Source organism: Neoarius graeffei, chromosome 9 (assembly GCF_027579695.1).
Source record: "Neoarius graeffei isolate fNeoGra1 chromosome 9, fNeoGra1.pri, whole genome shotgun sequence".
NCBI lineage: Eukaryota > Metazoa > Chordata > Actinopteri > Siluriformes > Ariidae > Neoarius > Neoarius graeffei.
Window position 1 is genome coordinate 86,367,205 of NC_083577.1, and position 576,716 is coordinate 86,943,920.

Below are 576,716 nucleotides of genomic sequence, written 5' to 3' on the forward strand. Positions count from 1 at the left end.
ATAGGTCCCTATGGGAGTAAATGGATTCATTTACTTTTGATATTTCACGGAAAATCACATATCTGTGAATAAAAGATCCGTGCTCTGTATTATATTTTTTATTTTCCGTGACTTCATGATGCAACAAGGATGTACAAAGATGCCCGGGGAAAAAGAGCACGTGTTCAGACAACATCCAGTGGCGCCTCCAGAAATATTTCATAGGGGTGGCCAGATGGGAACACTTAAAATCTTGGGGTGGCACACCAAAACTAAAAGCCATAATTCATACTCCGTCCTCCTCCTCCTCCTTCTCACTAAGCCTCTGTTGCTCCCCTGCCGTCTCTTTCTCTCCTGTTCTAATATTCTTCTTAAAATGAGAAGAGATGTCTGTGGACTTTCTCTTCATTGTCTGAAAATGACTGACATAACATACAATCAGCAGCTAACGTTAGCTACGTAACTCAGTTATACATGTCAAAAATCCGTCAAAAAGCTGCTGTAACAGCACTATTTAGCACTTAAAAAGCACACGTTACGACGCATACTTCCCCCTCTTCTTTTACTAAAGAATATTTTGACTTATTTACTTACTGGTAGTCTTCTCCGTCTTCTCTCTTAACTCCTTTTGAGGTCATTATTTACCTGTGTAGGTACAAGCGGCGGTCACGCGCACACACTGAGCCATTGCTGTAGGAGCGCGCAAAAGCGGCGGGGGGGAGGGGAGGGGCTGCTGTGAGTGAGGGAAGATGATCTTCCCTCACTCACCGAAGATCAAGAGCGTCTTGCCTGGCTGGCTGTGCATTTGGGATGAACTGCATAACTGAGGCTACTACAATCTATACTGGCCAGTGGGGTGGCCAGTAAATTTGTAGGGGTGGCCACAGCCCCCCCTGGCCACCCCCTGGTGGCGCCACTGACATCATCACATGAAAACAATTAGCTGATTGTTCAGCTGTTTTATGGATTCAGGTCCAGACCTGGAAAAATCGCTCCAGAAGCAATCTCACCGATACGGATAAACCCAGGCCTGGGCTATAGGTATCATTATCAGTCTGGTGTGAGCACTGACCACATAAACTGCAAGGGACTGATTTATTTATAGCTATAGTTGTAGTTATCGGTATTGTGGGACCGGGCCTTAAAGTTGTCGCTGTTATGGGTTGGGGGGCATTTATTTATGTTGCTAGCATGGTCTGAGTCCCCAAAGAGGGAAGCATCACTGCAAATGCATATGAAGTGAAATAACTCAGAAGGCTAAGGCCTTCACACTCACCAGATCTCAATCCAGTTGAATACTTCAGAGAAGTTTTGGACCAGCATGTTCGATAACGTTTTCCACCACCACCATTATCAAAACACCAATTGATGGAATATCATTTGAAAAAAAAATTGTCACTGAACTCCAGTGCAGTTCCAGAGATGCAATCAGTAGACTCGATCCTAAGGTGCATTGAGGTGGTTTCTTCCAGCCCATAGTGGACCCCAACAGTATGCTAAGACACTTTATATTGTTCTTTTTCCTCTTTATCAAGTAAAGCGACCATGACCTTGAACTACCATAGAGTCATGATAGTTGGTAAGGTTCTTCAATATTATGAACATGTCAACCACCACAGCTATACAAGCCTCTAAAAGATCTCTGTGACAGTTGAATGACACCCAGGCATTTGAATTCCTTCAACATTTCCAAAATGTGTTGAACTCTGGATGTCTTAAAACATCACATCTCACTGCAGAACTCCATAACTAGTTGAATTCAATCACTGCAGACAAGCGACACTCCAGAGACGAGCTACACAAGTACGTCACGTTGACACCAAGATGTACAGGATGTGTGTCAGCACACAGTCAGCGGAGACTCTGTTTGTTCTGCGGAGCATCAAACATGTCAGTGTAACTACTTGAAACCAGGTTAATATATTTCTATGCTTTGAAAGCAGGTAATTCTGTAAGTTGCATTAAATATTTAGATCAAGAGGAACATGCAATAATGGTTATTTTAAACATTTGTTGTATACATTGGCATATGCTTTAATTTACAACCGCAAATCCAAAAACGTTGGGACGCTATGTAAACTGTAAATAAACATAGAATGCGATGATTTACAAATCATGGAAACCCGATATTTCATTGAAAATAGTACAAAGATAACTTGTATAATTTCAGTTGCTCAACAGTTCGGGGTCTCCTTTGTTGTATTTTACACTTCATAATGCACCAACTGTTTTAAATGGGAGACAGGTCTAGACCAGCCTTTCTCAACCAGGGTGCCGTGGCACCCTGGGGTGCCGTCTGGCTTTCTTAGAGGTGCCGTCAAAAAAGTATATATTCTAACACTGAAATAAATAAAATGAATTAAAATTCCAAAAAACAGTAGTTACACTAATGCAGATCATCGCTGCCTCATGCATCATCAAAATTTGTCTCACGGCCCCCTTTCCCATGTCACAACATCACTGCCGGGGTCAGCGTATGGTCAGCATGACTGCGTATATTTTATATGGGGGTGCCTTGAGAATTTGTATACTTCTGAAGGGTGCCGTGACTGAAAAAAGGTTGAGAAACGCTGGTCTAGACTGCAGGCAGGCCGGTTTAGCACCCAGACTCTTTTACTACAGAGCCGTGCAGAAAGCAGTTTGGCATTGTCTTGCTAAAAGAAGGAAGGCCTTCCCTGAAAAAGATTTAGTCTGGATGTCAGCATATTGCTCTGAAACGTGTTTATATCATTCAGCATTAATGACGCCTTCCCAGATGTACAAGCTCCCCATGTCATGTGCACTAATGCACCATCATGCCATCACAGATGCTGCCTTATGAGCTGCGCACTGATAACAAGCCGGATGGTCCCTCTCCTCTTTAGCCTGGAGGACGTGGTGTCCGTGATTTCTAAAAATAATTTCTACTTTTGATTCGTCAGACCTCGGGACAGTTTTCCACTTCGCCTCAGTCCATCGTAAAAGAGCTCGGGCCCAGAGAAGGGGGCGGGGTTTCTGGATATTGTTTATATCTGGTTTTAACTTGCATTTGTGGATGCAGTAATGAAGTGTTTTCACAGACGATGGTTTTCTGAAGTGTTCCTGAGCCCATACAGTGATTTCCACTACAGACACGTGTCTGCTTTTAATGCAGTGTCTCCTGAGGGCCTGAAGATCACAGACATCCAATGTCAGTTTTCAGCCTTGTCTCTTGCATACAGAGATTTCTCCAGATTCTCTGAATCTTTTAATGATATTATGGACCATAGATGATGTGATCCACAAATTCTTTGCAGTTTTACATTGAGAATGTTTCGTTATTCTTAAATTGTTGCACTGTTTGCCCACGCAGTCTTTCACAGAGCGGTGAACCCCGCCCCATCTTTACTTCTGATAGACTCCGCCTCTCCGGGATGCTCTTTTTGTACCCAATCATCTTACTGACCTGTTGCCAATTAACCAAATTAGTTGTTTTTTAGCATTACACAACTTTTTCAGTCTTTTGTTGTCCCCGTCCCAACTTTTCTGAAATGTGTTGCTGCCATCAAATTCAAAATGAGCAAATATTTTTCAAAAAAACAATAAAATTTCTCACTTTCAACATTTGATATGTTGTCTGTGTACTATTTTCAATGAAATATAGGATCTCCGAGATTCACAAAACTTCACATTCTGTTTTTATTTATGTTTTACACAGCGTCCCAACTTTTTTGGAATTGGGGTTGTAGAATTACTTAGAGAAATGTATATGTATAGGAAAGTAAATGTATTTAGATGCATACTTTAAAAAATACTTTCACTTCCAGGTTCAGTTCTGTTTTTTCTTGTACATCCATTTGGGATTTTAATGTGATCTTTAAATTATTTAATAGGTTTGTTGTAATTCCGTTCTGAAAAATAAAGTGTTGATTCTTATTCTTGCCCACAAAATGAAGGTACTTTGTAGTTATTTTGGTGTAAGAACTAGTTAAACTGGTATATCGTGGACTGATAGGCATGTTATTGAAACATGGGAGAGTGGAGTCATGAGTTTGTGACATTTTCTTTCAGACTGTAGAGTCAGAATTGTTGGGCCTTTTTATATCAATTTCCTTAAATGCCACAAGGTAAAGCTCAGTACTTTATAGAGGAAAAATGATTTGGCAAAAAAATCTGTTTCCAAGTGAGGTTATCCAACAAAGCATGGGTGAGATTTGAGCATAAACTGTTTTCGGGAAGTGTATCCGCAATCAGAATCGCTTCAGGGAGCAGGAGTGAATGTAGTATAGCTTGGTAGAGATAGACAGGTAGATTAGGTATGCGCTTATACTACAATTGTTTAAAGGGGTGCAAGTTGTGAATACCTGGGAACACGAAGAGAGACCCAGAAGTTAACATGGGTATAGGACCCCTCGGACCCCTGCACTTTCACCAGTCCATTATCAACAAACCTGAGTGACTGGGGGCATCTGCAACTTAAAGCTATTGACCAAATAGCTCATCTCATCTCATCTCTAGCCGCTTTATCCTTCTACAGGGTCGCAGGCAAGCTGGAGCCTATCCCAGCTGACTACTGAAAGGCGGGGTACACCCTGGACAAGTCGCCAGGTCATCACAGGGCTGACACATAGACACAGACAACCATTCACACTCACATTCACACCTACGGTCAATTTAGAGTCACCAGTTAACCTAACCTGCATGTCTTTGGACTGTGGGGGAAACCGGAGCACCCGGAGGAAACCCACGCGAACACGGGGAGAACATGCAAACTCCGCACAGAAAGGCCCTCGCCGGCCACGGGGCTCGAACCCAGGACCTTCTTGCTGTGAGGCGACAGCGCTAACCACTACACCACCGTGCCGCCTGACCAAATAGCTTTACTTATCAAATCATCTTTTTAACGTACACAAAGATGAAGACTTCCTGAGTCCAAAATACTAATTTCAAGCAGGAGGGCTTTGTAGCTTCCATTATTCTAAGTACTAATAAAGATCCTGCAACTTTTGATCAAAGCCAGCATGGCAGATTATAATAGACCAAAATTCACTTCACTCCCGTAAGGTGAATTCATTCAGTGCTTTACAGATCATTCGTACTATTTTGTAATCCATGCAATACGACTGTGAATCATTGTGCATTGTAGGGTGATTTAATCAAACTTTCTGGTTCTAGCAGCTACATTCTGGTCTAACTGAAGCTTGTTTATGCACCTACTGGAACATCCATGCTGCATGATATTACAAGACATTTTGTTACCTAGCAACATTTACAGTGGGGCAAAAAAGTATTTAGTCAGTCACCAATTGTACAAGTTCTCCCACTTAAAAAGATGAGAGAGGCCTGTAATTTTCATCATAAGTATACCTCAACTATGAGAGACAAAATGAGAAAAAAAAATCCAGAAAATCACATTGTCTGATTTTTAAAGAATTTATTTGCAAATTATGGTGGAAAATAAGTATTTGGTCAATAACAAAAGTTCATCTCAATACTTTGTTATATATCCTTTGTTGGCAATGACAGAGGTCAAACGTTTTCTGTAAGTCTTCACAAGGTTTTCACACACTGTTGCTGGTATTTTGGCCCATTCCTCCATGCAGATCTCCTCTAGAGCAGTGATGGTTTGGGGCTGTCGCTGGACAACACGGACTTTCAACTCCCTCCAAAGATTTTCTATGGGATTGAAATCTGGAGACTGGCTAGGCCACTCCAGGACCTTGAAATGCTTCTTACGAAGCCACTCCTTCGTTGCCCGGGCGGTGTGTTTGGGATCATTGTCATGCTGAAGGACCCAGCCACGTTTCATCTTCAATGCCCTTGCTGATGGAAGGAGGTTTTCACTCAAAATCTCACGATACATGGCCCCATTCATTCTTTCTTTTACACGGATCAGTCGTCCTGGTCCCTTTGCAGAAAAACAGCCCCAAAGCATGATGTTTCCACCCCCATGCTTCACAGTAGGTATGGTGTTCTTTGGATGCAACTCAGCATTCTTTCTCCTCCAAACACAAGTTGAGTTTTTTTACCAAAAAGTTCTATTTTGGTTTCATCTGACCATATGACATTCTCCCAATCCTCTTCTGGATCATCCAAGTGCTCTCTAGCAAACTTTAGACGGGCCTGGACATGTACTGGCTTAAGCAGGGGGACACGTCTGGCACTGCAGGATTTGAGTCCCTGGCGGCGTAGTGTGTTACTGATGGTAGCCTTTGTTACTTTGGTCCCAGCCCTCTGCAGGTCATTCACTAGGTCCCCCCGTGTGGTTCTGGGATTTTTGCTCATCGTTCTTGTGATCATTTTGACCCCACGATCAAGAGAGATTATGTCTTCCAGGTCTTGTATGTCTTCCATTTTCTAATAATTGCTCCCACAGTTGATTTCTTCACACCAAGCTGCTTACCTATTGCAGAGTCAGTCTTCCCAGCCTGGTGCAGGTCTACAATTTTGTTTCTGGTGTCCTTTGACAGCTCTTTGGTCTTGGCCATAGTGGCGTTTGGAGTGTGACTGTTTGAGGTTATGGACAGGTGTCTTTTATACTGATAACGAGTTCAAACAGGTGTCATTAATACAGGTAACGAGTGGAGGACAGAGGAGCCTCTTAAAGAAGAAGTTACAGGTCTGTGAGAGCCAGAAATCTTGCTTGTTTGTAGGTGACCAAATACTTATTTTACCGAGGAATTTACCACTTAATTCATTAAAAATCCTACAATGTGATTTCCTGGATTCTTTCCCCCCATTCTGTCTCTCATAGTTGAAGTGTACCTATGATGAAAATTACAGGCCTCTCTCATCTTTTTAAGTGGGAGAACTTGCACAATTGGTGGCTGACTAAATACTTTTTTGCCCCACTGTAAGAGATTTTAAAAAAGGAGGCTTCCTAATAATATCGTCTACATGGGCTTCAAATGAGACACTGTAGTCAATAATTACACCAAGGCTTTCACTGCTGCACATAACATAACTGAAAGGTCATTCATTGTTACTATATCACAAGAATGCTTACTTCTAGCTGCGTCTGGCCCTAGTAGATGTCTGTCATATCGAAACTAAGAAGGAGGAAGTTGTATTTTTTCTCTGGTTTTGGTGAGACATGCATCTAAATGTCATCAGCACTGCACTGGATGTTTTTGAACATCCATATTACAAGACATTTTGTTACCTAGCAACGTTTAAGAGATTTTTCAAAAGGAGGCTTCCTAATAATATCATCTACATGGGCTTCAAATGAGACACTGTAGTCAATAATTACACCAAGGCTTTCACTGCTGCACATAACATAACTGATATGAAAACCATGTTTCCAAATAATTCTCATTATCTCTAGCTGCTTTATCCTGTTCTACAGGGTCGCAGGCAAGCTGGAGCCTATCCCAGCTGACTACGGGCGAAAGGCGGGGTACACCCTGGACAAGTCGCCAGGTCATCACAGGGCTGACACATAGACACAGACAACCATTCACACTCACATTCACACCTACGCTCAATTTAGAGTCACCAGTTAACCTAACCTGCATGTCTTTGGACTGTGGGGGAAACCGGAGCACCCGGAGGAAACCCACGCGGACACGGGGAGAACATGCAAACTCCTCACAGAAAGGCTCTCGCCGGCCACGGGGCTCAAACCCGGACCTTCTTGCTGTGAGGCAACAGCGCTAACCACTACACCACCGTGCCGCCCAAATAATTGTTCCCAGAATTAGCATACAGTGAAATATAAAAAGTCTCCACTCCTATTAAGTCGTCAAGTTTATTTGTATAGCGCTTTTAACAATAGACATTGTCACAAAGCAGCTTTACAGAAAATTAAAAGACTTTAAACATGAGCTAATTTTATCCCGAATTTATCCTCAGTGATCAAGCCTGTGGCGATGGTGGCAAGGAAAAACTCCCTCAGACGACACGAGGAAGAAACCTCGAGACGAACCAGACTCAAAAGGGAACCCATCCTCATCTGGGTGATAACAGATAGCATGATTATAAATAACTCGCTTCTATAACAGTATCCTATAGTGTCACAAAGTATAACTGTGTAACCAGGAAATTCATTATAGTTTAACATGAAGTCTGTTTTGTTGAAGTTATAAACTGTTCATTGATGGAAACTTGTGTGCAAAACTGTTCATGACACCTGCAGTCCTAAAGTTAGCAAGTCAGCTGTAGTCCTCAGACATACAGTAAAAGCATTACTGGAAGTGTCCAGAGCGTCTTCCAAGTGCGACTTTTGATTGTCCATATGGAGCCGTCCTCCACAGGAGCGATGCGATGAGACTCCAGCCAGACGTAGGGCATCAGGATGGATCAGGTGAGTCCGAGGAGCAGAAGAGGTTGGGATCGCTGGTGTCTTAGGATCGACATGTAACTCGACAGAGAGGGATAGACAGGGGTGCTATTAAAATGGCTGTTTGCTGTGATGTAAAAAGGGAGAAAATATAAATTGCTAGATATGGTTTAACCTTTAATGTGACATGGAGAAGCCATGGCTTAAAGGTGAGAGAAACAGCTTTGGGAACAAAAGGCTGTTGGTTTGATTCCCTGGACCAGCAGGAATGGTTGAAGTACTCTTGAACAAGGCAGCTGCTCCCCAGGTTGCTCTGGGTGTGTTGTATGCCACTCTGGATAAGAGCATCTGCTAAACTGCTAAATGTAATGATATAGCAAACAACAAAATTCATGTAAAAATAAATAGATAAGTTTTAGAGGAATAGAAAGGGGAAAAATTGGAAAATAACCTGGTTGCACAAGTGTAAAGGGGCATGTGCTTGTACAAAATTTGAGCCATGGATTTTCATGTTCCTTGTTCAATAGAAGGCATTACTGGCAACATTTTTTAGCATTAACGTCAGAGTTGTGTTTTGCGGCATGCATTCATGGAAGCAGTGGACAGCTGTATGATGATGATGACCACCCCATCCCAGCAGTCTCGATGCGGCGTTTGCGCTTCAACCAGTTCGCTTCTTTGATTTACAGTTGTATACGATTTAAACAGGAAGTTAAACTATATAAATCCCATCTCCTGCTTGAGCCAGAACTACAACCCCGATTCCAAAAAAGTTGGGACAAAGTACAAATTGTAAATAAAAACAGAATGCAATAATTTACAAATCTCAAAAACTGATATTGTATTCACAATAGAACATAGACAACATATCAAATGTCGAAAGTGAGACATTTTGAAATTTCATGCCAAATATTGGCTCATTTGAAATTTCATGACAGCAACACATCTCAAAAAAGTTGGGACAGGGGCAATAAGAGGCTGGAAAAGTTAAAGGTACAAAAAAGGAACAGCTGGAGGACCAAATTGCAACTCATTAGGTCAATTGGCAATAGGTCATTAACATGACTGGGTATAAAAAGAGCATCTTGGAGTGGCAGCGGCTCTCAGAAGTAAAGATGGGAAGAGGAATCACCAGTCCCCCTAATTCTGCACCGACAAATAGTGGAGCAATATCAGAAAGGAGTTCGACAGTGTAAAATCACAAAGAGTTTGAACATATCATCATCTACACTGCATAATATCATCAAAAGATTCAGAGAATCTGGAAGAATCTCTGTGCGTAAGGGTCAAGGCCGGAAAACCATACTGGGTGCCCGTGATCTTCGGGCCCTTAGATGGCACTGCATCACATACAGGCATGCTTCTGTATTGGAAATCACAAAATGGGCTCAGGAATATTTCCAGAGAACATTATCTGTGAACACAATTCACCGTGCCATCCGCCGTTGCCAGCTAAAACTCTATAGTTCAAAGAAGAAGCCGTATCTAAACACGATCCAGAAGGCAGACGTCTTCTCTGGGCCAAGGCTCATTTAAAATGGACTGTGGCAAAGTGGGAAAACTGTTTTGTGGTCAGACGAATCAAAATGTGAAGTTCTTTATGGAAATCAGGGACGCCGTGTCATTCGGACTAAAGAGGAGAAGGACGACCCGAGTTGTTATCAGCGCTCAGTTCAGAAGCCTGCATCTCTGATGGTATGGGGTTGCATTAGTGCGTGTGGCATGGGCAGCTTACACATCTGGAAAGACACCATCAATGCTGAAAGGTATATCCAGGTTCTAGAGCAACATATGCTCCCATCCAGACGACGTCTCTTTCAGGGAAGACCTTGCATTTTCCAACATGACAATGCCAAACCACATACTGCATCAATTACAGCATCATGGCTGCGTAGAAGAAGGGTCCGGGTACTGAACTGGCCAGCCTGCAGTCCAGATCTTTCACCCATAGAAAACATTTGGCGCATTATAAAACGGAAGATACGACAAAAAACACCTAAGACAGTTGAGCAACTAGAATCCTAGGGTGCTTTCACACCGCTAGTTCGATTATTTGGTCCGCACCAGGCAGTAAAATTGTTACATTGTAGCATACAGACTGCATATGGTCCGCGTTCACACATGCAAATGAACCAAATTGGTCTGAATAACGTTTCATCATCTTCCAGTGGAAATAAGCGCCAATTTGGACTTTCACAATGGAGCGACACATTCGCACACTGTTTCTTGCGCTGGTCCTTGCTTTTTATATCGTCAACATTACCCATTTCTGGCAAAATATCCAGTTCCGGAATGAGTCGCGGCTGCAGCTGGAGAGCAATCTTCGGATATACTGGATTCGCCAAAGGTGTATAGCGCGTCATTTCAGGCAGAGGAGACGCGCTATTTTCACCACTGCTGTCCTGCTGATGATGAGACAAGCACCTTTCCAAAGACCCACAAGGTAGGCTGTAGTCTGTTAGCCTGACAAGCCAGCTGGCTTTTACTGTAGAATCTGTTCTGCTGTAGGTTAATACAGGGCAATCTGAATTTCCCACCGACAGAATGCTGACAGAGCCGGAGCACGCGCGTGTGCCTGATGCTGCTGTTTACAGGACATTATAATGATCACATTGTGTAGATGCTCACATCATTATCTTTATAGTTATAGTTATTAAAATAGTTACTATTCTTAGTGTGGGCAGCCTTTTATGAATGAAAAAATGTGCATATTATGCGTATTTAGACCCGAGTTGGTCAAGGTTCGCGTTCTCACCAGAGGGACCGCACCAGAGGTTGACATTTGGTGCGGAATCAAGCGGACCGAGACCACCCCTTTTTGGAGGTCTCGGTCTGCTTGATTTAGTGCGCACCAGAGTGCGATTGCTGCTTTCACACTGATGAAAACGAACCGAACTAAGAGCTTTTGGTTCGAATGGACTGTTTAGTGCGCACCAACTGCTGTTGGTGTGAAAGCACCCACAGAGTCAGGGTCCTTCCAGAAAAGGTTGATTTACACAGACATCATGTGACAGATCATGTGACACTTTGCACACAGGTGGATCTTAATCAAATAATTATGTGACTTATGAAGTGAATGGGTTGGACCAGCTCTTATTTAGGGGTTTCATATGAAAAGGGGTGAATACTTATGCACACTCCAGATTTTTGTTTTTTCATCTTAATTATTGTTTGTGTCACAATAAGGAGACAATATGTTTTGGGTCATTGTCCTTCTGGAACGTGAACCTTTGTCCCAGTCTCAAACCTCTGGCTGACTCAAACAGGTTTTCCTCCAGAATTGCCCTGTATTTAGTGCCATCCATCTTTCCTTCAGTCCTGACCAGCTTTCCTGTTCCTGCAGATGAAAAACATCCCCACAGCATGATGCTGCCACCACCATGCTTCACTGTAGGCATGGCATTCTCAGGGTGTTGGGTTTGCGCTACACATGGCATTTCCCATGATGACCAAAATGATCAGTTTTAGTCTCATTTGACCAGAGAATCTTCTTCCATGTGTTTGGGGAGTCTGTCACATGCTGTTGGGCAAACTCCAAATATGTATCCTTTTTTTTTTTTTTTACATTTTTTTTTTCTGGCCACTTGTCCATAAACACAAAAATCTGAGGTTTGATTCTTGGACTATTCTGGACCTCATTATGAAGCAGCCCATAAACTCTTTAATCAGATTATTCCAAAAATCTGATTACTTTGTACAGACACATTTAATAATAATTGACATAAACAGTGTGAATTTTGCTGAAATGCTGAAAGATGTAGGCTTATACTGCACTACCGTTTATGATACGACTGTGACAAATTGCAAAATTAAAGGTAGACTGCCTTTCAGATTTTTCAAGTGTAGGTCATAAAAAGAATTTTCCCGACACCCAATTATTTTTGTTTAGTGGACCAAAAGCTACTGACTTCGAATCACAGACTTCCAATTTTATTAGGTCTTTTTTAAAAATTGAATAATTAATGAATTTATCTCCACGTGGCCCTAAATTCTCCGCTATTTTTTCCTGCTTCACCATGACCCAATACAAGATACTACGTCATGCATCACGTGGTGGGCTTTCCCCGTTCGCGTAAGGCATTGTGGGATACAAATTTGAAACAGGAGAGAAAAATGGAGGACGTGAGTGTGTGAATGAAACATGAAAGACCGACTACAGTAACGGAAAGAAAGCGAGAAGAAAAGATGTTATGTTCTATACGAAGGAAAGGAAACGCAGGACCAAACTAATAAATATGGGCGCTCAGCGAGCACCTCGGTGTGATCAGCTGTTCGTTTAGCGACAGAATGATGGAACTGTCAGTGCACGCTCAAAGGGAAACCTGTAGATGGCAGTAATGCAACACTGTGGATGCCAGCTGCTGTAAAACCCAAAAGAAGAAGAAGAAGGTAAACCTGCGCATGCGCACACGGACTTCCTCTGTCTGTGTGACTGCGCGAAGCGAGTGATTTCATGCACATTATTTGCTTTAATCCCCTCAAATTAAATAACTTCCCAGCCACAGAATGGCCTGATATTTTGTGAGATATTACAGAAATAAACAGATATCACAATCACCACATTTCAGACGGAACTAAATTTCACCAATTTTATGAAACCGAAAGGCCGTCTCGCTTTAAGGATAGTTTGATACTTGAATAAGTCTTCATTGCCCTGTGTGGATATTTTAATCACCAACAAAGACAGATTAATCCGAGTCCATTAAAAGCAAGTTATTTATTAAGAAAAATCATGTGAACATCGGACAAAAAGCCATGTCATTTGATTGCTCAGAACATTCGTTAACTGTTTCGTCACTGAGAAAACCACATGTGCTTTGTAATCCTGGAAACAAAACCAGTCCCTGCATCGTCCCAGAAGAGCATCCATGTCGATTCCTGTTGCTGAAGTTTAGTGAAGAAAGGATGAACATTTGGTTAGCTCGGAGGCTTCTTCTGTTTCTGTTCTTATCATGTTCTAGGATCTCAGTAATAACTTACATAAATTCTGTACATAATTACAGCAGGCTTAACACCTGACACAGCTCACAAAAAAACATAATACAGAATGCAGCCATGGAAATAAGCGTACTCTTTACAATGCTGGCCTTCTCATTATACAGCGAATAATGGATCTGAAAAATACAAGCGACTGTCCTTACACTCAAAAACAAGCACTGAAACGAAGCCCTTTACACCATTTTTCCTGAAATTATTACTCTACCATGTCTGCTCATTCGGTCTGATGTCCTGGGAGAAGGAGGATGTGGACTGAAAGTTCACTTCTGTACAAGTAAAGCACAGTACATAAGTCACTTTGGAAAACGTCACCCCAATACATTCATTTTCAAGTGTAATACATGCTAGTTTAGGCATGAGTGGTCATGAAGCTCAAGTAGACAAGTATATATCTGCTATTTGTGGTTAAAAACATTTAAATACAAAAAGTGAGTCACGCACACAAGCCTGAAATGATGATGTATAGATGATCATAATGTTACTAATATCTTAAATATGATTCACACTGCACCCTGATAGGACTGATTAAAAAAATTTAAACAAAAACAAAACGTTTTCGAAATATTTAAGGCTCATGTTGAGAAATCGATTGAGGGATTTTGATTTAACCTTAATTTTTATGCTGCTTGAGTTCCGTTGCTGTAAATGTGAAACACGATAATTTTTAAAAATCCAACAGCTAATCAGAAAACGCTGCAACAAAGTTGAAAACGCAACAGCAAACTCTGAAACATCAACGCTGACTCAGAAGAAAGAGTGGCGTGCCGTATTGAACATCACACACTCGTTGCTGATTGACTACAGCGCATGTCTGTCTGAGAGATGAGACACGGATGTTTACGGTCAGAGGAAATACGAGTCTAAATGAATCTACTGATGCGTTCATCAACGCATGATCAAAGGCATTCATATGAGGTTATTTTAGATATTCTGTCATTCTGAGGAGTACATGAACACTGAAACCCTGCCTAAAGGAAGCTGGGTTATTCAAAACAAAGAATTTCTTTGCACTGTAATAGCTACGGTATACATCCTTACTAGGGCTGTAATGATGTTTAAATAATATTGGCTGGCTTTTTTTCATGGTCTATCAGATATATTCCATTCAGCGAGCATGATACTCAACAAGTCGAAGACGAGTAGCTGAATGGAATAGATCTGATAAACCACGAAAAAAAGCCAGCCAATATCTCATCTCATTTCATTATCTCCTGTTCTACAGGGTCTCAGGCAAGCTGGATCCTATCCCAGCTGACTACGGGCGAAAGGCGGGGTACACCCTGGACAAGTCGCCAGGTCATCACAGGGCTGACACATAGACACAGACAACCATTCACACTCACATTCACACCTACGCTCAATTTAGAGTCCCCAGCCAATATTATTATTATTATTATAATAGGGCGGTACGGTGGTGTAGTGGTTAGCGCTGTCGCCTCACAGCAAGAAGGTCCGGGTTCGAGCCCCGTGGCCGGCGAGGGCCTTTCTGTGCGGAGTTTGCATGTTCTCCCCGTGTCCGCGTGGGTTTCCTCCGGGTGCTCCGGTTTCCCCCACAGTCCAAAGACATGCAGGTTAGGTTAACTGGTGACTCTAAATTGAGCGTAGGTGTGAATGTGAGTGTGAATGGTTGTCTGTGTCTGTGTGTCAGCCCTGTGATGACCTGGTGACTTGTCCAGGGTGTACCCCGCATTTCGCCCGTAGTCAGCTGGGATAGGATCCAGCTTGCCTGCGACCCTGTAGAACAGGATAAAGCGGCTACAGATAATGAGATGAGATGAGATTATTATTATACATGCATGTTCTTTTCGGGTGTTCAACACAGGGTGTTCTTTCAAAATTCTCTCAAAATGTTCCGTCTTTAACGAAGCAAACCTGGCGGCCATGTTTGTTTGCAAATTGTCCCAATTGCTCGCTAGCATGGAGGTTTTACATCTCTGACGTGTGACGTCATGTTTTCTTGACAACCGTGCAATATCGTAAACCATATTCAACGCTCATTCTCCATTGGGTAGAGTGACATACGGTAATACACGTAGGATAAGCGATCTGCTAACAATATTGCATGCTATTAAACCAAATGAATGAAACCTGCTAGAAGGGAATAGAACACGTTTTTATTCCATTGATAAAGTGTCCTGTATGTATACTCATGTACCATGAGCTGGTCTAGTGGTTAGTGTGTCTGCCTCTCAGTTGGGAGATCGCAAGTTCTATTCATGGTTACAGTAGGTCATACCAAAGACCATCATAAAAATGGTACCTACTGCCATCTGGCAAGGCATGCTGCAATACAGATGCAAGTGGGGAGTCAAGCTCTTGCAGTTACCATAGGACCCGCCTCCCCACTGTAACCCTAGCTGTATAGGTGAGAGACTCTGTCCTGGGTATGACTTTAAACTGCAACCGGTGGTGAGTCTCAGGTCCAGGAAGACTTGAGTATTGGGGAAAGTGGAATTACCCCTTAATCACCATTGCTCCGAAGTCCGCTCTGACCTGGAGTGGTAGCACCTGCCTGGCTTCCAGCTATGGGTTAAATAGTACATCACCAATAAGGTGCTGGCAGCACGGTGCTTTTCAGTGCAATTTGGCAGATGAACCCAACAGGGTCAATGGTACACCACCAGATGGCATGCAGAAGAGCCACTCAAATGGCCAATGGATGGCATCACTCGCCAAGTCAGTTGTCACTACAGGGCAACTTCCATACCTGTCAGATCTGTGGCACTTTTGTGCACCACTTGGCATTAGGTCTAGAGGTCCAGAGGGACAATATGATGGGGGCAAGACATCGTTTGCCTTACCTTACTGTGCAAGGCACTTCATTAGGAGAGGAGAATAGTATGCGAGAGTTCACAAGGCCAAACATTCCGTGGTGGCTTGGCCGGGCTGGGAAGTTATTTAATTTGAGGGGATTAAAGCAAATAATGTGCATGAAATCGCTCGCTTGGCGCAGTCAAGCAGACAGAGGAAGTCCGTGTGCGCATGCGCAGGTTTACCTTCTTCTTCTTCTTTTGGGTTTTACGGCAGCTGGCATCCACAGTGTTGCATTACTGCCATCTACAGGTTTCCCTTTGAGCGTGCACTGACAGTTCCATCATTCTGTCGCTAAACAAACAGCTGATCACACCGAGGTGCTCGCTGAGCGCCCATATTTATTAGTTTGGTCCTGCGTTTCCTTTCCTTCGTATATAACATAACGTCTTTTCTTCTCGCTTTCTTTACGTTACTGTAGTCGGTCTTTCACGTTTCATTCGCACACTCACGTCCTCCATTTTTCTCTCCTGTTTCAAATTTGTATCCCACAATGCCTTGCCTGAACGGGAAAAGCCCACCACGTGATGCATGACGTAGTATCTTGAATTGGGTCATGGTGAAGCAGGAAAAAATAGCGGAGAATTTAGAGCCATGTGGAGATAAATTCATTAATTGTTCTATTTAAAAAAAAAAGAATAAAATTAGAAGTCTGTGATTCGAATTCAGTAGCTTTTGGTCACTAAACAAAAATAATTGTGTGTCGGGAAAATTCTTTTTATGACCTACACTTGAAAAATCTGACAGGCAGTCCAGCTTTAACATTCTCCTCGGTTAGAGTGATTTGATTTTGATGTTGATAACACTGTATGTGGCTTGGCGGAGGTATGCCATCTACCCAAGTGTCCTTCTAATTGCTGCTGAGTTTTCTGATTTGCTGTTGCAGTTTTGGTCATGAATTTCTTTTGCATTTATGGGCCACTGTACTTATTTCAACATAAACATGATGATGATGATGATGATATTATTTTCAGTTAGTTACAGTTTTTCTCAATTGCACACACACATTAAATGTGGTATTAAATGTAGTGTCTTTATGTCGGAGTCTTATTCCAAAACTTCTCAAATCATTAATTGCAAATTGCTTCACATTGAACCCAAACTTAAAGCTGTAACATTCACTGACAATAATAATAATAATAATAAAATGCAAAGCTCTGAGTTTCTTGTTTTGGACAGATTTGAGGGCAGCTTCACATATTTCACTTCACATGTAGTAATTGTTCACTCAACCAAAGTTCCATGAGCGTTTTGATTAACGCTGGTTTGCTTATAAACCTCATGCTCCAACTGAGCAGAATGTTTCTTTACAAACGTAACCGAATAGCTCATTTTGTACCTAACGGTGGTAGCTGCGTTTAAATGTGTGTTTGTATATTTCCTGAAGTGATACTGTGGTTAAAAAGAACTTGCTAATGTAACACAACCTCACAGGTTCCTTACCTGTCTGGCTCACATGCTAACTACTAAAGCTAACATGCTAGTTAACTATGGTATTCCGCAAAAAAGTAGCGCAAGTATGTCAGCACCAGAAAAATAGCTGCCTCGTCCCTCGTCCAGAATAAGTGGATAAATATACCTGATACCTTCGAAGGATGTGGTTAATAAATAACACAGCTCAGGTTTGGTTTTGCTAGCATCGTGAGTTTGCTTGGTGTCTCGCCTAATTAGTGCTGAGGTATTTTTGTGCAAGCAAAAGAGAAAAACTGTAACCCTGACCATCAAACCCACACAATAGCAGTGCCGATACATATACCAACATATCAGATCAGTTCTCATCATATTGCACTTCCGGTTTACTGTATAATCTCTCACATCATATTAAAGATTTGAAGCAGGTCAGTGTGTTGGAATATGATGAAACCATGTCGTGTATGGGGGAAGCCATGGCCTAATGGTTAGAGAAGCAGCTTTGGGACCAAAACGTTGCTGGTTTGATTCCCTGGAATCACCAGCAGGAATGGCTGAAGTGCCCTTGAGCAAGGAACCTAACCCCCATCTGTTTCCTCTCTGGGTATGTTGTACTGTATGTCGCTCTGGATAAGAGCGTCTGCTAAATGCCAGTAATGTAATTTTATGAGAGAGCTGAAGTGCAGTGTGTTCTCACGCTTCCTCGTGGTAGCAGACGTCTCCTTTTGGCTGAAAAAAAAAAAAAAGATTCTTTTTCATGTTATCACGCACTGGGAAAGTCTCAGGCCCTGTCCACACGGCAACGGATTCAGGTGAATCCGATACAATTGTTTATCGTTTAGGCCTGACGTCCACACGGCACCGGCGTTTTGGGTGCCCAAAATGCAATCTTTTGAGAACGGGTTCCAGAGTGGAAAGATCTGGCAACGTTGCCGTTGCGAAGTCGTCTGGATGAGTAGAACGGATTTGTTTACGATGACGTCACAACCACATGACTGTGAGCGCTTCACGCCGGGTAGAAGTGTAACGAACTCGATGCGAGTTGTCAACAAATCCTATAACTTGGTTCATGAAACGCGCTTACAAAATATTTTCACTGTGAATATTTATTGCGTAATGGTGCAAAGTGAGAGAGAGAGAATAGCCCTTAGAGCAGAGTCAATCCCGCCAGCAAAAATAGGGAAAAAAAGGAGCGATCTCACCTCTTCAGATGTTGGTTTAAGTCCTACAATACATTCTTCAAAAAGGGCGTAGAACAACAAATTGATCCATCAACGTGTAGCATTCAATTTATTCCGGACCATTAAAGACGCCGCCTTCCGCGTAGAATCATACGTCATCCTCGCCGCCATATTGGATAGGTCAAAGCGGAGAATAAAGATGCCTCATTCATGTGCTGCGTTTAACTGTACCAACAGGTTTACCGTCCAAACGAGATCACATGGGATTACCTTTCACAGGTGAGACTGGAAAAATACTTTTCATTGTATTTGGTCATTATAACGTAATTTTACGAACAGATTTTCCTGACTTTGTGGCTAATATGAAGTCTCGCGCATAATAGTTTATGCGCATGCGTCCTTACTTCTTCTATTGTTCTGGTGTCTCCGAAGGGACCGTCTTACAGCGCCCCTAGAGGTGTGGCATGTGTATTGCATCGTTTTCAGCAAGCGTTGCGTTGCCATATGGACCTGATATTTTACTGATCGTTGCCCATTTGGACGCGATATTTTTTTAAATAACATTTCGTTGCCGTTGTCGTGTGGATGTAGCCTCAGAGTGACAGTTTGAGCAAAGTGCTGATCTGGGATTGAACTGAATATGAAGATCAGCATTAACAATTGGGCTGCGTTGTGTTTGTGGCTCTCGCTGTTGCTTCCTCCAGACTACAAAACAAACCCTAAGCACACATTAATGGAATCATTCATTAAAAATGAAATGCAGTCAGCCAAGACATGTTTGGTGTCTGAAGTTTCACTTTTCCAATACCAGGCTAATGGAGCTGACGAGTCATAGAAAGAAAGTCTATTTCACCCTCAATCATTTGCATAAATAATATCTGCCTCAAACCACATCCAGTTCTGTTCGTCACACAGATTTGTTGATGTGGTTTAGGACGCCGTGTCAGAGCTGGCTGGGAAAATGATTGCGAAATTTAAAATTTCTTTTATCAGTAACTTATTGTTACGATTACGAAACCATGAAGGTAGAGTCTTGTAGCATGGCTTCTCATTGTATAGACATAGCCGTAAAAGTATGATGCATACACACAAACGCAAATACTCACTGAAACGTACCACCGTTCATGCCAATTTTCTGTTAAAGTCACCAATGTTGTTTTTGTTTCCACCAAAGTAAAAGAAAATCCACTTCAAGCCATTTGTTAACAGAAACAAAGAAACGTAGCGAAATGTGGCACCTATTGTTATTTATCTTGAAATACATGAAGGGATGAAGTTGTCTCGACCATTACTCCATTTGTCCCTGACTGTAATCTGTAAACAATATGTCACATTATAGGTGGCGGCCATCTTGGGCAAATCGAATTACAATATTTTTGTAAGTGCAGTTGAGTATCGTTCCACCCCCTGTATACCCTTTCTCTCAACATATGAAGGTACTGTTGAGGTACGGTTGTCGTAAACTGCATTTCATTATAGTTTTTGGTTTTTTTTTAACTTAAATTGAGATTACACAGGGTGGCATGGCGGTGCAGTGGATAGTGCTGTCGCCTCGCAGCAAGCAGGTTCTGGGTTTGAACCAGTTCACTCTAGATGCTCCAGTTTACTCCAACAGTCCGAAGAAATATGGATTAGGTCAACTGGCTGCTCGAAATTGGCTATGAGTGTGAATGGTTGCTTTTTAGCTCATCCAGCCAACAGGTGATGAGTTTATGCCATCATGTGTTGTCCGTCGTCCATCCGTCATCCGTCCAGTGTCGTCCACATTTCACGGAAATCACTTCTTCTCCATCAATTCTTCACCGACTTTTGATTCTTTCTGGCATGAAGGTAGGGGTACCTAGGGTGCATATAACTTCTACCCAGATTTGCTTCATTACAATTATTAATGAAGTTATGGACTAATTAAACCTTAACACCTTAAGCAGTTCAACAAAAATCACTTCTTCTCCATCAATTCCTCGCCGTTTTGGATTCTTTCTGGTAAACAGGTCGGTATTCCTAGGATGGCTATCGCTTCTATATATACTGTAGCTTGTATATAGTGTATATAGCTTGCATCATTTATTGTGCGAGGTGGCCCACTTTAGATCGTTCCTTCCAGGCTTGTAGTGCTCGAGTCCAGGACTTGCGCTCTAATTTTAAGGACTCGTGACTTGACTTGGACTCGGACATTCAGACTCATATTTTTTCTTTATTTTTTGTAACATGCCATAATAATTTGGCTTAAGATATTTATATTTATATCTACATAAATGTTTGTAATAATTTCGTGCAAGAGTGTCACACCTGCACGCCATAAATGACTCGCACCTGCACAGGATTAAGGCGCAATCAGCGCACAGATATAAAAACTGTGAACTTTTCACAGTCACTTACTTTGCGAAGTATTGAGTTGCATTGCTGATACATTACCGAGCCTTATTTCCTTGTTTGGTTTCCTGATCCCTGATTTCCTGTTTCTCGTCTTTGATTCTGCCGAGTCTACGATAGCCTGTTTGTGTCTCGCTCGACCTATCGCCTGTTTCACCGTTTTACGATTTTTCCTGCCGTTCTGGATTGTTTACCGTCTTCACTTGTATTAATAAACACACCTTCTGCACTTACATCCGTCTCCCAACCATCTCTGATAGAATACTTCACACTCCCTGATAAAGAGAAGCACATTCATCTGTTCATACGGCGTGTTCAGGAACAAACTAATGTTAATGGCGCTAAAACAGCCACCGTCAAATGGTGCGGATGGAGTCTTGGACCCGGACTTGACTCGAAATTTTTTTTAATGACTTGGACTTGACTCAGACTTGAACACTGGGGACTCGAGACTGGACTCGGACTCGAGGTTTAGTGACTCAACTACAACACTGGTTCCTTCTGGAAGAGACGGGGCCAGAGTGAGCTACGCCATCATTGACAGTCTTGTTTCTGCGTTAGCTCCAGGATTCAGGGTGTACCCCGCCTCTTGCCCAATGGCAGCTGGGATTGGCTCCAGCTCACCCATAACCCTGAGTAGGATAAGCAGTATGTACGACGGACGGATGGATGGATGGAGATTACATAGCCAATCACTATTATGACAACTAGGTATGGTTTTGGGTGAGATAGACTTCCATTATTTGTTTACCACATTGGCTTCATAGATCCATTGCAAAAAAAAAAAAAAACCACAAACTGATTAACTACATATAACCTGAAAGGAAAATTATACATATTTTAATATTCCTTTAACCTGATATTTGAAATGTCGACAAAACCAACATGGTATGCAGTCAGTTATGAAATGGGGAGACACTGTTTTGTATCAGAGGCATTGTAATGGTCTTCCTTAGAGGAAAACACACACACACACTGCATAGTTCCATCATGTTCATTCATCATGAAGATGTGCAGAAGGAGAAACCATCTCAGTTCCTGTCTCACTTTCTTTCTGTTTTTTTTTCCTGGTTTCACATGTTGTAGGCCACGTAAATGGGGTCGAGCTGATCGGCGAGGAAGCCGTCCCGCAGGTGCATTCGCTGTTTCTCCCCGCGAGAGTTGATGGGAATGACGCCAGGGTCGACCACCACCACCACGCCCACGATCAAGTAGTGCTCCTCCAGAACTACGTTAGTGATGAGGGGAACGAGATCCAGAGCCTCCTGCTCCAAGCCTTCCAGCTCCACCACCACCACGAGCAGGTTAGTCCACGTAAACACAGCGCTGCACAGGACAAACACAGCGAGGAGATCGGTTTAAAAACATTTACACACAGCACAGGCTGGAATAAATAGAACAAATATCTGCACACTTTGGCCATTGACTCGAGATGCTCAAAATGCTGTCTTTTCTCTAGATATCCGAGACATTTTCTCGATTTTGTGAGCTCACCCGTTTGTGAGTTTATGCCATCGTGTGTTGTTTGGCATCCGTCTGGCGTCGTCTACATTTTACAAAAATCCCTTCTTCTCCCTCAATTCTTCACTGATTTAGATTCTTCCTGGCATGAATTACAATTATTAATGAAGTTATGGACTAATTAAACCTTAATGCCTTAAGCAGTTCAACAGAAATCGCTTCTTCTCGGTCAATTCCTCGCCATTTTGGATTCTTTCTGGTAAACAGGTTGGTATTCCTAGGGTGGTGTCTTCTGGCCATCTGACCAGATGTCATTTGGGTGGTGGACTATCCTCAGTGTCAGTTTATGGAGAAAAGTAGATTAAAAAGTCTCAGAGAGAGAGAGGGGGGGGGGGGGGGGGGGTAAAGTGTATGTGAGAGAGGGGGATGGAGGAGGGCTTTTCCTCACCACTCAGCGATGCTCTTGTGTGATCTGATGACAGAGGTTTCAATATCGATGGGGTGATAGCGCATCCCTCTGAGCTCCAGCGTCTCATCCAGTGATCCTACTACGTACAGGGCATCATGACGTTCTACACACACACACACACACACACACACACACACACACACCTGTAATTCTAGTTCTGCAGGGTAATTGCATTGGGATTAAAGACACCCGGTCCTGAGTCTCACTCACCAGAAATGAGATTAATATTAGTTTTCCATGAGGACGAGCCACAAGGTCAAAACTGTCACATGATTAATATCAGAGTTGACAGTGCTGCTAACAAGAAAATATTCTTCAAGAAAAATTACTGAATGATAAATATATATATATAAACTTTATTTCAGACATCAGAAGTCCATATGGCATTTAAATATATAAAAAGCAGTATAAATAATAAATTAGGACAAAAAATAAAAGCAAAGAAATAACAACAAGCACATACGTAAAGACAGTTATAAAAAATATACTCTTACACCAATGCCTCCTAAGCCTAGACGTAAAACGGTAGCAGCTATTTAGCGGACTGGCCAAGGCCTCAATTATAGCATTCTCAGACCTATCTATACGACACATAAAACTATACATTAAATGTCTTAAAAGTGCCTCAAAAGTTGGCACTGCAGAGGACACAAATAATTCACTGGCACTATGCCACCTAGGGACCCTGAGTAGCAGCCTCATTGCATCATTATATGCTACCTTGAGTCGCTGCATACTACCCTTTTTAAAACAGGACCACAATTGAGAAGTGTATAAAGGTGTGATGTATGTTCTGAACAAGGAGCACTTCACATCATTGGAACACATAGAAAACTTACGTATAAGCATATTAGCTTGAGAATAAATTTTACATCTCTGTCGATAGATATCCTTGTCATCTGACCAGTCATCGGATATGACATCTCATCTCATCTCATTATCTCTAGCCGCTTTATCCTTCTACAGGGTCGCAGGCGAGCTGGAGCCTATCCCAGCTGACTACGGGCGAAAGGCGGGGTACACCCTGGACAAGTCGCCAGGTCATCACAGGGCTGACACATAGACACAGACAACCATTCACACTCACATTCACACCTACGGTCAATTTAGAGTCACCAGTTAACCTAACCTGCATGTCTTTGGACTGTGGGGGAAACCGGAGCACCCGGAGGAAACCCACGCGGACACGGGGAGAACATGCAAACTCCACACAGAAAGGCCCTCGCCAGCCCCGGGGCTCGAACCCAGGACCTTCTTGCTGTGAGGCGACAGCGCTAACCACTACACCACCGTGCCGCCCCGGATATGACATGTCCAAGATATTTTATTTCATCACATACAGCAAGAGGACCGCCTGACAAGGAAAACGTGGGAAAATTTGATTTCCTGTCCCCAACGCTTCTAACTATCATTATTTGGCTCTTCTTAGCATTATACTGTATATCATAATCCAGGCCATACTGAGAGCACACCTTTAACATCTGCTGTAGCCCAGCACTATAAGGACACAGCAGGACCAAGTCATCTGCATACATCAAATGGTTAACAATAGTGTTGCCCACAAGGCAGCCAGTTTTTAGTCCATTTAACTGATCAGAGAGATAATCCATATACACATTAAATAAAACGGGAGACAAAATCCCACCTTGACGCACTCCATTACTGACAGAAAATGGAGCCGACACATTATCCCGTTTAACCTAAATAAAACAACGTATGCGGAACTTTAGAGCCCCATGTCCTTTTCCCTTCAGTGAATTTTTTCCCCCTCACCGGGGGCATTGTCTTATTTCCTGTGACAGCTGTCAACTTACAGAAGCAGAAAAGTGTTGCTGCCCTGTTGCTGTAGCAGGAGTCAAACCATAAATGTTGGCACCTCTGTTATCATTATCGTGATATTCGATCCCCCAAAAGAGATTTTTTAAAAATGGTCAACACACACACACACACACACACACACACACACTGCTAAAGCTCAAAATACAGTCGATCAAACATATAGTTTTAATAAAAGAACAATAGACAGACACCGAGCACTTGGAGAGCACAAACGTCCACCAAGGTCAATAGTCGACCCTTCTGTTTTGCAAATCTGCAACCAATTTATACTGTATATCTGGATTTATTCTATTCATATTCACTGGATATGAGTAATTGTATGCTCTGATTGGCTACTCTACTACTAGGATATTGGCTCATATACTGTGAGTAGAAAAAAAAACAACAAAATGGCAGCGTGCATCAAGTCAGATATCTCACTTTGTTATCAAGTATTAAAAATAAACAGAAATAACTAAATAAAAGGATATAGCTCCCCCCCCCCAATATTTCTTGTTCCACACTCCAGCCCAGTCGGTGGCAGTAATGCACCTTTAAGTTGGTTTGCCAACCACCAAAAAAAGAAGAAAAACAAAATGGCGGAGCATTACTGAACCAAACGAGAATGAAATAAAAACTGTACTTGAAAACTAAACCCCAAAAAATAAAAAAAAAAAGCAACAAAACATGGAATGAAAATATTTGATGGTAAGAACATATCTTTTAAAAAAAAATCAAGAATTATTATCGCATTTTTCACAAATTGCTCCTGCCATTTCGCCATTTTGTTTACATTCTAAGCGGAAATGATTTTGTCGGACGTTTTGTATAAAGTTTTGATTTATCAAATTTGCAAAAAATAAAAATGCTCGGCTTTTCAAAATCTGGTGAATGTGGATAGAATAAAACATTTATTCCACTCAATCTCATCATACATAGGTTATGGACAACTTGGTGCTACGCGCCTCGTCAACTATCAGCTCATGTACAACTCAATTTCGTGGAATAACTGTTAATTATTTCCAAAACTACTAGAATGATGTGTCTACATGCGTATCCTAGAGGATGAGTTATACCCATGAATGTGGACTGCGATATGGAGTCATCGTAGTTCTACACTGGATATGTTTTGCCACTATTGAACTTTACTGCCATCTACTGGCATTGGATTTTAAGCTGTATGGCATTCTTGAGCACAGACTTCTGCTTGGCGAAAGTGAAACTAAATTCATGGATCTGCCCTGTGACTCGAATCTGCTCCAAAATTTCATGGCTTCTTCCTCGGCCCGTGCTACACCACTCCATCAAAAATAGAAATCAGGTTGGTAGGTGTTGCGCAATCCTGATCAACAAACAAACAAACAAACGGGACTGAAAATATAACCTCCTTGACAGGGGTAATAAAGGCTTGAGGATGTGAAGGATATGCTGATGTGGTTCAACCTGAAATATGTAAAAACATTCCTGAATGTGATTATTTGAGAGCTGGTAATTGTTTGTGCTGCTTGGATGCTTTACCTCCGCTGGCGTCGGTGAGTTCAGTTCTGCGCAGAAAGCCCAGGTATCCCGTCCGCGCCCATACGGTTTGTGTGTCACCAAAACTCAGCTTGGTGCAGAAGTGATCAGCGTGCAGCGCCTCCTCACCGTAAACCGTGTAATATCCTGTGGCATTGTGGGGGCTGCTAACCCAGATCTGTTGAATGATAACGAACCAGACACAGTTAGGCCTAAAGTTTAGGTTTAGATCTTTCGGTGTTCTTGAACAAACACAACACACAAAGTGTCTTGCAAAAGTATTCATCCCCCTTGGTGTTTGTCCTGTTTTGTCGCATTACAAGCTGGAATTAAAATGGATTTTTGGAGGGTTAGCATCATTTGATTTACATAACATGCCGACCACTTTAAAGGTGCACATTGTTATTTTATTGTGACACAAACAATAATTAAGATTAAAAAAAAAAAACAGAAATCTGGAGTGTGCATAAGTATTCACCCCCTTTCATATGAAACCCCTAAATTAGAGCTGGACCAACCAATTCACTTCCTAAGTCACATAATTAGTTGATTAAGATCCACCTGTGTGCAATCAAAGTGTCACATGATCTGTCACATGATGTCTGTATAAATCACCCTGTTCTGGAAGGACCCTGACTCTGCAACACTACTAAGCAAGCAACATGAAAACCAAGGAGCCTCCAAACAGGTCAGAAACAAAGTTGTGGAGAAGTATAGATCAGGGTTGGGTTATAAAAAAATATCCCAAACTTTGAATATCCCACAGAGCTCCATTAAATCCATTATAGCAAAATGGAAAGAATATGGCACCACTACAAACCTGACAAGAGAAGGCCCCGCCCACCAAAACTCACAGACCGGGCAAGGAGGGCATTAATCAGAGATGCAACAAAGACAAAGATAATACTGAAAGAGCTGCAAAGATCCACAGTGGAGATGGGAGTATCTGTCCATCGTTGTCAGCCTCCTTCCGTCTCGAGAGACGATGGCTGCACCAGAGTATAGTCACTACTGTGAATTGCATTTCCTGCTATGGCTATGTAGACCAATGTGGGAGTGGCAATCTCTCCTGCATGATGGGCAGATGTAGGTTGTGGCTGATTGCTCTGTGGGACTTGACTTGCGAATGGCTCTTTTCCTCCTCAGCAAGTCGATGCAGCTTCTCTCTGCTTGCTTCACACCGCTCTGGATGGCAGACTTCCAGGGTCCACGCGATTCAACCAGGCTTTCCCAGGACTGGATATCAATTCCTGTGCTTTTTAGGTCCTGTTTGCAGACGTCTTTGAAATGTAGCCAGGGACGGCCCCGAGACCTACAGTAAAACCCTCTGACAGTTCACCGTACAGCATTCTTTGGGGATACAGCCCTCGTCCATATGGCAAACGTGGCCAAGCCAGCAGAGGCGGCATTGGCTCAGAAGAGCGAAGACAGTCGGTGAGCCTGCGTGCTCCAACACTTCGGTGTTTGGGATCCTGTCCTGCCACTGGATTCCAAGAATGCATCTTAGGCAGCAGAGATGAAAAGAGTTAAGTCTCTTCTCCTGGGCGGAGTATGTGGTCCATGTTTCACTGGAATCAAGTAGGGTGCTGAGAACACAAGCTCTGTACACCTGCATTTTGGTGTTCTCTGTCAGGTTCTTATTTGACCACACCCTCTTGTGAAGCTTGGAAAGGATCCCCGTGGCCTTTGCGATTCCTGCATTGATCTCTGGTTCAAGGGAGAGGTTTGAGGTTATTGTGGACCCCAGGTACTGGAAGCAGTCAATGGAGTTGAGCTCGTAGTCCCCTATGTGAATGTTAGGAGAGGAGTCGGTGCCTTGTCCCATCACTTCTGTCTTCTTGAGGCTGATGGTGAGGCCAAACTCGTTGCATGCGTGCATGAGGCAGTCTATCAGTCTCTGAAGGGCTTCATCAGTGTGTGTCACCAGTGCAGCGTCATCATCGAAGAGGGCCTTTCTGATGGTGATATGCCTGACCTTGGTCTTGGCTCTGAGTTTGGCTAGGTTGAATAGCTTTCTGTCGGATCGTGTGTGCAGGTATACTCCATCTTCATGTCAAGCATGTCAAGCATGGAGAAACATATGCCAAAAAGTGTCAGGGCAAGGACACAGCCCTGCTTGACTCCGCTGCAGATCGGGAACGGTTCTGACACTGCTCCATTATAGTGTACTGTGCTGTGCATATCCTTGTGGAAAGATTTAACAATGGCCAGCAGCTTCGGGGGGGCAGCCTGTCTTCTTCAGAAGTTGGAACAGCCTGTTCCTGCTGACAAGGTCGATGGCCTTCGTCAAGTCAATGAAGGCAAGGAAGAGGGGCTGGTTTTGCTCTCGGCATTTTTTCTGCAGCTGTCTGATGGAGAAAATCATGTCAATGGTTGATCTGCCTGGTCGGAACCCGCACTGCGACTCTGGGTATATGCGTGCTGCTAGGATTTGTAATTGGGCTAGGATGACTCTAGCGAACACTTTGCCAATGATGCTGAGTAGGGAGATGCCCCGGTAGCTATTGCAGTCACTGCGGTCACCCTTGTTCTTGTACAGAGTCACGATTTTGGCATCACGCATGTCCTGTGGTACGGAGCCCTCCCTCCAGCACATGCAGAGTAGTTCGTGCAGATCCTGGAGCAGTGCAGCTTTCCCATGCTTGATCACCTCTGGAGGTATCCCATCCACTCCTGCAGCCTTCCTGGCTGATAGACAATTTATGGCCTTGCCCAGCTCTTCTTCAGTTGGGTCTACGTCCAGCTCTTCTATGACAGGCAGGTCATGAATAGCATTCAGCGCTGCTTCGGACACGATGTTCTGCATGGAGTACAGCTCTAGGTAATGCTCTACCCATCTCTCCATCTGCTTCCGCTGGTCAATGATGTTCTCTCCTGTCTTGGACTTCAGGGGGATGCTCTTGATGACAGTTGGGCCGGTTGCTTTCTTGATGCCTACGAACATGCTGCCCGTGTTTCCAGAGTCAGCTGCAGAATGTATGCTCTGACTGAGTTTCAGCCAGTAGTCGTTGGCACAGCAACGAGCCATCTGCTGGCATTTGCTGCACGCAGTCCTCAGTGCATCCTGTGTGGCTTGGCAAGGGTTGTTTACGTGCGCTAGGCATGCCTTGCGCTTGGCCTCCACTGCTGGTTCCATTTCCTGCCAACTAGCCTCGAACCAGTCCTCGTTTCTCTGCTCCTTCCTCCCGAATGCCTCCAGCCCTGACTGGTAGACAGCAGCACACGTGTTTCCATTTGGAGTCAACAGTTGTTGCTTCTGTATGGGCCATTTTCCAGTGATGCTTTGAGGATTTCCAAGAACTCCTGGATTTTGGCCGGATCTGACGATCAACAGGTGTTAATGCACCGACAGCCTTTGGATCTGGAGTGATGCATTTTACATGGGATGAGACATATCTTGGAATGGACCAGGATGTGGTCAGTGTCACAGTCTACAGTGTGGAAGCTTCTAGTGTTGAGCACACCATTGAGATCTTGCTTCCTGGTCAGGATTAGATCCAGCTGGTGCCAGTGGTTGGATCTGGGATGACAGCATGAGACTTTGTGCCTAGCCTTATTTTGAAAGAAGGTGTTTGTCACTGCCAGCTTGTGGAAGGAGCACAACTTCAGAAGTCTCTGACCGTTCTCGTTTATTTTGCAGACTCCGTAACGACCCATAGTGGAAGACCAGGATTCAAAGTCAACACCAACCCTTGCATTGAAGTCTCCCAAGATGTAAAGCCCTTCTTTGTTGGGCACACTTCTGACGATCGAGTCCAGGGCATCATAGAACTGATCCTTTTCGTCTGTACAGGAGCTTAGTGTTGGAGTGTAAGCACATACAAAGTTGGCTACACCTGTCCTTGTTGTCATCCTCATGGTCAGGAGCCTCTCAGAACCTCCAGTAGGTGGTTCAATGGTTGACAGCAAATAGTTCCTCGTGGCAAAGCCCGCACCATGTATGTGTGCCTCCTCTGAGCTCTTTCCTTGCCAGAAGAACATGTAGTTCTGTTCGCGCAAGGATCCATCATCTGGCAACCTTGTCTCCTGCAGAGCAGCGACGTCGATGTTGAGACGGGCTAATTCTCTGTACCTTATTGTCCGGGGGCTGCCCAGATTGAGGCGGACGGTGACTACCCAATGGAATCCGAGAATTCCTTCCACCGACAGGAGCAACCCCTGGCTCCCGGCTCTACGCCAAATGAGCCAAGGCTTATAACCGGTAAACTGCTGCTCCCTGTGTTGTGTCAACGCTAACTTAGTGAAGCTGGAGTGACCTCTCCAGGTGCAGGCCTGGGCATGTTGAAACAAAGGACTAGCTGTTGCCCATGCAGCAGGTCCCCCCTCTCCTTGCCTCTGGTGGAGTCCAGGGGAAAAGCAGAAGCTAGTACGCCTGGCACCAGGGCAATGCAGGAGTTGCCAGAATGATGTTGATGACAACAGCGGACTGCCTTAGAGACTCCGGCTCTGGATTATTCCTTGGGGTTTACTCCCGAAGTCTCTCCCAGGAATGGGTATAGCCGCAAGACAGCGGAGGTTTGAGGTCAGAGTTTTCCTTCTCCTAGATGAGCTACCAGGTGAACCGCTCTTTGTCTGACCTCTCATCTAGGACCTGTTTGCCTTAGGAGACCCCACCAGGGGCAAATGCCCCTGACAACATAGCTCCTAGAATCACTGAGGCACTCAAATCCCTCCACCATGTTACCGTAAGGTGGCGATTCAAGGAGGGATCTGTCCATAGGACCACTTTAAGCCATACACTCCACAGAGTGGGGCTTTATGGAAGAGTGGCCAGAAAAAAGCCATCACTTAAAGAAAACACGTTTGGAGTTTGCCCAACAGCATGTGGCAGACTCCACAAACACATGGAAGAAGATTCTCTGGTTGAATGAGACTAAAATTGAACTTTTTGACCATCATGGGAAACGCAATGTGTGGCGCAAACCCAACACCCTGAGAACCCCCATTCCTACAATGAAGCATGGTGGTGGCAGCATCATGCTGTGGGGATGTTGTTCATCTGCAGGGACAGGAAAGCTGGTCAGGACTGAAGGAAAGATGGATGGCACTAAATACAGAGCAATTCTGGAGGAAAACCTGTTTGAGTCAGCCAGAGTTTTGAGACTGGGACGAAGGTTCACGTTCCAGCAGGACAATGACCCTGAACATACTGCTAAAGCTACACTGGAGTGATTTAAAGGGAAACATTTAAATATCTTGGAATGGCCTAATCAAAGCTCAGACCTCAATCCAATTGAGAATCTGTGGCATAACTTGAAGATTGCTGTACACCAACACAACCCATCTAATTTGAAGGACTTGGAGCAGTTTTGCCTTGAGGAATGGGCAAAGATCCCAGTAGCTAGATATGCTAAGCTAATAGAGACATACCCCAAGAGACTTGCAGCTGTAATTGCAACAAAAGGTGGCTCTACAAAGGATTGACTTTGGGGGGTGAATACCTATGCACACTCCAGATTTCTGTTTTTTTCATCTTAATTATTGTTTGTTTCACAATAAAATAACAATTTTCACCTTTAAAGTGGTCGGCATGTTGTGTAAATCAAATGGCGCTAACCCTCCAAAAATCCATTTTAATTCCAACTTGTAATGCGACAAAACAGGACAAACACCAAGGGGGATGAATACTTTTGCAAGACAATGTAGTTACACAAAGCCCTTTTCACACAAAGCCCTTTCTTTCCTTTGTTGAGCTAATAACTGTACTGAACAACGGTGAGCCGAAACTCACCTCTCCAAGATGAGAGTCTCCAAGCGGCCCTTTAGTCTCTGTGTGAGCAATGATTACTTTTACACCAGGCAGGATCTGCATGAGAACACACACAGAGTATGGTCACGTGCCTTACAAAACCAAGCATATGCAGGAAGTGTGAGGGAAATGTGTGGGTCTGTAGAGCGTGTGCAAGTAACCTATTACACACACTTATGTGGAAATTCAACAGGCAATTAATTTGGAGTGGGTGAATGCAAGACTGACACAAATCAACCAAGGAAATGACTCATACAATTCTGGGGAAATTACTAGGATGTGTGAACAAAAGCCAATATTTTACTCGGACTCAGCATGGGAGTGTGTGCAATCGGGTCAGAAATAAACTTTAAATACTGAAAGGATTAATGATGCATATTACTGGTAATGGAATGTAGATCAGGTGTGAAAAGACTGTGTGTGTGTGTGTGTGTGTGTGTGTGTGTGTGTGTGTGTGTGCTTTCTCACCTTCCCTGACTCCATCAGAGGCAGACTGTGTGGTGAGCCTCTTTCAACCAGCCGCACTCTGAAACAGGTTAAAAAACAGATTTTTTTTTCCCCGTGTAAAGGTGAACTTATACATGACACAATGCCAAGTGCATTCTTTACTTTTATAAAATGGTGACACAAACAACAGGATAATATCAAGTTCTTAATACATTATTTAGTTGATTATAAATAATAATAATAATAATAATAATACACACTAAACATAAAAAAAAAAATTCTTCCACTACACTGTGTTCTGTGTTAATGGTAAGTTTTGTTTGCTAAGCAGAATAACAGGCAAACATTAGGGCTTCATTAGACAGAACATTTGCTTAATTGTAACGGTTTTCTGAGTTTAAAACCTGATGCATTCAGAACTCAATTACTGTGATGCAATCAGAGGTGTGTGTACTGTGTATCAAGGGTTTTACAACGGCACTCAGCGCTCCATATCTAAAGAGTGGCAGGAAGTAAAAGCTCAATCAAACACGATTAAACCCCTTCATTAACCCACATTAACCATCAAACACCACTCTTAACCCTCATTATCCATCAAACATCACTCTTAACCCACATTAACCATCAAACACTACTCTTAACCCTCATTAGCCATCAAACACCACTCAACCCACATTAGCCATCAAACACCACTCAACCCACATTAGCCATCAAACACCACTCTTAACCCTCATTATCCATCAAACACCACTCTTAACCCATATTGACCATCAAACACCACTCTTAACCCTCATCCATCAAGCACCACTCAATCCACATTAGCCCTCAAACACCACTCTTAACCCGCATTAGCCATCAAACACGACTCAACCCACATTATCCATCAAGCACCACGCTTAACCCACATTAACAATTCAACACCACTCTTAACCTACATTAGCCATTAAACACCACTCAACGCACATTATCCATCAAACACCACTCTTAACCCACATTAGCCATTAAACACCACTCAACACACATTAGTCATCAAACACCACTCTCAACCCTCATTATCAAACACCACTCTTAACCCTCATTAGCCATCAAACACCACTCTTAACCTACATTATCCATCAAACACAACTCAACCCACATTAGCCATTAAACACCACTCAAACCATATTAGCCATCAAATACCACTCAACCCACATTAGCCATCAAACACCACTCTCAACCCTCACTATCCATCAAACACCACTCTCAACCCTCATTAGCCATCAAACACCACCCTCAACCCTCACTATCCATCAAACACCACTCTCAACCCACATTAGCCATCAAACACCACTCTCAACCCACATTAGCCATCAAACACCACTCTCAACCCTCACTATCCATCAAACACCACTCTCAACCCACATTAGCCATCAAACACCACTCTCAACCCACATTAGCCATCAAACACCACTCTCAACCCTCACTATCCATCAAACACCACTCTCAACCCTCACTATCCATCAAACACCACTCTCAACCCACATTAGCCATCAAACACCACTCTCAACCCACGTTAGCCATCAAACACCACTCTCAACCCTCACTATCCATCAAACACCACTGTCAACCCTCATTAGCCATCAAACACCATTCAACCCACATTAGCCATTAATAATAATAATAATAATAATAATATGTATTTATTGCATAAGATAAAAACACATATCCTATGTTACAATATATAAGAATAATAAAAAGCACTAAGTTAATAGAAATAAGAAAAAATATACATAATGTAAAGTTACTAAATAAATCTAATGATAATTTTTAAAAGTATAAAAAACAATTTCTAATTAAGCTAAATTGTATTTAAAAATTAGGCGGTTTACAAAAGAACTCATAAAATGCTGAGTGTTAATTTTAGGTTTTAAAGCTGACTTTTTCCTATGATGATATCTAGTGTTTTTAACCTTTGCCATCATGTTATATAACGGATGACCTTCCAAATTCAAAACTTTAGCGTATATTTTCTTATCTTGTTTTTCTAAAAGAGTATGAATACTAATATGGTTTGAAATATATCTACGCTTCTTACACCTATCTAAAAAACACTGAACTGTTAGTTCAGCTTCAGCGGCACCATACACCGCGAGCCCATACGGAATATTAGGTAGTACAATGGTATTAAATAAATAATCGATTTCTGCTTGATTGTACCCTTCTTTTCTAAGCGATCTTATAACATATAGGCACTTATTTGCTTTTGTTAATTTGTTTTTCACACGAGTTGTGAATCTGGTGTCAGACTGGAAAATGACACCACGCAAAACAAGTTCCTTGACCTGAGGTATACCGGCTATCCTATCAAAACTCTCTACATTGTCCTTTTTCACAAAAGTCTGCTCCTTACATTTACTAAGATTACAAGTCACGGAATTGGAATTTGACCATTCAAAAACTGCATTACTAATTCACAAGCGCAATCCTTATTCCTCCACACAGGCGCGGTAATAGTGGAATCATTCGCATATTTATACAAGAAAGTTGTGGAACCATCATTAATTTCAAGGTCATTTAGAAAAATATTAAAAAGATAGGGACCACTAACACTACCCTGGGTGGTACCTTGATTGACCTCTTTCCAATGCCCTACAAAAGCATCGTGGATAACCCTTTGTTGCCTATTTTTCAAGAAATTTAGATACAGATTGGTAACATACTGTAGGAGTTAAGTGGAAGTTTTTTCAGTTTTTCAGATAATTAATGTTTAACACAGTCAAAAGCCTTGCTGAAGTCCATAGTAAATAAACGCACAGCTTTACAGTCAGGATGATCTAAGTACATATGTACTGTATGTTGAATGGCCAGCAAAGCATCTGTACAATTTCCACATCCCTGTAAGCAAATTGGCTTGGGCTGAGATCTTGTTCGACAACATCTTTCACGTGTTTCCTGTAAATGACCTTTTCAAACGCCCGTGCTATAACTGGTGTTATACTTATTCCTTGATAGTCGTTGTTTACTTGAGGGAGATCAACTTTAGGGATAGGCTTGACGTTTGCTCTTTTCCATGACCAAGGCCAGACCTTTGTAGAAAGACAGCTTTGTGACGATAGGGACGAGGATTCCAGCGTGATCCTTCCAGATCCAAAAGGGGGAGGTTATCCGGACCAACAGCAGTTCGTTTTAACTTAGAGAGAGCGTGCCATACTTCTTGTTCACTGATTTGCGGAACCTGTACACTCTCATCGATAGTTACAGAGGATGGCTCAATATAGGTGTCGTCAGTACATATACTGTAGTTCCAAAGTATTCATTTAGCTGTATTATTCTCTTATTATCCAGGGCAATACTAGCTGCAGAGATACGTCGCTGTGATCAAGAGTCGACTTCCTTCCACCATTTATGGCTGCCTATTGGAACCTCCAACAGATGCTTCCTGTTGTCACTTATAAGATGGGAAATACATTTGTTCAAATGCTGTAATCGGTCGGCACTAGTACTGGAAATGGAAATTCTGTTTTTGGTCTTAAGCATGAATTTGACCAGAGGCGACATCCATAATGGGTCCCGTGAAGAAATAGACACCATTCGACAAGGCATACAGCTATCCAGATGTCCAAGAATAATCTCTTCCAGTTTCTCTACTGCTTGATCCGGGTCAGTTGCAGATAGAACTTGGTCCCAATTCTCATTTCAAGGGGTTGGTAAAATGCTATCTTGCGACGTTCACGGCGATCCCGAATCATCACTTTTCGGCGCATAGGTCTAAGCTTAGATCCCGCCGGCAGAACAACCCTAGAATGGTCAGTCTTGATTAACATATTCAGCAGATAACATTTGCCAAACAGGTCTTTGCGGTTAGTTAACACGTTATCTAAGCACAAGTTCCCTCTTGTTGGAAAATCAACAAGTACATTCCATCCAGATAACTGATGCAGTTGGTTAAGGTTCATCTAGTTAACATCGCCACCACAAACAATGACTGTATCAGGATGGGAATCCAAAGCATTGTCTGCAAATTCAATCATGAAGTTCATTCAGTCAAGTTCTTTATATTTGTATTTTGGTGGATGGTAAACACCACAACCTAACAGCCGATGTCCCGAGGGTAATCTCAGAGTCAAACATATCAGATCGTAGAGTTTAGATCTGTAAATATCAATAACATCCAAGTTACTTCGCACATAAATAGAAATTCCGCCTTTACTCCTACAATCCAGCCTGAACCAGTTCCTGTCCCGTCTAAAGATCTTGTAATTTAGTATGTTAACTACACTATCTGGCATATCTGGTTTGAGGTGTGTCTCCGATACGACACATATGTCGATGTCATTCTTATTCAAATCGGCTTCGAGAGCTACAATCGCTCTTACTCGATTTTTAGTTTTGGCGAGACTGCAAATATTCGTAAATAAAAATTTCGGTACAGCAAAATCCGTGTTTGGTTTTCTTGCAGAAGGAGACACCTGTCTATTGAGTGTTAATAAATTCTCAGGTGAAACTCCTCTGGTTGAACGTCGAATAGTTCTGCCCATGCTTTGTATAACAGAGATAGGCTTGCTTTCATGTGAAGTAACCAAGTAGTTAGTAAAATTCAGACGACTTTCATGGTACTTGTACGCTGCTCTGGATCCCCGATACCTGAATAGGTTAAGCATCTTAAGAGTGTGGATTACAACCGGAGCAGGTTTGAGTTTTACCGATGATTTTCGGAGTCCCAGTAAGTCTCTTCTCGTATACTTGAATTCTTTGTTCGATTTAGGTGTCTCTAACATTACACTTGTCCTATTTTCGGGACCTGGGTTGACTTCAACATCCATACATATCCATAGGTTCAGACAAATGTGATGTTCCTTTGGTGCAAAGACTAGGATACCGTGCTTTGTCCATACTGAAATCATGTGGCGTATCAAGCTTTGCCGGGAAAGGCAACTCACAGCTTTAACATTCGGGCTAAAAATACTGTCTCCAGCGCATTCTTGTTACAGAAATCCGCCACAACAGTCCTATGAAAACCTAGCAGTGAATTGGTTAGTAAATGGTATCTTTGTAAACTGCCCAAGTTAAGATTAAGAAGAAATAAAACAAGAGCTAAAAATCATGTGGCAGCCATAACCGACACCTGCCATTAAACACCACTCAACCCACATTATCCATCAAACACCACACTTAACCTACAGAATCCATCAAACACCACTCTTAACATACATTAGCCATTTAACACGACTCAACCTTCATTAGCCATTAAACACCACTCAACCCACATTATCCATCAAACACCAATCTTAACCCAAATTAGCCATCAAACACCACTCTTAACCCTCATTATCCATCAAACACCACTCAACATACATTATCCATTAAACACCACTCAACCCACATTAGCCATTAAACGCCACTCAACCCACATTATCCATCAAACACCACTCTTAACCTACAGAATCCATCAAACACCACTCTTAACATACATTAGCCATTTAACACGACTCAACCTTCATTAGCCATTAAACACCACTCAATCCGCATTATCCATCAAACACCAATCTTAACCCTCATTATCCATCAAACACCACTCTTAACCTACATTAGCCATCAAACACCACTCAACATACATTATCCATTAAACACCACTCAACCCACATTAGCCATTAAACGCCACTCAACCCACATTAGCCATTAAACACCACTCAACCCACATTAGCCATCAAAGACCACTCTTAGCCTGTATTATCCATTAAACATCACTCAACCCACATTAGCCATTAAACACCACTCTTAACCCACATTAGCCATCAAACACCACTCTTAACCCACACAATCTTTCAAACACCATCATTAACTAACACCAGCCATTAATCATCATCATTAGCTCACATTAGCCATTAAACAGCACTATTAACCAACAATATTTATCAAACACCACTCTTAACCCACATTAGCCATCAATCACCATCATTAACCCTCAATAGCCATCAGACACCACCATATTCCTTTATTCGTCCATATTATCCATCAAAAACCATCAAACTCCTTTGTTAACCCATATAAGGCATCAAACACCATAATCAACCCACAGTGTCTATCAATCACCATGATTAACCCACATTAGTAATCAAACACCAACAAACCCCTTCATTAACCCACATTATCCAAACAAGTTCACAACCTATTATCCATAAAAAATTCTTCCTTAATCCACAATAGCCATCAAACACCCTGATAAACTGTTATCTATCAAACGCCATCAAACCCCTTCATGAACCCCCATTATCATCTTTCTAAACCAACATTATCCATTGAAGACACCAACATCAACATTTTCTCAACTTTAGCGTCATCTTGACCTCGTCTGGGTTTTGTGTTTTGGACCTTTTAAAGGACTCACCTGTCATGTCGAAGTGCTCTCATGTCCACATAAACAGTGGTGGGATCAGGACCAGCTGTACCCTGCATGGGACGAGTGGAGTTAGTCTGGCAAGTAAAATCGTTACCATGACAGAAAGATCTGAAGGACCAGATCCTGTGACTTCCATCCTTCAGGAGGAAGTTTTTTTTCCAGATCTAATACAATAATTTCAACTTGATTACAGCACAGTATATCAGAACAATATACTGGAGAATTTAACACTGACATATTAAATTTCTCAAATGAATTGATGTTCCAATAACACTTTAAGATCAGCTTGGGGGAAAAAAAAACCCAAAAAATAATTTCAGGGTCCTAATAAATATTTCCCAGAAAAAAGCATGACGTATAAGGTGGAAAAAATGTTTTAAATGTGTTCCACCTTAATAATTTCCAGCCCACTGGAAAAAAAAAATCATCCATTTCAGTTTTTCGTGTCACCATTGAGATGTTTAGAGTAACACAGAAAAAGAGGGATAAAAATGGCTAACAAATAGTACGTTATTTTTACTCTGATTGGGTCTTTCAGGATTTTTTTTTATCCCTTACCCTTGATAGGACCAAGTGGAAAAATACCGCAGAAAAGGAGACGGTTATACCAGTCTCGACCACAAGAGGCAGATGATTTTTCCACCTTTTGCTACTTGAAAACAGCTTTGTTAGTGGCATCTGCATATTGAAAAGCACCGACTAGTGTACTTTTACACACCCAAAGCAGCATTAGCAAAAAAAAAACAAAACAAAACAAAAACAACAACAAAAAAAACCCTCAGGCTACACATTTTCAAACACAGTTTACCATGCCCTCATTGACTTCCCCCTCGAAGGAATCCATTTGAACACCTTAAGGGCAGTTTCAGTAATTTATCAGCTCAAAGACTGGTAGATGGTTTCTTCAATCATCACTGTATATGGTAAGAAGAAGAAGAAGAAGAAGATCTTATCCATAAGCAGGCTTGTAGTACTCGAGTCCAGGACTCAGACTCGAGTCCGACTCGTGCCCTAATTTTAAGGACTCGTGACTTGATGTGGACTTGAGCACTGATGACTCGGACTCATGTATTAACTGCATTCGGACTCGTAAATTCTTATAAAAAGTTGGCATAAGATATTTATATCTACATTAATTTTTGTACTAATTTTGTGTAAGAGTGTCACACCTGTGCGTCTTGGTGCGTGTATCAGATAGACTCTCGGGCGCGCTCCAGACAGCGCGCGCACCAAGCGGACTCAAGCGTGTGCGCCGTAAACGACTCGCACCTGCACAGGATTAAGGTGCAATCAGAGCACCGATTAAAAACTGTGAAAACACACTTACTTTGCGAAGTATTGAGTTGCGTTGCTGATACATTACCGAGCCTTATTTCCTTGTTTGGTTTCCTGATCCCTGATTTCCTGTTTCTCGTCTGTGATTCTGCCGAGTCTACGATAGCCTGTTTGTGCCTCGCTTGACCTATCGCCTGTTTCACTGTTTTACGATTTTGCCTGCCGTTCTGGATTGTTTACCATCTTCACTTGTATTAATAAACGCACCTTCTGCACTTACATCCGTCTCCCAACCATCTCTGACAGAATACTTCACACTCCCTGATAAAGAGAAGCACATTCACCTGTTCATACGGCATGTTCAGGAGCCAACTAATGTTAATGGTGCTGAAACAGGCACCGTCACATGGTGCGGTTGGAGTCTTGGACTCGGACTCGACTCGGACTCAACTTGAAATTTTCTTTAATGACTTGGACTTGAACACTGGGGACTCGAGACTGGACTCGGACTTGAGGTTTAGTGACTCGACTATAATACTGTCCATAAGGCATTGTGTTCTAATATAGTTTCCATATGGAAGCAACACAAATTGGTGGATGGAGAATGCTTAATATTTTAAAGATATAAGATTTGATAAGATCTGAGAATCCGTTCCCCTTACAGACTCCTTCATCACGGTTCCTGTCTGTTCTGTTTTTATTTATATCACAGCTCGGCTGAATTCAGAAGGTGCGTTTATATTAATGCAGTATGTTCATATAGTACATTTATGGAAGGAGTCTTGGGTTTCGGCATTTTTTTCGATACAGGAATGTCTTGAAGATACAGGAGGTTGTGCTTTCTGAGTTCTTAGTCACATGACAAATTGCATTCTCAAGAGAGAGAATACAGGAAAGGCTGGAACATTAAATGTAAATATAAATAGTTAAAAAGTGGAACGTGTTGTTCAGTAAAAAATAAAATAAAATAAATTTGTAATCACTGGCAAATCACTGTGGAATACACTCATTGGCCGCTTTAATAGGAACTTGTTTATTCTAAGATCCCTGTTCTTGGCTGCAGGAGTGGAACCCATTGTGTTCTTCTGCTGTTGCTTTTCTGGTGAGATGCTTTTCTGCTCACCACAGTTGTAAAGAGTTGCTATGAGTCACTATATGGAGAGTTTGGTTCCAAAATGCTATAGATTCAATTCCACTGTTTCGAGAAAAATCACTTTTTCTGATTACGGGAAGTGATAAAAGGAAAACCGCTGTATCCTGTTTTAAAATTTGTTGACTAACTCCTTAATGATAATAAACTTCAAAACTGAAATCCAGAACTAATTAACAGCTTTTAACTGAACCAAGTAATTTTTTTTTTGTCAAGTCGCTATATATCCACGCCACGGCATTTTCCCCCAAAATGCTACACATCCCTTTCTATTTAAAGAGCATTTAACTGTGTTCTTTCATGACAGATATATCTGAAATTGAATATATAATGTGCTTTAGTATCCTGAAAAATGGGCATCGTCAACCGGTGTGAGTTTATCAGCATGACAAAACGCATGTACGTGCTTTATGCGTGCACAACATCTGGTATTTTCCCGGCACCCGAATGCCACATTTGCTTCACGTGTTCTCGATTATGATTTGCTTTTGACGGCCTACGTTTCTTCCCCACTGGTGAAACCATCACTGCCTCCTCTGTTCCGTCGAAATTATTCATAATTCAGCGTGAAATTGTCCAATAAATGTGAGAAGTGATGAAGCGATTTCCTACTTCATGGGTGCAGCCATCTTAGAATACTTCACGCCAGTGGCGGCCTCTGATTGGCCAAATGGATATGTCTGGTTTTGAGAAAAATCGGTGATGGCGCTTGCTGCGTTTTGGAATGAAAGGCTGTAATCTCATCTCATTATCTGTAGCCGCTTTATCCTGTTCTACAGGGTCGCAGGCAAGCTGGAGCCTATCCCAGCTGACTACGGGCGAAAGGCGGGGTACACCCTGGACAAGTCGCCAGGTCATCACAGGGCTGACACATAGACACAGACAACCATTCACACTCACATTCACACCTACGGTCAATTTAGAGTCACCAGTTAACCTAACCTGCATGTCTTTGGACTGTGGGGGAAACCGGAGCACCCGGAGGAAACCCACGCGGACACGGGGAGAACATGCAAACTCCGCACAGAAAGGCCCTCGCCGGCCACGGGGCTCGAACCCGGACCTTCTTGCTGTGAGGCGACAGTGCGAACCACTACACCACCGTGCCGCCCTGAAAGGCCGTAATGCAGTGTGTAAATCAATGGCAGATATCGCGTTTTGGTGAAAACTGAATATGATACGAGTAAGACATGATAATTGCTGATGGTTTGGTGGCGGGAGTTTCAATTTTTCAAATTTGGCGTTTGTCACATTATGGAATCCTTCAAATCCTTCCTGGCAAAAAAGCTCGAACCATGAATCTGGTCATTTTCCTCTGACCTCTCATCAACAAGGCGTTTGTTTCCATGCACAGAACTGTTGCTCACTCACTCAGTGTTTTTAGTTTTCTGCACCATTCTGTGTAAACTCTCGAGAGTGTTGTGTGTGAAAACCCCAGGAGGAGATCAGCAGTTTCTGAAATACTCAAACCACCAGTCCATCTGGCTCAAACCGACACAGTGAAAGAAAGAAAGTCACACTTCACTGTGAGATCATAATTTTTCCCATTCTGATGTTTGAACATTGTGAACATTAACTGAAGCTCTTGATTTGTGTCTGCGTGATTTGATGTCAAGGGATCGGCTGATTAAAGAACTGCATCAAACAGTACCGCAGGTGGATGGATGGGTGTTCCTAATAAAGTGGCCAGTGAGTGTTAATGCCATAACTACGGTAGGTCTGTGAAAATCAGGCCATCCAATCATTCATCACCCGGTTCACTGCGGCCGATCGGGTTTGGATCATACACACACTACCATGATCTAACTTAAGTCTCATATTGAAGTTGCATTTTAGGCCATGTACGACGAGATTGAGTGGAATAACTGTTTTATTCGATCCACATTCACTGGATTTTGAGAAACACAGCATTTATATTTTTATGTTTTGCAAATTCGATAAATAAAAACTTTATACAAAACGTCCAACAAAATAATTTCAGCTTAGAATGTAAACAAACCAGCGAAATGACGAGCAATTTGTGAAAAATGTGATAATAATAATAATAATAATAATTCTTGAAAAATAAAAAAATATATGTTCTTACCATCAAATACTTTCATTCCATAGTTTGTTGCTTTTTTTTTTTTGGATTTTGTTTTTGAGTTTTTAGTTCGTCCTCGGTTGGTTCAGCAACACGCTCCACCATTTTGTTTTTCTTCTTTAGGTTTTTTTTTAATTTTTTTGGTCGTTGGAAACCAACTAAAAGGTGCATTACCACCACCGACTGGGCTGGAGTGTGGAACAGGAGATACCGGGGGGGGGGACTATATTCTTTTAGCTATTTCTATTTCTTTTAAATACTTGATAACAAAACCGCCATTCTGTTTTTCTCTACTCACTTTATATTAGCTGATATCCTAGTACTAGAGTAGCCAATTAGAGTGCGTGGCTGCTCATATTGAGAGAATGTGGATAGAATAAATGAAAATATTCCACTTCTGTGTGCTAATATATCACACAACGCTGGCGTAGGTTATTTTCATAAAACAGCAGGGTCTGTCTTCTTATACATACAGCGCCCTGTACGATTATTGGCATGCCTTGTAAAGATATGCTTAAAAAAAGGGTTAGAAAAAAAATCCACCTTTTGGTGAAGAAGTTGCTTTATCTCACACTGAAAAAATGAGAAAAATCCAACCTTTAATTGAAATAAATGTATTCAGAGAAAACAAATCCCTCAAATAATTATGAACTATGAATAACAAATAATTAAGAAATAATTATTTTCAACAAAAAACAAAACAAAACATTTTTCTAACCCTTTTTATTGATCTTTACAAAGGGTGCCAATAATTGTGGAGGATACTGTATGGGACAACCCTACTTGTGTGATGTAGCAAATACACAGTAAGTTGGCAGTCGATGAGGGCATGTTATAAACAGTATTTGAACACAAGGTTAGGAAAATAAAAGACTGCAGCATGAACAAAAAAAAAAAAAATGCTTTATAAGCAGCCCAAGCACTATTACAATCAGTGATTGATAGTACAGGCCATAAGCAGGGCTCGACTAGAGTCTCACTTAACCCAAGGTAAAATCACTTCCCCTTAACAGACTCATACACTATATGGACAAAAGTTTGTGGCCATCTACATGACAATGCACAAACGAGCTAAATGAAGAAACGGTTTACCAAAGATGGAGTGAAAAAACTCGAGTGTCCTGTCCAGAGCCCTGACCTCAACCCCACTGAACACCTTTGGGATGAACTGGAACACCAACTGCACCCCAGGCCTCTTCACTCAACATCAGTGTCTGATCTCACTAATGCCCTTGTGTTCTTGAATGAACACAAATCCCCACAGCCACACCCAAAAATATAGTAGAAAGCCTTTCCAGAACACTGGAGGTTATCACAACTAGAATGGAACGTTCAAAAATAGCCTCAATGAGGCTGGAGCTCATACCTGTTGCTGTGTGTGAGTTTGATATCTGATCAGTCCTGTGGGAATCCTGTGGGAGGAATAACGACTTTCATGAAATTCCCAATCCCTCCAGGTTGGGAATGGGTTACTGCCCCAAGTGAAGGAGTTCAACTATCTTGGGGTCTTGTTCATGAGTGATGGTAAAATGGAGCGTGAGATGGACAGGCAGATTGGGGCGGCGTCAGCAGTAACATTAAATGGGGGCGTTGTACCAGTCCGTTGTGGTGAAGAGGGAGCTGAGCCAGAAGGCAAAGCTTTCAATTTACCAGTCAATCTATGTTCCAACCCTCACCTATGGTCTTTGGGTAGTGACCAAAAGGATGAGATCACGGATACAGGCGGCTGAATTGAGCTTTCTCCGTAGGGTGGCTAGGCTCAGCCTTAGAGATAGGGTGAGGAGCTCAGACATCCGAAGGGATCTCTGAGTCGAGCCGCTGCTCCTTCATGTCGAAAGGAGTCAGCTGAGATAGTTCAGGCATCTGATTTGGTTGCCTCCCAAGTGCCTTCCTTTTTGAGGTTTTCCAGGCACGTCCAACTGGGAGGAGACCTCAGGGTAGACCCAGAACATGCTGGAGAGATTATATCTCACATCTGGCCTGAGAGTGTCTTGGGATCCCCCAGGAGGAACTGGAAAGAGGAACGCCTGCTGGAGAGAGGGACAACTGGAATACCCTGCTGCCACCATGACCTGACTTCGGATAAACAGAAGAAAATGAATGGATGGATGGATGGATTGATGGATGGATGCATATGACCCCTGTGTAGGAGCATCCATGACAGGTGGCGCCACCTGGTGATCAATTCCTGTTGGAATATGTCTTTAGAGTCTTCTGGGTGAGTTTCAGGGAAAACATTCCAGCGGTTTACGAAGAGTAGTGTTTGGTGTGACGAGTCACCCAAAAATATCAGACGCCCATAAAATCGTAAATATGACAGGTGGTGCCATCTTGACAACTTTTATGCACACCAACCTGAGGAACATTGTCTGCGAGTTTGATTGAAATCCAATCAATCCTGTAGAAGGAATAGCGATTTTTGTAAATTGTGGACGGACGACGATGACGGATGGATGACGCGTGATCGCATAAGTTGATCCAGCCTGGCCTGCAGCCAGATGAGCTAATAAAAAGCACATACGAGTATAATGGCAAGGTGTCCACAAAATTTTGGCCTTACAGTGTACCTTTAAATGGCACGGCTTAATGCTGGGATAAATTTACACATTACTGTGACAGTCTGCCACTTTGCTACTGTATAAAAAAGAGAAAATGTACAGGATGATACCTCCATGACTTATAAAAGTGTTCGGATCGAATGGTTTTGTGTTCGTTCATTTTTCGGCATTACAGTAAGTTGTACTGTGTCCTGAAGTCCACTGCACTTTGTGTCAGGGGAAATCTGAGATTTTAGAGAATGTTTTAAGACCGAGGATATTTCAAACTGCTGCCAAGACGAACAGATTAACAGCACAACTCATGGCAGCTCTTACGAAGAACACGGTCTCGATTTAAAGGGGACATATTATGAAAACCTCACATTTTCAGGGCTTGTGTACATACATTTGGGTATCTGGAGCCTAACAGCCCATAAACTCTGAAAGAAGACACCCAGTCAGTTTCTTTTGGGCTCCTGTTTCAGAAAACATGAGCTTCAACAACAACAAGCTGTTCAGATTTGTCTCCTCTTTCTATGTCACAAGTGGAGCTCATTAGAATAATCCCGCCCCCTCATCTGAGTATCTCCACTCGTGGCTTGAGTATCTCCACTCGTGTTTGAAGTGAGCAGAAGCTCATTATCATTTAAAGGAACAGGGTTGTATTCTTGGGTTTCAGTCACGTGACTTTTCTTAGCGATTTCACTTCCGGTAAAATAGCTGGTGGTCTAGCAAACCAAAACGGCTGCCGTAGTGCAAACAACTAGAGATAACTTATCAGAGTACGCTCGTAATCTAGAAGCCACTGCTGGCTTTAGATATATTCAGAAGATTGCTGTGTGCAATGGAATCGACCGCTACAGTCTGGGAAAGAAGGATTTGTCATACGATCTGGAAAACTACCCTTCAGCCGAGTTCCCCGACATCTCGAACTATCTGGTGTTGCAGACGTCCTTCTACACCGCAGAACAGATGAAAGCGTGGAAGAGTATGGAGGCTTACAACTTTTTTGTATGTAGCTGGGTAAAGGACCTCGGGATCAAGTCACTGCCCAATGAATCCTGGATTGTTTTTGCCCGTGGAAGGATTTTTTTTTAAGCTTTTCGTTCACGTCTTTACAATGAAGCGCTGCAAGTTGAAGTGTAAACGAACAACAGTTGGCTGATTCTCACCTGTGTTGGCTCTTATCTCTCAGCTAAATCATTCACAAAGATCATCAGAAACCCCTTTAAAGACCTGGATCTTAGTTACACAAGACGGAGAAGAAGTGATCGCGGCGCATTGTAACTGTACGGCTGGGGAAGAATTTTGTCGCGACCTTCATGCATATGGACTTTGTGAGGAGGAAACAAAGAAACAGCTGGGGACTTTAGCGCTTCGTGACTAAAAAAAGTACCGTAAAATAACAACATAGCAAGAAAAGTACTTGGAAAACACTAAGGCCAGAGCTGAGAGGGAAATGCAAACCTTTCACCAAGTGATCACTGCAAACTCGAGCACGCTTCGACTCGGCTCCCTTCGATTTCAGTCAGCGGTTCACTGAAAAGCCGCCTTTCTCCACGTCTTTGTGTGAAATCCTGTGTTCGTTCACCCTTTTTTATTAGTTCACGGGGAACCCTGAAGAAACTTTTATCAGTTTCACGGTTTGATCGATTCGAACAACTTAAAACAACGCAAGCGTAAGGCATTTTTCATGCGAGCGATGCACCTTCTCTGTACAAACGCTTTGTCAGCTGAGCTTTGGTCGACCACCAGCTAAAGTTTTGAATAACTAATGAGGCGGATGAAACCCAAGAATAGACAGGGTGAAAAGGAGCTGTGATGCTTTGTCCTTGTGGTATTTTGACCAAAGCATATCACAGACATTTCATTAAGGCTACATCCACACGACAACGGCAACGAGATTTTTTTTTTAGCGGGTAAAAAAAAAAAAAAAAAAAAAATCACGTTCACATGGGCAACGGATCAGTAAAATATCAGGTACATATGGCAACGCAACGCTTGCTGAAAACGATGCAATACACATGCCACACCTCTACGTGCGCTGTAAGACGGTCCCATCGGAGACACCAGAACAATAGAAGAAGTAGGACGCATGCGCATAAACCCCTTCTTCTAGTCATGTCATCGTAAACAAATCCGTTCTACTCATCCAGACGACTTTGCAATGGCGCCGTTGCCAGATTTTTCCAGTCTGGAAACCGTTCTCAAAAAATATTGTTTTGGGGCACCCAAAACACCGGTGCCGTGTGGACGCCAGGCCGAAACGCTAAAAAATTTTATCGGATTCACCTGAATCCGTTGCCGTGTGGACAGGGCCTAAGGCTACGTTCACACTGCAGGCTGAAGTGACTCAAATCCGATCTTTTCGCCCATATGTGACCTGTATCCGATCTTTTATTGACAATATGAACGACACAGATCCGATTTTTTCAAATCCGACCCAGGCCGTTTGGATATGTGGTGCTAATTCCGATTCCTATCCGCTCTTTTCATATGCGACTTCAGTCTGAACCGCCAGGTCGCATTCATCCGACTTAAACATCATCAACAAGCCACAAACGTCACTATTCTGCGCTGAAGTAGGCGGCGGGTCTCTCAAAAAAGTTACAACAACATGGCGCATAATCACGGGCGCAGATAGAGGGTGGGACGAGTCATATTTAAATTCACCTCGTTCGGTCCCCCCCACTTATAGGGAGGAAAAAACGTCTATGCTGTCTTTCTTTGTATAAGGCAAACCTCACGGAAAAATCAAAAGACTAATTACCATTCGGTTTATTGAGGTGCACAGCAGTACATACATAGTTGCAACAACTCACATAAAACAAAACAAAGACTGATATTCGGTTGGTTGAGCTGCGCAGACTGCACAGGTTGCGAGCTCGAGCTTGGTTGCTATGGTTACTAACAACAAGTTTGACAGGCATATCGGGGTTGGGGTTGGTTTGCTGGCAGCTTTGTCCCCCCCCCCCAGTTTTTTGTCCCTCCCAGTTCAAAAAACGTATCTGCGCCCCTGCGCATGACATCAGTGCGAGGGACGCTTCGGGCTGTGAAGGTTCTGAATCTTCTCAATGGAAGGACGCAGAGGTTAGGGAGCTGATTTCCATTTGGGGGGATGCAGCTATTCAAGCTAGATTGGATGAGTCATACCGCAACCGGGCGGTTTTACTTCCGTAAACACTGGCCATGCTCACTGCGTGTGACGTCGTCGTATCCTGCAATGCGCATGCGGAACACTTTTAGGTCGCTTTTCGTTCATTCTGAGGATCACATACAAGTCACATATATTTGTTAATGTGAACGACCTCACAAAAAAATCGGATTTCACAAAAAAAATCGGAATTGAGCATTAAGCCTTGCAGTGTGAACGTAGCGTAAGACTTCAGGGAACTGTGTCAAGTTGTGTAAAAGGGGTACAATATGTCACCTTTAAGTCATAACCCATCAGGATTTATCAAATCAGCATCACTTTTGTTTTTTACTCATCAAGAATTTGTAAGAAATCTGTACAAGTGAATCGAGAAATGTTTTAAACATTTTTTTTTCCGTAAAAACAATCTATAATTGGGAAAAAAATGGAAGTAATAAATAATTAAATAATAAAACTACACAGATTAAAACAAGACATCAGAGATAACAAGTAAACAAGGACTGTACTAAATCACAGATGGCGTTAAAGCAGCTTTCTATGGCATGCAGATAAGCTATTCAGAAATACACACACACACACACACACACACACACACACACACACACACACACACAAAGCAGACTGTGTACACGCTTCCCTTCTACACACTGTACCTGATCAGCCAGGTTGCCCAGTCTGTTGGGCTGACGGAGTGGGATGGATACACACACACACACACACACACAACCCATACGGTAAACACACACAAAACCCCACAAGACACACATTATAAGGGAAAAAAAAAGAAGAAAAAAAAATGAGAACACAGACATGATGCTGAGAAATCAATCACTAATTTCATTTACAGCACATTCAACACATGCATATTCTGAATTATAATTAAAATAAATAATAAAATTACATTTTTGATTATCAGCCATTCAACATCCTCAGATTTTCCTCATAACTTCAGATTTCCTTTAACATTCACAGGTTTCACTTTTAAGTATGTTCGTTTTGATTAAAAACACGATTCAAACCATTTAGTATGAAATAACTCAATGTGAAAGTAAAGGCGCCCCTCCTCACCTGAAGGCAGACGGCCACGTTGACTCTGCAGCCGAAGGTGGTGCTGACAGCTCGAGGCGAGAGACCCAGGTCCTTAAAGATCTTGGAGAAAGACTGAGTGAGAGCGATGCGCGGTCTCTCCTCGGCCACCACCATGCAGGTGCGCACGCATGACAGGTTGATGTTTCGTAACTGATGACATGCAGACAGGAGGGTAAATAAAGAGTTAATAAAATATAACCGGAAATATCTAGCAGCAATAAGTCAAGGTGGCTTGACTTCATTTCATTTATTCTGTCTATCAATTCTTTTTAAACATTATATCTTTGTTTTTTTGTGTACTTATTATAATGTTAGTTAATGGCTTTGTCACAAATTTACAATAAGATACTGAGAAGCTAAGATACCATAAATGGTCACGTACATCTAACAAAGAAAAGCTAAATCGAGCGATGTGACGGGGGAAAGGAACAGAACTTTCATTCCAATTGTAACCTAACCCCTACTTATTAAAAGGAGAAGATATACCATCCAAAACTACAGAAACACAAAAATATTCATAAGTAGTTAAGGTAAGTTATCGCACTGAGAAAATGTAAGGAAGCACCAATGTGCAGTAGGTTACACATTCACAGTGTTGCACTTACAAATAGAAATATGAGCTATATGGCATCTATATTTACTTAAATATAAGACATCTGATTAATTTCTAGCCTGGAGGACTGTACGTGCCTCGTTTTGATACATAAATATTAATTAGGCTGATCCTAAACAAACTAAGTGTATTGACTGGCAACGAGTTCCATCGTTCTGCAGTTCTAATAAAGTATGAATTCCTGTTGTAATCCTGTTTGTGTAAATAAATGAAATTGTAATTGTTGGGGTCATACTGTAATTACATGTTCTATAATGTGGCTCAAATATATCTAAGTAATTCTCAAAGCTAGACGGCCTTTCGATTTCATAAAATCGGTGAAATTTAGTTCCGTCTGAAATGTGGTGATTGTGATATCTGTTTATTTCTGTAATATCTCACAAAATATCAGGCCATTCTGTGGCTGGGAAGTTATTTAATTTGAGGGGATTAAAGCAAATAATGTGCATGAAATCGCTCGCTTCGCGCAGTCAAGCAGACAGAGGAAGTCCGTGTGCGCATGCGCAGGTTTACCTTCTTCTTCTTCTTTTGGGTTTTACAGCAGCTGGCATCCACAGTGTTGCATTACTGCCATCTACAGGTTTCCCTTTGAGCGTGCACTGACAGTTCCATCATTCTGTCGCTAAACGAACAGCTGATCACACCGAGGTGCTCGCTGAGCGCCCATATTTATTAGTTTGGTCCTGCACTTCCTTTCCTTCGTATATAACATAACGTCTTTTCTTCTCGCTTTCTTTCCGTTACTGTAGTCGGTCTTTCACGTTTCATTCGCACACTCACGTCCTCCATTTTTCTCTCCTGTTTCAAATCTGTATCCCACAATGCCTTGCGTGAACGGGGAAAGCCCACCACGTGATGCATGATGTAGTATCTTGTATTGGGTCATGGTGAAGCAGGAAAAAATAGCGGAGAATTTAGGGCCAGGTGGAGATAAATTCATTAATTGTTCTATTTTTAAAAAATAATAAAATTGGAAGTCTGTGATTCAAATTCAGTAGCTTTCGGTCACTAAACAAAAATAATTGGGTGTCGGGAAAATTCTTTTTATGACCTACACTTGAAAAACCTGAAAAAATCAGATCCATGGAGTCTATATGCAGCCTGGTATAATAATAATAATAATAATAATAATAATAATAATAATAATAATAATAATTTCACACTGTCAATCAATACACACTTTTCTAATTACTAATGATATCAGATCAAAACTATCAGTCCTTGATGACAGCCATTAACCTTCTTGAGTTGTTTTAATTTCCAAGCAAAAGACAAGAAGGAAGAGTGAGTGTGTGTGTGTGTGTGTGTGCGCAAGAAAGAGATAGTGATAGAGAGAGAGAGAGGTATACTGACCCGCAGAGCTTCAGTCTGAGAGCCCAGGCCTTTAGTGCACATCTCCATCACTGAGTAAGAGCAGAAAGTGACACGTACTTTATACTGACTCACAGCCGAGAGCCACACTGACACGTTACTCTCCAACTCCAGAGGAGGGACTAGAACAGACTGGTGCCCCGAGTATACACTGCAAACACACACACACAGAGCAGTTTAGAACATTATCCAAAATAATATTATTACTAGGCGGCACGGTGGCGTAGTGGTTAGTGCTGTCGCCTCACAGCAAGAAGGTCCGGGTTCGAGCCCCGTGGCCGGCGAGAGCCTTTCTGTGCGGAGTTTGCATGTTCTCCCCGTGTCCGCGTGGGTTTCCTCCGGGTGCTCCGGTTTCCCCCACAGTCCAAAGACATGCAGGTTAGGTTAACTGGTGACTCTAAATTGAGCGTAGGTGTGAATGTGAGTGTGAATGGTTGTCTGTGTCTATGTGTCAGCCCTGTGATGACCTGGCGACTTGTCCAGGGTGTACCCCGCCTTTCGCCCGTAGTCAGCTGGGATAGGCTCCAGCTTGCCTGCGACCCTGCAGAACAAGATAAAGCAGCTAGAGATGATGAGATGAGATCAATTTGAGCATGGGCATTTTAAACTTTTATAAACATCTTTTACTTAATTTACCATTTAATCTCCCATCACAGTTGAAACTGTAGAACTCTTCACCCATTTCCAGTTCTCTAGTTTTCCCCAAAATCAGATCCAGGGGAATAGTTAACTCGTTATTCTATTTAAAAAAATAAAACACGGACTCTCAAATGGCACAACAGAAGAGCAATCCCTCTACCATCCGGAGCTCGAGACTCTGTGGCCCCAAGTGTCTTGGACTCTGGGATGCTCCCAGTGACGAACTATTCTCTCTCTCTCTCCCCTATCAATCACAGCAACACGAGCAAATCCTGGGTGTTTCTGAGCTGTCAGTGTTTACAGAGAAAATCAGAGTAAAATAGTCCCCTCCCTCCACCACCACTTCTCAACGGTGTCAACGTTTTCTGTGTCTTTTCCTACAACCTCAATTCCAAAAAAAGTTGGGACACTGTGTAAAACATAAATGAAAACAGAATGTGAAGATTTGTAAAACATAGAAGCTGTATATTTCATTGAAAATAATACAAAGACAACGTATCGGATGTTGAAACTGAGAAATTTTATTATTTTTTGAAAAATATCTGCTCATTTTGAACCTGATGTCAGCAACACGTTTCAGAAAAGTTGGGATGGGGGTGTGTTTACTACTGTGTTTCATCACTTCTACTTATAACAACACTCTGTAAATGTTTGGGAACTGAGGAGACCAATTGCTGTAGTTTTGAAAGAGAAACGTTGTCCCATTCTTGCCTGATAATTTATAATTTCAGTTGCTCAACAGTTCGGGGTCTCCTTTGTCGTATTTTGTGCTTCATAATGCACCAAATGTTTTAAATGGGAGACAGGTCTGGACTGCAGGCAGGCCAGTTTAGCACCCAGACTCTTTTACTGTGGAGCCATGCAGTTTTAATATGTGCAGAAAGCAGAAGGCCAAAGCCTTGTCCCTTGCATACAGAGATTTCTCCAGATTCTCTGAATCTTTTAATGATATTATGGACCATAGATGATGTGATCCACAAATTCTTTGCAGTTTTACATTGAAGAACGTTATTCTTAAATTGTTGCACTGTTTGCTCATGCAGTCTTTCACAGAGCGGTGAACCCCTCCCCATCTTTACTTCTGAGACACTCCGCCTCTCTGGGATGCTCTTTTTATACCCAATCATCTTACTGACCTGTTGCCAATTAACTAAATGTGGTTTTGTTTGTTTGTTTTTTGCATTACACAACTTTTTCAGTCTTTAATTGCATGAAAGAGAAACGTCATCCCATTCTTGCCTGATATTAAATTTCAGTTGCTCAACAGTTCGGGTCTCCTTTGACGTATTTTCTGCTTCATAATGCGCCAAATGTTTTAAATGGGAGACAGGTCTGGACTGCAAGCAGGCCAGTTTAGCACCCGGACTCTTTTACTACAGAGACATGCAGTTTTAATATGTGCATTTAATATGTGTATTCTGTTTTTATTTCCAGTTTACACAGCATCCCAGCTTTTTTGGAATTGGGGTTGTAAGAAAGTCTTTGTGCAATTTCTCAGTGTTCTAAGTGTTGATCCAATCCTGACCTGCAGAGGCACCAGAGAGCGAAGCCGAGGCCACAGTAAGGGTCCAAGCAGATGGCGATCTGTCGTGAAGGGTACAACTCACACTGCAGCTTTATGGAGCGACACAAGGCACTGGTAGCAGCATGAGACATCTGTGAGAAAAACGACACAAGAGAGTAGGAGAGTTTAGATTTACTGTACGGAGGCTTCCTGTGTCCTAAACACTAGATATAAAACATGCCACAGTGTCAACAATCTCTATATGCATGCTCTAACTTCCACACTACTCTGCAGTACACTATACTCCATACCTACTATAGCCCATTCAGCACCCACAGTACCCTGTAATTTCACTACAGGGATATTTATACACTGCAACCCCGCTATAACAAAGTCTTTTACTACGAACGTACACATATAACAAACTAAGTCTGTGCCCCCTGCCTTTAATAACAATGAGTTAGCATCTTCAAAAAAAAAAAATCACTGCATCACATCCACACGTATTTGCACTCATAGCATGTGCGCAGCACCATTAGGACTAATGACTGTACCATGCACCTGTTCCAGATTAGAGCGCAATCACAGCGCATGCTTATACAGACTCTCTAAACACACAGACTTGGTGAAGTATACACGCTGTACCGAGTGTCTCACATTACCAAGCCTCGTATCTGTGTATTGCCTTTCTGGTTTTGTCTTTGTTTTGTGTATTTGGACTCTGCTTTTTGTCTTTGCCTCCGCCCTTCTGTTTCTGTTTGTGCCTCGCGTGACCAGTGCCCATTTCATGACCCTGCCTTTGTATTACGTATTTGAACTGTTTGTAAATAAACACTCTTCCGGCAATTACATCTATCATTCACACTGAGCCATGCACTCCTCTTCCCACCAGAGACAAACTATAAGTAATCAAGTCCGCATTCAAGTTAATAATACGTGTTAACGCCATAAAATGAAGGCCCGCGTCATAAAACGAACGCTGGTCAACGGATCGATAAAAGGACGAAATGAGTGCTGATACTGCGAAACTTAACACCTAGTTAAAGCACACTGGTGGAATTTTTATACCCCCCCTGCTTAACCCAGCCCTGCCCCGCCCCACAGCGTGACATAAATGACATCATCGGTGATTCGTAACACATGAATGAACAGAATGGTGAATATTTAGAAAACAGAGCGAGTCAGTGTGTGGACATCGACAATGATACACTGTTAACGCCAGCAATTTCCATAACAGGCAAAGAAATCATCATCATCATCATCACCTCCATTCGTGATCCTTTAACTCAGTCAGTGAACTGCGACAGTCAGTGCGTTTACATGCACATAGAGAAAATCGAATTTCTGCCGTAGCTCGACTGAACTCGAAGTTCTAAATGCCATGGAAACACCTTAGCTTGGCTGAAATCGGACCGAACTGGATTTCTCGTAATCGAGCTACGCGACCTAGATTATGCGATTGTAGCCGAGCTACTTAGTGCATGTAAACCCTATCGAGCTACGTAGTCGAGCTACTTACTTCAGCACTGACCCTTCCGGAAGTGATGAGTGACGAGACCACAAGCGGGAAACACAACAGCCTCGGTCGGCATGACAACAGTAGTAGTAGCGAGCAGCAGAAGAGGTCAGGAGGAACAACATCTCTCGATGTTGCTGTCCTCGTCGTCGTTCTTCTTGTGAACACAGAACTGATAACTTTGTTTATACTCTTGAATAGCTCTTCTTCATGACGACAACCGGAAGTGTACCAACACGATGGGGTGTGTAGCGCCACCTGTGACTCAGGTGCACAATGTACCTCACACAATAGCTCGATTTCCTTGTGTGCATGTAGGATTGGATTTCTCTGGCACCCCTGCTGGGACCCTTAGCTCGATTACCGACAGTAGCTCGATTTGGATGTGCATGTAAACGCACTGACTGACTCGGAAGGAGAAATTCATGATGAGGAGAATGTGCATAAGATTTAGCATATCACATGAGTGTTTGATGCAGGCTTGTAGTACTCGAGTCCGAATCGTGCCCTAATCTTAAGGACACATGACTCGACCTGGACTTGAGCACTGATGACTCAGACTTGTGCATTTACTGCATTACGACTCGTAAATTGGAGACGAGGACACGGATTTTTTCTTTATTTTTTGTCACATGCCATAATAATTTGGCATAAGATATTTATATCTACATTAATTTTTGAACTAATTTTGTGCAAGAGTGTCACACCTGCATGCCTTGGCACGTGCGTCAGATAGACTCTCGGTCACGCTCTGTACAGTGTGTGTGTTCCAAGCGGACTCTCACGCGCGCCGTAAACGACTCGCACCTGCACAGGATTAAGGCGCAATCAGTGCGCCGATATAAAAACCGTGAAAACACACTTACTTTGCGAAGTATTGAGTCGTGTTGCTGATATATTGCTGAGCCTTATTTCCTTGTTTGGTTTCCTGATCCCTGATTTCCTGTTCCTCGTCTTTGATTCTGCCGAGTCTACGATAGCCTGTTTGTGCCTCGCTTGACCTATCGCCTGTTTCACCGTTTTACGATTTTGCCTGCCGTTCTGGATTGTTTGCCGTCTTCACTTGTATTAATAAACACACCTTCTGCACTTACATCCGTCTCCCAACCATCTCTGACAGAATACTTCACACTCCCTGATAAAGAGAAGCACATTCACCTGTTCATACGGCATGGTCAGGAACAAACTAATGTTAATGGCGCTGAAACAGACACCGTCACATGGTGCGGTTGGAGTCTTGGACTCGGACTCGACTCGGATCAATACTGGACCCGACTCGAAATCGATATGTTCATTTCTGTGTTGATAGTGGGCGGGGCTTGCTGAGCAATGAACAAGCTTTTTATCTACAGCCTATTAACTAAAATGGGGCAGTTGAGCAGTAACTTTAGTCCAACACAGTAGCAGAGACGCTTTCACAGAAAGGCAGCAACAGACACCGTCACATGGTGCGGATAGAGTCTTGTTCTCGGACTCGAGTCCAAATTTTCTTTCTTGATTCGGACTTGAACACTGGGGACTCGAGACTGGACTCGGACTCGAGGTTTAGTGACTCGACCACAACGCTGGTTTGGTGTGATAAGTGAGTCCATTTCAGTATTACGAACTTTTCGGTATAACAAACTATTTGGACGTCACCCAAGGAGTTCTTTATAGCAGGGTTGCAGTGTACTAGCTTTGTGATGGATGTACAGTACCTTCACTCCAGCAAGTATGCCTGTAGTGGACACACTGAAGTCCAGGTACGCGAGCATCTCCGGCGTCGGCGGCTTGTAGATCTGTGGGAGTTTCTTCCTGGGCAGATCATCTGAAACCACAAGAATGAACATCATCATTACTGCATGATTACTATCACTTTCAACTATTAATGAAATCAGATCTATCCTTACAAACAACTTGTATGGAATACGTCCATGTATTTACAGCACCAGACAAAAGTCTGAACACACCTTCTAATTCAATTCTTTATTTTTATTAATTAAAGTACTCTTCATGACTTAAAGGGCATATTCTGGACCAATTTTGTGTTTTTTTTTTTTTTATATGAAAGTATGTCCCTTAACACACTCATCCAGAAGGGTAATTTTGCACAAGGCCATCTGTCTACAGCAGAAAAAAATAAAATAAAATAACAAAACATGTCTGGAAAAATCCCAAGGGAGTCTGGAGCCAGATTCGTGACGTCACCTGCGGAAGCGCCAGCAGGCTGCGCGAGCTTTGCACGGTTTCAGTGCACAGCCTGTGTAGACCAAGCGCTCCCATTTCTCTCTCATTGTCCGGTCTTTTGGGAAATGATGAGTACTAATCCCATCAAGATTGGTGTTGCTACACCCTCCTACGATACATCTGTTAACCATTTTAATAATTACGTGATAACATTGAAGAAATTTGCAGAAAACCACCAGGTCGTTTTCTCATAAACAAACCAGCGCTGGCGTAGGATTCAGAGGGAGGCGTCCCGCACGCGATGTCACGGAAATCAATGTTTGGCGGGAAATCCAAACGGTAAGTTTTTTCAGAGGCGGACCAATTCGCCTCAATGGCTTGATTTCAACTGAATTTTTCTGGTATTGCGCAAGGTAAAACAATTGCACAAAATGCAAAATGAGACAGATATTTGACCAAAGTTTAATATAAAATAGGAGAATTACACTGATCTTGCTCCTGAATTTACCCGTGATGTGCACTTTAAAGTAATGCTGGATGTCGTTTCTCTTTACTTAGTTGTTTGGTTCTTGACATAATATGGATTACTACAGTTGTGGAATTGATTTTATTATTTACTGTTTCATTGATGTTATTATTTACTGAATGTTTCATTATCACAACTCAATATATTATAATCATTCATTCAGAATGTTATCCCTGGTCTCTGTACCTGTGTCTAGTACCATCGGCCACGTTTTTACATCCACGGCAGTTGAGGCTTCTTTGGATTTCAGGAGCTTCATTATTGCTTGTGTGGTCAGGATACACACCGATTTACTGACCTGCAAAGCACACACACACACACACACACACACACACACACACACACACACAAAATGAGTGACTGCCCAAGCTTACTTGGTTAAACTGCTAAACTGTACTAGAGCGGCGGCTACAATTATCAACAGTCCATAATTATCAACACCTTTTCAGATTTACCAATAAAAAACAATTTTACAAAGGTGAGTTTCAGTTCCAACAGTTATTATTGGTTAATTAATCAACCGGAAGACCTGCCTCGCCCTTTGCTCTTGTCGTCTGAGGACACAGCTCGTTACCTGAGATGGAATTTTTTTTAACACAAGCAGCAATTTTTCGGAAAACCCGGACGTTATCATCATCGCAGGTAAGCATGGTGGAAAGATCATGGACATGTTTTTACTGATCAAATTCACCGATATTTCATGATCTCCTCGTCGAAACCTACTTTGTTTCTTACGCTTTCATGTGACAGCCGCCATTTTGTATCTAAACGCGCGTTTGAAAGTCACGTGAGGTGTCGATAATAGTGATCACTTTCACCGGTGTCTGCCATTATCGACACCCTGTGGGATTAAGGGACATTTATGGTACAACTGTTATGGATCGATCTTTGTGTAACATTGTTGAAGTAGATGAAGTACTTAAAAAAAAGTGCTGTGATTTATAATTTTTTTTCTGATTTATAACAGAATGGAATGTTTATAGAGTATTTGGAATACGATTGCAGTAAATAGAATTAGACCAGAATTAAATTCCTAGTGTATAAAAAAAATTACATGCTTGAAATATTCAGATTTTTCTATTCCATTTTCAGTTTGTTGTAAATATCTACCACATATTATAATAATAAGCAGACATTTTATATTTTGGTTCGAGGAATGATATGCGACCTTTGACGTGGATGTTCATGTGGTTACAATCTCAATTTCCTGTTGACATTTATTGGTAAACGACAAAACTAGAAATTAATACAAACAACAACGAATGATGAACAAAATGTGATCTACGAAAATACCTAGAAAGCGGGTGGAAAGTGGAACAGAAAGATTTTCTGATGCAGGTTAAACATTATCAGTTCATTTGTTTACAAACATTAGAATTAATTCCTCATTTACGTAAACACCGACACCCATATATTTATATAAAATATATTTTGTACTAAATATAAGTCTATGGAAAACACATTTCAAATAAAAACTATGTTTTGTTAACTTAATACCACATACCGATTATTTTTTAAATAAATTATCATCTGGATGTCGATAATTGTGGACAAAGGTGTCGATAATTGTGGAACAGTGTCACGTGATCTGATACGCTAAGACTTAGCGTATCAGATCACGTGACACTGTTCCACAATTATTATAATTGTGCATAATAATTGTGCATGAATAATTACTCAGACTTCCATTGGAAAAAAAATGAGTTGATTCCCAATTACTTAGCGGCTAAGTAATTGGGAATCAACTCATTTTTTTTCCAATGGAAGTCTGAGTAATTATTCATGCACAATTTACGTATTGAAAGCCTTTTCTACTCTTGCAACGGCCGAAAGATTGTTAGGGTGTCGATAATTGTAATTGAAATTGCTCTATTTATTATGAGGTTATTTATTACACTAGCATTATGTCACGTCTAACTCCTTAACTATGGAAGCTGCTATCATGCGTTTTTTAAACCATGATGCCATACACTATCAAATTGACATCGTCCGAAATTTCTCCTAGTTTAACAAAGCTACGGTATGAACGTATTGTACATTTGATCGTATTTGTATGATTTATAGCCTGCAGTGATAAGACCCTCACGTTATGTACTCAATACGGTGTAATTTTACCTCGACAATCATCTTGACGGTGGGTAGTGTTGTGGCCAGATTCTGTGGGTGAGGGGGGCGAACCGTTACTGGAACACAGCCGGCGTACAGACAGCCGTAAAACGTAGCAATCAAGTCGATGCCTGCAGCAAAGCAGAGACATTTCACTCAGCTGATATTCATTACTCAGGAATATGTTACCTATGTATGGTCCATTATTAAATATTGGACGCTAGTACATCACACACACACACACACACACACACACACACACACACACACACCCTAGGGGCTTTTGAATTTATTACATTTTTAATATATATCAATTTATACCAAAGCGCTCTTGAATTCTCAAATCTGATTGGTTAAAAGGTGTTCATTCATTGACTCTAGCAAACCACAGGTTTATATTAATGTGCTCCTTCTAGTGTGTTATTATTTCTATAGGAACAGCTATATTTATGGAAGGAGTCTCCAGTACATTTAAGTTTTTCACTATAAGAAAGTCTCAGTAACACACTTGTTTCGTGGACGTTCTGCAGCATTACACGTAACTTTCAATGGACAAAAAGTACAATGTGATGCTCATTGTTCAATAAAACTGTCAGTATTATTATTAGTATGAACTGCTGTGGTACAAGTGAATTAAAAGTCCCATTTTTAATGAACGAATGAATAAACAAACCGGCAACAAACAAGAACACAAGAGTGCTCTGAGAGCACAATATCCCCCGCTGGCAACTGTGTCATAATTCTGGTAAAATGCGACTGAATTGAACGAAATGGGAATATGCGTATTACTGACATATAACAAAGAATCCTGTCAAGTTTTGTGAAATTCCTCCAAAAATTGTGAGAGGAGTGGATTTCAGAAGGTGAGTACCCTTCCCGGGACAGACAGACGGACATCATTACGACATAAACCTCCTTTGGGCCTTTTGGCCAGCGGGGGATAAAAATTGTGAGGGAAGTTGATTTCAGAAAGCAAGCACACCTTGATGAAACTGCCGAAGTACAAGTTTGTTAATAATGAAGGGCATAACTCTGGTAAAACTGACCCAAATTAAATGAAATTTCAATCTGCGTATAACTGTCATATAACAAAGCCTTTTGCCAAGTTTAGTGAAATTCCTCCACAAATTGTGAGAGGAGTTGATTTCAGAAGAACGTACACCCTCATGAAATAGTCAAAGTACAAGTTATTTAATCAAGGGTCAAAACTCTGGGAAAATTTTCACAAACAAAATTAAATTGCAATCTGCGTATTACCGTCATATAACAAGGCCTTTTACCAAACTTTGAGAAATTCGTCCAAAAATTGTGAGAGGAGTTGATGTCAGAAGGCGAGCGCACCTTCATGAAATTGTGAAAGTACAAGGTTGTTAATCAAGGGCTGGAACTCTGGTAAAATGCGACCGAATTGAACAAAATAGCAATATGCGTATTACCGACATATAATAATGCCTTTTGCCAAGTTTGGTGAAATTCCTCCAAATTATGTGAGAGGAGTTGATTTCAGAAGGAAAACACACTCATGAAATTGTCAAATTATAATTTTGTTAACCAAGGGCTGCAACTCTGGTAAAATGTGACCGAATTTAACGAAATTACAATACGTGTATTACCGACATATAACAAAGAATCCTGCCAAGTTTTATGAAATTCCTCCAAAAATTGTGAGAGGAGTTGATTTCAGAAGGTGAGTACCCTTCCCGGGACGGACGGATGGACGGACGGATGGATGGAAATTGCCACGACATAATCCCCCTTCGGGCCTTTCGCTAGCGGGGGATAACAAGTAAATACCAGCCAACATGACGAAAATTGTCCAAGAGAATGCTTGAGTGAGTTTCATTCAACTCTATACAATCCGAGAAGTTTATTAAATATTCTGTGCATTTCTAAGTCTAGCTGCTGTTTCCTGATTAAATGCTTGTAAGAAATTTTACTGCCACGTCTTGGTGATATACATTGCAAAAGGTTGTAGTCTACATACTTTCGGGGTGACAAATTAAAATCTATCTCCAAAACAGGCAGAACAAGTGCAGGGCAGTGAGCATCCAGAGTTTCCCCGCAATGCGAGTGCAGACAAATGCACAAAATTTGTCATGGAATTTATGCATTTAGATCCCAAAGCAGGAAGAAAGACAGGAGAAAAGCGAAGCCAAGAAGCGTTGCAGAAAATGTCGCTGAAATAGAAGAGAGCTCATAGGAGCCTTTTTGAAGACAACCAGCAGAAGCTTGTGGAGGTCAGCGATCGACTGCAAAGAGCTCCATATCGCCAGTGACTCATCAGGCTGATGAAGGAAACTGAAGCTTTGTCTACTTGACAGCGTTCTGTGAACTTTGTGTCTCGTACTGAAACCTCTGTGGAGTTGGAGAAGTCCCCCTGGACCTGCAGTTTCGGCTGACTAGAGAACAGAGTGTCTCTCGTCTGTGTAAACAAACTGAGGGATTATGGGTAAAGAAATATATTTATCCTGTCTTGCAGAGGCTGTGATGACCTGGCGACTTGTCCAGGGTGTACCCCGCCTTTCGCCCGTAGTCAGCTGGGATAGGCTCCAGCTTGCCTGCGACCCTGTAGAACAGGATAAAGCGGCTACAGATAATGAGATGAGATGAGATGAGATGAGATGAGATGAGATGAGATGAGATGAGATAAAACTTTATTGATCCCTTTGGGAGGGTTCCCTCAGGGAAATTAAGATTCCAGCAGCATCATTACAGATAAACAGAGAAAAGAAATAGAGAAAACTTACAGATAAATTAAAATACATTAAGTATTTACATATACAAATATAAAAAGAATAAGATATGGGTCAGAGAGGAAGGTGGGAGAAGGGGGGCAGCAGCAGGAGAGATATTGCACTTTATATTGCACATTGTCCGGTATTGCTTATTGTTAGGCTAGGCTACTGCTCCTTCCCGTCCTCTGTCCTCCTGTTACCCCTCCTCCCCCCCAGAGAGGAGTTGTACAGTCTGATGGCGTGAGGGACAAAGGAGTTTTTGAGTCTGTTCGTCCTGCACTTGGGAAGGAGCATTCTGTCACTGAACAGGCTCCTCTGGTTGCTGATGACGGTGTGCAGAGGGTGACTGGCATCGTCCATGATGTTCAATAGTTTGTCCATAGTCTTCTTCTCTGCCACCGTCACCAGAGAGTCCAGCTTCATGCCAACCACAGAGCCGGCCCGCCTGATCAGTTTGTCCATCCTGGATGTGTCCTTCTTGGATGTGCTGCCCCCCCCAGCACACCACGGTGTAAAACAGGACACTGGCGACCACAGACTGATAGAACATCCACAGGAGTTTCCTGCAGATGTTAAAGGACCGCAGCCTCCTAAGGAAGTATAGCCTGCTCTGTCCCTTCCTGTATAAGTGATTGGTGTTGCAAGTCCAGCCCAGCTTGCTGTCTAGCCACAGCCCAAGGTACTTGTAGGAATCCACAGCCTCCACCTCGACTCCCTCGATCAGAACTGGTCGTGACCTTGGTCTGGACCTCCCAAAGTCAATGACCAGCTCCTTGGTCTTTGAGGTGTTGAGCTGCAGATGGTTCCTGTTGCACCACACAGCAAAGTCCCTCACCAGGCTCCTATACTCCTCCTCTCTATCGTTACTGATGCACCCAACGATGGCTGTGTCATCAGCAAACTTCTGAATGTGACACAGCTCCGAGTTGTAGCAGAAGTCCACGGTGTACAGGGTGAAGAGAAGAGGGGCCAGCACTGTGCCCTGGGGTGCTCCGGTGCTGCTAATCACAGTGTCAGACATGATGTCCTTCAGCCTGACGTACTGCGGCCTGTCAGTGAGGTAGCTGGAGATCCAGGTGACCAGGCAGGGGTCCACTCGCATCCTGTTCAGTTTGTCCTGAAGCAATAGGGGCTGAATGGTGTTGAAGGCACTCGAGAAGTCCAAGAAGAGGATCCTCACTGTGCCATTTCCCTTATCCAGATGCGAGTGGGCTTGGTGTAGCAGGTACAGTAGAGGATGGTGTCTTCCACACCGACACCTGCCTGGTACGCAAACTGCAGACAGTCCTGGGGATGTTGTACCTGGGGTCTGAGGAGGCTGAGGAAGAGCCGCTCCAATGTCATCAGATGTGAAGTGAGTGCCACCGGTCGGAAGTCATTCAGCTCGCTGGGCCGATTCTTTTTGGGAACTGGAACGATACATGATGTCTTCCAGAGGGTGGGCACTCTCCCCAGCTGCAGGCTAAGGTTAAAGATGCGTTGGAGTGGTTCACCCAGTTCAGCAGCACAGGTCTTCAGTAGTCGGGGACACACCTTGTCCGGGCCTGCTGCTTTCCTGGGGTGAAGCTTCCTCAGTTGACCTCTGACCTGGTCTGCAGTAATGCATGGAGGAGTCTGTGTTGAGGTGGGGGAGGAGGGGGCTGCTGTGATGACTGGGGGGACGTGTGTTGAGGGAAGAAGGAGAGATGGCTGCAGTGAGGGAGAGGGTGGGGGGGACGTGGGCTGGTTGAACCGACTGAAAAAGTCATTCAACTCATTCGCCCTCTCCACTGTCCCCTCAATGACTCTGGTCTTTGTATTGTGGCCTGTGATGGTTTTCACACCTTCCCAGACCTCCCTCATGCTGTTCTCCTTCAGCTTCTGCTCCACCTTTCTCCTGTAGCTGTCCTTAGCTTCCCTCACGCAGCATTTTACCTCCTGCTGTGCTGCTTTCATTGCCTCCCTATCCCTGCTCCTGCAGGCAACCTTCTTCCTGTTGAGGACAGCTTTGACTTCCTGTGTTACCCATGGCTTGTTATTAGGGTAACACTGTACAGTCTTAGCGGGGGAGACCACGTCTGCACAGAAGTTAAGGTAATCTGTCAGACAGTGTGTCAGCCCCTCTATGTCCTCACAGTGTGGGCTAAGCAGCACATCCCAGTCCGTGATGTCATAACAGTCCCTGAGGGCATCTTCCATTTCAGGGGACCACCTCCTGATAGAGCTAGTTGTTGCAGGCTGCCTTTGAACCAGGGGGGTGTACTTCGGCTGTAGAAGAACCAGGTTGTGGTCAGACTTCCCTAGTGGGGGGAGGGGTGGGACTCTGTATGTATCCCTCACATTAGCATACAGCAAGTCAATTGTCCTGTTGTTCCTTGTTGGACAATCCACAGCCTGGTAAAAAGCAGCCAAAGTAGAGTCCAACGTAGCATGATTAAAGTCCCCAGAAATGATGATAAATGCCTCAGGGTGCTGTGTCTGCAGCCTTGCTGTGACAGAGTGAATCCTTTCACATGCAGCGGCTGCATCTGCCCTCGGAGGGATGTAAACACAGATGGTGATCACGTGACTGAACTCCCTCGGCAGATAATATGGCCACAGGCTAACGGCTAGCAGCTCCAAGTCCGTGCAACATAAAACTGTCTTTACGGAGATATGTCCCAGGTTACACCAGCGGTTGTTCACATAAATGATGAGTCCCCCACCTTTGCTTTTCCCGCATGTGTTAGTGTCTCTGTCGGTTCTCACAGCAGTGAATCCCCGCAGGTCCATTTTAGCATCCGGTACAAGGTATGTTAGCCATGTCTCCATAAAGATAAATAAGCTGCTCTCCCGGTAAATCCGCTGGTTGTTCAGAGCGGAAAACTCGTCGACCTTATTCGGCAGCGAGTTCACATTCCCCATGATAACGGAGGGAATGGATGGTTTGTAGCGCCGCCGGTTGTCCGCTAGCCTAGCCGTTAGCTTAGCTTCAGCCTTGCAGCCCCTGGGTTTCCTCCTCAGCTCGGCCGGGATGGGGTGTCGTATCCCGGCTCGTCCCATTGTTTTCAGGGCCAGCAGCTCCTCTCTCGAATAAGCGAGAAAACTGGCTCCTGGTTGCATGTTAAAGTTAAATATATCCATGTTATATAGTTAAACACACTATGTCTTTGTAAGAAGAGCAGAAAAGTAAAAAAAGGTGGAAAAAAGAGGTTTAAAGAGCTAAAAACTACAGAGCTACTGGAGAGGCAGCCGTCTCACACAGCGCCCATACTTTTTATAGACGCTTGTTGATGTTATAAGGATGTTCTGTGGTTTATGGTTTACTTTTGGCTTGGCTCATTAACTGTAAAAGACGTACGGTAAACCCCAGTATGTTTTGGGTTGCCGAGGGAGTTAGGATGCTTAGAACTCAGGTTCTATAATCTGCATTTTTAAAGACATTATTACGGAAGCCTTTTTGTTGACATTTTATATGTCAATCATTTATTTGCTCTCAGATCTGATACTTAATTTATCACGGGTTTACTGCTGAAAGAACTGCTCATTGCAGCTGTTTTTATTTTATTTTTTATCCCCCGCCACGAAGTGCGCAGGGGGATATAGGAATGGAGTTCGTCAGTCTGTCCATCCTATTCTTTAAGTTCGTTTCTTAAGACAAGGATTTTTTAAGATGTTACCTTGTTGTTGACAGTTTCGGCGATAAACTTCCGCCTTCTTCAAAACAGTCACCAGATGTCAAGTGGTGACGTGCCTTATCAGCTGATGTTACTCTATGGAGGCGTGAACGTCCCGCCCAATTTGACAGGTAGTCCACGCCTCCTGCTGTCAGGTCGCTCCTCCAGGACGGCGCTCCAGGTGTGCGACAGCGCGTACGCTCCCTCATCCCGGTTCATAGTCCTCTGCGCCCGCTTGCGAATCTCCACTGCCTCTAAAATCCACCGCTGGAATCTATTCTCTTCAGCGCGAATGACTCTGGCCTCTTCCCAATTCATTATATGATTTTGCCGTTTGCAGTGGTCTGAAATGGCTGATTTTAGGTTTTCTTGGTGTGCTTTTTCTTTTTCGGATCTTGTGAGTCTTTTTGTTGTTTCTTTTTCACATTCTATTTGGTGTTCTTTTCTGTGAGTATGGAAGCATCTGCCCGTTTCACCAATATAGACTTTATTACATGAACGGCAAGGGATTTCATAGATGACGCTCCATTTATTGTCCAGTTGTATTTTGTCTTTGGGGTGAACTAGCAGCTGTCGGAGGTTCTTGTATGGTTTGACCGGGGTGTTGATACAACAACTGCATTTATTGTCCAGTTGAAAATACAACTGGACAATAAATGCAACGTCATCTATGAAATCCCTTGCCGTTCATGTAATAAAATCTATATTGGTGAAACGGGCAGATGCTTCCATACTCGCAGAAAAGAACACCAAATAGAATGTGAAAAAGAAACAACAAAAAGACTTACAAGATCCGAAAAAGAAAAAGCAAACCAAGAAAACCTAAAATCAGCCATTTCAGACCACTGCAAAGGGCAAAATCATATAATGAATTGGGAAGAGGCCAGAGTCATTCGCACTGAAGAAAATAGATACCAGCGGTGGATTTTAGAGGCAGTGGAGATATGCAAGCGGGCGCAGAGGACTATGAAGCGGGATGAGGGAGCGTATGCGCTGTCGCACACCTGGAGCGCCGTCCTGGAGGAGCGACCTGACAGCAGGAGGCGTGGACTACCTGTCAAATTGGGCGGGACATTCACGCCTCCATAGAGTAACATCAGCTGATAAGGCACGTCACCACTCGACATCTGGTGACTGTTTTGAAGAAGGCGGAAGTTTATCGCCGAAACTGTCAACAACAAGGTAACATCTTAAAAAATCCTTGTCTTAAGAAACGAACTTAAAGAATAGTTTGAATAGTTAGACATAATGAACTTTCACTACATAGTCTGTCCATCCTTCTATCCATCCGTTTCAATCTGGACAAATTTTCTCAGAAACTACATAAGCTACATCAGTGAAACTTTGTGCTCATATTACTATTCATGATCTAAGTTGATTTCGAAAATCGTTTATGAGAAATTATTATTTTCAGAGTTATGGCCCTTGATTTATGTTATTCGACTTTGTACAGGTGGACTCGATCTGGACAAGTTTTCTCAGAAACTACATAAGCTACATCAATGAAACTTTGCATGCTCATGCTACTGAAGACAGCTGGGTGACGTTTTATGAAGGTGTCATAGCACTTAAGACATCATAAGTCAATATTAAAGCAATGGGCTTAAAAGGTCGTAAGTGTTAAGAAGTCTTCATAAAATGCTCGTGGCGGGGGATAGTGATGACCATGTCGTCTTGTCTTGTTTACGACTGTTTCAGATTAATTTTGTACTCAAAGGTTATACTGATTTCGTTATGTAATTTGAATAAACCGAAACCCTTGAAGTATGATTTGTTAAAAGACAAAGCTTAGCGTTGAGTTTATTAACTGATCTGAAGACTTCACTGAATAAAAAGACCCCATAGACATCTCTTCAAAGAAGCTGTGCACTAAAGTAAGAACATATTTCCTGTTCCAGTGTAACTCTTTAAGTGACAGTCTCATGCCTCGGCTGAGTGCAATTTAACTTTACACAGAAAAGTTGATCTGGTACTACTAGACTTAAACTTAGATGAATTGCACAGAGGATCATTTACAATCAACACAGATCTTTCCAAATGTCTCTTACCGGGTGGGTAAACAAGTGCGACGTGATCTCCTGGGTTGAGTCTGCCACGCTCCATGAGAGCCACAGCGACACGTTCAGCACGCTTATGGAGCTGCACACAGGACGCACTGCTCGCCACGGCACCCTAAAACACATTTCCCAAGCACAGTTAGTGTTGAGATCACTCAGCTTCCACAGCATTCAGAAGCTGACGTCAGTGCTAGCGTACCTTGGCATTGAGCAGCAGGAATAGTGGGTGATCGGGCGTGGCCTGAGCTCTCCACTGCAAAACATCCTGCATGTACAGAAACTGCAAGTACACACAACACACAACCATGTCAGCATGATAGCATTACTAACTACGACACTCGGTAGAGTCCATACCGCCGCTAAGCCATGTATTATCAACATTAAAATCAAAATCACTTGAACCTAGGATAATACTAAAGCTGTCCACCAAATTTCATCCAAATCCGTTCACTAGTTTTTGAGTTACATTGGGAACAGATTTAAAAACAAAACTGTATCCACATCTGGATTTGCATCCAAATCTAATTAATTGTTCCTTGGCCCATGGCTCACCTTTCCTCAAAATTTCATCAAAAGCCATTCCTGGAAATAAAAATGTCTATTCTTCTAAAGTTCTCTCAGTTTTCAAATACTTGATTTACATTGGGAACAGACAAACAAACAAACAAACAAACAAACAAACAAACAAACAAACAGGAGGCGAAAATATAACCTCCTCCAACACAGTAATAATATGTAAGAGTAGAGTGGAGATGCTGACACAAGCGTTTCTTGTACTTACACACTTACAGATTAGCATGTTAGTAAGCTAGCATTGCGACTAAAAAACTTGTTCTTAATAATAAGAACAATAATCATTGTTATCTTTAATGGCTTCCTAATTTTAAGGACTCGTGACTTGACTTGGACTTGAGTACCGATGACTCGGACTTGGACTCGGACTCGTGCATTAACTGTATTACGACTCGTAAATTAGAGACGAGGACTCGGGTTTTTTCTTTATTTTTTTGTAACGCGCCATAATAATTTGGCATAAGATATTTATACCTACATTAATTTTTATACTAATTTTGTGCAAGAGAATGCACATTCACCTGTTCATACGTCATGTTCAGGAACAAACTAACGTTAACGGTGCTAAAAAGCCTGGAGAGACGCCGCTAGGATTGTCCGCTTTGCTTATACAGACTTCTCGTGCAGTGGGAAAAAATGCACTGCTATGTGTTCCATATGTAGAAGAACTATCGAGGAGACGACGGGGACAACCTCGAACTTCAATTGTCATTTGGTAAGACTCCACCCAGAGAAGGAAGTGACACGCTATGTTCATTGCTCTGTTGATAGTGGGTGGGGCTTGCTTGTTGAGTGATGAACTAGCTAGTGTTAACCCTCTCTCATGTTATTTTCCCTGTTGATAGTGGGCGGGGCTTGCTGAGCGATGAACAAGCTTTTTATCTGTAGCCTGTTAACTAAAATGGGGCAGTCGAGCAGGAACGTTAGTCCGACACCATATCAGAGACGCTTTCACGTATAGGCAGCAACAGCAACCGTCACATGGTGCGGATGGAGTCTTGTTCTCGGACTCGACTCCAAATTTAATTTAATGACTCGGACTTGAACACTGGGGACTCGAGACTGGACTCGGACTCGAGGTTTAGTGACTCAGCTACAACACTGGCTTCCATACAGTATCATGGAAATGTCTATTCTTTTAAAGTGCTCTCAGTTTTCAAAAACTTCACTTTCATACAGCAAACTGATGTTTCCTGAGGTAGAAATATGAGTTTGGACCAAAGAATACAAAAGAGCTTGAAACATATCATGTAGAGCACGAGTTTCTGAAAGTAGGGCTCATGACCTCATGTACTGTAGGCTCATCAGAGAATTCAGGCTTTTATTTTATCCATTTACTTTACATTATTATTCGAGACATCACTTTAACTGAGAATACGGATTTTGCGTGCTACTGTTTTGAAATGTGACTTTGAGTCTCATTCAAACAAGCCATTTTTAAAGTGTGTGTGTGTTAATTTAGTCCTTTTTGGCTATTCTGACACTTCACTTGCATCAGATTTCACGAAATATCGTGTGACTATCGTGCCACCATGTGCCTCTGATTCTGTAGAAAAACCCAAGAGCAAAAATATATTTAGAAAATTTACTGAAAGTTTTAATGAAGATGGAATTACAGATCTGCTGATATGAACAATGAAAACGAACCAAAACCTCAAGGCTTGAAGTCTCAGAAAATTCACAATGTTCATCTGGGATTGTTTGCCCCAAAAAGTTTGGAAACCCTTGTCATAGAGTCTGATGAGACAATTTTATATCGTAGAAACAATAAGGACAAATTTGAGGACATACCGTACAGTTTAATATGAGGCGATGGTGTTTACCATCTTATGGAGGGATTTATGGGGTGACAAGATAATAAAACGTACAACCCCAATTCCAAAAATGTCGGGATGCTGTGTAAATTGTAAATAAAAACAGCATGTGATAATTTGTAAATCTTGGAACCCCTATATTTCATTGAAAATAGTACAAAGACAATATGTTGAAACTGAGAAATTTCATTGTTTTTGAAAAATATATGCTCATTTTGAATTTGATGTCAGCAGCACGTTTCAAAAAAAGTTGGGACAGGGGCGTGTTTACCATTGTGTTGCATCACCTCTACTTTTAACAAACACTCTATAAATGTTTGGAACGACACTTGCTGTCGTTTTGAAAGAGAAACTTCGTCCCAAATATTTTAAATGGGAGACAGGTCTGGACTGCAGCAGGCCAGTTTAGCACCTGGACTCTTTTACTACAGAGCCATGCAGTTTTAATATGTACAGAAAGCAGAAAGTCAAAGCCTTGTCTCTTGCATACAGAGATTTCTCCAGATTCTCTGTATCTTTTAATGATATTATGGACCACTGATGATGTGATCCACAAATTCTTTGAAATTTTACATCGAGGAATGTTATTCTTAAAAATTGCTGCATTGTTTGCCCACGCAGTCTTTCACAGAGAGGTGAACCCCTCCCCATCTTTACTTCTGAGAGACTCCACCTCTCTGGGATGCTCTTTTTCTACCCAATCATCTTACTGACCTGTTGCCAATTAACCTAATTAACAATACACTTTCTCAGTTTCAATATTTGATATGTTGTCTTTGTACTATTTTCAGTGAAATATAGGGTTTCCATGATTTGCAAATCTTCACATTCTGTTTTTATTTGTGTTTTACACAGCGTCCCAACTTTTTTGGAATTGGGGCTGTAGAATGGGGAGGTATTATGGGCTGATAAGGAGTGATGGGATGGCATTAAGAGTTCAGAGTGTGACAGAAGGTTGAAATAAAAGGCGATATAGAATGCTTTGTGTAATATAAGGTTCCAGGCTGATTGATTAATATTAAAATATTCTCATATAAAATATTGAGATTAATGTGAATTTGAAATAAATTAAATGAATGACAGTCATTAATATGTGTAATAATGTGTTATACTGAAAGAGGTTTAAAATTTTGAGGCAGCTGACTTGATCAGGGGCAGCACAGGGTGTTGGGGATTATATTATCAGGTAAGAAGGTGTGTGTGTGTGTGTGTGTCTTACGTGCCTGATCGTGATCCTCCAACTGAGTCACGTCTCTCCCACAGGCCTGTGCGATTCGCTTCCCAGCAACCAGGTTCCCCACAATCATGGAGGCAGGACCCACCTCTAACAGGGGGCGGAGCAAACAAGGGTGGGGTAAATATGGGACAGGAAAGATAGGGCAGGGCAAAAAGCAGGGGAAGAAGCAAACACACGCATTAAACTTTAAATCAGGTAAAAAGCTTCAGTGTGGGAAAGTGTTGAATTATATATTTACACACACACACACACACACACACACACACACACACACGTGTACCTGGTTGTTTCTGGCGGGGTTTGGGCAGGTTGGTGATGCAGGTGTGAGGGCTCATGAGCACGGTGCAGGGGTGCAGAGCTCCCTCCAGAAAACGCTGCTTCGTCTCAGACACATGAATCCCACCGAGTGCTGCTTTGGGGAGTGTGTTAGCAGGAACCAGCGCCAGGCAGTACACACCCACCTGATGGATACTGTCTATCGCCTGGCACACACACACACGATACAGATCAGAAGAATACACTCAACCACACACTGCAGTGGAATAGAGATTGTGTGTGTTTGTACTTTTCATGTCCAGGTTCTCAAGTACATCACAAAAAAAAATACTGCTATTCATTATATACACTAAGTAACTTTAAAAACGCACATTGATAAAACTTGCTGAATTCGTGCTGAGTTTATCTCAAGAAGAAAAGAAATATATCACAATGGAAAAATAACTTCGTTCCGCCCGAATAAGTTCCAAATCTGTGCTCAAATCAGAATTTAAGCGAGTTGTACTCAATAACGTACAATAAGACTCGGGTCATCAATGACATGGACAGGCTTTAATTTTCAAACAAATTTTGCATACACTGTACACACACAATCTTGCCTATAAATCCCCGGGGGAAATGATGGGAAAATTGTCATTATTGAAGATGCCACGCCTAAGCCAAAATCAACGTGAACAGGCCATCGGGATGTTGCGTGCCGGAAGTACACAGACAGAGGTCGCCCGGCACTTCGGTGTTCATCATTCGACCATTTCCCGTTTGAGTCAGCGTTACAGACAGACAGGGAGCACCAGGGATCGTCCACGCCCTGGTCAGCCTCGAGTCACGACGCCAGTTCAGGATCAGCACATCAGGCTAGCTCACCTCCGTGACAGATTCCCGACACCCTCAGTCACTGCTGCTGAGACCCCTGGACGACACAGACCCAGAATCTCCAGCATGACGGTCCGAACATGGACCAACTGTCACTTTGAATTTTTTTATTGTGAATTAATTCTTGAGTTTGACAATAAATGTCCTTTATCGATGTTTCAAGATGTGTGTGCATTACATACAATATCATAAATTTCAAATATATGCATGGATCTAAAGTGATATCGTGTTGAATTCCATTGTGCGTTTTTAAAGTTACTTAGTATAGTATATTATACACCGTCACCAGATCCTTATGTAGGACTGGAGATATACAACACACACACAATCAACTAATTCTCAAATAATATTCAAATATTCTCCTCTGACAATGTATGTTGCAAAAGTATTGGCACCCAACACATCATACATATTATAAATCCAAACAATTTGCTATCATAGTGGAAAAATAAAATCAACATTAAAAAAAAAAAATGCTCCAGAAAGTCTGTTTTTGCCTTTGATCGTGTTCTGAGTCCTCAAAGTATAAATAATTACGAATTTTCACGCATGTAAAATCCCTTTGTTTTTCATTACTAAAGAATTTCCAGTGCAGTTTCAGATTTGAATCGACGTCCACATACGGTACACTGCAGAAAGCTAAAAACATTAAGGACTTTATGATGCTGTGTACAAAGGAGAGCTCGAGATCCTGTCTCAGCGTCTCCGGCCTTGTGAGATGTTTACAGGAAGAAGCTCAGTGCTGATGAAACTTCAGACCGCATGTTCCCACAAGAACAAGAACAGGAATATGTGACCACGTGGGGATATTTGGCTGGTGCCGATGAAGAAGTTATTTTTGTTGTTGTTTTTAAACTAATATTACAGTTCTCTCAGTAGCAGTGAGAGTCCATGTTTTAAATTAGTCGTCATGGTGTTGTGTAACGTATCAAGAGTGTGAAGATCTCATCTCATCTCATCTCATCTCATTATCTCTAGCCGCTTTATCCTTCTACAGGGTCGCAGGCGAGCTGGATCCTATCCCAGCTGACTACGGGCGAAAGGCGGGGTACACCCTGGACAAGTCGCCAGGTCATCACAGGGCTGACACATAGACACAGACAACCATTCACACTCACATTCACACCTACGCTCAATTTAGAGTCACCAGTTAACCTAACCTGCATGTCTTTGGACTGTGGGGGAAACCGGAGCACCCGGAGGAAACCCACGCGGACACGGGGAGAACATGCAAACTCCGCACAGAAAGGCCCTCGCCGGCCACGGGGCTCGAACCCGGACCTTCTTGCTGTGAGGCGACAGCGCTAACCACTACACCACCGTGCCGCCCCGAGTGTGAAGATCTGAATTGAAAACTTGTTTAATTTTGTAAATATGTCTTAAAACAAAATTATGAACATTTGAAAATCCAGTGTTTTATAAAATCTTCATTTCTGTCCGTTGCCCCGGTCACAAACCAGCAACCATTTTCCACTGGTTTAATTTTCCATTCATGAGAAAAAAAAAAAAAACTCAATCAGAAATTAAGACCAAAAAGCCACAAATAACGAGATTTGGAGTTTTAAATATCAGGGTAAGAATTAGAGATAAAGGCTTCTTCTTCTTGTAGATCACAATTCTGCACCTCGAAGGTTTAAAAGTAACACATCAGTGAAATCGGTCCATCCTTTGTGTTTAAACATTTAAAAGCCAGAATTTATCGGTATGTTCACTTTAAATTGTGGACACCGAGCGTGACTAATGACGGTGGAGCTCGAATGCGCCGTGTATAAATAATAGGCTCAAACTTTTGTTAATTCTCTTCAAAACAGTATCACTGATATTTATACACCTTCTCCATGAAAAAAAATATTAGGAAAATTATTGATCTCTTTTTTTTTTAGGAAGGATACAACATTTTTCTCAGTGATCTGATCTTTTGTGAGCACGAGACAGCAAAGTGTTCAGGCAATTTTATTGGAAAAACAAGTCAACATGAGGGATTCGGGGCGGCACGGTGGTGTAGTGGTTAGCGCTGTCACCTCACAGCAAGAAGGTCCGGGTTCGAGCCCCGTGGCCGGCGAGGGCCTTTCTGTGTGGAGTTTGCATGTTCTCCCCGTGTCCGCGTGGGTTTCCTCCGGGTGCTCCGGTTTCCCCCACAGTCCAAAGACATGCAGGTTAGGTTAACTGGTGACTCTAAATTGAGCGTAGGTGTGAATGTGAGTGTGAATGGTTGTCTGTGTCTATGTGTCAGCCCTGTGATGACCTGGCGACTTGTCCAGGGTGTACCCCGCCTTTCGCCCGTAGTCAGCTGGGATAGGCTCCAGCTTGCCTGCGACCCTGTAGAACAGGATAAAGCGGCTACAGATAATGAGATGAGATTATTGAGGATGAGGTTAATTTTTGGTGTAGTGGAACGTTAATGAGCTAAATTAATAATTAAGTAAATGGTAAGTCCTCAGAAAGATAGTAAGACAAATGTGTGTGTCTCGGGAGGGGCACCTGCAGAACTCGACTCATCCACTGAAAGCTGTCCTCCTCAGAGGCGTCTGGTCTCTGTTCGGCTACCACAACGATCCTCTCATCATGGAGTACACACACAGAAAACACAGCAATCCTAAACACACACACACACACACACGTGTCCAAACTTTCAGTAAATTATCTCAGAGTTACGCAGTAAGACCGTGACTTCATGGCAAATGGTGAATACGAAACCACTAAATGAGTTGCTCACCGTCCTCTGTAAACGAATTTCATTGGCTCCACCGCCAGTGCAGTCGCCACAACATCATCAGCGTTATGTCTCCTCCCACTGACCACCATCAGCCCGTCCATCTTCCCTACGACAAACAGTAGGTCGTCCTGGCAACAGCACAGGAACACAAAACGATCACCAAAACACTGCATTTTTCACCACTTCCTGTGTGGATGATTTTTTTTTGTTTGTTTGTTTTTTAATAATGTTTAGAACATTTTAAGAAAATTTCGTTTTACACTATGGAATGTATTGATCTCCTGACTCAAGGATAACAAAAGAATATATTCTTACAGTGTCTTGCAAAAGTCACAAAAATCCCCCTTGGTGTTTGTCCTGTTTTGTTGCATCACAAGCTGGAATTAAAATGGAGCTTTGGAGGGTTAGCACCATTTGATTTACATAACATGCCTACACAACATTTGATTTCTGTTTTTTTTTTTTTAATTGTGACAAACAATAATTAAGATTAAAAAGTAAAAATAAAAAAAATACAGAAATCTGGAGTGTATTCACCCCCTTTTATATGAAACCCCTAAATAAGTGTTTCCCAACCTTTCTTGAGCCACGGCACATATTTTACATTTGAAAAATCCCACAGCACACCACCAAACAAAAATATCACAAAAAAAAAAAAAAAAAAAAAAAAAATATATATATATATATATATATATATATATATATATATATATATAGACACACACACACACACACAAAGCCAAAGCCAATGGGGGGGGGGGGGGGGGGGGGGGGAATACCCCACAGGAAATTTTTGAAAAATAAGGCCTTACAAACCACTTTTCCTGCAATCTGAGCTGTAGTAGATAAAAAATATCTGTTGTATTTTTTATATATTTACATGAAAATATGTTTCAAATCAATAGGAGTATTGTTTGAATTCAAAATAAAATCGCATTCTACATTCAAGGGTATGGTTATAATTCATGATCAACAAAAATGACAAACTAAATTCACATTAAACTTAAGTTCTATTAATTATCAAAATGTTCATATATTCATACATGTCAACCTTTGGTCAATCAAACCTGTATAACCAACCTCCAAAATCCGTATTTCCCTTATAAAATCCGTATAAGCTGCAAATTAAAATAATTTACCTAAAATTTGAATGATAATTAACAATGATATATCCCAGTTACTTTTTATTCAATATTAATAACAATAAACCTTCAGAATGAATACAAAGCTCCAATGTTTGACAAAAACACAAAGTGTTATCAGCGTAGTTACGAAGGAAATACTTCGTTGTTTGGAGACAGGTTTCACCGAGCGGCTATTATGCACGAGACTTCATATTAGCCACAAAGTCAGGAAAATCTGTTCGTAAAATTACGTTATAATGACCAAATACACTGAAAAGTATTTTTCCAGTCTCACCTGTGAAAGGTAATCCCATGTGATCTCGTTTGGACGGTAAACCTGTTGGTACAGTTAAACGCAGCACATGAATGAGGCATCTTTATTCTCGGCTACTGTCTAGACCAGGCCTCTTCAAATGGTGGCCCTGGGGCCAGATGCGGCCCTTGAGATGATTTCTAGTGGCCCCCGAAGTGTAATGTGATTTAGTTATTACACGCGAGAGTGAATAGATTCCGTAAACACGTCCGTAGGCTATGGCGTTAAGATGCGAGGTCCAACATCGGATAGATTGCCTGCATTTTTGTATGCTGTACCGGCACACACCAGCAGATGGCACCCATTAATACTTTTACGGAAAGCCTCTGTTTTTTGGTCCAGAGCCGTGTGTTGCCCAGAAATCCGTTGGTTGGATACCAACCAACCAATCAATAATGAAAAAAAATGCAACAGAAGAAGAATCATTAGACCGGAAATATGTTTTAACAGACCAGACAAAGCAAACAAATGCAAGCACGTCTTTATCTACCCAACGAAAAAGAAAAGTTGACTCGGAAAACAGGCAGTTTAATAGCGAATGGACTGATAAGTATGCATTTATCGCAGTTAATGCTAAACCAGTTTGTCTTATCTGCAACGAATGCATTGCGGTGTGTAAAGATTTTAAATTGAGGCGTCATTTCAAGACTGCTCATGCTAAATTCGACACTAGTTTCCCGCCGGGCTCCGTTGCTCGGAGGGAGAAGATATCAGCGCTCACATCATGTTATGAGCAAAGACGTCGAATATTGTTTCAGACCAGTACGGATCAAGAGAGGACAACGGCAGCATCTTTGCGAGTGGCATGGATTTTGGGGAAAAAGAAATCGCCATTTACGTACTCGGAGACGGTCAAAGAGTGTATGCTAGCGTCAATTGAGGAGGCCGTAGCAGACGAGAAAACTCGGAAAAACGTTCTGGACATCATCAAGCAAATTCCATTGTCTGACACAACAAATATGAGGAGAGTGGAGTGCCTTGCATCTGACGTTTTCGAGACGCTTTTGGACAAACTGAGGAAGGCCGAGGTGATGTCGTTGGCCGTGGATGAGTCCACGGATAACAGTGACGTTGCCCAGCTGTGCCTTTACGTGTGTTTTTTTGATGGTGAATGTTTTCGGGAGGATTTGCTTGGATTAATTCCTATGGAGGGTCGTACTACTGGGGAGATTTTATTTAACAAGATTACTACATTCTTCACTGAAAACAACCTGGATTTGGCACGCATAAACATGCTGCTTACTGACGGTGCTCCCTCCATGGCAGGCAGAGAACAAGGGCTCGCTGCGCGAATGACAGCAGTAGCTCCTCAGTTGCGATCGCTGCATTGCCTCATCCACCAAAGCCTATTGTGCGCGAAGCTCAGTGGCGAATTGAAAAAGTGCATGGACACTGTGATGGCAATAATAAACTTCGTGCGGTGCAACTCTAGCTTACAGCACCGGCTTTTCCGCCAGCTGTTGATTGACATGTCAGCCGAACACAGTGATTTACTAATTCAGAATGACATTAGGTGGCTGAGCAAGGGAAATGCATTGAAACGTTTCAATGAACTACGAGAGGAAATACTGGTGTTTCTCCGGTCGTCAGGATCGAAAAAAGCTGCAAACTTTCTGCCTATAATGGAAAACGAAGAGTTCAATGCAACTGTTTGTTTTTTGAGTGATGTTTTCCAACATTTGAACCAAATCAACACGGAGTTGCAGGGCAGGGGGAAAACAGTCGTTGAACTTGCGGAGAGACTTACTGCTTTTCAAAGAAAGCTCTCGCTGTTCTCAGCTGATCTGCGCCCAGGGAAGATGCTCCACTTCCCAGCACTGAGGACATCTGGCCTGCACATTACCCAGGTGATGTCGAGCTTTATTGACTCTTTGAGAAACAATTTTGCCACTAGGTTTAGTGATTTCAGCATCCCTACTGAAGTGCTGCGATTTGTTAAGGACCCTTTCAGTGTCGATGTCGAGACAGACTTTGGACTGAAAGCGAAGGAGGTGCTGTCTACTTTGGATGAGGGGTCTTTACAGCTCGAACTTATTGACATCCAGTCAACAGATGAGCTGAGGCAGTCATTCCAGCAGGCAGGTTTTGAGAAGTTCTGGACCCATGCAGTCAGCCAAGACAAATTTCCACACTCAAGGAACCTTGCACTTTTTCTTTTGACAATGTTTGGCTCAACATACACATGTGAGTCATCATTCTCACACATGAATGCAATCAAAACACACAATCGCATATCACTTACTGACCAGCATCTCCACCACTCTCTGCGCATTGCCCTGACCTCATACACACCTGACTTTACTTCTCTGGCCAAATCAAAAAAATGCCATTTCTCACATTAAGATAACATGTGCCACTACAAAAAAGAAGAAAGATAATCTGAGGTATTCATATTGCTGTTTGGAGGGCAGGTAGGCCTGTCACCCTGGGTGGAGGTGTTGAGGGGAATTTTCAATTTCAGTGATGCTGAGCCTGATGTTTTTGTTAATTTTGGCCAAATCAAAAAATGCCATTTCTCACATTAAGATAAGATGTGCCATTACAAAAAAGAAGGGAGATCATTTGGATTTATTTTTTTTAAAAATGTGTTGCTGTTAATAGTTGTTTTTAGCTGTTTTTTTTTTTCTTTTAGTTTACCTCTTAGCTTCTTGAGGTATCCATATTACTGTTTGGAGGGCAGGTAGGCCTGTCACCCTGGGTGGGGGTGTTGAGGGGAATTTTCAATTTCAGTGATGTTGAGCCTGATGTTTTTTGCTCATTTCATTTTCTGTGTTCTGCACAGAATTCTAATAAATTGAATATATCCGCAGCGATGTTTTGAGTTCACTGCTTTAATTGATACCTTGATAAGTCAAATTGCCCGGCCCCTGGTTTAGTTTCAGTTTGATGAACTGGCCCCAGTCCCAAACTAGTTGAATAGCCCTGGTCTAGACGCTATACCAGAGATGGCTGAAGAATCTCCACTTTGCCACATCCAATATGGCGGCGAGGATGACGTATGATTCTACGCAGAAGGCGGCGTCTATGTTTATATGTCTATGACTTCACGGTTGGCGGGATTCTCGCAATGCAGTGTGCGCATGATCAAAAGTGGAACGAAGTCTCGCTACTACAAGATAACGCGCGATTTCATAAGACTCTTTACTGGCTGTCTGTGGTGTACAGTACGTTTGTAAATGTTATGCGCTCTTTTATCATCGTGGGAATTGATCTTTCATCTCATCTCATTATCTGTAGCCGCTTTATCCTTCTACAGGGTCGCAGGCAAGCTGGATCCTATCCCAGCTGACTACGGGCGAGAGGCGGGGTACACCCTGGACAAGTCGCCAGGTCATCACAGGGCTGACACATAGACACAGACAACCATTCACACTCACATTCACACCTACGCTCAATTTAGAGTCACCAGTTAACCTAACCTGCATGTCTTTGGACTGTGGGGGAAACCGGAGCACCCGGAGGAAACCCACGCGGACACGGGGAGAACATGCAAACTCCACACAGAAAGGCCCTCGCCGGCCACGGGGCTCGAACCCAGGACCTTCTTGCTGTGAGGCGACAGCGCTAACCACTACACCACCGTGCCGCCCTTGGGAATTGATTATAGCTCTAAATAAATATTGAAGTTTTTTTAAAGAATCCGTATAACTTTATTTATACGCCCGTATACTACGTTTATTGAATCAAATCTGTATAAAATACGGACATTCCGTATAGATTGACATGTATGTATATTAAATAAAATTTCTTAGGGTGACTGACCTTTTCTCCCTATGTCCTCATTAGTTGCATATGGTTTCTTCAAGAAGTCTTTTGAAATATTTAAGTTTTCAAAACTGTCAGCATTAATTCAGATTTGCTGACTATCATATACATGTTCAGCGTAGTAAATCAAACGAATGCTAAGTTTATGGGATAATGTCTATGTACACTTTATACAATTATTCATAGTTCACAGTCACTTCTCATTTTCATTTAATCATTTCGACTTCTTCAGCTTTTTGGCCAAAGACGAAAGCTTGTCAGTCCTCTCTTTTGTAAGAACTGTTATGATTGGCTATCATGCTCTCGCCATCGATGTTTTGGCCAATTACATTGTAGATAACACGTATTCTATCGCGAGACTTAGCGAGACTAAAGATGGCGAAAATGTAAACATGTAATATCGTCGTAGGAATGAATTACGCTTGAGTATCACGAAGGAACATACCCCAACCCCCTCAATAAATGAAAAAAAAAAAACTCAACGGATTTGGCATAATATAAAAAGGTCGATTTTTACTCAGAAAAAGCGGAAATCCGCCGAAAAGCGGAAAACTCTCATCCCTGCTATCGCTATCACCGCCGTCACACCCGAAGCATTACTAATTCTATTGTTGGAATGCCAACAAGTAGATACACAGGTTAATTAGCTACCTGCTGCCATCTATTGGAAGAGTATTTAATTGTTCTGCCGGTCACTATACGTCACCGGCATAGATGAACGAAGACAAATTATTTGCAGTAAATAAATAATTTTCGGAACAATTAAGTGAAATTAGATAATGTCCCACGGTACACCTGATGATCTCTCACGGCACACGAATGTGGTTGGGAAACACTGCCCTAAATAAGAGCTGCTCCAACCAATTGACTTCATAAGTCACATAATTAAATGATTAAGATCCACCTGTGTGCAATCAAAGTGTCACATGTTCTGTCACATGATGTCTGTATAAATCACCCTGTTCTGGAAGGACCCTGACTCTGCAACACTACTGAGCAAGCAACATGAAAACCAAGGAGCCTCCAAACAGGTCAGAGACAAAGTAGTGGAGAAGTATAGATCAGGGTTGGGTTATAAAAAATATCCCAAACTTTGAATATCCCACGGAGCTCCATTAAATCCATTATAGCAAAATAGAAAGAATATGGCACCACTACAAACCTGACAAGAGAAGGCTCCGCCCACCAAAACTCACAGACCAGGCAAGGAGGGCATTAATCAGAGATGCAACAAAGACCCCAACGATAACACTGAAGGAGCCGCAAAGATCCACAGTGGAGATGGGAGGATCTGTCCATAGGATCACTTTAAACCGTACACTCCACAGAGTAGGTGGGGCTTTAGGGAAGAGTGGCCAGAAAAAAGTCACTGCTTAAGAAAGCACGTTTGGAGTTTGCCCAACAGCACATGGAAGAAGATTCTCTGGTCAAATGACACCAAAACTTATCTTTTTGGCCATCATGGGAAACACCATATGTGGCGCAAACCCAACACCCTGAGAACCCCATTCCTACAGTGAAGCATGGTGGTGGCAGCATCATGCTGTGGGGATGGTTTTCATCTGCAGGGACAGGAAAGCTGGTCAGGACTGAAGGAAAGATGAATGGCACTAAATACAGGGCAATTCTGGAGGAAAACCTGTTTGAGTCGGCCAGAGGTTTGAGACTGGGACGAAGGTTCGCGTCCCAGCAGGACAAGGACCCTAAACATACTGCTAAAGCTACAGTGGAGTGGTTTAAAGGGAAACATTTAAATGTCTTGGAATGGTCTAGTCAAAGCCCAGACCTCAATCCAATTGAGAATCAGTGGCATAACTTGAAGATTGCTGTACACCAACGCAACCCATCTAACTTGAAGGAGTTGGAGCAGTTTTGCCTTGAGGAATGGGCAAAAATCCCAGTAGCTAGATGTGCTAAGCTAATAGACACATACCCCAAGAGACTTGCAGCTGTAATTGCAGCAAAAGGTGGCTCTATAAAGCATTGACTTTGGGGGGTGAATACCTATGCACACTCCAGATTTCTGTTTTTTCATCTTAATTATTGTTTGTGTCACAATAAAACAACAATTTTCACCTTTAAAGTGGTCGGCATGTTGTGTAAATCAAATGGTGCTAACCCTCCAAAAATCCATTTTAATTCCAGCTTGTAATGCGACAAAACACCAAGGGGGATGAATACTTTTGTCAGACACTGTAGTTATGAATCTGAAGTTCTGTCATTGTCATCAGTAATAGTTGTAATCATGAAGCTAGAAGGGACTCGGAGAGCACAAGCCTCGGCCAAGGACAACAGTCGACTCTTGTATGATATACAAATCTGCAACCGTAACCACTTTATCACTTTATACTGTATGTCTGGATATGTGCCAACATCTGTACCCCAGAGGATGAGTGGTACGTGTGAATGTGGATTGTTAGCTGGAGTTATCGTATTCCTACACTGGCTATGTTTTGTAACTATTGAACTTCACTTCCATTTACAAGATTTTAAGATGTATGACATTGTTGAGCACCATGTCTTGTTATATAATGCTAGTGAACGCGAAAAATTCATGACTTGGATCTACACCGAAAATGAACGGGTTCTTCCTTGGCCCATGCTGTACTGTTCCACCAAGTTTCATGGAATCGGGGTCAGCAGGTTTTGCGCAATCCTGCTTACAAGCTGACAAATAAGCAAACCAACAGCACTGAAAACATAACCTTCATGGCGGAGGTAACAACAAGCCACACAGATGTTATTAAAAACACTTGGGAAATTAATTTACAGTTCAGCAGGGCTTGTCCAGGCTTACCTGTGCTCGAACCTTCAATGCTGATGATGAGTAAAGAGTACTAAATAAAGCAACTTTTAAATGTTGTTCTCAGAAATTATCATTCAAGCAGGCGTCTTGTTTTTAATGGAATTGTAGCACCTGGTGTTTTTGCTTGAAGTGACAGGAAATATCAGCAGAACAAACACATACTGAGCAAATCATCTGAATATCTGGCACCCATAATGTTAAATTTGTTTAAATTAGTTGTAAACAAGAACACACTGTATGTGACTGATACCAGAAAAAAAAAAAAAAAGTGATGGGATACCGCCGAGTCTAACTGTGGTGTTGATGTTGGACTCAAACTTGTAATGTAAACTGACCGGTCCGATGAAGCCGAGCAACGAGGTGCGAGTGAACGGTCGATCACTGACAGGAGAACCAGACGCAGTCACTGGAATCGTCTGGAAGCAGAAACAACACAGAAGTTACCACATGTAATTTATTCGAGCTTCATTTAAACACCAGCAGCACACAGGTTCATATTCACTCTATATTATACAGTATGAAGTTTATCTTCTTGTGTTGAAAAACTCGCATTTTTCATACGAAATACATCGCGGATCTCATCTCATCTCATCTCATCTCATCTCATTATCTGTAGCCGCTTTATCCTGTTCTACAGGGTCGCAGGCAAGCTGGAGCCTATCCCAGCTGACTACGGGCGAAAGGCGGGGTACACCCTGGACAAGTCGCCAGGTCATCACAGGGCTGACACATAGACACAGACAACCATTCACACTCACATTCACACCTACGCTCAATTTAGAGTCACCAGTTAACCTAACCTGCATGTCTTTGGACTGTGGGGGAAACCGGAGCACCCGGAGGAAACCCACGCGGACACGGGGAGAACATGCAAACTCCACACAGAAAGGCCCTCGCCGGCCCCGGGGCTCGAACCCGGACCTTCTTGCTGTGAGGTGACAGCGCTAACCACTACACCACCGTGCCGCCCACATCGCGGATCTGTGTGACGTATTTAAATAATATTGGCTGGTGTTGAGTGGTCTATCAGATATATTCCATTCAGCTAGCATGATACTGAACAAGTCGAAGATGAGTAGCTGAATGGAATATATCTGATATACCATGAAAAAAGCCAGCCAATATTATTATTATTATTATTATTATTATACATACACACTCTCTTCATATCAGCATTCTCGAAGGCCAATGGTAGCTTATCTGCGACTCGGTGCTGTTAGCGCAGTAGTCCGGTTACCTTCTAGCGGGCGTAGTGTTAGCGAAGGCCAACGCTAGCGCAGTCGAGCCGATTATTATTATTATTATTATTATTTTCCCTGTGTAATTTACTAAGTTACTTTTAAAATCAACATCGACAGCTCCACACAACGGAGCGACCTGGCAGCCAAAATTCTCTCACAATCTTCCGCTTTTAACGAAGCAAACCTGGCGGCCATGTTTGTTTACAAACTCTCACAGTCACTCGCTAGTGTGGAAGTTTCACATTTCTGACGTGTCTCTTTTCCAGTTTTTCGATGTCCGTTGGTATGTTTTTCTCTTGTAAATATGCACGAAGAATATCTAATGAAGTTTTCGTAGCCTTTCGGGTGTTCACTGCGTCTTCGGTTTCAATTTTCAGTTTATTTATTTAGTGCTTAATTATAGCAACACTAATCCTAGCAGTAGCACTGGATCAGCCTCGTCTTCTCTCTTTCCCAGCCGACAAAGAAATGATTGTGTGCGTGCGCAACAGAAAAGCTTTGTCATTGGATCTTCGCATGAGCTCTGATGTGTGACGTCATGTTGTCTTGACAACGTGCAATATTATAACAATATCGCACACTTATTCTCCATTGGGGAGAGTGGCGTAATACATGTAGGATAAGCAATATGCTAAAAATATTGCATGCTATCAAACCAAATGAATGAAACTAGAAGGGAATAGAACACGTTTTTATTCTATTGAAAAAGTGTCCTGTGTGTATAATAATTCCTGAGATTTCACTCTGATGATGTCACTCCCAGTGTTTTCCTGCTGACTAGACGTGCGTTTTCAAAATGGCAAACCGGTTCAAAATTAAAATTCTTTTGATTAACTTGCGTATTTTTTGTGGATGTGTCCAAATAATATAAAGAACCTTACACAGTTGTGTGAAGATATGAAGTTTATCTTCTCATGTTGAAAATATATTCACTACTCGAAGATAAACTTCATATCTTTGCGCGACCGTGTAATGGCCTTTCCACCGTATATATGCTAACTGCACAGGGTGTAACAATTAATACTATATTAGACTCTACATAGTGTGTTAGATGTCTAATAATTATAAAATTGACTACTGTACATGGTTTATTATGTATGTTACATTTATTCTTTTTTATGAAATAAATGCATAAATGCTATACAGCTATTCAATATCTTTTTTTCCTGCATCAAAAGATGTAAGACTATGATGATGTACTCTTAGGTAAAACAAACAAATAAACAAACAAACAAACAAACAAACAAACAAACAAACAAACAAACAAAATGGAGCTGAGGCAGGGGATAATATTCTGAGGGAAAAAATAACTCAGGATTTCTGAGATCCAAATCACACATTTACAAGAAAAGACCTCAGATTTTCTCCGAGATTATAAAGTCATAAATTTGCGAGAACAAAGCAGAGAAATTCTGTGATTAATAAACCACAGATTTACAAGAAAAAAAGAAAGAAAGAAAAAAAAAACCGTCATGCTTCTCAGCTTCCTGGCTGCAGTCTATTCTGGAAAATGTAGCTAAAAATCTCTTCACAATTTATTCTTTTATATTGTGTGATTAAGGTGGAAAGACTGCATTTCCTACAACTCTCAGCTCGGCCGTGGCGTCTGTGGTGTGATGACATTAATCCAAACCCTGCAATCACAAGCAATCTGGTTCCTTTAGAAAAAAAAAAAAAAACAAACTCACTGTTTTTCTAAGAGTTTTTCTTCTAAATTTGTGATTTTTTTTTATCTCAGAATTCATATTTTTTTCCTTTCTCTTCAATTTGTGACTTTTTAATCCCATAATTTCAGACTTTTTTTCTTTGAAATTTGTGACTATTTAATCTCAGAATTTCTGAGGTTTTTGTTCTTTCTCTTCAATTTGTGACTTTTAATCCTATAAATTCTGATTTTTTTTTCTTCTAAATTTGTGACTTTTTAATCTCAGAATTTCTGAGGTTTTTTTTTCTAAATTTGTGACTATTTCAGAATTTCTGGTTTTTTTCTTTCTAAATTTGCGACTTTTTAAAATCAGAATTTCAAAGTTTTTTCTTTCTCTTAAATTTGTGACTTTTTAATCCCATAATTTCTGTTTTTTTCTTTGAGATTTGTGACTTTTTAATCTCAGAATTTCTGAATTTTTTTCTAAACTTGTGACTGTTTAATCTCAGAATTTCTGATTTTTTTCTCTCTAAATTTGTGACTTTTTAATCTCAGAATTAGATTTTTTTCCTCTAAATGTGTGATTTTTTAATCTGAGTTTCTGAGGGTTTTTTTTTTTCTTTCTCTTCAATTTGTGATTTTTAATCCCATAATTTCTTTTTTTCCTCTAAATTTGTGACTTTTTAATCCAGTAATTTCTGATTTTTTTCCTCCAAATTTGTGGGTTTTTTTTAAATCTTGAAATTTCGGGGGGGGGGGGGTTGCTCCTAAATTTGTGAGTATCTAATCTCAGAATTTCTGTTTTGTTTTTCTCACAAACAATGACTTTATCATCTCAGCGAATATCCACATTGTTTCTCATATATCTCTGACTTAAATCTCAGTTTTTTTCTCAGAATATTATCCCTCAGCTTGTTTTTTTTCCCCCCACAGTGGCCCTAATACGCCATCATACAAGCCTCATTTAGCCAAAAAAAATTAATAAACATCGATCAATAGACTTGGGTTAGGGAAAGAAAAATAGCTTGTGAGATCTTAAATATTCAGATATGGATTATCTGACATGGAATATGGAAACATAATGGAAATTCGATCCCAGCTCATTCTGACAGAGCTGATATCGAATACTGGAGGAAGGTACAGCAGTGACATTCACAGTCCATCATACAGGTCAGAGGCGTGTCCTCACCTCAAACACGTTCTTGGTGATGCCAGGGAGGCCGTAATAGGAAACACCCGTCGTGCAGGAGCTCACACAGATCTCACCCACCTCGTCCGTCCTGCAGAGGTATGGCGTTCCTTCTGGTCGCACCACACACACCAGCGCTGACACACACACACACGTCATCATATGACCAAACTAGTGCTGCAACATTGCTGTTCCACTTCGAATTCAAATCGGTTTCAACCTCTCTAAAGATGGTTTCCATTTGAAAGGTATACACACACACACACACACACACACGTGAATATACATAAATACCATCTCTGTCTCACCTCCAGGCATCACTTGTCCTACATCCTGCAGCGTGAGCACGGCCAGTTTCTCCTCCGTGTCGACTCGGATCACTCCGTGACTCAAACTGCTCATGGACAGAACCGCTTTCCCTGGAGGAGGGACTCCCATTTCCGGAGGCCTGAGATAGAAAAAGCAACACACAAACACACACAGACACACACACGTAATAAGTTGTATTACTGGCTGTCACATAAATACACCACTACATTTACAATATAATACGACTAAAACGCTGGACACAGTGTATGAATGATGTCTGACATCTGGTTAGGGTTTTTTTTATGTAAAGAATTCAGATCTGTATGTTAAAAACAACAACAAAAAAAAAACTTTTCCCCTTTCATATCCCTACATCCTTATTCTCGACTGAATATTAACAGTAAACATACAGTAAATACTGGTGGTGTGGGGATGTGGTGGGGAACAAACGCCTCCAAAAAGAGAGGAATATCTCAATTTTATTTCAACGGCTTTTATTTGAAAGAAATAAAACAGCCAAAAAGTTCACTTCTGCTTACTGCAGTGAAGGTTAAGATTAGATTTTGGAGGAACACACAGGACTAATTCACTGCATTAATAATGATGTCAATGGAAGATCCTTATCAGGACTCGTGTGTGTGTGTGTGTGTGTGTGTGTGTGTGTGTGTGTACCTGCGGATGGCGACAGTCAGAGCCTCGGCTGAGCTGGCACACGGACAAATCACCTCAGGCCTCAAACCTCGAGCCTGAAAAGCGTTCAAGAAAGCATCGCAGGAGGAGATCGACCCTGCACACACACACACACACACACACACACACATAGTATATGCAGTTTAAGATGGGTAAGGAATATGACTGTGTGTGTGTGTGTGTGTGTGTGTGTGTGTGTGTGTGTGTGTGTGTGTGTGTACTCACAAGGATTGGCTCCGTCTGCCACAATCAGCATGCGTAATGAGCTCAGACTGACATCTCTCTGATCTCTCTGAGACAGCAGTGACCAGTGCATGTCCCTCGACTTCACCACAGCAACGCGTGCTGCCCGGCAACAACACACACACACAAACACACACACACGTCAGCACTTTTAACCAAACACAACTCAACACACAACACAAAGACTCAAAACTTATCATAACCCTGTCACTTACACTTATTACACACCCCAATAACACACACACACACACACACACACACACACACACACACACACACACACACGATGCTCCTGACCTTTATAGGTGTGTACTTTTTGGATCCAGCTCAAAGGGTTGACCTTCATCAGGGAATATGGGATGCTGATCACATGCATCCGGTTCATCACACTCTACCACATATCACCATGGTTACCATCGCCACGGATACAAGGAAACAGGGTATTCATGAGGAGTCACATTAGAACTTGAAGTAAGATACATACATACAGTATGTGCCTAAGACTTTTGCACAGTGATGTATATAAGGTGTGTACAGGGTGGGGACTCACCGTGAGGACGCCATGCCAAAGACCTGCGTCACGTTTAAAGTCCAGAACATTAGTAATGGTCTCACCTTCAGAGAGAGAGAGAGAGAGAGAGAGAGAGAGGTATCAACTTAAGCATTTAAACCCCATTGTGAATAACACTTATAGAACAAATACATGGCATTGAGTCCATCTTAAAGGGGAACTGAAGTCATTTTTAAACTTGCTTTATTTCTTAATTAACGTGTTATTCAATTACGTTTTCGGTTTTAGTAACCTTATATCGTGACTCGTATTGGCAACTAATTGCAGTTAAATATTATACTTATCGTCCTGTTCGGTTTTTAGCCGTGTTGAATTTAGTTCGTTTGGTCGACGGCAGGCGTCGCTTATCCGCGCGATCTTCACGAGACTTGTGCGAGACTTCGAAACGTGAAGCGTCAGCAAGGTGTCAGTGCCGCCATTTTGAAAACTGTTTTCCAAACAAAGTATTGCACAAAAACGAGTTTAAATGACGATTACTGCCGACTTTTTTCAAACTTTCCTGATTGCTATCAAAACAAACAAAACTTCCGGCTTGATTACATCAGCATTCGAAAGAGGGCGTGCGTGTCTTTTGACAACGCTGGCAGATGTCGGTCACTTTGATTTCCGCTGTACGTTTTACTTCCGTCCTACGATGTCTCGCACAGGTCTCAACGAATCTCGTTTACGGCCATTGTTTTGACATATGGACTGATATATTACAGAGCATATTTCAAACACTCATAACTTGCTATAGCAGCGACAAAATAGCGATCAGACATGCATTCCGATATTTAATAACATGAGATAAATTGAATTTTGCTAATAAAAAAATTTGCCTTCAGTTCTCCTTTAACACACACACGCACACTAGGCTTGGCACGGTTATGGGAAAAAAACCGAACCGTACGATACGCCTGTTGCGGTGCAATACGCGTATAAACCGCGGTACCCCTATTTAAGACGTTCGCAAAAAAAAAAAAGCCGAATGCCCGTATGAAACCACGTGGTTCTCTTTCATGCGAACAGGGGTGATAGCGTTCCGGCGCCATGCCGGATTTCCGGCGTACCGCGGCGCCGGAAAAAAAAAAAATCTAGTTCGCCCATTATCCTGTGTCATTCTGAGATGCGTAGATAGACAGTAAAGGGAATTCGGAATTCCCTTTACTGTCTATCTGCGCATCTCAGAATGACACAGGATAATGGGCGAACTAGATTTTTTTTTTTTCCGGCGAGGGGAGGGGAGGTTTGTTTTAAACAGTGCAGTGATTGGTTTTATTGCAATATTTTATATTGGCTGTGTGTGTATTTTGTTATAAATCGTTCTAAGAATACAGTGGCACTTTAAGATTAGATAAGAAATCCAGCCATACGTTTCAAAACACTGCACTTTAATTTCAAGTGAAAAAATACATCCTCACTCTCAGGGATTAGAAGAGTTTTTGATTCGGTTTTTGTATATAGGTGGTTGGTTGGTCGCCACATAAAAGTTTAAGTTTTAACACACACATCTGTTCAAAAGTAAGCTTTAAGAACTCATTTTTATTTCTTCCAATTATGAAAACTCTGTATGTGACAAAAGACACCTGGTTCCTCTAGATGCCACAACATGGCAGCAAACACTCCTGACACTTTGTATAAATACTGTAGTAAATAAAAAAGCTGTTGAAATCATCCATGTCTTCCCTCTTGCTGTTTCAAAATACTACCTGGCTTTTCATCAGAGATTGTTCATAAAATGTGCTTATGTCAACTCAAACTCAGTTTGTGCATGATTATTTCATTGTAACTATAATTTTAACCTCTCTTAAATGCTGTATCCTAAACTATGTTTACTTAAGGTAAATAGTAGGCTATATGCCCAAATACAGAGTACTTAAGATTTAAAAAAAAAAAAAACCGCAATACGTACCGAACCACAGACCTCAAACCGCAATACGTACCGAACCGCGACTTTTGTGAACCGTGCCACCCCTAACGCGCACACACACACACACTCACCCTCGGTGTACACGCAGGCCTGCGTCAGCGCATGGCAGTGAGCCAACATGGCAGAGTGTGACACAGTGATGCCCATCGTACTGCCTTCCTTACTCGTCTTATACTGCAGAAATACAAAACAGACGTTTACATGCAAAGTCAGGTCCAGAGACTTATAATATTTACACCGAGGAGCACTGAAACTGTTCATGGAGGCCCAACACCACCTTACTAACACACGTTTTAGGTCTAAATCCAAACAAAACACAATACATTTAATAAAGGAATTAGAAATGGGAATGTCAGTGCAGGTATCTTCATTACTTTATACAACTATTTACTAAAGTCTATGGTTAGAGTAAAAAAAAGATATTAAAATCTATTTCTGGACCAGTTATTCCACTTTTCCTAACCAGGCACACACACACACACACACACACACACACACACACACACACACACACACACACACACACACAGCACTTACCTCGATGTAGGCTGTCTCATTGCTGCTGTCTCTGATTGGAGGATTCCAGTCTTTAGGAGGTTTCACAACATGTTTCCCATCAGTAACAAACCACAGCAAACGGGGCCAGCCTGCACACACACACACACACACACACACACACACACATATTTATACACAAACTATTAATAACTACTGATTAGGTATGTAACGATATATTGTGTCATGTGACAATAAATCACCATATAAATTCATGAGGATTCAAATCGATGAAATAAAAAAAAAAATTATCATGATGCTTATCAGGCTGCATAATCACTTAGCTTTTCCTAGCTGTAATTGCATTGTTTAGACACCAGAGGGCACAATAAAGTACAATAGCGGGAATACATATGACTTCACCTTAGGTGGAAGTAACACAGCTCTAATGCTGCAAAAACACCAAATAAATAAATAAATAAATAAATACACCCCACATATCTAAAATGTGAAAGAGCTGTTGTGTGATTGTGTGCAAACGGATTTAACAGGAACTCAGAGTTCTCTCTCTTTTTACAGACTGTTGAAAGATAGAGAGAAGCAAAAGGAGGTAGGACAAATGTTCGTGAAACTTTATTAAGAAAAGACCTATTTGTTTTTAACTTTCTTCAGTTCTTTCTGAGTTAATAGGCTATTATATTTTACTCAAACCTTTACAAATGGGGTGAAATAATTATTGTGGGTTATTAAGAAAATGAAACAAAGGGGTTCATTTCATTTCAGTCCTGATTTTATATGAGATACTGAGTTATTACATGGTACATCGAGTACTGAATGGATATTTCACAAGTGAGCGAAGTGAACGAGCGATATATTTTTCAACATGAGAAGATAAACTTCATATCTTTGTGCCACTGTGTAATGTTCTTTATATTATATGGACACATTCACAAAAAATACACAAGTTAATCAAAAGAATTTTAATTTTGAACCGTTTCACCATTTTGAAAACGCCCGTCTAGCCAGCGAGAAAACACTGGGAGTGACGTCATCTGAATGAAATATCAGGAATTATTATACATACAGGACACTTTTCCATGGAATAAAAACGTGTTCTATTCCCTTCTAGAGGGTTTATTGATAGCATGCAATATTGTTATCATATCGCTTATCCTCTGTGTATTATGTCACTCTACACAATGGAGAATGAGTGTGCAATATTGTTATAATATTGCACGTTGTCAAGACAACACAACGTCATATATCAGAGCTCATGCGAAGATCCAATGACAAAACTTTTCTGTTGCGCATGCACACAATCATTTCTTTGTCGGCCGGGAAAGAGAGACGACGAGGCTGATCCAGTGCTACTGCTAGGATTAGTGTTGCTATAATTAAGCACTAAATAAATAAACTGAAAACTGAAACCGAAGACGCAGTGAACACCCGAAAGGCTACGAAAACTTCATTAGATATTCTTCACACATATTTACAAGAGAAAAACATACCAACGGACGTCAAAAAACTGGAAAAGAGACACATCAGAGATGTAAAACTTCCATGCTAGCGAGTGACTGTGAGAGTTTGTGAACAAACATGGCCGCCAGGTTTGCTTCGTTAAAAGCAGAAGATTTTGAGAGAATATTGGCTGCCAGGTCGCTCCGGTGTGTGTAGCTGTCGATGCTGATTTTAAAAGTAACTCAGTAAATTACACAGGGAAAATAATAATAATAATAATAATAATATTCAGCAGGGGTGGCACGGTGGTGTAGTGGTTAGCGCTGTCGCCTCACAGCAAGAAGGTCCTGGGTTCGAGCCCTGGGGCCGGCGAGGGCCTTTCTGTGCGGAGTTTGCATGTTCTCCCCGTGTCCGTGTGGGTTTCCTCCGGGTGCTCCGGTTTCCCCCACAGTCCAAAGACATGCAGGTTAGGTTAACTGGTGACTCTAAATTGAGCGTAGGTGTGAATGTGAGTGTGAATGGTTGTCTGTGTCTCTGTGTCAGCCCTGTGATGACCTGGCGACTTGTCCAGGGTGTACCCCGCCTTTCGCCCATAGTCAGCTGGGATAGGCTCCAGCTTGCCTGCGACCCTGTAGAACAGGATAAAGCGGCTACAGATAATGAGATGAGATGAGATAATATTCAGCTTGACTGTGCTAGAATTGGCCTTCGCTAACACTACACCGGCTGGAAGGTAACTGGACTCCCGCGCTAAGAGCACCGGGTCGTGGGTAAGCTAGCATTGGCCTACGAGAATGTCGATATGAAGAGAGTGTATTATAATAATAATAATAATATGGGCTGGCTTTTTTTGTGGTCTATCAGATATATTCCATTCAGCTACTCGTCTTTGACTCGTTCAATATCATGCTAGCTGAATAGAATATATCTGATATACCACGAAAAAATTCAGCCAATATTATTTAAATATATATATATATATATATATATATATATATATATATATATATATATATACACACACACACGTTATTTACCAGCTGGGAGGTCCGTATCGTGAAATACCGTGACCGAGGTCTTGAAAGTACTGAGCGAGGCCCTCTGGGCCGACGTCAGTATTCAAGGCCGAGGTCACGGTATTTCACCATACAGACCGACTTTAAGCTGGTAAATAATATATTTATTTTATTCTTTACCAAATTCTAACAGAAAACGAGAGCGCCCGAAAGGGAAAACCGAACCGAGCCGCCATTTTCTGGATTCTAAATTATTCTAAATGACCTGAATGACTCTCAATGATTCGGAATGATTATTATATGTGATCAATGATTGTGAACGAGCCTGAATGATTCCTGATGGTCCTGAATCAATCTGAATGACTTTTAAATACATAAATATTGAATTATTCTGAATGGTTCAACAGTCAATCTAATTGAGTCACAACAACTCTGAATATTTCTGAAGGAGTCGGAATAGTTGTGAATGTCTCGTTGAATGATTCTAAATGACTCTTCCTTCCTTATATCTTTTCCCCACTTCTGTGTGGGGTTAGTGTGGATAGGTTGAGCCTCAAGGGTTAAGGGCCTTGTTCAGGGGCCCAGCAATGGCAGCTTGGTATTGCAGGGGCTCAACCCCCGACCCTGCAATCAGTAACCCAGAGACTCAACCCAGTGAGCCACCACTTCCCCAATGATTCTAAACGATTCACTGCGAATAACTGTGAATCAACTGACTGAGAATGAATCAGAGTGGTTCTGAATGAATCAGATTCATTATAATTGATTCAGGATTATTCTGAGTGACTTAAAATAATTCTTTTTTTTTTTTCTGAATGACTCTAAATAATTCTGAACTATTGTGAATAAATCTACGATTCTAAATGAATCCGAACAAGTCTGAATCACTCAGTGCGTTTACATGCACATCCAAATCGAGCTGCTGTCGGTAATCGAGCTAAGGGTCCCAGCAGGGGTGCCAGAGAAATCCAATCCTACATGCACACAAGGAAATCGAGCTATTGTGTGAGGTACATTGTGCACCCGAGCCACAGGTGGCGCTACACGCCCCATCGTGTTGGTACACTTCCGGTTGTCGTCATGAAGAAGAGCTATTCAAGAGTATAAACAAAGTTATCAGTTCCGCGTTCACAAGAAGAACGACGACGAGGACAGCAACATCGAGAGAGAGAAGATGGACAACAACGAAGCAGCTCAGCACTTGCTGAACATTTTGTACACCATCGCTTTGTCATGCCGACCGAGGCTGTTGTGTTTCCCGCTTGTGGTCTCGTCACTCGTCACTTCCGGAAGGGGCAGTGCTGAAGTAAGTAGCTCGACTACGTAGCTCGATAGCGTTTACATGCACTAAGTAGCTCGGCTACAATCGCATAATCTAGGTCGCGTAGCTCGATTACGAGAAATCCAGTTCGGTTCTATTTCAGCCGAGCTAAGGTGTTTCCATGGCATTTAGAACTTCGATTTCAGTCGAGCTACGGCAGAAATTCGATTTTCTCTATGTGCATGTAAACGCACTGACTGAGGATGATGATTGTGAGTGACTCTGATTCTGAATGACTGAGAACGAATCTAAATGACTCAGCATGATTCCAAATGACCCATGATGATTCTGAACCGGTTCTAAATGATTCCAAATTATTCTGAACTAGGAAGAAATCATTTGCTTGCGTGGTGTACTGACCTTTAAACGTGGCCACCTCTCCAGTGTGAGCTTTAGGAAGGCCTTTCTGACACACATCAGTAGTTAAAGCCAGAGTCACACCACAGCTGCCTAAGAGAAACCCGATCTGCTGACTGCCTGCATCCTGTCCGCACAGAGAGGGAGAGAAAAGAAAGACGTGGAGAAGGTCAAACCTTCAGAATCTTGCCAACAGAGATCTCGAATCTGCTTTACACAAACACAGTAAACTCAGTCAGACATAAAGTCTGGAGAAACGCAGTGTGAGTTCTGCTCCTTTACACTTCTCTTCGACTCATATCACACTCTCTCATTCACATCACCTTCAACTGCATATCTTTCACACACACACACAAGTATATATATATATATATATATATATATATATATATATATATATATATATATCAGGTGGGCTGGAACTGCGCCGAAGTAAAATCTCCTCTTGTCCTTTCTGTCAGCTGAGAGGAGACGATGGTGCGAGCAGTCTGTTTAACAGCGGTTGCCAGAACACCAGCATGTCTGCTGTCGACAGACAGCAGAAAACTTGGCAAAAATTAAATGATATGATTTTGGGCAGAACGGTTCCGAGCACCAACAGTGTTTCCACCTGCACATGGTTTGGCACCAAACTCTTACAGACTTTTTTTTTTTTTTCCATTTAGTCATTTGGCAGGTATTCATATTCACTTAAAAACAGGTGTAGGTACTTGGAGCATATGTACAGTTTCATAACCTGAAAAACTAGGAGACAGATGGTGGTCTGGAACTAAGTGTACTAAAAAAAAGGGCCAATGCAAAAGTGTAGAGATCATCCTGTTTAAAGTAGGTCCTGAGGTTGAGTTATATTCTGCATCAGCTCCCTAAGAGCCTTCGAGTCTCTGTCTTATTGTGCAGCAGTCAATTTGTTTATTGGTTTGTTTATTCATTTGATTGAGTATAGAAATTAATTCAGACTGCAAGCGACTCTGATTCTGGATGACTGAGAACGACTTTAAATGACCCGGGATGATTCTGAAAAATTCTAAATTATTCTGAACAATTCTAAATGATTCTGACTGATTATGAACAATTAAATGGTTCTGAATAATTCTGAACGATTCTAAATGATTCTGAACAATACTAAATGATTCTGAATGCTTCTAAATGACTCTGAATTATTCTAAACAATTCTCAATGATTGCAAATGATTCTGGAAAATTCTAAATGATTTGGAATGATTCTGAGCAATTATAAATGATTCTGAATAATTTCGAACAATTATAAATTATTCTGAATTATTCTGAACAATTCTCAGTGATTCAGAATGATTCTAAATGATTCTGAATGCTTCTAAATGATTCTGATTTATTCTGAACAATTCTCAATGATTCTGAATAATTTTGAACAATTCTAAATGATTCTGAACAATACTAAATGATTCTCAATACTTCTAAATGATTCTGAACAATTCTCAATGATTTTGACTGATTCTGAACATAATTGATTCTGAATAATTCTAAACAATTCTAAATGATTCTGAAAAATACTAAATGATTCTGAATTATTCTGAGCAATTCTCAATGATTCCAAATTATTCTGGACAATACTAAATGCTTCTAAATGATTCTGATTCTGAACAATTCTAAATGATTCTGAACAATTCTAAATGATTCTGAATGATTCTGAACAATTCTAAATGATTCTGAATGATTCTGAACAATTCTAATGATTCTGAATGATTCTAAATGATTCTGATTCAGAACAATTCTAAATGATTCTGAACAATTCTAAATGATTCTGAATGATTCTGAACAATACTAAATGATTCTGAATGATTCTAAATGATTCTGAATTATTCTGAGCAATTCTTAATGATTCCAAATGATTATGGACAATTCTAAATGATTCTGAATGATTCTGAACAATACTAAATGATTCTGAATGATTCTAAATGATTCTGAATTATTCTGAGCAATTCTTAATGATTCCAAATGATTCTGGACAATTCTAAATGATCCTGAATGATTTCGAACACTTCTCAATTACTCTGAATGATTCTGGACTGTAAAGATTTAATAATTTAAAAACAAACAAACAAACAAAATCTTTTGAACCTGCTCTTGAAATGCACTGCTTCAAAGCCAGACACAATATAGTATATTATAATTATAATATTTTTAAAAAATTATTTATTTATTTATTTTGGATGCAACCTAAATCCCATAGTTCTCAAAGTGAAGTACAGGCAAGGGGATCAGCAATTTTATATATTTTCTTACAATGACAGAAATTACAAAACCTTATTATAAGTATAGATAATGTCAACTAATTTCTAATAAATTTACATAAAGTTTACATAAATAATTTAATTTAAAACAGACTGTCAGGCTTCAGTAACGAGCCAAATATTATTGTTTAACCTTAAATTATGTGCTCAGTATTTGCTGAATTGGATAATTTTAGTAAACTTATGTCCTGAGGAGATCGATAAACTGAATCCAGGTGACAAAAACCTCTGATTTAAAGCAAATGTATAGGGCTAGTAGGTACATCCATAGCTATACACACTTTTTACCTGCAGAGGGCAGTAATGTGCCTCACACAGAAACAGGTAGTGTGTGTGTGTGTGTGTGTGTGTGTGTGTAATTTTACCTTTCGTGTAAGTGGCACCTCTATGGGCACAGGCACTAACTCTGCCAACAGACAGCCGTAAAATGCCACCATGAACATCACGGGGTCGTTGTTTGGGAAAACGAGGGCGACCTGAGCCAAACGAGACAACACACACAGCGAAAAACACACAATCACCGCATTCTGCTTATATCAAATATTTAAAGGAAAAATTCAGCTGAGAATAACATTACAAAGTTACGCAAATGGATGTGTTCAAACATGGTTTCATGAAAGAAATTGTATGAATCTCTCCGTCCGACACATCCAACTAACCTCCAGTTTAGCATACGGTATCTAAACCCTCACACACGCAGCAATACTGTTTGGATCTAAAGGAATGGAGCTAAAATACAACTTCATGTGGTAATTTACTTAAATAGGAAAGGCCCTGACGCGCAAAAAAAAAAAAAAAAGGTTATTTACTTCTAGCTGAAATGAAAAACTAATAAGTTCATCAAGGTAAACTGTAAACCGTGAGAGTGTGAGCCAACAGAACACAACGCAGCAGTCTTCTCTGAGGAGGAAAAAAAAACTCCTAAAACATCGATAATTATTAAGCAGAGTGTCATCATTTAATTAATGGCACCCATAGTTGCACACAAAAACCAACCAAACAAACAAACAAACAAAAAAACACACAAACTAGCTAGCTAGCAAATTAGCAAGCTTTTAGTTAGTTAGCTAAACAGCCAGTGACAACTCTACTCAAGGCTATGTTTAAAATAAATAAATGAATAAATATACACATGGAAACGGGACAATATTATTTAATTTCACCTTCAAACCTGGGCCCATGCTTCCTACAGTACCCGAGTGTGATACTAATGAAAAATGATTCACTTTTAACAAGGAGTCTGTAGCTCTGTAACTCTATTTGTCCATTTTTATAGATAAATGTGTCATATTTGTAGTATTAGACACCACATAAAGTCTGTGAGATAGTGAACAACTCAACATGGGTGATGCGAGTGTGTCATTTTAGACACGCACTGTAGCTACACAACGCTCAACTGGAGGCTACAAGAGTCTCTGGCATGTTAGCTCCCTTAGCTTTGTAGCTCCAGGCTAAAATTAATATAAACTCAAACTCAAACATCAGACGTGAGACATGTCTTCGCTGATTGACGAGGCCTACATCTGAGAGTAGGTTTTATTTATTTTTGGACATGCTGTCCCTATAATGACTGCTCATGGTGATGAATGAGACGTCCCACCCTGTCCCCAGGCCGCAGCAGTGGTTCGTTCCGGGAGCTGAGTTTGTTCAGGAGTGTGTATGCTAGTTTCTGACTGCGTGTCCATAACTTCCCTGTGACACAAATACAAATCAAGAAATAAATGACACTTATATTATTACGATGATCCAAAATCATTGACACACACACACACACACACACACACCGCTGTCTCGTGGTTAATATCGTGTGTGTACCGTATGTGAGGGTGTAGAGAGGTTTGCCCGTGTTGTCCAGTGATGTGAGACAGGGGCTTTTAGGGTGTGTCGTGCCCCATCGCTGCAGAGAGGCCAAGAGAGACAGCGGCCATTTTGTCCCCACGTCTAACAGCTCACCATGCAGAGGAGTCATCTGGACACCTTCCGGTTTGGGCTGGTTGGGATCCGGCTGCTGGACTGGAGAGAGAGAGAGAGAGAGAGAGAGAGAGAGAGAATTACCACATTAATTTATCTATTCACCTTCAGTAAGAGATTCATCCTGGTCAGTGTTACAGTACATCCAGAGCCGATGACGGGAACACTGGACACACTGGACAGGAGGTATGATGGAATACACACGTTATCATGTACACATTCAGACACATAATTGTAATTAATCACAAATATTGTCCGTTTTGGCAAAACTGACCTACTGCACAGTGAAAAGATGGATGGACACATTGACAAAAGACTGGATGGGCTGATCGATGGAGGGATGAACTGATTAAATGAGATGGATTAAGTCATCAAAGGAGAGATGGACAGATGGCTGGATGTGTCCTTAAACTACAGTAAAGGGGCTGAATGGAAACAGAGTGATCTGAACAGTAAACAACTGGATGGATGGATGGATGGATGGATGGATCCCAGTGTTGTAGTCGAGTCCGAGTCCAGTCTCGAGTCCCCAGTGTTCAAGTCCAAGTCATGAAAGAAAATTTTGAGTCGAGTCCGAGAACAAGACTCCATCTGCACTTTGTGACGGTGTCTGTTGCTGCCTTTATGTGTCGGACTAACGTTCCTGCTCGACCGCCTCATTTTAGTTAACAGGCTACAGATAAAAAGCTTGTTCATCGCTCAGCAAGCCCCGCCCACTATCAACAGAGCAATGAACATAGCGTGTCACTTCCTTCTCTGGGTGGAGTCTTACCAAATGACGATTGAAGTTCGAGGTCGTCCCCGTCGTCTCCTCGATAGTTCTTCTACATATGGAACAGATACTGTAGCAGTGCATTTTTTCCCACCGCACAAGAAGTCTGTAGAAGCAAAGCGGACAATCCTAGCGGCGTCTCTCCAGGCATTTTAGCGCCGTTAACGTTAGTTTGTTCCTGAACATGATGTATGAACAGGTGAATGTGCATTCTCTTGCACAAAATTAGTATAAAAATTAATGTAGATAAAAATATTAATATCTTATGCCAAATTATTATGGCATGTTACAAAAAAATTAAGAAAAAAATCCATCCGAGTCCTCGTCTCCGATTTACGAGTCTGAATACAGTTAATGTACGAGTCCGAGTCCAAGTCAAGTCATGAGTCCTTAAAATTAGGGCACGAGTCAGACTCGAGTACTACGAGCCTGGTGCATCCTTGTGTGTTCGATCTACAGTGCAGATTCTGTATTTAGTCATAAACATGTGATTGATTAAGGGATGGATGGATTATTGAATTGACAGATTGATGAGATATTTTGTAGAGACAGCTGATTAGTGGATTAATGAATGGATCGCTGGATGGATCAAACAGAATTAGTAAATAGATGGGTGGATCGATAAATACACAGAAATGCAGTACTGTATACCGATAAAAGACAAAGCAAGTGTTTTAGAGAGAGAGAGAGAGAGAGAGAGAGAGAGAGTTCTCACAGTGTCTTTGAGCTGTTATCTATTATGATGTTATCGATGTCATCCTAAGAGAAGATTAGATGGCCTATGGCTGTAAAAAGCTCTGTGTGTGTGTGTGTGTGTGTGTGTGTGTGTGTGTGTGTGTGTGTGTGTGTGTGTAAACACCGAAAAATGAAGGTGAATAAAAAGAAGCAGAGAGAACAGATGACCAATTTATTTGGAGTTAACACAACCAAAACTTCATTCATGACCCACACTTTGTTTACGGAGTGTGGCCAAATCGAACACGCTTACACAAGCGAGTTACTCATAATCACGCTGTTATCACAGCTAGCGTGATTATGAATAACTCAAATGAGAATGGGTTCCTTTTTGAGTCTGGTTCCTCTCAAGGATTCTTCCTGATGCTGTCTCAGGGAGTTTTTCCTCACCACCGTCACCACAGGCTTCCTCATCAGGGATAAATTCCGACGTTTAAAATTTGCATTTTTCTGTAAAGCTGCTTTGTGAAAACGTCGATTGTTAAAAGCTCTGCCCTTACAGAAAAGAAGTTTATTCCAGTGTGCGTCTAGTAAACTTCTTTTAAACTAAAAATAAGAGAGTAGGCTTTCAGTTTAGTTTTTATTTACTTATCAGAGATATACTTAATAAAGTTATACATACGTATACTTGGCTTATACTGAAAAGTATATCGAAAAGTCTAAGTATATTAAGCTTATACTTAAACTTTTGATCAAGATATACTTAACAAAAGTGTAATAAAGTATTAAAATATTTGTGCCTTAGTTTAAGTGGACTCACCCTGTAGCTGTGCTTCATTATTGACTCTTAGGTATGTCTGTGGTTCCATATAAGATTTTTTTTTTTTTAATTTCTCCTGAGTGGGATAATTAAATTTTTTCTTTCTTTTTTTTTTTTCTTTCGAGCTTGGATGTCAACTTCAGTCGTCATTGCCATGTTTTTATACTTTGGCATTTAATATAATGTTGCTTTAAATTTTGATTTTTAAAGAAAATGAATAATCCTGAGTATCTGTTGTTACAGTGGCGCTTGAAAGTTTGTGAACCCTTTAGAATTTTCTATATTTCTGCATAAATATGACCTAAAACATCATCAGATTTTCACACAAGTCCTAAAAGTAGAGAAAGAGAACCCAGTTAAACAAATGAGACACAAATATTATACTTGGTCATTTATTTATTGAGGAAAATGATCCAATATTACATATCTGTGAGTGGCAAAAGTATGTGAACCTCTAGGATTAGCAGTTAATTTGAAGGTGAAATTAGAGTCAGGTGTTTTCAATCAGTGGGATGACAATCAGGTGTGAGTGGGCACCCTGTTTTATTTAAATAACAGGGATCTATCAAAGTCTGATCTTCACAACACATGTTTGTGGAAGTGTATCATGGCACGAACAAAGGAGATTTCTGAGGACCTCAGAAAAAGCGTTGTTGATGCTCATCAGGCTGGAAAAGGTTACAAAACCATCTTTAAAGAGTTTGGACTCCACCAGTCCACAGTCAGACACTGTGTACAAATGGAGGAAATTCAAGACCATTGTTACCCTCCCCAGTGGTTGACCAACAAAGATCACTCCAAGAGCAAGGCGTGTAACAGTCGGCGAGGTCACAAAGGACCCCGGGGTAACTTCTAAGCAACTGAAGGCCTCTCTCACATTGGCCAATGTTAATGTTCATGAGTCCACCATCAGGAGAACACTGAAAAACAATGGTGTGCATGGCAGGGTTGCAAGGAGAAAGCCACTGCTCTCCAAAAACAACATTGCTGCTCGTCTGCAGTTTGTTAAAGATCACATGGACAAGCCAGAAGGCTACTGGAAAAATGTTTTGTGGACGGATGAGACCAAAATAGAACTTTTTGGTTTAAATGAGAAGCGTTATGTTTGGAGAAAGGAAAACACTGCATTCCAGCATAAGAACCTTATCCCATCTGTGAAACATGGTGGTGGTAGTATCATGGTTTGGGCCTGTTTTGTTGCATCTGGGCCAGGACGACTTGCCATCATTGATGGAACAATGAATTCTGAATTATATCAGCAAATTCATCTCATCTCATCTCATTATCTCTAGCCGCTTTATCCTTCTACAGGGTCGCAGGCAAGCTGGAGCCTATCTCAGCTGACTACGGGCGAAAGGCGGGGTACACCCTGGACAAGTCGCCAGGTCATCACAGGGCCGACACATAGACACAGACAACCATTCACACTCACATTCACACCTACGGTCAATTTAGAGCCACCAGTTAACCTAACCTGCATGTCTTTGGACTGTGGGGGAAACCGGAGCACCCGGAGGAAACCCACGCGGACACGGGGAGAACATGCAAACTCTGCACAGAAAGGCCCTTGCCGGCCCCGGGGCTCGAACCCAGGACCTTCTTGCTGTGAGGCGACAGCGCTAACCACTACACCACCGTGCCGCCCCTATATCAGCAAATTCTAAAGGAAAATGTCAGGACATCTGTCCATGAACTGAATCTCAAGAGAAGGTGGGTCATGCAGCAAGACAACGACCCTAAGCACACAAGTCGTTCTACCAAAGAATGGTTAAAGAAGAATAAAGTTAATGTTTTGGAACGGCCAAGTCAAAGTCCTGACCTTAATCCAATGGAAATGTTGTGGAAGGACCTGAAGTGAGCAGTTCATGTGAGGAAACCCACCAACATCCCAGAGTTGAAGCTGTTCTGTACGGAGGAACGGGCTAAAATTCCTCCAAGCCGGTGTGCAGGACTGATCAACAGTTACCGGAAACGTTTAGTTGCAGTTATTGCTGCACAAGGGGGTCACACCAGATACTGAAAGCAAAGGTTCACATACTTTTGCCACTCACAGATATGTAATATTGGATCATTTTCCTCAATAAATAAATGACCGAGTATAATATTTTTGTCTCATTTGTTTAACTGGGTTCTCTTTATCTACTTTTAGGACTTGTGTGAAAATCTGATGATGTTTTAGGTCATATTTATGCAGAAATGTAGAAAATTCTAAAGGGTTCACAAACTTTCAAGCACCACTGTATTTTGTGAATTCTTACCTTTATAACTTCATTGTAACTTAAGGTACAAAACACTTAAGTTGTCTACTGGTAGTGTGCATGAGGTAAGAGTTTGGGCTCGAAAACTAATAGTATACCTAGAAGAGTAATTGCAGTAAACTTCAAAACTAAAAAGTGGACTCGATGTATATAACCAGTAACTAACAGTATATTTCCAGTATCCTATGAAGTATGCTTTTGTAAACTAAAGAGTGGACTACAAGTATAGAACTAGTAAACTATTAGTATATAAGTTTACTTGTGGTATACTTACAGTACAAAATAAAAAATACTAGTTGTATACTCAGAGTTTACTTCTCTTAGACTTAAAGTATACTTTTTATAAACTAAAAGTGGGCCAATTTAGTCCCAAGAGGTATTAGATTAGTTTACTTACATGTATACTGTAAGTACATTGATATCAGTATACTTGGTGCACAAAAGTATACTTAAGGAAATACACTTTAACTTTACTTAAAGGTCCCATGGCATGGTGGTTTGTTGATGCTTTAAACGGGCTCGTGGAGGTTTCCGGATGTTATATCCACAGCCTTTCTCGAAATGAACCCTCGGCACGTAGATATAACCTCCTGGGAGAAAGCCCCATTTCAGCGCTTTTCCCAGTGCGTCGTTTTGCTAATGAGAAGCAGGAGGCGGGGAAGGGTAGAGGGTGGGGGCGGGTCTTATCATTAATATTCATGACATGTAAACGTGTTACCTCTGATTGGCTAACAGCACTGTGACGCTACCTCCAGTGGGTCAGAACAAGCGGATGTGGGTGTCTTACTATGGCGAGAGAGAAGGAACAAACCGCGAAGGGAAAAATACCGCGCGCTGACGTCATTAAGGTGCGACGCGAGGAAATAAAATAAATTCAACAAATGTTTGGGTTTTTACTGAACAAACAAACAAATAAAATGAACGAGTGACTTAAAAAAAAGAATGTGGGTGTCTTTGTAAAAACTGTTTTGATTGGCTATTATAACAGAGCATGCTGCATGCTTTTTGGTTTTGTAGCGCAGAGTACCTGGCTAACTGCAGGAAGCGGTTAGCTGCACAGCTAATGTAGCCATTGCAAGGCTAACGTGGCACCGATTTTAAAACACGGCAAAACGACTTAACAGTTATACACTTACTTGTTGGGTGTTTGTGGCTGATGCGGCAGGGATGCTTGGTACGGACCCAGGCTTCAGTGACGGTTGATGTGCAAAACCTGCCCTGTACTGTCCCAAGTTGTGGAAACATTCATCAGTAAAATGCTTCCGACAAACATACACCGTCTTAGGTAGACCCGACGGCGTATTATTGGAGTAAATAAAATTAAGCCACTGCGTCTTCAGGGGCTCTCCCGTCGGCAGTAAAAACAGATTCCTTTCTGTGTTGTCACATCCATGTACAGCGCAACTTCCATGTTTGGTGGCAACTTTTGAGCTGGGCGGGGCAATCCATACAGTGGGTGGGAATCCAGAGGGGGGGCGTGGGGATCATCTCCCTTGCTGACGTAGTAAAGGGAAGAGTTTATCAACGCGCCGTTTTGACGCGCCATTCTCAAATGTTGGGCATAGTTTGGTTTACACATTATGAAATTTCTAGCCACTGGGGTGACTTAAGAAGGTCAGAGGAACTCATTTTAACGTTAAAAAACCTCAGAAAGTGAAAATTTCATGCCATGGGACTTTTAAGTATACTTAATAAAATTAACCTGAAGTATACTTCTTTTTGATAAGGGTGGACAAATAAACTGACCTGACTTGATGTTTGATTGGACACAAAATTCACTGAATAATAAAATGTAAAGTCTAAATACAAAAATGTGTAAAGAAATTTTTTTTTTATTATTATTTTATTATTTTCTGTATACACTCACTGGCAAAGCGCCATCTAGTGGGCTGCAAATTTTTTTTCAAGTTGAAACTAATTTCTACTCGCAGTAGGGTACAAGTGCTGAGTTGCATCCGATGTCACATCTGTCTCATTAAGCTACGGTCACACTACAGCTTGTAATGCTTTGCGATGAGTTATCGATGAAAATGAGGCATTTTGGCGGTGATGCATGGTGTGAGCTAAAAGTTGTGGTCACATAGCAGGTAAACACTTGACTGTTACGCCTTTGCACACTTGCTGGCACAGCTTGAGTGGCCACGCCCACTCACGGAGCGCATTGTGCGTGCACTTGGGACCCGGTCGTTATGGGAAACACCTGATACTGATTTGAGCGCAATCAGCATGCGCAGGTACCAGTACGGATGCTGTTTTCACAGAAACTTTGCAAAGTATCATCATCATCACTGTGACATTCGTTTCTAGCCATGTCTATAACGCTGTTTAAATACTCTGCTTTATGATTCTGCTTTCTGTTTTGTTTTTGTAAATATCACGCCTGCTAATAAACACTGTTCCTGCACTTAGATCCGTCTCCCGCCGTCTATCTTGTAGTGTCCTGATCCTCAGATCTTTAATAAAAAGTTGTTCTCCTCCAGGCTCTTCCAGGTTTTCATCTGTGTGTCCGTGTAGAACGCTGTCTGCAGCACCAGGTAGTTTGAGATGTCGGGGAACTCAACGGATGGATAATTTTCCAACTCGTCGGAAAAAATCCTTCTTTGTTAGCGTGTAAGGATCTAATCTCACTGAGTGGTTTCTGTATCCACTTCTTTTGAGTGAACTTCTGGGTTTTAATAACCTGCTTGTTTGCTGAACACAAACACGGCAATAAGTTCTTGTGTTAATGGACCAGACTCCACTTTTGGATCATTAATCCCTTTTGACTGAGAATGACCTGCATGCATGGATAGTTTGGCTTCTGGCACATCCATACAGTTTTAAATACAATACCTACAATTAAAAACAAAAAAAAAATCCTGGGCTCTCATCTGTAACAGGGAGTGATGTCGCATCCCATTAATACACTTTACAGTAGATTATTAGATTCTAGTAAAATAGATGAGTCAAAATAATTGGGGATCTTTTTTAATGGGTCCCGACTCATTATGAGTGTGAATAGGTGGGCCTCGAAGTAGAAAAAGTTAAGAACCCCTGGTCTAGAGTTTATACAGAATGGTGCGAAAAACAAAAAACACTGAGTGAGCGAGTGAGTGACAGTTCTGTGGGTGGAAAAACCAAACACCTTGTTGATAAGAGAGGGTCAGAGGAAAATGGACAGATTGGTTCGAGCTTTTTTGCCAGGAAGGATATAGTAACTCATAGTGACTCTTTACAACCGTGGTGAGCAGAAAAGCATCTCAGCATGCAACAGCAGAAGATCACATTGGATTCCAATCCTGCAGCCAAAAACCGGGATCTTAGAATCAACGACAAGTTCCTGTTAAAATGGTCGGTGAGTGTATACTGGAGCGTTCACAACGGCAAGAGGCAAACAAGTTCTAAAACACCAATGGCCAGACATTCCCAGCTGCTGTAAGACGTATGATAACCTTGACAGTCATGCGTGCCGTGTACAGTCCAACCCCCTGAAGGTAACAAACTAATATAAAAACACAGTGTGTATCACTCGGAGGAAAGTTAAGACCGGGTGATATCAGTTGACTAAAGGTTACTGGCACCAGAGGTCTAAATCCTTGAGATAAGCTGGTCCCTGTAGGATCCAAGTTGTATTCTTTAGCATTTTCAGCTTTCCCTCAGTGTCAGTGCTAAACCTCATGCACCTCACAGCAAAATTCAGTTTAGGGCGCTCTTTTTTTTTCCCCCTCAAGATAATACATTTCCTCTCAACCTACCATCCAGGAGCTCCTCGAAATCGTCCACGAAGAACTCGCACAGCGGCGGCCGCTTGGGTCTCTTCAGTGTGTTCAAGAGCTGCTGGATTTTAGACGAAACACGACTGTTCACGGGGACACCTTCAGGTGAAAGAGAGAGAGAGAGAGAGACAGAGACAGAAAGAGGGATGGAGGAGATAAAAATGAATGGGATGAGATGAAAAGGTGAAGGGATGCCAGGATGCTTTCACATCACGGCCTTTCAGTTCCATCAAGACAGAACGACCTTAAGAGTCATTCTGACGCTGTGCTCAGTAGATACATGGCTCCACCCACTGGGAGCTCTCAGGCACTCTGATTGGACCAGCTTTGATTAGACTACGCTGCCTGGCAACAACCTGCTACCAAGTGACGGCGTGAGCTTTTTTCCTGAATGGAGAAAGCATCAATATGTCCACTGTATAGGACAAAATACATCAGCGTATGACTAATAAACTGTGATTATAACATTACATTGGATTACATTATCTTATACCTGGTATTACTCTAAAGTATTACATATAATGTAAAATATAATACAAGTGATTTAAAGATATCATTAGTAACGACGAACGGTGTATTAATCTATATTATTATACACACAGGACACTTTTTCCATGGAATAAAAACGTGTTCTATTCCCTTCTAGAGGGTTTATTGATAGCATGCAATATTGTTAGCATATCGCTTATCCTCCGTGTATTACGCCACTCTACACAATGAAGAATGAGCGTGCTAAATTGTTATAATATTGCACGTTGTCAAGACAACACGACGTCACATGTCGGCGCTCATGCGAAGCTCTAATGACAAAACTTTTCTGCTGCGCATGCGCAGGATCATTTCTTTGTCGGCTGGGAAAGAGAGAAGACGAGGCTGATCCAGTGCTACTGCTAGGATTAGTTATGCTACAATTAAGCACGAAATAAATGAACTGAAAACTGAAACCGAAGACGCAGTGAACACCCGAAAGGCTATGAAAACTTCATTAGATATTCTTCGCGTATATTTACAACAGAAAAACATACCAACGGACATCGAAAAACTGGAAAAGAGACACGTCGGAGATGTAAAACTTCCACGCTAGCGAGTGACTGAGACAATTTGTGAACAAACGTCGCTGCCAGGTTCGCCTCGTTAAAAGCGGAAAATTTTGAGAGAATTTTGGCTGCCAGATCGCTCCGGTGTGTGTAGCTGTCGATGTTGATTTTAAAAGTAACTCAGTAAATTACACAGGGAAAATAATAATAATAATAATAATAATAATAATAATGATAATAATATTCGGCTTGACTGCGCTAGCATTGGCCTTCGCTAACACTACACCGGCTGGAAGGTAACTGGACTGCCGTGCTAACAGCACCGAGTCGCGGGTAAGCTAGCATTGGCCTTCGAGAATGTCGATATGAAGAGAGTGTATAATAATAATAATAATAATATTGTCTGGCTTTTTTTTTCGTGGTCTATCAGATATATTCCATTCAGCTACTTGTCTTCGACTCATCAATATCATGCTAGCTGAATGGACTATATCTGATAGACCACTCAACACCAGCTAATATTATTTAAATATAGCATTACCTGTGTGTGTGTGTAATACAGCATAACAGTTAACACTACATATAATGATTTGCAATTAATATATACAGTCAGATCCATAAATATTTGGACACTGACAAAGCCATGGTTATTTTAGCTGTCTACCACGGTATACTGGTGTTGAAATTAAATAATAAAAAATTATTAAATATATTTTATTGCGACTTTGTGTCGACTTTCAGTTTTAATTTGAGGGTATTTACATCCAAATGAAGTGAATATTATCGGAATTACAGCACTTTTTATACAAGTCTGAAGTCTGGAACCCACAGACATCACCAGACGCTAGGTTCCTTCCCTGATGATGAATACAAGTGAACCAGTTCCATTAGCAGCCGTATACACTCGCCGGCCACTTTAATAGGAACTTGTTGTTGATTCTAAGATCCCTGTTCTTGGCTGCAGGAATGGAACCCAATATGGTCTTCTGTTTTCTGTTGCATGCTGAGATGCTTTTCTGCTCACCACGGTTGTAAAGAGTTGCTATGAGTTACTATATCCTTCCTGGCAAAAAAGCTTGCACCATGAATCTGTCCATTTTCCTCTGACCCTCTCTTATCAACAAGGCGTTTGTTTCCACCCACAGAACTGTCACTCGCTCACTCACTCACTCACTCACTCACTCACTCACTCACTCAACTCGATGCTTTTTTCCCCCGCACCATCTGTATAAACTCTAGAGAGTGTTGTGTGTGAAAACCCCAGGAGGAGATCAGCAGTTTCTGAAACACTCAAACCAGCAGTCCATCTGGCTCAAACCGACACCCATACCACAGCGAAAGAAAGAAAGTCACACTTCACTGTGAGATGACAGTTTTTCCCATTCTGATGTTTGAACATCGTGAACATTCACTGAAGCTTTTGATTTGTATCTGCTGGATTTGATGCATCATGCTGCTGTCACGCAAGCGACTGGATGATTAGAGAACTGCATCAAACGGCAGGTGGATGGATGGGTGTTCTTAATGAAGTGGCTGGTGAGTGTACACGCACACCATAAGATGAAGTGGTACACTTCGGATCATGAGCAGCTCCTTCTCTTCTCCATGCTCTTCCCTTCCCATCGTTCTGGTAAAAGTTGGTCTTTTTCCCATCAGTCCAGAGGATGTTGTTACAGAACTTTACTGGATTTTTTTTTTTAAAGCAAAATCTAATATGGTCTTCGTAATTTTGAAGCTTACGGAAGCCGCGAGAGGCCCTTCATATAATCTTTTTTTATTCACCTTGTTAACCCGAGATAACGACATAATTAATTCAGGATCTCGAGAAAACAACACAACTAATTAGAGATCTTGAGAAAACAAAACAATTATTCTGTGATCTTGAGAAAACAAAACAATTATTTCATGATCTCGAGAAAACAGCTGAGATTTCTAGCAGAGCTGCGCCCCCTGTGGGTCAGACAACGAAGACTTAGAAATTGGCGGACATGTAACAGAGCAGAAATGGCTTTTTACGATGCCTTGAGAGAGAGGGGGGCCAGTCTTCTGCGGAGGTGCCGCGGACTAATTTTGAAATTATCCCTTATTAAAAGACTTGATGCAATCTCTCCCTGTGTCAACCCCTGATCAAAATATTGCCTTATTAGGTGATCGATTATTCCAGACATTCTAATGACCAAAGTTGCGTCTATACAGAATGAGAAATAGCCCCAAAGTCAGCATATCACAAGTCTCTTGGCGCACCTGAATGAACCATTTCTCAGCTGTTTACTTGAGATCTCGAAATAACGGTTTTGTGTTTTCAAGATCATGGAATAATTGTTTTGTTTTCTCGAGATCTCGAAATAATGGTTTTGTTTTCTTGAGATCACGGAATAATTGTTTTGTTTTCTCAAGATCTCGAAATAACGGTTTTGTTTTCTCGAGATCACGGAATAATTGTTTTGTTTTCTCGAGATCTCAAAATAACGGTTTTGTTTTCTCGAGATCTCGAAATAACGGTTTTGTTTTCTCGAGATCACGGAATAATTGTTTTGTTTTCTCGAGATCTCAAAATAACGGTTTTGTTTTCTCAAGATCTCGAAATAACGGTTTTGTTTTCTCAAGATCACGGAATAATTGTTTTGTTTTCTCGAGATCTCGAAATAACAGTTTTGTTTTCTCGAAATCTCGAATTAGTTGTGTTGTTTTCTCGAGATCCTGAATTAATTATGTCGTTATCTCGGGATAACAAGGTGAATAAAAAAAAGGATTATATGAAGGGCCTCTCTCAGCTTCCGTAGAAGCTTACCAATGGTTACATTTTTGTGGTAAAGCTTCTGCATTTACTCTGGTGAAGTCTTCTCTTGATTGTTGGCTTTGCCACAGAGACACCTACCTCCTGGGGAGTGTTCCTGATTCTAGTAAAAAAAAAAAAAATTTGATGGGAAAATAATTCTTCCCCAGAGAATTCATTCATTCTTCTGTCTTCCAGGCCTTATGGTGCTCCTGAGCTCACGAGTGTGTTCTTTCTTTGGATCTTTGGACTTCATATTGAGAATTAACACCAACAGATTCCAAATGCAAATGTAACCCTTGAAATCAGCTCAACACCTTTTATATGTTTAAGTGAAATAATGAGGGAATAACACACACACACACACACACACACACGGCCACAGAACAGCTGAACTGTCCGATTACTTTTGGTCCCTTTTATAAAAGGTGCTGTAGTTCGTACACTGTAGATACCTTCAAATTAAAACTTTGAAATTGCTTCATTTCAACTCCAGGTCACTTTGGTTCAACAGCAAAAATAAAAATAACTTCGTCAACGTTTAACTATTTCTGGACCTGACTGTATGGACAATCATAATTTTTTTTTTTTTTACTTCACATTTGTCACTTTTGTGCTGTAGTCAATATTACAGCATCTAGTTCAATACAAATATACATATAAGCAAAGAATCCAATAAAATATATAAGACGAAATATACTGTACAATAATGTTATGTATTCTGAATTTATTATACATACAGGACACTTTTTCCATGGAATAAAAATGTGTTCTATTCCCTTCTAGTGGGTTTATTGAGAGCATGCAGTATTGTAATCATATCGCTTATCCTCCATGTATTACGTCACTCTACCTAATGGAGAAATAGCGTGCGATATTGTTATAATATTGCACGTTGTCAAGACAACACGGTGTCACATGTCAGAGCTCACATCAAGATCCAATGACAAAATTTTCTGTTGCGCACGCACACAATCATTTCTTTGTCGGCTGGGAAAGAGAGAAGACGAGGCTGATCCAGTGTTACTGCTAGGATTAGTAAGCACGAAATAAATAAACTGAAAACTGAAACCGAAGACGCAGTGAACACCCGAAAGGCTACGAAAACTTCATTAGATATTCTTCACGCTTATTTACAAGAGAAAAACATACCAACGGACATCGAAAAACTGGAAAAGAGACACGTCGGAGATGTAAAACTTCCGCGCTAGCGAGAGACTGTGAGAGTTTGTGAACAGACATGGCCGCCAGGTTTGCTTCGTTAAAAGCGGAAGATTTTGAGAGAATTTTGAAAGAGAAAGACGCGTCGAACACCCGAAAGGAATGTGTATGTATCATAATAATAATAATAATAATAATAATAATGGCTTTTTTCGTGGTCTATAAGATATATTCCATTCAGCTACTCGTCTTCGACTCGTTCAAAATCATGATAGATGAATGGATCTGATAGACCACTCAACACCAGTCAATATTATTTAAACATTTAATATCGAATAACTATTGGAAATAACTATTGATGGCTTGATAATGCTTCAGACAGTCACAATGACACAGAGTTAACAACTCAAGACGACAAAAAAAGTGAAACGAAGAAAAATGATGAATCACTGAAGACTGCAGTGACGGGATGAATCCACAGAGAGTTTGTGTGTGTGTGTGTGTGTGTGTGTGTGTGTGTGTGTGTGTGTGTGTGTGTGTGTGGGGTGAGCTGTCTGGAGTGTGGTGTGTACGTGCTGTGAAGTGGATGTATATATTTATAGCTCAGGGTGAAAAGAAACACAGCTGCGGTGTCGACCGCATCCCCATTGCTTTATGTTCCACACACACCCCCACACACACAAGAACAGAAATCAAACTATATCTTTTGGCTTTCATTTATACACCTAGTTCATCTCAAAGAAATTACAAATAAAAGGTGTTAAATGTCAATCCCAGCACGGAGAAAACACCAAGGTCACAGAACAGACTACAATGCTCGTAGTATGGTGAGTCTATATTTATACTTCAGCATTGTAATTAAACTGAACATTTAATAACTCACGACAAAATGCATTAATAGGCTACCATGCGTGGGAATGCTTTAATTAAAATCAGCACGAAAAGAACAAGCCATACCCATAACAACCACCCTACACCCAGGCATCTGATGAAGTGTAGCGTATGTGTGAATGTACATCGCATAAAATGAGACCCTGCTGCTGGGAGAACGCTCGGAGCTCCTTCACTGCAAGTCGATTGGCTGCGATGTGTGCGCGTGTCAGAGAGAGGTGAAGGCTGTTGCTGTGGCGATAATGCAGGGACTCACCGTCAGCCGTGTCCATAGCGCTGCTGGTGTGTGTGTGCGTGTATCCGCGGGGAAGACCTCTCACCGAGGCGACCTGTGAACGCTCAGACAGCCCGGTCACATCCGGAGGAGCACAGTGGTTATCTGTCAGAGGTCAAAGGAGAATAAAATCACAATATAGTACATCGCACAATATACAATATACACCATCGAGTACTGTATTACATATTATTATGCATACAGGAGACTTTTTGACGTTGTGCTGAACACCCGAAAGGCTACCAGAACTTCATTATATATTCTTCATGCATATTTACAAGAGAAAAACATAGCAACAGACATCGAAAAACTGGAAAAGAGACACGTCAGAGACATACAACTTCTGCACTAGTGAGTGGCTGAGAGTTTGTAAACAAACATGGCCTCCAGGTTCGCTACATTAAAAACGGAAGATTGTGAGAGAATTTTGGCTGCCAGGTCGCTCCGTTGTGTAGTCAGTAAATTACACAGGGAAATGAATACTTAAGCCTGAGTGAAAAAATACTGTGGTGAGCGTGCAGCGTGGAAGAAGAGTCTGGAGACAGAAATCTTAGTTTCTCAGTCGTTAGTCTGTGTTACTGATGAACACTACACTGGCTGGAAGGTTACCTCACTGCGGCACGAACAGCACTGAGTTGCGGGTAAGCTAACGTTGGCTTTCGAGAATGCTGATATGAAGAGAGTGTGTATGTATAATAATAATAATAATAATAATAATATTGGTTGGCTTTTTTTCATGGTCTATCAGATACTGTACACTACCGTTCAAAAGTTTAGGGTCACCCAGACAATTTTGTGTTTTCCATGAAAAGTCACACTTTTATTTCCCACCATAAGTTGTAAAATGAATAGAAAATATAGTCAAGACATTTTTCTGGCCATTTTGAGCATTTAATCGACCCCACAAATGTGATGCTCCAGAAACTCAATCTGCTCAAAGGAAGGTCAGTTTTATAGCTTCTCTAAAGAGCTCAACTGTTTTCAGCTGTGCTAACATGATTGTACAAGGGTTTTCTAATCATCCATTAGCCTTCTGAGGCAATGAGCAAACACATTGTACCATTAGAACACTGGAGTGAGAGTTGCTGGAAATGGGCCTCTATACACCTATGGAGATATTGCACCAAAAACCAGACATTTGCAGCTAGAATAGTCATTTACCACATTAGCAATGTATAGAGTGGATTTCTGATTAGTTTAAAGTGATCTTCATTGAAAAGAACAGTGCTTTTCTTTCAAAAATAAGGACATTTCAAAGTGACCCCGAACTTTTAAACGGTAGTGTGTATTCCATTCAGCTTCTCATCTTCAACTCGTTCAGTATCATGCTAACTGAATGAAATATATCTGACAGACCATGAAAAAAAGACGGACAATATTATTTAAACAGTTAGAACAGAGGCTGCAACAGAAACAAGAGAAACAGGTGTAACAGTCTTTTTCTCATATCTCAAAAAAAAAAAAAAGGACCTGTGAAAGTGAGGCGGCCTTTCGATTTCATAAAATCAGTGAAATTTAGTTCCGTCTGAAATGTGGTCATTATGATATATATTTATTTCTGTAATATCTCACAAAATATCAGGCCATTCTGTGGCTGGGAAGTTATTTAATTTGAGGGGATTAAAGCAAATAATGTGCATGAAATCGCTCGCTTGGCGCAGTCAAGCAGACAGAGGAAGTCCGTGTGCGCATGCGCAGGTTTACCTTCTTCTTCTTCTTTTGGGTTTTACGGCAGCTGGCATCCACAGTGTTGCATTACTGCCATCTACAGGTTTCCCTTTGAGCGTGCACTGACAGTTCCATCATTCTGTCGCTAAACGAACAGCTGATCACACCGAGGTGCTCGCTGAGCGCCCATATTTATTAGTTTGGTCCTGCGTTTCCTTTCCTTCGTATAGAACATAACGTCTTTTCTTCTCGCTTTCTTTCCGTTACTGTAGTCGGTCTTTCATGTTTCATTCGCACACTCACATCCTCCATTTTCTCTCCTGTTTCAAATTTGTATCCCACAATGCCTTGCGTGAACGGGGAAAGCCCACCACGTGATGCATGATGTAGTATCTTGTATTGGGTCATGGTGAAGCAGGAAAAAATAGCGGAGAATTTAGGACCACGTGGAGATAAGTTCATTAATTGTTCTATTTTTTAAAAAATAATAATAAAATTGGAAGTCTGTGATTCAAATTCAGTAGCTTTCGGTCACTAAACAAAAATAATTGGGTGTCAGGAACATTCTTTTTTATGACCTACACTTGGAAAATTTGAAAGGCAGTCCAGATTTAAATGTTAAATGATTCAAAATTATACCATTATTGCATTTTTACTTTCTTTTTTTTTAATACTTTGTATGCCCAGCTTTATTTTTGATGACAGACTCGATCCTCCTCAGTGTGGAGGATAGCAGTGTTGGAGAAATTTCTGGAGAGATGTTCAGCCATTCTTCAGAGATGATTTCGCTGGATGGGGTTGGGTTGCTCTTGCTCTCTACCTTTCTCTTTCAAATAACCCAAAAGTGTTCTATTGGATTCAAGTCAGGCGACATGCTTGGTCAGGTCATAATTTTCACACCGAGGTGCTCGCTGAGTGCCGATATTTATTAGTTTGGTCCTGTGTTTCCTTTCCTTCGTATATAACATCTTTTCTTCTCGCTTTCTTTCCGTTACTGTAGTCGGTCTGTCACGTTTCATTCGCACACTCACGTCCTCCATTTTTCTCTCCTGTTTCAAATTTGTATCCCACAATGCCTTGCGTGAACGGGGAAAGCCCACTACGTGATGCATGATGTAGGATCTTGAATTGGGTTATGGTGAAGCAGGAAAAAATAGCGGAGGATTTAGGGCCACGCGGAGATAAATTCTTTAATTGTTCTATTAAAAAAAAACTAATATAAAATTGGAAGTCTGTGATTCGAATTCAGTAGCTTTTGGTCACTAAACAAAAATAATTAGGTGTCGGGGAAAATTATTTTTATGACCTACACTTGAAAAATCTGAAAGGCAGTCTCGCTTTATCTCCCAGCTGTTTTCCTTATGATGCTGCATGAGTGTGTCCCTGAGATAACTGATCCAGGAGTTAAAGTAGGACCACAACCAATATTGAGTTTCATTTATTACTGTTCACTGTTCCTTATTTCGATATTTATACTTTACACATAGAAATGATGCATTTCATTATTCCACTGTCAGAAATGGGGTACAGTAGGAGTCCAGTTTTGAACAATAATGCAGATTATGACAATCTTTCACCAACAGCAATGCTTGATTAGACCCCATTTATCCATAAAACATTAACTACCTGATTCCCACCCCTCCCCCAACATTATTGGCTGTCTTTGACTCCTGATTCGTCCATTCAACTCGAATAAGCAGGAAGTGATTCAGTCTGACAATCTGTTTTTTGGGGCTGATTCTATTCACTGTTATAAAATCAGTGCATGGAATAGAAAGTCTATTTTCTGTATTATGTGACATTTCAATCATAAAAACATACATTTTTAATCGTCCCAATGTTCTTGTCAACTCTGTTAACTCTGTTATAAAACCGCATAAAACCCGCAAAGACTTAATAATACGCATAACACCTGCACCGATGTCACTTCCTCTGGTGGGAAACTTCAGAAAGGCAGTGAGGGAGAGAGTGTTATGTTTCTTCTGTCATTAATTTGAACAAAATGCTGAGGATTTTACACCAACAGGAGATTAATTATTCGTCAAATCTGTTATCGGGATATTGGAGCGAATCTCTCACTCATTTGTTTTAAACAATAATATGATTAAAATGCATAAAATTCTGTATTTATACATGCCGTGTGGTCGCTAGTTTGAGGTTTAGCATGTGGAGTTAAGACACAAGATGGTGGGAAACGTCAACTCTGTTGTCGCCGATCCTGCTGACGGATTGCACAGTTTAACGACAACAGAGTTGACGACGACTAAGAAAGTCAGCACTTGAAACATTCCCGCAATTACAGAACGGACCGTGTACAGCTCCATATGTGTTATTTAATTATTAGATTACATTAGATTAGATTTGATTAGATAAAACTTTATTGATCTCTTTGGGCGGTTCCCTCAGGGAACTTAAGATTCCAATAGCATCATTACAGGATAAACAGAGAATAGAAATAGAGAAAACTTCTACAACCCCGATTCCAAAAAAGTTGGGACAAAGTACAAATTGTAAATAAAAACGGAATGCAATGATGTGGAAGTTTCAAAATTCCATATTTTATTCAGAATAGAACATAGATGAAATATCAAATGTTTAAACTGAGAAAATGTATCATTTAAAGAGAAAAATTAGGTGATTTTAAATTTCATGACAACAACACATCTCAAAAAAGTTGGGACAAGGCCATGTTTACCACTGTGAGACATCCCCTTTTCTCTTTACAACAGTCTGTAAACGTCTGGGGACTGAGGAGACAAGTTGCTCAAGTTTAGGGATAGGAATGTTAACCCATTCTTGTCTAATGGAGGATTCTAGTTGCTCAACTGTCTTAGGTCTTTTTTGTCGTATCTTCCGTTTTATGATGCGCCAGATGTTTTCTATGGGTGAAAGATCTGGACTGCAGGCTGGCCAGTTCAGTACCCGGACCCTTCTTCTACGCAGCCATGATGCTGTAATTGATGCAGTATGTGGTTTGGCATTGTCATGTTGGAAAATGCAAGGTCTTCCCTGAAAGAGACGTCGTCTGGATGGGAGCATATGTTGCTCTAGAACCTGGATATACCTTTCAGCATTGATGGTGTCTTTCCAGATGTGTAAGCTGCCCATGCCACACACACTAATGCAACCCCATACCATCAGAGATGCAGGCTTCTGAACTGAGCGCTGATAACAACTCGGGTCGTCCTTCTCCTCTTTAGTCCAAATGACACAGCGTCCCTGATTTCCATAAAGAACTTCAAATTTTGATTCGTCTGACCACAGAACAGTTTTCCACTTTGCCACAGTCCATTTTAAATGAGCCTTGGCCCAGAGAAGACGTCTGCGCTTCCGGATCATGTTTAGATACGGCTTCTTCTTTGAACTATAGAGTTTTAGCTGGCAACGGCGGATGGCACGGTGAATTGTGTTCACAGATAATGTTCTCTGGAAATATTCCTGATCCCATTTTGTGATTTCCAATACAGAAGCATGCCTGTATGTGATGCAGTGCCATCTAAGGGCCCGAAGATCACGGGCACCCAGTATGGTTTTCCGGCCTTGACCCTTACGCACAGAGATTCTTCCAGATTCTCTGAATCTTTTGATGATATTATGCACTGTAGATGATGATATGTTCAAACTCTTTGCAATTTTACACTGTCGAACTCCTTTCTGATATTGCTCCACTATTTGTCGGCGCAGAATTAGGGGGATTGGTGATCCTCTTCCCATCTTTACTTCTGAGAGCCGCTGCCACTCCAAGATGCTCTTTTTATACCCAGTCATGTTAATGACCTATTGCCAATTGACCTAATGAGTTGCAATTTGGTCCTCCAGCTGTTCCTTTTTTGTACCTTTAACTTTTCCAGCCTCTTATTGCCCCTGTCCCAACTTTTTTGAGATGTGTTGCTGTCATGAAATTTCAAATGAGCCAATATTTGGCATGAAATTTCAAAATGTCTCATTTTCGACATTTGATATGTTGTCTATGTTCTATTATGAATACAATATCAGTTTTTGAGATTTGTAAATTATTGCATTCCGTTTTTATTTACAATTTGTACTTTGTCCCAACTTTTTTGGAATCGGGGTTGTAGATAAATTAAAATAAATTATTTACATATACAAATATAAAAAGAATAAAGATATGGGGAAGGGGGGGAAGTGGGGGCGGCGGCAGGAGAGATATTGCACTTTATATTGCACATTGTCCGGTATTGCTTATTGTCAGGCTAGGCTACTGCTCCTTCCCGTCCTCCGTCCTCCTGTTCCCCCTCCTCCCCCCCAGAGAGGAGTTATACAGTCTGATGGTGTGAGGGACAAAGGAGTTTTTGAGTCTGTTCGTCCTGCACTTGGGAAGGAGCATTCTGTCACTGAACAGGCTCCTCTGGTTGCTGATGACGGTGTGCAGAGGGTGACTGGCATCGTCCATGATGTTCAACAGTTTGTCCATAGACCTCTTCTCTGCCACCGTCACCAGAGAGTCCAGCTTCATGCCGACCACAGAGCCGGCCCGCCTGATCAGTTTGTCCATCCTGGATGTGCTGCCCCCCCCAGCACACCACGGTGTAAAACAGGAAATATGCACTGCTTTAATGTGGCCCATAAAATATAGTATAATGTAACTCATTCTTCAGGTTCTTCTACTATACGGCGTTTTGGAATATTTTTCACTAGACACACGGAAAATGGTGTAGAATATCATTACACAAGTATACAAATTTGAAACAGCTTATAGCTCTATAAATAGAAACTTTGGGAGGCTGAAGCTGAAGGTGCCACTGAGTAAAACTCTGACGATTGATAGCCTTCGCATACACACAGGAAAAAAGGAATACACAGCTTGTCAAAAGCAGCTGGAAATTTTCAGAAAACTGTCAGGAAGCTATCAAAATGAGGTGCAATTAAAAAAAAAAAGGCTATGGAGGAGGAAAGAGCTCCCTCCTTTACTTTAGCAGGAGACTGGAACAAGCCAGCAGTGAGTGTTGGAGGTGATAAGCTCCACAGCTTAACAGATAAGTCAACTCCAAGCACCGAGGTGCGAAAGAGACACACGCCAGAGGCATGATTCACTTTTCAGACTTAAGACCTTATTGCAAAGGAAGTCTGGTAAACTAAAAGGTATTGACACAAAATACTGCAGTTACTATGGAGACAGATTGCAATGGAAATGATATAAAGTGTATTAGGAGGTATGGAGGGTGTATGTTAGGATGTATACAGGGTGTAATGGGATATACAGGGTGTATTTTAGGAGGTACACGGGTTGTGGACAGGATTAGATTTGTTGCATTGAGGGAATACTGAGTGTAGGAGAAATGAAGGGGGTAGGATCGGAGGTCTGCGGGTTTGTAGGGGATACAAGCTGTGTAGTGTAGAAGGTGTTATGGGGTACATAGTTAAATAATATTGGCTGGTGTTGAGTGGTCTATCAGATATATTCCAGTCAGCTAGCATGATATTGAATGAGTCGAAGATGAGTAGCTGAATGGAATATATCTGATAGACCACGAAAAAAAGCCAGCCAATATTATTATCTCATCTCATTATCTGTAGCCGCTTTATCCTGTTCTACAGGGTCGCAGGCAAGCTGGAGCCTATCCCAGCTGACTACGGGCGAAAGGCGGGGTACACCCTGGACAAGTCGCCAGGTCATCACAGGGCTGACACATAGACACAGACAACCATTCACACTCACATTCACACCTATGGTCAATTTAGAGTCACCAGTTAACCTAACCTGCATGTCTTTGGACTGTGGGGGAAACCGGAGCACCCGGAGGAAACCCACGCGGACACGGGGAGAACATGCAAACTCCGCACAGAAAGGCCCTCGCCGGCCACGGGGCTCAAACCCGGACCTTCTTGCTGTGAGGCAACAGCGCTAACCACTACACCACCGTGCCGCCCATAAGATAAGATAAGACCTTAACTGTCCCACAATGGGGAAATTTCCTGTTTGCAGCAGCACAGTGGATAGCAGCAGAAGAGGACATATCAAGCCACACAAGTAAAAAAAACATACGCGGGTAAGTCAAAAAGTTCTAAGACAAACTGAAAAAAATCTTTATTCATGAAAATAACAAAGCTATTTCTCTACATATCCTCCATTTAAGTCTAAACACTTCTGCAAGCGGTGTTTCCATCGCAGAATTCCTTCTTTGTAGAATTCTGGGAGATGTCTTCACACCTTTTGAAATTATAACATCTGTCTAAGAACTTTTTGACTTACCCTTGTATATTATACCTAAGATAAATACTAAATGAAAGGAATTATGAAATAGATGAAACACACTTATTGCACATATCAGGTGGTCATAACTGCAAAAGATAAAAGAAAAAAGAACAGAAAACAATGCAACAACTGTTGACAGACATACAGATGTGAGTCTACTGTGAGCAGTGCTGGTTGCACAGTCTAACAGCTGCAGGAAGGAATGACCTGTGGTAATGCTCCTTCACACACTTAGGGTGGAGCAACCTCCTGCTGAAGGAGATCTGCAGTCCAGTGAGTAAGTCCTGGAGGGGGTGGAACTCGTTCTCCATCATAGATGACAGCTTAGCCATCATCCTCCTCCCACCCACTACCTCCAGTGGCTCCAGGGGGCATCCCAGCACAGAGCTGGCCCTGCTGATCAGTTTGTCCAGTCTCTTCCTGTCAGCTGTGAAGATGCTGCTCTCCCAGCAAACCACGCCATGAAAGATGGTTGATGCCACCACCGTGTCAAAAAAGGTCTTCAGGAGTGCCCTCCACAGCAGATACAGCCTGCTCTGACCTTTCCTGTACAGTGCTGTAGTGTTATCAGTCCAGTCCAGTTTGTTGTTCAGGTGAACACCCAGGTACTTATAAGATGTCACCAGCTCAACGTCCTTCCCCTGGATGCTCACTGGTGTTGGGGGGGAGTGAGAGTACCTGTGAAAATCCACCACCAGCTCCTTAGTTTTCCCAGCGTTGATCTGGAGGTTATTTTGCTGGCATCAGTCCACAAAGTCCTGCAACATTCCTCTGTACTTCCTGTACAGGAGTCCCCATCTGTGACAAGGTTCATGATAGCAGAGTCGTCAGAGAACTTCTGCAGGTGACAGGTGGGTGAATTATAGGAGAAGTCTGCAGCGTAGAGAGTGAACAGGAACGGGGCCAGAACCGTTCCCTGCGGGGCCCCCGTGCTGCAGACAACTGTGTCCGACACACAGTCCCGTGTCCTCACATACCGTGGACGGTCAGTGAGGTAGTCCACAATCCACGATGTGAGGTGGTGGTCTACTCCTGCATGCTCCAGCTTGTCCCCCAAAAGTGCGGGCTGGATGGTGTTGAAAGCACTGGAGAAATCAAAAAATTTTATTCTTGCAGAACTTCCAGGCTTTTCCAGGTGAGACGGAGCTCGGTGAAGGAGGAAGATGATGGCATCGTCCACCCCAATGCCTGGCTGGTAGGCGAACTGCAGCAGGTCCATGGACGGGCTCACCATGGGGCACAGATGGACCAGGACCAGCCGCTCCAGGGTCTACTTAGTTACTTTTAAAATCATCATTGAGAGCTACACACAACGGAGCGACCTGGCAGCCAAAATTCTCTCTAAATCTTCCACTTTTTATGAAGCAGACCTGGCGGCCATATTTGCTAACAAACTGCCACAATCGCTCACTTGCTAGCGTGGATGTTTTACATCTCCGACGTGGATCTTTTCCAGTTTTTCGATGTCTGTTTGTATGTTTTCTCTTGTAAGTATGAGTGAAGAATGGCACGGTGGAGGCACGGTGGTGTAGTGGTTAGCACGGTCGCCTCACAGCAAGAAGGTTCTGGGTTCGAACCCAGCGGCTGGCGAGGGCCTTCCTGTGTGGAGTTTGCATGTTCTCCCCGTGTCTGGGTGGGTTTCCTCTGGGTGCTCTGGTTTCCCCCACAATCCAAAGACATGCAGTTAGGTTGACGTGAGGCGGCCTTGGGCTGAGGTGCCCTTGAGCGAGGTACCGAACCCCTGACTGCTCCCCGGGCGCTCTGGGCTGCCCACTGCTCTGGGTGTGTGCATGGGTTCACTGCTTCAGATGGGTTAAATGCAGAGGATGAATTTCACTGTGCTTGAAATGTGCATGTGACGAATAAAGGTTTCTTCTTTCTTCTTAGAATATCTAATGAAGTTTTTGTAGCCTTTCGGGTGTTCAGCGCATCTTTCTCGGTGAAGAAACAAATGCTTCTGTGCATGCGCAGGAGAAAGTTTCTCATTGGATATTCACATCAGCTCTGATGTGTGACGTCATGTTGTCTTGAATATTGAACCATGCAATGTCATAAACCATATTCAACATTCATTATCCATTGGGTAGAGTGGCGTAATACACGTAGGATAAGCGATATGCTAACAATACCGCATGCTATCGAACCAAAAGAATGAAACCCACTAGAAGGGAATAGAAGACGTTTTATTCCATGAAAAAGTGTCCTGTATGTATAACATTTCCCGAAATTTCACTCCGATTACGTCACTTCCACTGTTTTCCCGCTGACTAGACGCACGATGTGAAAACGGTGAACCGGTTCAAAGTTAAAATTCTTTTGATTAACTTTATATCTTCACACAACCGTGGAATATCCTTGATATATGGTGTTATATATGGTGCTAGGGTTTAGTGTAAGCCGTATACAGGATACTACGGGGCATTTAGGGTGTAATATAGGGATTAGTACAGGATGTAGGGTTATTAAGTTACAGTATGGGCTGTATCTGGGTATAAGAGGTAATACCAGTGCAAGGTAGGGACATACGGGATGTTAAAGGATATTTAGGGTGTAGTGTAGGTGGCGTCTAAGGTATTAGAGAATACACAGGGTATAGCAGTATAGCAGTTGGGGTACTAACCAAGCTGTGTGTGAGCCATGACGTCAGCCAGAACAGTAGCAGCTGTGGCAGAGTTTGAGGCGGAGTTAGTGCTGTGCTGGCTCCGCCCACCTGGGTATGATGAAGTGGAGGAGGCGGAGGAGGAAGTGGATGAGCAGTGGTGATGGATGACGCGGTTGAACCAGTGTTCCACATTTGGATTTGGTGCCTGGAACGGTGATGATGACGCCATCCGTCCTTCATCCTCTGATGCTGAGGATGTGTCTGTGAGAAGTGAGAGAGACAGCATCAGCACACACACACACACACACACACACAAGATCTGATGAAATCTACCAACTTATAATGCAGTTAAATTAGTTCTGGGCATCCCAGTGTATGCATATTTTAGTGTTTTCTAGTCAAACACCAGTGATCAAAGTGCTGTATTGGACACCCCACAGCCTACAGTGAGAGTCACAGCACCACCATGGGCTTTGAACAGGAGAAGGATCCCAGTAATTTCATCAGATTTGTACAGCATCTTTAATCAGTTATCTAACATGGCCATCAATATTGTAGCAGTCCTCGGCAGATCTGCAGTGTGGCCCTGATTTACCCAGCAACCTTCATCAGATACAGTAGAATAAGAACACGTTTTTGTTTTAAATAGGTTAACATTATGTTGACACTGTATTATGTCTATAGAATGGATCTGTGCTCCTCGTAAAGCTTAAACATCAAGTGATTCAATCTCAAAAAGGCTATTTAGAAAAAGAAAAGTGTAGTGAAATGGGTGCAGCCTTTTTATGTAGCCTATTTCCATCTGTCCATCCATCCATTGCCCATCCATCCACCCACCCAACCTTCCATCCATCCACCCATCCATCTGTCCATCTGCCCAACCTTCCATCCATCCACTCACTCACCCACCCATCCTTCCACTCATCCATCCATCTGCCCATCCACCCAACCTTCCATCCATCTGTCCATCCACCCACTCACCCACCCACCCATCCTTCCACCCGCCCAACCTTCCATCCATCCATATGCCCATCCACCCATCCTTCCACTCATCCATATGCCCATCCACCCATCTGTCCATCCATCCATCCATCCATCCAACCACTAACCCACAAATCCTTCCAATCATCCACTCATCCTTCCACCCTTCTATCCATCTACCTGCTCATCCATCCATCCATCTGCCCAACCTTCCATCCATCCACTCAACCTCCCATCCATCCACTCACTCTCTCACCCATCCATCCATCCATCCATCCATCCATCCTCTCACTCACCCACCCATCCTTCCATCCATCCATCCATCCATCCATCCATCCATCCATCCACCCACCCATCCATCCTTCCACCCTTCTATCATCCATCGACTCATCTGCCCATCCATCCATCTGCTCAACCTCCCATCCAGCCATCCATCCATCTACCCATTCACCCACCCATCCTTCCACCCTTCTATCCATCCATCCATCAACTCATCTGCCCATCCATCCATCCATCCATCCACTCACCCACCCATCCTTCCTTCCACTCATCCTTCCACTCATCCATCTGCCCAACCTTCCATCCATCCATCCATATGCCCATCCATCCACCCACCCATCCATTCACCCACCCATCTGCCCATCCATCCATCCTTCCACCCACTCACCCAACCAACCTTCCATCCATCCATCCATCCATCCATCCATCTACCGTATGTATCTAAAATATTGAAGATGGGGGTTTCCTAAAGAACAAACCATGAGAAAACTTTCAAAACTTTTATGTTAATACATAACATATTCCATACTAATACTGTGAGACAGTCTCTTTATGCGTAGCTGCACGTGTGTCCTTGGTCCACAGGTTTCATACACACCCAGTCACCGCTACCTGTGGTCTACCTGTGGGCTGTGTTTCAAACATATGACCTTCTAACAAACTTTCTTCAACTCCTCAGCACTTTAAGACACTTTTTATGAGGTTCAAAAGAGGTGTCCAAGAGTGTGTTAATGTGATCTGGATGTATATTACAGCTTAAACTCCTGTTTTAGTGTGTGCCATAGTGTGTAATAGTGTGTTGCTAGCCATGTTGATTAGATTAGATTAGATTAGATTAAATAGAACTTTATTGATCCCTTTGGGAGGGTTCCCTCAGGGAAATTAAAAATCGGTAATGTTGGTTCTGTACATTATTTGTTCACAAGCTTCTAATCTTCTGTTCTGTGTTGCACAATGGAGTGAGTTTGGGCAAAAAGTGGCCTCACATTTCCTTTGATCAAAAATACAAAACTTTTCTTGTGCTACATTTGTTCTTTTTTCTCAGTCTGAACATGTGGCAGCCTCGGCACGGTTTCAAGGAATGTTTCATTAAAGTTAAATAAAACCAACCCAAGAACAGTAGGTGTGATGATGATATCAGAAAATATACCATATAGGATTTTCTAATTGGTCTAACGATGTTATGATGTGTCACAAAACTGCTAACGTTAATTAGCATTAGCGTTAACGTAACGATACCAACCTGAAGCAGCAGTTATAATCAGTCTCGATCTCATTAGAGAAACCAGGCATGAACTTGTTCGTGACAGAAGAATGCCTTGTGTAATTTGAAGCAACCTTAAACATCGGTGCTACAGAGAAAAAGCTTCTGAAAGAACACACTGCTGAATATTTACCACACTTCACTTACTCTTCTTATTTTCATTCGACTTTTCATTAATATATACACAAGGGCACATACAAATGATAAACAAAGGAAACTTTCCCTCATAATTTGAGACGTGTTCAGTGTCTGAAATTTGCTTCTCAAATGTGCACCGAAGCTACAAGGCTAAACGTAGCTCATACATGATAAATCCTCCGCAGAACATTTTGTGGTGGATGTCACAGTTACTTTTCAGAAAATGTGGAAACAGGTTGTTGCTAAAACCCGTGATATGGAACGGGATGTGACATATATTATAGCTCGGGCAGTGACCTCCCCGCGATACAGGACGGGATGGGATGGACCCATGACATACGGGATGGGACGGGACAGGACAGGACACATACTTTATTGTCCGTGATGGGATATAATTTGTTAATTAATAAATAATTCATTGAAAAATTCTTGTGTTGACTTGTCATTTCTTCTTCTCATGTCATACTCATGTAATCTATGAGTCATCCTGCCATTGTAATACCGGGACGTGAAGACCAAAGAAGAAATAAATATTAACACATACACCCTAATTTGGCGGCACGGGTGCTCCGGTTTCCCCCACAGTCCAAAGACATGCAGGTTAGGTTAACTGGTGACTCTAAATTGAGCGTAGGTGTGAATGTGAGTGTGAATGGTTGTCTGTGTCTATGTGTCAGCCCTGTGATGACCTGGCGACTTGTCCAGGGTGTACCCCGCCTTTCGCCCGTAGTCAGCTGGGATAGGCTCCAGCTTGCCTGCGACCCTGTAGAAGGATAAAGCGGCTAGAGATAATGAGATGAGATGAGATGGGTGCTCCGGTTTCCCCCACAGTCCAAAGACATGCAGGTTAGGTTAACTGGTGACTCTAAATTGAGCGTAGGTGTGAATGTGAGTGTGAATGGTTGTCTGTGTCTATGTGTCAGCCCTGTGATGACCTGGCGACTTGTCCAGGGTGTACCCCGCCTTTCGCCCGTAGTCAGCTGGGATAGGCTCCAGCTTGCCTGCGACCCTGTAGAACAGGATAAAGCGGCTAGAGATAATGAGATGAGATACACCCTAATTTGTTTGTTTGTTTCTTTCTTTTCTTTCTTTTGATTATTCTTAACTAACTAGAGTATGTTATCCAAACTATGCCATGACACGTGACAGGACAGCTAAGGTAAGATCCCCTGGGACGGGACAGGACAGGACAGATAAGGTAAGATCCCCCAGGGCAGGACGTGACAAGAGTTCAATGTCCGTGAGCGATAGTATGTCCGTGACAATTATTCCGGTCCGTGACGGGACGGGGAGTTCACTGATTGTGAGCAATAACACATCATGTCCCGTCCCTGGTTTTAGTAATCATCGTAGAAACACACTGTCTACTTTTGTGCAATACTAATGTAATGGGGCGACACGGTGGTGTAGTGGTTAGCGCTGTCGCCTCACAGCAAGAAGGTCCGTGTTCGAGCCCCGGGGCCGGCGAGGGCCTTTCTGTGTGGAGTTTGCATGTTCTCCCCGTGTCCGCGTGGGTTTCCTCCGGGTGCTCCGGTTTCCCCCACAGTCCAAAGACATGCAGGTTAGGTTAACTGGTGACTCTAAATTGAGCGTAGGTGTGAATGTGAGTGTGAATGGTTGTCTGTGTCTATGTGTCAGCCCTGTGATGACCTGGCGACTTGTCCAGGGTGTACCCCGCCTTTCGCCCGTAGTCAGCTGGGATAGGCTCCAGCTTGCCTGCGACCCTGTCGAACAGGATAAAGCGGCTACAGATAATGAGATGAGATGAGACTAATCTAACGTAAACATTAGTCGTTGTTTTTTTTTCCAAGTTTATTTGCATTGTTTTATCTGGTTAATGCTAGTTAATGAACTATTCTAGCGTTAGGTTCATTTTTACCTCGCCCGGGACAGAGTCCACCTGGGGGCAAGGTATTGTTTTCGGTGGGGTTTTTTTTGTTTCTTTGTTTGTTTCTTTGTTTTTTTGTTAATGATGTTATGGGAAAACGGCTGGCCCAATCTTCATGAAACTTTCCGGATAGATGGGCATTGGTCTCAAATAGAACCTCCAAACATTTTGGGGGGTCATCTGGTCAAGGTCAAGGTTTTTGTGGCTACTGCTTCATATAGAGGCGCTAGCCACTATGTTATCGTGCTGTAAGAATGTAAGAGTGTAACCATCATGCAGTACGGTGTGCTCTGATTGGGTGAGAGCAGTGAGCAGTAAAGTGTGTTCTGATTGGCTGAGAGCTGCAGAGAATCAGAATCAGAACCATGTTTATTGGCCAAGTATGTTCACACCAGTGTTGCCAGATACTGCTGACGTTTTCCATCCCAAAATATGTTCAAAACCCGCCAAAATGCACTTAAAACCACCCAATCTGGCAACACTGGTTCACACACAAGGTCAAAATCAAGATCAAGGTCACCAAAAAGGTCAAAATTGTTTTTTTCACAATATGTTCCTTCATATTCATCATAAGTGCTACCGGGCGAGGTTTGTTTTGCCTGGCAACACTTGTTAGGTTTGTGTCTGTTTCTACAAACCAAATGACCCAAAATAAAACGTTTTAGCCCAATTGATAATGTCAGGTATAACTCTGTTAGCGAGTTAGCAAACATTTCAGTTACAGTTCTAAGACGGAGACAGAAATAGCTGATAGAAACACCACAGACTGCTGTTCTTACTGGCAGCCATTATATTTTGTCCATTATCTGATGGGACAGCTTGGTGCATAAACTATCACTCCAAATATAGTCCATCATTTAACAGTAGGACGTTTGTTCACTTACGGTACATCCACTCAAACATCAGCTTGTTACCTCCACCGACTTTGTTGGAGGAGGTTATGTTTTAGCCTCTGTTTGTTTGTTTGTTTCCAATATAACTCAAAAAGTAGTGAACAGATTTGGATGAAATTTGGTGGAAAGGTGGGCCATGGGCCAAGGAACAATGGCTTATATATTTTAATGTCAATCTATATGTGGCTTCGCGAAAGTATGCATTCTACTGAGTGCCCTTCTAGTTTTACATTCATAATCTAGTGGTTTTTAGGACCTCAGATGAACTGATGAGTAGATACTAGTGATATTGTGCATGTCTTGATTCTTTTCTCTACAATGCTACAACAGTGAGATGTTTGTTTGTTTATTCCCAAAATGTCCATATAATGTTTATCTCCGGCAACGTTGCTGGAGTAGGTCATGCTTTTGCCCCCGTTTGTTTATTCGCTTGCTTCTCCGTTGCCAACGTAACTCAAAAAGTAGTGAACGGATTTTGTTGAAATCTTGAGGAAATGTGAGCCATGGGCCAAGGAACAATTGATTAGATTTTGATACAAATCCGGATATGTATATAAATATAGAGCAGCGGCTACAATTATCGACAGTCCATAATTATCGACACCTTTTCAGATTTACCCTTAAAAAACTATTTTGCAAAGGTGAGTTTCAGTTCCAACAGTTATTATTGGTTAATTAATCAACCGGAAGAACTGCCCCTCCCCCCACCTCACCCTTTGAGCTTGTTGTCTGATAACACAGCTCGTTACCTGAGATGGAACTTTTTTTAGCACGATCAGCAATTTTTCGGAAAACCCGGACGTTATCATCGCAGGTGAGCATGGTAGAAAGATCGTGGACATGTTTTTACTGATCAAATTCACCGATATTTCATGATCTCCTCGTCAAAACCTACTTTGTTTCTTACTCTTTCATTTGACAGCCACCATTTTGTATCTAAACGCGCGTTTGAGAGTCACGTGAGGTGTCAATAATAGTGATCACTTTCACCGGTGTCCACCATTATCGACACCCTGCGGAATTAAGGGACATTTACAACTGTTATGGATCGATCTTTGTGTAACATTGTTGAAGTAGATGAAGTACTTTAAATAAATAAAAGTGCTCTGATTTATCTTTTTTTTTTTCTGATTGATAACAGAATGGAATGTTTATAGAGTATTTGGAATCCGATTGCAATAAATACAATTAGAGCAGAATTAAATTCCTCGCGTATAAAAAATTACATGCGCAACATTTCTATTCCATTCAGAATTTTTTTTTTTTTTGCAGTTTGTTGTAAATCTCTACCACATATTACAATATCAGCAGACATTTTATATTTTGGTTTGAGGAATGACATTCAACCTTTGACCTGGATTTTCATGTGGTTATGATCTCAATTTCCTGTTGACGTTTATAGCTAAACTACAAAACTAGAAATTAATACAAACAACAACGAATGATGAACAAAACGTGATCTACGAAAATACTTAGAAAGTGGAACAGAAAGATTTTCTGACGCAGGTTAAACATTATCAGTTCATTTGTTTACAAACAAAATTACTTCCTCGTTTACGTAAACACCGACATCCATATATTTATGGTATATAAAAGATATTTTGTACGAAATATAAGTCTATGTAAAACAAATTTTAAATAAAAATTACGTTTTGTTAACTTAATACCACATACCGATTATTTTTTATAAATAATCATCTGGATGTCGATAATTGTGGAACGGTGTCGATAACTGTGGACAAAGGTGTCAATAATTGTGGAATGGTGTCACGTGACCTGATACGCTAAGTAATCAGGAATCAACTAATTTTTTTTTTCAGTGGAACTTTGAGTAATTATTCATGCACAATGTATGTATTGAAAGTCTTTTCTACTTTTGCAACGGCCAAAAGATCGTTAAGGTGTCGGTAATTGTCGCCGCCGCTCTAGTAAACGTCTGAATATTCTACTACGTGGCTTGGTGGAGGTATGCACTTCTACTTTTGATCTTCTAAAATCAATAAACGAAACATGATTTTTAAAAGGCTAACTACTCTTTAAATGCTCTGGAATGGCTCGTTTTAATTACATTATACAACAGAAGTGGTCAAATGATTCAAAATTGTTTCACCTATCAAAGATTGCATTAGTTGGCAAATAAAGTTTTTCCTCTGATGAACAATCCAAAACAAATACTTTCGAAAGACGATATTGATAATACAGGCCCTGAAGTAGAACTCAGTGCGACAAAAGTGAATACACCTGTGATATCGGAAATAAAACGGGGTACACCTGTGATTTCCGATGAGCCTAATTGCATGAATATGGTTATAAAATAACCTGTAAACACCCAAACCTTCTCAAGTATGGATCTCTGGACTGTGTGTGCGTTTGCATATCTGCATCATGGCTCCACATGAAAAAGAACTGACAGAGGAACTGAAAAATCTGATTGTTAGACATCACAAAGGTGCAAAAGGATACAGGAAGATCGGTGACCAAGTAAAAATCAGTGAAAATACAGTCGCAGTAGTAATCAGGAGGTATGGAATGAGCGATGGGATTATTAATCGGAGCTGCAGTAGCAGTCCTTCTAAAAGGATGCCATGGACAGTGTGCTACTTGAACAGCCTAGCTCTGAAAAACAGATAGGGACAGTATGTGCTTCAAACTTGGCACAAAACTGCAAAAATAGATGATCTCCATAGATGATCTATGGAAATCAGAGTTTCTGTGACAGACAGTGTGAAGGACATTGTGTAACGTCAACTCTGTTGGACAGTGCCCAAGAGAAATTTAAAAAAAAAAAAAAAAATTGCTTGGTCTTTGGCACAAAACTACAAGAATAAACTTTACTAAAGAACATGAAAAGAAGCCTGATGAATACTAGGAGCACATTCTTGGGTCAGATGAGACCAAAATAAATTTGTTTGGCTCAGATGGGGTCCAGCATGTTTGGCGTGAACCTGGCCAGGACAAGCAGAGTGAACGCACAGGTCTGACAGTGAAGCACGGCGGTGGGAGTGTGATGATCTGGGGCTGTGTGAGTGCAAAAGGTAGGGAGATGACATTTACAGATGGCACCATGAATGCCTGTGGATATTCCAAAATACTGGCTGATAAGATGACTCCCAGTCTCTAGAATCTTGGCAGAAGAGGAAAACTCCAACATGACCACGATCTAAAGCACCCTGCCAAAATCACGCAAGCGTTTCGACGGAAGAAAAAAGTGAAAATTATGACCTGACCAAGCATGTCGCCTGACTTGAATCCAATAGAACACTTTTGGGTTATTTGAAAGAGAAAGGTAGAGAGCAAGAGCAAGAGCAACCCAACCCCATCCAGCGAAATCATCTCTGAAGAATGGCTGAACATCTCTCCAGAAATTTCTCCAACACTGCTATCCTCCACACTGAGGAGGATCGAGTCTGTCATCAAAAATAAAGCTGGGCATACAAAGTATTAAAAAAAAAGAAAGTAAAAATGCAATAATGGTATAATTTTGAATCATTTAACATTTAAATCTGGACTGCCTTTCAAATTTTTCAAGTGTAGGTCATAAAAAGAATGTTCCCGAAACCCAATTATTTTTGTTTAGTGACTGAAAGCTTCTGAATTCGAATCACAGACTTCAAATTTTATTATTATTTTTTAAAAAATAGAACAATTAATGAATTTATCTCCACGTGGTCCTAAATTCTCCGCTATTTTTTCCTGCTTCACCATGACCCAATACAAGATACTACATCATGCATCACGTGGTAGGCTTTCCCCGTTCACGCAAGGCATTGTGGGATACAAATTTGAAACAGGAGAGAAAAATGGAGGACGTGAGTGTGCGAATGAAACGTGAAAGACCGACTACAGTAACGGAAAGAAACCGAGAAGAAAAGACGTGATGTTATATACGAAGGAAAGGAAACGCAGGACCAAACTAATAAATATGGGTGCTCAGCGAGCACCTCGGTGTGATCAGCTGTTCGTTTAGCGACAGAATGATGGAACTGTCAGTGCACGCTCAAAGGGAAACCTGTAGATGGCAGTAATGCAACACTGTGGATGCCAGCTGCTGTAAAACCCAAAAGAAGGTAAACTTGCGCATGCGCACACGGACTTCCTCTGTCTGCTTGACGGCATGAAGCGAGCGATTTCATGCACATTATTTGCTTTAATCCCCTCAAATTAAATAACTTCCCAGCCACAGAATGGCCTGATATTTTGTCAGATATTACAGAAATAAACAGATATCACAATCACCACATTTCAGACGGAACTAAATTTCACCGATTTTATGAAATCGAAAGGCCGTCTAGCTTTAAGCGATATTATACAATACCGGTGAGTGTATGTTACACATACTAAGGATTTTTCTTGGTGAATGATCAACAATGATTGAAATTGAAGACTAAAATGAGTTTGTGTAACATACACTGACCGTCCACTTTAATAGGAACTTGTTGATTCTAAGATCCCTGTTCTTGGCTGCAGGAGTGGAACCCAATGTGCTCTTCTGTTTTCTGTTGCATGCTGAGATGCTTTTCTGCTCACCACAGTTGCAAAGAGTTGCTATGAGTTACTATATCCTTCCTGGCAAAAAAGCTCAAATCAATCTGTCCATTTTCCTCTGACCCTCTCTTATCAACAAGGCGTTTGTTTCCACCCACAGAACTGTCGCTCTCTCACTCACTCACTCACTCACTCACTCACTCACTCACTCACTCAGTGTTTTTTGTTTTTTGCACCATTCTGTGTAAACTCTAGAGACTGTTGTGTAGGGCTGCTCGATATTGGAAAAAATCAATATCACGATTTTTTCAGTAAATATCGATATCGCGATTTTTAAAACGATATTTATACACCTTTTTTTAAAGCCCTGATCATCAACACCTGAGGCACCGGGCCACATTTTTATAGTACAGGCCTCATAGGCTACCTGTCAACCCTTCCCGTTGTACCCTGAAACGCCTTTTACTTAAACTATTTACTGTGCAAGCGCATACTTTGCATAGGTCCTATAGCCTGCACAAGGCTCACGTTCTCCTCACTCAACATTTCCGATCACAGAGGATGGAGCCAGCGCTGGTATTACCAGTGATTACTGCGTAACGTCCACACTGGCTCGTAGCCAGCCAAGGATAAAATCTCTCTCTCTCACACACACACACACACACACTACAACGTAAGCTTGTGTGTTGTTAAGACACCAACATTAAACACGCACAATATAGAGACAAGTCCTTAAGAATTAACATACATGAAAATAGGCTTCTCTTCCTTCATCTTCCAAATGTGGACTCCGCTATCTTTTTGGCATGTCAGCATTGAAATACCATTTGCAGAGATATTTCACTCGCCATTAAGAAAAGTAAAAGCAACACATGATTAGGGCTACATGATTAGCAGGGGGACACCGTTTTAAGCGCACGGAATTTTAAAAACAATGTAATTACATCTGAGTCCGTCTACATCGCGCAATAAACCCGTCCTTAGCAGAACCTACTTCAAAGCATGATGCTAGCTGCAGATGCACAAGTCAAAATCAAATGAACCCAACATGCCGCGGCGGGCAACATTAATAACCAAATTGCCTTACCTTAAAACGCTGCCTTGACCACAGGACGACTCGCAATTATTCCACTTAAATCCACACGGTTTAACACATCTAACACAGCTAGCAAGCTGGATATGTGCTAATATTGTTGTGCTTGTTTTCTTCCGTAGATGCCATTTTTACATTACCCAGTCCCACATCCAAAAATATGACGTAAATATATGTTAATTGTATTATTATAACTATTAGCAAGCAAATCAAACATATTAAGAAATCAATATATCAAATCACCCGACACGTATGAAAACAGAAGAACTGATTTTTTACTGTTGCGGAGATATCGCGGGAGTAGAATGGATGACGTATGCAAGGCTACGGTGTGCCTTAGGGGACAGAAGGGTTCGTTTTACCTTACTGTCACGTCAATGTTATTGTTGTTTTATTGCCATTGTAGGAATATTGTGCACGTCCCTTTCGACAAATGACAAAAAATCGTTTCATATCGATATTATGAATTTTGATATCGTTTGACACCAATATCGATATCGTGATAAAAATACGATATATTGCACAGCTCTACTGTTGTGTATGAAAACCCCAGGAGGAGATCAGCAGTTTCTGAAATACTCAAACCACCAGTCCATCTGGCTCAAACCGACACCCATACCACAGCGAAAGAAAGTCACGCTTCACTGTGAGATCACAATTTTTCCCATTCGGATGTTTGAACATCGTGAACATTAACCGAAGCTCTTGATTTGATCCCTCGTGCTGCTGTCGATGGATCGGCTGATTAGAGAACTGCATCAAACAGCAGGAGGATGGATGGGTGTTCCTAATAAAGTGGCTGGTGAGTGTACATGACAATTAAACCGATTCTGATTCTGAACAAAGTGCTCTACAGTGTGCACAATATATATATATATGTGTGTTAGGAACAGAGAGAGAGACAATTAGACACAATGACAGAGAAGGAGAGAGATGGATTGTCGATGAGCCTGCAGCTCAGACAGGATTTGTTTAACACTAATGGTACTATTAATAACACACACAGATGAGTACAGCACGCATCCTGCAAATTACAAACCTCATATCGATCAACACACAGCTGGAGAGAAGAGGCAGTTCAATCTGAACATGTCCTCCCCAATAGTTTACATCCAAGTCGACACAGATTCAACAAACCCAACTGCTTTTGCTCATTAAATTCTGTGTCGTGTGTAATTACAGCAGGGAGGGAGCAGGCGATATTTACGGCAATGCTGCAAGCTAACTTACTGTCAAGAGACGCATAAATATAAACAGAAGAGACAGAAAGCAACAGTGGAAATGAAGCGGTGCAGTACCGCTTCTCTTTAAAGGGGAACTGAAGGCAAATTTTCTCAAAATTCTATTTCTCTCATTGTATTAAATATCGGAATGCATTTTTGATCGCTATTTTGTCGCTGCTGTAGCAAGTTATGAGTGTTTGAAATATGCTCTGTAATACATCAGTCCGTAAACAAGATTCATTGAGACCTGTGCGAGACATCGTAGGACGGAAGTAAAACGTAGACCAGAAATCAAAGTGACCGACATCTGCCGACGTTGTCAAAAGACGCGCGCCCTCTTTCGAATGCTGATGTAATCAAGCCGGAAGTTTTGTTTGTTTTGATAGCGATCAGGAAAGTTTGAAAAAAGTCGGCAGTAATCATCATTTAAACTCATTTTTGTGCAATACTTCGTTTGGAAAACAGTTTTCAAAATGGCGGCACTGACACCTGGCTGACGCTTCACGTTTCGAAGTCTCGCACAAGTCTCATGAAGATCGCGCGGATAAGCGACGCCTGCTGTGGACCAAACGAACTAAATTCAACACGGCTAAAAACCGAACAGGCCGATAAGTATAATATTTAATTGCAATTAGTTGCCAATACGAGTCACGATATAAGGTTACTAAAACCGAAAATGTAATTGAATAACACGTTAATTAAGAAATAAAGCAAGTTTAAAAATGACTTCAGTTCTCCTTTAATTTCAAGGGCACGATAAATGACATGCAATATTGAATGCATCACATGCTACTACTTTTTTTTGTTGCTGTTTGTTGTTTTTCTGTATATTAAAAATATACTGTCTGTCTGTGTTCATATGAAGTTTCAAACATAGCCTTTTATGCACGAAACATACTCTCGATATTTATTTTTCTGAAAGTAACTGACTGAAAGACAGAGAGCTATAGAAAATGTTAAGAGCCATGACAGATTTATATTTGAGGACTTCTACATTATTGAATCAGTACTAAAACCTCATCTCATCTCATTATCTCTAGCCGCTTTATCCTGTTCTACAGGGTCACGAGCAAGCTGGAGCCTATCCCAGCTGACTACGGGCGAAAGGCGGGGTACACCCTGGACAAGTCGCCAGGTCATCACAGGGCTGACACATAGACACAGACAACCATCCACACTCACATTCACACCTACGCTCAATTTAGAGTCACCAGTTAACCTAATCTGCATGTCTTTGGACTGTGGGGGAATCCGGAGCACCCGGAGGAAACCCACGCGGACACGGGGAGAACATGCAAACTCCACACAGAAAGGCCCTCGCTGGCCACGGGGCTCGAACCCGGACCTTCTTGCTGTGAGACGACAGCGCTAACCACTACACCACCTTGCCGCCCAGTACTAAAACCTATAATATTATTATTATTCTTTTCTTTTATTTATTTTTATTATGCCTGCCTTGGGCTACCACCTTGTCATGGTGGTGAGCCTTGAGTGCCTTGATGATTCCGCCATGCTGGCGGGAGCAAATGCTTCAGGTAGGGCCACCCAAGCCAGACAGGTCGAGGGTGAGAGGCCAGACAAAGAGTAGTCCAATACCCCATGGCCAAGAAATACTGGGTGGCTGCTCGGCAGGGCAAAACTATGTCTTATGGATAGGAAGGGCCCTTTAATCCTGGTTGACATCCCTCCAAGGGATGGTGTCTCAGTAAAAATACCGGTTGGTGGTAACTTTAAAACACACCTCAGTTATGAGGAAATGTCTGTAGGTAACAATACCAGACCTCACACGGGGCACCACAATTATGTAGATACAACTGCGTTATTAAATCCGTCTCATACAATCAGTCTCATAAAATATCAGTTCATTAATTTTACTAATCAATCAATATTTATATTAATTATTAAATTAATGAATGAATTACTCTAGTGATAAACTAGATCAGTGAAGGCAATGTGAATTCTTTGATGGCAGAGGATGGCTTCAAGTAATACTGCAGCAAAACAGACAAGACACAATTTCTTATAAATATTTAATTTATTAAAATGACAAAATCAAGTGAGGATAATACTGATCAGGTACATTCAATTTAACAATAAAGGCACAAAATGGTGATGTGAGGTAGTAATATTATGCGTGTGTGTGTTTGCAGGTATGTGAAATCGTGTGAAAAAGGTGCGAAAGGGGCCTGTAAATGCTCTGTGTGACTCATTAGACAAAGGATTTTAACAAAAGGTGCACAACTAATCAATGGCCTGTACAGGGATCAAACACACCACACACTAACCAACTGAGCTAAGCAGCCCTTAGCTTCCTGACCTCTGAATGCTGAGATGCGTATAATGGTGCGTGGTAAGAACATGTTCAAGAGAGAGATAAAAAAAAAGATAAGGCATGCAAAAATCTATCTACTAGAGTAAAACTGAGAAATACAATAACATATGATCAGACCAGGGCAGCATGGTGGTGTAGTGGTTAGCGCTGTCGCCTCACAGCAAGAAGGTCCGGGTTCGAGTCCAGCGGCCAGTGAGGGCCTTTCTGTGTGGAGTTTGCATGTTCTCCCCGTGTCCGCGTGGGTTTCCTCCGGGTGCTCCGGTTTCCCCCACAGTCCAAAGACATGCAGGTTAGGTTAACTGGTGACTCTAAATTGAGCGTAGGTGTGAATGGTTGTCTGTGTCTATGTGTCAGCCCTGTGATGACCTGGCGACTTGTCCAGGGTGTACCCCGCCTTTCGCCCGTAGTCAGCTGGGATAGGCTCCAGCTTGCCTGCGACCCTGCACAGGATACGCAGCTACAGTTAATGGATGAATGGATGATCAGACCAAACCTATGTGATTACTGTGCGCACACTTGAAACAACCTTAGGTTTAAACAGCACTGTTCACATAAACTAATCAAACTAAGACTAACGTTGCCCAAATGCCAGCCTTACTTGGGCCCACTCTCGCATAGCAGCATGAAAAAGTTTGTCAGTGATCCTCCGTTTCGGCATATTCTTCTGAAAAGAGCGGAGCACGGCTTCAATTCAGTTTAATGCAGCTCTGCTATGTTGCAAAAGTCCTTTCCAGGCGGGATCTCATTGATCCAGAAGATCCTTGGTCGAACGCTCGTTGGCTGAAGACGTGGAGGGAAGTGCTCACCTCTAATCTTCCTAATTTGCGTTATCACGGTGTAGTAACAAAGGTAACCAGTTTCAAACACAACAAAAGCGAAACAACATGATTGAGGCAATTCCAACCGTGGCCAGTCCGCACAACAATGCGTGTTTGTTCCTTTGTTTCTTCGTTTCTGCCTGCAGGCAGCAGCATCTCTTTAATACCAACAGTGAACTGGTCAGAGAGAGGGTCAGAGAGCCAAGGCGTTTCTGGCTTTGGGATGACGGAGGTGTGGGGCACCGGCAGCCACGCGCGTCCGCGGCTGTGACGAGGCGTTTGCACGGTGCGACACGGGAGACTCGTGTCGGGAGGTCGCGCAGAGAGAGAGAGCGAAATTCGCTCAGATCACCATGATCCACAGCAGTATGCTACCTAATTGTGGCGCAGTGAAAGATGAGATGAGGTGGATATTGTCCAGGACAGGAAGTGAGGGAATTATGGGAGATGTAGTTGCAGAGGTATGCTGTACCTACATGTCTAATGCAAATAATGTAAATAATGGCGTGAACAGGGCTGGAACCAATGGTGAAGGTCCCTCGCCCGGTAGGTGTCTCACTGACCCGCAGGGTGGGCCCGACCATCATCAATCGACTGCGATGAGAAAATATATAGTAATATAGTTAGCCTGTCTCACGCCCAGATCAAACACCGCACCCTACACGGGCCGAACCGAACACAAACGAACCCAAACAATAGGTTTTGCTCACCTGCATCCGGCTCGGCCCATGCAAAGCACAGTACCCGACCCGGGCCTACAATAAATAACTATAATTATTCTTTCCACATTCACTGGATATGAGCACTCGCATGCTCTAGTTGGTTACTCTACTACTAGGATATCAGCTCATATACCGTGAGTAGAGAAAAACAAAATGGCGGAGCGCATCAAATCAGATACATCACTTTATCAAGTATTTAAAAGAAATACAAATAGCTAAAACAATATAGCCCCCCATCTCCTGTTCCACACTCCAGCCAAATCGGTGGCGCCAAACCACCAAAAACCCTAAAGAAGAAGAAGAAGAAGAAAATGGCAGAGCTTGTTGCTGAACCAACCGAGAACAAAATAAAAAGTCAACTCAAAAACAAAACACCAAAAAATACAAAAAAAGCAACAAAATATGGAATGAAAGTATTTGATGGTAAGAACCTATCTATCTTTTTTTAATTTTTCAGTAATTATTATTATTATTATCACATTTTTCACAAATTGCTCCAGTCATTTCGCCGGTTTGTTTACATTCTAAGCCGAAATAATTTTGTCGGGCGTTTTGTATAATGATTTTATTTATCAAATTTGGAAAAAATAAAAATAAAAATAAAAATTCTCTGTTTCTCAGAATCTAGTGAATGTGGATAGAATAAAACAGTTATTCCACTCAATCTCGTCGTACACGGATTATAGACAACTTGGTGCTTCAAGTTGAAGATTGCTGTACATCAACCTAACCCATCTAACTTGAAGGAGTTGGAGCAGTTTTGCCTTGAATGGGCAACAATCCCAGTGGCTAGATGTGCAAAGCTAATAGAGACATACCCCAAGAGACTTGCAGCTGTAATTGCAGCAAAAGGTGGATCTACAAAGTTTTTTTTTTTGGGGGGGGATACTCCAGATTTCTGTTTTTTCATCTTAATTATTGTTTGTGTCACAATAAAACAGTAATTTTCACCTTTAAAGTGGTCGGCATGTTGTGTACATCAAATGGTGCTAACCCTCCAAAAATCCATTTTAATTCCAACTTGTAATGCGACAAAACAGGACAAAAATCAAGGAGGATGAATACTTTTGCAAGGCACTTTATTCAGGCATTACTTTGGAAATAGACTTCTCCTTTTGGAAACATGAGAAAACATCCTGATGTGATAATCAACAAAAAAATAGGGCTCGGGCTAAAAAAAAAAATCCCAGGGCTTTCCTTTAATATCAGGTAGCACTTCACGGAATCCAGGGACGCATGTCGACCGAAACGAATCCGAGAAAATCGCAAAAGAAGCATTTTTTTTTCGAAATTTGTGATTTTCATTTTTTCCCATAATGTGCAAGTTGAGATCTTGAAGAATGCAATCAGTATTTCAGATAATAGATTGTTTTTGTTGGAAAAGCATACATTTTTTGTTGCAAATTGTCTCGTTTTTGTCAGGACTATAGCCTGCTGGGGGGTGTGGGTAAATTACCATATGGGCCATTCACATGATGATTTAAGTCTTTTGTTTTGTTTTGGCGAATCAGCTGTATGATACGAGCTGAGCTCGTGGCTACTTAAGCTGCATACAGGCGTGTGATTTCACTATGGAATGAGCAAGCTAAACAGAGCGCAGAGGAGCTGAAACACCGCGAAGCAAACAGACGCACGGTATTTACATCGGAGATAACCATTTCTAGCAAAAAAAACGCAACCAAAAGGAAGTGTTCTAGGATTACATTCCATCGGAGGCATTGGTGTGTGCAAGGCGCCGTTTCTCTTTCTGATGGGGTAAGTTTATTAATCTAAGGCTGTGTGGTTATTTTTGCATGTAACGGAGAGTGTTGTGGTTTGGTTACATGAAACTAGTGTTGTGTTAGTTGTGTTATCATCGTGCTATCTTTCTTTCTAACGGTGTGAGTCATTTTTCAACCACAAAACGTTAAAGTATACTTTAGGACTTATTTTTGTACTTCATAATTGTGTTGGGCATACTTTGTATGGAAGGAAAATTGACGTGGTGATCTTTGTTTACATGAAAGTAGCATCGTGCTAGTTAGTAGGGGGTAGGGCTTTCCTTAATGTCATGCAAATGAGCAGCATTATGTGCCCGCCCTACACCCAGAGTAACTGAGATGGAAAACTTTGAGGGCGATTTTCTCCCTTTCCTGTTTTAAGAGGTATACACTTTCAAAAGGCCACACATTCTTCGAATATTGTCAGATCTCCACATGGAAGGCATCATTGGAAAGCTTAGAAACTGTACTTTCTGAATCTGTCAATAACTCAAAATGCCCCCGGGCCGACATGCGTCCCTGGATTCCGTGATCTGACACTGGATTATATCATGATATTCAGCATGCACAATACTGAATATGTTCAATAAAAAAGTGCATGTTGAATATCCTGATATAACCCTATAAGTGATTATTAGCAGATGATTAATTCTATCCAAACCCTAAAGCAGCCTCCGGGACGCCGTTAACTCCATGAGGTCTGATAATTACAGTCGTAGAGGAGGCTGGATTCACACGGAGAACATGTGTGGGACAACCAGCCTGTTTAAACCATGTGTGTGTGTATCACTTTTCAAAGAACAATGGAATCATCGGGCCATGATCCAATCCCCAATGAGGGATGTGAATGAGTCAACTTTAACCTTTGAACCATTAATCCGGTTAGCTCATCGTTGGCTGCCATTATCCCAAAACCCAAGAGAGAAAAGATCAGCTTCATGCTGCTTTTTAGTTCATTAAATAAAGACTGGAGCATGATGAAGACCTCCACGCCACAGGATATAACAATCTAACAATGACATAATCACTGATGTTACATCCAGCACTCTTCAATAACATAACTACTGACATCACATCTATTCCACAAGAAGTGTCCATACATGTACCTGTATCTTTTTGTGTGTATTTTTAATTGATGTTTGTATTTCAAATGTTATTTATTTGTCTATTTTTTCCAATAAAATTACTTTCATATTTTTATACTGTATCTTCACATTATATGTGTCCTCTAATCCTTGACTTGCAAGTGATGTCAAAGCAAAATAGAATCCCGGATGTCGGCCATGTTGGTGGAGAGACAAATGCGGGATCAAGCGACATTCCATACAAAACATAGTCACGCGTGCGCAACTCTCTTTGTTTTTCCACTGCTTTAAGCGTTTTTTTAGCTCTGCCGTATCTTTGTGCTGTATATGGTCGTGGTCACAACAGGACTCGTGACTGTGGCACGTTCCGATTTTTTAGAATTCTGTCTGTGATTCGGAAAGAGGGCGAGGAAACTCTGAGGTTTAGTACGGAGAGGAGACGAGCACGGCTGAACAACATCGGCAGGGCTGATCTAACAGAGGCTAAAACCAAAACAGCTCGTGTTTGCAGTGATCATTTTATCTCAAGTGAGATTCAAAAGCTTTCTCGATAATATCATGGAAGAATTTTATTTCGTATTGCTAGAATTTTGCTATAAAATGAGCGTTCTCTCTTGTCGTGGTTCACTCGGTCGTTGTTATAATTTTAACATGTGTATTACCATTTCTTTTCAAGGAGCGCCAGCAAAATTATACGATAGAAACAATCCAGACTGGGCGCCCACTCAGAACATGGGCTATGTTTCATCCAAGGTCGGACTTGATTCTTCGGCAGCCGAACCAGATAGAACGCGATATCTGGGTACTCGATGGTCAGTAGAAGTGTCTTATCTTCAGAAAAGTCTGACTTTTTTAAATAATATGGGTCAAACCCACACATATCTATCTTCTGTTTGTATCGACTCTTCGCTCGAGCGTTCAAATTGTGGTAATACCGAGAAAATTCAGCATCATTTATAGACACGCTTTCAGCGGCTGTCGTCCTAGTTGCTTTGTTTATCCACCATCATGGCAGAAGCTCAGGACGTAGCACATTTTGATCACATGCTTGCAAGTCATCTGTACAGTGGGCCACAAAGCGCCATCTAGTGGGCAGTGAGTTTTTTCAAGTTGAAGCAAATTTTTAGTTGCTGGGTTGCAAGTGACGTCATATCCGCCTCATTAGATATGCAAGACATGAAGTAGTGGTCACTAAGCTCACTGTTCATTGCTCAGGCGCCTTGCTCGTCGTTAAAATGCCCAATGCTTGCGTTGTTTTGAACTGCTTGAATCAAACAAACCATGAAACTGATAAAAGTTTCTTCCAGGTTCTCTGTGAAGTGATAAAGGGTGAAAGAGCAAAGCATTTCACCAAAAGATGACGAGAAAGGTGGCTCTTGAACCTTTCGCTGCTGTGATGGACGGACGCTCGAATTTGCAGTGATCACTTCATGAAAGGTTTGTAAATTCCTCTGATTTATTTCGTTTCGATTCGCAAATCGCCGACTTTTCTCGCCATTTTCTGCTTAAGTCCTCAGATGTGTTTGTTTACTGTTTGATCGTGGTCACCGTATTGTAAACTAACATGTACAACCCCAATTCCAAAAAAGTTGGGACAAAGTACAAATTGTAAATAAAAACGGAATGCAATAATTTACAAATCTCAAAAACTGATATTGTATTCACAATAGAACATAGACAACATATCAAATGTCAAAAGTGAGACATTTTGAAATTTCATGCCAAATATTGGCTCATTTGAAATTTCATGACAGCAACACATCTCAAAAAAATTGGGACGGGGCAATAAGAGGCTGGAAAAGTTAAAGGTACAAAAAAGGAACAGCTGGAGGACCAAATTGCAACTCATTAGGTCAATTGGCAATAGGTCATTAACATGACTGGGTATAAAAAGAGCATCTTGGAGTGGCAGCGGCTCTCAGAAGTAAAGATGGGAAGAGGATCACCAATCCCCCTAATTCTGCGCCGACAAATAGTGGAGCAATATCAGAAAGGAGTTCGACAGTGTAAACTTGCAAAGAGTTTGAACATATCATCATCTACAGTGCATAATATCATCAAAAGATTCAGAGAATCTGGAAGAATCTCTGTGCGTAAGGGTCAAGGCCGGAAAACCATACTGGGTGCCCGTGATCTTTGGGCCCTTAGACGGCACTGCACCACATACAGGCATGCTTCTGTATTGGAAATCACAAAATGGGCTCAGGAATATTTCCAGAGAACATTATCTGTGAACACAATTCACCGTGCCATCCGCCGTTGCCAGCTAAAACTCTATAGTTCAAAGAAGAAGCCGTATCTAAACGTGATCCAGAAGCGCAGACGTCTTCTCTGGGCCAAGGCTCATTTAAAATGGACTGTGGCAAAGTGGAAAACTGTTCTGTGGTCAGACGAATAAAAATTTGAAGTTCTTTATGGAAATCAGGGACGCCGTGTCATTCGGACTAAAGAGGAGAAGGACGACCCAAGTTGTTATCAGCGCTCAGTTCAGAAGCCTGCATCTCTGATGGTATGGGGTTGCATTAGTGCGTGTGGCATGGGCAGCTTACACATCTGGAAAGACACCAATCAATGCTGAAAGGTATATCCAGGTTCTAGAGCAACATATGCTCCCATCCAGACGACGTCTCTTTCAGGGAAGACCTTGCATTTTCCAACATGACAATGCCAAACCACATACTGCATCAATTACAGCATCATGGCTGCGTAGAAGAAGGGTCCGGGTACTGAACTGGCCAGCCTGCAGTCCAGATCTTTCACCCATAGAAAACATTTGGCGGAAGATACAACAAAAAAGACTTAAGACAGTTGAGCAACTAGAATCCTACATTAGACAAGAATGGGTTAACATTCCTATCCCTAAACTTGAGCAACTTGTCTCCTCAGTCCCCAGACGTTTACAGACTGTTGTAAAGAGAAAAGGGGATGTCTCACAGTGGGAAACATGGCCTTGTCCCAACTTTTTTGAGATGTGTTGTTGTCATGAAATTTAAAATCACCTAATTTTTCTCTTTAAATGATACATTTTCTCAGTTTAAACATTCAATATGTCATCTATGTTCTATTCTAAATAAAATATGGAATTTTGAAACTTCCACATCATTGCATTCCGTTTTTATTTACAATTTGTACTTTGTCCCAACTTTTTTGGAATCGGGGTTGTATATAATACGTGTAATAGCCAGGTCTTTAAAGGGGTTTCTTTAGAAGAAGAAGAAGCAGCCTTTATTTGTCACATGCACACTGAAGCACAGTGAGATTCATCCTCTGCATTTAACCCATGCACACACACCCAGAGCAGTGGGCAACCACACTACAGCGCCTGGGGAGCAGTCAGGGGTTCGGTACCTTGCTCAAGGGCACTTCAGCCCAAGGCCGCCCCATGTTAACCGAACCCAACTGCATGTCTTTGGACTGTGAGCACCCGGAGGAAACCCACACAGACACAGGGAGAACATGCTAACTCCACACAGAAAGGCCCCCGTTGGCCACTGGGCTTGAACCCAGAACCTTCTTGCTGTGAGGCAACAGTGCTGTGGATCTTCGTGAATTATTTCCCTGGAAGAGAAGAGCAGGGAGGATTGAGAATCGAGCCACTGTGATTTGTTTACACCTGATACTAAAACTTTTAGCATCCAACAAACATCATGAAGATGTGTACAAAAAGCCCAAAAATGCCTCCTTACCCGGGCAAAAATGATACAGGATTTATCTTGTAGTGTCCTGATCCCCAGATCTTTAACCCAGACACATATACAAAGTTGTTCGCCTCTATGTTCTTCCAGGTTTTCATCTGTTCGTTGGTCAACACCGTGCAGTTGATAAAACCTGTCTGGACAATAATGTTGTTTCCTATTGATACAAACTGTATTGCCTCACTATTGTAAATACATGGGTTTAATCTGTGACTGCAAAGCTGAACCTTCATGAGCTATTTATGCTCGTCTATACTCAGCTCTGTGCTCCAAGTTGCTTTGAATAAAAGCTTCCGCCATATAAAGACATCTAAATATAATACATCCAGTGGCATGATCCTGAGCCTTGCAAATGGATAAAACGATCAGCATTGGGAACAATTTAGCACTTTATAATTAATGAGACTCGCATGAACCTAACATTCAGCTGCAGATCCAGCCTCAAGGCCATAGAGTCAGAAACAGAATGCAATCATCTCTATAGGCAGAGTTACATAACAAGTGTGGGCTGTTAGCTTGGGAATACAGATACAAAACGAGATGATTATTTATAACATTTCACATGCTCTTTAAGCAGTTTAATGATTATTAGACATCTGAGCTGTGAGCATGGAGGTCATCCAGAACACATTCTTGTCCCAAGTGGAGCAATTATTCGAGAAGGCTGAGAAAGATGAGATGATCTGAGTTTGAGTCCTACAGACGCTGCAGCTACACTGAGCTGGGAGTTTACTGCAGAACATCCTCTCGTCGGGTGAGGAGGATCGTTTAACTTTACTTCTGAGCACCTTGTGGGTGTGTGTGTGGAGGGGTGAGGTTATGAATACAGATGAAGACCTTAGTGCTCTCGTCTGAGCAGAAACAGCTGCACGTGTCTGAGCAACGGATGGAAATATGCAATGGATGGTGATGCATGTGATGAAGGAAAAAGCACGCTGACATTCTCTCTCTCTCTCTCTCTCTCCCACACACCCAAATTAATTTTCTAATTCAGATGGCTTCATTGGCATGAACTGTAATTAACAACTGTTGTGAAAGCATTAAGTAGAACAAATAAAGCAAATAATAATAAGACCATCAATGATGGCGTAGCTCACTCCGGCCCCGTCTAACACAGAAGGAACGATCTAAAGTGGGCCACCTTGCACAATAAATGTTGCAAGCTATATGCACTCTATACAAGCTATATATAGAAGTGATATCCACCCTAGGAATACTGACCTATTTACCAGAAAGAATCCAAAACGGCGAGGAATTGACCGAGAAGAAATGATTTTTGTTGAACTGCTTATTCAGGCTTAATTAGTCCATAACTTGATGAATAATTGTAATAGAATAGAATGCCTTTATTGTCACTATACCCATGTACAATGAGATTAAAAGCAACTCAAATAACAGTGCAAACAGTGTGTAGAGAAGAAGTAAAAAAAAAAAAAGAAAAAAAGAAAAAAGCGAGGGTGTAAGGGGGGGTAAGGTGCACAGTCCTGAGACGTATGTGTTGTGTTTCACATTATGGTGTGAGGTATTGCACATTATAAAGTATTGCACAGAGAGAGTCATATTATAAGGTATTGCACATTATAAATTATTGCACGAAGAGAGTCACATTATAAAATAAAGTATTTCACATTATGAAGTATTGCACAGGGGGGTTAGACTATAAAGTCAGAGCACATTCGAGTTCAGGGCGGTTATGGCTTTTGGAAAGAAGCTGTTTTTGAAGCTATTAGTTTTTGCCCTGATGCACCTGTAGCGCCTCCCTGAGGGCAACAGGTCAAACAGATCAAAGCCAGGGTGGGAGCTGTCCTTGATAATGTTCTTAGCTCTGCTAAGGCAGAGGGAGGTGTAAACGTCCATCAGGGAGGGGAGAGGGCAGCCGATGATCTTCTGTGCTGCCTTTACTACTCTCTGGAGCCTCTCCTTGTCTGCAGCAGTGCAGCTGCCGTACCATACTGTGACACAGTACGTTAGCAGGCTCTCGATGGATGAGCGGTAGAAGGTCAGCAGCAGGTTGGAGTCAAGGTTGTGTTTCCTGAGGACTCTCAGGAAGTGTAGCCGCTGCTGAGCCTTCTTAATGACTGCTGTAATGTTCTCTGACCAGGAGATGTCGGCGGAGATGAGGACACCGAGAAACCGGAAGGTGTGGACCCTCTCCACATACTCGTTGTTGATGTAAAGGGGGGCTAGGTCGGTGCTGTGCTTCCTGAAGTCAATGATGAGCTCTTTGGTTTTCTTGGTCTTCAGAGCAAGGTTATTCTCTGAACACCAGGCTGCCAACTTCAGGACCTCCTCTCTGTAGACTGCCTCGTCTCCCTTTGAGATGAGTCCGACCACTGTGGTGTCGTCAGCAAACTTGATGACAAGGTTGTCGTTATGGGTCGAACTACAGTACAGCCGTGGGTGTAGAGGCAGTACAGGAGGGGGCTCAGCACACAGCCCTGTGGAGAGCCGGTGCTCAACGTGCGGGTGGAGGAGAAGTGGGGGCCAAGTCTCACAGTCTGGGGCCGGTTGGTAAGAAAATCCTTTATCCAGGCGCATGTGAGAGGGGGGAGGCCGAGAGTGTCCAGTTTTCTAATAAGGATGTCCGGGATTATTGTATTAAAAGCTGAACTGTCATCCACAAAGAGTATGCGGACGTAGCTCTGCTGCTGCTCCAGGTGGTTCAGTGCAGAGTGGAGAGTTACGGCGATGGCGTCCTCTGTGGAGCTGTTCGCGCGATATGTGAACTGGTAGAGGTCGAAGTCTGGGGGGAGGTGGTCCTTGATGTGCTGAGGAACTAGTCTCTCGAAGCACTTCATGATTACCGGGGTGAGGGCCACCCCAGGTAATAATGATGCAAATCTGGGTAAAAGTTACATGCACCCTACCTCCATGCCAGAAAGAATCAAAATTGGTGAAGAATTGAGGGAGAAGAAGCGATTTTCGTGAAATGTGGACGATGCCGGACAGACGGACAACAGACGACACATGATGGCATAAATGCATCACCTGTTTGTCAGGGTGCAGACACTTATGGATGTATGTGCAGGGGAGAGCGGGGAAAGCAAACTGGAAACAAAGCCAAAACGTGAGACTAAAATCAAGGTCGTGGGACAGGCGAGGGTCGATCGATCGGTTGACGGAGCAATGCGGACAGGGCTAGAGAATAACGAGCAAGATAGAACAGCAAGTGAGAGTGGGAGAGCTGTTTATATAGCAGGGGCTGATGAACCAGGAAACAAGTGGCATGTGTATTTAATAAACAGGTGATAGAGGGCGCTATGATTCATGGGTGTTGTAGTTCTGAGCGGCCATGTTTGTAGTTGGGGTCAGACTGGTGCTCTCGACAGCATTACTGACAGACTCCATTACTGACAGTTCCATCATTCTGTCGCTAAACGAACAGCTGATCACACCGAGGTGCTCGCTGAGCGCCCATATTTATTAGTTTGGTCCTGTGTTTCCTTTCCTTCGTATAGAACATAACGTCTTTTCTTCTCGCTTTCTTTCCGTTACTGTAGTCGCTCTTTCACGTTTCATTCGTACACTCACATCCTCCATTTTGCTCTCCTGTTTCAAATTTGTATCCCACAATGCCTTGCACGAACGGGGAAAGCCCACCACGTGATGCATGACACAGGATCTTGAATTGGGTCATGGTGAAGCAGGAAAAAATAGCGGAGAATTTAGAGCCATGTGGCCTTAAATTCATTAACTGTTCTATTAAAAAAAAACTAAAATTGGAAGTCTGTGATTCAAACTCAGTAGCTTTTGGTCCACTAAAGAAAAACAATTGGGTTTCAGGAAAATTCTGTTTATGACCTGCACTTGAAAAACCTGAAACGTGGTCTAGCTTTAATTCCTGGGCTCCCATCTGTAACAGGGAGTGATGTTGCATCCCAATAAAGGAGAACTGAAGGCAAATTTTTATTATCAAACTTGTATTTATCTAATTTTATTAAATATAGGAATGTATTTTTGATCACTATTTTGTCACTGCAATAGCAAGTTATGAGTGTTTGAAATATGCTCTGTAATATATCAGTCCACATGTCAAAGCAATGGCCGTAAACGAGATTCGTTGAGACCTGTGCGAGACATCGTAGGACGGAAGTAAAACGTACACCAGAAATCAAAGTGACCGACATCTGCCAACGTTGTCAAAAGACGCACGCGGCTTCTTTCAAATGCTGATGTAATCAAGCCGGAAGTTTTGTCTGTTTTGATATAGTGGTGCTTGAAAGTTTGTGAGCCCTTTAGAATTTTCTATATTTCTGCATAAATATGACCTAAAACATCATCAGATTTTCACACAAGTCCTAAAAGTAGAGAAAGAGAACCCAGTTAAACAAATGAGACAAAAATATTATACTTGGTCATTTATTTATTGAGGAAAATGATCCAATATTACATATCTGTGAGTGGCAAAAGTATGGGAACCTCTAGGATTAGCAGTTAATTTGAAGGTGAAATTAGAGTCAGGTGTTTTCAATCAATGGGATGACAATCAGGTGTGAGTGGGCACCCTGTTTTATTTAAAGAACAGGGATCTATCAAAGTCTGATCTTCACAACACATGTTTGTGGAAGTGTATCATGGCACGAACAAAGGAGATTCCTGAGGACCTCAGAAAAAGCGTTGTTGATGCTCATCAGACTGGAAAAGGTTATAAAACCATCTCTAAAGAGTTTGGACTCCACCAATCCACAGTCAGACAGATTGTGTACAAATGGAGGAAATTCAAGACCACTGTTACCCTCCCCAGGAGTGGTCGACCAACAAAGATCACTCTGAGAGCAAGGCGTATAATAGTCGGTGAGGTCACAAAGGACCCCAGGGTAACTTCTAAGCAACTGAAGGCCTCTCTCACATTGGCTAATGTTAATGTTCATGAGTCCACCATCAGGAGAACACTGAACAACAATGGTGTGCATGGCAGGGTTGCAAGGAGAAAGCCACTGCTCTCCAAAAAGGACATTGCTGCTCGTCTGCAGTTTGCTAAAGATCACATGGACAAGCCAGAAGGCTGTTGGAAAAATGTTTTGTGGACGGATGAGACCAAAATAGAACTTTTTGGTTTAAATGAGAAGCGTTATGTTTGGAGAAAGGAAAACACTGCATTCCAGCATAAGAACCTTATCCCATCTGTGAAACATGGTGGTGGTAGTATCATGGTTTGGGCCTGTTTTGCTGCATCTGGGCCAGGACGGCTTGCCATCATTGATGGAACAATGAATTCTGAATTATACCAGCGAATTCTAAAGGAAAATGTCAGGACATCTGTCCATGAACTGAATCTCAAGAGAAGGTGGGTCATGCAGCAAGACAACGACCCTAAGCACACAAGTTGTTCTACCAAAGAATGGTTAAAGAAGAATAAAGTGAATGTTTTGGAATGGCCAAGTCAAAGTCCTGACCTTAATCCAATGGAAATGTTGTGGAAGGACCTGAAGCGAGCAGTTCATGTGATGAAACCCACCAACATCCCAGAGTTGAAGCTGTTCTGTACGGAGGAACGGGCTAAAATTCCTCCAAGCCGGTGTGCAGGACTGATCAACAGTTACCAGAAATGTTTAGTTGCAGTTATTGCTGCACAAGCGGGTCACACCAGATACTGAAAGCAAAGCTTCACATACCGTACTTTTGCCCCTCACAGGTATGTAATATTGGATCATTTTTCTCAATAAATAAATGACCAAGTATAATATTTTTGTCTCATTTGTTTAACTGGGTTCTCTTTATCTACTTTTAGGACTTGTGTGAAAATCTGATGATGTTTTAGGTCATATTTATGCAGAAATATAGAAAATTCTAAAGGCTTCACAAACTTTCAAGCACCACTGTAGCAATCAGGAAAGTTTGAAAAAAGTAGACAGTAATAGTAATTTAAACTCGTTTTTGTGCAATATTTCATTTGGAAAACAGTTTCCAAAATGGCGGCACTGACACCTGGCTGACGCTTCACGTTTCGAAGTCTCGCACAAGTCTTGTGAAGATCGCGCGGATAAGCGACGCCTGCCATGGACCAAACGAACTAAATTCAACACGGCTAAAAACCGAACAGGCCGATAAGTATAATATTTAATTGCAATTATTTGCCAATACGAGTCACGATATAAGGTTACTAAAACTGAAAACATAACTGAATAACACGTTAATTAAAAAATAAAGCAAGTTTAAAAATGACTTCAGTTCTCCATGGATACACTTTACAGTAGATTATTAGATTCTAATAGAATAGATGAGCCAAGATAATTGGCGATCTTTTTTAATGGGCCTGACTCGTTACAAGTATGAATAGGTGGGCCTTAAAGTAGAATAGGTTGAGAGCCCCTGGTTTTGACAGCTGAACTGAACCGTTTTATCGATCAGTGTTCTTGTGGTACACAACCCTGACTAGGATAAAGTGGTTACTGAAGATGAATGAATGAATAAATGAATGAATGTTTTACTTACCAGGCGGTGTGCAGGCTTCCACAGAGGACTGGACCAGAACAGACCGTCTCTTTGAGGGCATTGGCATTTTTCTCTCTTTGTATTTTGCTAACGCTGCTTGCACTGCTTCTGTGTGTAGGTCTGCACACACACACACACACACACACACACACACACACACACACGTGCTTGTAATACTATCCTTGGGAGCATCATTGACTGACAATATATCGAAATTTAACTCAAACCTTAACCTCAGTGAACAAAAGTTGGGGTTTTTTTTAATTAGCCATTTTTCTGCCTTGCGGGTTATGTGTGTGTGTGTGTGTGTGTGTGTATATATCAGTCCCTACTTGCAGCTATTACCAGCCTTGGCTATTCCTGTACACTCACTGTCCTGATATTTGGTAGGCTGGGGCACGTACATAAATTAACAGTGAGTGGGTTAAGACTGGCAGGGCTTTCCAGAGTAAAATCTAAACAATTGGCGAAGTTCTGCTCGATATCAGCTGTAATAGGCAGCCTTGCAGTGTGGCGTAGGCGATGCTTTTTATACCCTTGATGTAAACCTTGATAATATTTTAATCCTGTATATGTTAATTTTTAATAGTGGGTTCAAATAAAAGTATTCATATGTGCATGTGTGCAGGGGGGGGGGGGGGGGTGTCTTAAATGTCCCCATAAGGTCAAACCTGTCAGATATTCCTTCAACTTCATCCCTTTGTATCATATCATATGTTTTTCCGCTGACATTTGCTGCCTTAGCTGTTAACAGAATCCTTCAACCCAAAATGCTGACATTGCTAATAACAAACGAAGGGACTGAAAAGAACAGACACTGGCGCTTGTTATCACTTCATAAATGAGACCACGCTAACGGCAGACTTTCAGTCTTCAGTCTGCGTGTTATTAAATGCCAAGTCGTCTACCACCACAGTGAGCTTTCTAGCGCTGCTAATGATGCCAAACCCACAAAAATGATGGCTAATGCAGCTTCACATCACAGACTTTGTGGCATGGAGAGTGTGTTTTGTGCGTTTGGAGCTCTTAGATACTAGATACAGCAGATTTTACTGAAAGTCATTAAAGTTCAGAGATGAAAAGTGGTTACTTTAAATATTAGAGCTTTGCAATAGTAGACCACATAGATACTTAACAATGACTCTCTCTCTCTCTCTGTGTGTGTGTGTGTGTGTGTGTGTGTGTGTGTACCAGATCTGAACCGCTCGTCCCGTGAGTTGGCTGCTCTGGGTTTGTTCTGTTTGGACGTCAGAGGAGGCGCCTGAGAGGATGCTGGGATTCGGGGATCCGTCTGCAGAGAGGGATCGACACCTGCAGGAGCCACGAGACAAACACAGTTAAAGTGATTAACCAGGAAATTTTGAAATTATGGGGTTACGAAATGTCATCATTATACATTAATGCAATTTGCTCTACACTCAAAAAAATTAAGCGGACTTTAGCTTAAAAAAAAAAAAACGTTAAAGTTGTAACATCAGTCTGTTGGGCCATTTCCCCGGGCGTGGCCAAACTGGATTAGCCAGATACATGGATGGATGTATTAGGAGATGAAAACGATGGTGGTGCCGCGTGACATAGGATTCCGCATGACAGCATACTGTGGATACACAATTGTCCTTTTTGACTCTATACTGTAGATGACTTGCAACCACGTGACTAAAATGTGCTACGTCATGAGCGTCCGCCATGATGGTGGATATATAAATCCATATTATTTAAAAAAGTCAGACTTTTCCGAAGATAAGACGATTCTACTGACCATCGAGTACCCAGATATCGCGTTCTATCTGGTTTGGCTGCCGAAAAATCAAGTCCGACCCAGTCTGGATTGTTTCTATCGTATGATTTTGCTGGCGCTCCTAGAAGTGAAATGGTAATACATGTGTTAAAATTATAACAACGACCGAGTGAACCACAACAAGAGAGAACGGCCATTTTATCGCAAAATTCTAGCAATACGAAATAAAATTCTTCCATGATATTATCGAGAGAGCTTTTGAATCTCACTTGAGATAAAATGATCACTGCAAACACGAGCCGTTTTGGTTTTAGCCTCTGTTAGATCAGCCCTGCCGATGTTGTTCAGCCGTGCTCATCTCCTCTCCGTACTAAACCTCAGAGTTTCCTCGCCATCTTTGCGAATCACGGACGTAATTCTAAAAAATCGGAACGTGCCACGGTCACGAGTACTGTTGTGACCACAAAGATACGGCAGAGCTAAAAGAACGCTTAATGCAGTGGAAAAACAAAGAGAGTTGCTAAAAAACGCAGGACTATGTTTTGTATGGAATGTCGCTTGAGCCCGCATTTCTATCTCCACCAACATGGCCGACATCCGTGTTTCTATTTTACTTTGACGTCACTTGCAAGTCAAGGATAGGATGCGGTTATAGAAGTGAGTTATTTATAATCACACTCTCTATGAGGATGGGTTCCCTTTTGAGTCTGGTTCCTCTCAAGGTTTCTTCCTCATGTCGTCTCAGGGAGTTTTTCCTTGCCACCATCACCTCAGGCTTGTTCATTAGGGATACATTTATTACAGTGGTGCTTGAAAGTTTGTGAACCCTTTAGAATTTTCTCTATTTCTGCATAAATGACCTAAAACATCATCAGATTTTCACACAAGTCCTAAAAGTAGATAAAGAGAACCCAGTTAAACAAATGAGACAAAAATATTATACTTGGTCATTTATTTATTGAGAAAAATGATCCAATATTACATACCTGTGAGGGGCAAAAGTACGGTATGTGAAGCTTTGCTTTCAGTATCTGGTGTGACCCGCTTGTGCAGCAATAACTGCAACTAAACATTTCTGGTAACTGTTGATCAGTCCTGCACACCGGCTTGGAGGAATTTTAGCCCGTTCCTCCGTACAGAACAGCTTCAACTCTGGGATGTTGGTGGGTTTCATCACATGAACTGCTCGCTTCAGGTCCTTCCACAACATTTTGATTGGATTAAGGTCAGGACTTTGACTTGGCCATTCCAAAACATTAACTTTATTCTTCTTTAACCATTCTTTGGTAGAACGACTTGTGTGCTTAGGGTCGTTGTCTTGCTGCATGACCCACCTTCTCTTGAGATTCAGTTCATGGACAGATGTCCTGACATTTTCCTTTAGAATTCGCTGGTATAATTCAGAATTCATTGTTCCATCAATGATGGCAAGCTGTCCTGGCCCAGATGCAGCAAAACAGGCCCAAACCATGATACTACCACCACCATCTTTCACAGATGGGATAAGGTTCTTATGCTGGAATGCAGCGTTTTCCTTTCTCCAAACATAACACTTCTCATTTAAACCAAAAAGTTCTATTTTGGTCTCATCTGTCCACAAAACATTTTTCCCATAGCCTTCTGACTTGTCCACGTGATCTTTAGCAAACTACAGATGAGCAGCAATGTTCTTTTTGGAGAGCAGTGGCTTTCTCCTTGCAACCCTGCCATGCACACCATTGTTGTTCAGTGTTCTCCTGATGGTGGACTCATGAACATTAACATTAGCCAATGTGAGAGAGGCCTTCAGTTGCTTAGAAGTTACCCTGGGGTCCTTTGTAACCTCACTGACTATTACACGCCTTGCTCTTGGAGTGATCTTTGCTGGTCGACCACTCCTGGGGAGGGTAACAATGGTCTTGAATTTCCTCCATTTGTACACAATCTGTCTGACTGTGGATTGGTGAAGTCCAAACTCTTTAGAGATGGTTTTATAACCTTTTCCAGCCTGATGAGCATCAACAACGCTTTTTCTGAGGTCTTCAGGAATCTCCTTTGTTCGTGTCATGATACACTTCCACATACGTGTTGTGAAGATCAGACTTTGATAGATCCCTGTTCTTTAAATAAAACAGGGTGCCCACTCACACCTGATTGTCATCCATACACATAATATTTTTGTCTCATTTGTTTAACTGGGTTCTCTTTCTCTACTTTTAGGACTTGTGTGAAAATCTGATGTTGTTTTAGGTCATATTTATGCAGAAATATAGAAAATTCTAAAGGCTTCACAAACTTTCAAGCACCACTGTAATTCATATGTTTAAAATTTACATCCAATATATTGTCAGTCCTGCATGCTGTAGCGTGTGCATCTGAAGGTGCATCTCAGGTTGCGCGTGAGCCAAGTGAGCTCCAGCACGCGCGCCGTTAACAAGGCGCACCTGAACTTCATTAAGTAACTATGTGTGTGCCCATTTAAGGACTGCGCTGATGCATTTGCATCACAAAGTATTATGATACGCAAGTCCACATTACTGAGCCTTTCTTCCTGTTTCTTGATCCTTGTGCCTGTTTCTCGTCCCTGTTCTAGGTTTGCCTCTGATATCATGTTTGTGCCTCGCCCGACCCACGTGCCTGTTTTCCCGTTTCTGATTTAGCCGTTTTTGGATTGTTTACCTATGTGTACATATCTGTATAGCTGTGCACTTTGTATATAACTGCACTCGTATCATTAAACTGAAACTTCTGCACTTACATCCACCTCCCTTGCGTGCCTGACATATACCGTATATGTACAGTGCCTTGAAAAAGTATTCATACCCCTTGAACTTTTTCACATTTTTCCACCTTACAACCACGAACTTCAAAGTTTTTTATTGAGATTTTATGTGATGGACCAACACAGAGTAGCACATAATTGTGAAGTGAAACGAAAATGATAAAATTGGTCTTCAAAATTTTAAACAAATAAAAATCTGAAAAATGTGGTGTGCATTAGTATTCAGCCCCCTGTACTCTGATACCTCTAAATACAATCCAGTGCAATCAATTGCCTTCAGAAGTCATCTAATTAGTTAATAAAGTCCTACTGTGTGTAATTTACTCTCAGCATAAATACACTTGTTCTGTGAAGGCCTCAGTGGTTTGTTAGAGAACACTGAAGAACAAACAGCATCATGAAGACCAAAGAACTCACCAGACAGGTCAGGGATAAAGTTCTGGAGAAGTTTAAAGCAGGGTTAGGTTATAAAAAAATATCCCAAGCTCTGAACATCTCAAGAAGCACTGTTCAAGCCATCATTCAAAAATGGAAAAAGTATGGCACAACTGCAAACCTACCAAGACATGGCCGTCCACCTAAACTGACAGAGCGAGCAAGAAGAGCACTGGTCAGAGAAGCAGCCAAGAGGCCCATGATCATTCTGGAGGAGCTGCAGAAATCCAAAGCTCAGGTGGGAGAATCTGTGCACAGGATAACTATAAGTCGTACACTCCACAAATCTGGCCTTTTTGGAAGAGTGGCAAGAAGAAAGCCATTGTTGAAAGACAGGCATAAGAAATGTAGGGGACACAGCAAACATGTGGAAGAAGGTGCTTTGGTCAGATGAGACCAAAGTTGAACTTTTTGGCCTAAATGCAAAGCACTATGTGTGGCAGAAAACTAACACTGCTCATCACCCTGCACACACCATCCCCACTGTGAAACATGGTGGTGGCAGCATCATGCTATGGGGATGCTTTTCTTCAGCAGGGACAGGGAAGCTGGTCAGAGTTGATGGGAAGATGGATGGAGCTAAATACAGGGCAATCCTGGAAGAAAACCTGTTGGAGGCTGCAAAAGACTTGAGACTGGGAAGGAGATTCACCTTCCAGCAAGACAATGACCCTAAACATACAGCCAGAGCTACAATGGAATGGTTTAGATCAAAGAATATTCATGTGTTAGAATGGCCCAGTCAAAGTCCAGACCTAAATCCCATTGAGCATCTGTGGCAAGACTTGAAAATTGCTGTTCACAGACGTTCTCCATCCGATCTGGCTGAGCTTGAGCTATTTTGCAAAGAAGAATGGGCAAAAATTTCAGTGTCTAGATGTGCAAAGCTGGTAGAGACATACCACAAAAGACTTGCAGCTGTAATTGCAGCAAAAGGTGGCTCTACAAAGTATTGACGCAGGGGGGCTGAATACTAATGCACACCATATTTTTCAGATTTTTATTTGTTTAAAATTTTGAAGACCATTTATCATTTTCGTTTCACTTCACAATTATGTGCTACTCTGTGTTGGTCTATGGCATAAAATCTCACTTATCTCTTTTAAGTTCATGGTTGTAAGGTGGAAAAATGTGAAAAAGTTCAAGGGGTATGAATACTTTTGCAAGGCACTGTATATATTTCTATAAAGCTGCTTTGCGACAATGTCGGCTCTATTGTTTAAAAGTGTTTTACAAATAAAATGGACTTCACTTGACTTTTAAGCATGTCTTCACTGCAGTCCACTCTCTCCTCACGCCTTTCCTCTATCGCAAGCAACTTGATGTCCTCCAATCAATTACTTTCATTGAACATGTCTGAAATAGTGCTGTAATCCTGGAGCTAAAGTTCCTCCCAGCTGACGTAAGCAGTGCAGAATTCCAGAGACTCATAATCCCAGCATGGATGAAGAAGAAGCCACTCAAACTCACTGAGCTGCAGGAAATCAGCTTATACAGTCATAGATGGCTATCAACTGACACTGGTTCCTAAACGTAGCCTGAAGACTAAGGGTTACAGATTATTTCTCCAGATTATTTTGACTAGAAAAAAAAAAAACTGGACGTCATAAATATGAAGATCATTAAAGTTTTTTTTTTTTCATCTTCAGTTCAGCCTGTCAGCTCATGAGTAGATGGAAATAGACAGTGGAGATGATTATAGATTTCAGGAGGAGCTCTGCCACACCCTCCCTCCCCCGTCACCCTGTTTGACTCCCCAGTAATCTCTGTGGTTACAGTATTTACGCTTCCTGGGCATTATAATCACCCAGGACCTTAAATGGGAGATGTATATCTGCTCTCTCACCAGGAAAGCACAGCAGAGGATGTACTTCCTGCAGCAGTTGAAGAAGCTTGATCTGCCAAAGACAATGATGGTGCACTTTTTCACCAGCATCATCGAGTCCATCCTCACCTCCTCCATCACCGTCTGGTATGCTGCTGCCACTGCCATGGAGGGGCAAGGGCAGACTGCAGCACATCATTTGCTCTGCTGAGAGGACGATCGGCTGCAACCTACCATCTCTTCAGGACCTGGACACAAACTTTTTGAATCACTCCCCTCTGGTAGGCAGTTGCGGTCCATTAGAACCAAAACCTCACGCCATAAGGCCAACTTTTTCCCCACTGCAGTTGGCCTCATCAATAAGGTCTGAGACCCTGTTGACTCTAAACTCACACTTCCAATCTGTGACATAAATGCACTTCATCTCAGAACTGCAATTTTGCACCTTTCAAGGCCATGTCATACATCTATTTTTGTTCTTTAGTCCTGGGTATGACTTTAAACTGCAACCGGTGGTGAGTCCCAGTTCCGGGAGGACTTGAGTACTGGGGAAAGCGGAGTTACCCCTTCATCACCATTGCTCCCAGGTCCACTCTGACCCGGAGTGGTAGCACCTGCCTGGGTTCCAGCTATGGGTTTAATAGTACATCACCAATAAGGTGCTGGCAGCAGGGCGCTTTTCGGTCCAGTGTGGCAGATGAACCCAACAGGGTCAATGGTACACCACCTGATGGCATGTGGAAGAGCTGCTCAAACGGCCAATGGATGGCATCATTCGGCAAGTCAGTTGTCACTACGGGGCAACTTCCATACCCATCAGATCTGTGGCACTTTTGTGCACCACTTGGCATCAGGTCTGGAGGTCCAGAGAGACAACACAATAGGGGCACGACATCGTTTGTCTTACCTTACTGTGCAAGGCGCTTCATTAGGAAAGGAGAATAAGTCTGGTATGCTCTGGTACGGGCCTCGCAGCCCATCTGCGTTTCTGCACATCCTAATGAAGCAGCCATCATCACTAGTGATGGACAGCCGCCACCAACGACTTTAGTCTTTGCTAAATTTTTCTACTTTAACTGTTCAAGCATCAATCACCAAAGCAAATTCCTTGTATGAGAGAACGTACTTGGCAATAAACTTGATTCTGATCTATATTAGCTAGCTAGTAAACAGAACACAAAAATCAATCCAACTTTCTCTTTTCTAAAGCAGTATCATACACTACAAACTGACCTAAATGACACATTCTATCTTCAACCACTGCTATTTGTTCGTAAGAAGTCTTGACAAAGACTAGCATTTGGGATACATCTCAATTTATCACCACAGACATTTGGGAAACCAGAATTAAAATATACAGAAAACAATGCACATCACTAAACCAGACTGACCAGGCAAATTTGAAAAGCCAGAAGTGGCTAAACATAGGGCGTACGTTCACCCACACAAAATGAGCACTAAAACCCACCACAGAAAAATTACATCACCAGGCGGAGAAGCAGCCGAGACTGTGGTCAGCCTTCCGAGGCAATGTGAGGATAAGTGCTGCTACGGGCCACTGAAACATCCCAAACATCCTCTCGCTAAAACCTCAAATGACTAGGCATGCAAGGTCAAGATGGCTCCTCAATCCGCTAAATTTATTCCTGTCACCTTTTACAATATTGTGAGTCACGCTGCAGGACTGTTATGCAATTCCATGAACTTCAAGAAGAATGGAGAAACCACAGCTCACCACGGTTTATGTTTACTGACCATGGTGCATGGTGTTTTCCGGGAAAAGTGCTAGAATATAAGCAAGACGCGCTAAATTCTGTACATTTTATAAATCATGGCTGAAGTAGCACAAAGAACAAAAATGACAATTACTGGAGAAGGAGGTTTACTATAACAGATTACTGTTACAATATCAGCAAAGAAAAAAATTATAACATACCTGTATACAATAGTGTGTGGAAGTCTTGGGCGACCTACTTTTTTATTTGTATAGAAATGTAATCATAGATTAAATCAACATTAAATGTAAATCTAATTAATATACATTATCAGTACAAAGAAGCAAATTTAATTTTCGGAAAATGCAGTTGTAATAATAATACAAAGCGAAGAAGTCAAGGTCCCTCTTACACCAGAATCTGGTCTTCTCAGACAGTCTCCTGTCCCAGTACTAACCAACTCTTTAAGGCGTATGGGTGCCGCACCAACCTCCGTTTCGATAGCCCTCGGCCTCTCGCCTATACAGCTATGGTTACAGTGGGGGGGGCGTGTCCTCTGGTAACCACGAGAGTTTGACTTCCCCAGTGTGCCTTACCAGATGGTAGTAGGTATCATTTTTATGATGGTCTTTGGTATGACCCGACTGTGAGTAGAACTTGTAATCTCACGGTCGAGAAGAGGACACGCTAACCGCTAGGCCAACTCACAGTACAAGAAGAAGGACAAGATGAAAAACAAAAAAAATTAAATTAAATTAAAAACAATAAAAAGGATATGGCAGGAAAAATAATGATAAAATAATAATAGGCTATAAAAAAATAACCATTAACAATTCCACGAAATCGAGTCGTACATGAGCTGATAGCCGACGAGGCGCGTAGCACCGAGTTATCTATAATCCATGTACAACGAGATTGAGTGGAATAACTGTTTTATTCTATCCGCATTCCCTGGATTTTGAGAAACGTAGCATTTTTATTTTTAATTTTTGCAAATTCAATAAATAAAAACTTTATACGGGCGGCACGGTGGTGTAGTGGTTAGCGCTGTCGCCTCACAGCAAGAAGGTCCGGGTTCGAGCCCCGTGGCCGGCGAGGGCCTTTCTGTGCGGAGTTTGCATGTTCTCCCCGTGTCCGCGTGGGTTTCCTCCGGGTGCTCCGGTTTCCCCCACAGTCCAAAGACATGCAGGTTAGGTTAACTGGTGACTCTAAATTGAGCGTAGGTGTGAATGTGAGTGTGAATGGTTGTCTGTGTCTATGTGTCAGCCCTGTGATGACCTGGCGACTTGTCCAGGGTGTACCCCGCCTTTCACCCGTAGTCAGCTGGGATAGGCTCCAGCTTGCCTGCGACCCTGTAGAACAGGATAAAGTGGCTAGAGATAATGAGATGAGACATGTTCTTACTATCAAATGCTTTCATTCCATATTTTGTTGCTTTTACGTTGAAATGGACTGTTTAAAGGGTAATTTAGAACATAATAAAACTGCAGAGGAAGTATATTCAATCTACTGACAGTGTAGTGGCTGCTGCTTTATGTCTCAGGGCTCCCTCATGCCTGTGTTACCTTCTGGCTCTCCCCTTTTAGTTGTGCTGTCATAGTTAGATTTGTTGGAGTCCCTGCTTGTACTCAACGCAAAATGTATCCTGTTCTTACTCATCAGGTGACATTGGGCATACCTAACAACCTGTGTTTTCTCTCCCCCCCTTCACTCTGTCTGTCCCTGAGTTACATGTCGATCCTGAAATTGAGATCCTGACCTTTTCTGCTCCTCGGACCTGCCTGATCCATCCTGATGCCCTACGTCTGGCTGGAGTCTCATCGCATCGCTCCTGTGGAGGACGGCCCCATATGGACAGTCGAAAGTCGCACCTGGAAGACGCTCTGGACTCTTACAGTAATGCTTTTATGTCCGAGGACTACAGCTGACTTGCTAACTTTAGGACTGCAGTTGTCACGAACAGTTTTGCACACAAGTTTCCATCAATGAACAGTTTATAACTTCAACAAAACAGACTTCATGTTAAAACTATAATGAATTTCCTGGTTACACAGTTATACTTTGTGACTCTATAGAACACTGTTATAGAAGTAAGTTATTTATAATCACGCTATCTGTTATCACCCAGATGAGGATGGGTTCCCTTTTGAGTCTGGTTCCTCTTGAGGTTTCTTCCTCATGTCGTCTGAGGGAGTTTTTCCTTGCCACCGTCGCCACAGGTGTGCTCATTGGGGATAGATTAGGGATAAAATTAGCTCATGTTTTACAGTCTTTAAATTTCTGTAAAGCTGCTTTGCGACAATGTCTACTGTTATTTGTATAGCACTTTTAACAATGTCTACTGTTAAAAGTGCTATACAAATAAATTTTGCTTGGTTTTTTTGTATTTTTTGGGTTTTCTTCTTTAGGGTTTTTTGGCGGTTGGCAAACCAACTTAAAGGTGCATTACCGTTACCGACTGGGCTGGAGGGTGGAACGGGGAGGTGTATCTATATTCTTTTAGCTATTTCTGTTTCTTTTAAATACTTGATAACAAATTTTGTGGTTTTGTTGTCGAGTAGAGTTTTTATTTCATCCTCGGTTGGTTCAGCAACACGCTCTGCCATTTTGTTTTTCTCTCTTCACGGTATATGAGGGGATATCCTAGTAGTAGAGTCGCCAATCAGAGTGTGTGATTGCTCATATCCAGTGAATGTGGATAGAATAAAAAATAATAGACCACTCGAAATCAAACAATCTACGACAGCATATTAGGGCCATTGTAGGTTTAAAAATAAATAAATAAATAAGTCATAAATTTGTAAGAAAAAATTCTTGGACACTCTCTGAGATTGTATTCTCACAAATTAATGAGAAAAAAAAATCACAACTCTCCAAGAAACAAATGTCAAGAACCGCTCAACTAAGTAAAGAGAAACAACAGTCCATCATTACTTTAAGACATGACGTGTCTTTTAATTTATAAAAATAAAGAAAAAACATTGAATTAGAAGGTGGCACGGTGTAGTGGTTAGCGCTGTCGTCTCACAGCAAGAAGGTCCGGGTTCGAGCCCCGTGGCCGGCGAGGGCCTTTCTGTGTGGAGTTTGCATGTTCTCCCCGTGTCCGCGTGGGTTTCCTCCGGGTGCTCCGGTTTCCCCCACAGTCCAAAGACATGCAGGTTAGGTTAACTGGTGACTCTAAATTGAGCGTAGGTGTGAATGTGAGTGTGAATGGTTGTCTGTGTCTATGTGTCAGCCCTGTGATGACCTGGCGACTTGTCCAGGGTGTACCCCGCCTTTCACCCGTAGTCAGCTGGGATAGGCTCCAGCTTGCCTGCGACCCTGTAGAACAGGATAAAGCAGCTACAGATGATGGATGTCATTGAATTAGAATTAGTAGTTGTGTCCAAACTTTTGCCTGGTACTGTAAATCACAGGGCAAAAACTGTTCTGGTGAACAGGTTGCACTACGAGTCTCAGAAGACCAAACTATAAATATCTCTTTTATCTAACTGTAAAGTGCTAAATGATGAAGGTGTAAAGAGCCAAAATGTCTTATCTAATCTGCATGTTGAAACATCTGAAACACTTATTTTTGGCTATCAAGGTAATGCTAACGTTTCCTCCAAAGGTCAAAGCATCAGAACATTTAACTCCTTTCCAAGTCAGTATCTGGACGCCCATTTCTTTCTTTATTTCCTCGAACCTCACATGCCCTGGCAGTGAAAATCGATCAGACAGAATGCACAAGAGGAATAAAAATGAGTTACTGGCTTTTCGAGTCATAGGTGGAAAATGTACATATCAATTATTTATTTCTGAAACTAACAATTATTTATGAAACTGTGTAAAAGTCACTGTAGCCCTCCATATCAACATGAATAAAAACTGACATAAATCATTGCACCTTTCACCTGCCACATCCAAGGAATATGGACCAAAATAAGTAATCACAATAAAAACTGGTGAGAAAAAAAATGCACGTAATGTCAATTATTCTATCCATATCGGAGCAGTCGCATGCTCTGATTGGCTCCTCTACTACTAAGACATCAGCTCATATACCATTAGTAGAGAAAAATAAAATGGCGGCGCGTGTTGCTGAACCAACCGAGGATGGAATAAAAACTCTACTTGAAAACAAAACCCCACAAAATTTTTCAAGTATTTAAAAGAAACAGAAATAGCTAAAAGAATATACCCCCTCCAATGTCTCCTGTTCCAAACTCCAGACCAGTTGGTGGCGCCAAACCACCAAAAACCCTAAAGAAGAAGAACAAAATGGTGGAGCGTGTTGCTGAACCAACCAAGGATGAAATAAAAACTCTATTCGAAAACTAACCCCCTCCCCCCCCCCAAAAAAAGCACCAAAATATGGAATGAAAGTATTTGATGGTAAGAACGTTTTTTTTTTTTCAAGAATTATCACCATCACATTTTTTACAAATTGCTCCTGTCATTTCGCCGGTTTGTTTACATTCTAAGCGGAAATGATTCTGTCGGACGTTTTGTATAAAGTTTTTATTTATCGAATTTGCAAAAAATAAAAATGCTCTGTTTCTCAAAATCCAGTGAATGTGGAGAGAATAAAACAGTTATTCCACTCAATCTCGCCGTACATGGATTATAGACAACTCGGTGCTACGCTCCTCGTCGGCTATCAGCTCATGTACGACTCGATTTCGTGGAATAACTGTTAAAAAGATACTTGTAGAAATGGATATCGTACCACTTCACTTTGTGTGTTGAGTTTTTTTTTTCCCCATTTGAAGGAGGATCACATAATTCTTACACACCAAGCACTAGGGATGTACCCGAACTGGATCCCGTGGTACGCAACAAAAACATCCACATTCGTTAACATGAACACGCAGCACTGTGTGATGCATTTACAGAGTTTATTCATTCATTCTTAGTGTTGATTTGGTTCGTTTGTTGATATTTTGGGAAATCAAGACAGATAAATTGTTGGTATATCATGGGCAGGTGCAAAAATAATTAACAACTGTGCAAAGAGGATTTTAAGAATAGTTCCCCACACATTTCAAGTTGCAACCAATTTAATATGGAATTGAGTGACGTAGCTGAGGTTGAGGAACTGTCAGGAACACAGTATGCTGACAGTATTGGTTTTTAGTTGGTTTGAACTTATGCGATCAAGCGTCGTCCGTCCGTCGTGCATCCGTTATCGTCGTCCGTCCACAATTTACAAAAATCGCTCCTCCTCCTACAGGATCGATCGGATTTTGATCAAACTCACATACAATGTTCCCCAGGTTGGTGTGCATAAAAGTTTTCAAGACAGTGGCACCACCTGTCATATTTATGATTTTATAGGCGTCTGAAATTTTTGGGTGACTCGTCAAATTAAATGCTACTCTTCGTAAACTGCTGGGACGTTTTCACTGAAACTCACCCAGAAGAATCTAAAGACATATTCCAACAAGAATTGTTCACCAGGTGGCACCACCCACCATGGATGTGGCTACACAGGGGTCACATGCAATTTCACGAAAATCGCTACTCCTCCAACAGGAGTTGATCAGATTTTGATCAAACTCATATGGAATGTTCCCCAGGTCAGTTTGTATAAAAGTTGTCAAGATGGTTGTCAAGATACAGACACTCATATTCAGAGCACTCTAGAGATACAGATACTTATTTTATTTTACATTTTACATTATCACTTTTACCTCTGTTCAGAGCCTGAACACTCTCCGTTACACCATCCACCACACTCACCAAACCCATCTTATCTATAGATGCCCTTCATTCTACTGGAGCACGAACAAAATATCCACATCTGATTCTGGCAACCTGAGTCATGCTCGAAAATCCTGTGGGATTAACCCTTTCTTCCAGGAGAGCCAAAAATATTTCCACAAGGAATCATTTAGCCTCTTTCTAGACGTCTCCTAGCAACCAACCCACCGCTAAGTCCAAATACCCTGGCAAGGAAAATCTGCTGAATAGTGCTCAAGCCGACAATATTAATGCAGAAGACCATTCACTGGAGGTAAAGGAGACTTTTCAGGACCTAAGCTCTTTCAGTCGACTCCGGGAAAGTCACATATATCACTCAAGCTTTGAAAAGCGAAATAGAGAGAGCAATTGCTAGCTGTAAATCATTAAGACGTTCTTTCAATACACTGCTCAATGTCTTAATTAGGACTGAGTGGGGTGTTTTTAAGATGGGGTGAACGTGTGTGTGAGTTCCTGTGTCTGGGAGTGATGAAAGTTGTTCAAGATGGAACTGACGAAGATAATTAAGCAGTGTATTCTTTTGTTTATGTTGCACTATATGCAGGAGGATGTCCAGTCTGCTGACACTGGTTCAAAAATGTTTGGGTTTTGACGTGGTTCAGTTCTTCTTATTGCATCAATTTGCCAGATATTTGGAAAGGGTCACTTTCACAAATCAAATTATAGAGTCGAAGGAGGGACTGAACATGCAAACATGAAAAATGATCTCATGGCTCTTCCAATTTTCGATGAAAGAACACTCAGCATTGAGTTGTTGGCTTGTTTACATCATAAACTCACTGCAAAAAAGAGAAGAGTTGTTGACTACTCATTTCTGACTCATGTTAGTCAAAGTCCTTCCTATACCAGCACCTGGTATTCACAGTCTTCCATCCAAGTACTACCTAGGCTCTTAAGGTGCATTGGGTAGCGCCGATCTCTGTTTCTATTATTACTAGCAGTTATGGCCCATGGGAAAGAGGAGACGTAGTAGTTACCGGTATTGCCCATCACTGAGGAGATGCAGACTCAGCCCTAGTGGAAGTCTCTGGCGAGGAGCGCTGATTGTGAGGTCCCGTACAATCCAAACTCCCAGGCGAGTGGGGGAAGGAATTCCCCGCCAAGGCTGCGCAGTGTGTTAGCGTGAGCATGTAGCCTATGGGAAATGAATAGTGTGTTGGATTAGCACTAATCCCATGTTTTGGAAAATTGAAAATGTTGTCTTGAGCCCCTCTGGGTTATGGCGTATGTGCGTCCAGCCATGTCGATTTGCATAGGAGAACAGTCAGAGAGACAGACAGACAGCCTTCCTTTAGTAGTATAGATAGCTAGGGTAACAGTGGGGGGCTAGTCCTCTGGTAACTGGGAGAGTCTCAGGTCCAGGAGGACTTGAGTATTGGGGAAAGCGGAGTTGCCCCTTCATCACCATTGCTCCCAGGTTCATTCTGACCCAGAGTGGTAGCACCTGCCTGGGTTCCAGCTATGGGTTAAATAGTACATCACCAATAAGGTGCTGGCAGCAGGGCGCTTTTTGGTGCAATGTGACAGATGAACCCAACAGGGTTAATGGCACACCACCAGATGGCATACGGAAGAGCCACTCAAATGGCCAACAGATGGCATCACTCGGCAAGTCAGTTGTCACTGTGAGGCAACGTTCATACCCATCAGGTCTGTGGCACTTTTGTGCACCACTTGGCATCAGGTCTGGAGGTCCAGAGAGACAACACGATGGGGTACGACATCGTTTGTCTTACCTTACAGTGCAAGGTGCTTCGTTAGGAGAGGAGAATAGTATGCAAAAACTCACGAGGCCAGACGTTCCATGGCAGCTCAGCTGGGCTATTTGTGCCACCACTGTGGACGGCTCTGTCGCTCTGGTGCAGGCCTCGCAGCCCATTTGCGTTTCTGCACATCCTAATGAAGCACTCATCATAGCTAGCGATGGACAGCCAACGAACTGCGAGAGTTTGACTCCCTACTCACTTTTATATTGCAGCGCCTCACCAGATGGCAGTAGGTACCATTTTTGTGATAGTCTTTGGTATGACCCAACCACACGTCAAATTCATAATCTCCTGGTCAAAAGGCAGACACGCTAACCACTAGGCCAACTCACAGTCCACGAAAATAGAGGCTTGCCTCAATAAAGTGGGCAGATTTAGTAAGAATGAGTTCCTGGAAAAACACAATTTTGCAGTCCAGTTCCAATTACCATCAGCATATTCACAAAGCTGTGTTCATATTCAGTCAGTAATTAACACAAAGCAGGCAGCTGTTTTAACCTGAATGGCACCTCTTCTTTTCACAACTCTTTTCCTGTCTTATTAAGGGGAAAGGGTAGAAGCTGATCATTACAATTTAAAACCTATTGTAAAGCTGATGAGTCCATGTCATGGCCTAATGATTAGAGAAGCAGCTTTGGGACCAAAAGGTTGCTGGTTTGATTCCCTAGACCAGCAGGAATAGCTAAAGTGCCCTTGAGCAAGGCACCTAACACCCAACTGCTCCCTAGGCTGCTCTGGGTATGTTGTATGTTGCTCTGGATAAGAGCATCTGCTTAATGCCTGTAATGTAATATAATATCACTTACTGCCATTTATCTTCAGCATTAGCTTATCTGAAAAGGGATGGCCTCTGTTACATTTGGATCACTTTGAATAATTACTTCGAGCAACTTTGTTGGAGGAGGTTATATTTTCAACTCTGTTTGTTTGTCTGTTCCCAACATAACTCAACATGTAGTGGACGGATTCTGATGACATTTGGTAGAAAAGTGAGCCATGGGCCAAGGAACAATTGATTAAATTTTGATACAAATCCAGATATGTATGTGGATCCAGGTTTTTTTGTTTTCCCAAACATAACTCAAAAACTAAACGGATTTGGATGAAATTTGGTGTACAGCTTTAGTATTATCCTAGGTTCGAGCGATTTGATTTTGATGTTGATATGTGGCTTGGTGGAGGTATGGACTCTACCAAGTGCCCTTCGAGTTAAACTTGTTTTCAGTTGTGCTCGTGTAAGCTACTAGATTTTCATTTGCACTTTGGACTTTTTTAGCTTGCCAGCACCAGTGCTTACACCAAAAACAGTAAGCATCGAGTCATAGCGGTTCCCTTTAAAACTCACCAAACATTAACATTATTCAAATACCCCTGCGATGATCAGGCGACTTGTCCAGGGTGTACCCCGCCTCTCGCCCATAGTCAGCTGAGATAGGCTCCAACTTGCCCACAACCCTGCATGGGATAAGCGGTTACGGATAATGGATGGATGGATTATTCAAATATCATAATTCTCCACTGAATACCATGAAATACCAACAGTCATCATTTACATTTCATATAACTGTCTTTTTATGTATAATTCTATCATTTTATTCACATATTGTACTATATACGGATATATTGCTATTCTATATCTATTCCAATTAAATAACTATTTATTGGTTATTACATTTGTTGTTATCCATCATCCTTTAATTTTTATTCTTCTATGTTATCTATAGTATATGCCAAAAAGGGGAAAAAAAAAAACTCTAACATCATCCAACACCTCTATGATCACAAAACAGCAGCACTCTGCAAAGATAACAAAGATACAGTAGAGCAAGTGGCACTGCTCCAGTCGCTGATGGTCTTCACACTTGGTTGATGACTAATCAGGTCACTGCTGCCAATCCCAGCCATGCCTGTTACTGCTCACACATGCTGGAGAGAACATTCCAGGTAATGTGGCTGCATATAATAATTAATTGTGTGTGCACCTGCACTTGAAGTTTCGGCATTGTTTTTCCCCCCACAGTGGGCCCTAATTGTGGCCATGGTAGTGTAATCTGGTAGTTTAAGACTTGAAAGTTGGAAGAAAAAAATGCAGAAAAAAATGCCTGGAATGAAGAAGCTGGCTTTGTGATCTGACTTTCAGAGGAAACTCGAATGCTCAGAAGCTCCTTCTGTCCTCTTCTCAGCTACATTTCTGGCCACAATGATATATGGAGCAGTATTTTCTACTTTGGAGACGAGGGACCATGGCAAGCTCTGTTATCACCACAAACCCCAGGACATACTTGATAACTGAAGAAGAAAAATAAAGTGACTGTCTACAGGCTGTACAACTCATCCGCTGTGAATCAGACTTAAACAACACAGCAGTTCATTCACTGGGTAAAACTTTTCAATTCCTGTTCGTCTTTTTCCTACTTCTATCTAGTTATGCTTCCAGCCAGCCATTCATCCATGTAAAGATGGGGAGGGGTTTTCACCACTCTGTGAAAGACTGCACGGACAAACAGTGCAACAATTTAAGAATAACGTTCCTCACTGTAAAACTGCAAATAATTTGTGGATCACATCATCTATGGTTCATAATATCATTAAAAGGTTCAGAGAATCTGGAGAAATCTCTGTATGCGAGAGACAAGGCTGAAAACTGGCCTTGGATGCCTGTGATCTTCAGGCCCTCAGGAGACACTGCATTAAAAGCAGACATGTGTTTGTAGTGGAAATCACTGTATGGGTTCAGGAACACTTCAGAAAACCATCATCTGTGAAAACACTTCATTACCGCATCCACAAATGCAAGTTAAAACCAGATATAAACAATATCCAGAAACACCGCCACCTTCTCTGGACCCGAGCTCTTTTACGATGGACTGAGGCGAAGTGGAAAACTGTCCCGAGGTCTGACGAATCAAAAGTAGAAATTATTTTTAGAAATCAGGGACAACACGTCCTCCAGGCTAAAGAGGAGAGAGACCATCCGGCTTGTTATCAGTGCACAGCTCAGAAGCCAGCATCTGTGATGGTACGAGGGTGCATTAGTGCACATAACATGGGGAGCTTGTACATCTGGGAAGGCATCATTAACGCTGAATGATATAAACACGTTTCAGAGCAATATGCTGACATCCAGGCAAAATCTTTTTCAGGGAAGGCCTTCCTTCTTTCAGCAAGACAACACCAAACTGCTTTCTGCACATATTAAAACTGCATGGCTCTGTAGTAAAAGAGTCTGGGTGCTAAACTGGCCTGCCTGCAGTCCAGACCTGTCTCCCATTTAAAACATTTGCCGAATTATGAAGCACAAAATACGACAAAGGAGACCCCGAACTGTTGAACAACTGAAATTGTATATCAGGCAAGAACGGGACAACATTTCTCTTTCAAAACTACAGCAATTGGTCTCCTCAGTTCCCAAATGTTTATAGAGTGTTGTTAAAAGTAGAGGTGATGCAACACAGTGGTAAACATGGCCCTGTCCCAACTTTTCTGAAACGTGTTGCTGACATCAGATTCAAAATGAGCAGATATTTGCCGGAGGTTTGACTGATGAGAAACACACAATCTTATGGCAAATAGCTTCCAAGAAGCGTCTAGAAAAGAGATGGTTGCCTGAAATAATGCAGACAGATCCCTTAATGTCTGCAACATGTGACTCATTTGAAAACAGTGGCCTGATTTCTGTTTGATGACCAACGGTCCGAGAGACTCGTAAAATATTCATGTGGACCGTTCAGACTGCAGCTAAAAATATAGACATGAAAAAAGACTTCGAGCTCTTTCTGTATTCATGCTCCCTAGGAGAGTTGAAAGCGCACAGCAGGGATTATTATGAGAGAAGAGATGCACTCGGGTATCGCTCTCATCCTGTGGGTTCAGAGTTACAGAAAACCTGGAACCTGTTCCTCAAACACAAGCAGAGCATTGTTTATTTAATGTACATATACAGTATGATAGAATTCGGTTATACACTACTGTCAGTTCAATTTTCAAAGCTAAAAATAAAATTTAACTCTGAGAAACCAGTGAGGGGGAACCAGTGGACATCTGAGTCTTTAGGCTTTTGGACCAAACCGTTATGGGCTCATAATTGAGAGGAGCTCCTCTGAGAACTACATAACTTCAAGGGCTTTTTTCCCGTTTGCATTCACACCACCTGTAGGAATGATGAAGTGATGGTTGCTATAGCGACGTCACTAGTTTGTTTTCATATGAATGGGCGTCCTGTCTACCAATGTTCTTCCGTTGCAGTGAAAACAGCAAACTAGCAACATTAGGCAGCGCAGTGGTGTGGTGGTTAGCACTGTCGCCTCACAGCAAGAAGGTTCTGGGTTCGAGCCCACTGGCTGAGAGGGGCCTTTCTGTGTGGAGTTTGCATGTTCTCCCCGTGTCTGTGTGGGTTTCCTCTGGGTGCTCCGGTTTCGTCCAAAGACTGTGGCTTTTTTTTTTTTTAATTTATCCAAAAGGTTAGGATAATTGGTGGCTCTAAATTGACCGTGAATGTGAGTGATTTTAGAGTTCCAAACGTTTGTTGCTTTTTTGTTTTGCTGTTTTCAGCACAAAATTAAATGTTACAGGGAAAAAAAAATTGTACCTGAGCAGCATATTCCATAAGAAAGCACTTTTCAGATGAAAAAAGAAAACATAATGAAGGCTACTGGGTTTTGGTGCAAAATGAAGAAGCGAGTGTGACAGTCAAAGTGTCCAGGAGAACTGTGGCTGGTTCTGTAAGATCTCATCTCATCTCATTATCTGTAGCCGCTTTATCCTGTTCTACAGGGTCGCAGGCGAGCTGGATCCTATCCCAGCTGACTACGTATGAAAGGCAGGGTTCACCCTGGACAAGTCGCCAGGTCATCACAGGGCTGACATATAGACACAGACAACCATTCACACTCACATTCACACCTACGGTCAATTTAGAGTCACCAGTTAACCTAACCTGCATGTCTTTGGACTGTGGGGGAAACCGGAGCACCCGGAGGAAACCCACGCGGACACGGGGAGAACATGCAAACTCTGCACAGAAAGGCCCTCGCCGGCCCCAGGGCTCGAACCCAGGACCTTCTTGCTGTGAGGCGACAGCGCTAACCACTACACCACCGTGTCACCCCTGGTTCTGTAAGATGCTCAGTAAAACCTACAGCTCATTTCCGCATAAAACTTCACTCACTGGACCTGAGAATACTATATATTTTTTTTCAAGCAAGGGTTTATCTCACACCAAATACTGACTTTTTATTTCATTTATTATGGCTTACTGATTACTGTTTTTAGTATTTTTTAATCTTGAAACATTTAATTTAATTATTTTTACGGCATTTTTGGTTGACACCATTTCTTTACATATGCCTAAGACTTTTGCACAGGACTGTATATGAAGGGTTTGGTTCCAAAACGCTATATATCCAATTCCACTGTTTCAAGAAAAATCACTTTTTCTGATTACGGGAAGTGATAAAAGGAAAACCACTGTATTCTGTTTTAAAATTTGTTGACTAACTCCTTAATGATAATCAACTTCAAAAATGAAATCCAGAACTAATTAACAGCTTTTAACTGAACCAAGTAATTATTTTTTGTCAAGTCGCTACATATCCACGCCACGGCATTTTTCCCCCAAATGCTGCATAGCCCTTTCTATTTAAAGAGCATTTAACCGTGTTCTTTCATGACAGATTATTTTATTTTATATATATATTTTAGATTATTTTATCAAAATTATTCATAATTCAGCATGAAATTGTCCAATAAATGCGAGAAGTGACGAAGCGATTTCCTACTTCATGGGTGCAGCCATCTTAGAAGACGTCACGCCAATGGAGGCCTCTGATTGGCCAAATGGATATGTCTGGTTTTGAGAAAAATCGGTGATGGGGCTTGTTGCGTTTTGGAATGAAAGGCCGTAATGCAGTGTGTAAATCAATGGCAGATATCAGGTTTTGGCGAAAACTGAATATGGTACGAGTAAGATATGATAATTGCTGATGGTTTGGTGGCGGGAGTTTCAATTTTTTTCAAATTTGGCGTTTATCGTGTTTTGGAACCAAACTCTTCATATATATTAAAAAAAAAAAAAAAACACGTCCTTGAATGTACCATTATTACATTATTCTTACGTTCAGGTTGCTGTCAGTGTGGAGTTTCATGTTCTCCTGTATGCCATCCCCCAAAATCTTACCAGATCAACCTGGTTATGCTAAATTGCCCCTGACCAGGAAAAACTGCTTCCTGAAATTGAGAATAGTAAGATCTTTCCGAACAGGTATGAGCACCCCAGGCTTTAAAGTGAGTATGCTTCTTTGCTCTAATGCTTTTTTACCGTGCTCATCAGTGGCTGTATAATGAGCTGATGAGATAAATTTAGTATAATCAAGTCCCACAAATGCTAACATGTGCAAAGTGTGCTCAAGCAAAGCAGAACATTTCTGTCCACACATCATTAAGAATCTGACTCATCACTCAGCCTGATTTCTGTTCTGTCATGCAGATAACATCCGAGAGAGAGAGAGAGTCCAGGTTCCATTAACGTGATGTGTACGTGACAGGGTCAGGCACCAAGCCTTAATGAAATTACAGCAGAGACACACTGCTGCAGTAAAACTCACAATTCTCTCCGTTGTCGCCTCTAGAAACGATTTGTAAAGAATGAGAGATATACCCTGTGCTCGAACTGAGCATTAAAGCCTGGTGTATGTGTTCTGTGTGTTCTTACAACCAGAATTCAGAAGCTTTCAGAAGGTCAGAAAAGCGCTTTCAAGTTCAGGGTTCTCCGGAAAATCTGAAATAGCTGGCGAAAGAAAAAAGTAGTAGGCGGTAATTAGTGAATGTTGTTTTATGGAGCCTTTAGTTAGATACTGTTCTTACTCATCAGGTGACATTGGACATACCTAACAACCTGTTTTCTCTCTCTCTAGCTTTCTCTCCCCCCCTTCACTCTGTCTGTCCCTGAGTTACGGTACATGTCGATCCTGAAATTGAGATCCTGACCTTTTCTGCTCCTCGGACCTGCCTGATCCATCCTGATGCCCTACGTCTGGCTGGAGTCTCATCGCATCGCTCCTGTGGAGGACGGCCCCATATGGACAGTCGAAAGTCGCACCTGGAAGACGCTCTGGACTCTTACAGTAATGCTTTTATGGCTGAGGACTACAGCTGACTTGCTAACTTTAGGACTGCAGGTGTCATGAACAGTTTTGCACTCAAGTTTCCATCAATGAACAGTTTATAACATCAACGAAACAGACTTCATGTTAAAACTGTTGTTAATGAATTTCCTGGTTTCACAGTTATACTTTGTGACTCTATAGAACACTGTTTTTGAAGCGAGTTATTTATAATCACGCTATCTGTTATCACCCAAATGAGGATGGGCTCCCTTTTGAGTCTGGTTCCTCTCGAGGTTTCTTCCTCATGCCGTCTGAGGGAGTTTTTCCTTGCCACTGTCGCCACAGGCTTCATCATTGCGGATAGATTAGGGATAAAATTAGCTCATGTTTTACAGTCTTTAAATTTCTGTAAAGCTGCTTTGCGACAATTGTTAAAAGCGCTATACAAATAAACTTGACTAGTGAGGACAAGCAGTTGTTTTGCTTTAAGTTTTGGATCCCGCTGCACTACAAACATCAGCAGAGACACACACCTTACAGTTAAACACGTCAAGAGAGAATAACATACCGCTAGCCAGACTCGACTAATAAATTTACGTGCCGTACGAAAACACAACACAAAATCACAGCTGGCTCATATTCAAACTAGAAGGGCATTCAGTCAGCGCAGGCCTCCGCCAAGGTCAATAATCAACTCTTCTATGGTGTGTAAATCTGCAAACACAACCACTTTATACTGTATTTTATATTACATTACATGGCATTTACCACATGTTCTTATCCAGAGTGACGTACAACGAGTGCAAAAGTCAGGTCCACGAAGTACTGAACTTCTAGACAAGAAAGTTCTAGTGCCGAGTGAACAAGTGACAACAATGCCTAGAGTAATATTCTGTTGAAGTACCAATACTCAAACAGCCAAGGAAACAAACCAATCATATAAAGTACAACTAAATAAAGAACTCAAATGGCTAACCCCAGGCTAGACAGTACACCGCCTGGGTTGGTCAAGACCAAAACGCAGCTTCAATAGTTTCCAAAGCTATTGGATTGACATGTTTCAGGGCTGTGAAACAGAAATGACAAAATCCGAGGAAACAATTTTAGCAGGGGGTCTGGGGGGAGTAGTCCCCCAGGAGCTGTGGGCCTGGGGCCCGCAGGGCCCCAGAAGCTGAACAGATTTTGTGTATATTGATAGATTTGAAGCATCTCCTGAAAGCAAATATTTTCTCAACCATGCCATTTAATTTGAACTGTTTATTATTATTATTATTATTATTATTATAAATTGAATATATAAATGTGAACAAGATGGTCTACCTGGTAATCTATAGTTCAACAGCTTCAATTTCACCAATTCCGCATGTTTTTTTCCTTTAACATGGTCAACCAAACGCGTTCTTCCACCAGAACCGTACTTCACATCCTGATGGCACAAGATGCAGTAAACTTTCCCCGGTTCTATCATGGAGATATTCACTACCGGCTTTAAACTCCAGCCATCACCAATTCCATGGATTTTTGATGTTGTTTTCCTTGGCAAATGTTTTTGACATCGTCGGTCTCACCGTCCTCCCTCTGAACAATGTCCCTCCGTGACACGGACATACCGCGAGATTCTCCTTTTCAAAACCGTTGATATCGAAAGCGTGTTTAAAGAGCACAAGATTTGCGCCGTGGTTTGTAAGCATGGCGCAAATGCCGTAAACCGGTCTGTCATTGTCGCAAAAGAAACCTACCCCCCCCCCCCAAATTTTTATTGCAAAATTAGATGACTTACTAAAATGATATTTTTGGCGGCCAAATTCGCAGAATTCCGCGGATTTTTCACAGCCCTGATGTTTACATGTGTATCCCACAGGGATTACTCCTACCCATGAATGGAGATCATGATATGGAATCATCGTACTGTATTTCTACTTTGGTTATGTTTTGTCACTATTGAATTTTACTGCCATCTACTGGATTTTAAGATGTATGGCATTGTTGAGTGCAGACTTCCACAAGGATCAAAGGCCATATCTCGCAACGTTAGCGAAGGTCAAACTAACTGCTTGGATCCGCTCCATGACTTGGACCTGCTCCAACATTTAATGGGTTCTTCCTTGGCCCATGCTACGCCTTTCCACCACATTTCATGGAAAATACAGAACTGCACCAAAAAAAAAACCTCCTTGGCAGAGGTAATTATTGGCCAAGGACTTGTTGACAACAGAAAACACTTCTTAGAAGTGGATAATGAACATAAACTCATTTGTTTACACTAGTCTGCATTAATGCTTTTATTAGCTAATTCCCTGGCCATATGGTTAGAGTACATTAGCTGCCACTTTTTTAGAGAATCAGTTAGTTTCCTCGGCAACACAGTGGAGCTTTTATTTGCCTTGTACGCTAGCTAATGGAGTTATAATTTGTCCACCCCTGCTTTAGTGTAGTGTGATCATACTGGTGTACAATATATAATGACTTATTTATTTATGTATTTATTTATTGCCAAACTCTACCAAGATGGTGAAAATCTGTCTAATTTTGCTGACTTAGACCAGACTGAAAACTGCAAAACCCTCAGCTACAGCATGTCTAAATCTGGTTTGAAGAGCAAAACACACACTTCTGCCTCTACACACTGATTGATTGCTGTGAAAAACCACGTGTATTTCAGGAGTTTCTTCTGAGTGGCAATCCAAAGCACTTCTGACATGTCGTGAAGCAAGCGTAAAGGCTGGAGGTGCTCAAGCGAGGCTGAAGGATTTACCTTGTATCTGTGGTATGTAGGGTGCCAGCAGCTTGCCTCTCTTCTTCTCATAGCCTTTCTGTGTGATGTCTCCTGCAGAGAGAGAGAGAGAGAGAGAGAGAGAGAGAGAGTTATGAGTCATTGAATCATCTTAATGGTAAAATAACTAAAAATTAAATATAAAATTACATTATAACTATACTTACAAATGAGCCTTCCTTCCAACTTTTGGCCACAAAATTTACACAAGTCTGGTGTTATGGCAGAAAACACTCCCTAGCTCCAGCAACAACAACAATAAAAACCCTCATACTCAAAACTGAATCAAATCCAATGTATCTAGAGGACATGAAGTTACAAAAACACATGATGGCTCCCGTTAGGCAGTGCATGAAAAGAAACTTCCACAAACCTCAAATTTCAAATACAAATGCATGATGCAGGGGCATAGCACAAAATTCTGGGCCCTACACAAAAGTAGTCTCGATGGCCCCTTCCTTCCTCCTCTCTTAATCCATGTCCCTCACACATCCATCCATTATCCATAACCACTTATCCTGTGCAGGGCTGCAGGCGGGCTGGAGCCTATCCCAGCTGACTACGGGCGAGAGGCGGGGTTCACCCGGGACAAGTCGCCAGGTCATCACAGGGCTGACACATAGACACACAACCATTCACACTCACATTCACACCTACGCTCAATTTAGAGTCACCAGTTAACCTAACCTGCATGTCTTTGGACTGTGGGGGAAACCGGAGCACCCGGAGGAAACCCACGGGGAGAACATGCAAACTCCACACAGAAAGACCCTCGCCGGCTGCTGGGCTCGAACCCGGACCTTCTTGCTGTGAGGCGACAGTGCTAACCACTACACCACCCCAGCCAGCCATCTATCTGTAAAACATCTTGTTCATTCATCTATCCAATCATCCATCCATCTGTACAAAACATCTGATTCATCCATCCAACTATAATATTTTATCCATGCAAACTCCACACAGAAAGGCTCCTGTCAGCCACTGGGCTCAAACCCAGAAGCTTCTTGCTGTGCGGCGACAGGGCTAACCGCTACACCACCATGCTGCCCCTCCCTCATGCATTTTTCCCCCAAAAAAGTGTACTGCATGCTCTTTCAATGGGTCGTCTCAGTTCAATTTTAGCACTAACACTCGCGGATGTATTCAAGCAGGTTAGAACCATGGGATTTCCGGTCTCATCTGTTTTAACGTTTGTCCTCACCGTTCTTTGGAAAGAAGTTTGTCAACGGTTGTTTTCCCTCATTTGCTGTCTCTCTTTCCTGTCTTTCCTTTCTTTTCTGATACCCCGATTTAGTTTTCTTGGAGAAGGACATATTACAGTAGCAGCACTAGGCTACAATGTGCACTTTGTGAGATGCTCCACAACATGCGTTTAGTTATGAAGGGTGGTGCGGGTGGACTAAACCATTTTGCGCTTTTTCAAGGGATGAGAGTGGCCTCAGACAGTCTTCACTAATTTTAGGATACCAAATTCCGTCAGTCAATCAACCAATTTATTCAGCCAATACACTAAATTTACATCTAGTCTGACATTCATTATGACATTTAATTAAGAAATTACAATATTCAAACAAAAGCAAATATATTCCAGACTTTTCAAGGGCCCTAGGAAATCAATCCCACTTTTCACCCCACTGCGACGCCCCGGCATCATGGCATGACATTTTAGCTTGATTGATGATAAATACGCCATAATTATTAACATGTAGCCCAATTAACCAACAGCAATAATCTTATTAAAAACCATACTCAACTGGATGCCATTACAGAACACACTCACTCTCACAGTTAGACAGCAAAACAACAGAGGAACCTCAGATACATGCAGGATAACAGAGTATAATGCACGTCTCCAGCTAACGAAACAACTTAGTGCATTCCTCACATTCTGAATACATAACTCATTACAATGAATGCAGCTCACACAGCGCTCGCCTCAAATAACTGCACTGACCGCAACACTTATTTGCACACAGCACTCAGTAAGGACAGCGGATTTAGGGGAAAAAATAAATTAGCACACAAATAAAATAAATCCTTCATCAGCTTTACAAGCAAAGCGCAAAGAAACCTCATATTTCTCTGGAAATCTCATAGGACACAACTACACAGATTAAAATGCTAATTTGTAAAAGTACGATTTTAGTCTTGTGTTTGTGTCATTTTAGTCACGTGGTCATTTGTAATCCGAACGCAAAAACCAAACGTGTGTTCACGGACACAAACCTAATCCTGAACGATAGAAATATAAACCTCGCCGAGCAGACAGACACTCTTCAGCTGACCAAAGATTAAGAGCCGTAATATGCAGCTTTCTGTTGTAACTGGCATTTTGCCAGGATGGAAGGGGTAGAGGGAGAAAGGTAGAGATTTAAAGTCAGGTGGAGAGATTCAGTGATAAAGAATAGTGATTAAACAGATGGATAGACAGAAAGAAAAACGAACAAATATCTGGTGAGGGTGACAACTTTTTACAACTGCTACAACATATTTTCTGAAATATTTGAGTTTTATCTTAGTTTCACCAAACCTTATATACTAATCTAGAAATTCTCAACTCATTTTAGATAGATGGATGGATGGATGGATGGATGGATGGATGGATGATTATTAGGGTGATCTACAGTACAGAGTTGGTATTAAGTCACAAAAAGTTGATTGGTTAAGGGACGAGTGAATTGATGGATGGAGAAAATATTATAGTTGGACTGATGTTTGGATGGGTGGATAAATGGATGAATCACGTATTGTACGGATGGATGGATAGATGATTGGATAGATGAATGAACAAGCTGTTTTATAGACAGATGGGTGGATGGATGACTGGATAGATGAATGAACAAGACATTTTACGGATAGTCGGATGGATGGATGCATGGATGGATGAAAGAACAATGTTTTACAGATAGATGGGTGGGTGGATGGATGGATGTTTGGATGGATGAAATAAGATGTTTTACAGATAGATGGGTGGAGGGATGGGTGAATGATTGGATAGATGAATGAACAAGATGTTTTACAGATAGTCAGATGGATGGATGGATGGATGGATGGATGGATGGATGGATGGATGGATGGATGGATGGATGGATGAGAGAACAACATGTTTTACAGATAAATGGATGCATGATTGGATAGATGACTGAACATGTTTTACAGATTGTCATATTGATGGATGGATGGATGGATGGATGGATGTTTGGATGGATGAAATAAGATGTTTTACAGATAGATGGGTGGAGGGATGGGTGAATGATTGGATAGATGAATGAACAAGATGTTTTACAGATAGTCAGATGGATGGATGGATGGATGGATGGATGGATGGATGGATGGATGGATGGGAGAACAACATGTTTTACAGATAAATGGATGCATGATTGGATAGATGACTGAACATGTTTTACAGATTGTCATATTGATGGATGGATGGATGGATGGATGGATGGATGGATGGATGGATGGATGGATGGATGATTATTAGGGTGATCTACAGTACAGAGTTGGTATTAAGTCACAAAAAGTTGATTGGTTAAGGGACGAGTGAATTGATGGATGGAGAAAATATTATAGTTGGACTGATGTTTGGATGGGTGGATAAATGGATGAATCACGTATTGTACGGATGGATGGATAGATGATTGGATAGATGAATGAACAAGCTGTTTTATAGACAGATGGGTGGATGGATGACTGGATAGATGAATGAACAAGACATTTTACGGATGGATGGATGGATGGATGAAAGAACAATGTTTTACAGATAGATGGGTGGGTGGATGGATGGATGTTTGGATGGATGAAATAAGATGTTTTACAGATAGATGGGTGGAGGGATGGGTGAATGATTGGATAGATGAATGAACAAGATGTTTTACAGATAGTCAGATGGATGGATGGATGGATGGATGAGAGAACAACATGTTTTACAGATAAATGGATGGATGATTGGATAGATGACTGAACATGTTTTACAGATTGTCATATTGATGGATGGATGGATGGATGGATGGATGGATGGATGGATGGATGATTGGATAGATGAATGAACAAGATGTTTTACAAACAGATGGATGGATGATTGGATAAATGAAAGAACAACATGTTTTACAGATGGGTGGGTGGGTAGATGGATGGATGATTAGATAGATAACTGAACAACATGTTTTACAGATAGCCAGATGGATGGATGGATGGATGGATAGATGGATGGATGGATGGATATGTCATTACGTTAAGCTACCTTACAAAGGCTAACTGGAGTCAAAGTAGTTTGAATGGTGACGGGGTAAACAGATGTTTAGGTGAAAAATGGGTGGATGGATGAATGACTGAATGGGTAGATATCCATCTACAGTGCCTTGCAAAAGTATTCATCCCCCTTAGTGTTTGTTCTGTTTTGTTGCATTACAAGCTGGAATTAAAATGGATTTTTGGAGGGTTAGCATCATTTGATTTACACAATGTGCCTACAGCTTTAAAGGTGCAAATTGTTTCTTTATTGTGACACAAACAATAATTAAGATGCAAAAACAGAAATCTGGAGTGTGCATAAGTATTCACCCCCTTTGGTATGAAACCCCTAAATAAGAGCTGCTCCAACCAATTCACTTCATAAGTCACATAATTAGTTGATTAAGATCCATCTGGGGCGGCACGGTGGTGTAGTGGTTAGCGCCGTTGCCTCACAGCAAGAAGGTCCGGATTTGAGCCCCGTGGCCGGCGAGGGCCTTTCTGTGCGGAGTTTGCATGTTCTCCCCGTGTCCGCGTGGGTTTCCTCCGGGTGCTCCGGTTTCCCCCACAGTCCAAAGACATGCAGGTTAGGTTAACTGGTGACTCTAAATTGAGCGTAGGTGTGAATGTGAGTGTGAATGGTTGTCTGTGTCTATGTGTCAGCCCTGTGATGACCTGGCGACTTGTCCAGGGTGTACCCCGCCTTTCGCCCGTAGTCAGCTGGGATAGGCTCCAGCTTGCCTGCAACCCTGTAGAACAGGATAAAGCGGCTAGAGATAATGAGATGAGATGATCCACCTGTGTGTAATCAAAGTGTCACATGATCTGTCACATGATGTCTGTATAAATCACCCTGTTCTGGAAGGACCCTGACTAAGCAAGCAACATGAAAACCAAGGAGCCTCCAAACAGGTCAGAGACAAAGTTGTGGAGAAGTATAGATCAGGGTTGGGTTATAAAAAAATATCCTAAACTTTGAATATCTCACAGAGCTCCATTAAATCCATTATAGCAAAATGGAAAGAATATGGCACCACCACAAACCTGACAAGAGAAGGCCCCGCCCACCAAAACTCACAGACGGGGCAAAGAGGGCATTAATCAGAGATGCAACAAAAGACACCAAAGATAACACTGAAGGAGCTGCAAAGATCCACAGCGGAGATGGGAGTATCTGTCCATAGGACCACTTTAAGCTGTACACTCCACAGAGTGGGCGGGACTTTATGGAAGAGTGGCCAGAAAAATGCCACTGCTTAACACGTTTGGAGTTTGTCCAACAGCATGTGGCAGACTCCCCAAACACATGGAAGAAGATTCTTTGGTCAAATGAGACTAAAACTGATTTTTTTGGCCATCATGGGAAACACCATGTGTGATGCAAACCCAACACCCTGAGATCACTATTCCTACAGTGAAGCATGGTGGTGGCAGCATCATGCTGTGGGGATGGTTTTCATCTGCAGAGACAGGAAAGCTGGTCAGGACTGAAGGAAAGCTGGATGGCACTAAATACAGGGCAATTCTGGAGGAAAACCTGTTTGAGTCGGCCAGAGGTTTGAGACTGGGATGAAGGTTTGCGTCCCAGCAGGACAATGACCCTAAACATACTGCTGAAGCTACACTGGAGTGGTTTAAAGGGAAACATTTAAATGTCTTGGAATGGCCTAATTAAAGCCCAGACCTCAATCCAATTGAGAATCTGTGGCATAACTTGAAGATTGCTGTACACCAACACAACCCATCTAACTTGAAGGAGTTGGAGCAGTTTTGCCTTCAGGAATGGGCAAAAATCCCAGTGGCTAGATGTGCTAAGCTAATAGAGACATACCCCAAGAGACTTGCAGCTGTAATTGCAGTAAAAGGTGGCTCTACAAAGGATTGTGAATACCTATGCACACTCCAGATTTCTGTTTTTTCATCTTAATTATTGTTTGTGTCACAATAAAACAACAATTTTCACCTTTAAAGTTGTCGGCATGTTGTGTAAATCAAATGGTGCTAACCCTCCAAAAATCCATTTTAATTCCAGCTTGTAATGCGACAAAACAGGACAAACACCAAGGGGGATGAATACTTTTCCAAGACACTGTATGTATGGACGGATGAATAAATGATGAATTTATGAAAAGTATAAATCACGAAAAAAACAAAGAATGGATTTAGAATTCTACCCCCAGACGCATGCAATCACAATCAAGCACACGTACACACGCTGTCCTCTTGTGATTTAAACTCAGCTGCTGGTGGTTTAACGTTGTGTCTGAAACGCTAATGTGGCTCTGAAGTATTGCAGTGAGACGTTTAATCCCTTCTCTTCCCTATGCCCAAAATGAAAACACAAAAACACAGCGTGAAGAGCCTGTGTATTCCATAACAAAAGGCGTATTGATTCAGAGAGTGACAAAGCTGAAGAACCGCCAGCGGCTTCGGACACGCTCATGAGGTGAGAATTACACACACCCTGAAACAAAGCAGTGGAGAGGGAGGCTGGGAAAACCATTCCAATGAAACAACTGGGACACAAACAGATCAGTCAGTCGTCTTCAACAATGTCTTACTAGATAAAGACCGTGTCAGTATCAGTATCTGCTGAGGATTATTCAGGATTTAGTGCATTAATTAACAATAGCAGATTTATTTTTTTTTTACTCAGCTCAATTTTTAACTACGAGTTTACAAAATACACGTGTGTGTGTGTGTGTGTTGCTTTGCAATAGACTGGGGTCTCATTCAGGGTGTACTCTTATCTCACACCCAAAGTTAAAGATTAGTCCAAAGGGTTAGAAAACAAATCCACCTTTTAGTGAAGTTGCTTCATCTCACACTGAAAAAATGAGAGTGTGTGTGTGTTAAAGGAGAACTGAAGGCAATTTTTTTTATCAAAATTGTATTAATCTCATTTTATTAAATATAGGAATTTACTTCTGATTGCCATTTTGTCACTGCTATAGCAAGTTCTGAGTGTTTGAAATATGCTCTGTAATACATCAGTCCATATGTCAAAGCAACGGCCGTAAACGAGATTCGTTGAGACTTGTGCAAGACATCGTAGGACGGAAGTAAAACGTACAGCGGAAATCAAAGTGACCGACATCTGCCAATGTTGTCAAAAGACGCACACGCCCTCTTTCGAATGCTGATGTGATCAAGCGGGAAGTTTTGTTTGTTTTGATAGCAATCAGGAAAGTTTGAAAAAAGTCGGCAGTAATCGTCATTTAAACTCGTTTTTGTGCAATATTTCGTTTGGAAAACAGTTTTCAAAATGGCAGCGCTGACACCTGGCTGACGCTTCACGTTTCGAAGTCTCGCACAAGTCTTGTGAAGATCGCGCGGATAAGCGACGCCTGCCGTGGATCAAACGAACTAAATTCAACACGGCTAAAAACCGAACAGGCCGATAAGTATAATATTTAACTGCAGGGTCATTCCATGCCAAATCAACAAATATCTGACAAATTTATGCTCGGCCATCTCAGATTTCAATGAAATTTGGAGGGCTCAGAGATACTATTAAAAGAAGTTAATCCCCAAAATGTGAGCTTCCTATCTCCAACGGTTTCAGAGATACAGGCATTTGAATTTTTCGATTTTTTTGCATTTTGCTCAAAACATACATATTTCAAAGTGTAATATAATCTTTATTATGCAAGATAGAAACCTAAAATTTTGCACAGAGAGACTCAATGTCTTGTACTACAAGCGTCAACTTAGAATTTCAATGGTCATTGTATATTAGATGGTGATTTTAACAAGGAAATTAAAAAGACAAATTTGCATTTTTTGCATTTTTAACTCATTCTGGAAGCTTGCCTGTGGCAGTAATGCTTAAACTAAGAATGTTATTCAAATCTACACAGAAATATCTACCAATTTCAGTTTTACCAAGTCTCCACTATTCCTAGTTTGTCTATAATAGGGTTTTGAAATTCGCCGATTTCTAAAACATGCCATTTTCAGTAGCATGGATTCCAATGTGGGATAGCAGTTAGGAACTTGTAAATTTTTTTCAGTAATCTCCTAGACCCATATTTTATATTTCCAAGTTTTTGTTCTGTGTCTCTCAAGTATTTCTGAGCTACAGGTGTTTAAAAAATCAATTTTTTCCAAATTCGAATTTTTGATATTATTTCCATTTTATTGATGATTAAGGACTGATAAATACAACTAAATGATTTGTGTAGATAAGGAAACATTTTACTTGTGTTCATGTCACAGAAATATGGTTTTAAAAATATTATCATTTTGAAATAAGCTAAATAATATATGAACATTTCACATTTTTCAGTATATATATATATATATATATATATATATATATATATATATATATATATATATATACTTATATACTGTATATATATATATATATATATATATATAAACTAAAGAAGTCAGTCATTTTTCATATAAATCACTTGCTCTTCTTGACTGCAAGGAACTTTTCTTTGATAGAATCTACTGTTGACTGTTCAATGGTGTAACTTCTTGCTGACCTAGAACTTGAAGCAGTTGGGCGAGGAATGACTTGTAGAATGTGTTCTGCAGGAACCCAACAAATATCATCCTTCTTCAAAGGCCACTTAAACTGTTTGCAGGGACCATGAGGATGCATAAATTTGACTTCGTAGTCTTCATATTCAGTAGATCTTTGAACTATATTGCCACACCACCAGTTGCCATCATATAGACAGGCAATGTATTGTCCTGGGAAGTATTCTTGCACTGTTTCCTGTCATATGCAGCTTTCTGTTTGTGGCTATACTTGGCAATTTTCAGTGGAGAGCAACCAATTGACACAAGGCTTTTGTCAAGTGATTCAGCTACAGTACCTCACCAGTGTATGTTGGATCCACATCTACACACATGCTCTCTTGTTCTGATTCTGTAGAACCTGCTGAATCTGCTTGGCTTAAATGTTCTTTCACTCTCTGTGAACATTTAGAACACAATTTTTGTCCAGGTTTAATATTTTTATTTATCAGTTTTGAAAGTGAATCTGCTGTTTCAGGAAGAATTGAACGTAATTCTGTTTTAACTTTTTTCTTGTGCCTTTCTTTATGGATCACAACAACTTTTCTGTAGCTCTTCATATTTCATCAGAAACAGTTTCTCATGATGCAGACATACTGTGTCTGTGCTTGAAATGTTCTCAAGTTCAGCTCTCTGTTTAATTAATGAAATTTGCTCCAAACTATACTGAAAGAGTGTATTTAACTTACAATTTCTGTTGTATGTTAGTTTATGGCAGTCAGAATCTTTCTTTAGTCCAATTCCTATAGAACAGGGAGGAAGTTCAGCCATTTCTAGATGTCTAAGAACAAACTCATTTATGGGCAATTCCATGTAAATGTCAACCTCACCATGCAAAAATAAAGTAACATGTAATACATCAAAAACACTCCCAGAGATCTCACCTAGGCCTGTATTTTACAGATGTGAATAAGCTGAACCAAGTTGTAACCAACCTAATATGTCACTGTCAGTCTTTCTTTCTTATAATGTAAAACCCAAGCTAAAATCAACTTTGATCATGTACAATTCTATATTATTGCCACAAGCCACAGAAATGTATGCTAAAATCCACAAAACAGCAAAACAATAGCCATCCTAAATATTATTTAAGAACTTTGATAGTTTTAGCTGATATTTAGAGAGTTTTTCAAAGGGTTATGGTGGTTAAATTGCTGATTTTCTAAACATATGCAATATCTATTTCAGATGCGTCACATCCATAACGGAATTATGTCACATCCATAACGCTGATTTTTTCTTCCTAGATTCTGCTTGAAATAGAAAATATTTTAAACAAAGGCTTTTTTTATTTTCAGCTAAGACTCCTTTATTAAATGCATGCCTGCATTTGGATATTATGTTTGCAATTTCACAGAGTTTGATGAATATGTGTAGTCACCCTGGAAATGAGGTATTTTTTCCGTCACATCCATAACGCATGTCTTTTTTGGCATTTTCTAGAGTTCTAAATGTACTATGGGAATTCTTTTTTTCCCATGACTTCTCCAATATGAGAGGTCTTAAAAATATACAACAAATTTTAAAATACTGGAAAGGAATAAAAATTAACTAGGTCAGTTGTTGCCATTTTGAGTCCAAATGTCACATCCATAACGCTGGAATTGCTCTTATACTGATCTCAAATTGAAAGCAACAACAATTAAATTCCCTAGTCAACTATTCAAAATATCCAATCCTTGCAAAGAAACACATTCAGTTAATAACACTGGTAAATTTTCTCAGTACTCTGTATTACAATGTATTTAATATAATCCAAGCAATATAATGTTATCTGAACAAGTATGCAGTTTACAGACTCTAAAACTATAAGATATGAGCCACCTGTTCTGGTATCAAAGGTCACCTATTGTGCTGTGTTGATATTGATAAGGCTGGCTGTTGACTGGTACACAATAGCTGGTCATTGATTGCTAATGTTACACAGTCTTAGATTAAAATCAATTTACAAATAATTAATACTGAGCATTAATTGAAATTTTATTTAAAATTGAGGAAGAAACATGTCTCCTAACCTACTTGAGCCTTATCGAAGCATTTATTAACCCTCAAATATCAGTTATATGAAAATATATCAAAAATTCGAATTTGGTGAAAATGGATTTTTTAAACCCCTGTAGTTTAAAAATACTTGAGAGACACAGAACAAAAACTTGGAAATATAAAATATGGGTCTTGGGGATTACTGAAAAAAATTTACAAGTTCCTAACTGCTATCCCACATTGGATTTCTTGCTACTGAATGTTTTAGAAATCGGCGAATTTCAAAACCCTATTACAGACAAACTAGGAATAGTGGAGACTTGGTAAAACTGAAATTGGTAGATATTTCTGTGTAGATTTGAATAACATTCTTAGTTTAAGCATTACTGCCACAGGCAAGCTTCCAGAATGAGTTAAAAATGCAAAAAAATGCAAATTTGTCTTTTTAATTTCCTTGTTAAAATCACCATCTAATATACAATGACCATTGAAATTCTAAGTTGACGCTTGTAGTACAAGACATTGAGTCTCTCTGTGCAAAATTTTAGGTTTCTATCTTGCATAATAAAGATTATATTACACTTTGAAATATGTATGTTTTGAGCAAAAAACAAAAAAATCGAAAAATTCAAATGCCTGTATCTCTGAAACTATTGGTGATAGGAAGCTCAAGTTTTGGGGATTAACTTCTTTTAATAGCATCTCTGAGCCCTCCAAATTTCATTGAAATCTGAGATGGTCGAGCATAACCTCTTGTTGATTTGGCATGGAATGACCCTGCAGTTAGTTGCCAATACGAGTCACGATATAAGGTTACTAAAACCGAAAACATAATTGAATAACACGTTAATTAAGAAATAAAGCAAGTTTAAAAATGACTTCAGTTCTCCTTTAAATTGTACAGTATTTTTGAGTTGGTTGGAGTCTGTAGGAACTTTCAAGCTGTAATCCATGACTTCCTGATTAACAGGGGAACAAATATGAAGTGACACAGAGACCAAATTCCCTCAACATCAACATTGGAAAGATAAAAGACACACAAACCAAATGAGGGAGAAGTGTGTTGACCTTCATAAGTCAGGGAATGGTTATAATGAAAAATAGCTCCTCGCCTGAAAATGTCCATTTCCAATGTCCTGTTAGGGCAAAAATAAAAAAGTGGACACCAGCTGGAACCATTACAAACTCACCTGGAAGAGAAGCCACGTTTATTTTGCCCTCACGTACAGTGAGGAGGAGGGTAAGAGAGGCAAAAACACCCCCCCCAAGGATCACTGTTGGTGAATTACAAGAAAAATTAAAATCTTGGGGTTTCCGAGAATCCAAAACCCCCATCAGACTCCACCTCCAAACCAACTGATTACTTAGAAAGTTCCAGAAAAAAAAAAAAAAACTTTTCTGTCAGTCAACCACAAATGTAAGCACCTGGAGTTTGTGAAACAACTTTGGTAGAACATTGACTGAAACCGTATTCTCTGGTCTGATGGAACAAAAACTGCAAAAACTGAGCTTTTTTTTTTTTTTTCCCAATAAACACTCACAGTGGGTTTGGCGTAAAAAGAAGGACGGCTGTAAAGAAAAGAACCTGATCCCAACTGCAAAACATGGTGGAGGTTCTGTGATGTTTGTTTTGGGGCTGTTTTTCCTCCAAAGGCCCTGGAAACCTTGTTGGCATCCATAGGTCCATGAAATCCCAGGACATTTTAGATCAGAATCTGGCTCCTCTGAGAGGAAACTAAAACCGGGTCATCATTGGATCTTCCAGCAGGACAATGATCCGATGTTCAAATCAACACAGAAATGGTTCACTGAGAAGAATCACAGAATCAAGCTACTGCCCTGAACATCTCAGTCCCCTGAGCGGAACCCGGGATGATCTGGACAGAGAGACTGTGTAAAGAGGAATAGGCTCAATGCCCGCTCTGGATCTCCAACCTAATGAAATGTTCTAGGAGAGACTCAGGGCTGGTTTACTGACAAATGGAGGTTGTACAAAGTATTAAATGCAGTGGTGTCGATAATATTGGCACACGTGATGTGTTTTTGTTGAGAATAATTATTTATTGAGGGATTTGTGTTTCTTGTGAATACATTTATTTCAGTTAAAGGTTGGATTTTTCTGATTTTTTCAGTGTGAGATGAAGCGACTCGTTCAGCAAAAGGTGGAGGGCAATAATCAGACACGACTCTGAATATAACATTAGATCAAATTATTAAATAGATCAAATGATCCTCTCACTTTCTGCATGTTCCTTCTCTTTCAGACTTGTTCTCCGTGTTAAAAGCTCTGTGTCAGCTCTCGCATGCAGGCGTCCATCAACTCTGACAGCGCTGTGGTTTTGATGAAAGCTTTTGTTGTTGTTTTTTCGAGTGAAAGTCTCCAGAGATTAATAACTCACATTCCGCTGGCACATTTTGTGCCAGTAGAACAAGCGGTGGCCAAAAATGCTGCCGACGCCATTCAAATGAAATCGTCCTCAGTTGTGAATGTGCGAGAGCCGGGACAGCGAAACGCCGATCACAGGATCTCACACACATCAGCATTTTAGAGTTTTCAAAAAAAAATCATGACTGAAGGTGAGGAACGAAGGACACGATGGACAGAACTGTTAAGTGTGGACAAGAGAGAGAAAGTGTGCAGGAACGTGTGAGAGGTGTGTATATGTGTGTGTGTGTGTGTGTGTGTGTGTGTGTGTGTGTGTGTGTGTGTGTGTGTGAGACAGAGGCTCTGCATGGAATCTGACCCTCATTTGACCTTAACACTCTGCACTCTCCAAACCGCCAAAACACAACACACACACACACACACACACACTTTATATATACTGCATCATGGTTTATGTCACTGTTACCTCTATTTATACCTCTCTCTCTCTCTCTCTCTCTCTCTCTCTCTCACACACACACACACACACACAATTCTCTGTCTCTCACACACACACACACACACACACACACACACACACACACACACACTCAATTCTCTCTCTCTCTCTCTTTCTCTCTCTCACACACACACAATTCTCTCCCTCTCTCACACACTCACACACACAATTCTCTCCCTCTCTCTCTCTCACACACACACACACACACAATTCTCTCCCTCTCTCTCTCACACACTCTCACACACACACAATTCTCTCCCTCTCTCTCTCTCTCTCTCTCACACACACACACACACACACACACACACACACACACACACACAATTCTCTCCCTCTCTCTCTCACACACTCTCACACACACACAATTCTCTCCCTCTCTCTCTCTCTCACACACACACACACACACACACACACACACACACACACACAATTCTCTCCCTCTCTCTCTCACACACACACACTCAATTCTCTCTCTCTCTCTCTCTCTCACACACACACACACACAATTCTCTATCTCTCACACTCACACACACACACACACACACACACACACACACACACACACTCAATTCTCTCTCTCTCTCTCTTTCTCTCTCTCACACACACACAATTCTCTCCCTCTCTCACACACTCACACACACAATTCTCTCCCTCTCTCTCTCACACACACACACACACACACACACACACACACACACACACACACACACACACTTCTCTCCCTCTCTCTCTCTCTCACACACACACACACACACACACACACACACACACACACACACACACACACACAATTCTCTCCCTCTCTCTCTCACACACTCTCACACACACACAATTCTCTCCCTCTCTCTCTCTCTCTCTCACACACACACACACACACACACACACACACACACAATTCTCTCCCTCTCTCTCTCACACACTCTCACACACACACAATTCTCTCCCTCTCTCTCTCTCACACACACACACACACACACACACACACACAATTCTCTCCCTCTCTCTCTCACACACACACACTCAATTCTCTCTCTCTCTCTCTCTCTCTCTCTCTCTCTCTCTCACACACACACACTCAATTCTCTCTCTCTCTCTCTCTCTCTCTCACACACACACACACAATTCTCTGTCTCTCACACTCACACACACACACACACACACACACACACACTCAATTCTCTCTCTCTCTCTCTCTCTCTCTCTCTCTCACACACACACACACACACACACACAATTCTCTGTCTCTCTCTCACACACACACACACACACACACACACACACACACACACACACACACACACACTCAATTCTCTCTCTCTCTCTCTCTCTCTCTCACACACACACACACACACACACACACACACACACACACACACACACACACACACACAATTCTCTCCCTCTCTCTCTCACACACTCTCACACACACACAATTCTCTCCCTCTCTCTCACACACACACACACACACACGTTAACACTAACACTTTTTTCTCTCAGTTTGACTTTCTCACAAGTGGCAGAGAAAGCAGCAGGAGAAATGAGCTCGACGGTGAAAAAACAGCAACATGACACACCACAGGAATTTTAACGCTTTACTCTTTAGACACACACACACACACACACAAATAAATTTACTCACACAAACACACAACACGACGACCCATCCTTTCACATACACATGGCCAGGTGGCAGGAGCTTCTGCTCGGGAACTGAAGGAGAACTCATTAGGTGTGAGAGTGATTTTCGCGCCTCATTAGGGGTCTAAACGCTGCTGGACACACAGATGAGAAGTTTAAGCGTTACTGGTTCATACATTAAGGGTTGAGTACCAAAGGGCAAAGAATTCAGGGTTTATGAATATTCAGGTGTAACACTGGTCGAATAGTTATTTGTCTCAGCATACTGCCAAGCGGACAGTACAGAAGCGGATACACCAGGCTCAAACCCTACACCCACTTTAACCTGCACAGATCCCTGACAAACGATGCTCGAGCCCCAAATCCTGCTTTCTTACAAAAATACATGCGAGAGCTGTCTATCATACGAGTTTGTCGTTTGAGAGCAACCTGTTATCCTGGAACTATTTTCTGCAGAAGCAAGGGAAAAGAGAAATAAGACAAAAATGTGGACTGGAGGAAGGAATAGTCGTGTCTGTTCTGCAAAGAGAACTGGAGCTACAGCGTAAATAAATGTCGCTATTTGTTTATGTTTATTTATTTTAAAGGGACAGTGTACAGTCGTGGCCAAAAGTTTTGAGACGGACACAAATTTTGGTTTTCACAAAGTTTGCTGCTTCAGTGTTTTTAGATCTTTTTGTCAGATGTTTCGATGGTATACTGAAGTACAATTATACGCATTTCATAAGTTTCAAAGGCATTTATGGACAAATACATCAAGTTTATGCAAAGAGTCAATATTAAGTGTTGACCCTTCTTTTTCAAGACCCTTGCAATTCGCCCTGGCATGCTGGAGATCAGCTTCGGGGCCAAATCCTGACTGATGGAAACCCGTTCTTGCATAATTAGTGCTTGGAGTTTATCACAATTTTGAGTGTGTTCAGCATCAGCTTAATGAATGAGCAGGAGTAATGAATAGCTGCACATCAATTACAGCTAAATGAGAGGAAAATAATGGTGACACTGTGATGGACACAAAACCCAGACCTCCTCCCTGATTATCCATCCATCCTCTCTCTCTCTCTCTCTCTCTCTCTCTCTCACACACATCCCTCCCACCCCCTCCCTATCCCATTCATTATCTGTTCCTTCCATCTCCCTTTCTTTCCCATCTTTCTACTTCTTCATCCCTCTTTCACTCACACCCCTCTCTTTCTCTCTCATACACTCTCGCTCACCTCCATCGCACACTCTATATATACAGGGTTAGTCAAAATTATGTGAACACTTAAATGGTAAAAAACATTTATTCACAAAACATACATCACACAGTGGTGCTTGAAAGTTTGTGAACCCTTTAGAATTTTCTATATTTCTGCATAAATATGACCTAAAACATCATCAGATTTTTCACACAAGTCCTAAAAGTAGATAAAGAGAACCCAGTTAAACAAATGAGACAAAATATTATACTTGGTCATTTATTTATTGAGGAAAATGATCCAATATTACATATCTGTGAGTGGGAAAAGTATGTGACCCTTTGCTTTCAGTATCTGGTGTGACCCCCTTGTGCAGCAATAACTGCAACTAAACGTTTGCGGTAACTGTTGATCAGTCCTGCACACCGGCTTGGAGGAATTTTAGCCCGTTCCTCCGTACAGAACAGCTTCAACTCTGGGATGTTGGTGGGTTTCCTCACATGAACTGCTCACTTCAGGTCCTTCCACAACATTTCCATTGGATTAAGGTCAGGACTTTGACTTGGCCATTCCAAAACATTAACTTTATTCTTCTTTAACCATTCTTTGGTAGAACGACTTGTGTGCTTAGGGTCGTTGTCTTGCTGCATGACCCACCTTCTCTCGAGATTCAGTTCATGGACAGATGTCCTGACATTTTCCTTTAGAATTCGCTGGTATAATTCAAAATTCATTGTTCCATCAATGATGGCAAGCCGTCCTGGCCCAGATGCAGCAAAACAGGCCCAAACCATGATACTACCACCACCATGTTTCACAGATGGGATAAGGTTCTTATACTGGAATGCAGTGTTTTCCTTTCTCCAAACATAACGCTTCTCAGTTAAACCAAAAAGTTCTATTTTGGTCTCATCCATCCACAAAACATTTTTCCAATAGCCTTCTGGCTTGTCCACGTGATCTTTAGCAAACTGCAGACGAGCAGCAATGTTCTTTTTGGAGAGCAGTGGCTTTCTCCTTGCAACCCTGCCATGCACACCATTGTTGTTCAGTGTTCTCCTGATGGTGGACTCATAAGCATTAACATGAGCCAATGTGAGAGAGGCCTTCAGTTGCTTAGAAGTTACCCTGGGGTCCTTTGTGACCTCGCCGACTATTACATGCCTTGCTCTTGGAGTGATCTTTGTTGGTCGACCACTCCTGGGGAGGGTAACAATGGTCTTGAATTTCCTCCATTTGTACACAATCTGTCTGACTGTGGATTGGTGGAGTCCAAACTCTTTAGAGATGGTTTTGTAACCTCTTCCAGCCTGATGAGCATCAACAACGCTTTTTCTGAGGTCCTCAGAAATCTCCTTTGTTCGTGCCATGATACACTTCCACAAACATGTGTTGTGAAGATCAGACTTTGATAGATCCCTGTTCTTTAAATAAAACAGGGTGCCCACTCACACCTGATTGTCATCCCATTGATTGAAAACACCTGACTCTAATTTCACCTTCAAATTAACTGCTAATCCTAGAGGTTCACATACTTTTGCCAATCACAGATATGTAATATTGGATCATTTTCCTCAATAAATAAATGACCAAGTATAATATTTTTGTCTCATTTGTTTAACTGGGTTCTCTTTATCTACTTTTAGGACTTGTGTGAAAATCTGATGATGTTTTAGGTCATATTTATGCAGAAATATAGAACATTTTAAAGGGTTCACAAACTTTCAAGCACCACTTGGCGCAAGATGATTTACAGGATGGTCTCATCCTGTTTGCCATCGTGTTCAACACACAAAAACCAGCGAGCAACGGTATCGTTTAAAGCCCGGACACACATTTCGCGGGGAATAGATGATACCACAGTCCTTATTCTGTCCTTGAAGTCACTGATATCATGAACTTTCCTGCTATACACGCGCTCCTTCACCATACCCCATAACCAGAAATCACAGGGCGTCAAATCAGGGGAGTGTAGAGGCCATGGCAATGGTCTACCGCGACCTATCCATTGACCTGGAAATGTGTGGTCGAGATAAGCACAAACAGTACAGCCAAAATGCGGTGGTGCGCCATCCTGTTGGAAATACGCCGCCAATCGGATCTGTAGTGGAAGTTCATCAATGGCGTACTGCTGCACCATCAGTAAGTAGATGTCTGACGTCACTGTTGGGGTGTCAAAAAAGTAGGGCCCAATTACGCCAGCAGCGGTCACGGCGCACCACACATTCAGGAGAAAAATAATCCATTAGTGTTCACATAATTTTGACTAACCCTGTATATAAGCGGCTTAAATAGTGAATATAATAAAGTGAACATTAATAATATGAATAATAACAATAATAATTAGGCATGAGTATGAATGAATGAATGAATGAATGAATGAATGAATACAAACATGAATGGGTGGATATGAATGAATGAGTGTGAAGTAGAGAATACGAATGAGTATGAATAGGGAAATATGAAGGGATTTTAATGGATCAGTATGAATGAGTGAATAACCATGGTGGGTATGACTCAGTAAATATGAACAAATGAGCATGAATAAGTGGATATGAATGGAAGTGTATGAATGAGTGGATATGAATGAATGAGCATGAATGAGTGAATCTGAATAGATGAATATGAAGGAGGAGATATGAATGAGTGACTATGAATAAGTGAATATGAATGGATAAATATGAATGAGTGAATGAATATGAATGAGTATGAATAAGTGGATATGAATGGAAGTGTATGAATGAGTGGATATGAATGAATGAGCATGAATGAGTGAATCTGAATAAATGAATATGAATAAGTAAATATGAATGAATAAGAGAACTGCGTTAGCAGTGTAGGAAATCAGGAATTTTAAGCAGACGGTCACTGGACAGACAAGTCTGAAACGTTGTCTGTCCATCCAAATTTCAGCCTGTCTGAACGACGGGCCAAAGGCCCAGAGCAATGCGGCTGGGAGTCCAGGGCCCGCCTTAGGGCCCCGGAAGCTGAAGGGCTTTGGATGCCTGGAGATGGCTTTTCAGCTATTTCCAGGCATATTTCTGTGATCTTCAAAGGCCAACTTAAACTAGACATTAGCTGCTAATCACTAGTCTGCGCTGCCGAGGATCAGCACTCCCAGGCTCCCGCCTTTGCCTGCCACCTGGCTCACAATGCACCCGACCCCAGTGCCTGTCCTTGCAGGTGGTGAGCCCACATGGCTAAGTCAAGTCAAGTTTATTTGTACAGCGCTTTTAACAATAGACATTGTCACAAAGCAGCTTTACAGAAAATTAAAGACTTTAAACATGAGCTAATTTTTTCCCTAATCTATCCCCAGTGAGCAAGCCTGTGGCGACGGTGACAAGGAAAAACTCCCTCAGACGACATGAGGAAGAAACCTCAAGGGGAACCAAACTCAAATCATTTGGGTGATAACAGACAACGTGATTATAAATAACTCGCTTCTATAATAGTGTCCTATGGAGTCACAAAGTATAACTGTGAAACCAGGAAATTCATTATAGTTTTAACATGAAGTCTGTTTTGTTGAAGCCATGACGGCGGCTCCATATAATTTCTTCGGGCTGTGCCCAGCCAGACCCCATGCGCTAAGGCCCAGCCACCAGATGCTTGCCGGCGAGCTCCCCTCCCAGGTCTGGCTCCAGGAGGAGGCCCCAGTTTCCTGCTCCCGGGTGAGGTACTGCAGTTCCTTTTTTTGCCATTTCATCGGAGCCTTGAATCACTCTTAGTCTGTCCCCTCCCCTGGAAACAATTTGCCTTGGGAGACCCTACCAGGGGCTACTGCACCCAACAACACAGTTCCCAGGATCATCAGGACACCCAAACCCCTCCACCATGGTAAGGTGGTGATTCTTTGGAGGGATTCTTTCGATTTACCAGTCAATCTACGTTCCAACCCTCACCTATGGTCATGAGCTTTGGGTAGTGACCGAAAGCATGAGATCGCGGATACAAGCGGCTGAAATGAGCTTTTTCCGTAGGGTGGCTGGGCTCAGCCTTAGAGATAGGGTAAGGAGCTCAGCCATCCAGAAGGATCTCGGAGTTGAGCCGCTGTTCCTTCATGTTGAAAGGAGTCAGCTGAGGTGTTTCAGGCATCTGATTAGGATGCCTCCTTGGAGCCTTCCTTTGGAGGTTTTCCAGGCATGTCCAACTGGGAGGAGACCTCAGGGTAAACCCAGAACACGCTGGAGAGAGTAAATATCTCATCTGGCCTGGGAGCTTCTTGGGATCCCCCAGGAGGAACTGGAAAGCGTTGCTGGGGAGAGGGACGCCTGGAATACCCTGCTGCCACCACGACCCAATTTCAGATAAGCGGAAGAAAATGGATGGGTGGATGGATTAGTTGTTAATTATACTACAAATTAAATATAATTTACAAGAAAATGTCAGCAGATTCAAGAAAAGCATGCTTAAAGTTCTACCCAAGAAAACAGTAGCACACACAGGTCAGTTCCATGTGTAGAAAAAAGTCAGGTGTGGGGATGTTCCAGTTGATTACAACTTACTGGGACTCATATATAGGTACTATAATAACGCTCATCAAACATTACATCAACAATGACTATTTTTATAATAAAGTCTCATCTCATCTCATTATCTCTAGCCACTTTATCCTTCTACAGGGTCGCAGGCGAGCTGGAGCCTATCCCAGCTGACTACGGGCGAAAGGCGGGGTACACCCTGGACAAGTCGCCAGGTCATCACAGGGCTGACACATAGACACAGACAACCATTCACGCTCACATTCACACCTACGCTCAATTTAGAGTCACCAGTTAACCTAACCTGCATGTCTTTGGACTGTGGGGGAAACCGGAGCACCCGGAGGAAACCCACGCGGACACGGGGAGAACATGCAAACTCCACACAGAAAGGCCCTCGCCGGCCACGGGGCTCGAACCCAGGACCTTCTTGCTGTGAGGCGACAGCGCTAACCACTACACCACCGTGCCGCCTTTTATAATAAAGTCTATAAGAAATTTAGTAATGAACAACACAACTATTCTTACATAATAGAGTTAAAATTCTGAGGACGAGATTCCAAAAAACTTTGTAACAAATGACTCAAACCTCAACATGGTCATATCATTTGGCATTCAGACTAAAATCTGCTGGACTTGAACTTAGAAAATAGAAGAAAATTCTATTAAACTCTATTAAAATATAAATCTACATCCTTCAAAGCGGCGGCACGGTGGTGTAGTGGTTAGCGCTGTCGCCTCACAGCAAGAAGGTCCTGGGTTCGAGCCCCGTGGCCAGCGAGGGCCTTTCTGTGTGGAGTTTGCATGTTCTCCCCGTGTCCGCGTGGGTTTCCTCTGGGTGCTCCGGTTTCCCCCACAGTCCAAAGACATGCAGGTTAGGTTAACTGGTGACTCTAAATTGACCGTAGGTGTGAATGTGAGTGTGAATGGTTGTCTGTGTCTATGTGTCAGCCCTGTGATGACCTGGCGACTTGTCCAGGGTGTACCCCGCCTTTCGCCCGTAGTCAGCTGGGATAGGATCCAGCTTGCCTGCGACCCTGTAGATCAGGATAAAGCAGCCAGAGATAATGAGATGAGATGAGATCCTTCAAAGCATCTGACTGACTGTCATTCTTATTATGAATAAAAAAAATACACATAATAATAACAACATAACCACTGATTGGCAGTTTGGCACTTAACCTAATACTGTACTGCAAAGTTTCATGTAAACTGAACTCTTAATCAACTGACTGGATCAATCAGATCCTGTCAATCCTAAAACACTAGTTCAACTGCAGTTCTGTTCTGACCAGCTTCAGTCGTTTCCGACTATGCCAAGTGAAGATCGTCATTCATCTGTGGTTGAGAGGCGGGGCGTTTTCTCTTGAGTCTGTCCAAGTTATTCTGGTGGTCATGTCCGATCCCTTGATGGAGGCAAGCACACCATCTATGCCTGTCATGAGCAGTACTGGTTCAGCTAGTGGGTTCTATCTTGAAGTCCTTCAGCACATCCGTATTAGCCTGGGCCCGCCCATCCTAAGCGTGACGCAACACGAGGGCCTGTTGCGAGCTTAGTCTGGCCAGGCAAGCTATCTACAGCTCTTCCAAGCTCCCGAAAAATTGGGAGCCAATCAACTTTGAGCATCTCCAACGGCCCTGGGTAGAGGCGTGTTCAAGGCACTGACGTAGTAGAACTGCGACCGGAAGCCATAGATTGTTTACAGAATCTATGCCGGAAGCGCTTCATTCACATCACGAACATGGAGCAGCGGCAAGCCTTTGACACAGCGGTAGATGCTGTATTGAAAGCATTCAACAGGAAGTTCTCATTGAAAACGGAGCAAAGAGCAGCCCTGGAGGTATTTATCTTCTTCCTGTTACTCAAGCAGTTTCCGTCGCGTTACATACGTCAGAGGAAAGAGTGATGTGATTGGTTTAAGCTTCGTCACAGCCTTTTCTGGCTTCGACCAGTAGCAAACTGAGGCATTTCAGGGAGGCGGGTCAACCACGTGCTTTGGGAAACGGTTGGGCTGAATATCTTTGCCAGACCAAATGCTCGCAGAGCTTTGAAGTCGCGTTAGCCAGACTACATCCGTATAGCAAAGACGTGGGCGCCCTATAGGACGGGTACCTTCCTCCAGTACACTGTGTAGTACACCATGAGGGAACCTGGTCATTCAATTGCATCGCGCAAAAAAAACAACAGTGAATACTGAGTGAATTATTATTGTCTCATTTAGTGTGCCACTCGCGGAGAGGGAGGTGCCTGTAAATTCTGGCGGGACTAGGACCTTCTGTGGCTGAGTTATAAATTTTTAAATCCCTGTGCACAAAAGCAGTTGGAGCTAGGGCTCATTATAAAGCTTTCCGCAATCCACGCTCGCTCCTGACATCGGATAAGGCTCGTTCGAAAAGTTTTGGGGAGAGGGATGTGCGTGTGAAGATTGGTGGGGCTAAGACCATCGGTGGCCGAGTTATGAATTTTTAAAGGCTGGCTCGAGCCAGGGCTCATATTAAAGTTTTCGGCGAGCAGCACTCGCGCTGGGGTTTCAGGAGTGAATAATGGGCCGAGGCGGGGTTGTAGCGGGCTGTGACTGTGCTGGTTCGAAAGGTCTTGGGGAGAGGGAGGTGGCTGTAGATTTTGGTGGGCCTAGGACCATTGGTGGCCAAGTTATGAATTTTAAAAGGCTGGCTCGAGCCAGGGCTCATTAAAGTTTTCGGTGAGCAGTGCTCGCGCGGGGGTTTCGGGGCGAATAACGGGTCAAGGCGAGGTTGTAGTGGGCTTTGCCTGTGCTGGTTTGAAAAGTCTCGGGGAGAGGGATGTGCCTGTAAATTGTGGCGGGGATCGGACCACTGGTGGCTGAGTTATGAATTTTTAAAAGCTGGCTCGAGCCAGGGCTCATATTAAAGTTTTCGGCGAGCAGCACTTGTGTGGGAGTTTTGGGAGCGAATAACAGGCTGAGACGGGGTTGTAGTGGGCTGTGCCTGTGCTGGTTCAAAAGGTCTCGGGGAGAGGGATGTGCCTGTAAAGTTTGGCGGGGCTCGGACAATGGTTTGCCGAGTTATGAATTTTTAAAATCGGACCCGTGGGGCCCCCGTTTCACAGGCCGTGTCATGACATAATGTATTCACCCAGTGTAACTTTTGGAAGAAAATCAGAAGTAGATTAGACCCATATCTTTACAATTTTTTTCATGGGCCATCCGGTCTGAGTCTGATGCTTTTGAAATACAGACGGAAAAACGCGAAAATTAGCGGTCAATGTCCGCCGGTCCGGCCTGATTCCGATGAATGAAGAAGCATGAATGTGTGAACTTCAACAGATGAATATGAAACAGTAAAAATGAATAAGATAATGAATGAGTATGAATAAGTGAATATGAATGGACGTGTATGAATGAGTGGAGATGAATGAACTAGTGGATTTGAACGGATGAGAACGAGGGCATAAATATGACTGGATGAACAAGAAGACCGAGTCATCTATATCCCGCGCCCTATATACCATTTATATACCAAGTTTCAAGATATTATTCGTCACATTTTTCAAGTTGTGCTGCAGGAAACCAACCCAACCTCTTTACACCGACCTCAGCAGCCCATGGCATAAACCCACCGGACCTTTGGTCCAGCTGAGCTAAAAATTAACATTTCTCACATTTCTTAGTATCAAAAGGCACAAATACATTACTTAATCAACACATACACCAACTTTCAAGACCAAACCACTCATAGTGTTCAAGTTCTGCTCCGGAAACACAGCTTACACCCAAGACTAACCTGAGAGACTGGGTCTGAAATTGTTTCCATGGAAACATGAAAAATTCAAATTTCTTAGTATGAAAAGGCACATCTACATCACCTTGTTAACATGTACACCGAGTTTCAAATCCGCATCATGAATAGTTTTGGATATATGCTCCGGAAAACCAACATTGCTCTTAGAAACAAAGTCAAAATCTATGAATGGAAGAGAATGAGGAAGAGTATATGAACGAATGAGGATGAACGGATAAATATTAATCCAGTTTGGGATCCTGAGCTGAGTGTTTACACAGCAGCTCTGATGGACACAGAGACGAGGAGAGCGAGACAACACCGTGGGATGTGAAAGTGAGGAAAAAGAGAAAGATGGAGTGAATAAAAGGAAGCTTAGAGACAGCTGAGGTGACAAAGAGAGGGAGAGACGAGGAGGAACTGATAAACAGAGAGAGAGAGAGAACAGGAATAAGGGAAGGGATTAGAGAGAGCAAGAGAAGGAAGCATGGAGGACAGGGTAGATGTGACAGAAAATACAGACAGGAAACAAAAAAAGACAGAACCAAAGACGAAGAGAAATGAGAAATGGAGATGAAGCTGAATGATATATGTATGGAGGCAGAAAGAGAGAGGATAATCAAAAAAGGGGGAAAGACAGAATGAGAGAAGCAGCATGTGTGTGTATGCAGGGTGTGTGAGAGAGAGAGAGAGAGAGAGAGAGAGAGAGAGAGAGAGAAGGGAATGGAATGGATGAGAGAGGGCAACAAAGGAATGCAAAAAGAAAGGAGAACGGAAATGAGAGAAAGAAAGAAGGATGAGAGGAGAGAGAGTGAAAAGGCCAGCTGTGAAAGCATTTTGGGTTGGACGGAGAGAAATAAGAAATCAGAGAAACAAGAAGCGTGATAATCAGGGGAGGCACGGCACATTTCCAACACTGTTCTGAGTTCTTTCCAGAGCTAAAGATTAACGCCCTTAGGATAACAGCACAGACATGATATGTACCATCGTATGAATTTTTTCAAGCCATTCGAGCTTATTCCTGAACCACTGTATTCATCCAGATGTAAACTTGAAACCAGTGTTTATCATTTTAGCATCCCTTCCTGGTTTTATTAAAGTTACCATTAAAGTTAAAAGCGAGACGGCCTTTCGATTTCATAAAACCGGTGAAATTCAGTTCCGTCTGAAATGTGGTGATTGTGATATCTGTTTATTTCTGTAATATCTCACAAAATATCAGGCCATTCTGTGGCTGGGAAGTTATTTAATTTGAGGGGATTAAAGCAAATAACGTGCATGAAATCGCTCGCTTCGCGCAGTCAAGCAGACAGAGGAAGTCCGTGTGCGCATGCGCAGGTTTACCTTCTTCTTCTTTTGGGTTTTACAGCAGCTGGCATCCAGTGTTGCATTACTGCCATCTACAGGTTTCCCTTTGAGCGTGCACTGACAGTTCCATCATTCTGTCGCTAAACGAACAGCTGATCACACCGAGGTGCTCGCTGAGCGCCCATATTTATTAGTTTGGTCCTGCGTTTCCTTTCCTTCGTATAGAACATAACGTCTTTTCTTCTCGCTTTCTTTCCGTTACTGTAGTCGGTCTTTCACGTTTCATTCGCACACCCACACACGTCCTCCATTTTTCTCTCCCGTTTCAAATTTGTATCCCACAATGCCTTGTGTGAACGGAGAAAGCCCACCACGTGATGCATGATGTAGTATCTTGTACTGGGTCATGGTGAAGCAGGAAAAAATAGCGGAGAATTTAGAGCCACGTGGAGATAAATTTAAGAGCAAATCCGCTGGAGGATCCCTTTAATAATGTTAAAGCAAGACCACCTTTCAGATTTTTCAAGTGTAGGTCATAAAAATAATTTTCCCCGACACCCAATTATTTTTGTTTAGTGGCCGAAAGCAACTGAATCACAGACTTTGTTCTATTTTAGAAAATAATAAAATTGGAAGTCTGTGATTCGAATTCAGTTGCTTTCGGTCACTAAACAAAAATAATTGGGTGTCGGGAAAATTCTTTTTATGACCTACACTTGAAAAATCTGAAAGGCAGTACAACTTTAACATTATTAAAGGGATCCTCCAGCGGATTTACTCTTAAATTTACAGTATATTAAGTAAAAGTATTCATAGATTAACAGTCAAACATTCATTTTCAGAGAACAACAAGTGTTCTAGAAAAAAAGTAATTTTTATTAAAATACTTGCGTCTGACCACGAAACACAGCTCAGGTATTCAAACCCACAGGTAATTTAGGGTAGCCAATTAACCAAGGGAAACCAGAACACCCAGAGGAAACCCACGCAGACATGGGGAGAACATGAAAACTCCACACCAAAAGGCCCCCGTCAGCCACTGGGCTCAAACCCAGAACCTTCTTGCTCTGAGACGACACCACTATACCACCCTGCTGCTTTTAGGCAGTGCCTGAATATATATATATATTATCATTACGAGTGGTCAGCCCTGGCGACTTGTCCAGGGTGTACCCCGCCTCTTACCCATAGTCAGCTGGGATAGGCTCCAGCTTGCCTGCGACCCTGTACAGGATAAGCAGTTATGGATAATCTCATCTCATCTCATTATCTGTAGCCGCTTTATCCTTCTACAGGGTCGCAGGCAAGCTGGAGCCTATCCCAGCTGACTACGGGCGAAAGGCGGGGTACACCCTGGACAAGTCGCCAGGTCATCACAGGGCTGACACATAGACACAGACAACCATTCACACTCACATTCACACCTACGCTCAATTTAGAGTCACCAGTTAACCTAACCTGCATGTCTTTGGACTGTGGGGGAAACCGGAGCACCCGGAGGAAACCCACGCGGACACAGGGAGAACATGCAAACTCCACACAGAAAGGCCCTCGCCGGCCCCGGGGCTCGAACCCAGGACCTTCTTGCTGTGAGGCGACAGCGCTAACCACTACACCACCGTGCCGCCAGTTATGGATAATGGATGGATTATTAGTGATGTAATCTCTGGGATCTTATAAATCTGTCACACCAACCTCATACAAGATTATTCCATTTTTCCCCCCACTTTAAAATGGTCCATAAAAACAACCCCAGGATCCTGTCTGAAAAGATGTGTTCGTAAACATTCCGTCATATCCTATGGGAAAAGAGGTTTCACACTTACGAAGACCTTTCAGGAAGCAGCCTCCTGTCGAAACCAAACCAGTCAAGTTGGAAAGGTCGAGAAATAAAATATATGACGTTGATGACATTAAAAAGGTCAGACAGGTGATGCTTCTGGGGATTTTAGGTACGGTATTGAGTCCTAGCATAGACACAGCTGATATACTGACACAGTAGTCTGGGGAAGCCATGGCCTAATGGTTAGAGAAGCAGCTGTGGGACCAAAAGGTTGCTGGTTTGATTCCTTGGACCAACAGTAATGGCTGAAGTGCCCTTGAGCAAGGCACCTAACCCCCAGGCTGCTCTGGCTGGGCATGTTGTATGCCGCTCTGGATAAAAGCGTCTGCTAAATGCCTTTATCGGAATATCACCAACTTGTCACAACAAATATCCACACATGAATTGCATGTAACGGAATTTCTAAGCAAAATTAAATATATTCATAGGATCCTGTGAAAACAAATCATATTCTTCGCCTACGCGTCTGCTGAAACTCGCAAAATCGTCCACAGTGTTTTTCACCCCTGATTAAGACCTTACGCTTTCTGGCAACCTCGCTAACAAATTAAACCTTCTTGCTCTCTGGACATGTTAGTTGTGAGACTTTTATCTTATTGTGAGAAAAACTGCCTCTCTATTATAACGAGGATGTGATGTATATTACAGAGCTGTTTTATACACTACCGTTCAAAAGTTTGGGGTCACCCAGACAATTTTGTGTTTTCCATGAAAAGTCACACTTTTATTTCCCACCATAAGTTGTAAAATGAATAGAAAATATAGTCAAGACATTTTTCTGGCCATTTTGAGCATTTAATCGACCCCACAAATGTGATGCTCCAGAAACTCAGGCGCCATTTACACTAGGGCTGGGTATCACCAGATACCTCACGATACGATACTATGGCGATATTTTGCCCACGATAACGATAATATCACGGTACAGCCATTCTGCGATAATCGATATATTGCAAGAAATTTCAACCACATCACGATATCTGTGTCACTGAAGGAAATCAGAATTTATTGACCACTGTAAAATTACATTTCACATACATAACTACACACTCTTGCCAGACATATATTTGTCTCTATTCCACTGCTGGCAAAACCAAGAGTTGCTTCACTACAACATACAGAAAATTCCCATTTCTGTGCTCGTATTCTCAACTTTTCTGTAAGCATGGACACATCAGTGCTGCTTAACAAGCAGAATCAAATTGTTTTATGAAAACTTAAAACTTGCACTGCAGACTGCACATACATTTCAGTGCTAACACTAATATCAATTTATTCTTTGTAAACTTGAGAACATATACCTGAGAACATTTAACTTGTGCTTATTTTGCAGGAACAACGCACTGTCTGAAACACATTGAAAAGTGCAGTGGGCGTCTGAATTGGAGCATCTTAATTTAATTGGAGCGAAACAGGTTTTGCAAAGTGCATTCTCTTTGTCCGGCTCACTGTTTTTTTTTTTCTCCTTTCCTTTGGAATCCAAAGTGCCTCCAAACATCTGCCTGAAAGTTCGGCGGCGTCTCTAGGTTTATGTTAACAGCCATGCTTGCCTGTTTTTTTTCCTCACTGCAACCGCCGGGGAAAAAAGAGAAGACGAAGAGTGCCTTGCAGTGAGGTAGCGGCACAGCGACACCTCGCGGAGCGGAGGTGCGGAAGTCATACTGGATTTACAACCCGTCTGAAACATGATTTTATTATTTGAAAAAATATCGATATTCAAATTTTGAGTATCGATATTGAATCGGAAGACAAAGTATCGCGATATATCGCCGTATCGATATTTTTGCACACCCCTAGTTTACACATACCCGGGTATTTTTAAAAACGCAGACCTTTGCCTTCGTTTATGCCTTTCGTTTATACACAAACGGAGTTTTTTCCTCTGAAAATGATTCTTTCTAAAAACCCCAGCAAAAGTGGAGATTTTTTGAAAACTCCGTTTTGCGTTTGTGTGTAAAGAGACCAAAACAGAGTTTTAGGCAATCTTTGCGCCACAAAAGAGCGACCATTGTACATATGACAAGCATGGAAACACTCAGAGTAGCAGCATTTCTGTTATTAAGAGCTATATTCGCCTGTTTGCTTTTGAGAATAAAGCTCATAAAGCTCATTGACCAGCAGAGACGCATTAGAGCTCGGACGGCAGCAATTGCGGAGCTTCTGGTGACCAAAAGAGCCCGACCGTACCACTGCCAGCGTCGGCGATTTTGGGTTCGACCTGGACGGACTGCTATCTGGTGGGAGAATTTCGAAAATGACGTTGTTGTCCCGGAGGAATGGCAGGAAAATTTCAGAATGTCGCGATCCTCACTCCTGTCACTCGCAGAGTTGGTACGTCCGTACATACAGGGTGAGTGTACTTGTCCAAAAATAACGACAAAATGTCAGAGTATTTCGCTTTACAGGACTCCCAATCAATATTTTGTTGTGCTTTAGTAGCCTTGTAGTCCTGCGCAACTTTAAGGAGTAACTCCACTTCGCTGTCGGTCCAAACAAACGACCCTGGCGCCATGTTTTCTTCTTTGAAAGGAACAGGAAGACGTTCCTGTCGGCGGTTCTCGATGAGGCTTCTGATTGGCTTGTGTGGAATTGTTATTCTTCTAACACTGCCACCGACAGTCTTGGCGTAGTTTAACAGCTCTTGACAGCGTATTTATGCGGATCAATATAAACGTAATTTTAAAAAAAAAACGCAGCTGTGTGCACGAAGTTATTTTGGAAAATTAAAAATACCCGGGTATGTGTAAACAGCGCCTCAATCTGCTCAAAGGAAGGTCAGTTTTATAGCTTCTCTAAAGAGCTCAACTGTTTTCAGCTGTGCTAACATGATTGTACAAGGGTTTTCTAATCATCCATTAGCCTTCTGAGGCAATGAGCAAACACATTGTACCATTAGAACACTGGAGTGAGAGTTGCTGGAAATGGGCCTCTATACACCTATGGAGATATTGCACCAAAAACCAGACATTTGCAGCTAGAATAGTCATTTACCACATTAGCAATGTATAGAGTGGATTTCTGATTAGTTTAAAGGGATCTTCATTGAAAAGAACAGTGCTTTTCTTTCAAAAATAAGGACATTTCAAAGTGACCCCAAACTTTTGAACGGTAGTGTACATTGCTGCCAGTTAACGTGCACAGAGTCCAGATTGTACGTTTATTCAAATCGTACCGACTTCTTATTTTAATTATATTTGTCTAATCATTATTTATTCACTAGTTAATTTAATTGACTCACTTGAATGTCTTTATGCGATATGAAATAAAATCCATCCATCCATCATCCATAACTGCTTATCCTGTGCAGGGTCGCGGGCGAGCTGGATCCTATCCCAGCTGACTATGGGTGAGAGGCAGGGTACACCCTGGACAAGTCACCAGATCATCACAGGGCTGACACAGCGCTGGGTTTCACGTGACGTCACATCCGCCTCATTAGTTATTCAAAACTTTAGCTGGTGGTCGACCAAAGCTCAGCTGACAAAGCATTTGTACGGAGAAGGTGCATCGCTCGCATGAAAAATGCCTTACGCTTGCGTTGTTTTAAGTTGTTCGAATCGATCAAACCGTGAAACTGATAAAAGTTTCTTCAGGGTTCCCCGTGAACTAATAAAAAAAGGGTGAACGAACACAGGATTTCACACAAAGACGTGGAGAAAGGCGGCTTTTCAGTGAACCGCTGACTGAAATCGAAGGGAGCCGAGTCGAAGCGTGCTCGAGTTTGCAGTGATCACTTGGTGAAAGGTTTGTATTTCCCTCTCAGCTCTGGCCTTAGTGTTTTCCAGGTACTTTTCTTGCTATGTTGTTATTTTACGGTGCTTTTTTTTAGTCACGAAGCGCTAAAGTCCCCAGCTGTTTCTTTGTTTCCTCCTCACAAAGTCCATATGCATGAAGGTCGCGACAAAATTCTTCCCCAGCCGTACAGTTACAATGCGCCGCGATCACTTCTTCTCCGTCTTGTGTAACTAAGATCCAGGTCTTTAAAGGGGTTTCTGATGCTCTTTGTGAATGATTTAGCTGAGAGATAAGAGCCAGCACAAGTGAGAATCAAGCCAAGTGTTGTTCGTTTACACTTCAACTTGCAGCGCTTCGTTGTAAAGATGTGAACGAAAAGCTTAAAAAAAAAATCCTTCCACAGGCAAAAACAATCCAGGATTCATTGGGCAGTGACTTGATCCCGAGGTCCTTTACCCAGCTTCATACAAAACAGTTGTAAGCCTCCACACTCTTCCACGCTTTCATCTGTTTTGCGGTGTAGAAGGACGTCTGCAACACCAGATAGTTCGAGATGTCGGGGAACTCGACTGAAGGGTAGTTTTCCAGATCGTATAACAAATCCTTCTTTCCCAGACTGTAGCGGTCGATTCCATTGCACACAGAAATCTTCTAAATATATCTAAAGCTCTAGATTACAAGCGTACTCTGATAAGTTATCGCTAGTTGTTTGCACTACGGCAGCTGTTTAGACCGCCAGCTATTTCACTTCCGGTCAAACTGCTAAGAAAATCACGTGACTGAAACCCAGCAATACAGACAAACAACCATTCACACTCACTATCACTTTAGAGCCACCAATTAAGGCCTCTGCATGCTCTTGCGACAAGGCTTTCGCAGACAGCTTTTCGCAGACAGTTGTAATTTATCGTTGAGCGGGGAGTAATAGGCGTGCGCGATGTTATTCACCGCTACAACGCAAGGGGGCGCGAAGTCGCGAAATCGCCAGGAGTAGTTGGTGGGTGTGGTTAGTGGAGTGTTTATCCTCCGGTTACTTATAATGACTAGAATTGGAGTCGTATAGATGTACGTACTTCCTCACTTCCTCGATCAACCGCTCTTCGTGCTGCTCCATCTTCGCTCGTGTTTTTAAAAATGGCGGTCGTGAAAACAAACCAAACCGGGAAAGCAGGGAAGCGGAAGTGCGTGTACAGCGGATGTAGAGTGGACCAATCAGAGCCCTCTTGTCTGCGACGCTGTCTGCGAGGCTTCTGCGGTGGTCACAATTTTTAGGAGGTGCGCGCAGAGCATCTGCGAAGGTGGGGGGGCTACGCAGACACTATCTGCGACACCGTCTGCGAGGACTGCGTTGTCAGCATAAATTGGCCTTTAGCCTGACCTGCATGCAAGAACATGCAAACTCCACATAGAAAGGCGGCCATCGGTCACTGGGCTCGAACCCAGAACCTTCTTGCCGTGAGGTGACAGTGCTAACCACTACACCACCGTGCCATCCAAATAAAATGCACTGATTATACCAATATTTTAATTTGCTTGACTGTACTTTTTTTTTGTCATCATACTTTGTTTTTCACACTCAAAGGAAATTTCTGGTTTTGAAGGGCGTGGTTGAAATACTTCTGAAAAACTCCTGCATCGAGAGTTTTTCTACCCAAGAAAAACTGAACACACTGCCCAAAAAAATACGGTTAATCCGAGTCTACAGAGAGAACTTTGGGGTACTTTTCCTGTGTAGATGCTGTCGTGTGTTTTCGATCTCGGTGAAATCACTGATTTAAGTCGAAATACAGCCTTATTAATATTAATAACAGCAAAAACAGCAGCCGTGATGATAATGATGGCAAGAAGACTAAAATTAATATCAATAATGACTCCATGTTTCCCTTTCAGTGTTTGACAGAGCAGCAAGATTCCAAGGAGGAGGGTGATTACTCTCTCACACACACACACACACACACACACACAGGGCTTGGCTAGACGACTCCCTGGAGGGCAGCTGTCGCTCAAGAGTCTGCTCTTACCGTAGTTCTCATTATAACAGACAGAGTATTAATAACACCACAGCAGTAGAGAGAGAAAGTAGAGGAAATCACAACTCGATATGGATCTCATCCTGCTCTCATGTGATGTGACTTCTGCTAAGACCAGCTGTTTTTGCACAAGATCCATGCAAGCTCTACAAAACATCTTTTCTTCACTTCTTAACCCCCCAGTCCCACCTTCACCATCTTCACTGACTGGCTGCTGATGACAGACGTTCACTTCTTCCCCGACTCCGACACTACACGTTCCCCAGAACATCTACCCCAGAACAGTTCCCACAAGTCATCCTGTCCTGCAATCCCACCACCTACCCACTGGGTCCAATCCCTTCCACAATGCTCCAGATCATCTCACAAGACCTCCTCCTCTTCATCGCTATCCTTCACTTGCAAGTGACATCAAAGCAAAATAGAAACCCGGATGTCGGCCATATTGGTGGAGATACAAATGCAAGGTCAAGCGACATTCCATAAAAAACAATGACATGTGTGGAGCTCTCTGTTTTTCCACTGCTTTAAGCGTTCTTTTAGCTCTGCCGTATCTGTGTGCTGTATATGGTTGTGGTCACAACAGTACTCGTGACCGTGGCACGTTCCGATTTTTTAGAATTCCGTGCGTGATTCGGAAAGAGGGCGAGGAAACTCTGATATGGAATCAATTTTGTGCCAAAATGTCATACAATACTTTTGAAATATCAAACAAAAACGACAAATCAAAATACAAAACAAGAAAAAAAGTCAATTTTTTTAGACTGGCAAACAAATTATTCGTGTAATCGTGCAAAATATCAGTCTATTCCTCTTCAGAAACCTTTTATTTTTGTTCCATGTCTTTCTCAGTTTTGCTTGACGTCATTTATTTTGGTTGCGATTCCAGCTTTCTCGTTTGCGCTCCCTGACTTTTTGCTTGCAGTTTTGGCACAAACTTCACGTGTGGGTGGGCTGTCCAGGAATGCATTCCCATTGGCTAACTTGTGTTTGACTGACAGCTACGCTCAGCCATTCCCCCGGAGGCTGTTGCGGCCATTTCGTACTCGGATTCTGGCGGACTGTTTGACGAGTGACCGATCCATTGACGGTAAACAAGGATCGAGTGGACTTCAGTGGCGACTATGATATTGAATTAATTCAACAAAGTGTAAATTCAATATCATAGTCGCCACTGAAGTCCACTCGATGCTTGTTTACTGCACGCATCACTCTAGACAAAGAATCTATCATGCAAAATTAGCCATACTGGGAAACTATGCAAGGTCGATAACATTTGTAAAATAAAGTAAGCAAATCAGAAACGTCCGAGTTGTCCAGTTTAAAGGCGAACCGAAGGGAAAAAAATTATTAAAATTCAATTTCTCTCATTTTATTAAATATAAGAATGTATTTTTGATCGCTATTTTGTCGCTGCTATAGCAAGTTGAGTGTTTGAAATATGCTCTGTAATACATCAGTCCATATGTCAAAGCAAGGGCCGTAAACGAGATTCGTTGAGACCTGTGCGAGACATCGTAGGACGGAAGTAAAATGTGCAGCGGAAATCAAAGTGACCGACATCTGCCGATGTTCCCTGTGTCCGAAATCGCTCACTTGTTCACTACTCCCTATATAGGGAATTACTATATAGAGGACTATACAGTGAGCTCATTGGTAAAATGAAAAAACACTTTCGGACACTAGTCCATCGCGCTGGTATTTACGTCATTACTGTCGCACGATTAAAACGTGCCAGATCAGTCGGCTGGTGGGTTTCAAAATAATAAATACACGCATGTGCTTTTGTGATAAATCCATATTATACTGAGCGCATTTCCCACATTAATCAATACAGAGTACCTGCAGCTTTCAGTTCTTTTAAATCAAGGCTGAAAACGTTCTTCTTTGCCGCTGCCTTTTATTAACCCCGTGGCTGCCACCCATAATTAATTGTAATGTGCCGGGCATATAGGATAAAAATGGGTCAGAATTGGGATATTTTGATAATCTTTCTCTAAATTGTTCAGAAGTTTATATTTTTAATATTTGTATTGAAAAATCACAAAAAAAAAACTGTTGTGGAGTAAAAATAACTTTAGTAATCAAAAACAGCGGGTCTTGTCAATGAGAACCTGTCCATAAACATGTACTTGAAAACACAACGTATACCGAGTACCATTTTTATGATGGTCTTTGGTGTGACCCAGCCATGAATAGAACTCGCGATCTCCCAAGCAAGAAGTGGGCATGCTAACCACTAGGCCAACTCGCAGTAACGTGCCATGTAAGGTACATAAACGGAGGTGTTTATGACGAGTAGCGTACGTCATAAGGCACAGCGGTAAAAGATTTCACGACGTACATGACTCATCCAAGGGCACTGAAGGGGTTAAATCAAATTTGAGACTTTTAATTTGATTTCTTTCAGCGCGGCTGCAATGCATGATGGGATATATTGCTTTGGTTAGTCACCATCGTTGTACACTGCTTTCCGTGATGCATTGTGGGATACTTTGAGCGCACTATATAGGGTGTTAATAATCCTCACTAAGGTTTCGGACAGCACTACAAAACGGCGTCCTCACTATATAGTGAGTAGGGAGCGATTTCGGACACAGGGGTCGCCAAAAGACGCACACGCCCTCTTTCGAATGCTGATGTAATCAAGCTGGGAGTTTTGTTTGTTTTGATAGCAATCAGGAAAGTTTGAAAAAAGTCGGCAGTAATCGTCATTTAAACTCGTTTTTGTGCAATATTTCGTTTGGAAAACAGTTTTCAAAATGGCGGCACTGACACCTGGCTGACGCTTCACGTTTCGAAGTCTCGCACAAGTCTCGTGAAGATCGCACGGATAAGCGACGCCTGCCGTGGACCAAACGAACTAAATTCAACACGGCTAAAAACCGAATAGGCCGATAAGTATAATATTTAACTGCAATTAGTTGTCAATACGAGTCACGATATAAGGTTACTAAAACCGAAAACGTAACTGAATAACACGTTAATTAAGAAATAAAGCAAGTTTAAAAATGACTTCAGTTCCCCTTTAATATCTCCATAACATCTGGTCATGTACCAATTGCATTCAAGACACCAAGGGTTATTCCCATCCTGAAGAAACCCACTCTCGATCCCTCAGGTGTTTGGAACGACGGCTGGTATTACTTTTCTGTTTTCTTTCTAAAATCCTCAAACGCCCCATCCACAATCCTTAACCGTCTCTCTGTCTGTCACAAAACAACCCCCGTGATCCTAATCTGTCTGGCTTCAAAGCGCAACATTCCACAGAAACTGCCCTTGTGGTTGTCATTGAGAAGCTCAATACCACTAGATCAGCCAAACTGTTATCTGTTCTCATCCTCCTCGACCTTTCAGGAGAGTTTGACGGAGTGAAACACAAGACTCTCTTGCTTAGAAATAACTCAGTGGATCTATTCCGTGACTCAGATCAACTCCAAAATGTAATGGGTTCTTCCTTGGTCCTTCCACCCTTCCACCAAGTTTCACAGAAATCAGGGCGGGAGGTTTTGCGCAATCCGGCTTACAGTCAGACATAAACTGCACCGAAACCAGAAGCTCCTTGGCAGGGGTAAAAATATTTTGATACCCGTAATACCTCACAAGACTGTGCGGTGATATAATTGTTTATTATTCTCGCCACGTTCACTGGATATGAGCAATGGTGTGCTCCGATTGGCTACTCTACTACTAGGATATCAGCTCATATACTGTGAGTAGAGAAAAAAAATGGTGGAGTGTGTTGCTGAACCAACCGAGGATGAAATAAAACTACTCGAAAACGAAACCCCAAAAAATACAAAATATGGAATGAAAGTATTTGATAGTAAGAGCATATCCATCCATCCATCCATCATCTCTAGCCGCTTTATCCTGTCCTACAGGGTCGCAGGCGAGCTGGAGCCTATCCCAGCTGACTACGGGCGAAAGGCGGGGTTCACCCTGGACAAGTCGCCAGGTCATCACAGGGCTGACACATAGACACAGACAACCATTCACACTCACATTCACACCTACGCTCAATTTAGAGTCACCAGTTAACCTAACCTGCATGTCTTTGGACTGTGGGGGAAACCGGAGCACCCGGAGGAAACCCACGCGGACACGGCGAGAACATGCAAACTCCGCACAGAAAGGCCCTCGCCGGCCCCGGGGCTCGAACCCGGACCTTCATGCTGTGAGGCGACAGCGCTAACCACTACACCACCGTGCCGCCCGTAAGAACGTATCTTTTTTAAAAATTTTTCAAGAATTATTATTATCTAAGTTTTCACAAATTGCTCCTGTCTTTCGCCAGTTTGTTTATATTCTAAGCGGAAATGATTTTCATTCTCATCTCATCTCATTATCTCTAGCCGCTTTATCCTTCGACAGGGTCGCAGGCAAGCTGGAGCCTATCCCAGCTGACTATGGGCGAAAGGCGGGGTACACCCTGGACAAGTCGCCAGGTCATCACAGGGCTGAAACATAGACACAGACAACCATTCACACTCACACCTACGGTCAATTTTTAGAGTCACCAGTTAACCTAACCTGCATGTCTTTGGACTGTGGGGGAAACCGGAGCACCCGGAGGAAACCCACGCGGACACGGGGAGAACATGCAAACTCCGCACAGAAAGGCCCTCGCCGGCCCCGGGGCTCGAACCCGGACCTTCATGCTGTGAGGCGACAGTGCTAACCACTACACCACCGTGCCGCCCGTAAGAACGTATCTTTTTTTAAAATTTTTCAAGAATTATTATTATCTAAGTTTTCACAAATTGCTCCTGTCTTTCGCCAGTTTGTTTATATTCTAAGCGGAAATGATTTTGTCGGACGTTTTGTATAAAGTTATTTGTGGCAGCGGGGGCGTGGCCGAGCGTCAATCTGTGAATGGAGGGCGGAGTCAGGGAAGGTGAGTGGTCGTATCGCTACACCTGTTGTCAATTAACGTGTGTTTGTGTGTCTCTTACAGTGACGGCGCCCTATAGAAGGAGAGAGAGGAGGGGAGATCGGGGCCGAGAACTGGATAATAGTCTGTGTGTATGAGTGTGTGTTTGAGCTGAAAAGCAAAAAGAAAGAAAATAACTCGGAAGCAAACAACCGCCTGCTGTACTTCTGTGCTCCACCCACATCCGGAAATTGTCCACAGTGGTGCTGAAACCCGGGAGTGCAGAAGGGAACAGCCCCATGGAGTCCTCGCCGTTCAAAGACCTTATCCAGGCCCTCGCCACAGCACAGAAGTACGGCAGGCGGTTGTTTGCTTCTGAGTTATTTTTTCTTTTTGCTTTTCAGCTCAAACATACACTCATACACACAGACTATTATCCAGTTCTCGGCCCCGATCTCCCCTCCTCTCTCTCCTTTTATAGGGTGCCGTCACTGTAATGCCTCGGTCACAACCGGCCGTACGTGCTCCTACGGCCGGTCTACGTGCAAAAAACGCAAGAAACGCACGGAGGGCGCGCGTGTGACGTGCTGATTTTCGAACCGTAGACCGGCTGCAGAGGTTCTTTGTCATGTCAAACAAACTCTACGGGCGCTTATGTTTTTTTCAGGTTACAAGACAAACTTACGGCCAACGTGCGTCTTTCTCCACGAACAAAAAAACCGCAGCGATTTGGGAAACGCCAAAAATCGCACGGCCAAAAAATCGTATGTCCGGTTGTGACCTAGGCTTTAGAGACGCACAAACACACGTTAATTGACAACAAATGTAGCGATACGACCACTCACCTTCCCTGACTCCGCCCTCCATTTACAGATCGACGCTCGGCCACGCCCCCGCTGTCACATTATTATTTATCAAATTTGCAAAAAATAAAAAAGCTCTGTTTCTCAAAATCCAGTGAATGTGGAGAGAATAAAATAGTTATTCCACTCAATCTTGTCATACATGGATTATAGACCCTTCCCACGTGACGTCACGACAAACGCGGCCGCCATTTTGGACATGAACTACCAGTAGTCTACCACAGCCAACAACGAGGAACGACGGCGAAGCATCGAAAGGAATATAGCCATCAAAGAAAGTTTTTACTTTCAGCAAGACTTCCATCATGCCATTACATTGTTGTGCACCTGGATGTAGTAACCATCAACACACAAGGCAAGATTTATCATTTTATCGGATCCCGACAGATGCTGACCGACGGAGAAGATGGATGGTCTCTAAAATATTGGCAAAATGATGTTTATTGACATAGCAATCGTGTGTAACGGGAAGCATTTGCATATCCGAAGTGTTGTGTTTACATCAAAGATAAAATAAACCGATATGACAACGACTGCTGCTGCCAGGTTGGGGACACAAACTAGTAGAAAGGAAGTGTGCCAACAGTGCCAACAGACTTCCTTTGTGGTCGATTCTGCTTTAAGGTAAGATGCATTTAATTATTCGTCTGCTGTGGGTTTGGAATCGGTAGCCTGACCGATTCGTTCATGTTTGTGGTGCCATTTGTTTGTTGACGCGTGTTGAAATGGAAGATTGGTTGTTGACATGATTTCCAGTGATGCTTTGCTGCTGCTGTGGATCAGATGTGTTGAGTAGCCTGACTGTTTTTTCTTGCGTGTGGTATCATTGTTGACGCGAGGTTGTTTTTTGAACATGCCAATGCGGACACGATTTCCCCTGATGAGTTATGACTTCAGACGCGATGCGTGTGTGGAGTCCGTGTGATATGTGCGTAAGATAGGCTTCTCATGTGTTTGGAGATCCGCACTCTGAGACAAGCGCAAGCACCCCCCCCCCCCCCCCCCCACCCCCACGGGAAAAAAGGGGACCCCCCGAAAATATCGGCATAGTTCGAACACTGGGTTGGAGAAAGTAATGGCAAATAGTGAGTGCACAAACCGTAGAAGGTAAAGTGTACACAGCGCCAGGGCAGTGTGATGGTATGTCTACTTTTAGATTGTGTTAGCTTATCAATGAACACACTCGTCACTCGACGAGTTTCACGTCTTTACGACGGATACTTAAATGTGTGTTAGGTATTATTGTTGCAGTCTAAGCAGTGATTGTAGCAGCTAGATGAGCGAGAACCGAAAGGGTCTGTGCCATAAACTGTTATTTCTTCATGTCCAAAATGGCGGTCACGTTTACGAAGGTCATGTGAGTGAAAAGGGTCTATTGATAACTCAGTGCTACGCGCCTCGTTGGCTATCAGCTCACGTACGACTCGATTTCGTGGAATAACTGTGAAATATTTCTATATTATATCTTCAGATCACCCAGTCCTCATATAAACATCACATTATTTTCTAGAACTGAATGAAGTCTTGTGCCTCACTGCTCTACGACTGTCCTGTTTTGTTTTGTTCATTTATATACAATTTCAGTCTTTTTCCAGTCAAAAACATTCATCATTTCAAGTTGGATGAAAGGAGAAAATGGCAATATTTGTTTTTTTTTAAGTTTCCATTACCTGCATCAGCAAACATTTCAAAGCACTAATCATTTTTTCTGCATAAAATCCAATGGAGGGAAATTTTATGCGTCTTCCTTTCCATTATTACCAATTCAGTCATTCTGTGTGTGTGTGTGTGTGTGTGTGTTTATTTGTGCGTTGATGCTCCAGTTGTAGTTACTGACCCAGCGTAACAGTAAATAGTATTTTCCTGTAGTCGCACACACTACAAGGCCTCTTCCTTTTCCTCCATGTGCTCAGAATACACAGGCATGCACACACACACACACACACACACACACCACAAAACACACCGCAACATAATAGAGAGGTCAGCCAGCAGGAAGGAGGTATGAAAAACAAAACAGGCACTTCCTGCACTGCTGGTCAACAGCGAACACAATGAAGAAGGAAAAAAAAAAAAACAGAGAGAGAGAGAGCGCGAGAGAGAAATAAATTAGTCTCATATAACGACCCCCAACAATCCGAAACAGGCCCGGAAATACCCAAATTAACCAAACATTGTCCGTAAAGTACCAAGAATGTCCGTGAATAGGGCACTAAAATCCTCAAATTGCCCAAAGTGGATCACCCCAGAACTGTTCAGGGCCAAAGCGGTCTCAGTGGACTGCTTCTTTGAAAAAACCCAAATGTCTCCAATACGATCTTCAAGCTATTTTCAAATTCCACATGTTTACAAAATTGTGGTAAAAGGTTCCGTAAGGCAAAAAAAAGATCTAAAATTGCGATTCTAAAGGTGAAGATACACGGGGTAACTTTTTGGGCAATGTTGTCAGGCAACCAGGTGAGACACAGGGCAACTAATTAGGGCAACAGATAATTGGCAACAACCAATCAGATAAGCGCAAATCTGTTACCAGGGAGACAGACACCGCAAAGATGGACACTGAAACATTTTTCACTTTTGTCTCGGCTTCAGTTTTTATTTATTTCGCTCGAGTAAGTATCACTTCCGGAACAAATCTGAATCGATTCTCTGGTCAAAAGATAATTTGCCATTAGTTTAACATTTATAAGTCAAAATAATCACATTATTCTGTTAATAATAAACACTTTATAAATCTCTTTAAAAATGCTACTAGCCTCAATCACAGATGCTAAAACTAATAACTGACACATAGGGCTGCTCGATATTGGAAAAAATCAATATCACGATTTTTTCAGTAAATATCGATATCGCGATTTTTAAAACGATATTTATACACCTTTTTTTAAAGCCCTGAGCATCAACACCCGAGGCACCGGGCCACATTTTTATAGTACAGGCCTCATAGGCTACCTGTCAACCCTTCCCGTTGTACCCTGAAACGCCTTTTACTTAAACTATTTACTGTGCAAGCGCGTACTTTGCATAGGTCCTATCGCCTGCACAAGGCTCACGTTCTCCTCACTCAACATTTCCGATCACAGAGGATGGAGCCAGCGCTGGTATTACCAGTGATTACTGCGTAACGTCCACACTGGCTCGTAGCCAGCCAAGGATAAAATCTCTCTCTCTCACACACACACACACACTACAACGTAAGCTTGTGTGTTGTTAAGACACCAACATTAAACACGCACAATATAGAGACAAGTCCTTAAGAATGAACATACATGAAAATAGGCTTCTCTTCCTTCATCTTCCAAATGTGGACTCCGCTATCTTTTTGGCATGTCAGCATTGAAATACCATTTGCAGAGATATTTCACTCGCCATTAAGAAAAGTAAAAGCAACACATGATTAGGGCTACATGATTAGCAGGGGGACACCGTTTTAAGCGCACGGAATTTTAAAAACAATGTAATTACATCTGAGTCCGTCTACATCGCGCAATAAACCCGTCCTTAGCAGAACCTACTTCAAAGCATGATGCTAGCTGCAGATGCACAAGTCAAAATCAAATGAACCCAAGTAAACATGCCGCGGCGGGCAACATTAATAACCAAATTGCCTTACCTTAAAACGCTGCCTTGACCACAGGACGACTCGCAATTATTCCACTTAAATCCACACGGTTTAACACATCTAACACGGCTAGCAAGCTGGATATGTGCTAATATTGTTGTGCTTGTTTTCTTCCGTAGATGCCATTTTTACATTACCCAGTCCCACATCCAAAAATATGACGTAAATATATGTTAATTGTATTATTATAACTATTAGCAAGCAAATCAAACAACATATTAAGAAATCAATATATCAAATCACCCGACACGTATGAAAACAGAAGAACTGATTTTTTTACTGTTGCAGAGATATCGCGGGAGTAGAATGGATGACGTATGCAAGGCTACGGTGTGCCTTAGGGGACAGAAGGGTTCGTTTTACCTTACTGTCACGTCAGTGTTATTGTTGTTTTATTGCCATTGTAGAAATATTGTGCACGTCCCTTTCGACAAATGACAAAAAATCGTTTCATATCGATATTATGAATTTTGATATCGTTTGACACCAATATCGATATCGTGATAAAAATACGATATATTGCACAGCTCTACTGACACATCACAAAAACATCATCGTTTAATTCTCATCTCAGCAAAAAAGACGAAAGGACTTGGAGCAGGAGATGCTGCTGAGGAGGAAAAGGGCGTGGCAGAGCTCCTGAAAGGCTCTTTCTTTTTTAGATCCTGAAGTTTGTACTGTTTCGCCCTCGGGTTGCTTAAGTAGTCGTGCTCTGGATGTGAATTAGATCAGACGATAAATTACACAATCTCTATTACAACTCATAAAAAAATCATGAGCTGCCCATCACTTTTAACTTGACGCAAAAAAGCTAACGTCATCCCTACATAGCTAGCGATAACTTTCAGCTCACTACGTTAGCAAAAACCACTGCTAGTCAGCTAAATCCCATTCAATCTCTATGGAGCGCTGGTTAGCTAACGGCAGTTTTCTAATCATCTGATGAAGTAAATTCACCACTTTGGGTTTACACAGAACATAACAACTTACAAGATACAAGTCGTCTCTGTTTTTCTTCGCTCCACTGCCGGAGACGCCGCCATCTTTGTGGAAAATTTCAGAAGCTCTCACTCAGGTGGTCGTGTGATTCGCTGCTAGCGCTCTGGTTGGATGATCTAAAAAAGTTGCCGAAAACGATCGAAATCATTCAGGTGGAAACAATGTTGTCCGATCTCAATGGGAAAGTGTTAAAGCGCAATTGCCCGCCAACACTGGCCCAAAAAAGTTGCCCCATGTATCATCACCTTAAGATATCCCCAATTTACCTCCAAATAACTCTGATTAGATTAAAAGGTCAGCCCAAAGGAGACTGGTTTTTGAGGAAAATCTGCCACATTCCAAAAAAATTCATAATGTGAAAAACCCAATATAGGTGACCGAGTAAAAACCCACCCCAAATAATCTGAGAATTGGCCACGTAACAAAAGTTACAGTACATGTCACTAATTGGCCAAATGGTTAGAGAAGCAGCTTTGGGACCAAAAGGTTGCTGGTTTGATTCCCTGGAATGGCTGAAACAAGGCATTGAACCCCCAACTGCTTCCCAGGCTGCTCTGGGTATGTTGTATGTTGCTCTGGAGAAGCGCGTCTGCTAAATGCCTGTAACATAATGTACACTACCGTTCAAAAGTTTGGGGTGACTTTGAAATGTCCTTATTTTTGAAAGAAAAGCACTGTTCTTTTCAATGAAGATCACTTTAAACTAATCAGAAATCCACTCTATACATTGCTAATGTGGTAAATGACTATTCTAGCTGCAAATGTCTGGTTTTTGGTGCAATATCTCCATAGGTGTATAGAGGCCCATTTCCAGCAACTCTCACTCCAGTGTTCTAATGGTACAATGTGTTTGCTCATTGCCTCAGAAGGCTAATGGATGATTAGAAAACCCTTGTACAATCATGTTAGCACAGCTGAAAACAGTTTAGCTCTTTAGAGAAGCTATAAAACTGACCTTCCTTTGAGCAGATTGAGTTTCTGGAGCATCACATTTGTGGGGTCGATTAAATGCTCAAAATGGCCAGAAAAATGTCTTGACTATATTTTCTATTCATTTTACAACTTATGGTGGGAAATAAAAGTGTGACTTTTCATGGAAAACACAAAATTGTCTGGGTGACCCCAAACTTTTGAACGGTAGTGTAATTGTCCCCAAACATCCTTATTAGGTGCCAGAAAATAAAAGAAAATTCAGTCCCACGTAACTGCCTGAAGTCTCTAAATATCCCAAAATCTGCTCTGTGTGCTTACAAATTGCCTTGAACCCTCCTGAAGAAACTGTGCCAAAAGTCCCTGAAAAAGACTTTTATTTTAGTCCAAACGTCCCTCTAAAACCGTTCCAAAACCCCCTTTGAGTCCGCATCAAGTGCTTGTATTTAGCTTTTGTGAAATGTAGTGAGGAGACAGCGGAGAGACTTGGGACGAGTTTTCAGTTTTTGTAAGTTGTGTGAAATTCTTTGCAGGTCACGTCACATTCATATCACAGACTTGATGTTTTCTGTCTTTTTTTTTGCAGAGAGACATGGGACATTATGTTGGGAGACATGGAACAAGAATAAAATCCCTAGCTTAATCCGACATGTCGAATTTTTATTTATTATCAAAACTTGTAACATATGAACTGTATGAACACACAATGCTGGAACAGCGATAGAAAAATGTCAGTTTACCCAAAACCTGACACGACAAAACAGTTCCATTCTCAGGAAGGAATGAAATAAACTTCATCCTCATGCAGGGCCACGCCCACATCTCATCTCATCTCATTATCTGTAGCCGCTTTATCCTGTTCTACAGGGTCGCAGGCGAGCTGGAGCCTATCCCAGCTGACTACGGGCGAAAGGCGGGGTACACCCTGGACAAGTCGCCAGGTCATCACAGGGCTGACACATAGACACAGACAACCATTCACACTCACATTCACACCTACGCTCAATTTAGAGTCACCAGTTAACCTAACCTGCATGTCTTTGGACTGTGGGGGAAACCGGACCACCCGGAGGAAACCCACGCGGACACGGGGAGAACATGCAAACTCCGCACAGAAAGGCCCTCGCCGGCCCCGGGGCTCGAACCCAGACCTTCTTGCTGTGAGGCGACAGCGCTAACCACTACACCACCGTGCCACCCATTAAACAATATTACATTTGTAAACCACAAGAAAAACCTGCAATATGATGAAGTGTCCCAATTCTCCCTATGTGGACATTTTGAAAAAAAAAATCCTTAAAATCCTTGTTTTTCCCCAGAATTTAACTTTAATAAATATTTAACAGTTATTCCACTCAATCTCGTCGTACACGAACCGATATCTGACGAGGCGCGTAGCACCGAGTTGTCTATAATCCATGTACGACGAGACTGAGTGGAATAACTGTTTTATTCTCTCCACATTCACTGGATTTTGAGAAACAGAGGATTTTTATTTTTTGCAAGTTCGATAAATAAAAATTTTATACAAAACGCCTGACAAAATCATTTCTGCTTAGAATGTAAACAAACCGGTGAAATGACAGGAGCAATTTGTGAAAAATGTGATAATAATAATTCTTGAAAAATAAAAAAAAAAGATATGTTCTTCCCATCAAATACTTCCCAAGTCTCCCCACTCTCCCTGACTGTACAAGTTTCTTCAGGGTTCCCCGTGAACTAATAAAAAAGGGTGAACGAACACAGGATTTCACACAGACGTGGAGAAAGGCGGCTTTTCAGTGAACCGCTGACTGAAATCGAAGGGAGCCGAGTCGAAGCGTGCTCGAGTTTGCAGTGATCACTTGGTGAAAGGTTTGTATTTCCCTCTCAGCTCTGGCCTTAGTGTTTTCCAAGTACTTTTCTTGCTATGTTGTTATTTTACGGTGCTTTTTTTTTTAGTCACGAAGCGCTAAAGTCCCCAGCTGTTTCTTTGTTTCCTCCTCACAAAGTCCATATGCATGAAGGTCGCGACAAAATTCTTCCCCAGCCGTACAGTTACAATGCGCCGCGATCACTTCTTCTCCGTCTTGTGTAACTAAGATCCAGGTCTTTAAAGGGGTTTCTGATGATCTTTGTGAATGATTTATCTGAGAGATAAGAGCCAGCACAAGTGAGAATCAAGCCAACTGTTGTTCGTTTACACTTCAACTTGCAGCGCTTCGTTGTAAAGACGCGAACGAGAAGCTTAAAAAAAACCTCACACGGGCAAAAACAATCCAGGATTCATTGGGCAGTGACTTGATCCCGAGGTCCTTTACCCAGCCACGTACAAAACAGTTGTAAGCCTCCACATTCTTCCACGCTTTCATCTGTTTCGTGGTGTAGAAGGACGTCTGCAACACCAGATAGCTCGAGATGTCGGGGAACTCGACTGAAGGGTAGTTTTCCAGATCGTATGACAAATCCTTCTTTCCCAGACTGTAGCGGTCGATTCCATTGCACACAGCAATCTTCTGAATATATCTAAAGCCAGCAGTGGCTTCTAGATTACGAGCGTACTCTGATAAGTTATCTCTAGTTGTTTGCACTACAGCAGCCGTTTTGGTTTGCTAGACCACCAGCTATTTTACCGGAAGTGAAATCGCTAAGAAAAGTCACGTGACTGAAACCCAGCAATATTGTTTATTTTAAAGTGTCTGATTGGATGGACTTTTTCCAGCCCGGCACCTGCTGTAGATGACACATTTTTTATGCCTCCGCCACCGTAAGGTGCAGGAGGCATCATGTTTTCGGGTTGTCCGTCTGTCGGTGCATGCATCCATCCATCCCGAAACCTTGTGAACGCGATATCTCAAAGGCTAATGAAAGAAATTTCACCAAACTTTCACCATTCGTGCACTTTGGGACAAACATGAACTGATTAGATTTTGAGATCAAAAGGTCTAAGGTCAAGGTCACTGTGAGGTCGAATGTCTGTTTGAGGACCTTGTGAACACAATATCTCCAAGGCTGATACAAGTAATTTCACCAGGTCAAGATTACTGTGAGGTCAAATGTCCATCCTCAAATCACAACTTAATAAGGCGTGTAGTCTACCGGGCGGAGGCGTCCCCATCGACGCCGTTGGCGTTGAGTTCTATCTAGTTTTTCTTTTCATTGGATTTATTCTTTGCTGTTGAGATGTAAAGACAATTTCAAGAAATATAACGAAAAACGCTTCTAAAAATAATTACCTACTCCACCTTTAACATGCAATTGCGAGACAAAAAGTTGCAATTGAGGCATAAATCTGCATAATATTTTCTCATATGTCGTGAGCTTCCATAACCCCGTCTTCCATCTGTCAGTGATATCTAGAGGTGGACAGTAACGAAGTATATTTACTTGAGTACTGTATAGGGTTGGGTACTGAAACTCGGTACAGGTATGCCACCGGGGCGAATGTCAACGGTAGTAATCAGTCCGAAATACAACATGAATTTCGGTGCCACAAAATACACAGCTGCGCCCTCTGGTGTTCACTGTTAACAGTGGCACCGTATTCAGTAGGCCTCCACACTCAGCAGGCAGAAAGGTCAAGATGTCTCAAGCAAAACGTTCCAAAATATGGTTACATTTTACAAGAAAGGATGCTGAAACTTCCACGTGCAACAAACGTTTGAGGACATTTTCGTGCAAAAGCGGGAACACGTCAAATTTAATGAAACATTTGGTCACACATGGAATTCATCTAAAGGCCGAAGCTTGCACCGTTTTTGACCGCCCCCGTGAACGTGACCCTATAGCAAGTACATCGGAAGCATCCAACGTGGGAGTCCCTATGCCCAGCCCAAGCGATGGAGCTCCCAGCCCAGCTAGCGTGGACATACTGGATGATGATAATAGCAGCATTTGCTCTTCAAATGAGTATTTTTTTTTAACACTGCTAAACAATTGATGCATGCTAATTCCTATTGTTAAATGTAGGCGTAAATGTTTCGAGTAGCACAGATGCAGTCTCACAGCTTATGTGAAAATGCGTTTGTCAGGCTGGCAGGTTAGGTAAGTCAGTCATATTTGATGAGCAAGTATCGTACACATTAAGAAGGCACAACGAATCAATCGCATTAAATGCGTTCAACTCTGGTTGTAAGCCTATGAAATGTTGCCGTTTAGTCGGTAGCAAAAAACAGCTCAGCATATGAATAACGATAGTCCTAAATGCGGAGTTTATGAGAACAGCATTACGTGGCATGTTCAAAATAAATTAATGAATCAATTGATATTTTAAATGAATTTATATTTTGTGGTCTTTCTAGTTACGCCTTTCATTTCATGGAACATTCGGCATTTCATTATCCTGTTCCATGTGCACTGGCATTGCTAGTCATTAGAATAAGTTAATGTACTGTACAGTTGTGTACAATTGTTGAAGTACGATGTGAATTTGTTTTCTTTTATCTTTTTTATTTATTATTTAAGGGATTTAAAGTAATCTGTTGTTGTTGTTGTTCAATTTGACCTTGGACTTTGCTTTAGGAATAAAAAGTCATTGCTTCATTACAAATTCTGTGTAAGTGTGCTGCTTTTTTTTTTTTGAAAGTACCGATTTAAATACCGTTTAGGAACCGGCACCGTTTTGAAAGTATCGATTTGGCACCGGTATCGAATGAAACCCTTTCAATACCCAACCCTAGTACTGTACTTAAAGGAACAGTCCACCGTATTTCCATAATGAAATATGCTCTTATCTGAATTGAGACGAGCTGCTCCGTACCTCTCCGAGCTTTGCGCGACCTGCCAGTCAGTCAGACGCAGTCAGACGCGCTGTCACTCCTGTTAGCAATGTAGCTAGGCTCAGTATGGCCAATGGTATTTTTTGGGGCTGTAGTTAGATGCGACCAAACTCTTCCGCGTTTTTCCTGTTTACATAGGTTTATATGAGCAGTGATATGAAACAAGTTCAGTTACACAAATTGAAACGTAGCGATTTTCTATGCTATGGAAAGTCCGCACTATAATGCCAGGCGTACTAACACCTTCTGCGCGCTTCGGCAGCGCATTGATATCTGAGCTCCGTATCAATGCACTGCCGAAGCGCGCAGAAGGTGTTAGTACACCTGGCATTATAGTGCGCACTTTCCATAGCATAGAAAATTGCTACGTTTCAATTTGTGTAACTGAACTTGTTTCATATCACTGCTCATATAAACCTATGTAAACAGGAAAAACGCGGAAGAGTTTGGTCGCATCTAACTACAGCCCCAAAAAATACCATTGGCCATACTGAGCCTAGCTACATTGCTAACAGGAGTGACAGCGCGTCTGACTGACTGGGAGGTCGCGCAAAGCTCGGAGAGGTACGGAGCAGCTCGTCTCAGTTCAGATAAGAGCATATTTCATTATGGAAGTACGGTGGACTGTTCCTTTAAGTACACTTTTTGAGTATCTGTACTTTACTTAAGTATTTCTTTTTGGGAAACTTATGACTTTAACTTCACTACATTTGAAAGACAAATATCGTACTTTTCACTCCACTACATTTCTGTCAAGCTCCTCGTTACTCGTTACCATGAAGCAGGTTTGAAAGTGGATGTTTTTTCTTTTCTTTTCTAAAACGTGATTGGTTTTTTCGCAGGTGACAGTGAGACAGTCGATCAGTAATCACTCGAGTCACGTCACGTCCATAGACTGAATAAAATCAAGTTCGGTGATTTCTCCGCAGCATTATTTAACACGATCAGTTGATGGCAGAATGGAAGGAGGCGGTTCTTCTGGAGAATGAACGCACCCATGAACCCATGTTTCAGTTTTCTGAATTTGTTTCATTTTAAATGTTTGCTTTGTTTGCCGAAAACGACCCACATCACGGCCTACAAAAGCTCGCCATCCAACCTGCAGAAGCATATTGAGGTATGAAAACGTTTCATTCCAAGTGAAAGCTTGCAATGAAGCTGTCTGTGCGTTTAGAGCTAGCGACAGATAACGCTGCAATAGCTATGCAGTCTGGTTCGTCAAAGGACTTTCTATGGATTTTCCCGCCAAGTTGCCGTAGCCTTGTCCACGGCTAACGTTAACACATAGCTAGTTAACTTGGACACTGTTAGTTAGCATGTAAAAACAAACAGAGTTACGCTAACATGAATAACGTTAACTTATCTGAAGTCCTTTCAGAAATATGTTTAGCATAATCTTGCCAAATAAACAATGTCGAAATCTTTCTTTTCTAGTAAAATATGATTTCGAGTTTGAAAAGGGTTTGCTCGGATGTCAGGAGCTTCACTGATGAGCTAGCTTAACGTTAACCACCGTGATGTCACAGCATGCGTTCATTTTGTGAATTCACATTTTCTGTCTTTGGTAATGTTAACATTGTAGCTTTTGTGATCTTGCATAATTACTCCAGCTACTACGCATTTTTTTTTTTACCACTAGCCAAAGAGAAAAACTAGCGAGCCTCTTACTGATGATTGTGAGACTGCCAGAGCTGTATCAGAACATTACCATGCTGCTTTGTGGACAATGGATCTTTTTTGTCAATTCGGTTGTTTCGTTTTGTAACGTTCTACCAACCAGGCGTTTATTCTGCAGGTTCTTCAAGTTACTCAGTAAATCCAGTCGTTTGATTCAGAGGCGTTAGGTTTTGTAAGCGTTGTGGCAATAATACAACGATGCGTTGACAAAAAAATGTACAACCCCGATTCCAAAAAAGTTGGGACAAAGTACAAACTGTAAATAAAAACGGAATGCAATGATGTGGAAGTTTCAAAATTCCATATTTTATTCAGAATAGAACATAGATGACATATCAAATGTTTAAACTGAGAAAATGTATCATTTAAAGAGAAAAATTAGGTGATTTTAAATTTCATGACAACAACACATCTCAAAAAAGTTGGGACAAGGCCATGTTTCCCACTGTGAGACATCCCCTTTTCTCTTTACAACAGTCTGTAAACGTCTGGGGACTGAGGAGACAAGTTGCTCAAGTTTAGGGATAGGAATGTTAACCCATTCTTGTCTAATGTAGGATTCTAGTTGTTCAATTGTCTTAGGTGTTTTTTTGTTGTATCTTCCACTTTATGATGCACCAAATGTTTTCTATGGGTGAAAGATCTGGACTGCAGGCTGGCCAGTTCAGTACCCGGACCCTTCTTCTACGCAGCCATGATGCTGTAATTGATGCAGTATGTGGTTTGGCATTGCCATGTTGGAAAATGCAAGGTCTTCCCTGAAAGAGACGTCGTCTGGATGGGAGCATATGTTGCTCTAGAACCTGGATATACCTTTCAGCATTGATGGTGTCTTTCCAGATGTGTAAGCTGCCCATGCCACACGCACTAATGCAACCCCATACCATCAGAGATGCAGGCTTCTGAACTGAGCGCTGATAACAACTCGGGTCGTCCTTCTCCTCTTTAGTCCGAATGACACGGCGTCCCTGATTTCCATAAAGAACTTCAAATTTTGATTCATCTGACCACAGAACAGTTTTCCACTTTGCCACAGTCCATTTTAAATGAGCCTTGGCCCAGAGAAGACGTCTGCGCTTCTGGATCATGTTTAGATACGGCTTCTTCTTTGAACTATAGAGTTTTAGCTGGCAACGGCGGACGGCACGGTGAATTGTGTTCACAGATAATGTTCTCTGGAAATATTCCTGAGCCCATTTTGTGATTTCCAATACAGAAGCATGCCTGTATGTGATGCAGTGCCGTCTAAGGGCCCGAAGATCACGGGCACCCAGTATGGTTTTCCGGCCTTGACCCTTACGCACAGAGATTCTTCCAGATTCTCTGAGTCTTTTGATGATATTATGCACTGTAGATGATGATATGTTCAAACTCTTTGCAATTTTACACTGTCGAACTCCTTTCTGATATTGCTCCACTATTTGTCGGTGCAGAATTAGTGGGATTGGTGATCCTCTTCCCATCTTTACTTCTGAGAGCCGCTGCCACTCCAAGATGCTCTTTTTATACCCAGTCATGTTAATGACCTATTGCCAATTGACCTAATGAGTTGCAATTTGCTCCTCCAGCTGTTCCTTTTTTGTACCTTTAACTTTTCCAGCCTCTTATTGCCCCTGTCCCAACTTTTTTGAGATGTGTTGCTGTCATGAAATTTCAAATGAGCCAATATTTGGCATGAAATTTCAAAATGTCTCACTTTCGACATTTGATATGTTGTCTATGTTCTATTGTGAATACAATATCAGTTTTTGAGATTTGTAAATTATTGCATTCTGTTTTTATTTACAATTTGTACTTTGTCCCAACTTTTTTGGAATCGGGGTTGTACTTTTAATACTTAAGTATTTTTAAAAGTGAGTACTTCAGTACTTTAACTTAAGTAAAAATTTGACTGGAGAACTTTGTATCGGAGTCACATTTAACCAGTGGGATCTGTAGTTTGACTAAAGTAATGAAGTTGGGTACGGTATTTTGTCCACCTCTGGCGATGTCCTGAGTGCTCTGCACGGCTTCGTTGTTTCCCATCACTCTTGAACATTTTTCGCATTTTTCTGGTTGGGTCGTTGTGTAATTTCCCTTGATTTAGTCTTGTTTTTTTAAAAGTTGTCATTCAGTCATTGTGCTAATCAGCAGCAGTATTTATTGTGTGATTAATCAGACCGTGTCTGAGTCAGAATCCTCGTTCGACAAGTGTGTTTTGGCTCGGGCTTTTATCTGCGTTTGGAATCAAGCCGTCTTTGGCAGTGTGTGCATGAGTGGCGGTGACACGGCGGGGCCAGTCGCCCAGGCAACGCTCCTGGGGTGCTGTTTCCTCCAGAGGAAGAAAAGCGCAGATGGTGGAAGTGTGTGTGTGTGTGTGTGTGTGTGTGTGTGTGTGTGTGTGTGCATCAGCAGTGTAAAAGTAAAACGCCCTCCATGTTTCAAATGCCGGACACATCCACAGCCAGAGGACACAACACCAAGTCACATACACACCGTTTTACCTACAGGACCAGGAACCACTCTGACTCACGGCCGGGAACTGGTAACATTACTAACAATGTGCACCATCACACACTCGCACACACAACCAACACTGACTACAAACACACCGAGCACAGAATTCGTTTTGCTGAGTGTGTGATGATTTGGACATGCTGTTTGCACATTGATAAACGAAAGAATGTAAAAACACACACACTGTCCTTACGAAGACCTTCCATTGAAATGATCATTTGATGAATGCTGTACCTACTGTACACCCAGACCTAAGCTGACTTTAACCTCAGTAACCAAAGATCAATCAATAAAAACTGCCGGTTTAAAAATAAAAACAGATCGACTTTGTGAGGACCAGGTGATTTTAAGGCTGTTTAACGCACTCTCTCCGATCATAATGAGGACCTTGATTACTTTATGCCTGTGTCACACATTGGCGTTTCAGCCTTGCGTACGTACGGCGTATCAGGACACGTGGCAGTAAGAAAGGAACGTCGCAGCATCGCCAGTTGATGTAGCTAATACTCTAGGATGTCTAAGACGATCTCCTTGTACGCCAGGGTGCGGCGTATTTTTAAGGCCGAATCCCATTTCACCCCTTGGACCAACCCCTTGGCCCTTCCCCTCCATTTTGCGCGTTCACGTGAAGGGGTAGGGGTATCCCAATCCCAGTTAACGCGGAGGGGTAGGGGAAGGGGTAGGGCTTCTGTACCCCTCCAAACGGAGATTTTCCTGGAGCTGACTCCGAACGAAGGGGTTTGAGTGATTTCCCACAATGCCATGCGGATTTCAGCGAGATTTCATGCGGATTTCAGAAAGATGGCGGTTCCCGCGGCGAAAGATTGTCATAAATGTATTTTCTCCATTATTTACGTGTTTTAAGTTGTCATCCAGAGGAAACCCGCCGCTTGATTCACTTTCGAGCTGAGAATGAGCAGCGATTTCTGAAATCCAAGCTGCTGCTAAAAAGCTTTGGGAGTGAGTATTGTTTTCGGTTGCTTGACTGCGTACGTTTTGTTCTGTTATTCTCGCTTTTATTGTTTACATGAGTGTTCTGACACCTCATTCTGTCGGATGTGGTGCACGAAGTGCCAAAGATATCCCATTCAGTGGTGTTAGTTAACAAATCACACCCTGCCAGCAGAGATTTCTGGTTCTGGCTCTGACTGTAGTGGCTGGTCGCAGCCAATGACGCATTTGGTCGCGTTTTGCTAACGTAAACGCTGACGGAGGTACGCGATGACGTATGCGATCGTTGAAGGGCTATCCCAATACGTAAGGGTTGAATTTCAAGCCCTATCCCTTGTAGCTCAGTTTCAAGGGGAAGGGCCAAGGGGAAGGGGGAGGGGTAGGGGTAGAAATTAGAATTGGGATTGGGCCTAAGTCTGCACTTAAAAATCTGTAGCAGCTTTGATACGTCACACATATGTCACGTGTACACCGTAAAAACGAAAGCTACGCAACAGCGGGAACGTTGCTCGGACACCTATTACGCCGTGCGAACGCTTTAGTTGGCATGTGATGTACGAGTAACTGTGGCGTGCACTGTAAATAAAAAGAGCTTAGACACATCTTATTTAAATTTTGTAAAGCAAATGAACGACCCTTACCATGACAGGCTGCTCTGCGAGAAAGGCGAGTCTGGGGCAATCTTTGCACGCCATTAGATTTCACAACTTGCGTTTGGCGAGTGCACTGTAAATAAAAAAGGCCTGAGACATGTCTCATTTAAATACCCCTAAATGTAACCCTTAGAAGACACGTCTTGTGTCTGGTGTCTTTATAATAGACACTAGGGCTGTAACGATACACCCAACTCACGATTCGATTCGTATCGCGATTTTTGACCCACGATTCGATACGCCCACAATTTTTTTTTTAATGTTTTTTTAAAGTAGTAAATTTGACTTAACATTTACTTACTTACATTAACTATTTAATAACAAATAATTCAGACCACTGCAGAGAATGAGTAATATGTATGCAAAAATGAACAAATGTATATCCAAAGACTGTTTTATTTCTCAAAATAATACTGTTGAGCCGGAAGCTCTGGTTTTTTCGGTTCTGAAAAAGTCATTTTTCCAAATCGTGTAAATCCGTTAAGATTTTTTTTTTTTGGGGGGGTGGCTCTCTCACTGTCTCACTCTCATAGGGCCAATGATTTTCTGTGATCGCGGAAAACAGATGGAAATTACGGAATTTTTATGGTGAAACATTGCTCGCGTGTCAAAATGTAACTGCCGCAGAAGGCTTCCGCCCAAGCAGACATGCCTTCAGTGTTGCCAGATACTGCTAACGTTTTCCACCCCAAAATATGTTCAAAACCAGCCAAAAAGCACCTAAACCCGCCCAATCTGGCAACACTGCATGCCTTTCCGGTCAAGTGATTGTGATTGGCTTGTGGCACACCTAGCCAGCCAATGAGCTGCTTGTTTACAGATTCGCTCCCCGCGTCGCAACCAGAATGGCGACCGCTTAAAAGAAACGAATGCTCTGCCAGTGGCGAGTGTGGACGTTGCGTGACTCGCAGAAGATTGTCGCAGGTCGGCGAAAAAACGACTTCCTAATCGATATTAAAAAAAAAGTAATTTAAGTAAGTTTAAAATGTAATTTAAATAAAAAGTAAAGTATTCATAAATTGAAGTTTGGAAGCGCCTCTGTTTTTGGGCTGAGGAGAAGTTTGAAAGGGTGTACCGCGATTCTGCCTTCTTGTATCGCGATACGGATCGTGGCTCTGCGTATCGCGATTTCGATACGCATATCGTTACAGCCCTAATAGACACACATGTTTTTTTGCGTCCTCCATATACACCCGTGTCTTTAAAGACGCTGAAGTATCATTTAAATACCCCGGTGTTTCATGTAAATACCCTAGACATTTTTTTTTTTACAGTGTACAAAGTGTTGTCGATACACCGCAGGTACGCAGCAGCAATGTCACACGTAAGAATGAAATGCCATGCCAACGAAATGGTTACGCTGCGGCAACGCATCATACACCACGCGTACGCCTCAGTATGCCACAACTTTACATCCCTTGAACCCCATACAAACCCCAGATACACCACAAGAACGCTGTGTACGTCACAGGACTTTCATTTAGGACAAAATACGCCTCATTTCTTGGCGTTTGACCCACACACCGCTTACGTAGCAAGATACGAGACAGTCTGACACAGGCTTTAGTCTTTAATACAGTTATGCTCATAAGTTTACATACCCTGGCAGAATTTTTTCTTTCTTGGCCTTTTTTCAGAGAATATGAATGATAACACAAAAACTTTTTCCCCCACTCATGGTTCGTGGTTGGGTGAAGCCATTTATTGATAAACAACTGTGTTTTCTATTTTTAAATCATAATGACAACAAAAAAACATCCAAATGACCCTGATCAAAAGTTTACATACCCCAGTTCTTAATACCGTGTATTGCCCCCTCTAACATCAATGACAGCCTGAAGTCTTTTGTGGTAGTCGTGGATGAGGCTCTTTATTTTCTCAGATGGTAAAGCTGCCCATTCTTCTTGGCAAAAAGCCTCCAGTTCCTGTAAATTCCTGGGCTGTCTTGCATGAACTGCGCGCGTGAGATCTCCCCAGAGTGGCTCAGTGATATTGAGGTCAGGAGACTGAGATGGCCACTCCAGAACCTTCACTTTGTTCTGCTGTAGCCAATGACAGGTCGACTTGGCCTTGTGTTTTGGATCGTTGTCATGTTGGAACGTCCAAGTACGTCCCATGCGCAGCTTCCGGGCTGATGAGTGCAAATTTGCCTCCAGTATTTGCTGATAACGTGCTGCATTCATCTTTCCTTCAACTGTGACCAAGTTTCCTGTGCCTTTGTAGCTCACACATCCCCAAAACATCAGCGATCCACCTCCGTGATTTACAGTTGGAATGGTGTTCCTTCCATCATAGGCCTTGTTGACACCTCTCCAAATGTAACGTTTATGGTTGTGGCCAAAAAGTTCAATTTTGGTCTCATCACTCCAAATTACCTTGTTCCAGAAGTTTTGAGGCTCGTCTCTGTGCTGTTTGGCGTATTGTAGGCGAGATACTTTGTGGCATTTGCCTGGTTTTAACAGAGCCCCTGATTTTCCATTTGTTCATCACAGTTTGAACACTGCTGACTGGCATTATCAATTCCGTGGATATCTTTTTGTATCCCTTTCCTGTTTTATACAGTTCAGCTACCTTTTCCCGTAGATCCGTTGACGATTCTTTTGCTTTCCCCATGACTCAGAATCCAGAAACGTCAGTGGCTGGATGAAAGATGCGAGAGTCTGTCTGGATCCCAGAAACTCACTCAGCTTTTATGCGCACACACTGATTACAAGCAAACAGATCACAGGTGAGGACGTTACGGTACCTTTAGTAGCCATTCAAACCCATTTGTGTCAACTTCTGTGCATGTTATCAGGCCAAAATCACCAGGGTATGTGAACTTTTGATCAGGGTCATTTGGGTAGTTTCTGTTGTCATTATGATTTAAAAAGAGAAAACACAGTCGTTTGACAATAAATGGTTTCACCCAACCACTAAGCATAAGTGGAAAAGATATTTTTGTGTTATCATTCATGTTCTCTGAAAAATGGTCAAAGAATCATAGATTCTGCCAGGGTATGTAAACTTATGAGCACAACTGTACATGTAAGGCTTAATACACAGACACAAACATGCTTAAACACACACACACACACACACATACATTTTGGTTTTACGATCTTTATGAGGACCTTCCACTGACATAATGATTTGTGTAGTTGATAAATGCGATACCTACCTCAAACCTGACTTGAGCTTCAGTAACGACAAGAAATATTTGAAATAAATAACATTACATTACAGGTGTTTAGCAGACGGTCTTATCCACAATGTACCCAGAGCAGCCTGGGGACCAGTTAGGGGTTCAGTGCCTGGCGCAAGGGTACTTCAGCCATTCCTGCTGGTCCAGGGAATCGAACCAGCGACCTTTTGGTCCACATTGGTAAAACCGGCGACCTTTTAATGACAATAAAAAAAACTAGATAGAACTCAACGCCAACGGCATCGATGGGGACGCCTCCGCCCGGTAGACTACACGCCTTATTAAGTTGTGATCTGAGGATGGACATTTGACCTCACAGTAACCGTGACCTGCTGAAATTACGTGTATCAGCCTTGGAGATATTGTGTTCACAAGGTTTTTGGACAGACATTTGACTTCACAGTGACCTTGACCTTAGACCTTTTGATCTTAAAATCTAATCAGTTCATGTTTGTCCGAAAGCGCACGAATGGTGAAAGTTTGGTGAAATTCCTTTCATTAGCCTTTGAGATATCGCGTTCACAAGGTTTCGGGACGGATGCACGGACAGACAGATGGACAACCCGAAAACATAATGCCTCCTGCACCTTACAGTGGTGGAGGCATAAAAATAAACATTTATTTTGCGAGGACCAGAGGATTCTAAGGGTACTCGACTCAGTCCTATTGTAATGAGGACCTTGATTACTTTAGGCTTTAATACTGTACATGTAGGGCTTCATACATGGACACAAAAGGGCTTAACACACACACACACACACACACACACACACACATTCATTTAGTGAGGACTGGATAAAGATATTTGACTCTATCATATCATTATGAGGACCTTAATCTGTTGGTCCTCGGAAAGCTTTCACACAGACACACACACACACACACACACACACACACACAAAGGAAATCTCACACTGATGTAATGATTCAGCGCTGGAAGAACAATACACACCGGCATATATTGTGTTTCGATCAGTTTAACACTCATCTAGCAATGACCTCTATTATGTCATCCTGTCTCTCACACACAACACACGCACACACACACACACACACACACACAGTTCTCCCAGAGTGTTTTGTGCGTCAGAGCCGACACGCTTTAATTTCGTGCCAACACGCAATTTTTTTTTGCTCCGACACTCGCTGAAAAATCACGTCAGATTTCTAAATTGCGATGTTTGTTTGGGGCATATTTTGAAGGAAAAATCAGTGTTTTGGGCCGGTTTACTGCCATGATGCACTCAGGCAGACCGGAAAACCTCAGTCACAACAAACACCCTCAATCACTTCGCTGCTGCACTGGTACCCTGACGCTTCAGAGCGCGGCGAGATTGTGGTTTATGGTAGAGCAAATAAAACTAAATCATATGTACTGAGTGCTTTATGGGAGTTCTCCGAAGTACCTTTCTGACCAATTCCTTTCCATCTCAAGAAGACATCCTCATAATACTCGTTCTAGTCAACATTCGTTTGTCATTCCTCATTTTGGTCCTTTTGGTAAGTTTTAATTTTGTATCACTGGTGCTCAGTTATAGAATCGTCTTCCTCCTACTTTAGTCAATTCTAGTCAAGCTTTGTTAAAATTTAAGAAAAACGTTAAGCCTTATACAGTGGGGCAAAAAAGTATTTAGTCTAGGGTGACCAGATTTCCCTAGTCTGAAACCGGGACACTTTTGCGCGCGACCATGCTCGTGCACACACACCTTTTTTTTACGTAAACGTGACACTCAGAGAGGTGCTCTTATCATTTTATTGAAGCTCACATTTATCAACATCTCACATGAAATAAAACAAACAGGCATTTTGTTATCTAGTAGCATAGTGGGATACAGATCAGTTAAATTATGGTCAGACAGCAGATGTTGTAATGGCTGAGAACAGGCCAGGCTATGTCCATAGGCCACATTTACACTGATTTATTTCACCTGTTTGTGAGAACACCAAGAAGAATGCATATGCACATGTAGGCTAGATCTCTAAAATTGTATGCACTATAGCATGAACTTAAAAAGTAGATATGTGACCTCAACATAGCCTCGGTCAGAATCGACCTTACTAACCATTCCCCACAACTGAATGAATAAAGCAAGAAGATGTGGACAAAAGTGAACACTTTAATGGAAGGTGCAACAAGCAGTTCAACGCAGCAATATGGCCAAACTGTCAGAATGGTATGTTAAACAGAAACAAAAAAGAGACAAGTGATTTGAGAATATATACTCAAACAAAACAGCAATAAAGGAGGAGAGGGGCGACAGCCCGAGGAAAGCCCCCACAGGAGCGCTCAGCATTTGCAGCATAGGCTACCCAACTCAGTACAAGAATAAAGCACAGGAACAAAGCTAAGGCGACTGTCAATCCACCCACCCTGAACAAAATGCATTAGCCTACGTATATTTACAAGAAGAGTGAATCTTTTCCAGTTTTAATGTGATCCTGTATATCGGCGTTACCACCGTGGGCTATGGAGAAGGAACACTTACAGTGTGTGCAGTCGGCTTCGTGCACATTGTTCTGCACCTCTCGGAGGAAGGGGTAGGTGCCCTGTAAATCTCTGGAAAAGGTACATTTTCTTTTCGGCATAATTGCTGCGGCATTACTGCTGCTAGCTGCTAGACAAAGAACATTCGCGCCAGTTAATGTTTATTTTATTGTTGCATGGCAACACGTTCTGTTGTCTGGAATAATGTGGCTAAATAAACACCCATGCCACAGGGCCAGGGGGCAGTAACCAGGAAAGTTTGCGATTCCTGTCAATTCATCAAAATAGTAAATGCAGACTTTTCTCTGCTAATGATTCCCACGCTGCTCAGTCGCAAACGTCGCGAGTGGCGAAAACCGGGACATATCCGTGTCCCGACAGACTTTTGTCAGGACTCGGGACACACAGCCCCAAATCAGGACTGTCCCGATAAAACCGGGACGTCTGGTCACCCTAATTTAGTCAGTCACCAATTGTGCAAGTTCTCCCACTTAAAAAGATGAGAGAGGCCTGTAATTTTCATCATAGGTACACTTCAACTATGAGAGACAGAATGAGAAAAAAAAATCCAGAAAATCACATTGTCTGATTTTTAAAGAATGTATTTCCAAATTATGGTGGAAAATAAGTATTTGGTCAATAACAAAAGTTCATCTCAATACTTTGTTATATACACTTTGTTGGCAATGACAGAGGTCAAACGTTTTCTGTAAGTCTTCACAAGGTTTTCACACACTGTCGCTGATATTTTGGCCCATTCCTCCATGCAGATCTCCTCTAGAGCAGTGATGTTTTGGGGCTGTCGCTGGGCAACACGGACTTTCAACTCCCTCCAAAGATTTGCTATGGGGTTGAGATCTGGAGACTGGCGAGGCCACTCCAGGACCATGAAATGCTTCTTACGAAGCCACTCCTTCGTTGCCCGGGCGGTGTGTTTGGGATCATTGTCATGCTGAAAGACCCAGCCACGTTTCATCTTCAATGCCCTTGCTGATGGAAGGAGGTTTTCACTCAAAATCTCACGATACATGGCCCCATTCATTCTTTCCTTTACACGGATCAGTCGTCCTGGTCCCTTTACAGAAAAACAGCCCCAAAGCATGATGTTTCCACCCCCATGCTTCACAGTAGGTATGGTGTTCTTTGGATGCAACTCAGCATTCTTTCTCCTCCAAACACGACAAGTTGAGTTTTTACCAAAAAGTTCTATTTTGGTTTCATCTGACCATATGACATTCTCCCAATCCTCTTCTGGATCATCCAAATGCTCTCTAGCAAACTTCAGACGGGCCTAGACATGTACTGGCTTAAGCAGGGGGACACGTCTGGCACTGCAGGATTTGAGTCCCTGGCGGTGTAGTGTGTTACTGATGGTAGCCTTTGTTACTTTGGTCCCAGCTCTCTGCAGGTCATTCACTAGGTCCCCCGTGTGGTTCTGGGATTTTTGCTCACCGTTCTTGTGATCATTTTGACCCCACGGGGTGAGATCTTGCGTGGAGCCCCAGATCGAGGGAGATTATCAGTGGTCTTGTATGTCTTCCATTTTCTAATAATTGCTCCCACAGTTGATTTCTTCACACCAAGCTGCTTACCGATTGCAGATTCAGTCTTCCCAGCCTGGTGCAGGTCTACAATTTTGTTTCTGGTGTCCTTTGACAGCTCTTTGGTCGTGGCCATAGTGGAGTTTGGAGTGTGACTGTTTGAGGTTGTGGACAGGTGTCTTTTATACTGATAACGAGTTCAAACAGGTGCCATTAATACAGGTAACGAGTGGAGGACAGAGGAGCCTCTTAAAGAAGAAGTTACAGGTCTGTGAGAGCCAGAAATCTTGCTTGTTTGTAGGTAACCAAATACTTATTTTACCGAGGAATTTACCAATTAATTCATTAAAAATCCTACAATGTGATTTCCTGGATTCTTTCCCCCCATTCTGTCTCTCATAGTTGAAGTGTACCTATGATGAAAATTACAGGCCTCTCTCATCTTTTTAAGTGGGAGAACTTGCACAATTGGTGGCTGACTAAATACTTTTTTTGCCCCACTGTATATATAATGTTATGATTTCTATTGAGAATAATGATTTTATTTTTTATTAATTTTCGTATATTTTTATTAGCATTAGGTTTATGTCTCTCTTTCATGTCACATCTTGTATTATAGGGACCACAATGCAAATAAGTTTTTAACTTTTTTGTGTTATCCCCGGCAATATTTACAGTATTTTGTATTTTATGTATTTTTTAAAATAATTGTGGATTATTTTGTTACATTTATAATTTTTATGTACTGTATTATTGCCAAATAAATCAAATCAAAATGTTTTTTGTGTGGTGGGTTTACATCTCCACATTTCAGTCATGCTGAAAAGAGGAGCGCCCCATAGATTCGTATTTTCGACAGCTAAATGAGAGTAGAACGGAAGAGTCAGAAAGAGAAGGGGAAAGAAGTGAAACTGAAGACGTTGTTGATACAGTAGATTGTTAAGGTACTTAAAGGTGTTTGAAATATTAAGTAGGCCTAACTTTAAAGGCGCTACTCAAGATTGTTGCATTTGTGCAGTAAATGTAGTCTGTAGGGAGTATTATTCATCTCCTCTCATTATCTCTAGCTGCTTTATCCTTCTACAGGGTCGCAGGCAAGCTGGATCCTATCCCAGCTGACTACGGGCGAAAGGCGGGGTACACCCTGGACAAATCGCCAGGTCATCACAGGGCTGACACATAGACACAGACAACCATTCACACTCACACTTACGCTCAATTTAGAGTCACCAGTTAACCTAACCTGCATGTCTTTGGACTGTGGGGGAAACCGGAGCACCCGGAGGAAACCCACGCGGACACGGGGAGAACATGCAAACTCCACACAGAAAGGCCCTCGCCGGCCACGGGGCTCGAACCCGGACCTTCTTGCTGTGAGGCGACAGCGCTAACCACTACACCACCGTGCCGCCCGGGGGTATTATTATTTATTTTTTAACTGCAACAGGACTCATTTAAACTTTTGGTTCATGGTGTTCTGGCAGGGGTTCAGGTAATAAAACGGCATTATATACTATGTTGTTGTCAGATGATGACTTTATCTCTTGCTCATGTGAACCTCATGCTGCAAACCACAGTGTCACCGACTTCACCTTATTGGAGCAAACTGTTCAACCATGTTAACAGGAAAAAGTGACCGTATCAGTACCACAGTAAAATGCTCCTAAAAGTCACCAGATGCCACCAAATGGGTTCCTTTTTTCAAAACTTTCTGCAGGAGGTCCCCCTGTGGCCACCCAAAAGTTAGGGCTTTATTTTAATCCTGGGGAGAACACTGATTTTATATACTATATACACACACACACTATGTGTGTGTGTGTTATTCCACAAAATCGAGTCGTACATGAGCTGATATCTGACGAGGCGCGTAGCACCGAGTCGTCTATAATCCATGTACGACGAGATTGAGTGGAATAACTGTTTTATTCTCTCCACATTCACTGGATTTTGAGAAACAGAGCATTTTTATTTTTTGCAAGTTCGATAAATAAAAACTTTATACAAAACGTCCCACAAAATCATTTCTGCTTAGAATCTAAACAAACCGGTGAAATGACAGGAGCAATTTGTGCAAAATGCGATAATAATCATAATTCTTGAAAAGAAATAAAAGATACGTTCTTACCATCAAATCCTTTCATTCCATATTTTGTTGCTTTTCTTTTTGTATTTTGGGGGTTTTTGTTTTCGAGTAGAGTTTTTAGTTCATCCTCGGTTGGTTCAGCAACACGCTCCGCCATTTTGTTTTTCTCTACTCACAGTATATGAGCTGATATCCTAGTAGTAGAGTCACCAATCAGAGCGCACAACTGCTCATATCCAGTGAATGTGGAGAGAATAAATATACGAGATCGATCGATAGTGTGTTCACAAATACATTGTCAGGTTTAATGGCACAATCAACAATGACTGTGTATTTTAACTGTTTATGTTTATTGATGAAATTCAGAATTTCAGCTCTGACATTTTTTACACTCATTACTAGAGGTAATAGACAGACAGACAGACAGACAGACAGACAGACAGATAGATAGATAGATAGATAGATAGATAGATAGATAGATAGATAGATAGATAGATATGCTACGGATGCAGTAGATAATGCTGAAGTACAAAAACATCTGTTTAAAACTAAACAGGAAGAGGAGATTCTCCTGTGTAGCTCAGAGACGTTACACTTCTTCTGCTGGGGGAAAAAAAAACCCACAGGAAGATACACTGGAATTACACACACACACACACACACACACACACACACCAAGACCTCACCATTTTTTAAAATAACAATTGCAAACTGATTGGAAGGCGCCGACTTGATGGTACTGTAAAAAGTTCTTTTGTTACTGTCGTAAACAATATCAACAATTTTGCCAGATTCCCCCCCCAACACACACACACACACACACACACAGCGCCACTGAATCTTTAGGAACTGCTGCTCATGTTGCGTAAAGCCTAGGTCACAACCGGACGTACGATTTTTTGGCCGTGCAATTTTTGGCGTTTCCCAAATCGCTGCGTTTTTTTTGTTCGTGGAGAAAGACGCACGTTGGCCGCAAGTTTGTCTTGCAACCTGAAAAAAACGTAAGCGCCCGTAGAGTTTGTTTGACATGACAAAGAACCTCTGCGGCCGGTCTGCGGCCAGTCTACGGCTCGAAAATCAGCACGTCGTACGCGCGCCCTCCGTGCGTTTCTTGCGTTTTTTGCACGTAGACCAGCCGTAGGAGCACGTACGGCCGGTTGTGACCGAGGCATAACACACTTAGAGGAAAGCGCTATCTGCCCTCTTCCACATACACAAACTGACAGATGTCCATCGGCTAGTGTCACTGTGATTGACAGGGAAGAGAAAATATGCCCCTCCCACCCAGACAGCTTTGTTCTCCTCAACTCCTGGCTGTGGCACTGTGGGGATCTGAGCCCATTACACTCAGCATTACTGTTTTGTTGGCAGGTTGTTAGGAAACCTACACATTGTCATAATGTCTTCAGTCATGACGTATGTAATTTTGTCATCTCGCCAACTTTTTTTTAAATTTTATTACAAACAGCCCCTGGCGGCACGGTGGTGTAGTGGTTAGCGCTGTCGCCACACAGCAAGAAGGTCCGGGTTCGAGCCCCGTGGCCGGCGAGGGCCTTTCTGTGTGGAGTTTGCATGTTCTCCCCGTGTCCGCATGGGTTTCCTCCGGGTGATCCGGTTTCCCCCACAGTCCAAAGACATGCAGTTAAGTTAATATGGGATGGCCTTGGGCTGAGGTGCCCTTGAGCGAGGTACCGAACCCCTGACTGCTCCCCGGGCGCTGTTAGCATGGCTGCCCACTGCTCTGGGTGTGTGTGTGTGTGTGTGTGTGTGTGTGTGTGTGTGTGTGTGCATGTGTGTGTTCACTGCTTCAGATGGGTTAAATGCAGAGAGGAATTTCACAAGTGTGTGATGAATAAAGTTGTGCTTTCACTCCTTCCCAAACATGCACTGCATCACACGCCCAAAACAAACAGCAGCACGTGTTTACTCACACACACACAGATACTGAAACGCCAACATCCACGCACATTAATATCCAAAGTGACAATGGTCATATCTACACTCTCTCTCTCTCTCTCTCTCTCTACTGAGCAGGGAAATACTCAGCCTACACATTCTCCAGCTGTGATGTCATCACTCATGGCCCTGACCTTGGCTAGCATGAGAGCTAAAGCCTGGCAGATGATTCTGTGTGTGTGTGTGTGTGTGTGTGTGTGTGTGTGTGTGTGTGTGTGTGTGTGAGAGAGAGAGAGAGAGAGCGAGAGTGAGTTTCAGATGACAGCCATGTGAAAATATCCAGTGATGTACAGCATACGCTCCATTCCAACCATAAATGGACAAAACAGGACAGTGTGTGTGTGTGTGTGTGTGTGTGTGTGTGTGTGTGTGTGTGTACCTGCCTTTGTAATCTTTCCTTCTGTCTGAATGTTCCCTTTTTTCTGTCTGTCAATATACTCTACGAACTGCCTTTCCTGATTGAAGAGCTAAGCTCCTGTCCGTCTGTCTGTCTGTCTCTCTGTCGGTCTGTTTGTCTGTCTCTCTGTCTGTACAAAACGACAACTTATTGTTCGTGAATATTTAAATGTATAACAATTATTACAAGGGCAGCACGGTGGTGTAGTGGTTAGCGCTGTCGCCTCACAGCAAGAAGGTCCGGGTTCGAGCCCTGGGGCCGGCGAGGGCCTTTCTGTGCGGAGTTTGCATGTTCTCCCCGTGTCCGCGTGGGTTTCCTCCGGGTGCTCCGGTTTCCCCCACAGTCCAAAGACATGCAGGTTAGGTTAACTGGTGACTCTAAATTGAGCGTAGGTGTGAATGTGAGTGTGAATGGTTGTCTGTGTCTATGTGTCAGCCCTGTGATGACCTGGCGACTTGTCCAGGGTGTACCCCGCCTTTCACCCGTAGTCAGCTGGGATAGGCTCCAGCTCGCCTGCGACCCTGTAGAACAGGATAAAGCGGCTACAGATAATGAGATGAGATGAGATTATTACAAGTCATGTTTTCCATCCACTAAAGCATTCAGGCTTTATTCTCTCTTTTAAGGCACACACACACACAGAGTTATGTGAGAGAACATGCTATATAAGGACAGAGTGACTGAGACAGTTACAGCATGAAATGGAAAAAAAAGGTAGGAAAAAGACCCATGAAAGGTTACAGATGGGCCTAGTGAAGACCTTCTCAGCACTGCACGCACACACACACACACACACATCTCAGATAATGAGAAAGAAAGAAAGAAAAACTCTTTCAACTGATTTTTATTTTAATCGATTATATGCCAAGGGAAGATGAGTGTGTGTGTGTGTGTGTGTGTGTGTGTGTGTACAGCTCTAGAAAAAATTCAGAGACCACTTTGGTTTTACTATTTACCAGCAGTTATTACCCGTGAACCTGATTTCCTCTGAATGGTGCTCTTCGAGGTCCCGTACAATCGAAACTCCCAGGCGAGTGGGGGAGGGGATTCCCCGCCGAGGCTGCGTGCAGTGTGTTAGCGTGAGCATGTACTCGATGGGAAATGAATAGTGTGTTGGATTAGCACTAATCCCATGTTTTGGAAAATCGAAAAGGTTGTCTTGGGCCCCTCTGGGTGTCACTAATCCATGTGAAAAGTATGGAGTACTGTCTGTGTGTCCAGCCGTGTCAATGTGCATAGGTGAACAGACAGAGAGACAGACAGAGAGACAGACAACCTTCCTTTATGGTATGTGTTTGAGGAACATGAACATTTTTGTTTAATTCCATAAACTACTGACAACATTTCCCCCAAATTCCACATAAAATATTCTCACTGAGAGCACTTAAAGCTAGACGGCCTTTCGATTTCATAAAATCGGTGAAATTTAGTTCCGTCTGAAATGTGGTGATTGTGATATCTGTTTATTTCTGTAATATCTCACAAAATATCAGGCCATTCTGTGGCTGGGAAGTTATTTAATTTGAGGGGATTAAAGCAAATAATGTGCATGAAATCGCTCGCTTGGCGCAGTCACGCAGACAGAGGAAGTCCGTGTGCGCATGCGCAGGTTTACCTTCTTCTTCTTCTTTTGGGTTTTACAGCAGCTGGCATCCACAGTGTTGCATTACTGCCATCTACAGGTTTACCTTTGAGCGTGCACTGACAGTTCCATCATTCTGTCGCTAAACGAACAGCTGATCACACCGAGGTGCTCGCTGAGCGCCCATATTTATTAGTTTGGTCCTGCGTTTCCTTTCCTTCGTATATAACATAACGTCTTTTCTTCTCGCTTTCTTTCCGTTACTGTAGTCGGTCTTTCATGTTTCATTCGCACACTCACGTCCTCCATTTTTCTCTCCTGTTTCAAATTTGTATCCCACAATGCCTTGCGCGAACGGGGAAAGCCCACCACGTGATGCATGATGTGGTATCTTGAATTGGGTCATGGTGAAGCCGGAAAAAAATAGAGGAGAATTTAGGGCCACGTGGAGATAAATTCATTAATTGTTCTATTTAAAAAAATAAACTGATAAAATTGGAAGTCTGTGATTTGAATTCAGTAGCTTTCGGTCACTAAACAAAAATAATTGGGTGTCGGGAAAATTCTTTTCATGATCTACAATTGAAGAATCTGAAAGGCAGTACAGCTTTAAATGCAGAAAATGACATTTGATCAAAATAATAAAAAAGATTAAGTCTTTTCATCTCATCTCATTATCTCTAGCCGCTTTATCCTGTTCTACAGGGTCGCAGGCGAGCTGGAGCCTATCCCAGCTGACTACGGGCGAAAGGCGGGGTACACCCTGAACAAGTCGCCAGGTCATCACAGGGCTGACACATAGACACAGACAACCATTCACACTCACATTCACACCTACGCTCAATTTAGAGTCACCAGTTAACCTAACCTGCATGTCTTTGGACTGTGGGGGAAACCGGAGCACCCGGAGGAAACCCACGCGGACACGGGGAGAACATGCAAACTCCGCACAGAAAGGCCCTCGCCGGCCCCGGGGCTCGAACCCAGGACCTTCTTGCTGTGAGGCAACAGCGCTAACCACTACACCACCGTGCCGCCCTAAGTCTTTTCAGACCTTGAATAATGCACAGAAATCAAGCTCATATTCAATTTTAAACAACACAATACTCATGTTTGAACTTAGAATGAGTTCAGAAATCAATATTTGGTGGAATAACCCGGACATTTAATCACAGCTTTCATGCATCTTGGCATGCGCTTCACCAGTCCTTCACATTGCTCGAGTGACTTTATGCCCCTCCTGGTGCAAAAATTCAATCAGCTCAGATTTGTGACCTTCCATCAAACAAATCTGAGCTGAGTGAATTTTTGTTTTCACTGGTGTTCAGGTCTGGAGATTGGGTTGGCCATGACAGGGTCTTGAACTTGTGGTCCTCCAACCACACCTTGAGTGACCTGGCTGTGTGGCATGGACCGTTGTTCTGATGGAAAACCCAATCCTCAGAGTTGGGGAACATTGTCCGAGCAGAAGGAAGCAAGTTTTCTTCCAGGAGAACCTCACACATGGTTTGATGGCTCATGTGTCCTTCACAAACAAAAATCTGACCCATTCCTTGCTGCCTTGCTGAAGCACCTCCAGATCATGACTGATCCTCAACCAAATTTCACAATGGGTGCGAGACACTGTGGCTTGTCGGCTTCTCCAGGTCTCCGTCTAACCATTACAGTGCTGCTTGAAAGTTTGTGAACCCTTTAGAATTTTCTATATTTCTGCATAATTATGGCCAAAAACATCATCAGATTTTCACACAAGTCCTAAAAGTAGATAAAGAGAACCCAGATAAACAAATGAGACAAAAATATTATACTTGGTCATTTATTTATTGAGGAAAATGATCCAATATTACATATCTGTGAGTGGCAAAAGTATGTGAACCTCTAGGATTAGCAGTTAATTTGAAGGTGAAATTAGAGTCAGGTGTTTTCAATCAATGGGATGACAATCAGGTGTGAGTGGGCACCCTGTTTTATTTAAAGAACAGGGATCTATCAAAGTCTGATCTTCACAACACATGTTTGTGGAAGTGTATCATGGCACGAACAAAGGAGATTTCTGAGGACCTCAGAAAAAGCGTTGTTGATGCTCATCAGGCTGGAAAAGGTTACAAAACCATCTCTAAAGAGTTTGGACTCCACCAATCCACAGTCAGACAGATTGTGTACAAATGGAGGAAATTCAAGACCATTGTTACCCTCCCCAGGAGTGGTTGACCAACAAAGATCACTCCAAGAGCAAGGCGTGTAATAGTCGGCGAGGTCACAAAGGACCCCAGGGTAACTTCTAAGCAACTGAAGGCCTCTCTCACATTGGCTAATGTTAATGTTCATGAGTCCACCATCAGGAGAACACTGAGCAACAATGGTGTGCATGGCAGGGTTGCAAGGAGAAAGCCACTGCTCTCCAAAAAGAACATTGCTGCTCATCTGCAGTTTGCTAAAGATCACGTGGACAAGCCAGAAGGCTATTGGAAAAATGTTTTGTGGACGGATGAGACCAAAATAGAACTTTTTGGTTTAAATGTGAAGCGTTATGTTTGGAGAAAGGAAAACCTTAAGAACCTTATCCCATCTGTGAAACATGGTGGTGGTAGTATCATGGTTTGGGCCTGTTTTGCTGCATCTGGGCCAGGACAGCTTGCCATCATCGATGGAACAATGAATTCTGAATTATACCAGCGAATTCTAAAGGAAAATGTCAGGACATCTGTCCATGAACTGAATCTCAAGAGAAGGTGGGTCATGCAGCAAGACAACGACCCTAAGCACACAAGTCTGTTCTACCAAAGAATGGGTAAAGAAGAATAAAGTTAATGTTTTGGAATGGCCAAGTCAAAGTCCTGACCTTAATCCAATCTAAATGTTGTGGAAGGACCTGAAGCGAGCAGTTCATGTGAGGAAACCCACCAACATCCCAGAGTTGAAGCTGTTCTGTACGGAGGAATGGGCTAAAATTCCTCCAAGCCGGTGTGCAGGACTGATCAACAGTTACCGCAAACGTTCAGTTGCAGTTATTGCTGCACAAGGGGGTCACACCAGATACTGAAAGCAAAGGTTCACATACTTTTGCCACTCACAGATATGTAATATTGGATCATTTTCCGCAATAAATAAATGACCAAGTATAATATTTTTGTCTCATTTGTTTAACTGGGTTCTCTTTATCTACTTTTAGGACTTGTGTGAAAATCTGATGATGTTTTAGGTCATATTTATGCAGAAATATAGAAAATTCTAAAGGGTTCACAAACCTTCAAGCACCACTGTTGATGACCAGGTGATGGGAAAAGCTGAAAATTGGCCTCATCAGAGAAGATGACCTTATTTCAGCCCTCTCCAGTCCAATCCTTATGGTCTTTAGCAAATCTCAGCCTGGCTTCTCATGGATGAAGGGCTTTCTTCTAGCTTTGCATGATTTCAACCCACCCAGAGGAGCCTGTTTCAAACTGTCCTTGCCGTGCAGTTAACCCCAGCCATCATTTGCCATTCTTTTTGTAGGTATTTCTTCTTGATGCCATCTTACGGTTGTTGAGTGACATTTGAAGGAGTTGACAATGAGCCCGGTCAGTGGAGAGTTGTTTTCGTCCCCTGCCAGTCTGTAACTTTGTTGTCCCCAATGTCTGCTGCTTGACCATGCTCTTATGACCTGCCGTCTTTGAAATTTTGAGGATGGAAGCAACCTTACGCTCTCTGTATCCCTCTGCCTGTAAAGACAGAACTGAACCCTTCTTTTTCTCACTCAGTACTTTTCTTTTTAACTCTTTTGGCATGATGAAGAAAGATGTTTGTATTCCACTTAAATTTAAGGTTCTATTAGCACTGTTTCTGCCATCCAGACTGGTCCTATTGCAAGAGGATAGTGATGACCACAGCGTCGTTTTTATATTTTTCCTCGTGAAATAAGATTTGGTTTCAGCTGATCACCTCATCAATACCTCATTAAGTCAAATGACGGGGGCTTGTGCTGAAATTCCAGCACAGATTCTGAAAAGAAATGGCTGCCATACAGAGAGACGCTTATTTATTTATTTTAAAATGAAGTGGTTCCTTATTTTTTTTCCAGAGCTCTATATTACACTATGCTGTAACTCTCAACCCTATCCACTTTTTTTTGCTTGCTATTTTTTCCACATGATGATTCTTTCACACACACACACACACACACACACACACACACACACACACACACACACACACACAAGAAAGACAGAGGAAATGCCTGAGAGACAGAGAGCTCCTGATCACACAGCACACTGACAGACACATCCTTCTGCATGCAGCCTGATAATACTGTTTACACACACACACACACACACACACACACACACACACACACAAAAGGCAGTATAGTGTAATTTCACTCCTTTACTGCAAAGCTGAACCTCTCCTGATTTATTGCCTCATGCTGGAATCTCAAGATCATATGATTAAATACCAAAGAGAGAATTCCCCCAGGACACACACACACACACACACACACACACACACACACACCACACACACACTGAGTGAGGTGAGTCAAGCCCTTTAGCCATTCACCTGTGGTTCAGTCTCTCTCTCTCTCTCTCTCTCTCCCCGAGTTACATTTTTTCATTCCCGAATGCTTTATGGATTGTTCGTACACGCTGGCACCCGAGGCTCGGTTGTCCTGAATGGTTCTGAGTCGCCATGGTGACGCACTTTGACAGTTTGTGTTGGGTGTAATTCAACATCATGGCTGTTAACAGCAGGACAGTGCGGTGTGTTTTACACCACTATCATCTCCTGCACACTGAATACGTAACCACATATAACTAACCTTTCACTGATCAGCACTTACACAGTACCGTAAATCCTCTTATAGCACAGACACGCTGAATTCTCACCTCTGATTGGTCAGAAAGAAAGTGGCGATTAAGTATCTCTAACAGCGGGTCTGAGAGAAGTTACGGCTTTAAGATCAATCACAGGATGGGTGTTCCCACCCCATCGCCCTGATCCCACCCCATCGCCCTGATCCCACACCGTCATTCTGATCCCACCCCGCTGCCCTGATCCCACACTGTCGCCCTGATCCCACCCCATCGCCCTGATCCCACACCGTCATTCTGATCCCACCCCGCTGCCCTGATCCCACACTGTCGCCCTGATCCCACCCCATCACCCTGATCCCACACTGTCATTCTGATCCCACACCGTTGCCCTGATCCCACACTGTTGTCCTGATCCCACCCCATCGCCCTGATCCCACACCGTCATTCTGATCCCACACCGTTGCCCTGATCCCACCCCGCTGCCCTGATCCCACCCCATCGCCCTGATCCCACACCGTCATTCTGATCCCACCCCGCTGCCCTGATCCCACACTGTTGTCCTGATCCCATCCCATCGCCCTGATCCCACACCGTCATTCTGATCCCACACCGTTGCCCTGATCCCACACTGTTGTCCTGATCCCATCCCATCACCCTGATCCGATGATGTCGCCCTGATCCCACCCCATCGTCCTGATCCCACCCTGTCATCCTGATCCCACACCGTTGCCCTGATCCCACCCCGCTGCCCTGATCCCACCCCATCGCCCTGATCCCACACCGTCATTCTGATCCCACCCCGCTGCCCTGATCCCATCCTGTCGCCCTGATCCCACCCCATCGCCCTGATCCCACACCGTCATTCTGATCCCACCCCGCTGCCCTGATCCCACACCGTCATTCTGATCCCACACCGTTGCCCTGATCCCACCCCGCTGCCCTGATCCCACCCCATCGCCCTGATCCCACACCGTCATTCTGATCCCACCCCGCTGCCCTGATCCCATCCTGTCGCCCTGATCCCACCCCATCGCCCTGATCCCACACCGTCATTCTGATCCCACCCCGCTGCCCTGATCCCACACTGTCGTCCTGATCCCACCCCATCGCCCTGATCCCACACCGTCATTCTGATCCCACACCGTTGCCCTGATCCCACACTGTTGTCCTGATCCCATCCCATCGCCCTGATCCCACACCGTCATTCTGATCCCACACCGTTGCCCTGATCCCACACTGTTGTCCTGATCCCATCCCATCGCCCTGATCCGATGATGTCGCCCTGATCCCACCCCATCGTCCTGATCCCACCCTGTCATCCTGATCCCACCCCATCGTCCTGATCCCACCCTGTCATCCTGATCCCACCCCATCGCCCTGATCCCACACCGTCATTCTGATCCCACCCCGCTGCCCTGATCCCATCCTGTCGCCCTGATCCCACCCCATTGTCCTGATCCCACACCGTCATTCTGATCCCACACCGTTGCCCTGATCCCACACTGTTGTCCTGATCCCATCCCATCGCCCTGATCCGATGATGTCGCCCTGATCCCACCCTGTCATCCTGATCCCACCCTGTCATCCTGATCCCACCCCATCGTCCTGATCCCACCCTGTCATCCTGATCCCACGCCATTGCCCTGATCCCACCCCATCGTTTACCCCAGCATTCTCTCTCTTCACTGGAAATACACTCAAAAGAAATGTGATATGAACATATAGTAGAATTAGCTGGGATTCGTGCTGTGTCTGGGACATAATGCGGTTCCTCTACTCTCTGTAGTAGTGTGTGTGTATGTGAGTGAGTGATTGAGTGAGTCAGAGAGTGAGAAAGAAAGAAAGAAAGAAAGAAAGAAAGAAAGAAAGAAAGAAAGAAAGAAAGACAGACAGACAGACAGACAGAGCCAGTATGCATTTCACCCAGAGGGCATATAAGGGGATTCATGTCATTTCAGAGTGGGGGAAAAAAAACACACACACACACACACACACACACACACACACACACACACACACACATATATCTGTCAAGTCATCACTTTCTTATCCAAATCACAGACACTCCCTCACACTCAGACATGTTTATTCACATGCATGCACAATGTACAAGTATTACGAAATTCTTCCAGCTGGATAAGTTGTATTGGTGCACACACACACACACACACACACACACACACACACACACACACACACAATCAGAAATCAGTACTCTTCAGTCACAATGGGAATTTTTATTTCCACTGCAGAACATTCCAGAAACGCCTCATAACAAGGATCACGCTCCAGAGGAATGACTTTAATCACACACACCCTTCTAAAGATGAGAGCTCATTCGCTCGGACAATAATCCGTATGTGACCCATAACAATATTCAACACTCACAAGACTCCTATGGTTGACGCTTCAACATCTCTTCACTCCGTTCTTTATCGGTTTCTTTACCAGCAGTCTCTTTTGAGGGTTCGCTAATCTGCGTCCTGACATTTATTTATTCACGACAGCTTCCGAGTTCCCAGGATGTCCTCAGAATGTATAGCAGTTTTCACTGTTAGCTGGATAACTACATCTAACTAAGGCTAACTACAAACTAGCCATGCTAACTTTTAGTTAAAGTTAGCGAGTAGATTTTATTTTATGGAACAATTGACAGCAATCTAAGCCCACAAACACAAGCCTTAGCTAATGTTATGTGGTGTTTTTGTGACATCACACTGTATAATGGCTGCCATTTTGAGGACTGAACAGGGAACGAAACGCGATCGAATGTTATCGTGTTAACGTGTGTAGCATTAGCAACAGTTCGCTAGTGAGCTGATATCCATTTACTCTCCACTTAAAGGCAGGTTTCTCCACATGATGGAACACCCTCACATATATTTTATAGAAGGCTGTTCCTGTTTTTTGTCGTTTTTGAAACATGTCAAATAGCCTTTCAAAATGGACTGTTCCCTTCCCTGTGTGTAATGTTCACAGAAATAAAATACCAGAGAGAACAGGCCAGTGACGAATGTGCATACTTCTTACGTAGAATCTTCTCTCATTTTTATGGTACCACCCCTCATTAACCAGGCTTGTAGTACTCGAGTCCGACTTGTGCCCTAATTTTAAGGATTTTAAGGATTTGACTTGGACTTGAGCACTGATGACTCGGACTTGGACTCGGACTCGTGCATTAACTGCACTCAAACTCATAAATTGGAGACGAGGACTCGGACGGATTTTTTCTTAATTTTTTTGTAACATGCCATAATAATTTCTCATCTCATCTCTAGCCGCTTTATCCTTCTACAGGGTCGCAGGCAAGCTGGAGCCTATCCCAGCTGACTACGGGCGAAAGGCGGGGTACACCCTGGACAAGTCGCCAGGTCATCACAGGGCTGACACATAGACACAGACAACCATTCACACTCACATTCACACCTACGCTCAATTTAGAGTCACCAGTTAACCTGACCTGCATGTCTTTGGACTGTGGGGGAAACCGGAGCACCCGGAGGAAACCCACGCGGACACGGGGAGAACATGCAAACTCCACACAGAAAGGCCCTCGCCGGCCCCGGGGCTCGAACCCAGGACCTTCTTGCTGTGAGGCGACAGCGCTAACCACTACACCACCGTGCCGCCCCCATAATAACTTGGCTTAAGATATTTATATCTACATTAACTTTTATATTAATTCCGTGCAAGAGAATGCACATTCACCTGTTCATACAGCATATTCAGGAACAAACTAACGTTCCTGGTGCTAAAATGCCTGGAGAGAACACCTCCAGGATTGTCCGCTTTGCTTATTGAAGTACCGCAGTAAGAATCAACCTGGTGTTGTGAGTTTGATAAATTTGTTAGCCACCATGCAGTGAGATGAGCTCCTGTAAACACTTTTTTTTTTGTTATTTCTTTTTTTTTTATTTATTTGCTAACAAATACAAACAAATACAAAGTAAGAATGACAGAATGAAACAAATCAATACATACACATGACATACAACAAAACCACTGACGTAACATTAACAACAATTTCAAAGGCTGGACAGTACTACTAATATGTTAACAAAGAGATGTAAAAGAACACATGGAGACAAATTCGACAAAGATAAACAAGAGCTACAGTGGTGCTTGAAAGTTTGTGAACCCTTTAGAATTTTCTATATTTCTGCATAAATATGACCTCATCACATTTTCACACAAGTCCTAAAAGTAGATAAAGAGAACCCAGTTAAACAAATGAGACACAAATATTATACTTGGTCATTTATTTATTGAGGAAAATGATCCAATATTACATATCTGTGAGTGGCAAAAGTATTTGAACCTCTAGGATTAGCAGTTAATTTGAAGGTGAAATTAGAGTCAGGTGTTTTCAATCAATGAGATGACAATCAGGTGTGAGTAGGCACCCTGTTTTATTTAAAGAACAGGGATCTATCAAAGTCTGAGCTTCACAACACATGTTTGTGGAAGTGTATCATGGCACGAACAAAGGAGATTTCTGAGGACCTCAGAAAAAGCGTTATTGATGCTCATCAGGCTGGAAAAGGTTACAAAAACCATCTCTAAAGAGTTTGGACTCCACCAATCCACAGTCAGACAGATTGTGTACAAATGGAGGAAATTCAAGACCATTGTTACCCTACCCAGGAGTGGTCGACCAACAAAGATCACTCCAAGAGCAAGGCGTGTAATAGTCGGCAAAGTCACAAAGGACCCCAGGGTAACTTCTAAGCAACTGAAGGCCTCTCTCATATTGGCTAATGTTAATGTTCATGAGTCCACCATCAGGAGAACACTGAACAACAATGGTTTGCATGGCAGGGTTGCAAGGAGAAAGCCACTGCTCCTCAAAAGAACATTGCTGCTCATCTGCAGTTTGCTAAAGATCACGTGGACAAGCCAGAAGGCTATTGGAAAAATGTTTTGTGGACGGATGAGACCAAAATAGAACTTTTTGGTTTAAATGAGAAGCGTTATGTTTGGAGAAAGGAAAACACTGCATTCCAGCATAAGAACCCTATCCCATCTGTGAAACATGGTGGTGGTAGTATCATGGTTTGGGCCTGTTTTGCTGCATCTGGGCCAGGATGGCTTGCCATCATTGATGGAACAATGAATTCTGAATTATACCAGCGAATTCTAAAGGAAAATGTCAGGACATCTGTCCATGAACTGAATCTCAAGACAAGGTGGGTCATGCAGCAAGACAACGACCCTAAGCACACAAGTCGTTCTACCAAAGAATGGTTAAAGAAGAATAAAGTTAATGTTTTGGAATGGCCAAGTCGAAGTCCTGACCTTAATCCAATTGAAATATTGTGGAAGGACCTGAAGCGAGCAGTTCATGTGAGGAAACCCACCAACATCCCAGAGTTGAAGCTGTTCTGTACGGAGGAACGGGCTAAAATTCCTCCAAGCCGGTGTGCAGGACTGATCAACAGTTACCGGAAACGTTTAGTTGCAGTTATTGCTGCACAAGGGGGTCACACCAGATACTGAAAGCAAAGGTTCACATACTTTTGCCACTCACAGATATGTAATATTGGATCATTTTCCGCAATAAATAAATGACCAAGTATAATATTTTTGTCTCATTTGTTTAACTGGGTTCTCTTTATCTACTTTTAGGACTTGTGTGAAAATCTGATGATGTTTTAGGTCATATTTATGCAGAAATATAGAAAATTCTAAAGGGTTCACAAACTTTCAAGCATCACTGTATATTGCTGTATTGAGGTTTTTCACCTGACGTCACAGGGTCACGTGACGCCCCGGTGTCCGCCATTTTGGACGGCAAGCTACATACTAACGCTGCAGACAGAGAGGGAGAACCAGCTTGAAAAAAAAAAAAACGTGTTACAGACACCTAGAATAGATTAATTTGTCAGTAAGCGGTCTATAAATAACCATGGTGTTTGCTTGTTGTGCTGTGGGCTGCCACAACAGACAGGGACAGCGTGCAGGACGCTCCTTTTACCGGTTTCCTACTGACCCAGACAAGAGGGCCAAATGGATTGCAGCTATGAAGAGACAGGATTGGGAGCCAACTTGCGCTTCTCAGAGCGCGGATCTTTTTTTTTTGTTGTTTATATTGAAAGTATCAAGTCATTACAAAACAAGTAGATAAAGTGACATCAGACATAAAACGCAATAACAGAGGCTAGAAAGAAACGGGACAGAAATAAACAGGGAAATTACGTAAAAAGAAAGAAAGAGAAAAAAAGAAAAAGAGCGCGGCCTATCTTACGCACATATCACGCGGACTCCACACACGCATCGCATCTGAAGTCATAACTCATCAGGGGAAATCGTGTCCGCATTGGCATGTTCAAAAAACAACCTCGCGTCAACAATGATACCACACGCAAGAAAAAAAACATTCAGGCTACTCAGCAACCAACCTGGCAGCAGCAGTCGTTGTCAAGTAAACACAACACTTCGGATATGCAAATGCTTCCCGTTACGCACGACTGCTATGTCAATAAACATCATTTTGCCAATATTTTAGAGACCCCCCAACATTTCCCAAATCATGTTTTCAAGGGATCTCATGTCTGTTTCAAGGGATCTCGGATCCCCCGAGTAACAAGAAAGTGTTGTGAACATAGCCTACCTTGTACCGTTTCAAACTGCTGGGGTCATCCTTCATCAAATTGTTGACTTCTGTCGACAACCTTGGCTCCATACCAAGGCTGGGTAGTGTTTATGATAAAAGACAGATCCAATTTAACACGAATCACAGCTTACTTTCTTGTTAAAACGCGCAAAGGTCTCCACCATCTCATAATGCCTTGCACTGAAGGACTTAAGCGTGCCGTCCAAAATGGCGGCATCACGTGACTTGGTCACGTGAGTGAAATACCTCAACAGGGGAGGCTGGGTGGGGTTGGTTAGGGGTAATGAATGTGCATGTGAGCTCCTGTAAACACTAACGTTACCAAGGATTCTTTTTCACCACTTCAGACAGTTAGCGAAGCTATTTACCGTACGTATTTACTATTTAAAAGCACAGCCAAAAAATTAGCCTGGAGAGTTATCTTATAGGGTTTTCATGTTTTACCATCCTAAAACCGCATGAGAAAAAAGAACCAAGGCGTTTTTTCCAATTAAAAAAACAACAACACCAACTTGCAAACCTTATAAAACCATCTCAGGTAATACTCGAAGGGCAGTCAGAAGAGTGCATACCTCTACCAAGCCAAATATTCAGATTTGCTTCAAAATCTAGTCAATTGTTAATTCCTCCATGGACCACCTTTCCACCAAATTTCATCAAAATACTTTCACTATTTGCTGAGTTATGATGGGAACAAACAAACACAAACAAGTGGACCTTCTCCAAATAACCTTCTCCAACAAAGTTGGAGGGAAATATAAAATAATTGGAAAGTGTATGACATGTCCCCTTTAAAAGCTTTTGAGGTGCTCATTAGGTTGTGTATGAGATAAATATATACAGTCGTGCTTGAAAGTTTGTGAACCCTTTAGAATTTTCTATATTTCTGCATAAATATGACCTAAAACATCATCAGATTTTCACACAAGTCCTAAAAGTAGATAAACAGAACCCAGTTAAACAAATGAGACAAAAATATTATACTTGGTCATTTATTTATTGCGGAAAATGATCCAATATTACATATCTGTGAGTGGCAAAAGTATGTGAACCTTTGCTTTCAGTATCTGGTGTGACCCCCTTGTGCAGCAATAACTGCAACTAAACGTTTGCGGTAACTGTTGATCAGTCCTGCACACCGGCTTGGAGGAATTTTAGCCCGTTCCTCTGTACAGAACAGCTTCAACTCTGGGATGTTGGTGGGTTTCCTCACATGAACTGCTCGCTTCAGGTCCTTCCACAACATTTCCATTGGATTAAGGTCAGGACTTTGACTTGGCCATTCCAAAACATTAACTTTATTCTTCTTTAACCATTCTTTGGTAGAACGACTTGTGTGCTTAGGGTCGTTGTCTTGCTGCATGACCCACCTTCTCTTGAGATTCAGTTCATGGACAGATGTTCTGACATTTTCCTTTAGAATTCGCTGGTATAATTCAGAATTCATTGTTCCATCGATGATGGCAAGCCGTCCTGGCCCAGATGCAGCAAAACAGGCCCAAACCATGATACTACCACCACCATGTTTCACAGATGGAATAAGGTTCTTATGCTGGAATGCAGTGTTTTCCTTTCTCCAAACATAACACTTCTCATTTAAACCAAAAAGTTCTATTTTGATCTCATCCATCCACAAAACATTTTTCCAATAGCCTTCTGGCTTGTCCACGTGATCTTTAGCAAACTGCAGATGAGCAGCAATGTTCTTTTTGGAGAGCAGTGGCTTTCTCCTTGCAACCCTGCCATGCACACCATTGTTGTTCAGTGTTCTCCTGATGGTGGACTCATGAACATTAACATTAGCCAATGTGAGAGAGGCCTTCAGTTGCTTAGAAGTTACCCTGGGGTCCTTTGTGATTTTGCCGACTATTACACGCCTTGCTCTTGGAGTGATCTTTGTTGGTCGACCACTCCTGGGGAGGGTAACAATGGTCTTGAATTTCCTCCATTTGTAGACAATCTGTCTGACTGTGGATTGGTGGAGTCCAAACTCTTTAGAGATGGTTTTGTAACCTTTTCCAGCCTGATGAGCATCAACAACGCTTTTTCTGAGGTCCTCAGAAATTTCCTTTGTTCGTGCCATGATACACTTCCACAAACGTGTTGTGAAGATCAGACTTTGATAGATCCCTGTTCTTTAAATAAAACAGGGTGTCCACTCACACCTGATTGTCAACCCATTGATTGAAAACACCTGACTCTAATTTCATCTTCAAATTAACTGCTAATCCTAGAGGTTTACATACTTTTGCCACTCACAGATATGCAATATTGGATCATTTTCCTCAATAAATAAATGACCAAGTATAATATTTGTGTCTCATTTGTTTAACTGGGTTCTCTTTATCTACTTTTAGGACCTGTGTGAAAATCTGATGATGTTTTTGGTCATATTTATGCAGAAATATAGAAAATTCTAAAGGGTTCACAAACTTTCAAGCACCACTGTATAACAAACTTTGGTTCACTTTCAGCCAGTTTTAATGGAATCAGTAGTTTGGGAGAAAGTACATACCGGTAAGCATCACAGTCTATTTGAACTACTTTTGTCGAAGTGCTATTTGGTCTCTTACTAAAACCATCACAGCTAATTCACGTACATTTGTAAACAAATTCTTTGTAAGAGCAACAGTTTGGTCCACCAGGTTTGTCAAAACTTTTCTGGAACTCTGGTCTGGTGAACAGAATTATGGGATTGCCTACTCTGAGTTAGACTCATGCCATGCTGACTACCTCGGGAGCTGCCTCGAGATTGGAACACATTGACCTCGGTGTTATCTAGAGACCCATCGACCTGTATTTTCAACGCCCAATACTAGAAGTCGACAGGTAATTTTCTGCAACGATGGGCTTCAAAATTCCCATTCGGGGATCCTTTGGAGTGCGTTGTGCATGTGCTTGCGACCCAGTCATTATGTGAAACACCTGATGCTGATTTGAGTGCAGTCAGCACACTGTTTTCACAGAGACTTTGCAAGTATTCTGTCCAGTATGTGGCGGTAGACTGATCTAAGTGCAGGAAGAGTGTTTATTAGCCAGCGTGATATTTACAAAAACGAAACCAAAAGCAGTCATAAACAAGGCTACAAACAAACATGACAGTGATAATGATAATACTTCACAAAGCCTCTGTGTCCTTATATGCACATGCTGATTGTGCTCAAATTAGGGATGGCGAAAACTAAAAAGAATCTTGACCGACCACCGAGCCTCATTAGCCGGTTAAAGTTGGTTAACCTATGAGTTTAACAGGGATGCAAACGGTGCGCCTTTTGGCGGATGCCGCCTTTTTCACGGCTGAATCGTGCAGATCCGATTTTTTTTTGGGGGGGGGGGGGGGGGGGGGGCGTTGGAGTGTCTGAATAATTTCAACGGCATTTGCTTATTTAGTAATTTTAATACAGAATTTACTCTGATTAAATTATTCAGACACTCCAATGCCCCCCCTAAAAAAAAAAAAATCGGATCTGCACGATTCAGCCGTGAAAAAGTCGGCATCTGCGCCTTTAGTTTGTGTGGAGAGATATGATCTGCAATAACATGCATTGTTGGCTACAGACCGAAACATACTTTCAGAATGCACTGGCCAAGGCAGGACTAAACTCCATGTGCCTTCTAATAATAAAATAAAATTAAATTAAATTTAAAAAAAAACAGAATAGTAATTTGTAAGCTAAAAAGCCTGTCTCTACACTTTTCTCTCGCCGAGTGGCAGCTGTTTTCAACTGGGGCGGGAGGGCGGGACATGACTGAATGGATGTTTCTGATTTGTCAGCTGTCTTCCACTGGGGTGGGAGGGCGGGACATGACTGAATGGGTGTTTCTGATTTGTCAGCTGTCGTCCTTACACCGCATGGCATGCCCCAAGTGTTTACAACACAGAATTCCAGGTTCTCCCTCCAAAATCGGCAGCTTCAAAACGATTGATTTTTTTTTTAACCGACAACCAAAAAAAAATTAACTGGTTGACGCTTATTCGGTCAACCATCGGTCAAACGGTCATCGGTTAACATCCCTAGCTCAAATCAGCCAAACCCCAAGCCACACAATAAATCTCCATCCCACATGTGCATTTCTCCGGTACAATGTTTGCTCTCCCTTATTTCCAAAGTGGGACGTGATTTGCTGCTCAGAACTGATAGCGCGCTCCCATTGGCCAGCGTGTGGCACGGCAAGCAACCATAGTCCTTGGGTTAGCTTCTGTGGTTGGGACAGCCATCACCAATTTACACATCATGATAATCAGGACTGAGCATTGCAAAATTAGGCAGAAAGGCTACATGTGCGATAAAATGGCATAAAATAAAGAATTTTCTTGAAATGATTTGAGGTGACTGATTCCTTTGTCAGAAATTCATTTCCTAAAACTTCATTTTAAGAGCTTCTTCCAACTGGTTTTCATGCCAATATTGCACCAGAGGGCCCTGAATTTACTTCAATATTTCAAATTTTCCCGGGGGAGCATGCCTCAGGACCCCCCCAGCAGCCTCTCCACCGACACCCTTCTCTCAATTTCTAGATAATACCCTGACAATGACAGATAGATTTAAAGAAACACTACATGTAGCTTTTCTGTAGAACACGACCTCATAATTCTGATTATTAAATGAGATTTTGAAAAACATGGTGGGCACAAACTCCTGCTCCATTTGACAAAAAATTGATTGGCAATGTAGCGACGTTCTTTAAAAATCAATATCACAATAACATTGTAAATCGTGATAAAAAGCTATTGATTCTCGCAATTCTCAATATAATATCTGACTGTACACCTTGTCAACAACGCTTTAATGGTAAAAAATATACAGTATAACACACACACACACACACACACACACACACACACTCTACATAAACTGCACACACTGCACTCACAGTGTGTGGGGAAAAAAAGAGAGAATTAACTATTGATCCACTGAGCCATGAAAAATAAACCAAGGAGTCACAGCGCGCTGCACTCTGTTTTCATTATAGCTGAAATTACATCCATCCATTTAAAGGCATTTTTTACTTCTTCCATTTGTCTGCCGTATCTGGTTTTTGGAGAGCATGATGGTTAAACTCAGAACTTCTGAACATTAGGCTGTTGTGTTGTGTGGCTGTTCCGTGTTCTACAAGTTTATATCACAAAACACACACCAGTCAAATTTGCACAATTTGACCTGTAAACCAAATGCAGTTGATGCAGTCATGTTCGACTCAGAGCCTTCCACCCTTCTGATCCAAACTCTTCACATCCATACACACTCCAGATCAACTGTCCAGGCCTCACACTCTCCAGATTAGCTCACTTCACATTCACCCTTCAAGCCACACTCTCCAGATTAGCTCACTTCGGATTTACACTCTCCAGATTAGCTCACTTCAGATTTACACTCTCCAGATTAGCTCATTTCAGATTTACACTCTCCAGATTAGCTCATTTCAGATTTGCTCTTCAAGCCACACTCTCCAGATTAGCTCACTTCGGATTTACACTCTCCAGATTAGCTCACTTCGGATTTACACTCTCCAGATTAGCTCACTTCGGATTTACACTCTCCAGATTAGCTCACTTTGGATTTACACTCTCCAGATTAGCTCACTTCACAGTCACTCTTCAAGCCACACTCTCCAGATTAGCTCACTTCAGATTTACACTCTCCAGATTAGCTCATTTCAGATTTACACTCTCCAGATTAGCTCACTTCGGATTTACACTCTCCAGATTAGCTCACTTCACAGTCACTCTTCAAGCCACACTCTCCAGATTAGCTCACTTCAGATTTACACTCTCCAGATTAGCTCATTTCAGATGTACACTCTCCAGGTTAGCTCATATCAGATTTGCTCTTCAAGCCACACTCTCCAGATTAGCTCACTTCGGATTTACACTCTCCAGATTAGCTCACTTCGGATTTACACTCTCCAGATTAGCTCACTTCGGATTTACACTCTCCAGATTAGCTCACTTCGGATTTACACTCTCCAGATTAGCTCACTTCGGATTTACACTCTCCAGATTAGCTCACTTCACAGTCACTCTTCAAGCCACACTCTCCAGATTAGCTCACTTCAGATTTACACTCTCCAGATTAGCTCATTTCAGATGTACACTCTCCAGGTTAGCTCATTTCAGATTTGCTCTTCAAGCCACACTCTCCAGATTAGCTCACTTCGGATTTACACTCTCCAGATTAGCTCACTTCGGATTTACACTCTCCAGATTAGCTCACTTCGGATTTACACTCTCCAGATTAGCTCACTTCGGATTTACACTCTCCAGATTAGCTCACTTCGGATTTACACTCTCCAGATTAGCTCACTTCGGATTTACACACTCCAGATTAGCTCACTTCGGATTTACACACTCCAGATTATCTCACTTCGGATTTACACTCTCCAGATTAGCTCACTTCAGATTCACACTATTCAGGCCACACACTCCAGATTATCCTTCTCCAGATTTACACTCGACAAACCACATTCTCCAGACTAGCACTCTTTAGATTCCTACTCTTCAAGTCACACTCTCCAGATTATCTCTCTTCTGATCACACTCTTGATATTCTCCTTCTCCTGATTCACACTTTTCAGGCCACACTAATTGTCTCCAGATTAGCACTCATCAGATTATGTGTCTCCAGATTGATGTTTTTCAAGCCACATTTTCCAAATTCGCACTCTTTTCACCACACCAGATTCTCTCTCTCTCCATATTCACACTCTTCAGGCAAGCTTGCTCGCTTGTTTGCTCTCTCTCTCTCTCTCTAAAATCCTCTAATACATATGCCCTGTGTTTACTAGCCAGTGCCTCCAGTTACATGGACGGCCCACCAATAAATGAGAATCTGGAGTCCTGAAAACCCATAACCATGTCCAGGTTTTCACAAGTTTGTTGTGTGTAGTTCAACTAAGAACGATGACAAAGCCATCGTGTTTTAATCATGACTTTTTTTTCTGTCTTTATCTGCCATTTTCCATCTGCCATTCTTTCGTTCCCTGATTATCTTTCTTCCTGTTTCCTTCTATTTCCCTTTCAGTTGCTTTCATGCTTTCCCTTTGTCTATCTCTTTTTGGGCCTTTCCCCTGGTCATTCCTCTCAGCATCCTAACCCAGGAACGCCACTCCTTAACCCCTAACCCCTTCTCCTTAACCCTTAACCCGCCCCTCCCCTGAGGTTTCAGTTCGACAGTGATGAGTGTGTTTGAGGAAGGAAAAGAAAGGAACCAGGAGATTAGCTACAGTATGGTTTTCTCATTATAGACAGAGACAGGAGGGAGATATAGACACTATGCTGCACGCTACCAATAAACAGTTCACACTCAAACCATCCATTGAGACACCTTTGGACATGCTTTAAAAAAAACAACAACAAAAAAAAACAAGAGTGCTCTGAGAGCATAACATCCCCCGCTGGCAACTCGGCCATAACGCTGAACTCTGGTAAAATGCGACTGAATTGAACGAAATTGGAATATGCGTATTACCGACATATAACAAAGAATCCTGTCAAGTTTCGTGAAATTCCTCCAAAAATTGTGAGAGGAGTTGATTTCAGAAGGTGAGTACCCTTCCCAGGATGGACAGACAGACATCGCCACGACATAATTCCCCTTCGGGCCTTTCGGCCAACGGGGGATAAAAGTTGTGAGGGAAGTTGATTTCAGAAAGCAAGCACACCTTGATGAAATTGCCAAAATACAAGTTTGTTAATAATCAAGGGCATAACTCTGGTAAAATTTGCCCAAATTAAACGAAATTTAAATATGCGTATAACTGTCATATAACAAAGCCTTTTGCCAAGTTTGGTGAAATTCCTCCACAAATTGTGAGAGGAGTCGATTTCAGAAGAACGTACACCCTCATGAAATTGTCAAAGTACAAGTTATTTAATCAAGGGTCAAAACTCTGGGAAAATTTTCACAAACGAAATTAAATCGCAATCTGCGTATTACCGTCATATAACGAGGCCTTTTACCAAGCTTTGAGAAATTCATCCAAAAATTGTGAGAAGAGTTGATGTCAGAAGGTGAGCGCACCTTCATGAAATTGTGAAAGTACAAGGTTGTTAATCAAGGGCTGGAACTCTGGTAAAATGCGACTGAATTGAACAAAATAACAATATGCGTATTACTGACATACAACAAGGCCTTTTGCCAAGTTTGGTAAAATTCCTCCACAAATTGTGAGAGGAGTTGATTTCAGAAGGTGGAGCAACCTTGATGAAATTGCCAAAGTACAAGTTTGTTAATAATCAAGGGCATAACTCTGGTAAAATTTACCCAAATTAAACAAAATTTAAATATGTGTATAACTGTAATATAATAAAGCCTTTTGCCAAGTTTGGTGAAATTCCTCCACAAATTGTGAGAGGAGTTGATTTCAGAAGGTGAGTACCCTTCCCAGGATGGACAGACAGACATCACCACGACATAATCCCCCTTCGGGCCTTTCGGCCAGCGGGGGATAAAAGTTGTGAGGGAAGTTGATTTCAGAAACCAAGCACACCTTGATAAAATTGCCAAAATACAAGTTTGTTAATAATCAAGGGCATAACTCTGGTAAAATTTGCCCAAATTAAACGAAATTTAAATATGCGTATAACTGTCATATAACAAAGCCTTTTGCCAAGTTTGGTGAAATTCCTCCACAAATTGTGAGAGGAGTTGATTTCAGAAGAATGTACACCCTCATGAAATTGTCAAAGTACAAGTTATTTAATCAAGGGTCAAAACTCTGGGAAAATTTTCACAAATGAAATTAAATCGCAATCTGCGTATTACCGTCATATAACAAGGCCTTTTACCAAGCTTCGAGAAATTTGTCCAAAAATTGTGAGAAGAGTTGATGTCAGAAAGTGAGCACACCTTCATGAAATTGTGAAAGTACAAGGTTGTTAATCAAGGGCTGGAACTCTGGGAAAATGCGACTGAATTGAAAAAAATAATAATATGCATATTACTGACATACAACAAGGCCTTTTGCCAAGTCTGGTAAAATTCCTCCACAAATTGTGAGAGGAGTTGATTTCAGAAGGTGGAGCAACCTTGATGAAATTGCCAAAGTACAAGTTTGTTAATAATCAAGGGCATAACTCTGGTAAAATTTACCCAAATTAAACAAAATTTAAATATGCGTATAACTGTCATATAATAAAGCCTTTTGCCAAGTTTGGTGAAATTCCTCCACAAATTGTGAGAGGAGTTGATTTCAGAAGGTGAGAACCCTTCCTGGGATGGACAGACAGACGGAAATCGCTACGACATAATCCCCCTTTGGCCCTTTCGGCCAGCGAGAGATTAAAAAAAAAAAGGTTAATTTTGGGAGTTTTTAGTGACTGGTTCAGACCCATACACTCCAGTTCAGCTTCACGAGCCTGATCACAACTCCTCAAAAACAGGCTGTTTGTTCTCATTGCTCAACCCAGTAAATCAACTGAAAAGGCCTGGGCAGAGATGTCTACCTGTACAAAATCCAGATCCGCCCTGATCCCTCCATATCCACATTCTACACACACACACACACACACACACACACACACACACACACACAACCCAGCGTTGCTCTCATGACGTTTCAAAAACACTGTATGCTTTGCAGTCATTCGTGACCTCTAGCCAACCTGATAAATCAACCGAGCAAGCACACAAGCATGCAACAGCCTGGGCAGTAATATCTACCTGTCTTAAATTGTAAAGGATGTCTCGAGCTCTCCTGGTGAGTCAGCACGGACAGAAAGTAATTCCCTGAATCCCCTCTGATATACAGCCACTCCGTAGCCTGCAAACATAAATTTGTCTTTTTATGTCTTTAAGTTGGAAAGACTCTGGCTAACCTCAGGGGAGCTTTGACTAACAGTAAGAAACACACACACACACACTGAAGAGCAATACAACAATCTTTTGTTTGTCTCATGAGGGACGTGGGTCTGAATGAAACATTTCTGATCATAAACAGAAACGCAGGCAGAGAGAGAGACAGACTAATAAACAGTCATCTGTTTTAGGAAAGACTGAGACAGTAAAGTCATGCAAATCTCGTCTCTGCGAGCCTACCACACAGATTTAATACTTGTCATTTTTAGGGCATACCTTACATGTGTTTTCTTTCTCTCTCTCTCCCCCCAATCTGTCCCTCTGAGTTACATGTTGATCCTGGGATTGAGATGCTGGCCTCTTCTGCCCCTCGGACCTGCTTGATCCATCCTGGTGCCCTGTGTCTGGTCAGAGTTTTATCGCCCCACTCCTGTGAAGGACGGCCCCATGAGGACAGTTGAGGGTTATACCTGGAAGACGCTCTGGACTCTTACAGTAATGCTTTTATGGCTGAGGACTACAGTTGACTTGCTAACTTTAGGACTGCAGTTGCCATGAACAGTTTTGAACTCAAGTTTCCATCAATGAAGAGTTTATAACATCAACGAAACTGACTTCATGTTAAAACTGTTAATATTATAGTCAGGCTGTCTGTTGTTGCCCAAATGAGGATGGGTTCCCTTTTGAGTCTGGTTCCTCTTGTGGTTTCTTCCTCATGTCGTCTGAGGGAGTTTTTCCTTGCCACCGTCGCCACAGGCTTGCTCATCAGGGATAGATTAGGGATAAATTAGCTCATGTTTTAAGTCGTTCAAATTCTGTAAAGCTGCTTTGCGACAATGTTTATTGTTAAAAGCGCTGTACAAATAAACTTGACTTGACTTGACTTGAAATCAACCCTCCATGTCTTTTCTCTCTGTTTTTTTTGTTCTTTGATAGGTTTTAAAGGTTATTCATGATCGTAATTATAATTGCTCTTAAAAGTCTAATAATCATTGATGTCATAATGAAATGCACTGATTATCTAGGGGAGAGAGAGAGAGAGAGAGAGAGAGAGAGAGAGAGAGAAAACAAGATCAACTATGAGCTACGGCTCACTTACGTATCCCCCCGCTCTCGCTTATATCAGAACGCAAGCAATCGAAGGAATAGGACACTTATTATGAATGTTGACTTCAACAAATAATGAACCCTGAAACAAGTAAGTAAAGAGCAGTGTCTCTCTCCAGGGATTTCAAACAGCATCCTGCTAAACTGTCATTTTGAAATAGCATCAAAATCCACCCTATATGTTTTGTAAATACATTCAGTCGATAAACAGGAAGTTGATGTGCGACAGAACTGAAAACAGTACACGCAGTATACAACCCCAAGCTGAAGCTCAGTACCAAATATCAAGCAGTTGTGATTTGTAGTTGCTGAGAAAAATGTTTGGAAAGTTTTGTAAATCCATGCTATATGTTTCGTAAACACATTCAGTCGGTAAACAGGAAATTGATGTGCGACAGATCTGAAAACGGTATACGCAGTATAGAACCCCAAGCTGAAGTTTGGTACCAAGTATCAAGTGGCTATGATTTGTGGTTGCTGAGAAAAAGGGTGTTTCAGACGTACAGAAATACGGAGATATGGAGGCACGGACAGAGGTAAACCAGTATAACCCCCCCTCCTTCAGAGCGGGCAGAGCATTTTTTAAGGATTTTCCACTAGGAGACCAACTGGTCTGGGCAATACAATCACAGGCCCCAGAGTCCATGCGGCTGCACCGCTGCGGCATATTCTGTGATGCAAATTGCCGCATTACGAATCCTCGTTTCAGCCAGCATAATATCAACATAGTTAATGCAGTGCCAAGTTTTCCTTGTTAAATGTATACTTACATGGTACTTGGTTAATTAATTGCAACTGATTGAACCAAATGATAAGACACAACTTGGTTTAAAATTTGGTCTCCCAGTGAAGCTGGTTTGGCATTGACTAGGAGACCAAATCTGGCCACTGGGAGACCATTTGGTCTCCCAGTAACTATGTTAAAAAATGCTCCAAGAGCGGTGGTAGTATAATAATAATAATAATAATAATATTAATAATAATGGGCGGCACGGTGGTGTAGTGGTTAGCGTTGTCGCCTCACAGCAAGAAGGTCCGGGTTCAAGCCCCGTGGCCGGCGAGGGCCTTTCTGTGTGGAGTTTGCATGTTCTCCCCGTGTCCGCGTGGGTTTCCTCCGGGTGCTCCGGTTTCCCCCACAGTCCAAAGACATGCAGGTTAGGTTAACTGGTGACTCTAAATTGAGCGTAGGTGTGAATGTGAGTGTGAATGGTTGTCTGTGTCTATGTGTCAGCCCTGTGATGACCTGGCGACTTGTCCAGGGTGTACCCCGCCTTTCGCCCGTAGTCAGCTGGGATAGGCTCCAGCTTGCCTGCGACCCTGTAGAACAGGATAAAGCGGCTAGAGATAATGAGATGAGATGAGGGTCGTCTCACACCAAATACTGACTTTGTTTCATTTATTATGGCTTACTGCTGACAGTATTTTTTTAATGTTGAAACATTTCATTTCATTATTTTTAAAGACATTTTTAGTCTACAGCATTTCTTTACATGTGCCTACGGTAAGACTTCTGCACAGGACTGTACCTTGATAAAAAATAAAGGATCTTGATCCAAATCAACATCAAAATCAAATCACTTAAACCTAGGATAATACTAAAGCTGGACATCAAATTTCATCCAAATCCGTTCACTAGTTTTTGACTTACATTGGTGAAAGACAGAAAACATCCTGGCTCTACATACATATCCGGATTTGCATCAAAATCTAATCAATTGTTCCTTGGCCCATGGCTCACCTTTCCACCAAATTTCATCCAAATCTGTTCACTACTTTTTGAGTCACATTGGGAAAATGAAATAAACTGAGGAGAAAACAACGTTGGCAGAAGTACTCATGCTGTCTGAGATGTAGCCATAGCAACAATCATATATTAAAAGAAGAGAAAGGGAGAAAATGTTTTGAGTATTTGCATAATATTCCATTATGATGAAGCACAACATCCACACATGCTCTTTTTTTCTAACTGTTCTAATCATCAATGTTTTTTCTTCCTTATCCATTACTTTCTGATATCAGAAAGCTGTGATAAGTGCTAGTCTTTCATATAACATGGATTGCTTAGATGTACAAGTCACAGCACTTGCAAAAGTTTTTCCCCTGATAGTCCATCACCTACAGGAATATCCTTAATTATTATATACGAAGGTAAGTCAAAAAGTTCTAAGACAAATTGAAAAAAAAAATCTTTATTTATGAAAATAACAACGCTATTTCTCTACATATCCTCCATTTAAGTCTAAACACTTCTGCAAGCGGTGTTTCCATCGCAGAATTCATTCTTCGGGGGGATGTCTTTCACACCTTTTGAAATTATAACATCTGTCTTAGAACTTTTTGACTTACCCTCGTATACAGGACACTTTTTCCATGGAATAAAAACGTATTCTATTCCCTTCTAGTGGTTTTTTTGATGCCATGCAATATTGTTAGCATATCGCTTATCTTCCGTGTATTACGCCACTCTCCCCAATGGAGAAGGAGTGTGCAACATTGTTATAATATTGCACGTTGTCAAGACAACAAGACGTCACACGTCGGAGCTCATGCGAAGATCCAATGACAAAACGTTTCTGCTGCACATGCGCACAATCATTTCTTTGTCGACCGGGAAAGAGATAAATTGAGGGTAATCCAGTGCTCCTGCTAGGATTACATAGCTATGATATAATTAAGCACTCAATAAATAAACTGAAAACTGAAACTAAAGATGCACTGAACACCCGAAAGGCTACGAAAACTTTATTAGATATTCTTCACGCATATTTACAAGAGAAAAACATACCAACGGACATCAAAAAACTGGAAAAGAGACACGTCAGAGATGTAAAACTTCCACACTAGCGAGTGACTGTGAGAGTTTGTGAACAAACATGGCCGCCAGGTTTGCCTCGTTAAAAGTGGAAGATTTTGAGAGAATTTTGGCTGCCAGGTCGCTACATTGTGTGTAGCTGTCGACGTTGATTTTAAAACTAACTCAGTAAATTACACGGGGAAAATAATAATAATAATAATAATAATAATATCCGGCGGCACGGTGGTGTAGTGGTTAGCGCTGTCGCCTCACAGCAAGAAGGTCCGGGTTCAAGCCCCATGGCCGGCGAGGGCCTTTCTGTGTGGAGTTTGCATGTTCTCCCCGTGTCCGCGTGGGTTTCCTCCGGGTGCTCCGGTTTCCCCCACAGTCCAAAGACATGCAGGTTAGGTTAACTGGTGACTCTAAATTGAGCGTAGGTGTGAATGTGAGTGTGAATGGTTGTCTGTGTCTATGTGTCAGCCCTGTGATGACCTGGCGACTTGTCCAGGGTGAACCCCGCCTTTCGCCCGTAGTCAGCTGGGATAGGCTCCAGCTTGCCTGCGACCCTGTAGAACAGGATAAAGCGGCTACAGATAATGAGATGAGATGAGATGAGATAATAATATCCGGTTCGACTGCGCTAGCATTGGCCTTTGCTAACACTACACCGGCTGGAAGGTAACTGGACTGCTGCGCTAACAGCACTGAGTTGCAGGTAAGCTAGCATTGGCCTTCGAGAATAATAATAATATTATCTGGCTTTTTTCGTGGTATATCAGATATATTCCATTCAGCTACTCGTCTTTGACTCGTTCAGTATCATGCTAGCTGAATGGAATATATCTGATAGACCACTCAGCGCCAGCCAATATTATTTAAATATTTAATTATTACATAAAGCTGTGTCAATATATACTGTAAGAGTGTTCTAGCTGTTAAACCACATATCTGAGAACCCTCCTCTCTTCCCCTTTCCCGCAGCTCTGTCTCGACTCTCCTGCTGGGAAAAGAACAAGTGTTTTACACACACACACACACACACACACACACACACACACACACACACACACACACACACGTTTCATTTTTGGTTTGTGCATTGGATCTGCCAAGCCTTAACTTTTCTTTTCTCAAAACCTGTCCAGGGTTAAAGTTTTTTTTTATGGTTTCAAAGAATCGGCTGTGTTTTCATTCATTCTGCTGAAAAAGGGCACGACTCAGTGCACACTTTCCCTCGTTCTGCCTCTCTGTCGATAATGAGATCACCAGGGAGGAGGAAGCATTCCAGTCATGTTCTGCCTGTTTGTTTTCGCTGTTCCTCTTCAGCCCTTCTCCAGCACACACACACACCCTCTTCATATCCACCATCACACCACTCTGATTTTGATAATAAAAAAAGAATAACACATACTTAAGTGATGTGATAATGAAAAAAACTCCATGACATATTGCAACATTACACCATTATCTGGATCTGGATTTGTTAAGTGCTCACAATATTCATATCCGTTCTGATTTTAACCGTAGGTGGACGTGGACTGTACCAGAACACTGCAAAAAATAAAAATCTTAGGAAGTTTATTTGTCTATTTTCAAGTCAAAACATCTCGCCACCCTTATTATAAGACATATGCTGCTTTTCTACTACCAACGCGGCTGAGTCGGGCTGAGCCGTGCCGTGCTGAGTTGGGCTGAGTCGAGCTGAGTGGGGCTGTTGGAGTTGCATTTCGACTACAACCGCGCTGAACTGTGCTGGCTGGAAGTGGGTGGACACATTGGGTGGAGTTAGCGAAAGTGGGTGGACGTCACGTGATGTCGTTAGGTGGCGCAAACAGTGACATCAGTGATCTTTTAAGCGGTAGTCTCACGACCCGGATAGTAAACAATAAACATGGAGGACATGGAGTCGTTAGTGTTGCTGGTCTTGGTGCTGTGGCTTGTTGTCACCGACAACGCCAACAGATACTGGCAAGAGCGTATAGATGAGGCGAGGCGCATAAGGCTTCAGAAATTCTCGTAATTCGTAATTCTTCTCCTTCCGGGTTTACGGTGTTTACAGATCCCAGCGTGCTCGCGGGGCGTGTGTGGGCGTGTGAGGACACTCCTCCTCACCAATCAGTGCACAGGGGAGTGTCTGCTCACGCCCCTAGCCCCACTCGGCTCGGTTTGGCTCGCTTCAGCCCCACTCCAAAACCGTGCGAGTTTTGGGGGCTGAGCAGGGCTGAAGCGAGCTGAGTCGTGCTGCTCTAAGGTAGTCGAAACGCGAGCCGTGTCGGGCTGAAGCGAGCTGAGTCGTGCTGCTCTAAGGTAGTCGAAACGCGAGCCGTGTCGGGCTGAAGTGAGCTGAAGCGAGCTGAAGTGAGCTGAAAAAGGGTAGTGGAAAAGGGCCAATAATTGCCCAACAAGCAAAACCTCATCTAGCTAGAAAGGCTAGTTTTTAGACAGTCCATCTTAAAAATCTTGTATAGACAAAATGTCTTGAAAAAGTCTTATTTGGAGCATCTTTGAAAATAAAACAAGTTTTTTTTAAAACAAGTACCGGGTAAGTACATTTTGGACATTTGTCAAATGCGGTTCGTCTTGTTTCAAGAAAAAAAAACAAAGTATGCTTGTTTTGGGAATAAATGAACTTTACTGAAATCTTTGAATCTTTCATTACAATTCAACTCCACCTTACAGATCCTAAGTTTACTGCGAGTGTTTTCTCAGTCATTCAGAGTGAGCTCCTTCTAGATGCTGTACAGACTCTAGACCGGACAAGTGCCTTCAAAAAGGCTATGAGTGAGTGGAGGGCGTTTTAGTGACGTCTTTTTGGAATGCTGTGAGTTAAGTTCAGTGGGGTTTTTTTTGTTTGTTTGTTTGTTTGTTTGTTTTTGTGCCTGATCTTGTAAACCCCTCGTACACATGAATTAGCCTGGGCCCGCCCATCCTAAGCGTGACGCAACACGAGGGCCTGTTGCGAGCTTAGTCTGGCCAGGCAAGCTATCTACAGCTCTTCCAAGCTCCCGAAAAATCGGGAGCCAATCAACTTTGAGCATCTCCAACGGCCCTGGGTAGAGGCGTGTTCAAGGCACTGACGTAGTAGAACTGCGACCGGAAGCCATAGATTGTTTACAGAATCTATGCCGGAAGAGCTTCATTCACTAGAAACATTACGAACATGGAGCAAGTTCTCATTGAAAACAGAGCAAAGAGCAGCCCTGGAGGTATTTATTGAAAGGAAGGACGTTTTCGCCTTGCTCCCGACCGGCTTCGGTAAGAGTTTAATCTACCAGTTAGCCCCGTCGCGTCACATACGTCAGAGGAAAGAGTGATGTGATTGGTTTAAGCTTCGTCACAGCCTTTTCTGGCTTCGACCAGTAGCAAACTGAGGCATTTCAGGGAGGCGGGTCAACCACGCACTTTGGGAAACGGTTGGGCTTAATATCTTTGCCAGACCAAATGCTCGCAGAGCTTTGAAGTCGCGTTAGCCAGACTACACATGAATAGTCAGGGCCCCCAAAATGCACTGTTGCTTTGGCGTTGTGTAAGCACTGTAAGTCAAAATGCGTAGACTTTTTTTTTTTTTTTTGGTGCCTGAGGTCCTGGGGAAGTGGAATCTTAAAGGAACAGTCCACCGTACTTCCATAATGAAATATGCTCTTATCTGAATTGAGACAAGCTGCTCCGTACCTATCCGAGCTTTGCGCGACCTCCCAGTCAGTCAGACGCAGTCAGACGCGCTGTCACTCCTGTTAGCAATGTAGCTAGGCTCAGTATGGCCAATGGTATTTTTTGGGGCTGTAGTTAGATGCGACCAAACTCTTCCGAGTTTTTCCTGTTTACATAGGTTTATATGAGCAGTGATATGAAACAAGTTCAGTTACACAAATTGAAATGTAGCAATTTTCTATGCTATGGAAAGTCCGCACTATAATGACAGGCGTACTAACACCTTCTGCGCACTTCGGCAGCGCATTGATACGGAGCTCAGATATCAATGCGCTGCCGAAGCGCGCAGAAGGTGTTAGTACGCCTGTCATTATAGTGCGGACTTTCCTCCACACATGACGAGTAGAGTTTAGGCCAAATAGTTCAATTTTGGTCTCGTCTGACCACAGAACCTTCTCCCAATCACTTTGTACATCTTTGAGGTGATCATTGGCATACTTTAGGCGGGCCTCCACATGTGCCTTCTTAAGCAGGGGTACCTTTCGGGCACTGCAGGATTTTAATCCATTGCGGCGCAAAGTGTTGCCAATTGTTTTCCTGGTGACTGTGGTCCCAGCTGCCTTGAGGTCATTCACTAACTCCCGTTGTGTGGTTGCAGGCCGATTTCTCACAGTTCTCATGATCATTGCCACCCCACGAGGTGAAATCTTCTGTGGAGCACCAGACCGAGGTCTATTGATGGTCATGTTATACTTCTTAAATTTTTTCACAATTGCACCAGTGGTTGTTACTTTAATCCCCAGCATTTTGCTAATGTTTTTGTAGCCCATTCCAGATTTGTGCAGGTCAACAATCCTGTCTCTGAGGTCCTGAGAGAGTTCTTTGGTCTTACCCATGTTGGAGAGTTTGGAATCTGTCTGATTGTCTGATTCTGTGAACAGGTGTCTTTCATACAGGTGATTAGTTAGAACAGGTGTCTTCAATTCAGGTAACAAGTTGATTGGGAGCGTCTAACTGGTCTGTGAAAGCCAGAACTCCTAATGCATACTAGGGGATCAAATACTTATTTCCCTCAATGAAATACAAATCAATTAATATATATTCTTTACAGGGTCGCAGGCAAGCTGGAGCCTATCCCAGCTGACTACGGGCGAAAGGCGGGGTACACCCTGGACAAGTCGCCAGGTCATCACAGGGCTGACACATAGACACAGACAACCATTCACACTCACATTCACACCTACGGTCAATTTAGAGTCACCAGTTAACCTAACCTGCATGTCTTTGGACTGTGGGGGAAACCGGAGCACCCGGAGGAAACCCACGCGGACAACATACAAACTCTACACAGAAAGGCCCTCGCCGGCCACGGGGCTCGAACCCAGACCTTCTTGCTGTGAGGCGACAGCGCTAACCACTACACCACCGTGCCACCCCAGTAAATAAAATAAACAAAATAAAATTATATATATATATTCAGTAGTGTTTTAGGATTCGAAACTGATCTCAAGACCACTTTTTGAAGGTCTTGGTCTCATCTCAGAATCAAAAGCATTTTCACCCGATCTTGTCTCAATCTCAGATTTTATTTCAAGTTCAGTCAAGACCACTACTGCAGGGATTTCACTCAATCGCCTGTGTATTGTCTGATTTATTTGTTAACATCGTTACTGTGCTTGGATGTAAAACTTCCTGCTTCAAATGCGAGCAATAACATGACTCATTGCTATACTGGTCTGGTTCTGGTTGACTCGGTCTCGTCCTGCCTTGGTCTTGGCTTGTTCTCGACACGTTTTGGTCTTGAGTTTATGTGGTCTCGATTACAACACTAATATTCATAATATTCAATTAAGACGCATCTTCTGTTCTGTGTTTGTACTTGGGTTAAACCCTAACGGTGCACTGTGACTCGGATCTGCTCTAACATGGAACGGGTTCTTCGTCGGCTCATGCTACACCATTCCACCAAGCGTCATGGAAATTGAGCTGGTAGGTTTTGTACAATCCTGCTTACAGTGAGACAAACAAACTGCACTGAAAACATAACCTCCTTGGCAGAGGTAATACTGCTGAATAATACATTTCACTGGGATAACGTCTAGGTGTCCATATCGAGTCAGAATCTCATAACGGCCTTAATCCAATTTTTTTTTTTTCTAAAAACACAGATTCATCATTTTGCTCGTTGAACCATTTTTATCGAACAGCTATCAAGAAATGATCAAATCAATGACAAGCTACGATTTTTCATGATGTTTAACTGAGCTAGGTTAACGGTTACATTACTGCCAACTATTTCTGTTCTTATATTGTTATTGCTGTTGTTCTCATTAACAGGACTGGAAATGTTAATTTTTTATTTTTCTAAAAAAAAGATAGGAATAATTTTCTTAAAACTAGAACAAAGCTCAGTTGATCATCATTTATTGGACAAAAACATGACTTGGCTCTTAAAGATTAATTACACACACACACATCTGTGGAATCCTCTAACTGACACTATGGATTTTCGACACTATGACCTTTGACGCAGAGTCACGCAGACCTTTCTGAGTTAGGGATATACCCACAATCCCTTGGGGGAAGTGAATCTCACACACACACACACACACACACACACACACACACACACACACACACACACACACACACACACACTCTCTCTCTCTCTCTCTCTCTCTCTCTCCTGCCGATGGTTTATTGAGTTAGCGTAATGTGCAAATCCACTCACTCTCTCTGACACTGAGTGTATTGTGTGTTGCTCAGCACAGATTGTTTTTCTGTAGTTATTCGGTATCATGTGCTGTGTGTAACGGCGGGTTCAAATGCAGTTGTGTCGCTATGCTAGCAAGCTTAAAGTGCATATTCTGGGCCAATTTCGTTTTTTTTTTTTTTTTACATGAAAGTATGTCCCTTTAGGGGTGGCACGGTGGTGTAGTGGTTAGCGCTGTCGCCTCACAGCAAGAAGGTCCAGGTTCGAGCCCCGTGGCCGGCGAGGGCCTTTCTGTGCGGAGTTTGCATGTTCTCCCCGTGTCCGCGTGGGTTTCCTCCGGGTGCTCCGGTTTCCCCCACAGTCCAAAGACATGCAGGTTAGGTTAACTGGTGACTCTAAATTGAGCGTAGGTGTGAATGTGAGTGTGAATGGTTGTCTGTGTCTATGTGTCAGCCCTGTGATGACCTGGCGATTTGTCCAGGGTGTACCCCGCCTCTCGCCCGTAGTCAGCTGGGATAGGCTCCAGCTCGCCTGCGACCCTGTAGAAGGATAAAGCGGCTAGAGATAATGAGATGAGATGAGATGAAAGTATGTCCCTTTAGGGGTGGCACGGTGGTGTAGTGGTTAGCGCTGTCGCCTCACAGCAAGAAGGTCCAGGTTCGAGCCCCGTGGCCGGCGAGGGCCTTTCTGTGTGGAGTTTGCATGTTCTCCCCGTGTCCGCGTGGGTTTCCTCCGGGTGCTCCGGTTTCCCCCACAGTTCAAAGACATGCAGGTTAGGTTAACTGGTGACTCTAAATTGAGCGTAGGTGTGAATGTGAGTGTGAATGGTTGTCTGTGTCTATGTGTCAGCCCTGTGATGACCTGGCGACTTGTCCAGGGTGAACCCCGCCTTTCGCCCGTAGTCAGCTGGGATAGGATCCAGCTTGCCTGCGACCCTGTAGAAGGATAAAGCGGCTAGAGATGATGAGATGAGATGAGTGTGTCCCTTTACACACTCATCCAGACGGGTAATTTTGCACAAGGCCATCTGTCTACAGCAGAAAAAAATAAAATAACAAAACGTGTCTGGAAAAATCCCAATGGAGTCTTGAGCCAGATTCGTGACGTTACCTGCGGAAGCACCATCAGGCTGCGCGAGCTTTGCACGGTTTCAGTGCACAGCCTGTGGAGACCAAGCGCTCCCATTTCTCTCTCATTGTCCGGCCTTTTGGGAAACGATGAGTACTAATCCCATCAAGACTGGTGTTGCTACACCCTCCTACGATACATCTGTTAACCATTTTAATAATTACGTGATAACGTTGAAGAAATTTGCAGAAAACCACCAGGTCGTTTTCTCATAAACAAACCAGCGCTGGCGTAGGATTCAGAAGGAGGCGTCCCGCACGTGACGTCACGGAAATCAATGTTTGCCGGGAAATCCAAACGCCAAGTTTTTTCAGAGGCGGACCAATTCGCCTCAATGGCTTGATTTCAACTGAATTTTTCTGGTATTGCGCAAGGTAAAAAAAAATTGCACAAAATGCAAAATGAGACAGATATTTGACCAAAGTTTAATATAAAATAGGAGAATTACATTGATCTTGCTCCTGAATTTACCCGTGATATGCACTTTAAGCTAGCTTAGAACTGAGGCTAACAGTTTATTAAACAAGCACATAACCATTAAATCAACATCCAAGCAGAATGCGAGTAGAAACAAGTGAAAACCGTCAGCAAGTTTACCTCAGATGTGTTAGCAAACACCTAAAAACACTAAAATTAGCACTGACCTCAAACTGAACGTCCACAAGCTGAAAAGTTAACACTGCTACACAAAACCAGCGCGCTTGGTCAGTGTTTTGAACACAATTAAAAAAATAATAAAATAAATAAGTGTGGCACGGTGGTGTAGTGGTTAGCGCTGTCGCCTCACAGCAAGAAGGTCCGGGTTCGAGCCCCGTGGCCGGCGAGGGCCTTTCTGTGTGGAGTTTGCATGTTCTCCCCGTGTCCGCGTGGGTTTCCTCCGGGTGCTCCGGTTTCCCCCACAGTCCAAAGACATGCAGGTTAGGTTAACTGGTGACTCTAAATTGAGCGTAGGTGTGAATGTGAGTGTGAATGGTTGTCTGTGTCTATGTGTCAGCCCTGTGATGACCTGGCGACTTGTCCAGGGTGTACCCCGCCTTTCACCCGTAGTCAGCTGGGATAGGCTCCAGCTTGCCTGCGACCCTGTAGAACAGGATAAAGCGGCTACAGATAATGAGATGAGATTATAATCTACATAATTTCTAACGTGCAATTCTGTCTTCAGAACGACTCTAGTGTGCAGTTGGAGAATAGAAAGTGATTCAGACGCAAGATGAAGCTTTAGCTCTGAGATGTCCTTTATTCCTTTTTTTATAGATATCAGTTTGTGATATAGTATTAGGAACAACATGAGGAAAGTCTGTTTGAAGCGAGTGTGTTATGCTTACACGTGAAGTTTACTGAATGCTAAATTGCCTTATCTGCTAGCGACATTAAAATGACCAGATTTCTGAAATCAGGGGCATTTTTGGTTTGGTGGTGAAAATATCATGAAAACATCTAATGTTACGTTTCTGGTTTCCATGTATTTTGGTCAAAAAGTGGGATTTTCCTCACTAAGTGCACCGTAGGCCGATTCTGCAACTGCTTTAGGCTAGGTTAATTAAAGATGATGTGAAAATCTCTGGTATGGGTCCATAGTTTAGATTTACAGACTCTTAAATTGTAGGCTAGCTGAAATAGATGCTTTAGACCCATTCAGTAGTCTTGATAATCTAGAGTAAAAGCAGATGAGATCATGAGCAAAATAGACAATAGTGCATGTAAAATAAGCCGCGGGCCAGAGGGTCTCGCAAGTCAAGTTTATTTGTATAGCACTTTTAACAACAGACATTGTCGCAAAGCAGCTTTACAGAATTTGAATGACTTAAAATATGAGCTAATTTTATCCCTAATCTATCCCCAATGAGCACACCTGTGGCGACGGCGGCAAGGAAAAACTCCCTCAGATGACATGAGGAACAAACCTCGAGAGGAACCAGACTCAAAAGGGAACCCATCCTCATTTGGGCAACAACAGACAACATGACTATAACATTAACAGTCCTAACATGAAGTCAGCTTCGTTGATGCTATAAACCCCCCACTGACGGAAACCCGAGCGCAAAACCGTTCACAACAACTGCAGTCCCAAAGTCAGCAAGTCAACCGCAGTCCCAAAGTCAGCAAGTCAACCGCAGTCCCAAAGTCAGCAAGTCAACCGCAGCCCCAAAGTCAGCAAGTCAACCGCAGCCCCAAAGTCAGCAAGTCAACCGCAGCCCCAAAGTCAGCAAGTCAACCGCAGCCCCAAAGTCAGCAAGTCAACCGCAGCCCCAAAGTCAGCAAGTCAACCGCAGCCCCAAAGTCAGCAAGTCAACCGCAGCCCCAAAGTCAGCAAGTCAACCGCAGCCCCAAAGTCAGCAAGTCAACCGCAGCCCCAAAGTCAGCAAGTCAACCGTAGTCCCAAAGTCAGCGAGTCAACCGCAGTCCCAAAGTCAGCGAGTCAACCGCAGTCCCAAAGTCAGCGAGTCAACCGCAGCCCCAAAGTCAGCGAGTCAACCGCAGTCCCAAAGTCAGCGAGTCAACCGCAGTCCCAAAGTCAGCGAGTCAACCGCAGTCCCAAAGTCAGCAAGTCAACCGCAGTCCCAAAGTCAGCAAGTCAACCGCAGTCCCAAAGTCAGCAAGTCAACCGCAGTCCCCAGCCACAAAAGCACCACTGCAAGAGTCCAGAGCGTCCTCCAGGCGCGACCCCCAACTGTCCACATGGGGCCACCCTCCACAGGAGTGATGCGATGAGACTCCAACCAGACACAGAGCTTTGTAAGAAAAGCACCCCCCCAACGAAACAAACCTTTTTTGAAAGGTATGCTGAATATGAATTTGAATATTAACACTGAACATTTTAGGATGCACTACCTTTTTCAGCCCTACTATTAAGGGAAAACAGAATGCCCTCTGGCTGGCGGCTTAAAACACTTAACATATAGACTGCTAACTATGTAATATACTCATACCAACCTAATCTGTGTGTTCCTCAGAAGAGTGTATTTTCTTCAAGATTTCTTTGCTTTTGGTCAGCTTCACCATGAACTCCTGGCTCCGCTAAAAAGTTGTTCCTCAGCTCCACCAGTCAAAATACTGGAAAGGTTATCGCCAGAGGTGTTCCAGCTACAACATCTCTGCTAAGTGTTTTTTTTTTCTTTTTTTTCCTAGGTCTGTCGATTATGGTTAAAAACAGGGACAGCTCCAGCCAGGGACAGAGCACCAAAAACGGGGACTGTCCCCAGAAAACTGGTATGTCTGGTCACCCTAAGGTACAGTAGCATGTTTGCTTCAGTATATAAAACCTGTCTATGCTGATTTGCTATGGTTTATGGTCATTTAGCACAAAAGTTTTTTTGCACAAGTCATTTAGCACAAATCTAAAGTTCTATCTAAAACTATGGTCAATCGCTGAATGTCACCAAATTAGCCATGTGGCTTGAGATCATGTCACACCAGGTCAGAGACAGTTTGGCCAGCTACAGACCATGACCTAGTGGTTAGGGAAGCAGCTTTGGAACCAAAAGGTTGCAGGTTCGATTCCCTGGACCAGCAGGAATGGCTGAAGTGCCTTTGAGCAAGGTGACAAACCCCCAACTGCTCTCTGGGTTTTGTATGTCGCTCTGGATAAGAGCATCTACTAAATGCATGTAATGTAATGTCCAGACCCCTACTTCTAGCAGTAGCCTACTTGTAACGTAGCAAAAAATACCTAAAAGAGATACCATGTACAGCAGGTCATCACAATGTAGATGTAAGCGGGAAAGGTGCAATTGAGCAACATGCTGCACAGACGAGCACAAAGACAACAGTCAGAGTGCAGGTGAGGTGCCTCTTCACTTCTATTATTTTTTTTCTGTGAAGCTTCATCACCTAAAAATGACAAAATCTCTGCTACGGCGCTTCATAAAGTTCATCAGAGATGATTGAGAGATCTACACCGACTCGTTCATAGCAAAAGGGGTGACAGGGAAGGCCAAAAGTATCAAAAATAAACATCATTCATGCCAGCGTCTCATGATGTGTTATGGGTTTAGGATTATTTTTCCGTTTTTGTCTTGGCATCACTGAATTTTGCAAAGTGTCCTCCTTTTTGGTGTTATGGAAATGGCCATACTATGGAAATGACTAACATACAGGCTACATCAAATGTGGTGAAATACAATCGCAACTTCCATAAAAAAAAAATCCATCAAACATCTTTAAACATGATCAGTAGGTATTTAAAGTAAAGAGTAAATGTTCTTAGAACTTGTGCGAAAGGAATTCATATTTGTGCGAAAAGATTTTTGGGCTAAATGACCAGATACCTTTGCTATATGTTTATATTCGACTTCTATATTAGTTAAAGTAAAAGTGACTAAAAAAGAATAAATAGAAATGTAAAGTTAGAGAGAAAGAGAGACGGAATAAATGAGGCGTTCTTTGTTTGACAGATAAAAGCATGAAGCTAAAGTGTCAAACTGAGAGAAAACAAGAAGGGCACTTAGTAGAGTCTAAGTCACATATCTGCCAAGTCACATATCTGGATTTGCATCAAAATCTAACCCCTTGTTCCTTGGCCCATGGCCCACCTTTCCACCAAATTTCATCCAAATCCGTTCACTACTTTTTGAGTTACATTGGAAAAAACAAACAAAATAGGCGAAAATATAACCTCCTCCGGAAGTAAAAAGATAATGAGAGAGTATAAAAGAAGAGATCATTAGACATAAAAGAGAAAAAGGGTGTAAAAGGAAGAGAAGAAAGCAGAGAGAGATGCGATGTGAATGGAAATGAGACAGCAGCAGACTCGGAGAGAGAAAAGAGATATAGAAAGAGAACAAAGAAGAAAAGGAAAGGAAGTAAGAAGCATGAATGAGAATTTTGCGTGTGAAAAAAGAAGGAAGGTGATGATCACGGGTGAGAAAGGAAAGACAGATTGATAAAAAGAGGAAGGAGAAAGACAGACAAAAGGGAAAGAGAGAGGCAGAGGGACAGAATGAGATAGAAGCAGATAGAAGCAGCGTGATGGTCCATGTCATGTGATACGATTAGGTCTGTTTTCTTCCTGTCCTCCTCAATGGTCTCTCGGCTCCTGGCTTCTGATTGGCTTATTTGGGTTGAGCCGTTGACCAATCAGAAGGCAGCGTGTGGTGTGACAGATGGTGACAGTGAGAGGTTCTGGATGGTGGACGAGTCTGAGAGCGAACATCCCTCATCACCTTATGGTCTGTTCGCTGGGATAAATAGTGCATGCAGGACTTTATTTATTTATTTTATTTTACAATCACAAACATTTTATGTATATACATATATTTCCTCATTATATACGGTACACACGATTCAGTTCGGGCCCTCACGTGACCCTGTTAAAAGGGTTATATGATGTCAAAGAGCTGTAAAACATTCATTCAATCTTAATCTCAATTTCTCTCTCACACACACACACACACACACACACACACACACACACTCGCATGCATCTTGATCCTTGAAGATGTCCTATCTGCAGGCAGCTCATGAGTCCTGAGGGACCCTGCAGCAAAAATGAAAATCTGAGTTGCCAATTACACTTCCAGGCTTTCAATCACACTCTCAGTACACACACTTCTCACACAGCCAGAACACTAATAAATCAATTCACTTCAGTTTAATGAGAACACATACAGGGACACTCCAGATCACTCGAACTCTAGTGTACACTCACTACCACTAGTGGGAAAAAGTCATCGTGTTCCGATGGGAAGGCAGCGATTTATTGTGGTTTTTTTTTGACCTCATAATATTATCTAGATCTGATGGCAGCAGTGGCACGGTGGTGTAGTGGTTAGCGCTGTCGCCTCACAGCAAGAAGGTCCGGGTTCGAGCCCCGTGGCCGGCGAGGGCCTTTCTGTGCGGAGTTTGCATGTTCTCCGTGTGGGTTTCCTCCGGGTGCTCCGGTTTCCCCCACAGTCCAAAGACATGCAGGTTAGGTTAACTGGTGACTCTAAATTGAGCGTAGGTGTGAATGTGAGTGTGAATGGTTGTCTGTGTCTATGTGTCAGCCCTGTGATGACCTGGCGACTTGTCCAGGGTGTACCCCGCCTTTCGCCCGTAGTCAGCTGGGATAGGCTCCAGCTCGCCTGCGACCCTGTAGGACAGGATAAAGCGGCTAGAGATGATGAGATGAGATGATGGCAGCATCACGTGTATCTTTAGTAATTCCATAAATCCGTTCACATGACCATCACCTTGGCTTAAAAATTAACTAATAACAGCTTGCAGCTTATACAGTCATTTGATGGAGAATGGTGGTATATGTTGGGAATGTTTGATGGTGACTTTTGGTGTTGGTTGGTGTTTGATGATGAATGATTGCGTTGAATGTGAATGTTGGTGTTTAATGATGAATATTGGTGCTTGATGGTCAATGTTGGTTTTTGTTATTTTGGTGGTGAGAGATGGGGTTTGGGCGGCACGGTGGTGTAGTGGTTAGCGCTGTCGCCTCACAGCAAGAAGGTCCTGGGTTCGAGCCCCGGGGCCGGCGAGGGCCTTTCTGTGTGGAGTTTGCATGTTCTCCCCGTGTCCGCGTGGGTTTCCTCCGGGTTCTCCGGTTTCCCCCACAGTCCAAAGACATGTGGTTAGGTTAACTGGTGACTCTAAATTGAGCGTAGGTGTGAATGTGAGTGTGAATGGTTGTCTGTGTCTATGTGTCAGCCCTGTGATGACCTGGCGACTTGTCCAGGGTGTACCCCGCCTTTCACCCGTAGTCAGCTGGGATAGGCTCCAGCTTGCCTGTGACCCTGTAGAAGGATAAAGCGGCTAGAGATAATGAGATGAGATGAGATGGGGTTTGTAAATGGTGTTCAATGGTGTGGGTGTTTGTTGGTGTCTAATGGTGAATTTTGGCGTTTAGTGGTATTGAATGGTGAATTTTGGAGTTTTTTTTGGTATTTGATGGTGAATGTTGGTGTGTGTTGGTGTTTGATGGTGCTTCATGGTGAATGCTGGTGTTTGTTATTTTGGTGCTGACAGATGGCGTTTGCAAACGTTGGTGTTAGATGGTGGGCGTTGGTGTTTAATGGTGAATTTTGGTGTTTAGTGGTGTTGAAGGGTGGATTTTGGAGTTTGTTGGTGTCTGATGGTGAATGTTGGTGCATGCTGGTGTTTGATGGTGCTTCATGGTGAATGTTGGTGTTTGTTATTTTAGTGTTTACAGATAGTGTTTGCAAACCTTGGTGTTAGATGGTGGATGTGGGTGTGTATTGGTATATAATGGTGAATTTTGGTGTTTGGTGATGTTGAAGGGTGGATTTTGGAGTTTGTTGGTATTTGATGGTGAATGTTGGTGTGTGTTGGTGTTTGATGGTGCTTCATGGTGAATGTTGGTGTTTGTTATTTTGGTGTTGACAGATAGTGTTTGCAAACCTTGGTGTTAGATGGTGGATGTGGGTGTGTACTGGTATCTAATGGTGAATTTTGGTGTTTAGTGATGTTGAAGGGTGGATTTTGGAGTTTGTTGGTGTCTGATGGTGAATGTTGGTGTATGCTGGTGTTTGATGGTGCTTCATGGTGAATGTTGGTGTTTGTTATTTTGGTGTTGACAGATGGTGTTTGCAAACGTTGGTGTCTGATTTTGGATGTGGGTGTTTATTGATGTCTAATGGTGAATTTTGGTGTTTAGTGGTGTTGAATGGTGAATTTTGAAGTTTGTTGGTATTTGATGGTGACTCCCTTATCAAAAAGAAGTATACTTCAGGTTCATTTTATTAAGTATACTTAAGTAAAGTTAAAGTGTATTTCCTTAAGTATACTTTTGTGCACCAAGTATACTGATATCAATGTACTTACAGTATACATGTAAGTAAACTAATTTAGTACTTCTTGTGACTAAACTGGCCCACTCTTAGTTTATAAAAAGTATACTTTAAGTCTAAGAGAAGTAAACTTTGAGTATACAACTAGTATTTTTTATTTTGTACTGTAAGTATACCACAAGTAAACTTATATACTAATAGTTTACTAGTTCTATACTTGTAGTCCACTCTTTAGTTTACAAACACATACTTCATAGTATACTGGAAATATACAGTGAGTTTACTTGTTTTATACTTCTAGTCCACTTTTTAGTTTATAAAAGTATACTTTATAGCATATTGGAAATATACTATTAGTTACTGGTTATATACATCTAGTCCACTTTTTAGTTTTGAAGTTTACTGCAGTTACCCTTCTAGGTGTACTGTTAGTTTTCTAGCCCGAACCCTTACCTCATGCACACTACCAGTAGACAACTTAAGTGTTTTGTACCTTAAGTTACAACGAAGTTATAAAAGTAAGAATTCACAAAATAACAACAGATACTCAGGATGAAGAGCATATTCATTTTCTTTAAAAATCAAAATTTAAAGCAACATTGTATTAAATGCCAAAGTAGAAAAACATGGCAATGATGACTGAAATTGACATCCAAGCTCTAAAGAAAAAGAAAGAAATTTAAAAAATGCAATTATCCCACTCAGGAAAAACAAAAAACAAAACCTTATATGGAACCACAGAAGAAGAAACCTTTATTCGTCACATGCACAGTGAAATTCATCCTCTGCATTTAACCCATCTGAAGCAGTGAACACACGCACACACACACCCAGAGCAGTGGGCAGCCACACCAGAGCACCCGGGGAGCAGTCAGGGGTTCGGTACCTCGCTCAAGGGCACCTCAGCCCAAGGTCGCCTCACGTCAACCTAACCACATGTCTTTGGACTGTGGGGGAAACCGGAGCACCCGGAGGAAACCCACGCGGACACGGGGAGAACATGCAAACTCCACACAGAAAGGCCCTCGCCGGCCACGGGGCTCGAACCCGGACCTTCTTGCTGTGAGGCGACAGCGCTAACCACTACACCACCGTGCTGCCCATACATACCTAAGAGTCAAAGGCAGAAGAAATATCGAAAATGTCTGAACTATGAAATGTGTGAACTACAAGTTCTTTGCCGTTGTACACGTGGGTTTAAAAGATGCTGCCGTCTATCACAAAGAAGCCAATATGTGTGAAAAAGAAGTATTTTATAGGCGACTATCAAAAGGATAACTACAGGGCGAGTCCACTTAAACATAAAGCACAAATATTTTAATAATTTATTACACTTTTGTTAATTATATCTTAATCAAAAGTTTACGTTTAATAGACTTTTCTGTATACTTTTCAGTATAAGCCAAGTATACTTATGTATAACTTTATTAAGTATATCTCTGATAAGTAAATAAAAAGTAAACTGAAAGCATACGCTCGTATTTTTAGTTTAAAAGAAGTTTACTAGACGCACACTGGAATAAACTTCTTTTTTATAAAGGATGTTAGTGCTTGTTGGTGTCTGTTTGTGCTTCATGGTGGCTGCTGCTGTTTGATTATGGATGCTGGGGTTTGTAAGTGTTGCTGTTCAGTGGTAAATATGGTGTTTCTGAGCGTTGGGATTTGATGATGAATGTCAGTGTTTGTGAATGATGGTGTTTGAAGGTGAATGATCCTTTCAAAGTACTTAGAGTTTTGTTTGACGAAGTGAGCGCTGAGTAAATAAGATAATCCTGTGTGTTTGCCATGTCCGTCAAACTGCCTCTTTCGATAAAAGGCACCATGTTTATAGCTAATTTCTAGATGTATTGCATCAAGTATAACTTGTCTTTTTTCCACTAAACAAGGACAAATCGTGTCTCTCTCTGCCAGGTTTTGAGCCGGACAACCACGAAACGCTGTTGCCGCAGTCAGGAGCGTATCAGAATATTCCTGAGATAGTGAAATGAAACAGACCGAGTCTTATCTTAAGACAAATAATCTCATGGCAGTTGTAAGACATTTCTGCGCTGCCTTTCCGTAATGCAGTCTGCTGAAATATTAATGTTTAATCTTACAGAATGGAATGAAAGACATTTGGCGGTGAGAATAAATAGAAGCATGGAGAAAAACTAACAAAGGGAGGGCAAGAATAAAGCACTGCTGGCCAGCCCAGAGTTTATAAGAAATACAAAAAAGACTCCAAAAGAATCTCAAGCGCAGATAACAAAAACACACAGACACTCTTATAGCGTGTAGCAGGAGACTGAAGCCCTACTAAAATCATACAACCCCCTCAAAGGCTTTTCTCAACCATAAACCAACAGCTGCTCACCTCAGCGACTTTGCTCCCTGAGGAGCAGATTCCTGGAGCCGAGATCACCTTAAGCCAAAAAAAACCCCGAACACGTGTTCTCCAGACAAGCAGCTAAATATGGAAGGAACATCACAGGTATTCAGATATACAGTGATTAAAGCTAAAATACCCCGATACTTCAATTAATCCTGAAACCAAACAGCATTACAATGAGATGGAGCGTGAAGGGAAATTGGTCTGCGATGGAGAATGTTGATGAACGTGTGTGTGATTATGGTGGTGTTTGATAAGGAATTCATGAATGCTGGGATAAGTTGAAGTATAATGGTGTTTGATGCACAATGATGTTTGATGGAAAATGGTGATGGTTGTTTTTCTTATTTTGTTCTTTGGATTTCACGTTATAATTACGGTGTTTCTTGGAGTGCCTGGTGTACAACACCGGTGTTTGATGGTGTGTGTTGGAGCTTCATGAAAATTCTTGGTGTCTGATGGTGTCTTGGATGGGTAATGTTGGTGTTTTACAGTGTCTAGTGGAAAATCGTGGTGTTTGATGGTGCGTTTGTATTTAGTGATGTGTGGTGTTTGTTGGTGCTTCATGAAAATTCTTGGCATGTCTTGGTCTTTTATGGTGTCTGGTGGAAAATATTGGTGTTTGATGGTGTGTGTTGGAATTTCATAAACATTCTTGGCATTTCTTGGACTTTTATGGTGTCTGATGGAAAATATTGGTGTTTGATGGTGTGTGTTGGAGTTTCATGAACATTCTTGGCATTTCTTGGACTTTTATGGTGTCTGATGGAAAATATTGGTGTTTGATGGTGTGTGTTGGAGTTTCATGAACATTCTTGCCATTTCTTGGTCTTTTGTGGTGCCTGGTGGAAAATATTGGTGTTTGATGGTGTGTGTTGGAGTTTCCATGAACATTCTTGGCATTTCTTGGACTTTTATGGTGCCTGGCGGAAAATATTGGTGTTTGATGGTGTGTGTTGGAGTTTCATGAACATTCTTGGCATTTCTTGGACTTTTATGGTGCCTGGCGGAAAATATTGGTGTTTGATGGTGTGTGTTGGAGTTTCATGAACATTCTTGCCATTTCTTGGTCTTTTATGGTGCCTGGTGGAAAATATTGGTGTTTGATGGTGTGTGTTGGAGTTTCATGAACATTCTTGGCATTTCTTGGACTTTTATGGTGCCTGGCGGAAAATATTGGTGTTTGATGGTGTGTTGGAATTTCATGAACATTCTTGGAGTTTCTTGGTCTTTTATGGTGTCTGGTGGAAAATCTTAGTGTTTGATGGCGTTTGTTGGTGTTTGATAGTGTGTGTTTTGGTCTTTGGTGGACAGTGGTGGTGTTTCATGAAAAATATGTTTTTTTGTGTGTAACTGCAAATCTTGGTGTTTGGAGGTGTCTTGGTTCTGGTGTTTAATTTGGTGCTTTATGGTGTCTGATGGGAAATCTTGGTGTTGATGGTATGTGTTGAGGTTTGATTGGTGATTGATGGTGCATGTTAGGTGTGATTTTGTGCTTTAGCTTGCCTTTCTTAAAATTGAATCACTGAGACTCACTGAGCACCGAGTCTCATTTTAGAGTGTTTTGGTGAGTTGTTGTATGTAGGTGAATTCCTGAAGCTTCCCTTGGTTTCCACGAAACATGTCAGTGTTTTGGAGCACACAGAGTCTCTCACTGCTAAGTTTCTGGACTTGACCATTTAAAAAGCATCAGAAGATGTTGCTGCATTTAGTGGCCATCTGATGTGTGTGTGCTTCCCATTTTGTAAAACTACACACAATGCCAGTGAGCTCATATGCCAAATATAAAACATGAGGAAACCAATCAGCAACACGGGTGTGAAAACTTGTAGCACGCCATTTCATTTTTTACACAAATCTTACCAAAGGAAGAAAATCATCAAAGATGCTCTTCCATGTGTATTTATCTACCATACTGTATACTCGTACATCTTTCTTTAATCATGTAACATATGCATTTTTTAAGTCAGGTACAAATGCTATAGGAAATCATCTGTTGTTTTTTTTATGACTTTTTTTGGGGGGGAGGGATTACCAATTCCTAGCCACCAGCCAGTCTTCCCTTATCACACAACAGCTACAGTACTAACCAGGGAAGATGAAAGCGAAAACTTGCTCCCAAGCCAGCCAAAATCAGCTTTTCAAACTGCTACTCGTGCTTCATCACAGTGCCGCGAAACACATTTAGAGGAAAGCGCTATCTGCCCTCTTCCACATACAGTCCTTTTTTTTAAAAAGATTTTTTGGGGGCTTTTTTTCACCTTTTACTGGATAGGACAGTGTAGAGACAGGACAGGAAATGAGCGGGAGAGAGAGACGGGGAGGGACCGGGAAACGACCCCGGGCCGGAATCGAACCCGGGTCCCCGGATCCATGGCACGGTGCCCCAGCCACCCGAGCCACAACGCCCCCCAACCGCAGTCGCCAGGTCATCACAGGGCTGACACATAGACACAGACAACCATTCACACTCACATTCACACCTACGCTCAATTTAGAGTCACCAGTTAACCTAATCTGCATGTCTTTGGACTGTGGGGGAAACCGGAGCACCCGGAGGAAACCCACGCGGACACGGGGAGAACATGCAAACTCCGCACAGAAAGGCCCTCGCCGGCCACGGGGCTCGAACCCGGACCTTCTTGCTGTGAGGCGACAGCGCTAACCACTACACCACCGTGCCGCCAATAATGAATGTAGAAGTCATAAAATAGAAATCTATAAACAATAAGGTGTCTAAGACTTTTGCACAGTACTGTACACGAACACACATTTCCCCAATTGGTCAATGTTGCTTTTATTTGCAGGGGAGAGAGTAACACCGTCCCTCCCATCCAGACAGCACGGCTCTACTGGACTCCGTGATCACGGATGGTATGTCTACATTGGGATTCGAACTCAAAACCTGCTGATGATTACGTTGCTCCGCTCAGCAGCCCCGTTGAAAAAGTATTACAACCTTGTCGGGGACGTAGTAATATTTTATGACATCATATACTGGTTAAACAGTATTACGAATCTAGATCAAATTTCCTTCTGGCATTTCCCATGGTATTGTAAATAATACATTGGATTTATTTGGCCAATGAGTTGGAATACTCACTGTGCTTATAAAAGAGTTCTGATTTTCCCAGCTTTAGTACGTTGTTTGTGAAAATCACACACACAACACACTCGTAGCTTCGAAATGTGAATAAGTAAGAAGCAACAGCATGACCTCATCAGCAGAACAGAACAACTACACATAATCAGTCTGACACGATCCCTTCCAAAAGGCATAACTCCCTTTTACAAGAAAACACCACCCAGTCACGACGACGCCCTTTTCTTAGTGAAAGTCTGGTACCTTCTGTTAACAGCACATTCCAGAGTCATGCTAAAATTCCCTACACACACACACACACACACACACACACAATAAAACAATGCTTCGCTCTCACTCCCAGCCCACAACCACTGAGTTTCATAACAATCCCATTATTCATAAATCTGAGCCAAGCAGGAAAATCCAGGCCGTCTGCAGTGTGCTGCCAATCACAGGTGGAGTGTAAACAGAAGCGTAAACCATTCCTGAGTGTATGTGGTCCGACCTGCTCAAGTGTTATGAGCTGAATTTTGAATTTGCACAGAAAACCTGAATCTTAATGGAAGAAACCTACAATTTTCTTGGTGTTTGAGCTTAAAAGTTAACAAACGGGTAGCGGAAATGTCCAGTAAATGCGTCAAATTATACCAATAATTAAAGCTAGACGGCCTTTCGATTTCATAAAATCGGTGAAGTTCCGTCTGAAATGTGGTGATTGTGATATCTGTTTATTTCTGTAATATCTCACAAAATATCAGGCCATTCTGTGGCTGGGAAGTTATTTAATTTGACGGGATTAAAGCAAATAATGTGCATGAAATCGCTCGCTTTGCGCAGTCAAGCAGACAGAGGAAGTCCGTGTGCGCATGCGCAGGTTTACCTTCTTCTTCTTCTTTTGGGTTTTACGGCAGCTGGCATCCACAGTGTTGCATTACTGCCATCTACAGGTTTCCCTTTGAGCGTGCACTGACAGTTCCATCATTCTGTCGCTAAACGAACAGCTGATCACACCGAGGTGCTCGCTGAGCGCCCATATTTATTAGTTTGGTCCTGCGTTTCCTCGTCGGTTTTTCACGTTTCCTCCATTTTCTCTCCTGTTTCAAATTTGTACCCCACAGTGCCTTGCGTGAACGGGGAAAGCCCACCACGTGATGCATGACGTAGAATCTTGTATTGGGTCATGGTGAAGCAGGAAAAAATAGGGCCACGTGGAGATTAATTAATTGTTCTATTAAAAAAACCAATAAAATTGGAAGTCTGTAATTCAAATTTAGTAGCTTTCAGTCACTGAACAAAAATAACTGGGTGTCGGGAAAATTCTTTTCATGACCTAGACTTGAAAAACCTGAAAGGCAGTCTTCCTATGAGACAAACTATCAGCTTCTCATACAACACTGCAAACAAAGTCCCTCCGTCCCTCCCGAATGTCAACATCTTTCATAACGTTTGGGTCGATTTAACAAAGAGGAAGGACACGGCCTTGAACCTGATAACCTAAACATTTTACGGACCAATCACACGACAGCCGCAGTGACCCTGAACCAACATGGTGGACAGGGAGAAAGAAAACGAACAAAAGGATCCAGCAAAAAAAGGTTGAGCACAGAACAACAGTACACATGTTTAGCACAGGAAATCTGCTTTTAGTTTCCAAACAACTTTTCAAAAGTCTAACATCTGGTGAGTGTTAACGATTCGTAAACATCCTACAAAAATAAGCATATGAATAAGCATACAGTGTGTTGACTGCGCAGCTGTCTGTCCTTTTTCCATTTCCTAAATATGGAACAACAGACTGTGAATGGGCGAAAGGGAATTCTCCGTTTCCTCCTGTGTTCTCTCTCTCTCTCTCTCTCTCTCTCTCTCTCGATCAGAAGGCTCTGCTGTGATCTTGTGATTTCACAAATCGTTGCTGTTGCAAGAAAATCCCCAACACAAGAATGTTTCGGTAGAATACCTCTGTGTTTTCTGCAATCTTAGCAAAAATACCAGTCTATTTACCGCCACACCATTTGAAGTCGGCAATTGTTGCCTTAAAAAGCTGCTTTTCTGCGTTTGTTTTAGTATTCGGAGGAAATCGTTAGCGTTTGATCGAGACTATTGGTGTTTGATGGAGCTTTCTTTCTTTCTTGTTACCAGGAATTGATGTTCGATGGAGATTCTTGGTGTTTAATGGTGTCAAATGTTACACTACCGTTCAAAAGTTTGGGGTCACTTTGAAATGTCCTTATTTTTGAAAGAAAAGCACTGTTCTTTTCAATGAAGATGACTTTAAACTAATCAGAAATCCACTCTATACATTGCTAATGTGGTAAATGACTATTCTAGCTGCAAATGTCTGGTTTTTGGTGCAATATCTCCATAGGTGTATAGAGGCCCATTTCCAGCAACTATCACTCCAGTTAGCGCGTTTACATGCACATAGAGAAAATCGAATTTCTGCCGTAGCTCGACTGAAATCGAAGTTCTAAATGCCATGGAAACACCTTAGCTCGGCTGAAATTGAACCGAACTGGATTTCTCGTAATCGAGCTACGCGACCTAGATTATGCGATTGTAGCCGAGCTACTTAGTGCATGTAAACCCTATCGAGCTACGTAGTCGAGCTACTTACTTCAGCACTGCCCCTTCCGGAAGTGACGAGTGACGAGACCACAAGCGGGAAACACAACAGCCTCGGTCGGCATGACAACGTTGTTGTCCATCTTCTCTCTCTCGATGTTGCTGTCCTCGTTCTTCTTGTGAACACGGAACTGATAACTTTGTTTATACTCTTGAATAGCTCTTCTTCATGACGACAACCGGAAGTGTACCAACACGATGGGGTGTGTAGCGCCACCTGTGGCTCGGGTGCACAATGTACCTCACACAATAGCTCGATTTCCTTGTGTGCATGTAGGATTGGATTTCTCTGGCACCCCTGCTGGGACCCTTAGCTCGATTACCAACAGTAGCTCGATTTGGATGTGCATGTAAACGCACTGAGTGTTCTAATGGTACAATGTGTTTGCTCATTGCCTCAGAAGGCTAATGGATGATTAGAAAACCCTTGTACAATCATGTTAGCACAGCTGAAAACAGTTGAGCTCTTTAGAGAAGCTATAAAACTGACCTTCCTTTGAGCAGATTGAGTTTCTGGAGCATCACATTTGTGGGGTCGATTAAATGCTCAAAATGGCCAGAAAAATGTCTCGACTATATTTTCTATTCATTTTACAACTTATGGTGGGAAATAAAAGTGTGACTTTTCATGGAAAACACAAAATTGTCTGGGTGACCCCAAACTTTTGAACGGTAGTGTATGTTTAATTTTTCATTCTTTCAAAATTACATGATAACTCTTCTCTTCTAATTCGGCCTCATTTTCTATCAAATGGGCTTCAGGAATGAAAGGGTTACTGTCCTGAAAACATTAAAATCGAGTTATGCAATGAGATCGTTGTGTTTGGTGTCTCTAGGCTGAGAAGAGTTTAGAGCTGCTCCCTCATTGGTTCGGACTTCATTGCCGGGACAGAAGGCCATGGCGGTGTATGTTTATGTAGGAAGTGACTTAATTAACCATCAGATTTTGATTTATCGTGGGAGGGACCAAAATTTTATCGCCCTCAGCCTGCTCGAAGGCCAACGCGAGCTTAACCGTGACTCGTCACCTTCCAGCCGGTGTAGCGTTCATCAGTAGTGTTAGCGAATGCTAATAAAGCGGTCAAGCCAGTACTATCTATCGATAGCTACAGGCTAACGGCCAAGAAACTAAGATTTCTGTCTCCAGACTCTTCTTCCACGCTGCACGCTCGCTACAGTATTTTTCACTCAGACTTAAGGATTGATTTCCCTGTGGAATTTACTGAGTTACTTTTAAAATCAGCATCAACAGCTACACACAACGGAGCGACCTGGCAGCCTGACGCTAATCCCTTACAAAATCCTTTATCCTGTTGCTTTTTTGGTGTCTGGCTCAGTTTTGGCTGAGCTCAAGTCCCAGCTCTAATAGTAACAGCTCACCACTGTTGTGCTGCAATATAGACTTGGTATTTAAAGGGATTGCTGGAGTGTGATGGTGTTTATGGGAGAAATATTAAAGATTTCTGTGTTGGATCTTGTTTTAGTGAAAGCTTATTGGAAAATGCTGGTGTGTGTTGGTTTTCCACTGAGTATCTGAAAGTTGGTGTCCAGTAGTGACTAATGGCTTTTGATAGAGATTGATGGTCTTTTTTGGTTAAAGATAAGAGACTGACAGTACCGTATGTTGGTACACTGCAACCCGCTATAACGAACTCCTTGTTGGATGTCCAAATAGTTCGTCATACCGAAAAGTTTGTAATACTGAAATGGACCCACTTGTCACACCAAACACTCACTCTTACGTAAAACAAGACCAACTGTCTTTAAATTTATATTGAGGCTCAATTCACGTACATATTTACAAAGTAAAGGAAATCAGTCACGCTCGCCATTGTTTGCTTACCACATCTTCTTCCTTTTCATCCCGTCATGTTGATTGCAATTATGGACAAAGTCTTGGAGCTCTTTTTCTTTAAAACTTGAAATTGAATCTTTCAGGATACCATAGTTTTTAGACGAATTCGTTGCTTTCTCGCCACACTTTAGACAGTCCAGGCTAGGGCGTAATTTTGGGTAGGGACGCTAGGGACGTGTCCCTACCAATATTCAGCCGCTACTGTGTAATCACGATCAATAAAACCGATGTCCTAACCTGAGCAATGATTATATGGCACACAAAGGGTTAAATGTATGACACTGCTAATAATCCCCCCTCTAACGTAGATATCATTCTCTGATTAGCTACCTGTTTCTCGCTAACTTACATGGTTGACTATCCCAGCTGTCACTCCATCTGCTGTAAAAGCAGCACACTTCCCACAGTAGCCGTGACTACCCGCCCATCAACCCCCCGTATCTCACACGTACACACCTGACCTACCCCACGCACCCCCCACTCTCCGTCAGCCTACAAATTGAGCTGGAGTTTGATGTCCATGCATGCTTGCCCTACGACTCGCATGCTGACTTGAGTATCATGGACGACGGCCCCCCCTCCCAAGAAACGAGACATTCGTTCATTCTTCTTCAAAGTCAAGAATGTAAGTGCAGGGTTTCCGTCGAGCTTTAAAAACTCAACAAAATCCTTTTGATGTATGGAAACCCTTCATAAAAGTATTGCTGCGGCTCCTTAGGCAGGTTTAGCAACGTGACAGGACGCATCAGAGCTAGGCTACTGCATAGCTGCAGAGAAAAGGAATGCTGGAGCAATGTAACTTGGTGTTAGATAATATCCTCGATGAATGAATGTTAAATTTATAGACCTAATGGTTTTACAGAATGTAAGTAGTCAGATGTAGGCTACTGCATGGCCATGCAGATGTGCGACTTGCATTTCAGAATCAACAGCGTGACAGCCGCTGAGTCTGCTGCGTTCACCGTTTTACAGAGACCTCTTTCTACTACTACTAGGCTAGGCTAGATACAACAAATCCATGGTCCTTTACTGCCACCTACAGACGAATATTGATAACTGCAGCATGAACATAAAAGAAGTCACAAGCACATCTTGCAGTGAAAATCATAACACGTTACGAACACAGAAACAGGCAACAAAAAGACATAATTTGGAAAATGGAGGGGCAACAAAAAGACAAAAAAATGGGGGGTATACTACAAATGCAATACTAATGTAATCATAATCATGCTATAATAGGCAATCACTAAATTATATATCCAAATATCATTTTAACTCCCTAACCATTAGGCCACGGCTGCCCTCGTTAACCTATAAGATCTGCATGACATGAAATTATGATTGCTAATGGGGAAAAAAAAAACACCTTTCGGAAGCTCTGCCTTGGATCATTTCTGTGTCCCCACCAATGTCAAAATCAAAGTTACTCCCTTGAGTCCAGGATATGTAGTTTGTCATTGACAGAGAGTATCTTACGTATGTTTATGAGTGTCATGTAACGGAGGCGAATGACGGCTGTAATTGCAGGAAGAGTGTTTATTTAAAAACAGGCAGGTACCGTAAACAGTTCAAAAACGTAAGACAAAGACAGGGTCATGGAATGGGCAATGGTCAAGCGAGGGACAAAGAGAATATCAGAAAGGCAAAGTCCAAAATACAAAAGCGAGTCAAACTCAGTCAAGAAATACACAGATACAAAGGCTTGGTAATGTGAGACACTCGGTACAGCACATACACTTCGCAAAGTCTGTGTATTTAGGGAGTCCTTATAAGCGCACATTGTGATTGCACTCTAATCTGGAACAGGCGCATGGTACAGTCATTAGTCCTAATGGCACGGTGCTACATATGCATCGGCCCATGCTCAGGACGCCAATGTGTATGGACGTGACAATGAGTAGCCATGACAACAATGCTTATGGAGTAAAGACTTGAGTAAAGCTGCTTTTACCTTGTAAAATAAAGTCCTTTTAAGAGATTTTTTTTGAAGTGCTGTAGTCGAGTCACTAAACCTCGAGTCCGAGTCCAGTCTCAAGTCCCCAGTGTTCAAGTCCGAGTCATTAAAGAAAATTTCATGTCCAGTCCGAGTCAAGTCTGAGAACAAGACTCCACCCACACCATGTGACGATGGCTGTTGCTGCCTTTGTGTGAAAGCGTCTCTGCTACTGTGCTGGACTAACGTTCCTGCTCGACCGCCCCATTTTAGTGAACAGGCTACAGATAAAAAGCTTGTTCATCGCTCAGCAAGCCCCGCCCACTATCAACAGGGAAAATACCATGAGAGAGGGTTAACACTAGCTAGTTCACCGCTCAGCAAGCCCCGCCCACTATCAACAGAGCAATGAACATAGCGTGTCACTTCCTTCTCAGGGTGGAGTCTTGCCAAATGACGATTGAAGTTCGAGGTCGTCCCCGTCGTCTCCTCGATAGTTCTTCTACATATGGAACACACAGCAGTGCATTTTTTCCCGCTGCACAAGAAGTCTGCAGAAGCAAAGCGGACAATTCTAGCGGCGTCTCTCCAGGCGTTTTAACTCCGTTAATGTTAGTTTGTTCCTGAACATGATGTATGAACAGGTGAATGTGCATTCTCTTGCACAAAATTAGCATAAACATTAATGTAGATATAAATATCTTATGCCAAATTATTATGGCATGTTACAAAAAATAAAAAAAAAATCCATCTGAGTCCCTTGTCTCCAATTTACGAGTCCGAATGCAGTTAATGCACGAGTCCGAGTCATCAGTGCTCAAGTCCAAGTCAAGTCACGAGTCTTTAAAATTAGGGCACGAGTTGGACTCGAATACTACAAGCCTGGAAACCGTTCTTGATAACTGTTTGTGATTGACACCAAAATGAGGCTCATTAAGCTTTTGCTGTATGGCGTCAACATGTATTATTAATGCCTCGGTCACAACCAGCCGTACGTGCTCCTACGGCCGGTCTACGTGCAAAAAACGCAAGAAACGCACGGAGGGCGCGCGTGAAACGCACGGAGGGTGCGCGTGTGACGTGCTGATTTTCGAGCCGTAGACCGGCCGCAGAGGTTCTTTGTCATGTCAAACAAACTCTACGGGCGCTTACGTTTTTTTCAGGTTGCAAGACAAACTTACGGCCAACGTGCGTCTTTCTCCACGAACAAAAAAAACGCAGCGATTTGGGAAACGCCAAAAATCGCACGGCCAAAAAATCGTACGTCCGGTTGTGACCTAGGCTAAACAAACTCTACGGGCGCTTACGTTTTTTTTCAGGTTGCAAGACAAACTTACGGCCCACGTGCGTCTTTCTCCACGAACAAAAAAAAACGCAGCGATTTGGGAAACGCCAAAAATCGCACGGCCAAAAAAATCGTACGTCCGGTTGTGACCTAGGCTAAACAAACTCTATGGGCGCTTATGGTTTTTTCAGGTTGCAAGACAAACTTACGGCCAACGTGCGTCTTTCTCCATGAACAAAAAAAACGCAGCGATTTGGGAAACGCCAAAAATCGCACGGCCAAAAAATCGTATGTCCGGTTGTGACCTAGGCTAAACAAACTCTACGGGCGCTTACGTTTTTTTTCAGGTTGCAAGACAAACTTACGGCCCACGTGCGTCTTTCTCCATGAACAAAAAAAAACGCAGCGATTTGGGAAACGCCAAAAATCGCACGGCCAAAAAAATCGTACGTCCGGTTGTGACCTAGGCTTAACTTGACTGTGGACTTCATTCCTGATTGTTTGTCTCTGACGAGAAGAGGAGCGCATGGCTCAGTGATATTTTCTGACGACTCCAACTCATTATCATTAAAGGCAGGGGACACAAATTTAGTTTGTTGTATGTGAAAGTTCGTAGTAAGAGTTCGTTATAGCGGGGTTGCAGAAACTGGTGGTGTTTACAGTTTTTCTCGATTGTTAACACACAATTTCTGGTACTTGTGACAAAATTTTGACAACATGCACCAATACCCTGAACCAATTCAGCTGAACTACAAGCACAATTCTTGCTTTACACTCCAATTATAATTCTGAAACACACCTTTTTCTAAACTCTACACACAATTCTCTGCATTTGGCACAATTTTCATCCAGGAAAACCACTGTTTTCACATGTAACACTCTGTCATTCAAAATTCTAACCTCAACTGACATACGATGTGCACTTCCTCGTCGCCTGGGAAAACTCCTTTCACGCCTCTTTACAATTAGCAATCAGAACTACACAAGAAAGGGCAACAGGTGAGTTTTTCTGCTTTGTGAACATGGATGGAAACATTGGAGTTAGAGCCAGAGGTAGAGGAGTAAGAATGAGAGGAGGGCGAGGAGGACGAGGAGGACATGGAAGAGGACGAAGATGACAAAGGACTGTAATTTCTGATGAGATCAGAGCCACTGTGGTTGACCACGTAGTCAACCATGGCCTAACAATGAGAGAGGCTGGGCTACGTGTTCAACCTAATTTGAGTAGGTTCACTGTTGCAGCCATTGTTCGGACGTTTCGAAATGACAATAGGTAAGAAATCTCAGATCCAGTAATGTCAGTACTGCAGTACATCATTACATATGGACTGTTACTGTATGTAGGACTGTAAAAATTCTGAGAGGAATGTTTGAAATATTTGGTAAACATATCTACTAGTGTATTCCCAGACACAATGTGTACACTATTTTTCTATTTATATTGCAGAACTGAAAGACTACCAGTGAGAGGTGGTCGGGAGCGTCTCCTTTCTCCTGAACAGGAGACAGAAATTATCAATATGGTTCGACAAAATAATGCCATAACTCTAAAGCAGTTACAAAGGCACATCATTGCCAACAATGATGTGTTTCACAATGTTCAAACAGTGAGCCTATCAACAGTGGACAGGGTGTTGCGCAAAAACCTGATGACAATGAAACAGGTCTATAAGGTGCCATTCTCTCGCAACACAGAGAGAGTTAAGGACTTGAGACACGACTATGTGCAAGTAAGTGATGTACAATTCCACAATTTATGCATACTCTCAATAATGCAAAATATGGTCTGCTTACTTTACAGTATTTCATTACTGCATTGTATTGCCATCATAAGGATCATGTTTCATGATGTAACACATTTCTTACAGTATATTGTCATGTATGTTTCAGAGATTTCTTGAGCTAGAGGTGGCTGCACAGGAACACCGCTTCATTTTTATTGATGAGGCGGGTTTCAACCTTGCAAAACACCGCAGGAGAGGAAGAAACATCATTGGCCAGCGTGCCATTCTTGACGTCCCAGGGCAGCGTGGTGGGAACGTAACCATGTGTGCAGCCATCACTAGCAATGGCATCATCCATCACCATGCTACCCTGGGGCCCTACAATACAGCACATCTAATTACATTTTTAGACACTTTGCACAACAGACTAATTCCACCTGATCAGGTAGATGGACCAGAGCAGCCCAGGTATGTAGTCATTTGGGACAATGTAAGTTTTCACAGGGCTGCTCTGGTCCATAATTGGTTCACTGACCACCCTCGTTTTCTAGTAGTCTACTTGCCTCCATATTCACCCTTCCTCAATCCCATAGAGGAATTTTTCTCCTCTTGGAGGTGGAAGGTGTATGAACGCCATCCACAGGCACGTGCTCCTCTCCTCCAAGCTATGGACGAGGCATGTGGGGACATTGCCATTGATGCATACAATGGATGGATGCGCCATGCCAGGCGATATTTCCCACGCTGCCTGGCCAGAGAAAATATTGCATGCGATGTTGATGAGGTCCTGTGGCCAGATCATAATAGACGACAGGACGAAGTAGACTAGCTTTTGTTTTTTTTTGTTGTTGTTGAATCAACATACTACAGTGTTTTGTTTTGTATACAGCTCTGATGAGGATTTGTGTTGTTTCAGTTGCACAGTATGTACATTTCTTGTGGGAAAAATAAAGGCTACGTTCACACTGCAGGCTGAAGTGACTCAAATCCGATCTTTTCGCCCATATGTGACCTGTATCCGATCTTTTATTGACAATATGAACGACACAGATCCGATTTTTTCAAATCCGACCCAGGCCGTTTGGATATGTGGTCCTAATTCCGATTCCTATCCGCTCTTTTCATATGCGACTTCAGTCTGAACCGCCAGGCCGCATTCATCCGACTTACACGTCATCAACAAGCCACAAACGTCACTATTCTGCGCTGAAGTAGGCGGCGGGTCTCTCAAAAAAAGTTACAACAACATGACGCATAATCACGGGCGCAGATAAAGGGTGGGACGGGTGGGATTCGTCCCACCCAGATTTAAATTCACCTCGTTCGGTCCCCCCCACTTATAGGGAGGAAAAAACGTCTATGCTGTCTTTCTTTGCATAAGGCAAACCTCACGGAAAAATCAAAAGACTAATTACCATTCGGTTTATTGAGGTGCACGGCAGTACAGACATAGCTGCAACAACTCACATAAAACAAAACAAAGACTGATATTCGGTTGGTTGAGCTGCGCAGACTGCACAGGTTGCGAGCTCGAGCTTGGTTGCTATGGTTACCCACAACAAGTTTGACAGGCATATCGGGGTTGGGGTTGGTTTGCTGGCAGCTTTGTCCCCCCCAGTTGTTTGTCCCTCCCAGTTCAAAAAACGTATCTGCGCCCCTGCGCATGACATCAATGCGAGGGACGCTTCGGGCTGTGAAGGTTCTGAATCTTCTCAATGGAAGGACGCAGAGGTTAGGGAGCTGATTTCCATTTGGGGGGATACAGCTATTCAAGCTAGATTGGATGAGTCATACCGCAACCGGGCGGTTTTACTTCCGTAAACACTGGCCATGCTCACTGCGTGTGATGTCGTCGTATCCTGCAATGCGCATGCGGAACACTTTTAGGTCGCTTTTCGTTCATACTGAGGATCACATGCAAGTCGCATATATTTGTTAATGTGAACGACCTCACAAAAAAATCGGATTTCACAAAAAAATCGGAATTGAGCATTAAGCCTTGCAGTGTGAACGTAGCGAAAGTGTACTTGTGACTGTGTTTGTGTATTCTGTGAATAAAAAATAAGCAAACATAATTATTGTACAACACAGCTTAGAGTACATACGTACTATTTGATGTGCCACACTGAAAAAGAAGGCCTGCGCCATTCTCATCAATGGAGAAATGTGTTTTACCATATGCACAATGTGTTCAACTGGTTGTTATGAATGTTTATTCATGTGACTGTCGATAACAAAACAGCATTTTGAGAAGGAAGTGTATTATTTTGAGTGAAAAGTGTCATTTTGCAGGATAAGTGAGGGGTTTTGCCAATTGTGTGAGAGTTTTTGGATTTGTGTGAAGAGTTCTGAGAATGTGAGACATGTTTTCAGAAAATGTGTGCTAGCAATCGAGAAAAACTGTAATTGAGATAATGAGACTTTGTTGGAGAATGGAGGTGTTTAATAAAGATGGCCTGGGGTTTGACTGTTCATCAGGGAGAACGCTGTTTATCGTTCAGCTGTCTTTGTTGAAGATTTGGGTGAAGGCTGGAGTCTAATTGAAGTGAATGGTGTCTAATGGTTCCTGTTTGTGCCAGATGATGGGAACGGGAGACTGCTTGTGTTTGATGGAGTATGTTACTGTTTTGATGGAACTCTGTGGTGTTTCATGGATATTGTTAGTATTTGTTGGAGAATCTTGGTAATTGATGGAGACTGCTCGAGTGTAATGATGTTTGCTGATGTTTGACTGTGTTTATTTGAGATTATTCAGGTGTTGTTGAGGTCTGTTGGAGATATGTAGAACAAGTCTATCCATGATATCCTTGTGTTAATACGTCTAGCTATTGTTGAAAACCAGGATGAGTGATTAATAACAGGGATGAAACATTTTTACATGAGGTCTCACACACTTTGCAGATTTTTCCCTAACAGTTCCCTTCATCACTCGCTGAGAAAGCTATTTATAGCAAACAGAAACCTTTGTTCAAGTTCAAACATCTTTCTTTTAATAATGAAAAAAATCCCAGGAAGTCTGTGCGTTGTTTGGAATCTCATGCTGGAATCACAGACTCCAGACCACAGTTTACACTGCGCAGCACTAGTTCTTGGAAAAACCATCTTCATCATCTCGAAGCTGGCCAAGCTGTAAAGTGTAAGCTTCGGAGACGGACGCCTACGGTAGGCATTTGGGAAACATGACTGTGGAGAGAAAGAGGAAAAGACCAAACAAGCAGATGGGAATATAATTACACACACGGAAGAAGCAAGAAAGGGACGTAGTGGGTTGCAAAATTCCATGAGTGAGGACTGTTTTTATTTCAACAACAGAATATCAAAGACGAATACATCCTGATTCCATCGTTCTTTTCTATTACAAATCCAAGTATGACTGATGATCGTCACATAGTCAAGTCATCTTTAACACTAAATAGATCACATCACACGCGGGTTCGACTTCTATGCTAAGATTAAACTCTTTTGCATTTTTTTAACTGCAGGTATGAACAGAACGATCGTCTCCAGTATAGTCTGGAAATGAGACGGCAAAAAAGAGAGAAGGAGAGAGATGGGAGAATAAATCTTTACAGAGAGAGAGAGAGAGAGGAAGAAGAGAGAAAGAAAAGAGAGAGAGAAAGAAAAGAGAGAGAGACAGAGAGGGGAGAAAAGAGAGAGAGGAAAGAGAGAGGGGGAAAGAAGAGAGAGAGAGAAGAGAGAGACAAAGAGAAAGCGAGAGGGGGAAGAAAAGAGAGCGAGAGCAAGAGAGAGAGAAAGGGGGAAGAAAAGAGAGCAAGAGAGGGAGAAAGAAAAGAGATAGAGGTGGGAAGAAAAGACAGCGAGAGAGAGAGAAAAGACAGCGAGAGAGAGAGAAAAGACAGAGAGAGAGGTGGGAAGAAAAGACAGCAAGAGAGAAAGAAAAGAGAGAGAGAGGTGGGAAGAAAAGACAGCGAGAGATAGAGAAAGAAAAGAGAGAGAGAGAAAGAAGAGAGAAACAGAGAGAGAGAAGAAAAGAGAGCGAGAATAAGAGAGAGAGAAAGGGGGGAAGAAAAGAGAGCAAGAGAGAGAGAAAGAAAAGAGAGAGAGAGGTGGGAAGAAAAGACAGCAAGAGAGAAGGAAAAGAGAGAGAGAGGTGGGAAGAAAAGACAGCGAGAGATAGAGAAAGAAAAGAGAGAGAGAGACAAAGAGAAAGAGAGGGGGAAGAAAAGAAAGCGAGAACAGGAGAAAGAAAGGGGAAGAAAAGAGAGCAAGAGAGAGAAAGAAAAGAAAGAGAGAGAAAGAAAAGACAGAGAGAGAGGTGGGAAGAAAAGACAGCAAGAGAGAAAGAAAAGAGAGAGAGAGGTGGGAAGAAAAGACAGCGAGAGATAGAGAAAGAAAAGAGAGAGAGAGAAAGAAGAGAGAGACAGAGAGAAAGAGAGAGGGGGAAGAAAAGAGAGCGAGAACAAGAGAAAGGGGGGAAGAAAAGAGAGCAAGAGAGAGAGAAAGAAAAGAGAGAGAGGTGGGAAGAAAAGACGGCGAGAGACAGAGAAAGAAAAGAGAGAGAGAGAAAGAAGAGAGAGACAGAGAGAAAGAGAGAGGGGGAAGAAAAGAGAGCGAGAACAAGAGAGAGAGAAAGGGGGGAAGAAAAGAGAGCAAGAGAGAGAGAAAGAAAAGAGAGAGAGAGGTGGGAAGAAAAGACAGCGGGAGATAGAGAAAGAAAAGAGAGAGAAAGAAGAGAGAGACAAAGAGAAAGAGAGGGGGAAGAAAAGAGAGCGAGAGCAAGAGAGAAAGGGGAAGAAAAGAGAGCAAGAGAGAGAAAGAAAAGAGAGAGATGGGAAGAAGACAGCGAAAGAGAGAGAAAGAAAAAAGAGAGAGAGAGAGAGAGAGAGAGGCTCCCAGCAGGAGCTAATGTTGGTCATTTGTCTTCCTGTACTCATCTCTCAACAGCTGAACCAAATCCAGGTCAACGGCTTCAAACATGAATTGCAACCGATAGTCATTTCCCCACTCCGACATCCCTCACCTTTTACTCCGACATCCCTCACCTTTTACTCCGACAGCCGCCATTTTCAAAAACAAACAAACAAAAAGGAAAAAACAACAATGAATAATTATTTGGAAGAGGTTTTAAAAATGAACAGCCTGGAAGTTAGGAGTAGAGATCGCCGGAGCCTCTGCTGAATAAGCAAGCTGTAATAATGTCATCGATACTCGCCGACTCGACCGCGTTTACAGGTGGACACCGCCAGCTGAGCCGAGTTCTAAAAACCACCGCATTACGAAATAATCAGCGAGCGCTGTTGGATTTGATCTTCTGACCTCGCTTCAGCTATTTTTGGCACAGGGTACTTTTCTTCAGATACGGCACTCAGAATGCAGGACAATGAAACAATTCTTTTCAAAAATTTTCCGGGGAGGGCACGCCTGCCCCTAGACCGGACCCCCTAGAAGGATCCGACTGAATCACGCAATCTGATCTGATCCGATCTAGCTCTTTTCATTCGCAAAGGGTTGGCAAGTATGCATCATTTCCCACGCTGGGAATTTCAACATTCATTGAGAGGAAAAAAAAACAACAACGACAAAAGCCAAACAAACCATGGACTCCTCAAACGAAAGCATGCCTCTCGTTTAGTCTGTTCAGTGCATGTAACGCTTATAAAAACCTACTTTAAACGTACTGTTACAGTTCCTGGGACTGTTCCATTATAGTGAACTTTAAACAAATGCAACATTTCGGACTGAAAACTGCACCCGAGCAACGACCGATAACTACTGAGTTTACTGTTCTTTTACATTGCGATCGTTGTGTCGGGGTTTTTTGTTTATCTTTTCTGCTTTTCACCTTTTTTTGTCATTGCTTTTTTGTTTCTATTGTCTCTGTTGTTCGCATTTTTTATATCCCTTTGTTTCTTATGCGGTTTGTCGTTCCTGTAGCCTGTGGGCGTTTTTTTTTTTTTTTACCTTTTGTATGTCACATAGTTCCGTGTCTGTTCCTGGAACAGTTTTGGTGTCTTCAGTATTGTTCTGCGGTGTAGAAAATACAAAAAAACCCACTGATACTGTATAAATCCCTTAAGGATTTAATTTGCACTGTTGAAAATCTACCTCTTCCCTTGGTTCATTACACATCTTGTGTTAGGATTTAAAGTAGGGCTGTCAAAAGATTAATTTTCTTGATCGCAACTAATCTCAGAAATTTCATAATTAATCGCGATTAATCTTGATTTACTTTGCATGTGTAAAATTGATATTTTGCAGTAAGACCGTTCGAATCTAAAGTTAAACCCACAATGCAAAGTATTTCTGACCATTGTGTCTTAAATTGGAATAAAATGAAGACAGAGACAAAAGCAGAATTTATCTTTTGGCCTTTTTTATTTCAAAAAGAGTGTAGAGAAAGGAAAGCAAGTATTAAGAATGAATGACTGGCTACTTTGGAGAAATTGTAAATAAATGAATGCAAGAAAAAAATCAGAAAAAGTGCCATGTAGACCCACTTGTCTCTACTTCAGATTTGACTATGAACAATGTAATGTCAGGCCACTCTCTTCTTCAAAAATAAAATGTCACCATAAAAAAATAAATAACCATACAAAGCACTTCATAACTTTAACCGTTGCTTATCCATCACAAAAGAGGACTAAACTGAAGACAACAGCGTGTCCTTCCATGCCAGTGCCAACGACTCGATGGAAACCACACGCTTCCGCTCGAGCTGCCTACGGATGCGTAGAAGGAACAAAAGACTAGCAAACTCGAAATAGCGCGTTTAACCGAAAATGAGTTTAATTAATACAACCAGAGGAGCTGCATGTGGATGGTAGAAGTGCGGAAAATGCTGGTAAACTCTGATCGCGATTAAAAAAAATATTCGCGATCACAATTTACATTAATCTAATCGCGATTAACGCGTTAATATTCCCAGCCCTAATTTAAAGCCATGATTTAAGTGAGTTTTATAGCTGCAGAACGTGATTTAGGATTGTTAGATTTAACCAGTCTCTCCAGTGTTGAATTTGAAATTGAAATGATTGAATGTTAGATTTAAAGCTGCATTAAGTGATTTAAGTTAGTTTTGTAGTTTTAGAATGCAGAATGTGATTTGGGATTGTTAAGATTTTATGAATTTAATATTTTAGCCTCTTAGATCCTATTCCTGTATAATTTCCTGTAAAGTTACTGTGTGACCTTCCTCCGGTGGAGAAGACACACACTTCTTTGCTAGACTAGACATAAACATGTCTTTGTTTAAAATTGTCGTAAAAAAACATCTCGCGCTTTGACGTGCGTAAATGCTGAGTTGCTGAGTTGTTAAAAAAATATCCGTTGATATGAAATATATATACAGGATATTTTGCTTATGATTGATCCAAGGTTTCACATATTGATGGAATTAAGATGTGATTTGCTGACTTAGCACAAGATATCAACACATTCACATACGCACACACAACACACACACATCCTACACCCACCCCTCTACACGCACATAAACGCCGCCATGGTCACGCACACACACACATTCACACACACACACATATACAACAGACACAACACACACAAATACAGCTGCCATTAGAAAGATAAACAGACATTTGTTATGATTATAATTTGTTATAAAAGGTTGTTTGGAGGGCGGCACGGTGGTGTAGTGGTTAGCGCTGTCGCCTCACAGCAAGAAGGTCCTGGGTTCGAGCCCCGGGGCCGGCGAGGGCCCTTCTGTGCGGAGTTTGCATGTTCTCCCCGTGTCCGCGTGGGTTTCCTCCGGGTTCTCCGGTTTCCCCCACAGTCCAAAGACATGCAGGTTAGGTTAACTGGTGACTCTAAATTGAGCGTAGGTGTGAATGTGAGTGTGAATGGTTGTCTGTGTCTATGTGTCAGCCCTGTGATGACCTGGCGACTTGTCCAGGGTGTACCCCGCCTTTCACCTGTAGTCAGCTGGGATAGGATCCAGCTTGCCTGCGACCCTGTAGAACAGGATAAAGCGGCTACAGATAATGAGATGAGATGAGGTTGTTTGGAATATTTCATCTTTGGTGAATAAACGGCGGTGAAACCAATCTCTGGTTTTTTCTGGTCTGTTTTTCGCGGTGTTTTTTCGCCCCAGAATTCTGCAGGTGGCACGAAGGCATTGATCTCGAGAGGTTGACCGTTCCAACTGGGGGAACCTTTACATCTTGTGTTCATCGTTTGTTTGTGCACGTTACTTGTTTGTCTATTGTCTTTGTTGTGCAAACAAACAAACAAACGTCGAATTGTGAGTAAACTCACTATAGAATATCCCCTGCTCACAACAAAATTTGTCAACTGGAACTGTGTGTGAACTTAAAAAACGATACCCCTGCAACACCATGATTCTGATTCCTATTAGTCATCCTTTGAAACGTCGGACCGGGATTATTTTCCTTCATGCACATCTTCAGGTGATATACTGTAACTGTGTACAATTTCATCAAAATCCATCAAACCGTTTAGGAGGAGTCGCCGAGCTTACAAGACACATGGACGAACAGACAGACAGGGTGATTCCTATATACTCCCCTAAACTTTGTTTGCAGGTGGTATTAAAAAAAAAACACAATAATGAGTAACATAAACTCGTTTAAAGTAGCAAAGGGTAACTTTACACTGTTGCTAGCAACACACTGATAAAATGGCCCCTGTGCAATATACCTACTTACACGTGCAACACCATCTGCGTCATACACTTATGTTAACTGTATATTTGCAAACCTGCTGATTGATGCTAATTTATTTCTTTTATACGTTTATACACACCTCTTTTTGTATACTTAGTACTTTTTGCACTACTCCTTCACTGCCTTATCTTCTTTTCTTTCTATATTTTGCTGTTTTTTTGCTGCTGTAACAATCCCTTTGTGGGATAATAAAAGGCTATCTTATCTTCACGGAGTGAGCGACGGCCATGTTGATTTGATGTCGCTCCGTAAACAGGGAAGGAACCGGCGGTTTAGTAGACGACCCGAGCGGATGAGATGAAACTGTAAGATGAGAGGGTGTCGTCGGTAGTTGTTACTGGTTGTAAGTGGGAATTATAAGTTGCAACTTCGCCTCGAACGCTGCATTCGCTTGCTTTGCCAATCTGCCAATGAAACCAGGACAAATCCTAGACTGGAACATGTAAATCCTATATTTCACATTGATTATCAGATTATTTAACTTGTGTTTAACTAGTTTGTTTCAAAAGCCATATATATTTATATTTTCTATCCACATTCACTGGATATGAGCAATCGCACACTCTGATTGGCTACTCTACTACGAGGATATCAGCTCATATACCGTGAGTAGAGAAAAACAAAATGGCGGAGCGTGTTGCTGAACCAACCGAGGACGAAATAAAAACTTTACTTGAAAAACAAAACCACAAAAATTCTCTCATCTCATCTCATTATCTCTAGCCGCTTTATCCTGTTCTACAGGGTCGCAGGCAAGCTGGAGCCTATCCCAGCTGACTACAGGTGAAAGGCGGGGTACACCCTGGACAAGTCGCCAGGTCATCACAGGGCTGACACATAGACACAGACAACCATTCACACTCACATTCACACCTACGCTCAATTTAGAGTCACCAGTTAACCTAACCTGCATGTCTTTGGACTGTGGGGGAAACCGGAGCACCCGGAGGAAACCCACGCGGACACGGGGAGAACATGCAAACTCCGCACAGAAAGGCCCTCGCCGGCCCCGGGGCTCGAACCCAGGACCTTCTTGCTGTGAGGCGACAGCGCTAACCACTACACCACCGTGCCGCCACAAAAATTATCAAGTATTTAAAAGAAACAGCAAAAAGAATATAGTTGTCCCCCCCCCGACCCCACCAAATATCACCTGTTCCACACGCAAGCCCAGTCGGTGGCGGTAACGCACCTGTAAACTGGTTTACCAACCACCCAAAAAACCCTAAACAAGAAGAAGAAGAGAACCCCCCCCAAAAAAATACAAAAAAACCAACAAAATATGGAATGAAAGTATTTGATGGTAAGAACGCATCTTTTTTCATTTTTTCAATAATAATAATAATAATAATAATTATTATTATTATTATTATTATTATTATCACATTTTTCACAAATTGCTCCTGTCATTTCGCCGGATTGTTTACATTCTAAGCAGAAATTATTTTGTCGGACATTTTGTATAAAGTTTTTATTTATCAAATTTGCAAAAAATAAAAAATAAACATGCTCCGTGTCTCAAAATCCAGTGACTGTGGAGAGAATAAAACAGTTATTCCACTCAATCTCGTCGTACATGGATTATAAGGGGTGTTCACACGGCACATACGGTATTTGCATCGATGCTGCACCGATGTATTTTGTTGCGATATATCTTACACCGGTGTAAATTTTGTGCAGCGTTCACATGTCACAAACCTGCTTACTAGAAAGAAGCGTGTTAGCACCGGTGCAGCCCCTCTTGCGTTCACACAGCAGTTTTTGCGACCGTGCTATACGATAGTAATAATGCGGAAATGAAATATGCGCATGCGTGAAAATGTACTTCCTTTTCCCGGTTGTCATGGCATCACCAAGCGCCAGGAAAACAACGTGGATGAAGACACCAGTGTTGCCAGATACTGCTGACGTTTTCCAGCCCAAAATATGTTCAAATCCGCCAAAATGCACTTAAAACCGCCCAATCTGGCAACACTGGAAGACACGCAGTTCTGTTGTTGATATTCGCCATTTTGGAAGCGCAAAATACCAGGATGCAAATTATGCAATGCCCGTATGTAATCAACTCTCCTCATGCGTAGCGAGTCTACCCCTGTAGCGTTCAGACGTCCCATTTTATATCGGTGCTGCCCCGCAAACTAGCATTTACTCCGGAGTAAATTTCTTAAACCACCTCCCGAGCAGGGTTAGATCTGCACCGGTTTAAGCAGCTTTCAGGGGCTACACCGCTATAACTTTGTACCGTGTGAACGCTCTACCAGGGCAGCCCCGGCGCTACACCGGAGTAAAAGTTGCCGTGTGAACACCCCTTAAGACCACTCAGTGCTACGCGCCTCGTCGGCTATCAGCTCATGTACGACTCGATTTCGTGGAATAACTGTTAATTATACGTCCACAAGAGACAAACTACAAGTGACATGCACACCTGCTAGTGTAAAGAGTGAGACTGATCATTAATTAAGAATTAAAAACATTATAATACAAATACATCGTCACTGGATAATTATTTATGGCTACATGGATTCTCTTCTAATAGATATGATAAGGAACGAATAAAACCAATAGGAAGAATAATCACTTTCTTTTACAGCTCTGGTTCAGTTGCACAGGAACACACACACACCGGCCACTTTAAAAGGAACCTGTTGTTGGTTCTAAGATCCCTGTTCTTGGCTGTTCGTGGAACCCAGTGTGTTCTTCTGCTGAGATGCTTTTCTGCTCACCACGGTTGTAAAGAGTGATTATATGAGTTACGATATCCTTTCTGGCAAAAAAGCTCAAACCATGAATCTGTTCATTTCCCTCTGACCCTCTCTTATCAACAAGGCGTCTGTTTCCACCCACAGAACTGTTGCTCACTCAACTCGATGTTTTTTGTTTTCTGCACCATTCTGTCTGTGTAAACTCTCGAGACTGTTGTGTATGAAAACCCCAGGAGGAGATCAGCAGTTTCTGAAATACTCAAACCACCAGTCCATCTGGCTCAAACCGACACCCATACCACAGCGAAAGAAAGTCACGCTTCACTGTGAGATCACAATTTTTCCCGTTCTGATGTTTGAACATCGTGAACATTAACCGAAGCTCTTGATTTGATCCCTCGTGGATCGGCTGATTAGAGAACTGCATCAAACAGCGAGTGGCTGTATGGGTGTTCCTAATAAGGTGGCCAGTGAGTGTATAATTACAGTGCCAGCCAACCAAATTTGAAGCAGGTGCCACTTTTAGGTTGCATAATGGTTCCGCAGGACGTCCCCAGTCGATTGGAGTTTGCATACCGCACTTATCTGCATAATATTTGCAACTTGGTGGACTGTAAAAGGAAAACACGCTCGCTATTTATAGCCGAGTCAAGTCACCTTGATTCATATAGCACATTTAAAAGACACAGGAAGTGCCAAGCAAAGCGCTGTACGTCACCTCGGCTGAATCTGGGCATGGAAAAAAAAAATACAAAAATTCAAAGAAAAGAATAAAACTAAAAGCAAAGGGGAGTCCCATATACGATTCGTACATCGGGGGAGTGCCTGTTAGAGAGCGCACTTGTCCTGGGCCATCGGCATAGTGAGGTAGGGTGGCCAGTTCCTTTCCTCGCCGCCTTTAACTTCCCCAGTGTTTCCACCAGGTCCCCATTCACTGCTGGGTGAACAGGGAGCGAGCCCCAGATCCCCGTCGAGCCGAGGCTCGAACCAGGGACCGTTCGCTTAGCTGTCAAGCGCTCTAACCACTTGGCCACCTGCGCTCCAATAAAACTAAAGCAATCAGTGGAGAAATAATAACATTAAAAGACAAAAGCAGAGATGAAGGACGGAACAAAAGCAGAGGAAGTAGTGCGATAAATATTAAAGACTTTCAAATGCTTGGGAAAACACGAATATAGGTTTTTAACAATCTCAGAAACGTGATAGATTTAAAAAAAAAAAAAAGAAAGAAAAAAAAAACACCACAACACCCACGGTCAGGTTTGAACTTCTTCAGGGTCCGAGCAACGGTGAGAATCATCTGATGAGACGATCTCGGAGCTTTTAATGCGAGTTACCTTACCGTCGTGTTTTTAATTGTATAAATATATATATACACACAGTATACACACATGCGTCCTTTTCTGTTTCGCTTCTTTATGAAGCTACAGTGCTTAGAGACATTTTTTAATTTGAAATGGCATTCCAGAAATACATTTGCGCTCACTTGAAGTATAAGTATCGCACTGATGATCTGAAAAGATCTTTTTAATGAGCAGTTCTTCCCGAGTTCAGAGACGTAGCGAGAGAAAATCTCAATTATTTATCTTTTCAGGCTGTAAACCAGAAACTCTTTCATCTAGCCATAATACTCAATGTCACACACACACACACACACACACACACACCATTCACAGCTCCCATAATGAGTACACAGGAGCTTCTTGGCCTGAAGCAGTCTCTGAACCGCAGCCCCTCAGACGACTGCAAAGAGCAATAACAACCTCAATATTAGTGTAAGAGCACCACTTTTATGAGTTCTTTTGATCAATACGCCTGCAACACAGGAATGAAGCATATTCCAAGGCTTAAAGTTGCCATATGTGATTTTATTTTAGACGAGTTTCGCTAAACTGTCTGGACATCATCACAGCCAAGAGTAAAACAGACAGATCTGGGAAAAGAGGATCGTCTCTGTGACTTAGACCCCGTCCACATGTAGCCGGGTATCTGCTAAATCGAAGATATTTTTCTACGTTTTGGCCTGTCATCCACATGAAAACACATCAAAAACGAATATTTAAAAAAACTCCGGGCAAAGTGAAGATTTTTGAAAACTCCGTGTATGCCTTTTCGTGTAGACAGAGATAACCGGAGGTTTGCGTTTTAGAACGTCACAATCTGCGCCAAAAAAAATGACAACAAATCTGCCCTGACGTCAAACGTGCAACCTTTGTTTACTGCAGAAGCCAGATTAAGCATGGACTTAAACTAGCCGCACACTACGGCGATCCACGCGGTACCGAACCGACCCATTTCAGAGCCGACTCCCGACAGGGCACGCACATATCCCCCGACTGTTGACGAGTGCAGTCGCGATTGAAGCGACACGTGACAACTTAATAGCTTTGTGATTGGCTATTGGATATCGTTACTGTTAAATCCAACACTTGAAGATGCTACAGGCTGAATTACAAATGACACAACATGGAATATGTAGCGCACTATCTAGGCTGCATGAGCTATTATTCCCAACCTTAAATAGTGCACTTATATAGGGGAGTTAAAGCGATTTGGAATTCAGCCACACAACTTGAGCAGAGTGGCTTTCCAGCCCACTGTGTCTATGGATAAAGCTTCAGTCTATGGAATTACAGTATATACCTGCATTAGGTGCTACCAACACGCATTTCTCGCGCTAGAAATTGTGTTTAATGATGTCACGTGTTATATGCGAAAGATATGATTGGCTATTGCTCGCGACTCTCGCCGATCAGTCTGGCTCCCGATTAGTTTTTCGAATCGGCTGTGAGATGAGTCGGTACCATCGAAAACTAGTCTTTACGCCTGACTCGCGACTTCAGTTGGCTCAGTACGCTGAAAATCGGCGTAGCGTGCGGCTAGCTAAAGAGTAATGGATCGGAGTAGTGCCTTGAAAGCGTTAATTATTGTGCAGGTGCTATTTACATGTTTAATTTTAGAAGCCCAACTACTGCTCCAAGAGCACAGGCGATGTGATTAGGGGGTAGGATTTGGGGAAATAACCATCTACTGGAATGCTTATGAATGTGATTGAAAACGCAGATGTTCGGTTATGTGTGGAAGGGATTTTTTTCGAAGATGAGGTGGTGTGGATAAAACATTTTTATAAACAGAGGGGGGGGAAATGTTCGGTTTTAAAAATACCTGGCTACGTGTGTACATGGCATTATTCAGTGGTCCAGCGAGTTTATTTTACCAGAACATGCACCCTACCCAATTTTCAAGAACTTTCCAAGCACCCGGCACATACAGTACGTTCCACTACAGAAAGAAAGTGTGCCTTATCAAGTGTTACCAACTTGCAATGAAGGTAACGCATGTTGACCAATCACAGCACACTATACTGTGTGCACAATTATTAGGCAAGTTGTATTCCCGAGAAGCCCTGTGATGACCTGGCGACTTGTCCAGGGTGTACCCCGCCTTTCGCCCGTAGTCAGCTGGGATAGGCTCCAGCTCGCCTGCGACCCTGTAGGACAGGATAAAGCGGCTACAGATAATGAGATGAGATGAGAATTCCTGAGAATTAATTTTACTGTTGAACAAATACAGTACAGTGCTCTCAGTCAATCCAAACTGTTAATAAACCTAAAAGCCAAATGTTTAGACTGAGACAGCCTTTATTGTCATTCAGTCTGCAACAAGTGTACACAGAACGGAATTCCGTTGCAATTTGTCTCAGCACAGAATTAAATATGAAAGTGTATTAAATTATGCAACAGCAAAAATATTATAAAGTGCACTAGTATAAAGCAGCCTTTCTCAACCGCGGCGCCGTCTGGCTTCGTTAGTCAAAGCAAGTCAAAGAGTCCCATATACACGTTTGGGTACGTCCGTTGGGGGAGTGCCTGTTAGAGAACACACTCTGTCTAGGCCGTCGGCATGGTGAGGTAGGGTGGCCAGTTCCTTTCCTCGCCACCTTTGACTTCCCCAGTGTTTTTCCACCAGGTCCCCATTCACTGCTAGTCTGGTTAACACCAGACCATATCACAAGTGAAATATGGTCTGGAATCCGCCTATTGAATTTCTCGTAGGGGAGGTGTGGTTTACGATTGTCAACGGCCGTTTATTGGACGTTGCGAATGTCTATCATTTGGCGTATACGTAGCCCATGGCCAATCATGGCAGTTGTACCCGGTGACGTAGTTAGAGCGACGAAGAGGCGAAGAAGAGAAGGAAAGAGAAAGAGAAGGCAAAACAAAAATAGGAAAACAATGGCACCGAACGATTACTGCCGTTTGTGCAAGACAAAGCTTGATCGAAAGTTTGGTTCGTATCGCTCGCTGCCATGTTAAATGTGATCCGTATACAGCCCCAAATAAACTACAAGCTTCCGTTTGTCGAGTAGTACACGTCACCGTCTTTCCACCCCTCCCCACTCTCTGATTGGCTCCCTAACTCAGGCGAGCCTTTAGACCATAGTTTCCATGCTGTCTTTTCAGATCGGAACGATTGTGCAAAGCAGCATGGGATTTCCCAGGGTAATTCACTGCTGGGTGGACAGGGAGCGAGCCCCAGATCCCCGTCGAGCCGAGGCTTGAACCGGGGACCGTTCGCTTAGCGGTCAAGTGCTCTAACCACTTGGCCACCTGCGCTCCGGCTTCATTAGGGGTGCCGTCAAAAAATTATATATCCTAACACTGAAAAAAATAAAATGAATTAAAATAAAAAAATGATAGTTACACTATCGATCATCGCCGCCTCATGCATCATCAAAATTTGTCTCACGGCCCCCTTTCCCATGTCACAACGTCACTGCCAGGGTCAACGTGACTGCGTATATTTTATATGGGGGTGCCTTAAGAATTTGCATACTACTGAAGGGTGCCGTGACTGAAAAAAGGTTGAGAAACGCTGGTGTAAAGTGACCTGTGGAATTAGGAATGTCCAAGTTATAAATAGAAGTTTAGAGTTTGAGTTTGGAGTTCAGCAGTCTGGTGACCTGGGGGGAAAAGCTGTTACAGAACCTGGTGGTCCTGCACCGAATGCTGCGGAACCTCTTTCCGGAGGCCAGGAGGGAGAACAGTCCACAGTGAGGGGTCACTGATGACCCATCACACCCTCACGATGATGTTTAACAGAGGAAAAGGGAGTTTAGGCTTTCCATTATCAAAAAGAAGTATACTTCAAGTTCATTTTATTAAGTAAAGTTAAAGTGCAGCCCCGATTCCAAAAAAGTTGGGACAAAGTACAAATTGTAAATAAAAACGGAATGCAATGATGTGGAAGTTTCAAAATTCCATATTTTATTCAGAATAGAACATAGATGACATATCAAATGTTTAAACTGAGAAAATGTATCATTTAAAGAGAAAAATTAGGTGATTTTAAATTTCATGACAACAACACATCTCAAAAAAGTTGGGACAAGGCCATGTTTCCCACTGTGAGACATCCCCTTTTCTCTTTACAACAGTCTGTAAACGTCTGGGGACTGAGGAGACAAGTTGCTCAAGTTTAGGGATAGGAATGTTAACCCATTCTTGTCTAATGTAGGATTCTAGTTGCTCAACTGTCTTAGGTCTTTTTTGTCGTATCTTCCGTTTTATGATGCGCCAAATGTTTTCTATGGGTGAAAGATCTGGACTGCAGGCTGGCCAGTTCAGTACCCGGACCCTTCTTCTACGCAGCCATGATGCTGTAATTGATGCAGTATGTGGTTTGGCATTGCCATGTTGGAAAATGCAAGGTCTTCCCTGAAAGAGACGTCGTCTGGATGGGAGCATATGTTGCTCTAGAACCTGGATATACCTTTCAGCATTGATGGTGTCTTTCCAGATGTGTAAGCTGCCCATGCCACACGCACTAATGCAACCCCATACCATCAGAGATGCAGGCTTCTGAACTGAGCACTGATAACAACTTGGGTCGTCCTTCTCCTCTTTAGTCCGAATGACACGGCGTCCCTGATTTCCCTCAGTCTAAATCTCATGTTTAAGAAGGGCCCACAGGTTCTCAGTCGGGTTTAAGTCAGGTGAGGAAGGGGGCCACGTCATTACATTTCCTGCTGTAAACCCTCAACATGTTCTCCACCTCTTTAAAGGGGAACTGAAGTCATTTTTAAACTTGATTTTTTCCTTAATTAACGTGGTATTCAATTACGTTTTCGGTTTTAGTAACCTTATATCATGACTCGTATTGACAACTAATTGCAATTAAATATTATACTTATCGGCCTATTCGGTTTTTAGCCGTGTTGAATTTAGTTTGTTTGGTCGATAGCAGGCGTCGCTTGTCCACGCGATCTTCACGAGACTTGTGCGAGACTTCGAAGCGTGAAGCATCAGCCAGGTGTCAGTGCCGCCATTTTGAAAACTGTTTTCCAAACGAAATATTGCACAAAAACGAGTTTAAATGACGATTACTGCCTACTTTTTTCAAACTTTCCTGATTGCTCTCAAAACAAACAAAACTTCCCGCTTGATTACATCAGCATTCGAAAGAGGGCGTGTGCGTCTTTTGGTGACCCCTGTGTCCGAAATCGCTCCCTACTCACTATATAGTGAGGACGCCGTTTTGTAGTGTTGTCCGAAACCTTAGTGAGGATTATTAACACCCTATATAGTGCGCTCAAAGTATCCCACAATGCATCACGGAAAGCAGTGTACAACGATGGTGACTAACCAAAGCAATATATCCCATCATGCATTGCAGCCGCGCTGAAAGAAATCAAATTAAAAGTCTCAAATTTGATTTAACCCCTTCAGTGCCCTTGGATGAGTCATGTACGTCGTGAAATCTTTTACCGCTGTGCCTTATGACGTACGCTACTCGTCATAAACACCTCCGTTTATGTACCTTACATGGCACGTTACTGCGAGTTGGCCTAGTGGTTAGCATGCCCACTTCTTGCTTGGGAGATCACGAGTTCTATTCATGGCTGGGTCACACCAAAGACCATCATAAAAATGGTACCCAGTTACTCGGTATACGTTGTGTTTTCAAGTACACGTTTATGGACAGGTTCTCATTGACAAGACCCGCTGTTTTTGATTACTAAAGTTATTTTTACTCCACAACAGTTTTTTTTTGTGATTTTTCAATACAAATATTAAAAATATAAACTTCTGGACAATTTAGAGAAATATTATCAAAATATCCCAATTCTGACCCATTTTTATCCTATACAGTGGTGCTTGAAAGTTTGTGAACCCTTTAGAATTTTCTATATTTCTGCATAAATATGACCTAAAACATCATCAGATTTTCACACAAGTCCTAAAAGTAGATAAAGAGAACCCAGTTAAACAAATGAGACAAAAATATTATACTTGGTCATTTATTTATTGAGGAAAATGATCCAATATTACATATCTGTGAGTGGCAAAAGTATGTGAACCTCTAGGATTAGCAGTTAATTTGAAGGTGAAATTAGAGTCAGGTGTTTTCAATCAATGGGATGACAATCAGGTGTGAGTGGGCACCCTGTTTTATTTAAAGAACAGGGATCTATCAAAGTCTGATCTTCACAACGCATGTTTGTGGAAGTGTATCATGGCACGAACAAAGGAGATTTCTGAGGACCTCAGAAAAAGCGTTGTTGATGCTCATCAGGCTGGAAAAGGTTACAAAACCATCTCTAAAGAGTTTGGACTCCACCAATCCACAGTCAGACAGATTGTGTGCAAATGGAGGAAATTCAAGACCATTGTTACCCTCCCCAGGAGTGGTCGACCAACAAAGATCACTCCAAGAGCAAGGTGTGTAATAGTCGGCGAGGTCACAAAGGACCTCAGGGTAACTTCTGAGCAACTGAAGGCCTCTCTCACATTGGCTAATGTTAATGTTCATGAGTCCACCATCAGGAGAACACTGAACAACAATGGTGTGCATGGTAGGGTTGCAAGGAGAAAGCCACTGCTCTCCAAAAAGAACATTGCTGCTCATCTGCAGTTTGCTAAAGATCATGTGGACAAGCCAGAAGGCTGTTGGAAAAATGTTTTGTGGACGGATGAGACCAAAATAGAACTTTTTGGTTTAAATGAGAAGCGTTATGTTTGGAGAAAGGAAAACACTGCATTCCAGCATAAGAACCTTATCCCATCTGTGAAACATGGTGGTGGTAGTATCATGGTTTGGGCCTGTTTGGCTGCATCTGGGCCAGGATGGCTTGCCATTATTGATGGAGCAATGAATTCTGAATTACACCAGCGAATTCTAAAGGAAAATGTCAGGACATCTGTCCATGAACTGAACCTCAAGAGAAGGTGGGTCATGCAGCAAGACAACGACCCTAAGCACACAAGTCGTTCTACCAAAGAATGGTTAAAGAAGAATAAAGTTAATGTTTTGGAATGGCCAAGTCAAAGTCCTGACCTTAATCCAATCGAAATGTTGTGGACGGACCTGAAGCGAGCAGTTCATGTGAGGAAACCCACCAACATCCCAGAGTTGAAGCTGTTCTGTACGGAGGAATGGGCTAAAATTCCTCCAAGCCGGTGTGCAGGACTGATCAACAGTTACCACAAACATTTAGTTGCAGTTATTGCTGCACAAGGGGGTCACACCAGATACTGAAAGCAAAGGTTCACATACTTTTGCCACTCACAGATATGTAATATTGGATCATTTTCCTCAATAAATAAATGACCAAGTATAATATTTTTGTCTCATTTGTTTAACTGGGTTCTCTTTATCTACTTTTAGGACTTGTGTGAAAATCTGATGATGTTTTAGGTCATATTTATGCAGAAATATAGAAAATTCTAAAGGGTTCACAAACTTTCAAGCACCACTGTATGCCCGGCACATTGCAATTAATTATGGGTGGCAGCCACGGAGTTAATAAAAGGCAGCGGTGAAGAAGAAAGTATTCAGCCTTGATTTAAAAGAACTGAAAGCTGCAGGAGCTTTGTATTGATTAATGTGGGAAATGCGCTCAGTATAATATGGATTTATCACAAAAGCACATGCGTGTATTTATTATTTTGAAACCCACCAGCCGACTGATCTGGCACGTTTTAATTGTGCGACAGTAATGACGTAAATACCAGCGCGGCGGACTAGTGTCCGAAAGAGTTTTTTCATTTTACCAATGAGCTCACTGTATAGTCCTCTATATAGTAATTCCCTATATAGGGAGTAGTGAACAAGTGAGCGATTTCGGACACAGGGAACATCGGCAGATGTCGGCCACTTTGATTTCCGCTGTACGTTTTACTTCCGTCCTACGATGTCTCGCACAGGTCTCAACGAATCTCGTTTACGGCCGTTGCTTTGGCATATGGACTGATATATTACAGAGCATATTTCAAACACTCATAACTTGCTATAGCAGCGACAAAATAGCGATCAGACATGCATTCTTATATTTAATAAAATGAGAGAAATAGAATTTTAATAATTATTTTTTTTCCTTCGGTTCGCCTTTAAACTGGACAACTCAGACGTTTCTGATTTGCTTACTTTATTTTACAAATGTTATCGACCTTGCATAGTTTCCCAGTATGGCTAATTTTGCATGATAGATTCTTTGTCTAGAGTGATGCGTGCAAAATTGCCCAAGATGTACGAAAAGCTGCCCGCGATAATCATTGTTGCCCCGCCTTCTTGTAAAGCGAGCTGGAACATTGATTACTGCGTTGGTAATCAGCATCAAGCCAGTGCTTGTGCTGCTGTAATGTAAGTGATAAGAGGAACAAACGTTTTGTGGACTTTCCACAACATTAAATGTAACTACAAATGAACAAAAAGTAAAATGTTTATTTCAGAAATAAATAAAATTGAATCGTTGGCAAATTGCTGTGGGGTAAAGGGAACAAAACACTGAGATGTCACAAGAAAATAATCAAGTTCAGGGTGATAACAGTGACTGTGCTGTGTGGCTGTACTGTATGACGGGTCATCACCCCACCCCACCCCACCCCACCCCACCCCACCCCACCCCACCACCCCAACGCTGATTATTTTCCTTTCGTATAAATACGCAGGTGATTATAGAAAATCATGTGCGCTGATTGGTTGGGAAATTCGGACTATTTCTCGATAATCACCTCGAGCGACTCGGCAAAATGGCGTCCAATCGCTTCGTCGCCGTAAGTGAGGAAGAATTACAGGTACACGTGATGAAAGAAAACGTGGTTCCTAAAATAAAAGCATTAAAATAAATGCTATGAAGATTAGTCTAAAACTAGTCTAAGCAAAAGGAAGGTGGAATTGTGGTTTATTTTACCGATTTCTAAACAAAGTATTCTATGCGAGTCGGCGCCGCAAAGTTATTACGTTCACATGCTGCTTTTGAGAATTGAAATAAATTATTTTTATATGATTTTTTTTAAATAATCACCTGTGTATTTATACTAAAACAATTATCCACCTCCAGGTTCAGTTTCTATCGGTGAATAATAACCTCGACCTCGATTTCGTCTCCGTTATTATTCACCGATATTCACTGAGCCTGAGGTGGAGAATGGTTCGATACCGTTTCATTCCTTACACATTGTCCATATGGTTACCGGAAAATGATACCAAATTCCTCCGATTGAATCTGCATTTTTCTCGAGGAAAATGTCCATTTCGTTGCTCCATCTGGTCTAATCTGATCATACGTTTTTATTTTAACTGTAAACGTGATTACTGTGTGTTCTGTGAAGCATCAGCATTTAGGACTGAAAGCTCATCTGTTCTGCCAGCATCTCGCCATCAATAACAACAATAAAGCTGAGAGATGGGGCTTGAAGAACCGGCAGTGGTGCGAGTCCTCAATCCCGAGTCCGCATTAATAAATAATCAACATGACAGAAAGCAAATAGGACAATGGAAGAACTGGGTTAGGATGGATTGCGCGTTATTTCTATACCTGCAATCAGCAAAATCGCTTCATGTAATCTGTAAATCTGTCTCACACACAGATGAATAATTCAAAAGCAGTTCTCGGGAAACTCTTTGTTCGACCGAACGATGATTTAAGGGTCATAAAACCCTTCCACGCCGCAGATGAGATCGATAAGATGGCACAGTGGTAGAGTACTGGCTACGGTTCAGTTTAGTGACTCGAAGTTTGTGAGTTTGTGCTTGGATTCTTCTCTAATCAGCCGATCCATCGACAGCAGCACAATGAGGGTACAAATCAAGAGCTTCAGTTAATGTTCACAATGTTCAGACATCAGAACGGGAAAAATTGTGATCTCGCAGTCAAGTGTGACTTTCTTTCTTTGACTGTAGTACGGGTGTTGGTTTGAGCCAGATTGTGGTTGCTGGTTTGAGTATTTCAGAAACTGCTGATCTTCTTCCTGGGGTTTTCACACACAGCAGTCTCTAGAGATTACACAGAATGGCGCGAAAAACAAAAAACATTTTTTGAGTGAGTGAGCGACGGTTCTGTGGGTGGAAACAAGCGCCTTGTTGATAAGAGAGGGTCAGAGGGAAATGGACAGATTGCTTCAAGCTTTTTTGCCAGGAAGGATATAGTAACTCATATAATCACTCTTTACAACCGTGGTGAGCAGAAAAGCATCTCAGCAGAAAAGCAACAGCAGAACACATTGGGTTCCACTCCTGCAGCCAAGAACAGGGATCTTAGACTCAAGAACAAGTTTCTATTAAAGTGGCCGGTGATGTAAACTGCCTGCAGTTAGCTGCTTTGAAGGCGTCTTGAAATGAAAGCAAGTTTCGCTGTCCGGAGTAAAATATATGCCTCGAAAGTAAGTGTGTTTCCGTTAACCAGCTTAACTAAAAAATGAGGAATGGAAATGTGAATTTTGAAAAAACTCAAATACCACAAAAAAAAAGTTTATATACTCAGATGAAGTGGTTTTTCAGACGATTCGACAAAGCAATACTTCGCACAATCGTGGAAATTATGGAAACGCGTTTTTCGCATTTAAGTCACATGACGTGACACAAAGAGTCATTCAAAATCATCTCGCGAAAGGAAAAACCGCAGCTTTAATCGCATAACATCACTCACTGGTAACAGACCATTCGCAACTGTGTTTTGTTGCCTTTTTTTTTTTTTTTTAAAGTTGCTTCTACTTTGCGCAAAACTGCAGTGGAACCCCACCTAGTGGAACACACACAAAAAAAAAAAACAGACTGCGCATCAACAGTGTTTCTGAGACTCAAACTCACAACCTTCTACACAGCTGCACCATCATGCTATTAATGTTACGTCTACTTGTGTATTTATTGGTATGCGGGACGAGTGAAAGTCCTTACGGGGTGACGACCGTACCGTGCATAGTTAAATCCAGGCAGTGTCTGTATTAGGGATGTTAACCGATGACCGTTTGACCGATGGTTGACCGAATCAACGTCAACCGGTTAATTTCTTTTTGGTTGTCGGTTAAAAAAAAATCAATCGTTTTGAAGCTGCCGATTTTGGAGCGGAGAACCTGGAATTCTGTGTTGTAAACGCTTGGGGCGTGCCATGCGGTGTAAGGACGACAGCTGACAAATCAGAAACACCCATTCAGTCATGTCCCGCCCTCCCGCCCCAGTCGAAGACAGCTGCCACTCGACGAAAGAAAAGTCTCAGTGTTGGATTTCATTTTATTACGATGTTAACCAGGTACGTAACATCAAGGAAATTCTTGACTATCAAAGAAACAAGAACACGGCGCATGAATGAAGTCGATGGTTGATTAGTCTGGTGAATATTAATGTCAACGTAATAATAATACACAAGATCTGAACTAAAACCTGGTTACTCACTGATGTTACTTAGCATCAGACAGTTGCTATATTAGCTTAGCGGCTAATCAGCTCAGCTCCAGCTATCCCATTCCCAATGGCTGTGCACAATTAGCAGCCATGGAACCGTAATATCAGTAGCTGGAAAACAATTGCAGTACGAGGTCTCCGTGGCTCACTTCGAAGAAAAGTGCCGAGTCCGTAGCAGTACGCAATATCAACACACAGCCTACTGCAGTTAACTGTAAACACCAGGGGCCGTATCGCTAAAACGTCCCATCTTCAATGAAAAGTTAAGATGGGACAAGTGTATGGTAGGATTGTTTTCAATAGGCTACTCAATGCACGCACCGGTAGTGACTGAGCTAAAGCTTGCCGCTTAGAAAATGACGACAATTTATCGAGAACATGTTCACACTGATATTTTTAATGCCAAGTTGCAGCTTCACAAAAGTGCGTGCCCCTCGCTGACACGGCCGCAGACACAGACCCGGGTGGAGAAGGACAAGGGGTCGAGGGGGGATTTCACGCTTCTCAAGATGTCGCTAAGCTGGAGCCATTTGTCCTCCGCTCCAATACAAACCCCTCGACATCAGTGCCGCGTTTGACTAAATGTTTCGCGCTGTACGTAGAAAAGGTAATGTGAGTGGAGGGCAGCGACTGGGACTGAATGTGCGGATGCTCGCGGTTAGATTTAGAATAGATTCTAATAATTCCAATTCTAGAATTTTAAGCTCATAGGTTAACCGACTAACCGGCTAATGAGGCTCGGTGGTCGGTCAAGATTGTTTTTAGTTTTCGCCATCCCTAGTCTGTATAGCATCTATCGACTGTTTGATTGAAGCAGTTTCTGCATCTGTCCAAGAATTGGCAGCAATTTTGCTTAAAGGAGATGGTGTCTCCTAAAACAGCACCCTCTCTCTAGGTCTGGCCACTGAAAAACTATCACAAATTCTTAAAGCTCCTGAATCCTTCACGTATCTCGGAAGCGAAATCAACTCCACTAAACATGATGTGAAATCTTGTATAGCTAAAGCTTGGGCAGTCTTGAACAAAATGCAAACAGTCTGGAAATCAGATCAATCTGACGACCTAAAACGCAGTTTCTTTCGCACCGCAGTAGAATCAGTCCTGTTGTATGGCGCCACAGCTTGGACTCTGACGAATACTCTCGAATCCAAACTCGATGGCACTTACACTCGGATGCTGAGAGCTGTCCTTAACATCTCTTGGAGACAACATCCCACCAAAGCACTAGCCTGGGCCCGCCCATCCTAAGCGTGACGCAACACGAGGGCCTGTTCCGAGCTTAGTCTGGCCAGGCAGGCTATCTACAGCATTTCCAAGCTCCCGAAAAATCGGGAACCAATCAATTTTGAGCATCTCCAACGGCCCTGGGTAGAGGCGTGTTCAAGGCAGTGACGTAGTAGAACTGCGACCGGAAGCCATAGATTGTTTACAGAATCTATGCCGGAAGCGCTTCATTCACATCACGAACATGGAGCAGCGGCAAGCCTTTGACACAGCGGTAGATGCTGTATTGAAAGCATTCAACGGGAAGTTCTCATTGAAAACGGAGCAAAGAGCAGCCCTGGAGGTATTTATCTTCTTCCTGTTACTCAAGCAGTTTCCGTCGCGTCACATACGTCAGAGGAAAGAGTGATGTGATTGGTTTAAGCTTCGTCACAGCCTTTTCTGGCCTCGACCAGTAGCAAACTGAGGCATTTCAGTGAGGCAGGTCAACCACGGGCTCTGGGAAACGGTTTGGCTTAATAGCTTGGTCAGACCAAATGCTCGGAGAGCTTTGAAGTCGCGTTAGCCAGGCTACCAAAGCACAGCTTTATGGCTCGAGCTCTGAAATCTCATCTACCTTACATGTGTGTAGAATGCGTTTTGCTGGACACTGCTGGTGAGCAAAACAAGAGCTTGCAAGTGACCTCTTGCTATGGATTCCTCATCATGGTCAAAACCGAGCTGGTAGACCAGCCACCACATACGGTACATTGACCAACTATGTAGAGACACCGGTTGCCTACCTGAAGACCTGCAGATCTTGATGCAAGATCATAATGGATGGCATGATAGGATGCTTGTCCGAACTAGCTCGACTAGATGATGATGATGATGATGATATTTGTGTACGTTTTCCCATCACTAGAGACGGAACGTCGTTGAAGTTAATCCTTTGATTTTCTTGCCAGCATGCCACGTCTTTAGGTTCTTGAGAGGTAGAGTTAAGAGGTCTTAGCGTTCTACTTGTAAACTCTCGTATGGAAAAAGAAAAAAACCCACTCAGATTTGTATGAAAATACAACAACCTTCCGTGCTTTACCCTTCTTCTTTCTTTATTATTATTATAAAGAGTAATCTGACTGCACATAGTTTCCTAAAAGCTGAGCAGGCAGGAGTAAATTATAGAATAAACTCCGAGCCCTGTCATTTTAAACAGTACCATTAATCAGGCCTGTGCTTGGGTTAGGTATTATCCACACTCCAAACAACATCCAGAATACCAAAAACAAACTGAAGACAAAACCTCAGTTTCACACAGACACAGGATCAACCCATAATAATGCTTTGGGAATGCTCCAGTTGCTCCAGATACCAGTGGAGACGCTAATAAATGGTGTTTCAGGTGGAAGCATCAGTGTTGTGGTGTGAGAGAAAATACTCATTACACAGGGGAGTGGGAAATGCCACTGAGGAACACTAATGGAGACCCCTGGGTAAAGGTTCGACCCATATGTTTACGACATATCCAAAACATCCATCAATCATCCTTAACCGCTTATCCTGTGCAGGGTCACGGGCGAGCTGCAGCCTATCCCAGCTGACTATGGGTGAGAGGCGGGGTACACCCTGGACAAGTCATCAGGTCATCGCAGGGCATTGGAAAGTTTGGAGTGGGGTTCCATGTGGGGGCCGGGGGGGGGGGGAATATGTCATCTCCTGATGACTCTTGTTGAATTTAGCTGTTGCTTTTGATATTTGTGACCCCTCACCGAATCCAGGGACGCATGTCGGCCGAAACGAATCCGAGATAATCGCAAAAGAAGCATTTTTTTTCCGAAATTTGTGATTTTTGGTTTTTTTCCATCATGTGCAAGTTGAGATCTTGAAGAATGCAATCAGTATTTCAGATAATAGATTGTTTTGTTGGAAAAGCATACATTTTTTGTTGCAAATTGTCTCGTTTTTGTCAGGACTGTAGCCTGCTGGGGGGTGTGGGTAAATTACCATATGGGCCATTCACATGATGATTTAAGTCTTTTGTTTTTTTTTTCCGCGAATCAGCTGTATGATCCGAGCTGAGCGCATGGCTACTTAACCTGCATTCAGGCGTGTGATTTCACTCTGGAATGAGTTACTAAACAGAGCGCAGAGGAGCTGAAACACCGCGAAGCAAATAGACACACGGTATTTACATCGGAGATCACCATTTCTAGCAAAAAAAATGCAACCTTGTTTTCCAGATTGAATGGAATACTTGAATGATCGGATGATACACGGACCGTTCTAGGACTACATTCCATCGGAGGCATTGGTGTGTGCAAGGCGCCGTTTCTCTTTCTGATGGGGTGAGTTTATTAATCTAAGGCTGTGTGGTTATTTTTGCATGTAACAGAGAGTGTTGTGGTTTGGTTAAGCCTAGGTCACAACCGGACGTACGATTTTTTGGCCGTGTGATTTTTGGCGTTTCCCAAATCGCTGCGGTTTTTTTTTGTTCACGGAGAAAGACGCGCGTTGGCCGTAAGTTTGTCTTGCAACCTGAAAAAAATGCCCGTAGAGCGCCCGTAGAGTTTGTTTGACATGACAAAGAACCTCTGCGGCCGGTCTGCGGCTCGAAAATCAGCACATCACACGCGTGCTCTCGTGCGTTTCATGCGCGCTCTCCGTGCGTTTTTTGCGTGTAGACCGGCTGTAGGAGCGCGTACAGCCAGTTGTGACCAAGGCTTTACATGAAACTAGTGTTGTGTTAGTTGTGTCATCATCGTGCTATCTTTCTTTCTTACGGTGTGAGTCATTTTTCAACCACAAAACGTTAAAGTACACTTTAGGACTTATTTTTGTACTTCATAATTGTGTTGGGCATACTTTGCATGGAAGGAAAATTGACATGGTGATCTTTGTTTACATGAAAGTAGTATCGTGCTAGCTCGTAGAGGGTAGAGCTTTCCTTAATGTCATGCAAATGAGCAGCATTATGTGCCCGCCCTGCACCCAGAGTAGCTGAGATGGAAAACTTTGAGGGTGATTTTCTCCCTTTTCTGTTTTAAGAGGTATACACTTTCAAAAGGCCACACATTCTTCAAATATTATCAGATCTCCACATGGAAGGCATCATTGGAAAGCTTAGAAACTGTACTTTCTGAATCTGTCAATAACTCAAAATGCCCCCGGGCCGACATGTGTCCCTGGATTCTGTGATCTGACACATTTGTAGATCTACAGGTATCACTTTAGTGTCACTTGAGATCAACTTGCCCAATTAAATAAATTCAGTCACATTCTCAATCGTGTTTTCATCTACACTAAAGAGTTTTCCTTTTTTTTTTTTTTTTGCAAGTTCCTCATTGTTGAAGACTTGGGTCTTCATCTTTTTGATTAATATTGTCAACCCAAATCTTTTACATATGCTATTAATGATATTCAGTTGTCTCTCAGCCTCATCTGTTGTGCTACAGAACAGTTGTACATCATCAGCATATAAAATCAGCAACTCAATTCTTTAGCAAGCGGAGTCCTCACCAAGTGTGTCGACCATGTCTTCGTGGATTCCTTTGGGGGTTATTCCCTTTTTATGCAGGTACTTGATCACAGCTCTGGCTTCTTTCTTGCCCATTTTTTGGTTTCCCTCTCACCTACTGATTTTCAAAGAGTGTCAGCGTCAAAGAAACGACAATATGCATTTCAGTTTCTGTGGACGGTGATGTAAGGCTTTACAGTACACAGTTATGCCCCAAAATGGGAGTTATGCCCTTTGTTTCCAGGTGAGGCCGAGAACCTTTTGAAGTATCCTCATATATGCAAAATATAAAAAGCACTATGAACATTATTGCCATAAAGTTGTTAATCATCTACGTTTTAGTGTTTGCAATTCAAATCGATGTTAACGAAGGAAAGAAAATGAGAACAAACACCTGCAGGCGAGGCCTGCAGAATCTAAGAGCGAGCCAGAGGAAATGGCATGGAGATAAACAGGAAGAGGATAGCTTGAGAGTTTAGCTTGTTCTTCTGAATCCCTCCATCCGGCATCACTCTTTAAAAGTGTAAAAGCAGAAACACACACCCATTAAAATGTACTTTGTTCTTCATCCAACCATCGAACAAGCGGCTCTACGTTCCCATCTGAGTGCATTGATTCCGAAACGGACAGAATGGAAAGACTTTGTCGGGATACTGCAAATACAACAAGATGCGATAAAGGTGATGGAAAACCTTGTTGCTCAGCTTGTGTCACGCACAAGAATTAAGATCCAGCTCACACGGATTCATTTGTAGGACAATTTTCCTATTAGCTTCACTGTCGATCCTGAGAAAGGTGCTTTCAGGTGATTAACCAAATAAGAAGCTGAGATTTTAAGAAGCTAAACTCTGTAAAACCTTCAGATTGAAGCACTTAATGTGTCAGAAATTCGAAACAGAGACTTTATAAATAGAAAAGCACAGCTTGTGAGATTTACATTTATTCATGGGGCAAACGCGGTCATCGGAAGAGACTTGTACGTGACATACAATCCACTTCGAGACGCAGAGCTGTTAAAAGAGCCGACACTCTGACAGGTGCTGCAAGACTGAATCTGCTTCACATTACCAGAAACAAAGGGTGAGATAGTTGGATAAAGAAGAGACAGAACAAACATACATACAGCCAGAGAACGCTACAACGTAAGAAGAAGAAGAACCTTTATTCGTCACATGCACACTTCAAGCACAGTGAAATTCATCCTCTGCATTTAACCCATCTGAAGCAGTGAACACATGCAGCAGTGAGCAGCCACACCAGAGCGCCCGGGGAGCAGTCAGGGGTTCGGTACCTCGCTCAAGGGCACCTCAGCCCAAGGCCGCCCCACGTCAACCTAACTGCATGTCTTTGGACTGTGGGGGAAACCGGAGCACCCGGAGGAAACCCACGCAGACACAGGGAGAAAGAAAAGCCCTCGCCGGCCGCTGGGTTCGAACCCGGAACCCTCCTGCTGTGAGGGGACCGTGCTAACCACTACGTGTGGTACTCAGAAGTGCTACACACTGGTCTCACAATACTTCCTCCTGTGCAAACAGGGATAAACCTGACGAGAAAGCTAAAGGAGCAGCACAACTGACTGTCCATGAATACCAAAAAGAACCCACTTTAGCAGTGCTAATTTTGCTTCACACCAATTGAAAATGCTAATAAGCAAAGCCAGAAAGCATAAACCAAGGCAATTTAGCAAGTGAATTTAATTATCCAACATAATCCACGACTTTCCTGCGAGAGACAATGGGGGTCGCCATGACACCCACCGCTCCCGGATGCCGGTCTTTGAGTTCCGGTTTATCCAAGCAGCTGAGGCTGAGGGAACCGAACGTACGTAGCCAGCTACGACAACCGTGTTTTAGTCAGAGGACAACATCTTTTTAAATTATGTCTTTTTCTGGTTCACCGTGTGCCGTCGTCTGGGGCACAAACAACTCGCGAACGCTTAAAGACTTGATGAATGGAATCTGTTTTGAGCACAAACGGACTCGAACTGTCGACGTGTTGTCCAGAATCACACCCTGTACATGCGATTCCTGTCTTTCTGCTAAACGCTGCATTTTGGGCCTGACGTTAATTCTGTGTAATTGTTGTTTAGCTATTGTACATTATTCAAACATTACAGTCATTTAGCTGACGTTTGTATTCAAAGCGATTAACAATAAGTGCGTGTAGCCGAGAGAATCCAAGAGTGATCAGCGCTGAAGTACGAGTGTAAACACACAGCCTACAAATACCATCCAATCTCTAGACTGATCAGAGGAGTGAAGAAGCTTGGAGAAATACATCGACAAGGAATGATTTAAGTATGGTGTGTTTATTGTTTCCAAAATTTGACAGCATTTGCATTAAAATGGTGAGCCTGTGCTTCTCTCCGAGCTTTTGCTCCTTGAGCCTGTACAAGAAACATTACGGTACAGTGGGCTGGTCGAGTTCAATTAGACCAGAGCTCGGTGCTGATGGTTAATATGGTGATAGTTATAGTTATGGTTCTGGTATTTGGCAGACGCTTTCGTCCAAAGCCAATTACAATATATAAACACTACATTATTAGTAAGGCCATTATTAAAAAATGTTCTGTTTCCGGTCCACCGGCCGGGTGAGTGCCGTTTGTGCGGTTGAAATTTTTTTTAACGCCGGTTTTTTGACATTTTTTTCGGGTTCGTAAATCTAAAACCGAACTTGACATTTGCGCATTCCCAGGGCTTTCCACTAAGGCTCATACTAGCCAGCCATGACAAATAAGTAGCCAGCCAGGGGGAGGGGGGAGTAAACACAAAGTAAACTCCTGTGCACGCAGTTCCCAGGATTAAATGTATTTTCCACAGACCATTTATTTATTCACTTTACTCAAATACAAAGTAAAATGGCAGTAAATCTTCTTTCTTTTCTTGCGTATTGCATCATGAGGCGTTCCTGGCTTGTAAATCTCTTATTTTCGGTGCATGACACATTCACGCAGCTGAGCATGCTATGAATTAACAACGACAACGGTCTGCAGTGGGGCGACACAATTACACACTCAGCCAACATTTCTCCATTTGTGTATGAAAATACACTCCAACCACTCAGTTTGGGTTCATTTACAACCAGCGGTGTCTTTTGATGCCAGCACGTAATTGAACGAGAGAAGGCTGGTTTACCGGAGACAAAATAAGCGTCATCTCTGCTTCTGCTCCCTCCAACACACTACTGCCTCCGCCGAGTGCGCGCGCACTCTGAACTGAATCAGCTCTGCGCATGCGCCGTGCGGCACAAAAAAACGGCAGCCACCATGAAGGAAGGAGATCCGGAGTTTCAAACATTTGCTTAAGTGTGAAATCGCAAAATGGTATTCTAGCGAACAACAAAATAGTAAAGATTCAGAAAAACAAATCATTCAGTGATCATTTTAATAGTGTAATTTCATCCGAACTAGGCCTAACGGTCGATTTAGAACTACAAAAAGTCCGTGTGTCGGACATTTTAAGTACCTTTGTAAAAGTTTTGCAAATGTTGCAGTCAGCATTTAAAATGCTAACTTAAAGGAACAGTCCACCGTACTTCCATAATGAAATATGCTCTTATCTGAATTGAGACGAGCTGCTCCGTACCTCTCCGAGCTTTGCGCAACCTCCCAGTCAGTCAGACGCAGTCAGACACGCTGTTACTCCTGTTAGCAATGTAGCTAGGCTCAGCATGGCCAATGGTATTTTTTGGGGCTGTAGTTAGATGCGACCAAACTCTTCCACGTTTTTCCTGTTTACATAGGTTTATATGAGCAGTGATATGAAACAAGTTCAGTTACACAAATTGAAACGTAGCGATTTTCTATGCTATGGAAAGTGCGCACTATAATGACAGGCGTACTAACACCTTCTGCACGCTTCGGCAGCGCATTGATACGGAGCTCAGATATCAGTGGAAAATTCCATTCTACACATGCAAATTGTTAATGTGTGTCCTTCCCCGCACACAAATAACACGCTACGGTAAAAAATAGACCACAGCTCATTTTATAGCTCAGAAATTCATACAAGACCAGCTACCATCGTAACACATTCTGTAAGAAACATATTCTATACCTAACTTTCAGCTTTCGTTTTAAAAAACAAAATCGCAGATTTATAACTAAATTTTTATATAGCGTAGTGATTTTAAGTTACTACTTTTGGTGAGGTAGTGACCTCGACCCTGAGGCTTTCTGTTTAGATCAAAACACACGATCGTATTGGTTTTGGGTTTGCAGAAAATGGAGTTACGACGGTGATGAAATATTTTGCATGATGTTTTATTACGGTTATGATTATTCTGTGAGCGCACCAATCCTTAGGTGTATAAAGTTACAACTTAAAATACAATTAGTGATAACTGTAGACTTTTCAGTGGACTACAACCTTTTTAAGGGAATATTTTAAGTTGGTTTCTTAAGACAAGGATTTTTTAAGATGTTACCTTGTTGGCAGTTTCGGCGAGAATCTTCCACCTTCTTCAAAACAGTCACCAGATGTCGAGTGGTGACGTGCCTTATCAGCTGATGTTACGCTACGGAGGCGTGAACGTCCCGCCCAATTTGACAGGTAGTCCACGCCTCCTGCTATCAGGTCGCTGCCCCAGGACTGCGCTCCAGGTGTGTGACAGCGCGTACGCTCCCTCATCCCGGTTCATCGTCCTCTGCGCCCGCTTGCGTATCTCCACTGCCTCCAAAATCCACCGCTGGTATCTATTTTCTTCAGCGCGAATGACTCTGGCCTCTTCCCAATTCATTATGTGATTTTGTCGTTTGCAGTGGTCTGAAATGGCTGATTTTAAGTTTTCTTGGTTTGCTTTTTCTTTTTTCGATCTTGTAAGTCTTTTTGTTGTTTCTTTTTCACATTCTAATTGGTGTTCTTTCCTGCGAGTTTGGAAGCATCTGCCCGTTTCACCAATATAGACTTTATTGCATGAACGGCAAGGGATTTCATAGATGACGTTGCATTTATTGTCCAGTTGTATTTTGTCTTTGGGGTGAACTAGCAGCTGTCGGAGGTTCTTGTATGGTTTGACCGGGGTGTTGATGTGGTATTTCCTCATGGATCGTTGGATGCGTTCTGTAACTCCTTTTATGTATGGTAATGTGACAAAGCCCCGGTTTGTTTTTTCGGTGTTTTTTCTTGTTTGTTTGTTTTTTTCCTTTGTTTGTGTCTGTAATTTCCCTTTCCGAATTGCCCACAGTGGATATTGGCAGTTTTTTAATGCCTGTTGGATGTGTTGTTCCTCCTCCTGTCTGTCTTTCTCCTCTGTGATGCTCTGTGTTCGGTCGTATAGTGTTCTGATTACTGACATTTTGTGTGCGATGGGATGTTCAGATGTCCAGAGAAGATATTGGTCGGTATGTGTAGGTTTTCTGTATGTTGTAATTCTAATGTTCCCTTCTTCTGTGTGGTGTATTTTTAGGTCCAGAAATGCTATTGTCTTGTCCATTTCCTCTTCGTGTGTGAATTTGATGTTGCCTGTCTTGTCTATGGAGTTTAGATGATCCGTGAGTTGTTGTGTGTGGCCTGTTTTGGTTATTTCAAGAATGTCATCAACGTATCTTTTCCAGAAGATAGGTTTGCAGTCATCCGGTGCTGTTTCTATGGCTCGGGTTTCCAGATCCTCCATAAAAAAGTTGCATAGAGTGGCAGATAGCGGGTCCCCCATTGCAAATCCCTCTTTTTGTCTGTAAATTGTACCTCTGAATTGGAAATATGTGGACGTGGAAATGAAATGTAATAGTTTTGTTATGTCCTGTGCTGTAAGTTTTGTACGTTTTTTCAGGGTTCTGTCTGCTTTTAACCGGTTTTCTACTATGTTGAGAGTGTTTGTGACCGGTGTTTTTGTAAAGAGGGATATGACGTCATGTGATACAAAGATTTCATCCTTTTTTAATCTTGATTTCCTTTAGTTCTTTCGCCAGTTGTTTTGAGTTTTTGCAGTGGTATTCCGTGAGTCCGAGGAGTGGTTTAATTATGTCTGCCAGTGTCTTGGAAAGGTTGTAAGTAACTAATCCTATACTGTCTACTATGGGTCTTAGTGGTGCTCCGGGTTTATGAATTTTCGGTGTGCCGTATATCCAGGGGGTGATGTCTGCTGTGGGGATGAGGTGGTTGTATGTTTGTTTATCGATTTTGTTGTCGTCCATTAACGGTTTGACAGCGCTGTCACACACCTGGAGCGCCGTCCTGGAGGAGCGACCTGACAGCAGGAGGCGTGAACTACCTGTCAAATTGGGCGGGACGTTCACGCCTCCGTAGCGTAACATCAGCTGATAAGGCACGTCACCACTCGACATCTGGTGACTGTTTTGAAGAAGGCGGAAGATTCTCGCCGAAACTGTCAACAAGATAACATCTTAAAAAATCCACTACATACTTTTTAAGGGAATGCGATGTAGTCGACCATTTATCATGTCCCAGATCAAGCCGCCATTTTTCCACAAATTTGCAGAATTTTTGCCAAATTCTGAATATTCACATCAAAGATTTCTTTCATCATTTTATTTCAAATTAAAACCAACATCACCATTCAAAACCGTATAGTTTATTGACTGAGTATATTTAGTGGGGGACCCCCACAGTACCCAGTTTCTGAGACAGACCCGTATATTTTTCATAACCCTTTTTTACCCATCTTTGGTTCGGGTGCAAATAATTCTGGAGCTGACTCGTTAATACAGTTCCAACTCCGGCAGAACTTTCCTTACAGTCTCCTGCAAACTTCTCCACTGTAAATGGGTTACTACCAAATGAGTTCTTATATTTGAGAGGAAAAATAACAGCACTGCTGCAAATGTCAGTACTGGGTGATGTATTCTGCTGCTATTCCTGTCTCGCTGTCTCTCTCAGTAGAATAGACAGTAACAGTAAGACATGCTAAAGCTGGCAGAAACGAGGTCTTCTTCTGCTCCAGTCCCACAGCTAATCATACACAATGTGGGTCACAGCAGGAGAACCTACACGCAATGATCTTGCTGTTTCTCATCATTATCCAGCCAGATGAATGTAGAATGACGTCTTACACAAAGAGTAATTAGCACGCTCCATCCTCTACTGCACAACACCACTGCTGAATTCTTCATTCTGACTGGTCAGAGGGTGTTCATTAATTTTCCTTAAAGCTAGACTGCCTTTCAGGTTTTTCAAGTGTAGGTCATAAAAAGAATTTTCCCCAACACACAATTATTTTTGTTTAGTGACTGAAAGCTACTGAATTTGAAACACAGACTTCCAATTTTATTAGTTTTTTTAAATAGAACAATTAATGAATTTATCTCCACGTGGCTCTAAATTCTCCGCTATTTTTTCCTGCTTCACCATGACCCAATACAAGATACTACATCATGCATCACGTGGTGGGCTTTCCCCGTTCACGCAAGGCATTGTGGGATACAAATTTGAAACAGGAGAGAAAAATGGAGGACGTGAGTGTGCGAATGAAACGTGAAAGACCGACTACAGTAACGGAAAGAAAGCGAGAAGAAAAGACGTTATGTTATATACGAAGGAAAGGAAACGCAGGACCAAACTAATAAATATGGGCGCTCAGCGAGCACCTCGGTGTGATCAGCTGTTCGTTTAGCGACAGAATGATGGAACTGTCAGTGCACGCTCAAAGGGAAACCTGTAGATGGCAGTAATGCAACACTGTGGATGCCAGCTGCCGTAAAACCCAGAAGAAGTAGAAGAAGGTAAACCTGCGCATGCGCACACGGACTTCCTCTGTCTGCTTGACTGCGCGAAGCGAGCGATTTCATGCACATTATTTGCTTTAATCCCTTCAAATTAAATAACTTCCCAGCCACAGAATGGCCTGATATTTTGTGAGATATTACAGAAATAAACAGATATCACAATCACCACATTTCAGACGGAACTAAATTTCACCGATTTTATGAAATCGAAAGGCCGTCTAGCTTTAATGTTTCTGTCATAACAATTGAAACAGACATTTGTTTCAATTAAAAACACATGCAGTTGTTAGTGCTATACTGAACTGTTCTGTAAGGAAGCATTTATTTTGCATTTTTTTGTGAGGAGTCTTCAGTACTAGCACTTTGTAACAGTCTAAACAAAAGCTATTCATTTCATTTTTCTGATATGATAAAGTCCTTGAGACAGAGGGTGGTAAAACAACAAGCTTTCTTTGTGCCATCAATTTCAAGAAAAGTAAAAGAGACTGGTGAGGGAAAGACTGTTTATAGCTGCTAGAAAATAAGTGATAACAGGCACTAACGTGTTTGATGAATATTGCACAACACTACATGTTACTAAAAATGCAAAAAAAAAAAGGTATGGCGTTTTGGTCTTTAATAAATGTATAGAGGATATTACACGGTTACGCGAAGATATGAAGTTTACCTTCGAGTGGTGAACATATTCACAAATGAGGAAAGTGAACAAGTGAAAATATTTTCAACACGAGAAGATAAACTTAATATCTTCGCACCACCATTTAATGTTCTTTATGTTATATGGACACATCCAAAAAAAAAAAAAAACCACGAGTTAATTGAAAAAAATTTAATTTTGAACTGGTTCGCCATTTTGACCTCGCGCATCTAGTCAGCGGGAAAACACTGGGACTGATGTCATCGGAGTGAAATATTGGGAATTCTTATACACACAGGACACTTTTTCCATGGAATAAAACCATGTGTTCTATTCCCTTCTAGTGGGTTTAGTGATAGCATGCAGTATTGTTAGCGTATCGCTGATCCTTCATGTATTACGTCACTCTACCCAATGGAGAATTAGCATGTGATATTGTTATAATATTGCACATTGTCAAGACAACACGACATCACATATCAGAGCTCATGCAAAGATCCAATGACAAAACTTTTCTGCTGCGCATGCACACAATCATTTCTTTGTCGGCCGGGAAAGAAAGAAGACGAGGCTGATCCAGTGCTACTGCTAGAATTAGCTATGCTAGGATTAAGCACTAAATAAATAAACTGAAAACTGAAACGGGCGGCACGGTGGTGTAGTGGTTAGCGCTGTCGCCTCACAGCAAGAAGGTCCTGGGTTCGAGCCCCATGGCCGGCGAGGGCCTTTCTGTGCGGAGTTTGCATGTTCTCCCCGTGTCCGCGTGGGTTTCCTCCGGGTGCTCCGGTTTCCCCCACAGTCCAAAGACATGCAGGTTAGGTTAACTGGTGACTCTAAATTGACCGTAGGTGTGAATGTGAGTGTGAATGGTTGTCTGTGTCTATGTGTCAGCCCTGTGATGACCTGGCGACTTGTCCAGGGTGTACCCCGCCTTTCGCCCGTAGTCAGCTGGGATAGGCTCCAGCTTGCCTGCGACCCTGTAGAAGGATAAAGCGGCTAGAGATAATGAGATGAGATGAGAGAATGAAAACTGAAACTGAAGATGCGCTGAACACTCAAAAGGCTACGAAAACTTCATTAGATATTCTTCACGCATATTTACAAGAGAAAAACATACCAACGGACATCGAAAAACTGGAAAAGAGACACGTCGGAGATGTAAAACTTCCACATTAGTGAGTGACTGTGACAGCTTGTGAACAAACATGGCCGCCAGGTTTGCTTCATTAAAAACGGAAGATTTTGAGAGAATTTTGGCTGCCAGGTCGCTCCATTCTGTGTAGCTGTCGATGTTGATTTTAAAAGGAACTAAGTAAATTATACAGGGAAAATAATAATAATAATAATAATAATAATAATAATCAGCTCAACTGCGTTAACATTGGCCTTTGCTAATGCTACACTGGCTGGAAGGTAACTGGACTGCCGCACTAACGGCACTGAGTTGTGGGTAAGCTAGCGGTGGCTTTTGAGAATGTCAATATGAAGAAAGTACGTATAATAATAATAATAATAATAATGGCTTTTTTCGTGGTTTTATCAGATATATTCCATTCACCTTCTCGTCTTCGACTCTTTCAATATCATGCTAGCTGAATGGAATATATCTGATATACCACAAAAAAAAATCCAACCAATATTATTTAAATATGTCATTCAGATCCGTGATGTAGGCTATTTTGTACGAAAAATGCGAGTTTTTCAACACGAGAAGAAAATTTTCATATCTTCAAGCCAATGTGTGATTTTCTTTTTATTATATCGACACATTCACAAACAAAACGTTCCCAAATTTATCAAAACAACTCACTCATCGATTTCCTCACGAGTGACAGATAGAGATTTATGCCCCGGTTTTGGTTCTCCGTGTCCCGTGCATGGAGCTCGGATGAAAATACGAGTGGCGTATTTCCCAGTAAAACACTCGTGTCTATGTAATATAAACTGTTATTGAAAAAAGTCGCTGTGGTAAAATCAATCATCGTTATGTTCATTAGATAACTATCCTATCATAACAGGACACATTCTTAAACAACTAATTAAGTTTTCTTTTCACTATTCGTGTTTTCTAGAATAAATATTTAATGTAATTTAATATAATTTGTGTTGTGTAGTCATAAAGTGAGTCTAGAGACAGCGCTCGCCAAATCTGTTTGATGCAGATGTACCGTACCAGAAAAATCTGTTTCAATGGAAAAAAAAAAAACCCTGTGGTAACTATTATCCCAAAATACCCACATCTTCAGTATCTTCCACCTAAGAGACATCAATTACATTAAATACAAAATCAGCTCTCTGGCTTCAGGGGTTTCAGGTTTAAAGTAATACGTGCAATACGGCTGATGAAGCTCCTCACCCCAAATGAGTGGAGAAACTTCTCGAAGTTTACGAGTTTCCTGAACTCTCTCCTAACTGAGCTGGACGATCCAACACCTTCATAAACACCGTGAGCGTAATGTCAGTACGGCACATGACAGCGGTATTTCTGGAATGCAGCTGTTCTTCATTACTTGACGGAAAGAAGTTTGTTATAGCCCACTTTACGACATCCCATTTCCATGTTCCTTCCCAGGTTCCCAGTGGTGTAGTGTGTTAAACACACACTTTAAGCCTAGTAACGTTCCAGCGATGAGTGATGAACAAATAAACTGTTGAATAAGTGTGTTACATTATGATTATTATTTTCATTATTGTTTTTTTAATCCAGCCCTAATCACCTTGTCATCTCCCAGATCAAGATATTAAGGCAGCTCACACATCATTACCTCCACCAACGTTGTTGGAGGAGATTATGTTTCCACCTCTGTTTGTTTGTTATTTCACAACGTAACTCAACCAGATATGTATGCGGATCTAGGATTTTTTTTTTTGGTCTAAGACTACGTTCAGACTGCACCCTGAAACGACCCATATCCGATTTTTTTGCCCATACGCGACCTGTATCCGATTTGTTATTGACAATCTGAACGACACAGATCTGATTTTTTTCACATGCGACCCAGGCCGCTTGGATATGTGGTCCTAATTCCGATGCATATCCGTTATTTTCACATGCGACTGCAGTCTGACCGGACAGGTCGCATTCATTCGACCTACACGTCATCAACAAGAGACAAACGTCACTATTCTGCGTTGGCTAATTCCGCCTCTTTGGTGGAAAACAACAACATTTGTACAGTTTTCAGAATTTAAATAGACTTTTACAGAATTGATCAAGTTAATGGTGGATTTGGTAGGGACCTGGATGTTGATCTGTTAGCCTGATTAAATAAAACAGTTTCTATAACTGATTTATAACTTAAACCATCCTGTATTACAAGATTATAAGATTGTTCTGGAAATTTCCAGTAATTTGACACCTTCGGTCTCATTAGTCTGCTGCCCACATTAATCAGATTATTGTGCGAGTTCCGCCGCCGCCACGAAAACCACATCGCCAGGTCTCGCCTCATCTCCATGCTTTACTTGCAAACTTGAAGAGTGCGCTTTTTTTTGTTTACGTATTACGTAGATGTGCTTATTACGTGTCAATTTGCGCATGCGGGGCACTTTTGGGTCGTTTTCCGTTCATATTGGAGATCGCATACAAGTCTCATATAATTGGTAATGTGAACGGCCTAACAAAAAAATCGGATTTCACAACAAATCGGATATGGGTCGTTTCAGGTTGCAGTCTGAACGTAGTGCAAGTAACTCAAAAAGTAGTGGATGGATCTGGATGAAATTTGGTGGACAGCTTTAGTATTATCCTAGGTTCAAGTGATTTGATTTTCATCTTGATAACATGTGCCTTGGTGGAGGTATGCACTCCACCAAGTGCCCTTCCAGTTCTGATCTGTTTTTCAAGCTTTGCATAATAAATCAGAGCAACAGACTAATCAACAATCAGAAAGGAAAAACAAGTAAACAACAACAATTACAGTTGCCAATTTGCAAACAAGACGGGTTAAATGCAGAGAGGAATTTCACAAGTGTGTGATGAATAAAGTTGTGCTTTCTTTCTTACTTTACATCACCAGTTTGTGAGAAGCACCTTGTAAAATTCATTTAGCAAAACACGCTGAACCTGGTGCACCATCGGATACAAACAAAACCAAATGGTGTGTTGAAAAGTAAACACAGCACAACACGACATCCCACACGCGAGATCAGGCTAATGTAGCTAACCTTGAAAAATGTAAACACAGCACAACCTATTACACTCAAGATCAAGTTCGTGGAGCTAATCGTGGAAAAAGTAAACACGCCTCACACTCAAGATCAAGCTGTCTGCACAGAAGACAATACTGAGACACTTAAAGACAACAGAAACCTGATGGCATTTCTCCGTGACGTATTTCCTGCACTCAGGAATGGAGGAAGCGGAAGAGGTGAAGAAAGATCAGCTTTTCATCTCAGGAAGGTAGTCATATGTATTTGAAGCTGTACGTGCAGTCGGAAACGAGGCGTTTGATTATTATTAGTAGTAGTAGTAGTAGAAGTAGCAGTATTTGCATCCTACCTAAGACTCTCACACTGATGAAATCAAAAGTTTGAAAAAAACGCTGCAATTTAGAGGAACATTACAGACAAATATGTCCATCCCCAAATTCAACCTATCCACCATGGGCTCCAGGGCATTTCGAGTCGCAGCCCCCAGGCTGTGGAATTCTCTCTCTCTCTCTCAGTGTCTTCTGGACTGTACATCTCCTCCCAAACTCAAAACTCATCTCATATCTTATCTCTTCTCTCTCTGCTCTCCCTCCTCCTGATATTTCCTCCCTTGATCATTGAAAGTTCTATCTTTTTCAGTGCTTTGAGCTCATCTGTCTGTCATCTTCATGCTCATGTAAATTGTCATTTTTGTTTTCTGTGTCTCCTATCTGTCATGTTTTGTCTTGGTTGATTCGCTTCTCTTTCTGTCATGCCATTACTTTGTAAAGCGTCCTTGGGCTGGTGAAAAGCACTATATAAATTAAACTTCTCGTTGCTGTTGTTGAAGTCATGAGTACAAATGAAACACACACAATATCCAAGGACATGCACCAACAAGAATAATGGCCAACTGAGCAATAAAGGCTCAGTTAATATAAAGGCATGTTACCCCTGAAATGTTGCAGACTAACCCCCAAAGGACAGCAATAAAAGTTGATGAGCCTCAGTAAAATCATTCGACAATTAAAAAAAAAAAAATCAATCAACTCCAGTAGCCATCAAGGAAGGCTGACTGACTCCTGGAAGATTCCAACCAGCCCAAAAAAAATCACCCCTTAAACGGATGGTATAATCCCTAAAACAACACCAACACAAAAGTCTATCCTTATACATTTGCAGAGGAAAAAAACATACAACACAGACAGGCGGAGCTAATCTAACAAAATGCACAATAAAAGGGAAAACTAACCAACCCCCTGATGTCCGAGGAGCCCAAAAAGTCTAAACTAACCCCAGGAAATGCCAAAGGACTCCAGTGGAAGGAAAAACTAACCCTATTCTTCGTTTGTACATGACGTCATAGCTAATTATGCATGAGGCTTTGAACTGGAAGTCGGCCATGTTGGAGGATATACACAAACTCACACGGCACATATGACACGGAAGATATCCTCGAGAGGTTGTTACGCTCAAGAATTCCTTTTGTTTCTTCGCTATGCCTTTACGCTCTTTGTGCTGTAACTGGATGGCGCACAACTCTATTCGAGACAAGGGGACTTATAAGTTCTTTAGAATTACAGCAATTAAAATAAATCAAGGAGAAAAAAAAAAAAACAAGAGAGTTGTCCACGGAGCGTAGACGTCACTGGCTGTCCAACATAAACCTGGCTGATCTCAGCGATGAGAAAGCAAAAACCACACAAGTCTGCAGTGAACAAACTAATGAAAGATCGCAATATATAAGAAATACTGGATCGTTTAATAGCCTGGCTGTGCAGAAACTCGCCGTGATCATCAAGTGTGTGATCCGACAATCAAAGGCTTCTACGATTATTTCATTTTAAAAAGAGCTGTATATAATTTTTGATCCATGCTGCTTTTATTTTGATTTTTCTTTCCATTAGGGAAACCAGCTGATCTCTATAATTTTACGGATCCAGACTCGGCTCCGACACACAATACGGGCCACAGCAAAATCAAAGATGGTAATAATAATAAGAAGAAGAAGAAAAAGAAGTTAAATTTATATAGCGCCTTTCAAAAAACCCAAGGACGCTTTACAATTATAGACAAGGAAAGAAAAAATAATAATACAAAGATAATTAAAAATAATTAAAAATAAATAAATAAAAAGGCCACCAAGTAGGGGTCAGGATGTAATTCCCGTGGTGTAGCAGCCACAGCCCCACCAAAAGGCGCACGAAAACGAGTCCCACATCTCCAGCACCACCGCCGTGACGCCGTCAGCAACATCGCTCGAAACACCACGCCGTGGATCCACAAAGTGAGCAGAGAAGCTCCGCCACGCAGAGCGCTGGTGTGTCCCAAACCGCCTGCACAGCCGCCGCAACACCACCGAGCAACATCGCTCGGAACATCACGCCAAGTGTTAAAGCACAGAGCGCTGGACAACCGATGTAAAATGAGCAACGAGCTCACTGCAGTCCACAGCTGGGAGAGCAGGCATCGCCCACGGCGAACCAAGGCCTGGAGGGAACCGACGCCCAAAACTGGGTCCGGAGCTACACCACAACCGGCGGACAAAACACTCAAACAAACATCAAACTACACAAACACACAGAAAAAAAATAGAAAAAGAAATAAAATAAAATAAAAAAGCTCTGGTGAGAAGCGGCAGCCAGAACGCGCACGACGTACTCTCAACCGGAAACGGAAACGAAAAAAAGATCAAAAAAAAGAAAAAAAGGTTGTGTAAAAAGGTAAAATGGTAGCTACTAAAGCAGGAGCTCGAAATGCTCACCTTACAGAGCGCAGAAAGAAATGCAAAATTATTGAAGAATCTTCCCAAATGATCACAGAGTCAATTGAACAAGATTCCTGTCGATCCCCGACCTCAAATACTGCAGCCTCGTCGCCCCGTGAGGCCTCTTTTAGAACCAAATATGTTAGTGTGTTAGATACCTGTCTTTTGAAGCAGAGTAATTGTTTTTTTAAATAGATTTGAGAAATGACTACAAGCTTCTAAATGTAACTCCTCTTTACCTTCCAGTCTGCACTCTTACCACTGTAGATCCTCCAACATGGCGGTGGTCAATGATGCAAGAAGTTTTGGTCATGTGGTTGCAAACGAAGAATTGAAAAAAAAAAAACCAGTCCAACAATACCTCATATATCTCGTATAAACTTGAGCAATCCCTCACAAACAAACAACTAACCAGAGGTAACTTCTGACTAACCCCCCCACTCCCAAAACAAAAAAGCTTAGCAACCACCAAAACACTCTACCACCAAACCATAATATCCTCTACTCTACTAAACTCCGTTAACCAGAATACCCTGAATAAAACCAGATCAACCCCATAAACACTCCAAATGTTTACTCAGTCGTCTTTCGTAACCACTCGATCCTGGTCAGGGTGGCAGTGGATCCAGAGTATTTCCCAGGAATACCAGGTGCGAGGTGGGAATACACACTGGATGGGATGCCGGTCCATCCAAGTGCACCATGCATACACATATCCATACACAGATTCACACCTGGGGGCAGTTTGGGGCAGTTAATCCCTCACCAAGCATGGTTTAGGATGTGAAGAAGAAGAAGAAGAAGAAGAAGAAGAAGAAGAAGAAACCTTTATTTGTCACATGCACACTCAAGCACAGTGAGATTCATCTTCTGCATTTAACCCATCTGAAGCAATGAACACATGCACCCAGAGCAGTGGGCGGCCATACTACAGCGCCCGGGGAGCAGTCAGGGACTTGCTCAAGGGCACTTCAGCCCAAGGCCACCCCATGTTAACCAAACCTAACTGCATGTCTTTGGACTGTGGGGGAAACCGGAGCACCCGGAGGAAACCCACGTAGACACGGGGAGAACATGCAAACTCCTCACAGAAAGGCCCTCGCCGGCCACCGGGCTTGAACCCAGAACCTTCTTGCTGTGAGGCGACAGTGCTAACCACTACACCACTGTACCGCCCTAGGGGAGGGGAAACCTGAGAACCTGGAGGAAACCCACACAGAAACAGGGAGAACATGTGACAGTCTGCATAGACACTAAGCCGAGCTCAGGATTGAACCTGGAACAGTCAGGGAGCAACACTACCACCACGTAAACCATGTGACTCAAAGAATCACGAAAAACAAGCTGATTCATAAATAACAACGCAGCCGATCCAACAAACCATGTAACACTTTGAACCATAAAATGAAAACAAGGATCAACTCTGAACCGGCTTAACCTCTGCATAGAAGGAAACTCTGCCTTGGGAAGCTGAAGATCTGGTCGGACCAGAGGCTACAGCTGATCATGCAAATCTCAGTGTTGTTGTTTAAGTTGGTGTATTTACATAGCAGTGGGTTATTCAGCGTATAATCATACAATCTGCTGACGTGCTTCTGTACGGCACTGCTCACCCAGACTCGGCAGCTTCCCGTACTTCTAATACGTTCGTATCCGATCAACAATCATCCAGTCAGGGGTTTTGTTCAGCTCTGATTTTTTTCTCTGATAAGATTTATCCTTTGAAAGCTATTTTTGTCCAGTGGTAAAAGATCAGATATGTCCATTTTGTTTATTCCTCAAAGCTACATAAACTATCCAAGAGCTTTAGAAGTCAGAGAAGCTTGAAATAGTAGGTTGGCACACTTTAGCTAAAAAAAAGTGCTCTGCAGAGAGAGAGAGAGAGAGAGAGAGAGAGAGAGAAATGAAAGCACATGAGGTTCTTTTCCCATAACTTCAAAAAGAAATGCATGGAGTGTTTTGTGCACTCGGTGAATCAGATATCGTACCTGCACTGGCCTTTATCTGATCTAAAACATCTCCCTGGGCTTTTAAACCAAACACCCACAGGCTCAGATCCGACTTTCACTGCCAACCAAACCTGAGAACCAGTTTCATGGAGGTTTCTCTTCATCACAACCATCTAATGCATCACACTGTGTGGTGAAGAAGAAGAAGAAGAAGAAGAAGAAGCAGAAGAAGAAGGCAAAGGGGCTTCATGGAGAAGATCTGAGGAAGTGCTGACCTTCACCACCTGGCAAAGCATGCAGCAGAGGAGAGATGCAGTGTGTGTGTGAGAGAGAGAGAGAGAGAGAGAGTGTGTGTGTGTGTGTGTGTGTGTGTTATTCCCTGTGTGTGTGTGTGTGTGTGTGTGTGTGTGTGTGTGTGTGTGTGTGTTATTCCCTGTGTGTGTGTGTGTGTGTGTGTGGAAGGTAATGAAGCAGCAACTTTACCTTCAGAGAGCTCGAGCTCGAGCTCCGCCAGCTTCTCGCGCACCTCCGCTGGGAGGCTCGGCTCCACCATCATCATCATCATCATCAAACCGCTCGAGCTGCGCTCCGCCATGGCTGCCCGCGCGCACACCGGATCACGGGGAGAGAGAGAGAGAGAGAGAGAGAGAGAGAGAGGGAGAGAGAGAGAGAGAGGGAGAGAGAGAGAGAGCGCTGGGAGGCCGGTGTTGAAGGCAGACAGCAGCGCTGCAGAAGCGCCTCCTCGCCTCCCCGGTGTCCTGCAGGTCCCTCAGCACGAGCCGCTGCGGTTTATTCCCTTTCACCGGTCAGCACGCGCCCATTCGGTGTTGCGTTTCAGCCCCGGCGCGCGCGCGCAGCAGCAGCAGATCCGGACTGACTGTGCGCGGGGACGGCGCGCTCCCGACACACCCGCGCGCTCCCGAGCTCTCAGCGCGCGCACAGCGCCTCACCTCATCATCCGCGCAGCACCGCGAGCCGGACTTTAATCAGCGCTCAGGGAGAGAAGCCACTCACTCACCCACCCACTCACCCACCCACTCACTCACCCACCCACTCACCGACCCACTCACCCACCCACTCACTCACCCACCCACTCACTCACCCACCCACTCACCGACCCACTCACCCACCCACTCACTCACCCACCCACTCACCGACCCACTCACTCACCCACTCACCCACTCAGCCCCGTGCGGAGCAGCGTTTACTCACCGCCTGCAGGTTTATACCCCCCCACACCCACCCGCACCGAGTCCAGCTGAGGGTCCGAGTGCGCTGCAGCAGCCTGAGGAACCTGTCCGTGTCCTCCAGCACTCAGCCCGCCTTCAGCAGCGGCTCAGCACTCTGCAGCCTCCACCGGCTTCACCGGGGTTAAACCATCAACTACAACTAAACAAGAGAAAGAAGGAATTCATGAGAGAGTCAATGGAATAAAGGAAGAAGAGAGAGAGAGAGAGAGAAAGAATGAAATAAAGAAAATGAAAGGAAGGAAAAGAAAGAAAGAAACGAGAGGAAAGACAAAACAGTGAATTAGAGAAGGAGAGTTCAAGAAAAAAGAAAAAGAGTTCATAGAAGAAAGAAGGAATAGAGAGAGAGAGAAACAAACAAGAAAGATACAGAAATAGAGAGGAAAGACAAAGAAAAAAGGAAGAAAGTTCATAAGGAAAAGAAGGAATTAATGAGAGAGTTAATGGAATAAAGGAAGGAAGAAGAGAGAGAGGAAAGACAGAGCGAATTAGAGACTGAAAGAAAGAGAATGAAATAAAGAAAATGAAAGGAAGGAAAAGAAAGAAATGAGAGGAAAGACAAAAAAGAGTGAATTAGAGAATGAGAGTTAAAGAAAAAGAAATATAAAGTTCATAGAAGGAAGGAAGGAAAACAAAGAGATCGAGAGGAAAGACAAAAAAGAGAGTTCAAGAAAAAAATAGAGTTCATAGAAGAAGGGAGAGAGAGAGAGAGAGAGAGAGAGAGAGAGAAACAAGAAAGATACAGAAATAGAGAAGAAAGACAAAAAGAATGTAGTTAAAGAAAAAAGGAAGAAAGAGTTGATAAGGAAAAGAAGGAATTGATGAGAGTCGGGGCTCATTTCACTGGAAAACGCGACCAGGGCCGGAGTGGGCCCTGTTTTCAGTCCGGGAGTTTAATTCACATTCAGACCACTTTGAAATGGAGGAGGAATTTGAGTACATTAAAAAAATAAAACAAATAACTGTTCTTTCACAATGCTTTTTATTTGGTTTATTTGGTTCTCGCGTGCATTTGAACCAATGCTTGTGCATTACATGCCGCATACGCCTCGAAAATAATGGCAAATCAACAATGCTGGGTACTCAGCAACCAGCAGATAAAGCGTGAGGGCGCATTAGGCAACTCAAAAATGGTTAAATGAAATGTAGGCTAAAGCAAGTGTTCGATTCTGCTTAGAATATTGGCATACGCATACACCTCTTCTAAGTTATATATTTAACAACAATTATTTAACATCAAATATGACTTCTAGGCCTATGTGTTCATAACCACAATGTGCGCACGCCTGTGGAAATGCACGGTGTGACAGCGAGATGAAATAGGCTGGATGAGGAAATAACGCGCAACAGCACATTTGGGACCTCATCTCATCTCATCATCTCTAGCCGCTTTATCCTGTTCTACAGGGTCGCAGGCAAGCTGGAGCCTATCCCAGCTGACTACGGGCGAAAGGTGGGGTACACCCTGGACAAGTCGCCAGGTCATCACAGGGCTGACACATAGACACACACAACCATTCACACTCACATTCACACCTACGCTCAATTTAGAGTCACCAGTTAACCTAACCTGCATGTCTTTGGACTGTGGGGGAAACCGGAGCACCCGGAGGAAACCCACGCGGACACGGGGAGAACATGCAAACTCTGCACAGAAAGGCCCTCGCCGGCCACGGGGATCAAACCCGGACCTTCTTGCTGTGAGGTGACAGCGCTATCCACTACACCACCTTGCCGCCCACATTTGGGACATGTTCATCTAAAATTGTTAATAACTGGGATGTAAAGCAATGTCCGGTTCTTCTTAGAATTAAGACATACACCACATCTATACCGTGTAAATTGCGAGATTTCACATCACATCAAAAAGCTGAATTGACATCGCAAACTATCGACACGGCGGCACGATGGTGTAGTGGTTAGCGCTGTCGCCTCACAGCAAGAAGGTCTGGGTTCGAGCCCCGTGGCCGGCGAGGGCCTTTCTGTGTGGAGTTTGCATGTTCTCCCCGTGTCCGCGTGGGTTTCCTCCAGGTGCTCCGGTTTCCCCCACAGTCCAAAGACATGCAGGTTAGGTTAACTGGTGACTCTAAATTGAGCGTAGGTGTGAATGTGAGTGTGAATGGTTGTCTGTGTCTATGTGTCAGCCCTGTGATGACCTGGCGACTTGTCCAGGGTGTACCCCGCCTTTCGCCCGTAGTCAGCTGGGATAGGCTCCAGCTTGCCTGCGACCCTGTAGAAGGATAAAGCGGCTACAGATAATGAGATGAGATGAAACTATCGACACATTATAGGCCTAGCATAGACTGATAAAATCGACAAACAGGGTTATCATACTCCATATCTTTCGTAACCTACCAGCTGGTCTTGAGAACATATCTGTCAATTTGGCACATTTTGCTGCCACCTCCTTCCTTTTTTTAAGCTCCGCCCTTTCGGTTCCACCTGACCTCTTTCTGCCCTCCATCACTGACGCGCGCTGTTTCGCGCCAATGTTGTTTAAGTTCCCCGCAATACAGAGGAGGAGTCTTGGACCAAACCAACTGCAATAGAGGGGAGGGGAGAAATTTTGGGCCCCATGAAAGATTAGAATTTTGGGCCCCCCAACTTTGCCCACCCTCGTCACAATTGCACTATTGTCATTATTTGACTTTTGATAGCCCATGGATCTTGAGTTTGTGACTTTGTTATTACATTTTATGTATTAACCTACCAGGGACTAGATGAAAACTGGTCAGTGACTAATTCTGGTGCATTTACAGTCACAAATTGAAAATTCAAGATTTTGCCACATGCCTTCTTGTGCTAGGACAATTGGTAGTGAAATGTGTGATGTGACTGCTAATAAATCATAGAAAAAGTTTTCTACCCAGCATCAAAATACCTATGGAAATCCCATGGATTGTTATGTGTTAGGTAGAAAGCTGTGTGTACTGTTCTGCAAAAAGGGAATATGTTCAAAAATTATCATTAAAAACTTCAATCCTAAAGCATTTACGGGTTGTATTGCTGCTTACCTCCTTCTCCAAAGGGGGGTTCAGTGGTTTGGTAGGGCGGAGGTCCCCCTGAGGCTGAATCTGTGCATATTTAGGGCACCCCATTAGTTATGAAACTGGTTATTAGCACTAGTTATTAGCACCAGCATAATGCAATATTTCATCTTGTTTATCACACAAGTCAGTTCAGTTATTAAAATGGAAAAAATGTCACTGTACAAACTGTAAAAGTGTTCTCTTGATAGGCTAATCCAACCACGTTCATACTGTTCATTTACCATTCACTAATATTTTGAACACACATGTGAGCGATAGCTACCTTTCTTTGGGAAAAACTGAGTGACCAGTTGCCTGCCTCTCCGGTCCCTCTCAGCTTTCAGCTGCCTTTCTTTACGTTTTTGACAGCCACTCTTCATATTTAGCGATCATAGACTGTACGCACTCCACTGCTGGCTGGCTGGCTGCTGCACCGCGACACAGCAGCAAGTAGCGTTGCACTGATCAGCACACAGATTTAACGCATCGCGCTTCTACCAGAACTGGACCGTACCATTTCGCAAAAGGGGGAGGGTTAAATGACAATATGTTGAAGAACTCAAGAAATAGACAACCTTGTTCAATTAGCTCATTTTACCAGATGGAATATTGCATTGGTGTTATTTCAAAAGTCTTATTAAAATCATTAAAAGCATATTATCAGCCCCTTAAAGGGCCCCATGGCAGTGCTGGGCCCCTAGAATTGTTCTAACCTTTCCCCCCCTGGCGGCGCCCATGGGTCTAGGGAAGGTCTGGGACAGGTTGCGCGGAGCGAGGCTTGATCGCAGAAGAGTGAAGCTCGATCGCACGGATCGAGTGAGTGTGGAGGACGGGCCGAGCAGCGCAACCATGCGCGCAATCAGTTCCAGCTCGAGAAGACTGAGCATCGCTCATCCCCGTTCTAGCCTTGACTGTCTCTCGACCAGTGCATCCTTTCCTCGACCTTGTTCGCTCTTTCGACGCTCTCTGTGCGACGTTTAGGTCGAGGCTCAGTTTTCCGAGCTACGATCTGTTTGTCGGGGAGACCATTCCATTCCTCGACCACGTGCAACCACGGAAGACCAATGCGTGACCAGCCCTCGGTCAACCGCCGACTGCGCACGACCTGCGGCGACCAAGCCACGATCTGAGATCGCAGCGCGCTCTTCCGGGAAGATTTCTCAGTGAAATGACCCCCTTAATGAAATAAAGGAAGGAAGGAAGGAAGAAGAAAGAGGAAAGACAAAAAGAAAAAAGGAAGAAAGTTCCTAAGGAAAAGAAGGAATTAATGAGAGAGTTAATGGAATAAAGGAAGGAGAGAGAGGAAAGACAAAGAGAGCGAATTAGAGAGTGAAAGAAAAAGAATGAAAGAAAGAAAATGAAAGGAAGGAAAAGAAAGAAAGAAACGAGAGGAAAGACAAAAAAGAGTGAATTAGAGAATGAGAGTTAAAGAAAAAGAAATAAAGTTCATAGAAGAAAGAAAGAAAAAAGTGAAAGAAAGAATGAAAAAGAAAATTAAAGAAAGGAAGGAAGGAAAAGAAAAACAAAGATAGATCGAGAGAAAAGACAAAAAAGAGTGAGAGTTCAAGAAAAAATAAAGTTCATAGAAGAAAGAAGGAATAGAGAGAGAAACAAGAAAGATACAGAAATAGAGAGGAAAGACAAAAAGAATGTAGTTAAAGAAAAAAGGAAGAAATAGAGTTCATAAGGAAAAGAAGGAATTAATGAGAGTTAATGAAATAAAGGAAGGAAGGAAGAAGAGAGAGGAAAGACAAAAAGAAAGTGAATTAGAGAGTGAAAGAGAAAGAACGAAAGAAAGAAAACGAATGGAAGGAAGGAAAGAAACAAAGAAGAGAGATACAGAGAGGAAAGACAAAAATAGAGTGAATTAGAGAGTGAGCGTTAAAGAAAAAGAAATAAAGTTCATAGAAGAAAGAAAGAAAGTGAAAGAAAGAATGAAAAAGAAGATTAAAGAAAGGAAGGAAGGAAAAGAAAAACAAAGATAGATCGAGAGGAAAGACAAAGAAGAGTGAGAGTTCAAGAAAAAATAAAGTTCATAGAAGAAAGAAGGAATAGAGAGAGCGAGAGAGAAACAACAAAGATACAGAAATAGAGGAAAGACAAAAAGAATGTAGTTAAAGAAAAAAGGAAGAAATAGAGTTCATAAGGAAAAGAAGGAATTAATGAGAGTTAATGAAATAAAGGAAGGAAGAGAGGAAAGACAAAGAGAAAGTGAATTAGAGAGTGAAAGAGAAAGAACGAAAGAAAGAAAACGAATGGAAGGAAGGAAGGAAGGAAACAAAGAAGAGAGATACAGAGAGGAAAGACAGAAATAGAGTGAATTAGAGAGTGAGCGTTAAAGAAAAAAAGAAAGTGTTCATAAGAGAAAGAAGGAATGAATGAGAATTAAAGAAAAGAAAGAAAGATGTTCTCACAAACACATTCAGTGTTTTAGTCGTTTATTAATAGCACACAGGAGCTACATCATCAGCACATCATGAATTTCACAGCTGCTTTTCCCCCCGGGGGTCTTCTGTCCAGTAAAGTCCATCTGAATGTGAAAGACTGTGCGCACTGACGACAAACTCAACGCAGAAATGTAAAGTGAGATGAGATGAGATTAGATCACATCAGATTATTTGTGGTTTATGAAGGTCTGATGGGGATTCGGTAGGAGTTTTGTGCCACCAAACACAACCAAACTGTCCTCAGTGAAAATACACATCGAGTGTGAATAAGTGAAGCTGGGGCTGATTTCTTCTGAGCCCAGACTGCAGACTGCCGCAGCGGGCTCAGTGGTAGTGGTGCGAGCGGTGCGAGTACACAGAGTGAAACACGTTCCTGAGTATAAAAAGATAAGGTGGATTATTGACTCCATCATCCCTCGGTCATTATCACATACAAACAAAACCCAAACGACACGAAAGGACAGACGACAAGTTACAACATTTCTGTTTCTCATATTGGGTATTTGGAGGAAACATCGCAGAGTTACAGTGCTTCAAAAGCACACATGAAGCTGCCTGTCTGCTCTTGAGAGTGTGTGTGTGTGTGTAATCATTTACCCCACATCATGTGTACATATGTAATATGTGTATTATGATATAGTTCATTGCTCAACACTATTACTTTCACTACGGAGCGCTTGATAGATCAGATTTTAGCATCACATCTAATCACATGACCAGCTGTAATAACTTCCTTATGCATCATCTAATGACTTAATTTAACAGTCTGCATTGTTTAAACTCCATCTGGAAACTGAGAGTGTCATGAAAAAACATTTTTCTGTCTTTCGATTAAAAAAAAAAAAAATTCTATCTGTTTTGCTGTCTATATATTAAATATTATTTAACTTTTAGCAATTTTATTTTAACTATATAACTTTTAAATTTGCATTTAAGTCATATGTACCAGTTTAATATGTCCAAATTAGATGTGTGCTGATATACCACGATGCAGAAATTGAAAATATCGATTAAAAAAGTTTCCTGGAATGTAATGTGTCGTTACTACAAATGATTACTCAGGATGCTTTTTCACTTTGTAGGGCTAAAAAAAAAGAAAACTCCAAGTATATATGGAGGATATGACACGGTCGCACAAAGACAGGAAGTGTATCACGAGTGAGTGAAGCAAATGAGTGAAATATTTTCGAACCGAGAAGATAAACTTCATATCTTCATGCCACCGTGTAATGTTCTTTATATTATATGGACACATCCACAAAAAAAAAAAAAAAAAAGCAAGTCAATTAAGAGAATTTTAATTCTGAACTGGTTCGCCATTTTGACAGCAGGCATTCCGTAAGCGGGAAAACACTGGGAGTGACATCATCAGAGTGAAATATCAGGAATTATTATCCATACAGGACACTTTTTCCATGGAATAAAAACGTGTTCTATTCCCTTCTAGAAGGTTTCATTCATTTGGTTTGATAGCATGCAATATTGTTAGCATATCGCTTATCCTATGTGTATTACGTCACTCTACCTAATGCAGAATGAGCGTGCGATATTGTTATAATATTGCACGTTGTCAAGACAACACGACATTACACATCAGAGCTCGTGCAAAGATCCAATGACAAAACGTTTCTGCTGGGCACGCACACAATCATTTCTTTTTAAAGATATTTTTGGGCTTTTTTCACCTTTTATTATTGGATAGTACAGTGTAGAGACAGGAAATGAGTGGGAGAGAGAGACGGGGAGGGATCGGGAAATGACCTCGGACCGGAATCGAACCTGGGTCCCCGGATTTATGGTATGGCGCCTTATCCACCTGAGCCACGACGCCCCCACACAATCATTTCTTTGTCGGCTGGGAAAGAGAGAAGACGAGGCTGATCCAGTGCTACTGCTAGGATTAGTGTTGCTATAATTAAGCACTAAATAAATAAACTGAAACTGAAGATGCGCTGAACACCTGAAAGGCTACGAAAACTTCATTAGATATTCTTCACGCATATTTACAAGAGAAAAAGCATACCAACGGACATCGAAAAACCAGAGATGGACAAAGTACCCAACTTCATGACTGAAGTCAAAGTCCAGATCCCGCTGGTCAAATGTCACTCCGATACAAGTGAAAGTTGTCCAGTCAAATTTTCACTTAAGTACTGAAGTACTCACTTTTAAAAATACTTAAGTATTAAAAGTACATTCTCTGTCAACGCATCGTTGAATTATTGCCACAACGCTGACAAAACCTAACGCCTCTGAATCAACCGACTGGATTTACTGACTAACTTGTAGAACCTGCAGCGCTGAAGCTCCACCTGACGCTAACAAACTCTTTTCAAACTCCAAATCATATTGGGTAGCTAATGTTACGAGAAAAGAAAGATTTCTACATTCTGTTTATTTGGCAAGATTATGCTAAAACATATTTCTGAAAGGACTTCAGATAAGTTAACGTTATTCATGTTAGCGTAACTCCGTTTGTTTTTACATGCTAACTAACAGTGTTAACGTTAGCCGTGGACAAGGCTACGGCAACTCAGCGGGCAAATCCATAGGAAGCCATTTGACGAACCAGACTGCGTAGCTATTGCAATGTTATCGCTAGCTCTCAAAGCACAGACAACTTCATTACAAGCTTTCTCTTGGAATACAACGTTTATATCCCTCAATATGCTTCCGCAGGTCGGACGGCGAGTTTTTGTAGGCCGTGATGTGGGTCGTTTTCGGCAAACATTTTAAACGAAACGAATCTTTAATCCTTTCAGAAAACTGAAACATGGGTTCTAGCTAAAGTCATGGGTGGGTGTGCATTCTCCAGAAGAACCGCCTCCTTCCGTTCTGCCATCAACTGAACAATCGCGTTCAAATAACGCTGCTGAGAAATCACTGAACTTGATTTTGTTCAGTCTGTGGACGTGACGTGACCCTAGTGATTACTGATCGGCTGTCTCAGTGTCACCTGAGAAAAAAACAATCACGTTTTAGAAAAGAAAAGGAAAAAGCATCCACTTTCAAACCTGCTTCATGGTAACGAGTAACGAGGACATGGATAGAAATGTAGTGGAGTGAAAAGTACGATATTTGTCTTTCAAATGTAAAGTTAAAGTCATAAGTTTCCAAAATAATACAGATACTCAAAAAGTGTACTTAAGTACAGTACTCAAGTAAATATACTTCGTTACTGTCCACCTTTGCGAAAAACTGGAAAAGGGACATGTCGGAGATGTAAAACTTCTGTGCTAGTGAGTGACGGAGTTTGTAAACAAACATGGCCGCCAGGTTTGCTTTGTTAAAAGCGGAAGATTTAAGTAACTCAGTAAATCACACAGGAAAAAAAAAAAATAATCAGCTTCACCGCGGGCGGCACGGTGGTGTAGTGGTTAGCGCTGTCGCCTCACAGCAAGAAGGTCCTGGGTTCGAGCCCCGGGGCCGGCGAGGGCCTTTCTGTGCAGAGTTTGCATGTTCTCCCCGTGTCCGCGTGGGTTTCCTCCGGGTGCTCCGGTTTCCCCCACAGTCCAAAGACATGCAGGTTAGGTTAACTGGTGACTCTAAATTGACCGTAGGTGTGAATGTGAGTGTGAATGGTTGTCTGTGTCTATGTGTCAGCCCTGTGATGACCTGGCGACTTGTCCAGGGTGTACCCCGCCTTTTGCCCGTAGTCAGCTGGGATAGGCTCCAGCTTGCCTGCGACCCTGTAGAAGGATAAAGCGGCTAGAGATGATGAGATGAGCTTCACCGCGCTAGCATTGGCCTTCGCTAACGCTACACCGGCTGGAAGGTAACTGCACTAACAGTAGCACTGGCCTTTGAGAATGCTGATATGAAACGAGTGTGTATGTATTATAATAATAATAATGGCTTTTTTTCATGGTCTATCAGATATATTCCATGCAGCTATTCGTCTTTGACTCGTTCAATATCATGCTAGCTGAATGGAATATATCTGATAGACCATGAAAAAAAGCCAGACAATATTACTTAAATATGTCACTCAGATCCGCGATGTATTTCATATGAAAAATGCGAGTTTTTCAATACGAGAAGATAAACTTCATATCTTCAATCCAACGTGTGATTTTCTTTTTATTATATCGACACATTCACAAACAAAAAGTCCCCAAATTTATCAAAACAACTCACTCATTGATTTCCTCACGAGTCACAGATAGAGATTTATGTCCCGGTTTTGGTTCTCCACGTCCCGGATGGAAAATACGAGTGCTGTATTTCCCAGTAAAACACCCGGTCCTTATAATATAATATAATATAATATATTAAATTACATTCTGCTTATATTATCTCTGTTGGGGAATCCTATCATAATCTATAATCAATAAGCTTGTGAGATATTACGTAGTATTACTGTTAGCGTGATAAAACACATGCGCTTCAGGAAAAGCACTGAGTAACGTGCATGAACTTGATGTTAAGGTGAAAAAACACTTCTGGGTTTGCACAGAACAACATTTTATCCTGCTAACAAAACGACTGTGCAAGAACGCCACTGGACGCTTTAAATCTAATTAAAATTTGCATTGTATGTTTTATTGTAATGCGAATATTCTTTTTTGATTATAATTTTTGAATTAACTAAAAAGAATTAACATTTAACATGAGTATTTTATTTGAAAAAAGTGTAAAGCTAATAAATAAATAAGAAATATTTGTAAAAAAAAAAACACGTCAGTAACATGCTGTACGATTAACTAAGACGTGAACAAAAATTCACAAGCTACAATTGTTTTGTTGAAACGTTCAATGGGTTTAAAACTCCGTGTAAGCCCAATGCTGCCCTCATGTGGCTACACATGGTGGTGTTACATGATCACCGTGCTCCTCGAACTCAACACAGAATCAGAGTTCGGAACTTTTTGGTGATGTAAGTCGATTAGTCAGCTAACTTTTACCCTAATTGATACAATTAACCCGATCTGCAGTGAACACAATTCAATCTGTGTTTGTCGTTAAAAAAAAAAAATCCTCCAGAGGCTCGTCAGGTGAATACAAGTCTCATGAAAGATAGACGTTTTTCCGCAGCGTGTGTCTGAGGTTGATGTGATACGCTGATCCGGGATGGCTGTGGTTATGAGCGTACACTTGTCGATTCACGGCCATGTGCAGGTCCACCAGATGAGTCCTCCTGCAACAGAACACAGTTAATACCATCATGAGTGTCGAACACACTGTGTAATACAATTCCAGCTACTCTGCTGTATTATTATTATTGGTGCTTACAATAGGGCGTTCAATAAGTAATGCCCCTGACCCACTTCCCATAGCAGCAGAGCAACGAAACTTGGCACAGTTATTAGTCTTTCTCTACATAGGAACCACCCAGAGTTATGCATTTCTCCCATCGTTTGATGCAGCTCTGGAGACCGTTTTTGTAGAACACCCCAGGTTGGTCCTCCAACCACGACGTGACTTCAGATATCAAGGCTGCATCATCTGGGAAACGCTTTCCTTTCAAAAACAACTTCATGGCTGGGAAGAGGTGAAAGTCAGAGGGTGCAAGGTCAGGAGAGTAGGGAGGATGGGGGAGGATTTCATAGCCACGCTCCCGTGCTTCTGATCTGGCGACAAGCGAGTTGTGGACCGGAGCGTTGTCCTGCAGGAGGAGGATACCTTTGCTGACCTTGCCCCGCCTCTTGATTTTGATAGCTTCTCTTAATTTCCTTAAAAGTGAAGCATAATAGGCTCCTGTAATTGTGGTACCCTTTGCCAGGAAATCTGTCATCACTACTCCGTCCTGGTCCCAGAAGACTGTGAGCATGACCTTGCCAGCGGAGGGCTGCACCCTTGCCTTCTTTGGAGGTGGTGAGTCCAAGTGCTTCCACTGCATTGAATGGGCGTTGGTCTTTGGATCATAGTGATGGACCCAGGTTTCATCCTGTGTAATCGGTCTTTTGAAAAACTTTGACTCATCTTCTTGGCACATCTCCAAATTCATCCTCGAGCACTCGACGCGTTCTTGCTTCTGGAAAGGTGTGAGCAACCTGGGAATCCATCTGGCAGACACCTTATGCATATGCAAATGGTCATGAATGATAGTTTCCACAGACCCTGTACTAATCTTGACCTCTTGGGCTATTTGGCGAATAGTAATGCGCCGATCTTCCAAAATGGCAGCCTCAACTTGACGGACAGATGCCTCATCAATGGCAGAAGGGGGGCGGCCAGGTCTGGGAGCTGTTTCCACAGACTTCCGGCCATGTTTGAATTCACGATGCCAGCGTTTTACAAGGTCATATGATGGGGCATTATCACCATAAGTGTCTTTCATTTCATCAAAAGTCTCCTGTGGTGTGCGTCCTTTCATATACAAAAACCGGATCACTGCGTGACACTCAACAGGCTCCATTTCACACCTGACTCAGTTCAAACACGTGTAAATCAGAAACCACAATTAGTTCAGAGCTGTAATTTGCCACATAACCCATAGAGATATAAATCATTGCACATGCAAAATTTCAGCTAGATCAGACAACTGGAAGTGGGTCAGGGGCATTACTTATTGAACGCCCCTCGTATACCATCGTGTTATTGAATTCTTGAATCTGATTGGTTGAAATGTGGCGATTCATTTTCGACAGCAGCAGGTTTATATTAATGCGTTTGTTCAAATACGGAAGAAGTCGTTTTTATTTCTCACATGCACACTCGAGCACAATGAAACTCCTCCTCTGCATTTAATCCACGAGTGAGCGATGAGCGCGCACACATCCCCAGAGCAGTTGGGGGTTCGGTGCCTCGCTCAAGGGCACTTCAGCCATGATGGGAACAGAACAGAGTGCTGTTCATTCACTCAACTCCTCTCACATTTTTCCTGCCGGTCCCTGGAATCAAACCAGCGACCCTTTGGGCCCAAGGTTGCTTTTCTAACCTTCAGGCTGCCTATATAGAACTTGTATGTTCACTTGCACACCAAAAGAAATTTTTTTAAATCCCGTAAATTGAACAACGCAGAGTACTTTCCGCACCTAAATACCTCCTGTTCCTCTCCAAAAACGAGTAATAACTATAGAAATTGGAAGATATTGTAATATATTTAGGTCTCGACTCTCCTGAAGTGAAAAAGGGTTTCGCCGCGTGCACTGACTGCCATTCACAGCCAGACAGGATAAAACCATGTTCTCGGCGCTGGTCACTAGATGGCACTGTTGCGTGATTTGACCTCGAATCTGTTCCTGGATACTTATAAGGGGTGTTCACACGGCACATATTTGCATCGATGCTGCACCGATGTATTTTGTTGCGATATATCTTACACCGGTGTAAATTTTGTGGAGCGTTCACACGTCACAAACCTGCTTACTAGAGAGAAGCGTGTTCGCACCGGTGCAGCCCCACTTGCATTCACACGGCAGTTTTTGCGACCGTGCTATACGATAGTAATAATGCGGAAATGAAATATGCGCATGCGTGAAAATGTACTTCCTTTTCCCGGTTGTCATGGCATCACCAAGCGCCGGGAAAACAACGTGGATGAAGACACCAGGGTTGCCAGATACTGCTGACGTTTTCCAGCCCAAAATATGTTCAAATCCGCCAAAATGCACTTAAAACCGCCCAATCTGGCAACACTGGAAGACACGCAGTTCTGTTGTTGTTGATATTCGCCATTTTGGAAGCGCAAAATACCAGAGAAGAAAAGAAAGAAACCTTCATTCATCACATGCACACTTCAAGCACAGTGAAATTCATCCTCTGCATTTAACCCATCTGAAGCAGTGAACACGCACACACTCAGAGCAGTGGGCAGCCATGCTAACAGCGCCCGGGGAGCGGTCAGGGGTTTGGTACCTCGCTCAAGGGCACCTCAGCCCAAGGCCACCCCATGTCAACCTAACTGCATGTCTTTGGACTGTGGGGGAAACCGGAGCACCCAGAGGAAACCCACGCAGACACGGGGAGAACATGCAAACTCCACACAGAAAGGCCCTCGCCGGCCACGGGGCTCGAACCCGGAACCTTCTTGCTGTGAGGCGACAGCGCTAACCACTACACCACCGTGCCGCAAATTATGGATGCAAATTATGCAAAGCCCGTATGTAATCAACTCTCCTCACGCGTAGCGAGTCTACCCCGTAGCGTTCAGACGTCCCATTTTACATCGGTGCTGCCCCGCGAACTAGCATTTACTCCGGAGTAAATTTCTTAAACCGCCTCCCGAGCAGGGTTAGATTTGCACCGGTTTAAGCAGCTTTCAGGGGCTACACCGGTATAACTTTGTACCGTGTGAACGCTCTACCGGGGCAGCCCCGGTGCTACACCGGAGTAAAAGTTGCCGTGTGAACACCCCTATAATAACCCGAACCCATGACTTCTCTGGATACGTTTTACTTCCGTCCTACGATGTCTCGCACAGGTCTCGACGAATCTCGTTTACTGCCATCGCTTTGACATATGGACTGATATATTACAGAGCATATTTCAAACACTCATAACTTGCTATAGCAGCGACAAAATAGCGATCAAAAATGCATTCCGATATTTAATACAATGAGATAAATAGAATTTTGATCATAAAAAATTGCCTTCAGTTCTTCTTTAAAATCACCAATTTCATCATCTTCCATGACAGAGCACGGGAAAAAAAAAAAAAGTTGCTCCTCTCACATCGCTCTCATGTAAACTTAATCTAACATCTGCCATATTGCCCAACTACTGACCCCGGCTATCCCCCATAATGCATTGCGATAAACAAGTGATGACGTAGTTATGCTATTGGAAAACGAAGAGGCGTGCGATAAAGCTGTCAAAATTATAAGCATTTCAAGTAAGTACACGAGACACTCTTATTATCAGGGCTGTATTCTGTAGTCAAGACGTCGTCACATGTATACGGACCTGTTTCATGCGAGGTCTGTTCATGATTACGTGGCAAAATGGCGCGTGTTTATTGCTGTTGTCAGTTCAGAGGCACATGGGCGATAAAAATAGCGCACTACGTCTACGGCATTAGCATTCAACAACACGGGCTATGCACCGTCTCACATTGCGCACTGTGCTCAGTGACGGTTGCTGTGGGTGTGGTTCTGATGTACAAAAGAAATAATTGTGTCCCAGGTGAAGCAGCTGGCCGGGACTGGCAGTACACGACCTTAAAACTGAAACCGAATATCTGCCAGTGACTTATTATAGTTATTATAGTTATTATTATTAGGCTTGACAGTGCACTGTTGCTCTGATGAACCTCTCATACGTCTGTCTGGGAGAACAGCATGTTTTCGTTTGGCCTTTAAAGGAGAACTGAAGGCAAACTTTTTATTATCAAAATTCTATTTATCTCATGTTATTAAATATCGGAATGCATGTCTGATCGCTATTTTGTTGCTGCTGTAGCAAGTTATGAGTGTTTGAAATATGCTCTGTAATATATCAGTCCATATGTCAAAGCAACGGCCGTAAACGAGATTCGTTGAGACCTGTGCGAGACATCGTAGGACGGAAGTAAAACGTACAGCGGAAATCAAAGTGACCGACATCTGCCAACGTTGTCAAAAGACGCACGCGCCCTCTTTCGAATGCTGATGTAATCAAGCCGGAAGTTTTGTTTGTTTTGATAGCGATCAGGAAAGTATGAAAAAAGTAAGCCGTAATCGTCATTTAAACTCGTTTTTGTGCAATACTTCGTTTGGAAAACAGTTTTCAAAATGGCGGCACTGACACCTGGCTGACGCTTCACGTTTCGAAGTCTCGCACAAGTCTCGTGAAGATCGCGCGGATAAGCGACGCCTGCCGTGGACCAAACGAACTAAATTCAACACGGCTAAAAACCGAACAGGCCGATAAGTATAATATTTAATTGCAATTAGTTGCAATACGAGTCACGATATAAGGTTACTAAAACCAAAAACGTAATTGAATACCACGTTAATTAAGAAATAAAGCAAGCTTAGTTCCCCTTTAAAGATATTTAAAAGTGTTTACATAAAACTAGTATTGATTCAAGAATAAATATGGAATATATTGTTAATTTTGTGCAGCGTTGTGATGAGCTTTTACTTTAAGCGTTGCATTTTATTTAGTTTTTTTAACATTGTGTAACACAATACACCAAATTCACAGGCGCCGCCGTCTTGGGTTTTTTAGTGAGATTCGTCACTGGTTCGTGTGTTTTGTTGTTGCTGTTTCCAGCTCGCTCACTGTTGGCTCAGTCAGCTTGAAAATAACTCACGATTCACACCGAATCTCTCATATCGACTTGTTTTTCCAATAAAATTGCCTGAACACTTTGCTGTCTCATGGCCAGGAAAGATTGGATCACCGAGGAAAATTTTGTATCCTTCCCAAAAAAAACAACCCAACAACAACAAAACAGACGATTTTCCTCATTTTTTTTTTCATGGAGAAAAAATGAGAAGGTGTATAAATATCAGTGATACTGTTTTGAAGAGAATTAATACAAGTTTGACCCTCTTATACACGGCGCATTCGAGCTCCACCGTCATTAGTCACGCTTGGAGTCCACAGTTTAAAGTGAACATACCGATAAATTCTGGCTTTTATGTTTAAACACAAAGGATGGACCGATTTCACTGATGTGTTACTTTTAAACCTTTGAGGTGCAGAATTGTGATCTACAAGAAGAAGAAGCCTTTATCTCTAATTCTTACCCTGATATTTAAAACTCCAAATCTCATTATTTGTGGCTTTTTGGTCTTAATTTCTGATTGAGTTTTTTTTTTTTTTTCTCATGAATGGAAAATTAAACCAGTGGAAAATGTTTGCTGGTTTGTGACCGGGGCAATGGACAGAAATGAAGATTTTATAAAACACTGGATTTTCAAATGTTCATAACTTTTTTAAAGACATATTGACAATATTAAACGAGTTTTCAATTCAGATCTTCACGCTCTTTAATTTGATACGTTACACAACACCATGACGACTAATTTAAAACACGGACTGCTGCTGTTATTATAATATGATTGACTAATATTGAATGATGGACGAAGTTGATTTGCACCTCTAGGCCGACCATCTTAAGACTTTATCTACACTACCGTTCAAAAGTTTGGGGTCACCCAGACAATTTTGTGTTTTCCATGAAAAGTCACACTTTTATTTCCCACCATAAGTTGTAAAAGGAATAGAAAATATAGTCAAGACATTTTTCTGGCCATTTTGAGCATTTAATCGACCCCACAAATGTGATGCTCCAGAAACTCAGGTGGGGTTTACATTAGACCGTATCAGCGGATCATCAGATTAACGTTTTTAAAAACGATTAACGTACACACAGCAATGCCAATACACAGATACGCTAATCACATGATTAATTCGGCACGCAAGTTGAAATGTGTCAGTGCGGCTCATCGCTTCCTCCTCAGCAGCTGCGCTCCAAATCACTCTGCCCTGAACAGCGAGTGCCCTCTGGAGGGTGCGCACTCCGGCCCTGCGCAGCTCACAGAGCGCGCGAGTGAAGCGCACGAGCAGTGATTCGGGACTGAGCCGCTGTGTGCAAGTCACTTACCACTTGCAAGTGGAAGGATGGCAAGCCTAAAGACCATCATAACTACACAATGGGCAGTATTTGCATCAGTATTTGCAGTATTTTCATACTTTTATACTCTTTAATGAAAGGTGATACAAGGCGGAAGTCCGCACCGTTTTTCAGCAGTCGCGTCACATGACCAACGCCAGCGAATCAGGAAGGTGGATGTCACAGTGACGTTGTCCAATGACGACGCCAGCTAGAGCTCAGCACAGCGTATCCGCGTATTCTCAATGTTTACACAGCACCGGACCAGACACGATCTGGATTGAATACGTGGACCCTGGCGGATTCCTGTTTCCCGGCGTTTCCAGGCGTTTTAATGTAAACGGACAGTGCATCCGCGAAGAAAACGAGACAGATACGGTCTAATGTAAACTTGGCCTCAATCTGCTCAAAGGAAGGTCAGTTTTATAGCTTCTCTAAAGAGCTCAACTGTTTTCAGCTGTGCTAACATGATTGTACAAGGGTTTTCTAATCAACCATTAGCCTTCTGAGGCAATGAGCAAACACATTGTACCATTAGAACACTGGAGTGATCAGGGATGAGAGTGGGTGGTCACCAGAAAAGCAGAAAACAAAATGGCGCCCGAAGCCGGGGGTCTGGGAGGGATACCCCCCCAGGAAAATTTTGAAAAATAAGGCCTTACAAACCACTTTTCCTGCAATCTGAGCTGTAGTAGATAAAAAATCTGTTGTCTTTTTTATATATTTACATGAAAATATGTTTCAAATCAATAGGAGTATTGTTTGTTTGAATTCAAAATAAAATCACATTCTACATTCAAGGGTATGGTTATAATTTATGATCAACAAAAATTACAAACTAAATTCACATTAAACGTAAGTTTTATTAATTATCAAAATGTTCATATATTAAATAAAATTTCTTAGGGAGAAAAGGTCAGTCACCCTATGTCCTCATTAGTTGCATATGATTTCAGAGTCTTTTGAAATATTTAAGTTTTCAAAACTGTCAGCATTAATTCAGATTTACTGACCATCATATACATGTTCAGCATATTAAATCAAACGAACGCCAAGTTTATGGGATAATGTCTATGTACACTTTATACAATTATTCATAGTTCACAGTCACTTCTCATTTTCATTTAATCATTTCGGACTTCTTCTTCAGCTTTTTGGCCAAAGATGAAAGCTTGTCAGTCCTCTCTCTGTTTTTTATACCAGCATCGATTTCACCTACCTTCGCTTCGTCTCGCTCGTCAATTGTATTCGGCATTTTGAGTAAAAAAGCCGATACGAAAGAGAAACGTATTTTTGAAGTGCAGCGACGATGAACATGTGCAAGTTTCGATAAAATAGAACAGATGTGGGTACTTTTGTAAGAACTGTTATGATTGGCTATCATGCTCTCGCCAGCGATGTTTTGGCCAATTACATTGTAGATAACACGTATTCTACTGCGAGACTTAGCGAGACTAAAGATGGCGAAAATGTAAACATGTAACATCGTCGTACGCTTGAGTATCACGAAGGAACATACCCAACCCCCTTCAATGAAAAAAACATCTCAACGGATTTGGCATAATATCGATTTTCGCTCAGAAAAAGCGGAAATCCGCCGAAAAGCGGAAAACTCTCATCCCTGAGTGAGAGTTGCTGGAAATGGGCCTCTATACACCTATGGAGATATTGCACCAAAAACCACACATTTGCAGCTAGAATAGTCATTTACCACATTAGCAATGTATAGAGTGGATTTCTGATTAGTTTAAAGTGATCTTCGTTGAAAAGAACAGTGCTTTTCTTTCAAAAATAAGCACATTTCAAAGTGACCCCAAACTTTTGAACGGTAGTGTATTTATCTCTCTATCTTATGGACTGGGCTCCGCATCAGTAGCACCGCTCTGATATTTTTTTTTTCTGTGGAAAGCCCTGAAGAGTCATTAGAAGATCTTTTAAAATGTTTAAAATTTAAAATGTGTGTTGGTGGTTTTTTCAGGAATAGTTGGCACACAACTCCACAAGCTTACCCCTTCTGTCCACTGACTAAGGCCTCTTTCAGGGACTGTAAATACACCGAGTGATGGTTGATGTCCTCAAGCTGCTTCGCATTGGTCCAGCAGTGACTCCAGAAGATGTCTGCATCCTCTGGCACTTCCTCCGGCAAGTCCTCCACCCTGCAGCGATGGTGGGCAGGGCTGTCCGTCTCCAGCTCTCCATCCTTGTGATCACAGAACCCTATGAAATTTGAGGACTCTGAGATTTCATACCCTTGGATGAAGAAGAGTTTGGGTTTTTCTATCAGGCCCGGGCAGGAGTTAGGCAGGAACAGCTGACGGATGGTGTTCAGTTGGAGTCCCGTATGACCGTACGAATCGGTGCCGAGGAGCTGGGATGAGTGGGAACGGGTGATGATGCAGCAGATGAAAGCGTCCATGCTGTAATGCTCAATCTGTCTGGAGATGTTCTTCAGGCAGGACAAGACTTCGCTGATGCTCAGGAGCATGTGAAGGCTCACACGGAAGTGAAGGTTTGAAAATAAGTGCTCGAGGTGGGCTGTACGGAGAGAATTTATTCAGCTTCAGGACCTATTTATAGTCGAATATATTGCAATACAACAGAATTCGTAATTCCTCACCCCCTTCATTCCCCACACAGTCTATGATCACACACAGTCCCCGGGGCTCGCTCTGAATCCGGTACGCTTCCTCCTGATGCTGCGGATTAAACAGAGAACAGTGGTGTGAGCGCCGTGCATTGTGGGTACCAATGCATCATCAAATGGAGCCAACACGTCAGGGAAGTCTTTAACAGTTTCTCTATTCACTCTACATACAGTGGTGCTTGAAAGTTTGTGAACCCTTTAGAATTTTCTATATTTCTGCATAAATATGACCTAAAACATCATCAGATTTTCACACAAGCACTAAAAGTAGATCAAGAGAACTCAGTTATTTATTGAGGAAAATGATCCAATATTACATATCTGTGAGTGGCAAAAGTATATGAACCTCTAAGATTAGCAGTTAATTTGAAGGTGAAATTAGAGTCAGGTGTTTTCAATCAATGGGATGACAATCAGGTGTGAGTGGGCACCCTGTTTTATTTAAAGGACAGGGATCTATCAAAGTCTGATCTTCACAACACATGTTTGTGAAATTGTAACATGGCACGAACAAAAGAGATTTCTGAGGACCTCAGAAAAAGCGTTGTTGATGCTCATCAGGCTGGAAAAGGTTACAAAACCATCTCTAAAGAGTTTGGACTCCACCAATCCACAGTCAGACAGATTGTGTACAAATGGAGGAAATTCAAGACCATTGTTACCCTCCCCAGGAGTGGTCGACCAACAAAGATCACTCCAAGAGCAAGGCGTGTAATAGTTGGCAAAATCGCAAAGGACCCCAGGGTAACTTTTAAGCAACTGAAGGCCTCTCTCATATTGGCTAATGTTAATGTTCATGAGTCCACCATCAGGAGAACACTGAACAACAATGGTGTGCATGGCAGGGTTGCAAGGAGAAAGTCACTGCTCTCCAAAAAGAACATTGCTGCTCCTCTGCAGTTTGCTAAAGATCACGTGGACAAGCCAGAAGGCTATTGGAAAAATGTTTTGTGGACGGATGAGATCAAAATAGAACTTTTTGGTTTAAATGAGAAGTGTTATGTTTGGAGAAAGGAAAACACTGCATTCCAGCATAAGAACCTTATCCCATCTGTGAAACATGGTGGTGGTAGTATCATGGTTTGGGCCTGTTTTGCTGCATCTGAGCCAGGACGGCTTGCCATCATTGATGGAACAATGAATTCTGAATTATACCAGCAAATTCTAAAGGAAAATGTCTGGACATCTGTCCATGAACTGAATCTCAAGAGAAGGTAGCTCATGCAGCAAGACAACGACCCTGAGCACACAAGTCGTTCTACCAAAGAATGGTTAAAGAAGAATAAAGTTAATGTTTTGGAAAGGCCAAGTCAAAGTCCTGACCTTAATCCAATGGAAATGTTGTGGAAGGACCTGAAGCGAGCAGTTCATGTGAGGAAACCCACCAACATCCCAGAGTTGAAGCTGTTCTGTACGGAGGAACGGGCTAAAATTCCTTGAAAGCAAAGGTTCACATACTTTTGCCACTCACAGATATGTAATATTGGATCATTTTCCTCAATAAATAAATGACCAAGTATAATATTTTCATCTCATTTGTTTAACTGGGTTCTCTTTATCTACTTTTAGGACTTGTGTGAAAATCTGATGATGTTTTAGGTCATATTTATGCAGAAATATATAAAATTCTAAAGGGCTCAAAAACTTTCAAGCACCACTGTATTACTTGGTTAGATTTTCCAGTTTTAGATTATTTAAACACATGTAACTTAATAATAATAATAATAATAATAATAATAATAAAGCTGAAATATCATGTGTTGAAAATGTAAGATTTATTACCTCACATGCTTTGCTGGGTGAGATGCACTGGGGTACCGTGGCGTTAACTGGTAAACAAAAGCATCAAATATGCAACATTTTAATACCAGAAAGAATTTTCCAAAATACAAAAAAAAAAAAACTCCATGAAGCAGTGACTAAAATGTGCTCCAGGGAGAAAACTCACAACAGAACAATGCATTAAATCGTTTACAAGGTGACGTGCGAATATGTTTTCCCTCTCTATTCTATTTTAAAAGCAACACTGAATATGAGAAGTGTTAAAATAAAAGCAGTTTTTAAATGAAGATGTCTGTGAAGATTCTCAGTCATCCAGGTCATGGTAAACTGTGGGTGGTAAAAGAGAGCAACTGGACTTGCTTGAAGGTTCTTGAAGACGTTTCACCTCTCATCCGAAAGGCTTCTTCAGTTCTGTCTGACTAGTAGGGAGTATCAGGTATTTATCCTCTCATGGATGAAAAGCTCATCTAAGGTGTCGTTGAGTCATCCTGTTGGTGTGGGTCACTGGGGGCTGGATGTGAATGGCCTCGAGAGTCGTTAGGATGATCAATGGATTGCCCGTTAAGGTGATAAATGGAATGCTGATCCTCTCTGTCCTCCTGTGAGTCACTGAAAACAGCTGGGTTTTGGTGTGCATTCAGTTGTCTGGGAAGTGTGCCAAGGACTGCATTGTAGGTGGCTGATAAATGATGTCTTAGGCCCACTTTACACGGGGACGGTCTGAAACAAAAACGCAAAAGTCCGTTTTCGTTCTCACTTTTTTCCGCGTCTACACGACCGTTTTCAAGGAGGAAATCTGCGTCTATACGGTGACGCATAAATGTGTGGAATTCAATTGGATGTGCATGCCAGGCGGCTAGGTGGTGCTGTGAAAGACCTCCGCTATGTCTGCACGCATGCGCAACGTCTTCCGTCTTGTCTGATCTGCACATCTGTGCCGCGAAAACTTTGACTACTCTGGCTATGGTAAGTAAGAAAGTAAGTAAAAAAGTAAGAGCATACTATACCCGCCTCTGTTCATTAACGGTATATGTGCAGATTCGGTATAGATGTTCGAAGGACTCCTGGACGTTTATTAAAGCTGTCAGAGCAGCTTGAAGGTCCGTTGGATTGATGTAATCAGACATGCTCTTACTTTTTTACTTACTTTCTTACTTCCCGGGCTGGCATGTACAGTATATGACATATGTATGACGTAAACGCGTACCCGACGTGAGCAGATCCGAGCAGAGTTTCGCGTATTGGGTAGTTTCGACGGATATGCAACGGGGGCTGTTTTTAACTTATCCACTCTGGAAGGCGTTTTCAATTTTTTCCGTTTTTCAGCCTCGGAAACGCCGTCCCTGTGTAGACGAAAGGCACTTCTGATAAAATATTTAGTCGTTTTTACCCGACAGCGTCCTCGTGTAAACGGGCCCTTAGACCCCCACCTCTGTTCAGTGATGGCCGTTCCAAGTTGACAAAAATGGCTTCTTTAACTCCTCGCTCATACCAACGATCCTCTCTGGCTAAAATGTGTACGTTGCAATCCTGAAATGAGTGTCCTTTGTTGTTAAGGCTACGTTTACACTAGACCGTATCTGTCTCGTTTTCTTCGCGGATGCACTGTCCGTTTACATTAACCCCCCTGAAAAAGCGGGGAAACGGGAATCCGCCAGCGTCCACGTATTCAATCTAGATCGTATCAGCTCCGGTGCTGTGTAAACATTGAGAATACGCGAATACGCTGTGCTGAGCTCTAGCTGGCGTCTCATTGGACAACGTCACTGTGACATCCACCTTTCTGATTCGCTGGCGTTGGTCATGTGACGCGACTGCTGAAAAACGGCGCGGACTTCCGCCTTGTATCACCTTTCATTAAAGAGTATAAAAGTATGAAAATACTGCAAATACTGACGCAAATACTGCCCATTGTGTAGTTATGATTGTCTTTAGGCTTGCCATCCTTCCACTTGCAAGTAATAAGTGATATGCGCTGGGATCTCACACACAGCGGCTCAGTCCCGAATCGTGGCTTGTTCACTTCACTCGCGCGCTCTGTGAGCTGCGCAGGGCCGGAGTGCGCACCCTCCAGAGGGCACTCGCTGTTCAGGGCGGAGTGATTTGGAGCGCAGGATGCCTGCGGAGCTGAGCGTATCCGCGTATTGGTGTTGCTGTGTGCATGGCTAACGGTTTTAGTGTAAACGCGAATCGTTTTAAGAACGTTAATCTGATGATCCGCTGATTCGACGTAATGTAAACGTAGCCTAAGATGAAGGTAGACAGCAGAGTCCTGGCCTGAGGAACTGGCTCTCCTGTGTCGAGTCATACGCCTGTGGAGCGGTTGTTTAGTTTCCCCAATATACAAGTCCGTGCATTCCTCACTACACTGAATTGACACTACGTTGGACACTACGTTGTCCTGTTTGTGTCTGGCTATTCTGTCCTTAGGGTGGACCAGTTTCTGCTTCAGGGTGTTACTGGGTCTGAAATGTACCGGAATGTTGTGTTTGTAGAAGATCCTCCTGAGTTTCTCAGATAGACCAGAGATGTAGGGAATGACAATGTTCTTGTGTTTGTTCCTGTTCTCCTCCTTGTCCGTTATGTTCCTTTTTCTGCTCTTGAAGAAAGACCAGTTGGGATACCCGCAGCTCTGAAGTGCTTTCTTGATGCGATTCCGCTCCTTCTCTTTTCCCTCTACCGTTGTAGGGATGTTCTGAGCCCTGTGTTGCAAGGTCCTAAAGACCCCCAATTTGTGTTCCAGTGAGTGGTGAGAGTCGAAGAGTAGGTACTGGTCTGTGTGTGTGGGTTTCCGGTAGACCTCGATGCTAAGGCTTCTGTCTTGTCTAATGTGTATATCATTAATGTGTACTTCATTTAAATGAAATAAATTTTAAATGAAGGACATTCATTCATTCATTATCTGTAGCCGCTTTATCCTTCTACAGGGTCGCAGGCAAGCTGGATCCTATCCCAGCTGACTACGGGCGAAAGGCGGGGTACACCCTGGACAAGTCGCCAGGTCATCACAGGGCTGACACATAGACACAGACAACCATTCACACTCACATTCACACCTACGCTCAATTTAGAGTCACCAGTTAACCTAACCTGCATGTCTTTGGACTGTGGGGGAAACCGGAGCACCCGGAGGAAACCCACGCGGACACGGGGAGAACATGCAAACTCCACACAGAAGGCCCTCGCCGGCCACGGGGCTCGAACCCGGACCTTCTTGCTGTGAGGCGACAGCGCTAACCACTACACCACCGTGCCGCCTAAATGAAGGACAAATATAATAAATTAACAAAATGCACGAGACACTGTATGTAATAAAGTATTGTATATTATATTACATAGACACGAGTGTTTTATTGGGAAATACGCCACTCGTATTTTTCATCCGAGCTCCATCCAGGACATGGAGAACCAAAACCGGGACATAAATCTCTACCCGTGACTCGTGAGGAAATTGATGAGTGAGTTGTTTTGATAAATTTGGGAACATTTTGTTTGTGAATGTGTCGATATAATAAAAAGAAAAATCTAAATCACGCATTGGCTTGAAGATACGAAGTTTGTCTTCATTGTGGATCTGTGTGACGTGTTTAAATAATATTGGCTGGTATTGAGTGGTCTATCAGATATATTCCATTCAGCGAGCAGGATACTGAATGAGTTGACAATGAGTAGCTGAATGGAATATATCTGATAGACCACGAAAAAAATCCAGCCAATATTATTATTATTATTATTATTGGCGGCACGGTGGTGTAGTGGTTAGCACTGTCGCCTCATAGCAAGAAGGTCCGGGTTCGAGCCCCGGGGCCGGCGAGGGCCTTTCTGTGTGGAGTTTGCATGTTCTCCCCGTGTCCGCGTGGGTTTCCTCCGGGTGCTCCGGTTTCCCCCACAGTCCAAAGACATGCAGGTTAGGTTAACTGGTGACTCTAAATTGAGCGTAGGTGTGAATGTGAGTGTGAATGGTTGTCTGTGTCTATGTGTCAGCCCTGTGATGACCTGGCGACTTGTCCAGGGTGAACCCCGCCTTTCGCCCGTAGTCAGCTGGGATAGGCTCCAGCTTGCCTGCGACCCTGTAGAACAGGATAAAGCGGCTACAGATAATGAGATGAGATGAGACATTCCTTTCAGGTGTTCAGTGCATCTTTGTCTTTCAAAATTCTCTCAAAATCTTCCATATTTAAGGAAGCAAACCTGGCAGCCATGTTTGTTTACAAATTGTCACAGTTGCTCACTCACTAGCGAGGAAGAAGTTTTACATCTCTGACGTGTCTCTTTTCCAGTTTTTCAATGTCCGTTGGTATGTTTTTCTCTTGTAAATATGCATGAAGAATATCTAATGAAGTTTTGGTAGCCTTTCGGGTGTTTGGTGCGTCTTTCTCTTTCCCGGCAAAGAAACAAATGATTCTGAGCATGCACAGCAGAAAACACTCTCACTGAATATTCGCATCAGCGTCGACGTGTGGCATCATGTTGTCTTGACAACCATACAATATCGTAAACCATATTCAACGCTCATTCTCCATTGGGTAGAGTGACGTAATACACGTAGGATAAGCGATATGCGAAAAATATTGCATGCTATCGAACCAAATGAATGAAACCTGCGAGAAGGGAATAGAACACACGTTTTTATTCCATCGAAAAAGTGTCCTGTATGTATAATAATTAAATAATATTGGCTGGCGCTGAGTGGTTTATCAGATATATTCCATTCAGCTAGTATGATACTGAACAAGTCGAAGATGAGTAGCTGAATGGAATATTCATACCACTCTCTTCATATCAGCATTCTCGAAGGCCAACGCTAGCTTACCCGCCACTCTGTGCCGTTAGCGCAGCAGTCCAGTTACCTTCTAGCTGGTGTAATGTTAGTGAAGGCCAATGCTAGTGCAGTCAAGCCGAATATTATTATTATTTTCCCTGTGTAATTTACCGAGTTACTTTTAAAATCAACAGACAGCTCCACACAACGGAGCGACCTGGCAGCCAAAATTCTCTCAAAATCTTCTGCTTTTAACAAAGCAAACCCGGCAGCCATGTTTGTTTACAAATCGCCACTGTTGCTTGCTAACGCAGAAGTTTTACATCGCCGATGTATGACGGTGTGTTATCTCGACAATGTGCAATATTGTAACAATATTCAACGCTCATTCTCCATTGGGTAGAGTGACGTAATACACGCAGGATAAGCGATACGCTAACAATATTGTATGCTATCAGTAAACCCACTAGAAGGGAATAGAACACATTTTATTCCATGGGGGGAAAAAAAACAAAAACGTGTCCTGTGTGTACAATATTTCCTGATATTTCACTCCGATGATGTCACTCCCAGTGTTTTCCCGCTGACTGGATGCACGAAGTCAAAATGGTGAACCGGTTCAACATTAAAATTCTTTTTATTAACTTGTTTATTTTTTATGGATGTAATATAAAGAACATTACACGGTCGTGCAAAGATATGAAGTTTTATCCTCTCATGTGGAAAATATTTCACTCGTTCACTTCACTCAAGGATAAACTTCATATCTTCGCACAACTGTGTAATACGCTCTATATATTACTGTAGTGAATATTGTAGAATAATATGTCACAGATAGTATACAATCTCTAAAATGTAAGTGGAGTTATTTTTAATTATTTAACTAATTATTACTGGAATTATTGTGCATTTATTACAAACAAAACAATCCAACCATTCAAAATAGTACAAGAATTAATCGGATGAAGTACGACACCGTTATATTTATTTGATGCATAAAATGTTGAACTCACTGCAGGGTGTGGTGTGCTTCCTCGCACTGCAGGATGTGGGTGGAAACACAGTTGAAGTGTGAGGTTGAAGGGCAGAAGTACGTGTTGATCTCCAGCTCTGAGTTTAAAAGGATAATACGACTTATATTTCAATATAATACCAAGATACAGTCAATAAATATAAAAGGCAGCCACTTTGAGGCTTGGGGTACGATAAGCTCAGGGGGATGGTGTTTTACTCACCGATGGGGTTCGACAAGGCCGCCGCTCCTCTCTCAGCTTTACTGCAGCAGGTCTTTGGGTTTCAGCTGCAATAATAATCATAATAATAATAATAATACCAAGTCATCTATATCCCGTGCCCTATATACCAACTATATACCAAGTTTCAAGATATTATTCGTCACATTTTTCAAGTTGTGCTGCAGGAAACCAACCCAACCTCTTTACACCGACCTCAGCAGCCCACGGCATAAACCCACCGGACCTTTGGTCCAGCTGAGCTAAAAATTAACATTTCTCACATTTCTTAGTATCAAAAGGCACAAATACATTACTTAATCAACACATACACCAACTTTCAAGACCAAACCACTCATAGTTTTCAAGTTCTGCTCCGGAAACAAAACCGACCCCTAAGACTAACCTGAGAGACTGGGTCTGAAATTGTTTCCATGGAAACATGAAAAATTTAAATTTCTTAGTATGAAAAGGCAGGCAGCACGGTGGTGTAGTGGTTAGCACTGTCGCCTCATAGCAAGAAGGTCCGGGTTCGAGCCCCGGGGCCGGCGAGGGCCTTTCTGTGTGGAGTTTGCATGTTCTCCCCGTGTCCGCGTGGGTTTCCTCCAGGTGCTCCGGTTTCCCCCACAGTCCAAAGACATGCAGGTTAGGTTAACTGGTGACTCTAAATTGAGCGTAGGTGTGAATGTGAGTGTGAATGGTTGTCTGTGTCTATGTGTCAGCCCTGTGATGACCTGGCGACTTGTCCAGGGTGTACCCCGCCTTTCGCCCGTAGTCAGCTGGGATAGGCTCCAGCTTGCCTGCAACCCTGTAGAACAGGATAAAGCGGCTAGAGATGATGAGATGAGATGAAAAGGCACATCTACATCACCTTGTTAACATGTATACCGAGTTTCGAATCCGTATCATGAATAGTTTTGGATATATGCTCCGGAAACCAACATTGCTCTTAGAAACAAAGTCAAAATCTAATTTTTGTGTCAAAAATTTAAAAATACTATTTTTTCAAAAATCCAAAATAGCAAAAGACAACAGTTCACATGTTGCTTGATCTTTATACAAAGTTTCATGAAGATATCTTCAGTAGTTTTAAAGATATGGCCCAGAAACGTAAACGTGACCGGATGGACAGATGGTTGGAGCCTTTTTCTATATCCGCTGCTAAACTTCGTTTGGGCGGGGCATAATAATAAAGGTTTGTTTTACAAATATATGGTCATGAAAAAATAAGTACATCCCATGGACATTGTAGACTTTTCCCAACATTTTTAAACAAGCAAATGTTTCACTTGCCCGTGAGTTGGCCTAGTGATTAGCGTGTCTGCCTCTCGACCGGGAGATCGTGAATTCTACTCACGGTCGGGTCATACCAAAGACCATCATAAAAATGGGACCTACTACCATCTGGTAAGGCACGTTTCAATACAGATGCGAGTGGGGAAGTCAAACTCTCGCGGTTACCAGAGGACACGCCGCCCACTGTAACCCTAGCTGTACAGGCGAGAGGCCGAGGGCTATCGAAACGGAGATCGGCGCTGCACCCATACGCCTTAAAGAGCTGGTTAGTACTGGGACAGGAGACTGCCTGCCTGGGAAGACCAGATTCTGGTGCGAGAGGGACTTTGACACATTTCACTCTCTTTGATACAGTGCCTACAGATAAAGGTAATGAACAAAACAACAAGGAGAATCATCTCTTTCAACAATTTATTCAACAAAAATATCAATAGTTGTAATATCCTTCTATGGAGAAAGTAAGTACACCCTTGGTTTCAGAAGCCAGCATTTCCCCCCTTTAACAGAAATAACTTCTTGGAGGCATTCTCGATGTCCACCAGTCTCTGACACCAGTCTGGACGTCCACCAGTCTCTTGGAGGCTTGCTGTAATTTTTGACCATGCAAAATTCCTTCAGTTACAGGATGGTTGAGGGTTTTCTTGCATGTTCTGCCCTTTTCAAATCTCCCAACATGATTTCATTTCAATGGGGATCAAATCTGGGCTTTGACCTGGCCATTCCATCTCCCTCCATTTCTTCTTCTTGAGCTGTTCCTTGGTGGATTTGCTCATGTGCTTAAGATCATTATCTTGTTGAAAGGTCCACTTCTGGTTCAACTTCAAGTTTTGAACAGATGGATGGCGTCACATTATCTTCAAGCTCTCTTTGGGATGATTCAGAATTCTTAGTTGAATCAATGAATGCAAGTTTCCCAATCTGTGAGGCAGCGACGCAACCTCAAACCATAACATTAGCATTTCCACCACCATGCTGCTTCACAGTTTGGGATGAGGTTCTTCTCCTGAAAAGCCATCTTTGGTCTGCGCCACATATTTGATTCGTCCGTCTAGAACACATTATTCCAAAGGCCTGGTCTTTGCCTGTATGTTTACTGGCAAACTATTGTCTTTTTGTTCCTTTTGGACAGCAAAGGCTTTTCCTGGCTCGCCTCGCATGCAGGTCCAATCTTTCCAATGTCTTTCTGATAGTAGATGTGTGCACTTTCACACCAACCGTTGCAAGCGTTACCTGGAGGTCCAGTGATTAAATGTTGGGGTTCTTGGAGACTTCTTTTAGCGTCAAATAGTCTGCTCTTGAGCTGAACTTGCTGGAGCAGTGGACAGATTAGCAGTTTTTTGAAATCTATCAGTTGTAAATGATTTTCCTGACAGTAGAATGATTTATTTCTTATAATTTAGAGCTCTTTTCAAATCCCTTGACAGATTCACTGGCATCCACAACCTTTTTCTGAGGTCCTGAGAGAGCTCTTTAGATCTTGGCATGATGACACCACATACATCAATGGTAAAGAGAACACCAGACCCGAGATGTCAGGCTTAAATAAGACGGGTTCCATCTGCACCTCCACCTGCAGGAGGTTCGAACCAATGGCACCTCATCTGGAACATCTGATTCTCATTTTATGGACTTGTAAGGGTGCACTTACTTTTTTTCTGACTGATTTTTTTTTTTAATTTAAAATTATGAAAATGATGACAAAATGTCAATTTTATGTGCCGTTTGTCGGAGTATATCACCTCCATCCGTAGGCACTGTATCAAAGAGAGTGAAATATTTACTTGTTTAACTATGTTGAGGAAAGTCCACACTTTCCATCGTTATTTCTTCACGTGACTGTATCAGCGCTCAGTGGCTGCGCTTGAATAAGCATGTCACTGAGAAACTGTGTCTAGTTAGTGAATAAATTCTCTACTTCCTTTCTGAATTATTTACATAGAACTGTAGACAATGCAAAAAGTTATGAATAAACTCAGGAACAGAAGAGGAAGTGAGTTGTGAGAGAAAAACCGTTGTTCTTTTCCATCACATGGAACCCTTAAAGGGAACGAAAACTACTGAATGAACTTATTCGAGCGTTTCATGCAGGGTTGCCAGATAATTTTTACACCGTTCGCTGATTTAGTATGAACAAATCTAAACTGTAACTTCACCCAGTTTCTATATCTATCTCTCTATCTAAGTCTAATGTGAATAAAATAATCTAAAACATAAACTAAACAAAAGTTCAAACTACAAAATAGATCTAAGGAGATGACATCATGTTCACTGTGCAAGCTGATTGCTCCCAGGAAGTATGGTGGGGTATTTTGTATGCGAGACTGCATTTTTACGGTAAATACGACTTCCTGTCCCAAACATGGCATGTGAACATCCTTTCGTCATACACTACCAGTAGGAACAAGTTATTATTATTATTACTACAACATTTCTGCCTTTTTGTTGAACTTTATCACATCCTGTTCCTTTAGCACACCCTGTTTTTTTAATGCTTACTGATTAAACCATGGGGGAAAGAATGGAGAGAAAATACCAAAATAAATCAGACGACCAAATATGGACATGCAAGAGCAGACAAATTTGCACACTGTTTGAGAGACCAGTGTTCGAATCCTGAAATATATATTTTTTGGAGGGGGGGTATTCTGTATGCCTTCATTCATCGACAGTACTGTGCTATGGCGTGCATGTTAGATGTGAAACGGGTTGTAATATTTAATCCGTTCATTACTTTTCTATATGTAGGACAACTGCTGTGGATAAAAAGATACCTGATTACGCCCCATTTAACAATTATTCCACAAAATCGTGTCGTGCATGAGCTGACAGCTGAGTTGTCTATAATCCGTGTACAACCAGATTGAGTGGAATAACTGTTTTATTCTATCCATATTCACTGGGGCGGCACGGTGGTGTAGCGGTTAGCGCTGTCGCCTCACAGCAAGAAGGTCCGGGTTCGAGCCCCGTGGCCGGCGAGGGCCTTTCTGTGCGGAGTTTGCATGTTCTCTCACTATAATGACAGGCGTACTAACACCTTCTGCGCGCTTCGACAGCGCATTGATACGGAGCTCAGATATCAATGTGCTGCCGAAGTGCGCAGAAGGTGTTAGTACGCCTGTCATTATAGTGCGCACTTTCCATAGCATAGAAAATCGCCACGTTTCAATTTGTGTAACTGAACTTGTTTCATATCACTGGTCATATAAACCTATGTAAACAGGAAAAACGCGGAAGGGTTTGGTCGCATCTAACTACAGCCCCAAAAAATACCATTGGCCATACTGAGCCTAGCTACATTGCTAACAGGAGTGACAGCGCGTCTGACTGCGTCTGACTGACTGGGAGGTCGCGCAAAGCTCGGAGAGGTACGGAGCAGCTCGTCTCAATTCAGATAAGAGCATATTTCATTATGGAAGTACGGTGGACTGTTCCTTTAAGAATTCATGCAGTTCCATGCCTGGATGCACAATCTTGATAATTTATTTGTCTAAAACTGTTTTAAAAAAAAAAAAAGTTTTTTCTCAAACTGAAACTACATGCCAAAAATATTTCGGGAAAACAAAATGGTTGGAGTGTGGTCTTTCAAGCAAGGCATGATCGAGTCTGATGAGTGTGCTATTCAGCTTGTAATGTGAAAGCAGTGCATTGTATAAAAGTGCGCTGGTTAATCTTGGCATCAAGCATCAGACTCGGGAGGGGAGAGGGGGTAAAACTGGAGGGGGAATTCCGATCTCCGTGACTTTGACCAAGGCACGCATGTTAGTGTCAGTTTAAGAAACTGCTGGTCTCTTGACATTATCATACACAACCATCTGTAGAGTTTACACAGACAGAGTGTTGCAAAAAACCAAAAACATCCAGCTGTTCTGTGGGTGGAAAATTCCTTGGTGATTAGAGATATCACATCAAACGGGAATGGCCAGACTGGTCATGTCTCTGTTGTACAGGCATTTCTGACGGGAGATGATCGTCTAGAACTACAACTGATCTATAACTCCTTTGCTTTTCTCCATAAAGTTTTAGAGAAATTAAACATTAAGTTTAGAGTTAGGTAACTCAAGTAATCACTCTTGACAACCGTGGTGAGTAGAAAAGCATCTCAGAATGCACAACGTGTCAAACCTTGAGCAAAAGAACTCATTGGTTTCCACTCCTGTCAGCCAAGAACAGGAAACAGGTCATGGGTTCACTGAAACTGGACAGGTAAAGATTAGAAAAACGTCACCTGGTCTTTTGTAGATGAACTGGACGTGAAGATTTAACGTGTTCCCATTAAACTGTCTGTCTGCTGTGCTATTTTACTAATACTAATCAATTACATCATTAGATACTCTACTTTACTGTATTTATCTTATCAACTACATTATTACAGCTGTTACGAGTCATACACAGTCAGAACAGCAGTCAAATGTCAAATACACAGGAAGGACATGAGAATGAATGTAATCTGAAGATTACATTCATAAGAAATCCCTCCGTTGTATTTACGGCATGCATTTTCACATTTATCGTGGAATGAGGAACTTGCGCAACAGAAAAGGGAACTGATTCCACTCATCACAGTAGTGATATTTTTCCCCATGTGACAGAGCATACCACCATCGTGGGTAACGATTGACTCGGAGGACTACAGTGATGTCATGATGTAATGGTATTTCCCACCTGTGCTCTGGTACTGGCTGAGTCTCTTGGCCAGGTCGACACGGTGGATGTCTCTCAGGTATTTCACCATCACGTCCGTCCTGGTGCTGGAGATCTGATCCAACTTCTCCAGTTCCACGACCACATCCAGGAAGCACTACGGAGAAGATCATGTGATCACAGTGGTCATTATTCTTGTCACCAGAGCGGCGCATTAAATCGTAAGGGTAGAGTGTGCACTATGTCCTATATACTTATAATACACTTTATTCTCTCCACATTCACTGGATATGAGCAATCGTGCGCTCTGATTGGCTGCTCGACTAGTAGGATATCAGCTCATATACCTTGAGTAGAGGAAAAACAAAATGGCGGATTGCATCGAGTCAGATATATCACTTTACTATCAAGTATTTAAAAGAAACAGAAATAGCTAAAAGAATATGCCCCCCCCCCCATATCTCCTGTTCCACACTCCAGCCCAGTTGGTGGCGGTAATGCGCCTTCAAGTTGGTTTGCCAACTGCCAAAAAAACCCTAAAGAAGAAGAAAAACAAAATGGTGGAGTGTGTTGTTGAACCAACCGAGGAAGAAATAAAAACTCTGCTAGAAAACAAAACCCCAAAAAAATACAAAGAGCAACAAAATATGGAATGAAAGTATTTGATGGTAAGAATGTATCTATTTGTTTAATTTTTCAAGAATTATTATTATTATTATTGTCACCACATTTTTCACAAATTGCTCCTGTCATTTCGCCAGTTTGTTTAGATTCTAAGCGGAAATGATTTTGTCGGATGTTTTGTGTAAAGTTTTAATTTATCGAATTTACAAAAAAATAAAAATGCTCTGTTTCTCAAAATCCAGTGAATGTGGAGAGAATAAAACAGTTATTCCACTCAATCTCATCGTACATGGATTATAGACAACTCGGTGCTACGCGCCTCGTCAGCTATCAGCTCATGTACGACTCAATTTCGTGGAATAACTGTTAAATATCTGTGAGCATGGCGCGTCTAAACCAAGTCCCTTGGAAAATACTGCAGTACAACTGATCAACATATGAAAAAAAAAAGGTCACTTATTGCTTTTTTTTTTCCCCTAAAATTGAACCATCTCTGGAACAGATCCTTCGATTGTGGACAATCGTGTACGTTACTGTAAACTGTTTAGCTGAAGGCAGGAAAGTGTTTTCACCGACTTTCATAGATTTTACACTACCGTTCAAAAGTTTGGGGTCACCCAGACAATTTTGTGTTTTCCATGAAAAGTCACACTTTTATTTCCCACCATAAGTTGTAAAATGAATAGAAAATATAGTCAAGACATTTTTCTGGCCATTTTGAGCATTTAATCGACCCCACAAATGTGATGCTCCAGAAACTCAATCTGCTCAAAGGAAGGTCAGTTTTATAGCTTCTCTAAAGAGCTCAACTGTTTTCAGCTGTGCTAACATGATTGTACAAGGGTTTTCTAATCATCCATTAGCCTTCTGAGGCAATGAGCAAACACATTGTACCATTAGAACACTGGAGTGAGAGTTGCTGGAAATGGGCCTCTATGGACCCTTTTCACGTGACGTCACGACAAACGCGGCCGCCATTTTGGACATGAACTACCAGTAGTCTACCACAGCCAACAACGAGGAACGACGGCGAAGCATCGAAAGGAATATAGCCATCAAAGAAAGTTTTTACTTTCAGCAAGACTTCCATCATGCCATTACATTGTTGTGCACCTGGATGTAGTAACCATCAACACACAAGGCAAGATTTATCATTTTATTGGATCCCGACAGATGCTGACCGACGGAGAAGATGGATGGTCTCTAAAATATTGGCAAAATGATGTTTATTGACATAGCAATCGTGTGTAACGGGAAGCATTTGCATATCCGAAGTGTTGTGTTTACATCAAAGATAAAATAAACCGATATGGCAACGACTGCTGCTGCCAGGTTGGGGACACAAACTAGTAGAAAGGAAGTGTGCCAACAGTGCCAACAGTCTTCCTTTGTGGTCGATTCTGCTTTAAGGTAAGATGCATTTAATTATTCGTCTGCTGTGGGTTTGGAATCGGTAGCCTGACCGATTCGTTCATGTTTGTGGTGCCATTTGTTTGTTGACGCGTGTTGAAATGGAAGATTGGTTGTTGACATGATTTCCAGTGATGCTTTGGTGCTGCTGTGGATCAGATGTGTTGAGTAGCCTGACTGTTTTTTCTTGCGTGTGGTATCATTGTTGACGCGAGGTTGTTTTTTTGAACATGCCAATGCGGACACAATTTCCCCTGATGAGTTATGACTTCAGACGCGATGCGTGTGTGGAGTCCGCGTGATATGATATGTGCGTAAGATAGGCTTCTCATGTGTTTGGAGATCCGCACTCTGAGACAAGCGCAAGCACCACCCCCCCAAGGGAAAAAAAGGGACCCCCCGAAAATATCGGCATAGTTCGAACACTGGGTTGGAGAAAGTAATGGCAAATAGTGAGTGCACAAACCGTAGAAGGTAAACTGTACACAGTGCCAGGGCAGTGTGATGGTATGTCTACTTTTAGATTGTGTTAGCTTATCAATGAACACACTCGTCACTCGACGAGTTTCACGTCTTTACGACAGATACTTAAATGTGTGTTAGGTATTATTGTTGCAGTCTAAGCAGTCATTGTAGCAGCTAGACGAGCGAGAACCGAAAGGGTCTGTGCCATAAACCGTTATTTCTTCATGTCCAAAATGGCGGTCGCGCTTACGAAGGTCACGTGAGTGAAAAGGGTCTATACACCTATGGAGATATTGCACCAAAAACCAGACATTTGCAGCTAGAATAGTCATTTACCACATTAGCAATGTATAGAGTGGATTTCTGATTAGTTTAAAGTGATCTTCATTGAAAAGAACAGTGCTTTTCTTTCAAAAATAAGGACATTTCAAAGTGACCCCAAACTTTTGAACGGTAGTGTATGTTTCATTTACCTTCTCTGGTCTGGTTACTGAAATGACAACATGGCTTGTTTCTTGATTGATATCCCGCTGTCTCCCAACAAGTTGCACCACTCAAGCAGATGTTAAAAAAAAAAAAAATTTAAAAATCCCCCACCAACCCACAGGAGGAATCAGGGCTCAGAACTGCATTTTTCTTAGAATTTTTATAGTTCTGCTTTAGACAGTTCATGAGAATACAAAAAAAAAAAAACCCAAAATCCCATGGCTGTAAATAAACAGGTCCTGCTGACATTAAACGAGCACACAACTGCCATGACCCTGGGGAGTTTTGATGATGTTTCCAAAACAGGGCCAGGACACAAAGGCAAGACTGAGAAGTCGGTTTATATTTCATCAGACTACCTGAGCAGCAGAAAACTCTCTCCAGAGCAGAATTCACCCTCAGAAATTCTATACGTTAAGCACGGGTGCAGATAAACGACATCCACTGAGATCAGACACAGAGTTCAGAGTTCAATTTCTTGCTATTTTACCTCAAACTTTTCCACTTTCTCTTTCGGCAGAGTGCCTCTCAACAGGAAAACTAACGACCCCAAATCGTCCGATCCGACGTCCTCGCTCAATTCAGCCATGAGTACCCTTAAAGACAGAAAAACACCTGTCTGAGAGATCTGACTGTACATTGTAGGAGCATTTAGAGTTACAACCAGAAGTTTACATACAGTTTAGAAAAATACACAAAGTTTTTTCCTCCATGTCTGACAGTAAAATTGAGGAAACGTTTCCTGTTTTAGGTCAGTTATGGTCCCTAATTTTTTTTTTTTAATTTGTAAAATGTCAGAATAATCAGAGAGAGAATTAAGAGAATTTTTAATTACTTTCTTCAAAAGTCAGACGTTTACATACACCAAGTTGACTGAGTTTAAACAGCTCGGAGCGTTCCACGTGATGATGTTTTGGCATTAGAAGCTTCTGATAGGCTCATTGACGTCATTGGCACAGCTGTGGATGTATTTTAAGGCACACCTTCAAACACAAAGGTCTCTTTGCATGACATCATGGGAAACTCAAAAGAAATCAACCAAGACACCAGGAAAATAATTGTGGATCTTCACAAGTCTGGTTCATCCTTGGGTACAATTTCCAGATGCCTGAAGGTCCCACGTTCATCTGTTCACCATGGGAGCACACAGTGATCATACTGCTCAGAAAGGAGACGGCTTCTGTGTCCCAGAGAGGAACGTGCTTTGGTACGAAATGTGCAAATGAACCCCAGAACAACAGCGAAAGACCTTGTAAAGATGCTCGTGAAACCGGTAAAAGAATCTCATTATCCACAGTAAAAGGAGTTCTGTACCGCCAGGAGCTGAAAGGCCTGGAGAAAGCCACTGCTCCAAAACCACCATAATAAACCAGATTACAGTTTGCAGCTGCACATGGGGACAAAGATCTTAATTTCTGGAGACGTGTCCCATGGTCTGATGAAACCAAAATTGAACTGTTTGGCCATAATGATCATCGTTATGTTTGGAGGAGAAAGGGGGAAGCTTGCAAACCTCAGAACACCATCCCAACCGTGAAGCATGGGGTGACAGCATCATGTCATGGGGTTGCTTTGCTGCAGGAGGGACTGGAGCATGTCACAAAATAGATGGTCATGAGAAAAGAAAATTATGTGGATGGATTGAAGCAACATCTCAAAACATCAGCCAAAAAGTTGAAGCTTGGGCGTGGATGGGTTTTCCAAATGGACAATGACCCCAAGCATATCTCTAAATTAGTCGCAAAGTGGCTTAAGGACAACAAAGTGAAGGTATTGGAGTGGCCATCACAAAGCCCTGACATCAATCCTATAAAAAAAATTTGTGGGCGACACTGAAAAGGCACGTGCGAGCAAGATGGCCCACAAATTTGACTCAACTCCGCCAGTTCTGTCAGGAGGAAGGGACCAAAATTCCAGCAAGATATTGTGAGAAACTTGTAGAAGGCGACCCAAACCGCTTGATCCAGCTCAAAGGCAATTCTACCAAGTACTAACCAAGTGTATTTAAACTTCTGACTTTTATGAAAGTAATTAGAAATTCTCTAAAAAAATTCTCTCTGATTATTGACAAGTTAAAAAAGGGGACCCTAACTGACCTAAAACAAGAAAAGTTTCCTCAATTTTACTGTCAGACATGGAGGAGAAAAAGTTTGTCTTTTTCTAAACTGTATGTAAACTTCTGGTTGCAACTGTAGATTTAAATCAGAGTCATCATTGTTGCCTTGAGATCCGTTTAATTATTTGCTGTCGAATAAATTACTTGAGCTGTGAGAATACTGAGATTCAAACAATATAGATATAGATATTTTTAATATTTTCTCTGAAGCACTAGTAGACACTATGAGTATATTCTCTGTGAGCTGATAAAAAAAACGTACCGTAGCAGCATATTTCTCATGAATTTGATGAATAGATTTGTAATTACTTAATGTGCTTTGAAATTAGTTCGGATGCAAAAGATGACAGTTAAAGTACCTGTAATCTGACAGAGCATGGCCATTTTCCAAAAGCTGCTCAGCCTTGGTCTTACTGATGCCCAACACCTTCAAGAGTAAGTCATACCGCCTCATCCTGAGCATCAGCTCCATCAGCAAGGCCTCCTCTGTTTGTACTTGGACCATGCAAGACTGCAGGATTTCCTTGACGTTGCTGGTGCACTGCTTGGTGTGTAACTCTCCACACAGGTACAACAAACGCTTACACTCCTCCGGACTGAGCTCCTCCACTATTTGGGTGATGAGAGCTGCTTTTGACAAAGACATCCTCCTAGAAGGGAGAGTAAAGGAAAACTAAAATATTTACATGAGCTTATATGAAGAAAAACAAATACAATCATCCAATATACACCAAATTCACTTTAATCAAAGGTGTGAAGCTTTTAGGATTCCTCATCTCCAATATGAAAAGCAAGTCTTGCAGGAGAAGATGGGAAACTGAATCGGCTGATCCTAAACCATACACTGGAATTACATTACAAGCATTTAGCAGATGCTCTTATCCAGAGCGACATACAGCATACCCAGAGCAGTTGGGGTTAGATGCCTTGCTCAGGGGAATTCAGCCATTCCTGTTGGTCCCGGGAATCAAACCAGCAACCTTTTGGTCCCAAAGCTGCTTCTCTAACCTTTCAGCCATGGCTTCCCCAACCAGAGTTAGTACTTAAATGTTTTTAAATGTTACACCAAAGTAACCTGAAAAGCAGGGCAAGGACCTGAGTGTGTACTGCTGGTCAAACAAATTAACTTGAAACTTGAGAGGAGGAGCAACTGGGGGTGTGGTGCTTTGCTCAAGGGCACTTCAGCCATTCCTGCTGGTCCAGGTAATCAAACCAGTGACCGTTTGGTCCCAAAGCTGCTTCTCTAACCATTAGGGCCGTGGCTTCCCCGCTAGGGCCGTGGCTTCCCCGCTAGGGCCGTGGCTTCCCCGTGGTGTTCAGAGTGTTGCAGTAACTTCTCCAAACAAGGGCACCTCTTTTAATAAAGCTTTCATTTACAATCTGAGGGACATTACATGCAAATATTTCAGTATTTGATGAAATCCAATCATACGTAAATTTTAAGAAAACGTTAAATAAAAATTCCCTATGTGTAAAAATGTTTGACTGGCAGTATCTACAAAACAACAGGGTTCTTATACATCAAAAAAGAGGCAACCATGGCCAACCAGTACCCATAAAAAGCATATGGTTTAAGTTATCATTCAAAACTTAAATTAACTTCAATAGTTCTTCATTAAATTAAAGCTGGCGGCAATGTACCTTCTCACCGACTACAAACTTAAGTTCTGGAGTTCTGTCTAGAGCAGTTTAGCAGAACTTGAACATTTTCAAAACATTCAAGTGATCTAGTCTGACTTTAAAGCACTCTTTCTGTGTAATGGACACTCAAATTCCTGGGGACCAGAGTCAGTCATTGCTCTGCTTCTTATTCAGCCTTCTGTGAAAGTTGAGCAATTGCCCTCACACCCTCCTATTCCTGTAAAAACAGCCCCTCATTCAACAATGTGCAGTTTATTTCAAGGGAATTCTTTATCAGCATATCTTATTCAATGAACTAATTTGGTACGAAATGTGCAAATAAGCCCCAGAACAACAGCGAAAGACCTTGTAAAGATGCTCCTGAAACCAGTAAGAGAGTCTCATTATCCACAGTAAAATGAGTTCTGTACCGACAGGAGCTGAAAGGCCACTCAGCAAGGAGAAAGCCACTGGACACGGTGGTGTAGTGGTTAGCACGGTCGCCTCACAGCAAGAAGGTCCGGGTTCGAGCCCCGTGGCCGGCGAGGGCCTTTCTGTATGGAGTTTGCATGTTCTCCCTGTGTCTGCGTGGGTTTCCTCCGGGTGCTCCGGTTTCCCCCACAGTCCAAAGACATGCGGTTAGGTTAATATGGGACGGCCTTGAGTGAGGCACCGAACTCCCAACTGCTCCCTGGGTGCTGTTAGCATGGCTGCCCACTGCTCCGGGTATGTGTGTGTTCACTGCTTCAGATGGGTTAAATGCAGACAGGAAATTTCACAAGTGTGTGATGAATAAAGTTGTGCTTTCTTTCTTAAACCAAAAAAAAAAAAAAAAGGTCCATAGCCAGGAAGAGATATGAAATGATCACTACCAATCCCACAAACTGTTCCCAACAGCTATGTCTTTTCTCAGTGACGCCATCAAGACTACCTGGAAAAACAAGATAAATAGTAAATCGATTGATACTCTCCTGTCGTTTCCCTTACCACTAACTTAATAACCCTACCATTGTACTTTATACTCTATTCTTTATTTACAGGTGAGAAGTATTTCAGTTTACACTTGGACGTTTTTATTTAAGGATTTTTTTTTTACTTCACCTGGTTATACCACGATGTCCTCAATGAAATTTCCATGATAAAGAACATATTTTTGCTTTGTATATTTTCGTTCAGACATTTTAAAGTGCTACTTACAAATCACAAATTCTTCAACTCTAATAATTTTGCCCGTTTACCAAATCCAATCATGCTCACGTGGATGTATTTTATGTTTATTTAACAAGAAATAAACCACAATTGTGAAAATTCCTGTGGTAAAAAAGGGGAGGAAAACATTTTGGGGCATGCTGTTATTGGAAAATCATCAACGTTCAACGTGGCCCATCATAACGTGAGAGAAGTTGATTATTTTCCAATAACAGCATATCCTGAATTGTTTTATTCCTTTTACTCCATATCAGTATACCAGCAGCAACAACAACCATTTTAATGAACTAAACAACATGACATTGTACTGTTGTGGAAAGTCCATGGAACATGTTAGTTCCTATTATTATCCTATTATCACTGATGACACAGCAATATAACAGTTTGCTTTGTTCCCTTCTCTTGAAGATAATAAGACAAAATTGCAGCTTGTTATATTACCGAGAAAAGTGTGTAATTAATCAGCAAAGTGCAATTTTACAGCTTTATCTCTGACTCTTACAGAGCTGACAGTGGACACTCCTTCTTCTAAAATGTTAAATATCTCCTCATAGGAGATCCTGATCTCCTCTACTTACTTCTTAAAGATCCATTTTAACCCATTTTTGCAAAACACTTGGCATACAACTCCCTGGGTACGCTGTTACTATAGAAACAATTAAAATTTAAGAAACATTTCTATAGTAAGACTGATATAAACCTGTAACCTGCCTGTCCATGTTCCATCTGACCAATCAGAATGAAGGATTCAATAGCTCTGTGGTATAAATACATTTAAAGGGTCAATTTGTCTCCGTATCAAACAGCACAACTCATCCGAATGGTTCATTTTAATACCAATATCTGACTACTGATTTAATTTAAAATTATTTATGAGTCATGCACTGATTGCACTTTTCCATTTTTCACATGATACTGATCAGTATCATGTGAAAAATGGAAAAAGTGCAATCAGTGCATGACTCATGAATAATTTTAGATTAAATTCATATCAATATGAAAACTGAGTATCGGCTGAAATCTGATACTCGATCCTGATCACAAATACTGAGCTCCTTGGCCAACTACAGGTTTGCAAACAAAATATACCTGTAACAAACTGTATCAACCTATACCTGTACCAAACTATACCTGTACCAAACTATACCTGTACCAAACTTTACTATACCTGTACCAAACTATACTATACCTGTAGCAAACTATACCTGTACCAAACTATACTATACCTGTACCAAACTATACCTGTACCAAACTATACTATACCTGTACCAAACTATACTATACCTGTACCAAACTATACCTGTACCAAACTTTACTATACCTGTACCAAACTATACCTGTACCAAACTATACCTGTACCAAACTATACCTGTACCAAACTATACTATACCTGTACCAAACTATACTATACCTGTACCAAACTATACCTGTACCAAACTTTACTATACCTGTACCAAACTATACCTGCACCAAACTATACCTGTACCAAACTATACTATACCTGTAGCAAACTATACCTGTACCAAACTATACTATACCTGTACCAAACTATACTATACCTGTACCAAACTATACCTGTACCAAACTATACCTGTACCAAACTATACTATACCTGTAGCAAACTATACCTGTACCAAACTATACTATACCTGTACCAAACTATACCTGTACCAAACTATACTATACCTGTAGCAAACTATACCTGTACCAAACTATACTATACCTGTACCAAACTATACCTGTACCAATCTATGCCAAAATATACCTGTACCAAACTGTACCAAAGTACACCTGTAACAAACTAGACCTGTATCAATCTATGCCAAAAAATACCTATACCAATCTATGCCAAACTATACCTGTACCAAACTATACTATACCTGTAGCAAACTATACCTGTACCAAACTTTACTATACCTGTACCAAACTATACCTGTACCAATCTATGCCAAAATATACATGTACCAAAGTACACCTGTAACAAACTAGACCTGTATCAATCTATGCCAAAAAATACCTATACCAATCTATGCCAAACTATACCTGTACCAAACTATACTATACCTGTAGCAAACTATACCTGTACCAAACTTTACTATACCTGTACCAAACTATACCTGTACCAATCTATGCCAAACTATACCTGTACCAATCTATGCCATACTATACCTGTACCAAACTATACCTGTACCAATCTATGCCAGACTATACCTATGCCAAACTATACCTGTACCAATCTATGCCAAACTACACCTGTACCAATCTATGCCAAACTATACCTGTACCAAACTATGCCAAACTATACCTGTACATCATTGCATCATTGCAGACCTTGGCGCCGTTCAGACACATTTCTGATCAAAAATACACATTTCATATCAAAAAAACCAAAATGTTCCCAAACAATGTCCAGGTCATTTCAACTAAGAATATAATTTTGTCACAAAAATAAATTGCTGTCTGCTTGGTCAAGAATTACAATTATTTATAAACCTACATAATAATAAAACCTAACAAAACTACACCTGTACCAATCTATGCCAGACTATACCTATACCAAACTATACCTGTACCAATCTATGCCAAACTATACCTGTACAAAACTATACTTGTACCAAATTATGCCAAACTATACCTGTACCAATCTACATCTGTACCAATCTATACCTGTACCAATCTATACCTGTACCAATCTATGCCAAACTATACCTGTACCAATCTATGCCAAATCTATACCTGTACGAATCTTTGCCAAATCTATACCTGTACCAATCTATGCCAAACTATACCTGTACCAACCCATGCCAAACTATACCTGTACCAACCCATGCCAAACTATACCTGTACCAAACTATACCTGTACCAAACTACATCTGTACCAATCTATGCCAAACTACACCTGTACCAAACTACATCTGTACCAAACTATACCTGTACCAATCTATGCCATACTACACCTGTACCAATCTATACCTGTACCTATCTATGCCAAACTATACTTGTACCAATTGATGCAAATCTATACCTGTACCAATCTATGCCAAACTATACCTGTACCAATCTATGCCAAACTATACTTGTACCAATCTATGCAAATCTATACCTGTACTAATCTATGCCAAATCTGTCTGTAATTTATCTATGCCAATCTATCTGTAACCGCTTATCCTGTGCAGGGCCGCAGGCAAGCTGGAGCCTATCCCAGCTGACTATGGGTGAGAGGCGGGGTACATCCTGGCCAAGTCACCAGGTCATTGCAGGGCTGACACATGGAGACAAACAACCATTCACACTCACATTCACACCTACGGTCAATTTAGAGTCACCAATTATCCTAACCGGCATGTCTTTGGACTGTGGGGGAAACCGGAGCACCCGGAGGAAACCCACGTGGACACGGGGAGAACATGCAAACTCCGCACAGAAAGGCTCCCATTGGCCACTGGGCTCAAACTCAGAACCTTCTTGCTGTGAGGCGACAGTGCTAACCACTACACCACCGTGCCACCCAGATTACATTTCAATTTTTGATTATCATTGCTACTTGCATGACACAAGCAGCACAGTGATGCAGTGGTTATCACTGTCACCTCACAGCAAGAAGGTTCCAGGTTCGAACCTCATGGCCAACAGGGGCCTTTCTGTGTGGAGTCTGTATGGGTTTCCTCCGGGTGCTCTGGTTTCTTCCACAGTCCAAAGACATACAGATTAGGTAAAATACCCAACCCCTAGGGTTACACAAGACAGTGCCCAGATAGATCGGGGAGGGTTGTGTCAGGATGGACATCTCTCTCATCTCATCTCATTATCTCTAGCCGCTTTATCCTTCTACAGGGTCGCAGGCAAGCTGGAGCCTATCCCAGCTGACTACGGGTGAAAGGCGGGGTACACCCTGGACAAGTCGCCAGGTCATCACAGGGCTGACACATAGACACAGACAACCATTCACACTCACATTCACACCTACGCTCAATTTAGAGTCACCAGTTAACCTAACCTGCATGTCTTTGGACTGTGAGGGAAACCGGAGCACCCGGAGGAAACCCACACAGACACGGGGAGAACATGCAAACTCTGCACAGAAAGGCCCTCACCGGCCACGGGGCTCGAACCCGGACCTTCTTGCTGTGAGGCGACAGCGCTAACCGCTACACCACCGTGCCGCCAGGACGGACATCTGATGTAAAACCTACACCAAATCAAATATGTGGAACAGATCCAGAAGAAGAAGAAGAAGAGAAGAATGCTAGTCACGTGATGTGCCAATTCCACCTTTACCCCTTAATGACGACATATCATGACCCCGTGTATATCCTATAATGACGACATATGATGCCTTGTCTAAAACCTTGTCAAAACCTTGTCTTTAGACTTTTCTTTCTTGTAAATATGTTCCAAGGGTGAACAGTATATACATATACAAGGGTGGCTGTAACAACTGCTTTCAAGGGTAAAGAGTTAAATCCTTCAGTGTTGTTAAGAATGATTGCAAACTTTATGACTAGTGCATAAACGTCAACTCTAGATGTCCCTGATGTAGAGAGCAAAGCATTACAAATCTTTTAGCCTCGTTTTCATGTCCGATTTTGACATCATATTTTTAAATATTTAAGAACATAGCCTTAACTTGAAAATCAAACTTGGAAAAAATGGTTTTTGAAATCGGCATACTTTAACGAACATGAATACATATGTTGCCAGAAATCAGATAGAAATGCTCAGACCTTTATGAGATGGGATTTTGTCCACCAAATTCTTAATTTACTCATAAACGCTCATAAAAACATTTATAATAACATCCAGGCTTGTGGGACTTGAGTCCAGGACTCGTGCCCTAATTTTAAGGACTCGTGACTAGACTTGGACTTGAGCACTGATGACTCGGACTCATGCATTAACTGCAGTCGGACTTGTAAAATGGAGATGAGGACTCAGATTTTTTCTGTATTTTTTGTAACGTGTCTGTGAAGGTTCTCAGTCATCCAGGTCATAGTAAACCGTAGGTGCTAAACGAAGGCAACTGGACTTGCTGGAAATTCTTGAAGACATTTCACCTCTCATCCAAAAAGCTTCTTCAGTTCTGTCTGACTAGTGGGGAGTTCCAGGTATTTATACTCTAGTGGACCAAAAGCAACACCGAGGAGAGTCGTTGAGGTCACCTGGGTTGTTGAGTCATCCTGTAGGTTGTTAGGGTAACCGGGGGCTGGGTGTGAATGGTGTTAGCAGCCTAGAGAGTCGTTAGGGTGATCTGTGGGTCGTTGGCTCTCTCTGACACCATGTGAGTCATTGAAGCCAGCTGAGGCTACGTTTACATTACGTCGAATCAGCGGATCATCAGATTAACGTTCTTAAAACGATTCGCGTTGACACTAAAACCGTTAGCCGTGCACACAGCAACACCAATACGCGGATACGCTCGGCTCCGCAGGCATCCTGCGCTCCAAATCACTCCGCCCTGAACAGCGAGTGCCCTCTGGAGGGTGCGCACTCCGGCCCTGCGCAGCTCACAGAGCGCGCGAGTGAAGTGAACAAGCCACGATTCGGGACTGAGCCGCTGTGTGTGAGATCCCAGCGCATATCACTTATTACTTGCAAGTGGAAGGATGGCAAGCCTAAAGACAATCATAACTACACAATGGGCAGTATTTGCATCAGTATTTGCAGTATTTTCATACTTTTATACTCTTTAATGAAAGGTGATACAAGGCGGAAGTCTGCGCCGTTTTTCAGCAGTCGTGTCACATGACCAACGCCAGCGAATCAGGAAGGTGGATGTCACAGTGACGTTGTCCAATGAGACGCCAGCTAGAGCTCAGCACAGCGTATTCGCGTATTCTCAATGTTTACACAGCACCGGAGCTGATACGATCTAGATTGAATACGTGGACGCTGGCGGATTCCCGTTTCCCCGCTTTTTCAGGGGGGTTAATGTAAACGGACAGTGCGTCCGCGAAGAAAACGAGACAGATACGGTCTAGTGTAAACGTAGCCTGAGTCTTGGTGCGGATGTGTATTCAGTTTTCTGAGAAGTGTGCCAAGGACTGCATTGTAGGTGGGTGATAAGTGATGTCGCAGGCCCTGTCCACACGGCAACGGATTCAGGTGAATCCGATAAAATTGTTTATCGTTTCAGCCTGGTGTCCACACGGCACCAGCGTTTTGGGTGCCCCAAAACGAAATCTTTTGAGAACGGGTTCCAGAGTGGAAAGATCTGGCAACGGCGCCGTTGCAAAGTCGTCTGGATGAGTAGAACGGATTTGTTTACGATGACGTCACAACCACATGTGCTTCACGCCGGGTAGAAGTGTAACGAACTTGATGCGAGTTGTCAACAAATCCTATAACTTGGTTCATGAAACGCGCTTACAAAATATTTTCACTGTGAATATTTATTGTGTAATGGTGCAAAGTGAGAGAGAGAGAGAGAGAGAGAGAGAGAGAGTGAGAGTCAATCCCGCCAGCAAAAATAGGGAAAAAAAGGAGCAATCTCACCTCTTCAGATGTTGGTTTAAGTCCTACAATACATTCCTCAAAAAGGGCGTAGAAGAACAAATTAATCCATCAACGTGTAGCATTCAATTTATTCCAGACCATTAAAGACGCCGCCTTCCGCGTAGAATCATACGTCATCCTCGCCGCCATATTGGATGGGTCAAAGCGGAGAATAAAGATGCCTCATTCATGTGCTGAGTTTAACTGTACCAACAGGTTTACCATCCAAACGAGATCACATGGGATTACCTTTCACAGGTGAGACTGGAAAAATACTTTTCATTGTATTTGGTCATTATAATGTAATTTTACGAACAGATTTTCCTGACTTTGTGGCTAATATGAAGTCTCGCACATAATAGTTTATGCACATGCGTCCTTACTTCTTCTATTGTTCTGGTGTCTCCGAAGGGACCGTCTTACAGCGCCCCTAGAGGTGTGGCATGTGTATTGCATCGTTTTCAGCAAGCGTTGCGTTGCCATATATACCTGATATTTTACTGATCGTTGCCCATGTGGACGCAATATTTTTTTTTAATAACATCTCGTTGCCATTGTCGTGTGGATGTAGCCTCAGACCACCTCGTCTGTTCAGTGATGGTCGTTCCAGGTTGACAAAGATGGCTTCTTTTACTTCTCTTTCAAACCACCGGTCTTCTCTGGCTAAAATGTGTACATCGCAGTCCTGAAACGAGTGTCCTTTGTTATTCAGATGAAGATAGACTGCAGAGTCCTGGCCTGAGGAACTGGCTCTTCTGTGTTGAGCCATGCACCTGTGAAGTGGTTGTTTCGTTTCCCCAATATACCAATCTGTGCATTCCTCACTGCATCAAGTTGCGTACACTGAGGCTACATCCACATGACAACGGCAACGAGATGTTATTTAAAAATATATCGCGTCCAAATGGGCAACGATCAGTAAAATATCAGGTCCATATGGCAACGCAACGCTTGCTGAAAACGATGCAATACACATGCCACACCTCTAGGGGCGCTGTAAGACGGTCCCTTCGGAGACACCAGAACAATAGAAGAAGTAAGGACGTATGCGCATAAACTATTATGCGCGAGACTTCATATTAGCCACAAAGTCAGGAAAATCTGTTCGTAAAATTACATTATAATGACCAAATACAATGAAAAGTATTTTTCCAGTCTCACCTGTGAAAGGTAATCCCATGTGATCTCGTTTGGACGGCAAACCTGTTAGTACAGTTAAACGCAGCTAATCTTTATTCTCCGCTTTGACCTATCCAATATGGCGGCGAGGATGACGTATGATTCTACGCGGAAGGCGGCGTCTTTAATGGTCCGGAATAAATTGAATGCTACACGTTGATGGATTAATTTGTTGTTTCTCACCTGTGAAAGGTAATCCCATGTGATCTTGTTTGGATGGTAAACCTGTTGGTACAGTTAAACGCAGCACATGAATCTTTATTCTCCGCTTTGACCTATCCAATATGGCGGCGAGGATGACGTATGAGTCTACGCGGAAGGCGGCGTCTTTAATGGTCCGGAATAAATTGAATACTACACGTTGATGGATTAATTTGTTCTTCTACGCCCTTTTTGAGGAATGTATTGTAGGACTTAAACCAACATCTGAAGAGGTGAGATCGCTCCTTTTTTTCCCTATTTTTGCTGGCGGGATTGACTCTGCCCTAAGGGCAGAGTCTCTCTCTCTCACTTTGCACCATTACACAATAAATATTCACAGTGAAAATATTTTGTAAGCGCATTTCATGAACCAAGTTATAGGATTTGTTGACAACTCGCATCGAGTTCGTTACACTTCTACCCGGCGTGAAGCACTCACAGTCATGTGGTTGTGACGTCATCGTAAACAAATCCGTTCTACTCATCCAGACGACTTCACAACGGCAACGTTGCCAGATCTTTCCACTCTGGAACCCGTTCTCAAAAAGATTGCGTTTTGGGCACCCAAAACGCTGGTGCCGTGTGGACGCCAGGCCTAAACGATAAGCAATTGTATCGGAGTCACCTGAATCCGTTGCCGTGTGGACAGGGCCTAAGTTGTCCTGTTTGTGTCTGGGTATTCTGTCCTTAGGGTGGACCAATTTCTGCTTCAGAGTGTTACTGGGTCTGACAGAGAGAACCAACGGCCCACAGATCACCCTAACAACTCTCTAGGCTGCTAACACTGTTCACACCCAGCCTCCAGTGACCTACAGGATGACTCAACAACCCAGGCGACCTTAACGACTCCCCGTAGGGTTGCTCTTTTGGTCCACTAGAGGATAAATACCTGGAACTCCCCACTAGTCAGACAGAACTGAAGAAGCCTTTTGGATGAGAAGTGAAACATCTTCAAGAATTTCAAGCAAGTCCAGTTGCCTTCTTTGAGCACCTACGGTTTATTTTTTGTAACATGCCATAATAATTTGACAAAAGATATTTATATCTACATTAATTTTTAGATTAATTTCATGCAAGAATGACACACCTGTGCGCCTCGGCGCGTGCATCAGACACACTCTCGGCCACGCTTTGGGCAGCGCGTGTGCCAAGCAGACTCTCATGCACGCGCCGTAAACGGTTTCACATAAAGGCATCCATCCATCCATCCATTATCTGTAGCCGCTTATCCTGTTCTCCAGGATCGCAGGCGAGCTGAAGCCTATCCCAGCTGACTATGGGGTTCACCCTGGACAAGTCGCCAGGTCATCACAGGGCTGACACAGAGATAAACAACCATTCACACTCACATTCACACCTACGCTCAATTTAGAGTCACCAGTTAACCTAGCCTGCATGTCTTTGGACTGTGGAGGAAACCCACACACTGCAAAAAATGATATCTTAGCAAGTGAAAATATCTTGAAAATAGTTGAAACGATCTAGCATTTCTTATTAGAAGAAAACAAGACACCAATTTTGAGATTATTAAACCTAGTTCTAGATCGCAGCTAACTTATTCTAAGATGTCTTACCAAGTGTAATTATCTTACTGCACTGGGAGATTATTTCACTTGATTATAGTCTAAATGTTCTCAAATTTATTATGGCTTTCCTTATATTAGGATGGCTAGTTTTTGCAGTGCAGACATGGTGAGAACATGCAAACTACACAGAAAGGCCCTCGCCGGCTCAAACCCAGGACTTCCTTGCTGTGAGGCGACAGTGCTAACCACTACATCACCGTGCCGCCCGACATAAAGGCAGCAATAGGAAATTCTTTATGCCAGCAAATTCTAGTTAATGATCAAAACAACTTTATGTATTATTAGCCTTATTTGTTCATCCTGGGGTGTCACGGTGGTGTAGTGGTTAGCGCTGTCGCCTCACAGCAAGAAGGTCCGGGTTCGAGCCCCGTGGCCGGCGAGGGCCTTTCTGTGCGGAGTTTGCATGTTCTCCCCGTGTCCGTGTGGGTTTCCTCCGGGTGCTCCGGTTTCCCCCACAGTCCAAAGACATGCAGGTTAGGTTAACTGGTGACTCTAAATTGAGCGTAGGTGTGAATGTGAGTGTGAATGGTTGTCTGTGTCTATGTGTCGGCCCTGTGATGACCTGGTGACTTGTCCAGGGTGTACCCCGCCTTTCACCTGTAGTCAGCTGGGATAGGCTCCAGCTCGCCTGCGACCCTGTAGAAGGATAAAGCGGCTAGAGATAATGAGATGAGATGAGACTTTTTTATTGCCAAAATAAAATCAAAATCAAATCAGCCACCATCTAATGGTGCGGTTGGAGTCTTGTTCTCGGACTCGACTTGGACTCGAGACTGGACTTGGACTCGAGGTTTAGTGACTCGACTCCAACACTGAGAACATCAGAACTGAATTCATGAACATTTTCTCATTATTGTCTGTTTCTCTTTATTAGTAAAAATAACTAATAAACTAAGAAACTTAATAAACTGGTCAGAAGGGCTGGCTCAGTCTTGGACTGTCCTCTGGACTCCATTGAGGTGGTGGGTGAGAGGAGGATGTTACCCAAGCTGACCTCAATCATGGATAACCCCTCTCACCCCCTACATGAGGCTGTGGGGGCTTTAACCAGCTCTTTTAGTAGTAGACTGCTACACCCACGGTATAAGAAGGAGAGATACCGCAGGTCATTCATACCTACTGCTGTCAGACTGTAGAACACCCACAACTTGTAACGTAGCACCAATAACCTGTTTGTCGTTTAATTTGCACTACTTCACCACTACTACCTCTGCCATCTCTCATTGATGCAATTATTATGTGCAATAATATAGGCCCTAAACTATTTTTATGCATACAGTGCCGCCTAGTAGTATTGGCACCCTTGAAGTTTATGTACTTAAAGTTAAGCATCTCCTGAACAAAAGTGATGTAGTGATGCAGAATTTTTCTGCAGATAGCTCGTGGTTAATATAAAAGAGCAAAGTATCAACAAAATAAAAAAAATAAACAATTAGAGTGAAAAAAAATGAAAAAGGTAAATCTTGCTGTATGACTAGTATTGGCACCCTTTGCTGTTAGTCCTAAAACCTAACCTAACTAAACCTAATTTGACTCACCTATGGTAAATTACAAATGGAAATCACCTGTGAAGACCTGTCTGTGCCCATGTGACATGAAATGGCCAATGAATGATGAGATTTGTGTTTTGAAAAACCAACTGTTTCACTCAGTCCCTTTTTCACAATGGTGAAGACAAAAGAGCTGTCTGAAGAAACAAGAAATGCAGTTGTTGACAAACACAAGAGCTCCAAAGGATATAAAGCCATCTCCAAAGAGCTTGGTATCCCTGTGTCAACAGTGCGTAATGTTATTAAGAAATATTTGAAGCATGGAACTGTCAAGAACCTCCCTGGGCGTGGGGGTAAGAAAAAAATCAATGATAGAAGTCATCGAAGGTTGGTGCGATTGGTGGCAGAATCACCTCAGTTAACATCTACGGACCTGCAGGCCCACCTGGAACAGTCTGGGGTAACTGTTTCAAGAAGCACCATAAGGCGCACACTCAACACAGCAGGGCTACATCGGCGGAGGCCAAGGAAGACCCCATTATTGAAAAAAGACACAAAAAGGAGCGTCTGGAGTTTGCGAAAGAGAACCTGGACAAGCCACAGTCCTTCTGGGAAAATGTCCTGTGGACAGATGAGACAAAAGTAGAGCTTTTTGGGAATTCTCACAGGCAGTATGTTTACAGGCGCTGCAACGAAGCATTCAAAGAAAAGAACACCCTACCAACAGTCAAGCATGGTGGAGGATCAATAATGCTGTGGGGCTGCTTTGCTGCATCTGGGACTGGAGGCCTTACCCGTATCATAGGTATTATGAAATCTGAAGATTATCAACAGATTTTGGAGCAAAATGTCCTGCCCAGTGTAAGAAAGCTCGGTTTGGGTACTCCAGCAGGACAAAGACCCCAAACACATATCTAAAAGCACACAAAAATGGTTAGAAAAGAAAAAATGGACTGTTTTGAAGTGGCCAGCAATGAGTCCTGACCTCAATCCAATTGAGAATCTTTGGGGGGAGTTGAAATCTGCCATTGGCAGAAGGAATCCTTCAAATATCCAAGACCTAGAGCGTATAGCGAAGGAAGAGTGGGAGAAAATACCACAAGACAAATGCAAGAAGCTCATTGATGGCTACAGGAAACGTTTGGAGGCCGTCATCGCTGCCAAAGGGTCTCATCTCATCTCATTATCTGTAGCCGCTTTATCCTTCTACAGGGTCGCAGGCAAGCTGGAGCCTATCCCAGCTGACTACGGGCGAAAGGCGGGGTTCACCCTGGACAAGTCGCCAGGTCATCACAGGGCTGACACACAGACACAGACAACCATTCACACTCACATTCACACCTACGCTTAATTTAGAGTCACCAGTTAACCTAACCTGCATGTCTTTGGACTGTGGGGGAAACCGGAGCACCCGGAGGAAACCCACGCGGACACGGGGAGAACATGCAAACTCCACACAGAAAGGCCCTCGCCGGCCACGGGGCTCGAACCCAGGACCTTCTTGCTGTGAGGCAACAGTGCTAACCGCTACACCACCGTGCCGCCCGCTGCCAAAGGGTGTGCAACCAAATACTAAGGAGGGGTGCCAATATTCCTGCACCTGCTGTATTTCTGTTTTTTGTTGTCTTAGAAATTAAAATGCCTATTTTGAACGAAAACAACTTTTCAGTTCCTTTGGACCTTCAATTAAAAGATCTTGGTATTGCAAATTGTGTCCATTTCCATTTATTTCTGGAGGTATTACAAAAGTTGTGAATAAAATTAAGGGGTGCCAATACTGCTAGGCGGGGCTGTACTTATTTATATATGTATATGAGTCTACCTGTAATGTGCAATTTTTCCGAGCCTCTCAATAAGGCAATGTTTCTACACTTTTTTCACAGTAGATAATGCAAATAGCCCTCTGCATTTAATCCTTCGTTTGTCTAATTTTTATTTCAGTTTTATTTGTTATCTGTTTGACTTTTTCTTGCTACTGTAACACGTGAATTTCCCCGATGTGGGATGAATAAAGTGAATCTAATCTAAAGTGATAATCTAATCTAATCTAACTATAATAATAATAATAATAATAATAATAATAATAATAAAATAAAAGATGCAGCAGCAGCAACAAAAACAACAAAAATGCCACCTGTAACACTCTTCAGGAATAATATCATTCAATTCTTGTTTTTTTCCTACACTGTAAAAAAAAAATAGTTGAGAATACTTGAAATTTCAAGGCAACCGTCTGCATTAAGAATTTTATGTTTTGCCAACGATGTGCCCATGATAATCCAAACTATGATAAAACTGTTATCTTTATTAAGAATTCTTAATTAAGTCAATTTTCAATTCCTCATTCTGCCAACATAGATTTCTCTTTTTGCTGAACAGTGGCATTCACAGTAGTACAAAAAGGCAATTGAGGTTATCACAATTTTTTTTTTTTAGATTTTTTTGGGGCTTTTTTCACCTCTATTTGGATAGGACAGCGTAGAGACAGGAAATGAGCGGGAGAGAGAGACGGGGAGGGATTGGGAAATGATCTCGGGTCGGAACCGAACCCAGGTCCCCAGATTTATGGTATGGCGCCTTATCCACCTGAGCCACGACGCCCCTGAGGTTATCACAATTTATACGTGCCTTTTTTCATTGTTCTACACAATTACAAAAATTTTTAAAACCCACATCGTGGGTGTGGCTCAGGTGGACAAGGCGCCATACCATAAATCCGGGGACCCAGGTTCGATTCCGACCCGAGGTCATTTCCCGATCCCTCCCCGTCCCGCTCATTTCCTGTCTCTACACTGTCCTATCCAAATAAAGGTGAAAAAAGTCTGATAACCTCAATTGCCTTTTTGCACTACTGTGAATGCCACTGTTCAGCAAAAAGAGAAATCTATGTTGGCAGAATGAGGAATTGAAAATTGACTTAATTAAGAATTCTTAATAAAGATAACAGTTTTATCATAGTTTGGATTATCATGGGCACATCATTGGCAAAACATAAAATTCTTAATGCAGACGGTTGCCTTGAAATTTCAAGTATTCTCAACTATTCTTTTTTTACAGTGTACACAGAAGCCCGTGTTTATGTTTTTGTAGCGTTTCTTAGCTCACAAAGCCACATACATCACTTACAGAGAGAGAGAGAGAGAGAGAGAGAAAGAAAGAGAAAGTATTTTCCTTTGTAAAATATGTATCTTACATAAAGTGCGACTTTCACTTTAAAGCTTCAGTCCGAGCTGCACACTGGAGCCTGTTGTCCTGCAGGGAAATAAACACACCACAGCCAGCCTTCAGCCTCTTCTATTATCATTATCACTATTATTATTGTTGTTATTATTATTATTTCTAATCCCGAAGTGTCATAAACGCATGCCCTACCTCCAGATGGTGGACCAGAGTAAAATGTGACCCGCAGTATGAAATGGAAACACAGAGCCATGACAGCAACGCCCCCATCTAGTGACGTCATCCAGAGTTTCCCCCGGGGGCGGGGAGAGAGAGAGAGAGACTGAGATGACGAAAAACAATACTTGGGGAAAAAGAAAAAAAACCACGAAAAATAACTAACCTTTTGAAATATAAATATATTTTGCATGTGTTACAGGTGATTCTAGATTTATGGAGGGAAATGAGGTCAGCATTCTAAAAGGGACTTTTTTTTTGGGGTGACTCATTAAAAAAAAGGGGTGTGGACTTGAATTAATTAATTAATTAATTACGGGGTTAATTTAGTACAAAGTAGGGTGGTGTAGTGGTTAGCACTGTCGCCTCACAGCAAGAAGGTCCTGGGTTCGAGCCCCGGGGCCGGCGAGGGCCTTTCTGTGTGGAGTTTGCATGTTCTCCCCGTGTCCGCGTGGGTTTCCTCCGGGTGCTCCTGGTTTCCCCCACAGTCCAAAGACATGCAGGTTAGGTTAACTGGTGACTCTAAATTGAGCGTAGGTGTGAATGTGAGTGTGAATGGTTGTCTGTGTCTATGTGTCAGCCCTGTGATGACCTGGCGACTTGTCCAGGGTGTACCCCGCCTTTCGCCCGTAGTCAGCTGGGATAGGATCCAACTTGCCTGCGACCCTGTAGAACAGGATAAAGCGGCTAGAGATAATGAGATGAGATCAATTTTTTTTTAAAATGTCTTTGGTCAGTCTTGGACACACGTGTCAACATTCGAGGACATTTTCTGAACAGTCTGAAGAAAAACAACCAGCATGAGTTACAGCGTGCTAACCGGAGAGGACGCTTGAGGAATTCAGATTCACCCGATTTCAAAAATCATAACATTTCATTGTACTGTAGTTATTATTCTAATCATACGGTTATGTAGCAGCTTCTTCTTCCTCTTCTTAGGGCGGCACGGTGGTGTAGTGGTTAGCGCTGTCGCCTCACGGCAAGAAGGTCCGGGTTCGAGCCCCGTGGCCGGCGAGGGCCTTTCTGTGTGGAGTTTGCATGTTCTCCCCATGTCCGCGTGGGTTTCCTCCGGGTGCTCCGGTTTCCCCCACAGTCCAAAGACATGCAGGTTAGGTTAACGTGAGGCGGCCTTGGGCTGAGGTGCCCTTGAGCGAGGTACCGAACCCCTGACTGCTTCCCGGGTGCTCTGGTGTGGCTGCCCCCTGCTCTGGGTGTGTGTGTGTTCACTGCTTCAGATGGGTTAAATGCAGAGGATGGATTTCACTGTGCTGGAAGTGTGCATGTGACAAATAAAGGTTTCTTCTTCTTCTACTCTCGGCAGTTTAGTGTACTTTAATGGCATACTGTAACTGTTAACAATATTGCCAAAGCAAACTAATATAAAAGTTCTATACATGAACAATAACAGCAAATACAGGAAAAAAACAACAATAATGTATAAAATAAACACTAAACATGAATAGATATTAATTAAATTAACATGTATTACAGAAGGATGTGCAGGATTGAATTATCCATCCATCCATCCATCCATCCATCAGGGTTAAGCTGGAGCTAATCCCAGGTCACTTCAGGTGAGAGGCAGGTTACACCCTGGGCAGCTCCCCAATCCATCACAGAGACGAACAGCCATCACACTCACACCTACAGGCGAGTTTGAGAATCCAGAGCACCCAGAGGAAACCCACAGGCACGAGGAGAACATCCAAACTCTACCCCAGTCGACAACGAGGTTCAAATCTTCTTTGATCTTGTTTATTCTTTTTACTCAAATCGATACGATCACAATGACTTGCGTACTGTAACCCTGTGACACGTCAATCTGTAATTCTGAGAATGCAGTCGTGTGATCAAAGAAAAGTACACCCTGCTGTGATTTTATGATTTTTATTAATCAGGGCCTAGAGGGAAATTGTGTGGTCCTCACCAAGTTCTGTAAACAAACAAATAAGGTCAGGTGACAACAACATAAAGCACAACAGATTTCAATATTTCAACCATCATTCAGAAACCAGGTGGAGAAAAATAAATGTACAATATGGATGTTATACAATATAATAAATACACAATGTACAATATCTATCTATAATAAACAATAATGCAGAAAAAATATCCTACTTATCTGCTAGTCAATAAGAGAATAATTAGCAGGCACATGTCACTGCTGAAGCAACGCTGTGAGAGTGTGGGTCAAAATTTCCCCAAAACACCGACAGGAAATGTTTACAGAAAGGTGGTTCTTTGTGTGACTGAAATATAGGGCAGCGTTGTAGTCGAGTCACTCAACCTCGAGTCCAAGTCACCAGTGTTCAAATTCGAGTCAAGTCCGAGTCATTAAAGAAAACTTCGAGTCTGAGAACAAGACTCCATCTGCACCACGTGACGGCATCTCCGCTACTGTGTCGGACTAACGTTCCTGCTCGACCGCCTCATTTTAGTTAACAGGCTACAGATACAAAGCTTGTTCATCGCTCAGCAAGCCCCGCCCACTATCAACAGGGCAAATAACATGAGAGAGGGTTAACACTAGCTAGTTCATTGCTCAGCAAGCCCCGCCCACTATCAACAGAGCAATGAACATAGCGTGTCACTTCCTTCTCTGGGTGGTCTTACCAAATGACGATTGAAGTTCGAGGTCATCTCCGTCGTCTCCTCGATAGTTCTTCTACATATGGAACAGATACTGTAGCAGTGCATTTTTTCCCGCTGCACGAGAAGTCTGTAGAAGCAAAGTGGACAATCCTAGCGGCGTCTCTCCAGGCATTTTAGCACCGTTAACGTTAGTTCGCTCCTGAATGTGACGTATGAACAGGTGAATGTGCATGGAATTCTCTTGCATGGAATTAGTATAAAAATTAATGTAGATATAAATATTAGTATCTTATGCCAAATTATTATGGCATGTTACAAAAAAATAAAGAAAAAAAAAATCCTTCCGAGTCCTTGTCTCCGATTTACGAGTCCAAGTCAAGTCACGAGTCCTGAAAATTAGGGCACGAGTCGGACTCGAGTACTACAAGCCTGATATCGGGTGTACGTTATTTTTCCCGACCTGGTTTCTGAATATAGGTTTACTTTTGAGGCAAAAAAAAAAAAAAAGACTGTATGGCAGGCCTTGGAGAGAGAGCTGTTCTCACATAGTGTCGTTGTTGTTGTGGGCTCGAAGCTGGAGTGAAACAAAGGGATTCACTGACAGTTACAGATACAAAAGGCGTCCTGGAGTCTTCCTACTGCTGTGAAAAAAACTCTCCTACTCCTGGATCAGAGATATTTCCTTTCTAAAGAAATGCACAAGTCAAGTTCCTAAGCCACAATCAGAAGTTCAAGACAAAGTTCCATGGAGACAGTAATACCTTTTATCTTTTCCTCTGTTTGAACGATTGGAACAAACAAAAACAGCGTAAAAATTAACCATATTTAAGACAGATTAAAGCTGTCCTGCCTTTCAGATTTTTCAAGTGTAGGTCATAAAAAGAATTTTCCCCAACACTCAATTATTTTTGTTTAGTGACTGAAAGCTACTGAATTCGAATCACAGACTTCCAATTTTATTAGTTATTTTAAACAAAACAATTAATGAATTTATCTCCACCTGGCCCTAAATTCTCCGCTATTTTTTCCTGCTTCACCATGACCCAATACAAGATACGACATCATGCATCACATCACGTGGTGGGCTTTCCCCGTTCACGCAAGGCATTGTTGGATACAAATTTGAAACAGGAGAGAAAAATGGAGGACGTGAGTGTGCGAATGAAACGTGAAAGACCGACTACAGTAACGGAAAGAAAGCGAGAAGAAAAGACGTTATGTTATATACGAAGGAAAGGAAACGCAGGACCAAACTAATAAATATCGGCGCTCAGCGAGCACCTCGGTGTGATCAGCTGTTCGTTTAGCGACAGAATGATGGAACTGTCAGTGCACGCTCAAAGGGAAACCTGTAGATGGCAGTAATGCAACACTGTGGATGCCAGCTGCCGTAAAACCCAAAAGAAGAAGAAGAAGGTAAACCTGAGCATGCGCACACGGACTTCCTCTGTCTGCTTGACTGCGCCAAGAGAGCGATTTCATGCACATTATTTGCTTGAATCCCCTCAAATTAAATAACTTCCCAGCCACAGAATGGCCTGATATTTTGAGATATTACAGAAATAAACAGATATCACAATGAGCACATTTCAGACGGAACTAAATTTCACTGATTTTATGAAATCGAAAGGCCGTCTAGCTTTTAAGCCTTGTCTACAGGAAAGACGGTGTCTGGTTGTCCCCCAGGATAAATTACCACGTGATGCCACACGCAAGGGGTCTATATATTGAAATTCATTTTTTTTTTCCAGTCACCTGAGGTTGTTCGTTCGTTTATATACGTTGCTGAGAACGACACAATTTATTTAATCCCCCATCAATAAAAACGTAGACTTGAAATAGGGCGTACTTTCTTTTTACTTTCTTCTAAGAAGGTGCCCTCGTATGTATCTTATTATCCAGGCTCTTCTTATATGATTGAGAAACAGTTTTCCTGATATGTGGACATATCCTGGAAGATGTTTGTATTTAGACTGTGTTTTTAGAGACACGTCAGACCAGACCGTGTACACACACCCCGGAGCTGTAGATCCCATCAGTGATCAGACCACTGGCTCTTGGCTGGTCTCCTGAAAGACTGACAACACAACACTGGCAGAAATAACGTGTTTATTTCTCATACAGTGGAAACGTCACTACAGCACGTCGGAATATTACAGGTGGCTTATTAACCTGCAGTGAACATGAGAGTCTGATGGTTCAGTGTCTCTTCAGGGCTTCAGGTGTCTTGTGCGGGTGAGTGAGTGTGTGCTCTGCCCTCAGTGCTCCGACTTCTTCGGAGGGAAGAACGTGTACTCGACAGCCAGGGCCACTGCGAATGCGATGAATCCGGTTCTAAATCCACGCAAGAGCACTTCACGGAAGGTGACCGGGGGGCCGAAGCTGTACCTCCACGCCTCGTTCCTGGACAAAAAAAAAAACAACACAGAGCGTTCGGTGTTGGAAGTTTCATTGAGATGAAATGATCAGAGTTGCTCAAATGAAGTGAAAGTGCTGTTGCTACAGAAAGAGCGTTTCAGGAATAAACTGGCAGTGAGTCATTGAGACGGTACCAAATCAAATCTCATTCCAACATAATACTATGACAAAAAAAACAAACAGACAAAAAAAAAAGTTTCTCTGGTTGTCCAGGGTTTTCCCCACAGCGTTTATACACGAAATCTTTTCACAAACAGAAAAAGGTGGGACGGTATGGAAATGCATGCATGCAAATAAATAAATAAACACAAGAACTTCTAAATGTACTTTGAGTTGTATTTTCTCTGGTCAACTTCATTTCATTTGTTAATATCCGTCCATTCCCGAGTTTCAGCCTGCAACACCTTCCAAAAATAAATAATAATTAAAAAAAAAAAAATGTGACAGGGAAATTTAGGACGAGTAATGAGGTCCAACAATTAAATAATGTTGTGATGTCAACAGGAGACTGTAATCGTGATCTGGTACAAAATCAGTATCCAGGAAAGGCCGAGTCTTTGAGGAGTAAAGATGGGCAGACGATCTCCAGTTTATCGACAAATGCTTGAGAAAATTATTGAAATGTTTTAAAACAATGTTCCTCAAAAAAAGACAGGAAGAGATTTGGATATTTCACCCTCTAATGCACAATAATTATCATTAAACCATTCAAGGAATCTGGAGGAATTTCAGTGTGTAAAGGGCAAAGGGCTCAAGCCTAATCTGAACCCCTGTGATTTCCGATCCCTCACTGCATCAAGAACCGTCATTCATCTACAGCTGATAGAACCACATGGGCTCGGGGTTACTTTAGAAAACCTTTATCAAGCTACAGTACAGAGTTACATCCACAAACACCAGTTAAAACTTTACTGTGCAAAAAGGAAGCCTTAGGTTAACTGTGTCCAGAAGCGCTGTCGGCTTCTCTGGGCTCGGAGGCGTCTGGGATGGACCGTCACACAGTGGGAACGTGTATTGTGGTCAGACGAATCAGTGTTCCAGGTCTTTTTTGGAAGAAATGGATCGCGTGTGCTCCGAAGACAAAAAGGACCATCCAGACTGTTACCAGGAACAAGTCCAAAATCCAGGGTGTGTTATGGTATGGGGTTGGGTCAGTGCCCTTGGTAAAGGTAACTTACACTTCTGTGATGGAGCATTAATGCAGAAAAGTACACTGAGATTTTGGAGCAACATATATAAACACCCACAACTTGTAACGTAGCACCAATAACCTGTTGGTCGTTATATTTGAACTACTTCACCACTACTACCTCTGCCATCTCTCATCGATGCAATTATTATGTGCAACAATATAGGCCTTAAACTATTTTTATGCATACTTATATATATATATATATATATATATATATATATATATATATATATATATATATATATACACACACGCGTTCAAAAATAATAGCAGTCCAGCACGACTAACCAGATCAATCACTGTTTTTGGTGGAAATTATATTACTACATGGCAATTAATTTACCAGTAGGTGTAGTAGAGTCATAGAAAACCAACAGACCCAGCATTTATGATATGCATGCTCCTGAGTCTGTGTAATCGAATAATTAAGTGAAAGGGACGTGTTCAAAATAATAGCAGTGTGGAGTTTAATTAGTGAGGTCATTCATTCTGTGAAAAAACATATCTGTGAAGAAACTCAGTCGTCCAGGTACATAGTAATCTGTGGTTGGTAGAAGAGAGCAACTGGACTTGCTTGACGATTCTTGAAGACGTTCTGTCTGACTACTAGGGAGTATCCAGTATTTATTCTCTCATGGATCATCATAGAATCCGAATCAGAATGCTGATGGCTGCATTGTGGGCAGCTGATAAGATGTCATAGACAGTTTTCCAGAAAACTGGCAGACATCTTCGCCAGAGTGGATCGTTCATGTCAACCTGGAACGACCATCATTGAACAGAGGTGGGTGTCTATGACATCTTATCAGCCGCCCACAATGCAGCCATCAGCATTCTGATTCGGATTCTATGATGATCCATGAGAGGATAAATACTGGATACTCCCTAGTAGTCAGACAGAACGTCTTCAAGAATCGTCAAGCAAGTCCAGTTGCTCTCTTCTACCAACCACAGATCTGTGAAAAAACAGATGTCAGTCAGGTGGCCCTAATTTAAGGATGAAGCAGCACATGTTGTACATCCATTTCTCTCTGAAAACCTGAGAAACATGGGTCGTTCCAGACATTGTTCAGAAGAACAGCGTGCTTTGATTAAAACGTTGATTGGAGAGGTAAAATGTATACTGTAAAGAAGTGCAGAAAATGATAAGCTGCTTGGCTAAAATTATCTCCAGTGCTTTAAAATGGACAGCAAAGCCAGAGAGACGTGAAAGACAACAGAAGACTACCATTCGAATGGATCGAAGAATAGCCAGAATGGCAAAGACTCAGCCAATGATCAGCTCCAGGGTGATCAAAGACGGTCTGAAGTTACCTGTGAGTACTGTGACGATTAGAAGACGCCTGTGTGAAGCTAATCTATCGGCAAGAAGCTCCCGCAAAGTTCCACTGTTAAAAAAACGATGTGCTGAAGAGGATACAATTTGCCAAAGAACACATCGACTGGCCTAAAGAGAAATGGAGAAACATTTTGTGGACTGATGAAAGTAAAATTGTTCTTTTTGGGTCCAAGAGCCGCAGACAGTTTTTCAGACGACCCCCAAACACTGAATTCAAGCCACAGTACACTCTGAAGACAGTGAAGCATGGTGGAGCAAGCATCATGATATGGGGATGTTTCTCTTACTGTGGTGTTGGGCCCATTTATCGCATACCAGGGATCATGGATCAGTTTGCATATATCAAAATACTTGAAGAGGTCATGTTGCCTTATGCTGAAGAGGAAATGCCCTTGAAATGGGTGTTTCAACAAGACAACGACCCCAAACACACCAGTAAGCGAGCAGCATCAGGGTTCAAGACCAACAAAATGAAAGTCATGGAGTGGCCAGCCCAATCCCCGGACCTTAATCCGATAGAAAACTCGTGGGGTGACATCAAAAATGCTGTTTCTGAGGCAAAACCAAGAAATGCAGAGGAATTGTGGAATGTTGCCAAATCATCCTGGGCTGGAATACCTGTTCACAGGTGCCAGAAGTTCTCAGAAACCCTGGTTATACAACTAAATATTAGTTTAGTGATTCACAGGAATACTAAATCCTTAAGATTTTTTCAGTTTATACAGTAAATATTTGGAGTTTGTAATGAAAAATGCAGACACTGATATTTTTTTGAACAGCCCAATGTTCATTTTTCTTCATTTTCTGTAAAGTAATTAAAATATTCATACATTTTTCTTCATGTTTTGATGTAGAATATAATGTGCAGTGTTCCCAATGCATGGAAATAAAAACTATTATAAGGATTTTGAGCTTTACTCATGGTTTTAAACACACTGCTATTATTTTGAACACAACTGTATGCATATATATATATATGTGTGTGTGTGTGTATATATACAGGAGTCTACCTGTAATGTGCAATTTTTCCGAGCCTCTCAATAAGGCAATGTTTCTATACTTTTTCACGGTAGATAATGCAAATAGCCCTCTGCATTTAATCCTTCGTTTGTCTAATTTTTATTTCAGTTTTATTTGTTATCTGTTTGACATTTTCTTGCTACTGTAACATGTGAATTTCCCCGATGTGGGATGAATAAAGTGAATCTAATCTAATCTAATCTAATCTCTGCTGCCTTCAAGACGACGTCTTTTCCAGGGAGATTTCAACACGACGATGCAAAACCACATTCTGCCCACATTACAAAGGCGTGGCTGTGGAAGAAGAGGGCGTGGCCGCTCCATCCCCAATAGAGAATGAGTGGGGAAGAACGGGACAAAATAACACCTGAAACACTTCATCGCTTGGTGTCTTCAGCCTCTAAATATCTTCAGTGTTGTGAGAAGGAACGGGAACATTATAAAGTGAGAAATGCTTTACAGGCCAAACTTCTTTTTTTTTTTAATGTGCTGCAATAATCAAAATAGAGGTGTGGTTATTCTGAAAATAAATAAATAAACAAAAACTTACTTAATGAGGTAAAACATTAAATAATGTGCTGTTGTATTGTTTTGCATGCAATACAGGTCAAAGATTATTTACAAATCCTTATTTTCAATGTTAATTTCAGTTTCACCTCACCGTCCCACACGGAACTGAATAGATATGATGTTGAGTCAAATCTGGACACTCGTTATACACAACCTGTCAAATCAGGAAATGTAACTTTGAGATTGCTCGGCTTCTCAAAACCCAGACCTACGCTCCATTAAATAATAATAATAATAATAATAATGTGGGCGGCACGGTGGTGTAGTGGTTAGCGCTGTCGCCTCACAGCAAGAAGGTTCTGGGTTCGAGCCCCGTGGCCGGCGAGGGCCTTTCTGTGCGGAGTTTGCATGTTCTCCCCGTGTCCGCGTGGGTTTCCTCCGGGTGCTCCGGTTTCCCCCACAGTCCAAAGACATGCAGGTTAGGTTAACTGGTGACTCTAAATTGAGCGTAGGTGTGAATGTGAGTGTGAATGGTTGTCTGTGTCTATGTGTCAGCCCTGTGATGACCTGGCGACTTGTCCAGGGTGTACCCCGCCTTTCGCCCGTAGTCAGCTGGGATAGGCTCCAGCTTGCCTGCGACCCTGTAGAAGGATAAAGCGGCTACAGATAATGAGATGAGATGAGATAATAATAATCAGGCGTTTATGATTTTACTTTTTTTTAAAGTTCTGCTCTGAAATTGAATATAAAATGAGCGGAGTAAAACATTTAAGAGACTGCAGTTGATGGGCCGAGTGCATTCTTTATTAAAGCCATGAATGATGATGATGCGATGTGTAGAGCAAAAGTTTAACTGAAACAGTCAAACAGGTGAAAATGATCAATTTTTACCCCAAACGTAAAAGGGCTTCAACAAAACTGGGATCATGTGGCGGAAAAAAACAACTCACTCAATGACACCTTCTTCTGAAAGATAGAAAGATCTCAGTCTTTCTTCTGACTCGCCGTCACACCCCACGAACGCAGAGAGCTATGAAGCTTTGTGCACCGTTTCAGTGGTGACCGTGTGACGGTCGGTCCCGTGGGCGTCCTCTGGGTCGGCCCTAAACCGGGTTACAGCGGGACGACGCGCTTTCAGGGCTAAAAGGTTTCGTGAATTACTCAAACACCCGCCGCTAGAGTTTCTCTTACAAATATTAATGCACCTCTAGAGCCACCTGGTGGGGAGGAGGGGAACACTCAGACTGAGACCCTGCAGCTTTCGGGAAATTACTCTTAAAAAAACAAAACTCATCTCCCTCCTGACAGATCCACTCAGTCAGAGTGTGAGGATCAGACGATTTGGATCAGTGCAGAGATTTTTAAAAGGTAACGACTGAAATGAGTCGAGGAAATGATCATAAATCAATCATCAAAAAAAGGACAGATGACTAGTGTGTCCAAAAAAAAAAAAAGAAAAAAAAAAAAAAAAAAAACTGTTGTGCAAAATGTATTTTAACTTATGTAAAAAAAAAAATTCAAACGTGTGTAAAAATTTTTAACTGTTGTATAAAAAATATTTTAACTTGTGTAATTTTTAACTGCTGTGTAAAAAATAATTTAACCTGTGTGTAAAAAAAAAAATTTACTGTTGTGGAATTTTTTTTACTGCGATGTAAAAATAATTGTTTTTAACTTGTGTATTTTTTTTTACTGTTGTGTAAAAAAATATATTTAACTTATGTAATTTAACTGTTGCGTAAAAACAATTTAACCTGTGTGTAAATAATTTGTTGTATCAGGTTTTTTTAACTGCTGTGTAAAAAATGTGTAACTTGTGTAAAAAAATTTTAACTGCTGTGTAAAAAATAATGGGTATGGGTATGTATATATATATATATATATATATATATATATATATATATATATATATAAAATATATATATATATATATATATAATATTTTACTGTTGTGTGAATTTTTGTAACTGCGATGTAAATATATTTCTTAACTTGTGCATTTTTTAAACTGCTGTGTAAAAATAATTTTTAACTGCTGTGTAAAAAATAATTTAACCTGTGTGTAAAACAATTACTGTTGTGTAAATTTTTAACTTGTGTATTTTTTTTAAATGTTGTGTAAAAATTTAACCTGTGTAAAAAAAATTCATTACATAAACTTATGCAAATATATATTTTTAGCTTGTGTAACTTTAACAGCTGTGTAATTTTTTTTTACTGTTGTATAAAAATATTTTTTTAACTTATGCAATTTAACTGCTGTGTACAATTTTTTAACTTGTGTAATTTTTTTAACTGCTGTGTAAAAAACAATTTAACCTGTGTGTAAATAATTTGTTGTGTAAGGTTTTTTTTTAACTGCTGTGTAAAAAATATTAACTGCTGTGTTTAAAAAACAAAACGTGTAGAAAGTATTTTTTAACTGCTATGTAAAAATAACTGTTTTTAACTTGTGTAATTTTTTTCACTGTTGTGTAAAAAAATATATTTTTTAACTTATGTAATTTAACTGTTGCGTAAAAACAATTTAACCTGTGTGTAAATAATGTCAGTTTTTTTTAACTGCTGTGTAAAAAATTATGAGTATAATTTTTTTTTACTGTTGTGTTAATTTTTGTAACTGCGATGTAAATATATTTCTTAACTTGTGTAATTTTTTAAACTGCTGTGTAAAAAATAATTTTTAACTGCTGTGTAAAAAATAATTTAACCTGTGTGTAAAAAATTACTGTTGTGTAAATTTTTAACTTGTGTATTTTTTTAAACTGTTGTGTAAAATTTAACCTGTGTAAAAAAAAATTCGACATTATATAAAACTGTTATGTAAATATTTTTTAGCTTGTGTAACTTTTAACTGCTATGTAATTTTTTTTTACTGTTGTGTAAAAAATATTTTTTTTAACTTATGTAATTTAACTGCTGTGTACAATTTTTTAACTTGTGTAATTTTTTTAACTGCTGTGTAAAAAACAATTTAACCTGTGTGTAAATAATTTGTTGTGCAAGTTTTTTTTTTAACTGCTGTGTAAAAAATATTAACTGCTGTGTTTAAAAAACAAAAACAAAACTTGTGTAGAAAGTATTTTTTTAACTGTTGTGTAAAAAAATAATTTAACTGATGTGTAAATACACTCTGATTTATTAAAATGGCGTCCGATTGCTACACTGTTATCATTCAAGAAATAAACGCAAGGCTGACGAAGGCCACCGAACCGAACCGTCTCAGATTCAGTGCTGTCAGACAGTGAACTGTATGGAAGCCTGAGGTTTTCCTCTCCGACTCTAACAGAGCGTCTCACCTCGCCCAAGGGTCCTTCAGTCCTCTCCGAGCGAGCCGCTGCTGGGTCAGCTCCAGAGGAGTCCCCTCCCATTTCCACGTCTTGTAGTCCGGCATGGACAGCTTGCTGTGGCTGTGATCCCCGCCCATGACTGTTTACTGTGGGGGGAAAAACCCACACGCCATCGAGGTTACTTTCTCTTTTCTTTTTGATATGACAGCATAAGTAGTTCTGAGTTTTGATGGAGGTGTGACATGCATGATGTGGTTTAAAAAAAATAAATAAATAAAAGTTACCTGGAAAGCCCCTTCACCATCATATCAATTTACAGTATACACTTGTTTTTCTTTTATTTGCCTTGGGAACGACAGACCAACAAGACCAAACACTAGCTCATGAAAAAAAGGACATTTAGAGATTTTATATAACTTACAAATAATTATAGATTATTTGTAATTAGTATAAATACAGAGATGATTATAGAAAACCGCGCGAGCTGATTGGTCAAGAAATTCAGACTATTTCTCGATCACCACCTCGAGCGACTCGGCAAAATGGCGTCCGATTGCTTCGTCACTGTAAGTGAGGAAGAATTACAGACGGTGAAAGAAAATGCTGCTCCGAAAAAACACTAAAGACGTTCCGAAGTTTGGTCTAAAACCAGAGGTGGACAGTAATGAAGTACGTTTACTTGAGTACTGTACTTAAGTACACTTTTTGAGTATCTGTACTTTACCTGAGCATTTTTTTTTTTTGAAACTTATAATTTTAACTCCACTACATTTCTGTCAAGCTCCTCGATACTCGTTACTTAAGAAATTTAAGAACCACGTCACCTATTTAAGTACACGGGCTAAGCGTGCATTCTACTCAGACTTTGTGAAGGACAATAGTGAAGACCAAGGGAAGCTATTTAGGGCCACTCGATCGTTGCTACTCCCGAAGAATGAGCTGTGTTTTCCAGACAATTCAGTCCTAGCAAATGATATTGGTAGATTTTTTGACCGTAAGATTGCAAGAATTCGAGCAGTTCTGGATGCGTGCACTCTTGACCCCGGGGCAGTGGCTAAGGACAAAGTGTTTACAGGTGATAAGAAACTTGATCATTTCAGTACGTATTCTGTGGATGATATGAGGAAGTTGGTTAATAGATCATCGAAGAAAAGTTGCCAACTTGATCCGATGCCGACTAATTTAGTAGTTGGTATATTCGATACGCTTCTCCCTGTCATCACTAACATCGTGAATTCTTCGCTTTCTCTGGGCCATTTTCCAATTGATTGGAAGACGGCTCTTGTGGATTCAAGACTGAAGAAGGTCAATCAAGGGATTTCCTTGTCCAACTTAAGACCTGTGAGTAATTTGCAATATCTCTCTAAACTGGTTGAAAGAGCAGTCTACGATCAGACAACCGATCATGTTGCTCTATCGGGCTTATATCCTATCCTCCAGTCAGCCTATCGGCTGGGTCACAGCACAGAGACTGCCCTGTTGAAGATACAGAACGACATGGACAACCAACAAGTTACTTTCCTAGTATTGTTAGATTTGAGCGCAGCATTCGATACGATTGACCATCAAGTATTGCTGAATCGCCTTTGTGTGACTTATGGGATTACAGGTACCGCCCTTAAATGGTTACACTCGTATCTATCAAACAGGAAACAGCGAATCCTGATTAATGGGAGCTATTCGAAGGACTTTGATCTGCCTCAAGGGGTACCTCAAGGATCATGTCTGGGACCCCTGCTCTTCACCTTGTATGTGAGTAAGCTTTTCGACATTGCTGAATCCCACCTCCCCAACGTTCACGCATACGCTGATGATATGCAGCTTTATATTTCATTCAAGCCAGATGGTTCTGCTGCTGAGTCAGATGCTGTTGATGCTTTACAAGGTTGCATCAAGGATATAAGAACATGGATGGTCCAGGACAAACTGCAGTTGAACGATGCTAAGACTGAGTTCCTTATTATAGGCACACGTGCACAGTTGAATAAGGTTACATTAAATGACTTGCAAGTAGGTAAAGCGAAGGTGTCTGCTGTTCACTCTGTTAGAAATCTTGGTGCATGGTTTGACGCAAATATGAATATGACTACACATATTAATAGTATATGTCAGTCTGTTTATTACCATATGCACAATATTAGACGAATCAGGAAGTATCTGTCGTATGATAATAGGAAGTCAATTGTACAGGCCATCATAATGTCTCGATTGGACTATTGTAACGGTCTACTGTATGGTACGCCTGCTGTTCATCTTGGTAAGTTGCAGCGCCTGCAGAATGCAGCAGCTCGGCTGGTATGTTCTGTATCCAGGTTTGATCATATTACTCCATCACTGATGAACCTGCATTGGCTTCCGGTTAGTTACAGAATTGAATTTAAGATAGCAATGCTTGTTCACAAATGTATTTATGGCGTTGCACCACAATATCTGTCGAGTTTGATAAAAACTAAAGAGAGTTTGTGGTATCGGTTAAGAGGTAACCAGGGTACACTCCTAATAGACAATACGCATAGAACCAAAAAGACACTAGGGGACCGGGCGTTTGAAAATGCCACGCCTAAAGTTTGGAATAGGCTCCCGCTAGATATAAGACAATGTAAATCATTGAATACTTTTAAAGTTTTACGCAAGACTTATTTTTTTAAATTAGCTTTTTATAATTAGTTTTTTTTTAAATGGTAATTATCTTAATTAGTTTGAGTTATCATTATTTTTAAATTGTATTGTATATGTGTATATATTCTGTAATGCGCAATCGATCATATCTATAGCATGTTAGATTGCGCACAATAAGTAATAAATTATTATTATTACTATGAAGCAGCTTTGAAAGTGGATGGTTTTTTTCTTTTCTTTTCTAAAACGTGATTGGGTTTTTCCCCAGGTGACACTGAGAGCCGATCAGTAATCACTCGGGTCACGTCATGTCCATAGACTCACGTCAGTGATTTCTAAGCAGCATTATTTAACACAATCAGTCGATGGCAGAATGGAAGGAGGAGGTTCTTCTGGAGAACGTGCGCCCTCATGGCCATACCTAGAACCCATGTTTCAGTTTTCAGATTCGTTTCGTTTTAAATGTTTGCCGAAAACGACCCACAAAAACTCGCCGTCCAGCCTGTGGAAGCATACTGAGGGATGTAAATGTTTTATTCCAAGAGAAAGCTTGCAGTGAAGTTGTCTGTGCTTTTAGAGCTAGCGATAACGTTGCAAACGTAGCTATGCAGTCTGGTTCGTCAAATGACTTCCTATGGATTTGCCCACCAAGCTACTACAGCCTTGTCCACGGCTAACGTTAACACATAGCCGGTTAACTTGGACACTGTTAGGCCCTGTTTACATTATTTCGAATCAGCGGATCATCAGATTAACGTTTTTAAAACGATTCGCGTGCACACAGCAATGCCAATACACGGATACGCTAATCACATGACTAATTAGACGGCATGTCACATGATCCCAGTGCATATCGGGCATGCGCAAGTCACTCACCACTTGCAAGTGGAAGGATGGCAAGCGAACACCTTCTCCAGCAGATAAACACACCTGGCTGTGATGTTCATGTTCTCACTGAGTTTAAGCGCCTGAAGGAGGTTGAAATGTGTAAATAAACCTCAGTGTGGCTCAGCGCTTCCTCCTGCGCTCCAAATCACTCCGCCCTGAACAGCGAGTGCCCTCTGGAGGGTGCGCACTCCGGCCCTGCGCAGCTCACAGAGCGCGCGAGTGAAGCGCACGAGCAGTGATTCGGGACTGAGCCGCTGTGTGTGTGATCCCAACGCCAGCGAATCAGGAAGGTGGATGTCACAGTGACGTTGTCCAATGACGACGTCAGCTAGAGCTCAGCACAGCGTATCCGCGTATCCTCAATGTTTACACAGCACCGGACCAGACACGAACTGGATTGAATACGTGGGCTCTGGCGGATTCAAGTTTCCCGGCGTTTTAATGTGAACGGACAGTGCATCCGCGAAGAAAACGAGACAGATACGGTCTAATGTAAACTTGGCCTTAGTTAGCATGTAAAAACAGAGTTACGCTAACATGAATAACATTAACTTTAGCATAATCTTGCCAAATAAACAATGTAGAAATCTTTCTTTTCTCGTAACATTAGCTACCCAATATGATTTGGAGTTTGAAAAGAGTTTGTTAGCATCAGGGGGAGCTTCAGCACTGCAGGTTCTACAAGTTAGTCAGTAAATCCAGTCGGTTGATTCCAGGGCTTTGAACCGGAATTTTTTTCCTATTGGTTCGTTCCGAACAGAAACGGAATTTTAACGTTTCCGGTTTTGGGTTCCACCATTAAATAGACGTTCCCGAACCGGTTAGAACAAAAAAATTTCGTTCCCGGAACGGTTCATTACGTTCCCTGTCAGCTGTTTAACAAATGGCTATAAAATTATGTCTCTGTCTCATCCAGCTTAAGCCAAATGTAGGCTAATTCTATTACAACCTTCATTAAATAAGACAAGAAATAATTCAAAACAATTATTATTTCAAATGTTGGTGATTTGGATTCTCAGTATGTCTTCCCATCTACACAAACAGAAAAAGTGCCAAAAATGAAAGAGAATTCGTTTAGTGTGTTACCAAAGGCTAGTCAGGCCCTATAGAGGGCTACCGCATGACGTCACCGCGCCGCGAGATTTTGTTAGGCGCCATATTGGAAGACCAAGTACACATCTATGCAAGTACATACATACATAAAACAAACTACACCTGAAATGTAGCCAGGGCCGGTTCTGCCCTAATCTGGACCCGGGTGCAACATCGCGCAAACACCCCCCCCCCCCCAAAAAAAACCCAGTCTAAATCAGGACAACCATCACATAACTATAAACATTTTATATCAACTATTTTAACTAAATGGGCTATAATAAATAAGCCTGCAGGCAGCCACGGCGGGCTGCCTCAGAAAAGTAACCATTTGTCCTACCTTAAAACTCGTTTTGCATTTTCTGCCTCCTTTTTTGTATTTTCGACCCTGCGTTTATTTTCTGTCCTTTTCTGAAAATCCGATTTGTGTCCAGACATTTTGTTCTGCTACCAACGAACTAACTCGTCAGGTCTCGTCTCTCGAGCCCGCGATGATTCCCGTGGGAGGGGCAACAACTGATACATTTTTACAAACAGCCAATAGGGAGGTTGCAACGTTCAGGCTCTTCTTTGCTCAGACACTCAGTAATGGAGACGTGATAGTAGTCCACCTTCCCGCTCTCTCCATTCAGTCAGCGACCGTCACACAGGAAGTGAACCCCAGCGGGTCATAGAAACTTGCGCAGGAGAAGAATGACTTTTTTATTTGTAGGCTACAGAAACTTTGAGGAACGAAATAAAAACCGGTATTAACCGGTTACCATTATTTTTAATAAGCGTTTCTGTTCCGGAACATAAAAAATAAAGTTTCTGGTTTCGTTTCTGTTCCATGTGAAATAGAAAAAGTTCCCGGTTTTCGTTTTCGTTCCTTGAACCGGTTCAAAGCCCTGGTTGATTCAGAGGCGTTAGGTTTTGTAAGTGTTGTGGCAATAATTCAACGATGCGTTGACAGAGAATGTACTTTTAATACTTAAGTATTTTTAAAAGTGAGTACTTCAGTACTTTAAGTAAAAATTTGACTGGGCAACTTTCACTTGCATTGGAGTGACATTTAACCAGCGGGATCTGGACTTTGACTTCAGTAATAAACTTGGGTACTTTGTCCACCTCTGTGTAAAACTATTCGAAGGGAAGGTGGGGCTGGGATTTATTTTATTGATTTCAAATCAAACTGTGTGTGTCTGCACCGCAGCTTTATTACATTTGCGTGCCACTTCTGAAGATTGAAATAAATTGATTTTTTAATACGATTTTTAAAAAAAAAAATAAATCACCTGTGTATTTACACTAACTGCTACGATCCTGGGGGCCTTCACCCCACCAGGATAAGGAACTGTGTAACCTTGTCGAGGTGTAGCAGCTTGTTCCAACCTGGTTTGTCTGCCCGGGTCTGGTGCATGGGAGACCTGTAACCTTCAGGGGGGCTTAAGACGCCAGGGAGGTACTAATTAGCAGTTCCGCCAACCCCTCTCCCAGAGGTTAAATGGGTTTGCGTAAGGCCAACAACCTTACCTAGAAAAAGACTTGTTACCGAAGCACCGATGATAATCCAAAACCAAGCTGGCCTGGGAGAAGAAGGCTCCCCACAACGGAGACGCATGACGCAGCGCAGTGAAAGCCAAGAGGAAGCTGCAAAGCTGACTCCCCTTCTGACACCCAGGAACAACACAAGAATTGCTACGTGGAACGTCAGGACGATGTACCAGGCAGGGAGAACCTTCCAGGTAGCACAAGAGATGAGGAACTACAACATCTCTCTCCTAGGACTGTCCTAGGACAGCTGAGACTAGCAACAGGTGAAATGCTGTTGTATCCTCAGGAAGTCAGCTGACAGTACCACCAGACAGGCACTGACCTGGAACCCCCGAGGCAAGAGAAGGAGGGGCCGCCCTAGAAACTCCTGGAGGCAAGACACGGAGCGGGAGCTGATTGGACTGGGGATGCGTTGGGAAGATCTGGAGAGGGAAGCCCAGAACCGAGCTGGATGGAGGAAGATCATCGGTGGCCTATGCTCCGCATGGAACCAAGGGCCCAAGTAAGTAAGTAAGTACTTACACTAAAACAGTTATCTGCCTCAGGCTCAGTGAATATCGGTGAGTAATTGTTAATTATAAACTATTTCCATTGTTAGAAAATTAAAAGGCATCCAATCAGTTACTTTATCATAAGAAAGTGTGACTTTATGAAAACGAAGGCACTGACGATCCTCAGAATGATCAGAAGAGTGTACTGTGAGTTTAATAGATCCCAAGATCTGTATTAAATTTTCCGAGCGAGATGCTCCGTGTGGTCAGGTGCAGGATCGGGGTCATTCCTGCGTCTGCACTCAGTGCTGCTCAGGGTCACGGCGGAGCCCGAGCTGATCCTGGGAACACTGGGAGTGAGGCGAGAACACACCCTGAATGGGGCACCACACACACACACAGAGCTAGGGAGCGATACGGAGTTACCAATTCACCAGTTTTTAGGAAACAGAGACCCCAGAAGAAACCCAGATGGATATGAGGGGAGGGTGGGGGTGTGCCCCGAGCTCAGGATCGAACCGGGAATCTTGGAGCTGTGAGCGTGAACAGTGAGCAACCTCCTGCCCTGAGTGATCGTCATCATCATAAAACACAGTATATTACAATCTTATATAATGTGTTCTTCTTTCTTCTGTTCCATGCTGAGATGCTTTTCTGCTCACCACGGTTGTAAAGAGTGATTATATCAATTACTATATCCTTCCTGGGCAAAAAAAAAGAGCCAATCTGTCCAATCATTTTCCTCTGACCCTCTCTTATCAACAAGGCGTTTTTTTTTTCCACCCGCAGAACTGTCGCTCACTCACTTGCTCACTCAGTGTTTTTTGTTTTTCGCACCATTCTGTGTAAACTCTAGAGACTGTTGTGTGTGAAAACCCCAGGAGGAGATCAGCAGCTTCTGAAATACTCAAACCAGCAGTCCATCTGGCTCAAACCGACACCCATACCACAGCGAAAGAAAGAAAGTCACACTTCAGTGTGAGATCACAGCGTTCCCCATTCTGATGTTTGAACCTTGTGAACACTACCTGAAGCTCTTGATGTGACGCCTCGTGCTGCTGTCGAGCGATCGGCTGATCAACTCCAGCAAACAGCAGGAGGAGGGGTGGGTGTTCCTAATAAAGTGGCCTGTGATATAAGTCATAATGGTATAAAATGTGAATGAGAACGGAGCAAATCCAGCCGGATACCAGATCAGCTTTGGTTTCGCTCCTCGTCGTCAGACTGCTTCATCTTCATTTCATTGCAATTTAATTTCTGACCGTATTCTTGAAATGTTGAGTCTTTTTTTTTTGGGCCTTGAACTCGTACAACAAGGGCAACAAATAAGTGTGTCGACTCGTGCAATGCCCGTCTTTTCTCTTCTCTTCTTTTCTTTTCGGCCCCTCAGCCAGAACACTCGCTCATTTCCAAAAACTTAAAATAATAATTCAGCAGCTGGAGATCAATTTCTCTCTCTGTCTCCCTCTCTCAGTCTCTACCCCACTGTCTGTCTGTCTGTCTGTCTCTCTCTCTCTCTCCCCCTCCCTCTGTCTGTCTCTCTCTCCCCCCTCCCTCTGTCTGTCTCTCTCTCCCCCCTCCCTTTGTCTGTCTCTCTCTCTCAATCTCTCCCCCACTGTCTGTCTCTCTCTCCCCCTCCCTCCCTCTGTCTCTCTCTCCCCCTCCCTCCCTCTGTCTCTCTCAGTCTCTCCCCCACTGTCTCTCTCTCTCTCCCCCGTCTGTCTCTCTCAGTCTCTCCCCCACTGTCTCTCTCAGTCTCTCCCCCGTCTGTCTCTCTCAGTCTCTCCCCCACTGTCTCTCTCTCTCTCCCCCGTCTGTCTCTCTCAGTCTCTCCCCCACTGTCTCTCTCTCTCCCCCGTCTGTCTCTCTCAGTCTCTCCCCCACTGTCTGTCTCCCTCTGTCTCTCCCCCACTATCTGTCTCCCTCTCTCTCTGCCCCCTCCCTCTGTCTGTCTCTCTCTCTCCCCCCTCCCTCTGTCTCAGTCTCTCCCCCACTGTCGGTCTCTCTCCCCCTCCCTCTGTCTCTCTCTCTGTCTCTCCCCAGTCTCTCTCTCCTTCCCTCTGTCTGTCTCTCTCAGTCTCTACCTCACTGTCTCTCTCTCTCTCTCCCCCTCCCTCTGTCTGTCTCTCTCAGTCTCTCCCCCACTGTCTGTTTGTCTCTCTCAGTCTCTCCCCCACTGTCTGTCTGTCTGTCTCTCTCTCTCTCAACCACCGTCTGTCTCCCCCCGTCTCTCCCCCCTCTCTCCCTCTCTGTCTGTCTGTCTCCCTCAGTCTCTCCCTCTCCCCCTCTCTGTCTATCTCCCTCAGTCTCTCCCTCCCACTCTGTCTCTCTCCCCCTCTCTCTCTCCCTCAGTCTCTCCCTCCCTGTCTCCCTCAGTCTCCCCCTCCCTCCCCGTCTCTCTCTCCGTCTCTCCCTCTCCCTCAGTCTCTCCCTCTCCCTCCCACCCTCTGTCTCTCTCTCCCTCTGTCTGTCTCTCTCTCTCTGTCTCTCCCTCCTGCCCTCTGTCTGTCTCCCTCAGTCTCTCCCTCCCGCCCTCCCTCTGTCTATCTCTCTCCCCCTCCGTCTCTCTCTCTGTGTGTCTGTCTGTCTCCCCCTCCTGCCCTCTGTCTCTCTCTCTCTCTGTCTCCCTCAGTCTCTTCCTCTCCCTCCTGCCCTCTGTCTCTCTCTGTCTCTCCCTCCATCTCTCTCCCTCCTCCCTCCCTGTCTGTCTGTCTCTCTCTCTCTCTGTCTGTCTCCCTCAGTCTCTCCCTCCCACCCTCTGTCTGTCTCCCTCAGTCTCTCCCTCCCTCCGTCTGTCTCTCCCTATCTCTCTCCCCCTCCCCCGTCTCTCTCTCTGTGTGTCTGTCTGTCTCCCCCTCCTACCCTCTGTCTCTCTCTCTCCCCCTTTGTCTGTCTCTCGCTTTGTCTCCCTCCCTCCCTCCCTCTCTCGTCTCCCTCAGTCTCTCCCTCCCACCCTCTGTCTCTCTTTCTGTCTGTCTCCCTCAGTCTCTCCCTCCTGCCCTCCGTCCCTCCCTCCGCCTGTCTCTCTCTCTCCCTCTCCCCCCTCTGTCTCTCCCTCTCTCTATCTCTCTCCCCCTCCCCCGTCTCTCTGTGTGTCTGTCTGTCTCTCCCTCCTGCCCTCGGTCTCTCTCTCTCCCCCTTTGTCTGTCTGTCTCTCGCTTTCTGTCTCCCTCCCCCCCGCTCCCCCGTCTCTCTCTCTGTCTGTCTCCCTCCCTCTCTGTCTCTCCCTCTGTCTGTCTGTCTCCCTCCCTCCCTCTGTCTCTCTCTCTTCCTCTGTCTGTCTCTCTCTCTCTCTCTCTCTCTCTCTCACATCCGTAACTTAAACACACAGCCCACATCACTCCTATTCCTGATAACTGGTTCCCAGTTTCTTTCCACGCTCAGTATAAACTCCGACTCGATACCTTTCAGGCTCATCATGAACCTGCTACATCATTACACCACGTCAAATACATTACAGTCAACCGACTCTGGATTATTCTCGATTCCCCAGACAGACGTTTTCCTCCATGGAAGACAGAGCGTGTTTAATGTCGCAGCTCCAAAACTCTGATCACACTCTCTTCTCAAAAACCTCAGAAAATATTTCCAAATTGAAGGCATGATCTTAAACCCTTCCTTTACTCTTGGTGTTATCGGTCTAGTCATGGAGTGTTTGTTTGTTTTGTGACGGAATTGTGGTCGAGAAAGGCGAGGTATAAATTAAACAGGAAGTCATAGTTAACCTTACGGTTGGAGAAGCAGCTTTGGGACCAAAAGGTCGCTGGTTCAAGTCCCTGGACCAGCAGGAATGGCTGAAGTGCCCTTGAGAGAGGCACCGAACCCCCACCTGCTCCCCATTTAGCAGATGCTCTGATCCAGAGTGATGGACCCTTGCTCAAGTCCCCTTCAGCCATTCCTGCTGGTCCAGGGAATCAAACCAGCAACCTTTTGGTCCCAAAGCTGCTTCTCTAACCATTACTCCATGACTAAATACAGTGGTGTGAAAAAGTGTTTGCCCCCTTCCTGATTTCTTATTTTTTTCCATGTTTGTCACATTTAAATGTTTCAGATCAAACAAATTTAAATATTAAACAAAGATAACACAAGTAAACACAAAATGCAGGGTTTTTTTTGTCACTTAAATTTTTATTGACATATTTTTGCAACAATTAAAACAAACACAAGTAAACTAAACAGAAAGCTGCCGGGGAGAGCACACTATTCTTACGATCTTGTAGAACGGTATATCTTTCAATTATTATTCCAGTCCAGTATCAGCGTTTAGAGTCCTGTACAGGGTCCATTTTTCCCATTTCCTGTCCAGGTGTGCTCCCTGTAGCCTCAGTATGTGTGTCAATTTGTCCATTAAAAAGATTTCTTCCACAATTGTTATCCATTGATCTTTCGTTGGTGGTGTTTCCTTCCCCCAGTTCCTAGTGATGGCTTTCTTGCCTGCCACCAGTAGCATTTTGATCAGGTATCCATCATGAGTAATATCAGTCGCTGTGAATTTACATAAATAAAGCACTAAACAAGTCTGAAGGGGTGTTCACACGGCAACTTTTACTCCGGTGTGGCACCGGGGCTGCCCCGGTAGAGCGTTCACACAGTACAAAGTTATACCTGAACCTGAAAGCTGCTTAAACCGGTGCAAATCTAACCCTGCTCGGGAGGCGGTTTAAGAAATTTACTCCGGAGTAAATGCTAGTTTGCGGGGCAGCACCGATATAAAATGGGACGTCTGAACGCTACAGGGGTAGACTCGCTACGCATGAGGAGAGTTGATTACATACGGGCATTGCATAATTTGCATCCTGGTATTTTGCGCTTCCAAAATGGCGAATATCAACAACAACAGAACTGCGTGTCTTCCAGTGTTGCCAGATTGGGCGGTTTTAAGTGCATTTTGGTGGATTTGAACATATTTTGGGCTGGAAAACGTCAGCAGTATCTGGCAACCCTGGTGTCTTCATCCACGTTGTTTTCCCGGAGCTTGGTGATGCCATGACAACCAGGAAAAGGAAGTACATTTTCACGCATGCGCATATTTCATAACATTATCATAACATTATCTGTGAACACAATTCACCATGCCATCCGCCGTTGCCAGCTAAAACTCTATAGTTCAAAGAAGAAGCCGAATCTAAACATGATCCAGAAGCGCAGACGTCTTCTCTGGGCCAAGGCTCATTTAAAATGGACTGTGGCAAAGTGGAAAACTGTTCTGTGGTCAGACGAATCAAAATTTGAAGTTCTTTATGGAAATCAGGGACGCCGTGTCATTCGGACTAAAGAGGAGAAGGACGACCCAAGTTGTTATCAGCGCTCAGTTCAGAAGCCTGCATCTCTGATGGTATGGGGTTGCATTAGTGCGTGTGGCATGGGCAGCTTACACATCTGGAAAGACACCATCAATGCTGAAAGGTATATCCAGGTTCTAGAGCAACATATGCTCCATCCAGACGACGTCTCTTTCAGGGAAGACCTTGCATTTTCCAACATGACAATGCCAAACCACATACTGCATCAATTACAGCATCATGGCTGCGTAGAAGAAGGGTCCGGGTACTGAACTGGCCAGCCTGCAGTCCAGATCTTTCACCCATAGAAAACATTTGGCGCATCATAAAACGGAAGATACGACAAAAAAGACCTAAGACAGTTGAGCAACTAGAATCCTACATTAGACAAGAATGGGTTAACATTCCTATCCCTAAACTTGAGCAACTTGTCTCCTCAGTCCCCAGACGTTTACAGACTGTTGTAAAGAGAAAAGGGGATGTCTCACAGTGGTAAACATGGCCTTGTCCCAACTTTTTTGAGATGTGTTGTTGTCATGAAATTTAAAATCACCTAATTTTTCTCTTTAAATGATACGTTTTCTCAGTTTAAACATTTGATATGTCATCTATGTTCTATTCTGAATAAAATATGGAATTTTGAAACTTCCACATCATTGCATTCTGTTTTTATTTACAATTTGTACTTTGTCCCAACTTTTTTGGAATCGGGGTTGTAGTTTGCCGGATTAAAATTGCTGTCATAAGCTCTCCATTTTAATATTTTTGCATCATTCTGAATCTTGTACTTTTTCAGTACTTTAAACCACAGACCTAATGTGTGTACTGTTATTGGATTCATATTAATTTTAAGTTCCTTATATAACTGACTATCCCCGATCATATTTTGAATTGGAATTTGGTTTACTTCTTTTTCTATATCTTTCCATTTTGCTCCAAATTCTGACTTACACCAACAATATACAGGTCTCAGTTGAGCAGCGTAAAAGTACTCCGTCAGTTTCGTTAGACCCATACCACCTCTTTCTTTGGGGAGCTGGAGGGTTTTATATCTGACTCTGGGTTTTTTACCACCCCGTACAAATCTAGAGATCATTCTATCCTAGTCTATGAATTGGCCTTGGGGGACATCTATTGGCAGGGATTGGAACGCATATAGAAATCTGGGTAGTATCAGTTTAACTACATCAATTCTTGAATTTAAATCCAGTGGTAAAGTAGACCATCTTGTTATATCTTTCTGTATTTCTTGTTTTAAATTTTTATGGTTAGCACTATACAGCTTGGAAAGGTTTTTAGTGACCATAACAGCCAAATATTTAATTGCTTTTAAGTTCCAATTTAATTTGTACGGTATAATTCCTGGATCTCTCTCGATGGGTTGTAGTTGAGTGCTAAAAATCTGAGTTTTAGATACATTGATTTTATATCCTGAGAAATGTCCATACAGTTCTAGTAGCTTCATCAGGTTAAGCCTTGGTCACAACCAGCCGTACGTGCTCCTACAGCCGATCTACGTGCAAAAAACGCAAGAAACGCACGGAGGGCGCGCGTGAAACACACGGAGGTTGAGCATGTGATGTGCTGATTTTCGAGCCGTAGACTGGCCACAGAGGTTCTTTGTCATGCCAAAGAAACTCTACGGGCACTTACGTTTTTTTCAGGTTGCAAGACAAACTTACGCCCAACGTGCGTCTTTCTCCACGAACAAAAAAACCGCAGCGATTTGGGAAACGGCAAAAATCGCACGTCCGGTTGTGACCTAGGCTTTAGGGAGCGATGTGTTCGGTTGCTCGAGGAACGATATTATGTCATCAGCAAAAAGCCCAATTTTGTGCTCTACACCCTTAATCTCTTTATTCTGTCGAACTGCTTGAGCTAAAGGTTCTATAAAGATTGCGAAGAGAATCGGCGACAGACAGCATCCTTGTCTGGTCGATATCTGTAACGATATTTTGTTGGTCAAATTTCCATTAATTTTTATTCTAGCTGAAGGTTTTTGATACACTATTTTAATCAGTTGTACAGATTTATTATCGAAACCGAATCGTTCTAGTACGTGATAGAGAAATTTCCAATTAACACAGTCGAATGCCTTTTCCGCGTCGATACTCACCAGTACAGTGCTTTGCTTCCCTTTTTGTGTTTGGCCAATTATTTGTAAAGTTCTTCGAATATTGTCTTGCGTTAGGCGACCTGATATGAACCCTGTTTGATCTTCATCTATTATTTCTGCAATAAATGTACTTATTCTTTTGGAGATAATGGATGTATATATTTTATATATATTGAGATCAGTCTATAACTTTCACATCTATCTTTATCTTTGCCTGGTTTTAAAATGATTGAGATGATTGCTTCTCTCCACGTTAATGGGGTTTTATTTTCTTTAAGAGTCCAGTGAAAAGAGGCCTGGAGTGCTGGTATCAATTCTTCCTTAAAAACCTTCTACCATTCTGCAGGGTAGCCATCGCTCCCTGGAGATTTATTATTTTTCAATGACTTTATCGCTTGAATAATCTCTTCTCTTGTAATGTCTGCTGTTAATCTTTCATTTTGTCTCGATGGTAAATCTAATTGTTCTAAAAAATCTCTCATTTCCTCTTCATTTGCAGCGGGTGGCTGCGTATATAACTTTTTATAGAGCCCCTGAAATACCCTCTGGTTCATGCATTAGCTCATTGGGATGTGGAACTCTAATTTTTCGTATTGTATAGTATTCACTGCTTGCTGTTTCCGGATACTTTTTGCAAAAAGTTTTGTCGCTCCGGGACCAATTTCATAATAATTTTGCTTCAAATAATGTGTTCTTCTTACCATATTCATCCAATAGTAATTCAGATATCTTCATTTTGGTGTCCTTAATTTGTTTATATACTTTTGGGTCATTTCCCTTCTGGTATTGTTGCTCTAATTCTCTCAATGTTACAGAATGGTTTGAATATGCTTCTCTTCTAATTTTTTTAAATAATGTGGTTCTCGCTATTATCTTTCCTTGAACAACCGCTTTCAAATCGTCCCATACAGTGTGCGGGCCAACCTCTCCATTGTTATTTTCCTCCATATATTGCCTAATGTCTTCCTTCAAATCTTTCACCAGTCCTTCATTATTTAGTATTCCTACATTTAGTCTCCAACTCCCGCTTTAGGGAACATTTAGAAAATCCTCCCGACCTCCCGCTGACAACATAATCTCCCGCCCGCCCTGACTACACATGATTAATTAAAAAAATATATAACTTGATACATTTATGTTGACGAAAATTAATAGTTGACTTTCCACTTCTCGTGTGTCCGACATTGTATGGGTGGACTCGAGTGTGTACCCCGCGGTCTATGGTGATTCCCCGGTCGGTACACTGATCGGCATAACGGGGGGGATTGGAGTGAATGCCAGAGGCATGTGCACAGATCAAGCACGCGTATGAATGGAGCGGAATTCGGTCCCTGCCGCGGGGTCGCACTGAGCCACCCAATGTCTTAGCAGTTACCGATAAAGCCTACAGATGGCGCTATTAATGATACGCGCGAGAGAACGAGAAAACCTGTGACACTCAACCATTTTGTGTTTTTTTTGCGTCTGCATTTCTCGCCTGCTCGTCTTTAACTTTATTTTCTCTTGAATGAGATAATGAAACCAAGTTCCGTTGGTGGAAATGGCAAAAGCCAAGCTATGAAGAAAAAAATATCAGAAAATCACCAAGATCGCCAGGGATGAATGGCGGGCTATTTTAGATGGCAGCAAGACGACTCTATATCTGACAGGGTTAGATCACCAGACCAGACACTAGATTCTAACCAACTTGTCTGATTTTTACTACCTCAGACTTAGAAATGGAATATTATTAGAAGAACATTATCATCAGAGGGTCTACCATTGGCAATTTATAATAGTCTCATCTCATCTCATTATCTCTAGCCGCTTTATCCTGTTCTACAGGGTAGCAGGCGAGCTGGATCCTATCCCAGCTGACTACGGGCGAAAGGCGGGGTACACCCTGGACAAGTCGCCAGGTCATCACAGGGCTGACACATAGGCACAGACAACCATTCACACTCACATTCACACCTACGCTCAATTTAGAGTCACCAGTTAACCTAACCTGCATGTCTTTGGACTGTGGGGGAAACCGGAGCACCCGGAGGAAACCCACGCGGACACGGGGAGAACATGCAAACTCCACACAGAAAGGCCCTCGCCGGCCCCGGGGCTCAAACCCAGGACCTTCTTGCTGTGAGGCGACAGCGCTAACCACTACACCACCGTGCCGCCTTTATAATAGTCATTATTGACATTAACATTGACTTTAAGCATATTAAAGTTTGGTCTGTAGTCACTGGATTTATCGAGATCTGTTACTATTAATAAGATTTAATTGAGATGAAATGTGGTGAATCATTCATATATACACACATTATTACAGTTAGGTCCATATATATTTGGACACTGACACAAATTTTGTTTTTTTACCTGTTTACTGAAACATATTCAAGTTATAGTTATACAATGGACATGGACATAAAGTCCAGACTTTCAGCTTTCATTTGAGGGTATCCACATTAAAACTGGATGAAGGGTTTAGGAGTTTCAGCTCCTTAACATGTGCCACCCTGTTTTTAAAGGGACCAAAAGTAATTGGACAATTGACTCAAAGGCTATTTCATGGGCAGGTGCGGGCAATTCCTTCGTTATGTCATTCTCAATTAAGCAGATAAAAGGCCTGGTTTGATTTGAGGTGTGGTGCTTGCATTTGGAAGATTTTGCTGTGAAGAAAACATGCAGTCAAAGGAGCTCTCCATGCAGGTGAAACAAGCCATCCTTAAGCTGCGAAAACAGAAAAAACCCATCTGAGAAATTGCTACAATATTAGGAGTGGCAAAATCTACAGTTTGGTACATCCTGAGAAAGAAAGAAAGAAAGAAAGAAAGAAAGAAAGAAAGAAAGAAAGAAAGAAAGAAAGAAAGAAAGAAAGAAAGAAAGAAAGAAAGAAAGAAAGAAAGAAAGAAAGAAAGAAAGAAAGAAAGAAAGAAAGAAAGAAAGAAAGAAAGAAAGAAAGAAAGAAAGAAAGAAAGAAAGAAAGAAAGAAAGAAAGAAAGAAAGAAAGAAAGAAAGAAAGAAAGAAAGAAAGAAAGAAAGAAAGAAAGAAAGAAAGAACTGGTGAACTCATCAATGCAAAAAGACCTGGACGCCCACAGAAGACAACAGTGGTGGATGATCGCAGAATAATTTCCATGGTGAAGAGAAACCCCTTCACAACAGCCAACCAAGTGAACAACACTCTCCAGGAGGTAGGCATATCAATATCCAAATCTACCATAAAGAGAAGACTGCATGAAAGTAAATACAGAGGGTTCACTGCATGGTGCGAGCCACTCATAAGCCTCAAGAATAAAAAGGCTAGATTGGACTTTGCTAAAAAACATCTAAAAAAGCCAGCACAGTTCTGGAAGAACATTCTTTGGACAGATGAAACCAAGATCAACCTCTACCAGAATGATGGAAAGAAAAAAGTATGGCGAAGGCGTGGTACAGCTCATGATCCAAAGCATACCACATCATCTGTAAAACACGGCGGAGGCAGTGTGATGGCTTGGGCATGCATGGCTGCCAGTGGCACTGGGTCACTAGTGTTTACTGATGATGTGACACAGGACAGAAGCAGCCGGATGAATGAATGAACCCTTTATTATCACTGTTACCAGTGAAATTGACCATCAACCTGTCCTTACAGAGGGGGAACAGGACAGGAAGACAGGGATAAAAGAAAAGAAAAACACAGTAGTAACATGAGGAAAGATGAGGAAAAAAAGAACACCCCCCCACTATGCTCCTATCAGGAGTACAGTGTGGGAGCATTTAAAAACCTCTGCACAAGCACACAATAACACAAGTACACTTTAAAACATGGGACTTGAGGAGGGGAGGAGGTAGAGGTAACCCAGCACAAGCAAGCAGCCGTCTGCTCCTGCAGCCATGCAAACGGCGCTGGTCATGCACCCGCTTGTCACACTGGGGGTGAAAAACGGCGACCGCGGAAAATTGGGGAAGGAATGCGAAGAATGCGAGAGTGTCTCCCAGCAGTGACCTTCTGGGGGGAAATGTTTCCCCAGCAACGGCCTTGATCGAGGCCAGTGCTGTTCAGGGAGCCGAATGTCGATAAGATAGAGATTGTTTGGTCTTTCGAACAGACGCAGTCTTTACACGTCCACACCACTTGTCCATATCTGTCCATTTCTGTTCAATTCAATTCCATTCGGTCTCCGAAATACTTATTCCTTGCAAAGCCGAAAGTATCTCCAAGATGACAACCATGTTGTGGTTCAAGTTCTGCCACAGTCTGAGTGCCGACAGCTTTGCCCACAGCTTCTCAGCTTTCAGAAAGATGAATTCTGAGGTATTCAGAGACGTACTGTGTGCTCAAATCCAGCCAAACTGATTGGTCGGCGTTTCATAATACAGATGGACAATGACCCAAAACATAAAGCCAAAGCAACCCAGGAGTTTATTAAAGCAAAGAAGTGGAATATTCTTGAATGGCCAAGTCAGTCACCTGATCTCAACCCAATTGAGCATGCATTTCACTTGTTAAATACTGAACTTCAGACAGAAAGGCCCACAAACAAACAGCAACTGAAAACCGCTGCAGTAAAGGCCTGGCAGAGCATTAAAAAGGAGGAAACACAGCGTCTGGTGATGTCCATGAGTTCAAGACTTCAGGCAGTCATTGCCAACAAAGGGTTTTCAACCAAGTATTAGAAATGAACATTTTATTTACAATTATTTAAATTTGTCCAATTAACATAGCTGAGTTTGGGATTAATGTCATAACCCCCCTCCTACAACCTTGTTTATATGTACTATAATATGAATTCCTAAATCCAAATTTTTTAAATTTTTCATGTTCTGTCTGGGACAGATGAGTTTCCTGTAAAAATATGACATGTAGTTTTTCTTTTTTTCAATTTTGTTATGACTGTTCCTCTCTTTTTAGGTGTATTTAGACCATTTACATTTAAGGACATTATTTTCAGATCATTACATACCATATTACTTCCCTATTGTGCGTATGTGCCCCGCCAAGCAGCTCAAAAATTGCATGAACTTGAACATAAACAACGTTAAGAACATTGTGTAACTTCCACAAGGGGATTCTTCTTCTTCTTCTCCCCCTAGTCCCTGTTGGTGGGTGGATGGGAAATCCTCTCCTGTGAGGGCCCATCCCTAGACCCGTGCCCAGCTTAGTCTAGACAAGTCCAACCTTAGTATCCCTCGCCCTGTCTGTATTACTCTTTATTGAACTGTAGTATCTGAAGCCCTTTTGTATTAATGAACTCAACCAACCTCATTTTTACTGCCTCGTTAGTTCAACATGAATTGAGCCAGGTTAGTGTTATCTGAAACCCTGCTACCGTTTGACACGGACAAGATGTTAAATATCAGGTCTCCTCTGGTATCCTTGCAACTTCTCCTTTGCTCGACGTGCCGGCGTATCCTGCTTTGATTTGCCGTCTCCCACTCCTCGAGTCGTCTCCTCCGCTCGCCCCGTGTCCACGTCCGGTACATCCACGGTTAATCCCCTTGCTCTCATGTCCTGCGCTGCATCCCTTGCGTTGTCGTAGCTCTCAACACCATTGTTCCAATGGGTTCTTATTTTCGTGAATGGGGTCTGAAAACGGATCCCTTTTTCTTTCAATGCTCTCTTGACACCCAGATATGTTTTGCGTTTAACGATTTCGATGGGGTAATCGTGGTCAAACTGGATTTTCTTGTTGCCCACCTGTATCCCCTTCTTCTGCCAGACTTTCTGTAGGACCATCTCCTTAGTTTCAAACCTGAGAAAGTTAACCACTACTGCTCTCAGAGCACCGCCCGGACCTGGTTTTAGTGCGAGGGCTCTGTGGGCACGTTGGATTTGTAGATTGGTTCCTTTGGGTAGTTCCAGCTCTTTTATAAGAAGTTGGTCTAGATAGTCTGTAATGGAGCTTCCTTCTGTGTCCTCGGGCAATCCGAAAATCCTGACATTATTTCGCCGAGACCTCGCTTCAAGGTCCGTTAGTTTGTCCTGCATCTGGCGTGTCTGTCTGGTTAGTTTCGTTAGGAGGCCGCTCGTCTCTATGTCGTACTCCTCCAACTCCGCTCGGTTATGCTCGTCTTCTGCTCCATAAGTTCTTTGAGGTTTTCTGTAAGCTTTCGCTCTATGTCTTGTCTTAAGGTAGCGATTTCTAGTTTCATTTCACCTTTGAGTTCATCTTTAAATGTCAGCTCTTTACGGAAGTCTTGCTTGAGGTCCCGTATATCACTGCTGATGCTAGCGAGTCCAGCCTTCAGTGTTCCGGCGTGATCCATTTTCTCTGACGCTTCACTTTCAGGTTCACTTTCGTCGGAGACCTCTTCTTTTGTAGACTGTTCTTGAGTTTTCTTTGAGATTTTAGTGTTTCTCCGGCTTCGGTGACCACTCATCTCAAAGTTTATGACGATTGTATGTCGAGTTACTCAAATTGAGTGGATTTATTTCTACCGACTTGGGCGAGCTGAAAGCTACGCTACTAACCCGTCCACCATCTTCCCAGAAGTCCCCCAAAATGCAGTTTTTAATGAAGCTTTTTATTATTAAGGGAAAAAAATCCAAACCTACATGACCCTGTGTGAAAAAGTGATTGCCCCCTAAACTTAATAACAGGTTGGGCCACCCTTAGCAGCAATAACTGCAATCAAGCGTTTGCGATAACTGGCAGTGAGTCTTTTACAGCGCTGTGGAGGAATTTTGGCCCACTCATCTTTGCAGAATTGTTGTACTTCAGCCACATTGGAGGGTTTTCGAGCACGAACCGCCTTTTTAAGATCATGCCACAACATCTCAATCGGATTCAGGTCAGGACTTTGACTCGGCCACTCCAAAGTCTTCATTTTGTTTTTCTGAAGCCGCTCAGAGGTGGACTTGCTGGTGTGTTTTGGATCATTGTCCTGCTGCGGAACCCAAGTGAGCTTCAGCTTGAGGTCACGAACAGATGGCCGGACATTCTCCTTCAGGATTTTTTGGTAGACAGCAGAATTCATGGTTCCATTTACCACAGCAAGTCTTCCAGGTCCTGAAGCAGCAAAACAGCCCCAGACCATCACACTACCACCAGCATATTTTACTGTTGGGATGATGTTCCTTTTCTGAAATGCTGTTACCTTGACGCCAGATGTAATGGGACATACACCTTCCAAAAAGTTTAACTTTTGTCTCGTCAGTCCACAGAGCATTTTCCCAAAAGTCTTGGGGATCATCAAGATGTTTTCTGGCAAAACTGAGACGAGCCTTTATGTTCTTTTTGCTCAGCAGTGGTTTTGGAACTCTTGGAACTCTGCCATGCAGGCCATTTTTGCCCAGTCTCTTTCTTATGGTGGAGTGAAGAACACTGACCATAACTGAGGCCTGCAGTTCTCTGGATGTTGTTGTGGGGTCTTTTGTGACCTTTTGGGGTAATTTTGGTCGGCTGGCCACTCCTGGGAAGGTTCACTATTGTTCCATGTTGTCGCCATTTGTAGATAATGGCCCTCACTGTGGTTCGCTGGAGTCCCAAAGCTTTAGAAATGGCTTTATAACCTTTTCCAGACTGATAGATCTCAATTACTTTGTTTCTCATTTGTTCCTGAATTTCTTTGGATCGCAGCATGATGTCTAGCTTTTGAGGATCTTTTGGTCTACTTCACTTTGTCAGGCAGGTCCTATTTAAGTGATTTCTTGATTGAGAACAAGTGTGGCAGTAATCAGGCCTGGGTGTGGCTAGAGAAATTGAACTCAGCTTTCCAAAGATGTGATAAACCACAGTTAATTTATGTTTTAACAGGGGCGCAATCACTTTTTCAGGGTCATGTAGGTTTGGATTTTTTTCCCTTAATAATAAAAACCTTGGTGGCATGGTGGTGTAGTGGTTAGCGCTGTCGCCTCACTGCAAGAAGGTCCGGGTTCGAGCCCCGTGGCCGGCGAGGGCCTTTCTGTGCGGAGTCTGCATGTTCTCCCCGTGTCCGCGTGGGTTTCCTCCGGGTGCTCCGGTTTCCCCCACAGTCCAAAGACATGCAGGTTAGGTTAACTGGTGACTCTAAATTGAGCGTAGGTGTGAATGTGAGTGTGAATGGTTGTCTGTGTCTATGTGTCAGCCCTGTGATGACCTGGCGACTTGTCCAGGGTGTACCCCGCCTTTCACCCGTAGTCAGCTGGGATAGGCTCCAGCTTGCCTGCGACCCTGTAGAACAGGATAAAGCGGCTACAGATAATGAGATGAGATCTGACACATTTTAAGTGTGACAAACATGCAAAAAAAAAAAAAAATCAGGAAGGGGCAAATACTTTTTCACACCACTGTAATTCAGCTTTGTGTCACAGACGTCTGATTAAACACCTGAGGGGAAAAACAAACCCTTACAGAGCTTAGAGCAGATTATTAATTATGGTTTATTAGTTTAAAGTTGTACTAATAGATACAGTTCTTCTGAGTTGAATAGCATTAGTGTGCAGTGCACTAATATTCACACTCACACTGGCCACTCCCCCCAGGATTCCTCGGGCCTTTTTTGTGATTGTTGCGGGCTAAAATGTCTGATGTTGCGGGGTTTTTTCCAAAAAACTGCTTTGAAAGTTACGGTGTTTTTTAGGTTTTTGTTGCGATTACATTGCGGGAGGAAGTGAAAGTTGCGAAAAATTGTTGTGATTTTCTCTTTTTGTGATTAAAATTGAGTGATATGTTAAATATTGAAGTTATTACTGAAAAACTATTGATTAAAAAAACAAAGACACTGAGAAATGGTCCTATAAACAACTTTACCAATATAAAAGATTACCAGGACTACAAAAATGCAGAAAAATAGGCTTTACTTATCCAAATGCTCCTGTTGGTTCAAAAGTTAAAGTGCAGAGAACCTCACAGCACAACATGAAGTTACCTTAAAATATAATATAAATGCCTCAGCTTTCATGCAAGAAAAAAAAAACTATTAATACTAGTACTGTGTGCAGGCAGTCTCTCCTGAAGACTAAATTAAACAATAATTATAAACTAATAAAATAAATGGCTCAGGCTTCATAGAAGAAAAAAAAAAGCAATTTGAACAGAATCTCACAGTATGATGCTGAAGTTGCCTAAACAATGGAAAATAAAATACCATTTTGGCAAAAATGTTGGCATCCATTAATTTCTTGTATTAAGTAAAAAATAATGTAAAGTGCACACAGTCCTTCACTGTAAGCATAACACACTTTCAGTAACAGAATTTAAGCCTACATAAACACTGACTCGCACATCATGCAATGTTGCCAGATACTGCTGACGTTTTCCAGCGCAAAATATGTTCAAAACCGGCCAAAATGCACTTAAAACCGCCCAATCTGCGCACATGCTGCTTCTCTTGAAAGTATACACGGAAGTAAGGCAGAAGGTAGTTTGTTGACGTCACCTCAAGACGACGCCAACGATTGGTCAAATTTGCGGGAAAGTTGCAGTGATTGGATATAATTGCAGCACCGCCCAGAGTTCGCGGGGATTGGTTGAATTTGCGTTGAAGTTGCAAATGACAACATCGCGAAATCCTGGAGCATAGATATACATCGAAGACTAGATGCCTCACCGCGTATTCCAGGACGTCCGCACAGGGCGGCCATCTTACCACAGACAAGCTTTTCCACAGAATTTGCGGTAAACTGAGGTAAGACCATTGAGGTGCTTAAATGTTTATACTCTTATCTCGCTGACATTTTGACGTAGATACAAATGGTTTGATTTCTTAAAACATTATTAATGTGGTTGTAATTCTGGGTGCTTGAACATGCTAAAACCATACCTTTTCTCTTCAAAAACGACTTACTGCAGCTTTTGGTCAAAGTTGTGTTTCATGCTAGGCTAGCTCGTAGCACCAAGTAATTTTACATGGAAGGTCATGAGATAATATTTTCAATAACTGAAGTTGCACTTGCACACGGTTTTCATTTTCGGGTTGGTTAATTTAACACACTGGTTGTGTCCCTATTTTTTAAGCTTAGACTCCACCACATTGCCAAAATGGCAACCCTTTCCTTCCAGAACAACAGCACGAGACAGAAGCACAACAAAGCAGTACTGTTTAAAGGGCGTTAGCCAAATATACAGTATAAAAATTTTCAAGGGGTATGAAGACTTACGCAAGCACAGCCCAGCACTCCCATTATGATTTACAGGAAATCAAAGTACTGACTTTGATGACAAGATGATGTGTGTGTCTGTGTGTGTTTTAATTGTAGATGTTTATATCAGTATGTTTAGTTTTATTTTAACTGCACATTGGAGCCTAGTCAAATGAAATTTCAATCTTCTGTGCTAACATATATTGACTTTGACATGATAATCAGCTTTGAATGTTCTTTTTGTAAATGTAAAGATCTCTTTTTATCCTTGGAAGTATAACCACATGTGATTAATTAAATGCTTTTTTTTGTCACAAACTACCGTGAGTCGCTGTCATTGTTCTATGGCCCTTTTCCACTACCCTTTTTCAGCTCACTTCAGCTCGCTTCAGCTCACTTCAGCCCGACACGGCTCGCGTTTCGACTACCAAAAACCAGCACGACTCAGCTCGCTTCAGCCCTGCTTAGCCCCTAAAACTCGCACGGTTTTGGAGTGGGGCTGAAGCGAGCCAAAGCGAGCCGACTGAGGCTGGAGGCGTGAGCAGACACTCCCCTGTGCACTGATTGGTGAGGAGGAGTGTCCTCACATGCCCACACACGCCCCGCGAGCGCGCTGGGATCTGTAAACACCGCAAACCCGGAAGGAGAGGAATTACGAATTATGAGAATTTCTGAAGCCTTATGCGCCTCGCCTCATCTATACGCTCTTGCCAGTATCTGTTGGCGTTGTCGGTGACAACAAGCCACAGCACCAAGACCAGCAACACTAACGACTCCATGTCCTCCATGTTTATTGTTTACTATCCGGGTCGTGAGACTACCGCTTAAAAGCTCACTGATGTCACTGTTTGCGCTGCTTAACGACATCACCTGACGTCCACCCACTTTCGCTAACTCCACCCAATGTGTCCACCCACTTCCAGCCAGCACGGTTCAGCGCGGTTGTAGTCGAAATGCAACTCCAACAGCCCCACTCAGCTCGACTCAGCACGGCACGGCTCAGCCCGACTCAGCCGCGTTTGTAGTGGAAAAGCGGCATTATACTATTACTTACTCGGGCAGTGCATTTGTTATTATGCTATGATGTGAGTTTGCATTTGTTATTATGCTATGATGTGAGTGCATTAGGTTTTTGAGGTGGATGAAGTATTTCTGAAGTTTCAGAAGTGAGTAAGCTGTTTATTTAACTTTAGCTTCCCCTACGGCCCTATCACATGTAAAAATATTTTCACTAAAAATTGGAAATAAATTGTATGGTTATTTGTCCTAAGGCCGCAGTTATCCATAAGTATGCAGTGTTAGGCTTCTCACAGCACAGGAATTTCAGCATGTATTTTTTTAAAACATAAAATGATTATTCATCATTAATATCATAAATACATACTTCCGTTTTTTTTTAATATAACAAACCAAACCGTTTGAATATCGATTGAAATTTGAGGAAGTTACGGTCATCTGAAAAGTACATATCGCTACCAACACAATGTAATGGGTAAACCGGCTGTCTGAGGTAAGATGGCCGCCATGTGCGGACGTTCAACTTCATTGACGGGCAACGGGGACGAGGCATCTAGTCTTCTATGTATATCTATGTCCTGGAGGCTCTGCCTGGCTTTATCAGCTGCTGCTGCTTGCACACACTCACTGTGGATCAGCAACACACAGCTAGTCTAATAATCCTCCTAAACTCCCTCCCTCCCCAGCCCTGCTGCTCCTCTCTCACCCCCCGCACAGCTAAAGTCACGGACAGTCACGGGCGCAGATAGAGGGGGGGACGGGGGGCGATTCGTCCCACCCAGATTTAAATTCACCTCATTCGGTCCCCCCCACTTATAGGGAGGAAAAAACGTCTATGCTGTCTTTCTTTGCATAAGGCAAACCTCACGGAAAAATCAAAAGACTAATTACCATTCGGTTTATTGAGGTGCACAGCACCCACGTGCAATGAACCGGTGCTACAGGTGCTCTAGCCCCTGCCCCTTTTCTGTTTGCTGTCCAAAGTGCCCTTTTCATAGGGACTGTTTTGTTGTTGTTTTTTTTATATTTGTAAAAGATAAATTAGCTCCAACATCAATATTCTCTACAATTTGACAATAATATATGAAATTATAGATTTATAAAATAACGTTTTTCTATGTAAATGCGGGCATCAATCCGTGACGTCATGCATTCAGTGAGCCTCCGTGCAGAAAGCGCATGCAGGCGGTTGACAGTGCGAGGAACGGCATGGTAAGGTCACACTGAAAGTCTCCTTTCATTTCTATCTGAACATGCAATATTGTGCAGCTTAGAACACAACAGTAAATGCGTAGGGTTGTTTATCATTTAATGAAGCCGCCTAGGCTATATTTCAACCGTTTGCTCCATCCATTTCATTAACGTGGCAGATTCGCAAACTTTAGTTTGAACGACGGCGTTAATAACATATTCTAGCAGCTTCGAAAACTTAAGGCTGAATGACGACGTCCACAACATATTCTATCAAGACTATTATGTTATAGTAGCTTAGGTTAGTTGAGTTAAAACATAGGGAAACGTTTTCGAAATGAGTGAAAGCCTGCATTATGCAAAGATGCCAAGGAAAGAGAGGATAAAGAAGCAGAAAGAGAAGGAGCTGCGGGAGGCAGCAAAAGGCAGTGGATCTCTGTCCAGTTGGGTCAGAAAGAAAACTACAGGTCAGACTAATCTTCACTTCAGAATGAACAAGAACTATCTGACATGTCTTGTTACCAAGATCAACTATATTTTCATATTAATGCTTCAATAAATACATACAATAAATAAAATTTGTTCCAAGTGTCCTTTTTTGAATGTTGAGCCCCTGCCCCTCCAAAGGTCTTTGCACGGCCCTGGTGCACAGCAGTACATACATAGTTGCAACTGCGCAGACCGCACAGGTTGCGAGCTCGAGCTTGGTTGCTATGGTTACCCACAACAAGTTTGACAGGCATATCGGGGACAGCTCCTAGTTCAGGACCCCAACACGGCATGATGAAGGGTGCCAAAAGGCAGAAAACAATTGCATCGTTTAAAAAAAAAAAAGACTAAGTAAACTGTGCCTTACTTTATCATATCACCTTGCAATTTTTTGATAGTCTGTTCAAAGTAATGTCGTAGTGAAAGTAAAATCGTACGGAGTAGAGATGCCTTTCTGGTAGCCTCCTTCTTTCAGTGGTAGCCTGTAGATACAGTGCTCAGAAGGCAGTTTTAATGTTTAATCTGGCGTTCCCTGCCATAATTTCAGCGAGCATATTGTTTCATAAGGAAACTTTGCGAAGAGTTGTTGACTGACTGCCGCTCACGCAACACACAGGCATAGTTAGAAAGTCAGGATGCACTGGTTTACACTTTACACACACACACGTAGCCCAGCCTCTCGCTATGGTTAACAGTTGGAACTTAGCGGTTTTAAAACTAGTTTTGCAGTTTTGCAATTTCTGTGCGTGATGATAATGTGCAAACTTTGGATTTCCATAGGCTATGTTAAAATGTTATCATTGTCCTGGCCTGCAGGTAGTTCCTGGTGATGGCAGTGAGGGAGGTGAAATAACATGTATACACACTACCGTTCAAAAGTTTGGGGTCACCCAGACAATTTTGTGTTTTCCATGAAAAGTCACACTTTTATTTACCACCATAAGTTGTAAAATGAATAGAAAATATAGTCGAGACATTTTTCTGGGCATTTTGAGCATTTAATCGACCCCACAAATGTGATGCTCCAGAAACTCAATCTGCTCAAAGGAAGGTCAGTTTTATAGCTTCTCTAAAGAGCTCAACTGTTTTCAGCTGTGCTAACATGATTGTACAAGGGTTTTCTAATCATCCATTAGCCTTCTGAGGCAATGAGCAAACACATTGTACCATTAGAACACTGGAGTGAGAGTTGCTGGAAATGGGCCTCTATGGAGATATTGCACCAAAAACCAGACATTTGCAGCTAGAATAGTCATTTACCACATTAGCAATGTATAGAGTGGATTTCTGATTAGTTTAAAGTGATCTGCATTGAAAAGAACAGTGCTTTTCTTTCAAAAATAAGGACATTTCAAAGTGACCCCAAACTTTTGAACGGTAGTGTGTATATATATATATATATATATATATATATATATATATATATATATACACAAAATGGAATCATTTGCTGACAGCTCAGTCCCCCCCAGTTCAAAAATCCTATCTGCGCCCCTGCGGACAGTTAGCTTAGCAACACCGAACCATAACAGATCCGTTTATTTCCCTCAGTACCAAAACACCGCGCGTTACCATGGTGACAACATATTTACCCATAAACATACACAATAATATTTATTTACATTAGAAACCCTGATATATCCCCAAAAACACCAACCTCTCTCTCTGACCTCCACAGAATCACCAGGTACAGCAGAGAAACCGGAAATCACTTCCGGGACAGACCCGAATAACAAATCATCCGCTTCCGGTTCGTTGAACGCGCATTCTCCAGCCGGTTCCAGTCTCATCCTTTACACAGAGCGAGCACTCACACAGCTTCACTCAGGAGTGTAGGAAGTACACATATCCATGAGGCTGTTTTGGTCTGTTTTAAACCCGTCATTTGAGGGTTTTAACTTTTATTTTTAAATAGCAGTCTACTATCCGCGACTGGAAGGGAGGCCAAAGGATTATGATACTTGGTTGTTGTTGTTATGGAAACGACAGGAACCATCCCAAAAAAGAAAAAAAAAAGTGTGTTTGGGTGTCGGATATTTAACATCCTGTATTCAGTACATCAAAAATCATAATAGAAAAAAAACCCATACTTTGTTCAATGTAGAATAAAAAGTATTAAATAGTAAATAAACAGTATTATTAAAAAGGGTTAAATAGTCAGATGAGATATTTAAAACGTGCCATTTAAGAGATAAAAAACCTTTTATTTTGAAATTACATCCCATCCCCGACAGGAAGTGAATCACTTTGTTCTTGGTTGTTGCTGTAGAAACGACGAAAAGTCCCAAAAATCCACATTCAGTAAATCAAAGTGTTTAAAAAAAAGAAAAGAAAAAAGGTATGCATATTTCAACAAATAAATCTAATTTAAATAAATATAAAAATAAACAAATAAATACAAATATGAATAAATGTAAAATATATACATATAAATATGTATTACGTTTTTGGAAAGGATTTTATTTTATCTTTATATAAATAAAGATAAAATAAAATCCTTTCCAAAAACTTAGTGTTTAGTGAAACTCTGAACAGTAATGAAATCCAACATCGAAGTGTTTATTGAACCAGACCCTGCTTTCTTCCTCTACAGCAGGGGTGTCAAACCTGATCCATAAAGGGCCTTGTGGCTGCAGGTTTTCATTCCAGCCATGCAGCAGCACACCTGACTTGGCTCATTCAATCAACTGAACTGTCTTCACACAGTCAAATACTTGCAGCCACACCCACCCTTGATTAAAGGGTGGGTGTGTCAGTTGATTGAATAAGCCAAATCAGGGTGCTGCTGCATGGCTGGAATGAAAACCTGCAGCCACACGGCCCTTTATGGATCAGGTTTGACACCCCTGCTCTACAGAGTTAAATTTATTTTATAGTTTCAAAATTAAATTATTTAATAATTGTCATTAATTATATATATATATATATATATATATATATATATATATATATATATATATATAACTGATTTAGTAATAATAATAATAATAATAATTATTATTATTATTATTATTATTAAATCAGTATTGATACTAATTATTATAATTAATCATTGTCAATAATATTATTGAAAGACAATAATTATCTAAAATATTTAATGATTGGGTGGCACGGTGATGTAGTGGTTAGCGCTGTCGCCTCACAGCAAGAAGGTCCGGGTTCGAGCCCCATGGCCGGCGAGGGCCTTTCTGTGTGGAGTTTGCATGTTCTCCCCGTGTCCGCGTGGGTTTCCTCCGGGTGCTCCGGTTTCCCCCACAGTCCAAAGACATGCAGGTTAGGTTAACTGGTGACTCTAAATTGAGCGTAGGTGTGAATGTGAGTGTGAATGGTTGTCTGTTGATCCTATCCCGATTGCCTGTGACCCTGTAGAACAGGATAAAGCGGCTACAGATAATGAGATGTGAATATTTAATAATTTTCAAAAGACTTCATAAGTTACGACTTCATAAGACAAATAACTTCAAACATTAATTAAAAATATTTTTGTCTGTCCCAGCTCATTATGACTCCACTTACTATTAGAACCTAGGTCATAGCGGAACCAAGAGAGTAGCAGAACCTAAAGAGAAATCTGAGGAACCTAGAGAGGAACTTGACTCAGTAATAATGATAAGGAAGGTATAAGAGAGAATCTAACAGTCAACCAAAAAGAGTTGCAGGACGATCAGAAAGCAGCCGGATTACACCAGTTACACAGACAACAATAAGCAATGAACTTCACCGCAATTATCTCCATTCTTACAACACGTACAAAACTCCTCTGCTTCAAAAATAAGCACAGAGATGCACATCTAAAACCATTTAGACAAATCAGGACTCTTTTGGAACAATATTCTCTGGGCAGATGAAACAAAAACAGAACTCTTTGGCAATAATTCAAGTCATCATGTTTGGAGAAAGAAGGGTTTGGATGAAGCATGAAACATGGTGGTGGGAGCATCAGGGTTATGGAGCTGATTCTCTGCCAACTGGAACATGAATAGAGTGATGTAAGGGGACATTTTAGAGGAGAATTTAATCTGCTCAGACAATAAATTGAATCTGGGGAGATGAAGATAATTTCTCAGGAGGAACGGGCAAAACTGAGGTACTGAGGGGTGCTCAGACTGGGGACTCCATTGTGCTACTGGGGGACTTCAATGCTCATGTGGGCGATGACAGTGACACCTGGAGGGGCGTGGTTGGGAGGAACGGCCTCCCCGATCTGAACCCGAGTGGTGTTTTGTTATTGGACTTCTGTGCTAGTCACGGTTTGTCCATAACGAACACCATGTTCGAGCATAGGGGTGTCCATAAGTGCACGTGGCACCAGGACACCTTAGGTCGGAGGTCGATGATTGACTTTGTAGTCGTGTCATCTGATCTCCGACCCTATGTCTTGGACACTCGGGTGAAGAGAGAGGCTGAGTTGTCAACTGATCACCACCTGGTGGTGAGTTGGATCCGCTGGCGGAGGAGGAAGCTGGACAGACCTGGCAGGCCCAAACGTATGGTGAGGGTCTGCTGGGAACGTCTGGCCGAGCACTCTGTTGGGGGGGTCTTTAACTCCCACCTCCGGGAGAGCTTTTCCCAGCTTCCGAGGGAGGCGGGGGACATTGAGTCTGAGTGGACCATGTTCTCTACCTCCATTGTGGACGCAGCTGTTCGGAGCTGTGGCCGCAAGGTCTCCGGTGCCTGTCGTGGCGGCAATCCCCGAACCCGGTGGTGGACACCGGAAGTAAGGGATGCCGTCAAGCTGAAGAAGGAGTCCTATCGGGCCATGTTGACCTCCGGGACTCCTGAGGCAGCCGACGGGTATCGGCAGGCCAGGCATGCTGCAGCTCGGGCAGTTGCGGAGGCAAAAACTCGGAACTGGGAGGAGTTCGGGGAGGCCATGGAGAAGGACTATCGGTCGGCCTCGAAGAAATTCTGGCAAACCGTCCGGCGCCTCAGGAGGGGGAAGCAGTACTCTGCCAACACTGTTTACAGTGCGGGTGGGGAGCTGTTGACCTCGACTGGGGACATTGTCGGGCGGTGGAAGGAATACTTTGAGGATCTCCTCAATCCAACCGTCATGTCTTCCACTGAGGAGACTGAGGCTGATGACTCAGAGGTGGACTCGTCCATTACCCAAGCCGAAGTCACTGAGGTGGTTTGCAAGCTCCTCGGTGGCAAGGCACCGGGGGTGGATGAGATCCGCCCTGAGTATCTCAAGTCTCTGGATGTTGTGGGGCTGTCTTGGTTGACACGCCTCTGCAACATCGCGTGGCGGTCGGGGACAGTGCCTCTGGAGTGGCAGACTGGGGTGGTGGTCCCTCTTTTTAAGAAAGGGGACCGGAGAGTGTGCTCCAATTATAGGGGAATCACACTTCTCAGCCTCCCAGGGAAAGTTTACTCCAGGGTACTGGAGAGGAGAATTCGACCAATAGTCGAACCTCGGATCCAGGAGGAACAATGCGGTTTTCGTCCTGGTCGCGGAACACTGGACCAGCTCTATACCCTTCATAGGGTGCTCGAGGGTTCATGGGAGTTTGCCCAACCAGTCCACATGTGCTTTGTGGATCTGGAGAAGGCATTCGACCGTGTCCCCCGTGGTATTCTGTGGGGGGTGCTTCGGGAGTATGGGGTTCGGGGCTCTTTGCTAAGGGCTGTCCGGTCCCTGTATGAACGGAGCAGGAGTCTGGTTCGCATTGCCGGCAGTAAGTCAGACCTGTTCCCAGTGCATGTTGGACTCCGTCAGGGCTGCCCTTTGTCACCGGTTCTGTTCATAATTTTTATGGACAGAATTTCTAGGTGCAGCCAGGGGCCGGAAGGAATCCTGTTTGGGAACCACAGGATTTCATCTCTGCTTTTTGCGGATGATGTTGTCCTGTTGGCTTCTTCAAACCAGGACCTTCAGCATGCACTGGGGCGGTTTGCAGTCGAGTGTGAAGCGGCTGGGATGAGAATCAGCACCTCCAAGTCCGAGGCCATGGTTCTCGACCGGAAAAGGGTGGCTTGCCCTCTCCAGGTTGGTGGAGAAGTCCTGCCTCAAGTGGAGGAGTTTAAGTATCTCGGGATCTTGTTCACGAGTGAGGGAAGGATGGAGCGTGAGATCGACAGGCGGATCGGTGCAGCCTCCGCAGTGATGCGGTCGCTTTACCGGTCCGTCGTGGTGAAGAGGGAGCTGAGCCAAAAGGCGAAGCTCTCAATTTACCGGTCGATCTACGTTCCGACTCTCACCTATGGTCATGAGCTTTGGGTAATGACAGAAAGAACAAGATCGCGGATACAAGCGGCTGAAATGAGTTTCCTTCGCAGGGTGGCTGGGCGCTCCCTTAGAGATAGGGTGAGAAGCACAGTCACTCGGGAGGGGCTCGGAGTAGAGCCGCTGCTCCTCCACATCGAGAGGAACCAGCTGAGGTGGCTCGGGCATCTTTTTCGGATGCCTCCTGGACGCCTCCCTGGGGAGGTGTTCCAGGCATGTCCCCCCGGGAGGAGGCCCCGGGGAAGACCCAGGACACGCTGGAGGGACTATGTCTCTCGGCTGGCCTGGGAACGCCTCGGTGTTCTTCCCGAGGAGCTGGCCAAGGTGTCTGGGGAAAGGGAAGTTTGGGCTTCCATGCTTAGACTGCTGCCTCCGCGACCCGGTCCTGGATAAGCGGAAGAAGACGAGACGAGACGAGACGAGACGAGAACGGGCAAAACATGGGCTACAATCCTGCAAAAAAAAAAAGAAGCCTCCCACTTCTGAGTGTACTGACCGTCTCAAAGCTGTACAACATCACTGCTGGAACAAAGTACTGTACAAGGTATAAGTTGGTGTCTGAATACTTTTTAACCTGATCAACATTTTAAACTTTTATTTGTTTGTCCTTATGAATGCATACATTTCTGTTTCTATCGATACATTTAAAGTCAGAAGATATTATGTGTGTAAACTTGAAGTGGGTGTATGCACTGGAAGTGTATTAAATAACAAAGAGTGCCGAAAAACATATTTCTCCTCACTGTACATATCAAAATATATTATACAGACACGAGTGTTTTATTGGGAAATACGCCACTCGTATTTTTCATCCGAGCTCCATCCGGGACATGGAGAACCAAAACTGTGATGTAAATCTCTATATATGACTCGTGAGCAAATTGATGAATTGTTTTGATAAATTTGGGGACTTTTTATTTGTGAATGTGTCAGTATAATAAAAAGAAAATCACACGGCGACTTGATATGAAGTTTATCTTCTCGTGTTGAAAAGCTCGCATTTTTCAAACAAAATACATCACGGATCTGAGTGACATACAGTATTTCCCAATATTTTACTCTGATGATGTCACTCCCAGTGTTTTCCCACTGACTAGACACGCATTGTCAAAATGGTGAACCGATTCAAAATTAAAATTCTTTTGATGAACTTGCATTTTTTTTTTTTTTGTAGATGCGTCCATATAACAGTGGTGAGCTGTTACTATTAGAGCTGGGACTTGAGCTCAGCCAAAACTGAGCCAGACACCAAAAAAAGCAACAGGATAAAGGATTTTATAAGGGATTAGCATCAGGCTGCCAGGACACTGTTGTGTGTATGTGTAGCTGTCGATGTTGATTTTAAAAGTGCCTCAGTAAATTCCACAGGGAAATCAATCCTTAAGTCTGAGTGAAAAAAACTGTAATGAGCGTGCTGCGTGGAAGAAGAGTCTGGAGACAGAAATCTTAGTTTCTCGGTCGTTAGCCTGTAGCTCTCGATAGATAGCATTGACCTGACCGCTTTATTAGCATTCGCTGACACTACTGATGAACGCTACACCGGCTGGAAGGTGACTTCACTGCTGCACTCACTCGTGGTTAAGCTCGCGTTGGCCTTCGAGAAGGCTGAGGGCGATGCATTTTTGGTCCCTCTCACTATAAATCAAAATCTGACTGGTTAATTAATTCATCTGTCACTTCCTCCATAAACATACACTGCCATGGCCTTCTGTCCCAGCAATGAAGTCCGAACCTATGAGTGAACAGCTCTAAACTCTTCTCAGCCTAGAGACACCAAACACAACAATTTCATGTTTGGTTTTTACAAATACTGACACGGTTTGTTGTAACATGTGAGCTCATTGGTGATTGGCTAGAACCATGGAGCGATACAATTTAGATTCAACATCAGTATCATTATTGCGCCGTTCCATTGGCTCTCGGCTTCACTTAATATGACTATTTAACTCTGTAGACTTGTATCCCATGCGCCAAAAACAGCTGAAGTGAAATCAGAAGAACGAATCATCCAGCGTTCACTGATTGTTTTGTAATGCTGTATTTTTTAGAACTAAAAGCAGTAGGCGGTGTTCACCTAGAACTGGCAAGTGTACTAATATTATGCATGAGAGAGAGAGAGAGAGAGAGAGAGAGGAATATTTATAGAATGACTAGTCCTGTACAAAAGTCTTAGGCACATGTAAAGAAACGCTGTCGACCAAAAATGGCTTAAAAAATAATGAAATTAAATGTTTCAACATAAAAAAATACTATAAACAGTAATCAGTAAGCCATAATACTGTAAATGAAACAAAGTCAGTATTTGTTGTGAGACGACCCTTTGCTTTAAAAAAAAAAAAGTAGTCGTAGTCTAAGGTCCAGTGTGTGCAGTTTTATGCGGAAATGATCTATAGGTTTTACTGAGCATCTTCCAGAACCAGCCACAGTTCTTCTGGACACTGACTGTCACACTCACTTCTTCATTTTGCACCAAAAATTTCCAGTTGCCTTCATTATGTTTTCTTTTTGAATCTGAAAAGTGCTCTCTTCTGGAATATGCTGCTCAGATATGACATATAACAAACATTTTTTTATATAACATTTTCCTCTATCGATGTGCATTCTTTCTCTGCCTCTCTCCTCTCTTCTTCTTTTTGTAAATTTGCTGAGGCTTCCTCCCCTGATGATACGGTTTCTATTTACAATAATACTATATCTAACGCACTTAACACTTTCGCTCCCCTTAAAACTAGACAGGTCTCCGCAAATCGCGCCTCTCCTTGGTTCACCTCTGAGCTTAGGGCTATGAAGGCCAAGGGAAGGCGGCTAGAGCGCCTTTATAAGAAAACTGGCCTTACTATTCATCTTTCACTCTTCTCTGAACACATCGCAAAGTACGAGGATGCTCTTAACGCTGCCCGATCCTCCTACTATGCCAACATCATTAAGAGTGGCAATCATAGACCCAAAACTCATTCTCATCTCATCTCATTATCTGTAGCCGCTTTATCCTGTTCTACAGGGTCGCAGGCAAGCTGGAGCCTATCCCAGCTGACTACGGGCGAAAGGTGGGGTACACCCTGGACAAGTCGCCAGGTCATCACAGGGCTGACACATAGACACAGACAACCATTCACACTCACATTCACACCTACGCTCAATTTAGAGTCACCAGTTAACCTAACCTGCATGTCTTTGGACTGTGGGGGAAACCGGAGCACCTGGAGGAAACCCACGCGGACACGGGGAGAACATGCAAACTCCACACAGAAAGGCCCTCGCCGGCCCCGGGGCTCAAACCTGGACCTTCTTGCTGTGAGGCGACAGCGCTAACCACTACACCACCGTGCCGCCCCAGGTGGATCTTAATCAACTAATTATGTGACTTATGAAGTGAATTGGTTGGAGCAGCTCTTATTTAGGGATTTCATACCAAAGGGGGTGAATACTTATGTACACTCCAGATTTCTGTTTTTGCATCTTAATTATTGTTTGTGTCACAATAAAGAAACAATTTGCACCTTTAAAGCTGTAGGCACATTGTGTAAATCAAATGATGCTAACCCTCCAAAAATCCATTTTAATTCCAGCTTGTAATGCGACAAAACAGAACAAACACTAAGGGGGATGAATACTTTTGCAAGGCACTGTAGATGGATATCTACCCATTCAGTCATTCATCCATCCACCCATTTTTCACCTAAACATCTGTTTACCCCGTCACCATTAAAACTACTTTGACTCCAGTTAGCCTTTGTAGGGTAGCTTAAGGTAATGACATATCCATCCATCCATCCATCCATCCATCCATCCATCCATCTATCCATCCATCTGGCTATCTGTAAAACATGTTGTTCAGTTATCTATCCAATCATCCATCCATCTCCCCACCCACCCATCTATAAAACATGTTGTTCTTTCATCTATCCAATCATCCATCCATCTGTTTGTAAAACATCTTGTTCATCCATCCATCCATCCATCCATCCATCCATCCATCCATCCATCCATATGACAATCTGTAAAACATGTTCAGTCATCTATCCAATCATGCATCCATTTATCTGTAAAACATGTTGTTCTCTCATCCATCCATCCATCTGACTATCTGTAAAACATCTTGTTCATTCATCTATCCATTCACCCATCCCTCCACCCATCTATCTGTAAAACATCTTATTTCATCCATCCATCCATCCATCCATCCATCCATCTGTAAAACATTGTTCTTTCATCCATCCATCCATCCATCCATCCATCCATCCGACGATCCGTAAAATGTCTTGTTCATTCATCTATCCAATCATCCATCCACCTATCTGTCTATAAAACAGCTTGTTCATTCATCTATCCGATCATCTATCCATCCATCCGTACAATACTGTACGTGATTCATCCATTTATCCACCCATCCAAACATCAGTCCAACTATAATATTTTCTCCATCCATCAATTCACTCGTCCCTTAACCAATCAACTTTTTGTGACTTAATACCAACTCTGTACTGTAGATCAACCTAATATCCATCCATCCATCCATCCATCCATCCATCCATCCATCCATCCATCTATCTAAAATGAGTTGAGAATTTCTAGATTAGTATATAAGGTTTTGTTAAACTAAGATAAAACTCAAATATTTCAGAAAATATGTTGTAGCAGTTGTAAAAAGTTGTCACCCTCACCAGATATTTGTTCGTTTTTCTTTCTGTTTAATCACTATTCTTTATCACTGAATCTCTCCACCTGACTTTAAATCTCTACCTTTCTCCCTCTACCCCTTCCATCCTGGCAAAATGCCAGTTACAACAGAAAGCTGCATATTACGGCTCTTAATCTTTGGTCAGCTGAAGAGTCTCTGTCTGCTCGGCGAGGTTTATATTTCTATCGTTCAGGATTAGGTTTGTGTCCGTGAACACACGTTTGGTTTTTGCATTCGGATCACAAATGACCACGTGACTAAAATGACACAAACACAAGACTAAAATCGTACTTTTACAAATTAGCATTTTAATCTGTGTAGTTGTGTCCTATGAGATTTCCAGAGAAATATGAGGTTTCTTTGCGCTTTGCTTGTAAAGCTGATGAAGGATTTATTTTATTTGTGTGCTAATTTATTTTTTCCCCTAAATCCGCTGTCCTTACTGAGTGCTGTGTGCAAATAAGTGTTGCGGTCAGTGCAGTTATTTGAGGCGAGCGCTGTGTGAGCTGCATTCATTGTAATGAGTTATGTATTCAGAATGTGAGGAATGCACTAAGGTTGTTTCGTTAGCTGGAGACGTGCATTATACTCTGTTATCCTGCATGTATCTGAGGTTCCTCTGTTGTTTTGCTGTCTAACTGTGAGAGTGAGTGTGTTCTGTAATGGCATCCAGTTGAGTATGGTTTTTAATAAGATTATTGCTGTTGGTTAATTGGGCTACATGTTAATAGTTATGGCGTATTTATCATCAATCAAGCTAAAATGGGGAAACACCTACAAAACCACTCTGCAGCCGATATGTACAATACAGAAAAGAGCAATAAGGACAATAAACAAAACAGGATACAGAGATCACACAAACCCACTATTCATAAAATCACACATGTTGAAATTTATGGATCTGGTCAAATTCAGAACAGCACAAATAATGTACAAAGCAAGAAATAATCTATTGCCGAAAAATATACAAGGAATGTTTAGTGAGGGGGGGATATAATCTAAGGGGAGACCTAAATTTTAAAAAACCAAAGGTTCGAACAAATATGAAAAGCATGTGCGTATCGAGCTGTGGGGTGACTTTATGGAACAGACTGGAGACAGAAATAAAACAAAGTGCAAATATAAATCTGTTTAAAAAAAGGTACAAAAAATATTCTTAAACAAGTATATAGAAGAGGAAGTATGTTAACGGAGGATGATGAGGGATAAATAGAATAGGGTTGATTGTTATATTAGAACTAACTTAGTATATGGTATATATTTATTTATGGGGATAGATATCTTCATATTTACAGGGATAGGTATGTAGTAGATATTTATTTTTGTAATTATATATTTATATAGATATTTATGAAGTGTATATATGGTATAAAGTATATATTTGTAATTATATATTTATATAGATATTTATGAAGTGGGCGGCACGGTGGTGTAGTGGTTAGCGCTGTCGCCTCACAGCAAGAAGGTCCTGGGTTCGAGCCCCGTGGCCGGCGAGGGCCTTTCTGTGCGGAGTTTGCATGTTCTCCCCGTGTCCGCGTGGGTTTCCTCCGGGTGCTCCGGTTTCCCCCACAGTCCAAAGACATGCAGGTTAGGTTAACTGGTGACTCTAAATTGAGCGTAGGTGTGAATGTGAGTGTGAATGGTTGTCTGTGTCTATGTCTCAGCCCTGTGATGACCTGGCGACTTGTCCAGGGTGTACCCCGCCTTTCGCCCGTAGTCAGCTGGGATAGGCTCCAGCTTGCCTGCGACCCTGTAGAAGGATAAAGCGGCTAGAGATAATGAGATGAGATGAGATTTATGAAGTGTATATATGGAATGAAGTATATATTTAATTTTGTAACTAAATATTTATATAGATATTTATGAAGTGTATGTGTGTATGTATGTGTGTATGTGTGTATGTATGTATATATATATGTGTGTGTGTGTGTGTATATGAATATGTGTGTGTATGTAAATATATGTATATGTATATATGTGTGTGTATATATATATATAATATGTGTGTGTGTATGTATATGTATATATATATATATATATGTGGATATGGTATGTAGTATATATTTATTTTTGTAATTATATATTTATATAGATATTCATGAAGTGTATATATGGTATATATTTTTATAGGTGTATTAATGTAGTTTGGATTTCGGGGTAGTTAAAAAGGGGTGGGAAATTTAAAAAAAAGTATTGTACTTCTTCCCACTCCTTTTTCGAACAATGTGCGGTGTATTGTAATGTCTTAGCTCTTTATGTTATTTTATTTATTCTTTTTTTGTCACTTTTTTCATTTTCTTTCTTTTGTATGTACAAATAGTTACATACATTTTTATACATGTTCGAAATAAATAAATTCATTCATTCATTCAAAATGTCATGCCATGATGCCGGGGCGTCGCAGTGGGGTGAAAAGTGGGATTGATTTCCTAGGGCCCTTGAAAAGTCTGGAATATATTTGCTTTTGTTTGAATATTGTAATTTCTTAATTAAATGTCATAATGAATGTCAGACTAGATGTAAATTTAGTGTATTGGCTGAATAAATTGGTTGATTGACTGACGGAATTTGGTATCCTAAAATTAGTGAAGACTGTCTGAGGCCACTCTCATCCCTTGAAAAAGCGCAAAATGGTTTAGTCGACCCGCACCACCCTTCATAACTAAACGCATGTTGTGGGGCATCTCACAAAGTGCACATTGTAGCCTAGTGCTGCTACTGTAATATGTCCTTCTCCAAGAAAACTAAATCGGGGTATCAGAAAAGAAAGGAAAGACAGGAAAGAGAGAGACAGCAAATGAGGGAAAACAACTGTTGACAAACTTCTTTCCAAAGAACGGTGAGGACAAACGTTAAAACAGATGAGACCGGAAATCCCATGGTTCTAACCTGCTTGAATACATCCGTGAGTGTTAGTGCTAAAATTGAACTGAGACGACCCATTGAAAGAGCATGCAGTACACTTTTTTGGGGGGGAAAAATGCATGAGGGAGGGGCAGCATGGTGGTGTAGCGGTTAGCCCTGTCGCCGCACAGCAAGAAGCTTCTGGGTTTGAGCCCAGTGGCTGACAGGAGCCTTTCTGTGTGGAGTTTGCATGGATAAAATATTATAGTTGGATGGATGAATCAGATGTTTTATACAGATGGATGGATGATTGGATAGATGAATGAACAAGATGTTTTACAGATTGATGGCTGGCTGGGGTGGTGTAGTGGTTAGCACTGTCGCCTCACAGCAAGAAGGATCTGGGTTCGAGCCCAGCAGCCGGTGAGGGCCTTTCTGTGTGGAGTTTGCATGTTCTCCCCGTGTCCGCGTGGGTTTCCTCCGGGTGCTCCGGTTTCTCCCACAGTCCAAAGACATGCAGGTTAGGTTAACTGGTGACTCTAAATTGAGCGTAGGTGTGAATGTGAGTGTGAATGGTTGTGTGTCTGTGTGTCAGCCCTGTGATGACCTGGCGACTTGTCCCGGGTGAACCCCGCCTCTCGCCCGTAGTCAGCTGGGATAGGCTCCAGCCCGCCTGCAGCCCTGCACAGGATAAGTGGTTATGGATAATGGATGGATGTGTGAGGGACATGGATTAAGAGAGGAGGAAGGAAGGGGCCATCGAGACTACTTTTGTGTAGGGCCCAGAATTTTGTGCTATGCCCCTGCATCATGCATTTATATTTGAAATTTGAGGTTTGTGGAAGTTTCTTTTCATGCACTGCCTAACGGGAGCCATCATGTGTTTTTGTAACTTCATGTCCTCTAGATACATTGGATTTGATTCAGTTTTGAGTATGAGGGTTTTTATTGTTGTTGTTGCTGGAGCTAGTGAGTGTTTTCTGCCATAACACCAGACTTGTGTAAATTTTGTGGTCAAAAGTTGGAAGGAAGGCTCATTTGTAAGTATAGTTATAATGTAATTTTATATTTAATTTTTAGTTATTTTACCATTAAGATGATTCAATGACTCATAACTCTCTCTCTCTCTCTCTCTCTCTCTCTGCAGGAGACATCACACAGAAAGGCTATGAGAAGAAGAGAGGCAAGCTGCTGGCACCCTACATACCACAGATACAAGGTAAATCCTTCAGCCTCGCTTGAGCACCTCCAGCCTTTACGCTTGCTTCACGACATGTCAGAAGTGCTTTGGATTGCCACTCAGAAGAAACTCCTGAAATACACGTGGTTTTTCACAGCAATCAATCAGTGTGTAGAGGCAGAAGTGTGTTTTTTGCTCTTCAAACCAGATTTAGACATGCTGTAGCTGAGGGTTTTGCAGTTTTCGGTCTGGTCTAAGTCAGCAAAATTAGACAGATTTTCACCATCTTGGTAGAGTTTGGCAATAAATAAATACATAAATAAGTCATTATATATTGTACACCAGTATGATCACACTACACTAAAGCAGGGGTGGACAAATTATAACTCCATTAGCTAGCGTACAAGGCAAATAAAAGCTCCACTGTGTTGCCGAGGAAACTAACTGATTCTCTAAAAAAGTGGCAGCTAATGTACTCTAACCATATGGCCAGGGAATTAGCTAATAAAAGCATTAATGCAGACTAGTGTAAACAAATGAGTTTATGTTCATTATTGTTTTCTGTTGTCAACAAGTTCTTGGCCAATAATTACCTCTGCCAAGGAGGTTTTTTTTTTTTTTTGGTGCAGTTCTGTATTTTCCATGAAATGTGGTGGAAAGGCGTAGCATGGGCCAAGGAAGAACCCATTAAATGTTGGAGCAGGTCCAAGTCATGGAGCGGATCCAAGCAGTTAGTTTGACCTTCGCTAACGTTGCGAGATATGGCCTTTGATCCTTGTGGAAGTCTGCACTCAACAATGCCATACATCTTAAAATCCAGTAGATGGCAGTAAAATTCAATAGTGACAAAACATAACCAAAGTAGAAATACAGTATGATGATTCCATATCACGATCTACATTCATGGGTAGGAGTAATCCCTGTGGGATACACATGTAAACATGTCAATCCAATAGCTTTGGAAACTACTGAAGCTGCGTTTTGGTCTTGACCAACCCAGGCGGTGTACTGTCTAGCCTGGGGTTAGCCATTTGAGTTCTCTATTTAGTTGTACTTTATATGATTGGTTTGTTTCCTTGGCTGTTTGAGTATTGGTACTTCAACAGAATATTACTCTAGGTATTGTTGTCACTTGTTCACTCGGCACTAGAACTTTCTTGTCTAGAAGTTCAGTACTTCGTGGACCTGATTTTTGCACTCGTTGTACGTCACTCTGGATAAGAACATGTGGTAAATGCCATGTAATGTAATATAAAATACAGAATAAAGTGGTTGTGTTTGCAGATTTACATACCATAGAAGAGTTGATTATTGACCTTGGCGGAGGCCTGCGCTGACTGAATGCCCTTCTAGTTTGAATATGAGCCAGCTGTGATTTTGTGTTGTGTTTTCGTACGGCACGTAAATTTATTAGTCGAGTCTGGCTAGCGGTATGTTATTCTCTCTTGACGTGTTTAACTGTAAGGTGTGTGTCTCTGCTGATGTTTGTAGTGCAGCGGGATCCAAAACTTAAAGCAACACAACTGCTTTAACATGCAAACTCCGCACAGAAAGGCCCTCGCCGGCCACGGGGCTCAAACTCGGACCTTCTTGCTGTGAGGCGACAGTGCTAACCACTACACCACCGTGCTGCCCCTAGACCCAAAACTCTGTTTAATAAAATAAATAAACTTCAGCCTCCTTCCTCATCCACTCCCAGCTCCCCTGCTCAGTGTCAGGCTTTTTTGGATTTCTTCAAGGATAAAACTGACAGTATTTACCAACACTTTCATTCTGAAATTCATTCTTCTGTCTCACAAGTAGCTCTTTCTCATAAAGCTGACTGCTGTCTCTCTGCTTTCTCTCCTATTGATTCTTCTAAAGAATCAGAAATCATGACTAAGTCCTCCTCCTCCTCCTCATGTCTGCTGGACCCTGCACCCACTGCACTTCTTAAATCCTGGGTATCTGCTATCTCCCCTTATAGTGCTCATATGATTGATCAATATTTTGCTTTAGGCACTGTTCCCATCTCCCTCAAAATTGCTTCAGTTACACCAATACTAAAGAAAGCTGGTCTAGATTCTCTTTCACTGTCCAATTACAGACCCATTTCATCTCCCTTTCCTAGCTAAAGTAATGGAGAGAGTTGTAGCCTCTCAGCTTCATACTTTCCTTGCTCGTAATGATCTCTATTAACCCTTTCAGTCGGGCTTTCGCAATCTGCACAGCACTGAATCTGCTCTCTTAAGAGTTGTTAATGACCTCCTGCTCTCAACCGATGCTGGTCATCTCAATGTCCTTGTTCTCTTGGACCTCACAGCTGCCTTTGACACTGTACATCATGAGATACTCGTTTCCAGACTATCTTCTTTTAGCTTAGCTTTAGCCTGGTTTCAGTCAAAACTAGCAAACAGGCAACAGTTCATTTCTATTGGTGTTCATAAATCATCCACTGTTGCTCAAGGTGTGCCTCAGGGTTCTGTCCTTGGTCCCCTTTTTATATTATATGTTTCTCCTATAGGCCAGATTATTCGCAACCATGGCCTTAACTTTCATTGTTATGCTGATGACATTCAAATCTACATCACTATCACCCCTTCCATAGCCTCTGTCCAGCTAAGGACTTGCATCACTGACCTCAAGCAGTGGCTGCATAAGAACTGCCTTAAACTTAATGCTAGCAAAACGGAGGTTCTATTAGTAGGTACCAAAAGACAGGTTCTGAATTTCTCCAGTTTTACTATTGATGTTGATGGCGTGTCTGTTAGTCCTTCCCAAGTTATAAAAAACCTTGGGGTTCTCTTTGACTCCACCCTTACGTTTGAACTCCATTTTAAACTCATTACTAAGACTGCTTTCTTTCACCTCTGCAAATATTGCACGTCTCCGCCCTCTTCTCTTTGAAACTGCTGCCAAAATGTTGGTCAATGCGTTTATCTTTTCTCGTCGTGACTACTGCAATTCTCTCTTTTATGGTCTCCCTGCCACATTGCTCAATCGCCTGCAGTACGTCCAAAACTCAGCAGCTAGAGTCCTCACACTCACCAAGCGCACTACTCACATCACTCCTGTTTTACAGCAACTGCATTGGCTGCCAGTTATTTCTCAGATTAAATACAAAATCCTGCTTTTAACCTATAAAGCTCTTCATGGTTTCGCCCCTTCCTATCTCTGTGAGCTAATTCATTTGTACTGTCCCTCCCGCTCCCTCAGATCTTCTGTCTGTGGACTTCTGACTGTCCCACGTTTTAAACTGGCATCTATGGGTGGCAGATCATTCAGTGTTGCTGCTGCTAAACTTTTGAACTCGTTACCACAATCGCTTCGTGACTGTTCCACTCTCACTTCCTTCAAAGCTAACTTGAAAACTTTTCTCTTTACCTCACACTATTCTTCCTAGTGTGGCCTTTTTTTCTTTTGGGTAACTCCTGTGTAAAGCGTCCTTGGGTTTGTGAAAGGTGCTATATAAATTGAACTTATTATTATTATTATTAGTATTTTTCTATAACATTTAATTTTGTGCTTGTCCATTTAATGTTTGGACTCTAAAATGTTTTTGTAATGTTGTGACTCGATAATGAATGTCAAAGTCAAAGTTCTTCCCACGCCTTACAGTACCTGGTATTCCTAGGCAGTCTCCCACTCAAGTACTAACCAGGCCCAACCTGTATGTGGCACATCGGGCAGCGCCGATCTCCGTTTCCATAGCCCTCGGCCTCTCGCCTATTACATAGCGAGGGTTACAGTGGGGGGCTAGTCCTCTGGTAACCACGAGAGTTTAACTCCCCATGCACATCTGTATTGCAGCGTGCCTTGCCAGATGGCAGTAGGTACCATTTTTATGATGGTCTTTGGTATGACCCGACCGTGAGTAGAACTCGCGATCTCCCGATCGAGAGGTGGACACGCTACCACTAGGCCACTAGTCGGTGATAATGAATGTAGAAGTCATAAAATCGAAATCTACAACAAAGTTTGTATGAAAAAAATAGGGGGCCAAGAGTTTTGCACAGGACTGTATATGGGGTTTCACTTGACTTGGCTGGGGATGGGAGGGAATGTCTTACACATTGCAAAACAACAACAACAACACAAATCATTCCCTTTGAAAAACACCACCCTACTTTTCTATTATTCCACATCGCTGCTGAATTCTCAAATCTGATTGGTCAGAAGGTGTTGATTAATTTTCTAGAACAGCATCTCTGACAGCAGTGCCGGTTGTGAGGTTTATATTAACGCCCTTGTTCTAGAACATTATCGTTCCTGTAGTACAGCGTTCCCACAGCTCACACTGGGACAAAAGCTCCACAAACAGATTTATAAAATGTGTGTAATTGTAGATACGGTGACGTTTTCTCTCAGGAGGACTGGAGTTAGAAGTAAAACTCTAACTTTAAGACCAGTAAAGTCTTCAAGATGGAGGACTTTGTGCTTTACAGTTTCTTGATAACATCATGAGCTGCATTTGTTGTTGCTGTTTGTCTTATTGACTTAACGGAAGTAAAAGAAGAAGAAGAGGAAGTTGGTGATGACAGGAACTGACTTGTTTCATGGCCGTGCCGCAACATGAAATGTAACCATAACTGGATAAAAAGATGATGTTCTCTAATATTTTAAAAAGATTAGTATTGAAACATTTTGATGTGCAGTTATTGGAAATTGCATCAACTTAATCAATTACGTGAAACAGCTTGTCCTGTCATTTCTTATTCTTTGACTTATATGTCACATTAATTACTGTATGCTGTTCTATACGCTGTGTAGATCAGGGGTTCTCGACCTTTTCTACCGTAAGACCCACCTATTCATACTTGTACCAAGTTGAGGCCCATTAAAAAAGATCTCCAATTATTTTGGCTCATCTATTATATTAGAATCTAATAATCGTATAGTGTATTAATGGAACACAACCAGGGCTTTGAACCGGTTCAAGGAACGAAAACGAAAACCGGGAATTTTTTCTATTTCACATGGAACAGAAACGAAACCAGAAACTTTATTATTTTTTATGTTCCGGAACAGAAACGCTTATTAAAAATAATGGTAACCGGTTAATACCGGTTTTTATTTCGTTCCTCAAAGTTTCTGTAGCCTACAAATAGTCATTCTTCTCCTGCGCAAGTTTCTATGACCCGCTGGGGTTCACTTCCTGTGTGACGTTCGCTGACTGAATGGAGAGAGCGGGAGGGTGGACTGCTAGTGAGTAAGTGCATTACTGAGTGTCTCTGAGCAAAGAAGAGCCTGAACGTTGCAACCTCCCTATTGGCTGTTTGTAAAAATGTATCAGTTGTTGCCCCTCCCACGGGAATCATCGCGGGCTCGAGAGACGAGACCTGATGAGTTAGTTCGTTGGTAGCAGAACAAAATGTCTGGACACAAATCGGGTTTTCAGAAAAGGAAAGAAAATAAACGGAGGGTCGAAAATACAAAAAAGGAGGCAGAAAATGCGGCGCGGTGACGTCATGCGGTAGCCCTCTATAGGGCCTGACTAGCCTTTGGTAACACACTAAACGAATTCTCTTTCATTTTTGGCACTTTTTCTGTTTGTGTAGATGGGAAGACATACTGAGAATCCAAATCGCCAGCATTTGAAATAATAATTGTTTTGAATTATTTCTTGTCTTATTTAATGAAGGTTGTAATAGAATTAGCCTACATTTGGCTTAAGCTGGATGAGACAGAGACATAATTTTATAGCCATTTGTTAAACAGCTGACAGGGAACGTAATTAACTGTTCCGGGAACGAAATTTTTTTGTTCTAACCGGTTCGGGAACGTCTATTTAATGGTGGAACCCAAAACCGGAAACGTTAAAATTCCGTTTCTGTTCGGAACGAACCAATAGGAAAAAAATTCCGGTTCAAAGCCCTGAACACAACATCACTCCCTGTTACAGATGTGAATTAAATAAATGCAATAAAAACAAATTTTTAGATCGTAGGCATTGCATTTAAAACTGTATGGATGTGCCAGAAGCCAACATGAACCCATGCATGCAGGTCATTCTCAGTCAAAAGGGATTAATGATCAAAAAGTGGAGTCTGGTCCATTAACACAAGAACTTATTGCCATATTTGTGTTCAGCAAACAAGCAGGTTATTAAAACCTAGAAATTCACTCAAAAGAAGTGGATATAGAACCCATTCAATGGGATTAGATCCTTACACGCTAACAAAGAAGGATTTTTCCTATGAAAGAAAAGCTAAATTTGACATTAGTAGAATAAATGTTGATCCTATTGTAGCCGTAACTAAATACAAAAACAATAGTTATACATAGTATTAATTAACTTAATGTGAAGATAATTAACAGATTTTAAGGCTTTTTTAAGATTGTGTATATTTTAGTATTTTGTATTTGTGATTATTTGTATCTGTACATGCACGACCCCACCAGCTCTGCTGATCAACTCACTGTGTTTAAATAAAGTTATTCATTCATTCATTACGAGTTGGAAAATTATCCATCCGTTGAGTTCCCCAACATCTCAAACTATCTGGTGCTGCAGACATCGTTCTACACGGACACACAGATGAAAACCTGGAAGAGCATGGAGGAGAACGACTTTGTATATGTGTCTGGGTTAAAGATCTGGGGATCAGGACACTGCAAGATAAATCCTGTATTGTTTTTGCCCGGGTAAGGAGGAGTTTCTGGGCTTTTTGTATGCATCTTTGCAATGGTTGCTAGGACGCTACAAGTTTTAGTATCGGGTGTAAACAAACCACAGCCGCTCGATTCTCAATCCTCCCTGCTCTTCTCTTCCAGCAGGAATCACAGATCCATATAATTTACCCACAAACGTATTTATTTATTTATTTATTCATCTCTCTCTCTCTCTCTCTCTCTCTGTACAGGTGTGTGCGAATTAAATGTAGAGGAGGAATGTGACAAAACAAAGGCTTGTTCTTCTTAATTTACCCACAAATGTATTTATTCCACTTGAAAAGTTTTCAGCAAACCAGCTACCGGATTTGGGACACAACGACATCCTGAACTATTTAGTATTTGGCTTCAAACTTGAAAAAAAAATCACGGCCCACTAGATGGTGCTTCATGGCTCACTAATGGGCCGCGGCCCAGTGGTTGAGAAACACTGATTAGATTAGCTAGCTATCCAGCTAACTTTTATGTTCATCAGGATTAAAATGGTGGGAGCCCTGTAGTCTGATCCCACTGTCCCACCATAAAAAAAAACTTTTAACAGTCTTATAGCCTTCATAGTTGTGCTGCTGTTTACGTGATGTCACACTGTCTTTTGTCTGCACTGTTTTTGCAATTTCATTTGACGTTATGAAGTGTCATGTGGTGTTATGTTCGGTTGTGGTATGTTGTGTTATGACGTATACTAGGCTGAGTTATGTCAGGTTGTGTTATGCGGTGTTAGTCTGCGTTGGGTTATTTTATGTTGTCTGATGTCATCTTATGTGAAGTTGTGGTACATTGTGTTATGAGATGTTTGCACAGATTTTTACCAGCTCTTGCAATATTTAAGCAGCTTTTCCAACCAGCTCTTGCTTCTGGCCGTACCACTCTGACAACACCTGATTTTGTCTGATCTCAGAAGCTCAGCATTGTCGGGCCTGGTTTGTACGTTCATGGGAGGCTGCCATATTTAATGTTTCCCATATTTGTTTACAATATTTAATGTTTACTGTTGGCGGCACGGTGGTGTAGTGGTTAGCGTTGTCGCCTCACAGCAAGAAGGTCCTGGGTTCGAGCCCCGTGGCCGGCGAGGGCCTTTCTGTGTGGAGTTTGCATGTTCTCCCCGTGTCCGTGTGGGTTTCCTCCGGGTGCTCCGGTTTCCCCCACAGTCCAAAGACATGCAGGTTAGGTTAACTGGTGACTCTAAATTGAGCGTAGGTGTGAATGTGAGTGTGAATGGTTGTCTGTGTCTATGTGTCAGCCCTGTGATGACCTGGCGACTTGTCCAGGGTGTACCCCGCCTTTCGCCCGTAGTCAGCTGGGATAGGCTCCAGCTTGCCTGCGACCCTGTAGAAGGATAAAGCGGCTAGAGATAATGAGATGAGATGTTTACTGTTTTATCTTCAGTATTTGTTGTTTGCTCTGTCTGTGCACCTTAGTCCGTTAGAAAATGGCATTTTGTTCTTCTGTATATTACGTATGTGGAAGAATAATAAAGTTGAGATATAACATGCCAACAGTGGTGAGCTGGTACTATTAGAGCTGGGACTTGAGCTCAGCCAAAACTGAGCCAGACACCAAAAAACCAACAGGGTAAAGGATTTCGTAAGGGATTAGCGTCAGGCTGCCAGGTCGCTCCGTTGTGTGTAGCTGTCGATGTTGATTTTAAAAGTAACTCAGTAAATTCCACAGGGAAATCAATCCTTAAGTCTGAGTGAGTAGCAAGCGTGTAGCGTAGAAGAAGAGTCTGGAGACGGAAATCTTAGTTTCTCAGTTGTTAGTCTGCAGCTCTCGATAGATAGCACTGGCTTGCCTGCTTCATTAGCAGTCACTAACACTACTGATGAACGCAACACCGGCTGGGAGGTGACTTCACTGCTGCATTGACTTGCGGTTAAGCTCACGCTGGCCTTCGAGAAGGCTGAGGGCGATACATTTTTGGTCCCTCCCACTATAAATCAAAATCTGATTGGTTAATTAATTCATCTGTCACTTCCTACATAAACATACACTGCCATGGCCTTCTGTCCCAGCAATGAAGTCCGAACCAATGAGGGAGCAGCTCTAAACTCTTCTCAGCCTAGAGACACCAAACACAACAATCTCATTGCATAACTCGATTTTAATGTTTTCAGGACAGTAACCCTTTCACTTCTTTTTTTTTTTAATATACTCTTTATTAGTTTTTTCTTAGTAACACACGTGCCAATTGGGCACAAAAAAACAACAACAACAACATAAACAAACATAACATGACGAGGGGAGAATTGTGCATTATGCAAGGCAGCAGAGTCAAAATAAGCACATCATATATAAAAATATAAGGATGCTGCTCGATAATAGGGGAAAGAAAAATAAATAAATAAAATAAATCTTGATGGAGGGCATGACCTTGTCTTTGCGGTCTATATGAAATCAGGTCTTACAGTTAACACATAGCTGAGCCATTTTGATCAGTTCTCTTCAAAAATATCAGTTTGGTTTCTTAGTTTAAATGTAATTCTCTCCATAACATATATATCGTAAATTACGTCAATCCACTCGTTTATTGTTGGTTTGTCTTTCTTAAGCCATTTTCGGGTCAAAGCCTTTTTACACCCCACTAACAACACTCTCAGCAAGTATTTGTCTCGCTTTGCATATTCAAGTCCATCTAGATCACATAAGTACATGACTTTGAAGTTTAGATCCATTTTCCTTTTAAAAACTGTCTCCAGGATCCCAAGAATCTCTCTCCAGAATGGAGCCACAGAGGGGCAGCCCCAAAAAATGTGAAAATGATTTGCTAAAGTATTCCCACAGGACCTCCAGCAGGCAGTCTGATCGGAATAGTTGGACTTTTGTGCTGGAGAACGAAAGAATCGAGTCACGTTTTTCCAGCTGAATTCCCTCCAGGAGGGAGAGCTTGTCACTGACCACTGCTGTCTGCAGGCCCTGTCCCATTCCTCTTGTGAGACTGTGAGGCCTCCCTCTGCTTCCCATCTTTCCTTAATTTCTAGAGTATGATCTCCTCTAAGATTTTGAAGAGCTGAGTATAGTTTAGATATTATCTTTTGGAGGGTGGCATTATTGTAAGCCCTCTTAAAAATATTAAGAATTTCATCCCTCCCTGAAGTAAAGTCCAATTTCTTGTTCATAAAATCCTTGGGGCGGCACGGTGGTGTAGTGGTTAGCTACACCACTACACCACTTCATTGCTGTCGCCTCACAGCAAGAAGGTCCTGGGTTCGAGCCCCGGGGCCGGCAAGGGCCTTTCTGTGTGGACTTTGCATGTTCTCCCCGTGTCCGCGTGGGTTTCCTCCGGGTGCTCCGGTTTCCCCCACAGTCCAAAGACATGCAGGTTAGGTTAACTGGTGACTCTAAATTGAGCGTAGGTGTGAATGTGAGTGTGAATGGTTGTCTGTGTCTATGTGTCAGCCCTGTGATGACCTGGCGACTTGTCCAGGGTGTACCCCGCCTTTCGCCCGTAGTCACCTGGGATAGGCTCCAGCTTGCCTGCGACCCTGTAGAACAGGATAAAGCGGCTAGAGATAATGAGATGAGATGAGATAAAATCCTTGATTTGTAGATATCTAAAATGATCTTGGTTTTGAAGACCAAATTTTTCTTTTAGGTCCTGGAAACTCAAAACTTTATCCTGGTCTAAGAGTGTGCAGTATGCTGTAAGTCCGTTTTCTGTCCAACTTTTGAACCTTGTGTCATACCTGCTCGGTACAAAATCTGAGTCGTATGAAAACCATTTAAACATTTCAGTTCCTCTTCTCAATTGATATTTTTTAGTTATTTCACCCCATTCTTTCAAAGAGCCAATTATCCACGGGTTGTTAGGGTCCGAGAGGTGACTAATTAATGAGGGATCTCCAACTAAATGATTAATTGGTAGTCCCTTTCCCATTGCCACTTCTATTTCTTTCCATTTTGATCTATAATTTGGAGTACACCATCCCACTAACGGGCGAATTTGAGCCGCTCTATAATAATTTCTCAAACAGGGGAGGGCTAGTCCACCTTTCTCCTTTGGTAATTGTAAAGTTTTATATTTTATTCTTGGCTTCTTCCCTGCCCATATAAATCTGGAAAGAATTTTGTCCCACTCTCGAAAATACAATTCTGATTTCTCTATTGGTATTGAATGGAATAGATATAAAAGTCTTGGTAGAATGTTAATTTTAACAGAATCTATACGAGAACTGATATTCAAATAAGGAATTATATTCCATCTATTGATATCCGCTATAATTTCTTTTTTAAGGGGGCTATAATTAATTTCTTCTAGTTTTGATATGTCTAAAGGTAGGAGAATTCCCAAATATTTTATAAAACTTTTGTCCCAGTCTAGATGGTACCTGAAGCGGAGATATTGAGGGGGATCAAAATGAAAACTAAGGACCTGAGTTTTTTTTCTTATTTAATTTATAACCTGAGTATGACCCATATTCGTCTAAAACAGACATCAACTCCGGCAGAGACTCTGTTGGGTTTGAAAGGCTAACGAGTACGTCATCCGCGAACAGGGCCAGCTTTTGTTCGCCTGCTGCCATGTTTATACCTGTGATTTTTTTTGTTTTGTCTAATCCACTGTGCCAAAGGTTCGATAAAAATCGCAAATAAGATTGGACTCAGGGGACAGCCCTGTCTTGTTGATCTTTCCAGCATGAATGAGTCTGTGAGCTCTCCGTTGATTTTTAGTTTAGCTGATGGTTTATCATAGAGGGCTTTTAATGTATTAATAGTTACTTGATTGAAACCAAATTTCTCCATAACCTTGAATAAAAATTTCCATCTGACCGAGTCGAAAGCCTTTTCGGCATCTAAACTAACCAACATGGCCTGTATTTTATTTTGATTTATATGTCTGATAATTTGTAGGGATTTTCTAATATTGTCATGTGTCTGACGAGTTAAGACAAAGCCTGTTTGATCCATGTTGATTATTCGGGGTAGAATTTTCTCAAGTCTCTTTGTGATAATTGAAGTAAATAATTTGTAATCCACATTAAGTACACTAATTGGTCTGTAGTTTCCGCAGTCTAATTTGTCCTTGCTTCCTTTAGGTATAACTGATATAATTGCTTCTTTCCATGATGTCGGGGTTTCCCCTTTTGTCAGGACCCAGTTAAAGGTTTTTAGTAAAATAGGTGTCAGAACCTCCTTCAGTTTCTTATACCACTCTGCGCTGAATCCATCCGCACCTGGGGATTTATTAGCTTTGAGTCTTGAGATAGCTGAATAGATTTCTTCTTTTGAAATTTGAGAAGCTAACAATTTATTTTCTTCCTCCATGAGTTCTGGTAGATTTAAGGATTTGAGTAGTGATTCCATTTTCTGGTCGGTATTGACTTGAGGTTGCGAATATAGTTTTTCATAGTATGCTTTAAAACAGTTTTTAATTTCCTGTACTTGGTAATAAATGGTATTAGTTTTCGGGTCCCTTATCTTGTATATTGCATTATCTGTCTGTTGTTTTCTCAGTTTATATGCCAATAATTTTGAATATTTACTGCCCCCTTCGTAATATTTTTTGTTTTGTGTATATCAATTTCTTTTGGATCTCTTGAGAATATAACTCTTCAATCTGGTTTCTTTTCTTTTTTATTTCTATTTTAACCTTTGGATCTGGTGATTCTTTATGTTCAGATTCTAAGTTTTTGAGTTCAGTCTGGAGAGTCTTAATTTTAGTTTCTCTTTGGCTACGTTCACACTGCAGGCTGAAGTGACTCAAATCCGATCTTTTCGCCCATATGTGACCTGTATCCGATCTTTTATTGACAATATGAACGACACAGATCCGATTTTTTCAAATCGGACCCAGGCCGTTTGGATATGTGGTCCTAATTCTGATTCCTATCCGCTCTTTTCATATGCGACTTCAGTCTGAACCGCCAGGTCGCATTCATCCGACTTACATGTCATCAACAAGCCACAAACGTCACTATTCTGCGCTGAAGTAGGCGGCGGGTCTCTCAAAAAAAGTTACAACAACATGGCGCATAATCACGGGCGCAGATAGAGGGGGGGACTCGTCCCACCCAGATTTAAATTCACCTCGTTCGGTCCCCCCACTTATAGGGAGGAAAAAACGTCTATGCTGTCTTTCTTTGTATAAGGCAAACCTCACGGAAAAATCAAAAGACTAATTACCATTCGGTTTATTGAGGTGCACAGCAGTGTATACATAGTTGCAACAACTCACATAAAACAAAACAAAGACTGATATTCGGTTGGTTGAGCTGCGCAGACTGCACAGGTTGCGAGCTCGAGCTTGGTTGCTATGGTTACTAACAACAAGTTTGACAGGCATATCGGGGTTGGGGTTGGTTTGCTGGCAGCTTTGTCCCCCCCCCAGTTTTTTGTCCCTCCCAGTTCAAAAAACGTATCTGCGCCCCTGCGCATGACATCAATGCGAGGGACGCTTCGGGCTGTGAAGGTTCTGAATCTTCTCAATGGAAGGACGCAGAGGTTAGGGAGCTGATTTCCATTTGGGGGGATGCAGCTATTCAAGCTAGATTGGATGGGTCATACCGCAACCGGGCGGCTTTACTTCCATAAACACTGGCCATGCTCACTGCGTGTGACGTCGTCGTATCCTGCAATGCGCATGCGGAACACTTTTAGGTCGCTTTTCGTTCATACTGAGGATCACATACAAGTCGCATATATTTGTTAATGTGAACGACCTCACAAAAAAATCGGATTTCACAAAAAAATCGGAATTGAGCATTAAGCCTTGCAGTGTGAACGTAGCGTTTGTTTCTTAAGAAAAGATGACACTGAAATCACCCTCCCCCTCATTACTGCCTTGCAGGCATCCCAAAGTATGGGTGGAGAAACCTCTCCATTATCATTGAACTCCAAATATTCTTTAATTTCTTTCGCAAACTGTTCTGTCCTGCTGTTGTTGAGTACACTAGAATTTAATTTCCAGTGTGTAAGCTTCCTCCTACAGGTCATTTTTAGGGACAGATATAGTGGGCAGTGATCTGAAAGGTCCATTGCTCCAATCTGACAGTCTTGTACTTTGCTACTGTCTGTTCCAAATATTAGAAAATAATCAATCCTGGAATATGTATGGTGCGGGGCTGAATAAAAGGTATAGTCTTTGACTGATGGATTTAGGTGTCTCCAGATATCAATTAGTCCTATTTCTGATAATAGTAAACTAATTTTCTTTGTTATTTTTTGGGGACGAGATATTCTTATCCCAGTTGAATCGAGGTTTGGGTTAAGCACAGTGTTAAAATCACCTGCACATATTAAAACCCCCTGTGCTTCAATCGGAGTCCCTGCTTGTACTCGGTGCAATATGTATACTGCTCCTACTTATTCAGGTGACATTGGGCATACCTAACCACCTGTGTTTTCTTTCTCTCCCCCCCACCCCAAATCTGTCCCTCTGAGTTAAATGGAGTCAACAGGAAATCTTTTGGTGGAGACGGTGGGGACCTCGACTGGCTATCGTAGCCTGCAGGGAATCGGCCGTCAGACATTCTGTCGCATGTCCCAGACCCGGTGAAATGTAACTGAATTGTCTTGGCCAGCCCTAAGGGTCCCATCTGCATCTCATCATTGCTGAGGAGTGTGCTCCCATCACCCAATCAAGCATCCAGCCAGAGCAGGTCATGATATATTTTTTACCATATTAACATGCCATTGTGTGTTATGCCTGATGTAAAGACTCTCGTCTCTGCGAGCCTACCACACAGATTTAATACTTGTCATTTTTAGGGCATACCTAACAACGTGTTTTCTTTCTCCCTCTCTTCCCCCCCCCATCTGTCCCTCTGAGTTACATGTTGATCCTGGGATTGAGATGCTGGCCTCTTCTGCCCCTCGGACCTGCTTGATCCATCCTGGTGCCCTGTGTCTGGTCGGAGTTTTATCGCACCGCTCCTGTGAAGGACGGCCCTATGAGGACAGTTGAGGGTTATACCTGTTAAAACTGTTAATATTATAGTCAGGCTGTCTGTTGTTGCCCAAATGAGGATGGGTTCCCTTTTGAGTCTGGTTCCTCTCGAGGTTTCTTCCTCATGTCGTCTGAGGGAGTTTTTCCTTGCCACCGTCACCACAGGCTTGCTCATTGGGGATAGATTAGGGATAAAATTAGCTCATGTTTTAAGTCGTTCAAATTCTGTAAAGCTGCTTTGCGACAATGTTTATTGTTAAAAGCGCTGTACAAATAAACTTGATTTGATTCAATTGCAATCCTTTCAATTACTTGGGTATAGAAATTTGGTTCTGAACCAGGAGGGATATACACGTTGTATAGAGTAAACAAAGTTCCATCAACTTTGCCACGAATCATTATGAATCTACCTTCCTTGTCTTTGATAGAGGATAAATGTTCATATGTCACCCTTCCTGAGATTAGTATCACTACTCCCCTAGTATGCTTAGATCTATTTGAGGAGGAGAAGACCCCTGTCTTTTGAGTTTTTCATGTTCTGCTTCCATTAGGTGGGTTTCCTGTAAAAAAAGCAATATCTATATTTTCTCTTTTTAGTTTAAGAAGGACTTTGCTCTGCTCGACTGGGCTACGAAGCCCATTCACATTTAGAGAGACTACTTTCATTATCTGATCCCTGTGCATACCCACTTACATCTAGATTCGTATGATGCCATAACCTCCACAAAAAAAGATTTCCCTTGTAGAAATAATTAAATAAGAATCCTCCCCTGTTTTAAACATAGAACAAGAACAAGCATTCACACTCATTATAACAAAGATATTAAATGCAAGAACTTCCTGTAGCTGAGGAACAGTTGTCCCTCTAGGGTCCCTGTTGGTGGGTGGAGGGAAAAACCCCTCCTGGATGGTTGGGGCCCTCCTTAGTGGTGTGGTGGCTGACCAGCTGGTGTGCTCCATGTCCACTAATAAGTCCAACATTACTTTTCCGCTCAGTCGATGATTTATAGTAATTTCAACCGATAGTATTTTAAAGCAAAGAGAGGGAGCAAAAAGAACAATTCACCTCCCTTATTTTCCAGTCCTCACACATACTGATCTGCACATGTTTTAGTGCTTTCAACAATGTGATTATCTTCTAAACTCCTGGAGCTTTTCTTTCACTCGTGACTCCATTTGTTTTCCTCCGTCGGCCGCTTGTTGCCATGGGAACGCCTTCAGTATCCTCTCCTCTAAGTTGGAGGACGGGTCCTCTCTGACAGCGGGCACCTCCATCCCCCGTGCCCGTAGCTCCCGTGTAGCTTGATGTGCGTCCTCGTAGGTCCGTGAGCCGGTGCTCCAGTGGATCCGGATCCTCGTGAAAGGAGTTTGGAAACGAATACCCTTTTCTTTCAGCGCTTTTTTAATTCCCCCGTAGGCTCTGCGTTTTTCCATGACTTCGTGTGCATAATCATGGTCAAAGAAAATCGGTTTGTTGTTAAGATTAATTTTCTTTTTCCAGGCCAATGTCAATACCGTTTCCTTGACATCATACTGCTGAAAGTTAATCACAATGGACCGAGGTGTAGCGTCGGGTCCTGGCTTGCGGGTCAAAGCTCTATGAGCCCGCTGAATCTGCAGAGACATACCGTCGGGGAGAGTCAGCTCTGTGGTCAGCAGGTTTTCCATAAACTTTATCATCGAGTCGCCCTCCGCGCCCTCCGGTACACCGTAAACTCTGATGTTGTTTCTTCTGGACCTACTTTCCAAATCGCACACTTTTTCCCGTAGCCTGGATTGCTCTCTCAGCAGGCTCAGCAGAGCGTCTTTCGTTGCAGCGCCACTTGTTTCTACATCCGAAATGCGCTTCTCTGCCTCGGTGATCGCCTGGTCGTGTTCCTGGAGCCTGGTCCCGACTTCAGTTAGCTTCTCGTTTAGCTCGTGTTTTAGCGTCGTTAGCTCGTCCTTGAAGTCCTTCTTTAAGTCTCCCTTGAGTTCGGAGATGGCTAAGTGGACGTCATTTTTGAAGTCACGGATATTGTTCGAGATAGTTGACAATTCCCGAAACAGCTTGTCCGTAGATTCACCTCCATCTTTGCTAGCGAACAGATCGACATTTTCTTCGTCAGTCGGCTCCATTTGTTTTTTGTCGGGTTTTAATTGTTGAGTTGCCTTCCCTCTCTGGGTCGTATCGTCTCTTTTTTGTTTCCCCCCACTCATGTCTTGTCCTTCAGAGTTTACACGTTAAAGTTTTCGAGTTTGAGGGTATTTTTGATATCGACTGAACGGAGCAATTTATTACGCGTCTATCCCCCGAGCCGCCATTTTGAATCCCCAACCCTTTCACTTCTGAAGCTAATTTGATATAAAATGAGGCCGAATTAGAAGAGAATAATTATCATGAAATTATGAAATAATGAAGGAAATTAAATATAACATTTGAAACACTGATACGTATGTTTGGGCTTCTCTGAAGGCCCTGATAGTTCCTCTCTGCATGCCAATAAGGCCTTTGTATACTGTATGTGAGACTCTTTGTAGCACAAGTTACATACCCCTGTTTGACTTTCTGATTTTCTTCCAGCTGTTCCCGTTAGGTGTTGCCACAAGCAGGTCATCATGGCATAGGTTTTTACACCGGATGCCCTTCCTGATGCAACCCTCCCTCCATAGTCTAGCCACACTTGGGACTGGCACTAAGTATGCACTCTCTTGTGCAACTCCAGTGGCTGGATATTTTATCTAAAGGCCCGGTCACACAGCGCTTTACGGCTTTATCACGGCCAAAACCCGTCAAAAAGTGCTCTCCCGTGAAGCAGACGATGTTGTTCGTGTTGATGTCGAAGTTAAGACGTGTTACAGTCGATATACAGACGTGACAGGACGCAGGGGAAAATCGGAACGGCGTCTGACGCGGCAAAAAGTTTTGGACTGCTCAAAACTTTAGACCGCGGACAACCACGGCCGGCACACGTGGTAAAGACGTGCAACACACGTGAAAAACACGTGATAATCAGTGTCCCGGCCGTTATTAAAACTTGGGGAGACGTGGTAAGACGCGAAAGTTTGGCGGTCTATCACGGGCAGAGCACGGTCATCGGACGGGTGTTACGCGTTGGTATCACGGGATATAGCATGTGTTTAGCGGCTTATCACTGAGAAATGGATTTTTCCGCGTACATAGCACTGTCTAAGCCCGTTAAACGACGTCTCAAACAAGTTCTAAATTCGATTGATCACTGTCTAATCACTTCTGCATCACTTCTGATTTGCGGCATGTATAAATACCGTAATTTTCTGAGACCTCGGCACTTGCAGTCTAGATGTCAAGGGGTGAACATGAACCCTCAACGCTGTGATGTCCTCATCTTAATGCTCCAGCACCAACAGAACCAACTGATACAGGCTCAACATATCCTTGCTGAGAGAAGAAGAAGAAGGAGGAGGAGGAGGAGGAGGGTGGTACGGAACATCTGGGTGCGTGACTGGATTGCGAGGAGACCTCAGCTTGGGCTTTACGACCGTCTCATGGTCGAGCTGCGTAACGAAGATCCAAGAGCCTTTCAGAACTTTATGAGGATGCCTCCTGCGATGTACGATGAAATTGTGCAGAGACTGAAACCAGCCCTGCACACAGCCGTGCGCGACCGCTTTTATATGCGCAGCAAGCCGCTCTTCCAACGACGCTGAGCCGCGGTTACCTGTGATTTGGCAGTGCTATGGCAGTGGAGTGCCCGTTTTACGTCCGTGCTCAACACGTGATCGGCAGTGCTACAGACGCAATGAGGCCGCGGTTATCCGTGGTAACTTGTCGCTTTTTTCCCTGCGTTCGAACATGTGCGAACCTATTTTAAGCCTTACACGTGGCTGGACTTGGTTAGCTGTGCTTAGGCAGTGCTGCAGCAGTGAAACAGCCGCCGACGGCCATACCCCGTACAAAGCACGGCAAAGCCAAAATTGACCAAAAATTACCACTTACGACTACGTCCACCAGATTTTTGTATCTTTTTGTACGTGATATAGACGTGGAGTGCTGTGTGACCGGGCGTTAACATGCATGTCTTTGGACTGTGGAGGAAACCGGAGCACCCGGAAGAAACCCATGCAGACATGGGGAGAACATTCAAACTCCACACAGAAAGGCCCTCGTCAGGCACTGGGCTCAAACCCAGAACCTTCTTGCTGTGAGGTGAGTGCTAACCACTACAACACCGTGACGTTCTGATACGCTGATGATTTCTTTGTCATTGCCACATGCATGATTAATGAACCCTTTTTGTCCACGCAAGCTAAGAATTACAGGCCGTAACTCGATACAGATGTCCGTGGAATAACAGTAGAGATCTATATTAAATATTTAGCCAGTCAATTATGGAATTCTATGCACAGTTCTACACATGATAGCCTACCATAATACTGGTTCTCCCGGTTTGTGCTGTGAAATGAATATTTTAAGCATAAAGTATAAACATATTCCTAAAACAGTACAGACATCCCCAGAATTATTTTAATTCTGATCTAATTTTGACAGATTACATTCCCTGTACTGGGAATAGTAATCTAATATACCATGCACTGAGAGGCTCCGGTTGAAATTATGGATTCTTTGAGGTGGCTGAAGAGCGCAGCTCCGAAGAAAATAGTCCTACGCTAGTCACCGAAGAGAATCCATAATTCTTGCTGCCTCTCAGTGCGTGGTCGATCAGATTTATATCCCTCGTCAGAAAATCCCAAACTGAAAAAGTTAACTTTTAACTTTTGTCTTTGAGGTTGAATCTCGACATAAACTCACTGGAGAGAGCCATGTTTGTTGTTTACATCAGCATGACCTTCGACCTGTGCATGTGCAATGTACCATGCTATTGTTTTATTTTTACCTTTCTATTTATTCATTTATTTTTAAACTTTTTTAACGATGCTATCACCTGGCTCGCACACAGAAATGCTCGCTGAGTCTCAGCTGTGACTCGAGTCGTTTACTAAACTGTTATTTTTGGTATTTGAAAAAGAGACCGTCGCGGATACAAGTGGCCGAAATGAGTTTCCTTCGCAGGGTGGCTGGGCGCTCCCTTAGAGATAGGGTGAGAAGCACAGTCACTCGGGAGGAACTCGGAGTAGAGCCGCTGCTCCTCCACATCGAGAGGAATCAGCTGAGGTGGCGCGGGCATCTCTTTCGGATGCCTCCTGGACGCCTCCCTGGGGAGGTGTTCCAGGCATGTCCCCCCGGGAGGAGGCCCTGGGGAAGACCCAGGACACACTGGAGGGGCTATGTCTCTCGGCTGGCCTGGGAACACCTCGGTGTTCTTCCCGAGGAGCTGGCCGAGGTGTCTGGGGAGAGGGAAGTTTGGGCTTCCATGCTCAGACTGCTGCCTCCGCGACCCGGTCCCGGATAAAGCGGATGAAGACGAGACGAGACGAGAAAAAGAGACCAAGCAATGCATAAAAACAATTGCTGATTCACAAACTCAGAAAGCTGTTAAAACTCTTGATTTGTGTGGTTACTTTAAAGCTAGACGGCCTTTCAATTTCATAAAATCAGTGAAATTTAGTTCCGTCTGAAATGTGGTGATTGTGATATCTGTTTATTTCTGTAATATCTCACAAAATATCAGGCCATTCTGTGGCTGGGAAGTTATTTAATTTGAGGGGATTAAAGCAAATAATGTGCATGAAATCGCTCGCTTGGCGCAGTCAAGCAGACAGAGGAAGTCCGTGTGCGCATGCGCAGGTTTACCTTCTTCTTCTTCTTTTGGGTTTTATAGCAGCTGGCATCCACAGTGTTGCATTACTGCCATCTACAGGTTTACCTTCTTCTTCTTCTTTTGGGTTTTACAGCAGCTGGCATCCACAGTGTTGCATTACTGCCATCTACAGGTTTCCCTTTGAGCGTGCACTGACAGTTCCATCATTCTGTCGCTAAACGAACAGCTGATCACACCGAGGTGCTCGCTGAGCGCCCATATTTATTAGTTTGGTCCTGCGTTTCCTTTCCTTCGTATATAACATAACGTCTTTTCTTCTCGCTTTCTTTCCGTTACTGTAGTCGGTCTTTCACGTTTCATTCGCACACTCATGTCCTCCATTTTTCTCTCCTGTTTCAAATTTGTATCCCACAACGCCGTGCGTGAACGGGGAAAGCCCACCACGTGATGCATGGCATAGTATCTTGTATTGGGTCATGGTGAAGCAGGAAAAAATAGCGGAGAATTTATGGCCACGTGGAGATAAATTCATTAATTGTTCTATTTGAAAAAAAAAACTAAGAAAATTAGAAGTCTGTGATTTGAATTCGGTAGCTTTCAATCACTAAACAAAAATAATTGGGTGTCTGGGAATTTTTTTTTATGACCTACACTTTAAAAATCTGAAAGGCAGTACAGCTTTAATGTGTTCAGTTGAAAATCCCCCTGGATGAAACGTTACTGTTTTTGTTTCAATCATATTCATGACTTCTTTTTTTGTTTCTTTCTTGTTCCAAATAAAAAAAAAAGACTTGAGTCGGCTGCACAGCTTGAAATTGTGACATCAGTTCATGGTGTATCCAGAACACCATTACTGACTCACACTGCATCCATTTTTTTTTTTTTTTTGATGTCATGAGATTCATTACTTAATCAGTGATGGAACTGTTTTATGTCATGTGACCCATCCTTGGCCAATCCCTGCACAGGAATTTTTTGATGAAGGATATGTAATCTCATCTCATCTCATTATCTGTAGCCACTTTATCCTGTTCTACAGGGTCGCAGGCAAGCTGGATCCTATCCCAGCTGACTACGGGCGAAAGGCGGGGTACACCCTGGACAAGTCGCCAGGTCATCACAGGGCTGACACATAGACACAGACAACCATTCACACTCACATTCACACCTACGCTCAATTTAGAGTCACCAGTTAACCTAACCTGCATGTCTTTGGACTGTGGGGGAAACCGGAGCACCCGGAGGAAACCCATGCGGACACTGGGAGAACATGCAAACTCCGCACAGAAAGGCCCTCGCTGGCCACGGGGCTCGAACCCGGACCTTCTTGCTGTGAGGCGACAGCGCTAACCACTACACCACCGTGCCGCCCAGTTGTTGAATTATATCAATGAATTAAAAAAAAAAAAAAAAGATAAAAATGCGTCTTTTTTATATAACACTAATGAAGTTTTCATTTAGGTGTAAAACAATCTCTAAAATTGTATAATTTTTATATAATGGGTCTGTGGATGCAAAAAAAGCATAAACGTGAATCTGAAACGACTTATTATTGTGTTGTTGCAGTGTTGGGAAGTTGATATGAATATGATCAGCTGTGGTAAAGACTTTCTTCCATGTCTGTTTATCTTTATCGTGAATGCAAAATAGATATAATATTGAATTTGTGTTATTTGAAATGTTTATTGGTTGACTCAAGGAGCTGCCCTGAGGCAGACGACGAGGTCAGCGGTGAGAAGTTTTCTCAGTGAAAGGAAACGTGGAAATTCTTATCTGTAGCCATCACATGAACTCAACAGATGCTGTAAGGTAGAGATTAGACTGAAAAGTAAAAAAAAAAAGTGAACATGGAGGGCTGTAATTCTGAGCATTACTCAGACAGCCAGTGAATCATTTTGTCTGTATCAAAATCAAACATTTTTTAGAAACTGTGCAAAGCTCAGCCATGGATACTGTTTGTTATTCGACTCACACATCCACCTCTGTGACTGATCGGGTTTCTCAGGGACGGACAGAACGGAGGTGGTTTCTACACGCAGGACAAACATATCCATCAGCCTGGATGTCACTGGCACACTGTCGAACCCTGTATGATTCTCACCATCCCGGCTTTACACTGGTACACTTTAATACAGTCTATTAAATTCAAATTCACACACACACACACACACACACACACACACACACGGCGGCATGGTGGTGTAGTGGTTAGCGCTGTCGCCTCACAGCAAGAAGGTCCTGGGTTCGAGCCCCGTGGCCGGCGAGGGCCTTTCTGTGCGGAGTTTGCATGTTCTCCCCGTGTCCGCGTGGGTTTCCTCCGGGTGCTCCGGTTTCCCCCACAGTCCAAAGACATGCAGGTTAGGTTAACTGGTGACTCTAAATTGACCGTAGGTGTGAATGTGAGTGTGAATGGTTGTCTGTGTCTATGTGTCAGCCCTGTGATGACCTGGCGACTTGTCCAGGGTGTACCCCGCCTTTCGCCCGTAGTCAGCTGGGATAGGCTCCAGCTTGCCTGCGACCCTGTAGAAGGATAAAGCGGCTACAGATAATGAGATGAGATGAGACACACACACACACACACCATGATACACAGTATGACGTAAAGTGAAATGTTTTCAAGAAGAAGAAGAAGCCTTTATTTGTCACATGTACACTCAAGCACAGTGAAATTCGTCCTCTGCATTTAACCCAACTGAAGCAGTGAAAACACACACACACACACACGTGAGCAATGAGCCCAGACACATACGGTACTCAGGCAGCTATACTACAGAGACCTGGGAGCAAGTTGTGGGTTCGGTGCCTCGCTCAAGGGCACTTCAACCTCACCACGTCTTTGAACCGCATTTTCTATGACTGTCTGATGACATCACTTTTTATTTTTTTTTACAGAATTTACTAAAAAACAGAATTTACTTCTGCAGAAGGAGAAATAAATATATAAAGTGCAGTATGATGTGCTACATCAGGCTGAAGTAGATGCAGTGAAAAGGCTAACATATACAGTAGCAGTCAAAAGTTTGTACACCCCTACTCTACTCATTCATGGGTTTTTCTGTATTTTCTACATTATAGAACAATACTGACCGTGAGTTGGCCTAGTGGTTAGCACGTCCACCTCTCGACCGGGAGATCATGAGTTCTACTCGCGGTCAAGTCATACCAAAGACCATCATAAAAATGGAACCTACTACCATCTGGCGAGGCACGCTGCAATACAGATGCGAGTCAAACTCTCACGGTTACCAGAGGACCCATAACCCTAGCCGTATAGGCAAGAGGACGAGGGCCATCAAAATGGAGATCTGTGCCTCAAAGAGCTGGGTAGTAGAGTTAGAGTTGGGGCGGCACAGTGGTGTAAGTGGTTAGCATGGTTGCCTCACAGCAAGAAGGTTCTGGGTTTGAGCCCAGCGGCTGGCCGGGGCCTTTCATGTTGTCTGCGTGGGTTTGCTCCGGTTTCCTCCACAGTCCAAAGACATGCGGTTAGGTTAACATGGGAGACACCGAACTCCCAACTGCTCTGCTGGCGCTGTTAGCATGGCTGCCCAGTGCTCTGGGTATGTGTGTGTGCTCATTGCTCACGTGTGTGTGTTCACTGCTTCAGATGGGTTAAATGCAGAGAGGAATTTCACAAGTGTGTGATGAATAAAGTTGTTCTTTCTTCTAGTACTGGGACAGGACACTGCCTGCCTGGGAAGACCAGACTCTGGTGTGAGAGGGACTTTGACTTTGAAAACAATACTGAAGACATCAAAACTATGAAATAACATGGAACGTATATGGAATGATGTGGAAAACAACCCCACCCCCCAAAAAAAAATGTTGAAAAACAATATGCTTCATTATTTTGATTCTTCAAAGTAGAACCATTTACCTTGATGACACTTTGCTGTAGACACTATTGGCATTATCTTAACCAGCTTCATGAGGGAGTCACCTGGAATGCTTTTCAATTAACAGACGTGCCCCGTCAAAAGTTAATTGGTGGACGAGTTTCTTGCCTTCTTAACGCGTTGGGACAAAGTACAAATTGTAAATAAAAACGGAATGCAATAATTTACAAATCTCAAAAACTGATATTGTATTCACAATAGAACATAGACAACATATCAAATGTCGAAAGTGAGACATTTTGAAATTTCATGCCAAATATTGGCTCATTTGAAATTTCATGACAGCAACACATCTCAAAAAAGTTGGGACAGGGGCAATAAGAGGCTGGAAAAGTTAAAGGTACAAAAAAGGAACAGCTGGAGGACCAAATTGCAACTCATTAGGTCAACTGGCAATAGGTCATTAACATGACTGGGTATAAAAAGAGCATCTTGGAGTGACAGCGGCTCTCAGAAGTAAAGATGGGAAGAGGATCACCAATCCCCCTAATTCTGCGCTGACAAATAGTGGAGCAATATCAGAAAGGAGTTCGACAGTGTAAAATTGCAAAGAGTTTGAACATATCATCATCTACAGTGCATAATATCATCAAAAGATTCAGAGAATCTGGAAGAATCTCTGTGCGTAAGGGTCAAGGCCGGAAAACCATACTGGGTGCCCGTGATCTTCGGGCCCTTAGACGGCACTGCATCACATACAGGCATGCTTCTGTATTGGAAATCACAAATGGGCTCAGGAATATTTCCAGAGAACATTATCTGTGAACACAATTCACCGTGCCATCCGCCGTTGCCAGCTAAAACTCTATAGTTCAAAGAAGAAGCCGAATCTAAACATGATCCAGAAGCGCAGACGTCTTCTCTGGGCCAAGGCTCATTTAAAATGGACTGTGGCAAAGTGGAAAACTGTTCTGTGGTCAGACGAATCAAAATTTGAAGTTCTTTTGGAAATCAGGGACGCCATGTCTTTCGGACTAAAGAGGAGAAGGATGACCCAAGTTGTTATCGGCGCTCAGTTCAGAAGCCTGCATCTCTGATGGTATGGGGTTGCATTAGTGCGTGTGGCATGGGCAGCTTACACATCTGGAAAGACACCATCAATGCTGAAAGGTATATCCAGGTTCTAGAGCAACATATGCTCCCATCCAGACGACGTCTCTTTCAGGGAAGACCTTGCATTTTCCAACATGACAATGCCAAACCACATACTGCATCAATTACAGCATCATGGCTGCGTAGAAGAAGGGTCTGGGTACTGAACTGGCCAGCCTGCAGTCCAGATCTTTCACCCATAGAAAACATTTGGCGCATCATAAAACGGAAGATACGACAAAAAAGACCTAAGACAGTTGAGCAACTAGAATCCTACATTAGACAAGAATGGGTTAACATTCCTCTCCCTAAACTTGAGCAACTTGTCTCCTCAGTCCCCAGACGTTTACAGACTGTTGTAAAGAGAAAAGGGGATGTCTCACAGTGGTAAACATGGCCTTGTCCCAACTTTTTTGAGATGTGTTGTTGTCATGAAATTTAAAATCACCTAATTTTTCTCTTTAAATGATACATTTTCTCAGTTTAAACATTTGATATGCCATCTATGTTCTATTCTGAATAAAATATGGAATTTTGAAACTTCCACATCATTGCATTCCATTTTAATTTACAATTTGTACTTTGTCCCAACTTTTTTGGAATCGGGGTTGTCGTAAATAATAAAAATACAGTAAATAGCCATATTCCATGAACAACTGTGGTAATCCATATTATGTCAAGAACCAAACAATTAAGTAAAGAGAAACGACATCCATCATTACTTTAAGACCTGAAGAAGTGACTTTTAATTTATAAAAAAAGAAAAAACCACTGAATTAGAATGTGTGTTCAAACTTTTGACTGGTACTGTATACTAAAAATGTAAAAATACGTGAGGTAATACTGGTATTTTAACAGGAATGTAAGAGGCGAGGGTCTAGTCCTAGGTATTGTCCTGGTTCAGGGCTTGTTGTCCAGGCCTATGAGAAAAAGCTCCTCCTTATTGTTTGTGTGGGTTTGAGTGGAAGCGCTTCTCTGACTGCAACAGAGAGAAGAGTCTACTGTTCTGTTGGCTGAGGTCCTTCACTATCTCCCTGGCTTTGGTCCAGCACCACTTGCTGTAGATGCACAGCAGGTCAGGGAGCTCAGTGTGGATGGTGTGCTCAGCTGATCACACCACTCTCTGGAGAGCCCACCTGTCCTGGTTGGTGCTGTTCCCCAAACCAGGCTGTGATGCTTCTGTTAGGACTAGGACTGTTTTGGCCTCTAGAGGCCGCTGTTATTTCCTTTTCATGTCGTGTTTATTTTGGCCTCTAGAGGCCGCCACTGTTCCTGTGTTTTGTGTTTGTGTTAATTGCCTAATTATCTTCACCTGTGTCCTTTATTAGTTTGTCTATTTATACCCCTGAGTTCAGTCCTCTTGTCACGGAGTCTTTGTGCTGTTATGTTTATCTCCAGTTTCCTTTGTACTGTGTTTTTTGATCTTCTTAGCTTTTGAATTTTTGCACTTTGCTTTTCTTTTGGATTATACTCTTTGGTTTTTTTTTTGTCTTTTGTTTTGCCCTGTATATAGTGTATATAGTTTAAATAAACCTTTTGATTCTTTTTCTACTTCCGCCTCACGCCTCTGCATTTGAGTCATCCCCCTGGTGGCCTAGTGGGGGTTTGCTGGATTATCACACCAACGAACCAGGTTCGAATCCCAGCAAAACCCTAACAGAAAGACTCCGTCATGACCGACTCAGCAGAGGCTGCTTCAACTGTCTACCCGGCCAACCTTCAGGGAATTATGGCAGCTTTGACACGCTTCGGAGCGACCATGGACGCTCATGGACGTACGCTCACCAGCCAACGTGAGGCCCTCGCTCGCCACGAGGAACTGCTTCAGCAAATTGGGAAAACCCTGGCACAGCTGACATCTCTGCCTGCATCTCCTGCTCCTGATCCAGTTCCTGCTCCTGATCCAGCTCCCACTCCTGCTCCAGTGCCTCCTGCAATGCTGCCTTCTTCACCTCGCGAACCCAGCCTTCCTGCACCACAGAGGTATGACGGCAAGCACAGTGAGTGCCGAGAGTTCCTTACCCAGTGTCAACTCACCTTTGAGCTTCAGCCTACCACCTACACTACGGATCGCCGCAAGATTGCCTTTGTGATCACCTTATTAGCTGGTAAGGCGCGAGCCTGGGCTACTGCTATCTGGCAAAGACAGGGACCTGAGTGCTTTGATTTCCAGCTGTTTTCTGAAGAGATGCTTCGGGTCTTCGATCAGGCAGACATCAGTACCGACGCAGCCCGAAAGCTCATGTCCATCCGGCAAGGAGGAAGCGTCGCAGATTACGCCATCTCGTTCCGAACACTCGCAGCAGTAAGTGGATGGAACGAGACTGCCCTGGTGTCAGCCTTCCACCATGGTCTGTCTGACCCCATCAAGGACGGTCTGGCCTCTATTGGATGCCCAAGTGACCTCGAAACCCTCATCTCACATGCTATTCGTCTGGACAACAGGATGAGAGAACGCCACCAAGCCTTGAGCCCCCCCAGCCTCCCTACCTCTACCTGGAGACCGTCTACCTCCTTCAGTTACTGTCCAGAACCCATGCAAGTGGGTCGTACTCGCCTCTCCGCATCTGAGAGGGAGCGCAGAAGGAGGGACAAGTGCTGCATCTACTGTGGCAAGCCTGGTCACTTCCGAGCATCATGTCCCGAACTCTTGGGAAAAGGACCGCCCCGTCCAGCCGAGGGAGGGTTGTGACGGGGCCTACCCTCTCTCCCGGACTCCCTGGCCAAGGAATCTACATCCCGGTCTCCATCTCCTGGGGTGAGTCTGTCCACTCTTGTCAAGCTTTGATAGACTCAGGGGCGGCTGGGAACTTTATGGATATTCACTTCGCCCAAAGCATCAATATTCCGACTGCACCTCTTGAAGTCCCACTGTCTGTGTCTGCCCTCGATGGCCAAGCGTTAGGTGATGGAAGAGTCACCCAAGTTACTTCTCCAGTTTTCCTCCAGTCTCAAGGTCACAAGGAAGAAATATCCCTGCACCTGATTCCTTCACCTGAGTTCCCAGTTATTCTAGGCCTTCCTTGGCTTACTCGCCACAACCCTCGCATAGACTGGGTAACAAGCCAGGTTGTGGAATGGGGCCCTGCATGCCATGCCTCTTGTCTGCTCTCTAGCTCTCCTGTGTCTCCTGCCGAGCCCCCTGATCTCACCGAGTTATCTCAAGTTCCCACAGAGTACTGGGATCTCAAGGAGGTATTCAGCAAGAGCAGGGCCGCCGTTCTTCCTCCGCACCGGGCCTACGACTGTGCCATCGACTTGCTCCCTGGGACTACCCCTCCTCGTGGCAGACTGTTTTCACTCTCTCAGCCAGAACGCAAGGCCATGGAGAAATACCTCAAAGATGCCCTGGTCTCTGGGTTTATTCGACCCTCCACTTCACCTGCTGGAGCCGGCTTCTTCTTTGTCGGCAAGAAGGATGGGGGGCTCCGACCATGTATTGATTACAGGGGCCTGAATAAGATCACTGTGCGCAACCGATATCCCCTTCCGCTGATGTCCACAGCTTTCGACCTGCTCCAAGGCGCCACCGTCTTCACCAAGTTGGACCTACGGAACGCATACCACCTCATCCGTATCCGACAGGGAGACGAGTGGAAGACTGCCTTTAACACCCCGTCTGGGCACTACGAATACCAGGTGATGCCCTTCGGACTCACCAACGCACCAGCTGTTTTTCAGGCCCTAATCAACGACGTCTTAAGGGACATGATTAACCTATACGTTTTTGTCTACCTCGACGACATCCTTATCTTTTCCAAGACCGTGCAGGAGCACCGCCACCATGTCCGCCAGGTTCTCCAGAGGCTGCTACAGAACAATCTGTTCGCCAAGGCCCAGAAATGCGAATTTCATGTTCCCGAGGTCTCCTTTCTGGGATTTATTGTACGGACAGGCCAACTCCAAATGGACCCTGCCAAGACCCTGGCCGTCCGGGATTGGCCTACTCCCAAGTCCGTTAAGGAGGTTCAGCGGTTCTTAGGATTCGCTAACTTCTACCGCAAGTTCATCAGGAACTTCAGTTCTGTGGCAGCACCCATGTCAGACCTCACCAAAGGGACAGGTGGATCTTATGGCTGGTCTCCTCAGGCAGAAAAGGCATTCAAAGACCTCAAGGACCGCTTCTGCACGGCACCCATTCTGGTTCTCCCGGACACCTCCCAACCATTCATCGTGGAGGTGGACGCCTCGGACAGTGGTGTCGGCGCGGTGCTCTCTCAACGTTCGGAAGGAAAGCTGCACCCCTGCGCTTACTTCTCCCACCGCCTGAGTCCTGCTGAGTCCCGGTACGATGTGGGGGATTGAGAACTGCTAGCGGTCAAACTGGCCCTTGAGGAGTGGAGGCACTGGCTGGAGGGAGCACAACATCCATTCCTGGTTTGGACTGACCACAAGAACCTGGAGTACCTCCAGCAAGCCAAGAGACTGAACCCTCGACAGGCTAGGTGGGCCCTGTTTTTCAGTCGGTTTGACTTCACCCTCTCATACCGCCCCGGCTCCAAGAACACCAAACCTGACGCACTGTCCAGACTGTTCTCTGCCACTAACAGGGAGAATGAAGTCGGGCCTATTATCCCTGTGTCCCGGATTGTGGCCCCTGTCCGCTGGGGTATTGAGGAGGCTGTCCGACGAGCCCAACGCCAGGACCCCGGTCCTGGGACGGGGCCACCAGGCCTCTTGTACGTCCCACATCAAGCCCGGGCCAAGGTTCTCCAGTGGGGTCACTCTTCCCCTCTCACCGCCCACCCGGGAGCTCGGAGGACCCTGGACTTCCTGAAAAGACGCTTCTGGTGGCCTAACATGGAGAAGGAAGTAAGGTCATTTGTCCTGTCCTGTGAGGTTTGCACCAGAACCAAGAACCCACGACAGCGTCCCCAGGGTCTCCTGCATCCTCTGACCATTCCCCGGCGTCCCTGGTCCCACGTGGCAGTCGACTTTATCACGGGTCTCCCTGAGTCACAAGGTAACACGGTCATTTTGGTCTTAGTTGACAGATTCTCCAAGGCCTGCCGCTTCATACCACTGTGCAAACTCCCCTCTGCTCTTGAAACTGCGAAACTTTTGTTTAATCATGTCTTCCGAGTCTTTGGTCTTCCACAGGACATCGTCTCAGACCAAGGGCCCCAGTTCTCCTCCCGAGTGTGGCACGGGTTCTGCAAGGTCATCGGAGCCACTGCCAGCCTCTCCTCTGGGTTTCACCCACAGTCCAATAGTCAGACGGAGAGGCTCAACCAGGACCTGGAAACCACCCTGCGAGGCCTGGCTATGGATAACCCGACATCGTGGAGCACCTGGCTGCCATGGGCGGAGTACGCCCACAACACCCTGCAGTCATCGGCCACCAAGCTGTCGCCATTCCAGTGCCAATTCGGGTTCCAGCCACCTCTGTTCCCGGACCAGGAGGAGGACGCGGGGGTGCCCTCGGTCAACCAATATGTGAGACGGTGTCGCAAGACCTGGAGCAAGGTCAGGAAGACCCTCATACAGACCTCCAGAACCAACCAGACTCAGGCCAACCGCCATAGAAGACCTGCACACGCTTTCCGCCCTGGGCAGCGTGTTTGGCTGTCCACTAAGGACCTTCCACTGCGGGTGGAGAACCGCAAGCTTGCTCCTCGCTACATTGGCCCCTTCAACGTGGTGCGCAGGGTGAACCCTGTCTCCTACCGGCTCCAGTTGCCCCGGACTCTGAGGATCAACCCCACTTTCCATGTTTCCCTGTTACGGCCCGTACTGACGTCTACGTATGCCCCTGCCCCTAGGAACCCCCCACCCCCCCGCATCTTCCAGGGGCAGACTGTGTTCACTGTGAATCGCCTGCTTGACTCCCGCCGGGTCCGCGGCGGGTTGCAATATCTGGTGGACTGGGAGGGCTATGGTCCTGAGGAGCGCTGCTGGGTTCCTGCTCGGGATGTCCTTGATAAAGAACTATGTCGGGACTTCCATTCGGCCCATCCGGATCGCCCTGGGAACGTCAGGAGACGCTCCTAGAGGGGGGGGTCCTGTTAGGACTAGGACTGTTTTGGCCTCTAGAGGCCGCTGTTATTTCCTTTTCATGTCGTGTTTATTTTGGCCTCTAGAGGCCGCCACTGTTCCTGTGTTTTGTGTTTGTGTTAATTGCCTAATTATCTTCACCTGTGTCCTTTATTAGTTTGTCTATTTATACCCCTGAGTTCAGTCCTCTTGTCACGGAGTCTTTGTGCTGTTATGTTTATCTCCAGTTTCCTTTGTACTGTGTTTTTTGATCTTCTTAGCTTTTGAATTTTTGCACTTTGCTTTTCTTTTGGATTATACTCTTTGGTTTTTTTTTTTGTCTTTTGTTTTGCCCTGTATATAGTGTATATAGTTTAAATAAACCTTTTGATTCTTTTTCTACTTCCGCCTCACGCCTCTGCATTTGAGTCATCCCCCTGGTGGCCTAGTGGGGGTTTGCTGGATTATCACACCAACGAACCAGGTTCGAATCCCAGCAAAACCCTAACAGCTTCCTGTCAGGATGTTCTCAATGGTGCAGGTGCAGAACTTCCTGAGCACCTTAGAGGGCTTTAACCATGACAGGTTCTGCGTGATGTGGACAGCAAGAAACCAGAAACTGTCCACTTTCTCCACTGGGGCACATTACAGACACACACACACAGGTTGTGTCCATATTGTAGAGTATACACACATTAGGCAATGCACAGAGAAAATTGTGTAATGCACTGAAGTTGGGTTCATGAGAATGTTTTCACCAATGCTGCTCTGAAGGGTGTGACGCTAGAAATGGACACTCGGCTGTGTCGCTGTTTCTTCCTTTCAAAGCTGTGAACCATGTGGGGAAAAAAACAACAACCAAAAACTGGATAGCTAAGCAGGATAGATATGAACTGAATATATTTCATTAAGCTTCTTTAACCCTCAGAGATCCAGATCTACAGTGGTGCTTGAAAGTTTGTGACCCCTTTAGAATTTTCTATATTTCTGCATAAATATGACCGAAAACATCATCAGGTTTTCACACAAGTCCTAAAAGTAGATAAAGAGAACCCAGTTAAACAAATGACACAAAAATATTATACTTGGTCATTTATTTATTGAGGAAAATGATCCAATATTACATATCTGTGAGTGGCAAAAGTATGTGAACCTCTAGGATTAGCAGTTACTAATTTGAAGGTGAAATTAGAGTCAGGTGTTTTCAATCAATAGGATGACAATCAGGTGTGAGTGGGCACCCTGTTTTATTTAAAGAACAGGGATCTATCAAAGTCTGATCTTCACAACACATGTTTGTGGAAGTGTATCATGGCACGAACAAAGGAGATTTCTGAGGACCTCAGAAAAAGCGTTGTTGATGCTCATCAGGCTGGAAAAGGTTACAAAACCATCTCTAAAGAGTTTGGACTCCACCAATCCACAGTCAGACAGATTGTGTACAAATGGAGGAAATTCAAGACCCTTGTTACCCTCCCCAGGAGTGGTCCACCAACAGAGATCACTCTGAGAGCAAGGCGTGTAATAGTCGGCGAGGTCACAAAGGACCCCAGGGTAACTTCTAAGCAACTGAAGGCCTCTCTCACATTGGCTAATGTTAATGTTCATGAGTCCACCATCAGGAGAACACTGAACAACAATGGTGTGCATGGCAGGGTTGCAAAGAGAAAGCCACTGCTCTCCAAAAAGAACATTGCTGCTTGTCTGCAGTTTGTTAAAGATCACATGGACAAGCCAGAAGGCTATTGGAAAAATGTTTTGTGGATGGATGAGACCAAAATAGAACTTTTTGGTTGAAATGAGAAGCGTTATGTTTGGAGAAAGGAAAACACTGCATTCCAGCATAAGAACCTTATCCCATCTGTGAAACATGGTGGTGGTAGTATCATGGTTTGGGCCTGTTTTGCTGCATCTGGGCCAGGATGGCTTGCCATTAATGATGGAGCAATGAATTCTGAATTATACCAGTGAATTCTAAAGGAAAATGTCAGAACATCTGTCCATGAACTGAATCTCAAGAGAAGGTGGGTCATGCAGCAAGGCAACGACCCTAAGCACACAAGTCGTTCTACCAAAGAATGGTTAAAGAAGAATAAAGTTAATGTTTTGGAATGGCCAAGTCAAAGTCCTGACCTTAATCCAATGGAAATGTTGTGGAAGGACCTGAAGTGAGCAGTTCATGTGAGGAAACCCACCAACATCCCAGAGTTGAAGCTGTTCTGTACGGAGGAACGGGCTAAAATTCCTCCAAGCCGGTGTGCAGGACTGATCAACAGTTACCGCAAACGTTTAGTTGCAGTTATTGCTGCACAAGGGGGTCACACCAGATACTGAAAGCAAAGGTTCACATACTTTTGCCACTCACAGATATGTAATATTGGATCATTTTCCTCAATAAATAAATGACCAAGTATAATATTTTTGTCTCATTTGTTTAACTGGGTTCTCTTTATCCACTTTTAGGACTTGTGTGAAAATCTGATGTTTTCGGTCATATTTATGCAGAAATATAGAAAATTCTAAAGGGTTCACAAACTTTAAAGCACCACTGTACATTCGTGTAATTATCCATGATTAGCTAATCATGTGGCAGTAGCGCAACGCCTCAAGTCTGGCAGATGCAAATCAAGATCTTGAGATAATATGCTATCTGGGACTTTGACTACGGCATGTTTATTGGTGCCAAACTTCTGTTTAGTTTGAGGATTTTGGAAATATCACAGAATGGTGCAAAAAAAAAAAAGATAGAAAGACCTTGTTGTTGAGAGGTCAGAGGAGAATGGTCAGACTGGTTCAAGCAAACAGGAAGGCCATACTGTCAGAAATAGGGGTACAGTTGGAGTCTATTTCTGTCCCCCAAGGTACAATATACACTCATGTACCCCCTAGGGCTCATTATTAGACCTCAAGGTAACTATGTGGACCTTTTTAGGGCCAAAAAGGTACATACAAGTTCCCAAGTTGTATATAAAGGGTACAAATAAGTACCGTAGAGGGAACTGCACCAGTGACAAGCCACCCTTAAAGGTACAATATTTAAATACTATTGGCTGGTGTTCAGTGGTATATCAGATATATTCCATTCAGCTAGCATGATACTGAAGGAGTCGAAGACGAGTAGCTGAATGGAATATACCTGATAGACCATGAAAAACACCAGCCATTATTATTCATCTCATCTCATTATCTGTAGCCGCTTTATCCTGTTCTACAGAGTAGCAGGCAAGCTGGAGCCTATCCCAGCTGACTACGGGCGAAAGGCGGGGTTCACCCTGGACAAGTCGCCAGGTCATCACAGGGCTGACACATAGACACAGACAACCATTGACACTCACATTCACACCTACGGTCAATTTAGAGTCACCAGTTAACCTAACCTGCATGTCTTTGGACTGTGGGGGAAACCGGAGCACCCGGAGGAAACCCACGTGGACACGGGGAGAACATGCAAACTCCGCACAGAAAGGCCCTCGCCGGCCACGGGGCTCGAACCCGGACCTTCTTGCTGTGAGGCGACAGCGCTAACCACTACACCACCGTGACACCCTCTCTCAAAATCTTCCGTATTTAATAAAGCAAACCTGATGGCCATGCTTGTTTACAAATTGTCCCAGTCGCTCATTAGCGAGGAAGTTTTATGTCTCTGACATGCCATATCATGTCTTGACAACCATGCGATATCGTAAACCATATTCAACGCTCATTCTCCATTGGGTAGAGTGATGTAATACATGTAGGATAAGTGATATGCTAATGATATTGCATGCTATCAAACCAAATGAATGAAACCCACTAGAAGGGAATAGAACACGTTTTTATTCCATGGAAAAAGTGTCCTGTATGTATAATAGTGTACTTTATTTTCTGAGCGTACCATAATTCAAACAAGCACTCTTTACAACCATGCTGAACAGAAAAGCAGCTCTGAATATGCAAAAGATATCAAATCTTGAGACGGATGGGCTACAAAAGCAGAAGACCTCACTGGGTTCCACTTTTTTCAGTCAAGAGCAGGCTACAATAGCACAGGTTCACCGAAACTGGACCGTTCAACTGTCATTCAACTGATGTTTTTTGTTTTCTGCCCCCTTCTGTGTAACCTCCGGAGAATGTTGTGTGTGTAAATCCCAGGAGATCAGCAGTTTCTGAAATACTCAAACCAGCCCAAAATTTCTGACATGCTTTTTTTTTCAATCAGTTTGCTTATATACATCAGAACTCTTTGACTACGTTCAGACTGCACCCTGAAACGACCCATATCCGATTTTTTTGCCCATATGCGACCTGTATCCGATTTGTTATTGACAATCTGAACGACACAGATCCGATTTTTTTCACATGCGACCCAGGCCGCTTGGATATGTGGTCCTAATTCCGATGCATATCCGTTATTTTCACATGCGACTGCAGTCTGACCGGACAGGTCGCATTCATGCGACCTACACGTCATCAACAAGAGACAAACGTCACTATTCTGCGTTGGCTAATCCCGCCTCCTTGGTGGAAAACAACAACATTTGTACAGGTTTCAGAATTTAAATAGACTTTTATAGAATTTATCAAGCTAATGGTGGATTTGGTAGGGACCTGGATGTTGATCTGTTAGCCTGATTAAATAAAACAGTTTCTATAACTGATTTATAACTTAAACCATCCTGTATTACAAGATTATAAGATTGTTCTGGAAATTTCCAGTAATTTGACACCTTCGGTCTCATTAGTCTGCTGCCCACATTAATCAGATTATTGTGTGAGTTCCGCCGCCGCCACAAAAACCACATCGCCAGGTCTCGCCTCATCTCCATGCTTTACTTGCAAACTTGAAGAGTGCGCTTTTTTTTTTTGTTTACGTATTACGTAGATGTGCTTATTACGTGTCAATTTGCGCATGCGGGACACTTTTGGGTCGTTTTCCGTTCATATTGGAGATCGCATACAAGTCTCATATAATTGGTAATGTGAACGGCCTAACAAAAAAATCGGATTTCACAACAAATCGGATATGGGTCGTTTCAGGTTGCAGTCTGAACGTAGTGATAGATTCATCAACACAGTGTGATATACATGGAGGAAATGTGTCTGAGTCACAGTTGGCTTGTAAACACAACACTGCATACAGTAAACCTGTGAGGCTGGAAAACACTTACAGCCTCGCCTCTGAAAACTATAAAACATGTTAATGTTCATGAGGTAAGCGCCGCAGAGATTAGCCATAGCAACCAAGTGGCTTTGCACTAAGCTTTATCTTGGTGATGAAAATGATTGGCCATGACTATAAAAAAAAAGGCAAATGAAATAAGAAAGGTCTCGCTGACAGCATGTGGAGAGACATGTGTAAGGCAGTGAATAACACTCAGGGATAAAAAAAAACAAAACACCAGGAAGGACATCATGTTGGTGTCTTGAATAGTCTTGAAATCAAAGACTGATTCATCTCTTGTAGGTCTGATTCTGATGACATACTAGTAGGCTGGTGTTTGGGTCATTTTTATTCATCTTAGAGTTCGATTTGAGAGAATACCGCTGTGATCATGTCCAAGTCCAAAGGGCAGAGCAGAATCAGGTGAACCTCAAGGTATAAATGACTAAAAATACATAAAGATGTTACACGGTGGCATGAAGATATGAAGTTTATCTTTGAATGGTGAGCATATTCACGAGTGAGTGGTGCAAACGAGAATGAATGTTTCAACACGAAAAGATAAACTTCGTATCTTCGTGCCACAGTGTAGTGTTCTTTACATTATATGGAAGAGAGGAACCGTCAGGGCCTTCTAAACCTTCAGAGAAGCCCAAATATATCAGTATTTCAAATGCTATATTTAATTTCTTTCATTATTTCATAATTTCATGATAATTATTCTCTTCTAATTCGGCCTCATTTTCTATCAAATTAGCTTCAGGAATGAAAGGGTTACTGTCCTGAAAACATTAAAATCGAGTTATGCAATGAGATTGTTGTGTTTGGTGTCTCTAGGCTGAGAAGAGTTTAGAGCTGCTCCCTCATTGGTTCGGACTTCATTGCTGGGACAGAAGGCCATGGCGGTGTATGTTTATGTAGGAAGTGACAGATGAATTAATTAACCAATCTGATTTTGATTTATAGTGGGAGGAGCCAAAAATGTATCGCCCTCAGCCTTCTCGAAGGCCAACGTGAGCTTAACCACGAGTCTGCACAGCAGTGACGTCACCTTCCAGCCGGTGTAGCGTTCATCAGTAGTGTCAGCGAATGCTAATAAAGCGGTCAAGCCAGTGCTTGCTAACTATCGAGAGCAAGTAGCACAGACTAACGACCGAGAAACTAAGATTTCCGTCTCCAGACTCTTCTTCTACGCTGCACGCTTGCTACTCACTCAGACTTAAGGATTCATTTCCCCGTGGAATGTACTGAGTTACTTTTAAAATCAACATCGACAGCTACACACAACGGAGCGACCTGGCAGCCTGATGCTAATCCCTTACGAAATCCTTTACCCTGTTGGTTTTTTGGTGTCTGGCTCAGTTTTGGCTGAGCTCAAGTCCCAGCTCTAATGCCGCTTTTCCACTACCAACGCGGCTGAGCTGGGCTGAGCCGTGCCGTGCTGAGTTGGGCTGAGTCGGGCTGAGCGGGGCTGTTGGAGTTGCATTTCGACTACAACTGCGCTGAACCGTGCTGGCTGGAAGTGGGTGGACACATTGGGTGGAGTTAGCGAAAGTGGGTGGACGTCAGGTGATGTCGTTAAGCAGCGCAAACAGTGACATCAGTGAGCTTTTAAGTGGTAGTCTCACGACCTGAATAGTAAACAATAAACATGGAGGACATGGAGTCGTTAGTGTTGCTGGTCTTGGTGCTGTGGCTTGTTGTCACCGACAACGCCAACAGATACTGGCAAGAGCGTATAGATGAGGCGAGGCGCATAAGGGTTCAGAAATTCTCGTAATTCGTAATTCTTCTCCTTCCGGGTTTGTGGTGTTGACAGATCCCAGCGCGCTCGCGGGGCGTGTGTGGGCATGTGAGGACACTCCTCCTCACCAATCAGTGCACAGGGGAGTGTCTGCTCACGCCCCCAACCTCACTCGGCTCGGTTTGGCTCGCTTCAGCCCCACTCCAAAACCGTGCGAGTTTTAGGGGCTAAGCAGGGCTGAAGCGAGCTGAGTCGTGCTGGTTTTTGGTAGTCGAAACGCGAGCCGTGTCGGGCTGAAGTGAGCTGAAGCGAGCTGAAGTGAGCTGAAAAAGGGTAGTGGAAAAGGGCCATAATAGTACTGGCTCACCACTGTTGGCATGTTATATCTCAACTTTATTATTCTTCCACATACGTAATATACAGAAGAACAAAATGCCATTTTCTAACGGACCAAGGTGCACAGACAAAGCAAACAACAAATACTGAAGATAAAACAGTAAACATGAAATATTGTAAATAAATATGGGAAACATTAAATATGGCAGCCTCCCATGAACGTACAAACCAGGCCCGACTCTGCTGAGCTTCTGAGATCAGACAAAATCAGCTGTGTTATTCTGCGTTGGGTTATTTTATGTTGTCTGATGTCATCTTATGTGAGGTTGTGGTACATTGTGTTATGAGATGTTTCCACAGATTTTACCAGCTCTTGCAATATTTAAGCAGCTTTTCCAACCAGCTCTTGCTTCTGGCCGTACCACTCTGACAACGGCATAACACAACCTGACATAACTCAGCCTAGTATACGTCACAACACAACATACCACAACCGAACATAACACCACATGACACTTCATAACGTCAAATGAAATTGCAAAAACAGTGCAGACAAAAGACAGTGTGACATCACGTAGAGCAGGGGCTCTCAACCTTTTCTACTTTAAGGCCCACCTATTCATACTTGTAACGAGTCGAGGCCCATTAAAAAAAGATCCCTAATTATTTTGACTCATTTATTCTATTAGAATCTAATAATCTACTGTAGAGTGTACTAATGGGATGCGACAACACTCTCTGTTACAGATGGGAACCCAGGAATTAAATAAATAAAATAAAAACAAACTGATTTAAATCGTAAGTATTGTATTTAAAACTATATGGATGTACCAGAAGCCAAACCCATGCATGCAGGGCATTCTCAGTCAAAAGGGATTAATGATTTCAAAGTTGTTGTTTTTTTAAGATTGTGTGTATTTTGTATTTGTAATTATTTGTATTTGTACATGCATGACCCCACCAGCTCTGCTGATCAACTTCTCATCTCATCATCTCTAGCCGCTTTATCCTGTTCTACAGGGTCGCAGGCGGGCTGGAGCCTATCCCAGCTGACTACGGGCGAAAGGCGGGGTACACCCTGGACAAGTCGCCAGGTCATCACAGGGCTGACACATAGACACAGACAACCATTCACACTCACACTTGCGGTCAATTTAGAGTCACCAGTTAACCTAACCTGCATGTCTTTGGACTGTGGGGGAAACCGGAGCACCGGGGAGAACGGGGAGAACATGCAAACTCCACACAGAAAGGCCCTTGCCAGCCCCGGGGCTCGAACCCAGGACCTTCTTGCTGTGAGGCGACAGCGCTAACCACTACACCACCGTGCCACCGCTGATCAACTTATTGTGTTTAAATAAGAAGTCATTCATTCATTCCGAATTGGAAAATTATCCATCCGTTGAGTTCCCCGACATCTCAAACGACCCAGTGCTGCAGACATTGTTCTACACGGACACACAGATGAAAACCTGGAAGAGCATGGAGGAGAACGACTTTGTATATGTGTCTGGGTTAAAGATCTGGGGATCATGACACTGCAAGATAAATCCTGTATCATTTTTGCCCGGGTAAGGAGTTGTTTCTGGGCTTTTTGTACGCATCTTTGAGAAGGTTGCTAGGACACTACAAGTTTTAGTATCAGGTGTAAACAAACCACAGCCACTTGATTCTCAATCCTCCCTGCTCTTCTCTTCCAGCAGACATCACAGATCCATATAATTTACCCACAGACATATTTATTTATTCATCTCTCTCTCTCTCTGTGTGTGTGTGTATGCGCGCACGCATGTGCATGCGTGAGTTAAATGTAGAGGAGGAACTTGACAAAAATAAAGGCTTTTTCTTCTTAATTTACCTACAAATGTATTTACTTTATTTACTCCACTTGAAAAGTAATTAATGTGACATATAAGTCAAAGAATAAGAAATAACAGGACAAGCTGTTTCACATAATTAAGTTGATGCAATTTCCAATAACTGCACATCAAAATGTTTCAATACTAATCTTTTTAAAATATTAGAGAACACAATCTTCTTTTTATCCAGTTATGGTTACATTTCATGTTGCGGCACGGCCATGAAACAAGTCAGTTCCTGTCATCACCAACTTCCTCTTCTTCTTCTTTTACTTCCGTTAAGTCAATAAGACAAACAGCAACAACAAATGCAGCTCATCATGTTATCAAGAAACTGTAAAGCACAAAGTCCTCCATCTTGAAGACTTTCCTGGTCTTAAAGTTAGAGTTTTACTTCTAACTCCAGTCCTCCTGAGAGAAAACGTCACCGTATCTACAATTACACACGTTTTATAAATCTGTTTGTGGAGCTTTTGTCCCAGTGTGAGCTGTGGGAACGCTGTACTACAGGAACGATAATGTTCTAGAACAAGGGCGTTAATATAAACCTCACAACCGGCACTGCTGTCAGAGATGCTGTTCTAGAAAATTAATCAACACCTTCTGACCAATCAGATTTGAGAATTCAGCAGCGATGTGGAATAATAGAAAAGTAGGGTGGTGTTTTTCAAAGGGAATGATTTGTGCTGTTGTTGTTGTTGTTTTGCAATGTGTAAGACATTCCCTCACATCCCCAGCCAAGTCAAGTGAAACCCCATATACAGTCCTGTGCAAAACTCTTGGCCCCCTATTTTTTTCATACAAACTTTGTTATAGATTTCGATTTTATGACTTCTACATTCATTATCGAGTCACAACATTACAAAAACATTTTAGAGTCCAAACATTTGGGTTATTTTCCAGCACAAAATTAAATGTTACAGAAAAAAAAATGTTTGTAATATATCTGAGCAGCATATTCCATAAGAGCGCACTTTTCAGATTAAAAAAGAAAACATAATGAAGGCTGCTGGGTTTTGGTGCAAAGTGAAGAAGCGAGTGTAACAGTCAAAGTGTCCAGAAGAACTGTGGCTGGTTCTGGAAGATGCTCAGTAAAACCTACAGCTCATTTCCGCATAAAACCGCACTCACTGGACCTGAGAATACTATTTTTTTTAAAAAGTAAAGGGTCATCTCACACCAGATACTGACTTTGTTTCATTTACAGTATTATGGCTTACTGATTACTGTTTATAGTATTTTTTAATGTTGAAACATTTAATTTCATTATTTTTTAAGCCATTTTTGGTCAACAGCATTTCTTTACACGTGCCTAAGACTTTTGTACAGGACTATATCTCAGTCATTCTATAAATATTCCTCTCTCTCTCTCTCTCTCTCTCTCTCATGCATAATATTAGTACACTTGCCAGTTCTAGGTGAACACCGCCTACTGCTTTTAGTTCTAAAAAATACAGCATTACAAAACAATCAGTGAACGCTGGATGATTCGTTCTTCTGATTTCACTTCAGCTGTTTTTGGCGCATGGGATACAAGTCTACAGAGTTAAATAGTCATATTAAGTGAAGCCGAGAGCCAATGGAACGGCGCAATAATGATACTGATGTTGAATCTAAATTGCTCCATGGTTCTAGCCAATCACCAATGAGCTCACATGTTACAACAAACCGTGTCAGTATGTTCATGGTGCAGTGTTGTAGTCGAGTCACTAAACCTCGAGTCTTAGTCCAGTCTCGATTCCCCAGTGTTCAAGTCCGAGTCAAATCATTAAAGAAAATTTCGAATTGAATCCACTATTGATCCGAGTCCAAGACTCCAACCACCACATTTGACGGTGGCTGTTTTAGCGCCATTAACATTAGTTTGTTCCTGAACATGCCGTATGAACAGGTGAATGTGCTTCTCTTTATCAGGGAGTGTGAAGTATTCTGTCAGAGATGGTTGGGAGACGGATGTAAGTGCAGAAGGTGTGTTTATTAATACAAGTGAATACGGTAACCAATCCAGAACGGCAGGCAAAATCATAAAATGGTGAAACTGGCGACAGGTCAAGCGAGGCACAAACAGGCTATCGTAGACTCGGCAGAATCACAGACGAGAAAAAGGAAATCAGGGATCAGGAAACCAAACAAGGAAATAAGGCTTGGTAATGTGTCAGCAACGCAACTCAATACTTCGCAAAGTACAGTAAGTGTGTTTTCACAGTTTTTATATTGGTGCGCTGATTGTGCCTTAATCCTGTGCAGGTGCGAGTCGTTTACGTGCCTGAGAGTCTATCTGATGCACAGGGTGTGAAATCTTGCACAAAATTAGTATAAAAATTAATGTAGATATAAATATCTTAAGCCAAATTATTATGGCACGTAAAAAAAAAAAAAGAAGAAATCCGAGTCCTCGTCTCCAATTTACGAGCCCGAATGCAGTTAATACACGAGTCCGAGTCCAAGTCCGAGTCATCAGTGCTCAAGTTCAAGTCAAGTCACGAGTCCTTAAAATTAGGGCCCGAGTTAGACTTGAGTACCACAAGCCTGTTATGGTGATCACAAACAATGAAAACTCAGAATAATAATAAAAAAAAAAGAGATTCCCTATGAGAACAAGTTCAAGGCGACTTGGTCGTCAGATCATCCATGCATCAAGGCATCAAGACGAGGTGCGAAGCAGCATTTTATGAAGTATGCTGGTCCAATTTCCTGATCAATTTTCTTCAAATATGGCACTCAGAATGCAGGAGAATGTGCCATTTTACACTGCTTTTTTCCCCACGGCTGTGTTATACAATCTGACCTACCACTTTTCATTCTCAGGGGTTTGGCAAGTATGTGTCATCAGCTCGTTGTAAGGTAAATTCATGCATCCTGTCTACAGCAGACATTTCTCACACTTTCACTTCCTTCTTTCAGACACCAGCAATAGGTTCACTGCTCCTTTAACAGCCATCAGACTCTTATATGATGCTTTTCCACCGTCAGTCACCAGTCCTACAGAAAAACCGGGTGGACATGGCCTTAGACAAGGAGGACAGAGCCCCATGGGACTCTTAACTATCTTATTAACAGCTGTTTCTTTATGTGATGATGAAGGTAGGTTTATTTATTTATTTATTTATTTATTTCGTCATTCAGTACTTAGAACTTCTCATTTGTCTCAAAGTCTAATCTGTGCAGCCTAATATCACTTGCATTAGATCAATGCTCACATGGTAGACAAAAGAAATGATATTTTTGTTTAGGAGTACCTTAATTGTTTAAAAGAATTTAATAAAAATTAATGGTGATGATTAAGCGTAAGGCTGAGTTTGTACCAAAAGTGTTGCACAAACATAACAAAGATTACAAAAAGATTGAAAGTATTACAGTATGAAAGTAGATGCCTTTGTTTTATTTTATTTTGGATTTTAATATAATGCACCTGCCTTGCACATTCTAATATTTAAGATTAATATAAAGTGTTTGAAAAAGGCAATTTATTGTCAAAAAAAGAAATGAAACACATAAAACAACATTTTTAATATCTTGCAATATTGTTTAATACTTTTGCCTGTAAAAGAAGTTCTTGAATGCAGACTTAGGTGCAAAATAAACATGAATAAACATAAGATATTTGGGTGTTGTTGATTTCCAGAAACATTTGTGGCATGAAAAAATATTGATTTAAAAAAATATATATGGAGAACTTATTTATAGTGAGAACTAATGCCGCTTTTCCACTACAAACGCGGCTGAGTCGGGCTGAGCCGTGCCGTGCTGAGTTGGGCTGAGTCGGGCTGAGTGGGGCTGTTGGAGTTGCATTTCGACTACAACCGCGCTGAACCGTGCTGGCTGGAAGTGGGTGGACACATTGGGTGGAGTTAGCGAAAGTGGGTGGACGTCACGTGTCGTTAAGCAGCGCAAACAGTGACATCAGTGACCTTTTAAGCGGTAGTCTCACGACCCGAATAGTAAACAATAAACATGGAGGACATGGAGTCGTTAGTGTTGCTGGTCTTGGTGCTGTGGCTTGTTGTCACCGACAACGCGGACAGATACTGGCAAGAGCGTATAGATGAGGCGAGGCACATAAGGCTTCAGAAATTCTCGTAATTCGTAATTCTTCTCCTTCCGGGTTTGCGGTGTTGACAGATCCCAGCGCGCTCGTGAGGCGTGTGTAGGCATGTGAGGACACTCCTCCTCACCAATCAGTGCACAGGGGAGTGTCTGCTCACGCCCCCAACCTCACTCGGCACGGCTTGGCTCGCTTCAGCCCCACTCCAAAACCGTGCGAGTTTTAGGGGCTAAGCAGGGCTGAAGCGAGCTGAGTCGTGCTGGTTTTTGGTAGTCGAAACGCGAGCCGTGTCGGGCTGAAGTGAGCTGAAGCGAGCTGAAGTGAGCTGAAAAAGGGTAGTGGAAAAGGGCCATAATAATGTGCAACGGTTTTGTGGCTTTTCAGTGGCTGTATTTGGATTAGTAAAAAAGAAAAAAAATTACATCATGATGTATTTTGCGAATTTGTTACATAGAAAATTAGACAATACACACGATAGATAGATAGATAGATAGATAGATAGATAGATAGATAGATAGACAGACAGACATCTCGAGGCTCCAGGCTGCATGTGACGTTTACTCCACAGCACAGTAATCATCTACCATGGGGTCAAATGCAAACAAGAACACAATAATCCATCCTTTTGATGTTAAAGTTGCTCACTGAGTTAATAATAAGTCATGTGTGAATTTGATTTAAAATGTCCAATCAATCACACATCTTTAATGAATTAATCAAACCCATGAACGTGTGTATCCAAGCAACTAGCAGATATCTTCTTGTTAAAAGAGCCTGCTAACAGGTGTACTTCAGTTCAATCTTCTTCTTTTAGTTTTTATGTCTCGCTCTAAACAGCTGCACATACAGTATATCCATTGATATCTGTTCATGAAAATTACTTCCTGAATTTTTGAGACTGGATTTTAATACAGACCAATCAGAGAAGCAGACGCCATGAGCGTCTTTTCTACTTTATAAACATTACTAAAGTTTTAAACAATATTCCTGAACTTTCCACCAGTTCCACCAAATTTGAACACATTTGAAGGTCAGCGTTGACTTTGGTGCTCGGACCCCTACAGTACATATAATTAGGAGTTATTCCAAGAAATCGAGTCGTACATCATGAGCTGATCGCCGATGAGGCACGTAGCACCGAGATTGAGTGGAATAATTGTTTTATTCTCTCCACATTCACTGGATTTTGAGAAACAGAGCGTTTTTATTTTTTGCAAATTCGATAAATAAAAACATTATCCAAAACGTCCGACAAAATAATTTCTGCTTAGAATGTAAACAAACCGGCGAAATGACAGGAGCAATTTGTTGTAATAAAAATGCTATAATAATAATCTCATCTCATAAGATACATTCTTACCATCAAATACTTTCATTCCATATTTTGTTGCTTTTTTTGTGGTTTTGTTTTCGAGTCGAGTTTTTAATTTCGTCCTCGGTTGGTTCAGCAACATGCTCTGCCATTTTGTTTTTCTCTACTCATGGTATATTAGCTGATAACCTAGTAGTAGAGTAGCCAATCAGAGTGCGTGATTGCTCATGTCCGGTGAATGTGGATAGAATAATAATAATAATACAGATATAAAGAGAATATAGATGTGACATACACTACTGTTCAAAAGTTTGGGGTCACCCACACAATTTTGTGTTTTCCATGAAAAGTCACACTTTTATTTACCACCATAAGTTGTAAAATGAATAGAAAATATAGTCAAGACATTCTTCTGGCCATTTTGAGCATTTAATCGACCCCACAAATGTGATGCTCCAGAAACTCAATCTGCTCAAAGGAAGGTCAGTTTTATAGCTTCTCTAAAGAGCTCAACTGTTTTCAGCTGTGCTAACATGATTGTACAAGGGTTTTCTAATCATCCATTAGCCTTCTGAGGCAATGAGCAAACACATTGAACCATTAGAACACTGGAGTGAGAGTTGCTGGAAATGGGCCTCTATACACCTATGGAGATATTGCACCAAAAACCAGACATTTGCAGCTAGAATAGTCATTTACCACATTAGCAATGTATAGAGTGGATTTCTGATTAGTTTAAAGTGATCTTCATTGAAAAGAACAGTGCTTTTCTTTCAAAAATAAGGACATTTCAAAGTGACCCAAAACTTTTGAACGGTAGTGTATGTACCGTAACATAACAACCCTGGCCATTGGGTATATATAATCCTGGGACAAAATACATATTTGATCACGATACGCCACTCAACCAATAACCAAAATAGTCTAAAGTTTGCTTCTTTGAACAAGAGCAACAAGGTTAAAGGAAATAACTAGTACAGAATGTGTAGATCCACTAGTTTGCATCATGCTAGCACTTGTAAAGACCCAATTAACCCAGTAACCACTTGTTACTTAGTAGGACAAGTTGGCAGAATATACAGTATAAATAATTCAATGGTGTTTCTTTATGTTTATGAATTAAAAGACACTTCATGTTTTAAAGTAATGTTGTAAAATAAATTAATGCATGTCCAGTAGGATGCTGTGTGCGCGGGTGTGGGCGGGGCTGGAGTAGGGTAGCGGAAGGAAGAAAAAGGATATGTAGTCAGCGCGGCAACCGGAGCAGTTGTTGTATTGCGAGTTTCACACAATAAATCCTCGGAAAGAAGCCATCGTGTGAAGCCTTGTATATAAACTTATATAAGTTTATCCAGAGGGAAGTTAACCCCGGAGTAGGTCATTACTCCGGCCCTGGAGACCCAACGCACCAGGAAACTGAGATTCCTCTCCCCGATCTCCTAACTACGGTTGGGAAAACATCAGGAAAGGTTAACACTGGCGACCCCGGCAGGACAGTTACACATACAACACCGGTGAGCATATTTATACCTCATGGGACCGGAGATATTGGCAAAATAGTAAAGTGGCATTTATTTTTCTTAACAACGAAAACAAGATGGCGGCCCCCAGTCAGATACACCTGAATAAAAGTAAACACGAACTCGGCAACGTAACCAGCCACTCTAACCCTGCGATGTCGCTGACTATGGCGAATGAAGGAGAAATAATGAATGTAGACAAACATTATGGTCGCAAGACACAAAATAACCCTTTTTCATGTGATGAGAGAATGTTATATGCAAGTGCTACGAGCTATATACCCATCCAATCTCTGAACTTATCCGATTCTAATCCGTTTAAGACTGATGTGGAGAGAGACTATAAAGCTGAAGTGCGATGCAAACCACCCTGCACTCACATGCATAACATTGATGGTTATGGGCAGGTAGAAATGCCATCCACAGCTACTGTTGCAACCCCCAGCACAAATCCCTTTGCCACTGTTCACTCAGGGAGTTTTATTCATAGCACTCCTGTTTTCAGTCATGCCCCTCAGTCAAAGCCATTGCCCCACTCTGCCCATCTTAAAGCATCTAAAGACTCTTATCAAGCACGCTTATCGCAAGATGGCAATACAGTTATGCAATTAATGTCTCATTCCCCAAAATGCGAGCAACGCCAACTCCGTAGACATAGCCGCCGCCCCTGCTCCGTACGCTACCAACCCTCATCAGAGAGTGAGGATGATAGCGATGCTAGGGAAAGAATCCCCACCCTCCGTCCTGGCCAGTATGATGGCACCACGCCGTGGACAGAGTTCCTGCACCGGTTTGAGAGCTGTGCCAAGGCAAATCATTGGACTGAAAAGACTAAAGCCGTCCAGTTGAAGTTTTGTCTGGTTGGCGCAGCAGGGGCAATCGTGCATAAGAACCCTCGGTCCACTCAGTGGGACTATAGCCGCCTAGTGGAGGAAGTCGAAAATGCATATGGCTCTTCATCAGAGCATGCAGCTGCCATTGCCATCGAACTAAGACAACGTGTTCGCAAGTCAGGCGAAGCTCTCCATTCATTAAGGGATGACATATATGGTAAAGTGTCAGTGGCATACAGTGATAGGACTGAGAAAGAGCAAGACGCAATAGGCGTTGAAGTTTTCACTCATGCCATAGGAGATGCAGACGTTGTACAAAAGCTGTTAGAAAAGCGACCGCAGACCTTAGCTCAAGCCTATGACATTGCTCACCGTTACGAAACCACCAAGCGAGCAGCGTCACATGTCACCACCCTTATGCACTCAGGGGCACGGGGTCTTTCTGAACGCAAACCCCGCACTGCAGCTATGGTGAGGGAAAGGACTGAAGGGGGGGAAATGGATATTCTCACCGCCATCCCGGGGGTCAACAACAAACCTGCTAGCCCTGAATTTCAACAAACAGTCCCCCGAAAAACATATAAAAACACTAAGTGGGAGGAAATTCGCTGCCACAACTGCTCAGGTATTGGGCACATGAAGAGAAATTGCCCCTCTCCCAGGAAAACGAACAGGACAGTTCATCAGTACCCGAACACCTCTCGCGAGAGCTCCGGGCCCACCGTCCTTCATTTCAAAACCCACGGTCATGAAATGAGCATCCATCTGATGGTTTATGAGTTGGACGTCTGTGCTGTGCTGGACAGTGGAGCACGGCGGAGTGTGTTTCCCCTGTGCTGTTACAACGCCATTCACCCCGATGTTAGGCCTGTACTTCAGCCATCTATGGTGAAGACGCTGCTGGGGGTCGGACCGGGTGATGTTCCGGTGATAGGGGAGGTCCAGCTCCTTGTCCAGATTAACAACCGGCAGGTGAGCGTGAATTTCCTGGTGGCCGATATTGCTGGTGAAGAGGCACTCCTAGGCCACCCATTCCTCACTCAAGCCCAAGCGCGGCTTGACTTTGGCACCAATCGCATCATCCTGTTTGGTGAGGAAGTGCCTTATTTTAGCACTGTGAGCCAGTCAAAGATCCAGGCTGTAAGGGTTTCTCGGACGGTGGTGGTGGAGGCCGGGGCGGAGTATGTCATAAGAGGCAAAGTCCCTGTTAAAAGGTGCCTGGAAGGGGAGGTGATGCTAACTCCTACCAGGGGTTTCGTAGGGAGACACAAAGTGCTAGTTGCTCGTGTGCTGCTTGAAGCCCGGCCCTTTAAGGGTGTGCCCCTCCGTGTATTTAACCCTGGCAACACTTCTGTCACCATCAGGAGAGGCACTATTGCAGGTGTCCTCCAGCCTGCGCAAGCTCTGCCGCCCAGCAGCACCACGGATATGGCCGAACTACTAGAGCACCATGAGGTCCCCCAGCACCTGCAAGAGCTTTACCAGCAGAGCGCTGCTGAGCTTGAACGTGAACAGCAGTTTCAGCTCACCCAGCTTCTATGCAGGTATGGAGCGGTGTTCTCGACAGGGCCTAATGACCTCGGCCGTACCAGCCTTGTGCAACATGACATCATGGTCCGGCCAGGTGCCGCCGTGAAGCAGCAACCGCGTCGCATGGCCTGGGAGAAACAACGGGATGCTGACCAGCAAATAGAGCAGGGCCTGGAGGCTGGAGTGGCCCGTCGCAGCAACAGCAGCTGGGCCTCGCCCATCGTGATGGTCCGTAAGAAAGATGGAACGTACCGCCTCTGTGTTGACTATCGGGCACTGAACGACTGCACTATCAAGGATGCCTACCCGCTGCCCCGTATCCAGGACACGTTGGACACTCTTTCCACTGCCAAGTGGTTCAGCACGCTGGACCTCGCGTCTGGATACTGGCAAGTGGAGCTGACACCACGAGCCCACCGAGCTGCCGCTTTCTGCACCAGAAACGGATTGTTTGAATGGAATGTCATGCCATTCGGGTTATGCAATGCCCCGGCAACGTTCCAACATTTAATGGACCGGGTGTTAGCTGGCATGCAGTGGGAAACATGTCTTGTATATTTAGATGACATCATAGTGCTAGGGCGAGACGTGTCCGAGATGTTACACCGTCTCAGTCAAGTATTTGACAGGCTACAACAAGCAAACTTGAAACTGAAGCCGGCGAAATGTTGCCTCTTCTGACGACAGGTAGCTTACTTGGGGCACGTTGTCTCCGAGGAAGGAGTGGCTTCAGACCCTGCCAAGATACAGAAGGTACGGGATTGGCCTACGCCCACTTCGGTTCAAGAAGTTCGCCAGTTCATTGGGTTGGCATCGTACTACCGAAGATTTGTCAAGGATTTTGCAACAGTAGCTGGACCCCTCCACGCTTTAACTAAGAAATACGCTCGGTTCCAGTGGACTGTGGAATGTCAACAGGCTTTCGACCAACTCAAATACCTGCTGACCACCTCCCCAGTCCTGGGCTACCCATTAGACGAAGGGAATATGGTACTGGACACTGACGCAAGTGATGTCGGCATTGGTGCTGTACTTTCTCAAGTGCAGCTAGGCAGAGAACGTGTGCTGGCCTATGGGAGTCGCCGACTGTCCAAAACTGAGCAGAATTATTGCACCACCCGGCGAGAATTGTTAGCGGTGGTTGAGTTCACATCACATTTCCGACAGTACCTCCTTGGACGGTCATTCACTGTCCGCACCGACCACAGCAGTCTTCGTTGGCTGACAAAGATGAGGGAGCCTGAGGGTCAGCTGGCCAGGTGGCTCGAGAGACTCGGCGAGTATAACTTCAACATTGTCCATCGTCCTGGCCGGCTGCATGCTAATGCGGACAGCCTCTCCCGACAGCCTTGTAGACAGTCATGCCCATGTCAACTGCCAGGGCCATCTCCTTACCCGAGGAAGGTCTGCCATCAGGCCGTGCAGTGCGATCTGGACTCTGTTCAAAGTCTGACGGTGCAGACTCCAGTGGGGGTGGACGGACACCTAACCATGATAAGAGCAAGTTCAGTGGGGGTAAATGCTCCACCTCATGACTCCCCACCATTCAGTGGTTGGTCTACCCAAGAGTTACGACAGGCACAGGTGGCTGACCCAGACATTTCACCTGTCAAGGCATGGCTAGAGGCTGGTGAAGAGCGGCCTTTATGGACCACCATCTCATCCCATAGTCCAGCCACCAAGGCCTATTGGAGCCAGTGGAGGCGCCTCTTTGTCCGAGATGGCATTTTGTTTAGGTGGTTTTACTGCCTGGATGGTGCCCAGTTTTATCCCCAAGTGATATTACCACGTGTGTTTCGTTCGGATGTCCTAGGGCAGATGCATGAAGGTCCCGTTGGAGGGCACTTCGGAACAGAGCGCATGGTGTCACGGCTTCAGACACGATACTACTGGTATCGAATGCGAGAAGACGTTAGTCTATGGTGTCAGACATGCACCAGCTGTGCATCCAAGGCAAGGCCCCATAAAACACCTCAGGCTCCTATGGGAACTGTCCGAGTTGGAGCACCGATGGAGCGGGTAGCACTGGACATTATGGGTCCGCTGAATGAGACCGAGCGCAGAAACCGCTATGTGCTCGTGATCCAGGACTATTTCACGAAGTGGGTGGAGGCTTTTCCCCTGCCCAACGAAAAGACAGAGACGGTGGCGGAAGTGCTTGCCTCCGAGTGGGTGAGCCGTTTTGGTGCTCCACATACTTTACACAGTGACCAAGGTAGAAATTTCGAATCTGAAGTGTTCCAGAAGATGTGCGCTCTGTTCGGTGTCGAGAAGACACATACTACCCCATTCCGACCGCAGTCAGACGGCCAGGTCGAGCGTTTCAATTCTACCTTGCAGAAGATCCTGGCCACGACCGCTGAGCGTTGCCACTGGGATTGGGACCTTATGATTCCCTATGCAGTTATGGCCTACAGATCAACCAGGCACAGTGCAACCGGCCTCACTCCCAATTTCATGATGTTTGGCCGGGAAGTGTGTGAGCCAGCAGACCTGGTGACTGGCCTTCCTCCTGACTCAGAGGATGCTCCTACTGCTCTTGAGTATGTCCAGCGCCTCCGTGAACGACTGGAGCTAGCTCATCAGATTGCTAGGGACGCACTTGGGGAGTCAGTGGAGCGCGCAAAGAGACAATATGACAAAAATTGCTGTCGTACACAATATTGTGTTGGAGATGCTGTGTGGTACCTCATCAAGGGCACACGGAAAGTCAAGAACAAGGTCAAGAAGTTCCTTCCATCATATGAGGGACCTTTCTTCGTCTTGGGGCAACTTGATGATCTGGTGTATCGCATACAGAAGAGCCCAAAGACCAAAGTGAAAGTGGTTCACCATGACCAGCTGAAGCCCTATCGGAGTCGTGATCCACTGGATAACGCCTGGGTCGTGGTGCAAGCCCAGGCATGGGCACCAATGGAGGTACCCTCCCCAGCCTTGACCGCAGATCCTGTGGACCCCGACCTTGCCAACCTGTTCTCCAGCGCGGACCAGGAGGAGGTCCTGGATGCAGCTGGAGGTGACTCTGAGGCAGCTGCACCGCTGTCTGGTCATCGCTCTCAAAGGCCGAGACGTCAGCGAAGATCCCCAGTCAGGTTTGGGGATTGGGTAAATTAGATAGAAAGCTGTGGTTCCACAGGGCAGAATAATCCCTGCACGGCTTGGGGACCCGGGCAGTCTACCCCGACCCCTAGAGTAGGAAAGTTATGACTGAAAAAAAAAAAAAAAAAATTATTGTTTACTGTCAACAATGTCTGCTGTTCACTTGCTCTTATGCTCCGGTTGCTCAGGTAGTATAGGGACTGTACCTTGTTGCTGTAGGCCAGCACTCATGTAACTGTAATGCCCTGTTTATTATGAATGACCTGCAAGGACTATGCCTCCCTATTGGGGTATTTTGCTTTTTGTTTCCATGTTTTTAAAAAAAAAAAAAAAAAAAATTGAAGTAAAGAGATGTTTGGTTATGCTGTTATACTGGATTAGAATTAGTTGTAATTGCTATCCAGAGTGGGGGTAGTGTTGTAAAATAAATTAATGCATGTCCAGTAGGATGCTGTGTGCGCGGGTGTGGGCGGGGCTGGAGTAGGGTAGCGGAAGGAAGAAAAAGGATATGTAGTCAGCGCGGCAACCGGAGCAGTTGTTGTATTGCGAGTTTCACACAATAAATCCTCGGAAAGAAGCCATCGTGTGAAGCCTTGTATATAAACTTATATAAGTTTATCCAGAGGGAAGTTAACCCCGGAGTAGGTCATTACTCCGGCCCTGGAGACCCAACGCACCAGTAAACTGAGATTCCTCTCCCCTGATCTCCTAACTACGGTTGGGAAAACATCAGGAAAGGTTAACAGTAATGATGGATGTCATTTCTCTTTATTTAGTTGTTCAGTTCTTGACATAATATATATGGATTACCGCAGTTGTCAAATAGGGCTGTTTACTGTATTTTTATTATTTACTGTTTGATCTCAAACGCATTAAAGGTAGACTCCCTTTCAGATTGTTCAAGTGTAGGTCATAAATAGAATTTTCCCAGACACCCAATATTTTTTTTAGTGGACTGAAAGCTACTGAATTTGAATCATAGACTTCCGATTTTATTAGTTTTTTTCCTAAAAGAACAATTAATTTTAATTTTTGAGCTCAGTGGCCCTAAATTCTCCGCCATTTTTTTCTTGCCTCACCGTGACCTAAACCAAGATACTACGTCATGCATGATGTGGGGGGTTTCCCCGTTCACAATGCATTGTGGGATACAAATTTGCATAACCCACCTGTTTCAGACATGAGCCCGAGGAGAGAAAAAAAATCTCTAAAGTTTGATTCCTTTCCTTCGCAGTACAGGGTCTTTTCGTCTCACTTTCCGTTACTGTAGTCGGTCTGAAGAAATTCCCGAGGTTATACTAAAGTCGAGTTTAGGAAAGTCTATTAGTGACATTACAAAGCTAGAGGAGGGTTCGTATTCCTAAAACTATTACTTCTGATCACTACGTTTGGCAAAAACATGAGCGAACACAAAAATATGAATGTAACAGGCAGGCGGGATCAAGGTCACTTTCGTTTTTATTTTTTAACTGTCACTGAACACAAAACACGCTTTTCAGCAGTTTCAGAATAAACTGTGTGCCACTGCACCGACGTGATTTCAGTCAGGGGAAGAGTTCCTCTCGCTGCACACACACACAGCACCGGGCTCGCTCTCCAGTCACAAGAGACCACACAAGAGACCACGCCCCCGCTGCCACAGTGAAAAAGAACCGTATACTGTCTTGCTCAACAAAATAAACTGCACAGTACGATAGTGAATCGAGAGGTTGTTCACCAGAAGTTGTGCAATATGGGTGTATAGTCTAATTACACACATTTTCACACAGCGGTCTTCACTATCGCAATGATAAAAAAGGTCCGTCTATGTAAACTATCTAATGCACAGGAATAATATTTACATTGTGAAATCAATACATAATTTTCGTTATGACTAAAGAATATTGGCTAGAATACGCTCAATGAAAAAAGGACTTCAACAAGATGAGGGACCCGGCTCAAGTTTGGACTAATTGCAGCATGTTCTTCACTAATTACAGTATTTATGAGAGGGAGAAACAGACTAACCAGCATTTGATGTGTAGGATCCATTGGCTTCGTCATATTTTCTGTCACAACTTGAGTACTGAACTTGCAATGTGAATGTTATGATTATCTCCTCGTCTCACGGAAAAAAAGACGTAACTGGGTCAGAGCCCGGTCAATGAAAACTTGTGCATGCACACACACGGACTTCCTCTGTCTGCTTGACTGCGCGAAGCGAGCGATTTCATGCACATTATTTGCTTTAATCCCCTCAAATTAAATAACTTCCCAGCCACAGAATGGCCTGATATTCATCTCATCTCATTATCTCTAGCCGCTTTATCCTGTTCTACAGGGTCGCAGGCAAGCTGGAGCCTATCCCAGCTGACTACGGGCGAAAGGCGGGGTACACCCTGGACAAGTCGCCAGGTCATCACAGGGCTGACACATAGACACAGACAACCATTCACACTCACATTCACACCTACGCTCAATTTAGAGTCACCAGTTAACCTAACCTGCATGTCTTTGGACTGTGGGGGAAACCGGAGCACCCGGAGGAAACCCACGCGGACACGGGGAGAACATGCAAACTCCGCACAGAAAGGCCCTCGCCGGCCCCGGGGCTCGAGCCCAGGACCTTCTTGCTGTGAGGCGACAGCGCTAACCACTACACCACCGTGCCGCCCCTTGGCCTGATATTTTGTGAGATATTACAGAAATAAACAGATATCACAATCACCACATTTCAGAGGGAACTACAGTAAATTTCACCGATTTTATGAAATCGAAAGGCCGTCTAGCTTTAAGAAGGCAAGAAACTCGTCCACTAATTAACTTTTGACGAGACACACCTGTTAATTGAAAAGTATTCCAGGTGACTCCCTCATGAAGCTGGTTAAGATAACGCCAATAGTTCGTAAAGTGTCATCAAGGTAAATGCTGGATATGCTGAAGAATCTAAAATATGGAACATTTTGTTTTTGATTTTAACACTTCTTTTTTGTTTACCACATAATTCCATATAGGTTCCATGCTATTTCATAGTTTTGATGTCTTCAGTGTTGTTCTCCAATGTAGAAAATACAAAATACAGAAAAACCTATGAATGAGTAGAGTAGGGGTGTACAAACTTTTGACTGGTAATGTGTGTGTATAATTACGATTTACGGGACCCTAGGAAAGAGTCCTAATACATCCACTAAACAGGCAAGTATATTGTAGTTACAGATGATTTACACACTCTTACAAATGGATTACAGACGTATGGCTTTTGTAAACACGTGTACATTAAATTCAGCTTTGGCTTGCGTTAGTAACCAACAGGACATTTGGTCACAAGTGTAATGTCATTCATATATTTCTATCTACACAGGATCTGTCCACCTACAGATTATAGGTTAATTACATATTCATATTGACTGTGAGTTGGCCTAGTGGTTAGCGTGTCCCCCTCTCGACCGGGAGATCACAAGTTATACTCGTGGTCGGGTCATACCAAAGACCATCATAAAAAATGGTACCTACTACCATCTGGTAAGGCACGCTGCAATACAGATGAGAGTCAAACTCTTGCAGTTATCAGAGGACCCACCCCCCACTGTAACCCCAGCTGTATAGGTGAGAGGCCGAGGGCTATCGAAACAGAGATTGGCGCCGCAGCCATATGCCTTAAAGAGTTGGTTAGTACTGGGACAGGAGACTGTCTGGGAAGACCAGATTCTGGACAGTTGAAAGTCACACTTGGAAGACACTCTGGATACTTACAGTCATGCTTTTATGGCTGAGGACTACAGTTGGCTTGCTAACTTTGGGACTGCGGTTGTCATGAACAGTTTTGCACTCAAGTTTCCATCAATGAAGAGTTTATAACATCAACGAAACTGACTTCATGTTAAAACTGTTAATGTTATAATCATGTTGTCTGTTGTTGTCCAGATGAGGATGGGTTCCCTTTTGAGTCTGGTTCCTCTCGAGGTTTCTTCCTCGTGTCGTCTGGGGGAATTTGTCCTTGCCACCGTCACCATGGGCTTGCTCATTGGGGATAGATTAGGGATAAAATTGGCTCATGTCTTGGATCATTCAGATTCTGTAAAGCTGCTTTGGGACAATGTCTATTGTTAAAAGCGCTATACAAACAAACTTGACTTGACTTGATTCTGGCGTGAGAGGGACTTTGACTTGATCGTGCTGGAAAGTGAAGCTTTTCTTCATCTTCAGCTGTCTAACAGAGGCCTGCAGGTTTTGTGTCAAGATAGATTGGTATTTGGAGCTAGCCATGATTCTTTCTTGACTGGAACCCCAGTCCCAGTTGAAGCAAAGTAGCCTTATAGCATGATGCTGCCACCACCATGCTTCACTGTGGGTATGGTGTCTTTTGGGTGATAAGTTCTCTTGTGTCCCCCCCAAAAAAAAAAAAAAAAAAAATGTCTATTATAATTATGCCCAAAAAGTTCTACCTTGGTCTCATTAGACCATAACACATTTTGCCACATGCTTTGGGGTAATTTACGTGGGCTTGGGTGCTTTTTTTGTGTGAGAAAGAGCTTCTGTCTACCCCATAGTCCAGACATGTGAAGAATGCAAGAGATCATCCTTGAAGCTCCTGCAGCTCCTTTAATGACACCATACTGTAGGTCTCTTGGCAGCCTCCCAGAAATATTTTTGTCTTGTACTTTTCTAAGTTTTGGAGGGATGTCCTGCTCTTAGTAATCTCACTGTGGTGCGCAATTTTCTCCACTTCTTGAAGATGGCCTTTTGGAAATTCATTGTAATCCTCTCCTGATCGATACCTTTCAACAATGAGATCCTGTACATGTTTAGATTTTTTTAATATTAACTGTACATGTTCATGATTTATTAAAATGACAAACTGAATGTATTAAAATTACAGGCACCCTCTTCCTCTTAATGTTCTCTTTCTGTTTGCATCTTTGACTTTCTCAGGCTACATGGAACGAGGGTGAGATGCACTGAGCACCACGATGAACTGCACGGACCAGAGTGATAAGGAGAAGCTTATCGTCTTCATCACCCTGCCACTGTCCACCATTATCATCCTCACCAACCTCATCATCATCGTGGGTATTGCCTGCAACAGACAGCTCCACAACACGCCCAACTACTTCTTCCTGAGCCTGCTGGTGGCAGATCTTTGCACGGGCCTTGCTCTGCCCTTCATCCCTCGCATGGGTCTCAACCGATCGCTACACTTTTGGTCCTGCCTGCTCGTACACATCTTCCCCAATTTCCTCTTCCTGTCCTTCCTTTTCAACCTGGTCATGGTGCACTATGAGCGGTATCTGTGTATAGTCCGTCCGCTGCACTACAGCCAGTTTTGGGTGCACCGCTGCTTTCCGGCTGCACTTTTAGCCGTATGGATTCCTCCTCTCCTCTATGCTAGTTTACCCGCCTTTGGATGGAACAACTGGACAGAGAAACAACTTAACCTCAGCTTGGATGCTAATATGTGTAATGTTCATCTGCATGAAAATGAATCCGCTAGAAGTGGACATAACTGTTCAGGAAGGACACTTGATGATGATTATTGTTCCTACAAACAAATTTTTCCCATACCCTTTATCTACTTGGAAGTCTACGGGCTGCTCCTGCCTGCCATCTTGTCCATCGTGGTCATGACAGGCCGAGTTCTCTGGATTACTCGAAAGCAACTGCGTGAAATTTGTAAGCTTAATCGATCTGTGGAACGCAGTGCGACCTCAGAACACGAACATCGCCTCAATCTGCGCTACGCAAAGTGCGTCGCTGCTGTCTCGGTCACCTTCCTGGTCTGCTGGGTGCCCTACATCATCTACCTGCAGATTTCTGTCATGTTGCTTCAAGAAGGTGTGAGGAGAAACTCCTCCCTCAATATCATCCTCTCGTGCACTGGAATCGGCAGCATGGCCATCATACCCATCATACTCAGTCTCACCAACAGGCAGTACACAGAGCCAGTATGCAATATGCTGATTAAAATCAGGACTCGTTGTACGAGAATACAGGATTTAGGAGATCCTCCATGAAAAATGTACTATTCTTTTTGAACAGCATTATCACAAATGTCTTCTTTTATGAGTGTGTAGCAGGAGGCCAGATTTTGGTAGCTGAATCAGTATCTTTACTGATTCGTCCTGTTTTATTTCCTTGTCAGGTTGTTAAGTAGCTAGTATGATAACGTTCTGCTGCATTCCAGTACTGGTTTCAAAGTTCCCTTGTTGAAAACTTTTAGTTTCCTTAATGGTTTCCATTCATGATGTATGACTTGGGTTTAATGATTTGCAAGAATCCAATCTTTTTTTGTTTTAATTACAGAGCCAAATACACTTCTGTTCAAAAAAAAAGCAACCTTCGGCACACTATTTTTTCTATAAACTTATTCTACATTATTGAGTCAGTACAAAAATGTTAGATATCCAAACATTAGTTTTCCAACACAAAATTGAATGTTACAGAAAAAAAAATGTTTGTACTGTATGCCAGTAAAGAAATCAACATATTATGTTAGATATACAGTGGCATGCAAAAGTTTGGGCACCCTTACTGAAAATGTCTGTTACTGTGAATAGTTAAGTGAGCAGAAGATGAACTGATCACCAAAAGGCATAAAGGTAAAGACGACACATTTCTTTAATATTTTCCGCAAGATTAATTTTTTTTTTATTTCCATAATTTACAGGCGTAAAATACCAAAAAAATGAAAAGGACCTGAAGCAAAAGTTTGGGCACCTGACATGGTCAGTACCTAGTAACACCCCCTTTGGCAAGTATCACAGCTTGTAAACACTTTTTGTAGCCAGATAATAATCTTTCAGTTCTTACCTGGGGGATTTTCACACATTCGTCCTTGCAAAAGGCTTCCAGTTCTACAAGTTTCTTGGGCTGTCTTGCATGCACTGCTCTTTTGAGATCTATCCACAGATTTTCAATGATGTTTAGGTCAGGAGACTGTGAGGGCCCGGGCAAAACCTGCAGCTTGGGCCTCTTGAGGTATTCCATTGTAGATTTTAAGGTGTGTTTTGGGTCATCGTCTTATTGTAGGACCCATCCTCTTTTTAACTTCAACTTTTTTACAGATGGTGTGATGTTTGCTTCCAGAATTTGCTGGTATTTATTCGAATCCATGCTTCCCTCGACCAATGAAATGTGCCCTGTGCCACTGGCTGCAGCACAACCCCAAAGCATGATCGATCCACACCCATGCTTCAGAGTTGGAGAGGTGTTCTTTTCCTGGAATTTGGCCCCCTTTTTTCTCCAAACATACCTTTGAACGTTGTGGCCAAAAAGTTCTATTTTGATTTCATCAGTCCACAGGACTTGTTTCCAAAATGCATCAGGCTTATTTAGATGTTCATTTGCAAATTTCAGACGCTGAATTTTGTGGCTCGGATGCAGGAAAGGTTTTCTTCTGATGACTCTTCCATGAAGGTCATATTTGTTCAGGTGTCGCTGCATAGTAGAACAGTGCACCACCACTCCAGGGTCTGCTCAATCTTTCTGAAGGTCTTTTGCAGTCAAACAGGGGTTTTTATTTGCCTTTCTAGCAATCCAACGAGCAGTTCTTTCAGAAAGTTTTCTTCATCTTCCAGACCTCACCTTGATCTCCACTGTTTCTGTTAACTGCCATTTCTTAATAACATTACAATCTGAGGAAACAGCTACCTGAAAACACTTTGCTACGCTCTTGTAGCCTTCTCCTGCTTTGTGAGCATCAATTATTTTATTATTCAGAATGCGAGGGAGTTGCTTAGAGGAGCCCATGGCTGTTGATTTTAGGGACAAGTTTGAGGAGTCAGAGAATTTATACAGCTTTGAAATCTGCATCATCTGACCTTTCCTAATGAAGAATTTGAACAAGCCACAGCTCAATAAGCTAATTAAGGTCTGGAACCTTGGTAAAAGTTACTTGAGAACTCAAATGTATTGGGGTGCCCAAACTTTCGCATGGTGTTCCTTTTTCTTTTTTCACTCTCCAATTGTACAAACCAAAAATAATACAAAAAAAAAAAATCTTGCAGAAATCACTGAAAAGAAATGTATTTTCTTTACCTTTATGCCTTTTGGTGACCAGTTCATCTTCTGCTCACTTAACTATTCACAGGAACAGACATTTTCAGTAAGGGTGCCCAAACTTTTGCATGCCATTGTATGGATGTGGGTGTTTACGTAAATGAGGAATTAATTCTAATGTTTGTAAACAAATTAACTGATAATGTTTAACCTGCGTCAGAAAATCTTTCTGTTCCACTTTCTAAGTATTTTCGTAGATCACATTTTGTTCATCATTCGTTGTTGTTTGTATTAATTTCTAGTTTTGTCGTTTACCAATAAACGTCAACAGGAAATTGAGATTGTAACCACATGAAAATCCAGGTCAAAGGTCGCATGTCATTCCTTGAAACAAAATATAAAATGTCTGCTAATTATTATAATATGTGGAAGATATTTACAACAAACTGCAAAAATATATATATATATATTTCTGAATGGAATAGAAAAATCTGAATATTTCAAGCATGTGATTTTTTTATACGCGAGGAATTTAATTCTGGTCTAATTCTATTTATTTCAATTGGATTCCAAATACTCTATAAACATTCCATTCTGTTATGAATCAGAAAAAAATTATTATAAATCACAGCACTTTTATTTTTTAAAGTACTTCATCTACTTCAACAATGTTACACAAAGATCGATCCATAACAGTTGTAAATGTCCCTTAATCCCACAGGGTGTCGATAATGGTGGACACCGGTGAAAGTGATCACTATTATTGACACCTCACGTGACTTCTCAAACGAGCGTTTAGATACAAAATGGCGGCTGTCACATGAAAGAGTAAGAAATAAAGTAGGTTTCGACAAGGAGATCATGAAATATCGGTGAATTTGATCAGTAAAAACATGTCCATGATCTTTCCACCATGTTTACCTGCGATGATAATGTCCGGGTTTTCCGAAAAATTGCTGATCGTGCTGAAAAAAATCCATCTCAGGTAACGAGCTGTGCCATCAGACGACAAGCGCAAAGGGCGAGGCGGGTCTTCCGGTTGATTAATTAACCAATAATAACTGTTGGAACTGAAACTCACCTTTGTAAAATTGTTTTTTATTGGTAAATCTGAAAAGGTGTTGATAATTATAGACTGTCGATAATTGTAGTTGCCGCTCTATTTTTTTTCTATCTATCTATCTATCTATCTATCTATCTATCTATCTATCTATCTATCTATCTATCTATCTATCTATCTATCTATCTATCTATCTATCTATCTATCTATCTATCTATCTATCAGGCCTGATTCTCCTGAGAGTATCATGTCCTGTTTCGTTAATCCTGATGTGCAGGATCATTACAGCCAATACCACAGAAGTACATTAGGTCCATTAAATCCAATTACACTGCTGCAAATTAGCACATGGTTTTCATCAGAAGCATATGTAACGGTGAACCCCTCACTGATCACCTGATAAACCACCAGGACCTTGTACACCTGACCAACATCACATGGAAAACACTAAACATCATTACTAACCATTTCACAGCATTATGCAAATAAAGAACCAATGTTAACAGCTAATTTAAATTTAGTTTTAGCCTTTAGATGAAAAACCATAATAGTTTTAGTCATATTCTGGTCGTTTGGCTTTCCTTACTTGTCGTGTACGGTAGGTTTTGCTGATGAAAATATACAGCAATTTTAGTCAACAAAAACAAAACCATTTTGGCCTTTTTCCTCGAATTTCACCCATATTTTTATTTATAGTTCCCAAAATACAAATGCAATTGTTTCCCATTCTTTTATTTCCTTCTTAAATGGAGCATCTGATGAACGTTGTATTACGAGTTGGTTAAAGCCTTCTCTCATGGGTGTTTGCAAAATGAATGTTCTGAAGTGGCTAAAACTCAGCTACAATCATGCAACATCTCGTTCACTGGAAAGAAAGCACATTTAAAAATGTTATTTTCGTGATTTGTTATGCTGGATACATTTAATAAAAGTAAATTATTGACAAATTAAATTGTCATCATTTCCTTGCTAGGTAGCAGTACATTAGCCGAACAAGACTATGAAGGTTCATCCCAAAGGCAATAAAAACATTTAGCAGAAAAATAAGGTCGTCAAAATGTTAATGTTACCAAGACCATTTAGGAGTCTGTCATCTTCTGGACCTATGATGCCTTCACTTTATCATCACAGAAGGAGACAGGAGTCTATCGAGGAGAGAGGAGAGCTCACTTCTTCATCTTAATTAATTCACTTGTAAGTGTGTAAAGAGGTGGGGAAAGAAGTCACTACTGTCCAATCAACAATTTTGTTGACTGGACACACACACACACACACACACCTGATCAGCCATGAAATTAAACCCACTGACAGGTGAGGAAGTGAACAACATTGATTATCTCATTACAATGGCACCTGTCGAGGGGTGGGATATATTAGTCAGCAAGAAAGAGAACAGTCATGTAGTGGATGTTCATTATGTCTAACTATTACAGATATTTTAAGTTCGTTTCTTAGACAAGGATTTTTTATTTTTTTTTTAAGCTTGTTACCTCGTTAACAGTTTCGGCGAGAATCTCCCGCCTTCTTCAGAAACAGTCACCAGATGTCGAGTGGTGACGTGCCTTATCAGCTGATGTTGCGTTACGGAGGCGTGAACGTCCCGCCCAATTTGACAGGTAGTTCACGCCTCCTGCTGACAAAATACAACTGGACAATAAATGCAACGTCATCTATGAAATCCCTTGCCGTTCATGTAATAAAGTCTATATTGGTGAAACGGGCAGATGCTTCCATACTCGAAGGAAAGAACACCAAATAGAATGTGAAAAAGAAACAACAAAAAACTCACAAGATCCGAAAAAGAAAAAGCAAACCAAGAAAACCTAAAATCAGCCATTTCAGACCACTGCAAACGGCAAAATCACATAATGAATTGGGAAGAGGCCAGAGTCATTCGCGCTGAAGAAAATAGATTCCAGCGGTGGATTTTAGAGGCAGTGGAGATACGTAAGCGGGCGCAGAGGACGATGAACCGGGATGAGGGAGCGTACGTGCTGTCGCACACCTGGAGCGCCGTCCTGGAGGAGCGACCTGACAGCAGGAGGCGTGAACTACCTGTCAAATTGGGCGGGACGTTCACGCCTCCGTAATGCAACATCAGCTGATAAGGCACGTCACCACTCGACATCTGGTGACTGTTTCTGAAGAAGGCAGGAGATTCTCGCTGAAACTGTTAACGAGGTAACAAGCTTAAAAAAAAAATCCTTGTCTAAGAAACGAACTTAAAATAAGAGAACAGTCAGTTCTCGAAGTTGATGTGTTGGAAGCAGGAAAAATGGGCGAGTGTAAGGATCTGAGTGACTTTGACAAAGGGCCAAACTGTGATGGTGAGATGACTGGGTCTGAGCGTCTCCAAAATAGCACATCTTGTGGGGTGTTCCTGGTACGCAGTGGTTAGTACCTACCGAAAGTGGTCCAAGGATCCAAAGGACAACTGGTGAACCGGCGACAGGGTCATGGGTGTCAGAGACTCACTGATTTGCATGGGGCACAAATGCTAGCCTGTATGTTCCAATCCCACAGAAGCGCTACTGGAGAAAAAACGACTGAAAAAGTTCATGCTGACACCTGTAATGGAATTTTTTTTAATGTTGTGATTTTTTTTTTTTGTGTGTGTGTGTGTGTGTGTGTGTGTGTGAGAGAGAGACCAGGAATTCATTACCTGTTCATGAACCCAGCGCTGTATCTGTGTGAGACAGTCAATACATGCAAAAAGAGATTAGCGGCATGGCGGTCACTTCCTGTGTCTGCTGAATTTTTCCAGAAGTAGTCTAAAAAAGGATATTACAGGTTCCGATAAAAAAAAAAACAACTCCTATGGGAAGCATTTAAATCCTTGTCTTCGATTGGGTTATGATTTTAAGAGAATATTCCTCAAAGGTATAAATGCCATCGTACACACACCCCAGACCATTTGCTCTGTTTTTCTCTTTGCATTGAGAAACCATCAATAAAGATTCATTTTTTTCTGCTTGGATCCAAACGAGTTGGAGTTTCTTTTTCCACCACACACCTTTCTGTTTTCGCCAGCATTAACTTTTACAGAGTTGCTCAGATCCTTACACTTGCTCATTTTTCCTGCTTCCAGCACATCAACTTCAAGAACTGACTGTTCTCTTTCTTGCTGCCGAATATATCCCACTCCTTGACATGTGCCATTGTCATGAGATAATCAATATTTTTCACTTATTCACCTATCAGTGGACATTATGTTATGGCTGATTTGTGTATATAAAGAGGCATTGCCTAAAATTTTTCATTTGAGTTTTCATCACGAAAATATACTCTGGCAGTTAACAGAAGAAACCTGTAACAGTTTGCATAATTTTCGTAATTATTACCTACACCAGCTTTTTTTGGAGGAGCTTGTTTTTGCCTCTATTTGTTTGTCTGTTCCTAACATGACTCAAAAACTAGTGAATGAACTTTGATGAAATTTTGAGGAAAGGTGGGCGAAGGAATAACTGATTAGATTTTGATGCAAATCCACATACGTGGCTTGGTGGAGGTATGCACTCTACCAACTGTCCTTCTAGTTTTTCTTCTGGGGTTAGTTCTTCCATGCCCATATCACTGCGAAATTTCAATGTCTACAAATCCCATACTGTTTCCATCCATCTATTATCTGTAACCGCTTATCCTGTGCAGGGTCTCAGGCAAGCTGGAGCCTATCCCAGCTGACTATGGGCAAGTCGCCAAATCATCGCAGGGCTGACACAGAAATAAACAACCATTTGTTGTTTGTTGTATGAACCATTCACACTCACATTCACACCTACGGTCAATTTAAAGCCACCAATTATCTTAACCTGCATGTCTTTGGACTGTGGGGGAAACCGGAGCACCCGGAGGAAACCCACGCAGACACGGGGAGAACATGCAAACTCCATACAGAAAGGCCCTCGCTGGCCAGGGGGCTCGAACCCAGAATTTTCTTGCTGTGAGACGACAGTGCTAACCACTACACCACCGTGCTGCTCCCATACTGTTTCCTTTGTTATAAATTATTCTGGAGTACATATTTAATTCAAGCTATGACACATACTGCTTTCCCTCAACAAGAACACACTCCGCTTCTGAAAAATAATGCAGTCCCAGTGAGAAGTATGATTTGATGAAATTGTGTTTGAATAACTGACAAAAACAAAAGTAATCCTGGAAAGTAGAGTCAGAATTTCTGGAACCAGCTGGTCCAATTAAATCATAGCTGATGTGTTATACTATGTTGATCAGATGGTTGGTTGTGTCAGTCTCATACTCATCTGGATTTCCAATTTTTATTTTTTATTTTTAAAGGGCATACATGTGAATCAGGGGCGGCACGGTGGTGTAGTGGTTAGCGCTGTCGCCTCACAGCAAGAAGGTCCGGGTTCGAGCCCCGTGGCCGGCGAGGGCCTTTCTGTGCGGAGTTTGCATGTTCTCCCCGTGTCCGCGTGGGTTTCCTCCGGGTGCTCCGGTTTCCCCCACAGTCCAAAGACATGCAGGTTAGGTTAACTGGTGGCTCTAAATTGAGCGTAGGTGTGAATGTGAGTGTGAATGGTTGTCTGTGTCTATGTGTCAGCCCTGTGATGACCTGGCGACTTGTCCAGGGTGTACCCCGCCTTTCACCCGTAGTCAGCTGGGATAGGATCCAGCTTGCCTGCGACCCTGTAGAACAGGATAAAGCGGCTAGAGATAATGAGATGAGATGAGATGAGATGAGATGAGATGAGATGATCTACTACAAATGTGAAACCATTAGATAGTAATCATTCAAGCACAGGAAATCTAAAGACAGGCTAATGCAAGCTGATGCATGCTGCATGTTGTAACTATTTCAAGTTCACCCAAGGCTCAGTAGTGTCTATGTTCAGAAGAGAAAAGGAAATAACAAAAAGCCACAGCTCTTCAAAAGTAACCAGTCTCTAACCGAAACCAGCGAGCACAGAAATGTTTAAAAGGGGGTGGGGTGGTGTGGGGTGGGGGGTGTCTTATCTGAATTGTCTTGGCCAGCCCTAAGGGTCCCATCTGCATCTGCCTGCACTCACTCTGATCTATAATTCCAACTGTCTCATTGCTGAGGAGTGTGCTCCCATCACCCAATCAAGCATCCAGCCAGAGCAGGTCATGATATTTTTTAACCATATTAACATATCATTGTTGTGTATTATGCCTGATGTCAGGACTCTCGTCTCTGCGAGCCTACGTACCACACAGACTTAATACTTGTGTTATTTTTAGACACTGACACCTGTTGCCTAAACTTATTCAGGTGACATTGGGCATACCTAACAACATAGACATATAAACATAGACGCCGCATTGAGCTGGTGGCCCCGTTGCTGGGATACGTCAGAGTGTCCGCCATATTTGATGTGGCAAAACTTCCCCGTAAACCAGTGCAAGTAAATGGACTGAACTTCATAAAGCCCCTTTCTATAATAATATTTAAAGGGCTGATGACACGTTTTTGACATCTTTGGCGATGTTTTATAACATAAAAAGTAATTCCCGATGATCCATATATTAATTCACGAAGGCGCCTATTTTACAAGTTATGATAAAAAACGTGGCTATTTGGGCAAATTTGACGGGGCTGCAGCACCCAGGAGACGAATGAGGAGGAGGAGCTATATGACGTCAGCGAAAGAATCTTCCTCCTAACTTACCAGTTTGTTGTTGATGTGACAGGTGTTCAGTTTATCATTATTAGTATTATATATATATATATATATATATATATATATATATATATATATATATATATATATATATATATAGTTATTATGCCTTCGCGTTGTGTTGCCGGCTTTTGCTCCAAAACCCACAAGGATGGGGTAAGTTTATTCAAGTTTCCCAGAGATCCCGAGCTGCATGCGAAGTGGGTGAAGCAAGTCAGGCGCACTCGTGACAAGTGGGAGCCCTCACCAACATCCGTCCTGTGCTCTGAACACTTCGATTTGGATTGTTTTGACACCCTTCCCAGCTTAAAAGAATCTCTTGGGTGTTCAGTTCAGCACAAACGTGTGTTGCTACCATCAGCAGTGCCTACAGTATTCCGGAGGGGGTCTACTAGTAGCTATGCCGGATCCTGCAGTTGCCTGGGACAAGGCGACTCCTCCAAACACAGTCCTCCTGTCAGAACATGTGTTGAGAAACGCGGCCATCTTGGAAGTGACTCACTCCAGAGCGCTCATAAAGTACACATCATAGAGTACACATTCATGATAATCATAAATGTAATCATAAAGTCGGCGTGATATCAGTCATGTATTTGCTTGTGAAAGCTTGCGGCTTTCATGTAACTGCCGCCTAGCAACGAGAGGCAAAGGGTAAAGGGGGTAGGCTATCATAGATTCTATTCAGAAGAGATCAATACATGATTGCTTAAAAATTAGGTATTTTAACAATTTACATCTGTTTTGTGATTATCGTGACACTTGTGTGTTATATAGAACTGTATGTCTTATCAGCACATCGAGGATCTTCCACCGGAGGCTTTAGCAAGTACTCGTAGCAACACTACACTTTACCCTTTGCCATGCGTTGTTAGGGAACGGTAGCAAGTACCCCGATGACCGACTTCAAGAATATGTAGAAAAAATTTAGAAATTATCCTTTCCAAAAGTCATTTGAGCTTAGTGTATTGCATTTCCATTTATATTGTAGGTTCTTGCTGATGTTTTTGCGGAGTGTGACGCAGCTGCTGAATCAGAAGCTGCAGAGTTTGTATGTACTAGTTGTGAACATTCACATTATTATCAATCTCATTTATTTAAAATCAGATAAAATCATGCCATCATGATCACTGCTTAAAGTACCAGTATTTGGTTGTTGAAGAGCTAGCACTAGAAAGTTCACCGGCGTTTTCATGCGCCATTTCCACTGAGTAGAACAGCCAGTGAACCGCAGCGTGTTCTTCCGCTGACATCACAGCATGGCCGCGAGCCACGGACCCAGTTTTCTTGCGCTGTGCAATTAAAAGTTGGATATTCGCGTAACAACAGCTTCTTTTCACGTAATTATAACAGAAATCTAACATGTTTGCCATGTTGTATAGTTTATTTAAGAAATTGCATAGAGTCATGTTCGTGTCATCAGCCCTTTAACTCGATGCCTTTTATTCACCCATTAAGACACACACGTATATATTTGGGAAACAAACAGGCATCAAAACAACATATATAACTTTTAATGTGATGGTTATAAATAGTGTGCGAAATACCCTGTACACTGCAAACTAGCAACAGATACGCGATAGATAGCTCAGGTAAGCTAATCAGTCAGCATACTGTAGCAAGCTACCAAAACCTGAGGCCACAATAACCAACCTACAAGACTGAATATGATAAATGATGGAAATAGTGGAAAAACTGGAAATAGTGAATGAAAATAAAAATGTACTGTTTTATTTATTGAGTCACCACACAGACCTACTCTCGTTGAATAAAGTGAGCTGAATGAGCGCCAAACTGAGTTCGGCCAGGTTCTAACGCCATACCAAAACAAAATACATCACTGATTCCTTCACATTCAGAAAGGTTAGAAACATTCATCATATGTTCAAAAACGTTGATCATAGTGTGGCACTGTATTCTCTAATTCTCACTGCTTATAACTCTACACCTCCCCGGTGGAGATGAGCTGGGAAACTGAAGACTGAAGGAACAGCTCCCTCTCTGATCCTGACTGTCTGACCTGTTCTGTCAAAATCCTTCATATTAGCCACAAAGTCAGAAAAATCTGTTTGTAAAATTACGTTAGAGTAGAGTGGGGGAAAAAGCCCCCCTTAAGGAAAATTCAGTTTTTCTCCAAGTTGAAATGAACCATGTGTTTAGTTTTAATCATAGTTTTTGACAACAGTGACATGAACAATAATGCCACCTAAAGTTTGCCTAAAGTTAATACTTTTAACTATTACTATTTTTTTTTTAACAAAAACAAACATTGTGCCAAGGGGGCCTTTTACCCCCCCAGTAGGGTAAAAGGCCCCCTGAGGTGGGGCAATAGGCCCCCTCACTCAAAAAAAGCTGTTTGGATAGCAAAAGTGTTTACTTAAGCCTATAATGTGAAAGAAACAAGAAAATATCCCTGAATGAATGAATAGATGCATTATTTTATTATATTTCACATTTTAATTTAAATTTTTTTTTTAAATTTCAATTATTTTTAATATTAAGTTCAAATTACTTGCTTTACTCAACCAGGTAAGTGAGATGTTATTAAAACTATGTATCTGCTATTCAGAAATGTATGAAATACAGTAATTATGATAAAAGGAAACGATGCCCCCTGGGGGCCATTTACCCCACCATTAAGGGGGCGTTTTACCCCACAGACTACACTTTTACAAAAAAGGGTCTTACTTTCAAAATGTGATTCAACTTTTTATACCTAATGTATTTTTTTTTAACGTACTGACTTGTCTACTCATACCACATACACAGCTGTGATATCTGACGAAATAGCAGCTATCTAAATACAGTTTTACTGATATCTGAAAATTATATCACTTACCATGAAATTTGATTTCTCTCCGCTGCGTTGCTGATATGCAATCTACAGTGGATATTTGTATATCCCCATTGTCAAGCCAGTCCATAGCAACAATAGAAATGTAACTTTGCGCCATCTGGTGGTTATTTTGGGTAAAACAGGCCGGGGGTGTATTACTCCACGGGGGCGTATTACCCCACTCTACTATATAATGACCAAATACAATGAAAAGTATTTTTCCAGTCTCACCTGTGAAAGGTAATCCCATGTGATCTCGTTTGGATGGTAAACCTGTTGGTACAGTTAAATGCAGCACCTGAATGAGGCATCTTTATTCTCGGCTACTGTCTAGACGCTATACCAGAGACGGTTGAAGAATCTCCACTTTGCCACATCCAATATGGCGGCGAGGATGACATATGATTCTACGCAGAATGCGGCGTCTATGTTTATATGTCTATGCCTAACAACCTGTGTTTTCTCTCCCTCTCTCCCACCCCCCCAAAAAAATCTGTCCCTCTGAGTTACATGTCGGTCCTGGGATCGAGATGCTGACCTCTTCTGCCCCTCGGACCTGCTTGATCCATCCTGGTGCCCTGTGTCTGGTTGGAGTCTCATCGCATCACTCCTGTGGAGGATGGCCCCATGAGGACAGTTGAAAGTCACACCTGGAGGATGCTCTGGACTCTTACAGTAATGCTTTTAATCATTAATCATCAGCACACTGATGCTACGCACACAGTGCTACGCACTTCCTGGTTCCTGAGTTGTTTGCGCCGAGTCCTTTTTTCCCGCGAGTGCTGGCTTTAATTACTAATCTTTTTAACTTTTTTCTACAAATAATTTTCCAGTATCCTCTTCATTTTTATTGTACTGTCGCTTTCCTTTTTGTACTTTTCACTTTCGCTTTCTTTTTCTGCTTTTTTCTCTCTTTTTTCGGAAGAACACAGAGATCGGAAGCTTTCTTTTTCTCTCCTCCTGCGTAAAGACCACAAGCGGAGGCCATCTACATTAGATATGCTTTAATATCAACAGATCTTCAATTAAGGTACGTGAATCTTTTCATCATGGCACACCTACAGCCTGTTCAGTGTGCTGAGTGCAGGATGTTTAGTCATTCTTCCTCCGTCGCTAGCGATACCTTTATTAGCTTTATTTGTGATAAGTGCAGATTAGTTAACTCTCTGATGGAGAAGATTACAGTGCTAGAAGCGCGTGTCCAGGCTTTAGAGAAGGTTAGTGAGCGTGAGAACAGTGTAGTTTCTGTAGGGGAAAGTCTGGATGCCCTAGGTGGAGTTAGTAATCCCCTAACTCCGGCATTAGAGCCCTTACAGTGGGTCAAATGGGTGGCAACTTGGCAACATAAGCGTAGAGCCAAAGCTACCACTGAGGCTCGCCCACGGGAGCACCACTCCTCTCTGCGTCACGTGTCGAACAGGTTTGCTCTCCTTAGTGATGCACCCACTGAGAAACCTGAAAGAGCTCTGGTTATAGGGGACTCTATCATACAGCATGTGAAATTAGCTCAGCCTTTAGGGGCACCAGCAGCTTTAGTCAGGTGTATACCGGGAGCCAGGGCGCCAGACATAGCAGGTAATCTTAGGGTCCTAGGCAAGCACAGGTTCTCAAAGATAGTTATCCGTGCAGGAGCTAATGATATACACCTTCGTCAGTCTGAGGTTACGAAGAGTAACTTTGTAGAGGTGTTTAAATTAGCGAAGGCAATGTCCGATGCTGTAGTATGCTCTGGCCCCATCCCAATGCGGCGTGGCGATGTAGCTTACAGCAGGTTATGGTCGCTGAACAGCTGGCTGTCCAGGTGGTGCTCTGAAAACAGTGTGGGCTTTATAGATAATTGGGATAATTTTGAGGGCACTGCTGGCCTGTTAGGGCAGGACGGTATCCATCCCACTCGGGAAGGTGCTGCTCTCATTTCCTGCAGCATAGGTCATAGTCTCAGGACAGACCTAGTTAATCCCTGACAATCCAGAGCCAAGGCCAGGGAGCAGATGAACAGGCTAAACTGACTGTCTGCTAACTGCACAGAGTCATCACTCAGGGTCCACTACATTGAGACTGTGTCTGTTCTCCGGGCTAAACAAAAAGGTAGAAATTTTCAGAGAGTTTGCTCCAGTAACCTAATCAATATAAAATTAGATCATATTGACTGTACAGCTGCTGCCAGCACCTTTGATCTAAAGATGGGGCTATTAAATATTAGATCTCTTACATCTAAAGCGCTAATGGTTAATGAACTCATTACTGATCAGGAGTTTAATGTACTTTGTTTAATTGAAACATGGATTAAGCCAAATGAATATATAGCATTAAATGAAGCGAGTCCTCCTGGATACAGTTATATACACCAGCCTCGTCAAACTGGCAGAGGAGGCGGCGTTGTGGTTATTTATAATGATTATCTAGGTGTAACACAAAAACCTGGTTATAAATTTAATACATTTGAAGTTCTTCATACTCATATAATGTATGTAGCCTCGAAAAATAAGTCTACCCAGTTAATTCCATTGCTTATTATTTACAGGCCCCCGGGGCCATATTCTGAGTTTCTTTCTGAATTTGCAGATTTTATCTCGGATCTGGTTATTTCCTTAGACAAAGCTTTAGTTGTCTGAGATTTTAATATTCACTTCGATAACCCAGAAGACTCTTTAAAAACAGCGTTTGTGTCCATTTTAGATTCAGTAGGGATTAATCAGAATGTCATAGGACCGACCCATAATAGTGGTCACACCCTTGATCTAATACTAACATTCAGGTTAAATGTAGACAATATAGTCATACTTCCACAGTCTGAAGTTATCTCAGATCATTATCTCATCTCATTCAAACTATGTCTGAGTAATAAGATATGCACCTCACCACGCTACTGTATTAAATGTACATTCACATCAACTACTGCACAGAGCTTTATAAATGATCTCCCAGAGCTGTCAACTTTGATTGGGTCACTGTCAGCCCCCGCAGAACTTGATCAGGCAACTGAATGCTTAGAGTCAACATTCCACCATACCTTAGATAATGTAGTGCCTCTAAAAAGGAAAATGGTCAGAGACAAAAAATTAGCACCCTGGTATAATGATGACACACACATATTAAAACAGACCACTCGAAAATTGGAACGTAAATGGCGTCAAACAAAATTGGTAGTGTTCAAATTAGCATGGAAGGAGAGCTTCCTGAAGTATAGAAAAGCTCTTAGTGCTGCGAGATCAACATATCTCTCCTCCCTAATAGAAGATAACAAAAATAATCCTAGATTCCTATTTAATACTGTAGCAAAATTAACCAGGAATAAATCCACTATAGACACATGCACACCTGCAATATATAATAGTAACGATTTCATGAATTTTTTTAATGACAAAATTGAGAATATCCGACAAAAAATTCAAACTACTAATTTAAAGTCAGACAATGAAAGTTACCTTGTAGTTAACCATATAACTCTATCAGATCATCAATTAGAATGTTTTACTCCCCTTAAAGAAACTGAATTACTTTCATTAATCTTGGCATCAAAAGCCTCAACTTGTGTACGAGATCCCTTACCTACACATCTATTCAAACAGATAATACCTGAAGTAATTGAACCGCTTCTAAAAATAATAAATTCTTCTCTCACGATTGGCTATGTACCCAAATCCTTTAAACTAGCAGTTATCAAACCCCTGATTAAAAAACCTGACCTTGAGCCCAGTCAGCTGTCCAATTATTGGCCAATATCAAACCTCCCCTTTATCTCCAAGATCCTTGAAAAAACCGTGGCACAGCAGTTAAGCTCATATTTACATAGGAATAACATCCATGAAATGTATCAGTCAGGATTTAGACCTAATCACAGCACAGAAACAGCTCTGGTTAAAGTAGTAAATGACCTACTGTTGGCATCTGATCAGGGCTGTGTCTCGCTGCTTGTGTTGCTTGACCTTAGTGCAGCATTTGATACCATTGATCATTCCATTCTTCTGGATAGACTAGAAAATGTTCTGGGAGTTAAGGGAATGGCCCTCTCCTGGCTCAGGTCTTATCTAACTGATCGTTATCAGTATGTTGATATAAATGGTGAGATTTCTAGACGTACTGAGGTAAAGTTTGGTGTTCCACAAGATTCTGTCTTGGGTCCACTGCTTTTTTCTCTATATATGTTACCTCTGGGTGATATTGTGGGTGGTAAAAGAGAGCAACTGGACTTGCTTGAAGATTCTTGAAGACATTTCACCTCTCATCCGAAAGGCTTCTTCAGTTCTGTCTGACTACTAGGGAGTATTAGGTATTTATCCTCTCATGGATGAAAAGCTCATCTAAGGTGTCATTGAGTCATCCTGTTGGTGTGGGTCCACTGGGGGCTGGATGTGAACGGCCTCGAGAGTCGTTAGGGTGATCAATGGATTGCCCGTTAAGGTGATCAATGGAATGCTGATTCTCTCTGTCCTCCTGTGAATCACTGAAAACAGCTGGGTTTTGGTGTGCATTCAGTTGTCTGGGAAGTGTGCAAAGGACTGCATTGTAGGTGGCTGATAAATGATGTCTTAGACCCCCACCTCTGTTCAGTGATGGCCATTCCAGGTTGACAAAAATGGCTTCTTTAACTCCTCGCTCATACCAATGATCCTCTCTGGCTAAAATGCATACGTTGCAATCCTGAAATGAGTGTCCTTTGTTGTTAAGATGAAGGTAGACAGCAGAGTCCTGGCCTGAGGAACTGGCTCTCCTGTGTTGAGTCATACGCCTGTGAAGCGGTTGTTTTCACTGCACTGAATTGCATACACTACGTTGTCCTGTTTGTGTCTGGCTATTCTGTCCTTAGGGTGGACCAGTTTCTGCTTCAGGGTGTTACTGGGTCTGAAATGTACCGGAATGTTGTGTTTGTAGAAGATCCTCCTGAGTTTCTCAGATAGACCAGAAATGTAGGGAAAGACAATGTTCTTGCGTTTGTTCCTGTTATCCTCCTTGTCTGTTATGTTCCTTTTTTCTGCTCTTGAAAAAAAGACCAGTTGGGATACCCGCAGTTCTGAAGTGCTTTCTTGATGTGATTCTGCTCCTTCTCTTTTCCCTCTACTGTTGTAGGGATGTTCTGAGCCCTGTGTTGCAAGGTCCTAATGACCCCCAATTTGTGTTCCAGTGGGTGCTGAGAGTCTAAGAGTGTGTGTGTGGGTTTCCGGTAGACCTCGATGCTAAGGCTTCTGTCTTGTCTAATGTGTACATCACAATCCAAGAAGGCTAGATTATTCCCACTGACGTCCTCCTGAGTGAAATTGATGTTGATATCCACTGCATTGATGTGCTTAGAGAAGGCTTCCACTTCATGGGTTTTGATTTTAACCCAGGTGTCATCCACATATCTGAACCAGTGCCTGGGAGCAACTCCTGAAAAAGTGGTCAAAGCTTTATGTTCCACTTCCTCCATGTAAAGATTGGCCACAATAGGGGACACCGGTGAGCCCATGGCGCATCCATGCTTCTGTCTGTAGAAACTTTCATTAAACTGGAAAAAAGTGGTAGTCAGGCAGAGGTCAAGCAGGGTGCAAATCTGGTCTGTGGTGAGGTTTGTTCTATCCAGTAAGGTGTTGTCTTGAAGGAGTCATTTTCTAACAGATTTGACTGCTTCTGTGGTGGGAATGCAGGTGAAAAGAGAAGTGACATCGTAAGAAACCATGGTTTCATCTAAGTCTAGTTTGAGGTCTGCAACTTTAGTAGCAAAATCTTGGGAGTTTTTGATGTGATGTAGCGTATTCCCAACAAGAGGCACTAGGATGGTGGCTAGGTGTTTGGCAATGTTATAGGTGACAGAGTTTATACTGCTGATGATAGGTCTGAGTGGAGCTCCTTCCTTGTGAATCTTGGGGAGTCCATATATGAGAGGAACGGCTTCCCCAGGGTACAATCTGTAGTACAGAGATTGGTTGATGGCTTGGTCCTTTTCTAGTTGTTGCAGGCAGCTAACAACTTTCTTTTTGTAACAACTGGTGGGGTCCCGCCTTAAGGTTTCATAGGTGGTTGTGTCGCTGAGGAGACTGGTCATCTTTGAGTGGCAGTCCACTGTGTTTAGCACCACTGTGCATCTCCCTTTGTCAGCAGGAAGGATGGTGATGTTCCGGTCTCTTTGAAGCAATGTAAGAGCCCTCCTTTCTTGGCTGGTGAGGTTGGAGGGGGGTGCTTTTGCACTGGACAGAGCAGCTGATATCTTCAGTCTAAGTTGTTCTGCCTCTGTGTTGGTCAGATTGTTGTTTCTGATGGCTGACTCTGTGGCTGTGATGAGATCTACCACTGGTATCCGCTCTGGTGAAACTGCAAAGTTAAGTCCCTTGGATAAAACATCTTTCTCTGGTTGGGTGAGTACCCTGTCGGATAAGTTCTTCACCCATTTCTCTTCTATGTCCAGTTGTGTAGCCTGGTCAGATTTCTTCCTCCAAGTCAGCACTTCTGTCTTTCTGGAGGAGGTGGTTTTAGACAGCAATGTTTGAAATTTGTGCATCTGTCGTTCCTTGCCTTTGGTATGTTGTGAAATCTGTGCCTTCTCCGCAAAATCAGAGACTTGTTCCAAAACTTCACTGGGAAGAAGTACTGTCAACTCTTCAAACATCAGTTCAGTCTTGTTCTGGAGAGCATTGATGGTGAAATGTACTTGTCTCACTCTCTCATTGAGAAGCTGCTTCTGGGCTTTCTGGAGGATTATTTCAGCTCTGTGTCCTTTGACCATTGAATGCAGGGGTAGGCTAGTGGGGATAATTTTGGATTGTCGGCATCTCAGGTTGAAACACAGGTGGTGTCTGTAGTCTGCCAGTTTTCTGGAAGTCCTCTCATACTCCTGCACCAGTCGAAGGGTTCTCATCCCAAAGTGTGTGGAAACATGTCTGTGAAGATTCTCAGTCATCCAGGTCATAGTAACTGTGGATGGTAAAAGGAGCAACTGGACTTGCTTGAAGATTCTTGAAGACGTTTCACCTCTCATCCAAAAGGTGTTGTCCTTCAAGACAACACCTTTCTAGATAGAACAAACCTCACCACAGACCAGATTTGCACCCTGCTTGACCTCTGCCTGACTACCACTTTTTTCCAGTTTAATGAAAGTTTCTACAGACAGAAGCATGGATGCGCCATGGGCTCACCGGTGTCCCCTATTGTGGCCAATCTTTACATGGAGGAAGTGGAACATAAAGCTTTGACCACTTTTTCAGGAGTTGCTCCCAGGCACTGGTTCAGATATGTGGATGACACCTGGGTTAAAATCAAAACCCATGAAGTGGAAGCCTTCTCTAAGCACATCAATGCAGTGGATATCAACATCAGTTTCACTCAGGAGGACATCAGTGAGAATAATCTAGCCTTCTTGGATTGTGATGTACACATTAGACAAGACAGAAGCCTTAGCATCGAGGTCTACTGGAAACCCCCACACACAGACCAGTACCTACTCTTCGACTCTCAGCACCCACTGGAACACAAATTGGGGGTCATTAGGACCTTGCAACACAGGGCTCAGAACATCCCTACAACGGTAGAGGGAAAAGAGAAGGAGCAGAATCATATCAAGAAAGTACTTCAGAACTGCGGGTATCCCAACTGGTCTTTCTTCAAGAGCAGAAAAAGTAACATAACGGACAAGGAGGATAACAGAAACAAATGCAAGAACATTGTCATTCCCTACATTTCTGGTTTATCTGAGAAACTCAGGAGGATCTTCTACAAACACAACATTCCGGTACATTTCAGACCCAGTAACACCCTGAAGCAGAAACTGGTCCACCCTAAGGACAGAATAGCCAGACACAAACAGGACAACGTAGTGTGTGCAATTCAGTGCAGTGAGGAATGCACAGACTCATATATTGTAGAAACAAAACAACCGCTTCACAGGCGTATGACAGGAGAGCCAGTTCCTCAGGCCAGGACTCTGCTGTCTACCTTCATCTTAACAACAAAGGACACTCATTTCAGGATTGCAATGTATGCATTTTAGCCAGAGAGGATCATTGGTATGAGCGAGGAGTTAAAGAAGCCATTTTTGTCAACCTGGAACGGTCATCACTGAACAGAGGTGGGGGTCTAAGCCCATGTTTACATTAGACCATATCAGCGGATCATCAGATTAACGTTTTTAAAATGATTAGTGTGCACACAGCAACACCAATACACGATTTGTGTGCACATAGCAACGCCAATACACGGATACTCTTGGCTCCGCAGGCATCCTGCGCTCCAAATCACTCCGCCCTGAACAGCGAGTGCCCTCTGGAGGGTGCGCACTCCGGCCCTGCGCAGCTCACACAGCGCGCGAGTGAAGTGCACAAGCCACGATTCGGGACTGAGCCGCTGTGTGTGTGATCCCAGCGCATATCACTTACCACTTGCAAGTGGAAGGATGGCAAGCCTAAAGACAATCATAACTACACAATGGGCAGTATTTGCATCAGTATTTGCAGTATTTTCATACTTTTATACTCTTTAATGAAAGGTGATACAAGGCGGAAGTCCGCGCCGTTTTTCAGCAGTCGCGTCACATGACCAACGCCAGCGAATCAGGAAGGTGGATGTCACAGTGATGTTGTCCAATGAGACGCCAGCTAGAGCTCAGCACAGCGCATCCGCGTATTCTGAATGTTTACACAGCACCGGAGCTGACATGATCTGGATTGAATACGTGGACGCTGGCGGATTCCTGTTTCCCGGCGTTTCCAGGCGGTTTAATGTAAACGGACAGTGCATCCGCGAAGAAAATGAGACAGATACGGTCTAATGTAAACATAGCCTAAGACATCATTTATCAGCCACCTACAATGCAGTCCTTGGCACACTTCCCAGACAACTGAATGCACACCAAAACCCAGCTGTTTTCAGTGACTACGTTTACATGCATGTCCAAATCGAGCTGCTGTTGGTAATCGAGCAAAGGGTCCCAGCAAGGGTGCCAGAGAAATCCAATCCTACATGCACAAGTGAAATCGGGCTATTGTGCAAGGTGCATTGTGCACCCGAGCCACACGTGGCGCTACACGCCCCATCGTGTTGGTACACTTCCGGTTGTCATCATGAAGAAGAGCTATAGTGTTACCAGATACTGCTGACGTTTTCCAGCCCAAAACATGTTCAAATCCGCTAAAATGCACTTAAAACCCCCAATCTGGCAACACTAGCAGTTCTGTGTTCAAGCTGTTAGGCTTGCTCTAACAGACTATGGCTACAAACTGTCCGGCACAGACCACTGTTTTGTAAGACAACTTATTTTGCACAATAATATTTTTCTAAAGTCCATTTTTTGCTTACAAAAAAATATTTTTTTGCTTACAATTTAACTTATGTCTTAATAAACACACAAAAAGTTCAATTGTTTTGTTTTTATTGACATACACACACACACACACAAATACAATGACTTGTTTATGTACACAATTCACAGCTATGCAACAGCTGTACAGATGTATTTGGTGATACAGTAAATGAGCTAAATTTTAACAGTGCAAACAATGCCACAAAAAGAAAAGATTCATGCCGTTGTCATGATTCGTTGTCATGCCGACCGAGGCTGTTGTGTTTCCCGCTTGTGGTCTCGTCACTCGTCACTTCCGGAAGTAGCTCGACAACTAGCTCGATAGGGTATACATGCACTAATGTAGCTCGGCAGAAATTGCATAAACTAGGTCGTGTAGCTCGATTCCGAGAAATCACGTTCGGTTCAATTTCAGCCGAATTAAGGTGTATACATGGCATTTTGAACTTCGATTTCAGTCGAGCAACGGCAGAAATTCGATTCTCTCTATGTGCATGTAAACGTAGTGACTGACTCACAGGAGGACAGAGAGAATCAGCATTCCATTGATCACCTTAACGGGCAATCCATTGATCACCCTAACGACTCTCGAGGCCGTTCACATCCAGCCCCCAGTGACCCACACCAACAGGATGACTCAACGACACCTTAGATGAGCTTTTCATCCATGAGAGGATAAATACCTAATACTCCCTACTAGTCAGACAGAACTGAAGAAGCCTTTCAGATGAGAGGTGAAATGTCTTCAAGAATCTTCAAGCAAGTCCAGTTGCTCTCTTTTACCACCCACAGTTACTATGACCTGGATGACTGAGAATCTTCACAAACATGTCTAGGTGATATTATTCGTAAGCATTGTATTAGTTTCCACTGTTATGCTGATGACACACAATTGTATGTTTCTGCAAAACCTGATGAGAGACACCAGCTTAATAGAATTGAGGAATGTGTTAAGGACATTAGACACTGGATGCTTATTAATTTCCTTCTGCTTAACTCTGACAAGACTGAAGTACTTGTACTTGGACCACATACAGCTAGAAGTAAGTTTTCTGATTACACAGTGACTCTGGATGGCCTTTCTGTTTCTTCACATGCAGCAGTAAAAGACCTCAGGGTGATTATTGACCCCAGTCTTTCATTTGAAACTCACATTGATAACATTACCCGGATAGCTTTCTTTCATCTCAGAAATATTGCTAAGGTAAGAAATTTAATGTCACTACATGACGTGGAAAAACTAGTTCATGCTTTCATTACCTCCAGGTTGGATTATTGTAATGCCTTACTGTCTGGATGTTCCAATAAGTGCATAAACAAGCTCCAGTTAGTTCAAAATACAGCAGCAAGAGTCCTTACTAGAACTAGAAAATATGACCACATCACGCCTGTCTTATCCACACTGCATTGGCTCCCAATCAAATTTCGTATTGATTATAAAATACTACTATTGACCTTTAAAGCACTAAATGATCTTGCACCACAGTACCTGAGTGAACTTCTGGTCCTCTATGACCCGCCACACCTACTTAGATCAAAAGGTGCAGGCTATCTGCTGGTACCTCGTATAGTGAAGGCTACATCAGGGGGCGGAGCCTTTTCTTACAAAGCCCCACATTTATGGAACAGCCTTCCAAGTAATGTTCGGGAATCAGACACAGTCTTAGCGTTTAAGTCTAGGCTGAAAACAAATCTGTTTCGTCAAGCCTTTTGTTAATGGTGTTTATGAGGTAAAGGTGTAGATCTGGAGGGTCCTCAGACATAGAGTGTTTTGGTAAACTGGGATGTATGGATGCTGTCAGTCCCCACTCGCTTGCTCACTCGAGTTTGTTGACGGTGTAGTGGCTGCTGCTTTATGTCCCGGGGCTCCCTCATGCCTGTGTTACCTTCTGGCTCTCCCCTTTTAGTTATGCTGTCATAGTTAGTTGCCGGAGTCCCTGCTTGTACTCAGTGCAATATGTATACTGTTCCTACTTATTCAGGCGACATTGGGCATACCTAACAACCTGTGTTTTCTTTCCCTCTCTCTCCCCCCTCCCTCCAAATCTGTCCCTCTGAGGCTACATCCACACGACAATGGCAACGAGATGTTATTTAAAAATATATCGCGTCCAAATGGGCAACAATCAGTAAAATATCAGGTCCATATGGCAACGCAACGCTTGCTGAAAACGATGCAATACACATGCCACACCTCTAGGGGCGCTGTAAGACGGTCCCTTCGGAGACACCAGAACAATAGAAGAAGTAAGGACGCATGCGCATAAACTATTATGTGCGAGACTTCATATTAGCCACAAAGTCAGGAAAATCTGTTTGTAAAATTACATTATAATGACCAAATACAATGAAAAGTATTTTTCCAATCTCACCTGTGAAAGGTAATCCCATGTGATCTCGTTTGGACAGCAAACCTGTTGGTAAAGTTAAACGCAGCTAATCTTTATTCTCCGCTTTGACCTCTCCAAAATGGCGGCGAGGATGACACATGATTCTACGTGGAAGGCGGCGTCTTTAATGGTCCGGAATAAATTGAATGATACACGTTGATGGATTAATTTGCTGTTTCTCACCTGTGAAAGGTAATCCCATATGATCTCGTTTGGACGGTAAACCTGTTGGTACAGTTAAACTCAGCTAATCTTTATTCTCCGCTTTGACCTCTCCAATATGGCGGCGAGGATGACGTATGATTCTACGCGGAAGGCAGTGTCTTTAATGGTCTGGAATAAATTGGATTAATTTGCTCCTCTACGCCCTTTTTGAGGAATGTATTGTCGGACTTAAATCAACATCTGAAGAGGTGAGATCGCTCCTTTTTTCCCCTATTTTTGCTGGCGGGATTGCACCATTACACAATAAATATTCACAGTGAAAATATTTTGTAAGCGCGTTTCATGAACCAAGTTATAGGATTTGTTGACAACTCGCATCGCAATGAGAAGATCATTGGCACTACTGGTGTTAAGAATCAGACCATTTCATAAATGAATATTTTGCTGTAGAGCTGCAGTGTTTGTACAATTGCATGTTTTTGCTTCACTATTATTGTCACTATTCTGCTTCTTGCATTACTACTGTGAACTAACACTGAACATAATAATAATAATAATAATAATAATAATAATAATAATATCCAAGCTCGTGTTTCACTCTCACTAGTGCTCTGTAAGGCTTTTTCCTGGTGATATTCGTTACACTTCTACCCAGCGTGAAGCACTCACAGTCATGTGGTTGTGACATCATCGTAAACAAATCCGTTCTACTCATCCAGACGACTTCACAATGGCAACGTTGCCAGATCTTTCCACTCTGGAACCCGTTCTCAAAAAGATTGCGTTTTGGGCACCCAAAACGCCAGTGCCGTGTGGACACCAGGCCTAAACGATAAGCAATTGTATCGGAGTCACCTGAATCCGTTGCCGTGTGGACAGGGCCTGAGTTACATGGAGTCAACAGGAAATCTTTTGGTGGAGAGGGTGGAGACCTCGACTGGCTATCGTAGCCTGCAGGGAATCGGCCGTCAGACATTCTGTCGCATGTCCCAGACCCAGTGAAATGTAACTGAATTGTCTTGGCCAGCCTGAAGGGTCCCATCTGCATCCCATCATTGCTGAGGAGTGTGCTCCCATCACCCAATCAAGCATTCAGCCAGAGCAGGTCATGATATTTTTTAACCATATTAACATGCCATTGTTGTGTATTACGCCTGATGTCAAGACTCTCGTCTCTGCGAGCCTACCACACAGATTTAATACTTGTGTCATTTTTAGGGCATACCTAACAACCTGTGTTTTCTCTCTCTCCCCCCCCCGTCCCTCTGAGTTACATGTCAGTCCTGGGATCGAGATGCTGACCTCTTCTGCCCCTCGGACCTGCTTGATCCATCCTGGTGCCCTGTGTCTGGTTGGAGTCTGTGGCAGTGTGGGCGCGGTCAAGCATCGGTCTGTGACCGGAGGGCGGAGTCAGGGAAGGTAAGTGGCAGAATCACTGCACCTGATGTCAATTAATGTGTTTGTGTGTCTTCCCCAGTGACCTCGACCTATTTAAGGAGAGAGAGCGAGAGCAGAGGGAGCTCTCTCCCCAACCAGACGACTGATGTGTGTGTGTGTGTGTGTGTGTGTGTGTGTGTGCCTGAGTGTCTGGGAGAGTGTGACGCTGAAAAGTGTGACAATAAAAAGAGTTTTGTGAACTCGGTTCTGGCCTGCCGTCCTTCTGTGCTCCACCCACCCATACGAACTGTCACAGTGGTGCCGAAACCCGGGACTGAGCACAGAAGAGAACAGCCCCATGGAGTCCTCCCCCTTCGCCGACCTGATCCATGCCCTCACCACGGCCCAACAGAGCCAGCACCAGGCGCTGCTTGCCCTCCGAAAGGAGCAAGAACAATGGTTCGAGGCCCTGGTGCTGGCGCAACAGGAAGATCGTCGGGTGTTCCGGCACCTCCTCGCGTTGGCGGGGTCCACCAACTCCACCGCCGCGGGCCCTTCCCCCTCACCCTCATGAAGATAGGCCCGCAGGATGACCCCGAGGCCTTCCTCACGCTCTTTGAACAGGTAGCAGAGACCTCGGGGTGGCCGGTGGAACAGCGCACGGCGCACCTCCTCCCCCTGCTAACGGGAGAGGTGCAGCTGGCTGCGCTACAGCTCCCTGCCGACCACTGGCTGGCCTACCTTTGCCGGGCCATCCTCTAGCGTGTGGGGCACACCCCCGAGCAACAACGTCAGCGCTTCCATGCTTTGCACTTGGAGGAAGTTGGCTGGCCGTTCGCGTTTGGCCAGCAACTCCGGGACGCCTGCTGGCAGTGGTTGAGGGCCGACAACCACGACGCCGAGGGACTCATCGACCAGGTGGTACTGGAGCAGTTCATCGCACATTTACCAGCAGGAACCGCAGAGTGGGTCCAGTGCCACCGCCCGGCATCGCTGGATCAGGCAATCAAGCTGGCGGAGGACCATTTGGCGGCTGTCCCGATGGCAGGACAGCAGACAACCTCTTCTCTCTCTCTCTCTCTCTCTCTCTCTCTCTCTCCCCCCCTCCTCCTGTGTCTCCTCCTCACCCCATTCCCCCACCGCGGAGGCGGGGGCCGGTGCCACCCCAGCCGGCCTGCCGCACCCGTGGTGCCCTCCCGTTTCTCCCTTCTGTGTCTGTCTCTCCCCCCCCCTCAGGTGAGTGTGCCCCAGAGCACTAGTGCAGAGAGGAAGCCCGGGCCAGTTTGCTGGCACTGCGGGGAGCCGGGCCACCTCCAACAGCAGTGCTCGGTAATGGAGGTGGGCGCGGTGGTTCGGATCCCCGACACGCCAGGAGCCGCCCTCCATCGGGCCGGAGCGTATCGCATACCGGTGAGTGTCCAAGGGGATACATATCAGGCGTTGGTGGATTCTGGCTGGAATCAGACCTCAATCCACCAAAACCTGGTGCAAGACGAGGCATTGTGGGGAGCACAATTGGTGAAGGTGTTGTGTGTGCACAGGGATGTTCACAACTACCCTCTAGTGTCGGTCCACATTCTTTTTTGAGGGGAAAAATTTATAGTAAAGGCGGCGGTTAATCCTCGCCTCACCCACTCAATAATTTTGGGGACTGATTGGCCGGGATTTGAGGAGTTAATGAGTCATCTTGTGAAGAGTGGGTCCTGCCATAGTTTAACAGGGGGAGGTCCCGGTGTCGCATTGGCGGGAGCAGCTGTCACAGAGCCATCTACGTCATCTCCGTGTCAGAGTGAGGACCCGCCGGCTCCTCCTCTCTCTATTGGGGAATCCCTCGCAAATTTTCCATTAGAGCAGTCGCGAGACGAGACTCTGCGGCATGCGTTTGACCAAGTGAGAGTAATCGATGGTCAAACGCTCCAGCCAAACGCCACCCTGTCCTTCCCCTACTTCGGAATTATGAAGGATAGATTATACCGAGTGATGCAGGACACTCAAACTAAAGAGCGAGTCACGCAGCTTTTGATTCCGAAGAGCCGCCGGGAATTGGTATTCCAGACGGCTCACTTTAATCCCATGGCTGGACACTTAGGGCAGGATAAAACACTAGCCCGAATAATGGCCCGGTTCTATTGACCAGGGATTCGCAGCGATGTCCGTAGGTGGTGTACGGCGTGCCGCGAATGCCAGTTAGTAAATCCAGCGGCCATTCCAAAAGCGCCTTTGTGCCCTCTGCCGTTAATCGAGACCCCGTTCGAAAGAATTGGGATGGATCTCGTCAGGCCATTAGATCGGTCAACACAAGGGTACCACTTTATATTAGTTCTGGTGGACTATGCAACGCGATACCCGGAAGCAGTGCCTCTTTGCAATATCTCAGCACACAGTATTGCGGAAGCGCTCTTCCGCATTATCTCCTGAGTTGGAATCCCAAAAGAGATTCTGACTGACCAAGGCACCTCGTTTATGTCACGTACACTGAACAAACTGTATGGGTTGTTGGGTATTAAGCCGATCCGTACCAGCGTGTATCACCCACAAACGGACGGTTTAGTTGAACGGTTCAATCGCACCCTCAAGAATATAATTAAAAAATTCGTAAGTGAGGACGCATGTAATTGGGACAAATGGCTTGAACTCTTGCTATTTGCAGTGCGAGAGGTCCCCCAAGCCTCCATGGGGTTCTCCCCATTTGAATTGTTATATGGGCGTAAGCCGCGCGGCATTCTAGATGTTTTGCGGGAAAATTGGGAGGGGGGACCTTCACCAAGTAAAAATGAAATCCAATACATTATTGACCTGCGCGCAAAACTCCACACACTCATGCACCTAACTCAGGAGAATTTGCGGCAGGCCCAAGAACGACAAACCCGCCTGTACGACAAGGGTATGCGCCTTAGGGAGTTCACACCGGGAGATAAGGTACTCGTACTGTTGCCCACATTGAGCTCCAAATTAGTCGCCAAGTGGCAAGGACCCTTTGAGGTCACACGGCGAGTCGGGGACGTTGACTATGAGGTGAGGCGAACGGATAGGGGTGGGGCGCTACAGATTTACCACCTCAATCTGCTCAAACTCTGGAACGTGGAGGTCCCCGTGGCGTTGGTGTCGGTGGTTCCGGAGAAGGCGGAGCTGGGGCCAGAGGTTCAAAAGGGAACATTGGCATCACGTACCTCTCCGGTCCCCTGTGGAGACCACCTCTCCCCGACCCAACTCGCGGAGGTTGCCCAGTTGCAGACCGAGTTTTCGGACGTGTTCTCGCCCCTGCCCAGCCGCACCAACCTCATAGAGCACCACATTGAGACGCCCCGGGGGTGGTAGTGCATAGCCGCCCTTATAGGCTACCCAAACACAAGAAAAAAGTGGTTTGGGAAGAACTCGAGGCCTTGCTCGAAATGGGCATCGTCGAGGAGTCCCACAGTGGCTGGAGCAGCCCGGTGGTCTTGGTTCCCAAGGCCGACGGGTCGGTCCGGTTCTGTGTAGACTATAGAAAAGTCAACGCGGTGTCTAAATTCAACGCGTACCCAATGCCTCGTATTGATGAGTTGCTCAATCGACTAGGCACGGCTCGCTTTTACTCGACACTGGATTTAACAAAGGGTTATTGGCAGATCCCCTTGACTCCATTATCCCGGGAAAAAACGGCCTTTTCCACACTGTTCGGCTTACACCAATTTGTCACACTTCCTTTTGGGCTGTTTGGGGCGCCCGCTACGTTTCAGTGGCTGATGGATAGGGTCCTCCGCCCCCACGCCACCTATGCGGCCGCCTACCTCGACAACATTATTATCTATAGTAATGACTGGCCAAGGCACCTCGAACATCTGAGCGCCGTCCTTAGGTCGCTGAGGCGAGCGGGTCTCACAGCCAACCTGAAGAAGTGTGCGATTGTAGTACGGTATCTGGGCTTCCACTTGGGCAACGGGCAGGTGCGTCCCCAAATTAACAAGACAGCAGCAATTGCGGCCTGCCCGAGGCCCAAGACCAAAAAGGGGGTGAGACAGTTCCTGGGGCTGGCTGGCTATTATCTTAGGTTTATACCTAATTACAGTGGTGCTTGAAAGTTTGTGAACCCTTTAGAATTTTCTATATTTCTGCATAAATATGACCTAAAACATCATCAGATTTTCACACAAGTCCTAAAAGTAGATAAAGAGAACCCAGTTAAACAAATGAGACAAAAATATTATACTTAGTCATTTATTTATTGAGGAAAATGATCCAATATTACATATCTGTGAGTGGCAAAAGTATGTGAACCTCTAGGATTAGCAGTTAATTTGAAGGTGAAATTAGAGTCAGGTGATTTCAATCAATGGGATGACAATCAGGTGTGAGTGGGCACCCTGTTTCATTTAAAGAACAGGGATCTATCAAAGTCTGATCTTCACAACACATGTTTGTGGAAGTGTATCATGGCACGAACAAAGGAGATTTCTGAGGACCTCAGAAAAAGCATTGTTGATGCTCATCAGGCTGGAAAAGGTTACAAAACCATCTCTAAAGAGTTTGGACTCCACCAATCCACAGTCAGACAGATTGTGTAGAAATGGAGGAAATTCAAGACCATTGTTACCCTCCCCAGGAGTGGTTGACCAACAAAGATCACTCCAAGAGCAAGGCGTGTAATAGTCAGCGAGGTCACAAAGGACCCCAGGGTAACTTCTAAGCAACTGAAGACCTCTCTCACATTAGCTAATGTTAATGTTTATGAGTCCACCATCAGGAGAACACTGAACAACAATGGTGTGCATGGCAGGGTTGCAAGGAGAAAGCCACTGCTCTCCAAAAAGAACATTGCTGCTCGTCTGCAGTTTGCTAAAGATCATGTGGACAAGCCAGAAGGCTATTGGAAAAAATTTGTGGACGGATGAGAACAAAATATAACTTTTTGGTTTAAATGAGAAGCGTTATGTTTGGAGAAAGGAAAACACTGCATTCCAGCATAAGAACCTTATCCCATCTGTGAAACATGGTGGTGGCAGTATCATGGTTTGGGCCTGTTTTGCTGCATCTGGGCCAGGACGGCTTGCCATCATTGATGGAACAATGAATTCTGAATTATACCAGCGAATTCTAAAGGAAAATGTCAGGACATCTGTCCATGAACTGAATTTCAAGAGAAGGTGGGTCATGCAGCAAGACAACGACCCTAAGCACACAAGTCGTTCTCCTAAAGAATGGTTAAAGAAGAATAAAGTTAATGTTTTGGAATGGCCAAGTCAAAGTCCTGACCTTAATCCAATGGAAATGTTGTGGAAGGACCTGAAGCGAGCAGTTCATGTGAGGAAACCCACCAACATCCCAGAGTTGAAGCTGTTCTGTACGGAGGAACGGGCTAAAATTCCTCCAAGCCGGTGTGCAGGACTGATCAACAGTTACCGCAAACGTTTAGTTGCAGTTATTGCTGCACAAGGGGGTCACACCAGATACTGAAAGCAAAGGTTCACATACTTTTGCCACTCATAGATATGTAATATTGGATCATTTTCTTCAATAAATAAATGACCAAGTATAATATTTTTGTCTCATTTGTTTAACTGGGTTCTCTTTATCTACTTTTAGGACTTGTGTGAAAATCTGATGATGTTTTAGGTCATATTTATGCAGAAATATAGAAAATTCTAAAGGGTTCACAAACTTTCAAGCACCACTGTATTTGGACGTCACCAGCCTGCTGACTGATCTGACTAAAAAGGGGGCACCAGATCTGGTCCAGTGGACGGAGCAATGCCAGTGGGCTTTTTCTGAGGTAAAGGCTGCACTGTGTGGGGGGCCACTTTTACACTCCCCTGACTTTTCTCTCCCCTTTATGTTACAGACGGATGCATCGGACAGAGGGCTGGGGGCCGTTTTGTCCCAGGAGATGGAGGGGGAGGATTGCCCAGTACTGTATATCAGTCGGAAGCTGTCGGTGTGTGAGGGGCGCTGCAGCAACATTGAGAAAGAGTGCCTGGCGATCAAGTGGGCGGTCCTCGCCCTCCGTTACTACCTGCTGGGACACCCTTTCACCCTCTGTTTGGACCACGCGCCCCTCCAGTGGCTCCACCGCATGAAGGATGCCAACGCACAGATCACCCGTTGGTATTTGGCACTCCAACCCTTTAACTTCAAGGTGATCCACAGGCCGGGAACATCGTGGAGAACTGGCCCATGAGGACAGTTGAGGGTTATACCTGGAGGATGCTCTGGACTCTTACAGTAATGCTTTTATGGCTGAGGACTACAGTTGACTTGCTAACTTTAGGACTGCAGTTGTCATGAACAGTTTTGCACTCAAGTTTCCATCAATGATAACTTCAACAAAATAGGCTTTGTGTTAAAACTAGAATGAATTTCCTGGTTCCTGATTGATGGTCGTGGCGGACTTCCTCTCCCATCAGGGGGGGGGGGGGGGGGGGAGTTGGCTGCAGGCGGGATGGCCGCCTGGCCTGAGTCGGGCGGTGGGGGTATGTGGCAGCGGGGGCGTGGTCAAGCATCAGTCTGTGACCGGAGGGTGGAGTCAGGTAAGGTAAGTGGCAGAATCACTGCACCTGATGTCAATTAATGTGTTTGTGTGTCTTCCCCAGTGACCGCGCCCTATTTAAGGAGAGAGAGCAAGAGCAGAGGGAGCTCTCTCCCCACCCAGACGACTGATGTGTGTGCATGTGTCTGAGTGTCTGGGAGAGTGTGACACTGAAAAGTGTGACAATAAAAAGAGTTTTGTGAACTCAGTTCTGGCCTGCCGTCCTTCTGTGCTCCACCCACCCATACAAACTGTCACAGAGTCTTATTGCATTGGTCCTGTGGAGGATGGCCCCATGAGGACAGTTGAAAGTTACACCTGGAGGATGCTCTGGACTCTTACAGTAATGCTTTTATGGCTGAGGACTACAGTTGACTTGCTAACTTTAGGACAGCAGTTGTCATGAACAGTTTTGCACTCAAGTTTCCATCAATGAAGAGTTACATCATCAACGAAACTGTCTTCATGTTAAAACTGTTAATGTTATAGTCATGCTGTCTGTTGTTGCCCAAATGAGGATGGGTTCCCTTTTGAGTCTGGTTCCTCTCGAGGTTTCTTCCTCATGTTGTCTCAGGGAGTTCTTCCTTGCCACTGTCACCACAGGCGTGTTCATTGGGGATAGATTAGGGATAAAATTAGCTCATGTTTTAAGTCGTTCAAATTCTGTAAAGCTGCTTTACAACAATGTTTATTGTTAAAAGCGCTATACAAATAAACTTGACTTTTATGGCTGAGGACTACAGTTGACTTGCTAACTTTAGGACTGCAGTTGTCATGAACAGTTTTGCACTCAAGTTTCCATCAATGAAGAGTTTATAACATCAACGAAACTGTCTTCATGTTAAAACTGTTAATATTATAGTCATGCTGTCTGTTGTTGCCCAAATGAGGATGGGTTCCCTTTTGAGTCTGGTTCCTCTCGAGGTTTCTTCCTCATGTCGTCTGAGGGAGTTTTTCCTTGCCACCGTTGCCACAGGCTTGCTCATTGGGGATAGATTAGGGATAAAATTAGCTCATGTTTTAAGTCGTTCAAATTCTGTAAAGCTGCTTTGCGACAATGTTTATTGTTAAAAGCACTATACAAATAAACTTGACTTGACTTGTCTTTATCTTTAATCAACTGTCAGATGCTTTTACCTCAAATGACTTAAATGTAATGCTTCAGGGCATTCATGTGGCTCAACTAGAAAAACTATTTTATTTAAATCAAGTATTATATTTTAAATTATCTAATACCAATGTGAAATTATTAGACCTTAAAAACCCACCCACAGGAAGTGTAGACATAGACAGACCTTAATCTTAGATGCTTGGCAGGGCAAAGCTGCAACTGCACAACATGTATGCACAAAAGCTGACACCCATATGTGCTTGTTGAACATCCTATTTCAGATTTAGTCCCCCTTTGCTCTGATAATAACCTTCTTCTGCAAAGTCTTTAAACTAGATTTTGGAGCATGACTGTGGAAATTTGTACTCGTTCAGCTACAAAAGCATTAGTGACATCAGGCAGTGATGTCAAGCGAGGAGTTCTGGGGTGCAGTCAGCATTCCAGTTCATCCTAAAGGTATTCTGTGGGGTTGAGGTCAAGGCTCTGTGCAGGAGTCAGGACACTCGAGTTCTCCCACTTGAACCTTAGCACGCCATGGAGCTCGCTTTATGCACAGGAGCATGGTCATGCTAGAAAATGTTTGGGCTTCTTAAGTCAAGTGAAAGGAAACTGTCATGCTACAGTATACAAAGACATAATTTCTTTACAATTTTGTGCTTCCAACTTTGTGGTAAGAATTTGATGAAGAACCATATAGGATGGGAGTGATGATCATGTGTCCACATACTTTTGACCAAAGAGAAGAACAGACACTTAAGTTATCTTTTTCTGGTAAAAGTTACCCATCTCTGGTAAACCCATACTTTACACTAAAATTCCACTTTCAGAACATGGCAGGTGGAGTCAAGGTGGTCAAGTAATACTGATATGTGCTGAGGAAAAGAGAGTTTCCAGTTGTCCAACACTAAAGTTCTGCTGATATGCTCCTCTGAAGAGCTGTGGAGGTTAGCTTTCACAGATTCCTTTCAGCTTGCTTATCTCCATCCATTATCCATAACCACTTATCCCTATGTAGGGTCACAGGCAAGCTGGAGCCTATCCTAGGTGACTATGGGCAAGAGGCAGGATACACCCTGGACAAGTCACCAGATCACCGCAGGGCTGACACATAGAGACAAACAACCATTCACACTCAAATTCACATCTACGTTCAATTTAGAGCCACCAATTAACTTAACCTGTATGTCTTTAGACTGTGGGGGAAACCAGAGCACCCAGAGGAAACCCACGTAGACACGGGGAGAACATGCAAATTCCACACAGAAAGGACCCCATCTGCCACTGGGCACGAACCCAGAACCTTCTTGCTGTGAGGTGACAGTGCTAACCACTACACCACCGTGCCACCCAGCTTGCTTATCTTTATGTCTTGAATTGAAGACCTCATTATCCCCAACTCACATTTTTCCACAGGGTTGTCAAATTCCCACCATCCAGTCTAAAATACTAATTCTTGCTAGTGTGCAAAGTCAGCTTAGACAGCTTTTACCAACTGAAACTGATGCTTACCTACTTGCAGTCTTAAACATGCTGTTCAGAAAGCGACCATGTGTTCTGAAAAAGCACTTTTCACCAACTTCTATCCCAGTGCTCTCACTGAACAATGAAGCAACAAATGCTTCCTGCGACATGCCCCAAAAGTGTGAGAAGCATTCCAGAGACTCCATATAAGGAGATTAGGTTGTTTTAGTGGCAAAAGCCTTGAAGATCACCTCCAGATATTCTTGCACCTGGGAGTCAAAGTACACTCACCCAGACTAAAAGTCTGCTTCTGGCCAATCACTCACTTGAAAATAAACAACCAACAAATGCTCCCTCAGGCATGGTTCCAGAGAGCAACGAGCAGTCCAAGAAGCACATGTTGGGAGCTTGCGGTAGTTATCTGGACAAAAGGCATCATGTGCTCAAGTGATAGAGCACTTGCTTTGCATCCAAGTGGTAGTGGACTGATGCTCACATTCTCCAAAGCAACAAATATAACAAGTGCAAATTCTGTTGCTTTTCAGAAGCAAGGACTTCCTTGTCATGTTTTGACCTATCTGAATAATCCTGCAATTTCAGGCAACACTTTCCTCAAGATCAAACTTCTTTCATTACAAAACAGAAATGTGAAAACATTTCTGACAAGAGAAGGCCACCCACCAAAACTCACAGACTGGGCAAGGAGGGCATTAATCAGAGATGCACCAAAGATAACACTGAAGGAGCTGCAAAGATCCACAGAGGAGATAGGAGCATATGTCCATAGGACCACTTAAAGCCGTACACACCACAGAGCAGGGCTTTTTAGAAGAGTGGCCAGAAAAAAAAAAAAAGTCATTGCTTAAGAAAACACATTTTGAGTTCCCCAACAGCATGTGACAGACTCCTCAAACACATGGAAGAAGATTCTCTGTGGCACAAACCCAACACTTCCCAACACCCTGAGAACACCATTCCTACAGTAAAGCATGGTGGTGGCAGCATCATGCTTTGGGGATGTTTTTCATCTGCAGGGACAGGAAAGCTGGCCAGGACTGAAGGAAAAATGGATGGCACTAAATACAGGGCAATTCTGGAGGAAAACCTGCTTGAGTCAGCCAGAGGTTTGAGACTAGGATGAAGGTTCACGTTCCAGCAGGACAATGACCCTAAACGTAGTGCTAAAGCTGCACTGGAGTGGTTTAAAGGGAAACATTTACATGTTTTGGAATGGCCTAATCAAAGCCCAGACCTCAATCCAATTGAGAATCTGTGACATAACTTGAAGATTGCTGTACACCAACGCAACCCATCTAACTTGAAGGAGTTGGAGCAGTTTTGCCTTGAGGAATGGGCAAAAATCCCAGTGGCTAGATGTGCTAAGCTAATAGAGACATACCCCAAGAGACTTGCCGCTGTAATTGCAGCAAAAGGTGGCTCTATGAAAGTATTGATGAATACCTATGCACACTTCAGATTTCTGTTTTTTCATCTTAATTATAGTTTGTGTCACAATTAAAAAACAAAACCAATTTTCACCTTTAAAGTTGTAGGCATGTTGTGTAAATCAAATGGTGCTAACCCTGCAAAAATCCATTTTAATTCCAGCTTGTAATGCAACAAAACAGGGCAAACACCAAGGGGGATGAACACTTTTGCAAGACACCGTAATGAGATTATCATTATAAATAACTGTGATGCCTCCTTCTGTGCCAGTTAGATGAGGCTGGTGTATATTACAGTATCCAGGAGGACTAGCTTCATTTAATGCTACATTAATCTAAAACACCATGCACTGAGAGGCTCTGGTTGAAATTATGGATTCTCTGAGGGGTGCAGCCCTGAAGAAAATAGTCCTATGCTAGTCACTGAAGAGAATCCATAATTACTGGTGCCTCTGAGTGCATGGTATATTAGATTTAAAACATTTTAAACTAAAAAAGTCTTAACTACAACCCCAATTCCAAAAAAGTTGGGACGTTGTGTAAGCTGTAAATAAAAACAGAATGCGATAATTTGCAAATCATGGAAATCCTTTATTTCACTGAAAATAGTACAAAGACAACATATCAGATGTTGGAACTGAGAAATGTTATTGTTTTTTGAAAAATATATGCTCATTTTGAATTTAATACCAGCAACACATTTCAAAAAAATTGGGACAGGGGCATGTTTACCACTGTGTTGCATCACCTCTACTTTTAACAACAGTCTGTAAACATTTGGGAACTGAGGAGACCAACTGCTGTAGTTTTGAAAGACAAATGTCCCATTCTTGCCTGATATACAGTTTCAGTTGCTCAAGTTTGCGGTCTCCTTTATTGTATTTTGCACTTCATATTGTGCCAAATGTTTTAAATGGGAGACAGATCTGGACTGCAGGCAGGCCAATTTAGCACCTGGACTCTTTTACTACGGAGCCATGCAGTTTTAATGTGTGCAGAAAAGAGTCTGGCATTGTCTTGCTGAAAGAAGGAAGGCTTTCCCCAAAAAAGATTTTGTCTGGATGGCAGCATATGGCTTTGAAACATGTATATATCATTCAGCATTAATGAAACCTTCCCAGATGTACAAGCTCCCCATGTCATGTGCACTAATGCACCTTCATACTATCACAGATGCTGGCTTTTGAACTGTGCACTGATAACAAGCCAGATGGTCCCTCTCCTCTTTAGCCTGGAGGACATGATGTCTAGGATTTCTAAAAATAATTTCTAATTTTGATTCGTCAGACCTTGGAACAATTTTCCACTTCACCTCAGTCCATCATAAAGGAGCTTGGGCCCAGAGAAAGTGGCAGTGTTTCTGGATATTGTTTATATCTGGTATTAACTTGCATTTGTGGATGCAGTAATAAAGTGTTTTCGCAGACGATGGTTTTCTAAAGTGTTCCTGAGCCCATACAGTGATTTCCACTACAGACACGTCTGCGTTTAATGCAGTGTCTCCTGAGGGCCTGAAGATCACAGGCATCCAATGTCAGTTTTCAGCCTTGTCTCTTGCATACAGAGATTTCTCCAGATTCTGTCAACCTTTCAATGATATTATGTACCATAGATGATGTGATCCCCAAATTCTTTGCAATTTTACATTGAGGAACATTATTCTTAAATTGTTGCACTGTTTGCCCATGCAGTCTTTCACCGAGTGGTGAACCCCTCCCCATCTTTACTTCTGAGAGACTGAGTCTCTCTGAGATGCACTTTTTATACCCAATCATGTTACTGACCTGTTGCCAGTTAACCAAATTGTTTTTTTTAGCATTACACAATTTTGTCAGTCTTTTGTTGCCCCGTCCTAACTTTTTTGAAATATGTTGCTGACATCAAATTCAAAATGAGCATATATTTTTCAAGAAACAACAACATTTCTCAGTTTCAACATTTGATATATTGTCTTTATACTATTTTCAATGAAATGTAGGTGTGGCAGCGGGGGTGTGGCCAAGCAGCAGTCTGTGAATGGAGGGCGGGGTCGTGGAAGGTAAGTGGCTAAGTCATTCCACCTGCTGTCAATTAGTGTGTGTGTGTGTGTGTGTGTGTGTGTGTGTGTGTCATTGTTTGTTACAGGGACGGAGCATAAAAGGAAAGAGAGAGCAGAGGAAGGGAGCTCTCTCCCCAACCACAATGCATGTGTGAGTGAGTGAGTGAACGAATGAACGAACAATAAATAAAAAGGAGGCTGAAATGCTCAATAAAGTTTTGGATAAACATCAACTCTCGCCTGCTGTGCTTCTGTGCTCCACCCACATCAGGAAGTGTTACAGTGGTGCTGAAGCCCGGGAGCACAGAAGAGAACCACCCCATGGAGTCCCCGCCATTTGAAGAGCTCATCCTTGCCCTCGCTACCGCCCAGCAGAACCAGCATCAAGCACTGATCGCCCTCTGAAAGGAGCAGGAGCAATGCTTCGAAGCCTTGATGCTGGCCCAGCAGGAAGATCGCCAAGCGTTCCTGCACCGGCTTGCGTCAGCAGGGGCGTCAACCACTGCTGCCGCCACCCTCACAAAGATGGGACCGCAAGACGATCCGGAAGCATTCCTCACTCTTTTCGAGCAAGCAGCCGAGGCGTGGGGGTGGCCACTGGAGCAGCGCACGGCACGCCTTCTCCCACTCCTGACTGGCGAGGCGCAGCTCGCAGCGCAGCAGCTCCCTGTTGACAGCCAGCTGGTCTACACTGACCTGACAAAAGCCATCCTGCAGCGGCTCGGCCGCTCCCTGGAGCAACATTGCCAGCGCTTCCGGACACTGGCATTGGAGGAAGTTGGTCGGCCATTTGCATTCGGTCAGCAACTCCGGGATGCCTGCCAGTGGTGGCTGAGGGCGGAAAACCGCGACGCTGATGAGATCATCGATCTGGTGGCACTGAAGCAGTTTGTCTTTAGACTTCCGGAAGGAATGGCGGAATGGGTCCAGTGTCATCACCCGGTGTCACTGGAGCGAGCCATTGAGCTGGCAGAGGACCATCTGGAGGCGACTCCAATGGCAGGCGGATGAGGCGTCTCCCCTCGCTTCTCTTCTCTCTCTCTCTCTTTTCTCCCCCTGTCTCTCGTCCCCCTCCCCACCCCGTTCCCCTGCCACGGAGGCGGCGGCTGGCCCCTCCCCAGCTGGCCCATTGCACCCGTGGTGTCCTCCCCTTTCCCTCTCCTGTGTCTGTGTTGTCTCCCCCTCAGGTGAGTGACACCCATAACACCAGTGCAGAGGGAAAGCCTGGGCCGGTGTGCTGGCGTGGCGGGGAATCGGAGCATCTCCAAGGCCAAAGCTCCGCAAGGGAGGTGGGTGCTGTAATCCGGATCCTCGACGTGCCAGAAACCGCCCCCAATCGGGCCAGAATGTATCGCATACTGGTGAGTATCCAAGGGGCTACATATCATGCTTTGGTGGATTCTGGTTGCAATCAGACCTCAATTCACCAACGCCTTGTGCAAGGTGAGGCATTGGGGGAAGGCACAAGCGGTGAAAGTATTGTGTGTGCACGGGGATGTTCACCGTTACCCTCTAGTGTTTGTCCAAATTCTATTCCGGGGCCAAATGCATAGAATAAAGGCAGCGGTTAGTCCCTGTCTCACCCACTCGTTGATTTTGGGTACTGACTGGCCGGGATTTAAAAACCTAATGGAATATTTAACACACAGTGGGTCCTGCACTAGTAGGTTGCGGGAAGGTCCTGGTGTGGCGTTGACTGGAGAAGCTGTCGCAGAGCCGTCTACATCAACACCGCGACAGAGTGAGGAGCAGCCCGCTCCCCCTCTCTCGGGGATTCCCTTGGGGATTTCCCGTTAGAGCAGTCGCGAGATGAGACTCTGCAGCATGCGTTTGACCAAGTGAGAGTAATCGATGGTCAAACTCTTCAGCCAAGCGCAGCACTGACCTTCCCCTATTTTGCTATTATTAAAGATAAACTGTACCGAGTGATGCAGAACACTCAAACCAAGGAACAAATAACCCAGTTGTTAATCCCAAAGAGCCACAGGGAACTCATGTTCCATGCGGCTTACTTTAATCCCATGGCTGGACACTTGGGGCAAGATAAAACACTAGCCCGAATAATGGCTCAATTCTATTGGTCAGGGATTCGCAGGGATGTCCGTTGGTGGTGTGCTGCATGCCGTGAATGCCAATTAGTAAATCCCACGGCCACTCCAAAAGCGCCTTTGCGCCCTCTTCCTCTAATAGAGACCCCGTTTGAGCGAATTGGGATGGATCTCGTCAGGCCATTAGATCGGTCAGCATGGAGATATCACTTTATTTTAGTTCTAGTGGACTATGCAACGTGATATCCAGAAGCAGTGCCTCTCCGCAATATCTCAGCATGCAGTATTGTGGAAGCGCTCTTCCGCTTTATCTTCCGGGTCGGGATTCCGAAAGAAATCCTGACGGACCAAGGCACTTCATTTATGTCATACACACTGCGTGAGCTGTATGTGTTACTAGGGATCAAGTCTATCTGCACCAGTGTTTATCACCCACAAACGGATGGCTTAGTAGAGCGATTTAACCAGACACTCAGAAACATAATCTGTAAATTCTATATTACTCATTATTTTTGCCATATCTGACTTACTGTGTCGAAGTCTGGGGAAACACCTACAAAACCACTCTGCAGCCGATATGTACAATCAGGGGTTAAATTGGGATTGGTTATGTGGGGGGGCTCTGCCTCGTACCCGCCCCTGCCCCCGCCGCCCTGCCCCAATATACTTCTTGGAAAATAACCCTCTAATTTGATAACCATATCATATTGCACAGAGATATACACCTTATCTGTGTGTTGTAGGCCTATGTGTGTCTTGTAGTGCCCCCCTACACATTATGGCAGTTTGAATGTAGATTGGTTGGCCAATGTAACAGATTGTACAGGTTGTTGTACATTGGTTTGAAGGAAATGATTAGTGGGGTGTCTGGGGGTCCTCCCCCAGAAGTTTTTTATTATCATACATGTTATTTGCTGAATTCTGGTGCATTTTAATAAGTTGTTAGCTGACTTTACAGAGGTAGGTTGAGCAATATCATGTTAAATCTTGTCACATGCCTACAGGTGAAAAATGTGAAGGAGAAATGTTCAGTGAGAAAATTTGAAGGCTTGCACAATCTTAAACCAAAACAGTTGATTTATTTTGGAGGATAAATGTTAAATATGCCAAAACACTGTCAGTCAAATTGTCAATCAAATATATTCATGCAGTGAATGCAACCAAATACAAACAACACTATAACATTGGAAGCATTTATTATTATTGTTATTATTATGTATTCAATTATTTATTTGGCATGTGGTGCTTTTTGTATTGTCTAGAACATACATAAGATGAGCATATTATAGCAGCAAAATAGAAGCACAATCATTTGAATGCAGCAAAAGTTTTGCTGCATTCAAATGATTGTGCTTCTATTTTGCTGCTATAATATGCTCATCTTATGTATGTTCTAGACAATACAAAAAGCACCACATGCCAAATAAATAATTGAATACATAATAACAATAATAATTACACTAATAATACACTAATAATATTAACAATAAATAATAATAAATTAACATTAAATTAAATATTAACAATAAATAATAAAACACTAATAATATTAACAATACAGTGAACATAATCATCATATTTTTTATTATTAAAAATAAAATATCAAATAATACTGAAGAGGGGAAAAAATAATACTGATCTAAATATGTTTTTATTTTTAGACAGTATGTGTTTTGCTAAACACATACTGTCTAAAAATAAAAACACAACATATTTAGATCAGTATTATTTTTTCCCCTCTTCAGTATTATTTGATATTTTGTTTTTAATAATAAAAAATATGATGCTGCCCACCTTTTGAAGAAATCTGTAAGCTTCCTCCTCTTTGCTTTTCTCATTTTTAACCTTTAGCTGCTGACCTCTAAAAATCCAAGACAACAAAACAATTTATTAACCTTCTTGTATAAAAGTGAAATTGACTGTATCGACAGTTAATTAAGGCTAGAGCACAAGACGAGTGTTTTGTTTATGTTTGCCAAAGGTAGCTAACTTGAGGCAACGTTAGGCTCAACTTTTGGTCAATCTCAGTAGCTAACTTTAACTGACATCTCCCCCTTCCCCCTGGCTAATTTCTGTCGATAACTGGGGACTATGGAAATTGAACTCGCCAAATGCACAGACAGTTCGTTCAAGCACCTCTGATGGATTAGGATCGTATGCAGGTAAAAGGGGAGACGGTGTACGGAGAAAATTATAAACAAGTCACAACGCTGAAACACAAGCCCAAAAACCCGCAAACCACGACTTCTGATTTTTTTTTAAAGCAAGCTCACAAAAAAAGAAACCCCAAAGTCGCTTATAAAAAGCGGAATTGGCAACCCACGCAGTGTTCCAGAAACCAGAATCTCTGATCGCAAGTTCTGTTCTAAATAGCTTTGACAGGTCGTCTTGTTATCAGGAAAACTATGATCTATCTCATAAAAGTCATGGGTTTATTGATTAATAAAACGATATTTAATTATTCAGAACTGAAAATCGTGAAAAGGGTTTGTTGCTTTTGATGTGTGCATGATCATATGCCATCCGCTCCGAGCTTATGTGCCGGGGCTCAGCCCCGGACAGCCCCGGCCCAATTTAACCCCTGTGTACAATACAGAAAAGAGCAATAAGGACAATAAACAAAACAGGATACAGAGAACACACAAACTCACTATTCATCAAATCACACATGTTGAAATTTATGGATCTGGTCAAATTCAGAACAGCACAAATAATGTACAAAGCAAGAAATAATCTATTGCCGAAAAATATACAAGGAATGTTTAGTGGGGGGGGGATATAATCTAAGGGGAGACCTAAATTTTAAAAAACCAAAGGTTCGAACAAATATGAAAAGCATGTGCGTATCGAGCTGTGGGGTGACTTTATGGAACAGACTGGAGACAGAAATAAAACAAAGTGCAAATATAAATCTGTTTAAAAAAAGGTACAAAAAATATTTTTAAACAAGTATATAGAAGAGGAAGTATGTCAACGGAGGATGATGAGGGATAAATAGAATAGGGTTGATTGTTATATTAGAACTAACTTAGTATATGGTATATATTTATTTATGGGGATAGATATCTTCATATTTACAGGGATAGGTATGTAGTAGATATTTATTTTTGTAATTATATATTTATATAGATATTTATGAAGTGTATATATGGTATATAGTATATATATTTTTGTAATTATATATTTATATAGATATTTATGAAGTGTATATATGGAACGTAGTATGTATTTAATTTTGTAATTAAATATTTGTATAGATATTTATGAAGTGTATATATGGTATATAGTATATATATTTTTGTAATTATATATTTATATAGATATTCATGAAGTGTATATATGGTATATATTTTTATAGGTGTATTAATGTAGTTTGGATTTTGGGGTAGTTAAAAAGGGGTGGGAAATTTAAAAAAGTATTGTACTTCTTCCCACTCCTTTTTCGAACAATGTGCGGTGTATTGTAATGTCTTAGCTCTTTATGTTTTATTTATTCTTTTTTTGTCACTTTCTCATTTTCTTTCTTTTGTATGTACAAATAGTTACATACATTTTTATACATGTTCGAAATAAATAAATTCATTCATTCATAAATTCGTAAGTGAAGATGCGCGTAATTGGGATAAGTGGCTTGAGCCCCTGTTGTTCGCAGTATGAGAGGTCCCGCAAGCCTCCACGGGGTTTTCTCCCTTCTAATTATTATATGGGCATAAGACACGTGGCATTCTGGACGTGCTACGAGAAAATTGGGAGGAGGGACCTTCACGGAGTAAAAATGAAATCCAGTACATTCTTGACCTGCGCGCAAAACTCCACACCCTCACGCACCTAACCCAGGAGAATTTACCGCAGGTACAAGAACATCAAAGCCGGCTGTATGACAGGGGCACACGCCTTAGAGAGTTCACACCGGGAGCTAAAGTGCTCGTATTATTGCCCACATCGAGTTCTAAATTAGTTGCCAAGTGGCAAGGGCCCTTTGAGGTCACATGGCGAGTCGGGGATGTAGACTATGAGGTGAAGCGAATGGATAGGGGTGGGGCATGGCAAATCTACCACCTAAACCTTTTAAAATGCTGGAATGAGGGGGTCCCCATGGCGTTGGCGTCGGTAGTCCCAGAGAAGGCGGAGCTGGGGCCGGAGGTAAAAAAGATAACATCTCGGACCACTCCAGTTCCTTGTGGAGATCACCTCTCACCGGCCCAACTCACGGAGGTAGCAAAGTTGCAGAAGGAATTTTCCAACGTGTTCTCGCCCCTTCCTGGTCGTACCCACCTCATAGAACACCACATCGAAATGACCCCGGGGGTGGTAGTGCGTAGCCGCCCTTACCGCTTGCCCGAACACAAGACAAATGTGGTTCGGGACGAAATGGGCATGGTTGAGGAGTCCCACAGTGACTGGAGCAGCCCAGTGGTCCTGGTTCCCAAGACCGACGGGTCGGTCCAGTTCTGTGTGGACTATAGAAAGGTCAATGCGGTGTCTAAATTTGATGCATACCCAATGCCTCGCATTGATGAGTTGCTTGATCAGTTAGGTGCTGCTCGCTTTTATTCGACACTGGATCTAACAAAGGGATATTGGCAGATCCCCTTGACTCCTCTATCCCAAGAAAAAACGGCCTTTTCCACACCGTTTGGATTACACCAATTTGTCACGCTCCCTTTTGGGTTGTCTGGGGCGCCCGCTACGTTCCAGTGGCTTATGGACAGGGTCCTCTGCCCTCATGCTGCCTATGCGGCCGCCTATCTAGATGACATTGTAATCTACAGTAATGATTGGCCGTGGCACTTGGAACACCTGAGGGCTGTCCTAAAGTTGCTGAGGTGAGCAGGCCTCACAGCTAACCCAAAAAAGTGTGCGATTGGGCGGGTGGAAGTACAGTATCTGGGGTTCCACTTGGGCCATGGGCAGGTGCGTCCCCAAATTAACAAGACCGCAGCAATTGTGGCCTGCCCGAGGCCCAAGACCAAAAAGGAGGTGAGACTGTTCTTGGGGCTGGCTGGCTATTATCGTAGGTTTCTACCTAATTATTTGGATGTCACCAGCCTGCTAACCGATCTCACTAAAAAGGGGGCTCCAGATCCGGTCCAGTGGACAGAGCAGTGCCAACAGGCCTTCTCGGAGGTAAAAGCTGCACTGTGTGGGGGGGCCACTTTTACACTCCCCTGACTTCTCTCTCCCGTTTATTTTGCAGACTGATGCATCGGACAGAGGGCTGGGGGCCGTTTTGTCTCAGGAGGTGGAGGGTGAAGAACCCCCCATGCTGTACATCAGCCGGAAACTCTCGATGTGTGAAAGCAGGTACAGCACAATCGAGAAGGAGTGTCTCGCTATCAAGTGGGCGGTCCTCACCCTCCGATACTATCTGCTGGGGCGTCCTTTCACTCTCTGTTCAGACCACGTGCCCCTCCAGTGGCTCCACCGCATGAAGGATGCCAATGCGCGGATCACCCGTTGGTATCTCACCCTCCAGCCGTTTAAGTTCGAGGTGATCCACAGGCCGGGGGTGCAGATGGTGGTGGCGGACTTCCTGTCCCGTCGGGGAGGGGTCAGCTTCAGGCCGGACGGCTCCCCGGCCTGAGTCGGGCGGTGGGGGTATGTGGCAGTGGGGACGTGGCCAAGCAGCAGTCTGTGAATGGAGGGCGGGGTCAAGGAAGGTAAGTGGCTAAGTCATTCCACCTGCTGTCAATTAGTGTGTGTGTGTGCCACTGTTTGTTACAGGGACGGAGGATAAAAGGAGAGAGAGAGCAGAGGAAGGGAGCTCTCTCCCCAACCACAATGCATGTGTGTGAGTGAGTGAGTAAATGGATGAATGAATGAACGAACGAACGATAAATAAATAAAAAGGAGGCTGAAAAGCTCAATAAAGTTTTGGATAAACGTCAACTCTCGCCTGCCGTGCTTCTGTGCGCCACCCACATCAGGAAGTGTTACAGTAGGTTTTCCATGTCTTTTAAATCTTCACATTCTGTTATTATTTATGTTTTACACAGTGTCCCAACTTTTTTGGAATTAGGGTTGTATAAAATAATTAGAAATAAATCTGTAAAAAATAATTAAAGGTCTAACTCACTGTCTGTGCATGTGCAATGTAGCATGCTATCACCTGCCTTGCTAGGCATGATCATAATATGTAGATCTCCACACACAGAAATACTCGCAGAGCCACAGCTGTGACTTGAGTCAGCCGTACAGCTTGAAATGGTGATGTTAGTTCATGGTATATCCAGGATATACCATATGACTGACTCACACCATATATATATATATATATATATATATATATATATATATATATATATATATATATATATATATAATTTTTTTTTTTTGATGCCACAAGATACATTACTTAATTAACGGTGGAACTATTTTGTCACATGAGCCATTCTTGGCCAATCCCTGCATGGGAATTTTTTGATGAAGGTCATAAACTCATTTGATTTAATCCACATTTCACCATGTAACGGTTCACGAGGCGTGGGTGGAGCACAGAGGACGGCAGGACAGAGATCAGGTTTTCAAAAGGCTTTATTGCCACACTTTTCAGTGAACAATTCTATATGGGCTAGACACACACACAGTCAGCGTCTAGTCCGGAGATGAGCTCCTCTGCTCTCGCTCTCCCTCCTTAAGTAGGGCGCGGTCACTGGGAAGACACACAAACACAGGTTAATTGCCATCAGGTGTAGTGATTCTGCCACTTACCTTCCCTGACTCCGCCCTCCTGTCACAGACAGGCGCTTGACCATGCCCCCGCTGCCACACACCATAATTTCATGAATGATTTGTGCTTTAGAAGCAAGTAATCTAATATTTAATAGTCTGACCTTTAGATCAAAGCTACTGGCAGTGGCTGTACGTTCATCCATCCATTCATTTTCCATATCTGCTTATCCTGTGCAGGGTTGCGGGCAAGCTGGAGCCTATCCCAGCTGACTGTAAGCGAGAGGCGGGGTACACCCTGGACAAGTCGCCAGATCATCACAGGGCTGACACAGGCTGTACATTCAGTATGATTGAATTTTATGTTTTAGGTTACTAGAACAAACTTTGAGTATTTCTACTTTTTTGTATCGCTCAGGGAACAGGCACAGTGTCAATATAGTGGAACCTGAGTGACGACTCTGTGCAACTAGCAGACAGTCGGTTTAGCCTGTTTGTCTGTTCCCTGGCCTTGGCTCTGGATTGTCACAAATTAACTAAGCCTGCTCTGAGACTTTGAGCTATGCTTGTAGAAATGACTGCAGCACCTTCCCACGTGGGACAGACCTGCCTGATCCATCCTGATGCCTTACTTCTGGCTGGAGTCTCATCACATCTCTCCTGTGGAGGACGGCCCCATATGGACAGTTGAAAGTCACACTTGGAAGACGCTCTAGACTCTTACAGTAATGCTTTTATGGCTGAGGACTGCAGTTGACTTGCTAACTTTAGGACTGCAGAACAGTTTTGCACTCAAGTTTCCATCAATGAACAGTTTATAACTTCAACAAAACAGACTTCATGTTAAAACTATAATGAATTTCCTGGTTTCACAGTTATACTTTGTGACTATATAGAACACTGTTATTGAAGTAAGTTATTTATAAATCACGCTATCTGTTATTACCCAGATGAGGATGGATTCCCCTTTGAGTCTGGTTCCTCTTGAGGTTTCTTCATGTCGTTTGATCATTGGGGATAGATTAGGGATAAAATTAGCTCATGTTTAAAGTCTTTTAATTTCTGTAAAGCTGCTTTGCAACAATGTCTGTTGTTAAAAGCACTATACAAATAAACTTAACTTGACTTGATGGATACTGTTCCCCCTGAACAGGCCAGCTTTGCCCTCAAAACTACTCCACTTGCCTATAAAACTCACATTGTTTTCTGAGCACCACCTGGACAACCAGCAAGTCAAAGTACATTTAGAAATCCATGCTTTCTTTTTTATTTGCATTTTCCATTCCGTCCCAAATTTTCTAATTTTTTTTTCCTGATTTGGGGTTGTAGAAATTTAATCAACACCTTCGGACCAATCAGAATCACAGCTGTATTGCGCTGCAGTGTAATTTATTTTCCTAAACCTTCAATCTGAAATTCTAATCTTAACCTGTTTCACTAAGTTTTAAACTTAGAAAAGGCTGAAACATCGCCTCACACAAATCCATCTTCAGTCTGTCTTAATTTATTCCCGAGTCTCCATGGAGCAGCTTGCTGCTTGGCTTCCCAGCCTCTCTGACCGCATTCAACTTTATTAAAGTAATTTGTCTGGTGGTGAAAGATAAATCATAATTAGAAGTGGAATGAGACTTGCAGGCTCAGATCCATGTGCAAACCTGCAAGAATGGGTAATGACTTTAACAGACAAATTAGACATGACATGATCACACTGTTTATTCTCAGCTTGCCTCGGCATCGATGACAAAATCACTTAAATTCTGCTGATCCTCAAACTGAAATGACATTCTTAATGAACACAATTTGATTACACAGAGCCTCAGTCATTCTGCCTGGCTGGAGAGGGTTTAAGGATCCAGGTGTATGAGCTCCTGGGAGAAATGGGAAAAGTGCATTAGATATTTCTGTAGATCTGGAAAAACAGATGGGCAAAATTATACAGAAATCATTCTGCTTTTTCTGTCATACTTTCCAACATCCTCAAAAGAGGTGGATATCGAATGTTCGGTCTTTTTCAATACTGCCAGGGCTTGCTAGTGAAAGAAGTTTCCTCATTACTACATTTATTTACAGTGACATATTTGGAATTTATTTAAAGCATGTTTTAGACAAGTTACAGGGCATCTGAAATGTTGAGGGTCTCTCTAATGGGACCAACACTAGAGCTTAAGCAGTCCTTCAATTAAAACTTCCAACTTTTTAATTATTTCCTTCGAACTTTAAAGTGAAGATGGTGTACATTTAAATAGCTGTCAGACTACAGTTCAGCTTGAAGCACTCATCAGTAGTTTTTACGGTCCAGTTATTATGCGGTACCAGTCAAAAGTTTGGACACACCTTCCAATTCAATGTTTTCTCTTTATTTTTATTAATTAAGTCACTTCATGTCTTAAAGTAATGATGGATGCCATTTCTCGTTACTTAGTTGAGTAGTTCTTGACATAATATGGATTACTACAGTTGTGGAATAGGGGCTATTCACTATATTTTTATTATTTCCTATTTACTGGTGGCACTGTCACCTCACAGCAAGAAGGTTCTGGGTTCAAGCCCAGTGGCCAACAGCGGCCTTTCTGAGTGGAGTTTGCATATTCTCCCCATGTCTGCGTGGGTTTCCTCTGGGTGTTCTGGTTTCCTTCCACAGTCCAAAGACATGTGAATTAGGTCGATTGGCTACTCTAAATTGCCCATAGGTGTGTATGTACACTTGCCACCAGATGAGGGTTTGGGTCCCTCTGGTGTGCTATAATCACCCAAGAGGATTTAGGGAAGCTCGGTGATAACTGCCTGGATCACCAACCCTCGACTATGAGGACGGCAACAGACAGAACAGAACTATTTGATCTCAAACACATTAAGGCCCTGTCCACACGGCAACGGATTCAGGCAAATTCGATAAAATTTTTTATCGTTTCGGCCTGGCGTCCACACGGCACCGGCGTTTTGGGTGCCCCAAAATGATATTTTTTGAGAACGGTTTCCAGAGTGGAAAAATCTGGCAACGGCGCCGTTGCGAAGTCGTCTGGATGAGTAGAACGGATTTGTTTACGATGACGTCACAACCACATGACTAGAACAAGCAGCACTCTCGCGTGCATCATTCGTAACAACAACAGCAACAATGGCGGACCCCAGAGTAGTAGTAGTTCAGTGCCGGGTAGAAGAAGGGGTTTATGCGTATGTGTCCTACTTCTTCTATTGTTCTGGTGTCTCCGATGGGACCGTCTTACAGCGCATGTAGAGGTGTGGCATGTGTATTGCATCGTTTTCAGCAAGCGTTGCGTTGCCATATGTACCTGATATTTTACTGATCCGTTGCCCATGTGGACGCGATATTTTTTTTACCTGCTAAAAAAAAAAATCTCGTTGCCATTGTCGTGTGGATGTAGCCTAAGAAGGCAAGAAACTCATCCACCAATTAACTTTTGATGAGGCACAGCTGTTAACTGAAAAGCATTCCAGGTGACTCCCTCATGAAGCTGGTTAAGATAATGCCAATAGAGTACAAAGGTCCGGCTCCAGGTCCCCTCCAGGTCCAGGCTCCTTCATGTCAAAAGGAGTCAGCTGAGGTGGTTTGGGCATCAGATTAGAATGCCTCCTGGGAGCCTTCCTTTGGATGTTTTCTGGGCATGTTCAACTGGGAGGAGACCTCGGGTTAGACCCAGAACATGCTGGAGAGATTCTTTTTCTCATCTGTCCTGGGAGCACCTTAGGATCCCACCATGACCCAACTTTGGATAAGCGGAAGAAAATGGGTGGATGGATTTATGGATATATTTGAGCTGTCAGTATATTTGTTACACTCTTAAAGCACCCAGGATTGATTTTCATAATCATGGTTTTGCTTTAACATAGAAGAATTCCTTCTGATCTGTGGGTTGATTGTGTCATCCAATACATCAACTTTTGTGTTTACAAAATGATAATCACTCGGCTCATCCATTAGCAAGGTTGGTTGGATGGTTATTTATTTATTTAATATTGTTTCCCACACCACATCACAGTTGATTCCTGGATTCTGATTGTTCAGAAGGCGTTAATCAATTCAACTGTTATCATATAATTAATTTTCTAGTAGTCAAGCTGCAAATCACGTGTTCGAATTTATCATCATTTCTGCAGTAACAGCTCATTTGTGGGGACTCATACGGCAAATTCAGCATAATTCAACTGTTTAATAAAGACATTTTGAGGATGATTTGCTGAGACAGAGCTCTTTTAAGACTTTAAGAGAAGATTGAACACTCTGCTATGCTAATGTTAGCTAATGTTAGACTGACTGAGTTTCCTTCTATTATAATATTAATAATAAATGGTCCGTACAAAATGATATATTCGGTTCAATCTTTAACTTGATTCAGACTGATGAAAATCTTTGTTTGCAAATGTTTTATGTTGATGTCTTATTTTGAGCTGATATCCTTTTTTCTCTCTCCAATATTTACGTTATTTCCTGGTTCATTGCACCATTTTCATAATATACATAATAATTTCTGGGCTACAGAACCATCCTGGCACTGATTTATATCACGGTTTTCCTCTTTTGGCAGACATTCTGATTTTTTTTTTTTGATCCCCAGACCTCTGACTCATCAGTGTTGATGCTGTTATAAAGAGAAATTGGATTTCGATCAATACACATTAGAACATTTTCGACAATCAAATAAGCAGAGTGTGATCATTGCCAGCTTGGCCAGATGATGGTGTAGACAATTTGCCAGACCATCTGTAGATTTCTCTCTGGGATTTATTGGACATCAGAGGTCCAAGCTGCTCTAACACATGGCACATGGCTTCAAACAGGATTCATGCTATCAAAAAGAGAAGCGATGTACAGTGAGTGCATCGAAATTACAGCCAGCACTCAAGAGGATTCGACAAGAAAATATCTGTACAACAGTTCTTGCTCCTGGTTCCGTCTTGAAATGTGTATGTGCTGAGATGGCATTAGTGCTCTGCAATGTTTTTTCTCTGAACAAAATTTACCTCAAAACATAATCCTTAATCAGCGAAAGCATTATCGAGACACAAAAGGTATGCAACTGGTTTACATATATGGTTTACCTGGGATGTTGCAACGTGGCCGAGTGCCAGTCTGTGAATGGAGGGCGGAATCAGGGAAGGTGAGTGTTCATGTCATGGTTCATGTCCTCATCATGGTTGACAGGCAATTTTTGCCAAATCAGATGACTTCTAAACAAGATATTACCACCAATTAACGCAATATTAACAAAGAAAAAAAATAATGTAGTTATGTTTTTCCAGGTGGCATGGTGGTATAGTGGTTAGCACTGTCGCCTCATAGGAAGAAGGTTCTGGGTTCCAGTCCAGCGGCCAACAGGGGCCTTTCTGTGTGGAGTTTGCATGTTCTCCCCGTGTCCGTGTGGGTTTCCTCCGGGTGCTCCGGTTTCCCCCACAGTCCAAAGACATGCAGGTTAGGATAATTGGTGGCTCTAAATTGAGCGTAGGTGTGAATGTGAGTGTGAATGGTTGTCTGTGTCTATGTGTCAGCCCTGTGATGACCTGGCGACTTGTCCAGGGTGTACCCCGCCTTTCGCCCATAGTCAGCTGGGATAGGCTGTAGCTCGCCTGTGACCCTGCACAGGATAAGTGGTTACAGATAAAGGATGGATGGATGGTTCAGCCTGACGTACATGTACTAGGACCACATGCATCTAGAAGTAGGTTTTCTGATTACACAGTAACTCTGGATGGCCTTTCTGTTTCTTCACAGAAGAGATCCTGACCGCTTCTGCTCCTCGGAATTGCCTGATCCATCCTGATGCCCTACTTCTGGCTGGAGTCTCATCACATCGCTCTTGTAGAGGACGGCCCCATATGGACATTCAAAAATCTGGACACTTACAGTAATGCTTTTATGGCTGAGGACTACAGTTGATTTGCTAACTTTAGGACTGCAGTTGTCATGAACAGTTTTACACTCAAGTTTCCATCAATGAACAGTTTATAACTTCAACAAAACAGACTTCATGTTAAAACTATAATGAATTTCCTGGTTGCACAATTGTACTTTGTGACTCTATAGAACACTGTTATAGAAGCGAGCTATTTATAATCACGCTATCTGTTATCACCCAAATGAGGATGGGTTCCCTTTTGAGTCTGGTTCCTCTCGGGGTTTCTTCCTCATGTCGTCTGAGGGAGTTTTTCCTTGCCACTGTCGCCACAGGCTTGATCATTGAGGATAAATTAGGGATAAAATTAGTTCATGTTTAAAGTCTTAAAATTTCTGTAAAGCTGCTTTGTGACAATGTCTGTTGTTAAAAGCGCTATACAAATAGACTTGACTTGTAATGCTCATAGTGTCAACCATTCCAATGCCAATCCATAGCAAACAATAAAAAATCCGCTGCTCCTGCAGGTCCTACAACTGCTCAGTGTGATCACCATCTAAGAAGCTCTGAAGAAGAAGAAGAAGAAGAAACCCTGAGGCACCTAAACCCTACTCAAGTCGTTGAAATGCAGAGGCATGGAGCCCTTATCTAAGAAAGGCTTTTCATACTTATTTCAGGAGTGCCTCAGGTTTCTTTTTCACAAAAAGGAAAAACTATTTCTATAATCCAAATCAGCCTTCAAGAAAAGGTAGCCTTCAAGAAGCCTCCTTCAGGTCAATGCCACGTGACAACATCTACAGGAAAAACATTATACATTTATAATAAATGCTAACTCAAGAGGTTGGGCAAGTTCTGTTTCTGTGTTCCAGTTATACACAGTTATTTTCGGTAATGACCACGCCCACCCTTTGCCACCGAGTATCACAATTTATTAGCATTTTCATTCAACTCTTCAAGTACACACAGTTGGAACAGAAAGTACAACGTAACCTGAAAAATCTCAGGCGGTCTGTTTGTTCTGCATTGAGCATATTTAACACTGGATGTGAAAGCGTGTAAACAACTTCATTCATCAGGACAGTCGATAGGACAGTGCAGACTCCGCAGAGAGACCCACTGTGAGACACTTCCAATAAAAACGCAGATGAAAATAAAAGACCAAAGCAACGAGAAGTGCAAGGCCACTTTTGGAATAATTCATGACATCAGACCAAAATGTAATCAAGCATGCATACTTACAACAGGGTGCCAAAATATATATCGCCAGAATTGAATCAGCTGGGCTCAAACCCACAAAAGTAAAACTCGTTACATTGATTAAAGGCTGTACAGTTTCTGAGGTACTTTCAGTCATGGATTAGTTCACTAATGTTGACACATTTCAAACAGGAAGTCAAGGAGGCGTGGCTTGTACTCTGACCAGCCAATCCATACGCCACAAACCTCCACCAGTTTGAAACAAACCTAACAGAGAGTTATCTAGTTAGCTATGTGAGTATGAAAGTTTTAAGACAGCTTGTTTTCTTCCGTGGAGTATTTGCATATTCAAGAAAACCATTTATAGCCGCACGAAATTCGAATGCGTGACAGGGAGGCGGTTGGATTTTTGACGAACTGCGATCTGCCAGCAGTGGTGTTCAGGAGGCACAGGGTCGGTTTAGATGAGCGTTAAACATGTGCCTAAAATAGTATTGTATATGGTGTGTGTTCATGGACCTGTTTATGACATCATCCAGTTGCTATTGTTTTTAATTTATGATATGCAACAAAACATTTGTGAACAGGCTTTTTAAACTAGAAGAGAGAGAGACTGACTCTGGAGTTATAAAAAAACAACCAAAAAGTGCATGAAATTTAGTATTTATGAATTCATGCATAAAATTAAGTACATTTTAAACAAAACTCGATATAATTTCCAGGAAAATATATGTGAAGTAATAAACAAATAAATAAATAAAAAGAGAGAGAAAGAGAGAGGGGGAGAATATTACATAGCTGCATGAAGATACGAAGTTTATCTTCGAGTAGTGAATGGATATTTCACGAGTGAGCGAAATGAACAAGTGATATGTTTTTCAACACGAGAAGATAAACTTCATATATTTGCATGACCGTGTAATGTTCTTTATACTATATGGACACATCCACAAAAACAAATCAAAACAAACAAACCCCGCAAGTTAATCAAAAGAATTTTAATTTCGCACCGGTTCACCATTTTGCCAGTGCACATCTAGTCAGCGGGAAAACACTTGGAGTGATGTCATCGGAGTGAAATACTGGGAAATATGTCACTCGGATCCGCAATGTATTTCATATGAAAAATGCAAATTTTTCAACACAAGAACATAAACTTCATATCTTCAAGCCAGCGTGATTTTCTTTTTATTATATTGACACACTGACAAACAAAAAGTCCCCAAATTTATCAAAACAATTAATTGATTTCCTCACGAGTCATGAGGTTGCCATTCTTCATAAATAAATTCGAGTGGAGTATTTCCCAGTAAAACACTCCTCTCTCCCTCTCTCTCTCGCTCATATACATTTAAGTTATTCCACAAAATCGAGTCATACATGAGCTGGTAGTCGACGAGGCGCATAGCACCGAGTTGTCTATAATCCATGTACAGTGAGATTGAGTGGAATAACTGTTTTATTCGATCCACATTCACTGGATTTTGAGAAACAGAGCATTTTTATTTTTATTTTTTGCAAATTCGATAAATAAAAACTTTATACAAAACGTCCAACAAAATCATTTCCACTTAGAATGTAAATAAACCGGCGAAATGACAGGAGCAATTTGTGAAAAATGCTGTAATAAAAATTCTTGAAAAATAAAAAAAGATACTTTTATTCCATATTTTGTTGCTTTTTGTATTTTGGAGGGGTTTTCTTCATTTTCTTTAGGGTTTTTTTTAGCAGTTGGCAAACCGACTTAAAGGTGCATTACTGCCACCGACTGGTCTGGAGTGTGGAACAGGCGATATCGGGGGAGAAAAAACACCTAACAAACAAATACAATATTCTTTTAGCCATTTCTGTTTCTTTTAAATACTTGATAATTTTTGTGGTTTTGTTTTTGAGTAGAGTTTTTATTTCATCCTCGGTTGGTTCAGCAACGCGCTCCGCCATTTTGTTTTTCTCTACTCGCGGTATATGAGCTGATATCCTAGTACTAGAGTAGCCAATCAGAGCACACAACTGCTCATATCCAGTGAATGTGGATAGAAATAAATAAATATAGCATATCACTGTAACTATTCACCACTGGTTATCAGAATCTATAGGAGCAATAAGAGTTTTATTGGTTTCTGACTACCACATGACTGATCACATGACCTGTTGTAGCAGGAAGCAGCAATCAGTGTGATAGATTTTTGCAAAAGAAAGGAGTTAATGATATGTTAGAAAATGAATAATGAAGGATTCTAGAATAATAATACATGTAATAAAAATTTGTGGTAGTAGAGAACAATTTATACAAATTAGCATTTCATACAAGCGAGCATAGCATGGCATCGGACATTAGAAAGGATTTACTGCAAGCGTATGACCTCCAGTCCTTCAAGAACTGGTCAGAAGGTGTTGATTAGTTTTCTGTAAGAGCAGCTCTGACAGTAGTGCAGCTGCACATCACAGGTTTATATTGATGCGCTTGTTCTAATACGTTATCGTTTCTATAGCAACAGCTCGTTCACAGGGACGTGTAGAGTGGACACTCCACATAAACAAATAAAAAAATGCGTGCAGTTGTTGACATGGTGAAGTTTACATTTAAGTGAACACTTATAGAAGGCGTTTACGCTTCTTTGTGGTTTCTCAATAACATGACAAACTGTGATTTTATTTTTGTTGTTGTTTTATTAACTTTATGAGGGAGTAATAAGCGAGGCTGGTGAGGGAACGACTTTTTAAATAGCTGCTATAATGTAAGTGAAAACAGGAACTAACTGTAAATGGATAAAAATTATGACGAGTAATTCTTTAATACGAAATTATCATTGGTAAACTGCTGTGGTGTAAGATGAATAAAACACGTCTGGATGTTACAGGAAATTAATCAGCTTCAGAGTGCTGATTTCAGTCACGTTTTGCTGTAATTTAGTTTAAGAAAGATTCGATGCATTTTCTCAAATTCAGTGTTGATTGCTGCCACGTCGTCTCGAATCGCTATCCAGAGGCCAGTCTGAGTTTCTGATTTGATCTGATCACATGTTGCCATGGTTTCACTCATTATCGAAATAGTGACTTTACCCTCATTATCTTCCTTTCTGTGTGGCGGATGTGTTGTATGTTTAGATCTCTATATCAGAGGTGCCAACATCACTCAGAAGAAAATCCTCGCAGACTTTTATTACTCACATGAAATTAAAATATCAGCCAGACTTTCAGATCAACTTTTTATGGCTTGGATCTGGTGAAGCTGGTTTTGGAGAGGATGCAGCCGTCGCATTAACCAGCTAATTTATTTATTTATTTATTTGGTTCCTTTCTCAATTTGTGCGAGAACAGAAGAATTACAATACAGTAATACTGACTGGTTTCTCCATTTTTTCCCCAACCAAAGAGTATCACTTACT

At 42.6% G+C, this 576,716-nt stretch overlaps 4 protein-coding genes across 7 annotated transcripts; 1 reads left to right on the top strand and 3 right to left on the bottom strand.

Annotated features, from left to right (window-relative positions):
* Positions 1–17,805: 17,805 nt before the first annotated feature.
* dip2a (disco-interacting protein 2 homolog A) lies at positions 17,806–351,715 on the bottom strand. 4 transcript variants are annotated; one of them, XM_060930428.1, is made up of 39 exons: positions 351,292–351,715; positions 181,004–181,075; positions 156,355–156,474; positions 155,164–155,283; positions 126,091–126,333; positions 115,568–115,690; positions 109,426–109,545; positions 101,011–101,208; positions 100,796–100,887; positions 99,561–99,671; positions 96,930–97,053; positions 92,817–92,926; positions 92,351–92,453; positions 90,350–90,414; positions 90,097–90,190; positions 89,782–89,901; positions 89,539–89,653; positions 88,866–89,005; positions 88,558–88,694; positions 84,818–84,898; positions 76,475–76,602; positions 76,240–76,354; positions 72,890–73,091; positions 72,596–72,696; positions 69,185–69,265; positions 68,977–69,100; positions 60,568–60,689; positions 58,639–58,750; positions 57,458–57,567; positions 54,266–54,396; positions 52,084–52,252; positions 50,097–50,267; positions 49,682–49,711; positions 38,818–38,879; positions 32,472–32,529; positions 31,986–32,060; positions 26,258–26,432; positions 22,901–23,024; positions 17,806–22,317 (listed from the first exon to the last, which is right to left on the bottom strand). In XM_060930428.1, exons 1-39 carry the CDS (start codon positions 351,401–351,403, stop codon positions 22,065–22,067), a joined length of 4,743 nt encoding a protein of 1,580 aa, XP_060786411.1. In that variant the 5' UTR covers positions 351,404–351,715; the 3' UTR covers positions 17,806–22,064. The 4 variants fall into 4 exon arrangements, 3 of the variants coding, with proteins under 3 accessions (XP_060786411.1, XP_060786413.1, XP_060786412.1); XM_060930430.1 differs by lacking the exon at positions 109,426–109,545; XM_060930429.1 differs by lacking the exon at positions 49,682–49,711.
* Positions 351,716–362,134: 10,419 nt separating this feature from the next.
* Positions 362,135–407,767, bottom strand: LOC132892066 (CASP8 and FADD-like apoptosis regulator). Its single transcript, XM_060930431.1, has 11 exons — positions 407,624–407,767; positions 407,445–407,503; positions 390,834–391,124; positions 388,849–388,954; positions 385,395–385,530; positions 379,440–379,504; positions 379,218–379,314; positions 373,443–373,489; positions 371,634–371,712; positions 371,026–371,551; positions 362,135–362,668 (listed from the first exon to the last, which is right to left on the bottom strand). Coding segments are annotated over exons 2-11 (1,479 nt in total). The 5' UTR covers positions 407,447–407,503; positions 407,624–407,767; the 3' UTR covers positions 362,135–362,538.
* Positions 407,768–412,331: 4,564 nt separating this feature from the next.
* Positions 412,332–448,489, bottom strand: ndufb3 (NADH:ubiquinone oxidoreductase subunit B3). Its single transcript, XM_060928895.1, has 3 exons — positions 448,411–448,489; positions 420,018–420,154; positions 412,332–412,642 (listed from the first exon to the last, which is right to left on the bottom strand). Exons 2-3 carry the CDS (start codon positions 420,143–420,145, stop codon positions 412,498–412,500), a joined length of 273 nt encoding a protein of 90 aa, XP_060784878.1. The 5' UTR covers positions 420,146–420,154; positions 448,411–448,489; the 3' UTR covers positions 412,332–412,497.
* Positions 448,490–504,880: 56,391 nt separating this feature from the next.
* On the top strand, positions 504,881–520,768 carry LOC132891386 (G-protein coupled bile acid receptor 1-like). Its single transcript, XM_060928896.1, has 2 exons — positions 504,881–505,019; positions 519,186–520,768. The coding sequence occupies exon 2, from the start codon at positions 519,224–519,226 to the stop codon at positions 520,262–520,264; it is 1,041 nt and encodes a 346-aa protein (XP_060784879.1). The 5' UTR covers positions 504,881–505,019; positions 519,186–519,223; the 3' UTR covers positions 520,265–520,768.
* The last annotated feature ends 55,948 nt before the right edge of the window (positions 520,769–576,716 follow it).

Coding starts and splice junctions, on each gene's coding strand:
- dip2a (XM_060930428.1), bottom strand. CDS start 351,403: ATGGCGGAGCGCAGCTCGAGCGGTTTGATGATGATGATGATGATGGTG. Junction 97,054..99,560: donor AGGTGCCACTTACACGAAAG/GTAAAATTACAC, acceptor CTGTGCGGACAG/GATGCAGGCAGTCAGCAGAT. Junction 26,433..31,985: donor GAGACTCTCATCTTGGAGAG/GTGAGTTTCGGC, acceptor ATCATTCAACAG/ATCTGGGTTAGCAGCCCCCA.
- LOC132891386 (XM_060928896.1), top strand. CDS start 519,224: ATGAACTGCACGGACCAGAGTGATAAGGAGAAGCTTATCGTCTTCATC.
- LOC132892066 (XM_060930431.1), bottom strand. Junction 385,531..388,848: donor AGAAAGTGGAAAAGTTTGAG/GTAAAATAGCAA, acceptor TCTTCTCCGTAG/TGCTTCCTGGATGTGGTCGT. Junction 373,490..379,217: donor GAAGCACACCACACCCTGCA/GTGAGTTCAACA, acceptor TTTGTTTACCAG/TTAACGCCACGGTACCCCAG.
- ndufb3 (XM_060928895.1), bottom strand. CDS start 420,145: ATGGGCGGGGATCACAGCCACAGCAAGCTGTCCATGCCGGACTACAAG. Junction 412,643..420,017: donor CTGAAGGACCCTTGGGCGAG/GTGAGACGCTCT, acceptor TTTTTTGTCCAG/GAACGAGGCGTGGAGGTACA.